At 37.2% G+C, this 424,748-nt stretch overlaps 6 protein-coding genes, 1 long non-coding RNA gene and 1 other non-coding gene across 9 annotated transcripts; 3 read left to right on the top strand and 5 right to left on the bottom strand.

Moving 5' to 3' along the window:
- The first annotated feature begins 36,054 nt into the window (after positions 1-36,054).
- On the top strand, positions 36,055-298,583 carry LOC125233057. Of its 2 annotated transcripts, none has more exons than XM_048138903.1 (13): positions 36,055-36,108; positions 83,673-83,857; positions 84,465-84,602; positions 232,682-232,745; positions 261,851-262,002; positions 275,696-275,800; positions 290,919-291,068; positions 291,603-291,735; positions 292,177-292,443; positions 293,036-293,200; positions 293,855-294,020; positions 294,353-295,970; positions 298,330-298,583. In XM_048138903.1, exons 2-12 carry the CDS (start codon positions 83,712-83,714, stop codon positions 295,855-295,857), a joined length of 2,991 nt encoding a protein of 996 aa, XP_047994860.1. In that variant the 5' UTR covers positions 36,055-36,108; positions 83,673-83,711; the 3' UTR covers positions 295,858-295,970; positions 298,330-298,583. The 2 variants fall into 2 exon arrangements, with proteins under 2 accessions (XP_047994860.1, XP_047994859.1); XM_048138902.1 differs by having other exon boundaries at positions 292,177-292,455; positions 294,353-295,962; positions 298,322-298,583.
- On the bottom strand, positions 196,553-196,627 carry Trnaa-ggc. The gene has a single exon. It is a non-coding gene; the product is annotated as a tRNA-Ala (tRNA).
- On the bottom strand, positions 286,100-290,781 carry LOC125233059 (uncharacterized protein K02A2.6-like). Its single transcript, XM_048138904.1, is given in 3 exon segments — positions 286,100-288,036; positions 288,081-288,613; positions 288,616-290,781. Coding segments are annotated over 3 exon segments (4,353 nt in total). The 5' UTR covers positions 290,630-290,781; the 3' UTR covers positions 286,100-286,230.
- A 671-nt stretch (positions 298,584-299,254) lies between the features above and the next one.
- Positions 299,255-304,985, top strand: LOC125233572. Its single transcript, XM_048139627.1, has 5 exons — positions 299,255-299,398; positions 299,956-300,071; positions 301,222-301,407; positions 302,655-302,829; positions 304,715-304,985. Exons 1-5 carry the CDS (start codon positions 299,292-299,294, stop codon positions 304,983-304,985), a joined length of 855 nt encoding a protein of 284 aa, XP_047995584.1. The 5' UTR covers positions 299,255-299,291.
- An 8,534-nt stretch (positions 304,986-313,519) lies between these two features.
- Positions 313,520-337,345, bottom strand: LOC125233222 (rho GDP-dissociation inhibitor 1). The gene is made up of 5 exons (XM_048139138.1): positions 337,189-337,345; positions 336,005-336,192; positions 330,789-330,898; positions 316,914-317,028; positions 313,520-313,944 (listed from the first exon to the last, which is right to left on the bottom strand). Exons 2-5 carry the CDS (start codon positions 336,186-336,188, stop codon positions 313,745-313,747), a joined length of 609 nt encoding a protein of 202 aa, XP_047995095.1. The 5' UTR covers positions 336,189-336,192; positions 337,189-337,345; the 3' UTR covers positions 313,520-313,744.
- A 6,656-nt stretch (positions 337,346-344,001) lies between these two features.
- Positions 344,002-345,450, top strand: LOC125233528 (oxidoreductase-like domain-containing protein 1). Its single transcript, XM_048139579.1, has 3 exons — positions 344,002-344,130; positions 344,208-344,333; positions 344,953-345,450. Exons 1-3 carry the CDS (start codon positions 344,125-344,127, stop codon positions 345,151-345,153), a joined length of 333 nt encoding a protein of 110 aa, XP_047995536.1. The 5' UTR covers positions 344,002-344,124; the 3' UTR covers positions 345,154-345,450.
- Positions 345,451-356,190: 10,740 nt separating this feature from the next.
- On the bottom strand, positions 356,191-415,694 carry LOC125233161 (cathepsin L-like proteinase). Its single transcript, XM_048139049.1, has 14 exons — positions 415,590-415,694; positions 414,727-414,820; positions 412,171-412,282; positions 410,017-410,143; positions 408,008-408,134; positions 370,265-370,374; positions 369,761-369,869; positions 368,453-368,533; positions 366,025-366,230; positions 364,989-365,130; positions 363,433-363,538; positions 362,033-362,116; positions 357,775-357,869; positions 356,191-356,636 (listed from the first exon to the last, which is right to left on the bottom strand). The coding sequence occupies exons 1-14, from the start codon at positions 415,636-415,638 to the stop codon at positions 356,405-356,407; spliced, it is 1,674 nt and encodes a 557-aa protein (XP_047995006.1). The 5' UTR covers positions 415,639-415,694; the 3' UTR covers positions 356,191-356,404.
- LOC125233162 lies at positions 401,706-402,278 on the bottom strand. Its single transcript, XR_007177832.1, has 3 exons — positions 402,104-402,278; positions 401,886-401,966; positions 401,706-401,756 (listed from the first exon to the last, which is right to left on the bottom strand). It is a non-coding gene; the product is annotated as an uncharacterized LOC125233162 (long non-coding RNA).
- Positions 415,695-424,748: the final 9,054 nt, after the last annotated feature.

Below are 424,748 nucleotides of genomic sequence, written 5' to 3'. Positions count from 1 at the left end.
ATCACCCCCTTTCTTCCCGTGGGTGTCGTAGAAGGCGACTATGGGATATGGGTTAAATTGTGGCGTAGGCGAGAGGCTGGCAACCTGTCACTGCAATGTCACAGTTTCGTTTTCTGTCAACCCTTTATTTGCCAAGTCAAGAGTGGCACTGCAACTTGAGTAGTTTCATGTGCTCTGCCTACCCCTTCATGGGATACAGGCGTGATTGTATGTATGTTGTATGTATGTATAATATGGAATTATGGATTATGGACTATGAATTTTATAATATTTTTTTTCCAATATTTTTGTCAACAAGCGAAAACTTCCGCTAACGATAATCAACTGGTTAATTATTTACCCTTAATATTTTTTCTACCCTTCCTTTAATACAAAAACTTGAAGTAACAATTTATTTTTGGCTGGAAACTGTCTTATAGCTAGATTAAAAAATATATATCTAAGTAGACTAGACTAGATCTAGACCAATCCATATATTTTATCCCACTGCTTTCGTGGAATCGGATATTTAATAAACGTAACGTCAGCAAAATTACACAAAAGTAATTTATACGGAATTATAATATGAATGTAGGCGAGAGGCTGGCAACCTGTCACTGCAATGTCACAGTTTCGTTTTCTTTCAACCCCTTATTTGCCAAGAGTGGCACTGAAGCTTTAGTAGTTTCATGTGTTCTGCCTACCCCTTTATGGGATACAGGCGTGATTGTATGTATGTATGTATGTATGTATAATATGAAATGTTGTTTTGGTTTCTTTTTGAAACAAGAGACCTATACGTTAATATTAAAATAATAGCAGCTCAATTTATAAGGCCATCCAACTATTTATTTTCGAAATTAAATAGCATACCTATTATTAATTCCATAAATTTCTTACGACGAAAGCTAACTGCAAGTTTCAAACACATCAAAGACCGACACTTTACTATACGAAGTGCACTTTCGAAGTAATATTGAAGTAAAGCGTTATTTTATACCATAAGAGGATACGGTAGCGAAAATGCTAAAATGGATAGGAGCCCCCCTTTCAACTTGGGAATTTTAGTTAAATATACAAGTGTTATTTTATTAACTAGATTTATTGAAAAAAAATTGTCCATTAAGAACAAATCAGTCAAAAGATATTTCAAAAAATCTTTAAAATCGAGGTTCCGCTCTCGAGTCTTTCCTCCTTCAAAACTTAATCAATCGGAACGAAATTTGAGAATCTGAATAAAAATGAAATAATCAATGTCGGATCGTTTAGCTTTTTTGGTTAATTGTTACCAATCTTGAGTATCACACCTTTTTTTGCACCACAATGAAAAAGGCCGTTTTTGGTAATTTTTGATTGGCTCTAGAGTCTTTAAAAAGCAGAATATCAAAAAAATCAAAACGGTCCGACACAGATAAAAATAATAACAATCTGTGTTGAAAAAATCATTGCTCTATCTTCAAAAACCAGGGAGGAAATAGTCGAGAGCGTTTGTATGGAGAATTGACCCCTACCGTATCGTCTTAAACGTCGTGAGGATCACACTCGCAGTCTCAAACAGTAACAGCTGCAATTCCACAAGCAGCCAGCATAAATCACTTGAAAATTCGCCGTTTATCTTAAAAACTAACCAGATTCGAATTTCAGTACAGTAGTCGAATATTAGATATGGATACGATTCAATATTAGATATAGCTCGATTCAAATTTTTGTACAGTAGTCAAAAATTTGATATAGATACGATAAGAATTGGATAATTCAGTGTTACACGTATATCGCAGCCTGTTTAATATTATAGTGACAACAGTAGTGAAAAACTTTGCTTTTAGTAAACTCTGCTCTGTCCCGTCGAACACAGCCCACCATTGCTATGTAGCAATTATTAGGATTGATACCACAAATTGCTACCACAGATTACTTGAATTTTAGACAGCCTTAAATGCTTGAAAAGAATAGTTGCATATACAAAAGATCAACATTATTAATGTTCCTGAATCTCTGTCAAACTTCGACTTTGTCAAAGATTATTTCCTGTATATTATACACGGTGTTAACCTAATACGGGCGAATCTCTTAACGGTGGTAAGTATAGGACATAAGAAATGTAATTACTTAGATAACTTTTACTTAAAATTGAGATAAATGTTTTATGCAAGCACGTTTACAGTATATTGCTGCTGAGATTTTTTTTTTAAATCATTATGGGATCAAAATTAAGAGTAACACAAAAACACTAATGAATTCTACGCCCGGTTTCATTAATCGCCCGTATTACGTTTACAGGCTGTATTTTGTGATGACATCTTACTCATGTCTAACCAGCATTGTTCGAATACGCCCCCCATTCTTTGCTGTCGGTACCAAATGCTGTAAAAATTAACTGCGGACGCGTGATCGCTGCCAGTTAACATCGTATCGATTCTCAATGGTCTATCGCGTAATATGAATAACTGGATGTACTTAATCTCATACCATTCAAATGTCTTGGTTAGTAAACCTATTCTTTATCATGCAGAAACGTTTGCGAGCGATACTACTACATGTTTTTAAATTAAAGGAAAAAAGGAAAACTCACACCTCCGGTAAGGGCTTGAACCCTTGTTCCTCGTAGATAACCAAGTTTGATAACTGGTTTTGTATGAGGAAAAATAATTCTTCTTGGCTAACTGGGTTATGAAATAGGATTTTTGTTTTCTTCATAGAAAACCATTATTTTTTGTAGTTTTCTACGAAGAATATTTTATCTCATTTGCTTACTCGGTTATGAAATGGGATTTTTTTTCCCTCACAGAAAACCATTATTTTTTGCAGTTTTCATAACCGGGTAAGCTAAGAAGAAAAAAGTCTTCATAGAAAACTGCATACAATAATGGTTTTCTATGAGGAAAGAAAATCCCATTTCATAACCGGGTAAGCAAAAAAGAAAAAATATTCTTCGTAGAAAACTGAAAAAATTATGGTTTTCTATGAAGAATAAAAATCCTATTTTATAACCCAGTTAGCTAAGAAGAAAAAAATTTCCTCATACAAAACCAGTTATCAAACTTGGTTATATTATATCTACGAGGAACAAGGGGACTTGAACCTGCGACCAACTGCTTTGCCGATGTAGTCTCTATGACCAACTTAGCCACGGTGGCCTGGCCTGGGTACGTGCGAATTTTTCCGTGCCCTCCCTCAATCCCTAAGGTCGCCTTAGGGCGGCGTATTCCAAACACCTACCAGACCTATAAGAATGTACTGTAAGTGCGTTTTCACATTATCCGATCCGATATCGGATGTAGGACCGATATCCCATACATTACAGGCGCCATCTTGGATTTTTTCCATTGAAATCCTTACGACATCTGATATCGGATCGGATAATGTGAAAACGGCCTAAGAGGTTTCATATACAGAATGAAACCTTTTGCAGCATTTTGATGTTCGCTGACTGGCAGTTCCCGATTTGAATTTGGAATAATAGATAAACGTCAAGTAGAACGAACACTTGACGGGGCATTCAATTAGAAGCAGCGATTGGGAGTAGTTGTTTGTGATTTAACTCCCTTGAAATAAAAAAAATATTGAGTTAAAGAGTGGTTTAAATGGATGTGTTGGAGGATCCAACAGAAATTAAACCTTATTTTTGTCTATGTAGCAGTTGCTATGGAAACGTTTGGTTACAATGGAAAAAATGTCTTCTTGAATTCCTTCTTGATTTATACGTTGATGTGAGTACATAAAATAAATGGTTGTTCACCCGGCCACACATGGAATTATTATTTCTCGCCCACTAGAATCAGCTGCACAGCTCTACAACATTGGTCCTTCGAGAGAGAAAAAGGACGAAGACTTAAAATTCCGTGTTGCTTTTGAAATGGTCGGCGATCGACGTGTTCAACATTTAAGCGACGCGAATAAATAGGAAATAACATACCTATTCGTCGCATCACATTCATCGTGCATCAGAAGATCGCGTGCGACGCGAAATTAATATTCGTCGCATCGCGCTACATCGCTAGCCCTGCGCTTAAATCCTCGCGGGCAGCGAACACCTATTGTTTTATGCAAGAAGATCGCGTGTAACGCGAAATATATTCGTTGCATCGCGCTATTTCGTCAGCCCTGCGCTTGAATCTTCGCGGGCGGCGTACTTCTTTATCATTAAAGGAAAATACTTCGCGTGCGACGCGATTCCCATTCGTCGCATCGCGCTTCATCGTCGGTCCTACGCTTTCAACTTATCGTGTATCTACATAATAATTTCAAGACACTTCACGGGCGGCGCTAACTCATTCGTCATATCGTGCAATTTTATAGTGAATTTTTACAGTTTTTATGCGTTTTATATACTTACTTTATCTTATTTACTTACTCTTGCTAAAAATGTCATTCGCCGCGGTTTGTGAGTTTTGTATTCGCCGCCATTGCCGCCATCATCGTGAACTTTGGCGCTGAGATAAGTGGCGCAACTTCAGGGCGCAGCCGCGACGCAAAGCAAGAAGTCGACCAATCAGAGCACCGGTCATCGCAACGTGATTGGAGGACAGCAGATATCGTTCGTTCTTTCCATTCCCCACTTCATTCATTATGCGCAATACTTCATTCTTTTATGCTCTTTGGCTTCGTTATTTTACAAGTTCATTGTAGAAAACGCTTTACCCACTTGACAGTCCAGCCCGCGCGACCATATTCCGGTCAACCGTCCGGGTTTTTGAGCGACGCGCGCAGCGCGCTGCGCATTCACAACTTTTTACAAAAACGTCTGTATCTTCTAAACTACACAAGGTATAGTTAAAAAAAAAATACTTCGGTGTAAATGAACGTACAGTACTTGAAATAAAATTATAGTGATAGTAAAATATGTATGATTATATACTATAAATCAAGGTTAAACTTATGTAATCGAAAAAAAAATGAAGAAATTTTTTATTTGACTATTACTTAAATTATAGGAAATTTTGAGCGATGACCCCCTTTTTTTATTACGTATTAGAGAAATATACTATTTTACCTTTAAAATGATACCACAAGCAACACATACAGTTCTCATGAAGATATCCAAAAAAAATTAAACAAATTCAAAATCAAACACAAACACGCGGAGTTTGACAAGGCACTGCCGAATTTATTTTTTCATTCACTAAGTAACGAGCGTACACTGCCATCTATACTTTTTGTAGCAAACTATGTAGTTAGGCTACGTTATTGTATCAAGAGAATAAGTAAATAATGCCGCAATATTTCGCTAGATGTCACTTTAATCAACTGTGTCTCCATCCCCTCTTTTGGATAGTAAGGTATCGTAGGACTGTCTACCGGAATTTTTTTTTGGATACTATGCTATCGTAGGACTGTCAAGTGGTTACGTCATTTTGATAAAATTGTATATTTCGTTTATTAACGCTTGAAAAAGTTTGTGCGCAGATGAAAGTTGTGTTTTGTATAATTATTAATATGTGAATCGTTGTTGTATGTGGCTGTTCAAAACCGTAGTCACATCTAAGTCTGCTACAATGGCTACTCAAGAGCTTAAGAAGTTACGTACAGCGCGAGGCTATACAAAAGCTTCCATTACTCGCCTGTATACATTTTGTAATAATGACAGTGATACACTGATTCAAACTTTCACGATTTTTACACATATTTAAAATTGCAAACGGGACTTAATCGCGTATTTACTATGTTTTAAACACTATGTTTTAAACACTAACCTCCGACGTTTCAAGGACGGCATTGTCCCCGTGGTCTCGGAGCAGACTGGCTGAAGTTGACATCAACATCTTCTAGCTGTACGAGTTTTTCGAACTACCCGCACCTGGTCCTGACTACCCACTTGAACAGTTTGTGCACTAGGGATGTCACCTTGTCGACACACAACACTCACGATATTCGGATTTTCAACCCGCGATATTTGTTTCTTCTTGCATTTACTAATGACCGGGTTCCATGTGGATGAGATATTAAAACCTTCGTCTCGATTGAAATTTTATACTTCTTAACTTCAATGGCTTCACGTATTTTTCTACTATAATACCCACGATCTGTAGAGAGAATTTTAGGGTTGTGAAGCTCAATCCAATGGTTAGGCCCTGACTGTAGCAAGTGTTCAGCAACGGCAGACTTGTTCACCTGGCGATTTATTTAGTAAATGCAAGAAGAAACAAATATCGCGGGTTGAAAATCCGAATATCGTGAGTGTTGTGTGTCGACAAGGTGACATCCCTAGTGCACAAACTGTTCAAGTGGGTAGTCAGGACCAGGTGCGGGTAGTTCGAAAAACTCGTACAGCTAGAAGATGTTGATGTCAACTTCAGCCAGTCTGCTCCGAGACCACGGGGACAATGCCGTCCTTGAAACGTCGGAGGTTAGTGTTTAAAACATAGTGTTTAAAACATAGTAAATACGCGATTAAGTCCCGTTTGCAATTTTAAAAATGACAGTGATGTAGCTAGCAGTGCTTTATCGGCGCTCGATGCCAAAAGAGCGAGGGTGACGGAGCTCTTCAAAGAATATGACAAATGTAACAAAGAAATTCTGTCTTTGGACGAAGAGGATGCAGAGGATGTCGAAGACTTTGAGGAAAAATATTATCATATACTGACAGTCCTCAACGAGGCAATTAATCGTATATCCTCGCCCTCGTCTGAATCTCCTGCCGCCGCATCATGTCAAAATAACTTTAAGGCTAAGTTGCCTACTATAAAGATAGATGTGTTTACGGGTAAGTAAAGTGAATACACTGCTTTTATAAGCTTATTTAGAGCCATAATACACAACGATAAGTCACTTGATAAGGTTCAAAAGTTGTATTATTTGCGCTCATTTTTGACAAACGAACCTTTCGACTTGATTAAGAACCTTCCTCTGGTTGAGGCTAGTTATGACGAAGCTCGAAGCTTTTAGAGGAAAGGTACAATCATTCTTTCAAAATTATCAATGAGCACATCAATTCCTTGCTTGACATAAATGCCTTGGTCAAATCAAATCCTGTCAATTTGAGACAATTTGTTTCCCAGATAAAACAGTCTTTGTCTGCTTTAAAAAACTTGAATGTTAATACTGAAAACTGGGACCCCATTATATTAGCGATTTTGTACCGTAAACTAGATTCGTCCACGTCGCGGGCGTACCAGTTGGAGCGAGATGACACCAAGGACCCAACTATCACCGAGTTCCTCTTGTACCTGGAGAAGCGAGCCTTGGCACTGGAGAATGCTGAGCCGTCCACGTCGGGGAAGTCTCAACACAAGGCTGTGGTAAATGTGACAGCGACTGCCTCGACTGCCTGCAACTATTGTAAGTCCAATCATAGATTATTTGATTGTAGTAAATTTAAAATGCTAACTAGCACTGAAAGAATAGCTTTCAGCAAGAACAACAGTCTGTGCTCTGTTTGTCTTAACAAACACAAAGGTAAATGCCGCTTTCATTTCCGGTGTAGTGCTTGTAAAGAAGCTCATAATAGCTTACTGCATCCGGACTCGGCTAACCAACCCCAAGTTTCTTTGATTTCAAACTTGGGGCAGAATGGAGTGTTGTTACCTACGGTCAAAGTTAAGCTGTATTCGCGGACAGGTAGTGAGGTTCATGTGAAAGCTCTCTTAGATTGCTGTTCACAAGGTTCTTTGGTGACCACTAAATTGATAAAGATTTTAGGATTGACCCCAAGCAAGGAAAACACCAATATAATTGGTGTCAAAGAGTTGACTACTGACACACAGTATTCTATACCTTTAGATGTGTACTCATTGACCAGACCTTACCGAGTCACAGCGAACTGTAATGTCATGGATAAAATTACATGTAAGCTTCCACAAGACAAGCTTAATCTAGACGCTATCAATATACCTGATGGGATCACTTTGTCTGATATTGATTTCCATCAGCCGTCTGAGATCAATTTACTATTAGGCGGGGACATATTTTTCCAGGTCCTGCTTCTGGAGCCGGTCCCTGGGCAGCAGCAGGAGTCAGATGAAGACCCAGCGAGTCCTCATCCTACAATTGTAAATACTAAGCTTGGCTACATCATCGGTGGTGCTTTATCACGACAGCAAACCAGTGACAAAAGTAAGGTAACACTTTTATGTACTCAATGTGACTCAAGTCTTAACGAGAGTTTGCAAAACTTTTGGAAGGCAGAAAGTGTTCCTGAACCCTTCTGTGAAGGCATGTCTGAGCATGAACAGTGTGAACGCTTATTTCAAGACACAACTGTTTTGAAGGACAAGTTTCAGGTTGATTTGCCATTAAAAGTCCCTTTGAGTGAAGTCAATGATGTGCTTGGAAGCTCATTTGATATGGCTTATTACAGGTTCATTAGCCTCGAAAAAAGATTGCACAAAAATATAAATTTGCTATCCGATTATGAAAAGTTCATCGATGAATATGTTGACTTGAAGCATGGGCACTATATTGATTTCAATCAATTGGATTTTGAGAATGATCCTCTATATTTTGCATCCCACCATTGTGTAATTAATGACTCAAGCAAAACTACGCGTACTCGTGTGGTTTTTGACTGCTCTTTGCAATCCAACAAAAAGGTATCTCTAAATGATATTTTGCTAAATGGAGGTCCGGTGCAAAAGGAGTTGTTTGACATAATGCTTTTGTTCCGGCTAGGCGACTATACTTTCTCCACAGACATACGGCGCATGTTTAGATGTGTTGATATTAATCCGATGCATGCCAAATTGCAAAATATATTGTGGAGGAGCAATCCTACCGAGCCTCTCAAATGTATACAATTAGATACTGTTACTTACGGGCAAAAAAGTAGTACATATTTAAGCACTCGATGCTTACTTGAGCTTGCAGATAGGTATGGAAGTGAGTACCCACTTGGAGCTTACATACTAAGAAATTGCACCTATGTAGATGATATGTGCTTTTCCAACTCTGATTTGAATGTTATAAGTCAAGCAAAATTGCAATTATGTGAGTTGCTAAGTAAGGGTAGCTTCTATACACACAAGTGGGCATCCAATGATCAGCGAGTATTAGAGGGCATTCCTAATGATAAAAGGCAGTTTGATGACTTAGACTTCCAAAAACATAATTTATATTTAAAGACTTTAGGTTTAAAGTTGAATATGCAAAAGGATTGCTTTGTTTTTTCCTGCCCTGAGGCCTTTAATAAGGAAAAGCCTACCAAAAGAGACATATTAAGTTATATTTCAAAGTTTTATGATCCGCTAGGTTTTATAGCGCCAATTATCATGAAGGCTAAGGCTTTCATGCAAAAAATATATGCTGAGAATATAGGTTGGAACCAGGTTCCTTCAGCTTTGCTGCTTCAGGAGTGGCGTTCATTTGCTTTTAAGTTATCTCAAATGGAGCCCTTCATTATTAAAAGGAACCTGAATATCCCCTCCAAGGCTCAATTGCAATTAATTGGGTTTGCTGACGCATGTAGCACTACGGGTTATGGTTGCTGTGTGTATCTTCGGGTGGTCGACGAACAAGGTAATGCTACGCTATCATTACTTTGTGCTAAGTCTCGCATCAACCCCCGCAATAAGGGTACTCTAAGCATAGCCCGCTTAGAATTGTGTGCTATGTTGCTGTTATCGAAATTAATCACTCGAGTTTATGATACGCTAAAGGCGCAATTAAATATACAAGATGTATATCTGTTTTCTGACTCGCAAATCGCGTTAGCATGGGCAAAAACAGAGCCCTTAAGGCTCCAAGCTTTTGTTGCAAATCGGGTGAGGTTGATTCGAGATCTTACAGATAGATGGCGCTGGCTGTACGTCTCCAGTGAAGAAAATCCTAGCTACTGCCTGAGCAGAGGTACAGATCCAGATGAGCTGCGTCGCATACCTATGTGGCTGCATGGACCAAGCTTTCTACAGGACGGTAAATATAATTTTGATGATAAAACTAGCCCTCCTGCGATCGATGACCTACCTGAATTGAAAAAGCAGCCCTCCAGTGCTAAGGTGACGCTAGTTACTCAAAAGGGTTCAGATCCTTATGATTTTCTAGAGAAGTTCTCTGATCTGAACAAAATGGTAAGGGTAATGGCTTATATAATGAGGTTTTGCTCTAACTTAAAAATGAAAGACAAGAAAAATCTGAAATATCTCTCCGGTAAGGAGCTTCAAATGGCATTATTTCAGATTATAAAATATGAACAAGGCATTTATTTTAAACACGAAATTGACAGTCTCAAGACTAACTTAGAAAATGTTAAAGGTTCACTCAACTCGTTACATCCATTTCTTGACAATCAAGGTTTGCTGAGGGTAGGTGGTAGAATAAAAAACGCGAGTGTGTCATACTCTCAAAAACATCCTGTCATACTTCCTAGGGAATCTCGCATAACAAAGCTTATTGTAAAGCACGAGCACCTTAGAATGTTACATGCTCCGCCCCAGTTATTGATGTCGAGCTTAAATGAGAAATATTGGATTGTAAATGGTCTTAGCTATGTGAAACATATTGTTAACAAATGTTTACCTTGTTACAGAATGAAAGCTCAGTGTGCGAAACAGCTGATGGGTTCTTTGCCACCTGAAAGGGTCACAGCCTGCCGAGCATTCCAGAAAGTCGGCATCGACTTTGCAGGTCCCATAACAGTGAAGAATTCTCGCGTAAGAAGAGCTCTACAGACAAAAGGCTACATATGCGTTTTTGTTTGTTTTGTGACTAAAGCCATACATCTGGAGCTCTCTTCGGACTTGACCACTGACGCTTTCCTTGCATGTTTCAAGCGATTTATAGCTCGCAGAGGCCTTCCGACCGATGTTTTTTGTGATAATGGTGGATGCTTTAAGGGGGCAAAGAACTGGTTAGTTGAGCTGTACAATTTAAGCTCTTCACAAAATCATCAGACTCTGGTGCAATCATACGCGGCACAGCAACGCATTAACTTTCATTTCGTGCCAAGCTACTCGCCTGTGTTTGCTGGTCTTGCTGAAGCTGCTGTGAAGAGTTCAAAGTACCATTTAAAGCGTATATTGCAATCTTATGTACTGACGTATGAACAGATCAATACAATTTTATGTCAGATTGAGTCTACTCTTAATTCTAGGCCACTTTTGCCTGTAAATGCAACTGATATTAATGATTACAGTTATTTGACGCCGGGCCATTTTTTAATTGGCACGTCTATGACATGTCTCCCAGAAGCAGACTTGACCGAGTTACCTAGTAATAGATTAAAGTTCTGGGAAATCTGTAATAAGGTCAAAGGTCACTTTTGGAAGATATGGCATAAGTACTATTTAAATGCATTACAATGTCGTCCTAAGTGGCGTGATAGCCAACCAAACGTCAGGGTTGGTCCTTAGTAATCATGAGGGAGCCTAACGCTCCTCCCATGACGTGGCCTATGGCCAGAATTGTTAAAGTGTATCCTGGTGATGATGATAAGGTGCGCGTGGTAGACCTTTTGGCACCGAATAAAAAGGTGTACAAACGATCATTAAGTGGTTTCGCTGTGTTACCTATAGATTAATTTTGTTGTGTGTATTCTTATGTATTCCTAATATGCATTATGTTGTAATTGTGCAGGTTAAGTTTAAACCTTGAAAAGGTTATTATTTATTTCATTACAAACCCTCGAGTTGTAGGTACCTTATCTTGTTACAAAACTACTCAGAAGTTATGAGTGTTAATTCATTGTTTTTTCTTGCTTCTCAGCTTATCAGGATTTTGCTGTTATTTCTTTATGGATGATCTTTAATGATATGATCTCTAGTTTGTAATTAACAAAAATATTTAAAGAGGTAACTGTTTATTATTTAATTTTGATTGTAAACTTACATTCTGAAATGGATTATGCCATGATGCTGGGTTTACAGTCTATGCATTTTTAAGTAGCATGTTTTGGAAATACTTATAGTTATTTAAGGCGAAGTTTTCGGCCCCGCCCCAGCATGTTGGAGGATCCAACAGAAATTAAACCTTATTTTTGTCTATGTAGCAGTTGCTATGGAAACGTTTGGTTACAATGGAAAAAATGTCTTCTTGAATTCCTTCTTGATTTATACGTTGATGTGAGTACATAAAATAAATGGTTGTTCACCCGGCACACATGGAATTATTATTTCTCGCCCACTAGAATCAGCTGCACAGCTCTACAACATTGGCCCTTCACCAATAGGCCGTCTCTCTTACAGTACCTATATTTACATTATAGTACTGTAGCAGTAGTAGTAGTAAAACACTTTTTTCTACTCGTCGACTGTAATCTGTCAATTAGGACACCACAGACTAAACTATAAGTGCTAATACCTGGCAAATTTTTCTGCATCTGAAACACATTTTTTTTATCTGTCGCGTTATCGGCCAATCAGAGACGGTTATTACAAACAATTGGTTGCTAGGTAATTCGATGTTGATACAACGGTGAACGACTCTATGAACATTAATTTTAACTTGCATGAATGATGATATTTCCGTCCATTGATGATGAAGATGATGACTCGTAGAAAAAGTATTGTATACAATAGTGATATAATTAAGCTTTTCACTCTCGTACCGTACTATTAAACATGGTACTCGACTGAAAAGCTTTGTATTATATCACGATTGTATAAAATACTATATTGTACCAGAAAATAATACAACACACAGGAAAAAGAGCTTATTACAAGACATTATATTAATTATGCCGAATGTCCGGCGTGTATGTATACATAGGTATTTACTTGCGAAATATCATTTGATATTTTGCTATCAGTAGCTTTTAGGTGTAAATGTGTATGTGAAATCAAAGGTGTATTGGGCTAGCGTGTAACCATTCTTCTTTCAATTTAGAAGTATAACAATCACGTCTCCTAGGAGTCCTAGGTAAGTAAAACAGGATGCAGTTTCCATTGTGGCTTTTAAGAGAAAACTACGTAGATGGCTCCTTGACCAAACGTTTTACTCATTGGACGAATTTTACGAGCTTCCTATCCAATGAGTTACTTACTTACATTTAATTTAAGTACGTACTTAATGTATTGTATTTTTATTAGAACATGTACTTGAATGTATTTTGACCTGTAACTCGATGTTATAAATAAAGTATTGTATTGTATTGTATTGTAAGCCATTGGCATGTTGCATACGCTGCCGCAACCATACTAACTAAAAACATAGGTCTTTAGTTAGTATGGTTGCGGCAGCCTATGCAACTTGCTAATGGCTTGCAATGCAATGAACAGGGATGCAATGAACATAGGTTCGATTGATGAATTAATGATCTATTTTATTGTGTTACCTCATAATTAACATCACAGTTACAGCATGATCCATCGTACATCCATTATTATGCAACCCATAGTTTTCACAACACAGCTTCAAAATTCCTGCCAAAACTACAGGATGCCATCACCTGCTACGGTAATCCAGGACGTGACAACATACTCTTAGAGCGTGACGGGAATGGGAAAGGGTGAGAGTTATGGGGAGTACGGTTTTAAGAAGGCCTTTACCGGGAAAATTGGCTACGTATCGCTATCACTTGTACGTTGGACCGTGGGCTATTTTTTTCAAAGTTATCCACCCCACTTTTTTTTTAGATTTGGATTTTTTTACGTCTTTTCCACTTAGAATCGCGAGCTCTCTAAATGATATGAGAAAAAAAGTGTCCCAAGGTTTTTTTCCCATTCCGTTACCACTTTTTCATACATTTTGTTTGGCGGTAACGGAATGGAAGGTTCGAAAAAATGTCTGGAAATCTTGGGACATTTTTTTTCTCCTATCAGGATCGAAATATTCTGAGTATGAATCGCGTAAAAAATACCCATGTTGGTGGGGCAGACAACTTTGAAAAAAATGGCCCGGGTATTCAAGCGGGTTGAGTAGCTGACAAATAATTGGGAATTTTACCAGGACATTTTGATTAAGGTCAAATTCGCTTTACTGTGTTGTCCTATCACCTCTTTTCGTTTTAGCGTTGGTTTTAGGAACACCCCTATTTATGAAATTACATATATATGTGACATGAATAGTATGCCTTCACATATTGTTATTGATACCGCAGGTCGAACTGGCGTCCGGTAACCGCATTTCAATTCATATTGAAGGGTTGTGGGTTATGCTGTGTGCCAATATGATGAAAAGTGCAGCGTGTCACCTCAACGCTGCAATCCATACTTACTTACTAATATTATAAATGGGAAAGTGTGTGTGTCTATTTGAACCTACTAGTACCTAGTATATTTATGTAGTATGCGGTGTTCACATCATTCTACAGTTCGATAATATCTTTTTCATATCGTGGAACACGAAAATAATCGGCTTTTTCCAACTATCAAAATAGAAATGCTTGTCCGTGTCCAGAACACAGTGGTTACACCACAAACCTAAGTTATAAATTTATTTTTTCTACTCCAGCACTTAAATCTGTCAATTAGATTATTGTCAGCGGTATCCAAATTAAGTTCATTTGAGTAACGATAGAAAAGTCTATTTGTCTATAGGTTCATATGATAACTGCTGAGCAGTATTCATATGAATATAGGAGTTCTGTAAGTTTATTTTTAAAAGTACAACTTCCATTTATCAGGTATGTTTTCATTTGCAATAATAAATAACTCTTAATAAATAATATAATATTTAGGTTCATAATTTAAATCAAGATGAAAAAATAAACTGAAATGCGTTTTACATATTAGATATTGCAAAACAAAGGTAAAAATCATAAGTTTATCAAATAATTTTACATTTGACATTTAAATATTCTTGAACGCAACCACATTTTTCGTAATTGAAAACCGGCTTATTTTCTATTTCTCTTGTCTATGGCATGAAGAGTTCGGTTAATGTACGACCCAGAAATGTACAGCCCAAAATCGGCGTCCACTTTTTTGGACGCGAATTACGGGGTCATACAATACTGCCGCCCTGTAAAAAAAGTGGCTTCGAATTATCGCCCGGACCAAACGTGTACAGCCCGAGAATGCCCAACCCATCAATTCACGGCCCAAGAACTCTCGTACATCATGGACGCCAATTCCTGGGTCGCAAATTCTTGGGTTGAGCATTCTCTGGCTGTGCATTATTGGTTCCCGCATTTGTAAACTTTTTAAAAAAATATTTGAACTATTTTAGTATTTTATACTTTATTTTAAGTCGACGTTGTGCAAAAACTTAAGTAATTATGAGTGATTCTGGTGAACAATATACTCCCCAAGAAATCAAGGCTATGGCGCTCAAAGTGACTGACAATTTGTTACCTGAAAAGTCGGATACAGCGTAGCAAAAATGTTATGATTGTTTTATGACATGGAAATTGCAAAAAAATGTTTAACTTTCTCTGAAACCGCATTGTTGGCATATTTTGAAGAATTGTGCAACAATATCTCACCATCAACATTTTGTGGACAGAATACTCAATGCTACGACGATCCACACAAATATTCCCATTCATTATATGAAGTAAGTAACTAACCCATTTTATTATTCTTGAATAGGTATTTATGTGGCTGTCGTAGAAAAAGTATAGTATACAATCGTAACATTATGAAGGCTATAAAAGTCTCGTACCTTACTTAGGCCACTCGGCAAGCCTTCGTGGCCTAACCGCGGTACTCAACTTTTATAGCCTTCATAACGTTACCGTTATATAATATACTATTATTTATTAGGTTACTTTTTATGTGACTGTCATCAAAACATTACAAGTCAGAACTTTTAGAACTCCATCGTCATCGATTATCAATTTTAATTTTACTTACTAAACTTAATTTACCCAAAACTTACGCCATTAAGTAGGGAAGTAATTTAATTAATTTATTCAGATGTCCAGTCATCTCATCAACCAACCTCACTATTAGTTTTTTCATACTATAATGTTATTTATTTATTTATTTATTTATTTATTCATTTAAACTTTATTGCACAAATTTACATAAAAAGAGTACAAATGGCGGACTTAACGCCTTGAGGCATTCTCTACCAGTCAACCATTGGGTTAAACAGAAAGCTTAGTTTGGTGCAGGATTTTAAAAATTAAATAAGAAAACACAAGTCTGTATTCATACTTATCGCAATAAACCTACTTATATACATATAATAAATACATATTCCGAATAAAATAAAATATATATTAAACATAAATATATATTACCTATACATAAATATATATTATACATACATATATATAATAATTTCGTACCTAGTGTGAGACATAATACAAATACTTAGTCACGAATGTTTTCAAATAGATGCTTACGCAACTTGGTTTTAAACGTAAGTTTGCTCTGAGATTGTCTGATAGGCAAAGGGGCTCTCCCTTTCACAGACGAATCGCTTGACAGGTAAATGAGTCTGACAAGAACCGCCACGCCACCGACTCTCTATGTTTATTATTAGTGTCTTTGGTATTTAAAACATGATATGAATCAGATAGCTGTTACTTAATATTGTTTATTTAAAACAAACATTTTATTACTCATACAAATATTCCAGTCATAATTAAATTTCTTCTATCCCGACTTCCGCGGATCATGGGAAACTGGGGTCCGCTTTGGCAACTAATCCCATGATTTGTAGTAGGAACTATTAAGCGACTGCCATCTGACATTTCAAGCCAAAATTAGATTTTTGTCACAATGTTTTTGTTCGTTAACAAATTTTAATGACGTTTCGTACATAACGAGAACTTATGGTTTGAACTGGGATTTAAACCCGCCATCTCCGAATTGAAAGTTACACAGTCTAACTCTCGCATGTATTCCTAAAATATGGGGTATGCAGATCACATGAACTTGCCTGTTTGGTAACGGACTAAGAATTTAATCACCTCCTTCCCTCCCGTGGCATACGAGTCTCGTATTTACATTGCCTATACCATAATTGAACCCATACCCCATAGGTGACAAAATACTTATATAAAATCAATAATTGAAGGGCGAATAGAGGAGAGCCATGGGAAGACCGAGGCGTGCGTTTTTAGACCAAGTTAAAGAAAAGACCAAGGTATAGTGACGTATCAGGGCCTCAAAAAAGCAGCAGAGAAGAACGGAATTTCTGGCTGCCTGAAAGCCTGAGCCTGGCTCTTAAGAATTATGATGATCCCATAGGTAGTCTTCTACGACAGCCACGGGAGGAAAGGGGTATTGTAAAATCCTTAAGCCGTCACCGTCACCACACAAGGCCAATAAAAAAACATTCTGAATAAAATGCGGCTCAATTCTGATAAATGTGATTTGCCCTTAATGAGCACGCTAGTGCGAACCCATTACTGGTAAGTGACCACCCCAGGAGACTTTTACTTATGTTGCGCGGGCTAATGACGAAATCGAATCAAAAACAGCCTAGCCGAAGTGACAATCGTTGACGATAGGTGGCGATCAAAACGCAGTCTGCCGGCGTATATTATGCTGTCTGTCTGTCTGTCTGTCTGTCTGTCTGTCTGTTTGTCTGTCTGTCTGTCTGTCTGTCTGTCTGTCTGTTTGTCTGTCTGTCTGTGGCATCGTAGCTCCCGAACGGATGAACCGATTTAGATTTAGTTTTTCCTCTGAAAGCTGAGTTAGTCGGGAGTGTTCTTAGCCATGTTTCATGGCTCGGTCGGGTGTTTTTTCAAAATTTTAATTTTGTGGTTAGGTTATATAACTTATCTATGTGGATAAAGTATCCGTCAGGTCCATCAGTGTGAGAGTGACAGCCGGCGTATTATGCTTCCATTTTTATCACTTATCCATGTGGATTGACAGAAATGGAAGTATAATACGCTGGCTGGCTCTGTCGCGCGCCTACAGACGTGCGATAAGAGCTATTACCCTAAACTTGTAGACATTTAAAAGAACATCAACAAATAATTTGTACACTTTTTGTAGTTACCTAAACCATTTGTCGGTTAACCAACCAAACACAAAAACCAAGCGAATCCGTCACTGAGCGACCTGCCTTTAACCTTTGTATTTGGCCGTGTAATAGTTTAACTTACCCACGAATTTACCTTCAACTGACATAAGAGCTATAAGAAGCCTATTGAGGGTAGATTTGGTTAATATTTTTTTGAAAAATCTAAAGATATAGACCCCCTTATGCCCCCCTTTGTCCCTTTCCGACGTATTGGTGTGATAAAAAGAGACAAACGAACTTTATCGGCTTGATAACTTTAGTGAACGGTTATGAATAAGGGGGATAGAAGGGGGGGCACTTTAGCTACAAAGCGTAAGCGATTGTGACGTCGGCTAGCTAACAAGACCTTACTTTGTTTTTATGTGGTATCTTCAACTTTACTGCATTCAATATAAGATCTATTGTACCTTATTTGTCTAAATAATTATGTTGATTAGGGTTATTATTGGTCATTTGAAATGGAATCAGGCTCTCGGGACGTTTGCGTTACGGTTTCAGTATCGTTGTGACCATTTGTGAACTTTGGTTCAAAGAAATAAGGTTCATTTTTGGACAATTAAGAATATTGAGACTGATTAATAGAAAAGACGATAAAGTTCATTCAACGCATATTATATTTATATTTATTTCCTTAATTGTGTGTATAGAGTCACTAGTGTCACTACTGTAATGTTCTTGCTCAGAATATTAAGTTCTCGATCGTACTAGGAGGAAAAACTTACCATTGTTAAAAAACTTTGCTTCTTCTTTTTTTATGCGTACTGCCAAGGAGTGGAATTCCTTGAGGCATCTTCTGGGCGAGCTCACTCCATCGTAGGCCACGTCTGTGCCTTTGGCTAGTCTGTGGCCAAGAGTAAGCTATAAAAAAAACTTTTCATCGAATTAACGGAATGCAAAGTAAGTAAACCATACGTACTTACCTATCTACTTATTTCTTTTCTCCTGGTAAAATGGAATCTGCTCATAATTCTGAGTGGAAACAACATCGTATGTCGAGTGTTTCTCTAAGGGCCACTTGCACTAACGACAATGGAGGGTTAATCCGAGGGTTAATCAACCATTTTATATGGAACTAGCTTTTACCCGCGGCTTCGCCCGCGTAATAAAAGTATTCATTAAGATTTTCATTTGGATCCGTAGGGACCGTAGGTTTCTCTGTAGGTATATTTATCTGCGATTATTTCGATTGCACATAATACTTTTGCTTGCAATGATTGTAGAAATATTACACATCGACCACAGCGTAGGTAATTCTATATAAGCTGGGGAAACCTTTATAAACATCCCACATAGCCCGTATTTCGACACTATGATCGGTGGGTAAAAAGTACTTTTTTCTATTATCCCTTACAATTTTTTACATTTTGCTTATACTTATCGCAAACGTAATCTTCAAGCAAGCAAACAACGATCGTCTTAGAGCACATTGATTGTAAGAGACCGCCGACCGATTATCCGTATCCCGCTAACGATACCCATATTATCCGTATCCGTATCCGTATCGCTATCGCTATCGCTATCGCTATCCCTATCGCTATCCCTATCGCTATCCCCATCGCTATCCCTATCGCTATCCCTATCGCTTTCCCTATCGCTACTATCCCTATCGCTATCCCTATCCCTATCCCTTATCAAGATGTTTAATGATATAACACTTTAAGTTCTCGCGCTTTGTACACATATTTAAAGTCACATACAGGTCGAACGCGATTAATTAACATTATTTTTACCTTTTTTCCCAACGTTTCGGCCAGGTTGCACTGGCCGTGGTCGCGGAAGACTGACGTCCCAGCAAAATGTCACCGGAGATGTAAACAACACAAAACTACCCGATATTAATTTATATAAATGTTCGGGGTAGACAAATAAATATAATCTACCCGCTTTTAGTTAATGTTTATTTCCCACCATGTTTATTTTAAAGGTAAAAATAATGTTAATTATAATCGCGTTCGACCTATATGTGACTTTAAATATATGTTTAATGATTTCTTATCAAGTGCTAAAATATAAAGTTTCATGGTTTTATCATTTAAAATTAAAGAAATCCCATACAAACTTTCAACCTCTTTTTCAACCCCTTCATCCCTTTTTTTCGAAATAAAAAGTAGCCTATGTTCTGTCTCAGGGTCTAAAGATTGTCTGTTCCAAATTTCATCAAAATCGGTTGCGTGGTTTAAGCGGGAAAGCGTAACAGACAGACAGACAGACAGACAGACAGACAGACAGACAGACAGAGTTACTTTCGCATTTATAATATTAGTATGGATGGATTAGTATATTAGTATATTAGTATATTAGTATATTATGTAAGCATCACAATGAATAACATTCTGTATATATAGCCTTATACTGATCGTAGCTCATCTGTGCATGGGCTTAACGAATGTCAACAGTAAACGTCAGATTTGGCGGCACTTCACTTTTTAGGTTATAAGAGTTTTTGTACGGATTGTAACTACTGATAGTAGATGATTAATGATTTGATTAATGTTATATTCCTGATTATTATTTGACACTGTAATTGAAGCAATCAATGTAATAAAGCAAATGTAGCTGGAAGCAGTGGTTTAAATGATAAACCCCCATACCGGAGCTCGAGGGCCACGGACATGCCTTCACATGAAACTGGAAGCAATAGATTAAATGATGGATCCCTGTGACTGAGCTCTTGAGCCTTGGCTTGGCTCACATCTCAGAAGTTGGATAAAGGATCTAATGTCCACAAGGTGCGTAAACGTCACTTGGCCTTCTAAAAGTTGGTTTGATAATAGAAACTACAGAAAATATGTTACAAGATTTCATTAACTTGTTCGATAAGAGGAGCAAAAGACAGATCGTTTTGTTTACTTAAAACCAAAAGGTTTTTGTTTGGTGCATCTAGCATAACTTTGTTTTCAGTTGATCAAATTATTAACCATTTCTTTTGTATTGTTTGTTTTTGGGCTGTGAGATGAGAAGCTGCCATACACCAAGGAACAACTCAAGGAATCAAACAGCTGATGTATGATGAGAGGTAACTTAAGGGTTGAAGCATTAGCTCTTTGGTGAAACTAACTATGTCATCAGCACAAGCCTTGAACATGTTGATAAGGATATGAAATGCTAGATGGTAAGAATGGCATTGGACAGAATACACAGTATTCTGGTGCAGTGCAGGTACTCAGAGAAAACTGATAAACACATGTAAGTTGAATGTATACTTATTCTTTTGGATGGTTTACTGAAAAGTACTGAAAAGTTTTTTTTTTGTTCAGACACATTGGTTATATAGTACCTATATATATATATATATGTATGATGAAATATAACAAAGATAATGATATAGATTTACAATTCAAAGTTTTAGCTATTATGTAAAATGAGAAAAGAGCTTCAAGCAGTAGCGGGCTAAATTAAATTGTTAGCAGGCTATGTCGGGTTTCAATATAAAGAGATTTTTACCAAGCGGCACACAGGTCACAGGTCATAGAATATATAAACTGTGGTTTATAAATCAGAATACATAGCTCAATAGATAGTTCATGTACATAATTATATATAAAATATATGTATCAGTTATTTGAGGTATAAGGTACAAAGAAATTAGTTTTGATTCCTTAGTGCAATATTTATTTATAAATATTTTGAGATCTAGGCAAATGAATACTACAATGTACATAGTTGATGTTGAATGCTTTATTTAATAATTTAAGGAGAGTAGGCAAGTAAAAAGTGAATAAATAAAATCACAGATGATAAGAATTCCAAATGTGTAGCGGTACTGGTAGTGACATATTAAAACTGGTAGAGTGAATCAGATCTCTATTCCAGACTATTACCTATTGTGTAGTAAGCTAATCAAAGGTCCGCTTATACTATCAAGCCTGAATTTTGTGAAAGTATGAGTAATATTTATGCAATATAAAGATATTAATGGGTTTTCCTGAATTGATTACTCCTCAATTATGGATATTATTAATTACTTCAAATTCTTCATTGATTCTCTAATGATTTTTGGGACCGACTGATATGGATAACTGGCATGATTAATCACGGGGTTACATACAAAGGTAGTTAAGTAATGTTACTAATGATATAAACAGTACATGAGTGTAAAAGAGACACACAACCATTTCATGGTGTCACTATCTTTTAACACTAAATTTCTAAAAGGTTACTCCGAAAACAAAGGTTACAATTTCAAAGCATCATCATTTTCATCCAGGACAATTGGCCTCTGATTCCATTTCGAATTTTGGTACTGTACAATGTACATCACGAAAGTATGCCTTTGAATATTACCATGTGATATTTATCTATGTTGATGATCAAATATGTATGTAAGTATAAAAGGTTTAGTGATAACCCGGTTCTTTTTTTTAGTTTTTGTTTTAAGGGATTGAGTGTGCACATTACTTTTCCCCACTACCAACATGTTAGAGAGTCAGTAATTCTATGGAATTATTCTAGAAAAGAACACAAATAATTTATAGTATGGTAGATTCAGGTTAATAGACAGAGTAATTATTGATGTATTTTAAGTAAACACAACTACCAGGTCGTAACTTTTAGGTCACTATATTTAAAATTGCAAGTGCCTAGTAAAGGTAAAAGCAGGTGACCTGTAGGTACCTACTTATTAAAATTTAAAAAAATATCAAGTTATATAAGTAATTTAAATTAAATATCAAAAAACCATGCTTGTTTGAAATACCAGCAGAACTTTTATTTATTCAATTATCATTGAAAATGGACTTTAAAAAAAAGTAACAATGGTAAAGAGAAGTATCTACTTCAAATTGTTTAGGTACTACCAAGTTTTGGTATTAATACATTTATTTGTTCGGATTCCTGTTGTATTGATACATCATTGGCCACAGCATCTTAGCAGATGATTGTTGCAGTGATTTTATTGTGTGGTGTCGATATGCCGTACATTGTCTTTGGTGGCTTAGTACCTAGTCCAATGATACAAAAAAAAAGGTAAAATCTAGAGTTTCCAGAGTGACTTAAATGTACTTATGTGGTTAACGGTAAATGACATTTTAATATAAAGAAACCTTGCGAAATAAGCCAGAAAGGGAGGAATTTGGAGTTGGTTTAATTTTTCATAAAGCATCATGAAATCAACTTTTGATCATAATATTTGGTGTAATTAATTATTGTATGATGGAGACTCAGTGATGACCAGAAATAAGTAGGTAAATTTAATCGTATTAAGGTAACCAACGAATACAAAATTGAAGGTTACATTTTATTTAGAAGAGTGCTGTTTACATCCAAATAGAGCTCGACGGCTTTACCAATGTAACAAAAAGAAGAAATGAATAAGATATAAGTAACTGAACCTATTCTAAATAATATGGCTGGTATGCAAATAGCGTTTTCGGCTCCGGCCAAAGACTTCAGAGGTTCATTTTGATTTTGTCTGAATAATGTTGTTTGTTGCGCCCTCGTGAGTCGCTGCAGAGCCAGAGGTTGAAGAGATGTTTCTGAAATTTCCGATTCCAATAAGTAGTTGATTATTGCCATTATGAAACTGCGGGTTAATAAACAATTAACGTTATAAAACTGCAAGAGAAAGAAATGTAATACGTAGGAAAGTTCATTGAATATTTGTATAGGTACTGGTACCTAAGAAGTTTTGTTTCATTAAAGGTTACTAATAGCTACAAGATTTCAATAGCTACCCAAAATATTCCCAGGGATGTTGCATTTAATTAATATTTACTGATAAACTTACATAACGCCATGTTTGTATTTCAAAATGGGGTAGGCAGAGCACGTGAAACTGCAATTACGAAGCCAATTTGGCAATTAAGGCGTTAAAAGTAACGGAAATTGTGAATATAATACTTAATTTTCTAAATATATTCAAGGTTGATAAATGAAATTAGTATGAATGTCATTGTATTAAATTAATGATATGAATCTTTGATTAAAATACTGAGAGTATCTACTGAGACTGATGTCCATGACGTCTGATTACTGATTCAATTTCAATACTGATAATTTTAGGTTTTAAGGTACTATACTCAATAAGTAGCAGGTCTCTTGAGGGTGATTTTTCTATGCTTTTCTATGTTGACTGAAAGTTTGTTTCGATGTATATAACAGGGTTAATAACCAGATAAAATCGATGATGGATTATAATGATGGTAATAATCTTATACCTAGACGAATTATGATGATGATGATCGACTGTGTCTGATCGAATTTTTAACGTCTGTGGCTAGAACGAGAATTAGGTACTGACAATAGTATAATGTGTTTCTATTTGTTTTATGTTCCAACGCTGGTAATATGGCTGATCGGATGAAATTGATGATTTGGAAGAGCCTCGCTGCAAGAGCACACTGATGTAAAGAAGGTTAAATCTGATAGATGGTGGAGCCACTGCCAGCGGACCGAGTGCCAAGCTGCTGGTGATCAGGGTCGCAGAGTCGCCGTACTGCAGTGCTGTGTACTAGTACACGATAAGGAAGCGAATCTCTCTAGAGTGTCGAGATTCAATGTTATAAGATTAATAGCTGGCACGACTATACTAGTCTTTATATACATATTGTAAAATCTTAATTGAGTGCCGAGTTATGGCAGTGTGTAGTCTAGACCAGGCCATGATAGTAGGTAAAACAAACAAAGCTATGTATAGATTGTGACTTATGTCGATTCGAAGATTCTTGTAATGTAAGCTTGTTGCGTGAATCAAATTTTAAACAAAATATTGATAGGTAAATTTATGTTGGAAAACTGCTCAGAACAGGCCTTAAAGGCAGACTGTCTGGGGCAGGCCCTGATTGTTGATGATGATATTATTTGCCATAACAAACATTAAGATTGAAAAGGAAAAATACCTTTTGATTGATTGATTATGATGAATGAAGGAGCAGACTGTCTGGAACAGGTCCTGACTGGGTTGGGCCTAACATTCTAGAGCAGGCCGTGAAGGCAGACTGTCTAAAACAGGCTATGATACCAGTTTGGCATTCTAGAGCAGGCCGTTATGGCAGACTGTCTAGACCACACCAGTCTAGAGCAGGCCATACCAAATTATAAAATTATATTGATTGATTAGGTTGAATGAAGGAGCAGACTGTCTGGAACAGGTTTGGGTAGTAGCCTGACATTCTAGAGCAGGCCGTGAAGGCAGACTGTCTAGAACAGGCTATAATACCATCTTGACATTCTAGAGCAGGCCGATATGGCAGACTGTCTAGGCCACGCCAGTCTAGAGCAGGCCATAATTTAATTGATTGATTGGCAGACCGCCTTGATTAGTCAAGAACGGGCCATAACAAATTATATTTTGTTGATGAAAAGAGCAGGCCTTAAAGGCAGACTGCGGATGTTTATGGCATAATATCTCTTATTAATATGTTCAGAACAGGCCTTTAGGTTGACTGTTAATGATATATACTTTGTTAATATAATTAGAATAGGCTTGTAAGCAGACTGATTATTAGTGATATAATATACTTTATTAATATGATAAGAGCAGGCCTAGTCTAGTAGGCAGACTGTGATGTTAATTAGAAAATATACTTTTGCTAATATGTTATACTTTGGAACCGGCCTTGAAAGCAGACTGAGATAGTTAATGATATAATATAAAAACCTCGATAATATGATTAGAATTGACTTTGTAAGCTGAATGTGACTATTAATGATATATTATACTTAGTCAATACTTAAATAACAAGCCTAGTAGGCAGAGATTGATAATGATGTTTTATATACTTTGATAAAATGGATAATCATACTGGTTATAAAACAGGTATTGTAAACAGACTGAGATAGTTAATGATAATACTTTGTTCATATGATTAGAACATTTGTGGACAAACTGAGAGTGTTAATCACTTTATATTATGTACAAAATTCAATCTGCCTATGGCATTGTTAATGATACATAATTCGTTAATATGTTTAGAACTGACCTTTGAAAGCGGACTGAGATTATTATTTATATATATACTTTGTTAATGTGATAAGAACAGTTCCTGAAAGCTGTGAAAGACCGAGGGTTGCGATTGATCAAGACACGCATTGAATATAATGATCTAATTTGCCAGAATGTTGAGTAGGCCTTGAAGACAGGCTGCGGTTGTTAATGGTCGTTTATACCTACTTGTATTAATTGCTTGGAGCAGTCTATGATTGTAAATTAGTTGCTAGATTGGAAAACTTCAACGAAATGCAAGCTGTTACAGCTACTTGATGTTGGTAATGCAAGTGTTTATAAATATGTTGAATATTACAAAAAAAAGTTATGCATAGGTTTAGAGCAGGCATTAGGACAGGCTGTATTGATGTTGATTTTTACTTACTCATAAACTGTCTAGAAGAGCATGATTTAAGTTCCTTAATATATTAATGAAAGATAGGTAACTGCAGATTAAAAGTGATCTTGATTTCTGATGATATGAGATTGAAAGGCTGATGATTTTATATGTGTTAAACTGATAGCTCTTGTATATTTAATAACTGTAATAAGGTTACGAAAGAATTTAAGATTTTGTATATGTGTTATACTGATTATTTAATAAGGTTTAGGAGAAGGATACTGTAGTAATGAATGTCTGTGGATTGATACTGTAGTAATGAATGATGACATTAAGCGTAGATAGGTACCCGTACGTTTGTTACCACTGTTATTGAGGTGAATATGTTTAGTGAGAGGGCTCACTTTATAATAAGGACGGCCGAAGCTGTAAGCATCACAATGAATAACATTCTGTATATATAGCCTTATACTGATCGTAGCTCATCTGTGCATGGGCTTAACGAATGTCAACAGTAAACGTCAGATTTGGCGGCACTTCACTTTTTAGGTTATAAGAGTTTTTGTACGGATTGTAACTACTGATAGTAGATGATTAATGATTTGATTAATGTTATATTCCTGATTATTATTTGACACTGTAATTGAAGCAATCAATGTAATAAAGCAAATGTAGCTGGAAGCAGTGGTTTAAATGATAAACCCCCATACCGGAGCTCGAGGGCCACGGACATGCCTTCACATGAAACTGGAAGCAATAGATTAAATGATGGATCCCTGTGACTGAGCTCTTGAGCCTTGGCTTGGCTCACAATTAGTATATTAGTATATTAGTATTAGTATATTAGTATATTAGTATATATTAGTATATAGTATATTAGTATATATTAGTATATTAGTATATATTAGTATATTAGTATATAGTATATTAGTATATATTAGTATATTAGTATGGATATTAGTATGGATAGTATGGATAGTATGGATGGAAGTATGGATGGATGGATTAGTATGGATAGTATGGATAGTATGGATGGAAGTATGGATGGATGGATTAGTATGGATAGTATGGATTAGTATGGATGGAAGTATGGATTTGACAGATGACAGCCCACTAGCCCTGAGCTAAGTGGTCGGTGCAAGTGGGCCCAAAAGATATTATACATATTTCTTTGCAAAAATTTGGTGTTATAGTTGCACAGTTGAAGTTTTAAATCCAATAAAGTTGTTAGTATTTTCTATTCACGAGTCTCTGGTACTAGCTAATGACGAAATGGAATCAGGCAGCCAGGATGTCTGCAACGTTTTTACGCCGCAGACGGACGCCCATTCTGTTCCTTGATGAGATTCAAATTGGTTTCATTTTCACTTTTGTATTTATTGTAGATTTTATATAAATGAACTAGAAATGAAAATTCATCGCTCATTACAAGTCACTGTGACTTGTAATCTTTTGGAGCACTACTACAATTTATAGGCGAGACGACTAAAAAAAACTAATTAGTCCGTCAGTTAGATTATCAAAGAATTTTAGACTCTTATTTTTTTTTTCTTTTTTCTCGTAAACGAAAATTGACGATGGCACAGTGCGTTGAAGTTTCGCGTGACGTCACTCCTATGTACAATTTTTACTTAGAGGTGACGTCACAAGCCCCCACTCCGATACTTTGATGCTCTTTATCTTTGTTTTTTTTTTCATTAATTAGAAAAAGCGAAAAATATGTGTTCAGTATTATTGGACGATCTAACTGACGGACTAAACAGAATGCCATTTTTAGGGTTCCGTAGCCAAAATGGCAAAAACGGAACCCTTATAGTTTCGTCATGTCCGTCTGTCCGTCTGTCCGTCTGTCCGTCTGTCCGTCTGTCACAGCCGATTTACTCGGAAACTATAAGTACTACAGTGATGAAATTTGATGGGAATATGTGTTGTATGAACCGCTACAAAATTATGACACTAAATAGTAAAAAAAAGAATTGGGGGTGGGGCCCACCATACATGTAACTGAGGGATGAAAATTTTTTTTTCGATGTACATACCCGTGTGGGGTATCAATGGAAAGGTCTTTTAAAATGATATAAAGTTTTCTAAAAAACATTTTTCTTAAAGTGAACGGTTTTTGAGATATCAGCTCTCAAAGTCGTAAAAAGTATGTCCCCCCCCCTCTATTTTTATAACTACGGGGTATAAAATTCTAAAAAAAATAGAGGTGATGCATGCTAATTAACTCTTTCAACGATTTTTGGTTTGATCAAAGTATCTCTTATAGTTTTTGAGATAGGTTGATTTAACTGTAATTTTGGTTAAGTTATTGGTTTATTATATTTGCTGCTACGGAACCCTTTGTGCGCGAGCCCGACTCGCACTTGGCCGGTTTTTTTTATGTAACTAGTCGTCATCCCTATTTTACGGTGCACACTTTATGGCGACCCTGCCACTACCGCACACTTTAAGCTGTTCACTAAAAGGCATACGAAAGGCGTGACATCTGTCGTATAAATAGTGTACCTTACCCAAGTTAAAGGTATGAAAATATGGGCCTAATAATCGATAAATTAAATTCGTGTATTATTTTGATTTAAAGAAAAGTTTTTCTACTAGGTGCTACTAAGTTTATTTTTAATCTTAAGGTACCGATTCCAATTGGTTTGACTTTCTTATATTTGATTAGCCTATATTTTAGTACATATATCCCGACATCCAGCGAAGGCCGAAGGCCAAGCTCCACGTAGGGCCGAAGGCCCGGAGCGTCCCTGAGAGGCGCGCCGGCGGACCGGGAAGTTGGAGCTTAAACACGACCCAATAGTAAAAGTGGCTTAGAGAAATAAAATATAAGTATACCGTATTTCAATATAAACTACAAAGTCGATGCTTAACAACTCCGTTAACATCCTTAGCTAAATATAAAATGTAACTGTAAACTAACATAACTATTACAAGGTCAAGCCTGACTGACTGCATATTAGACTCATGCATCACTGACCTTAATTGAAACTTAGCTTACTTTAAAGCCCGATCAAGTCTAGTGTAAGAAAGCGATGAGATACGTAGCGCAGTAAGCGGCCCTAATGTGAGAGCTTATTAGCACTTATCAGCTTTTTCACACGACTGTCCATGTCATAGGCGGTACGCGTTTTTGAAAAGTCCATTTACTAAGTTTAGCGGAGCACAGTAAAAGCTCAGCCACACATGCGCGTTTAGAGAGCGTAGGCAGAGCGCTAGCGGAGCGCAATGATAACGGTGCGCCGGACGGACGCTGGCGTTGCGCCCAGCGGATGCCGGGGGGAACTAACGAGCGCATTCCGCGCTCCGCTAACGCTACGCTATCAAAACGCTTTACGTGTGGCGGAGACTTAAACGAGTGGTTCAGGCTTATCACACGAATGTTAATATTTTTTTAAAGATTTGGATTGATCCTCGCTAGGAGTGCGGGCGGTCGATTGGTCTACTAACAAAATAAAACGAAAATCATGGATAAAATACCTATATTATGCTTAGTTTCCGCTTTTGAGGGAAAGGGAAAAGAATTTTGTTTCGTACTTATTGCTGAGAAATTCGACTTATTGAGTTTCGAGTGTGGAACGTCGATAACTCGAAACACCATTTTATCTCTAGTTGGGATACTTATTTACTTAGGATATATATAGGTAAATCACAGTAGTATCGGAGCCACTCTAAAGTACGAATCTTTAATAAACTTAGGTAGCTCTTCCACGTAGTAAATGTGACTGGAAAATGTATAATAGTTTTTGCTTTTAGAAAAAGAAAATGTGCATATGCAAGTTCAAAAACGCTGTTCTTTTTAAAAATAGAGACATTTTCGTTGTCATTATTGATAAACATAATTATCAAGGGTAAACATCTCATTAAAACACATGAATTTTCAATCCTTTCTGGACCAAAAACGTTATCCGCTGTCCTCTTATCGCTTATTAACCACAAACCACTAATTCCCGTTAGCGGAGAAGGATACAGCGCACCCAGTGGCACACTGGCCCGTTCACACACTCACTTCTAAAATGTTACATTCTCTTTAGTTTCCACTGGCGCTTACGCCCTTCTGTCTACGTTACCCGGCGTTTTATAGCTTAGTCGTAAAAGGTAGTCATTTATTTGAGTATTCAAGGCGCTTATGACGTTATGGTACTGAGTGGTATAAGACTTGGGAGTCATTAGGTTTGGTTTATCACTGGATTGTCTAAATGTTCGCACACGATGTTGAATAGTAAATACCTAGTTAAATATACGGACTGAGTGCATGGAGAACAATTCAAGGTAGGTATAGGTAAGATGGCATGTTTTAGAACTATTCATTACTAGCTTTTGCCCGCGGCTTCGCTCGCGTTAAATCCAAATATTCGGCATGCTCCATACAAAATTCCACCCCCAATTTAAGGGAAGTGGGGTGTTAGAAAGAGACAAAAAGTAGCCTATGTCACTCTCCATCCCTTCAACTATCTCCACTTAAAAAATCACGTCAATCCATAGCTCCATTTTGCCGAGAAAGACGGACAAACAGACAGACACACACACTTTCCCATTAATTTATAATATTAGTATGGATAAAAATGTTTTATATGTGTACAATTTTTTTTAATTAGCCCTGATCCGATCGCTTCCACAATTATATATAATAGTGTTATAAATATTATAAGAATTACTCCTCTTCACGCGACTGAACTCTGCAAATTTGCTACCGACGGCCGACCAAAACAGTCCAAGGGGCCGATTTTTGAATCTCACGCGTTCGAATTCAGAAAATTGTCACTGAAAATAATAAGCAAGTCACCGTTTTCAACCGGTATTTTAGTGACAAAATCCCGTATGCGAGATTCAAAAATCGCCCTCCAGGAATGTAAATTTTATAATTTGGATATTTTCTAATACTTTAGAATAAAGAGGCCTTCATCCAAGCCAAGTATTTCTACCCTTTCAATAATTTACGAATAATGACATCAGCATAAGTCAAACAGCAAACCCTAAACGGGTATATTTTCTAGCTTCCAGCCTTTTCTTTATTTCATTGAACAAAATTAGGCATTGAGGCTTATATGATAGATTTTTATGACTTTACAGACACCAAACACCCAATTGTAGTAAACGAGACATCAATTTTCTCGTACGCGCAGTACACTATTTCAAATTTTAGTGTTGAGCATTTTCCCGAAAAAATATTTTAAAACTTTTTATCTAGTTTTTTTTTTAATAAAAAAAAATATTCATTTTAATGTTTAAATGTGTGATAATAATGATAATATGGATTTTTTTATCTGAAATAAATGAATTTTATTTTTTTATTTTGTTTAATGTTTTTCCTACTCAGAATCAAGAATCCTTTCGATCCTACTAGGAGGAAAAAAGCGTCCCTAAATTATTTTTTTCCACTTCGTTACTATTTATCAAACACTTTTTACAGCGGTTACAAACTGGAAAGTATGCATATTCCCGATGAACTACAGTATGGGGTTCTTCAAAAAAGGAGTGTACAAGTTTCTAATGGGTCGACAACGCGCACGTGACACCCCTTGAGTTGCGGGCGTCCATAGGTTACGGTGACCGCTTTCCATAAGGCAGGCCGTATACCTGTTTGCCACCGACGTGGTATATAAAAAAAAATATATTGCATAATAATAATTTGGGACCACTTTTTTGTCTCCCATTTTTTATCCTAGATCGAAAGGGCTCGTGATTCTGAGTAGGAAAAACATAAAATTTACCAACCCTAAAAAATTTTTTTTTGTGATTCTTCTCGCGAAAACGCCCTGTTGTGTGTGTGTAGTGCGGTAGGCCCTTCGATCGCAGAATGTGAGGCTGTTTATCACATTTCAACCGTGCTAAACAGCCGAGTACAGAAAACATAAACAGTTCATTAATACAATTAGGAGAACTTTCGCTTTTAATACTGCTAATCATTTGCATAACGTATGTTTGCTCGCTCACATAATAATTATGATTATCTAAGGTGTATGATTTTTTTCTCTATTGTTATATTTTTATTTATTTTTATCCGGCAACCGGCAGTCGTTGTTATCCGGCAGTGACTCAGCTTGCGAAGCAGAAGGTCTTGAGTTCGAATCTTGGAAACTCCTACTAATTCTCTCGTCTTACTAACTCGTCGGGTTACCGGCAGACAGAATTAAACATTTTGTTATAGTTAGTTGCTAAATAGGTAGTAGTAGACATTATTTTAGCAGATAGTTTGGTTTTTACCTTTGACTTTGACTTTAATTTTAATGTTAAGATAAGATAAGATAAGATAAGATGTTTATTTGTATAAGTCATGTACATAGGATCTTAAAATTTTACAAATAGCTTCCATGACACCCTGTCAGGGCACACAAATTACTTATATCTAGCTTAATACTAAGTTTCAGGCCATGTAGTTGGTTAATAATTTGGATAGGTGGAATTATTATATAATAATTTTTGGTCATAGCATAATATAATTCGAGTAATACGATTTAGGAATAAATGATTTCAATTAAATTCAAAATATATGTAACAAAAAAAAAATCGTTTTTTTTTTTTGGAAATTTTAAGTTAGGTACTAAAAGGTTTCGTCATTAAAAAACTCCTCCACTGAGTAGTAACATTTGTGTATGAGAAAACTTTTCAATTTCTTATGGAATAAATTGTCATTATTTTCTAATTTGATGTCATCAGGGATTTTGTTAACTATGCGGATACATAAAAAATGGGGACCGTTTCTATATATAGCCAAGTTCGAGTCAGGTGTTGATATTCTTACTTGTTACACTTGCATAAATGCCTTAACAGTCATGCGATATTTATTGTTTTGCCTTCTGGTAGTAATATTGCATGATGATAAATCAAATGTATTTAATTCTGGTATGCGGTTGACAAAACACTTTTACTAATCATGCAAGTTGTTACGTAAATAATGATGCATTTGTCTTTATTTATAAATAGTTAACATAGTTTATATTTATAACCATTTATAGGTAAACCAGATTTTGTCCTTTCATTTAACAGACATTCCCTTCGCAGTATCTATCTTATTATAGTTTCAGTTTAGGGGCTATACAGCAATTTAATTCAACCGCCTACTACGTCACTCGCTAGCGGTCGCGGGTTAAGTACCTACCCACTAGCAGTTGCCTCGAGGTAACAAGTGGCCGAGAGGTGCCATGCGCTTATAATAGTACATTACGATACAAGTGCGTAAAAGAGGAAGTTCGAAACGAGTGGCGATAAATTAAAACACGACCGAAGGGAGTGTTTTAAATCGACACGAGTTACGAATTTCCTTTTCGCACGTGTATCGTACGACGTTTTTCAGTACAGATGGCACTCCGAAGTTTCGACCTGTCATATAATGAACCACTTCTCGCACTAGTGCGTAAAAAAAAAACATCTGTACTCTGTATCTGTACTGAAAAAGTTATAAAATGTCACCCAACGCTCAAAACGCGCGCGCTTAAAAACACACATATACACATACACACACTCTCACACTATCTCTCTCTCTCTCTCTCTCTCTCTCTCTCACACACACACACACACACACACACACACACACACACACACACACACACACACACACACACACACACACACACACACACACACACACACACACACACACACACACACACACACACACACACAAACACACACACACACACACACACACACACACACACACACACACACACTCAGGTGTTTTTAATTTAATTTAATTACTTTTTTTTCTAAGGTACTGGCAGAATACCAGCGATGTGGCTTGCCACATCACAACGCTGAGCCAGCGCCTTTTGTACCACGACACATGTTTCTTTATAATGTTGTTTCTTTTTCTTTGGTTAGTTAAGCGGTGTACTCACATTTCTTTTTTTCCTATTATTTTAAGCCTTTATATGTTGTGTTGTGGATACGAATAAAGTTATTTATCTATTTTTATCTATCTGATGTGCCGACGGAAAGTTTCCATAATTCTGAACTTTTCAAATAGAAAAACTTCGGAAACTTTCCATACTTTGTATGGACAATTGTATGGATGGAAACTTTCGTTTTCATTTTAAATTCCCTTTATTTTTCGTGAAAATTTCGTGAATTTTTCAAGAAATTTAAGATTTTTTTTGGAAAGTTTCCGCATCTTGCACATCACTACTTACAAATGTTAACTTTATTAGCCTCATGCCCGGTTAAAACGGAGACAACATGACTCCATCGATTATTTAAAAGGACAATTATTATTATTACAGTGTGGCCCAAAAATACGTTGACAAACGACACGTTTGTAGGTATTGATTATTTATCTGTCCTTACACGAAATATTGTCCTAACAATTTAAATGTTGACAAAATAAATCGAATCGTCTTCTAAATATCCTCTTTTGGCTTTGACATATAAACGCAAATATTAGAACTAAAAATTAACGATATGCCGCTGCACCTCTAGTTTGAATTTCTTCTAACTTAATGCACGTATAGCTTGTAAAATATCCTAATTTTTGTAATCAATAAACGGGCTAGGGTTTTAAAATTGATTACGAACTTTAATTTATAGTTTTACTTTTAAGTTAGGTGAATTTACGTAAGTAAGCTGATGAAACTTATCGAGCTTAATGAATCTGGAAAAAATGTCTTTACACAATTGGTCTACATTGCATAACCTTGTGAAATGGACATGAACGCTGTTGAAGTAGAAGTACAATATTATATATCCAAAAAATATTTTCGGTAACTTCGATAATTTTGGTTTATTTCAACATTTCCCTATTCTTTGTCAACATAATTTTGGGCCACCCTGTATATAATAAGCTAGTCGTATACCTACATTACCTACGTAAATTATGCGTTTACGTGTAAGATACGTGTGATAGCTAAATGCTAAAATTACAATAGCATAGACGTTTCCATGAAAACGTTTAGTGATTACTCCTATTTGGCTTGAAATCAATTTATCGAATCAAAGCAACACGCATGCCATACTCACACTTTTTAGATACAAAAAGGTAGTTATTAAATATGGAACTAGTCATGTTTTACTTCCTTTCTTGATAGAATCGCAAGCGCACCCGTCCAGATATTAGACTAGTAGACTCCGCATGTAGGGATTGATTAATCGCAATAACCAAAATTCTGATTTCAAGGTATAAGCTTTTACCTATGATCGTACATAATCCACTTCTTCCTCGAATACTCTGTAGCTGACTTCTAAAGAATTGCCCATTTTAGTTTATTCAGAATTATATAGTTAATTTAAAAAAGCCCGTAAAAAGTTACGATTTATGACATCTGACATCTGACACGAGCGACTGCTCTAATAACACCTAGTAATGAAATTTTATAACATGTTTTGATACACATCACGTGACGTTAATCCAAATAGATGTCTGTTCAGTATCTCGGCGTTCATTCGGATTCTCACCTAAATTTTTTTGTATCGTAGGTCAATCTGACGAAATTCGCACTGTGCAATTAACTCACCCACAGTCTTTTGTATTCTTACATCCAAATGACACGATAAAGAGTTATCAAAAAAAAAAAATTGTTTATTTGCCAAAAAGTGTTACAAAAAATTTTTACCTTTGACCACCACACTAGGCTAGGCCTGTCTCGTGGAGTCAGTCCAAACATTACCATTTACATATTACATTTACTTTTCCTACGCTGAAGAAACAATTCTAATGACTAAAAAATATTTAAGACTAAAGCTAACCAGACTTAACAAGGGTAACACGGTTAATCACAGTATAGTTCAGTAACGAATTTTCGATTTTACTAGTGTTAACACATTTAATTAATAACATTTATTGTATATTTGTAGTCAGCAGGAGTGAATGACTTGTATATAAGGTGTGTGTGTGTGTGTGTGTGTGTGTGTGTGTGTATAAGTGTCTGTGGGCCAAATAGGAATAATATTAAAGTTATATGATGCGCAGTCTATTAAGACACTAGTCTGCGCACCCACCCCACTTCTCTCGAATGCTCACCGCGCTTCGGCGCACGCGCATCGTCTTCAGTTCTCTAGGTCACAGCCGCGGTGCAACGCGGCTACGAACTGTGTGTGTTGTGTTGTGTTATTGGATTTTGCCGGCTTTGTTAAGGTAATTGTTGTGATTGTGTTTTTGATTTTTTTGTGGAGTTCTTTAAGGTATAGGTGAGATTTTAAATGCATTTTTGTATATGCGTCGATAGAAACAGCAAAGATGTAAACAAATGTGAAGGGTAGCCGGCAGTTTTTAAAGTTATGAAAAGATTTGACTTAATTTTTTTATGTAGAACCTTTTTGATTTTATAATAATGGTCATAATTAAATAGGTTATATTATAGAAACGGTTTATATGATATGACAATGAACGATTCAAATACGTTGCCCATTAGGTAGGTACATAAGTAGATACCAAAAATTGAAATAGGTACCAACGTAAATTGGAAATAAACTTATTGGAATCAGGTTACCAAACACCCATCACAAAATATATGAGCAAGCAGAATGTAACCTTTAGTCGACCTTTTCTATGCGATTGACAAATAAACACTGTGTGCCATTTAATGCCATATAAGTCTTAGGATGTTACAATACTCTGTGGTATAAACTATACGTACCTGGTCTACTCACTAAATATGTATGCACATTGTTTAGTGAGTACGTACGTACTCGTACTAAACAGTTAATAGACTGAACAAGGTTCGTGGGTCAAAATATTTCCCATCTTACCTCGCCCTTTCAATACCTAAATTGACATGTTAATAAGAGGTTAGCTTTTAAGTTTAGTCTTAGTTTCTTATATAGTTATGTAAATATGTTCATATAAATAAAGAAGTATAATTTTAACATAAGAGTTACTGCAAAGCATAATGAGCTACAGCGCCGTGTTGCTGTGTAACTTGTAACACAAGATTGTCTTACATTTTATAGTCGGAGCAAGCTAAGCTTGCAAAGATTTTGTTGGCACTAAGTCCACAAGGAGTTGCTTTACGTAAACATGATAATTCTTTAAATAATGACGTTTACTTAAAAACACAATTCCTACCCTATCAAAATCACATGCCTAAACTGTCATAGTATTATCTTCGGTACCCCACTTAGCTCATTTTCCAATAGAATCCTGTCTAGGGAGCTCAATTTCCTATAACTTCCTAGGAGTACGCGGAATCAGCCAATTACTGAAGTTACACAGACAAACAAACCGCAAAATTGTCTAGGAAGTCCCCATCACTACGTTACATGGATAAACAAAAAGCCGATCGCCGCGATCGGAGCGTGACGTATCGGTTGACCACATGCTGCGGTGAATTTCTCGCCGCGCCATTAACATGTGAAACTCCCATTACATTGGATCGTGATATACGGATTTATGGGACCTATGTTGCCAGTGGAGCAACGGGATCAGTGTTGCCAGGTGGACAGAAAAGAGTTTTTTTTTATATGTGCTTACTCTTGGCCACAGACTAGCCAAAAGCAAAGACGTGGCCTACGATGGAGTGAGATCGCCCAGAAGCCTGTTCACCCTAGATTTGAAGGTTGCCGGGTTATATGAGCTCGGAAATATAGCCGCCGGCAAAGAATTACACTCCTTGGCAGTGCGCATAAGAAAAATGGAAGCAAAGCGCTTCGTGCGAATTCGCGGAATATCTACCAAGTAAGATTTTTCGTGAATTCCTGGTAAGTCTGTGACAACACGCTTGACACATGATTTGGCTGCATTCGGCCGGATTCAAAGTCAAAATAACAAGCAGTAAGAAATTTCATAGAATCTGATTTATAACGTCACTATGACATAGTTCTACAGTGGCCTAGGGTTCCAATTGGTTGACTGTACATATGACCCCACATCGTGAGGTTGGTTGTGCTTGCTACAGATTTTACAGCCGAGGAGACGTGTGACAATGTTCTGCTCACTTAATTTCGACAACTGTTCATATCATTATAATCAGATCAGAGAAGGCAACTGTTAGGCGAGGAGTTCATAAACAAAACAGTTGTGGTATTTTGACGGCTGTATTGTTTGCATAGTAAATTATTTGTAAAAAAAAGTGCAGTAAATTAAATTGTATACCTAAAATTATTTCACGTAAGGTACAACGGGGCAAATCCCGACTGAGGGACAAATGTAACTGATCCATTTTTTTCATGATTTACAAATTTTGCATTATAAAATATAGTGTCATCCGGTTATACATGGTAGGCGTGTTCAGAGGATACAATCATGTAGAACTCAACATCATAGTGTAATAATGGAAAAAATGGATCAGTTACAATTGCCCCCCAGTCGAGATTCGTCCCGCTGTACCTTATATCAAATCTGATCCAATGTAGTTTAAAAAAACGAATATTACATTTGTTAATAAAATCTTTTATTTTGGACAAATCAAACCAGATTTTGTCAGTTACAGAAATGATTAGGTAAACTACCTAATACTATATTTGTAATGTTTAACCTAAACAAAGATGTTGAATAATATAGACTACAGGAATAAACTTCTTTCCCAGAGAACACCGTTTTCTGTGTCCATTCCTTAGCCTTCATTAGGAGTGAAGATTTAAATGGCTTCGTGCGAATAAATGGTATGTCGGCCATGTAATGGTGCATTTTCTCCTCACGTCTGTCCGGCGAAGTAAGAAGGTAGAATTAAGTTGTAGGGCAAAAGGGATTACTTTGCCAATGATTATATCGTTTTAGTTTTTTATCAAGGAGTAACATCTGCAAATGATGTAAGAAAAGCTTTAGAAAATTCACAATATTTAGTGAACATTATTCACTACAATTGGAAGGCGTCTCGGATGCAAGAGAACAGGGGTATATTTGCCGCGATACCAAGTGTCGACTGTTATAGTTCTATCCTTTGCTATCTCACTTGGTCCCCATTAGCATGAAAGAGATAACAATATGACTTCAGTGCTTCCCATAGGAAACCTCCGGTCCTGGCCTGGTCTACAGACAGCCAAAATCTGGAACGACCTGCCTCCACCGGTTAGAAATAATATGTCCCAAAATATCTTTCAAAATAAACTGAAACTATTATTACTCTTCAAATATCTAGAAAAATACCTAATCTAATCAGCTTTTACCAACTAACAGTAGTACCTAGTTTTTTAGTCCTTGTCCTCAACTAATACTTACTGTTCCTCTTTGTATGTTCAATTTGTCGCTTGTTTATTATGTTACTGTCCTTTCTATGTTATTAAGTTAATATTCCGTCTTATGTCTGCTGTCAATTTACTTGTACAGTGGCGGTATTCCGCATCTGTTTGATATTTGTGCTGTCACTTATTTTAGTTTAGCTCTTAGGCCTCTTAGCTTAGTTTATTTAGTCCGGGACCCACTGAAAATCAGCGCTTCGGCATCCCGTGTCAATATGCTGAGTGGGCTCCCAATTTAACATCTAGATGTGTTGTTTTTATCTTTCTTATATTTGTCCAAACTGATGTTAAATAAAAAATATTCTATTCTATTCTATTCTAAAGTGAGTCGTATGTACTTTATGTTTGCATCGCGCCTTGCCTTCGGTACTCAAATGTCACTCTTTTCTTACTACACCGTACTGAATATAATATAATATACAGTGAAACCTGGATAAGTGAGACTTCAAGGGACGACAAAATTTATCTCACTTAAAGAGGTATTCCACTTATTCAGGGTCTCAGTTAGACAGGCATAATAAAATGTTTGTCTCATTTACAGAGGGTATCACTAATAGAGGCCAGAATAGAGGGTATGCCAGTTATAGAGGTGATAAATAAGGTGTTTTGCATATAAGTAGTTATTATTAGTTGCATACAACTTAAAAGAAAAGGTAAATAAGCCTTGTATTTAAATAAAATATAAGACTCTAACGTCATTGTGTCTTAAAACTTTTATAGGTATATTATAAAAGTATTTTTTTTTTAATATTTTTATGTAAATTATCGTGATTTTAGTTTTAATTGCTTAAAATAACCAAGAAAACCCTTAAACTCATCTGAACACAAAAAGGATCAATTATTAAAAATATGGAAGTAGATTTTCAATGAAGTCCAAGTTACAGAGGTCATAGATTGACTGTGTCTCAGATACAGAGGTAAATTTTTATAAAATTCTTAACAAACAATTAAGTTCATATACATTTCAAATATAGTCTCAGTAACAGAGGTAAAATACACACTCTGTCTCACTAATAGAGGGAAATGTGACTATAAAATCGAAAAGGCTAATCTCACTTATATAGAGGTCTGTTTTGTCTCACTAATAGAGGTAAATCGGTGCGAAAGTGTCGGGACCACACCTTGGGTCCCAACTAAAGAAGTTTCTCACTTATCCAGGTCCCACTTAACCAGGTTTCACTGTATATAATATATACATATATCGCACCTTTGACATGATTCTGTGGCAATGTGAATCGACTAGAAGAATAGCTTTACAAAGGGCAGGGCCAAAGTTGTGTAACTTTTCGTGCTAATCTGCTCGTTCTTCGTAGATGCTCAAGTAGGAGTTAAAATTTTAGTTTTACAAGGATTTAAAGGTTTAAAAGAGATAAAGGATTAAAAGAAGTTTAACACACATTCCTGAACTTCCTGATCTTGCGAGTTTTTTAACACACGAGAAGTAAAATACATTTGTACCCGAGTGTAACACAAAACTTTTCCCCTCACTATAGCGAGGAAACTACAACGCAAAAATACGTTTATCACTGCTTCCAGTAGTTCCACAGGTGGTAAATCATCTTTATTACTAGATTCACCTACTTTTATCAATTTTAAAGCAGTTAATTTGACTTTATTCAAGGTCAAATTACTTTACCCACTAGTGGATAAAATGCGTTTTTACCCGCTGGTATTAAATGACAAAACACGTGTTTTTGAGCTAGTGAGGGGAAAACATTTTAACTACATATTAAACTCTCGTAAGACTAAACGTACCTACTTACATACGTGATTTTAACCCCCGACGCAAAAAAGACGGGGTGTTATAAGTTTGACGTGTCTGTCTGTCTGTCTGTTTGTCTGTCTGTCTGTGTGTATGTCTGTCTGTGGCATCGGAGCTCCCGAACGGATGAACCGATTTAGATTTAGTTTTTTTTGTCTGAAAGCTGTTAGTCGGGAGTGTTCTTAGCCATGTTTCATGAAAATCGGTCTTCTATGTCACGGTCGGGGGTTTTTTCAAAATTTTAATTTTGTGGTTATTGTCCATATATTTGTGGGTTTAATACCGCGTGTAACCTGTTGAAAATCATTTTAATGGCATGTTTTATTTTCACTACTTCATTTTCTACGCAAAGACAAAGTTTTAGATTACCTTAAGGTGCGTATTCACCAGCAGCGGCTGGTCCATATTACAAGCCGATTCCCACCGGCTTGCCTAAAATTGATTACTAGTAAAGTATTTAATGTTAAGGTAGGTTTCTTTTTGCTCAGTGTTGCCTAGCAGAAATTTTCACCAGCCGCCACTGGTATTCACTAACTATAGGACTTAACATTTTTACACTTAAAATTTTTCCTTAGAAACACGGTTTCTAAAAAATGTTTCTTAATGAATAACATACACTTTTTGAAAAATAATGTTTATACACCGTGTCTCGAAACAAAACTGTTTCAAGTTTTTTTTTTTCATTTATTTATTTAAAAGTACATATACATTATTCATTTTTAAAGTTACTAGCGAAACTGCTAATGCAGTTTGTTGGGGGGACACTGACTATAAGCACACCTCGGACACAGGCGATCAAATATACGAAAGAGGCGCGTTCCTAGCACACAGTCTAAAGCTCGTGTAGGTGAACGCGTACTATGCTTGTATGAGTGAAATATGACAGGTCGACTGTTCGTGTTTTTGACAGGCGGTAACTGTGAGGTAACCGAGAGGGGGTGGGCGGCACTTTCAGCGGGGAGCGGGAGTGGCCATACTGTACGATAGTACTCTTTATTATACTGTGCTATAAGTGAATACGCACCTTTAATGTCACTTTCTTTAGAGATTCTGTATCAAACTAATTAAGTTATTTTAAAGTAAATGAATGCAGCGTTATAATGGCAGTTTTGAAGTAAACCAAGGCGCGACCTGAGTACCGTTTGACTTGGTATTTCAAGTTTATTCGATTGCTGCTCTGTCGGGTTTTAATTGCTATAAAATATGCATGACTGACATGGTAAGAACTAGATAGCTTAGATGGGAGAATAGTAGTTTACTACATAGGTATATAAATTCACGCCTGCATTCTATATCTATATATATAAATATAAATAATTATAACTATAATTATAATATAGTATACTTCATATAGATATTGTTTAAACCAAACGAAATAAATATTTTGATTTTAATACACAATAATAATGAAATATCGTAAACTATTTAGTACTGACATGTAACGATCTGTTATTAAAAATAAATTTCATTTCATTTCATTTCTAAGGCAGGCAGAGCATATAAAACTGCTCAAGTTTCTATGCTACTTCTAGCAATCAAGACGCTACAGGAGCGAAAATGCTAAAATGGAAAGGAGCCCCCTTTCCAATTTGGGAATTTTAGTTATATATACTATGCTATTAACTAGATTAATCGAAAAAAAATGTCTACTCAGAACAACTCAGTTAAAAGATATCGCGAAAAAAATCTTTGAAATCGAGGTTCCACTGTCGACTGTTTCCTTCTTCAAAGCTTAATCAATCGTAACAAAATTTGAGAATCTGAATAACAATGAAATAATCTGTGTCAGACCGTTTAGTTTTTTTGGCTAATTGTTACCAATTTTGATTACCACACCTCGTTTTTGGAAATGTTTGTCTGGAAACGTCTTTAAAATATGAATATCAAAAAATCGAAACAGTCCGACACAGATAAAAATAATAATAATCTGTGTTGAAAAAATCATTGCTCTATCTTCAAAAACCGGGGAGGAAATAGTCGAGAGCGTTTGTATGGAGAATTGACCCCTCCTGTATCGTCTTAAAGGGGTGAAAGAAAAGGAAATTGCGATATTACATTAGCTACCCATCGCCCACACCAAGATGGGCCCTATATCCCTCAGTCGACTTCACCACAGTATAATAAAGAGTACTATCCTATATGACTTCACCGTCACAGAATTAGATTTACATAGAAGAAACAAGTTCATCTATTTGTATAGGGGCGAGCGTGTCAGATTTTGTACTGAAGTTGTTACTTGCCTCTGATTTTAAATATGTCTCAGGCCCTTTGAGTGTTCATAATTTTTGTGTTGTTGCAATTATTATGTTTTTGCATTTTTTTATGTTTTTGTTGACTTCAACTTACAAAAATTGACGCCCGAAAGCTGCAAGCTGCGAATAAAGACGGACAACTCAGTGGGTTTTACCGAGTTCATTTGACACGCTAAGTAGATACGTTTGCTTAATCTATGGTATATATGGTATTATGTGTTCACGGTCCTCAACCACGGAAGGATAAGGGGTGAAATTCAGCTATATTATGAATGTCCTATTCTTGTTTACACAGATTAACTGATTCCCACGGTAATATCAAGAAGGCTTGTGTTGTGGCTACTCAGACAATGAAATATAATGAAAGCAGATAATGAAAGGTATCATAATTAGAGTTTGGATGTTTAAAATATTGATATCCATCTATTAGGACTTAAAAACCCTTCTTCTTTAGACGTTCCCGCAATGATGAGGATCGTGGCATCATGTCATTCTGTTGAAGACTAGGTCCCTCCATAGGCGTCTGTTCCTCGCCAAGCGCATAGCCTCGTGCAGTTTTAATCGCATGGATCCAGTAATTTGAACACGCCATCTAATAGGAGGAGGTGCCTGAGGTTTCGTGCCTTTAACTTTGCCCGCTTTGCTTTGCTTTAAAGACCTCATAAATGTACCCATATAGTTTGGCACAATATAATCCAAATCAAGTTTGAAGCTGCTTAATCATCTCTCCGTCAGCCCCTACTTATAGACCCAAAACATTTTAGCTAATAAAAATTTGAAAATTGGTACCTACTCATGATTTTATTCCCGAATAAGTAAATTTAGTCGATAATTATAATCTAGTTTTGTTGAAGTCTATATTATACCTAGTATTTGACAGAAATCTTGCAAATTACAATAAAATTGATTATGTCACACGATCGTTTCACAAAAACTACAACATTGTAGTAAGAGTATTCATTGAAAACTCGCCGATTTTGTTAAAAAATCCAAGGGGTTTCAACCAGCCGGCGTATTATGCTTCCAATTTTATCACTTATCCAGTTATCCACGTGGATAAAGCATCCGTAACGCTTTTGCAAGTATGGCTGTGTGAGAGTGACAGCTGATATCTTATCCACGTGGATAAGTGATAAAATTGCAAGCATGATACGCCGGCAGGAGGAACATAATATCATTACATAATTTGCGTGGAGAGGAGACTAATTATTTTTCTGATTTCAAATACTACTAGCCAGGTAAATCTACAACACACCATAAGTAGTTTTCGCTCCATTGGCCTAATTCCATTGAGACCACCAGATCAAGTAATTTCATTAAAAGTAAATGTTAAAAGGACACTTTCTACAAAACCCGTTTGACAGCAGTTCAGGGTTGAATAGTGTTGTCCCTTTCCAGTCTATGACACTATCCCTTAGACGTCTTTTTTTTATCATTAAAACCGTCATCTGATATTTATTCATGCAAAAATATTGCGTCCAAATACCTACCTATTTTATTGAAATTTATGACATATTTTTCAAACGACTGTTATTGAATCCAGTTGAATTAATTACAAACATTCCATTCCCCGTTATTAAAAATATATGTCATGCGCGTATCAAATAAAAAAAAGCTTTTTAAAATTCGAATCCATTCGTACAATAAGTCCAATGACCGGAACATTTTAGGTTCAACTGTCAAACGTCAACAACCGTTTAGGATCGAACGCGATTTGAAATTCAAATTTGGAATCTAAAACGGTTCGGTTCGTCACGACAGCGAGAGGCCGATTCTAACGTACCAATTTATAGATTGACCTTGACACGACTCACAGTGCATCTTATGGCGAGTACACACAAGCACATGACAATTCTACAAAACGCAAGAAGTTAGATGGAACAAGCGACATTTCGATCTCACCAACAAGGGTGAGCGGGATGTCTAATGATAGGTATGACTGTCTGTGTATTTCACTCACATTTTAGCGTGAATATTGTACTGGGGACTATCAAAACCAGATCAGAATCATAAGAAATGATTTGATCAAAATAGGTTTCTGAGACTTATGGCAAAGGAAGTGGATGAAACAATTGAAGCTACAATATGTAATAGTTTCCGGTACGGCTTAAGAATGTAATAGGATAGCTTTGCATTCGAATGACTTCGGTCAATGATGATTGATAATGATTGATAATAAAAAGCAGTTACATCTCAAAATAGTCTGAATCTGGGCATATTTTGGCAAATTGACTTTAAATAATCTAAGTCTTTGCTAAGAGAAGGCGTGATAAAATTATTATTGTTAAAGTAGTCAGCCTATTGAGTGAGTCCTCCTTTTTCCACTTTTCTTTGGTTATAAAATGGACACGAAATTGAAAAACTGTGAAACTAGAGGAATTCATACGAGTATACACACTGTACACATTACACACACAAACACTCATAGACATGTTGTGTACCTAATTACCTATCATCAACTATCATGCATATAAAGATACCGTAACAGTTTTGCCATATTTTAAAATATTAAAACGATTAATTATATTCTCAGACCATTAATATTGTCGGATGTCTCAATAACAGTAACAGTATCGAATATTCATATTTTTAACAAATCATTTATTGAATAGAATTCTGATAACAAAGGGTACGTGAATTTTGTAAGGATTAAAAAAAAATTTAGAAATATAAAGTTTGTGTCTGTTTGTCTGTTTGTTTGTCCGTTTTTCATGGCAAAACGGAGCGACGAATTGACGTGATTTTTTAAGTGGAAATAGTTGAAGAGATGGAGAGTGACATGGATTACTTTTTGTCTCTTTCTAAGCCCCCACTTCCCTCAAATGGGGAGTGGAAGTTGTACGGAGCATTCCGCAATTTTCGAATTAAACGCGAAGCCGCGAGCAAAGAATAGTTATGAATAAAACTAAAATCTTAAAACCAAGACTTTAAAATGTCAGCATCTTCAACAACACAAGATCATTATCTTCGCTTTTCTTGTACAGATAACCAAGTTAGCAGGATAATGAGGACTCTTTACGGCGGATTTAAAAACGTGCCTAGGGCGCGTCTGGTGAAGACGCGATTACGTAAAGCTTGTTCGAGGAATAGGTTCGCAGACATAATTAATTGTATGTAGTACAGTGCAACCTGGTTAAGTGGGACCTGGATAAGTGAGAAACCTCTTTAGTTGGGACCCAAGGTGCGGTCCTGACACTTTCGCGCTGATTTACCTCTATTAGTGAGACATAACATACCTCTAGAACTGAGATTAGCCTTTTCGATTTCATAGTCACATTTTCCTCTATTATTGAGACAAAGGATGTATTTTACCTCTGTTAGTGAGACTATATTTGAAATATTAATAAAATTAACTTAATTGTTTGTTAAGAATTTTATAGGAATTTACCTCTGTATCTGAGATACAGTCAATCTATGACCTTGAACTTTATTGAAAATCTATTTCAATATTTTTAATAATTTTTAGCCTCTCTTTTAATTCCGCGATTGATATTTTGTGTTCAGGTGAGTTTAAGGGTTTTCTTGGTTATTTTAAGTAATTAAAACTAAAATTTCGATAGGTAAGGAACATAAAAATTACTTTCATAATATACCTTTAAAAGTTCTAAGGCACAATAACGTTAGAGTCTTATATTTTATTTTAAGACAAGGCTTATTTACCTTTTCTTTTAAGTAATATGCAACTAATAATAACTATATGAAAAATACCTTATTTATCACCCTCTAACTGACGTATCCCCATTCTCTGGGAAAGTGTGTGTGTCTGTTTGTTTGTCCGCCTTTCACGGCAAAACGGAGCGTCGAATTAACGTGATTTTTTAAGTGGTGATAGTTGAAGGGATGGAGAGTGACATAGGCTACTTTTTGTCTCTTTCTAACGTGAGCGCCGCGGGCAAAAGCTAGTATTAGTATGAATTAGCATTATCATTAAGTATGGATGCCTCAGTCCATTTCAAGGAAACTCGAGGTGCTAGCGGTATTTAAAGTGAGATAGTTGCTTCCCCCGGTATTTCCCGCGGTAATCGGCGCCCGTTTTTCTTCCGGCACGAGTATGACATTACTAATGACAGTTTTACAGGCGAGTGGGCATGCGTGGTCTGTGTGATAAGTAAGGAGCGATTAAGTTTGTTTACATAATTATTACTTACTAGCTTATTCCCGCGGCTTCGCTCGCATTAGAAAGAGACAAAGAGTAGCCTATGTCACTCTCCATCCCTTCAAATATCTCCATTTAAAAAAATCACGTCAATTCGTATCTCCGTTTTGCCGTGAAAGATGGGCAAACAAACAGACACACACACTTTCCCATTTATTTGACTAACGTTGATAAAATGTGATTTGTATTATAAGTTTGAATTGTCTGACTGTTTGTCTGTCTGTCTGTCTGTCTGTGTGTGTGTCTGTCTGTGGCATCGTAGCTCCCGAACAGATGAACCGATTTAGATTTAGTTTTTTTTTTGTTTGAAAGCTGAATTAGTCGGAATTGTTCTTAGCCATTTTTCATGAAAATCGGTCCACTATGTCGGAAGTTTTTTTCATAATTTTACTTACTTATTAATATCAGTATTTATTTTGTATAGGTGCATTGTCCTTATTTCTTTGGGTGTCACATTTACCTTTCTAGAACGTTGGTAATTGGTTATTAATGCTCATCCTCAGCAAAATGCAATCTTCACCTGTAGTCGTAAAAATGATGATAGTTATATTTATCATTATCTTGATACAGATGTCGTTATTATTGTCATTGACAGATGTCTAAAATCGCTCTTCGCTCTTGCCTTGCGCGTGAGTGGAAAGTCGTTGAGATACGTTCAATCGGTGCGCAAGCGCCGCCGCGTGTAATTACTCGTTACACTGACCCATTTGTACACGGTTTCACACATTCTAGGGTAGTTTGGTTACCCTAGCCTATTCCAACCAGTTTCCCTATTAAAATTACACGATAAACACGATCCATCGTAGGCAATACACACATTTTAGGGCAGTTTAGTTACCCTAGACTACTCTACCGGGATACGCAGTTTCTCGCATTCTAGGGTAGTTTGATTACCCTATCCTCCACTATTATTGTTCTAAATAATTGCGGTTGAATGCCATCGGATTGCAGAGGACAGAAGTGGATGGGAAAATGTAGAAGTGAAGGTCATCTATTTGGGTTTCGTAAAATATTGAAGTTCTATTAACAAATTGAAAGCTTAAAGCTAAACTAGCAAAAGACTAGAAAAAAAAAAATATATTTTTCCCCTCACTAGCTCGGAAACACGTGTTTTGTCCTTTAATACCAGCGGGTAAACACGCATTTTATCCACTAGTGGGTAAAGTAATTTGACCTTGAATAAAGTCAAATTAACTGCTTTAAAATTGATAAAAGTAGGTGAATCTAGTGATAAAGATTATTTACCAGCTGTGGAACTACTGGAAGCAGTGATAAACGCATTTTTTGCTTTGTAGTTTCCTCGCTATAGTGAGGGGAAAAGTTTTGTGTTACACTCGGGTGCAAATGTATTTTACTTCTCGTGTGTTGAAAAACGAGCAAGTGAAAGGATTCTATAGGTGAACCACGAGCGAAGCGAGTGGTTCGAGAATAGAATCCTGAATCCTCGTTTTATCATTATTCCACACTCGGCGTTAAAATACAACTTTGCCCCCTTGTATAACAAATAACTATTGAAATGGCGATCACTAGAATTGCTTTTCCACATTCCAGGATTAGTTTTCACAGTGGATGCAAATTTCACGCTTCGGGTATTGTCTCATTCTAAACCTAATCAAGTTAGCTAATTAGAAGAAGAGAACATGTTTCTAGCACAGAAGAGTGCCATTACAGTAGCTTACGGAGTTAAATACCGTTGGTCTAGCTTGTAGTTATATACACCCAAAATATTTTAACCACCTGTTTCTGAGGCCAAAAAAAGGAAAAAAATGTTTTTCAGTACAGATGGTGTTTTTTTAACGCAGTAGTGCGAGAAGTGGTTCATTATATGCTAGGTCGAAACTTCGGATGCCCATCTGTACCTACTGAAAAACGTCGTACGATACACGTGCGTAAAGGAAATTCGTAACTCGTGTCGATTTAAAACACTCCCTTCGGTCGTGTTTTAATTTATCGCCACTCGTTTCGAACTTCCTTTTTTTCGCACTTGTATCGTAATGTACTATTATGGCTCCGACACATTATTAAAAACCGACGCGAGCACATAACACGCGACGCGTGTTGAGTTGTATCAAATTGTGGTATTTTCTATGACTAGAATCACACTATAAAAATCCGACGCGACTCCACGATATAATAAACTGCATCGTGTTAATACGTTGCGCCGCGTCGCTTTTTAATAATGTGTCGCGGCGCCTTTATGAGTTTACGTAAAAAACTTTTTCGGCAATTTGTAGTATTGATTGTAGCGCAAGCAGCTAAAATGTATATTTTTAAGCACCTTATCCGCAGCTACTACCGCTTATAGGTACTATTTAATTTTAGTACTCATCACCTATTTGATCTAATTGGATACGAAGCCACAACTCGCTAGTGCTGCCACAATTGATGTGAATTTCATGTTGAACAAAACACAATAAAACGATTCTTAGCACGCAACAAGACATACATTATGTTTATGTTTGTCATTCTTGTAAGTGGTAAAAAGTTTGATACAAAGCGTCATAAAAGCTGGTGTACATGAAACCCATCTCAACTGTAGATCGAAATAGCATAAGAAAAATATTTATGCGCGCTAGCCACGATACATTTTTTTTTTTCATTCATAATAAGAGAAGAGAATCAAATAAATGCTTCCTATTTTGTCACTTACAGGGTGGCCCAAAAACACGCTGACAAACGTTTGTATAATTATTTATTCTGTCCTCACACGAATGATTGTGCTACAAATTAAATATTGAAACCTTAATCATTTTTGACCAATCAAATCGAATCGTCTTCAAAATATCCTCCTTTGGCTTTGAAATACAAACGCCAATATTAGAACAAAAAATTAACGATTTGCCGCTGCACCTCTAGAATGACTTTCGTCCAACTTATTGCACGTATAGCTTGTAAAATATACTTATTTTTGTAATCAATAAACGGGCTAGGTTTTAAGATTGATTACAAACTATAATTTACAGTTTTAAGTTAGGTGAATTTACGTAAGTAGGCTGAAACGTATCGAGCTTATGAATCTGGAAAATAGTACATTACGATACAAGTGCGTAAAAAAGGAAGTTCGAAACGAGTGGCGATAAATTAAAACACGACCGAAGGGAGTGTTTTAAATCGACACTTTTCGCACGTGTATCGTACGACGTTTTTCAGTACAGATAGCACTCCGAAGTTTTGACCTGGCATATAATGAACCACTTCTCGCACTAGTGCGTAAAAAAAACACCATCTGTACTGAAAAAATGTTTTCACACAATTGCAAAACTTGCGAAATGGAAATGAATGCTGTTGAAATATCCACGGTGAATGAAGAAATCTATACTAATATTATATATGGGAATGCTGAATCATAAGACTAGAAGAGATTTGAAGAAATAACAAACATATTCTAAGAGATTGAAATAGTACATTACGATACAAGTGCGTAAAAAAGGAAGTTCGAAACGAGTGGCGATAAATTAAAACACGACCGAAGGGAGTGTTTTAAATCGACACGAGTTACGAATTTCCTTTTCGCACGTGTATCGTACGACGTTTTTCAGTACAGATGAGCCTCCGGAGTTTCGAACTGGCATATAATGGACCACTTCTCGCACTAGTGCGTAAAAAAAACACCATCTTTACTGAAAATGATATTTTTTTAGGGTTCCGTAGTCAACTAGGAACCCTTATAGTTTCGCCATGTCTGTCTGTCCGTCCGTCCGTCCGTCCGTCCGTCCGTCCGTCCGTCCGCGGATAATCTCAGTAACCGTTAGCACTAGAAAGCTGAAATTTGGTACCAATATGTATATCAATCACGCCAACAAAGTGCAAAAATAAAAAATGGAAAAAAATGTTTTATTAGGGTACCCCCCCTACATGTAAAGTGGGGGCTGATATTTTTTTTCATTGCAACCCCAACGTGTGATATATTGTTGGATAGGTATTAAAAAATGAATAAGGGTTTACTAAGATCGCTTTTTGATAATATTAATATTTTCGTGAATAATCGCTCCTAAAGGAAAAAAATGTGCGTCCCCCCCCCTCTAACTTTTGAACCATATGTTTAAAAAATATGAAAAAAATGACAAAAGTAGAACTTTATAAATACTTTCTAGGAAAATTGTTTTGAACTTGATAGGTTCAGTAGTTTTTGAGAAAAATACAGAAAACTACGGAACCCTACACTGAGCGTGGCCCGACACGCTCTTGGCCGTTTTTTTTTTATTTATTGAAACAATTTAGTAACGTACAGTCGAATTCATAAATATGTGTACATTTCTTCACCTTAACTCTATGTATTAAGCTGAAAAAGTTTACATATATTTATGAACTCTACTGTACTTACGACGCTTAACCTCCGTATGGAAATTAGTTCCGCTGATATTCATAATAACATTAATAACATACCTACTTCATAAAAATTACGCTAGGCATTATCAATATATACTATTAATTATCATGTTTTAAGTACATACACACTTTATCACATTGGCACGAAAAGTAGTACTTTATTAGGAAATTAGAAATCCGTGTCGATTGTTTTGTTTGTCCCTTCGATCGTGTCTTAATTTATCGCTGCTCGTTTGGAAATCCCTCTTCTCCATTGTATCGTTATATACTAAAGGACACATCTTCATCATAATTGTTTAGGTACCTATATTTGTCAGTTCTTCATAGATCCTTCCTCGTTTTCTTCTTATCACTTCATAGATGTCATACACATCGATAAAATTAGTAAACAAAAGACTGACTAGTTTTTTTCGCCAGCGTTACTCGTAACACACATTTCACTTCCCAGTCTTAGCGAAATGGAATCGTAAAAAATAACCATTCGTTTGTTAAGTTTCCGCGCTTCTTATGTGAATATCACAGATCACATTGACTAGATGAAGCATACGATTTCTGTTCCGAAACTAGATCCAGTGATACCTACTACCTTTATTTGACGTTCATAATATGCGCATGCCTACTTGAAAAATAAATATTTGATTTTCATTTTTAATAGACGATATCAAGTCAAATACCACCAGCATAAGATTGTATTTGAGCACAGTGATATTGTTGTATTTGAGTCTACCGCACTTTGACGGACGAATCACCTTTTCAATGGAACAAACATCAAAAACACAAGACAGCATTAAATTTTTGTTTTTGGTATAGGTTAAAGGTCAGTTTTTGTCACACCGCGTTCAATCGACACATATAAGTATAAAATTTCCTAGGGGTATCACTTCTTTCACGGCCTTTGCCTACACTGAAACTTACACGTGATAATTACTGGGTAATTATTCAGTATGAATAACACAATTTTGCAACAGTTTTCTCTTAAAAGGATTGGGAAAGATTGCTTCTCCATAGAAAGGTAGCTCTCATAGAATTCCAATAATATTAGTACCTAGTGACCTAGGTAACCAGTGGCCGTATTATGGTCGTATTTTTGTCACTTGTAGTATCTTGAGACACTTACATACTTGTTAGAACGTGACAGACATGGTGACAAATGATAGTCTATCTTAGCCCTGAGATTTTTTTTTAGAAAAAACCGGTTTTTGGACCGATCATATTTTAAAATCGAAAGCGGAGTCTTGCAGGCGGTAGTCTATAGGAAACATGTAACCGATGAGCCGGCTGATTTGTACCGATAGACAGCTGTTGTAAGTTTAAATACCCAGTTCCTTTGCTATTTCAGTCTAACATAGGCAATATATTCATTCAGTGTTGTGTAAGTATTAGACATTGTTGTTTGCATTCGACAGCTGCAGCGTTACCACGAGTTTGGCAGTCATATTAAATTTGATAACGTCATCATCATCATTCTCCTGCCCTTATCCCAGTCACTTGGGGTCGGCGCAGCATGTCTTTCTCTTCCATACATCTCTGTCACTCGTCATCTCATCATTAACTTGTTTTAGTTCCATATCATGTCTCACACAGTCCATCCACCTCTTCTTCGGTTTTCCCCTCCCGTTACTTCCACCACCTTCCACATTCATTCGTAATATCTTTCTCGTCACATGCCTTTCATCCCTCCGCATTACATGTCCATACCATGCTAGTCGATTCGCTCTTACTTTTTCAACAATCGGTGCTACTTTCAGGCTTCCTCTGATATACTCATTCTTTATTTTATCCATTCTTGTCACGCCACACATCCATCTTAACATTCTCATCTCTGCTACGTGCAATCTCTTTTCATCCGTCACCTTTAGGGCCCAACACTCTGATCCATACATGACGACAGGTCTGATGACTGATTTATAAATTTTGCCCTTCAGTCGAAGAGGCATCCGGGCGTCACAAATGGTTCCCGTGACCTGTCGCCATTTCATCCACCCCGTGCTAATACGGTTTTTCACGTCGCGGTCGATATCGCCATTAAATTTGATAACGTACATAAACTAATTTTTAAAATAGTTTTGTTGAAATTAATTTCATTTTTCGAAATACTGTTGATTGAGATATGCAGTTTAAACGACGTATTTAAATATACGTTACACATACATTTGGCCTGGCCAGCCATATAAGATAAGAGCTCATATGAGAAAACAACTTTGATTGCTCAGGTCGCCGTCATCGAAATCGATGTGGAGGACTATATATACACATACATAACCCAAATGTGTGTATAAATTAAAATGATGTTACAAATATAACTCCTACGAAAGTTTTTTCAGTCTTAATGACATTTTATTGGGTATATAGGTAGGTGCAGTGGTATTTTATCTGTGGTGAATTTAATAAGATAGTACCTACCTATACAATAATAATCAAGCAGCTCAAAACATGATATTTAGCTATATATTACGTCAGTAACTTATTATTAATCTGTGCGCCTATATCTACAATATTGTGTGTAACTAAAGCATTGTAATGGTTATAAAGCATTGTTGGTTCCATATGATCTGTGGTTCCGGTTTCTTTTGTTTTACAAAATATGATAAACTAAATAAACAGTCTATAAGGATATAAAAATTAACATATTATGAAGGTATAATTCTCTAAATTAGCGTTATAAAATAAATTAAACACATTTGCATTTGATGCATCGGTGCTTTACGAACAACACGCATACAAAAACTATTCACTTTTCAAACTATCTGCTTCTTATAAATACGACGAATATAAACCATACATGTTAAACTCAAGGTTGCTTATTTAACGTTTTGTTTCAATAAGATGCGAGCTTTTGAAAATTATCAATTGATATGTAAAACCTTCTTCAATATCAGTGTGTAGCTTGGTTTCAAATGAGTAATAACACTGAGGCGAATATTGAACTTTATTTCATAGGCCTAATATTTAGATTACATTGACAAGTTTCTTTAAGATACGAGGTGTGGAAAGTGTTTTATAAGTATGTATACACCCCACATGGTCAGTGTGGTGTTACCTCTTTTTACCGACGACGCAAAAGGAGGTGACGGCGGGCGCGTGAACATGATAGATTTATGTTTTTAATTTCTTTTTAATTAGTGTTTGTTCCGGTGATTGATATTATGAATAATAGTTAGTCACGTTTAATGATTTTCCTTTTAAAATACGTACAAAACCTATATTTTACTACTAAATGCAAAATAATTAATCCAGACGGACTATAGTGTGTAGCGATTCCTATGTCTTTATAAAATAATAAAAAATAAATTGTCCCTCCGTTTTGCCGTGAAAGACAGAGACTTAAAACTTTTGAACCTCAGTTTTGACAATTTGGGCCATATACTTGGCTTGATATGTGTTAAAATGTCAAATATTAATATTAGCGCCATCTAGCTGAGCGTACCCCAAAGGTGTAATGTCATCTTGGCCACCGTAGGTACATTTTTCTGTATTGTACTGAGGTACGTTTTTTTCTTACGAGTTTATCTCTCTATACGGAGTTATATATGTCTTTGGTAGTAACTAGGTAGAATAATACAAGTATGGAGACATTTTTATGAATGTAAGAATACTTTACAAGAGTAATTTTCTATATTAAACATAATTAGGTACAAGTAATCGGCCAGAATAACAATTTCTCAGTAAATCAATGTTATCGGAACCCCCTTTCCTAAATCAACAAATTACTCCAAGTCCCAGTGATTTTAATTAATAATAAATCATTGTTAGCACAATGGGTCCTATTACGGCGCCTTGGGCTATAGGCTAAGAGCTGACACCGATCATCATTAGGTAGTAATTATAATTATGCATTTCTCGCAGATGATTTATGGTGTAATATTCGAGAAACATCTTTTTCTGTACAGATGACGCTTTTTTTATGCACTAGTGCGAGAAGTGGTTCATTTCTTGTCAGGTCGAAACTTCGGAGGGCTATCTGTACTGAAAAACGTCGTAGGGTACACGTGCGATAAGGAAATTCGTAACTCGTGTCGATTTAAAACACTCCCTTTGGTCGTGTCTTAATTTATCGCCACTCGTTTCGAACTTCCTGTTTTTCGCAATTGTATCGTAATGTGTAATTTCTGTGCTATTATCGCACTAGTGCAATAAGTTGTACTTTACCAGCCAATATCGAAACTTCACAAGGCCATATTATGTATAACGTCGTATGATATACGTGCGAAGAGGGAATTCTTAGCTCATGTCGATTCGGTCGTATTTTAATTTATTGCTACTTGTTCCGAACTTCCTCTTTCCGCACTTTTTTTTAATATACAATTCTGATGACCTAAACGGCCGTTGCGATACCAACATAGTCCACTATATGGACTAACCATGAAAGTTTGCGAAAATCGGTAGCGCACTTTTCAACACACATGTGTAAAAAAATATAAACGTACTCCAGTTAGTTCCATAATGTCCATAACGCCCAAACCTATTGGTAAATATTAAATAGTTAACTGATCTTCTCTGAATATTTTTTATTGTTGTCTGATTTTTTTTTGTTGTCACTCTTTGACCACGAACGCTGTAGTGGTAGAAACGTCGGGATGAATTTTAAACTCATTATACGCGATTTAATCCGTTTTCATAGTTTTATTTCATGAGTAACTATCGCGGTAACCGAAGACAATACTATGTTATAAAATACATGAATAAAATTAGATACTCAATACGGGCAAGGAAACACTATAAAATTATTAGACTTATATTGACCGGGATATAGACCGTGATTACCTTTTTGATTTTTGTCTATACAACTTTAACATCCACCCGCCTTCGTCAGTTTTTCCGTGATCATGATGCATGCAACTGCGTCGAAATATCGGGAGCTCGACAAAAATCAAAAAGGTAATCACGGTCTATATCCCGGTCAATATAAGTCTAATGAAAATAACCGTGAATCATTCAAAACTCTTACTATAAAATGATACCATTTTTCGGGGCTACCTCTCCGCCTGCGATGAATGTTGAGCGTAGCCACCATTCGTTTTATTACTCTACATTTAACAAACAATTATTGAGAAAACAAAGACGATTTAACGCTCTTTGTAACACTCCGTTTGAATGGCAGGTGTAAGTTTGTGAAGGAGGGTTCTATTTTTTTATTCGGTAAAAAGTCATAGGTATTGAACTAACTACTCACTTGGAAATTGGATTATTAAACTTAAAAAGGAAAGTAAGACCATAAGAGCAGATTATGAAAGTTCCATCATGTCTCTTATAATTGAGTTTAAGTAGTAAAAAAACACCATATTTGAGTTAGACAATAATTAATGTCTTAATGTATTAAAGGCACAATAAGTCACCTAAAAATACATGACAGTCATTTTTTTCATAACTACCTGTCACAGCTAACAACAATCAACGAAGCTTGGTACCTTTTGTGACCACTCTATTACGTATACAAATAGTATATAAAAGTACATCGTAATTTTGACTGTATGCAGTCAATATTATGAGTTATGAGGGCGTCTTACATGTTCTGGGCTCCCAGTATACAAAAATAATAGTTAAATTCAGGTAGAATTTATTTTATAGCATAGATAAGTAGTTAATAAGTCTGTACTATATGTAGGGTCAACCACACTTGGTGGGTGATGGTTAAATACGTCTTTTGAAGATATCGTCTAAACAGAACATAAGTAATATTGCAACCCTTTGTTGTACGGTCACCAAACTTTTAATTTATACGGCTATCATAGTTCTAATATTTTAGGAAATGCATATCTGCAAAAGACACCTTTATCCCACCTGATGCATAAATCCCAGTTTTCTTAATAAGGTTAGCTGTTAGTACCTATGTACTTATAACTCCATACTAATATTATAAATGGGAAAGTGTGTGTGTCTGTTTGTTTGTCCGTCTTTCACGGCCAAACGGAGCGACAACTTGACGTGATTTTTTAAGTGGAGTTTAAGGGATGGAGAGTGACATAGGCTACTTTTTGTCTCTTTCTAACGCGTGCGAAGTCGCGGGAAAAAGCTAGTACTTACGTAACACAAGAGGCTTATTAAAAACTTCAACAGAACCCCAACAAGTTCGTGATTCAAAACAAATGCCAACAAATAAAGTTGTACAAACAAACGAAAATCTATCAGGAAATCGTCATTCTTTTGTTTGCAAGAAAGTTGCCCGCAAAGAAATGTTTAGCCAAGAATTGTTGAGTTATAAAGACATTGCCTTCAATTGTCCTAAACTGTACAGCGGGGAAAGTTTTTCTTTTTGTTTTTATTTGCGAAATAATGGATACCCTTGTAGTGTTCAGAGGAATTTTTGGACACGTGACGTATGAACTGATGTCAAGGAATTGGTATGAAATGATGAGTCTATTTTTAAGTAAACCATGTAATTTATTTCAAATGCTCAGTCTTTCCCATCACGGTGTCATAGGGTATTACAGACCTTTGGGAGGCGTGCGCGGAGCCGAAGCCAACACTCTACGTGTTCAACACTCAACACCACTTTTGACACTTTAATGAAATGTAAGGGTACACCGAGCGGATGTTGTCGGATCTTTTCCCGTGTCATGGGACGCAGTATGCTCAGATATTATTGAATACTTTTTTTTTTTGTTGAAACTTAATTTTACAGTATAAAAAAATAAATAAATATGGGTTAAATTGTGGTGTAGGCGAGAGGCTGGCAACCTGTCATTGCAATGCCACAGTTTCGTTTTCTTTTAATCCCTTATTTGCCAAGAGTGGCCCTGAAGCTTTAGTAGTTTCATGTGCTCTGCCTACCCCTTTATGGGATACAGGCGTGATTGTATGTTGTTGTTGTATGTTGTTATAAAAAAACCGGCCAAGTGCGAGTCGGGCTCGCGCACAAAGGGTTCCGTAGCAGCAATTATAAGGTTCAGCCATCGTTTTCAGTGTAAGCACAATAACTTAACCAAAATTACAGTTAAATCAACCTATCTCAAAAACTATAAGAGATACTTTGATCAAACCAAAAATCGTTGAAAGAGTTAATTAGCATGCATCACCTCTATTTTTTTTAGAATTTTATACCCCGTAGTTATAAAAATAGAGGGGGGGGGACATACTTTTTACGACTTTGAGAGCTGATATCTCAAAAACCGTTCACTTTAAGAAAAATGTTTTTTAGAAAACTTTATATCATTTTAAAAGACCTTTCCATTGATACCCCACACGGGTATGTACATCGAAAAAAAAATTTTCATCCCTCAGTTACATGTATGGGGGGCCCCACCCCCAATTCTTTTTTTTACTATTTAGTGTCATAATTTTGTAGCGGTTCATACAACACATATTCCCATCAAATTTCATCACTGTAGTACTTATAGTTTCCGAGTAAATCGGCTGTGACAGACGGACAGACGGACAGACGGACAGACGGACAGACGGACATGACGGTTCCGTTTTTGCCATTTTGGCTACGGAACCCTAAAAATGGCGAACTGAATGTCTAAAGCATTCTTGCAAACTACCGGTGAATTGTGTAATTATAGTGAAAGCTCAAATATGCTTATTTTAATTACAGATAAACTAAATGACATTTCTCCCTTTCGCCACATTACTGTCGTGGTTATGACTTTCATTCTGTCACACGTTTTTTTATGAAAATTGACAGGTACAGGGCAAGGACGGCCCCGCAAAATAATGCATCAATATCTCCTATAGCTAACCTATCTAGTAAGTTGCATTAGGGTAATTCCGAAAGTCGCATAAAAATCACCATTACATCCATCATATCAAGATTCCCCTTTCGAAATTACTCGAGCATTTCTGTCATTCGTAATTACCCTAATTATCCTTCAAGGGTCCGATTCGAACGATACTTTATAAGATTACATGTCGATACAACACAGACCTACCCTGTTTAATAATTCTATATTTCTGACGATCTTAATATGTATTCATTTTTATATTCGTTTATAATAAAAACATGTAATACTTATTAAGAAATAAATGAATCTGAATCTGAATCCTATCAGTGTCAAAGTTTCTTCAAATGAAATACCTTTGGTACTGAGAGATCGGTATCGTATCACCGATCTTATACTTAAGCATTTTTTGTATTGGGTGAATTGGGTCGTAAATGCGCTCGATATGATATAGTCTAGTTTAAAATACATAGTTACTACAGTTCCCATATATGTAGGTAGGTATGTGTAATATTCTGTAGCTATGAAGAAAATCTTTTTGATCTGAATATGCGGCGAGCTGTCAAATATATGGAGACGTTGGTATGTAATATTACATGACATTTGTCACTCTTGCAATTATGTTGAGTATCAACTTTAGTTAATATTATGCCAAATATTCGCAATTTCACATGCTCAATGTCAGTTAATGTCATATGGTTATGATACGAAAACATAATATGTATCTAAACAGTGACATATATAATTTTACTTGCTATTTAACTATTTATATTCCTAGTGCCAAATCTTACCGTTTTAATATACATTAAAATGTGACCGCCTAAGGCCGTTTTCACATTATCCGATCCGATATCGGATGTCGGAAAGATTTCAATGGAAAAAATTCAAGATGTCGCCTGTAATGTATGGGATATCGGTCCGACATCCGATATCGGATCGGATAATGTGAAAACGCACTAAGAATGCGCATTGCGCATAACTACACTACACCACACAGATGGCGCCACAAAAAAAGGTCTTGTAGCTTTCGATTATACTTGTAGATGGCGTTAAGTGTCACTTTTGAGATAGATTTATGGCTCGAAAGTGACACTTAACGCCAATATACAAGTAATCGATGGCAACAAGGTATTTTTTTTGTGGCGCCATCTGCGTGTGGTGTAGTGTATGCGCGTTCTTAGGCGGTCGCATTTTAAGGCTGCTTTCAAAAAAAACGTCAAAAGATTGTAAAATTGATAGTTTTAGTCGGTGAAATACTACACTTTCCGTTATCCAATAGATTTATTTCATTCAAGTTTCAGTTAGAGCATCTTCTTATCTTGATTTTTATAAGACTGGATTTTTGAAAACTAACTCACTAAATTAATTATGATTTTTTCTCTAATGCACATTTAGAAAAACTCACGTATAGAGCTGAATTAGTCGATCTTATTTGTAAAATTTGGACAATTTTGAATACTAAAATAAGTAAATTTATAATTCGTATATCCTGTACTACAATGATCTCTGACTACATTCTTATTATAAGGTTTTGAAAAAGAGTAAACCAGGCTAAGACGAATTTAATTTTTTTCAGAAATTACCTAAAATTGAGTGACAATTTCTTTGAAAATCAACATCACATCGAAGTAGTTATTGTACCTAATTATTCTGCAACATTTACTTAAATTGCTGTTATGCCTTAATGATTATAAATTGCTATTATTTATTTTTGGCAATTTTTTGAAAACGAGCCTTCACTGGTACAATTATTACCACTTTTGGACATTTTCTCATATTTTGTTAGACCAAGTAGAAAAAGTCCTATAATGTGATATACATTTGTAAACTACTCGCAAAGCCCTTTAATTTGATACCACACACGGTATGATCAAGCGCTCGGTTGCGATTTCACTGTTTTTCACACGAAAGCCCTCTTAATGTATGGGATGGTATGATCTTCGTATATTTAATCTATGATCTAAGTAAGTAGTGGATACCTACCTATCTCCCAGGCAAATACATTTATCTAGACACAAGCTACACTGAACGCGAATAAGAGAAATAGTGAATTTTAAATCTACTTCGTCTATTTGCTGTGATGAATCGACCTTTGGGTTCTTATTGAAGACGGTTTTAACCTGGATACGCCACTAGCCAAATTTAGTACGGTATACTTTTAACCCCCGACGAACCAACGACGGGGTATTATAAGTTTGACGTGTCTGTCTGTCTGTTTGTTTGTATGTCTGTGTCATCGTAGCTCCCGAACGGATGAACGAATGAGGATAATTTGGATATAGTTTTTTTTTGTCTCAATGCTGAGTAAGTCGAGAGTGTTCTTAGCCATGTTTCATGAAAATCGGTCTACTATAATAATAATAATAATAATAATAAATCCGTTTATTTCAGACAACATATGGTCCAATTAAAATAACAGTACAATTAAAATAAATAAATCACAGTTCAAAAAAAAAATACATAATTTACCAGTAATTTCAAAAATTAAAATTATATTTGCGACAATACTGACATTTTTTTCTGTTTATATTATAGCATTTTAAAAGATAAAATCATAAAAACTCACAGATTAAATTAGAATTACATATAGTCCTAGGCTATTTAAAATTCAAATAAATATATTATAATTATAAGTCAATGTATAAAAATGTCAGAAATGTCAGCAATAAATAAAATAAAATTAAAATTTATAAAATTACATTTGATTTCAATTATAAAATTAAATTTAAATTTAATTACAAAAATTAAAGCTAAATTAAATTCAATATACATTTACATTTCTACCCCTATTTTACATTTCTACTTAGATGTAAGGACAAGCAATTATTTATGTAAGGGCAATCAAACCTGTTGGATATCATGCTCAGGATGGTGTTGGGGCTAGCACGCACTCTGCTTAGCAAGGACGCGCACCGCCTGCGCAGAGTGGTATAGAAGCACGCGGTGCGCGCCTCCGCAAACATGCCCGATGCACTGCAGTAGCGCGGCAACCCCAGCATCACCCTGAATGCATCATTATATTGGACGCGTAGGGCGCTGATAGACCTGCGCGTATGTCGCAGTCGGGGTTTTTTTCAAAATTTTAATTTTTCCGTGAGAAACGGACAAACGAACAGACACACACACTTTCCCATTTATAATACTTATTAGTATGGATCGGCAATTCACATACAGGAGTGTACAACCTTCTCTCGAATATTTTATTTTTAACCGACTTCAAAAAAGAGGAAGTTCTCAATTCGGCGGGATCTTTTTAACCCCCGACGCATATCTGTCTGTCTGTCTGTCTGTTTGTCTGTCTGTTTGTCTGTGTGTGTGTCTGTCTGTGGCACCGTAGCTCCCGAACGGGTGAACCGATTTCGATTTAGTTTTTTTTGTTTGAAAGCTGAGTTAGTCGGGAGTGTTCTTAACCATGTTTCATGAAAATTGGTCTACCATGTCGCGGTCGGGGGTTTTTTCAAAAATTTAATTTTGTGATTAGGTTAGGTTATTAAGCGACTTCAAAAAAGAGGTGGTTCTCTATTAGGCGGGATTTTTTTAGGTTTTTTAATTAGATATTGGCTACTTCTATTTAATTTAGTGTATAATATTTTAATGTACAGTATTTTTTAATTTTAAAACGGGAAATGTATACTTTGTAATTTTTGGTTCTAGAAAGCAAGTGTTAGGGGGCGCTGTTTTCTTTCTCCGTTTATGCTATCTAGTAACGTATTCTGTAGGGCTAAGAAGGACTGGTGCCTATTATTTGTTACCATGTCTGTCACGCTCTAACAAGTAGGTAAGTGCGAAAGTGACGCATGATCAGCGTGATGTGACAAGTGATAAAAACATGACCATGATACGACTACTGAAACGTCAAAACTCATGTCAGAGGTTCTAAGTTTAAGACGATACGGTAGAGGTCAATTCTCCATACAAACGCTCTCGACTATTTCCTCCCTGGTTTTTGAAGATAGAGCACTGATTTTTTCAACACAAATTTTTTTTATTTTTATCTGTGTCGGACCGTTTTGATTTTTTTGATATTCTGCTTTTTCAAGACTCTAGAGCCAATCAAAAATTTCTAAACGGCCTTTTTCATTGTGGCGCAAAAAAAGGTGTGATACTCAAGATTGGTAACAATTAACCAAAAAAACTAAACGGTCCGACATAGATTATTTCATTGTTATTCAGATTCTCAAATTTCGTTCCGATTGATTAAGTTTTGAATGAGGAAAGAGTCGAGAGCGGATCGAACCTCGACTTTAAAGATTTTTTTGAAATATCTTTTGACTGAGTTGTTCTTAATGGACAATTTTTTTTCGATAAATATAGGTAATAACACTTGTATATTTACCTGAAATTCCCAAGTTGAAAGGGGGGCTCCTTTCCATATTAGCATTTTCGCTACCGTATCCTCTTAAGTGATAAAGCGAGTGAATGTTATATTTATAACAAGGATTATTTATTTAAGATTCAAAATTTTCATACTAAGAATCGTACCTCGATTTTTTAGCGCCACCTATTAAAACCTATCATAACTACACTGATGATGCCTACAAATTTATTTACTTTCAAAATGTATATTGACGTGATATCATGATATTAAAATAAAAAATATGTCATTTGTTCTTATAATAAATAAAAACACGCATAAATATTTGGGGAAAATATGATTTTGGCCACTTCCAGGCTGCGTAACAGCGCCATCTAGTTTTAAACCTAAAAGTCCCATACATTTCAAGGGTACTCGTACGCTTTTTTGAACGGGTTTTGTCAGTCCAGTATTAAATCGTTCTTGATTAATAATATACAATTTATATTAATGTGATAATATTACACATTATGCAGGCCTATCGGTACAAAATACCAGGGTACCATAACTTGTATAAGAAAGTTGCGATTAAGGTCGCGCGTAATAATTAAAGGTGACAGCTGTCATTTTTCACTCTGACTAATAACACTGTCAAGATGTGGAATACGTGAATAGGCGTGAATACCGCAGATAAGAAATAAGTTTATACATAGTAAGGCCCAGTTCGTGGTTTTTTTCTCACTGATGCGTTGGAGTGAGATAGATAGATGTGCGTGCCGGGAACGCAGACATCGTTTTTTTTTTTTGTAAGTTTTATTAAATACAAAGTAATATATGGGTCCTTAAAACATGATCATTATCATTTATATCCATACTAATATTATAAATGGGAATGTGTGTGTGTCTGTTTGTTTGTCCGTCTTTCACGGCAAAACGGAGCGACGAATTGACGTGATTTTTCAGGTGGAGATAGTTGAAGGGATGGAGAGTGACATAGACTTCTTTTTGTCTCTTTCTAACGCGAGCGAAGCCGCGGGCAAAAGCTAGTTTATTATAAATATTCCCTTTGTTCTCGTAGATGTAGAAGTCGAATGTGGGATAATAATAATGGATGTAATTTTATTGTGGCAAGGGGTTGGCAACCTGTCCGTTTCGTGTGCTCTGCCTTCGAAATGATAACTAGGTACTTAGCGTTGTTGTGATTGTGTATAATGTAGATGATGAAACACTTCCTAAAAATACTTATTTTGATAAAATTTTAGTTAAAAACAGTAGTATAATTAGGTGACACAAGGCAGACTGACTTTTAAAGTCATATTATAATATTAGTATGGATTTCAAAACAGTCTTCAAAAATGACAATTTCAAATCAATAAGGAGTTCGCACAAATCGCACACCAGCCACTCGCCAACATAATACAGGCACGAGTATGTAATATATGCACGCATCTATGAATTTACAGTATTTAAAACTTATATGAAACTTAATAATTTATTTCGGGTATTTTTAAAGAGCGAAAGTAATTTAAAATAAATAAATAAAATAATAACAATTTATATTACAACGGTATTGATCAGATATCAGTTATATTTATACGTTGCGTGATTAATTTATTCCATTATCGACGTTACTCTTATTTATTTGAAATAATTGTGGCTATGGTATTCAGAATATGTCATTTCTCTTTCATCACGCACGTGGAAAATACAAAGTTTTTTAATTTGATCGTGACAACTTCAAATAATAATAAAGGTGGCTATTTCAACTATTGTAGACATTTCTTTGATCGGAATTTATAGAGGAAGTGGATAAAAATTAATGCTACATGGAATCTTATATATGAATCGTATATTGATCACTAATCTTTAGTAGGTATCGACTTGTATTTAATCGTTAAAATCTCATACTGGCTTTATAATCTTGTGCACCAAACTAACTATCTCTGTTTTGCCCAATGGTTGACTGGTAGAGAATGCCTTAAGGCGTTAAGTCCGCCATTTGTACTTTTTTTTGATAATTTGTGCAATAAAGTTTAAATAAATAAATAAATCTCTCGCTCGTTTTTGCCACGACGTGCCCCTTGCGCTATGATATGGCATTCTCCAAGAAGCAGGTATTTAGGGTTCTCAAAGCTCGGCAACGCATAAATGGCTCCTCTGATGTTGCTTAAGTCCATGAACGGCGATGACGTCCCATCAGGCGGCTCGTCTGCTCGGTTGCTGCCTATTTAAAAACTCATTCTATAGAACATAATTCACAATTGATTTTTTAACTATTGGATGCACTACGATGGTTACAGATAATTTAAGGTACTTATATTATAATAATATGTTGTACGAATAAACACAAATAAATATAACTTTAGTATAGCGTCGATTGCTGTATAAAATAAAATGATTTTTTTTGTCTTATCCTCCTATTTTTTTCGTTCGTTCCGCGTTCAATCATTGTCTCTCTCTATAACGACATCAAAGACTTTAATTTCATTAAACCGACTTGTTTTCACACTTTGTTTTTCCACAATGTAGTTGTAAAAACTGTCTGTCATAGCTTAAAATTAAATTAAAGCGCAGTTCATAGTCGGGTTTTAATTAAAAATAGTAATATAATAAAATGAGATACTTTACTAGTTGGTTTATTTAATCAGCAGACGTGTTTCATTAGACTAAAAGTATTAGCTGCATTTATACAACGTCTGTTCTAGGGAAAGGAGTGGCAAGAAAATTATTTAACTAAATTAAATATGATTCTGCAGAATTAACTCAGATCAGAAATCTTACGACTAATAGGTAATATATGAATCAATTTAAAATCGTTGACTGTCCGTATCGTTTGTTCTTCTCCCTCTACCGCTTTTCTGTATTGGCGCGACAGAGTCAATGCATAATTATGATCAAACGTTTGGTTAGAGGACCAGGGGCAAAACGAGGGATAATCATTATCATTTTCATACTGACTTTGTTATTGTTGCGCTGGTAGCCTAGCGGTAACTAAGTACGTGCGACTTTCGTTCCGGAGGTCGCGGGTTCAAACCCCAGCTCGCACACATGAGTTTTTCGGAATTTATGTGCGAAATGTCATTTGATATTAAATCTGCTAGTCGCTTTTCGGTGCACGGTGGAAGGAAAACGTCGTGAGGAAACTGGACTAATTCCAATAAGGACTAGTTTACCCTTCGGGTTGAACTGTTGGAAGGTAAAGTGGACGTGAAAATAATATGAACATGAATGAATTATAAATGTATTTTTTTTAATGAAAATTAAATATAATGAAACTTTATTTAAAATTAATAATTATGATATTTAGAGAATAATTTTTATGAGGTAAGTTAGTGACTATTTTTAACCCCCGACGCAAAAACGACGGGGTGTTATAAGTTTGACGTGTCTGTCTGTCTGTCTGTCTGTCTGTTTGTCTGTCTGTGTGTGTGTCTGTCTGTGGCATCGTAGCTCCTGAACGGATGAACCGATTTCGATTTAGTTTTCTTTTATTTGAAAGCTGTGTTAGTCGGGAGTGTTCTTAGCCATGTTTCATGAAAATCGGTCCACAAGGTCGCGGTCGGGGGTTTTTTCAAAATTTTAATTTTGTGGTTATATGACATGCATGCATTAATATTTCTATGCCGTATGTGGCAGGATGTGTGATCAAAAAATGTATTACCAACCTATAATGTACCACATTCAAAGAAATAAAATATTTGATTGATTGATTGAAGGTCAGATGGCTAAACTAGTGCCTACGCCAAATCTTGGAAGGTTTTATAAATACCGGAGTAAACCGACTGCGTGTGTCTGTTGACGTGAAGTTGCGTGTACGTAAATATTCCATCCGTCCCCGCACACGTCACGCTACCGGTGTGCCTAGAGATGGGTAACTACCCAGGTAAATACCCGACGGTGGGTATTTACCGGGTAAATACCCGATATTTACCTACCCGCGGGTAAATACGCGGGTATTTTCATTTTTCTTTCAAATTTGACGATTTAAATTGGTGTTTGGGCTAAAATATATTCATTTAAGTCGGTCTTTGTAATTGTACACATAATGTTTATTCAAATTGAGAACAAATAGGTTGCTATGAGATAAAATGTGATTTTAGTGTATTACTACAACTATAAAAACCGTGTAATATCATTCTCTGACATACGGAAATAATTTCAAATGCTTTTAATATAAATTATAAGGCTGATAAATTAAAACTGTAAATAAAAATATGTGAATAAAAATATTTTAAAAGTCTCTTTTTGAAGCTCATAACATAACATAATACATAGTATGTTTTATGACAAAAATGCGTATAAACTTTTTTGTAGGACATTGTGTCTACTTTAGTTCGTACATACAATACTTTTCAATATTAATGATAGTTTCCATGAAATATGAAAAAAATACATTTTACCCCCCCTAACCCCACCATAACCCCCTCCAACCAGTACTAGGGAGTTTATCTTTATCGTATAAATACGACTATTTAATGCAATCTACAAAGCACACATAAAACCTATTTTTAAATTATTTTTAAAAATATACATAAAAACTTCTGTAAACTTTATTGTATATTTGACTGAACAGTTTCGTTTTAAATTGTGTATAATAATTACAACCACTAACTTAGTATTTATCTCCATTTTAACACAAATAAGCATGTGCAATATGAAATGAATCTACCCGTCAATTTGGGTAGATACGGGTAAATACCGGGTAGATAGGTATTTACCGGGTAAATACCTGGGTGGGTAGATTGGGTATTTACCCACGACCCATCTCTAGGTGTGCCATATCTCATACATTATCTATATCTTACAACGCTTAACCCGTGCAAATGCCAAGGGTAAATAGCTGGCAATTAGAATTATGCCGTATTGTAGTGGACAATACTGGCAATTAGCGTCCATTGTGTGAATTAGCTAAGATTTATTATTCAGGGCATTATGTCAGACGGAGTAGCCATTTTAATAGTTTATGTGCTTTTTGGATTAGGAGAGAGCTTTTAAATTAAGGCGTCTTCAGTTCCGGCACAACTCGGACACTGGCGATCAAAAATATGAAAGAGGCGCGTTCCTAGCACACATTCTACTTAAGCTCGTGTAGGTGAACGCGTACTATTGTCCCAGATTTGTAAGAACCTCTTTTTGACACATGACAGTGTCCACAATACGTAAACACGCGCAACCTAATGAAATTTTAAATAAAATCCTGTAACAATATTTTAAAAAATCAAATACTTAAAAACAATATTTCGCTTACTTTAAACATAATCTAGCACATGTTACATTTTTGCGGATCTTCGTTAGTGAGTATTTTACGATATTAATTTATCACGCAGGATTTACTTATAATGTCATTTATCATTCATTTTTAGGGTTCCGTACCAAAAAGGTACAAACAGGAACCCTTATGGTGCGACTCTGTCCGTCTGTCACATTCCTAAATATCTCGAGAACTACTAATGCTATCAACTTGAAATTTGGAATAGTTATGAACATTGTAAACCTCTACAAATAGAAAGTATTTTTTTTTAATTTATGAATTTTAATTGTAGAAAATGGCCAAAATGAATGGGGGGCAAACTGTAAATTTCAAGTTACTAGGTCAAGTGGGATATCGTTAGAAAGAGCGCAAATTGAACGTAAATAAACTATTTTTTATAATTTTTTTGTTGTGGAAAAAAAATTTTGAAGGAAAATGTAAAAAAAATACCGTTCCCCCCCCCTTATCTCCGAAGTTTACCAACTAAAAATTATGAAAATTTTAGGAAACATTGGTTTTATGCTAAATATTACAGGAAAAATATAATCGTGTTTGTATCTTGGAAACTTTTTTTAACCGACTTCAAAAAAGGAGGAGGTTCTCAATTCGACTGAATGTTTTTTTTTTTTTTTGTATGTATGTATGTTATACGATATCTCCGAGAATCGTGGACCGATTTTCAAAATTTTTTTTTGATCGAACCGGTATAACCCCGAGATGGTCCCATTGGCACCAAGTCAGGGTCTGATGATGGGATCCTGGAGAAATCGAGGGAACTCTTCAAATGTTATAGGCACATGTAATGTTTTTAGTCTATTTTTCAAAGGTACACCAGTATTTACGTCTGATGGTAATAATTTTATGTGGCTGAGCTGATGATGGAAGGTCAACTCCTCAATGGTTAGGAGTTAAAGGACAATTCTTTCACTACTGTACATATATTCGGACTGATACATATAATATCACTAGGAACCACTAAAAATCAACAAATAAATTAACTTTTTAACAAAAAATAAAACCGCCTCCAAAAAAAAAGCGTGTTACAAAACACGGAGAAACTAAAAAGCCAAAAATAATAAACCTTCGAATTCAGATTTCTTATCGGATTGCAATAATCTAAACATCCAAATTATAAACAAATCAATTATTTTTGGAGTCGGGACCAGCCTGCGTATGGTTGGGTAGGGCAAACAGGAAATAGCAAGGCGACGAACAGGTCTGGTACCGACTACAAAAATAATTGATTTGTTTATAATTTGGATGTTTAGATTATTGCAATCCGATGAGAAATCTGAATTCGAAGGTTTATTATTTTTGGCTTTTTAGTTTCTCCGTGTTTTGTAACACGCTTTTTTTTTGGAGGCGGTTTTAATTTTTTTTTTAATTCACAAAATTGCGAATGTATATCGTCCTTCAAATTAATACGAGATGTTACGTAAACCGTCTTCTTTCCAATAAAGTAAAAACTGTTTAAATCGGTTAACATTATAAAGAATTATCCCTGAAAAACCAACATAGTATACAGCCGGCGTATCATACTTCGAATTTTATCACTTATCCACGTGGATAAGACATCTGTCACTCTCACACTGACATACTTGCTAAAGCGTGACGGATGCTTTATCCACGTGGATAAGTGATAAAATTCGAAGCATGATACGCCGGCAGGTCGCGCAAATTAGTTAGCGAATTCACCAAGAGATGGCGCTATACACAATAATGCTCATTAATACCTATACTTTTGTCTTCTAGTCAAGTCATTAGAGTTATATGAAAACATGAGATTATTTTAACTAGGTAGTTTGAAAGAAAGTTTGTACGGAACCCTCGGTGGGCGAGTCCGACTCGCACTTGGCCGGTTTTTTTATTTTTAAACTAGTGCTGTGACAGTCTGTCATTTTGATTCAAATGACATTTCAGTAAGTTGATAGAAATCATATATTTGTTTAAGCGCCTCCTTGTACATAGGGCCTAATCGATTCAACCAGTTCGAAATTAATTGTTAGATTTGGCAAACGATACGTCTTAGCCACATCGCAACATACTTCAAAACAAATGTGTCAAAAATGTGAATTTACAAATCCGGGACAATATACTTGTATGAGTGAACTATGACAGGTCGACTGGTCGCGTTTTTGACAGGCGGTAACTGTGAGGTAACCGAGAGGGGATGGGCGGCACTTTCAGCGGAGAGCGAGAGTGGCCATACTGTAGGATAGTAAGTACTCTTTATTATACAGTAATTAAGGCGCCGTGAATTCAGCCTGCCAATTACGCTTGCAACTTTATCATTTATCTACTTATGTGGATAAATCATCCGTCACGTTCTAGCAAGTATGTCAGTGTGAGAGTGACAGATGTCTTATCCACGTGGATAAGTGATAAATTTGGAACCATGATAGCCCTGCTGCGTGCGTATCATACTTCCACTGTCCCCCTGAAACTGACATGCTTGCCAAAGCGTGACGGATACTTTATTCACATAGAGTGATAGTGATATATAAGTGATGTGGGCAAGCACGGTCGCGTGATAAACGGTATAACGTCAGGCGGCTGTCCTTTTCGCACTATTCGCACGATACACGTGCATAAAGGAAACTCGTAACTCGTGTAGATTTAATGTTTTCCGCACTTGTATCATTTTATAAATAAATAAAGTAAATAAATAAATATTATAATTTCGTCGTCGTCAATAATAATATTTTTTTAATAGGCGATTGCAAGTATTCACCTCACACGAAACCCCTAGCGCATAAATCCAGGCTAAACGCACACTAATTGCCGGCATTATCCGCACATGCCGCGTAAATCTAGACGTGACAATGCTCAGATTAGCGCCGTGTGACAACACTACCGGCTTACGTTATTTATGGACGGACTTTGGACTACAAAACGATTGTTCACACATTTGTCTATGGTTCATAGACAAGATTACTTATCTTAAATTGCAAACGGGACTTAAAACATAGTAATACCCGTTTGCAATTTTAAATATTTATAAAAATCGTGAAAGTAAAAATCAGTGAGACTATAGATTTGTTTTCATCTTTAAGCACACCTCGGACACTGGCGATCAAATATACGAAAGAGGCGCGTTCCTAGCACACAGTCTAAGCTCGTGTAGGTGAACGAGTACTATGCTTGTATGAGTGAAATATGACAGGTCGACTGTTCGCGTTTTTGACAGGCGGTAACTGGGTTACCGAGTACTCTTTATTAAACTGTGTTTGTGGTATAGTTTTAAAGCTGTGTGCACGACCCTGTAAATGATAAATAAATAATCTCCCAGATTATTTGGTTAACCGTCTTCATATCTTCGTCCGTATTTGGTTAATCTTCTTGTCTGGACCACCGACTAATTAGTTAGTCAAAACATGTTAAGCTTTTTACCTAGTACATGTACTAACCATAAGAACTAAACTAGATTCATGTTAGTACCTTATCAAGCCGTACGGGTTTCATCCGCATGTCTAGAAAAATGTTCTATTAGAACTTCTTTACCTTATTTCAAAGGTTTAAGATCCAATATTGGTTCATTAATGTTGTTGATATAAGTAAGCACACGTTAACTGCGTATCGCTCGGCGAAAGTCCAATTATTTAGAGCTAGGACCTGTTAGAAAGGCTAGACCTATCTATGTTTATGCCTATACTTGGTTGAAGGCATATTAGCAGAGTTGTCTAGTATCTATGCTGGCACGATGTATGCAAATGAGTATGTAGGTACCAAAGACATATATAACTCCGTATAGACAGATAAAGTCTAAGAAAAAAACTGTGGTTGTCAAAACTGAGGTTCAAAAGTTTTTTTTTATTTTATAAACTAGCTTTTACCCGCGGCTTCGCCCGCGTAATAAAAGTATTCTTATTGAAACGTTTACAAAAAATAAGATTTTCATTTGGATCCGTAGGTTTCTTTGTAGGTACATTTGTCCGCGATTATTTCGATTAAGGTAAAGCGGGGCAATTCTCGACTGGGGGGCCACTGTAACTGATCTATTTGCTTTTCGGTCAGCCAAGAACCTTACACTGCTTTTTGGCTGACTGTACCTTACACATATTACTATTGTTTTAAAAGAAATTCTTGCAATGATTGTAGAATTGTTACACAGCGACCACAGCGTAGGTATAGTAGGTACGAATATGTATGTATTTTACCTATTTATACTGGGGAAACTTCATACAACCCACATAGTCAGTATCTCGGCGCTATGGTCGGTAGGATAAAAAGTACTTCCTTGCATTATCGCTTACAATATCGATTAGTCGGTCGGCTATCCCTATCCCTATCCATATCCCTATCCCTATCCCTATCCCTATCCCTATCCCTATCCCTATCCCTATCCCTATCCCTATCCCTATCCCTATCCCTATCCCTATCCCTATCCCTATCCCTATCCCTATCCCTATCCCTATCCCTATCCCTATCCCTATCCCTATCCCTATCCCTATCCCTATCCCTATCCCTATCCCTATCCCTATCCCTATCCCTATCCCTATCCCTATCCCTATCCCTATCCCTATCCCTATCCCTATCCCTATCCCTATCCCTATCCCTATCCCTATCCCTATCCCTATCCCTATCCCTATCCTATCCCTATCCCTATCCCTATCCCTATCCCTATCCCTATCCCTATCCCTATCCCTATCCCTATCCCTATCCCTATCCCTATCCCTATCCCTATCCCTATCCCTATCCCTATCCCTATCCCTATCCCTATCCCTATCCCTATCCCTATCCCTATCCCTATCCCTATCCCTATCCCTATCCCTATCCCTATCCCTATCCCTATCCCTATCCCTATCCCTATCCCTATCCCTATCCCTATCCCTATCCCTATCCCTATCCCTATCCCTACCCCTACCCCTATCCCTATCCCTATCCCTATCCCTATCCCTATCCCTATCCCTATCCCTATCCCTATCCCTATCCCTATCCCTATCCCTATCCCTATCCCTATCCCTATCCCTATCCCTATCCCTATCCCTATCCCTATCCCTATCCCTATCCCTATCCCTATCCCTATCCCTATCCAAAATTCCAAAGCAAGTGAGATATTTGAACGCCGATTATTTAATACTGAATCTATTTATTCATTTTATACTGACATATCTTATTATAATTTTAATTTTATTTATGATGATAATATTGACATTAATTCTAAATTTGACAAATTATTTAATATATTGACATATTATATAGATTTACATTTTCCTGTTAAACAATTAAGGTCCAAAAAGAAATCACCTGTTCCGTGGGCGACTGACGAGCTGTTTGGATACATGCAAAAACACCGCGATCTGCACGCACTACGACGTCAATATCCGCACAATACTATCATATCGGACTGCATAGATCATTACGCGAAACTTATCAAGTCTGAGACGCTCCGCGCTAGACAAAATCACATTGAAACCAGACTAGCGGAAACAATGAATCCCTCAAAAGAGTTGTGGAAGATTGTGAATGAGGAGATAGGTAAACAATCTACCTCTCAGTCGGTCTGCATAAAAAATAAAGACAATGGTGCATATATGTCCCATGCGGACATTCCAAATGCTTTTAACTCGCACTTTTTAAACATCGCCAAAATACATGCAGTAAGCAACGATGAGCACCTATCCAAGCAGTACGTCAGTGGGCACTTGGGCAACACTGATATACCGTCCTTCGCATTCCCTATTGTTACTCGTGACCTTCTGGATAAAACCATAAAGTCAATGTTAAGGACCAGTACCACTGTAGACGTATATGACATATCTTTAAATATATTAATAAGTATCTGGCCTATTCTATCTGACATATTAATAGTTTTAGTTAATGACATGTTTCAAATTGGAATATATCCGAATGTACTTAAAAATACACGTGTGTGTCCGGTCTATAAAGGAAAGGGTGACAAGAGTGATGTAAACAATTACAGGCCTATAACTATAGTACCTACAGTGTCAAAAATTGTTGAGTCAATTTTGTCGTCTTCCTTAATGTCGTACCTGGAACATAATGCATTGCTGACCGATAACCAGTATGCCTACAGACAAAAACGCTCCACTACTACAGCAGCACACAAAATCGTTGACTGCATTTTGACTGGATTAGATGATAAGTACAAGATAGCTGCCATACTGTGCGATTTGTCTAAGGCTTTCGACATCATTAGTCATAAACTACTTTTAAATAAATTAACAATGTATGGCATAAATGGTTCCGCACATAAATTGCTTGCATCATTCTTGTCTGACCGTCAACAAGTAGTTAAGATGCCACTAAATGGCCAGAGGCATGTTTCAGAGACTGGCTACATTAATTTAGGCATTCCTCAAGGGTCGGCGGCCGGAAATACGCTATTTTTATTGTTTGTGAATGACTTACCCTCTGCCATCACAAATGGACTCTCAGTGTTATTTGCAGACGACACCACTGTAGTTGTTAAGGCAAAAACACACGCGCAGTTGGCCGAGGGAATAAATGAAGCTTGTGACCAATTACAGACATGGTTTTCATCAAATGGCCTACTGTTAAACATAACAAAATCCAATGTCATGATGTTCTCGGGCCGCAACACCACGGTACCGCCATGTATCAGTAGCTGCCCAATGCCGTTATGTAACGAAGTAAAGTTTCTGGGTTTTGTACTTGACTCGAATCTGAATTGGAAGTGCCATGTCGATCAGCTTTGTAATAGGTTGAGTAGTTCTATATTTGCGTTGAAAAAACTACAACCTTTGATATCAAGGAAGTCGCTTAAAAACGTCTATTTTTCACACTTTCACTCCTTGATGTCATACGGTACACTGATTTGGGGAAATTCAACAGATGCCAAGAGAGTATTGATTCTCCAAAAACGTGCCATCCGTTTACTGGCTGGGGTTGAACAAAGGTGCCACTGCAAAGAACTCTTTAAAAAGTATTCCATAATGACGCACTTTTCCCTATACATGTTTCAAGTTTTGATGTTCGTAAGAAGAAACTTGTCTACGTTCAAACGTGTCGAAGTTATAGGCAAACAGATAAGATCGACGGGAAGACTGCGAACAGTGCCGCGTCGCATGGCACTTTCATGCAAGAATCCACGAGTGATAGGCCCTACCTATTACGAACGCCTACCCGCCGAATTAAGAACTGAAATCTCTGACGAAGCATTTGAACTTCAACTGAGGAACTTTTTATTGAAAAATCCATTATATTCGGTAGATGAATATATGGAATTAAAATTGTAATAATTTACTTGACATTTTGAACTATTATTATTACCAATTGCTCATAATTTCATTTTAATATGACGATCATTATGAGATACCTAACTATTAGACTTTTAATTTGACTTGTGCTATATTATTTATTTAGTTTTTAATGACGGTGGTTTTGAAAACCACATTTACAAATTGTTAATTTAATAATTTCTATTGTTTTTGAGTATTATTGACGTTATATTATTGTATCTTTGCATGCCAAATTATTATAATTGACGATCATAATGTAAATTCATATAGGTTAACGTAGAATAATTTATACTGTAATTTACCATTATGAAATAAATAAACTAAACTAAACTAAACTATCCCTATCCCTATCCCTATCCCTATCCCTATCCGTATCCCTATCCCTATCCCTATCCCTATCCCTAGCCCTAGCCCTAGCCCTATCCCTATCCCTATCCCTAACCCTATCCCGTCCCTGTCCCTGTCCCTGTCCTTGCCCCTGTCAAATTATCATGCTAGGAGGTGAAAATCCTTTCTTAGTGCTCCTCTTATAGCTATTTTGGATATTTTCACCCTATTGCACTACGACAGGGGAGAAAATTTCTTTTCCACCTCATTAGATTTTAAAATCGTTGTATTTATCGTAATCAGCGACCCGATAAACCATAAAAACGATACCCATATTGTGTTTTTGACTTTACCCCCTTTAGGGGTCAAATTTTCAAAAAACATGAAACATGTATTTAGTCATATGTCTTTAGGAATCCTCCTGTGAAGTTTCGTATAAAATAGTCAAACTAATCTTGTTTCCCCATACAAACTTTGAACCCCCATTTGAGTCCCTTAGGAGGCGAATTTTGAAAAATCCTTTCTTAGTGCTCCTCTACACTATATAAGGAACCAACGTGCCAAATTTGATATCTCTAGGACCAGCGGTTTCGGCTGTGCGTTGATATGTCAGTCAGTCAGTCAATATCTTCTTTTATATATATTTTTGATATTTAAACCCCATTGCACCACAACAGGGTAGAAGGTATTTCACTTCCGCCTCGTTAGATTTTAAAAGCGTTGTATTTATCGTGATCAGCGACCCGATAAACCATAAAAACGATACCCATATTGATTTTTTGACTTTATCACCCCCTTTTCACCCTTTTAGGGGTTAAATTTTCAAAAAACCTGAAATACGTATTCAGTCATATGTTTTAAGGTATCTTCCTGTGAAGTTTCGAATAAAATAGTCAAACTAATCTTGTTTCCCCATACAAACTTTGAACCCCCATTTGACCCCCTTAGGAGGTGAATTTTGGAAAATCCTCTCTTAGTGCTCCTCTACACTACATAAGGAACCTACGTGCCAAATTTGAAATCTCTAGGACCAGCGGTTTCGGCTGTGCGTTGATATGTCAGTCAGTCAGTCAGTCAGTCAGTCAGTCAGTCAGTCAGTCAGCTTCTTCTTTTATATATTTATATATTAAGATGGGCTTACTCTTGGCCACAGACTAGCCCTTTGGCTAGTCTGTGGCCAAGAGTAAGCCACGTCTTTGCCTTTGCAAAGACGTGGCCTACGATGGAGTGAGCTCGCCCAGAAGATGCCTGTTCACTCTTGATTTGAAGGTTGCCGGGTTATATGAGCTCGGAAATAAAGCCGCCGGCAAGGAATTCCACTCCTTGGCAGTGCGCATAAGAAAAGAAGAAGCAAAGCGCTTCGTGCGGATTTTGCTTGCGTTTTAAGCCTGTGTCAAGAGATGGCAGTCTATGCACTGTGATTACACATTTTACTTCGACGGTTACTCTCTATAATACTCGATCCTCTTTGGTAGGTACTGAATGATGAATTCAAGTGAATTTAGATCGTTGAATTTATAAAAACATAACCTGACCACAAAATTAAAATTTTGAAAAAACTCCCGACCGCGACATAGTGGACCGATTTTCATAAAACATGGCTAAGAACACTCCCGACTAACTCAGCTTTCAAACAAAAAAAACTAAATCTAAATCGGTTCATCCGTTCGGGAGCTACGATGCCACAGACACACACACAGACAGACAGACAAACAGATAGACAGACAGACACACACAGACAGACACGTAAAACTTATAACACCCCGTCGTTTTTGCGTCGTGGGTTAAAAATGGGCGTTTAAAAGATTATCTTAAAAATAAATTCTTGGTTTGTCTAATTTAGTCCATATCATTATGTAGACCAGCCATATTCAAAGTGTGCTCCGCGGAGCCCTAGGGCTCCGTAAAACCTCTCTGGGGGCTTCGTGTGAATTCTGGTTGACTGATATGCGATTTGAACTCTCTTCCATAAAACCAAAGATTCACCAATTGTAAAAATAATAAAATAACCTAACCACAAAATTAAAATTTTGAAAAAACCCCTGACAGCGACATAGTGGACCGATTTTTATGAAACATGGCTAAGAACACTCCCGACTAACTCAGCTTTCAAACAATCTGGGTGAATTCAAGTCAAGAGTGAATAGGCTGTTACTGAACCAGTGAGCTACAACCTCGGCCTTGTCGTCACTTTCCATCAGGTGCGACTAAGGTCAATCACTGGCCAGTTTATAATAAAAAAAAAAACTAAATCGAAATCGGTTCATCCGTTCGGGAGCTACGATGCCACAGACAGACACACACACAGACAGACAGACGGACAGACAGACAGACAGACACGTCAAACTTATAACACCCCTTCGTTTTTGCGTCGGGGGTTAAAAACAGTCTAAAGAATCTAGTGATTAGATTTTACTATTATGATTTATGATTAAGACCTAATTAAAATAACAATTTTTTTTAATTCAATTTAAGGGTTCCGTCAGATATTTTGCTTTCCAAAAGGGTTCCAAGGGAAAATAAGTTTAAGAACCGCTGATGTAGACTTATAATAAAGCGGGCCTTTATACTCCAAACTCTAAATTTAGATGCCTATTAACAATAGCCCGAAACATACTGGTACCCAAAGTACGGAGTTTGAATCAAATCTCATAACAATTCAGCGCTCTATTATGGTCTAAGTTTCCTTATTGTCGGGATACAAGTCTCAACTGCACCAAAGTTCATATGTACTTCGTTCGTAGATTATGTTGGCTGACAGATACTCTATTCTCAACTAAACGAGGAATTTATGAAAGTGTAGCAAGGAATATTACTAGGACCTGGAATGTTTCGTGCGGTTTTTGAAAAGTCATATAGACAGACAATATAGCAATAGAATAGCAATGTTTATTGATATCAATAAAAAAAAGTTATATTGTTAGTATTTTTAAACAATAATATATAACTCTGGTGTAACGAACGATGATACTCTTTTCAACGGTTATGATGAAAATAGTTCAAAATATTGGAAAGCTCCGGACGTTGTCCGACACGACACGGTCGATATATAGGTACTTCACTTTTTACAAAAAAAGTTACGTAATCTTTAAGATCACGTAATGTTGTGTTTACCACACAACATTACGTGATCTCAAAGTGTTTTGGTCGTATAATTTATAACGATAATTGTTTAGGATTAGGGGTCGGTTGCACCAAACCGTCTCCCACCGATTGTAACGTTCGCATTTTTTTTGTATCGAGTCACCCATTGACTTCTACGCGTGACGTCGATATGTCTGTAAACTGTGATTGATGCAACTGGTCCAAAAGTAACATCTACATCTACTGGAAAGTTTCACAAATCAGGAATATTTATTGTATAAACTGTGTAGGTACAGGATGTAACACTAAGTACATTTTTCAGTGAGAGTATCAACAGTTTTACCCTTGCCATAATAAGTTTACCATAAAGTTGAGAGGAATACGGCGTATCTGATAAACAGTATTTAACTAATCTGTGGCCGAACTGGCAAGTGGTAAATAGTAAGTGGCAAGTTCTGTGCCACTTGAACGGGGTTACCGCCGCGTGCTTCGGCTTGCAGTAATTATGTAGTTTAGTGCATGTGATACTTATAACATACTAGATTTTGCTGATGCGTTAAATTCGAAGACTGTTGAATGCTCCATACAAATGCCCATTTTAGGGAAGGGGGGGTTAGAAAAAGTAGCCTATGTCACTCTCTATCACTTCAACCATCTCTACTTAAAAAGCCACGTCAATTGGTCGCTCCGTTTTGCCGTGAATGACGGACAAGGTTGTTGCATAATTATTTTCACACTTTGAAATGCGACTAAATTATTTTATAATATCTATTTATTGAAACAATTAATCGACAATATAATCACCATTATTATCTAGAACATGTAGCCATCTGCCAGGCAAAGTTTCAATACCCTTAGCCCAGAAAGAAAGTAGGTGAGAGGCAAAAAAAATAGCAAGGTGATTTTTTTTGGGCACCGGAATTTTCGAATTTCTTTTTACGAATATGCTGTTTTAAAGCCCTGAAAAGGTGATAGTCGGAAGGTGCCAAATCAGGACTATAAGGTGGGTGAGGTATCGTTGTCCAACCGAGCTTTTAGACTTATGTCTCCTTCATCAAAGCGCTGGAGCCAATTTCGTACTGTGCGATCGGTAGTAGTGTTTGGGCCAAAATATTATGCGCTGTTTCCCTTGAACTGGTTCTCAATTTGTGTTCGTATAAGTAAATCGCTCGAAGATGTTGTTGGTCCATTTTTTATATTTTAACTAAATCCCTGTTACAAGCCCGCGCTTATATACCTGACGTGAAAGATTCGACAACATTATGCTATATACCAGATTTATTCTAGAATATTCCAGGGAATACTGGAAATAGCAAGAAATTTTTAAAGTGGGAAAATAATTATGCAACAACCTAATTTTAAGTTGGTAAGTATGGATGTACGTCGTTTATTATTTTACCAACATGTAGCATTTTTGCCAGCGCTAGGAAAATTCGCCAGTTTCAAGTAATTATCATTAAAATATTCATTTTTCATTCAAAATAATGGAGATTTTTTAAAGTCTACTCCCACCGTCATTTAGAGGAGACAGTTCAAAATTTTAGTTATGGCTATTTAATTGATTTATCACCTTTCTGTCCATAAATAAAATAAAAAAAAAACCGGCCAAGAGCGTGTCGGGCCACGCTCAGTGTAGGGTTCCGTAGTTTTCCGTATTTTTCTCAAAAACTACTGAACCTATCAAGTTCAAAACAATTTTCCTAGAAAGTATTCATAAAGTTCTACTTTTGTGATTTTTTTCATATTTTTTAAACATATGGTTCAAAAGTTAGAGGGGGGGGACGCACTTTTTTTTCCTTTAGGAGCGATTATTTCCGAAACTATTAATATTATCAAAAAACGATATTAGTAAACCCTTATTCATTTTTTAATACCTATCCAACGATATATCACACGTTGGGGTTGGAATGAAAAAAAAATATCAGCCCCCACTTTACATGTAGGGGGGGTGCCCTAACGAAACATTTTTTTCCACTTTTTATTTTTGCACTTTGTTGGCGTGATTGATATACATATTGGTACCAAATTTCAGCTTTCTAGTGCTAACGGTTACTGAGATTATCCGCGGACGGACGGACGGACGGACGGACGGACGGACGGACGGACGGACGGACGGACGGACGGACGGACGGACGGACAGACAGACATGGCGAAACTATAAGGGTTCCTAGTTGACTACGGAACCCTAAAAAACCTTTACGAGCTCGTTGTTAAGGTCAAAATAAATTTAATCTATCATTAATTCATTAATGTCTCTATTCCAATTACAAATCCGTCAAACAATTTCTTAAATTATAACTACCTCTTTACAATAGGAGTAATTCCTTTGAAACGGAATTTAATTTGGCAAAGTTCAACAATCAGCGAAAACTTTTTTTTTAATTGTTCGTAAAACGTGTCGGGTTCAGAGTAGCGTTTCATTATCGTTCTTGTGGTTCAGGGAACTGAAGACGTTTAGGGTTGACGCACACTTATCCAATTGATGCATTGGGCGTCTTTTAATTCTTCATATTTACGACGCCAAGGTGCATAAATATATGACCGTTAAAAGTCTATGCTATTTTACGTCAAATGGTCATTACAGACAACTACAATATAATTATTGTAATCCAATATGTAACCTAGATAAATATTATTCATCAACGTCGAAATTTCATCCGAATCTAAGGGGTTTAAAAAACCTCCAAGGAAACAAACGCAGGGCGATAGAAGTCATACATGCAATTTTCTTCCTTCGTACAAAAAGAGGTATTTTCATAATTAGATAAAATACAACATTTTGACATGGATTTCCATGGAAAAGTCGCATATCGCGTCACAGAAAATGTCGGCTATTCACATTATCACACCATTATCATTAACCTAGCCTTTGATATCTTGTCAATGCTGAATGCATTCTGTTTACGCTCGTGCTGCTGTAAAGTGTGCGATAACCTTTATAGCTTACACTCTGATAGAATCTCTTTCCGCGGAATGGTTTTTATTTCCAGCATTCTTAGCACTAATGCTGGTAAGTGCTCGGGTAATCATGGTTTTTTCCTTTTAAAAAATGTGTTTTAGTTCGATTTACGTCAGAGAATAAGTATGAAATGTGTCTAATTTGACTATACTGGTAAAATATATGTACTGGTAAAATATATGTACCCATTGTACTTACACAGCCACGAAAAAGATTGTCGCCTCTCCTGGCGGCGCCTGTGCAAGTGCCTGGGCATGTCACTGTCATTCATATGTGTGAGAGAGAAAAAAATATCTTCTCACTCTCACGTATGAAATTCTTTATCTGTGCAATGGACTAATAGGGTGGCGCCATCTGTCATAACCTTTGAGTGTGCCTCCTCATTATAAAATAGATTACAATATGTATTAAGGTGCCAGCAGCGGCTGGTCCATACAAGCCGATTCCCACCGGCTTGCCTAAAATTGATTATACATATAGTAAAGAATTTAATGTTAAGGTAGGTTTCTTTTTGCTCAGTGTTGCCTAGTAGAAATTTTCACCAGCCGCCACTGTTAGGTACCTACTACTTAAACAATCGATCACGAACGAAAAATTTTAGGTTTATTATTAGATATTTAATTTTTGGTGCAAATCAATACATAATATTTTTTCATTCAAAATGGTTGGAAATTATTCAAAGAAATTTGCATATTAGTATTAGCTTCAAAGTTTCATCTACATAATAATAGCACCTATTCTCTACAAGAATGAATGGTGCTTCCCTCTTTTTTTCGGCTATTCCATATTAAATTATATGGTGTAAAATTTAACATTGGGCATGCCCATGAGATGACATAGCTTACATTGAGTCATAGCATAAATGGCAGGATATCGCTAGCACAGAATATATAATAGTACAAGTACAGAAGGCTGACTCTTTTGATGTTTACAAAATGCCACCATTCTAAATTCTTACTTACATTAACAAACCGACCGCACGCGAGCAGCCGACATTGAATTCTATTGCGCCGCGCGAAGGTCGTCACCATTGAATGGGCCGCGAATGCATGGCCGCTGGCATGGACTTGTAGCGCAGCGATAGAATAGCGGAGTGAGCCGCCCCTGTTGCTAGCAAGAAGAAGAGGTACATACCAACAGTGACTGGATCCTTTCCTCATTTCCAAGCATTCCTTAGCTTTATACCACAAATTATTACACCCACTAATAAATCCTTTTCTCATTCCAGAACCAGTTTCTACAAATGGCGTACTAGCAAGCATCCACCATGGGCAGTGGCCTCAGCACCGCAACTAGTAAGAAGACCCGCAAACCTGACTCGCAGGCCGAGTCTTCCCGGGTCCTTTTTTTGCTGTACCTCATACATAGGACTTGGAACGTAGTGGTGGAACATGTGGACTCAAAGAGTGCCAGGTTAGTTCCAGTTTATTCATTGGCTCTTTAAAAATATCAAGTGTCGAATTAAGTACAGGGCCAGCAAGAAGACTCTCAAGTCGGATTCTCAGGCCGAATCTTCCAGGGTCCTGTTTCTGCTGTACCTCATACTTAGGACTTGGAACGTGCTGCTGGAATATGTGGACTCGAAGAGCGCTAGGTTAGTTCTAAAAACTCTTTATACACTGGACTTATTACAGCCTCAAGAGTCTAAGTACCGCAAGCAGCAAAAAGACCCGCAATACGGACTTGCAGGCCGAGTCTTCCCGGGTCCTGTTTTTGTTGTACCTCATACATAGAACTTGGAATGTGCTGGTGGAACATGTGGACTCGAAGAGCGCTAAGTTAGTTTCAAAAACTATATGAATTTACTGGCCCTTTAAAAGTCTAAAGAGTCGACTTAAGCGACCAGCGAGAAGACCCGCAGGCATACAAGAATACCTTCTATTCAGACTGGCTGAGTCTTCACGGATTATGTTCCCTTTGCAAAGTAGGCTCACACACTTTGTAGGTTTACGAGTCGACACATATTACATAGTACTTTACCTCTGTTCAAAAGTAAACCATGTCATTCGCCGTTTTCCAGATGGCGCGGCTCCCAAACCGTGCCAAGCTCGCGCCGGTTCGACTCAGCCAGCATGCCGGATTCCGACCCTGGATCTTGTTACTCATCGTGCAGCTGCTCCTACTGCCAGCTTCGGGAATGTGCCCAGGATTGTGTCAGGTAACCATCTCTCATGTTTCTTTAAGTCAAGCTGTTTCTCAAATCCGAATGTTTGCTTCTGGGAGTACTTATTATGTAAAATCATCAAAATTTACTGAGGATATCAGGTAAGCACCTTTTCTCAAGAATCTTTAAGATTACCGAGTAGCATGCCGCGCAAATCGCCCGAAGCTTGCACTGGTTCGACTCTGCCAGCATGCTGGACTCCGACCCTGGCTCTTGCTACTTATCATGCAGCTGCTCCTACTGCCAACTTCGGGAATGTGCCCAGGATTGTTTCAGGTAACCATCTTCCAAGTTCCTTTAATAGTCTAAGATCCGTACTTAAGCTCGATCTTCACCGACGTGTTGACCAGATGAAAATACAAGCTCAATGTTAACAAGCTCTTTCCTAAAGTAGAGTTAAGTCAAGCTGTTGATCAACTCTCATGACTTTTTGGGCTCATATCCTGGCTATTGCTATTCTACTACTAGGTAACTACTACTACTACCTACTGTAAATAAATATGTATTTATAAAACCTAAAAATACTACTACTACTCGTACACTTATGATTGTGTTAGCTGGGAAAAGTTCCAAAGATCTCTTATGGTTTCCTACAAAAGTAGCACAACGATTTCCACGATTTTGTATGTACTATGTACACATTCATATTTATTAAACTTATTTTTTTTTATATTTCAGGTAAGAGGGACTGCTCGACGTTTTTGACCTCCTGAAGATTTCTTCTGCTTGGGCCCAGACATTTTGGCGTTGACTGTATCCGGAAAAACTGTCTGTCTGTTCCAATGAAAAGATAAAAAAAAATTTTAAATTCACCAATTCGGTCGTTTGAATTGTAATTCAGTTAGCTGATTGCTGCAAAATACAAAAAAATACTCCACTTATTTCGTAGCTTAGTTCACTGGAATCTTGTTTCACCGAGCTTACCAAGCACGGTCATTAGACAAAATAATCGCAAGCTTTTTCGAGATCATTCCACTAAATTACCTCAACAGATAACCGCAAAGAAATCCCAACTCTTTATTTTTAAAAGCCATTAAAAGGTTTCCAAAAATTCAGCCAGCCTCTTGCTCAAACAACAACTTTTTAAAAATCGTATCGCTCATTTGTTTTCCACGCATTCTGAACTTTAATAACGCGATTTAAGTATTATTTTTTAATCACAAGCTTTTTTACTTTACGAATTTGCGTGTTAACATAAAACGCCCCTTACCCTGCGGTTGATAAATGCGAAAAGTTTAAAATTAACCCCAAATTTCACCCAATCTCGATTTGCCTTTTTGTGTATAAAGGTTAGAGTTTATATTCCAATGGATTTTATTCATGATTGCTGAGGCGGTGATAGCTTACTTAAACACGTTACCTGATTTATTTTGAGGAAAAGGTCGTAACGATTGGATTGAGAAATGTAACTTTTCTATAGAGCTAAATGTGTAACACACTTTTCTATAGAGCTAAATGTGTAACAGTAGGAGGTAGGGCACAGCGAATGATATTCCGCTTTGTGTGGTAGGGCACAGCACAGCGGATATCGTCTCGCTCGAATCTAGAGCAGAGCCCAACTGGGGAAGTACCTCCGCCTTACAGAAGACCGCAGCCAAATAGCACTAGACCCTACTCATAGTGTTGTGTTCCTGCCGGTGAGTAAGGCTGCCAGAGCTCAACGAGGGTGCGGTGTGCTGATGACGGGAGGACTTACGGAACTAACTTGTTCCGTCTATTGTTCTTTGAGTCGTCGGCAACCCGAACCCTCCCTGGAACTTGTACACTCCTTTTTGCTGTGTACTTAACACAACACACATTGTACTTAACACAGCAAAAGGGAGTGTACAAGTTTCTAATGGGGTGGCAACGCGCATGTGACACTGTTTGAGTTGCAGGCGTCCATAGGTTACGGTGACCGCTTTACATCAGGCGGACCGTATACTTGTTTGCCACCGACGTTGTATAAAAAAAAAAAAAAAACACAATTTGACTTCTGCCTTGGTTTCTTTTTACTTGAAAAATTATTTTCAAAATATATGTCGATTCAAATTAATTCACAAATCGAAGTAAGGTTATTAGTATCCATCTGTCGATCAACCGAAGGAGAAGTTCTTTTTACCCGACAACGGCAACGCAAAAGGAGGGTTATGATTTTTTAAATATTCTCGTTGCGATGTTACTTTAAGGCCCACTAGCACTAACCACTTAATTCAGGGTTAGTGGGCTGTAAACTGTCATGTTCCATATAAAATGGTGGGTTAACCCTCCATTTTCGTTGGTGCAAGTGGTCCTAATGGGTGTGTAATGATTGGTATAACTTTTTTTGGTATAGTAACATTTGACATAACAACATTTCGTATAAATTAAAGGATATAATCACTCATTTGACATAATTAACATTTGGTATAAACACAAAATATCTACTTTTATTTTGTATAATCATTATTTCGTATAACACTTATTTATAATAACAGTTATATGGTATAACTATCTATTAATATACGACTAGTATAATATAACTAGCAAACAGTATAAAACATTTCATGAATTAATTTTATTATTTTTTGAAGGGATCACAGTTCTAACCTAACCTAAACCTACTTTTCTGATAGCAGTACATATGTTTAAGGGTCACAGTTCTAACCTAACCTAACCAATTTTTCTGGTAGCAGCGCATTGTGTGTAAAGGTCACAGTTCTAACCTAATCTACTTTTCTGGTAAATGATGGATCTAATTTATTCTACAATTGTTTCTTATTCTAACTGTGCTTTAGAAAGAATTTGTGTTATACAATTTATTTATTATCGGAAATAAGCATTATACTCAAAGTATGTTATAATAAATGTTATTCGAAAAAATGATCATTATATTAAATAAGAATTATACAATTTCTTAGTATATTATTTGTTGTTATATGATTAAATAATTATATCAAATGATCGTTATAACGACTAAAAATATATCAAAAAAAGTTATATCGATCGATACGCACCCGGTCCTAATAGGTACTAACGAACCAAAGAGGATCGAGTATTATAGAGAGTTACTGTCAAAGCAAAATGTGTAATCACAGTGCATAGACTGCCATCTCTCGACACAAGCTTAAAACTTTTGAATCTCAGACAATTTGGCCCATGTTAGCTTGATATGTGTTAAAATGTCAAATATTAATATTAGCGCCATCTAGCCGAGCGTTACCCAAAGGTGTAACGCCATCTAGGCCACCGTACCTTTTTCTCTATGGCTTGAGGTACGTTTATTTCTTAGACCTTATCCGTATATACGAAGTTATAATATGCGGGCGTGGGCGGCGGTGATCGCTTACCATCAGGCGACCTGTCTGCTCGTTTGCCTCCTATCCCATAAAAAAATGCGTTTGATCGAACCAATTGAATCATGACTTCATGACCCACCATAAACTCATTTTGCCAAACCGTCAAAATGTAAGTAGACCGAAATTCGCTTGAAGCAAAGTCTAAGAAAAAAACTTACCTCAGTACCATACAGAAAAAGGTACGGTGGCCTAGATGGCATTACACCTTTGGGGTACGCTCAGCTAGATGGCGCTAATATTAATATTTGACATTTTAACACATATCAAGCTAAGAATATGGGCCAAATTGTCAAAACTGAGGTTCAAAAGTTTTAAGCCTGTGTCAAGAGATGGCAGTCTATGCACTGTGATTACACATTATAATTTGACAGTAACTCTCTATAATACTCGATCCTCTTTGGCTTGAAGACAGGGTTTCCTTGGTAACGAACTTCTTATCATTTTTTTAGACACTGACATGTGTGTAGTGACAAAATTTAGTATTTAAAACGGCCTAAGTGTATTACAAGAGATAGATAGACATCACAAGTTTGAAAGTTTCAAACGAATTGTCAGACAAGTGGGTCATGATTCAGATGGTTCGATAGAATGTCGTTCACTGTCTCACAAAAAGAAGCGTAAAATGTTTATAATTTTTGGTCCTAGTAAGTAACTGTTTGGGGTCGCTGGATATAATTTCCTGTGACATTTACGATATCGGGTAGGTAACGAATTATAAAATACGGCTACAAAAAGCCGCGATGACGTTTCTCGCGCCAATCACGTGCTAGTCCTGCTGTGGCAACACCCACTTGCACTAACCACTTAACTCAGGGTTAGTGTGCTGTCAACTGTCAAATTCCATATAAAATGGTGGGATAACCCTCGGGTTAACCCTCCTTTTTCGTTGGTGCAAGTGGCCCTTAGCTACTAAAATAAACGTGGTATAAAACGGTTTACATTCGTACATACAGAGTAACTGAACCGCGAACCGCAAGATCCGCTTAAACTTTTAAATGCAGTTGCCAAAGCTGGCAAGTTCGATTCCTTTTAGAGCTTTTAATCAATTTAATGGCGTCTGCCAGTGAAAAGTGTTTACTTTCAAGCTCAGTTTAGGTTTGTAGCAGCCTCTTCATTTTCTTTAAAAAGCGCGGTTACAGTAGTAATGTCAATACTTGACCACAACGCGTGTATTTAATAATTTGATAATGTAAGTATTTGAACATACATAAAACTTTCTATCAATAACATATAAGACTATGAAAATAATGAATAAGGAGTGAAATTTGATAAAAAAAAATTTTTTTTCTAATAAATGTAAATATGTGCTTTTTTTTAAAACCTTTAACCGGTAGCGGCAAAATACTTATTTGCCATCATACTTAAAACAAAAACGCATCTGTATAGTAAGAATTACAGTTCAAAATTGAATGACACGAAACAAACATCAAATGGTAAAAGGGTTAATGAAAATTATTTTTTATTCGGTATACATAGCCGTAACGTAAAATATCTGTAGACTTGTTTTGAAAATTTATCATTAGCACATTAAATTAAAAATAATTAGGAATAACGAGCTATCAAACTATTATGAAAACATAATATTCTACAAATTAAGCCCAAACAAAACACAAATAAGGGACTTTCATAACAATCATCTTCCGATACGTGAGTTACCTATAAAAACAAGCGTTTGTTTCAATATTGAAGAGTCTGTTTTCTCTGCAAAGTTTGTTAGTGGTGCAATACCGCAAAGTGCATGCGCATTTAAAGCTGGTTCATGTCTGATTGGCTAGCACTGCCTTCAGCTGATTAAGTATATAGCTTTCTTTCTGATTATGACTGTTGTAGTATAATAATTATACAGGGTGGTCCAAATCTTGACCTCAATTTTTTTTTTCTCACATAGCCCATGGTTGACTAGTAGAGAACGCCTGCTAGTGCTAGCATTTGTACTTTTGTACTTTTTTTAAAATGTGCAATTACGTTTAAATAAATAAATAAATAAATCCGTCATAAGAAATCGCTTCGGAATGTTGTAAATTCGCAATGAGGAACAAACACCCAAACGGACAAACTTCAACATTTCGTATAACAAGTCATTAAATTCAGCAAGGATTCAGCGTAGTTTGTAATGCGATTGTCGAGCGACTGCTTGGTCTTTTAATGAGCTCCTGCAATTAGTTTCAAGTACTTATCTACTTAGTATTAGTGAAGTGAGGGCCGGGTGTGGTGTCAGTGACAGAGACTGGTTTTACACAAGCGTTACTGATATGGACAACTCGTGCTACAACCATTTGAGTCTGGGTGGAGACGTCCAATAGCTCATTTTCTATGATACTGCTAGATTGGTACCTACTACTTGCTACTACTAATACGTCGACACACCTCGGATACTGGCGATCAAATACATATGTATATGAAAGAGGCGCGTTCCTAGCACACAGTCTAAGCTCGTGTACGTGAACGCGTACTATGCTTGTATGAGTGAGATATGACAGGTCGACTGTTCGCGTCTTTGACAGGCGGTAACTATGAGGTAACCGATAGGGGTGAGCGACACTTTCAGCGAGAAGCGGGAGTGGCCATACTGTAGGTACGATAGTACTCTTTTTTATACTGTGACGTCGATGTGGCGACCTAAAGTGAGTCTTGTCTTGACTGACACAGACACGCCAAATCCTCTCCTCGGTCATGCGGTAAATTTCTTCATACCAACATTTTCGTCATACCTACATAAGTGATTGGTGTTATTAGTGACAATCTACGACAACGGTGTTCTACTGTTAACGACACTGTCTGTCTGACTCTGGCATCGCATCGTAGCTCCCGAACGGATGAACCGATTTAGATTTTTTTGTTTGAAGGCTGAATTAGTCGGGAGTCGTGTTCTTAGCCATGTTTCATGAAAATCGGTCCACTATGTCGGGGTTGTTTTCAAATTTTTAATTTTGTATTTAGGTTATTCTAGTTGAAGTTCACCGCTAGCACAGCGAAGACGACCTGACAACGACAAAAACAATTAAACCGTTGCAGTGGAAACTGGCGCTGAACATAGACACGGCTGTCGCTGGCGCTTAGTGGTCGAGTCTACTTCGAAAGTCTGTCAATTCCGTGCAGTTTTTGCTTGAATTTTTAATCTACAAGTTCTACAACAGCAGTGTGCCTGCGAGCAACTGCTACTTACACAGGTCTTAGACTTATGAGACTTACAATCCCCTTGCAAAACAAAACCTATTTCCTGAAGGATTTCCTAGTTGAAATCTAGCGACGAGTAGCGTATTTATCAGTACTGCTACCTGATACTAGATGTCGCAAGATGCGCGACTATCGAAAAATACATTACTCGACAATTAACAACTACTGCGGAATAAGTTATAAATAGAGATGCGGTTAATTCGGTTATAATATTGGCTATTTTTTTAAGCATTTAATATTTTTAGTCGTCAAGACATCTAGTGTCAAGTAAATAAATCTATGACCTTATTATAGCCCCTCGTGCGACAAGAAGCCTCGTATTGGCAGGGTGCAAATCGGGTGGAGGGGGTAGCTAAAACGATCACAGCGCTCACTACGGCCAAAATTGACATCTTAGTCGCTGACTTGCGCTGTCAAATCCATATTGCAGTAAACATTTTCATGTCGTTTTTGAGATAAGTTTAATACGGGCCCAGTAAAATTTGTTATGGCGAATTGTAATAACTCCAAGAAAAGTAGCGACTAAATTCTAGCTATTTCCAAGACTGTGGTGGAAACGAAACCACCGTTTAAGTGAATAGTTGCCGTAAGAAGAAAAGTGTCGTCCAATCTCTGAAGTTTTACTTAAAGTGCGTAATCATTTGATACAAGTATTGAATTGAATTTAGGGTGAATTTATAGTGCAAATTTTATTGGAGGTAGAATAGCCGACGTGGAAGCCAATCCCAGTTATGTTCGAAAATCATTTTATTTGTTTCCTCATCTGTGCTCCTGTTTACAAATCGAAACGGATTGACGAAAATGCGTAAATATCGAGGTTTCAATGGGAAGAAGAAACACGATAACAATAGAAGCAGAAGCAGTCCATCCACTGAAGGCTTATCACATTTTAAATAAAATTCCTGAGAACTTATTTCATCGCATTCATGATTGTATTTGATGTGATATCTGGTAAACCTCCAATATTTTCAAGTAAATGAAACAAGTTTTTGTAATGTATATTATAATTAAACGTTATTATAGCCATCTTGTTTTTATTTTACAATAAACCCTGTACCCTGCAATGATATTTATAATACCTATATTATAGTTAGCCTATAAAAATGACAGGAGAGCAGTGAACTGATCAACTATTTCAAAAGCCAATGATTTATTTATACTTTATTGTACATAGGTATAAATGGTGGAATAATGTCTTTAATCTGTAGAAAATGCCCAGCTAGCACCAATTTATTGCCTTTATTCATCGTCTCAGGTTGGAAAATGATTTCGTGAGCGATGGCACGAAACCCCGTTTTAGTCACCAGTTTGTTAATTTCTCACTGAAAACAACGATTTTAATGTTATTGGCGATAATGTTGTAACCACCATCGTCCAAAATTGTCTAACGTAGTAAACTAGCACAAGATTTCATTACTTTTTTTCACAATGTTTACTTACTTCTCGCTTCACAGCGGCTACAATATTGTCACTGTCACGTGGCGTTGTCGTCGCGCACGGTCCCAATAGGTCGCTCTTCGTCACCTTTTTGTCAACCACGCATGCGGCGGGTGCGTAATTTTGTATTGAAAGTTAGAGGGGAGAATGTACAGTGAGTATTTTGATCAGTTATTTGTGACCATCTTGGCAACTCTGATATATCTGATGGCAACTGTACCCAAGCTAGAAACTCTATAAAATATAATATATGTCTCACAGGGCTATTATTAATGTTTTTACCACAGTTTCAAACTGAATTCCAACTTCGGCATTTGGCACCCTGCCGTGGATCTGTTTATCTCACTTGCATTCAGTGCTGCATGAGATTACTCCCTAAATAGTTTCACTGCAATGTCTCTTACAGTTATTATATGATTGTAGTTAGGCTGAAGGGATCAAATCAAAACAGTCTTGGCCACAAAATGGGACTTAGACATATGAAGTAGAGGATAACTCACATTAGAGCCAATCTCTATAGAAATTATCACTAATGTCTTGATCTACTTACCTTTTTTCCGGCGTTCAACCTGTGAATAAATGTGTACAGAAACTAGGGAACAAATCAAATTATTTTTCATCACACCAACTGATAAAGGCTTTCTTTGCTATTCGAAAACAGATAGCAAAATTGCATTTTATCCACAAGAGTGCTAAGTAATTTCATACAAATTTTAACTTGACGTCTAAAGCTGGGTGTTGGAATTTACGTATAAATGATGATTTTGAATCATAAACGTTGAGTAAATTGAAGTATTTTACTTATTTTGATGTTTTACAGTTCATATTTTCATAGTATTGGTGTGGTGAAAAATTTTGTGTTTCACTCGGTGGCAAAGTTTGTATAACCTTCGTGCCTTGATACCCTCGCAACGCTCAAGATTCCACTTGTTGAACCACTCGCTACGCTCGCGGTTCCATATTGAAATCTTTCGCTTGCTCGGGATCAATATTGGCACGTGCGGTTAAACAACAACTTTGCCCCCTTGTAAAACAAATAACTATTATTGAATATTTCTTAATTTGTTCATTGTTTGCTCGCGCTTAGAGTTGGTCAAAAAGGCGCCTAGATTTATCAGAGATAACATACACTAGAGAAATTTCGTCAGGTACCACGACGGGTCAGTGGTCTAGTGGTAATGACGTTAGCGGCGTAAGCTGAAGACCCGGGTTCGATTCCCGGCTCCCGGCCACCAGTGGGCCTTGTCGTCGTTTCGACGGTCGTTTCTACAGCGTGTGTATTCCATACGGGCGCATATCTTAATAACAATTAGTATCGGTCCTAAGGAGCCGAACTACATGTTATTTTTAATAGATAAGATTTTTTTATATATGGTAAATTCAGCATGCAAAGTACGTCCACATCAATTAAAGTACCTACCTAATCGTCATTACGAGATGACGTTTATGTTATATCAAATTAAGTTAAACGGCGTGTATTGCTGCTTGGACAGATATAAAAAATTAACAAAATTTATGTTTTATCAAATTAAGTTAATCGGCGTGCATTGCTGCTTGGACAGAAATAAAAAATATGCCTTAATTAATAAAATTTTTTAACAAAATGATTATCCCGTAGGATTTGTATGGTCAGATACTATAACTGGATACATTATACGCCCGTATGGAATCCACACGCTGTATATCTCCGACATGGCGCAGTCGGTAGGATACCCGTAAACTTTCTGCTTGAGATTGAATAAAATTTATCTAGTTCCTAGCTGTGGTATGTGGTAAGTAATCTCTACGAGATATTATTTATGTTTTTACTATTCCAAACTACAACTTCAGCATTTGGCACCGTGCCGTGGACGTGTTTATGTAAGTTTAGCACTCAGTGCTATACGAGATTAGTGTAGTCTTAACTTGTGAGTCTTAAGTTGTCTAGAGTTAGACCATACCAAATAGAATCGAGTATTATAGAGAGTTACTGTCCAACAAAAATAAGTAATCACACTGCCATCACTCTACACAAGCTTAAAACTTTTGAACCTCAGTTTTGACAATTTGGCCCATATTGTTAGCTTGGTATGTGTTAAAATGTCAAATATTAATATTAGCGTCATCTAGCCGAGCGTCCCCCAAAGGTGTATCGCCATCTAGGTCTTGAGGTACGTTTTTTTCTTACACTTTATCTGTCTATACGGAGTTACATATGTCTTCGACCATACTAAGGGTGAAGTCACATTTATCAGTATCGAGCCGCATTTTATTTATGACAAATCGCTCATTAGGTATGAAGCCGCTTACGCATCGGACAGCAGATCGTACGCATGCACATGCTACACTAACGAGCAATTTCTCATACACAAAATTGCGGATGCCTTTCACGAAAATGTCCATTACAAAATACTTTTACCTTGTATGGTAACTACTTACTTCAATGAAACCCCTAAAGCTAAGGCCTGACTCGTAACGGATTTGTCAAATTCAAAACTGTTTTAACGGTACCAGAGCCGGCCGAATCAAAGTATGTTTTTCTATAATGTGTTTAAAATGTATTTAAAATTTATTATTTCTTAGTAAATTCATCATTCTCCATTTCTCCTCGCTCATTTTGTAAGTTTTGTTGTACGCCCTCCATCGTACATCCGACAGTGTTTTTCGACACATTCTTAGTTTTAGTCCTATCAAGGACTATCTTTTTTTAAATATTTTGGTGGCTTAAGGTTGGTGTCATTTAAATGAATGAATTTCTTAGACACTCCATCCTATTCCGGTTAATAGGTGAATACTATGAGACTTCGTTAAATTAAGTTTTTTACCCGATTTGAAGAGCGTTGGCTTTAGCAGGCTGCTGGCTTCATAGCTGTGGTGGATGATATCCAGCTATTGTCAGAATAAAGTTGAAAGATCATATTATTAAATAAAATCTGCGAACAGCTTCGTTCAGCAGTTTTTGTTGTAGATTTCTTATCGAAAAGTGGTTACTTTGCTTTAAATGCTTAGTAACGGACACTGCATCGACTGAATTCCTAGTAAAGTGGATATTTGGAGACTCATCTACATTATCATTGTTTCATAGGAATCGTAAAGAAATTTCCTTTCAGATAAGGTATAATGTTGGTTGCCTGGTAGTGTTGAAAATGATTTAAATGCAAGTTTCGTCAACAGGAATCAAGTTTTTGACAGCAATTTGTCGCCGAATTATTTTCAGCGATCACTTTAATTTTATCTATCTAGTTAGTTGAGAATTGCTTTTAAACATGATTCTAATATAATAATTTTGTGAATCTGGCAATTTGAATGGTGTAATGTATATATAAAGTAAGCTAGAAATTATACAAGAAAAAGCACTCTGAATTTGACAAATCCGTTACGAATCAGGCCTTATTTGCCCCTTGTCAGTATTTTCATCTAACAGAAAAATAGCAGTTGATTGATGTTTTTTTTAATACTACGTCGGTGGCAAACAAGCCTACGGTCCGCCTGATGGAAAGCGGTCACCATAACCTATGGACGCCTGCAACTTGTACACTCCTTTTTTGCTGTATACTTAACACATCAAAAATAATAATGATGTTAAGTTTTAAAGTTTCTACATGCAGTTTCATTTAAATATTACAGGACAGCTGCGTAAAGTAGTTTTTCACCACACCAACTGTTAAATTACTTTGCTATTCGACAACAGATAGCAAAATCGCATTTTATCCACAAGAGTGCAAAGTAATTTCATACAAATTTTAATTTGTTGTCTTAAGATGACTGGTTTTATAGTCAGTATTTTGTTAGTGTTGGTGTGGTGAAAAATTTTGTGTTTCACTCGGAGGCAAAGTTTGTTTAACCTTCGTGCCTTGAAACCCTCGCAACGCTCAAGTTTCCACTTTTTGAACCACTCGCTACGCTTGCGGTTCAATATTGGAATCTTTCGCTTGCTCAGGTATCAATATTGGCACGGTTAAACAACAACTTTGCCCCCTTGTAAAACAAATAACTATTGTACAGTTTGTACACTTCATCAGCAATTCCCGTCAACTTTGTACAATGCCACGTCAGCAAATTTTAATTGATCCTATTTTGTTACCAACATTTAGTAATATAATTCGACTTTCGTAAGATATATACAGGATAATTGTTATAATTAAGAAAATATAGATACTAGAGAACCTTAATGACGAAATAAAACTTAATAAAATCTCAATTAATCAACAAAATCTTGGTAACAAAATAGGAATTAATAAAAACAAATTTAACTTTTCCCTTAATTTTTGTACAAAGTTGACGGAAATTGCTGTCATGTTGTTGTCACCTACTTACCGACTCTCAAAAACTACTTTCTACCTATCGTTGCAGAATTAGTTTGGTCTAACTTTATCCCCTTTTGTCCACTTGAGAACGTACAGAACTATTCCTGTAGTTTGAATGCAAAGAGAACTATACGCTACTACTAAGTACTCGATAAGTTATACAAAGACTAGCTGAACTAAGTCTCCAATAAAAATACCTTCTCGCGAACTACGCCACTAAGTTGAAACTGAGACTTCAGTTCTTAGAGCTATGCTGTCGTTTGTTTTACAGAGACAATATAATATGAAAGACTGGAGCCATATTCTGATGTAAAATTCTTTTCCTCTCACTAGCTCGAGAACATGTGTTTTGTCCTTTAATAAATACCAGTGGATAAAAACGCATTTTATCCACTAGTGGATAAAGTAATTTAACCTTGAATAGAGCAAAATTTTCTACTTTAAAATTGATAAAAGTGGGTTAATCTAGTGATGAAGATGTTTTACCACCTGTGGAACTGGAAGCAGTGATAAAGGCGTTTTTTGCGTTGTACTTTCCTCGCTATAGTGAGGGGAAAAGTTTTGTGTTACACACGAGTGCAACTGTATTTTACTTCTCGCGTGTTGAAAAACTCGCAAGCTCAGGATTCTATTCTATATAGAATCCTTTGGCTTGCTCGTTTTTTAATTCCACACTCGGCGATAAAATACAACTTTGCACTCTTGTATAACAAATAACTATTATGATTTTAAAATGGATATGATACCGATCGTTTGTCTACGTTTACAAGTGAGCGAAAGATGCCTACAGACCTTGTCAATAATTTCATTGCACCACAGACCAAAGGGAAATACTACTTAGATACCCCATCTTTCTGTATGGTCAGCATCGCTCCCTTATGACTGAGGCTCGTGGTGATCAGCGGATGTATTAGGTGCTCAACAACTGCTTTTTAATCTGTGTCAATCGGTATCTATACATCGCGTCTGATCTGATGACGATGACCGAGTAAAATTTGGCAGATGATGGCCCCGTTTCCTTGCTCGTTCCTTCTGGTAAAGAACTATTCCTAGCCCGGTTTGCCCTCCGTGTTGGCTACATCCTACCAGGCTGTAATCATACTTACTACCCCGCTTAGCACAGAAAAGTAGTTATAAGAATTAAGTCTGTCTAGCTTTCTTGTCTATTATGTCAGTGTTATGTGATTACTTTCAAAGTTCAAGGAGGCATTTTATCAACTTTGCTAAATACCATGCATGCTGGAGGCTATGTATAATAAAATCTCTAAAAATTGTTTCACGAAAATGATTAGTCTATTGCACAAATAATGAATTTCAGAAGTGAGAGCGTGAAGATTTTTTTTTCTCTCTCACACATATGAATGACACTGACATGCATAGGTGCACAGGCGCCGCCTGGCGAGATAAAATGTCAGTGTGCCTCCTCATTCACCCTGACAAAATACTGGCCACTAACAAAAACTAACAAGTCGTATGACTTTGACATGTCAGTCATTTTCCTAGCATTTCTCAAGAAATATAGCTCGCTGTATTTGTGTACAAATAACAGAATACCGATCTAAGAAACGCCACAATAACATTAATAACAGTAACTGTTAGTGAAGTGGTTATTTATATAAGTGGTAAGTAAAACCTTAACTTAATTCTGCTCGTGTTATACATATCGGGTGCTTTCTGTCACACGTGCCAATAAACACATTATAATCATTTAAAAACCCACCGACGAAGATTGTTCGGCAACTTTTCGAAGTATTTATATTTTATGTAAGTATTAATAATCCTCATTTTGAGACCTGTAAAGTTGTAAACTAACACTTCAAAATATTAGGATGATTTTAAGACACTACTTTCTTTATTTATTACTACGCCATCTAGCGCCAGTCGACCTAACTAATATGCGAGTGGAAAAGCTTGGTACCTTTCACTTTGCTTCACCGAGTTGACCACAGAGCTTCAGCTACCTCTCGCAGCGGTACTAGTGCTTGCCTATAGATGGCGCACAAGTTACTGATTCGTCAAATTTAATACATGTTTAAAATTTTGCTATTTTTGCTATTCTTTAATTTTTTTGTAATATCCGATTGTAAGTATTATGACAATACTAATAACGTAGAAATATGCATATAATTATGATTTCTAAGTAATAAATATTAGCTTGTTAAGCAGAGCAAACTCACTCGGAAGTAGGACAAAAACAAACACAAACACAATGTAACAATACATAAATGATGCATTGTCAGTATTACCAAGAATCCATGTTCACTTGCTAGTTCAATCATTTGATGAGCAGGTCATCCTGATATCGGTAGATCGGTAACCCAACCAGAAACACTTCTTTCGAAACACACACACATCATGGGCGATCGCTTACCATCAGGTGACCTGTCTGCTCATTCGCCTCCTATCTCATAAAAAAACAGCAGATTTTATAAAGGAATAAAAAAGAGTAGATCGTCTTAGTTTTTTGTTATAGGTCATGCAAATCTTGGCAGAAAAACTGTAGGGGTGCCTTCATAGAGTATATTGGCGTCTTTTTTGTTGGTCTTTCCTTTCGGCTCGTTTCATAAAACAACACTTGCAATTTAATTCCTCTCATTATGCGCCTGTCACATAAAATAACTATGGCGGCATTTGGGGTTCAAACCCTGGGGTGTGCTTGGAGTCATAGTAGCCTAGTGCGCGTCGCCTTTATGAAGAATTGTCTGAGCGCCTCATATCTTAGGCTGCTGGTAACCAGATCATCATCATCATCATCATTAAACTTAAGAGGATACGGTAGCGAAAATGCTAAAATGGAAAGGAGCCCCTTTCAACTTGGGAATTTTAGTTAAATATATATATATATATGGCCTTAGCGTCTATTTCAGACGATTTATGGTGCAATGTCCGAAAGACATCGCTTTTGATGACTAAAGAGACCTATGCGAGAGCGACACATTTTGCCACACATCTGACAAGGAAAGCTTCCAACCGATTGCGACGTTTCGCTATGGTGTCTTCTTTCCCTTTTGTCAGCAAGTGCCGCAAACCAGGTACAAGTATTATTAACTAGATTTATCGAAAAAAAAATTGTTCATTAAGTACAACACAGTCGAAAGATATTTCAAAAAAGTCTTTAAAATCAAGGTTCCGCTCTTTCCTCCTTCAAAACTTAATCAATCGGAACGAAATTTGAGAATCTGAATAACAATGAAATAATCTATGTCGGACCGTTCCGCTTTTTGGGTTAATTGTTACCAATCTTGAGGATCACACATTTGTTTGCGCCACAATGAAGAAGGCAGTTTTTGGAAATTTTTGATTGGCTCTAGAATCTTTAAAAAGCATAATATCAAAAAAATCAAAACGGTCCGACACAGATAAACATAATAACAATCTGTGTTGAAAAAATCATTGGTCTATCTTCAAAAACCAGGGAGGAAATAGTCGAGAGCGTTGTATGGAGAATTGACCCCTACCGTATCGTCTTAAGAGTTAATCTCTTGTCGGTGAAGTATTTTCTAGCTTTTTCTATTAAGTGCCAGCTCTTTGACTCTTTGATACGATACGCCTCCCCCTACTTTTTCTTTTATTTGGTCCATGTAGCTGCGTCTGGGCTTTCCTCGACCTCTCTTACGTCCAATCCGTTCCTCCAGAATAGTAATAAAAAAGTGGTCGAGTCGCATCAAATGTCCGATCATTTTTCTGCGTCTATTTTCAGTTTTCAGGATGGCTCGTCTTTCATTTACTCTTCCACCAGAGGGCTGACCAATATTTCGCACAGTGGATCAGCCTTGCTATCCAGATGGATAATGCGACCAACCTTCTGGCTACCTAAAAACCAGAACCTATGCCTTTTTAACCGCCTTCCAAATCTCAAAGGAAGGGGTTTTCAATTCGTCTGTTTTTTTTTTAATGTTTGTTCCTCGATATCTCAAGGAGGTGTGCAATAAAGAGTATTGTATTGTATTGTATTGTATTGTATTGTATTGTATTGTATTGTATCTCCGTCGTTACTGGACCGATTTTGAAAAAAAATTTTTGATTGAATGTATATGCATACAGATTGGTTCCATTTTTCTCAGAACCCAGTTCAGATGATGGGATCCTGGAGAAATCGAGGGAACTCCTCAAATCTGAAAGGCATACATAAATGGTGATTTTTGTGTTTTTAAAGGAACAGCATGTATTAGTGACATTTGGTGCAGTGGAATGGTGTTGGTGATGGTCAGAATGGAACTCCTCAAATCTGAACGGCACACTTATAGTGACTTTGGTATTTTTATAAGAACAGCATGCACTTACGTCCAGAACAGTGACATTTGGTGCAGTGGAACTGCTGATGATGGTCAGAACGGAACTCCTCAAATATGAACGGCACACTTATAGTGACTTTGGTATTTTTATAAGAACAGCATGCACTTACGTCCAGAATAGTGACATTTGGTGCAGTGGAACTGCTGATGAAGAGTGAGCCGCCCCTGGTTAGAGTTCCGTTCTGATAATCATTCTCATCTGTAAGTACTTCAGAATCATCCAGATTTCAAAATTGGTTCAGAAATGACGGAGATATCGAATAACAAACATTAAAAAATATACAGACGAATTGATAACATAATCCAACATTTGAAAGTATTTATCACCAGAACCCCAAAGGAAGGCGGTTTTTTTGTTTCTTAAAAATTATTTATTACGTAATTTTATTTGTAGGTATTCCGCTATTCAATAAAGTAGTCCGATATAAAGTTCATTCTTCGATTAGAGTTCCGAGAAAAGGGAAAAGTTATCAAACGAATGATAACTTTTTTAGTTTCCTTGGTGATTCAAACTTGAATGATTTTAAATATATCTGCACTTTTGGGTCACCCGTGCGGCCTAGTAAAGGGAGTCAACTAACCACTCGTCTACCGATGCCTTGCTCAAAACTTTCCCTATCCGGGATAAGCGTAATTATAACAGCTTTCTGACTATCTGCCGGGAAACTATTCATTATCTTGTATAGTCGACTTTTTCTTGTTAAAAGTAATTCATCTATGAATTATGAAGCTTAATGCAAGATAATTTATGTGTTTCTTGAAAAAATACCGGCCAAGAGCGTGTCGCGCCACGCTCAGTGTAGGGTTCCGTAGTTTCCCGTATTTTTTTCAAATACTGTTCAACCTATCAAATTCAAAATAATTTTCCTAGAAAGTGTTTATAAAGTTTTACTTTTGTGATTTTTTTCATATTTTTTAAAGTTATGGTTCAAATGTTAGAGGGGGAGGGGCAATTATTTCCGAAAATATTAATACATAATATCAAAATAGTACATTACGATACAAGTGCGTAAAAAAGGAAGTTTGAAACGAGTGGCGATAAATTAAAACACGACCCAGGGGAGACCGTAATAAAATATTTTTTCACCACACCAACTGGTAAAGGCTTTATTTGCTATTCGAAAACAGATAGCAAAATTGCATTTTATCCACAAGGGGGCAAAGTAATTTCATACAAATTTTAACTCGATGTCTTAATCTGGCTGCTAGATTTTACCTATAAATGATGATTTTGAATCATAAATATTGAATAAATTGATGGATTTCATTTATTTTGATGTTTTATAGTCAGTATTTTGTTCGTGTTGGTGTGGTGAAAAATTTTGTGTGTCACTCGGTGGCAAAGTTTGTTTAACCTTCGTGCCTTGATACCCTCGCAACGCTCAAGACTACTTTGCCCCCTTGTAAAACAAATAACTATTTATTTTACCACTTGTCGGCGTGATTGATATACAATATACATATTACATATTGGTACCAAATTTCAGCTTTCTAGTGCTAACGGTCACTAACGCTCCGTCTTGCGTGAGCGACGGGCGACGCGACGCTATGCGACGCGATGCGACGGCGATGGCTCAAGGTCATCGCGTATCCATCGCACGAAACTTCGGCACTAGCATTTTGGTGATTAGAATCACAAGATTCGCCGTCTTTCACAATGTGCAAATGGTCTAGCGGGTTTGACTTCTAGGTGGAATCGCTTGCGCCATGAGTGTCGTGAGTTCGAATCACGGCTCACGCAATCTTTTTGCATTTTTATTTACTTTTTTCTTTTATGTTCTACTAGCTTTTGCCCGCGGCTTCTCTTGAAAGACGGACAAACAAACAGACACACACACACTTTCCAGTTTAATCAGTATGGATTATTTGATTTTGTTTACCTGCTTATTTCTTTCTCTAAGATTCTACTTTCTTATTTTTTTTAAGAACTTTGGGTTTTATACTAACAAGGAAAGTTTTAAGTAGCACACAATAATACTGCATTTTGTTTTTATTAACTTAATGTTTATATTAATCCATACTAATATTATAAACGGGAAAGTGTGTGTGTGTCTATTTATTTGTCCGTCTTTCACGGCAAAACTGAGCGACGAATTAACGTATACTATTTACTTATAACGAATGCTATTTACTTAATGTTGAAATGAAAAAATGTCATACAGTGTAACCCAGTGTTTTTTAATGCTGCCATCTAGTGTCGACTGGCATAACCACTACACTAAGAGCCCTTATTCCTTAGAGCGTTCATCAATTTCGTGAAATAGCCATTGATAGATGGCGTTGGCGCTCGATACGCGAGCCACCGGTAACGCAACACACAGGCAAGAATGATCTTGATAGTTTTGAATTTAATTGCTAGTAACAATTATTTTGGTTTCATGTGTTAACTTTTTTGTAAAGTTTACAAGAGATAAGAATATATTATTATTATATGGTACCTACTAATTGTAAGTAACTTAAAATAAACAGTTTCAAAGAGCTGAGCTGTGTGCAAAAAATTACATGTGTTATTGGCCCGGCTAATGAGATCAAACATGGTCGAGTTACGATAAGTTGAATAGCAGTTCTGTTATTCATTTCCTGACTCGATCATGTGACCTTGGACATCATCGAGATCGACGCTGCTCATCAGCCCAAATGTAATAAGCCCAAACATTGTGGAGTTGTTATCAGTAAAATAGCAGTTTTGTTGACCATATCCTGACTCCACCATGAAAACCAGAACCTCATCCTGGGGGCCGGTTTTTGAATCTCACATATGGGATTTGTCACTAAAATACTGGTTGAAAACATTGAATTGCTTAGTATTTTCAGTGATAATTTTCTGAATTCGAACGCGTGAGACTCAAAAATCGGTCCCCTGGTCCCGAAATATAATACTAATTCAAACTCTCATCAGATTTCAAGTAAAATTTCTTGGATAAAATTGCATGTGTAAAAATCAGGCGGACCGTATGCCTGTTTGCCACCAACAGGATCAAGATTTGTTTAGTCGCAGTACCTATACAGCACTTCTCAGAACTATCTAGCTGCTTACGCTTACGAGAGCACGGTGCGCCGGACTATCGAACGTAGGTCCACTGTCTATGAGCGCTGGGCGCAGACTGAACTGAGCAGTGAGCGGGCCCGTGTCAGCAGTGTATTTTATTCGAATTTTATGTGCTTTAAAATAGTACATTACGATACAAGTGCGTAAAAAAGGAAGTTCGAAACGAGTGGCGATAAATTAAAACACGACCGAAGGAAGTGTTTTAAATCGACACGAGTTACGAATTTCCTTTTCGCACGTGTATCGTACGACGTTTTACAGTACAGATGAGCCTCCGAAGTTTCGACCTGGCATATAATGAACCACTTCTCGCACTAGTGCGTAAAAAAAAACACCATCTGTACTGAAAAATATCTATCGACACAAAGGTATGTCTTATATGTATTTTTTTTTATATGGCAACAAGAAGTTCTGGTTTAGGATAATATTATTATTTAAGAGTTACAATAAATGCAGGAATCGCAGGAATTACAATGAACGCCCCTTAAAGAGTAGTCTAATTATATTTTTTTTGTATGGGTACCTTTCCTTGTTAGTATAAAAGCCGGAGTTATTAAAAATAAAATAAAAATAAGAATGAAGATTCTTACAGAAAGAAAAAAGTAAACAATCAAATAATAGAAAATAAAAGAAACAAAAATAAAACTGCAAAAGCATGCCTCAGCCGAGGTTCGAACTCACACCGCTGGCGCGGCGTCCAGACGTCGAAACCGCTAGGCTACGAGCCCGTTATAATAACTAGTTAATTTTGTGATCCTATTCACCAAAGTCAAGTGCTAGTACATATATCGTAAGGTCATCGCACTAGTGTTTCATATTTTTAGTTCACACTTAAATTTTAATATTTTACGCAGACAATCTCGTATCACCGTGCACATAATCAAAGGCTGTCAATACAAGTTACAAAAGTTGTAATTTCCTTACTTTTTAGGCACATTACTCCTTTGGTCAACTTATGTTAATTTGAATATTTTGAATTTTTATTATAAGAAAATATAAAGAATGAAATGTGAGACTAGTAATCAATCGTTATTTCTCTAGTCCGACCTCTCTACGTATTGAATTTGCTTCTAAAAATCAAATAGCTTGATCGCGCGCCCATCGCCATCGCATCGCGTCGCATCGCCGTCGCGGGCCGTCGCGGGCCGTCGCTTACGCAAGACACTCCCATATGAACACAGCGGTTTGATCGCATCGCGTCGCTTAACATTCGCATGTTCATCGCTAGTTCGTCGCGTCGCATCGCCGTCGCGTTCCGTCGCCCACCTAAGACAAGTCCATAGAGATAGAAGGTTTGATTTCGTCGCATCGCATCGCATCGCGTCGCCGTCGCGGGTTCGTCGCTCACGCAAGACGCGGCGTGAGATTATCCGGGACGAACGGACGGACGGACGGACAGACATGGCGAAACTATAAGGGTTGACTACAGAACCCTAAAAATGTTCAATATATTTAAATCTACCTACATTTTCTCCTAAGTTTATAACTAGAGGTAATTGATAGAATATGTTTCACCTATACTTATTAATATTAATAATGAACTAAAATAGATATCAGACAATAAAGAAAAATTAACCAAGTTCATATATGTAGGCCTGATTTAGACGGCGTGCGAACTCTCATGCGATTTTAGTTACATTGCGGGCTGTTGAGGTTACATACAACTTTGCACAGCCATCAAATACCGCAATGTAATGAACTGAAATGTAATGTAACAACTTATGTACACCTATGTTGGACAAATAAATGATTCTGTATTCTGTATTCAATAAAACTGGTCTGCGAGTTCTCGTACCGTCTAAATGGGCCCTAAGTGCGTTTCCACATTATCCGATCCGATATCGGATGTAGGAAGGATTTTAAAGGAAAAAAATCAAAGATGGCGGCGTGAATATCGGTCCGACATCCGATAGGTATCGGATCGGATAATGTGAAAACGCACTAAGAGTAAAAGACTGGTAATTTTGCTTTAGTGTGATTATCTACATACTTTAATTTTTAATTTCAACCCTTCTTTAACTACCTATCATCGTTTACAAAAAGAAAAACTATCTCATACTTAGAATGAAAACTCTTATCAAAGTTACCTTTAATAGCCAACAGAAAAGCTATTAAAGTTAAGTAAATCTACAGCTACGTATACGGTCCGCAAACTTGAAACCCCAAGTTCACTAGTCTGGTACCGGCGTCTGATGCGCGCGCACGCGTCGCCATTTTGAATTCGGAACATTTGAACTTACTGGAGTTTTTGAGTTTTAGTTTTGATCATGTGCGTGTGAGGACTGTGTTTGTGTGTGTGTGGATGGGGATTGCTATAGTGTATAAAGGTAAGTTTTTTTTTTTAATTAGATTAAGAATTATTTCTACGATAAATTAACAAATCATTTTTTGTTTGTAAACATTGTTCAAAGTGTATTTTTGACAGGTGACAAAAAGTTCGCTAGATACTTATTTTAGGGACTCAATATTTTGATTGTCAATTTGTCTGCAACATAAATAAATTTCACAAGGAAGAAATGTTGTTGTTCAACAAAACTCTTCCAACTATTGGACATGAACTTGAGTAAACGAAACATCCCAAAATTAAACCACGAGAGTGGCGAGTGGTCCACAAAGTGTGATTTTGTGCGTGAAACTCAAAAGTTTACCTCACTAATGCAAGGCGAGGAAAATAATATAAATCAAGTAACATTACCTAAAAAGAAATCCATATTTTATTATCTAACTTAAGCCAGGTGGAGCATAAACAGGTAGTCCAGGGACTCCAGGGGCATATTCATATGGAAGTGGCAAACTTTTTTTTGTAAAGAATACTTTTACTCCACAACATTGGGGTGACAAAGCCACTCATCCCTCATCCGGGGCGCCAAGTTCCAGAATGCAACTCGGAGTTAGTTACACTTGTTAACAACATTTTCCTGTTACTCTTGTTGCAATGTCTAGGTCACTTCTTCCTTTTTATAGACTTTTTCTAGACCAAATTCGTTTTTAAGTACATTTTTTCTCAACGTCTCATTACCTCAACGACCCGATCAGTTGACAGCGGGTGACGACCGCCATTATTTTGTATTCTTTTTGCTCTGGCGTGATAGAAATAGTTTTCTTTTCAACACAATGAGCGGTAATGGCCATTGTCGGTTGTACAATTATTTATAATGGATAGGTTAAGCACGTAAAAAGTTTAATATCTACGTATTAAGCATCTGTTGGTAATTATGAAAAGGTGACAGATAAGGTTACCCAAAGTCATTTTTTTTTTCGTATCATACTGACAGTAACAAAGACTCTGAAATAATAGTAACATTTAAATTTGCGTCAATTAACCACTCATATGCTTCCAGTAGCTAAAATACGAGCTTACATAGGTACTTCTAGATTGCTTGCAGTAGCTCTGGCTAGACGTGGCTACATAGCGGAGTATAGAAATGTTTGACAAATTTTTGTCGAAGCAATTTAGAGCGCCTTTTATGAAAATCCAAATCACTTGAGTGGTTACAACTGTAATATTGTGTTTTTTGGATCCAATAAAAGGATTTCAAAAATTAGTCATCTCATCAGACCAATGCTCAAGGATTTCAAAAGTTAGTTAGATACATTTTAATCCGCCACTTACGCAAACTTTTGACCGACCTTTTTTTCGAAGATTCAGAAGTTCTCCTTCCATTTTTATGATCATTCTTTCACGTTTTTGCCAACTGTATCAATTCCAAAAAATGCAGCATTGCTTTTTTACAACGAGTGGATAAACTTTGCAGGGAGCCTGAATGATATAAGAACTCTTGTGCCTAATTTAATTTATTCGTAGTATTTTGGGAACTTTTCAACTTTCAGTCTGGCCTTTCAATTTAGCCATAAGTAAATATTTTAGACTCAACCCTTTTTAACCCCCGACGTAAAAACAACGGGATGTTATACATTTGTCGTATCTGTCTGTCTGTGGCATCGTAGCTCACGAACGGATGAACCAATTTAGATTTTTTTTTTTTTGAAAGCTGATTTAGTCGGGAGTATTCTGTTCTTAGCCATGTTTCATGAAAATCGGTCCACTATAGCGCGGTCGGGGGTTTTTTTTTCAAAGTTTTATTTTATAAGTACTAGGTTGATAAAACTTCTTGTATAACCTCTAAGGTACTTACATCCCTGCCCTTGCATGTAGGATGTAGTTGTATATGTTATTCATGTTATTATGATGCATAAGTCATACGTGTAATAACTATTCATCGCCATATTATCCAGCGAGGGAGTTTAAAAATAGAATTACAAGTTTTTACTTGATGAAATTGTTTCTAGACCGGCAGAAAGACTGCTGAGACATGATATTATAGCCATCTTTCTATAGGTCACTTTTTATCTCATCTGCTACGCGTACCTCTACCTAGTGTAGATTGGGTTACATTGGAAAAGTACTTATTTTCAGTATTTTATGTCAAAATTTTATGAATTCGACTCGTTCAACCTCTCCTATACCGCGATTATTTTTTCATATGGTTGTCTCGTAGGCGGATCCTCATACGATAGGTCAAAACAAATCTTATAGTCGTTCATATAAATTTTATATCTACTGAAACTGCTAGGACAGGACTAAGATTTCTTTATGCACCCATTAAAATTAATAAGAAACCAGATTACCTTAGTATAGGCTATAAATTTAATGAGAATATTCATGTGCAAAGAAATGTGAAAGCACCATCGAGATATAACTTTCGTACGTAAAACGATATCTCCTTCAGATACCAGGCGCATTAAAATAATATCAATGTATGAGTTTTATGTTGTGCCATTCGGTTTGATAAACGCACCAATAGGTTTATTGGTTATTTCTAACAATCAATGGGTTAAAATGTTCGGGAAAATTGTTTTTTTAAGTTTTCACCATACAACATGCAAAGGAGTCTTTAACATACCTACCAATAAGTGTGGGGTAGAACTAGGCAAAGTGGATCACAGGGTGAATTAGATTAGACAGAAAATCTCTAATATTTAAATAATGGTTACCTTTTTTTGAGAACGTGCCATTGAATTTGGCTTTAGATAAAATTATGCCTTTGATGGATGTTGCAAACTTCATTTTACTATTTATTTTTATTTAAAGTTCATGCAATAAACATTGAAACAATTAACAAATTGCAACCATTCCGAACGGGGACACAATCAAACCGAACCGTGTTAAAGTTTAATTGAACCACGATTTCATGGTAGGTATTGATGGTTGCGTAGTCTGCGAAATAATTATTATTTCTTGACCTGAGATTTACATAATTTTTAATCTGCTGCTATATTATGTGAATTTTGTAATAATTGTCAATGTGGAACAAATCCATACTAATTAATACTAATTAATACTATTAATACTAATATTATAAATGCGAAAGTAACTCTGTCTGTCTGTCTGTCTGTCTGTCTGTCTGTCTGTCTGTCTGTTACGCTTTCCCGCTTAAACCACGCAACCGATTTTGATGAAATTTGGAACAGACAATCTTTAGACCCTGAGACAGAACATAGGCTACTTTTTATTTCGAAAAAAAGGGATGAAGGGGTTGAAAAAGAGGTTGAAAGTTTGTATGGGATTTCTTAATTTTAAAAGATAAAACCATGAAACTTTATATTTTAGCACTTGATAAGAAATAGAGATGGGTAACTACCCAGGTAAATACCCGACGGTGGGTATTTACCGGGTAAATACCCGATATTTACCTACCCGCGGGTAAATACGCGGGTATTTTCATTTTTCTTCCAAATTCGACGTTTTTAAATGGTGTTTGGGCTAAAATAGATTAATTTAAGTCAGTCTTTGTAATTGTACACATAATGTTTATTCAAATTGAGAACGAATAGGTTGCTATGAGATAAAATGTGATTTTAGTGTATCACTCCAACTATAAAAATCGTGTAAAATATCATTCTCTGACATACCGAAATAATTTCAAATGCTTTTAGTATAAATTATAAGTCTGATAAATTAAAACTATAAATAAAAATATGTGAATAAAAATATTTTAAACATCTCTTTTTGAAGCTCATAACTCATACATAGTGTGTTTTATGACAAAAATGCATATAAACTTTTTTGTAGGAGATTGTGTCTACTTTAGTTCGTACATACAATACTTTTCAATATTAATGATAGTTTCCATGAAATATGAAAAAAACATTTTACCCCCCTAACCCCACCATAACCCCTCCAACCAATACTAGGAAGTTTTTCTTTATCGTATAAATACGACTATTTAATACAATCTAAAAAGCACACATAAAACATTTTTTTTTTAATTATTTTTAAAAATATAGGTACATTAAAACTTCTGTAAACTTAATTGTATATTTGACTGAACAGTTTTGTTTTAAATTGTGTATAAAAATTACAACCACTAACTTAGTATTTATCTCCATTTTAACACAAATCAGCATGTCCAACATGAAATGAATCTACCCGTCGATTTGGGTAGATACGGGTAAATATCGGGTAGATAGGTATTTACCGGGTAAATACCTGGGTGGGTAGATTGGGTATTTACCCACGACCCATCTCTAATAAGAAATCATTGAACATCTTGATAACGGATAATCATAATCATAATCATAATCATAATATTTATTAATAATACAAATTACAAGTCACATAATTTTATACAGCAGGTACATAAAGATTAAGATCCTTCTACGACATATGGTAGGTTATTTTATTAATATATTATATCCTAGGTTTTTCATTAAAGAACTCTTTGTGGTCATAGAACGCTTGCTCGACTAACCACTGTTTTAACTTGTATTTAAACACTGCTGCGCTATTAACGGCTACTATTGCATCCGGAAGACAATTGTATACCCGATAGGGATAGGGATAAGGATAGGGATAGGGATAGGGATTGGGATTGGGATAGGGATAGGGATAGGGGTAGGGGTAGGGGTAGGGGTAGGGATAGGGATAGGGATAGGGATAGGGCTGGATAGGGATAGGGATAGCGATAGCGATAGCGATAGCGATAGCGATAGCGATAGCGATAGCGATAGCGATAGCGATAGCGATAGCGATAGCGATACGGATACGGATACGGATACGGATAATATGGGTATCGTTAGAGGGATATACGGATAATCGGTCGGCGGTCTCTTACAATCAATGTGCTCTAAGACGATCGTTGTTTGCTTGCTTAAGATTACGTTTGCGATAAGTATAAGCAAAATGTAAAAATTTTTAAGGGATAATAGAAAAAAGTACTTTTTACCCACCGATCATAGTGTCGAAATACGGGCTATGTGGGATGTTTATAAAGGTTTCCCCAGCGTATATAGAATTACCTACGCTGTGGTCGATGTGTAATATTTATACAATCATTGCAAGCAAAAGTATTATGTGCAATCGAAATAATCGCAGACAAATATACCTACAGAGAAACCTAAGGATCCAAATGAAAATCTTAATGAATACTTTTATTACGCGGGCGAAGCCGCGGGTAAAAGCTAGTATCTGATATTTAAAAAATATGTGGTATTTTTGATGAAACAATTAGTAAAAGTAAATAAAATATACTCGTCAATACCTCAACAACGCAAACTTTTGTTTTGCCTTTACGGAGGACTCATTCTCAAAAACAGCATTGAATTTTCTTTGTCATATTTATTTGTTACAAATAAAAAACTTTTAAGTTACTCTATAGTTTAGTTTAATGGTTCATGCGAAAGTAAAATAATATTAATATCAGTAGTATTTCCTATTTAGAAAGCATTCCTTTGAGCTGTAGACGTAATTTTCCAAGCCTAGAAAAAACCTTCTTCTTCCTCGCGTTAGTTATCCCGCCATTTTGCCACGGTCCATGACAGCCACCATCCACTTTGGCAACTCCAACTCACGGATTTGGTGTAGACACTACTTTTACGAATCTGATTGCCATCTAATCCAATCCAGAGGACAAACTAAGTCCCCTAAGACAAACTACTTGATGGACAGAGCCGCACCATAAGGGTTCCTTTTGTACCGTTTTTGGTGCTGGAACCTAGAAACAAAAGAGGAAAAGTTTATAGCATTACTTTAATATTTATAAACCAAATACTGGGTTAGTTGATTTGTAAGTTGGTTGATTAAGTAACAATAGATATTCCACGTTAATTAAGAATTGTGAAAACTCAACATGCGAACGTCCCATCAATCAGATATTACTTTGTCACTGAGAATGCAAAAACGTGATATGTATGGCATAGTTTTCTAATAAATTTCAGCCGACAGGCAAATTATAACTGGTTTATGACTGCATTTGTCAGTAATCAATTTTTGTTCATGGGAAATAAAGAGAATAAAGTAGTTTAGTATGCATCTATGTTATAAATTGTAGTGTAGCACCAATCACCATTGAATGATTCTTGTATTATAGACATTTTCTGTGCCGCTAGGTAATTGGGTATAATGTGCGCTTTTTGTAAACTATACCCATTTAATTTTGTTCCCGTTCATGTAATGTATGGTGGTGGCAGCCTCATGGTTTGGGGACCTGGGGACAGATGGGAATATACCCATAAGACTCATTTGCTAATATTTTCTCAAAGGTTAATTGGTTACGCGTGTTTCTGATATGTAATGTTTACTTATAATAATAATATTATTCAGTTTATATAATTTATATGCCTAATAGTTTTTCTAATGGAAAAATGAATAAATAAACGTCGCCACTCGTTACTAGGTTACAACCTATAGCATGATAAATAATAATACCAATTAAGTATGTTATTACATATTTAAAATCGTGTATAAAAAATCGAAATTATGATAAACCTTGAATTTATTAGGCATATCAAGTGTATTATTAAAATACAGTTATTAATATTTCGTGTTATTTTGACCTTGACATATTTTAAGATTATCATGTTCGAATCAGAAATTGATACCTACTTTGTGTGTAAATTGAAATAATGGGAACTAAAACCACTAATATTCATTCAACTCATTAATTCATAATATTGTATAATCGAGACCATGTTTTATTAAGATTAGGGCTTTTACTACCTCGGTATTATGATAACCTACTTAAATAAAATATCTACAAAACTAAATTTATTTTAAATTCATGTAAATTGTTCCCATAACGAAGCTATTGACCTGACTAAAACATTATATAATATGTAAAATATAACTCGGAAGGTTCATCTTCGGGTTACTTTAGTTAATTATTTATTTATTATTTATTTATTTATTTATTTATTTCAAAAAACTTATGACTATATTACATTTTTTTTCTCTTCGCCAAACTGGAACCAGCCATCTGCCAATCATATATATATGTCATATCTCTGGAATGCCATCGTTACGTAATATATCAATAGATTTCTAAACCAATTTCCCGGTATGTTTGCTTGCTAGATGAGTATTTTTTGCTAATTTACATACACATGTATGGTTTCTTAGAACAAATATAGCCATAAGTAACTATTCTTTATTGCACCACAAGAATTGTGAAGTCTCAGGTAATGTAAATAATTAGTTGATATTATATTATACTTCGTTAATTAATTTTGAATCCTTTAAATTATTATTCACTTTAAAGAACCTGCGTACAAAAATAGTTTAGTTTTCATACATATTATTGTAAATAGTTTCATTTCAAATTTTGCTTCCATGTTCGCTAAGGCCATAAAACTACTAGATCATCATCCTCCTTGCGTTATCCTGGCATTTGCCACGGCTCATGAGATCCTGGGGTCCGCTTTGACAACTAATCCCAAGATTTAGCGTAGGCACTACTTTTTACGAAAGCGACTGCCATCTGACCTTCCAACCCGAAGGGTGACTTGGCCTTATGGGAATTAGTCCGGTTTCCTCACGATGTTAAAAACTACTAGATCAAAATATTAAAAAAAATAGCGGTGAGCCTTCTTTGGCGCAACTACCGTAATCATTTAATCAACATTTTGCTATTAAAGTTACCAAGTTCTCACAAAACTATGAATAAGTTTGAATAAGTTTGCATACATTCGATGATACTACTTCACCATAAATTATAACTCCGACTTTTTTAATTAATTTCTTACGTGATCACTTCATAAACATAGACAGTTATGTAATAATTCTAATTTAATGTAATGTGATGTGATGTATGTTGTACTACTTGTACTTTGTTTTAGGGCCTCAAAATGTTAATTTAATCTTAATAAGGTCAGTTGTGGTAAAAATACTGAGAATCTTTAGTTCTGGCCAAAAAAAATGTCTTTTTAGGGTTCCGTACCTCAAAGAGGAAAAACGGAACCCTTATAGGATCACTCGCGTGTCTGTCTGTCCCTCTGTCACAGCCAATTTCTCCGAAACTACTGGACCGATTTACTTGAAATTTGGCACACGTATGTAAACCTGTGGCCCAAAGACTGACGTGTAATATAATTAAATGAAATTAAATGAAATTTAATGATAGGGGGCACTTTTGGGGGGTAAAATTGAAAATTAAAAATCAAAGTTATTAGAACTATATTGTGTTACATATCAAATGAAAGAGCATTTTATAAGCATCTCAAATATAATTTTTTTATAGTTTTTATATTGGTAATTTAAAAGTTATTTAAGAAAATAAGCAAAAAATTACCATTCCCCCCCCTTATCTCCGAAACTACTTAGCGTAAAATTTTCAAAAAAATAAACGAGATAACCCTCTACCTGTAGATTACAGGAAAACCTATTAGAAATCTACAGTCAAGCGTAAGTCGGACTTAAGAGAAAAAAGCTCAAATTGAGATTTTCACTCACTACCGCTGCAAGTACTTTCTAAATGTTTTGAAATTTTGTGAGCGCCATGGACAGGTAGAAAGAAATTAATTTCTGTTTAGAAATTGTTAAAAATTTTAATCATTTGCCAAAATGACTTAAGTTCCTACTAAAAAAGAGGCGCTTAAGACTGTTTAGAACTGCACTGACCATAATATTGCCCTAATAGGTCCAAAAAATGGTGTATATATACGAAAACAAAAAAATTGTGCCACCGACAACCAAAATCTGAAGTCTATTTGCTCTATCTCTTATAGTTTCCAAAATATACGCAAAATCTTTAAAGTACAAATCTAGTGTACGTTGCTATCACATGTCGTCAGGCGCTCATGACCTTTTTGTATGGAAATGTCGAAATCCGACTCGCACTTTACCGATTTTCATAGAAAGTTGTGTTTTATTATAGTTTTGAAGGAGGTTTCTTGTTTTTAACCACCAACGCAAAAACGATGGAGTGTTATAATAATAATAGGTTTGACGCTTGACATGTCTGTCTGGCATCATAACTCCCAAACGAATCAATCGATGTTTAAGGTGAATTCGTCGAGATTTTTTTTTATATCACGTAGGTGGCAAACATGCATACGGTCCGCCTGATGGAAAGCGGTCACTGTTACATATGGACGCCTGCCACTCAAGGAGTGGCACATGTGCGTTGCCGACTCGACTCATTAGAAACTTGTACAAACCTGTACTTAGAAGGGGCCTGGGTGCCGACGACTCAAAGGACCGAAGGAAGGAGGAGGAAGGAAGGAAGGAGTACCGCACCCTCGTTGAGCTCTGGCTGCCTTACTCACCGGCAGGAACACAACAATGAGTAAAGTCTAGTGCTACTTGATTGCGGTCTTTTGTAAAGCGGAGGTAATTCCCCAGTTAGACTCTGCTCTACCTTAGAGTATATTCAATTTAGTATTAGAGTTATCAGTCAAGAAATTCAAATGCAGCGCCATCTATTATTAGTTTCGACAACTTTTCATGTGACTTTCCATGCCTAAAGGTTCGCACAAGTCTCAAGTCGCGTAAATTACTTAGTAAATTTTGCCGAGAGACTGCGCTAAATACAATAATACTCATTAGAGTACCTATACTTCTAGTCAAAGACATATATAACTCCGTATAGACAGATAAAGTCTAAGAATAAAACGTACTTACCTCAGTACCACACAGAAGAAGGGCTCCGCTAGATGGCGCTAATATTAATATTTGAAATTTTAAAACATATTAAGCTAAGAATATGGGCCAAATTGTCAAAACTGAGGTTCAAAAAAGTCTTAAGCCTACGTCGAGAGATGGCAGTCTATGCACTGTGATTACACATTTTACTTTGAATCTAACTCTATAATACTCGATCTTCTTTGCTTCTTAGCACACCTCGGACACTGGGGATCAAATATTTGAAAGAGGCGCATTCCTAGCACACAGTCTTAGATCGTGTAGGTGAACGTACTATGCTTGTATGAGTGAAATTTAATATGACAGGTCGACTGTTCGTGTTATTGACAGGCGGTAACTGTGAGGTAACCGAGGGGGTTGGCGGCACTTTCAGCGGGGAGTGGGGGTGGCCAAACTGTACGATAGTACTCTTTATTATACTGTGCTTCTAGACAAGTCTTATATGAGTACCAATTGTGGTAGGGGTTAGTGAAAAAATAAGATCAGATCCCTCAGAGGCAACTAATATGGGCGTAGCGCAAGAATCGTCAGTATCTAACATACTTTTTTCACTTCTCCTCAACGACCTACCGGTTGCGATACAGGCTGCCAACATTTTAATGTACGCCAATGATGTTGCTGTCATAGTTACTGCATCAACGTCTGAAAGTCTTCAGCGAGCCTTGAATGAAACGACAACTCAGCTGTCTCAATGGTTCGCATGGAATGGCTTAGCTTTAAATCTCAAAAAGACTCACTTTGTGCATTTTAATCTTTCGGGCCGCATGACCACGCCGTTGATAGTTCATAATTAATGGGAAAATACTTGAACAGGCATCCACGACTACTTACCTAGGTTTAAAGATTGATCAGGGCTTAAAATGGGACCAGCAACAAACCGTAAACCGTGTGGTAGTGGGGGCAGTGCGTGCTTTGCCTTAGGTCGAGTTGCAAAGTCTGTGGCTCCAGAAGTAGCCCGGACATGCTATTTCGCCACTGTCCATTCATTAATACAGTACGGTGCAGAGCTCTGGGGACGCTGTGCTGAATGGGAGAGGGTCTTTCGCTTTCAGAAACGAGCTTTCAGGATCGTTGCTCGGGTACCTGTAGACAGTAGACACTCCAGCCAAAGAACTCTTTAAAAAATAAGAATCCTTACACTCATTACACTGCCTGCAATAGTTATCATGCAGGTAGCCATTTATGTAAGAGAGAACTTGACAGCATACAAAACCAGGGGCGGCTCACTCCGCGATTCTATCGCCGCGCTACAAGTATGAATGGGCCGCGAACTCGCGGCCGCTGACATGGGCCGCGAGTTCGCGGCCCATTCATTGGCGACGACCTTCGCGCAGTGCCTTAATAGTTATTTGTATAATAGTTATTTATAGAAACATGAACTTGAGAGTTTTTTAACACACGAGAAGTAAAATACATTTGCACCCGAGTGTAACACAAAACTTTTCCCCTCACTGTAGCGAGGAAACTACAACGCAAAAAATGCGTTTATCACTGCTTCCAGTAGTTCCACAGGTGGTAAATGATCTTTATTACTAAATTCACCTACTTTTATCAATTTTAAAGCACTAGTGGATAAAATGCGTTTTTACCTGCTGGTATTAAAAGACAAAACACGTGTTTCCGAGCTAGTGAGGGGAAAAATTCAATGTTGGCTGCTCGCGTGCGGTTCGTTTGTTAATGTAGGTAAGAATTTAGAATGGCTTCATTTTGTGAACATCAAAGGAGTGAGCCTTCTGTACTTGTACTATTATACATATATTCTGGCGAAATCCAATTTACGGTCAAATTATATAACACATGTGAAGGACCCTGCCGTCTATAATAAATTGCCGCAATATGTGGTTGAAGCGCCTAGTGTGTGTAACTGTAAGTACCTATCGCTTAAAAAATTGGCTGGTCGAGCACCCGTTCTACACTTATGACAATTTTTTTATTACCTAATTAGAAAAATATTTTTGTGCATTTTTTATGAGAATATTGCCTAACTTTTTGTAATTTCAATCTTCTGTCTATTTATTCTCTAAGTATTATTGTTGTGTGAATATTATTTTTTTAAATCAAATCTTGACGTGTAAAATGGCGTTGAATGAATAAATGAATATGAGTATGAGCAGTATGATTATTTTAACCATTGAAAGTTTGTACGGAACCCTCGGTGGGCGAGTCCGACTCGCACTTGGCCGGTTTTTTCAATCATAATTAACAATGAACTTTAAAACTATCAGAAAAAAAATACAAGTAAAACATTATTAAATTTTTTGCAACTAAACTCGCATGTACTTTGCCCAGTTTCTATCTGTGGAAACTTGTTATTGGCTCATTGTTTTTATGTTATAAGCCTTATTGTAACTTTAGCTGTAAGTTTTCCTAACAAATAAAATAAAATAAAATAAAATAAAACTGTTCTAAGCAATCTCTAACAGACAATCTTAAAACAGAATATAAAGAACAAACAGCTTTAGAGTATAAAATAAATAAGATTATCATTACATAAGGATACTATTCAATTGGTAAGTGCTTGGTGTTCATTAAATAATAATTAACTAGCTTTTGCCTGCGACTTCGCTAGCTTTAGAAAGAGACAAAAAGTAGCCAATGTCACTCTCCATCCCTTCAACTATCTCCATTTAAAAAATCACGTCAACTCGTCGCTCCGTTTTGCCGTGAAAGACGGACAAACAAACAGACACACACATTTTGCCATTTATTAGTATGGATACCTACAAAACTAAATATCCTACATTGCACATGCACATACATAAGAAAAGTAATGTTTTTCCTTGCATATTTCACTATAGGTAATATGAATAAACTATGCAGAGGGACTGATAATATCACCGTATCTGAAAAACAGTTGGTAATTTACCATAAAGAATAGCTAAGGTACTAAGGAGAGGAGAACCGAGAGGGTTGAGCTATCGGGAAAGTTCATCCAATAATTTGAATTCAATTTGAGTGAACAGATAACGTTGTTTTGATTCCTGCTCTGAAATACTCTTGACGGTGAAGGACTTTCTTTACTTTGTATGCAATTTTTATTGTACTCATTAATGTAATGGATGAAAACTTTTTTCTATCCGTAATCTATATATCTTTTTCTTACGAGCTATTGTGCCCCAAAAGCCTCCCGTTATTATTACTCCACTTGTCCTAGTTTTAAGCTATAACGAGCCAGCATTACCTACCTGTTCAGAAAAAAATAATATTGCTTATACATTACTTAAAATTACAAACGAAACTCAACAAGACATATCATAGGAAGAGATCTTCTTTCGAGACAATCGAGACTATGGGGACCATGTAGCCCTTGAAATGTCAGAGGTTAAGGTACGTTTGCAAATTTTAGTGTTCTTAGTAAAATTTAATAGTTTGAATCAGTCTTATTGTCAGTAATATTGAGATTAGTCTACTTTTCCCGGTGGTCCATTTCTTACAGTTTCCTCCCGCTCATTTTCTTTGGTCGGTAAATTCTTACGGAGGTGCATTCGCGAATGTGTGGCCTCACCGTTATAATGGAACAACTCCACAGCGACTTTACGTTGGTACCGTTTTGTTTTATTGTTTCTTTACTTTCTTTATGTGTATTTCCTTTATTTAATGTATGTACTTGCAGCCAGCGTCTGAAATAATATTGAGCCGCTTTTTCAACATAAAAAAAAAATCTGTCCGTTTACTTATTATTAACTTATTTTTTGGTAGTGATTTTACACATAACTACTATTACTGTTTCAATATTTGCTAAATACATATGTCATACCTATAAGGGCCGGTTGCATCAAACCGTCTGTCACCGTTAAAGCGTTCGTTACATTTTATTGTATGGGAAGTTCCATAGACATCTGCTGCGTGACGATGCGTGTCTGTCAAATGTGGTTGCTGCAACTAGCTCCAAGTCTTATTACGTTTTATTTCATATTTAACGCTTCGGTGAACGAGAGTTTTTAAATTTCAAATTATATGAAGTAGGTGTCAATGAAGCTGTTTAACTACAGGGTAAAATTAACATTTCAATTATTTAAGTGGCCCTCACCTGGAATATACCCGGCAAGCGGAAACCATGCCGCCCTGAGTCGAGTTGACGTCGGTCTGTTCAGCAAGAGCTCAGTGTGTTAGGGGTGGTGGTGGTGAACCACTTTCCAATGGATATTTTACATTATAATTATTATTTTTACATTATAATTTGACGACCGGTCTGGCTCAGTCGGTAGTGACCCTGCCTACTATGCCGGTTAACAAATACCTTACATTTTCTTTTCTTACATCAAAATTTAAACATACCTATTGTAACGATTCAATTGTTTAGTCCAATTCGACCGACTGCATCGGCATTTCCCATCAGTTGAGATTGTGGTCAAATGATTTAACTTCATACCTGCTTCTCATAAAAAAATGGGTCCCCTATTTCGAGTTATCCTGTATATCTTGGCGTTGCACGTAGGGAACTATTTTAAATCTATCGAATAATTATAAATACTGGTTCCTGATTGGAGAACGCATCTGTCTGACGTATTGCGATTAATGGAAGATTGTGGGAGTCCATTTATAGGCAAACTGACGGCTTCTCTATTATACATATTTCTACGTACATACGTACAGGATACTTGTACTATGCAAACAAGAAAGTAAAGAAAGGTACAACTACGAACCCGGCTAGTTGTTATTCAAAAACGGTGCTCATTTAAGTGCTATTAGCTGCTGGTTTTGGTCATAAAGATTAGATGACTTCTAAATAAAAGTCTAATCTTTAAGAACTCATTTTCATGACCAACAAATTCACGTGACCAACTGACGGTATTTCCACCACGATATAAGTAATTAACTTATTTAGGTATCACGCTGGCAAATATGCGATGCTATGACAGATTTTTTTTACAAATTTAGGTGACGCTTCCTAAATCCACTAATGGAGCTTCAGCTGACATCCACTAGTATTCATTACACATAAGTAGTTGCAAACATTTTTCTCAAAATTTCCATTTAATTTCAACCGGTGGTATAAGAAAACTCCCTAGGACGCAGATAATTTATGAAGTCGGCTTACAAATGTTGTAGATGATTAGCCGACAGGCTGACGTATGAGCGTTTTCTAATTATCCGGCTATCATTCCATCACGCGCAGCGCCATCTATCCTCGCACGCCATTAACTGTCCACTTTACGCGAGCAATCTCGATTTGCAAGAGCGAAATTAATTAAGTATACACATAGTAGATAAATTAAAGTCTTGACTATGTCCTGTTGTAATTTATTTTTATGTCTTAGCAATGATTCCGGATGTCATACGTCTCTAAGATAGGATTTTTCATGATACTTATGCCTTGAATATTTCTCGTGAAAATAAAGTTGCAGCAGATTGATGACTTAAGATTTTATTGTAGCGAATATATCGTTTCAAACAACAGTTTATTTTAAATTACCTGCATACGAGTAAACAATTTGTTACTCTATATTATTACAAAAAATTCGAATCTCTTAATTTGCAGACTCCAGTGCTTGTTATTTCTCTCGGTCGTATTTGTCTGTGGTGTTTCATTTCATTTCATTTTACATATTTTCATTGACAGTACGGCGCCAGGCGGAGCACTGTCAGCGAAAGGGTTAAACTATTTAGTCACATAGGGACACATGACTCATTACACACCATCTTAGCACCTTGGCGCAGTTATCTAGATAACTCCTGCTCACGTGCAGGTGAGCAGCTTCACCATTAACACCAAAACGACGTATGCGCCGCTGAAACTCTTTAAACTTAAGCTCTTTTGCTTCGCTTTGGATTCATTGTTATTTGCGTAAGGGCGTATGTGCTATTAATGCGCTAAGAACTCTTGACGCTTTAGATTTAAGTTGTGCAGAAACGGATTAGAACAAAAAGGGCCTATATCAATAGAGATTGGCTGGTGGTTAAGACGTATTTGATTGTATAGATAGTAGATATCTGGATCGGTCCGATTGCGTGGAATGTCAGTGGTTTGTGTTATGACTGGAGATGTTAGATTGGTATCATTGCGTGTAAATAGCCAGTAGGGATTTTCTGCGACCGTTGAGGAGTGAAGTTTCAAAAGGACTTATTTCTCGATGTAAAATAAACTTGAACTTTCTTTAATACGTACTAACAGTTATCCAATTATTCCACTTTAGAGACCGTCCACACTCAAGAGATGCATGTCCGCCGACGTCAGCGCCACGCCGCCTGAATGTAATTTAAAAACCGTCTCCTCAGTACATTTTGTATAGGAAAGACGTAAGACGCGCCCCCAGGCGGCGCGGCGCGCACCAAGCGACGCGTCGCCGTCGCCTGGGGCGCGCCAAGCAACGTCCCTTGCGCGTCCTTCCTATACAAAATGTACTGAGGAGACGTTTTTTAAATTACATTAAGGCGGCGTGGCGCTGACTTCCGTTCCGCGTCGGCGGACATGCGTCTCTTGAGTGTGGACGGTCCCTTAGCCCACTCCTTTTTGTTTTGGTTTTGCCTTGAATGACACCCGGTATAGCTGGTAGGTATTTTACCATAGTTGGTTGGGTGGTTCGTTGGGATAACCTTCCTCACACACACACCAAATTATAAGTAGGCTTTAGTGTTATTTGGCTACAATTTTATGTAAGGTTGGGCTATGATGAGGGTTAGATCTAAAATGATATCCTTTGTGATGTGGTGACAACACAATTAGGTAATAAATGTTACCTTTTATCTGGATAACACAAAAAAGTGAAAAAGGTAGAGGCAACGATTTTGACAGCGTCGCTAATCGTGGCCAGTATTTACTACCATTTTACAGCTACTCCTAAAATGAAGTCATAGAGGGAACATCATTCGACAAGAGAGGTACTTTACTGTAAACTTTTTATCTCCACATGTACCCATTAGTAGTGGCAATCAGCGTAAAAAGAACCTGTTGGACAGAAATAGAGGGGAGTAAGAAGCGTAAACGCTTTGCTGGCAAAGAATAATAAACATACAGCTGCACATTTTAAAACTAGCTAAGATCGTAAGATCGTCATTGTTGGCAGACCACCTGCCTTTCAGTCTTACGCCGTGTCTTTCGTGGGCGACAGTCGCGCGACCGTCGCCGTCGCGTCTCATCGCATCGTCTACTTCCATATCGATAAGGTTTGATTTCGTATGCGTCGCATCGCCGTCGCGCGACCATCGCGCGACCGTCACCCACGCAAGCCACGGCGTTAGAATCCAAATTATAATAATTATGCCTTTTACTCGTACTATATTTGTTTTGTTAGCGATTCCGATAGGTATAGAAAATAGCAGTGCAAAAATATGTCGTTTATTTTTTCCTCTGACCCTCTGACCATCGCGCGACCGTCACCCACGCAAGCCACGGCGTTAGAATCCAAATTATAATAATTATGCCTTTTACTCGTACTATATTTGTTTTGTTAGCGATTCCGATAGGTATAGAAAATAGCAGTGCAAAAATATGTCGTTTATTTTTTCCTCTGACCCTCCAAGTCGTCATCGTCATAGTCATCGCCATAGTTTTATTGTTACGCCGTGTCTTGCGTGGGTGACGGTCGCGCGACCGTCGCCGTCGCGTCTCATACTTCCATATCGATAAGATTTGATTTCGTATGCGTCGCATCGCCGTCGCGCGACCATCGCGCGACCGTCGCCCACGCAAGCCACGGCGTTATACTTACTGAAATAAAAATCTCATTTCCAAGCATTCTATCAAATTTCTCCAGTACCTGCAAAAAATTTCGATTTCTTATGTCAGGACTTATTTCCAATTTCTTACTAAGCACTTTTTAACCCCCGACGCAAAAACGACGGGGTGTTACAAGTTTGACGTGTCTGTCTGTCTGTTTGTGTGTCTGTCTGTGGCATCGTAGCTCCCGAACGGATGAACCGATTTAGATTTAGTTTTTTTTTGTCTAAAAGCTGAGTTAGTCGGGAGTGTTCTTAGCCATGTTTTATGAAAATCGATCGACTGTGTCGCGGTCGGGGGTTTTTCAAAATTTTAATTTTTTGATTAAGTGGCTACTAGGTACGTAACGGGTGGTAGTAGTGGTAGTGGTAACTAAAAGTGACACTGAATTTTCAGCAATTAGATATATAGCGCCTGTCTCTTTTGAGAATACAGTAGGCCTAGCACATGATTGCCGCGAGAGTATGTCGTCGCGAGATAGACTACCCGTCCTTATGTCATAATACAGTTAAAAGAAACGTGTCATCTATCTCACGGCGACAAACACGGCTAGGCCCTAGGTGTGGCATGAGTGTATGTAAATATCTACGTACTTAGGTATAATACCACCCTGTAAATTCTAAAAATATCGTGTTTTTAAAGACAATAGTAATAATAAATAATGATAAATATTGGGGACACCTTACACAGATCAACTTAGCCCCAAACTAAGCAAAGTTTGTTCTATGGGTGCTAAGCGACAATATACATACTTATATACATAGAAAACATCCATGACTCAGGAACAAATATCTGTGTTCATCACACAAATAAATGCCCTTACCGGGAGTTGAACCCAGGACCGCGGCTCAGCAGGCGGGTCACTACCGACTGAGCCAGACCGGCCGTCAAATAGTGTTTAATGAAATAGAATGATCTAGTCGCGTCTGTCTGGTAACGGAACTCTTTGCCACCCAACGCAGTCACGCATCCAATCCGATTGGAATCGAAACGCATCGGTCGGCGGACGTGGGTCGATTCGATAGGCCGGCTTTTGCGACATTTTCCTCCTTTTAGTTCCGCAACATGGAACGAAAAGAGGAAAGCCTTAAGCGTTGTGCAATGCAACTTTGTAACCCTCCCCTCTTCACAAAATTAACTACAAACATTGTAGAAGGAAGACATCCTTCTTTGTCGAAGCTCTGAGAATTAATCGGACTTCAATTTAGACAACTGGAATACATAGATGGCACTTTGTGATAAATTAGTTACCTGTCACAACACAAAACATTTGATCAAAAATGGCACCATTAAATTTGAGTTTCAAAGGCTTCCTTAGGCTGTATATATCGTGGGGCCTGTAACAAAAGCAAAAAATTAAACTGTAGGCTCCTTAAACTGACCCTTATTTTTTTTTCAGCGACTTTTGAAAATTATAAAGTCTTTAATTTTAATATTAACTTCAATGTACGCCAGTATTGTTGCCATTAACGTTGTTCGCAATCACCTCTTGGGAAAAACTTTCAAGGGTGTTAAAAATCAAAATACACGTTATTTTTATGTTGGTCACTATGAGGAATATAGCCTTCGGTTTAATTTTTAACACGCTTTTATTAGGTCGTCGTGTATGTAACTATGTATGTAATGGAATCTAAGGAAGCTAATTTAACCATCTTCCAGGAGTCGTAGCGTAATGAAACTTGGCAGCTATATGTAGTTCCGATGACAATACAATAATATGGTACTGTTGAGCTGATCTGATGATGGAGTCGGAAGATATGAACTGGAACTACATGATGGAACATCGTATCATAGCCGTTTTTGGGTTTCTTAGAAAAGTCTTGTAATGAACTTTGACTACAATTAGGTTTCAAGGTCTGATGATGAAGCCGAAAGATATGAACTGGAACTACATGATGGAACATCGTATCATAGCTGTTTTTGGGTTTCTTAGAAAAGTCTTGTAATGAACTTTGACTACGATTAGGTTTCAAGGTCTGATGATGAAGCCGAAAGACATGAACTGGAACTACATGATGGAACATCGTATCATAGCTGTTTTTGGGCTTCTTAGGAAAGTCTTGTAATGAACTTTGACTACAATTAGGTTTCAAGGTCTGATGATAGAGCCGGAAGATATGAGCTGGAACTACACGATGGAACATCGTATCATAGCTGTTTTTGGGTTTCTTAGAAAAGTCTTGTAATGAACTTTGACTACGATTAGGTTTCAAGGTCTGATGATGGAGCCGGAAGATATGAACTAGAACTACATGATGGAACATCGTATCATAGCTGTTTTTAGGCTTCTTAGAAAAGTCTTGTAATGAACTTTAACTACGATTAGGTTTCAAGGTCTGATGATGGAGCCGGAAGATATGAACTGGAATTACATGATGGAACATCGTATCATAGCTGTTTTTGGGCTTCTTAGAAAAGTCTTGTAATGAACTATGACTACGATTAGGTTTCAAGGCCTGATGATGGTGCCGGAAGATAAGAACAGAAAAAAGGGGGGGGGGGGCTCGAGGGGGGAAGCATGAAAGAAAGATCAACGTAGTATTTAAAATAAGTTGGGTTAGCGTTTTCTTGTGACCTTTCAGAGCAAACAAAGGGGGGCTCGGGGGGCAAAGCCCCCCGCATAAAAGAAAGATCAACGTTGTATTTAAAATAAGTTGGGTTAAGGTTTTCTTGTGATCCTAAAGAGCAAAGAAAAGGGGGGCTCGGGGGGCGAAGCCCCCCGCATGAAAGAAAGATCAACGTAGTATTTAGAATAAGTTGGGTTAGCGTTTTCTTGTGACCTTTAAGAGCAAGCAAAGGGGGGCTCGGGGGGCGAAGCCCCCCGCATGAAAGAAAGATCAACGTAGTATTTAAGATAAGTTGGGTTAGCGTTTTCTTGTGACCTTTAAGAGCAAACAAAGGGGGCTCGGGGGCGAAGCCCCCACATAAAAGAAAGATCAACGTTGTATTTAAAATAAGTTGGGTTAAGGTTTTCTTGTGATCCTTAAGAGTAAAGAAAAGGGGGCTCGGGGGCGAAGCCCCCGCATGAAAGAAAGATCAACGTAGTATTTAGAATAAGTTGGGTTAGCGTTTTCTTGTGACCTTTAAGAGCAAACAAAGGGGGCTCGGGGGCGAAGCCCCCGCATAAAAGAAAGATTAACGTAGTATTTAAAATAAGTTGGGTTAGCGTTTTCTTGTGACCTTTCAGAGCAAACAAAGGGGGCTCGGGGGCGAAGCCCCCGCATAAAAGAAAGATCAACGTTGTATTTAAAATAAGTTGGGTTAAGGTTTTCTTGTGATCCTAAAGAGCAAAGAAAAGGGGGCTCGGGGGCTAAGCCCCCGCATGAAAGAAAGATCAACGTAGTATTTAGAATAAGTTGGGTTAGCGTTTTCTTGTGACCTTTAAGAGCAAACAAAGGGGGGCTCGGGGGGCGAAGCCCCCCGCATAAAAGAAAGATTAACGTAGTATTTAAAATAAGTTGGGTTAGCGTTTTCTTGTGACCTTTCAGAGCAAACAAAGGGGGGCTCGGGGGCGAAGCCCCCGCATAAAAGAAAGATCAACGTTGTATTTAAAATAAGTTGGGTTAAGGTTTTCTTGTGATCCTTAAGAGTAAAGAAAAGGGGGGCTCGGGGGCCAAGCCCCCCGCATGAAAGAAAGATCAACGTAGTATTTAGAATAAGTTGGGTTAGCGTTTTGTTGTGACCTTTAAGAGCAAACAAAGGGGGGCTCGGGGGGCGAAGCCCCCCGCATAAAAGAAAGATTAACGTAGTATTTAAAATAAGTTGGGTTAGCGTTTTCTTGTGACCTTTCAGAGCAAACAAAGGGGGGCTCGGGGGGCGAAGCCCCCTCATAAAAGAAAGATCAACGTTGTATTTAAAATAAGTTGGGTTAAGGTTTTCTTGTGATCCTTAAGAGTAAAGAAAAGGGGGCTCGGGGGCGAAGCCCCCGCATGAAAGAAAGATCAACGTAGTATTTAGAATAAGTTGGGTTAGCGTTTTCTTGTGACCTTTAAGAGCAAACAAAGGGGGGCTCGGGGGCGAAGCCCCCGCATAAAAGAAAGATTAACGTAGTATTTAAAATAAGTTGGGTTAGCGTTTTCTTGTGACCTTTCAGAGCAAACAAAGGGGGCTAGGGGGCGAAGCCCCCGCATAAAAGAAAGATCAACGTTGTATTTAAAATAAGTTGGGTTAAGGTTTTCTTGTGATCCTTAAGAGTAAAGAAAAGGGGGCTCGGGGGCGAAGCCCCCGCATGAAAGAAAGATCAACGTAGTATTTAGAATAAGTTGGGTTAGCGTTTTCTTGTGACCTTTAAGAGCAAACAAAGGGGGGTTCGGGGGGCGAAGCCCCCCGCATGAAAGAAAGATCAACGTAGTATTTAAAATAAGTTGGGTTAGCGTTTTCTTGTGACCTTTAAGAGCAAACAAAGGGGGGGCTCGGGGGAAGCCCCCGCATAAAAGAAAGATAAACGTTGTATTTAAAATAAGTTGGGTTAGGGTTTTCTTGTTACCCTTAAGAGTAACGAAAAGGGGGCTCGGGGGCGAAGCCCCCGCATAAAAGAAAGATTAACGTAGTATTTAAAATAAGTTGGGTTAGCGTTTTCTTGTGACCTTTAAGAGCAAACAAAGGGGGCTCGGGGGCGAAGCCCCCCGCTTAAAAGAAAGATAAACGTTGTATTTAAAATAAGTTGGGTTAGGGTTTTCTTGTTACCCTTAAGAGTAACGAAAAAGGGGGCTCGGGGGCCGAAGCCCCCCGCATGAAAGAAAGATCAACGTAGTATTTAGAATAAGTTGGGTTAGCGTTTTTTTGTGACCTTTAAGAGCAAACAAAGGGGGGCTCGGGGGGCGAAGCCCTCCGCATAAAAGAAAGATCAACGTTGTATTTAAAATAAGTTGGGTTAAGGTTTTCTTGTGATCCTTAAGAGAAAAGAAAAGGGGGGCTCGGGGGGCGAAGCCCCCGCATGAAAGATCAACGTAGTATTTAGAATAAGTTGGGTTAGCGTTTTCTTGTGACCTTTAAGATCAAACAAAGGGGGGCTCGGGGGGCGAAGCCCCCCGCATGAAAGAAAGATCAACGTAGAAGTTAAGATAAGTTGGGTTAGCGTTTTCTTGTGACCTTTAAGAGCAAACAAAGGGGGGCTCGGGGGGCGAAGCCCCCCGCATAAAAGAAAGATTAACGTAGTATTTAAAATAAGTTGGGTTAGCGTTTTCTTGTGACCTTTCAGAGCAAACAAAGGGGGGCTCGAGGGGCGAAGCCGGGGGCATAAAAGAAAGATCAACGTTGTATTTAAAATAAGTTGGTTAATGGTTTTCCTGTGACCCTTAAGAGCAAATAAAGGGGGGCTCGGCAAAAAAGTAATACTTAAATTTTGTTTGAATTAGTTGAAATGTGACAATATTTTCTAATCGAGTCAAACAAAATCCCACTAGCTGAGAGCTTCAAAACAATGTATGGCGAAAGTATGTCTCTCTAATGTCTTCAAAAAGTCCGCGATGGCACATGTCTATATTGTCTATCTTTTACGGATAACTTACTAGGTATAAACATTTTTATGATAATACCGTAATAAGAAGGTAGAAGCGCTGGTGGCCTAGCGGTAAGAGCGTGCGACTTTCGATCCGGAGGTCGCGGGTTCGAACCCCGGCTCGTACCAATGAGTTTTTCGGAACTTATGTGCGAAATGTCATTTGATATTTGCCAGTCGCTTTTCGGTGAAGGAAAACATCGTGAGGAAACCGGACTAGTCCTAATAAGGCCTAGTTACCCTCCGGGTTGGAAGGTCAGATGGCAGTCGCTTTCGTAAAAATTAGTGCCTACGCCAAATCTTGGGATTAGTTGTCAAAGCGGACCCCAGGCTCCCATGAGCCGTGGCAAATGCCGGGATAACGCAAGGAGGATGATGATGACCGTAATAAGAAGGTAGCCGCTAGCAATTAGCAATAAGTACACATTAAGCCACAAATGGCATGTAAAATCCGCCTACTTTAAATAAAAATATGTATAAATTTTAAAAGTATTTCATTATTAATGACTAAAAAGTATAAAATAAATTAATAGTTTAAAAAACACTATAAAACACGCTTTTATAAATGCACGTAAAAGCCAAAAATAAATTATGGATCGTTCAAGTTGTCTCTATTTCTGGGATGAAGAGTAAACTATGTGCTTTTAATTATAATATTTGATTGTAAAAGCGTGGGGCGCTTCAGTCGTGCTGCAAGTCCAGTTAGCGCGCCAATCTGTGTAAACTGCTTCTCGTAACATAGCTTAACTTGATTTCTCAGCAAGTTATACAAGAAGTTTTTCCTGTTACAGCGCCCCACGCTTTTACAATCAAATATTATAATTAAAAGCACATAGTTTACTCTTCATCCCAGAAATAGAGACAACTTGAACGATCCATAATTTATTTTTGGCTTTTACGTGCATTTATAAAAGCGTGTTTTATAGTGTTTTTTAAACTATTAATTTATTTTGCTACAGGACCTACCCGGTATACCTTTTTAATAGTTTACTTTTATTATGCTCTTAGCCTTAAAAAGTGTGACATAAATAAAACAAGAAATATTTTCAATTAAGTGACGTTTATAAACGTTTTTGTAAACATTAAATAATTATAGACTTTCATTGAAGGCTCGCAGGTGTCCATGCACGACTATAATTGCTTACTGTCAAATAATATATATATGTAATCGTTTGCCTCATATATCATATAACAAACATAAAAATGTTTCTCACAGGTGTTACTATTAATATATTGAGTATTTTGAATGGTAAACCGTTAGTTTCACTAAGACCCACTTGCACCAAACATTTAACTCGGGGTTAGTGGGCTGTCATTTGTCAAATTCCATATAAAATGATGGGTTAACCTTCCATTTTCGTCGGTGCAAGTGGCGCTAATTGATGTATATCGTTTTTTTTTGAGAGGTGGACCAAAAACCAAAAGAATAACCACAATCTATACCGACAAAAATAATATCTTGTAATAAATTGTCCCATTGCAAACTGAAAAACTTACGTAACCATTTGCCTCAAATATAATTACTTAATTAATAAGTGTAATCGCTCTCTCATGTTCATTAGACGACCAAAAGCCATTACCATTATGTCATCAATCCCATAACAATGATGCCATATATCATGTCAATTAAAAACGCTAAATATTAGGTGCGTGTTTATGTAAGATTGTTAAAAACTAGAGACATTGTATGAGAACCCATTGATAGATCTTCTATTCAGCACGGGAAGCATGGTCGCGCGATAGACGATAAAATAGCAGGCCGTCCCTATCGCACTATTTGTAAGTGCGATAGGGACGGCCTGATATTTTATCGTCTATCGCGCGACCATGCTTCCCGTGCAGGTGTATTGATTGAGATTAGTGCTTCTTGTAGTTTTATATAGAAGTCAAATGTGTCAATGGGTACCTATACCTATACTCCGTACTTTTAGGCACTTAAACAAACTTTGTTCGGTTAACCGACCAAATGTAAAAACCAAGCTTAAATAATATCAATTCCAGCTTGATTTCTTTACGCGTTCCTGAGACAAAGGGTCTTCATAGACAGACAGACAGTCAGAGGGACGGACGGACGGATGGATAACAAAGTGATCATATCCACCCCAGGGTTGCCTTTTTCCTTTCGACGTATGAAATCCTGAAAATACAAGTTAAATATCAGATAAAGGCACAAAAAATTTAAAGAAATAATTATCATTAAAAATAGGTTTTACAAAACGGGTAAAAATAGCACATTTTTTATAAATGAAGTGCAGTTTTCTCATCAGGTTTTGAAATATAATGGTACTCCCACAGTGGGCTGTTACAAATGTTATAATCATAACACGGTGTGACCGGGACAGCGCGCCATCACCCCATCGCGCTGTCCCTGTAGGCCTAGCACATGATGGCCGCGGGAGTATGTCGCCGCGAGATAGACTACCTGTCCTTATGTCATTAATACAATTAGACAAAGACGTGTCATCTATCTCGCGGCGACATACTCCCGCGGCCATCATGTGCTAGGCCTGCTGACCACAGTATAATAAAGAGTACTATCGTGCCCTCACACGCCATTGTAACAGCCCAGTGTGGGAGCATCATAAAAGGCGCCTTTGCCGCCTTTAAATGTTGGTGTAAATAAAATATACATCATCAAACTAATCAAATACTTTTAGAAGATACAAAAAGTAGAAGTACTTTTCGAAGGTTTCAACTAAGTCTAAGGAAGCTCTTAAGCTCAGCCCACACATTGTGCAATCTCTGCAGCAATAATTCAAACAATCTTGATCTCAAACTATCGTATTAACCCATTTTTTGCGCGCAAACGGCCACAAATCAAGAACTATCGCGGCGCCATCTGCTTTATCAATTACGGTAACTGCTGAGTGATAGAGATCGCTTAAGAGGCGGAGAAGTAATATTTTACCTTTGCTGCTATTTGAATACATACTTTAAAATATAAAAAATTGAATTCAAATGAGATGATTTTTATGGCCCAGTGGTATTATATTTCAACCAGCTTTTTGCCCGCGGCTTCGCTGGTGTTAAATTCAATATTCCAACTTTTTATTTTGCAAGAATACACGTAAAATACATAATAGGTCTTAAAACTAGGGAAGTGTCAGTGTATTCGACCAACAGGCATGCAAAAGATACTTAAACAGAATAAAAATTGAAGTGATAAAATGTCAACATAATAACTAACCTTCCTTCGGAAATTACAAAACAATAAATTTTAAATCATGTCAAAAAATAGGGTAGGTCCACATTAAAGGTATTAATGGTTACAAAGCTAGGCAAAACGGAACGGTTACACATTCAATGTCAAAATAAAACTAACACAAAAACAATATAAGGACAATATAAATGTTCCATACAAACTTCCAATTCCTATTTTAGGGAAGTAGGTGATTAGAAAGAGACAAAAATTAGCATGTCACTCTCCGTCTCTACAACTATCTCCACTTAAAAAATCACGTCGCGACTTTTTGTCGTGAAAGATAGACAAACAAATAGACACACACTTATCATTTATAATATTAGTATGATTGTTGTAAGTTCTTCGAATTTCCTAAATACTGACATTATTTTTTCTACTCAAAATGTATTAAATAATGTATTTACTGTATGTAGGTGTAAAGAAGTCCTTGTAAGGCAACACTGTTATGTCATTTTATCTCCTTACTCTAATCTAATCCTTTCCTGTAAAAACCGGAAAACTATTAAACCATAGATTACTTTACTTAGAACACATTAGCTGCACTCACAATTACTAGAGATAACGTCTATGTAAGGAGTCTAGCGCGTAATCACTGACTATCAAACCAGTTCAGATGGTCCGTTATCGTAAGCATTCGATATTGATCTGAAGGTCATGATTAAATTGGTCTATATCTTTAAGTCGGGCATTCGTCTGAATGCTTGTATCTTGTACGCGATGGTACCTAAAGACCATTAAAATGATATAGACTGTTAACATTTTCGCAGCCATCATAGACGGGTGTATCGTATGATCGTATGTAGATACAGAACCAACGCCATCGAGAGATTTTAATTTAATTCTAATACATATGGATGAACTTTAATATTCATATTTTAGCTCTCCTTTACTTCTTCATATTATAAAAAAAAACTTCATTACGTTTTTTTTTTTTCATTGAATGTTCTTCTTTGAAACTCGCATTTCTCTATTGATTATCGTGAAATTCTGCGCGCTGGTTAACTAATTGATTTTGTTGTCATTTTGTTATCTTAGGAAAAGTTCAATATTACAGTAACTGACAAAAATTCATAAACGCCAGTGACTCTTATGACTATTTCAAGCGTCTGCGTGGTGAATGAAGTAACTATTTTTATTTAATTAACGCGACGGGCCCATTTTTCAAAGCTAGAAGTTACACACTGATTCAATTACAGAAGTTACAATTTACAAGTGGCTTTCAATGTCTAATATGACAAGTTGGAAAGAGACTTCAGCTTGTAACTTGTAACTTTCAGTTTTCAGAAATGGGCTCCAGAGATCAAGAGCTTCAAATCTATACTATTTACAAGTACCTACTCCCTCTGTACAAAAATTCGTAGTCCTTATTGTATACACGTCTCTGGCGATTGTAATAATATCAGACCGTATACACCGTGTCCTTATTAAGGGGATAATCACCAGCAGAACCTGCAGACTTCTCATTAAGGGCACATCCTGTGACAAAGACGACTTCCGCTGTGACGCTGCTTAAGGTGCTACAGGTTTTAAGACTTATGAAATATATTTCTCACTTAAGGGGCCCATAGCTCACCAGAGGTTCTAGCACACTACCTCTAGTGTAATAAAACCTGTCGTGTGATCTCATCGCACTAGCCTATAGGCTATGTATAAGTATACAGGTAGTTCTCGACGGGACAGCATTTACATCTTCACCAATTAGATGGACAGCAGTCTGGAATCCGCAACTGTGCACCAGAAACTTCCTGATTCGCATAGCAGCCGGCCTAACCGAAATGACAATCATTGACGCTAGACGCCGATCGAAACGCAGTCTGACTCTGTCATTCCAATACGAAGGAGGGATAGAGATAGCTAGCTAAGATAACGATATTATCGTGAGCGTTTGTGCATTTGGCTAAGTACCTTGAACAGTTGAATAAACTGATGCCCGTGGTATTTTTGGCACTTCGAAACTGCAAAATAAAAAGTTACTCTTATTTTGAACGGTGGCAACGCCCTTGCCATCCCTCCAATGTTGCAAATTTCCTTGGATAACGATAACGGCGGATTGACTTAATAACAGTGTTTAGCCAGTATTTGACGAGTTTGATAAAGGAAATTAAACACAGTTCGAAATTTTGACTACAGGTTTGTTTACATTGTTCGGAACTTCTATTGACGGTGACTTATAAATAAATGTATTTTTCCCCTCACTAGCTCGGAAACACGTGTTTTGTCCTTTAATACCAGCGGGTAAAAACGCATTTTATCCACTAGTGGGTAAAGTAATTTGACCTTGAATAAAGTCAAATTAACTGCTTTAAAATTGATAAAAGTAAGTAGGTGAATCTAGTAATAAAGATGGTTTAGCACCCGCGGAACTACTGGAAGCAGTGATAAATGCATTTTTTGCGTTGTAGTTTCCTCGCTACAGTGAGGGGAAAAGTTTTGTGTTACACTCGGGTGCAAATGTATTTTTACTTCTCGTGTGTTAAAAACCTCGCAAGTTCAGGATTCTATTCTCGAACCACTCGCTTCGCTCGTGGTTCAACTATAGAATCCTTTCACTTGCTCGTTTTTCAATTCCACACTCGGCGTTAAAATACAACTTTGCCCCCTTGTATAACAAATAACTATTATTAAAAATTGATTGTTGTTCCCAATTCCGAACCTAGTTCTTATTTTTGATACAGTTATATTTTTTAACAAGTGTTTATAATATATGCTGGGCTGCATCGCCTGCATTAATCACCATACATTTACGAGGCACACTGCATTGGTTGCCTGGTTGCGAGTTTGTATTGAATTTGTACTATTTTGATATGCACCCACTCATGATAGCGGTGCAAGGAATCGCCGAGAGCAGTGTTCTTAAATTTAAAGTAAGAACTTGGTTTGATATTAACTTAGATACGTGAAGTTGAAGATTGAATAATTTAATGATGTGGAATTTTCAGTCCAAAAGGAGTCAAAGAAAAAACATTTTTAAACATTTTACAAAATTCCCTTGTTTCTTCACGATTTTCGAAGAACATATTTGGAAACTATCCATAATAAAGACGATATCGAACGTAACTGGTGACCTAAAAACTGGAGATTTTCTTGCACAACGTATAAAAATAAGAATGACAATAAAACGAGGACTACCAGCATGTTCCGTTTATTGCTTCAAGGTCTATTTTAAATTTTGGATGGCTGTGGAAGTTTGTTGCGCATTAGTTTTAGTTTAAATATTATTTTACTATAAATACTTAACCCCTCGAATGGCTAGTTCCGTACCCATCACAGACAATTTTGACTTTGTTTGAAAATTCTAACATTATAATTCCGTAGAGAATCCAGATACCATTTTCTAAATGCGAATATCGCCAATTAGAGTTTGCGTTCCTCGCGCGATCGTAACGCGGTAGTCGCGTTCTGTCGATTCTAATGTCACACATTTTCCGGAGTACACTTTTTGCGCCTTTTATTCTTTACTGTACATATTACGTATGCATGCTTACGTAGACAATATATAGGATAGACATTTTAAAAGTGTCTTTATGCGCGAGCTGCGAAACTGCGTGGAGAAATTATGAATGAAATTATTGATAACTTTACCATGCACTTTTACAGCTCAATGTACATGAACAAAATGTAATAGTTTCAAAATGTATGAAAATATCACCAACGCGTTAACGTAGGTAGGTAGGTGCTAACGTAGGTGCTATACAAGATGTAATTTATGTAGGTCATACGGAGCCCTATAAAGGAAACAAACAAACAAATCGAATGAAATGTATCTCCATCGGAAATATCAAGGTTTGCTAGACAAAAGGTAGGAAACAGCTTTTATTACGATTCCAGAGTTGATAACACAATAAAAGCTCAGCACGGTACATATTCTTCCCATAAATTAACGCAGGTTTAGTACATCCTTTATATTCTTACTATTCAAGTTGGTTCAAACTTATTTAAAATCATCCTACTCAAAGCGCTGTTGAATAGGAATTTCTCCGCTAAATTGATAGGAAATTCCTTGGTTTAAGCACGTAATAAACCTATATCCGTCTGCGAGGTGTTGCCGCCGCCCAGTAGTCCGACTGTATTCTGATGGCATGCGCAAGCGCAGGCGACATGGTTTTAGGGTAAACCAGTATACTTGGTATACAACTTGCCCATATCAAAGACATACAACTTCATCTAGACAGATAAAGTCTAAGAAAAAAACATACCTCAGTACTATACAGAAAAAGGTACGGTGGCCTAGATGGCGTTACACCTTTGGGGGACGCTCAGCTAGATGGCGCTAATATTAACCCTTTAGTGGGTAACGGCAAGATATTTGCCGTCATACCACTCAGATATTTTATTTTATTTTCTCAATGAATGTGTTGTTAGTTAATATAAATTTTGATTCGCGTAAGAGAATATACTCGTACCAATCTAAGAAAAAAGGTAAGGCAGATAAACGTTATTCCATCCCAGGTTAAATGATGATTCTTAGGCCTGAACTTTGATTTTTAACTATTGCTTACATTTGGCCAAAAATCTTTGTAAATAAAATTTTCTTTGCTGGGTTTATTCGATTTTCACAACTTTCTACTTTCAGAGACAAGATTGGCGATATAAAGTTTAAAGAAAAAAAATCTGTTATTGGATAATTTTAAAATATAAAGACGGCAATATATTTGCCACTATCCGTTAAGTGTTTGGTGTTTATTAAAGGAAAGGGTAGGTTGGGCTACTATTGTTATTGATTTATCTATGAAGTAATATCGTAATTCAATACTTAATTTTAGTACATGCTAGAAACCTATCCACAGTTTTGCTGGGTTTAGAATACTTCAGAGATTTTCACGTTTGCAAGGTCGAGCAGCTACGGAACCCCGATTAAGCATGGCATTTATTTGTAGTTAAATAAAGGTTTTAATTATTTCTTATCGTTTTATTGGTTTTAAATTTATTCATTTAGATAGGTCATTCCACCCGTAGTTCCCCCGGCAGACTGACATGACGGTCTTGTCATTTACTGCCCTTGGCTGATAGCGGTAAATATATTGCCATCTCATAATTCGGAAACCCTGAAATAATATATATATTTTAGGGATGTACCGACTAGTCGCCGACTAGTCGGGAAAGCCGACTATCCGGCCACATTTCTAGTCGGCGATTAGTCGGCGACTAGTCGGCAAAAAAGGCCGATTAGTCGGCACTTTATTACTGATAGAAAAACAGTACAAAACTAAATTATCAGCTGAAAATTATGGTTGCATTATGTACCTATTCGTAAAATTCCTTTCTTTGACAAAACAACAAATGTCTGTAATCATCACAGAAATAAATTTCCTACCTAGGATTATAGATTTCATAGGCAGGATCACTACCCACTAAGCCAAGCTGCTTGTTAAAAATGGAAAATGTATATAAATATTGGCATGAACCTTTGAACCTGTAAAAAATCATAAAAAGCGCGAACGAAGAACCAAAAATGACATTCAAAATGTGAATTTAGTCAAAAATCATGTTTTGGCCGACTAGCCGACTAGTCGACCGACTAATCGGCCACTCAAGCGCCGACTAGTCGGTAGTCGGCCTAGTCGGCCAAATCAATAGTCGGTACATCCCTAATATATTTCTCTTTCTTAAAAATCATTAAAAAAATCATTCACGCTGTACGTATCGTTAAAGTTCTCGATTTATTGCTATAAAAAAATAATGGTCAAAGGGTTAATGCGCTGATTTTTTCCACGGCAATGACGAATTGTAGACAGAAAGGGTTGGTAGGATTTAATTGTAAATTGTAATCAGAAATGATAGTTGAAACTTGAATTGATGACCAATATTTTATTTAAAGGTAAATCGAAGTGAATCACTAAATATTTTTGGATTTATTTAACCCTTCGTATGCTTAGACACGGATCCGTGCGTGGGAATTTTAATCTATTGTTTTAAATATCAAGGTCATATTTTCAATGATCAAAATTGACAGGCCGCATACGAGGGGTTAATGATGATTTGAAAATTTTACCCACCTTTTCAAAAGGTTTTCAATTCACCCGTGTTTGGCAAGCAGTTGTAATACAAAAGTATACCGTTTTAATGCGCGTACGTTGGTACCGCTGGACGCTGGGGTAGTCAACCGTTTTACTGAGCATTTCTAAATACGGTAACAATAAATAAGATTTAGTCAAATAATACAAACTTACACCACGCTGAATGGCCATGCCATGACAAATTTAGATAAAAATATGTTATATACTCCAATTACGTCAAATTATTTTCAAAAAATGCAAAATTAGCTTATCAGAAGGACTCTAAGTGAAAATCATTGTGTCTATAAAAGCAATATCCAGTCAGTAGTGTCTATGTCAAAATATAAAATTTAAAAATAATTGCGACAACACACTATTAATGAAGTGTAAAGGAAAAGACATCAACGAACAATAATATTTAAGCCTTATGTCACTTGAATTGGTTTAAGGTGTTTATACAACAACAACATACAATCACGCCTGTATCCCATAAAGGAGTAGGCAGAACACATGAAACTACTAAAGCTTCAGTGCCACTCTTGGCAAATAAGAGGTTGACAGAAAACGAAACTGTGACATTGCAGTGACAGGTTGCCAGCCTCTCGCCTACGCCACAATTTAACCCATATCCCATAGTCGCCTTCTACGACACCCACGGGAAGAAAGGGGGTGGTGAAATTCTTAACCCGTCACCACACAGGGTAAGGTGTTTGTTTACCAACATAACCATTTATATCTGCAGATATCTGTTTCAGGAGCTGTTAAGTTCAATTATTTATATTCAATATACAGCTCTCGGAGTCTAGATATGAAGTTGTACATTGAGCTGCAAAATTGCATGGAGAAATTATGAATGAATTCATTGATATAATTATGAATTCGCCATCCACTTTTGCAGCTGATAGTACATGCAAAATGATCACGGAAAACTTAAAAGTTTCATTTTTCTGTTTGACCAATCCAATTTCGAATGACGTCAATATGAGTTTGATGAAGTCAAGCTAAAATTACTATATAATATATATGTATGTTTATTTATATATGAAATATGTGTATATATATTTTAATCTGACTATATATAGGTATATTTATATTTATTATATATGAGTATGTGTATTGCGATTGCAATCTTGACCTGTGCTTTCATTTTTAATTTTAAAATCGAGCACCAAACTAACTGTTTCTGTTTAGCCCGAAGGTTGACTGGTAGATTTTGCCTCAAGTCCGCCATTTGTTCTCTTTTTTTGTAAATTTGTGCAATAAAGTTTAAATAAATAAATAAGATAGTTCCACCGTCACGCCGCATATGTTTATGTTAAGCGTCCATTTTGGTAACTAACTATGCTTGAATAACCACAAAATTAAAATTTTGAAAAAACCCCCGACCGCGACATAGTAGACCGATTTTCATGAAACATGGCTAAGAACACTCCCGACTAACTCAGCTTTCAGACAAAAAAAAAAACTAAATCTAAATCGGTTCATCCGTCCGGGAGCTACGATGCCACAGACAGATTCACACACAGACAGACAAACAGACAGACAAACACGTCAAACTTATAACACCCCGTCGTTTTTGCGTCGGGGGTTAATAAAATACCTTCACTCCTCACGCCAAAGCAAAGCTCATTCCCGCTTCTCAGATACTTGACAGTCCACAAATAAGCGGGCATTTTGCTCGCTTCTTCCCATGCAGAACGTGGAGTGAGTTACCTCCCTGAGGTATTTCCTTTGCACTACGACATGGGGATTTTCAAATAAGGCCTGATTCGTAACGGATTTGTCAAATTCAGAGTGCTTTTTCTTGTATAATTTCTAGCTTACTTTATATATACATTACACCATTCAAATTGCCAGATTCACAAAATTATTATGTTAGAATCATGTTTAAAAGCAATTCTCAACTAACTAGATAGATAAAATTAAAGTGATCGCTGAAAATAATTCGGCGACAAATTGCTGTCAAAAACTTGATTCCTGTTGACGAAACTTGCATTTAAATCATTTTCAACACTACCAGGCAACCAACATTATACCTTATCTGAAAGGCAATTTCTTTACGATTCCTATGAAACAATGATAATGTAGATGAGTCTCCAAATATCCACTTTACTAGGAATTCAGTCGATGCAGTGTCCGTTACTAAGCATTTAAAGCAAAGTAACCACTTTTCGATAAAAAATCTACAACAAAAACTGCTGAACGAAGCTGTTCGCAGATTTTATTTAATAATATGATCTTTCAACTTTATTCTGACAATAGCTGGATATCATCCACCACAGCTATGAAGCCAGCAGCCTGCTAAAGCTAAGCTCTTCAAATCGGGTAAAAAACTTAATTTAACGAAGTCTCATAGTATTCACCTATTAACCGGAATAGGATGGAGTGTCTAAGAAATTCATTCATTTAAATGACACCAACCATAAGCCACCAAAATATTTAAAAAAAGATCGTCCCATTAATGCAAATACCGACTAAGTGACTTTTTGACGAAATCGAGTTTTTAGCACCTATAGAATAAGATTTTCAAGGGCTACAATATGTTAAAACCCATGTATTGATACGACGCTGCATTCAAAAGATAGCTTCCGCATAAAGTTACTTAATGGTCAATTTGTTGCATTATAAACTGCCAGAATGTAATATGAATATTTAATATAAACTTTTATGCTTTATCCGCCAAGTAGAACCTTTTAATGGTGTATAGTGTTTTTTTGCATTTAAACATTTTGTTAAAGTAGCCATCTTATGTTCTACAAAAAAGTTTAATGTGTACATATTTGATTTTTGCAAATAAAACTATCAACAAAATTCTTTATTTTAAGCCAGGCTAAATACACCAAATGTCTTTAAGATGTTTTTCCAGAAGATGTTTGTTTACAAACATCAGCAATTTCATTCTACCAAAAAGTTGTATAGGGACTATAATTGGTTTTGCATGTGATGTGACGAAGGAAAGGATAACGGTCTATTACTGCAAATACCGACTATGTGTAAATAGGCGATTTTGAGATAATGCGGTTTGAAAGTTTGAAGGCACGTTTTATATGAAAACATGAAGAAATTTACGTTATGTGTATGGCATTTTAAACCCTATATTTTTTTGTTTACTACTTTGTCGTATATATATTCAGAATGTATTTAGTTGACGATCAAATACGATTTAATGAAACAGTCGAATACCTACTTAGTTGGTTTTTCCTGTAGAAATAAATGTTTGCATATTTCTCTTCTTTATACATAATTATAACCCATTGTTTGTCTTAAATAAAGCTTCGTTTTTCATACGATGTTCTACAACCTAAATGAGTTTTTTCTGAAATATACCGGGTAATAATTATAAGTTAGCCAGTAAGCTAATATAGTCAGTAGTTTTTAAGAATATTGTACGCTCGAAATGGGCACTGTTGATACTGTATTTCCTGTATATCATACCATCTTATGTACACAGTTAACAATGAATAAACTTTACTTTACTTACTAGCATACCTACGGTACGAGTAGACTTCAGATGTCACAACTGTGTACCACTTCACCAACTGCAGTATTAAGTGGTTGAAACCACTCATGGTACCCTTTAGGTATTAAATCTCTGTCACAAAGGCTGAATAAAGTCTTGAGGACACTTAGGTGGAGTCGAGGCACGTCGAATCGAGCCCTGCATACATTTACAATGAACGATGAATCCGATTCGACGCGTCGCTAATGGACGTAGTTTCATAAGAAATGCAGAAGGCGAATTAATGAGATTCGACTCGGCGAGCTTAGTGGTCACTAGGCTTAAGTTCATATCGAGATCTGGACGTAGCACAAGGCAAGAAAATCAACGCCACAAATTAAACTCCAGTTCAGTAGAACCACCTCAAACCTCTTAATGTATCATATCATATTTCTATCTCGGTCTAAAGCTCGATAAACAACTAGCTATCTCTGCGTTCAAGAAGATGGACTTACGCAGACTTTTTGACAAAGGTATCGTAACTAAATAGTACCATGAGTGCTTCCAATCACTTAATACCTAGTTAGTCTAGCATTGTCAGCCGTGTTACGGACGTGTTTGTATCGAATTCCACCAGCGATGAAGATGTTGTTTAATAACTTTTTATCACTCTTGCGCAGTAAGTGTGCAATCGCACGAAGGCGTATCAGGAGTAAAAGAAAAAACTTTTTCCCAAAAGAGTGTTTAAATTTGTATTTTGGACTACCATAAATACTTTTTTATCTTTTTATTGCAAGTGTGATGAAAAACACTGCATGTAACTGGGGGCGTAAGAATATTGCAAACATGATTGCTTTAAATCGCCCCAGAAAGCTATGTAATTACCGTTACACATTACTTTTTCTTACTTATTACCTCATCTACGCCTACATTTTAGTGACTTTGGCGTAAATACTACAAAACTTTAAATAAACTATTACTTCAGGTTATTGAGCGTACAAAAACTATTTACCTATACTAAATGTAACAGTGTAGATAGTGAAATTTCGAACATAAATTATGGCGGACTTCGGATTGCTGAGACAGTGAACTAGTATGTAGTAAGTACCTATGCATATTATGCTATTACCCAAAAACGCATTAACAGATTTGTAAAATTCTTTTTGTGATTTCAAGGGAATGCTATTGCGTTACTTCTTGTTAAATTTTACTGAAATCGTTTAAAGTATTTTGTGAAAAATCTCCTAAAACCGGTTGAAGAGGATTTTTTTCAAAATTTTTTTTTTGAGAATAACTCTTCAAAACCATAAATAAAGTATTATTAATGGTTAGTAATGTTAAAAAACTTTTTATTACAAATGTACCAGTTAAATTGACAATGATAAGTGAAGTTTTGTAACATAAAATTAGAGCAGCTATATTTCCTGCAACTAAAACCGCCTATGTCATTGAGAATATTTAATATATTTTGAAATAAGTTCAAAACTTTTGTATATTTTTCTTTTTTTTGCAAATCATAAGTAAAGTGTATTAAAAGCAAAGCTTAATCAAAGGGAAACACTGCTTTATATGTATTAATAAGAGAAATATTACAAATTTTTATTTCTACAGGAAAAACCAACTAAGTTTGCTACTATTTTTTTTAAATCGTAGTTTTATCGGCAATCAAATCAAGCCTGGATATTGTTTACGATTAAGTATTAAACAACACAATACGGGCTGTAGAATGCTGTATACAAATAGTAATTTTTTTCATGTTTTCATATGAAATCGTACCTTCAAACATTAAAATCGCATTATCTCAAAATCACTTTTTTGCACATAGTCGGTATTTGCAGTAAGGGGACGAGATAGTCCTTGATAGGACTAAAACTAAGAATGTGTCGAAAAACACTGTCGGATGTACGATGGAGGGCGTACAACAAAACTTACAACATGAACGAGGAGAAATGGAGAATGATGAATTTACTAATAAATAATAAATTTTAAATACATTTTAAACACATTATAGAAAAACATACTTTGATTCGGCCGGCTCTGGTACCGTTAAAACAGTTTTGAATTTGACAAATCCGTTACGAGTCAGGCCTTAATTGTTGTTCAGGGTCGGCAACGCATAAGTAGCTCTTCCTGTGAAGCTAACGTCCATGGGTGACGGTGACTGCTTCCCAGGCAAGTGGCCAATAAAGATTTAATTACTTGCTTATAATGTTATAGTCTTAGATTTACTATTTTACTGCGATAAAGGCGGGCATAAAGTGAAGTTCTATAACAGATTCATTGTGACACTTAATGAGTTATATTTCTAACGGAATATAGTTAAACTAGAACAATAATATTCCGTATGTCTCTGTTTATCGAGGACGTGGTAGGTAAAATGTTTATTGAGAATAGAAAGAAACTACTTATCATTACTATTAGCTATTACTAGTGCTATCTATTTCTATTCTATTCTATTCTATCTTATATCGATGGATACATTGAATGAGATATACTATTTAACAACGTGTAAATTATAGGTACACTATATTTGTTATAAGATGGACTGGCAATAAATTTTTAACATTTTTAACTGATCGAAATATTTACCAAAGAGGATCGAGGATTATAGAGAGTTACTATCAAAGAAAATGTGTAATCACAGTGCATAGACTGCTATCTCTCGACACGATCTTAAAACTTTTGAACCACGGTTTTGACAATTTGGCCCATATTGTACTATTGGTTCTAATCGACGATATACATACTTAAATAGATAAATACATACTAAAAATACAAATTACATTTAAGCAACAACTACGAACAATATATCTAATCTTATAATTAACTTAAAATTAAATCTTAAAACCCTAAAGACTAAAACTAACACAAGCAGGTTATAACTAAATATAAAAAACCTCCCTCAGATCCCCTGCCTCCGGCATAGACCCAAGAATGCTTGCGGCGTTTCCCCTTTGCACCGCCAGACTCAACCTCTGAGCAAAGAAGGAACCGGCTCTTTGGTCCCCCGAGACACCTATAAGGTGTTCCGACACCTTTTTAATAAAATTTTTGGTGTCAGACGACCAAGGCCCCATAGTCTCCAATGCTAGCGCCGCAAACTCATAATCGTTCACTAAGAAAGAGTATTTGCGGCGCTTTATCGTTTGGGCTTGGTCGGCGGCAGACCCAGGTTTCCTAGCCGAGCCCTCCAAGTGGGACGGAGCCAAAGTGTCGACGCAGGTGGCGTCCCACGCCAAGGCGCGACCCAAAGTCCAAGGCACGAGTGTGCACCCATCAGGTCTCTTGCCATCCACGGCAGAGAGACCCGATGGCTCCAGAGTTGCGGGAAGAGCGGCGGTGGAGAGAGCACGTCTTACGAGGTCATTTATCGTGGCATGCCTGTAGAGTCGACCTGAGCTCTGTTGACAATGTAGGCCATGCCGGCCCAGAGCGTCCACGGGACTCCCACAGCGACTGCACGCGTGCGGCTCACAGATCTTAAGACCGAGGCGAAGGCACACTGCAATACGCACCGCAGAGGGATCCAGTACAGAGCCAATGTTCCGCGATGGCAACGCATGCAGCCAATGGCCCGATTCAGGCTCCGATACGGCTAGTAGCCTGGCACGCTCAGACTGGTTCTGCGAACTCTGAACCAACTGCATGTGTTGTAACTTAATGCTCGCAGAATCCCAGGCAGCTTGACTGGCTTTTTCCGTCGGTAAATGTTCGCCGGGGTGATTCGCGACCCATGCCGATTCTGCGACCGCCAAGCACGCCACCGGAACATTAGCGGTTGAAGGAATACGCAAAATACCGCTAATGAGGGTGAGAGTGCTGTGAATAGACGACAGAAAGGCCGGGAGCGCTAACCCACTTGTCGTGCGAATACCGAGACCGCCGAATTTTATTGGGAGAATCGCCTGTGACCAACTGGAAAGAGTGACTGAAATATTTAAAATTTTGCACACATTGTCTTTCAGCAGCTGGTCCACATTCTCCGTAGTTGAAGGAAATTTCCAGATCGGGGAACAACCGGAGGATGTATAAAAATTTTGGGGAAAAGAGGCAAAGACGAAGTAAATAGATAGCCATGTGCGGGTTAATTTTTAGAAGCAGATCTAAACATTTATTAAACTGTTCAATTTTAGAGTCTATGGCTGACGGAATCGATTCATCGCAAATCGGGGCGCCTAAAAGTGCAAGATTCTCACGAGTAAGTACCGAAATATTTGGCGTGAGGTTATTGATGTCATTGATTAGAGACGCCCTGTTGTCCACAGAAATCGACTCCGAAATATATACCTCACACTTGGCAGAGTAAACCGCAAGGCCAATCTCAGAGAATCGGTCGATGATTGTTTTCAAATCAGCCAGAACTGAGGAAGTTCTGCCGCCAATCGTGCCGTCGTCCATGTACCAAATGTTCAAATCAGAATAGATGTAAGTTGCGTGACTATTGGGTGGATAGCTAAATTAAAAATGACAGGCCCCAACGGGTCCCCTTGCTGGCATCCTACACAAGAGGAGATTTCGTGATCCCGGAACATGAGTTTCGTGGGCGTACCATAACACTGCCACAGGTAGCCATGGATCTCCGGAAGTTCACTCTCTATTTGAGAAAGAAGAGCACCCCTATCGACAGAATTGAATGCATTAGCCACGTCAATTTTAACCAAAATTTCGAAGTTCTCACTCTCGATGAAAGACCGAGTTGCATGCACCGCCGCCTCACAACCGCCTTTTACCCCGAAACCTGTGTAGGTTTAAATTTGTCTGTGAGGCGAGAGTGAAACTCGTGGCAGCAGATCTTTGACGTTATGCGCCGTAATGTGCTTCCCACTGCAATTGGACGGATGCTTCCATCCTTTTTCTTTAACGCGATGAGGTTAGCCCCGTATAAAACGGAGATAATATCAGGACATACTTTTCCGGAGAGCATCAAATTCACCAAAGCAGTGAGCTCCTCCATTAAAGTCTCTCCCGCATCCCCCGCCAATGGACCAGTTAAATCTTTCAAATGTTGGGGGGTGATGCCGTCCAAACCCCCGGCTGAACCAGCCGCAAAGGACAGCACCGCCTGTACCACAGCAACTTTCGACACCTGTAGAGGCTGGTTAGAACTCGGCGGGTTCAGTGATAGAGAGGACGCTGACGTAGTTGGGTGCTTCTCCTCCAGCGCACCGATAACGGCCGGGGAATATGTTGCCAGACTGTCAGATGAATAAAGCAACCTAGTTGCGCCTCTCACATCCCCATCAGATAACTATTTTCAATCAATTTACACTTGTATTTCGAATTCGTGGAAGGCAAATGTGAGGATTGATTTATTGTGCTTACGTTACTGGCAGACCAAGAAATGGGATACGCCGGATGAGCCACATTATATTTAATAATACTGGTTAGGCTACGGTTTGATTTTGTCAGTGGTACATGCAAACGTTTATAGGAAAAAGTTAGAAGATCTTCCCACGCCGCGAAATTGTTCTGTGACACAACTCTAGCCACGCACTCCGACAGACTTCGCGCTGCAGCTGCGCGCGCCCCTTTAGGGATCCTCTTCGTGAGCTTAATGCCGGACTTAAGAGTCGCCAGAAATTGAGCCAGCGAAGCCGGTGCCGCCACGGAGGCCGGTGTCGTGCCTGGATTTACGCCACTGTTAACTATTACATCCCCAGTGATTGCCGGATCAGGAATCTGATCAATGCGTGGGCTGTGCGCACGAACACAGTGGATATTAAGGCCTTTCTGGCCCTTATACCGCTTGTGATCACGACAAATTGGACACTCCAGGAACGGGACCTGAGGCGAGGCATCAGAGTTAACCATAATTAAATGAATGAAGTAACAACAATCAAATAATAATATTTAAAAAAAATTGTAATTTAAGAACAGTAAAAATTTAAGCAAAGTTGGAATACAATAAAACGTACGGAATAAAACAGAGAGATTACAATTCTACCAACCACTAAAATTAAATCGAAATAACATTAATTAATACTTAGCATGTTCTAAATTAACAACTAGACTCCTTGGTTGTACATTGCCTCAAGGGCCTATTTTAGATATAATCATGCGCGGATCCAAGGGGGAGGGGGGTCATGGGGGTCATGGTTGGAGCTCCCACCCCTGGAGCCTAGGTTGGCCATACAAATAGACCCCCCCCCCCCCCCGCCCCTGGGCACGAAGCTGGATCCGCGTTTGGATATAATCTAGCTATTAAGTTTTATGCGTAGTCTTAGTTTCTCTATGTAATTTGGGCATAGAGGTACATATAACCAGAATGCCATATTGGGTTTTGACATTGGTGATCTTTCCTGTTTTTTTTTTACCTAGTTGCTGTAAACTCACTAGGTATTTCCTTTGACTGAAAACACCGTCCGTGCTTGAAGCCCTTTAGGAATGAACATCACATAAATATATATATATGTAGGTACCTACTGCTAGTTTCACATACAAGTGCCGCTTCAATTCAATTACTACCAATTAAACATTAATTACCAATTTAACCACCTGAGTCCCACAGGGCCATAAATTCCACATTCAAATTCAATTAATGCAAATTAGATTCACATAAAAGCTAACGTCTAACATAAGTTAGTCTAACGAAGCCGCACATTGCATAGAAAAATGCAGGACGGACGTGTAGGCAAGTTGCCGATCGCTTACCGTCGTAGCGAGCGATACGCTTCTGTCTATGTCGCATTGGTTCCAAAGAATTAGTAGGATATGGATGAAATTGTCAAAAGTGAAGTAACCCCGTGTCGAGAAATGACAAGCACTGTTATGTATACGTTTTATATTATAAACTGAAATAGATACCATGCACTAAAGAAAAAGCGATCAAGCCCACTGGTGGCGAAGACGGGAATTGGACCCGGGTCTCCAGCTAACGCGGCTGACGTGATAAACTGCTACACCACCCCGACCGCCGAGGTACCCTTCGAAATTTCTCTAGTGTATGTTATCTCTGAAGGCTAGATGCCTTTGACCAACTTACACTTACTTACTTTGACTTAAAAAACAAATCAAAAAATATTTAATAAAATAATTTGATTTGTTCCCTACATCGACGTTTTATATTGTTAAATATTATAATCAGTGTCGCCATCTCGACGACTATCGAAACAAGACGTAGATGTCTTTTTTTTATATTTGCAAAGTTAGCACATGATTAGCGCGACATAGATCACACGGCGTATTTTAATTGTAACTATTAAAGACATAAGGACGGGCATAATCTCACCCCATGATCTGTTAGCCTCGTTATACTGGTGCGGAAGAGTGATAGAGAGAGATGCGAATCGTTCACCACGGTAAGCGATGGCCACTTGCCTACGGGCCCTGGACTTAACCTTTGCATGCAGCAGGCAGGTGTGTTCGGGACCTATTTATAAAGGACAGGAAAGGGGCTGTTATTCCTGAGTTATATTTGTGGTATTTAGACCGTGGGTGTTTTTCTATGTATTTAATTGTTTATTATAAATGTCGTTGTCTAAAAGAAACATAATATATAATAAATGGACCAGCCACGACGACAGTGTAAAACAACAAACACCAAATAAAAATGCATCAAAATGGCACATGTTACGAATATCCATGCTACTATATTTTCCTTTTTAAAATTAGAAAGAAAGAAAGAAAGAAAAGGCATTTATTGCAACCAAAAAATAATAATATCGATGACCGTAGGCTCAAAGGGCGTAAGGGACAAAACACGATTTTTCAGGAGAGCCAAAAAACTATTTTTTTTTGAGAAAAAAAATCATAACTCTTTCATTTCTTTATGGATTTTGGTGCTTGTTTTTTATTTTTTCATGTATCTTTAAGTTTTTTTTTACTAAATAATAAGTATTACGCTAAGTGGATTAATAACAGAGATAGATGTACGTTACGCCAAAAAAAAATTGAGTTTTTGAAAAGATTTGTACGTTACGCCAAAAACAGCTATATTCAGTTCATGAATATTTAGGCGTATCGGACACAAATACTTGTTAACCGACTTCAAAAAAGGAGGAGGTTCTCAATTCGACTGAATGTTTTTTTTTTTTTTTTTTTTTTTTTTGTATGTATGTTACTCGATATCTCCGAGGAACGTGGACCGATTTTCAAAATTTTTTTTTTGATCGAACGGGTATAACCCCGAGATGGTCCCATTGGCACCAAGTCGGGGTCTGATGATGGGATCTTGGAGAAATCGAGGGAACTCTTCAAATGTTATAGGCACATGTAATGTTCTTAGTGTATTTTTCAAAGGTACACCAGTATTTACGCCTGATGGTAATAATTTTATGTGGCTAAGCTGATGATGGAAGGTCAACTCTTCAACGGTTAGGAGTTAAAGGATAATTCTTTCACTACTGTACACATATTCGGACTGATACATATAATATCACTAGGAACCACTAAAAATCAACAAATAAATTAACTTTTTAACAAAAAATAAAACCGCCTTCAAAAAAAGCGTGTTACAAAACACGGAGGAACTAAAAAGCCAAAAATAATAAACCTTCGAATTCAGGTTTTTTATCGGATTGCAATAATCTAAACATCCAAATTATAAACAAATCAATTATTTTTGGAGTCGGGGCCAGCCTGCGTGCGTATGGTTGGGTGGGGCAAACAGGAAATAGCAAGGCGACGAACAGGTCTGGTACCGACTACAAAAATAATTGATTTGTTTATAATTTGGATGTTTAGATTATTGCAATCCGATAAAAAACCTGAATTCGAAGGTTTATTATTTTTGGCTTTTTAGTTCCTCCGTGTTTTGTAACACGCTTTTTTTGAAGGCGGTTTTTTTTATGAGAACGATTTGGCGTAAGTCGTACACTATCATTGACAATAATTTTGTAAAATCTGCGACAAATTTCACGCAAATTGCTATTTTACTGCGTATTATTTTTATTATTATGTAATTAAGAGGGAATCATAAGTTTATTTTGGAATTAAACAAATTAAAACTTCGCAATTAAATTACATTTTGCGTTAAAATTGTCGTATGTAGCACTGAGTACTATAGGGCGGATCCATCAATGTATAAAAATACTTTTTTCGAGGGTTTCGTAAACGATGGGTGCGATTTTGGTGCCTCTTGTGGAGGCCGTTCTTAGAAAAATAATGAAAAAGTATCAATTATTGGTAAGTGCCTCCACAAAGCTATTTAAAGTAATGAAAAAGAAGTGTTTTGGAACTTACTTATTTAGTACTATATTGGTCATAACTCATAATGGTCATGTTAAATGTTTATTGTTTACTCTTTTTCTTAGTTTTTCACTATGTTCAGTGGTCTCGGGCTCGTCATGAATATCGACGAGGGTACATAGCAAAACATACAAAGCAGAGTTATTATGTCGTTGATTTTTTTTCGATAGCTTTGTGGAGGCACTTCGCATTTTTTTTTTTTTTAATATTTTTTACGTCGTTTGCACCATATAGAGCACCAAATTCGCACCCATCGTTAAAAGATTTCTTAAATTTAGAAAAATGATCTGCCCTGTAACATACATGAGATTGAGGAGTTACGCCAAAACGCACCAAAAATTTTTTTTTTCTTGGTGGATACGACAAAATGTTCTTTCAAACTTGGAAGAAATGACGATTTTTTTTAGGGCGTATCGGACATTTTTTCAAAGGTATCGAGACGTTGAATATACCATTCGATAGAGAAAAAAAATCTGAGTATAACTGCATTCATAACTCATTTTCGCCATTTTGTCCCTTACGCCCTTTGAGCCTACGGTCATCGATATGACACTTACATACTAAACAGTACAAAATCAGTTACATAGGGTTTGGTTTGCGGTTGCAAAAGGACACCACTCAGCATGTGCTCTGGCAACGATGGTGCCACAGCGCTGGTCTGCCGTGAAGCCCTGGGTCGGGCGATAGTGCAATACAATAGCTTGAAAACAATCGTAGATAGGTAATTAAAGACAGAAAGTAATTAAAAAAGATTACATTCTTATTTACGTTTCCTTAACTAGGTTCTCTGAATTAAATCCTTTAAACTAACTACATAGGCAGGAGACGGAGACTAAAAAAAGTGGCCGACATCCTTATAAATTGCAATGATAGCAATGAATACCTGGCGTAAGACGGCCGGTACTTAATCCGTTTCCGATGTATATAAATATTGCCGTCGTAAAAACTGCCGCATCGATCAATGTGACGTATTTGCTACACTCGGGTACTAACCAACGTCACAGGCCATTTCGTAAGCGTTTAATACTTAGCTCTCCCTACCGCTCTTCTCCTAGTGGCGCGACGAGCGAGAATGCCTTTGGATCGCCACGTTGCGTCAACGATTGTCACTTTGTCTATCCAGCCAGGATATTGCAACTATCGGACGGTAAATCTCCTTTAGCGTTTATGATATAAAATTTTAAATTATGACACTGGCACTAACAAAACAATAGAAGGATGACAATAACTCTTATCAATTATCGCGTTTACACAGGGTGAATAATATACAAGCAGAATTTAAGGTACAGCGGGACCAATGTCGACTGGGGGGCAAATGTAACTCATCCATATTTTCCATTATTACATTATGATACACACACTACATGTATCCACTGAACTCGCCTACCATATATAACCGGTGGACACTCTATTTAATAATGCAAACATTGTAAACCATGGAAAAAATGGACCTTAATAAATAAAAAAAAAAACTTAGTCTATGAGATCGTGTTTCCTATGAATAAATTATCAATCATGAATATTGCTTATGCTTCACCAGTTCCTTATTAAGCTCAAAGCTCGCACAGGAACTTCTGAACTAAGCGAATCCATTAAATTACTCAAATATGGCCACGCGCACGATTCAAAACTCAAAAGCATTCCACGATTTGAATATAATAGAAAATGGCGGCTCAGCACAAGATGGCGGCCAATTTATATGCTAAAGCAAGCATCTGCCTGAATTTAAGAGGCCACGAGGGTTTTGGTATTAAAGTAAATATTTATATCACCATATTTAAAAAAAAAAAACAACTTAAACTAATCTTGTTACATTAAAAACTTGCCAAACTTTTACGTTTAATGGCAAATAAAAATAAAAATTAATATAAATTGATATTATTACTATAAATTGTAAAAATTCCATAAATAATTTATAGTACCTGCCTTACAATTCCTCCTCTTTTCGATTTTTTAAGTAAATTATTATTTCTTAATTACCTACTGAAAGTTTTTGACCATAAAAGTTTATTTTAGTTTAGCAGGTAATTTTTTAAGACGCTATTGTTTTTTTTTTCATTAACTGTTCAAATAGTGTCTCACTGTTCTGTAAAACTGTTATTTTTTCACAAAAAAATAAAATAAAACTAAGAGCATTAATGTTTAAGGCGACACACTAAGGTAAAAAAAAGTACCAGACCCCGTAGTCGAATGGCATTTCTGCGACGTGAAACGAAATCGAAACGCCGCGAAAAGTAGTCTGGCTCTGTCGCGCCAATACGCAAGAGTGATAGAGATAGAGATAGATAGCTACGAAAGAGATAGTTTGTGCATTCGTCTACGTACACCGTTGTAGACAGTGTCAGTACTTTTACCTTAGAAGTAATAAAAAATATGAAAGGAAAAGACCGCACAGTGCAGCAATGTCCCCTTAAGGAAATAATTGCAGCAACTGACAATGCATGCACTTATGCGTGCGCGCAGTGGTCGGTACACGTTCCGTGAAATAACGTGTTGATGTCAATATGCTAATTCAATTCTTAGAAAACATATTTGGAATTTTTGATTGTAGAGAGAAGTGACAGTTATTTTATCACATATAGGTACGAGTATAACGACATCCATGATATTTACGTGTAGGTAATAGTGGTTTATTTGAAGGCAAAGTAATAAACAAACAAATCAAACTTGAGTGATAGAGATAGATAGCTACGAAAGAGATATTATCGTGAGCGTTTCGTGATAGTTTGTGCATTCGTCTATGTACACCGTTGTAGACAGTGTCAGTACTTTTACCTTAGAAGTAATAAAAAATATGAAAGGAAAAGACCGCACAGTGCAGCAATGTCCCCTTAAGGAAATAATTGCAGCAACTGACAATGCATGCACTTATGCGTGCGCGCAGTGGTCGGTACACGTTCCGTGAAATAACGTGTTAATGTCAATATGCTAATTAAATTCTTAGAAAACATATTTGGAATTTTTGATTGTAGAGAGAAGTGACAGTTATTTTATCACATATAGGTACGAGTATAACGACATCCATGATATTTACGTGTAGGTAATAGTGGTTTATTTGAAGGCAAAGTAATAAACAAACAAATCAAACTTATGTTTTGCAGTTTGTTGTATACAGAAATCAATAAATATGCAATTCGGATATCAATAAATGTACTTGTATAATTTCTGTTTTTTTTATTAGTTTCGTGCAACGAATATTCAAGTTCCAAGTTCAAGTTTCTTTATTTGGCCAAGTTACAAAACACGTTATCTACATCTAGCAAGTCAATTACAGGTCATTGCTAAAACTAGTCATGCAAAGTAGTCATTCGGAAGTAAATTGATATACGTACAAGTCAATCACTTAATAAAACTCAAATATTTTTATATTGAAAGCAATCACGCATGGTGTATACTTATGAGGTCTTACTTCCTCTTCAATGAAAGTTAAACTTTATTGAATCTTTATTATTTTAAAAATTCTCTCATTATATATTTCACTCACTAATAGATGTAATGTAATATCAAATAACCTTTGACCAAACCCGCAAATTATAACCAAAAGCAGCAGTGTAATTTCCTCGCCCCCGCATTGTCAAATATGGCTGCGAAGTAGCTTCGAGCATTCCCCATTACAAATACAATTTGAATAACCGCGAATCACGATCTGATCGAAATCAGAACTATAACTACATTCTGGGAACTACATTTTGTTGTACATGGATGGTGTTATGCAGTACGCAACAAGCAAGCAGCAACAAGCAACAAGTACGCAAGCTGCTTATAGTGCTTATAAAAAAAGGAAAATTGATATAACCGTATCAGTCGAATACATTTTGGACGCGTTTAATTGTAACTACTATTTTTTAACAAAAAAAACGTGCTCAAAAAAAAAACTTAGTTTCTAATTCTTACGTTTACTTAATAAAAAAGTTTACAATTCAAATCTTTATTCCATCATACTTATATGCTTCGTGACACAAACAGTGGACGAGACTGAAACGCTTTTCTAGTAGGTAAATTTAATAAAAATATATATATTACCTTTATCTATTTCATAATTTTTCGAGTTTAACTTTTTTCGTGTTCCTCGATTATTATTATGCAATCCAAGTAAAATATTACCGACCGTGTTGAACATATCACGAAGAAGTTAATTAAATACTCGCTGGCACAAAAATGAATACTTTCTTACTTTTTTTGTATTAAAATATAATGATTAGCACATGTTGCGTTATACCATCCAAACCTAGTATTGCACGGTACAATTCTTAAGTCAACCCACGCGACTTTCTATATTGAATCTTTAGATAAAAATTGCCAGGTCATGTTTGTGCCAACGTAACCAAGATGAATCTTTCAAAGTCTATAAATTAATTATAGCTTTTAACAAAATTTTCTTTTGTTTCACTAAATATGAAGATTGCCTACAGCAAGTTAAAATTGGAGATTTCATAATAACCAGTTATTGGATTTAAAGTAGGTACCTATAAGAAACAGGTTAAGCGTTTAATCATAGGTTAGGTAAACTAGTAGTTAAGTTATTAGATAATCTCGTTGAGGTAAGAATGGATATGTGTAATGCTTATGACTTGGTTAAAGTGTGTCTTGAAAAATCTTCAATAGAAAAATTTTGTTCGTCCTAGGGATATCTATTGGAGACCAATGGATAAGGATGAAAAACTGGTATACCTTCGGAGGTGTAAGAAGCGTTAGATATATAAAAACAAAAGTTATATTCAGTAGGCGGTCTTTCCAGGAAGACAGTCTTCCCGACACTGACCTTAATGTATGATTTCTTGAGACCGAACCGGTATACCGGTACCTTATAGGATAAAAATAATGTACACACACTTCAAATATTAATCCAATCCTTGTTGTATCTAAAGATGTGGCCGTATCTTAACTGTATAATATACTGCTGTGGCGAGGTGGCCAGGGGTTCATGGCGTTTGGCCCGGGTTGCTAAAAGACGCCGGTTCGAATCCGGCCTTCACCGCTGGTGGTGCTCGTCATTTTTTCTTTAATATATGACATCTTATTTCGATTTTTAATTTATATATAGTAGTGTGACTACATAAAAAACACAAATCAAAATATTTGTTAAAATAATTTGATTTGTTCCCATAGTTGCGTGTATAATATATCTTAAAGTTTGAAACGCATCGTGGTTCTATTTTCAAATCGACATAGAAGCATCAAATCAAGTGTAAATGAACATAATCTTTAATTCATAAGCCAGAGATCACTGAAACTGGTAGCAGTGTCGGTGAAACGGAACGCAGTTTTTGCTCGGAACTATTCTTGTGGAAATCGCATGTAACCAAGCATTTAGAGAAATAATGCATGATACAATGCGTTTATACTTTTATGATTGTCAGTGAGTAGGAGCAAGAAGGATGGAATACTGGACTGATAAAGCCCATACAAAAAAGCGTACCCTTGAAATGTATGGGCTCTTTAGGTGGCAATAAAAAATCGAGGTACGATTCTTAGTATGAAGTATCGTCATCATCCTCCTTGCGTTATCCGGGCATTTGAGGCGGCCCATGGGAGCATGGGGTCCGCTGTGACAACTAATCCCAAGATTTGGCGTAGGTACTAGTTTTACAAAAGCGACTGCCATCTGACCTTCCAACCCAAAGGGTAAACTAGGCCATATTGGAATTAGTCCGGTTTCCTCACGATGTTTTCCTTCACCGAAAAGCGACTGGCAAATATCAAATGATATTTCGCACATAAGTTCCGAAAAACTCATTGGTACGAGCCGGGGTTCGAACCCGCGACCTCCGGATTGAAAGTCGCACGCTCTTACCACTAGGCCACCAGCACTTCATAGTATGAAGTATGTAAATAAATAATCCTTGGTAGGAGTAACGATTTCAATAGTTTTTTTTTTCGGGGGTGCCTGACAGGCGATTGCAAAATGAGCGATTAAAGCCGACATCATCAAATGTTGTTTTCCCGCTAGGGCAGAGTTAAGACAAAACATATGGTTACAAAATTTCTTACTCATCTAATGAAATTTCTCATTCAATTTGCGTCGATCATCATCATTACCAGCCCAGTAAACATCATCACGTTTTTGCCAAACCATGACTGCTTACACAACCCATACAATACAAACTCAAATAATCATTAACCTCAGAAAACGAAACTTTTCATTCTTTCCGTCCTATTTCAACTCATCATTCTTGATTTGCTATCTCTTTATAAAGGAATGAATCGTCAATATTTTAGAACTTTTTATGGCAGTGACTTGCCAAAGCGCTGACTCTTGATTCTAAAATGAAGCATCGCTTCGAAATAATATGTTTGGTATAGTACTCTTCAGAAATATTTAACACAGAGAAAGTGATTATGAAGATGACAGAAAATCTATGTCAAGATCGAAGTTTTTACTTAAATTAATAAAAAATATTAACAAAGTTACTTACGTAAACACTAAAACGTTTTGACGGAGTAAAACATTTTGATATTCAAGTGGTTTTTTACAAAATGGCGATCGGATTGGATTCGCGCGTGCGATAATCTTTGCATAGCGGATATTTAAACAAAACCGGGTCTGTTAGTGTCCGTTCTTGCTTGTATCTCAGTATTAATCTTACTAAAGTAAGGAAAAAGTATTGCGGTTTTGAGTAAATTGCTACTTTCTTCGTTATTCCGGTATTTTGGAAATATGTGACATTTTAAGTAGGTATTTCGGTAATAATAAAAAGATTGGTGACAAGATGACACTCAAAACAGAATTCTTTACTGTTTTACTATACTACATACACATTTTTGGTGTCGGGGACACAACACATCATTTTATCTTTGATGTGTTTTGATGATTCGCATCAAGAAAACCTCGTAATGGAGAGCCCAGAATCGCCATACACCTTCCTAATTTCCCCAAGGATTAAACGTATGGGATAATGTAGAGATAGATCGCCGTTTCATGTCTACATTTTTAAAAAGGTTACAAAAAACACGAACGATCCTGAAATTTTGAAGGCTGATTTTTATGTATGTGGTAGAAAATACTACTAGAAAGTTCGTTGAGTTTATATTAGCCACTCTTTTCACACATGTTACACACACATGTATCATAATGTACTAATGTGTATTAAAGCGCAAAAGTGTCAAATTCCATATTTGAACCAATAAGTCTTGTTTCCTAATCAAGGCTTGAAAACACTTTCCAGACGACTAAAACCTCGTTTTCTTTTTTGCAGGTAAACTCCACGTTCTCAGATAGCAGATTGACAGGTTCATGCTATATGAGTAAGCAGGTACGCTCACCACTGGTTTTGCATAGTGATTATGTCGTCTTGTATTTCAATGACCATACACGACACATGTCGTGTTGGGTTTAATGCACCAACCAACTTTATTGACTTCGTGTTTGTATTGTTGGTGTGTACGGTCGAGGAAATTGATTCTTTAGCAATTTGCGGTTCAAGTAGATTTGGTTGACACATATTCGAAGAGCTGTCAAATGTAAATTAAAACGTTAACTGCTTAAGAATCAATTACCGTATTCTAATTCATTTATTTTTGTATTAATTATACATTGTCAGTCTTACAATTAGCGTACTTGTGTAGCTTAACTTCAAACTCTGATAAATCCATTCTGCTATAAGGTTGATTCTTTTTCAGATTAAATATATTTTTATACATAATCAACCTTAAAGCAGAATGGATTTACTCGTTTGAAATTAAGCGACACATACATATAAGAGTTTTGAATGATTCTGGGTAATGATGCTAGGGTAGTTTTGCTAAACATAAGTAGGTATTATACATTTTTGTTATTTGTGGATATGGAAGTACCGATATTTTCGAGCTCGGCAAAAAACAAAACGGTCGATATAAATGTACGTATGACACGTTCAGTTGCATGTACAGACTTAGATACGCTAACAAAAGTATCTGAAATCTGAGCACAAGTTTCTGATTGAGTAAGTATATGTAACTGAGCGAGATAACAGCTGATCAAATTATGATATGATCAGGTAAGGCCGATCACATCTATTGTTTAGTTGTATTAAAATTATTGTAGATGTGTTTTAAAAATCACTAATATCATAAAAATTATAATTAAACCATTACACAGTTACAAGCTATCACAAAACAACACAAAGCAACAAAAAAAAAACACAACTAAAAACTAAAAAAAAAATTCTTGCATAGATGAAGTTTTGTTGGAATTGCCAATAATAAAGGAATTTGACTTATCGCATTCTTTTTACATAAGTTGCAAACGTGGCAAGGCTTCTTTCACATACAAACACGTAACAAAAAGCATTTTAAAAAGCGCAGTAATGTCTTAATAATTCCCACACCCGCTCATTACGCACCATTTCATTTTATCGTGCGCTCAAATAGCGCATATCTACCCGTAATCGACGAAAAAACATAGAATAATGTCCGCAATAAACATTTTGACGTATTGTTCTTACACGCCTTGGATTTTTACGTTTCTAAATTACTACAAATTATGTTGAGAAGCTCTTCATTGGTTAAATTGAGGAGTTCAATATAATCAAATCTTGATCTCGTATCAAACTTGATTTGGATTATAAAACAGAAGCGCAGGCATGTCATGCGCGAATCCAGGGGGGGGGGTCATGGGGGTCATGACCCCCCCTGGAGCCTAAGTTGGCCATACAAATAGACCACGTGACCTCCCCCTGGGGCCACGGGCCTTTACCACGGATCCGCGCTTGAGGCATGTCCTTATTTTGTGAGTACATATTTCCATGTTAAATCTTAAAAGGTTAGTTTACTATACAGACTAGTTTAGTATACTTCGGCCTCCATTAGCGTTAATGTTTGAGATTCCATAAGAACTTGCATTTCTGACAATCAGTACCATTCCTTCCATTTAGTCCAAATCAATCAGAAAGTGTGTCGTGATTTTTTGTATCTGTCTTCACTCTAGCTCGAACGATATACCTAGGCAGGAAATTTTATTCATCACCTGTCGCGCTAGGACCTTTTCTTACCTTTAAAAATTTAGAGAAATGTTGTCTCACGCTTGTTTGGTAAGGAGATACCTAATATACCCAAATTGCTACATAAAACAAAAGAAAGTGCGCTCAAACTATCTATGAAAAGTCAAACAGCAATTTATTTGTGACCAGACATGTACAAAAGTAGCAATTTACACAATTTACTATAATGTCTCCATTTGGCTTGTAAATAGTTTGTGTGTTTTACTGCTAATAGATGTGGGCATGCTATACTTAAATCATTTATTTTACTTACGTGAACCTATTATTTACATTTAAAAGATAATTACACTATTATTATATTCACACGTACCCACTTATTCCTATATCTTACACTATTTATTTAAACATTTAATTACTATTATTTGACTGACTTCATTAGAAGCTTGTTTTTGTTAAGATATCAAAACATGGTAGAATATTCTTGACTATAATTAATATTGTAAGCTGAAGAGGTTTTTAATTTTAGCGTAGGTACGTCTTAATAATAACTAAAGGAAGGTATTGTAGACTAATCCGCTTATTTTGTGGTAGGTATTACAGTAAAGTTAAACTTATAAGACAGATCTTCGACGTTTCGAGGACGGCATTGTCCCCATGGCTTCGGAGTAAAGCGCAGTGGCATGAAGTTGGGACTTATATCTTTTACAATAGGCTACTTGACCCTTTTTTAAAATTTGCCTTACATTGTTACTTACTGTCCAATTAACCGAAAAAAAAAATTCACTATATTTCATTATGACTTATAAACCGCAAAAAACATTTTTAAATAATACTTTTACGTAATCAGGCAAAAACAACATCAAAACAACATCAGCCATTTCATCTATAGATTTTCTGTGAATGAAGTCATTCAGTGCGAAAACAACACTTTCTGACACTTTAAGTACGAGGCATAAAGGTCATTATGTCGGTGATTGCATTTGACATGAATTCCATGACGTCACTACACGGCCGACAGCGTTTTCGGTGGCCAAAATTAAAAAAATATTACTCACATTTTTGAATTAAAAATACGTAGTCATCGTACACATTTAATACCCAAAATCATTAAATATTGTTTTCTTATGTCAAATATTACAGAAGACAATCATTTATTGTGCCAAATTAGATATGAGTCTAGTAGCCTATTACATGTGCAAAAATTGTGAAAATAAAACTCGATCCTTTATCTAAGTACATCTGTCCTACCTACTCAGTATTGGATTATGCGAGACGAATTGGTAGCTACTTATTAGCCTAATATGTCACCACTAAATCATTTCCGACCAACTGCGTCAAGTATATTGCGAAGTTTGTAACAAACCAGTACAGTGTGAAGTGAAACAGTTTTGTCATACATTATATCGTAATACGACACGCGGGCATTAGAGCGTGGTGAATATTGTGTACGAGGTCCTGTGTCAATCATCGACACAAGCAAATTGATCCTGGGTCTCGTTTGTCAGCCAAAAGGCACACCTCGGACACTGGAGACCAAATATATGAAAGAAGCGCGGTCCTAGCACACAGTCTAAGCTCGTGTATAGGTGAACGCGTACTACGCTTGTGTGAGTGAAATATGACAGGTCGACTATTCGCGTTTTTGACTGTGAGGTAACCGGGAGGGGGAGGGCGGCACTTTCAGCGGGGAGCGGGAGTGGTCATACTGTACGATCAGTACGATAGTACTCTTTTCTATTTGATCGCCAGTGTCCGAGGCGTGCTTCGGCCCAGACAGACCCTAACTGTTCTGAGTTATTGTTGAAGAAAAAATCATCCCCTCATCTTAAACTGCGACATCCATGGCTAGTCTGCTCGTTTGCCGCCTTCATATGTACCTACGAGTACACATGATTTTATCAACAAACAACATTACAATTTCCCACCCTTATATTTTGGTATCACGCGAGTAGTTTTGGTCTTTAAACCGTTACGTGAGAAATGATACAGATTGCTAGGAATTGTTTGCAAATATTTGAAACTTCCCATTAGTTAGAGAGAACTTTACTTTTTCATTCTTTAAAGTTAAATCAATAACAAAATTTCCATTGTCTAATAAGGTGCACTCGGGTAATTCCGAACGTCCAAAACCGTCGGAAAATTCCGAAATTCAAATGATAATCACCCGTGATTCCATAGTAATAAAGTCCCTTTTCGGACTTTGCCGACGGTTTTCGACGTTCGGAATTACCCGAGTACACCTTATTATAATTTTCTGTGCTTTATTTGTAATTTGTCAAACTGAGACAGCAGAAGTAAATGATAATATTATTCAAAGTAGATGTTAGTTTCCTCCATATTAGTGAAAGTTGTATCAGTTACGTGTTAATTCCTAAATTATAATATTCATGAGTGTTTCTGCGACGAACATGCATAATTTGCAAAAACAGACAGCATCGATTCTATAACAACATGATTATAATATTATAAGTTATAACGTAAAGCTTTCATACTATCATAAATTAAATATAACAAAATCATACCATCCCATACATTAAAATGCGACCGCCTACGAACGCGCTTACACTCCACCACACATAGATGGCGCCACAAAAAAATGTCTTGTTGCCACCGATTATTTGTAGATTGGCATTGTGTCAATTCCGAGCCGTAAATCTATGTCAAAAGTGACACTTAACGCCATCTACAAGACATTTTTTTTGTGGCGCCATCTATGTGTGGTGGAGTGTAAGCGCGGTCTTAGGCGGTCGCATTTTAATGTATGGGATGGTATGATCTTGTTATATTTAATTTATGATATTATCTAACAGCATTATCTCTTACCAACAAAAATATTCGCCGACGTCAGAAATATCATGTTGATATTTCCCTTAGGTACTTGGCTGTAGCGATAACCTTTATTTTATCCGACAGGACCAACATGACAGTAGGTAGTGCCTATAGGACATGCCAAGACTCCCAAGTATGCTCTTTTCTGTATTTCTCTCGATTTTCACTAAACCAAGATCTTTGAGACCAGTCGGACAAGAATTAGTAGATTAATATTGCACTGAATAATAAGCAGGTTTCTTTTTTGCGTGTTTGATATCAGGCCTCGGATTATTTTTCGCATGGTAAGATGAAAGAAAACTATGGAGTCGATATTAAAACTAAACTTTAATTCATATTCACTAATTTTCTCACTAATACTCACTAATTTTCTTAGTCCCGTAATACTTTTGTCCCTTGTGCAGGTTGACAGATCCAAAATTAATCTTACTGAATGTAATTAAAATTATTTATGTGGTGTGATTTGGGAAGCCTTTTGCTTGGTAAAGGGTTACATTTACCCTGTAACTATATCAAATTAGTTACTATTTTGTTTGGTTCAGACTACTTTGTTGCGGTAAACGTAATGCTAAGTACTAGTAACACATTTCTCATGATCGTATTTTAGATCTTTGTAAGGTTCTATCCAGTATAAAATTGCAGAAACTTGCGGATCAGACATAATTGTTTACGTAATTATTGCACGGATTGCAATAAATAATTAAGTGACACATCGCGTCGTGAATGATTGACATGACATTGACATGCAAATGATTTTTGATAAATCAGCTAGTACTTAGCATTACGTTTACCGCAAAAAAGTAGTCTGAACCAAACAAAATAGTAACTAATTTGATATAGTTACAGGGTAAATGTAACTAATTTGATATAGTTACAGGGTAAATGTAACTAATTTGATATAGTTACAGGGTAAATGTAACCCTTTACCAAGCAAAAGGCTTCCCAAATCACACCACATAAATAATTTTAATTACATTCAGTAAGATTAATTTTCGATTAACATTTTCGATCTGTCAACCTGCACAAGGGACAAAAGTATTACGGGACTAAGAAAATTAGTGAGTATGAGTATGAATATGAATTAAAGTTTAGTTTTAATATCGACTCCATAGTTTTCTTTCATCTTACCATGCGAAAAATAATCCGAGGCCTGTTGATAATGAAATGAAGATCAATGTTTTGGGTATTTTACTTGGTGTTTTCCAGTAGGCAGGTGATGATGTATTTATTTACTTACTCAATATGCTACTTATCGTCACTACTTTAAAAAAAACTTGTATCATCTTCTGTCAATGAAAAGAAAATTGTAGTAAGTATGTATGGAATGCATATAGACTTATTGCGTTTTAACTTTGAGGAACATCGTGAGATACGAGATAAATAAATAAATAAATAATAAATAAATATTATGTAAATGACCTGTAATTTTATTATTAATAAATTGATTATGATTATGATTATGATTATAGGACATTCTTACACAGATTGACTGAGCCCCACGGTAAGCTCAACATGGCTTGTGTTGCAGGTACTCAGACAACGATATACATAATATACAAATACTTATATACATAGAAAACATCCATGACTCAGGAACAAATATCTGTGCTCATCAAATAAATGCCCTTACCGGGATTCGAACCCGGGACCGCGGCGTAGCAGGCAGGGTCAATACGCGCTAGGCAAGACCGGTCGTCTTTTAAGAGATTTTTTCAAAGTAGTGACGTTATACATATTCACCACGAAAAATATTGCAGATGACCAAATAAATACTCTTGCGTAATTGTACATTTATTAGAGTCCCTTTCTTATACCCGTGTTTCACTTAACACTAAAAACCTGAAAACCGTTTGTTCAGAATCGAGAGTAGAATCGATTGAGCTATATCTTGATGGGGGTAATATTTTTATTTAAATTAGTATGATTAGTTATTTTTTACGTGCCTATTCTATTGTACTCGTAATACAACATTGTGTATATCGCATTGCTAGAGGTTGTTTACCTTTTTCAGTATTTAGGGGTATTAATACTGGCTGGTTACTTGGGCGATTATTTTTTCCGCTACGAGTTTGACGTTGTTTGTCAGTTTAATCTTAATGTTTATCATAAGTCATAACAAATTGAAATCGTACCTAATTACAACATTGTCATTCTGAATATTGGGTTTAAATTTGCTTACTGCAATTACCTGTCCAATTTAAAGTTTACTGTGACAAAGCTTTAAAGTGTTTTACAATGACATCTTAGCTGTCTATTGATAAACCTTATGTCGTTGCAATAACGTACACAAATAAATAGTTTTATGGTTTATGATGGTAGTTAGCAATTATTTTATTGAGTGTAGAGCTAATAGTCAAGTAGAGCTGTACAGAAAACTAAAAATTTAATTTAAAAAAAGTAACCATCAGATTAAAAGATGAATACTCTAGATGAGTTTAAAAAAATAAAAATCAGTTGGGGTGTCTGAGGTTTTGAGTGATACCGGAAACACGTTGTATTTTTCTTCTGTTGCATTTTTTCATCAAGTACTTACTCCAGATCCAGAACAAACAAGGTCAAAAATATACAAACAATGGTAGTAGTCATAAATGCGAACTTCATCCAGGTATTACGTGAAAAGTTGCAACCCTAGGTACTTAGCTTTAAGCAGGCAGCTAATAAATTTTATTTCCAAATAGTACAATAAGTACGGTAAGTAACAGTAAGCAGCAATATGTTAAGCGAAATACATTTTCACCTATTCCGCATTCTCGTTCGCACGCAAACTATGCATTCCTCGCGACACGATCGCATAACACGATATCCATTGATAGTTCTACTAGAATATTCGCTATTAAAGCCGGATAACGAAAGCGATGGAATGCGAATTAGAGAGGTGGAAAAGGAATGTGTGAATTCTCGGTACCGGCCTAACAAAACAGTGTGATAGCTACTTTCGTTCTACATTAAAATTGAAAGATTTAGTGATACAGCGGTATAGAACAATATGATGTTTTCTCAAGATTTTCTGAAACTATAGGAAAGTTGCGTAGTGTGCCTTTTGTTTCTTGTTATCGGATTAATAAGCGGAAATTGTTCGATTGTTATTTGTAATTATTTCTGTGTAACATTGATTACGTTTGTAGAATTTACTTTCATGTTACTTTGTTAAGAATCAATCATTTGTAAAGACAAATGGTGAATAGAATTTCTCATTTGCTTCAAGTTGAATACACGCAAATATTATAATTTAACTTAATAAATGTTTATTCCTTACTAGGTTTTGCCCGCGGCTTCGCTCGCGTTAGAAAGAGACAAAAAGTAGCCTATGTCACTCTCCATCCCTTCAACTATCTCCACTTAAAAAATCGCGACAATTCGTCGCTCCCTTTCGTCGTGAAGGACGGACAAACAAACAGACACATACTTTCCCATTTTGAATCTTGTTTTCCTATTTGATGTTTAGTTTTATTTGTAGTTATAATGTTTATGTTTCATTTATAACATTAAACATTTATACACTACCTATTTAAAATTATTATACCTACTTATTTAAAATTCCTACATGTTTAAATACATATGACAAATATGCATTAATAGACCAAAACGGAATTACTCTTTATTAAAATCACTTCTCTGAACATCGTATTAAAGGAAAAGAACATGTACATAATTTCTCTAAAATGTAACTATCAAGTAGTCTCTAGACTATTATTTCTGTTAATACTGATAATGACCACGAGCGCTGGTGGCCTAGCGGTAAGAACGTGCGACTTTCAATCCGGAGGTCGCGGGTTCGAACCCCGGCTTGTACCAATGAGTTTTTCGAAACTTATGTGCGAAATGTCATTTGATATTTGCCAGTCCCTTTTCGGTGAAGGAAAACATCGTGAGGAAACCGGACTAATTCCAATAAGGCCTAGTTACTTGGAAGGTGAGATGGCAGTCGCTTTCATAAAACTAGTGCCTACGCCAAATCTTGGGATTAGTTGTCAAAGCGGGCCCCAGGCTCCCATGAGCCGTGGCAAATGCTGGGATAACGCAAGGAGGCTGATGATGACTAATAATGACCACGCACACTTCTGCTACTACCGTAAGCGCCTGCGGCATTGCCCAGGTCCGACCGGTATAAATGTATTTAGTTAAATGACGTATACTTATTTGACGTTATTTGCGTATTTGCTCCACCTAACGGCTCAGCCACGACATTGGTCTATGTGCGACAGCGGTTAGCGGCGGCCATACCTACATTGGAGCGAGACACAGCGATGGGATTTTTCATTCGCACGTATGGCTGCCGCTCGCCGCTGTCGCGCTTAGACCAATGTCGTGGCTGAGCCGTAAGGCCTACGGTCTCCGTTTTATGCCATACGCAACGTTTGATTATATTTTAAGAAGCCCAGTCTTAATCGGTTCATCCGTTCGGGAGCTACGATGCCACAGACAGACATACAGACAGACAAACAGACAGACAGACACGTTGAACTTATAACACCCCGTCGTTTTGGCGTCGAGGGTTAAAAAGAGTACAAGGAGTTCTCTTCTCCTACATTTTGAAGGTGTAGCTTAAATGCAATAAAATTAAATTATAGGTAAAATATTAATGCTTTAATTTATCACAATTAAAATTCATTGTTTTAGAACGAACAATTAAACCAACTTAAGACAACAATTCGCAATTAGCTCATGTGGGACGGCTCCACAAACGATGGAGCACATGCTGTCCTGTCCAGCGTGCCCGTTCGCCTGCTCTCAACAGGACCTCCGTGATGCGACAGACAGGGCGATAAATGTCGCTACCTTTTGGGCCCGCACAGTCTGAGACCATCGACACGAGAAGAAGAAGAAGACAACAATAAATTAAAAGTTTAAAAAACACTAAAAAAAACACGCTTTTCAGTTCATAGCTTCAGGCTCCATCATCAGATCAGTTCGACACTAACATATTATTGTATTGTCATCAGAACTACATACACCTGCCAACTTTTATTACGCTAGGATCCTTGGAAGATGGTCAAATTAGCTACCTTAGATTCCATTACATAGTTAGTTACATACAGGTCGACCTAATAAAAGCGTGTTAATTAAAAACAAAACTTTTTCACCAGTCATTGTAAGGTTATCGATCATTGTTTTTTTACCTTTTCTTTTTATTTCTGTAACGCTTTCGTAATCCACAATACGCGGTGATTGATCAAATAGAGCTATAATTATATTATAAACGTCTTCATAGAATAAACAAAGACGATTGCTTAATTTACCGAATAATCTTTGGCCCTTCTTCTAATTTCTCACTTTCTACAAAAAGTAAATATAACACCCAACTCTCTAGAAGCGGAAAATTGTCTGATTCGTCATTGTTGGTGGTCAACGGTTATTTAGTTACGGTAAATATTATTACTAAATGTATACACCCTGTTTTTATTGAATTCCGTTAACTTTAAGGGAAGCTTCTTTAGATCCAATACAATTAATTTCTCTAAGAAACAAGCTCCTTCACTCTTACGGTTACCGAGTTATTAAAAAAATAAAAATAATTGCTGAACACGTGTGTGACAGCCTTTACCACTCTCTAATGTTATTTGTTTTGACATGTGCCGTCAATCACTTGACAGTAACTAAGGATCCTTATTATTAAGGGTCTCTCACACTGATCAATTCATTTATTATGTATCAAAACCTTGAAAGCATTTTTTTTGCAAATTAAACTAAAAGCTTGGGGCAATGTAACAAAAGAACCAATAATAGCTGAAAACGACTGCGGCATACGTGCAGACCTTTCTTGCCGTGGGGTATGGGATGCTCAGAGGGAGGCGTTATTTGACATCCGTGTTGTTGACACCGACGCTCCTTCTTATATCTCAAGACCCGTATCTTCCATCCTTAAATCAGCCGAAGATGAAAAACATAGAAAATATAATAATGCCTGTGAATTACATGCAACTTTCACCCCACTCGTAACATCGGTCGACGGTGTCTTTGCTCCGCAAATGTCTTCCTTCATTAAACATATGGCAGAAACCATATCTGAACGCTGGAATCGCTCCTTGAGTACCATCCTAGGCTGGCTTCGAGCGAGAATTAATGTCGCAGTAATACGCGCTACAAGTATGTGCATTCGAGGCACTCGCCACCGCTTCAAGCCCGCTGTCAGATGGCTTGGTTTCGTTCGACGATGGTGCTGCCCTCCCCCACGTTGCTTGGCTAACACTTTTTCCGGAACTTTTTTCTAATTTCAAATTATTTAATGTATCGTAATGTACTATTGTATATTTCAGCATTGGTCCCATAATAAATAAATATATGTTAATAGCAAAAAAACTAAAAGTGATATACAGGATGGTTCCTGATAACGAACCTAACAACGTGTCGAATTTAATTGAAAACAAAAAAAACACGGTGTATACATACAAAATGCTTCATCTTAATCTTTATCTTTGGTCATGGATATAACTATTTTTACAATCATATGAAATTGTGGTTTTACTGATTCTCTTTGGTCTTTTGGCGATTTGAAAATATTTATTTTGCGTATTTTGGTTGCCAATAATCCCAATTAGGTACTTTTGTCTAGTATTTCACCTAAAATTTTAAAATAATGCACAAATGTTTTATTTATGAATAAATAAAATAAATAAATATTGGGGACACCTTACACAGATCAACTTACCCCCAAACTAAGCAAAGCTTGTACTATTGGTGCTAAGCGACGATATACATACTTAAATAAATACATACATAGAAAACATCCATGACTCAGGAACAAATATTTGTGCTCATCACACAAATAAATGTCCTTACCGGGATTCGAACCCAGGACCGCGGCTCAGCAGGCAGGGTCACTACCGACTGAGCCAGACCGGTTGTAAAATTTTATTCATGTCTTTAAGATTTATACCAATGAATATTGCTTTCGTCTGTTTTTTCTCGTACCTAACGAGAAAATTTATATACGCATCACTTTCATATTAGGTATGAGAATTACATATGGGCAAGTACTTTTCTCAAAAAAAAACTCTTTTCCAATTTGATCTACCAGCAAGCACTTTAAAAAATAATTTCCTTGTTAATTACCACGCACCAACTTTCTTACATTATTAATATCCCATACTACACCTTTCACACCTCTCATGACCACTTTCATTACTGATTTAGCTTATTTCACACCCGACGTTCTAACCATCGCGGCAACATGATTTATTATTTCTTAATTGACAGCTATCTTTACAATGTACTCTCAAATTCTGAACACTCCATTACTTTTTTTATCTTGTCAACAGCGCGTGCCATACTGGCAACAAGCCAACGTAACCATACACTTTATGAGCATTTTACCACCTGTCATTAAAGATCATAATACCTTACTAGAATTCTTTAATGCCGTTTAACAAACAATCTTACAAACATAATCACGTTCCATCGTCTCACCTTACAATAAGGTAAGCAGTCGCTTGAATCGATTGTAAGTTTCTGGTAGCACCAACGGTCACTTACCTCCTAAGGCGTTATGGGTGCCTGGTACAAGCATTGTTTGTTTAAGAAAAAAGTCGAGTGTAGTCATCGGCATCGCGATACAGTTATTTTAATACATCAGTAGTGGATCCCGATGCAATGGGAACAAGTATTGACCAATCGGTGGGATTAAAATGCCAATTCAATTGGTCAATTAAAAATGTTTAAAGTCTTGCAGAACTGAGGCCTCTTGCAATTATTTTTGCGTAAGATGTTCTTGGTAAAATTGATGCCCTTATTTGCCAATTTTTTCGCCGAGTTCTCACGAGATATTTGAAATTGTGGTTTCTGAATATTGTCTGTGATGGAATCGGCAAGTATTTATCTTCGTTAATTTTATGAAGTAGGCAAATGAACAGGAGAATCTAAATATTATCTGTCCCACACTTTAAATAGTTTCTCGGAGATTTTACCCAATAAATTTAACACCTTCACATCACTTTAGGAGTAGGTAATGGAAACGTGTTTCAAAATTTAGAACAATTACATTGTTTTCCATCCAAACTCTATTAAATTAAGTAACTCCACCGAAAATTATTACCAGATGTTAACTTTCTACAATTTACCATCTTCATAATAATAGTAATCCAATTATAGCATAAGACGAATTATAATTCAAATTATACGAGTACAACGATGAAAGTAGGTAAATATGATCTAATTATCAACTGTAATACTATGTCGTGCGTTGCATGATCTGTTACTATTAAGGGGCCCTGAATGAAAGGTATGAGGTTCACAAACAATTGGTAGATAGAACTATTGTACATTTTTACCACGCCTGCAACTAAGCTGGGATGTCGGATAATAGGTACTTAAATATCTAATAAGTCTATGATACCTTTAAATCTCAGAGTATAATTTTAATGAAACTATTATTTATAACAAAATCATTCACATTCACATTGGGGGTGCTAATAAACAATATTTTTTGTTTCAACTCACGTAGCTGAATCTTAAAGCAATATCTGGGCGACCGAGCTTCGCTCGGTTCTGTTTCGTATCCTTGACATGTGTCGCCATCTAGTTCAAAAATGAATAGTACCTACATCGAGCGAAAGAATTCTCAGCCTTAACAACACAACTACTCCACACGAGATGGCGCGCATTTCGCCACAAAAACTCAAATAGTGTATTTTTCTATTCGTTTTAGCCTTGACCTGTGTCGCCATCTAGTGTTTGCAATAAATAGTACTTACATCGACCGAAAGAATTCTGTCTTAACAGTACAACTACTGCACACGAGATGGCGCGCGAAGAAAAACGCATGAAAACTCGAAAATTCGCGTTTTCCGGGACCTAAGGATAAGTTAGACCGATTTTTCACCCCCAAAAACCCCCACATAACAAATTTCAGCGAAATCGTTAGAGCGGTTTCCGAGATCGTCAGTGTAAATAAATATATAAATAAATAAATAAATAAATATACAAGAATTGCTCGTTTAAAAGTATAAGATGTATAGTCACCGGCAATAACATCGCACAAAAAGAAGGCTGCAAAAATATTTGACACAGTCTTAACTATTTCGAGCCATGAGTGTGTCAAATATGTATGCAGACTTTTTTGTACGATGTTGTTGGCGTTGACTGCGAACTCCAAAAAGCATTTGGTTACTGGGCAGTTCCTTTGCTTCATATTATAAATTCATTATTTAAATGAAATCATTCGTTACGTCTTAAATTAGACTATAAATTACTGGTTTTACCTAATCCAACGTAATACGTATCAATACATCAACCACTCTTTAACTTTTTTGCCTGTCAGTCCTTCCGCATGCATGGTTATTAACACTGCCACATAATATGATAATCGTATCGTATTAATTTAATAACTCAACCGCATACCTGTTTTTTATTTTGGCTGTTACGCCACACATTTAACGGTATTCTTCAGATTTCTTAATCAAGACAACTGGTTCTGTGACGTCCAAAACTTCCAAAAGTTCGTTTACATGTTGGCATCTTATTGTGAAGTAAGAAGGTACACAATGTGTAGTTATTTTTGGAGACCTAAGTAACGTTGCTTCCCGGTCTGGTGAAAAAATCTTTTGAAACCAAATCGATCTGGTTGTAATTGGTTTGCCATGGTACGAGGTTCGGAGTTTTTGTTGGGTTCAGTCTGAGGCTTAGGGACAAATCGGAAGCGATGTTTACTCTGATAGAACCGTCACGGAATGACGAAACATTCGCTTCGTCAATAAGATATTTTTGACTTTCGATAATACAGAGGAGTTCCTATTTGATTTACCAGAAATTAATAACTTAATTATTGTCTATAAATTATAGATCTGAACTAGGAATTGATTGACCATAGTTTTTAACCCCTGACGCAAAAACGACGGGGTGTTATAAGTTTGACGTGTCTGTCTGTCTGTATGTTTGTTTGTCCGTCTGTCTGTGTGTGTGTCTGTCTGTGGCATCGTAGCTCCCGAACGAATGAACCGATTTAGATTTAGTTTTTTTTTTTTTTCTGAAAGCTGAGTTAGTCGGGAGTGTTCTTAGCCATGTTTCATGGAAATCGGTCAACAATGTCGCGGTCGCGGGTTTTTTAAAAAAAAAATATTCTATTTCAGATCTTCCACCAGCTTGTCGAAGATTTCTCGATAAACTCGCGTAGTAGGATTCTCTTAAAATAGGAAAGACGAGTACATACCTTTGAATTATTTGTGGAAGGATTAGGGGGAACCAAAACAGTTACAACTGATCTGCTGGTCTTAAAGTTCCCAGGACTAAGCCTTGTTTTAGTTCCATGACAAAATGACTGAGCGTTTCCGTGCTTTTAAAACGCGTTAGGGCGTTGACTCCAATTGTTCTCCAAGGCACCCAGTCAAAGCGATTTAGAAGTCTTCAGGTAGATTTATAGCTGTGTTCTATGAGGTCCAAACTTGCCAAAGGCCTCATTCTAATATGACCTAAGTTTACATACAGTCTGATAAGGATTTGTATAAGAAACAAACAAAAACACTGTAGTGTCCTTCAAATTACTACTTAAGAAAACGGAACGACCGTACAACGATGACACTTTTTTTAAAATTTTGTTCTACTGTTTCTTGTCGGTCTTTTACTGAGACATATATGAAGTAGAAAGCCTTTTGTTTATCTTTGCTTGGGTTGACTTGTTCCATTTCACTGTTTTCTTTAATTGAGTTCTGCAATCAAGAGTATAGGTACTTGTATAAGTATTGCTAAGTTTTTCCCATCGAGTATTCAGTCTAGGTTGCACAGTGAGTAAACATGACCTTCCAAGCGGTATCGATTTAATATAAAATTCTGCATAATACATACCAACACCACCGTTACGTATAATTATATTAAGCTGGTTTTCTATGTAATAATGCAGCGATTCCTTTATGGGTAATTCTCAAAATAGTGGCATCGTACCCTGCCATCACGTTTTTGAATAGAAAGTATGCGAAATATATAATTTTCACATATAATTAAAATTTTCATAAGTAGGCATTAACGTGACACATCGAGGCCAACACATATTTTTTCTATAAATATAATACTTTTGTAAAAAAAAATAAAGAAGACCGTTTTCTACTGTACCCTGCCTTGTCACAACGCGACACTGCTCAAGTTTTCGCTCTATAAATTATTAAATTGCAGTTTTATGATAATAAAATATCGTTTTTTGTAGAGAATAGACTACTATATTCTTAAATATACGTTGCACGGGATGTTTCGATTACTTTTGAACACTAATTTTCACCTTCAAAGTTTGTCCAGCGATATTTTCTCCATATCCTGTGCGTCCGCGGTATTGCACCTCACTCACACACAGAAAGTCTTATTGAGGCCCTAATATAGTAAAACACGTAGCCAGTATGGTTCTAGCCGCCGGTGTAAAGGTTTGTGTGTGAGGTGCTGCGGTCTTGTGGTTAGAAGTTTTCAAAGTGTGACGTTCGGAGTTTGTAACAGGTATGTCCACTTTATTCTGGCATGATTATTTTAAAATATTAATACGGCAGTTTTTTTACCAATAACATTTTAATGTTGTATTGAAGTATAACTATGTATATTAAAATTATGACAGTTGTATTATCAACAGTTTCGGAGATAATATCTAGTTAATCGGATTTTCACTACACCCTGTGTAACTTTATCCTGCCATCACTCTGCAGGGTAAAGTGACTGTTGACAGGATAAAGAAATACAAGTAAAAAAAAAGCTATTTTGACATGGTTTTTACTAACTTGCAATGTATGCATGTATGTATGTTTGTATGTATGTTGAGGTCAAATCTTGCAACCCAATTTGAAGCAGAAATATTCAACCGACTGAGCTGAAATTTTGTATACACGCTGCGGATGACGTTCGCATATAAGCGCCGATATGGGACATTGGGTCCTTCGATATTGGGCAATAGTCTGCTCAGCGCCGAAGCAGTCCCGTCGAGGCTAGGAACCAATTTGATAAAATGTTCCTCGGAGTACCAATTTTGGTTTGAATTTAAGCCCAAGTACTTAATTTGGGGCGTAAGAGGGACCGCCTCACCGCCAATAGGCAAGGCAACATCCCTATCGCTCTTGTATATAGGCATTACAGAACCAGATTGCATTTCGATCGGCGTATAGCGTCAACGATTATCATTTTGGCTAGGTCGGCAGCAATCACTTTCTTCGGACAGAAGCCAACCTTTCCTTCGAAAACCACGTCATCGGTCGTGGCAAGTAACACCGCAAGCCCAAACAAATTAATGCGCCTAACTGTGAGCTCAGTTGCCACTGTGGCTCTTCTTATTATCCTGGTACTTTCTTCCCCTCACGGCTACTATTGTGTTATCGGCATAACAAATGGTGATCATGCGGAGAAGTTGGACTACTCTGATAGCCAAGTCAAAGCCGATGCTCCAGAGCAGGCGCCCAGTACCGACCCCTGTGGAAAACTGTGGGTAGGTTATGATTATTATGAATATGCATGTGGGTAAGAAGAAGAATAAAGAAGTCAGTCTTGATTTGAGCACGTAGTCTCATTGACCTGTCCCTATACGTTTATATGGCGCAGCCGGTAGGAACACCACACTCCATTCGTCTTTCTAGGCATCTTCCTCCTGATTCATTGAGCAGTACTCTATCTGCAAGGTAATGCCCTATGGTGAATGATGATCTTCAAATAGAAAGGCGCATCGTGGAAGCAATGCGCCTATTTTATTATCACATAAGGAAGAAAGCCGAAGTAATTGGCAATGTCAAGAGATACTGCGATAGCTCCCTGCCTTTTCTCTGCTACCAGACCGCTGTATTTATGCAGCGCATCAATTGCGTCTATCGCTTCTCCCAGAACCCGATCTCTGATGTTTGGGCACGTGTCTTTCAAAATGCGTGCACAGCAGTAGATGAGACTTCGATGATGCGCTCAACATCGTGCCAGTTTCATCTAGGAGGGCAATGGGACGGTATCCTAAGAGACAGTCAGCTGGACTACCCTTTTTTCGAAAGACACAGTCTGCCCACCTTCCAACGAGAATATATACCCTCTCGGAGGCAGTCGTCAATGTGGCCACGTAATCTACTTCCAAGATGTTTAAAGAGCCAAGGCACACCGTCCGGCCCTAGAGTGGCCCTCATTTTAAATACTGACCTCATTATCTCGACATATGTTACCAAGGAGACATCAAGGAGAGGAACCAACTCTTCCACTGGGGCAGCCATTGCAGGCATTACATGCACAAGTACAACTCACATTGTGAATCATGATATGTGCTTTGTTGTTTTACAAGACTGTGATTGTAGGTACTTATTTATTTATTCTTTATTGCACATAAAAAAGTACAAAATGGTGTACATAATGCCTTAAGGCATTCTCTACCAGTCAAACACTGCAGACATCGTGACTGAAAATAATAATCAGATATCACTTACTGTACTTCAACTGTTTTGAATAAAAAATAATGGATATTGTTTAAAAAAATACTTTTTTTTGCTTTTGTTTCTACTTAAAGAAAAAAAATTGAATCCTAACGAAATCATAATAGTCGATATACGTTGAATTATTAGTGGTAAACTTGTTTTTTTATTCAAACTCTCTTTATCCTGCCACGTTTTCCCTGCTACCCTGTCTATTCACTTTCTCCTGTATGTCTAAAATTTCAACTCGCTATAAGTTCTACGTTTTTACGACTATTTCGTTCCCTCCTGAAAATTCCGTATCATTGATGCACTCAAAAACATATTTAAATCCAAAAAGGTACAAAAAACCATTTTCATTTTTTTTCATTCACTTTACCCTGACGGTGCCACTTTTTTGAGAACGAACCTTATCTTAACCCAGTATCCCAAATCTCACTAAATCTTAAAAGACTTGAAGACTTACATGGTTATCAAATATTAAGCTCATATGTAGTTGTGTGGACCCTATGTTTTTGTAGTAAGGGTGAACTTGTTTGTACATGTTATGCTTGTTTCATGCCGTTTAAGCCTTTTTGTTGACAAGCTGGTAGATTTACTCTAACGACTCACATTCTCGCGGAGGACCCTGTTAAGTGCGCAAGAGCAAGCGACCATGCTATTCGCGTAGCTTGCTTTACAATCGCTTCAGAAAGTTCAGTAATAGAATAAGCTACAGCTACAGCTACACAAAAACGTCCACCGCCGCTAGCGCAAGAAAGTCGTGTTATACGTCTCTCCTTTGCTTTTAAATTAATTTAAGTACAAAAAATCAAGTGCCGTACCTAAATTATATCTTATTTTAAAGCCAGTGAACCAGTGAACACAATGCAAAAAACAGTTTTTAAAAAGAGTTAACAGATTTGAAGTTATGTGAAAAAACATTTTAAATAAAAGTAACGTCTTCTGCAATATTCGCGGCGATAAGTCGATGAGTCACACGAAACCGGTACACGCCGCTGCTACCGTTCGCTTCGCTGCGGCCGCTGACATACGATCGAGGCGGACACTGACACAGGAGCAAGGGACGTAAGCCTAATAAACCAATCAACCAAGATCAAAAGCGTGAAATCGGAAGATTTATTCGTCAAAATGAATTGCCTCAGCTGTCACAACCAAATAAGCCAATTAGAAGTACTTATATGCATAGCTTGCAAAGAACCATACCACTACAGGTGCGTCCATATGACATCTGCCTACTATAGAGAACACGCTCATGAGCTTATTGGCTCTTGGCGATGTCCTACATGCAACCAAGGAATTACGCGCAGGAAAACAGACGACAGTACACCTATACGGGCCCCGATACGAGCCCCAGCAACAGTGCAGCTAAATGATACCACAATGTCAGTGGACGAGCTCCTGAATCAAGAAGAATACTCTGAACTTGATGTAACCGAAAATAGAATTCCCTCCGTCCAGACCCCTAGCAGCAGCCAGCAAATTACTCTAGAAGAAATTAGTAAATTACTCGATAGCAAACTGGAAAATAATAATAGGACCATATTTGCAGAAATGAAAAAAACCTTCCAATTGGCAATAAATAGTACCGTAAATACATTAAAACAGGATGTTGAAGCAAAAATAAACACCATAAATACACAACAAGAGTTCTTAAAAACAGAGATAAATAATGCAACTACCATAATTGAGAAAATACAGAAGGAAAATCTAGAATTAAAACGTGAACTTCTTGAATTAAATGAGAAAATTCAATGTCCAAAAATAAGCAATGAAAAAAACAGTAGAAAAATCGTCTTTTTCGGAATGGATGAGCATAAATATGAAACGGAGACGGAGTTATGCCACCGACTTGATGATGTATTCTACAACTTGCTAAACATAAATATAAACGGTTTCATTGAAGGAGTTTCACGGATAGGAAAAAAAGGATATCGTCGCCCCCTACAAATAGAACTGCTAAGCAAGCGAATGACAAATTACATACTTGAAAATTCCCATTTGTTTAGGAATACGGGATTTGCTGTTTCTATGTTTATGGACAGTACGGAGCTGGATCACAGACGACACCTTAAAACCGAACTCGTGAAAGCTCGCCGGGAAGGACATTACGCTATTATAAGGCAAAATAAACTTTACATAAATGGAAAAGAATTCGTCCCAGAACATAACAGCTATATTGAAAGGGATACTTCCAAACTCGAGATAACAAGGAACAAATCAGACGACACTCAAAAAGCAATAAATAGTGAAACAATACCTACATTGACTCCTCCACCCTACTCAGAAACGAATAACAGCGGCACGCGTAATTCCTTTCGCACATGAATTCAAAATATTGATTCAGAATACGCAAAGCCTTAAAAACAAATGTGATATCATAGAGACATTCCTACGAGATGAAAACGTCGACATAGCCTGTCTATCAGAGACCTGGATCTCATTAATGCAGAAGGATTCGATTTCCATCGACGGGTACGACTTCGCGGCATCTTACTACCGTCAACATCACCAAGGCGGCGGCGTTGCAATACTCACAAAAAAAGACATTAAATTTCGTGAAATACCAGAAATCGCAGAAATGTCGCGGGAGTGTATAGTTGAGTGTTGTGCTGTTGAAATTCCAGAACAAAATATAATTTTAATAAATATGTATCGACCAGATAGGGACATTAATGTATTCTTCGATTGTCTAAATAGCATACTTCAAAAAATTAAACAGAAAGAACAAAAACGAAACATACTTATAGTTGGAGATTTTAATATAAATATGCTTTTAAATAATACCACCACGACAAAACTTTCGGATGAAATGTTAAGTAATAATTTAGTACAAGTCGTAAATGTGCCAACTCGACAAAGTAATAATTCTAGTTCCTGTATAGATCTCGTATTCACCAACACTAAATCTTATTCAATTGAAGTTACGGACCACGGCATATCAGACCATAAAAGTGTTATGTATAAAATTCAAAACATGCAAGTAAAAAAAACCCAAAATAATTTTTACGCCACAAAAAGAATATTTAACGAAAAAAATATGTCATCATTTAGACTAGCATTACGTGAGATCAATTGGAATAACATGTTTTCTCTAAACAATAATATAAATGTTAACTATGATTTATTTCATTGTACGCTACAAACATTATTAAATGAACATGTACCCCAAAAGCGCATTAAATGTTCAACTACAAACCGCACCAAACCATGGCTAACAAAAGGTTTGCGTATATCTTGTAGACATAAAAGGCAACTCAAAGTCTTGGCAAATAAAAATAAAAATGAAGTAGTTCGTAACCATTATAAAAATTATGAAAAGATTCTAAAACGTAGTATAAAAATGTCCAAAAAAATTAATTACGCCAGAGCTATGAATACATCAAAAAATAAAATGAAAACTATGTGGTCCATAATAAATAATATAAAAAAGAAACAGAAGAATAGCGCGTACAAAAACATGTCTCTTAAAACAGCTGACGCGCTAGTAACATCGCCGGAGCTGATAACTAACGTGTTTAATGAGTACTTCGCGTCGGTCGGCGAGACGGACCTTGGAGCCGGCGCCGATCCGTCGCGCGCGCATTGTGTGCATACCCCCGTTAATAATTCGATATTCATACGACCCGCCACAGAAAGCGAAATAATTAAATTAATAAAGCAGCTCAAAAATAAGTATAGTTCCGGTATGGACGAAATACCACCAGTCCTATTAAAAATATGTACAACAGAGTTAGCGACCCCTCTTACATGGTTAATCAATCAATCATTTAACGAAGGAAAATTCCCAGATGTACTAAAAATCGCAAAAATAAAACCTATTTTAAAACCAGGCGGTGATGCAAAAACCCTACCCAATATCGTCCGATAGCCCTCTTACCGACCATTTCAAAGATTTTCGAAAAATGTATGATAAATCGTGTTTATAACTTTTTAGAGAAATTTAACATATTAGATAAAAACCAATTTGGATTCAGAAAATATCATTCAACGTCACTAGCGGTTTATAAATATATGCAAAACATTTTTGAGCATATAAACAATAAATCATATAGTGTAGGGCTTCTGTTGGATATGACGAAAGCGTACGATAAAGTATCCCACGAAATATTACTTTATAAACTGTATGGCATGGGAATACGCGGTCTCGCTCATAACTGGTTTAAATCATACCTTCAAAACCGTATGCAATGTGTACAAATAGAATTTTACGACGAAAAATCCGAAGCTATTAAAACAGTTACGTCAAACATGCGAAATATAACCTGTTCTATCCCCCAGGGAAGCGTTTGTGGATGTCTCCTTTTCTTGGCGTATATAAACGACCTGCCAAAAAACATAGACACGAACACGAGCTGCGTTATGTTTGCCGATGATGTTTCTCTTTTGTTTAAATGCAATAATAGTTTAGAATGTAATAATCAGCTTAAAAATATTTTTTTCACGGTAAAAAACTGGCTCAGTGACCACAATTTAGAAATTAATTTGAATAAAACCAAAATTATACAATTTAAACCTGCACAAAAAAAACCTATTGAGTTAAATTTAGAAAGCAATTCGTGTAATATAGAGGAAGTCACAGAATTCAACCTTTTAGGCATAACAATAGACTCCGGAATTAATTGGAAAGGACATATCCAAAAAATTAAAACAAAAATGTCTAGTTTTCTATATGCACTTAGTGTATTAAAAAGAAATACAAATTTTAAATGTGCGTTATCAGCCTACTACTCATATGCGTTCGCGTGGCTCCGCTACGCCGTGGAGCTGTGGGGGGACAGCGCCGAGGCCGATCAGCTGTTCGTGATGCAAAAGAAATGTGTTCGTATCCTAGCTAATATCCGGATCCCGAACAGTTGCCGCCCATACTTTATCCAATACAGGCTGTTAACCCTACCCTGCATTTATATATTACAGGCTGCGCTTTTTGTCCGGGAAAATTCAGATTTATTCGTATTAAAACGAGATAAGGAAAATACTAGACCGCAATACAGGAATAAACTCCTTTTACCAAAAACTAATTTAGAAATGTGTAAAAATAGTCCCCAATATAAATGCATTTTGATATTTAATAAAATTCCTAACACAATCAAATTAGAACCTAGAAATGAATTATTTAAAAGCAAATTTAAAAAATTACTAATTGATAAATGCTATTACTCGGTTAAGGATTTCCTTAATGACAATAGTTTGGATAGCATACCATAATCTTTCAAATAATATTAGAATATTAAATGAATTGTATTTATTGAATGTAATCAAATTAAATCATTAAATTAATTGTTATTATATAATAATACCTAAAGTTTAGCTTTTAGTCTAGTTTTAAGTTTCTGTTGCATGCCCTTCCAGGGTGTCATGGCCTTACTTGTACCTTATTATGTAACATCCTAATTTTATTGTACATGACTACAACAAATAAATGAAATACAGTATACAGCGCGTAAACGTAATAAGGGCTATAAATGAAACCAGCCATATTTCAATATTGTTATCATAAATTCAGAGGTATTTTTGAGTTACTCTTAATTTTCACTCCGTAATGAATTTTGTGAATTTTCCCAGCCGCAATGTACTGTAAACGTGGTTGCGATGACAATCAATGACAACTGTCAACGAGCGTTTAACGCGAGTGTGTTTGCATTACGTTGCGGGCCGAATTAATTTGTATGGTTAAAAAAAAAACAATTTTAAGTAAAAGTCATCTAATTAGATTTTTTATGTCCTATATTTACTTACCACCGTTAAGAGGTTCGCCTGTATCTGGGGCCACGGTAATGGGGCCAAGTCGAGCAAAAAAGTTTAGGTTTACACCATGTTTTTGAGATTTTTGTCACATTTGCTTTGCCATTGTAGACGTCGTTTTCGCCATGCAGATACCCTACAGTGTAGCACTGAGCCAATAGATATCCTGTACAACATCACCACCTCCGTCACTATACAGAAAACTAAAGGCTTTATTACTTCATAGGTTAATTCTTTCATCCTTCAATAGATTCGGTACTATTGGGTTGGTAAGAAAGTAATGAGCGATTGATTGAATTCCACATAAAATTTTTGAGAGAGTTCTAGAATCTTCTATGGTCGAAAGTATATAAAGGGCGAGTCGCACAGTTTCTCGTCAGTCATTCACTAGCTGTCGCCGAGCTAATATAAGGAAGAAAATGGACGAATTAAAAGTGCATGTAAGGCATTGCTTACTATATGAATTTCAGTCTGGCCATTCAGCCGCCGAAGCAGTGCGTAATATATGTCAGCGTGTTGCTCCTGAAGTTGTGTCTGAGGCCACGGTGAAACGATGGTTCCAGCGGTTTCGTAGTGGCGACTTTTCATTATCAGATCAACCTAAGTCTGGTCGACCGGTGAAGATTGATGTAGCCAAATTAAAAACCTTAATTGAAGGAGATCCGAGGCTAACGAGTCGTACTCTTGCTACCGAGTTAGGCTGCTCTCATGTCACCATAGAAACACATTTACACGAGTTGGGAAAAACTACAAATACAGTGTTTGGATACCGCACGAACTTGATAGAGATCAACTAAACCGCCGTGCCGATATCTGCATACAACTTCTGTCTTTTCGCCGCACATTCAACTGGTTGGCCCATCTTATCACTGGAGATGAAAAATGGGTCTTATATATAAATCACACACGCAAACGTCAGTGGCTAGCTCCAAACGAAAAAGTAATAGAGGCACCAAAAACAGAGCCTCACCCGAAAAAAGTTATGCTGTCCGTTTGGTGGGATATTCATGGTATTATTCACTGGGAACTCCTACCAAGTGTAATGACTGTTACCGCATCAGTATACTGTAATCAGCTTGAAAATTTAAACCAAAAAATCTGTCAGAATTGAAGCTATTGGAGCTAGGTTGGAAAGTGATACCTCATCCACCGTACTCTCCAGACTTGGCACCTACGAATTACGCATTGTTCAGATCGCTAAGCAATGCCTTGAATGAAAAAAAAGTTCGATGATCAAGCCCATCTACGACAGTACATAGCTGAGTTTTATGAATCTAAACCTAAGAACTTCTTCGCCGATGCTATTCATTCTTTACCAGAACGATGGAGACAAGTAGTAGATAACGAAGGCCGTTATATTTTTGATAATGGCAGATGGCAGGAGCTGCGGAGCAGGCGGCGGATCAAAAAAGGGCCAAGTACTCTGCCTTATCAAATTATGTATTTGTTCCGGTAGCCGTGGAGACTAGTGGGTGTTGGTGGGAGCTGGGGCGTCGTCTGCAGGAGAGGGGTCTCAACCCCCGCTCCGGGTCGTTCTTGGCGCAGAGGTTGTCCATCGCGGTTCAGCGTGGAGACGCGGCTAGTGCGATGGGCACTTTTGCGTCGGGAACGATGCGGGGTGGATTATTTGACTAATTTAGGTAGTTTGGTAGGTGTGTGTGTTTTTTTTTTTTTTTAATGTGTTAAATAGTTAAGTTTTATGTTAAAGGCTGTGTAGATGTAAGTTTATAGTAAGTTTAAAGTATTGTATTGGTATTTCATTGTGTATCTATAAATATTTTCTATGTTAGCAATAAATACAGTTTTCTCTTTCAGTAAAAAAAAAAAAAATTGATGAATGATTAAAATAATAAATTAAATAAAAAGTACAATATTGGTTATGATTCGCTCATTACTTTCTTACCAACCCAATATTATCAGTTCCAAAAATCTTTACATTTTAATCATTTCTAAATAGTGATAGTTTTAACATGCAAAACGTACTTTGAATATTTGTATAAGGTACATCGGGGCACATCGCAGATGGGGCGGGGGGTGCCCCCAGTCGAAATTGGCCCGCTGTACCTTAGTTGAGAATTTCTTTTTTTTTTGTCACTTTTATGAAGTGTGATATTTTTGAAAAAAAAATGCTATTTCTACTCAGAATTACTAGCCTTTTCAATCCTAGTAGTTAAAAAATTTGTCCCATACGATTTTTTCTTATTTTGTTACCATTTTCCGTACATCTTGTATGGGGTAACAAAAGAAAAGAGGAAAGTAACAAAAATGTATGGAAATTCTGGGACACTTTTTGTCTCCCAGTGAGATTGAAAGTGCTCGTGATTCTGAGTACAATTGACCTAAAATTCCCTAAAACAATAAAAAAAAAATATTGGCCAAAAAAAAGAAATGCTCAGTTCAGTCTCGGCAAGCAATGGTGATAACACACCGGCCGCCATTGACTGGTAATGTCAAAAGCATCAAGATCGCAAGAGTACGGGCCGCGTTCCATTTGCGTAATGCTGGTGCATATTTCCCGCAATGTGACCTGTTTACATAATACTAGTACCTACATATCCTCTCTGATATCCTAGTGTTTTGATCTGTAAAGTAAAACTACAGACCTATGTTTTTTATTAGCCTCTTTTAGTGTCCCACTGCTGGGCAAAGGCCTTCCCCTGTTTTTTTCTCTCGACCCTGCTGCCCGCGTTTTCCCACCATTTTATTTAGAATACATCCAGCGGGCCGATTTTTGAGTCTCACGCGTTCGAATTCAGAAAATTGTCACTGAAAATAATAGGCAAGTCACCGTTTTCAACCGGTATTTTAGTGACAAAATCCCGTATGCGAGATTCAAAAATCGCCCTCCTGAGTCGACCTACATATGTCATTAATTTTATTTTATTTATTAGGAAAACTTACAGATAAAGTTACAATAAGGCTTACAACATAGAAACAATAAGCCAATAACAAGTTTTCACAGATAGAAACTGGGCAATGTACGTGCGTGCAAAATTATACAAAATTCTGTAGTAAATTTGAAGATTTAGTACTACATATCAGTATTTGAAGTACCTACAGCAGTAATGAGTTTGAGCAATGATTGAAAACAAACAATAAGAGAAAGGGAAAAAAAGCAGTAACCTATTTACAGAGTTATTTGAGCGTTTACAGTGGGAGAAGTCTTGGGTCAGTAGTTTGCGTACTGATGTACTATCAGCTGTAAAAGTGCGTGGAGAAATTATGAATGAATTCATTAATAAATTCGCCATGCACAAGAGTGCAAGAGCAGCTGATAGTCTTATACGAGTAAAACTGTCACAGAACAGATCGATGAGGTCTCGATTCTTGCAAATATAATGATTGAAAGACCTAGTGGCTCTCATAACAATAGTACATTACTACAGAGGCCGGGACAAAGGGGGTTGCCGGCCGAAGACATATAGACGGCCGAGCGAAGCGAGGTCGGATAGGTCTGAGGCGGGCAACCCCATTTCCCGCCGAGGTATGTATAGTGCTTTTCTCAAACATGGTATGAAATAAATAAAGTCTACTGAAAATAGTAACTTTGGATGGCTGTATCTCCTAAACGGTGCGTCGTAGCGCAAAAATAATAGAATTTTCGTTCCCAGATATAAAAAAACAAAAAGTTAAAAAAAAATTAAAAAAAAACGAAAAAAAAATTTTTTTGTATGAAAACGCACCCAAAATCAAATATTGTCTAGGACCCGTACCAGTTGCAGTCGGCACGTCTATAAAGCCCCTTATAGTTTTTTTTAATTGGCTAAATACCTGGATGTTATGTCACAATTATCTGTGTTTGGAAATTAAAAAAGAAGACTTTGCCGGCCTTGGCCTGCAAGGTTTGTATGAAATTCCATTATCTATCAATCGTCCTAGCCGCACCTGCAACGTCATACTTCGCTGCCAATTATAAGGCACATAACATCAATATTTCATACCATGTTTGAGAAAAGGGTATTTTTTTAGTAATGGCCAACAACCTGCGGAGTCTGAATTTTTTAGACGTTTGATAGTTCCAAATATTTCTGGCATGTTATTTTTTCATTGTAGCACAATTTTCAGTTGGTAATTTTACGCCGTTTTGGCCGCTTGGTATATTGGTATAATTTCATAGTTTGGTATGGCTTTCCCGCATATTACTGTGACAGTTACTCATTTGTTCGTCTTGGCATGGTTTGATGTGGCCGACTATAGTATAAACACCGCTACGAGTAAAATTTTGAGTTGATAAATAGTATCACTTCAGTCAGTAACAAAATTTCAATTATCAGATTAGAGAAGATATTTCAATTATTTCCTTCTCAGTTCTTCCAGTAAACTAAATTAGGTAATATTAGAAACTTCTCGTTTAGAAACTTTGTATTGATGATCATTGAATTGACCTTAGAACTTACTTAGTTACTAGTTAGGTCTCATTAACTTTAGCGATTTCCTTCATATATAAGTACAAGTAGATTCTCTGATCTCCTATTTACGATTAATTACCTGATTCAGCAAATACGCCGATAAAAGTTTCATTGAACTATAAAACCTCGAAGTTGAAGCGGAAATGAGGTGCTTACACACGAGCAATGACCCGAGGTTCCCACACAGGACAGGACTGCCAAAATACCGTTCGCTAAGACGAAACGAGATCAGTACTTACTGTGAAGTTTTTGACAAAAACAATTTTTGAACCACGATTTTTGAAAATTTTCAATGTGTTTACTCGATAATATAATTTTCGTTTCTAGTATGTAACCGTTGGGGGCGCTGTTCTCTTTCTCCATACAATGGATGCATGTCAGATACGGAACAGGACTGCCGAAATACCGTTGGCTACGACAGAACGAGATCAGTACCTACCTACTGTGCCACTTTGACAAGACCAATTCTTAACCCCCGACGCAAAAACGACGGGGTGTTATAAGTTTTACGTGTCTGTTTCTCTGTCTGTGGCATCGTAGCTTCCGAACGGATGAACTAATTTAGATGTAGTTTCTTTGCCTGAAAACTGAATTATAGGCGTTTTAGTGTTTTGAGCCTGTTTTTCATTGAAATCGGACCACTAACACTACTTAAAGTCAGTTCAGCCTTACTTGTCCAATATAGTAAACAAACGAAACGTCAAATATGGTCAAAGACAATTACTTGTGATTGGAAGTGTCGATAAAATGATGTATTAACGATAATTTCGCTGTTGATGTCATCAGAGGATTTTTAATTTTACGTCACACAATATCTATGTTAAAACCAAAATTTAATTCGTTCATATCGATCGTTCATAATGATAAGTTGTCATCCCAACATTACGACTCATAGACAATCTAGACTTCGTAATGTCAGGAGTTTTTGATGTCATCCGTTCGTAATTACAATAATTATTGATGAAAATCGTTTTAGAAATGATTGAATTTTTCAGTGGTTTTTTTATTGATTTCAATACTTTGTGAGTTTATTTAAGTGTATAATAACATTTTAGTAATGGTTAATGTGTAATTCTAGAAAAAAGTGAGATAATGTTTTCCAGCAGTGTTTGTTTACTATATTGGACAAGTAAGGCTGAACTAGGTATATATGTCAGGGTTTTTTCAAAATTTAAATTTTTGTATTATGGTTAGGTTATTCCTTATGGTAGAAGTTCAATCTAGCATTCGATTTTACGCCCTCATTTCCTCCCGTGGGATTTGTATAAATCGACCGTGGGATACGGTTTAATAGTTTTAATAGTGCAGCCTCCAGTATCACAATTTCGTTTCCTTTCAAGTCTTTCAACCCCTTAATTCCACTGGAACTTGAGCAGTTTAGCAGCAAAAGAGGCTCTTATAGATAAATGTTAATCGTCAGTTACTTGAGTCATCTCTTAGCATTAGTTGGTTGGTACCAATTACATCGTAGCAGCTAGTATGCCCACAAATATCTGGACAAGTCCCCATCTATTTTGAATTAGATATTATTTAAACTTTATTGCACAAAATATACACAATAATGTACAAATGGCGGACTTAATGCCAAAAGGCATTCTCTACCATTAATATTATAATTATTTATAAGTAAGATATTTTTCCCCGCTTGCATACTTGGTGGCGACTGTACTAAGATCGAGCACTTACAGTAGCAACCAGTAGTATTCGTTTTTGGGAGTGAGACTCCACAAATCTATTAATGCAAATAGTGTGAACGCTAAGGTCACGCCACGGAGTCCGCGGAACAAAGGGCTGACCTCATACAATTAGGAACAATGATACTTGTGGGACTTTCCCACCAACACCAACTGGTGCTGTTTCCTTCTACTAATACTGTCGAGAACGCAAGTCCCGATAAAAAGTTTTTTTTTTATATATATTAGGGTTACGTTTTTGCCATTTAAACATTGAATAATTATTTGCGCTGTTTCTTTATCTTTTTCATTGATTCAATGTGATCCAATTTAAATGCACTTGCACCTAGGTATAATTTAAAAACTAAAGCAAAGATAATTAAGATTAAAGCCAACAAAAACTTTACCTAGGTGTTTATAACCTAACCACAAAATTAAAATTTTGAAAAACCCCCGACCGCGACCTAGTGGACCGATTTTCATGAAACATGGCTAAGAACACTCCCGACTAACATAGCTTTCAAATAAAAAAAACTAAATCGAAATCGGTTCATCCGTTCGGGAGCTACGATGCCACAGACAGACACACACACAGACAGACAAACAGACAGACAGACAGACAGACACGTCAAACTTATAACACCCCGTCGTTTTTGCGTCGGGGGTTAAAAATGATCTCAGGTAAGGTATTAGTTATACCTAGATCGTTTCTAAAATTGTAATCGATAATTTATCACGTACACGAACTTTTTTACTATGGCCGCCGAGGTCGTAGTTTTCACAAAATAAATTTAAACCTGACTGCCGGAAATCTTAGGAAATCTCGACATTGATGTTATGAAATAATAAGTGTCCATTCACAACTTATTATTCATATTGAGATATATTTGAAATTAATGAAATACATACATATATTTATGTATTTATATCCTCATCACATAACAGTTAAGTGACAGTATTCCTGTCGGGTATCCTTAAAATTAACAAATCATGTGAAACCAATAAACGGAATAACATTAAAACTGAAACGTGTTAGCATCCAAAATGTTAAACTTAATTTTCTGTGAAAACTAGGTAGGTTAGCTGGAAGAGGTCCCTTAAAGGGATAAGCTCGCCTTTGTACATAACCATTATAATTATTCACTGTACTTGTAATTTGTTCTGTGCAATAAAGTGTTTACTACTACTAATACTACTACAAACATATTCGAAAATTTCATATAAAAAAACTGCAAACCTACCGGTTCAGGATAATTTGATAGGTACATATTCTCTTCTTACACATTATCAACTTTGGTACAAAATTTTACTTTGATTTCTATACAATGCTATTTTTTACGTTCACAAAATATAAACACTTCTGTTTGCGTCTGTCAAATACACAGAATAAATTGTTTCAGGTTTCGAATGTGCCGTCGTTAATTACATTTGCTTTATTAATTCCTATCCTATTCATTTGTTTGTTGATTACTTTACTATATTTTACAAACTGTGTAGTATTTTAAATGAAGTTTTGATTGCTTTTAATATCTGTATTGATTTGATTCATTGAATAAAATTAACATCATGAGTACGAGTATGTCTATAAACAATATAACTTTAAACGACTTTAAATGTTATCTAATATAGCTGCTATTCGTTATATGAAGTGAGTTAGTTAGTTACGTTGTGAGTCAGATACACCGATTTGACATTTATAAATAAATTGGAGTTCGAAAGTTGCAAGTATCATAATATACTCGTCTTATACAACTCCCGAGAGACTTATACATGTACCTTAAATGTTATTAATTTGTATGATAACATATTAGACATGTTAAGATCCTTTCTCATCTTACATTTCAACCGTCTACGTCTTCACTTGTTATTTATTTACACTACAAATAAACAGTTTCCCGAAGAGCCTTGTTACCAAGAAACATCGACAAAGGGCAGTGCTGTGCTCGATTGTCATCGACTCCATTGTCCAGTACCAGGAACCCTAGCCACACACATTGTTCATCGATATTATCGACAATTGTGTCAGTCAACTGATCCGATATTACTTTCATGAGGATCCAATATGGAATGATAAAAGACGTAAATTATTATACAAGGATTTTGACTATATTAGGTTATTGTACGCGGTATGGGAAAAATAACTGCTTATTTATATTTCGCTTAGCTAGTCTAAATTAATTGAATTTGTCGATCGGGTTATGTTTTACTGTACCAGAATTTGCAAGTTTTCCTCGGTGGCTAATATCGGGTTTTCGTCAAAACTTACGACTAGCAATAAAATTTTTTGTTCTTTTACTTATCCTGTAATGCATATCATAAAAGTATATATTCAATATTTGCGTCTATCCTTACTTCTCGAAGTATTTTATACGTTAGAACTAACTTAATAATTCTTTGTTACAGGTAATAATTATTCATAATCAACTTTGCTAGTTCATCATGGTATTAGTCCTCCAAATCATTGTGGATTGTCAAATCAACAAATCAAAGGTATGTAAAATACAAGTTTAGTCATTGTATCTTGGACTTCAGCCTTCATTAGAAATATAAGGTATGATTTACTTTATCTTACAATCATAGTGTTGTAAAAGATTGACACTTTTATCGCTATTACATCCAACACGGATCTGACACTACCCTTACAAAATTGACATATCAAAGTCCTGACACCTAATATTACACAGCTCATTACCCTGGTATCTAGTTAGACAACCAATCAAAACGCGTCCATATAATGTCACTTTCCTAACATTCATGGACAGACACGCTTATTTCAACCTTAAACCAGCTACGATAAGGTGATTAAGATAGCATTTATATATCCGCTACCGTGACGAAGTGTCAATTATCGATAGAAAGTGAACATCACTAATGCATAGTTTTTTTTTTCTCATGTAAATTTTCTTCGTTTTTAAGACTGTGCGGCCAGAGCAATAGTTAAGCACTTTTGGATCTATTTTACCTTACGTATCTACTCTATACCTAATAGATAGATAATATATAAGTTTCTGTGTAACTAGGTCCTATAATAAAAGTGTCCTGTAATGTAATCTGACTTGGTACAAATTAAAGATTAACGAGATTTTCCGCTGAAAAAAAAAACAAAAAAAAAACTTTATACCCAATTGGTGATTTTACGCCAAAACTTGAAATTAGTTGTCAAAGGGGACTCCAGGCTCTCATGAGCCTTGGCAAATGACGGGATAACCGAAGATGATGATGATCTTTAAAGAAACTACGGCAAAACTAAAGCAAAATAACAATTACTACCAATTTTAATTAAAATCCTATTAAGTAAAAGCACATCCGCTTTTAATGCACAAACGAAATTAAAATCCTATAAGAGATGCTTTAGAAAGTACGAGATGATCGGTATTCGTAATGAGAGGTTGTGTATTAGGTGTTTTATTAGAGCGGTTACAGATTAACTGTAAGTTACCGTTAGAATAGGTATTTTATAGAGCACACATTTTTATGTAACGCTAGTTTGGTGTATGAGAAGCTTTGTTGATATTATCATCGTAATAAAACGTATAAGCATGAATCATTATAATAAGAAAAAAACCGGTCAAGTGCGAGTCGGACTCGCTCACCGAGGGTTCCGTACAAACTTTCAATAGTTGAATCATCAAAATGTTATTCATAAAACTCTACAGATTAGACTAAATCCCTCAAGACTCAATTTCTCACATAACAAGTAATATTTTAATATACAATTTTATTGTTAGACAACGTCCAAATAAAATCAAGACTATTCGACTTCAATAGTTTACGACTTACGACATGTCGCAAGGACGCTCCTGAACCGACCTCATTATATCAGGAAAAACGCGATGTAGGAAATGAGCGTTCAACGTACAGCGACATCTATCGGCAAATTGAGTAAACTAATGCGCGCGAGCTAGTATGGAAGATGATTTTTATGGAATAATTGTTTATTGCGTGAACCGATTTTAACCATTTTGCCTCTGTTTGAAAGCAGGTAATTTCATTGTTATTTTGTTAAAAAATACAGGTACAATAAACACCCGCAAGGGTGTTGAAATTCAAAATGTAAATCTGAAAGATTTTTATAAATAAAAAAAAAGTTTTCAAGATACGTGTACCTACGATTTTATTTTTCCTGTAATATTCATTATAATAGCCATGTTTGGTGAAAATTTCATAAATTTATGTTGGTAAACTTCGGAGATAAGGGGGGGGGACGGTATTTTTTTTTACATTTTCCTTCAAAAAACATTTTTTTCCACAACTAAAAAATTAAAAAAAAATTGTTTTGATATGTATAATTTGAGCTCTTTCTAACGATACCCCACTTGACCTAGTTACTTGAAATTTTCAGTTTGCCCCCCTTTCATTTTGGCCATTTTCTATCATTTATATTAATTAATTTAAAAAAAAATACTTTCAACTTGTAGAGGTTCACAATGTTTATAACTATTCCAAATTTCATATCGATAGCATAAGTAGTTCTCGAGATATTTAACAATGTGACAGACGGACAGACAGATGGACAGAGTCGCACCATAAGGGTTCCTGTTGTACCTTTTTGGTACGGAACCCTAAAAACGGTCGGCAAAGCTTAGAAGAAACTAGCCAAGTATCTTAATTAATTTAAAGAATATTAAGTCCTCTAAACAGATAGTCTAAGCATTCGTTGGTCATTTTTGGTCAAAGCATGCCAGCCTGCTACCATTGACTGCCATTTAGCTACGAAGCCTAGCACGTACTGCATGACTTAAAACTGAATTACGTACCTACATTATATGTATTGGCTTCGTGCGAAGTGCATGGAGGGGGTAAGCAAAGCGATCGCAGTGCTTGCGGTGGCCAAAATCGACACTGATTGTGGTTGTCATCTATCAAAACTCATAAAATATAATACAATGTGTAATGTTTGATATGGGGCACCAATGTTGTTTCGTTGTTAATTGTAAAAATAATGGCATAAATAGTCGTTGCACGTTCTATGCGTTTCTTAGAGCACACTGGAAATTGGATCAAAGAACTAAATGGCTAGCTACCGTGAAAAGAAAACGTAAGTGACATGTCAAAACAAAACATTATAATAAATTATATTTAAGCTTTGTTTACCTAATATTGTTCAATACGCTCTTTGTATTTTTCCTACCGTAAAAGATTATGCTTAAAGATTCAGGCCTAGCCTGAGAATAGGCCCGTGTCGGATATTTCTGCGGCCGCGGACATGACTAGGTACTTACGTTTAGATTTGTTTTATGGCATTAACGGGACGGAGGTTTAGCGAATACCATATCACTCGCTCGTAGAACTTCTACCATTACTCCTATGTTCTTCAAGATTCCTTATATGCCCTGCCAGCACCAATTCTGCTTATTGCCTCTTTCTGTGGTCTGGGGTTGGAAGTTTATACCGTGAGTAATGCTTTGGAAACTGATTTTTATTATTATATCCATGTCTTTATAATCTATCTACATAAATTACACTTGAAAAAGTAGCTCTTGTTATTCGATTTATTTAAAATTAACGAAAAATCATTAAAATATATGTTTGTTTACATGTCATTTTTTGACATTTTCCACTTCAAGTTAACATGGTAGTGGGCGTAATTGTCGTGCACGTAGCCAATAGGTATAAAAAGTGAAGCCTAAAATCTGTCTGACCTGACCCCATCTGATTAAGTCATACAAAAAGGTTTGTTTGCAAAAAGACTTTTATTAAATGAGTTATTTTCATAATTCTCAATCTAATCAGGCATAATCTAGTCTGCAAAATTGCCTAACATATCCATTAAATTCTTATATAATACATAATTGCCTTTATGAAGAACTAACGATCTTTGAATAGTTTGTGCCAGAGACCAGTAAAGTAATAGATTGCTAACGACAAACGAAGTTGTTACTTAGCTGCGATTTTAAATATGTCTCAGGCCCTTGAGTGTTCATAATTTTTTTGTTGTTGCAATTAAATATCGATGCATTTTTAATGTTTTTGTTGACTTCATCTTACAAAAATTGGCACCCGAAAGCTGCAAGCTGCGATTAAAGACGGACAACCCAGTGGATTTTACCGAGTTTATTTGACACGCTAACTAGATACCTTTGCTTGATCTATGGTATATATGACATCTGTGGTCTTTAGTGTGTAGTCGTCTTTGCTTGTAAGTTTGCGTGCGCCGGGGCAACAGAACTTGCTCAAATGACACAATGACACACATTGAACTGCAACGGCTCGGTTCGAGTACAGGTACAGTTTCCTGCAATACGTTAGTATCTTAATAAACTATTGAATGAAAATAGGAACCTTGCTATACCTGTACCTCTCTAATCAAATACTATTTTGTTGCTAACGATACGATTATCTTTGTTAAAAAATAATCCAACATGAACAAAATTACATATTTAAACTCTTGTTTGGTTTCTATGTACAACCTGTGTAACCAATAAATCATTTTCATTTTCATTTTCATAAACTAGGATCTTAATTAAGTTTCTTCAGGTTATAAAGATATGTTTTCATATTTTACATGTTTTCAATTCTGAATACTGTCAATATGGTACCAGAAATGAATTCACGATTGATATGACAATAATACCAAACTTGGCCTAGTAGCGTTAATGATACCTATCAAGAAAAGTTGGGAATCTATCCCCCCATATTTTCAGTTCTAAACCAATCCTGCCAAAGGAATGCTCTTGTTCACACTATGCCGAATTCTTCTCTCTCAAGCAAAAAACTGCTATTCCGTTGAACATTCAACCTTCCACTATAGAATTTAATTACCTGCAAAGTAATCCACTAATGTCTTAACGTATGAGTCTGACATTTCGCAGCTTTGCCGCCCCGGCCTAGCCGAAATGACAACCATTGACTCTAACGTGGCGATCAAAACACAGTCTGCCTCTGTCGCACCACTACCTAAGAGCGATAGGAAGGCTAGCTACGACTGTGACTTTGGCTAAGTGTTTGCGCGACAGTTAGGTAACAGTACACATCTCGTATTGTGGCTTCCTAAGCTGCCGCGGTCGATTGAAGATCTGTGGCGTGCTGTATGAGGCACAGGTGATACACAAACATTGGAATTCCTTATTCAAATAATCGGAACTTGCACTCTTGTCTGTGTACGTCGTACTAATATACAGTCTGTCCTATATCTTTAATACCTATAATAAGTAATAATCAATTGAATCAGGCGTCATTTTTCGGAAATCATCAACCTCAACATCAATATCTGAGGATCGAGGCATTGACGTGACGTAGAGAAGCAAATAACGTGTCGAATTTTGTATTTTTGGTGGTGGGTCGTTTATTGATTTGTGTATCTATTTTTGCGGTTGGAGGGTGGGAACATTAATTACATGTACCTACCTATAAAGACAGCACTGATTGACTAGCACGTTATCTATTCGCGGATAAGCAAAGTAATCTAGATTTTTAATAACACCTCTTTCATGCCTTCTGTAACCAAGACAAATTTTTACAGTGTTGAATTTAGAACTTTCTAGAACTTTCTTTCCATTGTAATTCAAAATCAAAATTTATGTTATTCTTAAAGGATCTCAGGACTTAGTAGGCTATATCTAAACCTAAGTACTGCAAATAATGACAGTCCACGTGCAAATATTTAAAGGCAACACTTGACGGAGCCGCAAGCTATCATTTACCAGCATCGAAGCCGCGGGCGCACTCAATCTGATATAAATTATGAAGTGAGCCCATTCAGTGCCCGGCGTCTCCATTACACCAATTTTGAAGGGATTATTAATAACTTGAATTTAAATTTGTCCCGTGTGGTGACAGGATAAAAATTTCACCAAGCTCTTTTCCGCTCGTCGATCTGAGTCGCGTGCGTAGCCGAATGCACAGCCGCATGAACTATCTCTATCACTCTTGCGTATTGGCGCGACAGAGCCAGACTACATTTCTGCGGCGTTTCGATGGCGTTTTGCGTCGCAGAAATGCCATTCGGATTTTGGCTACGGGGCCTGGATTCAATACACAGACCAACCCAACAAGACGGCCCTTACAGGGCGACTCGCGGTCACCAAGCATACGAAAAATCAGGTGTATAAAAGTTTGAACGCGCGCGACACCGATCAGTAGCGCCCAAGTATACGACCCGCTAACAGTGTTCGTGTCCGCTCGGGAAAAAATCTTAAATAATTAAATTTGGTTGCAAACAATGGTCTCTTGCAGCAAAAAGTGGTGTGGCAAGTCTTCTAACACTTCCACATATAAAAAAAGATGGAATAACATTCCACAGTTAAGTCAAATTAATTATTTTGTTGAATATTGTTTATTATCCGCGGAGTTCATTTATACTGGACAATATGGTTGTACTGAGCGGCGCCGAGGCGCGTCCATCCCTTTTTGCCTAGTTAACAATGCGATATGCTATCCCTTTCACGTAAACGACTAGGGATGGGGCCATATTAGTGTTATTTAATTGATTGATTAGTTTAGAATATTTAGTTGGTAATTTAACTTAGTAAACGTAAGTAAAAATGCACAAAATTTGTTTTTTATCATGCAGAAACGTCTGCGAGCGATATTACATAATTTTAAATTAAAGGAAAAATGGAAAAATTCACACCTCCGGCAGGACTCGAACCTGCGACCTCTGGCCTTGCCGGGGCCATTGCGCTTCCAACTGCGCCACGGAGGCCTGCTGGATGTGTGCGAATTTATCCATGCCTTCTCTCAATTCTCAACCGCCTTAGGGTGGCGTTATAGCAAACATCTACCCGTAAGAATAGATCTTAACAGGCACTGGAGTCTCAATTTACATTGAGATTTCGCCAGTAACTATGTGCTAACCCATACTAAATTTGTTGTTTATCATGCAGAATTATAAAAAACTTACTAAAATAATAATAATGTCGTGCCGTGCCGTAAGCAAGCAGGCAATGCGCCCTCGCAGCGAGCCCCATCCGGCTTCTGTTCTGCCTCCATTGAACGCATGAATTATACTTATCACTGGACGCCGCCATTTATAACTCGATGCCTCGCCCTGCCTACTCGGGATATTATTTTATAATAGTTCCACCTTTGGAAAATATGTATTGTGTTGACTTTTCATATACAATGTCAGTGGAGAACAAGAATTTGGTCAGGCTGCAAGGCTAGTACATAATTGGTGCGAGATTATCTAGCCGAGAGATATGTACCGTGCTTATGTCATTAACACAACTGGAAAAAGATGTGTGATCTTGATCTGTGTCGTGGCAAGATACTGTCGCGCCCATCATGATATGCTAGCCAGTTGGTAAACGATTAACGTAGCCTATGGAATAATGCATTACTGTATGGGTGTTCAATGCTAGTTACAGAAACCATGAACTTTCTAAAAACTAATAATTTGGGGAGAAATTATGAAATATTTATTTGGCTGCCGCGAGGAGTCAGTGCGCGGAGTCTAGCCGCCGCGAGCACTCATCCCCGATGATGGGTCTCCAAATGACCTAAAAGTCTCAAAACTTGTAGCCGCAGAATGCGATTTATTCACGTGAGTACATCCGTATATTTAAATTCGAAAGTTTAACGGTAAGTAACTATAATAACTATAGTTTTTGGTGATATAACTTAATGACAATTATTAAACGACTTAAAGAAGTCATCCATACTAATATTATAAATCCATACTAACATTATAAATGGGAAAGTGTGTGTGTCTGTTTGTTTGTCCGTCTTTCACGGCAAGACGGAGCGACGAATTGACGTGATTTTTTAAGTGGAGATAGTTGAAGGGATGGAGAGAGACATAAGCCACCTTTTGTCTCTTTCTAACGCGAGCGAAGCCGCAGGCAAAATCTTGTATTAAATAAGTCAAATCAGCAATAGATCGACTTTAAACCCGTATCACAATCTGTCAGTGACCCGTATAACCGATAGCGATCTATGCGCTCAAGACAGGCGCGAGAAGCAAGGGCAAAAACCATCGAGAGTGGAACTGACATGGACATGACAGGTGTCAAGTACAACATTGTTATTGGCTCATACGATTGCGTGTGATATGACTTGTCATTATTATTATTAGGTACCTGGGTATTATCGAAACAATAATAAGATTACTTAGGTGAGATATTTGTATGCTCTATGGATATACACTTACCTAAGTATATTCTATATGCAGATTTTTTTGAAGATTTAGAATTAATGGATTGTTATAGTGGAGTGTTATTTTTTCCATAGTAGGTACTCAGCTTAGAAAAAGTACATAATATTGTCTTCGGTTGCCGCGATAGTTACTCATGAAATAAAACTATGGAAACGGATTAAATCGCGTATAATGAATTTAAAATTCATCCCGATGTTTCGAACTCTTTACAGCGTTCGTGGTCAACGGGTGACTGAGGAAAAATTACAGTGTGCAAAAGTTTCGAAACGTCGGGATGAATTTTAAATTCATTATACGCGATTTAATCCGTTTCTATAGTTTTATTTCATTAGAAAAAGTAGTCAAGTAAAATTTAAGAGTGGCCAAATCTAAAGCTGAGTTTAGACGTGCAAGTTATTGTAGCAAGTTTTGAGACAGAAGTATATGCAAGAAAGAGATACAGATATTTGCCACTCACTCTTACCTATAGTTGCGTCTCAAAACTTGCAGCAATGACTTGCACGTCTAAACGCAGCTTTACTGTCGAGTGTCGTCCCAGTTTCTTAAACATATTTTTTGAAAAGGACACCACAGCGAGGTAGCCACTTATTAATTTCTACTCTTTTAGCCTGCAACAGTTCATTTACTTACCTATACTTTGCTTTATTTTCGAAAACTTTTAGACCTATGCACATTTTAAAACGATATTTTCAAACAACAGCGGTTATTATAATAATCGTCAGGAGATCAGTACGACGACCGGTCTGGCGCAGTCGGTAGTGACCCTGCCTGCTACGCCGCAGTCCTGGGTTCGAATCCCGGTAAGGGCATTTATTTGTGTGATGAGCACAGATATTTGTTCTTGAGTCATGGATGTTTTCTATGTATATAAGTATTTATATATATTATATATATCGTTGTCTGAGTACCCATAACACAAGCCTTCTTGAGCTTACCGTGGGGCTCAGTCAATCTGTGTAAGAATGTCCTATAATATTTATTTATTTATTTATTTATTATTTATCAGTATACTCTGAGCAAATTCTTACCAAAGAAAGCCTCAAGCATGATCATTTAGCATAAGTATCGGTTTGAAAGGACTCCTCATACTTACAAACGTTCATTTTGCTTCACCAGTCATTGGAAACATTCCTTTGTTGGTATTTTGGTACCTTCCACTCTACTGGATTAGCCAAGTGGCAATCGTTGACGCTACCTGACGATCGAAAGTTCGAAACGCAGTGTGGCTCTGTCGCGCCACTACAGAAGAGCGATAAGGACAGCTAGCTACAAAACGCTTACGAAGTGGAGGCGATTGTGATGTTGGCTACGTATCCTGCAACTGTATTTTATTTATCTGAACGTATTTTGGTCATTCGAAGTTCAACCTTTCTCTCATAAAATTGCTTATTTATCTCATTAGTCATTAATGACCAATAAGTTTCAGAGAAAGTTTAATCCTTTCTTGGCATTTTCAAGGTAAGACGATAAATTGGATTACCGTAAATGTATTTGGATATGCTTAAGATGCCATTTTGCTTGTGACAGCAATAATATTTTCCATGATTATACATGAAGTTTCTCGAACTCAAACTATCGAATCGTGATTCATATAATTATAATATTTGTAGGTACTGTAGGTAGGTACATTGGGCATGCAATGTTCGTGCTTTAAAATTCAAGACCTAATAACTAGCATAGCTAGAATAACTCTTTGAACAATGTTAAACAAATTACCAAAAATAAACGTATGTGTACGTGAGTGAAATACTTACAGCTAAGCTAAAGCAAACGACTATAAGAGTTTTGAATGATTCACGGTTATTTTCATTAGACTTATATTGACGGGGATATATGATTATACTGCCACCATTGTCCGTGAACAGAAAACTGCTACTTTGTCCTAACAGGGAAGAAAAGTTAAAATTTATTTGTAAAAAGTTGGCATTACTTTTTGTAACCATTTTTAATCCTTATAGCAATCTACATAAATAAAAAATGTGATTCAAAGTGTAACAACGATGAAGTGAACGTACTACAATAAGTATTGTACATAAATAATGCTATCAACCAGACATGGCCTGCTTTTTTGGCACAACATTTGGGCATTCACTAGTTCACATTGAAAATTACTAATTTACTTACTAGTACTTAGTTTAACTTACTTAATATTTATGAAAAATAAACCTCTAAGTAGGTACATTATACGTAGACAAACATCAATCAATATTCTGATCTAAACATAAGTTGACACTTAAAAGAAATTTTGCGGTAACAGTAAATAATTAAATACATTTTGAGATCTTCAGTAGTTATAATACAGTTTCAAACTACTTACGTTTTTGAAAAAAAAAACTCACAATTGTAGCGAAATAGAATTATTTTATGCTAAGCGGCCACGGGCTACGCGCGGGAACGCGGAACCGTTTTAAACATGACGCAAAATAAGTTTATTGAAGTTAATTACGCATTTTATTGCACATTTTTTTATTTGCGGATCCGCAGCGCTGGATCCAGCGCTGGCTGCTGGATCCAGCAGACCGAAAAATGCGCTGGATCCAGCTGGATTGCTGGATGCTGGATCCAGCAATTGCAATCCCTAGTAGGTAGGTACATTGGGCATGCAATGTTCGTGCTTTAAAATTCAAGACCTAATAACTAGCATAGCTAGAATAACTCTTTGAACAATGTTAAACAAATTACCAAAAATAAACGTATGTGTACGTGAGTGAAATACTTACAGCTAAGCTAAAGCAAACGACTATAAGAGTTTTGAATGATTCACGGTTATTTTCATTAGACTTATATTGACGGGGATATAGACCGTGATTACCTTTTTGATTTTTGTCGAGCTACCGATATTTCGATCGACGATATCACAAAGGTAATCACGGTCTATATCCCGGTCAATATAAGTCTAATGAAAACAACAACTAGTTACAATATTAGCCGAATGTCCAATATTGTAAACAAACAACGAGCATAAATTAGCATATTTTGTAAATAATGTATGTATTTAAGGAGTGGTTACACAATTACACATACAGTTCGATTTGATACATTTGTCGAAAGAAGCATGTAGCACTCACATACACTACCGTCAAAAAGTTTAAGACCAAACACAATGTTCAGTGTCATTGTTATAAACCCTTCTAAAAATCATCAAACTAAATTTGTAATCAATAGAAAAAAACGTAATCGTAATCTTATTATATTGATCGGCAACCCATTTGTTCTGCAAGAAGACAACGATCCCAAACACTCAGCAAAGATCTGTAGAAGCTACATAGTCAATAAAGAACGCCAAGGTGTGTTAAAAAATATGATTTGGCCACCGCAATCCCCCCCAGACCTTAACCCGATCGAACTTTTATGGGATGAACTCGACCGTAGAGTCCGAAGACAATGTCCGACATCTGCAACAGCTCTATGGGAGATACTGCAATACGAGTGGAAATCCATTAGCCAAGAAACGCTACACAAAGTTATAGCAAGAATGCCAAGAATCTGCTCGGAAAAGAAAAAGCGTCGAGGAGGATTTTTCGATGAGAAAAACGTTTAGCTTTTAGGCATTTCTTATTATGATCCCTTTTTAAAAATTGTTATACGCTTTATTTTGTCGGTTTTAGGTACTGAAAAGTAATATTCTCATAGGAACTTCATGAAATGTTGATTATTTGCATATATCATGTTTGGTCTTAAACTTTTTGACGGTAATGTAGTTTGACTTATACTTTCTTTTATAGCGACGTCAATATATCATTAAATTCCTATCATTGCGTTAGCCCACAATACAGAAAGTGAAAATTAAAAAAAGTCTATTTATAGATAACTTATGACAGTAATGACTTTCACAAGGTCGAATAGCTGTCACTGCCATGCTTTCATGGAATGACTTGACTTTATACGACAAACTTATTTGGATGTCTGGCAAATGTTGCTCGGCGTGAACTCATACATTTTCTATAGATATGGAAGTGACATCTCTGGAAATTGACGGTAAAGTTATCATTGTTTTAAACACATTGTGGGTTATTTGAAATCGAATGTCATTGGTGAGAAATATGGAAGCATGGAAACTCGCTACGCTCGTGGTTTGAACCACATGTTGGGATCTTTTAATGATTCAGATATCAATATCAATATTAGCACGAGCGGTTAACTTAGCCCTCTTGCAAAATAAATAACATTTTCAGTACACATGGTGTTTTTTTTACGCACTAGTGCGTGAAGTGGTTCATTATATGTCAGGTCGAAACTTCGGAGGGCCATCTGTACTGAAAAACGTCGTACGATACACGTGTGAAAATGAAAGTAACTCGTGTCAATTTAGAACACTCCCTTCGGTCGTGTTTTAATTTATCGCCACTCGTCTCGAACTTCTTCTTTTTCGCACTTGTATCGAAATGTACTATTTCAGTACAGCTGGTGCTTTTTTTACGCACTAGTGCGAGAAGTGGTTGATTTCATTGTCGAAACTCCAAAGGGCCATCTGTACTGAAAACTGAAAAACGTCATACGATGTACATGTACCTATTGAACCCTCCCTTCGGACGTGTTTTAACTTATCGCCACTCGTTTCGAACTTCCTTTTTTTCGCACTTGTATCGTAATGTGCTATTTTGGTAACTTGGTAAAGTCTACAAATCCAAAATAAGATTTTTATCGCCTTAACTTTACATAAATTAATGCTAAATTTTAAACTAAAGTTAATGTCATGCCAACCCACTTCTAATCTATCTTAACCATATTTGGCCTATCTTTAATCTCATTTAAAGTCAACCTTGAGATGAATAACCTGCTAATTCCATAAAAAATGACTTTGAATATTGGATCACCGACGCTTATTGTATCCTGAAGCATATTCACAAAAAACAGAGGTATTACGAACCTTTATAGGGAAAAAATCCTGCCTACTGTGCCAATCGTACATTGTAGCTGTGTCGCAATTGATTCAAATACACAATAATCCTCATTAGTATTCATATTCATATTCATATAAGTACATAATAACATTACTTAACTCGCGTATTACCTGTTTCTCTATATGTAGAAAACGACGGGGTCTCATAAGTTTGACGTGTCTGTCTGCCTGTCTGTTTGTCTATCTGTCTGTGGCATCGTAACTCTCAAAAGGATGATCCGAATTAGATTTCGTTTTTTGTTTGAAAGCTGAATTGATCGGGAGTGTTCTTAGCCATGTTCCGTGAAAATCGGTCCACTATGTCGGGGTTTTCTCAAAATTTTAATTTTGTTGTTAGGTTATGACTTAGAATGTACTAAGTTACCTCACATCTCACAGATGAAGAACAGCTAAAATCTCAATGCTTTCGGACCTATATTGTAGGTACTGTCAGGCAAAAGTGTTTTACCACGGCCTTATGTGTTTAAAATGGAGTCGAAAAGTGGTAAACCACTTTCTTGGCTGACTGTACTTACATATTTATTTGCCAAGTCATCAATCGGATGTCTGTAAAAATGATGTAGGTATAGCCGTGAAGACCTGAGTTGCTGAAACTGAAGTATTCGAAATTAAATTAAACAGTCTAATTTTACGAAAAAACGCTACTCTTTTAACTCTGTAAATTATATTTTAAAAAATCTATAAACTCCCATGCCCATACATGGATTGGTTGCATTTTCACACTATGCATTTTTTTTTTCCTTTATTCGCAACTCTCAACTCACCTGATTGAATTCGTCTACTAAACACAATGCTCCAATACGACAAAACGTCAGGGGTGTAGGTACAGTTAGCTGCAGAGAAAAGTGGACCCCCCTACATACAAATTTGTATGCAAGGGGGTCTACTTTTCTCTGCAGCTGACTGTACACCTTGTACTTGTTTATACACCTCATAAAAAAGCTGAAATTACGAATTGGCAATTCAATAGCAGCAATTATAGTCTAGTACAACAACGCGAGATGACTGAAACTGATTAATGTTCTCGCGTTGCGGTATAGCAATACACAATACTCCCATATCACAGATCATCATGGGCGTATCTCTGAATTACCATTAAAACCGCTCTTCTGTGCCCGGTTTTTGTCAGCCCACTATCAGTTCCCTGTAATGGCAGCCGACAGGTACTGTGTTAACACTTAGCTGGTGCACACAAGGTGGCTGGTCGACCGGTTTGGGCAAAGGTTTCCAAACTTATTTGACTCGGCACAGGCCTCTTTTCAGGCTTGTTAATAATAAAAAAAACATGAAAAATATGCCAGCGGACGGGGGTGTATCAAAGAGAACAGGCCCTGTAGCCGGATGACATTTCTGCGACCCCAAACGTCACAGAAATGCAATTTGTCGCGAGTAGTAATGGCCATTCGGCTACGGTGCAAGAACACATTGACAAACACCAAAGTAAATTGTTATTGGCGTTTTCAGCGTTTTTGAGAGGTATCAACAATTTCAGTATTTGATAGGCGCCCAGAGTCATAAAAAAACAGCAGTAGGTTCGATTACTTGATTACCTACCTCTTTACATATGGCAACAATTTGCTCGGCGCAATGTTGGCGCGACTGGCCCCGTAGCCGAATGGCATTTCTGCGAAACGAAACGCCATCGAAACGCCGCAGAAATGTACTTTTTCCGTTGCTCCAATACGCAAGAGCGATAGAGATAGATAGTTGCGAAAAAAATAGTATCGTGGGCGTTTCGTGAGCGTTTGTGCGTTCGGCTGCGCACACTGCACTGCTGTCGCTTATTTTCTAATCTCCCATGGACGCTTGAAGCGAGGTGCACTGAGGTGCATTTGCAGTACTTTCACATGCCTATAAAGAATGTTACGGTTCATAGAATAAATGACTGCATCGAGTACTTCTATTCTACTCCTGAAAAGAATCAACACCCATGCCAATCTCTAATAATAAAAGCAGTGTGCACAGTTTGAGAGCCAGGCGTCGATAGGCCCGTATGATAATGCGTCTAATCGGGCGGTTAGCTTGTGGGAAAAAAGGGTGCACAATTTACGATCGCCCAACTTATTAACTGAGAGCTGCGTGCGCGCAGGGTTCACGCCGACCGCATGTTTTCTTGATATTGGGTATATCGCAAATTTCCAAGTACACCGAACTGCGCTCCAAAAGTATAGTATCGCAGATTATGTGGCTATTTAGTCCGCAAGGCTTAAGTGGGATTGAGCAGGACATGTCTGCCGAATACATCCAGATGGATGGATCAAATTGGCTACTGACTGGACACCGTTGATTAGCGGGGGCGGAGGCAGACTAAAGAAGAGAAGGCGGGATGACCTCGATGCATTTTGAAACGACTGGCCGGAGCAGGCGACAATAAAAAAAATGTCATGGAAAAATGATTAGTTTTCTTTATTGAAGACTTGCGTGTTAGTCGGTGTATACCCGGACTAAGCCTACCTTTTTGCAGCCTATAGACGTGGTACATTTGCTGTGAAAAAACTCAAGCGTAGTTTGTTACCTTAGCACTGTACGGCCATGGAAACAGTTTAGGATTTTAGATTTTTTTCTTGAAACCTAATTTTTTTCTTGGTACTTTAATTAAAATGTTTACAAAACATAGAAATCAGTCATTTTCGATATAATATATGTCACTCACTTAAAATAATGCCTTTCCCAGGATTTGAACCATAGACCATCGCCTTTATAGTCTGCATTATTAGATCATTACTACCGACTAGACCAAGCAGGCAATTATGATCGCGCGATAAATGATAAAACATCTGCACGGGAAGCATGGTCGCGCGATAGACGATAAAATAGCAGGCCGTCCCTGTCGCACTATTTGTAAGTGCGATAGGGACGGCCTGATATTTTATCGTCTATCGTGCGAGCATGCGTCCCGTGCTGGCCGTCTCTATATCGCACTTACTAATAGTGCGATAGGGACGGCCTGATATTTTATCGTCTATTGCGCGACCGTGCTACCCGTGCAGCAAGATAGTACCTAGCTATGGGTTGATTAAATGATTAGACATGATACATAAAAAAAATCGCTCATTGAATTTAATTTATTATTCATCTAGGTGATGCCAATTTATAGATATAGAAAAGCATTATTTTTCTCAATCTTTTAATTGCTATCTCTAGCGATAGACCTACCTAGTTGCCGCAATAAAAAACAACAGTCAATGCTTGCAAGCTAAATTCTAAATATTTAAGCCGTTTTACGCTATATCATCCAGTCATTTAATATTAAATTTGTGTGAAAAACTTCATGTAAATAAGACATTTTATAACTGAAGTAGGTACACAAGTAAAACAATCAAGTTTTAATAAGATTACTTGTAACAATAATCGAAGTGTTATGATGTTCATAAATCTACTCATATTGCTGCATTTTTTTGTGTGTTCTATCTGTGTTCAACTTATTTTTGTCTACCAGGGAAATTCTTTTTATTTTTGAGTTCTTTTATTAGAGAGGAAGTTCGTTTAAAGAAACAAATTTTAATTTGTGGAAACAATAGATGAGATAATCGATCTTTAACAGCCTTTTGTTCATGTTGTGTTTTATTTTGGGCTGCCGCCGTATCATGCTTCCAATTTTATCACTTGTCCACGTGGATAAGACAACTGTCACTCTCACACTGACATACTTGCCAAAGCGTGACGGATGCTTTATCCACGTGGATAAATGATAAAATTGGAATCATAATACGCCGGCTGATTTCAATATTTAGAATTTTATTCGACACAGCGATGACGTAAACTAATTCGACCACTCTAAGTTTGCACTAACTTAACATTCTTAGCGAGAATTACTTAAACGATTAAGGTACAGCGGGGTAAATCTGGACTGGGGCGCAAATGTAACTGGTCCATTATTTCCATGTTTTACAATTTTTGCATTATTTAATAGAGTGTTATATATAGTAAGCGCGTGTTCAGTGGATACACGTAGAACTCAACATCATATGGAAAAAATGGATCAGTTATAATTGCCCCCCTTTCGAGACTTGCCCCGCTGTACCTTATGCTAAATTATAGTAGGTATTAATTGATCTATCAATCAGAGCCAGATTAATACGCCACGTACACGTAGGTATCTGAAATTAAACTACGTTGCTCAAACGTGAAACAAGAACCGTACATGGTCATCATCATAAATTGCTAGAAGTCCTTGATTTGTGACGCTAGTGATGTGCTCAATAAAAATTTTACTTATTTAATTTCTGGTTAGCCAATACGCTTATTAAATTATTTATTTAAAACCCCAGCTCGTAAGTACAAATGAATTTTTCAGAACTTATGTGCGAAATGTCATTTGATATTTCCCAGTCGCTTTTCCGTGAAGGAAAACATCGTGAGGAAACCGGACTAATTCCAATAGGCCTAGTTATCCTTCGAGTTTGAAGGTCAGATGGTAGTCGCTTTCGTAAAACTAGAGCCTACGCCAAATATTGGGATTTGTTTTCAAAGCGGACCCCAGGTTCCCATGAGCCATGGAAAATACCGGGATAACGCAAGGAGGATGATAATGTGACCATGAATCTATTATACGTACTTATGTACCTACCTTACCTTACCTTGTTATTGATAACAAGCACATCACTAGAGGTCTTTTTTAAAACAAAGGCTTCTGCAGAAGTTCACACGCGCTATCCGGAATGCCACCTACAAATTTAAAACAAGTTTTACCTATACCGCCTTTATTTTCATATCAATATGGTCTAAATTCACACTCCATTGGATACTAATGCCATTGCCCAGTAAGTGTTGTGACCAACATTTTTATTATACCAAGTAATTGTCCGTGACTTTGCTTAGTCTTTTGTGTCAAAATAAGAAAATGTTTTGCAATTATTGTGACTTGTACACTGAGAGAAATTTGCATTGTGAATTTAACAAGTTCGACTTGAACTTGTTGAGTTTGACTTGAAGTTTGACTTGAGTTGGAGGTCAGTTTAATATGTAGTTATACGCGATTAAATCCCGATTTTAAAAATAATGAAGTTCGACTTGTTGAGGTTTATCCGTTTGAATCAGCCAAACGTATGTTTAAAACAATATGTGTCAGGTTGTTTTTATAAAATCGACTTGTTGATTCAAATATATTGCCGATTCAAATGACAAGTAGCTTGTTGTTTGAACCAAAGAGCACGTAGGCGCTATTTTTACCAAAAAACTTGTTGAACGAACATGAAAACTGGTTGTATTTTCTCTCAGTGTATATGACTAGTAGGTTTGTCCAAGTTCGATAAAATGGACTGACTGACCCCCCTGTGCAAGTGTTGAAAAAGTTCGCCATATCATAACTTCTTGGGAATGATAATAAATTAACTTTTTAACAAAAAATAAAACCGCCTTCAAAAATAAGCGCGTTACAAAACACGGAGAAACTAAAAAGCCAAAAATAACAAACCTTTGAATTCAGATTTCTTATCAGATTGCAATAATCTAAACATCCAAATTATAAACAAATCAATTATTTTTGAAGTCGGTATCAGACCTGTTTGCCCCTCCCAACCATACGCAGGCTGGCCCCGCCTTCAAAAATAATTGATTTGTTTATAATTTGGATGTTTAGATTATTGCAATCTGATAAGAAATCTGAATTCAAAGGTTTGTTATTTTTGGCTTTTTAGTTTCTCCGTGTTTTGTAACGCGCTTTTTTTTGAAGGCGGTTTTATTTTTTGTTAAAAAGTTAATTTAATTGTTGATTTTTAGTGGTTCCTAGTGATATTATATGTATCAGTCCGAATATATGTACAGTAGTGAAAGAATTATCCTTTAACTCCTAACCATTGAGGAGTTGACCTTCCATCATCAGCTCAGCCACATAAAATTACTACCGTCAGGCGTAAATACTGGTGTACCTTTGAAAAATACACTAAAAACCTTACATGTGCCTATAACATTTGAAGAGTTACCTCGATTTCTCCAAGATACCATCATCAGACCCTGACTTGGTGTCAATGGGACCAACTCGGGGTTATACCCGTTCAATCAAAAAAAAAGTTTTCAAAATCGATCCAGGATTCTCGGAGATATCGAGTAACATACATACAAAAAAAAAAAAAACATTCAGTCGAATTGAGAACCTCCTCCTTTTTTGAAGTCGGTTAATAAAAAAAAATATATAGAACATTTAATGCACAGATTGACTGAGTCCCACGGTAGCCTTAAGAAGGCTTGTGTTGTGTGTACTCTGCAGACAACGATATACATAATATCGTCACTACTTTAAAAAAATCTCGTATCTCACGCTTTACCTCAAAGTTAAAACGCAGTAACGCTGTTTTACAGTTTGGCGAAACTTGTGTACATTGTCTTTTTTTGTTAAATAAATTAAAAAAAAAAAAGTCTATATGGATTCCATACATACTTACTACAATTTTTTTTTTCATTGACAGACGAAGATACAAGTTTTTTTTAAAGTAGTGACGATATGTAAATACTTATACGTTATATGTACATAGAAAACATCCATGACTCAGGAACAAATATCTGTGCTTATCACACAAATAAATGCCCTTGCCGGGATTCTAACCCAGGACCGCGGCTTAGCAGGCAGGGTCACTACTAACTACGCCAGACCGGTCGTCAATGATAAACTTTACCGACCACTTTTACAGTAACTGAGCTTAGTCTAAATAAAACGGGTTTTATTTTTTTTATCTCAACCAAGCTGAAGTTAATTGTAACTATCCAACTCCGCAGTTTTGCCAGACTAGACGTGCAAGCCTTACAGACCGATGCGCGCGCGGTGGACTGGTCGGCGACGTTGTTAGCTCCATCTGTTGATGAAGCGGTGGCGGCCCTTAACTCGTCAGTTCTTAAACTTTTCAATATCCATGCACCCGTGCGCACAGTAAGACTGAAGAGGCCGCCAGCGCCGTGGATCACGCGAGACGTTCGTGTTGCGATGACTAGGCGAGATCGAGCTTTTCGTAAATTTAAACGCGATCGCTGCGAGGAGAATTGGTGCCAATTTAAGGCTGCCAGAAATAAATGCAACCAGATGGTAAGAGCAGCTAAACGTAAATTTATCCACCATAACATTGCCATGTCATCACCGGCTGACACGTGGAAATTTTTAAAATCAATCGGTATAGTTAAGTCTCCGGCTAAATTAACATCTTCAGCTTTTTCTGTAGACGATCTAAATTCTCATTTTGCAAAATCATCTTCTTTAGATTCTGTTACTAAAATAAATAGTATTGCTGAAATTAGTGCCCTGCCTTGCCTTACCACACACACTTTCTGTCTTACCCCAGCCACAGATGAGGAAATTAGAAAAGTGATAATTTCTATTAAATCGAATGCTGTTGGCCATGATGATGTAAGTAGGACTATGATCACTTCCATTTTAGAATGTATTCTCCCGGTTATAACGCACGTTATTAACTTTTCCATGTCATCTGGGGTTTTTCCTTCGCTGTGGCGTCACGCCCATGTCATTCCACTTCCAAAAGTTTCCAACCCCAGTGCTCTCAAAGATTTTCGGCCCATTTCTATTCTTCCTTTTCTTTCAAAAATATTAGAAGCAATAGTCCATAAACAACTGTCTACTTACATCCACTCCAACCAACTGCTTACTTCACTCCAGTCCGATTTTCGTCGTGGCCACAGTACTTCCACTGCTTTGCTGAAAGTGGTCGATGACGTGAGACTCGGTATGGACTCTTCGTTGTTAACAGTGTTAGTTCTTATCGATTTCTCAAATGCATTTAATGCTGTCAATCATGATCTGTTACTGGCCACTCTCAGGCACTTGAATGTATCTGCATCTGTGGCTGGGTGGTTTTCTTCGTATCTGGAGGACCGCCGACAGATGGTCCGTGCTGACCGTACGACTTCTGACTGGTGCACGATTACATCTGGAGTTCCACAAGGGGAATCCTATCACCACTTCTCTTCTCTATTTTTATCAATCTCGTTACTACTAAATTAAAATGCTCTTACCATCTGTATGCTGATGACTTGCAGCTTTACACAACAGCAGGTGTAAAAGATTTGGATCAGGCCATTGCTGAAATTAACATGGACCTTAACCACATTTCCACTTGGTCACATTGCTTTGGCATCACAGTTAACCCAGCAAAATGCCAGGCTATATTACTCGGCAGCCCCCGCCTACTCTCTGGGGTGAACATGGCTGACTTGGTGCCAGTTCTCTTCGAGCAAGAAGTTATACCTTTTGTGTCGCAAGTGAAGAATCTGGGGCTAATAATCGACAGTGGGCTTACATGGGAACCTCAGGTGTCCGATGTTAGTCGTAGAGTGACTAACACATTGAGAGCACTCTACCGTTTTAAATATTTTCTCCCGGTCAGCACAAAAACTCTCCTCGTCCAAGCTCTTGTTCTGCCAGTACTTGATTACGCTGATGTTTGTTATTCTAATCTCACCCAAGATTCTTTGAATAAGTTAGAGCGGTTACTTAATAACTGTATTCGTTTCGTTTTTGGCCTTCGTAAGTACGACCACATCTCTTCTTTCCGTAGAATACTCAATTGGCTTCCTATTCGAGAACGTAGGTCCCTTCGTACTTTATGTACTCTATACTCGATTCTCTTTGACCCGTCAGCCCCCGAATATCTCCGCTCGAAATTCAAATTTGATACACCACGCCCTGGCGCTGATCTTCGTTCCTCTCGTAGTTTAAGGCTTATTGTCCCTCAACATCGTACCGGTTTTATGTCCAACTCTTTTACTGTCCAGGCAATTAGACTTTGGAACTCTCTTCCTCTCTCAATTAGACAAGCACAGACCAAATTCGCATTCAAGCGCATGTTGCGCAAGTATTTCCTTGACAAAGTTTCTTCATCGTCATCTTAATGATTCACACTAGGTATATCAATGTAAATATATATGTATGTTTATTTTTATTACGTATATATGTAAGTTTATCTTGAATATGTATAGTTTAATATTCATCTATCCATAGTTTAGGTTACAGTTTCCTTTTCCTTCTTTTTATTAAGACACTGCACCTACTTAATCTTTCTGGTTTAGCCCATTGGTTGACTGGTAGAGAATGCCTTGAGGCATTAAGTCCGCCATTTGTACCTTATTTTGTTGTTCAATAAAGATTAAATAAATAAATAAATAAATAAGTTATTTTTTCTTTCGAAAACAATTGAATGTTTAATGTTATATTTTTAATATCAACATAAGGTGTGAAAAAAATGGATGGTCATTTTTTCTAGTGCGTACCTACTTATGTATTTGTATTGTATTTCAATTGTAACAAATAGACAGACACACAAACACACTTGCAATGATTCACACGTTGTCTCGGTAATGTCTTGGTACTGAATATGTTACACATAAATTAACATACTAAAACGACATTGAAATGCTCTCTGTGAGAATGAAAACATACATTGTTTGTTTTGATAACCGTATTTTATAGTTCTTTACTTACTTTGTTTTATTTGAGAAAAACTTTAGATTATGAAATTGTACATAGCTGTATAATTGAAAGGGATATTGGTGTATGTAAATTACTCGTACCCAGTTTTGACTTTTTTCCGATGTTTACAAAAGGTTTGAATAGGTAAAGAAAATCGGTATAAACCTCTTTCTTTTATACCAAGCTTGTCTATACGCATTGGCCATAAACAAGTTCGGTGTCATAATTGACATAACATAACATAACATAACATACAATCACGCCTGTATCCCATGAAGGGGTAGGCAGAGCATATGAAACTACTCAAGTTTCAATGCCACTCTTGGCAAATAAGGGGTTGACAGAAAACAAAACTGTGACATTGCAGTGACAGGTTGCCAGCCATAATTGACACTGTCTTGAATAACGGACAACATATAGAAAGATTCGTTCATGATACAATTTTTTTTATTACATACATGGAAAACCAACAGCTGAAGTTATCAATACAATCCAAAATAAAATTACAAAGCCAATTACAGATTCTCACTTATCGATACCTCTGGGTTCAATTGGCGTAAAGGACATTTTGGCCAAAATGAGTTATATATACAGTTTTGTTCAGAATTTCAAGCGCTATCGATCTGTGTAGTTAAAATTTCGATATCTCTTAAAAAGTTGCCTTTACGACCAAGATTTTCTACTATGGACTTGCAAAAATAGCTTTTCTGAAGGGGCGTAAATATCAAGTCATTAATTATAAATTATTATTTGTGTCGTAAAGGAAATCTACAAATAAAAATATAGTCGTAAGTCACCTTTATATATATTGTTGCCCTTTAAGCCCTTACTTTCTAAGGATCACTTTCTATAGTAGTGTGATAAAGTTGGGCGTAAAGGACAAGTTTTTTTTTTCTTCGTCCTTTACGCCCAGCACTAAAAATATTTTATCCGCAACTGTAATCGATATCTTTGGGTTCAATTGTCGTAAAGGACATATAATGCAGGTTTCCAAGACAAAGATAAACCACTTTTTTTGTTTTTTTGACCTGTATTTGTGACGTGTATAAGAAAAATATGTAGATTACGAGTATCTTTAACCTAGTGTAGCAACCGTAGTGATAAACTAAACGATTTAGAAGATAGATGGTTGTAAAGGACACGTCCAAATGTTATAACGTCCTTTACACCCATGATTTGATAGGGTCGTAAATGACGGTCTTAGATGATTTTTATACAAAGTCGGGGCGTAATTGTAACCGAAATGGTACAAATGTTGTGCTAAGTTTACAATTAAAAACTGGAAAAATTTATCAAAACGTACTTAATATGGCATAGAATAGCTACATTAGTATAATGCAGTGTATTATTTATCTATGCTATCTTAGCAACAAAAAAGAACAAGACTATTTTATATCCAGTTTTGTAACAAAGAAACAATATTTGCTTAAAAACTATCTAATACTTTGGCAACAAATTCAAAGTTATTTTTTTAGTATTCGCCGCTGTCTGAATAGTTAGTAGGTTACGCATTCAGTCTTTAATTCTAGCAGGGAAACGCTTTCGTAGTATTATTATACTGCGGCGAGATGTAGGTAATTAAAAAAAACATTATGGTTATCAGGGTACGTGCCCAAATGCACAAACGCTCACGATAATATTTATTTCGTAGCTAAGTATATATACTTAGCTACGAAATAGATATTATCGTGAGCGCTTGTCTTTATCGCTCTTCCGTATTGCACCAGACTGCATTTTTGTCGGCGTCTGGCGTCGACGATTGCCATTCAGCTACGCCGGCAGTAAACTTTAACAGTAGACTATACTAACATTTAGTGCGACAATAACAGGTGCGTTTCGCTAGCGAATGAGCGTTAGCGTTTGGTGACTTGGCTATGTACTAAGGTACTTAAAGCATTGACTGTAATATTTCTAGGATTGAACTCATAATTAAGATTATTCTTATTTAACAGGTTTAAGACTAAATAACAATCTTCTGTTTTAAATTATCAAAAATATGAATCAACATAGTAGGTAGTTTTGACTACAGTTTGTATACGCGTCCTAACTTGCGTTTATAAATAAATACTTAACTCTTAGTTATTCTTAGAACTTCTTTCTACTTTAGACTTAAAATTACTGTCGTATTAATATATTCACAGTTGCTGATTAAAGATTTACGTGATTACCATTAGTGTTTTTATATTTACTTAAACTACGAAAGCGTTTCCCTGCTAGAATTAAATACTGAATGCGTAACTTATTGAGACAGCGGCGAGTACTAAAATAATAACTTTCCAAAATATGAGATACTTAGTTTTTAAGCAAATGTTGTTTCTTTATTGCATAACTGGATATAAAATAGTCTTGTTCTTTGTCTTTGCTAAATATTTAGATAAATATACACTGTAACACTAATGTGGCTATTCTACGCCATATTAATTACGTTTTGATACATTTTTCAAGTTTCTCAATTGTAAACTAAGCTAAAAACAGTTGCCATTTGTACCATTCTGGTTACATTTACGCCCCGAATTTGTATAAAAATCATCTAAGACCGTCATTTACGACCCTATCGACTCTAATTGTTCAAAAAAATCGTGGGTGTAAAGGACGTCCATAGCATTTTGACGTGTCCTTTACAACCATCTAACTTCTAAACCGTTTAGTTTATCACTACGGTTGCTACACTAGGTGAAGGATACTAAAAATCTACATATTTTTCTATATACGTCACAAATATAGGTCAAAAAACAAAAAAGATATAAACATTTTTCTAAAAAAAAAGTTGTTTTTTGCTTCTCCTGAAAACCTGCATTTTGTCCTTTACGCCAATTGAACCCAAAGGTATCGTTATAATTATTATTATTAAATAATTATTTTATAAAGAACTGCTAAAGAAAGGGTTCTAAATGTACTATATTTATATTGTCAGGAAAAGGTGGTTAGTCGTAATCTTTAGGTATACCTAATTATCGTCATGAGATATTCCTAATATTTATTTTGATACACATACACTTAGACTTCTCACTTCCTTCCTGCCAATCCGACATCCGAAACTAATGGTTCCTAAATAATAGGTAACTCTCAAATCTTTTTAAGATTTTGTTAATGATTTTTTTAATACAATTATTTCAAAAAAATTACTACTTACCATACCCACAGGTTGTTTTATGAGTATTAGTTATATAGGTACCGATGGCAATCAACTCCATCTGATCAGTCATTATATCAATCGAAATGCCGTTGTGGTGAAAACGCTTGAGGTTGACAATTTGCGTTTGCAAATGATGCGACAGACCCAGTAAGCCAACAGTGGAACGTTTGGCCTGTGGTCTAATGTTAAAACTTTATTACATTTTCAACACTTACTTACTTTAGGCACTGGGGGCCGATTTTTGAGTCTCACTGTCACTAAAATACCGGTTGAAAACGTTGAATTGCCTACTATTTTCAGTGACAATTTTCTGAATTCGAACGCCGTGAGACTCAAAAATCGGCCCCCTGGTCCCACCAAAATCTAGTAAGATATGAGCTATCAGCGATAGATACGAACAAAAGATAGTCAATCCCGTGTAAATAAAAGAGAGAGCGAGCGTTTTGAAGTTCATAGCTCGGGTATAGTATGAATTTTCTGAGATGAACGTTTCGCTTTTGCCGTAATCTGTTAAACAAAGGCTTTTGTTTCTATTATTCACGTCGGCTAGCTCCCGTTTCCACAGCACGTGCTAAAGTCTCAGTGTAGTTAAAAAGCAACTATCATAATAGCAATAAGGTTCAAATTTATTAAACAGTTTGCAGTATGCAGGTAACTTTTTTTGAAGATGACAAAACGTGTTATCTCCGAAAGGGCTTTTTATGGATTTGAACCTTATCACTATCATGATAGTTGCTTTTTAACTACACTGAGACTATAGCACGTGCCGTTTAAACGGGAGCTAGCCGCCGTGATCAATAGACACAACGGCCTTTGTTTAACAGATTACGGCTAAAGCGAAAAGTTCATCTCAGAAAATTCATACTATACGAACTATTATAACTGGCCCGCGCTATCATCTCATGTCTTTTATTTGCACGGGACACGGGAGCGACTGACTATTGTTCGTTTTTAGAGCCGATAGCTCATAGCTTACTCGCTTTTGGTGGGACTGGTGCCTTAGATACTCATACTCATACTCATTTATTTATAATATTGTTACATATTACACGTCACAATTTATTTAGGTACATAATTATTATACCACGAGACTATCGATATCCTGACGGTCGCGAAGACCTATCGAATACATACATACATACATACATACATACATACAATCACGCCTGTTTCCCTGAGGGGTAGGCAGAGATCACGGATTTCCATTTACTACGATCCTGACAAATCACTTTCGCTTCACACACTTTCATAACGTTTCTCATACACGCTCGTCGGTTTCGAGTACTTCTGACCTTGCCTTTTTGCAATATTTCCCCGATTTGAACAAGAAAAGTTCGCCTAGGTCTTCCACTTCCAACTGACCCTTCCACTCTTTTTTCACCTATCGAATAGTGCGTCCTTTTCGCACTTCTTGTAAGCCAAATCGATACGAGTGGTCTAGGTCCACAAGCCAGAAAGACAATCAGACAAAGCCAATAAGACACAATGTCAAATGCCAAACAAGAAGGAAATTTACCAGCAGCGCAGCGGTATCATCAGTAGCATTTTTGCCACTTGTCATGCATGCGTCAGTTTCGCACATACATACGTACTTTATAGCACGTGACAGAGTTACCTTACTCCTGGTTACCTCACAGTTACCGTCTGTCAAAAACGCGAACAGTCGAACTGTCATATCTCACTCATACGAGCATGGTACGCGTTCACCTACACGAGCTTAGACTGTGTGCTAGGAACGCGCCTTTTTCATATATTTGATCGCCAGCGTCCGAGATGTGGTTTAGTCTAAGACTGCCTAATTTCAAACATAGATATAATATAATTAAAATGATACTGGTATTGTCTTACGCTAATACTAGCACCCAAAATAAAAGAACAATATAATTTTCCTGATATTTACTGACTGAAAAGTTGCATTTAACGGAATGTGATGAAAGCTCTATTTATTTACAATGGAACTGCTGACACGCTGAACTGTGAAACAAACATACAACTCGGTGATATGTGCCATCGCTTTGACGTTCGGAACCTCAGAGTCAGTCACATAATTCCCTTGAATTGAACAAACCGCTGTAAGTTAGTAACTTGAGTCCACTGACACAGTTCTACTGAAGCAAAACGGACTGATATCAACCTCCGAGATTATCTCGAGCGCCTGCGGAAAATCACATCTTTACCAACTGGCATTAACAAACTTATAATTTCTCTTTCGTAGTCATGACCGTAATAGACAAACGACAACTAGCCAACGTCCCAATCGCTAACGATAATATCGTTATCGTATCTATCTCCCTCTGTCGGGCCAATACAGAACAGTGAAAGAGAGAGCTAGCTACAATAACGATACTGTCGTAAGCGATACTGGGTACCCAGTACTTACTTAGCATGGTGGTCTTTGGTGTCAGCGTCCCGAAGTCGATTTTGGACGCTGACACTAACCACCACTATGCTTCCTTGCTTATCTGTTTCTCTCCAGTCCCCAGTTAATGATGCCGATTTCACTGAGCTATTTTAGCACTTCATCTCTCGATCTTCAGCTATTTGGACTTCTAGCGTACGCGCTTCTGTTGCATGTTCACCATTCATCAAACGGGGAGGAACGCCTGTAAAATAGTACTGATAAACATTACATTTATTGGATCCGATGTAATAGACTAGTTACATACAAAACTATACGTTCACTATTAGTTTTAAAACTTAACGTGATTATTCTTGTAGAAACTTTAGCATTTTCTGATTAAGTACTCTATATTAATTCGTCTATGATAACAGGTAACAAATACCCTTCATTTTGAATATAAACGTTTAGGCTTATGACAAGGCTAAGGGATTATAGGCAATAATAATGACGAAGATGGTAATTTTATAGAAAGCCGAGATGGTAATGGATTCTAGGGAAAATCCGAGGTCCACGATTATCATAATATATTTTTTAATAAATATATTGTATGATACATTTAGTACCTATTTTATAATGCGTCTATCAAACTTGTCCAACTACATTTTTGGTTGGAGTTTTTGGCAGTTTAAATTTTGGTACCCAAGCTTTTATTCTTGACTGTGCTTACTTTTTCCACAGGTAGTCGGTAAGGATATGATGTTTTTCATCAATAGGTTAAAAAGATACAGCTGAAAAAAATATTTTAAGATACGGAAACTTTGTGGAACTAAATATATTCAACACACAGCCCATTAACACCAATATAGCACCATTAACGTCACAAAACTATATCCGACTTCACTTCCTATCGTGACTGACCCTCGTGAATCTAATCCGATCGATTATGTAAAAAAAATCGAAACCGAATCGAAGAAAGTGACGATTTTATTGAGTAACATCCGTAACATTTAACATTCTCATCGCTTTAATCGCCTCACAAGAACCAATACATCGTGATCTGTAGTAACCAGTAATATATAGATAGATATTTACTGTTCAACCGTGTTACACAGGTGTTAATTCGTTACATATAATATTTCAAAGTTAGACACTAGAATGTCATAGGTGTGAAGATTTCTGGAATCAGTCTTTGCTTTAGAAGTAATGAGCGATTTTAGTCGAAATGCTGCCACCCTGTCTGACCATAACATAGCAATTTAAAAGAAAACTCGTATTTAAAAGAAAACTTTAAAAGATCTGAAGCTATTCATTGTAATATTTTGTATCAATATGTAGAAATAAATAACATGTTATGCGCAGAAAACTCAATTTTTGTAAACAGTTTCGTGTCGATTTTGATCATATTTAATACTCCAACTTTATCTTAGTCGAAGATCTGATTATGCTGGATTATTGTGACTTAGCGATGATAATAACTGCTTTGTTAGGTCACGATACTGAGTGATATATGGTCGAACTAGTTTTTACGGAAAACTGGGGAAATTCGTAAAGTTACATCAGATATTGCTTTCGAAATTACGTTATGGAAAAGCGTTACATTTTCTTAGCAAAGGAAACCAATAGTTGGAAACCAATTGAGACAATAATATCTGCGTATTGGTAGACTAGAGATAACGATAATGTGATGTGCGGGCCCCATTATTATTCCACGAACTGTCAAATTGTAGAGGTTACCATGACAACACACTTGATACATATCAATAGAATAACCTCTTTAGGAAAATGGGGTCCTACCCAGGACATGAGTCAATAGAAAAATAGTTACAAGAGGACGTTAAAGAATCAAAAGCAAAAAGAAGAAAGAACGATTAGTGCAGATGTAGTGCGAAAAGGATTTCCTTCGGAAACGTTCGTATTTGTCATGCACAGACCAACCCCTATAGACATCTATTACAAGACGACTCGCGGTGGCCAGCCTTCCTAGTATTTGCACTGATATAAGCGCGGGCGCTCGCCGTGCCCGATCAGTATCGACCAAGTAACAGACCCGAAAGCAGCGCGTGTTTTTCGCACAAAAAAATTGGAAAAGGGTATTTTGATGCCTTAAAGATGTCCACCTGTAGTGTGAAATGGTGTGGAAAGGTAACAAGAAGCTCAAATTTAAAAACAGACGGCATTACATTCCACAAATAAGTCATATTTATAATTTATTCAGAGCCGGCATAGGTCAACTTACATTGGCTACTTACGCGTCAGTAGAGGGACAGTCATACTTCTGTCCCTTTTCATCTGGCGCGACTGCCCGCCGTCCTTGAAACGGCCAATCACAGCGCGCTTAACACATTCCCCGCCCGCTCCTCGCACCCCAAACACTGGTGACTCGTATCGCGAACCAAATATACAAGACTGCCACTCTATAGGAGGTTCTCTGTGTTGTCATGCTAACAGGGGCGGCTCACTCCGCGATTCTATCGCCGCGCTACAAGTACATGCTGGCGGCCGCGAGTTCGCGGCCTACTCAGGGGTGGCGCGCGTTCTTACGGAACGCACGTTCGCATTTTATATTGTTACTTTATGTCGCAAGATTTTTTTAAGGTTCATATGCGATGTCCGCGTGTGGAATGTCTAATGATACTTAGTTGAATTAGACATCATGAATAAAATAAATACCATAGGACATTCTTACACATATCTACTATTGATTAAGTCCCACGGAAAAGTTGAATAAGGCTTGTGATGTTGGAGCTTAAACTAAAATATATAAATACTGTATTTATTTATGCCTAGAAACTACCCAAGATTTGAATATAATAGTATAATATTTTTTCCGAGTATTAATTAGTTTTAATCCATAGGCAACCCTATAGCCGATCGCGGCGCACGTGCGGCTCGTTTCTTTGTTAGAATTTTGTAGGCATTTTAAAAGGCGGCATTTCGTGAACATCAAAGCAGTGGGTCTTCTGTACTTGTACTATTATATATTCTGTGATGCTAGTTGAGTCAATGTCAGTACATCTTGTACTGAGACTGACTGAAATAGCATGACACGTTCGTACGTTTCCGTAACAATACGAAGGCAAATCTTTTCGCACTACATCTGTATCCACTTTTGATCTGCCTTAACACACTACAGCAAATATTTGTAAATGTGTCTCCAGTTTTCCCGACCTCCATTAGAACGCTCTCTCGTGTAAATTTCTAGCAAATCTGGAGTAACATCGATACCTTAATCGTACTAACCTTAATCGCCGCCGATATACCGCTGATCACTCTAGCCATTTATGTAAACAAGTTTCATCCTAGTTCGACTTTAGCTTATAATCCAACGTGTTAGAGCACAAAAGGTAGAGTTGTAGTAGGTCTTAGCTTAAGGGGGTTAATTTAGAAACAATGTAACTGTTTATAGTGCTCTTCAAATGAAGTTTATATGCTTCATTTACCTAGATTAGCAGTTCACCTATCTATAATAGGTTATATATCAATTTTTCAATTGCTTAATAATGCATAAATTTTAACTGAACTTTACGATTTCTTTATTTATAGGTATGTACTTAACTACTTAACTATCGAGTTGGTTCCTTTTATATCTTGCTTAAAAATGCTCAGTTTGCAACTAAATACAAATAATTCTACATTAAGTTATGTTTGTATTTACAAAGTAAGAACTTTATATTAATAAACGTAGAGATTTAAGTATTGACACATAAGTTTATTAATATAAATTATGTTTACAAAGACATATACACAGATAATGACATAATATCAATACAGCGCGGGAATGCTGCCTGCGTGATGGGTACCTTGCCACGCGGGCAAGGTTTATTATTTTAAGTTTTATTTTTAGGTAGTTTTAGTTTATTATTTTAATTTTTATTTTTAGGTAGTTTTAGTTTATTACTTTAAGTTTTATTTTGTAAGTAATAGGTTATGTTCAGTGTCTTTTATGTATATTTTTACTTTGATTGTTTTATTTGACAATAAACTTAAAATTAACTAAATGTTTTTTTTTCATATCATCATCATTATCTTATATTTCTTATACTCTCGTCAGTAGAGTAATTTCCATGTGTTTAGTTGAGCTTTTGTTTCTCTGACTCATGTATGCTCTCCTTGGTCTTCTTTTGAAGTATATGGACATTGAAAAGAGTACATCACATACCTACATAAATAAACTGGAAGCCCCTAAATCGTGGTAGTATGTCGGGATCAATCCCCGGCATCGAGGCCACCATTCGTCTCAGTCCCGTAACCCATTACAGGTGCAGTTATATTGCTGTGTTCCAACGACAACTTTAATTCAATACCAGTGTACAGTCACCAGCATAAATAAGTGATGATTTCTGTACCTTGTCATACATAATATTGTCCCAGAGCTGTAAGAACTTCTTTTTGACATATGACAGCGTCCACAAAACGTAAACTCGCGCAACCTAATGAAATTTTAAATAAAATCCTGTAGTAATATTGAAAAAAATCAAGTACTTAAAAACAATATTTCGCTTATTTTAAACATAATCTAACACATATTACATTTTTGCGAATCTTCGTTAGTGAGTATTTTACGATATTAATTTATCACGCAGGATTTACTTATTATGTCATTTATCATTCATTTTTATTTTTAAACTAGTGCTGTGGCAGAGTCTGTCATTTCGATTCAAATGTCATTTCAGTAAGTTGAATAGAAATCTTATATTTGTTTAAGCGCCTCCTCGTATAGGGCCTAATAGATTCAACCTATTTGAAATTGATCGTTAGATTTGGCAAACGATTCGTCTTAGCCACATCGCAACATACTTCAAAACAAATGTGTCAAAAATTTGAACTTACAGATCCGGGACAATAACGTCTTGTTTAAAATGTCATACGAAATTGTCAGACGGTCAAAAGCGACAATTAAGGACCAGAAATCATCATTTTTTTTGGCGGTGACTGTACATCAGGAACGTTGGCATTTTTCATAGGTCATTCTATGAAAGTATTAGTATTTGAACAGTACCTACAACAGTGTTTTAATTATTTGCTTGTGATGCATAAAACGTCCTGCATAAATAAACAGGAAGCCCCTAAATCGTGGCAGTACGTCAGGATTGTCGGGATCAATTGGAGTATTGGTGCCGCCGTTCGTCTCAGTCCTGTAACGGTGTTCCAATCCAACTACCTACAACAAATATGATACGACTGTACATCAGGCAGGTATACTTTGCCTGCCAGGTGCCGTAGCCGAAAGGCTTTTCTGCGACGCCAAACGAAAATGAAACGCCGCGAAAGGTAGTCTGGCTCTGTCGCGCCAATACGCAAGAGCAGTAGAGAAAGATATCTACAAGCGTTTCGTGAGCATTGTGCCATTCGGATACGTACCCTGGAAAGTTATTTCCAAGAGGGACAGAGCATACATATTCATCATCCTCCTTGCGTTATCCCGGCGTTCACCACGGCTCATGCGATCCTGGGGTCTGCTTTTGGTAACTAATCCCAAGATTTGGCTTAGGAACTAGTTTTTACAAAAGCAACTGCCATACCTTCCAACCCGAAGGAATTAGTCTGGTTTCGTCACGATGTTTTGCTTCATCGAAAAGCGGATGGCAAATATCAAATGACATTTCGCACATAAGTTCCGAACAACTCATTGGTACGAGCCGGGGTTCGAACCCGCGATTACCGGATTGAAAGTCGCACGCTCTTACCTCTAAGCCGTAATCTTTATTAGTATTCAGCATACATTATCAATTGTCATAAACAAAAGCAAGTGAAACTGCTCGTTTCCGTGCCACTTTTAGCAATGAAGTAGTTGAAAAAAAAAAAGAAATTGTGATATTACAGTAGCAGCTTGCAGCCCACACCACAATTAAACCCATATCCCACTTTCAACTTTTGGCGTACTCAAACGTCATTATTAAATATACGAATACATTTCTCGTTTACTTAATCCACACTTTATTATGGCAGCTTGTAAAATACTCTTATACCGAACACAACGGCATTCCACGTCGGTATGTGGGTTTGACCCCTATAAGGCCTTATTTATCTGGGGTAAGTAATCCGACGGTACGATTTGTTATTTGTATCACTAAGAACGGTCTAAGTTGAGTATTTTATCTAGCGCCCTGGATACGGGGAGCCCAAGTTACAGGAATTAGCGATTTATATTAAACTATGATAATGTTTATATTATATACGTATGGAACGCTTTAATTTCCATACTTAATCTAAACTTTCTATCCAGATTAGTACTATCCTTCGCAGATCAAAAGAAAACATGTTGAACACGTTTGAAAGTTGAAATGTTAAGTGATAATTACCATGCCCGTGACGCATACAGATGTAGCACCCACCAAGGTGAAAGATATTAAATTTGAGAGTCTAAAATTAACTGGGCCTTTGATTGAAAGCTAGTTTAAATAGCGGTCGGTATACAGTTTAAATTTTAACAGTAGTTATTTGAATGGCATACGGGCAACAAAATGGAGTTATCGCGGCGATGTTAGTGTACACCGAGGTAAGCCTAGAGTCTTTGCGACCAACCTCACGCCTGATGCTAACTCGTACACCAATCGCGTTGTAGCGTTCCACCATGGCGCTTCAAACGACTTTGTTCAGTCGGTCGTAGTTATAGACGGTCAACCAAGTCGTGGCACTCAAAATTTTGAAAAAATGTAGATAGTTGTCTTCATAAAACGCGTGCTTTCCTAAACCTTGACGTTCGTGGAATCAATGACGAGCCATAACACTTAAAAATTGTCGATGGTAAAATTCGCACAGAAAAATAGTGCCCAGGTTTAGTTATCTGCGAAAGCATCCGGCAAGCGGAGTAAGCAAACTGTCTGTCCAGTGGTACTCCAGAGGACAACTTTCGCCACCCGCCAGTACATAGCAATGAGTGCACGCATCTACAACAAAACAAACAAACAACTAGATATCTACCCACTAAATCGCTACAACTGCAAGACCAAATTACAAACATGGCTACAATCACAGACCTATCAAGAAACAGAGTCACTTTTAAACGCTCTCAAATAACTACCTATTCCTCCCAAAATGTATCCCTTCTCCTTTTCCTTTAGCTCCGAAAGTTTCTCCAAACACACTCACACACACACACACACACACACACACACACACACACACACACACACACACACACTCTCGCATTCATTCACGAGTCACACACGCTTGCGCGTTTCTGATTCGGATCATTTCACTTGGCATTTATCTAAATACGTTTTTATTTTCTGTTTTTTCCTTTTGTTCATACATATAGTATCACATATTTTTTTTTTTTTCATCATTCTTTATCCATACCTAATAAGATATACTCTGTGTTTTTTTTTTTTTTTCTTTCACTTTCCTCGGGGGATTCACTGCATCCTGAGTCACAGGCTTAGACCTAGTTCAGGAAACAGAGACTCCTAAGTAGTAAAGCTGATACAAACCTAATAACAGTAATAACAAGTAATGTAACTTAGTATAAGTTTAGTTTTCATTGTATTAGGTTTCAAGACAATAAATTATTATTATTATTATTATTATTATTATTATTTACTTTTTACGTTGCGGAATGGAGTATCGAGACAAACTTCGCTGGTTTAGCGATGCTTTTTAAAAATATTATATGTAATTTGTGGTGTTTAAGTAAAAAAAAAGGTTGACCGCCTAAATCCGCTTCTACTGATTACTTGCGCCACACCGCGTACCGTAGCGGCCGGCGGCGGTCTCGCTACCAACTCCTGCGCACGACTCTATCTGCGGCTACTCGTAATTTACTTATCCGCTGCGCGCACGCCTTAGGCTCCATATTCCACCTCGCTTACTTAAAAAAAGTCGTAACTGTCTAAGACTTTCATAGTCTTATACGACTTTGTGAAATGGAAGTGGTGAGATGACGTTTTGAGTTTACACCACAGTCCGCTATTTTTGTGCAGTGTTTGCGTGAGATGAGTTATTAGGTATGAGTTAATGTTTACGTTAATGTTAAACGGGCATAATCACAGTGTAATGGTAATGTGTGTTATTGAAGTTATTGAGGATGGAAGACTTAGATATAGATATGGATGTGAGTCCACTAGATGGTCTGATTTATGAGTAGGTAAGTCGTTACGTCAATTTTAATTTGAGTAGAAACAATTAAGTTTGTTACAGGTTAGTGTTTTCTTTGTTGTGTTTTTATTTATATTTAGTGTGTAAAGCAGATTTTTCCCCTCACTAGCTCGGAAACACGTGTTTTGTCATTTAATACCAGCGGGTAAAAACGCATTTTATCCACTAGTTGGTAAAGTAATTGGACCTTGAATAAAGTCAAATTAACTGCTTTAAAATTGATAAAAGTAGGTGTATCTAGTAATAAAGATGATTTACCACCTGTGTAACTACTGGAAGCAGTGATAAACGCATTTTTTGCGTTGTAGTTTCCTCACTACAGTGAGGGGAAAAGCTTTGTGTTACACTCGGGTGCAGATGTATTTTACTTCTCGTGTGTTAAAAAACTCGCAAATTCAGGATTCTATTCTCCTATAGAATCCTTTCACTTGCTCGTTTTTCAATTCCACACTCGGCGTTAAAATACAACTTTTGCCCCCTTGTATAACAAATACCTATTTACATTGCTGAAAACTCCTCACCTCAAAACTTTCATAATCTACTCATTACATTATACTCATTAATTCATTATGGAGCTAAAACAATTATGACTTCAGAGACGTAATATAAGTACCTAGTGCTAATTTATCGATTACACCAAAACGACTGTAAATAAAAATATAATCGTCTAAACAAATTTAAAAAAAAACATCGTTAATGCGAATCGGCCTACTCAATGAAATTGTGAGTCACTTTTTTAAGTCACCGTTTTTTAATTTAATATTCAGCACATAAAGCGTAAATAATTATTTCGACAACCCAAAACAAAACGCAATTCAACAAAAACCTTTATCATTGAAATCATTGAAAACAAACCTTAACAGTGTCAATACTATTAGCCTATTTATTGTCACCAAAACCACTAACTTAAAGCACGTCTCTCTTAACGCTCCAAAAACAAAATACCTACTCAATCTAAAGAATACCTACACCCAATCTTTGAAACATTGACTTATATATTAATTTTGTAAGGACTTGGCAAATAATCAAGCGCGTTGTGATGTTCCACCAAGGCTCATCAAGGATATTGAGTCAAGAATAAATAAATAAATATGATGGAACATTCTTAGCTACATTGATCAAGTCTCACAGTAAGCCCAAGGAGTTTTTTTTTGGGTTCTCAGACAACGAATGTAATATAGAAATACGTAAATACTCGTATGTACCTAGAATTTATAGAAAACACCCATGACTTATGAATAAATATGTGAACTCGTCACAAAAACAAATGCCCTTACCTACCGGGATTCAAACCCAGTGCCATCGCTTAGTAGGCTGACGAGTCACTACCAACTACGCCGGACCGGTTGTCAAACCGGGTCGCATCGGCCGACCTACCCAAAGTGACAATCGTTAACGCTACGTAACGATCAAAACGCAGTTGGGCTATGTTGTGCCACTACAGAAGAGCGATAGGGAGCTCACCCTATCGCTCTTCCTGAGATACGATACCTACGTTTAAGAAGCGTAAGCGATTTTGACGTTGGCTAGGGGTATTAGGGCCGGGTACGAATTGCCATATCCTTACTTTTTAAATCTCTGTTTTCAAAACAAACCAAGCAAGATCACGATCCAACAGTCGTGATAGCAGAGACAAATACAACAATGAATTTGTCCGTGCGTGTCGGCGCTCGGTACTCGTGGTAACGGTACGCGCTCGTGAAATATGCCGCGGCGGGGTAGATGCATATTTAATAGAGTTGAGGTATCCCGTGGGAATTGGTACGGTATTTATTGAAAAATGTAGGCGCCATTTAAAGATATATTTATTGTATATTATAATATTAATATCTACGAATATGTCAATCGCACTAAGTAACAGGGCGGTCAATTCAAACGTACACCCACGTCAGGAATAGAAGCACACGTAATGCACGATTTAATTTAATTAAAAGCCTGTTTCTACAGGCTGTAGAATAGAATAGAATAAACATTTATTTGTGAACACAGGCAAGATAAAATACACATAATAACAGCAAAACAGAATGGAATGAAGTGCCACGAAATGGCCTCATCTCAGCGTGACTTCCAGCGCTGATCTTCCGATGAGACATGAGACCATCAAATGAGAAAGATTCACGGAGGGTAACAGACAGAAGAAATACAAATCATATACAAGAAAGTGGTCAAACAGGAAAGTGAAAACGTTATTAGAAAAATAACAACAGACTGTGATCGAAACATAAAATAAAAAGAATAATAATAAACAGAACACGCTAAGTTAGTTAAAAAGGAAAAGAAAAGAAATATAATATGTACATGTTCTATTCAGAATTAGCCTGCTGTGCACAAATGTGCTGTGAAATGATATTATGATCAGCAAGCGTACCACACTAGTTCGATAAACTTTATCGCATCGGTGCGTCCCTATCGCATTTACAAATAGTGCGAAAAGGACGGCCTGACGTATCGTTATAGTATCGTTTATCATGCGACCATCCTTGCCCGCCGGGATTTTGGGATTTGTATGTGAGTGGATGGGTACTTACGTGGAGAAAAATACCTATCTACACATTTCTTAAAAAAGAGAAAACAATTTTACGCCCAGGATTCCTGGCATCATTTTGTCAACGTCAGTTTACATTTTTTATGTTAGGTCTAAATACAACAATAGGTATTTAAGTACTTTTTTGTACTACGTCGATAACAAACAAGTTTACGGCCCGCCTGATGATCTACGCAACTCCACAGTTGTTTGTCAAACAATCATACTTTTGTCAAATAAAATGCTAACTACCTATGTCGCCTAGCCATTGAACTACCCGGCCGAGTAAGACAAAGGCTTATGGTTACCAAGAAGTATGGTGCCCTGGTCGTGGAAGTAATATCAATGTGATTACGGTATGGGTACGTACCGCTGTAGGATATTATCATCATATTGCTGTCCTTTGTGGGTCATGGGTTGACCCATAATAAGAAGCATTTTAAGTTTTTTTATTTCGGTTTCTACCCGATTTAAATTCTATAGATTCGCTCGTACACTTTTCTGCATGATAAAAAACAAATTTACTAAATTCTGGTCAAGAAGAGGAGCATTTTTGAGAATTTTTTTCAAAGACTAACGACCCCGCCTTCACACGTCGAGTGCGCGCCGCGCCGTATATTGCGAATTTGTGAAAAAAAAAAGTTTCGTAGGATTTTTCATATACTTAAATCACATCACAACCGGCTACATAACAAGTATTTTGTAATGTATCACAGTTCTTGCAAGTAATCCAAAGTTGATATAAAATTATAATACAATTAGCTTTTTCCCGCGGCTTTGCTCGCGTTAGAAAGAGACAAAGAGTAGCCTATGTCACTCTCCATCCCTTCAACTAAGTGGAGACACTTCAAAAATCACGACAATTCGTCTCTCCGTTTTGCCATGAAAGACGGACAAACAAACAGACACACACACTTTACCATTTATAATATTAGTATGGATTAGTATGGATAAAGTAGCTATAAGTTTTGCGAAAGCGCTGGTGGCCTAGCGGTAAGAGCGTGCGACTTTCGATCCGGAGGTCGCGGGTTCGAACCCCGGCTCATACCAATGAGTTTTTCGGAACTTATGTGCGAAATGTCATTTGATATTTGCCAGTCGCTTTTTGGTGAAGGAAAACATCATGAGGAAACCTGACTAATCCCAATAAGGCCTAGTTACCCTCCGAGTTGCAAGGTCAGATGACAGTCGCTTTCGTAAAACCAGTGCCTACGCCAAATCTTGGGATTAATTGTCAAAGCGGACCCAAGGCTCCCATGAGCCGTGGAAAATGCCGGGATAACGCAAGGAGAATGAATGAAAGTAGCTGTAAGTTTTCCCATTCAAACGAGCCATGTCTCATGAGTAGGTATACATCCATTGGGACTCTTTCCGCGGAACCTCGATAAACGAGAAAGACTCGCACTTCATTTTTTTATATAAACCGACTAGTTCCGCATTTGACGGCACTCGTAAAATTAGCCGGGCATTTGTGGCAGTAACGGGGCCCTTTTTATAGGGCTTGTCGGCTGTAGTGACATTTTTACGGCGCACTCACGCCACAAGTCCCCGGGATTGACCACTAGACGGGTTGCCAGTTATGGTAACGTAGGACATGTAGAAGTAAACGGTTGTTGGACGAAGACAATGAGTTGATTAGAGAAATCGTGATTGATTTATTTGTAACCAATGATTGTTTTCTTTTAATCTCTTAATGACGTATTCCATTACTTGCACTTTTTTCCTCAAATCTAAAAGAAAATCAGTCTAGGATTTGTTGTTTAAAAATGTGTTTGTTCTTGATTGTTTCTTGGTTGATTTCAACGGAATAAGGTCGTTGACACTATTGCTTTTGCATCTGTGAGCCGACTTATTTTTTGACATAAAATCTAATCATAATCAGCGAAGTTGTAAGTGGTTCAATGATAGCAACCTTCCCCTACTTGTAGTTTCAGCTCTAACTTGGTATTTTTAAGAGGGAAAAGGCACTACGCATACGCATACGCAGTTGCTAAGCTGATGAGACCCATCATCAGTATCACCACCTAGGTCCTAGATACCAGGACTACTCCGCAGCCTTGCTAGGGTTTGTAGCCAAGAGCAGATACAATCGTTGATGCTCCGTAGCGAACGATACCCAACTGGCTCCTCCACAACAACTCGTAAGAGTGATACAGAAAGAGAACTACGATATAATGTGGTGTGTAAACGACTGCACTCTTGGCTACGAAGTCAACTACCGTTTTGACTTCGACTGTCGGAGAAATGACCCTGAACTTAAATTGCCAATTTAACTATCATTTCGTCAGCTTATCTTCCTTTTACTTCTCAGCCTCTCTGTAAACAAATCAAAAACATTTGGGCATCTTACACGTAAAGATGGTTAAAGATAATCTGCCATACCCAGTTATCAAGTGACAATCTCACTTTCCACGCATATATCTGTAATCTGCATAGTAATATTTCAACTCGACGGGTGACAACTGCGACCGGTCCTGTATAAATATAGACGTGCTTTTTATAGTAAAAATGTGGTCGCATAAGTACCTCCATTTTTATAAATGCAAAGTGGTCATAAAGTTTGTAAAATAAAATTTAATGATTGAGATGGTATAGTACTTAAAATGAAAATGATAAAATACAAGGACAGTTGTTGTGTAGCTTTGTAAAAGATAAGGTACAGCTGGGTAAATCTCGGCTGGGGGGCAAATGTAACTGGTCCATTTTTTCCTTGTTTTACTAGTACAATGTTTGCATTATAAATAGAGTGTCCACCGGTTATATGTGTTAGGCATGTTCAGTGTATACATGTAGAACTCAACATCATAGTGTAATAATGGAAAAAATAGATCAGTTACAATTGTCCCCCAGTCGAGATTTGTCCCGCTGTACCTTAGATAATTATGACAATACAAAAGGTCCAACTAACTTATAGGTACTCTTATCTATGACTACTGCGGTAAAAAAACTCTTCTCAATGCTTTAAAATAACACTACTATAGCAAATAATATAAAATATTATGATTTATGATTATTACTTGGAAATATTTATAAATTAATATAATCCCTATTTATAATATACGTATGTATGTATGTTTAGCCTAATTGTATTACTAAGTCGCGCAATATGCTGTCCCGCACTCCTCGCTGGCTCCACAGAATACCAGCGCCGGCAACGCTTAGTCGTGCCAACTGCATTGCTGAGTGGAGACCATTTCAACTTCACATATTCTTTTCATCTGTCTGTATCGTATTCTTCTTCTAGATTGTATAACTGTTTCTTTGTACTTTATTTGTTCTTGTATGTTGCCTGAATAACCATTATTCTATTCTATTCTATTTTATTCTATATAAGAGCGAAGCTGAGGGTGCCAATCAAGGTGAGCGATCGTCAAATTTGTAAGACTGTGCATACACAAAAGAGTGACAGAATATATTCATACTAGCTTTTACCCGAGGCTTGGCTCGCGTTATATTCGAAAAATTGCGGAATGCTCCATAGAACCTTCCACCCCCCAGTTTAGGGATGTGGCGGGTTAGAAAGAGACAAAAAGGATTACATGTCACTTTCCATCCATTCAATTATGTCCACTCAAAAAATCACGTCAATTTGTCGCTACGTTTTACCCTGAAAGACGATTTGTTTGCCAAATAGACACACACACTTTTCCATTTAAGGTGTATGTATGTATGTATGTATAAGCTTTATTGTACATAAAGGAAACAAAAGAGACACAGTTACAGAGTCAGTAATATACAATGTAGGCGGACTTATCCCTTAATGGGATCTCTTCCAGTCAACATTTGAGGAAATGAGTAGAAGCGAATTAACGATGAGTGACGAATTCAAAAATGTACAACCACTAAAAGAATCACCACTAACCACTAACCACTAGAAGAAGGTGCATTAGGGTAATTCCGAAAGTCGTCTAATTACAAAAGTCGCAGAAAAATCACCATTATTTCCATCATATCAAGATTCCCCTTTCGGAATTACCATAGCATTTCTGACATTCGGAATTACCCTAATGCACCTTATAATATTAAGTATAGGATACTAACGAATTTGAAATGATCCTGCACCCCATATATTCCATGACTCTTCTCTTTCTTTTTTTTCTTTCCAGCTTTTTCAGTATTTATCATAACAAATTCCAAACCTCAACAATTTGTAAAAGTGATGAGTAACAGATGGTTTGTTTTGTTTCAGTGAACTAACACTGCTGGAAGGCATGGCAGGCTGCGGGGGGTGGAGTGAGGAGCCGATCTCCAAGGTAAGACTGACCAATGTGGAATCATTTAGAATACTATTATAGTCTCTTTGAAAAATTACGTAATGTACCTAAGCTCAGGAATGAACCTCAAAAATAACAGCCACCGATTATCACAAATGCTGTGCACCTTTAAAATTAACGAACTATGTATGCATGTATAAAAAAACACCTGTACATATCACTACATTTTGTGCATGCTAAACAATTTTTAGTATATTGCGAACAAAAAAGAGATTTCCACCCAATAAGTTTACCAACGGATTATCTATGAATTAAATTCTTCCTAGGTCCTACAACGAGACAGTCCATTTCGAAAAATTACAGTTGATCTTAAACCACATTGTGCCAAGCCAATTCAGTCAGTTTTGTGTCAAATGACGGTACTGCACCATCAAAGTTAACTGTTTACATCAATTCCTAGATTGCCCATTAAATTCTTAATGTCTTCTAGTTAATAGTAAGACCCCCATTAATTTTCTGTTTTATTAATAGTTTTCTCGAGCGAAAGCTCCTATTTAAGTACTGACCGTTGTACCTTTGAACTTGATGTAATTCATACTTTTACTAATATAAAGTTACAATTAGAAAGGCTGAAAGTAGCTTGATGAAGTTTATTTGTGACGGAAGCATAATTATTATTCGTAGGAATACGAATTAAAAGCATTAACATTTTTAGCATAGACATTTTTTAAGTAAACATGCTTCATCCTAGACTGCATCGGCACTTTCCATCAGGTGAGATTGTGGTCAAATGGTTTACCTGTTCCTCATAAAAAAAAACCTATAGGAAACTTTAATAATACACACCATTTTGAAAATTTATAACACAGCTGCTTTTAAATGATAAAATTATTATGAATGATTAAAAACCAAAATGAAGTTTAAGATTTCAGGAGTAACCCCGATTCCTTATTGATAGTTACATTTGACACAACAAAAATATAGTTAAGTTTCAAATGTAAAAAGTTCATAGGTAAATAATAAAAATCCAGCAACCAAATTGAGAATGCATGCTACACCGCGAACGATAATACAAACGATTGTAACTTGTTTAATATCAAAGCAGTGTCATTTCAGTTCAGAAGAAAGTAAAATTCTACACACAAAACACATTCGCAAAGATAAAACGGCACATTCAGTCAGTCAACATTGCATAAGTCATTTAAAAGGCTGTTTAAACACAGCCTATTTTAAAAGTGCCTTTCACTAGCGTTAGAATGATTTACAAGAAGATTTATGAAGTGGTTTCCACTTGTGAGGACACTTTCCAGAGACACAATATAGCACTTTGCGTTGCGCACGCGCAGAATACACAGACACCGCATTGTGAAGCAGGACTATCTTATTTTATCTTAGGTATCTTTAGATTTGACGTCTGCCCTATCAAACAAAATAAGTGATAAGTGATAACTTAGCTTAGTCTGGCTTTACAACAACGGATACCTAGTACTTATAAGTTGGCCTAACACCCACTACGCCCAGGGTGTCCATTTATGAATGTCGACCACTTGATTTCGCGAATTTCGTTTAGGAATATCTCCACTACTAGCTATTTGAAATTCACTGACAAAATAATAAACATGTCACTATAACCATTATCCTCTTTGCTTCGTCTTCTAGATTATAAATAAACACAATGTAGTTTCACGCAATGCTGGCCTGTAACACTGAATTTGAGAGAATAGAAAAAAGAAATATTCAAAAGTGTATTGACATATGACATATTCAAATTTCTAGCGCTCAATTTTCAAAAATAGCTGGTCGCCGTTTTCCAGACTATCGTGCGTTCTAGATTAAAAAATCGGCCCCCAGGGTCTCTAACTAAGAGTGACGATTGTTCATAGCACGTTCACTCTAAAAAAAATTTGGTTGCTCCTATCAATATTTTGATAGTCGTAGTCAAGCATCTTGATTCCATACGAGCCTGATAAGATCTTAGACAAATCGAATAAGGTAATTTTGATTGCTCTTACTTTTGCAACGTAACTGAATCGATTAAGATCTTGTTCAATAATTCCATGAAAAATAATTATGTTAACTAAATTACCTTAGTAAGTTCAACTAAGGATTGAATCAACCTATGTTACATAGTTATGCCTAACAAGTTCATAATTGATTCAAGGTGTACAATGCTTAGGAATAACAAAACACCTAAGTTATTAGTTCAATCATACAATCCCTTGTTGTTTTTAGTAATCAGCTTTATTTGAATTATATAAGATCGTAATTGTAGTAATTAACTTAACGTCAACTAAGAGAAAACTGCTCTTAGTTGGTCTTCATTTTTTAGAGTGTTGGCACTCCTTGGCTTAACCCAGTTATCTCTTTCTCTATCGCTTTTCCGTATTAGTGGGACATCAACAGTTGTAGGTACTCTTGGCTACAGGCCTTAGTTTTAATTGTGGGGAGAACTGAAATAAACGTTAGTGTTTACAACCTCGATAGTTTTACGATCTTCGTCAACTCGTTGAGGTGGTCTGTGGTAAGCTGTCTATGCTCATTTTAAGACGTTTAACATGTTCAGCTTTTACTGCTCCGAAGTTACATTGTGGTTTAGAGCACTGCTGTAGTTTTCCGGTAGCTGTATTACTTTGTTAGGTTAGGTTAGGTTCTTCGGCTCTTCGGTCACCAGGCCCCGTAGCCGAATGGCATTTCTCCGACGCCAAACGAAAGCGGTACGCCGCTGGCTCTGTCGCGCCAATACGCAAGCGCGATAGAGATAGATATCTACTAGCGCTTCGTTTCGTGAGCGTTTCGTGAGCGATTGTGCCATTCGGCTAGCCACCCAGTTACCTCAACCAGACGCTTCGCGATTTCTGTGAACTAGTCGATATAAAACGTCGATTTTATTTATCGCTCCTTATTTTATCTTTTCCACACTTGTCACGTAAATATCGTAATGTACTAAAAGGTTATCAATTGACTGATTAATGATTATAGACAATAACACATACATATACACAGAGAGTTCACCTTTAGTAGTATACATGTAGTTATAATAATTATACCTATTTACATATTTATGTACAATAATAATATAAATAACGGTCTTATAGCGAAGAGCCTCGACCAACATCTCGAGAGACTCTCGCTAAGTGGTTGGATCAAGGGTCAGATGCAGAAGGCGGTGATCTTGGACACGGCGCGGATAGTCCGACGGTTCCTCTCTCTGCAGCCCTAACCACTGGCAGCTTGGACCCTGCCCCGCTGCTGGCGGCACCCTAGGTTAGGTTTTTTATAATGTGTTTATATATTTTGTATTGTTTTGTATGTGGTTTTGTATTTTACTTTTATAATCATATTATAAAAATACCTAGCCTAAGAATTAAAATGAATAAAGAGAATATAAATAAAATGAGGAAGGATAAAAGTACAATGTATGATTTACACATTAATGGTTTGTAAGCGGCTGTTCTGCATGTAAGGTATCATAATAACAATACAAGCCTTCTTGAGCTTACCGTGGGGCTCAGTCAATCTGTGTAAGAATGCCCTATAATATTTATTTATTATATATATATATATAATTATATATAATATTTATGCACATTTGCAGACAGGCAGGTACATGGGATGCTAAAAATTAACACAATACATAATTCACAATCTTTATTTGCTTTTAAAAAGGGTTAACATAACAGTTGTTATGTAGTTTTTGTGTCCAACTTTTTTTTTACAATTAAAATAAAAACAGCTAAGTTAAAAGTACCGGCTCTCGACAGTGTCTCAGCAAATTTAATTTAAATTTTAAGTCATTGTCAATAAAATTGACAAAATAGTGTCATCTATTGTCTACAGGACATTAGAGTGTCGAGCACTGGAACTTTAACTTAGTCTTATAATAGGAATAAAAACATCACTAGTATAGCTACCACGAGTTCAAAATACGTTGCTCGAAAGAGAAAACGATACGGAAAATGTGTCGCTTAACTTCAAAACTAGGTAAATCCATTCTGCTATAAGGTTGATTATCTCGCAGATCAATTATATTTTTTATATATTCAACCTTAAAGCAGAATGGATTTACCAGGTTTGAAGTTAAGCGACACAAATGTAGTTGTATGTAATGTTTGAATGTAAGCAATAACATTCATTCATTTAATTATAACAACCAGTGCTAAGAATCTCGGGTCTCACACAGCTTATCCAGTAAGTAAATTATATCATTTCCACACAATTACTCTAATACAATTCAATTCACTGACAACGCCATAAGTTAAACAGTGACACCACAATAGTTATGGTAAACTGAGCTTCACACCTCGACTACAATAGATAATCTTCCAATTACAATAAAAATTAGACTAATAGATGATATCATTGAATCTAAATCCCACCAATTGATATATTTCTTCACTTTTTCAAGCTCTTCTGAAAGATCAACTTTAGTTCACATCGATTAGAGTTGTTATTTCGAACTATTGATATAACAGCTTCAAGAATAATCGATAGTCGGAATAAGGTAACATAAGCTTTGTAAACATATTGATTTATATGATTATTTGAAGTCGAGAATGTAAGTTTTTCTCGAATTTGTAATGTATTCAAGTCCCACGCTCTCGATTCCTATCGGAGTCGGGAGTTTTTGTTGTGATTCCGACACCGATTCGATCGAAATGTTGCGATTAATTTATTATATGAGAACTGGCAATTTCGTAGCTATAATTTATATGCATTCATTGACTAAATGACTACCAAGTACGTAACGTACTTTGGCAATGCATTTTGTAGGAACTTGTTTTTCGTCGCATATAAAATAGCGGCTACAAGAAATGAATATTGTTCGGATTGTTCCTACTCGTGACGTATGTGGTTTAAAAGGCCTGTTTCATCACTGTGACAATTTTCGTTTAACAGTTGTCAGGGCCTGGCCACATGGGCGCGTTGCGGCGACGCACCGCAAAAATTCTGCGTTGCGTTGCCGCGCCGCCAGTTTTTGCGGCAGGAAATCTGCGGCGCGGCACCGCGACGCAAGAACTCGCGGTGCGTCGACGCACCGCAAAAACTCGCGGCGCGGCACCGCAACGCAGAATTTTTGCGGCGCGTCGCCGCGCCGCCAAAACTGGCGGTGCGTCGCCGCGCCTCGATAACTATACACAGTGCAGAACTTCACGATCAGTCTTTATCCAGACATGGAAAAAAAAAAAATTTGAAAAAAAAAATATTATAAAAAAAGCAAGAAAAATAATAAAAAAAGTAAAGTTTACGTATCGCACTGAATAACTTCAAAAAATTACAGACAAAATGTACAATGTCGATATATGAGTTTTTTTAAATCAAAGACAGATAAATTCATAGTTGAAAACTAAAGACCGCATCGAAATCGGATTAGCATTTTTTAAGATACAAGTTGCCAAAGTTGGGAAAGATCGCTTTATATGGCCACTTTGAAATTCCTTTGCCAGAAAGTCAGAAATAATATATTTTTCTGACACAGAAAAATACATAGTAACAGTAAACATCAAAATAAAATAAAAAATTCCGAGGATATCATAATTTCATCCCTTAGAACGACGAGCGTAGCGAGGTCGGTTACGAATCCCCGAAAAAAAAATCTTATTTTTTTGTGCGTCGTCCGATTTTGACAAAACATATTTCGATTGAAAGGTATTGCTTTATGTAAATTAAAAAAAAATATTGAAAAAAAAATTGGAAAAAAATGTAACAATTTTTTTCAAAAAAACTTAAATTTTCGTATCACACTGAATAACTGCAAAAAACGGTACACACGTTGTATATTGTCGATATATGAGTTTTTAAAGTTAAAGACAAATAAATTCATGATTATAAACTAAAAACCAAATCGAAATAGGATCAGTAGTTTTTAAGATAAAAGCTACCAAAGTTGGCTTAGTTTGTTTATATGGTCACTTATGAATTCCTTAGCTAGAAAGTCAGAAACATTAACATTTCTCTTACAGTTAAAAGTATGCATTAGTAAAAGACATCATAATAAACGATTATTTCTGAGGATATAAAAATTTCATCCCTTAGAAAGCGTAGCGTAGCGAGGTCTGTTACTAAAAACAAAAAAAAAACTGTTTTTTTTATTGGATCGTCATTATAAGGCTTTCTAAGGGATGAAATTTTTATATCCTCAGAAATAATCGTTTATTATGATGTTTTTTACCAATGCATACTTTTAGCTGTAAGAAAAATGTTAATGTTTCTGACTTTCTAGCTAAGGAATTTATAAGCGACCATATAAACAAACTAAGCCAACTTTAAGTATCTTATATCTTAAAAACTACTGATCCGATTTCGATTTGGTTTTTAGGGTTCCGTAGTCAACTAGGAACCCTTATAGTTTCGCCATGTCTGTCTGTCCGTCCGTCCGTCCGTCCGTCCGTCCGTCCGTCCGTCCGCGGATAATCTCAGTAACCGTTAGCACTAGAAAGCTGAAATTTGGTACCAATATGTATATCAATCACGCCAACAAAGTGCAAAAATAAAAAATGGAAAAAAATGTTTTATTAAGGTACCCCCCGTACATGTAAAGTGGGGGCTGATATTTTTTTTCATTCCAACCCCAACGTGTGATATATTGTTGGATAGGTATTTAAAAATGAATAAGGGTTTACTAAGATCATTTTCTGATAATATTAATATTTTCGGAAATAATCGCCGCTAAAAGGAAAAAAAAGTGCGTCCCCCCCCCTCTAACTTTTGAATCATTTGTTTAAAAAATATGGAAAAAATCACAAATGTAGAACTTTATAAAGACTTTCTAGGAAAATTGTTTTGAACTTGATAGGTTCAGTAGTTTTTGAGAAAAATACAAAAAACTACGGAACCCTACACTGAGCGTGGCCCGACACGCTCTTGGCCGGTTTTAGTTTATAATCATGAATTTATTTGTCTTTAACTTTAAAAACTCATATATCGACATTATACATCGTGTGTACCGTTTTTTGCACTTATTCAGTGTGATACGAAAATTTAAGTTTTTTTCAAAAAAATTGTTACATTTTTTTTCCATTTTTTTTCTCAATATTTTTTTTAAGTTACATAAAGCAATACCTTTCAACTGAAATATGTTTTGTCAAAATCGGACAACGTACAAAAAAAAATGATTTTTTTTTCGGTTTTCATCACAGAACTAAATCAAGATAGAAGGAAAAAGTGTATCTACTTCGCGTGCGGAAAAGTTAAATAGCGAGCAACATTGTTCGCCGCGCAAGTCAGTCTGCTCCCGACCGCTGCCCGCGAGTGACATACAGTGAAAAATACAAAATGGGTCGGTATTCGATAATTAACTGTTCAAACACCAACAATAAAAGCAAGAGTGTTAAACAGTGTTTCCTATCATCAGTAAGTAACATTTGTCCTAAAATATTTTTTATTAAACAAAAAACACGATTTTCCTATTTTTATCATCAAAACATTAGCTGACGTACGGCCGTCAAACTAGTTTTCCATTGCGGCTTTAATTTGACGAGTCCGACTTGGCGTGCGTTTAAAACAAGCGATATAAAAATAGGCTATTCAAACTGTCGAGACAAAGTGAAGGTAGATTTGTTATTTTGTCCGTCGAACTCACGTCGAACTTAAGAATAGTGGTGCACCACGGAACTGCGATTTCCTTATTCGATTTAAATCGATTTTGCGAAGCAGTGGAAATTATAATTATGTTTTTATATTGTTATGAAACTATACATATAAAGTACGAGTGAAAAGTAAATTTAACTTTAAAATAGGTTACAGTTACGGTATTAACGTTGAATTTTTGGTCGGCAGAAAAATAAGTACAAACATAATACGCTCTATATTTATTATGAATAAAAATAACTCTAAAAATGTGTTAATGGTTAATTATATTTATATATTACTACAATATTTATATATTACTGTTATTTATAACAAATAACATGAGGATAATGAAGTGAGTACATGGTCGATTTTCTTAAAAATATTACGAAATATTAACTAGTATTAATACCTACCTACTAAAATCTTTGTTCCTGGCCTTAGGCAAATTATATACCTACTAGTGAATTGTTTGTCATCACACGAATACAGGTATATACTTACGTCATTTCACAACGAAGATGAACATCCGATATTTTTAACTTCGGCGGGCATCCCGCACACAACCTCCACAATCAATCGAATGGGTTACGCGGCGACAACGTTCCCATCACTAAAGTACACTCGTGACGTCATAGGCTCGACACAAAACGTTACACGCTCGGTTTCGCTGTTAATCGCCGAGCATTTTCCTTCTATCTTGATTTAGTTCTGTGGTTTTCATAACCGACCTCGCTACGCTCGTCGTTCTAAGGGATGAAATTATGATATCCTCGGATTTTTTTATTTTATTTTGATGTGTACTGTTACTGTGTATTTTTCTGTGTCAGAAAAATATATTATTTCTGACTTTCTGGCAAAGGAATTTCAAAGTGGCCATATAAAGCGATCTTTCCCAACTTTGGCAACTTGTATCTTAAAAAATGCTAATCCGATTTCGATGCGGTCTTTAGTTTTCAACTATGAATTTATCTGTCTTTGATTTAAAAAAAACTCATATATCGACATTGTACATTTTGTCTGTCATTTTTTGAAGTTATTCAGTGCGATACGTAAATTTACTTTTTTTATTATTTTTCTTGCTTTTTTTATTTTCAATTTCATAAAGCAATACCTTTCATTTGAGATACGTTTTGTCAAAATCGGACGACATGATCAAAAGATATAATTTTTTTCATTTTCATAAAACACCTCGCTACGCTCGGCTTCCTAAGGGATGACATTTCGTTATCTTCGGAAAAAATTATTTACTATGATGTCTACTATCACCATGCAAAGCGGCTTGCTTCCATCTAAAAGTGCAGCTTTTTTTTCATAACTAGTATGACTATAAATTAAAGATATTGCGAAAAATTCTTTAAAATCGAGGTTCCGCTCTCGACTGTTTCCTCCTTCAAAACTTAATGAATCGTAAGTGCGTTTTCACATTATCCGATCCGATATCGGATGTAGGACCGATATCCCATACATTACAGGCGCCATCTTGTATTTTTTCCATTGAAATCCTTATGACATCCGATATCGGATCGGATAATGTGAAAACGGCCTAACGGAATTTAATTACTAACAAAAATAATTGATTAGTCTATAATTTGGATGTTTAGATTATTGCAATACATTAAGACGCTACGGGAGCGAAAATGCTAAAATGGAAAGGAGTCCCCCTTTCAATTTGGGAATTTTAGTTAAATATACTAGTTTTATTAACTAGATTTATCGAAAAAAAAATTCCATTAAGAACAACTCAGTTAAAAGATATTGCGAAAAAATCTTTGAAATCGAGGTTCCGCTCTCTTTTCCTCCTTCAAAACTTATTTAAACGGAACGAAATTTGAGAATCTGAATAATTTAAAATGAAATAATCTGTGTCGGACCGTTTAGATTTTTTGGACCATTGTTACCGATCTTGAGTATCTCTTTTTCGAGCCATATTGAAAAATGCCGTTTTTAGAAATTTTTGATTGGATCTAGCATCTTTTAAAATAAGAATAGCAAAAAATATCAAAACGGTCCGACTCAGAAAAAAATAATAATAATCTGTGTCGAAAAAAATCATTGCTCTATCTTCAAAAACCAAGGAGGAAATAGTCGAGAGCGTTTGTATGGAGAACTGACCTGTATCGTATCGTCTTAAGAAATCTGATTTCAAAGGTTTAGGTAGGAAATCTAATCATCAATATTATTGCAATGTAAAATTATTTTTTTTTTTTCTCCGTGTTTTCTAACGCGCTTATTTTTAGGAAGCGGTTTTTTTTTCATGGTTTGTTTAAGGTACACACCGACATGTTGTAAACATTTTTTAGTTTTTCGTAAGTTGGACTTGGACGCCTTTATGAGTGACTGCATGGCCGGAAAAATAACACCAGAGGGAGTTGAGGAAATCAAGGGGAGGCCTTTGCCCAGCAGTAGGGCACTATAACGGGCTAATTAAAAAAATCTGTACCAGTTTAATTTTAATCTATTTTTAAGAAAATTTCCTACTAAAATGTAGATTCTAGCGAAAAAACGTACCTAGGTTTTTCAAGTTGAACATTTTTTTAGCTGCCAGCCACTATTTACGATTTAATCGATTTAAATAAAACTTGCCTACTAAATTATCCATTTGCATATTGATCGTAGTGAAAACACGTACGAAAACGACGTACGTTTTTCTGTTTTACTTTTTAAAGGCACAGGTCACACGTTTTTCATCAAATTTATATCGTACCGTTTTGGTTTTTTGGCTAATTGTTACCAATCTTGAGTATCACTTTTTTTGCGCCATAATGAAAAAGGCAGTTTTTGGAAATTTTTGATTGACTCGAGCGTCTTTAAAAATAAAAATATCAAAACGTTCCAACACAGATAAGATTAATAATTAATAACAATCTGACTGGGAACAAATCAAATTATTTTATTGAATATTTTTTTGATTTGTTATTTAATAACCTAACAATAAAATTAAAATTTTGAAAAAACTCCCGACCGCGACATAGTGGACCGATTTTCATGAATCATGGCTAAGAACACTCCCGACTAAAGTAAAATTCATAATCCTACGGACTAAATTGACAAATGACTGACAGGAAAAATGATACCAGGAACAGCAAAATTAAAATAGGGAAGGGTATATGTCGATAACAATATATCGACAAGTTGTAAAGTACATACAACAGACAAGTTTAAATCAAGAATAAGTATATTAGTTTCAAATAAGAGGTACTCATTTTGGTTTGTTCTATGTATCTTCGAGGTAGTGGATGGATGCCATGCATTTTTACCCACTAGTTTTAAAACATAAAAAGGTTTCCGAGCCTGTAGGTAAAAAATAAAATACCATGTCCGACGATAATCAATTATCTGTCACGCTATGGCAAGTATGTCATAAATATCTATATAATTTTCGAATAATATTATTGCTGCTTCGAAATAAAAAAAATATTTCTAATTAGAGGTCTACAGACCTTTTGATCTGTCGAAATCACAGAAAAAGTTGGTATATTGATTAGCCGATCAAATTGCCAATTTCATTGTCCCGTCTGGATGCACCTTAAATCTACGATGTAATCATAATTTTAATATCGATAAGAACGACACTGGCCAAACTGTGGCAACATTCGTTCACACTTACTTGTCAATTTGGTCCGTAGGTTTATGGATTTTACTTTAACTCAGCTTTCAGACAAAAAAACTAAATTTAAATCGGTTCATCCGTTCGGGAACTACGATGCCACAGACACACACACACACACACACACAGACAGACAAACTTATAACACCCCTTCGTTTTTGCGTCGGGGGTTAAAAATAGTCTTTCGCTATATCGTAATGCTGCAAATGGATTCATATAGGAGGTGCAAGCACTAATTGTTGCCTTGGGCCTTGTCGTTTTTTCTTTCGTGTATGATGTCTATTTCAATTTATAGAATAATCTGTGTTGAAAAAATCAGTCTACCTTCAAAAACCAGGGAGCAAATAGTCGAGAGCGTTGGTATGGAAATTGAACCGTCCTGTATCGTCTTAAAAATATAATCGATTGTCGATTTAGCCCCGCTCCCCAGCTGCCAGCTTGCGGACCTGAGGTTGACTATGATAAGAGAAGCATCTTAGCAGGTTGCCTCAAGGGCCTACTCCAAAATCCTGCCAGATTTCCGTCCATAGTCCATAATAGTGCGTAATTTTATTTTCACGAATTTATCGGATTCGGTTCGGTTCGGACGTAGTTCGAAAGCGCTCTATTTTTAACCCCCGACGCAAAAACGAAGGGGTGTTATAAGTTTGACGTGTCTGTCTGTCTGTCCGTCTGTCTGTCTGTCTGTCTGTCTGTCTGTCTGTCTGTCTGTCTGTTTGTCTGTGTGTGTGTCTGTCTGTGGCATCGTAGCTCCCGAACGGATGAACAGATTTAGATTTAGTTTTTTTTGTCTGAAAGCTGAGTTATTAACGTAGGTACCTATCGTCATATTCAGATAGAACGAATATTTTCTTTACCTATGTATTTACAAATTGTCAAATCTTTTGGGAATTACATAAAAGTCATAAAATTATTTATTTAATTAAATTTTGAAAAAACCCCCGACCCCGACATAGTGGACCGATTTTCATGAAACATTGCTAAGAACACTCCCGACTAACTCAGCTTTCAGACAAAAAAAATTAATCTAAATCGGTTCATCCGTTTGGGAGCTACGATGCCACAGACAGACACACACACAGACAGACAGACAGACAGACAGACAGACAGACAGACAGACAGACAGACAGATACGTCAAACTTATAAGTAACACCCCTTCGTTTTTTGCGTCGGGGGTTAAAAATGTTATTATTTAAATCTACCCATCGATGTACCCATTGCGGAAATATAAATTAGAGAGGCACTCCATTGTCAATAAACCCTTAATTGCATGATTTTACTTTTTTTAACAATTTACAGATATATGACACCATGGTGGTATATATGCTGAGCACTGGAAAAATAATGAAAAAAATCTATCACCATTTTTTAAATATGAAACAACGTAACTAAAAAAGATGATTTTTAATAGCATATTGAAAAATTCGAATATTGCTTAGTATTTTATCGTGAAAAACTGTACTAAATCTACTATTGATTCAATTTTCGTGATGCTTGGAAAAAAATCCATCACCAAGTAAAGAAGGGTTAAATATAAACGACACGAAGTTTAATTCTAACACAACAGTTCACAATTGCGAGCAGCGGTAACGCACCGCCAGTTTTGGCGGCGCGGCGACGCGCCGCAAAAATTCTGCGTTGCGGTGCCGCGCCGCGAGTTTTTGCGGTGCGTCGACGCACCGCGAGTTCTTGCGTCGCGGTGCCGCGCCGCAGATTTCCTGCCGCAAAAACTGGCGGCGCGGCAACGCAACGCAGAATTTTTGCGGTGCGTCGCCGCAACGCGCCCATGTGGCCAGGCCCTCACTGCTACTGTATGCACATTGCTTTTCCAACTAAAATACAATACAATATAAATATTCTTTATTGCTCACAAATATAACAAGATGACATTAAAAAAATTAAACACATAACTAGACAACAGGCGGTCTTATCGCTAAAGAGCATTTTTTCCAGACAACCTTCGGATAGTGGAGACAAGACACAAAAAATAACTGATTACTGACAACTGACTACTACCTACAAAGTATCGACGAAACTAGGTATTAACCTTACTTAATAATAGGCCTTTTCATCTATAACAGATGATTTAAGCAGCATCCTTGCGACACTTACGTTCGTGGCTGTATAGCCCAATTAGAGAGAGGATCCCTCGTCCGCACACACGGCAGGTGTATGCTCCCCCGAATGGGCGGGGGTTAAAGGCTTGCTCGTGACGCCTCACGTTATCTCCTCCTTGAATGATAACCTTACTTAGCGAAATAGAAATGGTCAAAAATTCACACTGTCAAGTCTCATTGATTGACACTGTAGTGAAAGAGGCCACTGAATTTTCAGACGTCCACTTACCATCAGGTGAACTGCATTAATGTATCTTACTACCTTCGCAGTAGGTACACTAAATAACAATGATTGTAAATTGTAATTAATCATCTTCGTAATCTAGTCTGTCGAGCCCCACCCGTAGTAAACGTGTTAATCAACTACATGGTATCCCAGACAGGCCCCGTAGCCAAATGGCATATTTGCGACGCGAAACGCCACCGAAACTCCGCAGAAATGTAGTCTGGCTCTGTCGCGCCAATACGCAAGAGCGATAGAGATAGTACGAAAGCAATATTATAGTGAGCTTTTTGTGAGTGTTTGTGCATTCGGCTAGACACACAGGTACGGGGCCCTAGCTATTAAGAGGATACGGTAGCGAAAATGCTAAAATGGAAAAGAGCCCCCCCTTTCAACTTGGGAATTTTAGTTAAATATACAGGTGTTATTAACTAGATTTATCGAAAAAAAATTGGCCATTAAGAACAACTCAGTCAAAAGATATTTCAATAAAATCTTTAAAATCGAGGTTCCGCTCTCGATTCTTTCCTCCTTCAAAACTTAATCAATCGGAACGAAATTTGAGAATCTGAATAACAATGAAATAATCTATGTCGGACCGTTTAGCTTTTTTGGTTAATTGTTACCAATCTTGAATATCACACCTTTTTTTGTGCCACAATGAAAAGGCCGTTTTTGGAAATTTTTGATTGGCTCTAGAGTCATTAAAAAGCAGAATATCAAAAAAATCAAAACGGTCTGACACAGATAAAAATAATAACAATCTGTGTTGAATAAATCATTGATCTATCTTCAAAAACCAGAGAGGAAATAGTCGAGAGCGTTTGTATGGAGAATTGACCCCTCCTGTATCGTCTTAAAGGACCACGGGTCAGAATAGCGGCATTCCCTTGTTAGACGATGTCTCATCAAAAACTACCATTACTCAGGGCGACGTCGAGTAATTGGTATCCGATTTAAGGCCGCATGACTCGCACGCTCGCGAGCCCATAACTTCGCTTGAGTTTATAGTTTTTCAAATAATGTACACTACACTTGTGTCTGTCTAGCTTCACTTTCATCCACTTGTAAGAATTGTAGTAAGGAGTATCTACCTTCCTTCTTGCAGGAATTCCACTTAAAAACAACGAAATAGCAATTGCGAACAATTCTCATCGAAACCTAAACGGGTGTACACTCACTGGCATAAATAAGTGATGATTTCCGTACCTTGTCACATTAACGTCATGTTTGAAATGTCATACAAAATTGTCAAACGATTAAAAGCGACAAGGTACGTAGTGCGAAAAGGGTTTCCTTCGGAAACGTTCGTATTTATCATGCTAGTTCAGTCAATGTCAGTACATCTAGTACTGAGACTGACTGAAATAGCATGACACGTTCGTACGTTTCCGTAACAATACGAAAGCAACTCTCTTCGCACTACATCTGTACAAAAATCATCACTTCTTTATGCCGGTGACTGTATAAGTATTTACCACTTGCGTGGATACAAGTTGTATACAACGTCAACGATATACGTGTAGAATTTGATCTACTTTCCATCTATTTTGATTTTTTGATTTTGATTTTAATTACACATTGTTTCGTTCAGAAACTTAGTATTTGTTGTGTTTCAGGTACCATTAAATTAAATAAAGTTGCCGTATAACCTTCAATCGAAGCAAATGATTTCCATTTCGCAAATTTTTGAGTCGAGTGCGAAACGTCTTCGCCTTAAGCCGTGCTGTGGCAAATTACAGCTGATTTGCTGTTCCATTGTGCTGCATTCTCAACCCGCCGCCATTTATTCATCATCATCAGTGGCAAGACCTTCAGTAGGTACTAGACGTAGAATCGTAAGGCTATAGGGGCATTCCATGGTCTTTCCCGTAAGAACAAGTAGATGGGCATTTTCAGAATTTGGGACCCCCAATTAACGAAAGTTGTTAACAAAAATTAACTCACTGTCAGTTTTGTGACGATTAAGCCTCCGCCACACATAAAGCGTTTTGATAGCGTAGCGTGAGCGGAGCGGAATGATAGCGGTGCGCCGGCGGAACGCTGGCGTTCTGCTCGCAATCCGCGCGCATTCCGCTCGCAATCTGCGCTCGTTAGTTCCCGCTGGCGTCCGCTGGGCGCAACGCCAGCGTTCGTCCGGCGCACCGCTATCGTTGCGCTCCGCTGACGCTCCGCCTACGCTATCAAAACGCGCATGTGTGGCCGAGCTTTAATTAAGCATGAAATTTCAATATAAATATTGTTTTTGTGTTAGTTACATAAACTTTAAGCGATAATCTTACATTGATGGTGCGAAAAAAGTAAACATAATTTTTATGCTTAATTGTCGTCACAAAACTGACAGCGAGTTAATTCTTGTTAACGACTTACGCTAATTAGGGGGACCCAAATTCTGAAAATGCCCAGATATGCTGCCAGAATTTTCACTTTGTGACTTGCTATAAGGACAGTTTGACAGGTTATCGCATGAATATACAAGCAAATCTCGTTCTTATTTGTAAGGGATGCAGTGGCACCTTTGAGTAGACTTTGATGTGTCCATTGTTTTAATTTTTCAGGTCTAAATCAATCCAGAAGTGTAGATGAATCGATTTAGGTATTTTTTTTTTAATATAAATGTGAAATAATTTGAGGACCAAGGACGGACATATATTTTCCCCTCACTAGCTCGGAAACACGTGTTTTGTCCTTTAATACCAGCGGGTAAAAACGTATTTTATCCACTAGTGGGTAAAGTAATTTGACCTTGAATAAAGTCAAATTAACTGCTTTAAAATTGCTAAAAGTAGGTGAATCTAGTAATAAAGATGATTTACCACCTGTGGAACTCCTGGAAGCAGTGATCGCATTTTTTGCATTGTAGTTTCCTCGTTATAGTGAGGGGAAAAGTTTTGTGTTACACTCGGGTGCAAATGTATTTTACTTCTCGTGTGTTAAAAAACTCGCAAGTTCAGGATTCTATTCTCGAACCACTCGCTTCGCTCGTGGTTCAACTATAGGATCCTTTCACTTGCTCGTTTTTCAATTCCACACTCGGCGTTAAAATACAACTTTACCCCCTTGTATAACAAATAACTATTAGACAAGGTCTGACAAAATCGCGGACAAAACTACTTTAATAGAAACTAGTTAAACGTGAGCCTAAAAATAGACAAGAGTAACTCCTCTATTAAGATCTTATTCCCTATTAAGATGTTAGACACTTGATTAGCAAGTGAAACTCCGAATGTCTTTGATGTCCACTTTTATAGCACGAGACATCAACATAGTGACGACGGAATGTGAAAAATGCTGTTTCCGCGCCTCAAGCTGGAGCAGGGACCGGCAACCCGTGGCTCGCGAGCCGCGTACGGCTTTTTGGGGATATTCGTCTCTGTAAGACACTGGTCCCGCCAAATGCGGCGAGTAAGCTAAACTCTGTCAAACAAGTCTGTCAGTAAATAAGAAAAAAGAAAACTATATGCATGCTTTTCTTTAGGGTGCTAGAGAAAAGGATACCTGCAGTTTTCTTAGTTCTTATTTACTGACAAACTTGTTTGTCAGAGTATATGAGCTGTCGGAGACAGAAACAAACAAAAAATAGGCCCTCCCGTGTAAATAAAAGAGACGCAATGATAGCGCGAGCGAGTTATAGTTAGTCACCGAGCGATGTAGGTACTATAAATCGCTCGCTCTCTCTTTTATTTACACGGGAGCGAATATCTTTTGTTCGTTTCTACCGCCGATATTGCTATTGGTGTGAGACCAGTGCCTAAGGGCCCATTTTGACGGCGCGCAAACTCGCATGCGATTTTAGTTACGTTGCGAACCGTTGAGGCTACATCCAATTCTGTAGGCCGACCGGTCTGGCTCAGTCGGTAGTGACCCAGCCTGCTAAGCCGCGGTCCTGGGTTCGAATCCTGGTAAGGGCATTTATTTGTGTGTTGAGCACAGATATTTGTTCCTGAGTCATGGATGTTTTCTAATGTATATAAGTAAATATGTATTTATCTATATAAGTATTTATATCCCCGCCTAGCACCCATAGTACAAACTTTGCTTAGTTTGGGGCTAGGTTGATCTGTGTAAGGTGTCCCAAAAAAAAACTGCATTGTAAAGGAAATACCTAGCTTGCGAGGTCTCGTAACGTATAAATCAGCCCTAAGTAATAAAATAAATCTTCGATAGTAAAGTTCTTGCGCCACCTATACTTACAGTTTTTTCGAACTTCCCGAAGTTAGTAATTACTACTGAAGTTTTTCTCACTTTAAAAAGTTTGTCTAGCCCTGCCCTGGCAGGCGAGTCCTCCATGAATATTTATAGCGGGAATAACACTTAATTAAGTGAAAATTGCGGCATCTTAGCGCATGCCTGATTGCATCCTGCACCTAATGCGTTTTATCAACTTAAACTACTCACCAAGTTGAGTACAACAGGCTATTTAATCTCATGTCCACGTGTGATACCGATGTGGACAGAATTTTATACTACCTACCTTTAGTGAAGTTTATTTTATATTTTAAAGAGCGACGACCGATGACTAAAACTTCGTGAACCTCGATTTTTTATCCTGACCGACTTTATAGTCAGATCATATTTTGGCAAATATTGGGAGAGTAACTACCTAATCTCTATTGTCTTAAGGGTATTGAACCCTAAAACCAAGGTTATATCACAAAGCTTATTAACGTTTCATGTGCTTGATGTCTACTGTATTTCTTACATCAATAATAAGCAACTGGTCTAATTATTTTCTTTTTCGTTCTTTGACTTGAAAGTCACATGATTGAAAAACTCATCTACTACATACTTTAGTTTCGGTACCTACACCTAACTTTAGCTACCACTGGCTTTATTTTAAAGAAGTACATAAGTATATTTCATAGTTGAAACTATAGTACAAATTGGATGACGGGCTAAGACGATACAGGAGGGGTCAATTCTCCATACAAACGCTCTCGACTATTTCCTCCCTGGTTTTTGAAGGTAGAGCAATGATTTTTTCAACACAGATTATTATTATTATTATCTGTATCGGATCGTTTGGATTTTTTTGATATTCTTATTTTTAAAGACGCTAGAGCCCATCAAAAATTTCCAAAAACGGCCTTTTTCATTATAGCGCATAGAAAGGTGATACTCATGATTGGTAACAATTAGCTAAAAAACTAAACGGTCCGACACAGATTACTTCATTGTTATTCAGATTCTCAAATTTTGTTCCGATTGATTAAGTTTTGAAGAAGGAAACAGTCGAGAGCGGAACCTTGATTTTAAAGATTTTTTCGCGATAGCTTTTAACTGAGTTGTTCGTAATGGACAATTATTTTTTTCGATAAATCTAGTTAATAACACTAGTATATTTTACTAAATTTCCCAAATTGAAAGGGGGCTCCTTACCATTTTAGTATGTTCGCTCCTGTAGCGTCTGACTTACACAGTATCACATAAGAGAAATTCACTCGTCTCTTTTACAATTCGCACTATTTAGTAATTACGCGCGTATCGCCCTGTGGTTTGGTTTAATTGAATTAATGCGGTTTGTTTTAATTGAATTAATTAAATGCCTGCTGGTTTTAATTGCTGCGGTGAGAATTCTGCGGCCACCGCGGTTACCTACAACAAGTATGGCACAGTAAATATTTTACTAACAGTAGTCCTTCACTATTGTAATGAAGGATGAATCCCATATACCGAGGGTTTACTGGTGAAACCCGATAAGTTGAGCAAACTGGTTTTTCAAATTCGAACTATGTGCAATTTCCACAATGTTCAAGGACAAATTAACTCGATTTATCGGGTTTCACCAGTAAACCCTCGATACAGATGTAGTGCGAAAAGCTTTTACATTGTATTTTTACGGGAATTTACGAACGTGTCATGCTATTTCAGTCAGTCTGTACAAGACGTAATGATTAAAGATCGTTATCAGCGTGCTGTATTGGTGGCAGAGTATGGTTGGCAAAAAAACAAATACACAAGTATTTAAAACATTACATATTTATAACGAATTATGAAATATATACATATTTATAATTACTTATCCAAATTACATTGAATAAATAACTAAAATTTGTTCAGCAGATTTGGCTGTCAGTCGTTCACGTCGATTAGAAAAATCCATTTTAAATACCTAAATGACCTTTCTACGTTGACAGAAGTTACAGGAAGGTTGTTATAAAATCTAGGTATTGTGTCATATCCATACTGTGTGAATTAAGATACTGTACTGGGATTATTCGAACACTTTATTACACTCCTCCGTGCTCGTCTTATATCGTGCACTACTTTTGACTTGAACTACTTAAATAACAATTCTAGATAATTAGTCGTATCTAGAGTGCATTTGATTATTTGGACTAAAATAATAATTATACACTTCGCGTAATGCATTTTTATGACATACATAATTAATGTCATTTGGCGTATATTGTTTTAAAAATATATTCGTCGGAAAAGGCTTTGTACCGTAGAGGTATAATCCTAAGAAGGTAAGTATTTATTTTGTAGTTAAGAACAAAGTGAATATTTAAATGTATTTGTTTTTTTTTTGCCAACCGTACCATTTTCCACGAAAAGTGCACCTTGATAACGATCATTAGTAATGATACTGTCTGAACTGGCATGACAAATAGGTACGAACGTTTCCGGAAAAATAAGAAGGGAAACCATTCCGCACTACATCTGTATACCAACGAATTGGTGGACGGAGAAGGAAGGGTATACGCAAACAACGATGGACGGGTTGTGTGAAAGAAGATATGAGAAAGAAATAAGTAAGTACTGGGATGACGATAAATAGAGGAGAATGGGAGAGGAAACCAAATTGTGCAGACCCCACATAACGTGGGATAAGAATAGCATAGTATCTATAGTTCTATACCTACTTAGCGATAGCATACTACCTACTTTAGCAGATAAAAAGCATACGACAGGATATTTCAGCAGATCAAAAGATATGATAGCACGCTTTATGCACTAAAAACATGTAACGTCATAGTTAAACTTGCGATGCGTATGTGTCCAAAATCATCCAGCTAAAAGCGATTCGATGCTGATGGATCTGAAGAAGATCCTAGAAGGAAGAAGAGAGTAGCCATTTGCTATCTGACCGCTTCCCGATAGCTACATGTGCGTCTTGTCTATGTGCTATATTTTTATTATTTCCGTCAGTACTTACGTAGTAAAATATGTTATTCTCGGTAAAATATGTTATTCCCGGTATTCGTGTCGTATGTTCAACTCACGAATTATTTAGGTACGTAAGTGGGTAGGTTAGTCAATCAATAAAATAGTGCCATTGTTAATTAGGAAAATGTAACAGCAAGTTGCACGCAAGTCAATAAATCAAATATGATTCCTATAGTTTTAATTAATTCAACACGTAAATGATAAGCATTATAAACTAAATTATTTCCCTGTTAAAATATTACGGTTTTTATGAAACGTAACATAACTTCCTGCTCTTCTATTTCTTGTCGAAATAAGTATTTCCGATATTTTATTTTGTCAACAATCCGTCGTAACTTTAAGTATAAATTAATATTGACGCAGCACAGTTTTTACTGCACCTTTGCGTGAAAAATATAAGTTATTATGTCACTTACACTTACGTCATGATGATGAGCCCGTGGGCCATTTTTTTCATAGATATCTACCCCAATATTTTTTTTGGTTTGGAAATTTTTATGTGGTTTTCACTAATAATCGCGAGCTCTTTCAATCCTAATAGGAGAAAAAAGTGTCCCAAGGTTTTTTTCCCATTCCGTTACCATTTTCTCATGCTCAGCATTTTGTATGGCGACAACGGAATGGAAGGTTTGAAAAATGTATGGAAATCTTGGGACATTTTTTGCTCCTACCAGGATCGAAAGACCTGGCGATGCTGAGTATGAATCATGTACAATAAATACCCATCTTATAAAAAAAGTGGGGTGGGCAAATTTGAAAAAAAATATGGCCACCTTGCATGATAATGTCATACTGTTTAAACGCTTGTTGCTGCATTTATACTTGTTGCTTCTATTATGAAGCGGTTCTTATGTATTTGTTCTTCCCGAGCGTTCAACTCGGAACTATAACGGATGGGTAACAATTTGAACATACCAAGGAAATTAACGGTGGATTCCTTCGCTGTAAAACGGCTGTTCTTTATATCATACCGGTAAGAACGTAGTACATCCTTGACTTTACTTGAGAATTCAGTATATCTGTATATTCGTTTAGAATCTTTAGATTGTTCAAATTCTCTTTCTAGAGAAGAGATGTAGGTAAGGATGGAAACAATGGTACAGTCACCGGCAAAAAGATGTGATGATTTCTGTACCTTGTCGCTTTTAATCGTTTGACAATTTCGTATGACATTTCAAACAAGACGTTAATATGACAAGGTACAGAAATCATCACTTATTTATGCTGGTGACTATACCAATACATTAAAATTTCTAATACATCAGTTACTTCAGCTAACACAATCAGAAATAAATAAATAATAAATAAATATTATATGACATTCTTACACAGATTGACTGAGGCCCACGGTAAGCTCAAGAAGGCTTGTGTTGTGGGTACTCAGACAACGATATACATAATATGCAAGTACTTATATACATTTTGATGTTTCATTAAATTCATCAAAAACAGGTGCAGCAAAGGAACTGCAGATTAATTCCAATGAATTCCAAGAAACTTCTTAATGTACGAATTTGTACTTTAAGACTGAAGAATCTCATAGCTTTATCTATAAAAATATCTTATCAAAGCAGACCCCTAAAAGGAGGCGCTGTCCCGTGACGACAAACGGTTGCACTGGTACAAGAAGGGTCAGTTTTGGAGCAATGAACCCGCGAAGCGTAAAAAGAAACAAAATTGAGATAAAAAAAATGTGTAGTAATAACTTTTGACTTTTTACAGAGTTTTTTTTATAATACGTCGGTGGCAAACAAGCATACTGTCTACCAGATGGAAAACGGTCACTGTAACCTATGGACGCCTGCTACTCAAGGAGTGTCACATGCGCGTTGCCAACCCATGAGAAACTTGTACACTCCCTTTTGCTGTGTTAAGTACACACCAAAAAGGAGCGCACAAGTTCTAAGGAGGGTTCGGGTTCCGACGACTCAAAGGACAATAGACGGAACCAATTAGTTCCGTAGATCCGCGCACTCACCGCACCCTTGTTGAGCTCTGTCAGCTTTACTAACCGGCAGGAACACAACACTATGAGATTTCCGCATTACCCTAAGACTAAAGTAGTTTTCAAAGCTTAAATATTTGTAATCGTAGTAATAGTTTTTCTGTTTGTTATCCAAACTTCAAACCATTACTCAACCACCACAAGTCTTAACAAATCGTAGCCCATTCAAATACTAAAATAAAGTAACAATACCAAGATAAATGGATTCGCAGGCTACTTTATAATGACAAATTGTTTTAGGTACCCGAGATAAGTATCGGCCTTTCTCTTAACCCATCCACTGTTATTAAAGTACGGTGAATATATAATTAAATACGTCTTAGTATGAGCTTCCGGTCAAAAATTACTTTTGGCTCGAGTAAAGAGATAGAAGGGTTCTGTCACAGATTATTAATAAGTTCCTAACGTAACGTAACCCGTGTGGTGATGGGTTAAGAATTTCACCACCCCCTTTCTTCCCGTGGGTGTCGTAGAAAGCGACTGTGGCACACCTCGGACACTGGCGATCAAATATATGAAAGAGGCGCATTCCTAGCACACAGTCTACGCTCGTGTAGGTGAACGCGTACTATGCTTGTATGAGTGAAATATGACAGGTCGACTGTTCGCGTTTTTGACAGGCGGTAACTGTGAGGTAACCGAGAGGGGGTGGGCGGCACTTTCAGCGGGGAGCGGGAGTGGCCATACTGTACGATAGTACTATTTATTATACTGTGACTGTGGGATATTATGGGTTAAATTGTGGCGTAGGCGAGAGGCTGGCAACCTGTCACTGCAATGTCACAGTTTCGTTTTCTTTCAACCCTTTATTTGCCAAGAGTGGCACTGAAACTTGAGTAGTTTCGTGTGCTCTGCCTGCCCCTTTATGGGATACAGGCGTGATTATATGTATGATTGTATGTATGTACTAACGTAACAGATCCTTCACTTGCCCGTAAACCGACAAATACCTACGCTTTATTTAACTAATACCAAAGAGGATCGAGTTTCTAGAGAGTTACTTCCAAAAAAACATTTTGTGTAGTCAGAGTGCATAAACTGCCATCTCTCGACACAAGCTTAAAACTTTTGAACCTCAGTTTTGACAATTTGGCCCAAATTGTTAGCTTGATATGTGTTAAAATGTCAAATATTAGGTAATATTAGCGCCATCTAGCCGAGCGTTCCCCAAAGGTGTAACGCCATCTAGGCCACCGTACTTTTTTCTCTAGGGCTTTGAGGTACGTTTTTTTCTTAGACTTTATCCGTCTATACGAAGTATAAATGTCTTTGTATATACGAAGTGCGAAAAAAAAGTTCGGAACGAGTGGCGATCAATTAAAACACGATCGAAGGGAGTGTTTTAAATGGACACGAGTTACAAATTTCCTTTACGCACGTGTATCGTACGACGTTTTTCAGTACAGATGGATCTCTGGCGTTTCGACCTGACATATTTATAATTGTATAATGAACCACTTCTCGCACTAGTGCGTAAAAAAAAGCACCATCTCTACTTATAGTACATTAAAATATTGTACCTACAGCTGCTAAGCTTGAAACTCAATTTTATGATAATAAGTATAATGAGACTAAATATTGTGACAAGAATACACACACCTTATTCATTAAGTTTAATGTTTTTAAACTTTTTTGTGACAACTTTTCATTGTGCGTTAAATTGTGGATTTAGCAACCTGTCAATGCAATATCACAATTTCGTTTTCTTGAACACTTTAATATCTAATAGTGGAACTGGAGCTTGAACGGTTCCATGTGCTCTGTCTACTCCTTTTGGTAATTACAGTTGTGAGTTGATAACGTACATATATCGACAAAACTGACATACAGTCAAGTGCAAAAATGAGTACCGAAAAAATCGTCTCATAAATATGGTACCACGCTCTTATTACACCGGACATATTTCTGAGTAAGATGTGTAACACCCATATTTTTACTCTTGACTGTACTATCAGCTGCAAAAGTTTATGGAGAAATTATGAATGAATTCATTGATAAATTCGCCATGCACCCTTGCAGCTGATAGTACATACATTATTCGACAACGGAACCCTGATAATCTTCTTATTACATCCACTTCATTGCGCGATAGTATCAGTAACAAAAGATGTACCAGTGTAATCGTTGTACAGCTGTCAAATACATTTGAGCGGGCAAGGAGCTCATAAATATCTAAACGCGCCTTTATTACCAAAGCGTTAATGTATGTGTTCCGATATTTGTGGGAGTTTGGCCGCTGCGATATATTAGATGGCGATGGTATTAGAATTACCCAAACTAGATCCGTATATTAGAAACATACTGGTTACGTATCATTAGGCATAATCCTAATAAGAACAGAAAGCGTATTATGATAGCGTATCGTTTGATAATTACAGAATTCGTTTAATATGTTTCTTATTGACGATCAGTAGATACAAAAAAAATACAAATATAGGTAATAACACCTTTTTGCGCCATTTTGATACGGCAAACTCCTCCTTTATACAGATGTAGTGCGAAAAGAGTTGCCTTCGTATTGTTACGGAAACGCACGAACGTGTCAAGCTATTTCAGTCAGTGTCAGTATTAGATGTACTGACATTGACTGAACTAGCATGAGAAATACGAACGTTTCCGAAGGAAACCTTTTACGCACTACATCTGTAAGGTATTAAGAGCTTTAATCGCACCTTGACGACCGCTTCATCTTTATCGAAGCTTCATCGCTGCATGTGCAATTTTAAACGTCAAAATATATACAGGTACTTAAGTATACATGCTAACTTCCTAGACTGCGCTACGCTGAAATTAATGTGCACCCGCCAACGTCAATCCAAGACGGATCACACCCATCGCTGCGCCCGCGCACCGTTCCGTTCATTAACCCTGCTTTCTTTTGTCGTAAGCTAATTTGACAGTAATTGTTAGTGTAGCACTTACCGCACTCATGTATTATTTATAATAACGCAACTTGTTGCGGATGAATTGCATTGTTTCGGTAACGGTTTTAAGGGCACTTACGTTTCTATAAACGCAGTTGACGTTGTGTCAATTTCTATGGAAAGTGATCTTCGAGCTACGAATGTCGTCTGACTGCTAGAGAATTTGGCACATCGGCTTACCTTGTTCCATTCTGTTCTAGTGTCACTAGTGTGAGTCATCCTAAATAATTTTCACCACAGGGGGGTTACCATGACGTGCTACAGCCGTTCAGTTTAGGTTGAGAGAGAGGGACGGAGCTATGTAACTGCTATAGCTGTGTCCCTTTCTCTCAACCTAAACTGAACGTCTATAGTACGTCATGGTAACCCCCCAGATCGTAATGACGATATTTTTATTAATATGTAGAAGAAACTACAGACTGACCAAATAGTTTCATGCTTTTGAGTTTCCTCATGGAGGTTGGTAAAATTGCCATTTGCGAATAGGTAGTACATATCCGATGTGTGATTAATGTAATATATTAATATTTCATGTTAATTTTTCACAGTTAGTAGGCATTTTTCTTGCGTCCAGGTGCTGTACAAATTCGTGTTTCACTGATGGGAACCAAAGTGTGGATCTTGGCTGTAATACTTAAAGACCTGTAAAAATCACTTAAAACAAACTATTATTTGAATCTCAACCCAGTAGAGCAACTTTCTCGAAGACCTCATCTTCCGTGAATGTTTAAAATATCCGAGTTTTATGAGTCAAGGCTACCGGCTAATGACACAAGTTATTCAAATTTCTCACATAACACTTGGCATGTTACGTGAGGTTATAAAATGAGGTGTTTACTTTGTGGGCGTGGAGTCCAATGGGTGATTATTTTATGTCACCATAAAATGGCCTTATATGGAACGTTTACTTAATATGCTTCCAAATCTTATCTTAGTATTACCAAGGATTATCTATATAGGATTTACAGTCTTAATCGCTAATTCGCCACCTATTAAATACGATCATAACTACACTGATGATGCTTACAAATTATTAGTTTTTTAATGTGTATTGACGTGATATTATGATATTAAAATAAACAAGCATGCCACTTATTTTTATAAAAAATAAAAACACGCTAAAATATTTCGGAAACATATGATTTTGGCCACTTCGAGGCTGCGAAGAGCGTCATCTAGTTTTAAGCCTCAAATGCCCATACATTTCTGGGGTACGCTTTTTTGTATGGGCTTTGTTTGTCCCGTGTTATATGGTCCGTGGTGTTACGCACGTTAGAGTGTTATGCAGGTGCTGCAGAAAAAAATATAAGCTCGAGAACATATCAAAAGTTTTTCGCAAAAAAACTAAAGAAAAGTTAAAATTATGAAATCTGAACTTGTATGTTTATTACTTAATTGCCGTACAAAAGTACTTATAATAATAATAATAATAAGCCCCCAGGGCAGCTTGTGGCGAGCTGAATGGGAAGTGGCGTCCCTTGGGTCCCATGCCCCCGAGAGTCGGTCAGGCCCCTCCTCCGGCTTGCCTTCACTGGCCGGCCGGAGTGAACACTGAGCAGGGGCCGCAGGACTCTCACCTCTGGCTTGCCTTAACCGGCCGTCCAGAGTGGGGTGCCAGAGCTATATGCTTGCAGGGTGGAAGTGAAATATGCATAAGACGCGAGTTGGCACAGTGGCTGTTTCGTACAGACTGGGTAGAAAGCGGCGCACACCTCTCCACACCCTGAGCCGCTCACGCTATGTTGTCCCCTTGTCGCTCCGTGCGAGCGGCCGTTTTCGGGGACCCATATAGTGAATTGGCGAGTCACCGCCTGCCTATTTTTTCGTGTTTCTAAAATATATGATCAAGGCAGGTGCCATAGACCTTTCCATAGACCGGTCACTAGCACACTAACATCTCAACCCAATAGCCCAGTACAATTTGTTTCTTTTCATTGCAATAGTTTTACACAAACCGGGGCTTGTCCTTGGGTGCATTCTATAGTGCGGACAGGGACAATCGCCGGCTAGTGTCACATTACTTTAAATTAAACTGTCTTAAAGGGCCTCTGCGCTGTTGGCTTCGGCCCCACGCACGCCTCCCAAAAGTCCGGGACCCCATGGTCCCGAGAACTGGAAAAGAAATAATAATAATAAATAACTTTATTTCGAACCATCAAGTCCATAGGGTTAGTAAATACAACAACCTATACATCTATTGTTAGTAACAAGAAAAGATACAATCATTAAACAAAACAGATACAAGGACGGAAACAAACAAAAACCTAATATATTTACAAGTTTCGCGGCAGCACAGCTACAGGTGAGTGTAGCTGCACATACCGCTTGACTAGGGGCGAGTCACACCGCTGCGCCAATGTACTTATGAGATGTTTCTGAAGTCAATGATGACGATGATGTGAAATTTACAAGTTGCAAATGTACCACTTCTGAACTATATACCTTCTGTTCCCTTCCATGGACATTGGACACCATTAATTTCATCTGCATTTCATTTTTAGATTTCCTTGTCTCATACATAATATTTCAGCGCCAAACAATGCCTTATACTAGTATATCCATACTTCAACAATCTCAACCTTTGGTACCTACTTACTATGTATATTTTAAAGAAAATGTACATCATTCTCTTCTCATCTAACCTATACAGGGTGTATTTTGATAGCGGGTCAGTAAAGGCGGCTATGAGATCCCGTGGTCCTATCGTGTTCCTAGGAATGGGATGGATTGTTTTCTCGCATCCTGTATGTTTTTTTCAAAAATGTGTAAATGGCATTTTTCATCAATTTGAAATCGAGGGAAGGTCTCCTTAGACCATTTTCGCGTAGGACCACGGGATCTCATAGCTGCCCTTACTGACCCGCTATCAAAATACAGCCTGTATAATATTTTTGTTTTAATTCCATCAAAGAACATTACCAATTTCTCCTCCATCTCAACAATAACTCATAAACTAATTTGCGCTAATAACATACAAACAGATTCGCGCTAACAGGTTTTTTATTGCGAATTGTCTAAATATTTCACATAGCTAAAATTCTTGAACGGTGTTCCAAACGGCTTTCTCCGTTGTCATAGCATTGTGAACGAATGCTGAGCTGAAGTTCCCAGTTAATTTGTTATGATTTGTGCAGGTACTGGAGAAATTTGCAATTTACTATTGCTGATGTTGACTAACATCAGATAGCCAGTATGAGAACGCGAGTATTGTACTATGATGGGTCTAATCATTATTCAGTTCTATGCAGTTATACATAGACCGACTATAAGTGTCATGTTAGCTAGGCTAGGTATTCTAGACGCTTATGTATGTGCTTTTTTGTTTAACTGACAAGAAATAACATTAACACATTAGGCTGGAGACTGGCTGGAAAACGCATGTACATAAGTATGTGGCCGGGATAATTACATTTAAGATCCAACAATTTGCTATTGATTGATCCTTTTAAAATATCGTAAGATCTAAATACCGCTCAACGTGCAGTATTTTTTAGCTTTTGCTTGTAACGATATAATATCTTGTTTCAGGAAAAGCAAAGGCCGCCGATATACAATCCAGAAGACTATGCAACGTCCCTTAAAAAATGGGGCAAGAAGACTGGCGGCGGCAGTCTGTACGAGTTGGAGCAAGAACCAGGGAAAGCACGCACGCTACCCAACCAGGGCAGCAAAGACTTCAGGTAAATATGCTTTTCTTTTTACCTGATTGTGATTCAAATACTCCAGGACAAGAATACTGGCGGCGGCAGCCTAGGCGAGCTGGAGCAAGAGTCAGGGAAAGCATACGCGCTACCCAACCAGGGTAGCTAAGACTCCAGGTAATTGGCTTTCTTTTTACCTGATTGTGTTTCAAATAAATAATCTAGGACAAGAAGATTGCCGGCGGCAGCATGTACAAGCTCGAGCAAAAGCCAGGAAAGCATGAACCCTATTACTTGACCACTTGACCAAGGTAGCAAAGAACTCAAGTACCTTATGTTGCTTTTCTTTTTTCCTGGATCATCATTTACATTTCTGAGCCACTTACTACTTACTTGGTTAAGAAACCTGACACACCTTAGAACAGGAATAACAGATAGTTCCTTAGGTATGCAATGGTGCACTAAGATTAATTATTTTAAAAATTAATTGAAAACTACAACTCATTTATCTGATTTTGGTGTCCAAGCCTTTAAACCTTAATTACAGCGTGAAGTCGCAAAATATGAATCCGGTTCTGTGCAAAACGATGTTACTCCAGGAAACGGCACTTTTACGGCGAAGCAGGAAAACTCTGGGTAATAAACCCTTCATTCTAAGGATGTATCTCATTCGTCAGCTAACTTTGTTGCTCGTGTTTAAATTATATTACTGTCCGTGTCCTATCCACTTACCTGGGGCCTTATTCAACATGTTCGACTTTATCACGGTTTGATTTTATCACGTTTGTTCAAGTGTTCATTTAGTACAACCAAAACCCATGAATTGAAAAAGACAAAAACAAAAACTTAATTGCTGGCCGGGATTCGAAACCCTGACACCTACGATCTATCTGCGTACATTAGACCGACCTCGTACGACTGAGCTAAGCGGAATCGATGCGCGCGCGGCGAAATTAACTACCATATTTTACGTTTACAAACGCGAAAGAAAAACTCATGAAAACTCGAAAATTTGCGTTTTCCGGGATCTAAGACTACGCTAGATCGATTTTTCACCCCCGAAAACCCCCACATAACAAATTTCAGCGAAATCGTTAGAGTGGTTTCCGAGATCGTCGGTATATATAAATAAATAAATAAATATACAACAATTGCTCGTTTAAGAGGGGGTAGAGCAGGGAGAATTTTCAGAATCTGTCAAATTACCCCATTACACACACAAACACCCTTCACTCACACTACCTCAATTTACTGTGAAAGGTCAGTGACCCTTAATTTTTTTCAAGAGTGTTATTTTGAGTTTGTAGTCAACTACTTACCTCCTTTGAGAAATTAAACTGTAAAAAAGGTAGCATACAAGAAGACAGAGAAAAAATTCGCATCATCTAGCTTTCCTTCTCTGTTCATGTCTCATGTGACTTAAATTTACCTAAATATGTAGATAACGTTCCTTACTCAGTTGATTGTTTATCTAGGTGTATTTCAAATTACTTTGCACTTCATTTTGCGTTACTTTTCTATACTTACTTAGATTAAAAATCGTCAGCCTGCCTATCCCCGCAAACATTATTCAAAGTCGTATGTGAAGGCCGATACCTCCAGGCAGACAATTATGGTCGCGTGATAAATGATAAAACATTCAGCCCTATCGCACTATTTGTAAGTGCAATAGGGACGGTCCGATGTTTTATCATTTATCGCGCGACTATGATTGCCCTGCAGGTCTTCAGAGCCCTGTGCTGTTCATTACGTATATGCGGGTTGTATTAAAGACTATCAGATATTTTCTTTATTCTTTTTGGTCGTTAGGTTTTTTTATCATTTAGTTTGATACAAAATAAAGTATGTGTATAAAATAAAGACCTAATGAATAGAGTACAGCTAGCAGCAGTCAAGTCAGAGACACAAAGAAAGACAGGGAATATCGACGCATATCTTATCTTATCCCAATACCGCCATCGCCATCTGCATCAGACTCTTTATCTTACCCAATTTCCGAGTCTCTTCTCTAAATTTCAGTTTCTTGAGTTGAAAATGTTGAAACTCATACTTAGTAATAAATAAAACACAAAAAACATATAAAAATCACAATATAATTTTAAATTATAGCTTAGACCCTGTACCAGTTGCAGTCGCCACGTCTGTAAAGTCCCTTGAAGTTTCTTTTAAATGGCTAAATACCTAGATGTTATGTCATAAACATCTGTGACGTGACTGAAAATTAAAAAAACATCGCTCAGAGATAAGGTTCAAATTAGCATGGCAAAAAATACAACAGTGCAGTCAAAATACGAAAAAGTTAAATGTCAATGTCAATATCACTGCCGTATTTCAGGCAATAAGGGCTGTTTTCTCAAATATGAAAAAATCTCAAAAGCAGGACTTTATACAGACTTTCTAGGAAAATTATTTTTAACTTGATAGGTAGACCAATTTATAAAAGTTGTACGAAAAAAAATTCTGAACTAAGTTTGTAACTATATATGAAAAGCATTTTTATCTTAGATTGCATATTTTAGTATCGTAACGATTTTTCTTTCAAATAAAAAAAGAATTATTAGAATAGATTCACGGTGTCTACCGTAAACTGGGGTTACATTGACCAATTTGGGAATTTAAACTTCTCTAGCTTCTACATGTAATGGGTAGCTATAGCTAGCTTCTACATTTAATGGGTATTTTTATCCATTAAATGTAAAAAAAGAAAAAAAATGGGGCCATCAACTTTTTTAGTCTTTTCCTGCTAAAAATCTAGAAAAGTAACAAAATAATGTACGCAGAAAAAAAACTATGAGATCAAACTTAAACTGACATTGGGGTTACTTTGATACCCTATGTTTTTTTTAAATGGTAATCGAATGTAACCCCTTGCAAAAGTATTTTATCTCAAGAAAAGATAAAAAAACGGTTCGCACAGTCAAATATTAGAACTATTTAACGCTATTTTGGGGTTACTTTGATCAAAAATAAAAATTACCTACCATCTTCGAAAAACCAACTTTATTTGTAATTGTTTCAATATTTATCACACGAAGAGATCAAATTATCTGCCTCAACTCAACAAGTACCGTGACATAATCAGACAATAATCAACTATGTGTCATTATGGTCAATATTACCCCATGCAAGTGATCAAAGGCACCCCACAGAGTAAATCATTAGTAATAAATGCCTAGTTTGACTTTATGATACAAAACTCAATACTTACAATGGTAGGTATAGCTAAGCAGAAACACGTTTCTGGCAAGCTACTTAATATTCACTGTGAACCTTTTACTTGAATACCACTACGTTAGTTTAGAAGTTATTTAAACATGAAAAATAGCAACAAACTATGCTTATATTTTAACACGTTATCCGCACTGCCCACAACCATACTTACTTGTTCACTGCGTCAGAGCACCATTTATAAAGGTTGGTTTAAGGTTATCATATGTGTAGATTTCGATAAATTTATTTTATTAATACATAACCGACTACTCATAACATATTAGTTAGTCAGGTTTTGTTCGTAGTCCAAAAGGGTCAACCCTAGCACTTTTCCCTATTCACCCCAACGTTAAGGTGAGCGAAAATTACTAAATAAAACGACATATTTTCAAAGACAAACCGAAGTTCACACCGCTGGAAGATTTTTTGTGTAAAAAATTAGCATGGAACATATAAAAAAAGTGCTATCGACGTTCAAAAGTCGGTTTTGGTCTTATTCAGCACAAATTACGGTAGTTCATACCCGTTCCGACCCCATGTACCCAAAATCTTTAGAAAACGATGTACTAAGTAGCCCAAATTGCAGCGCCGTCTCTAGATGAATTGGATTACTAATTTATGCAAACTACTTAAGTCGCAATAGATGTCATTTCATTTAGTATTTTAGAGGTAACTAGTAAAGATAATTTAGTTTTACAATTGTGCGAAAAAAGATTCTAATTTGGCCAGATTTTTTAACCGACTTCCAAAATTCAAAAGGTTATAAATGTATAGTTTTTTTTAATATCACTTCTGGTCCAATTTCAAACCCCACAAATATTAACGGCAAACTGATAATGACATTAAGTTTTTTTGAAATAAATTTGTGACATATGTGGGTAGTTTAGTAATTATAGGCACCGACTGATTGTGGATAGGTATATATTTTCGCTCTCTGCTAATAAATCTTGTATGGAACGGACGTGTTTTCTTTGGTGCCTCTTCATCAGTGCTGATCTTCGGCTGGGAGCATACCTTACAAAATTAAATGCCAAAAAAAAAGTTTATCAGTAAAAATTACTTATTTGAAAATATTTCAATAGTTTTCATGCTTATACATTGAAATAGATATCACGCACGAAAGTAAGAACGACAAGGCCCCCTGGTGGCTGAGCCGGGAATCGAACCCGCCATGTCTCTCGCTATACCGTAATCCTCTAAGTGCCACTTGCACCAACGAAGATGGAGGATTAACCTGAGGGTTAACCCACTATTTTACATGGAATTTGACAGTTGACAGCCCACTAACCCTGAGTTAAGTGGTTGGTGCAAATGGACCTTATAAGATTCATATACGAGGTGGTCAAAATGTGCCTATCAGAGATAACATACACTAGAGAAATTTCGTTGGGTACCACACGGCGGGCGGGTGGCCTAGTGGTAATGACGTTAGCTGCGTAAGCTGAAGACTCGGGTTCGATTCCCGGCTCGGCCATCAGTAGGCCTTGTCGTTTTTTCTTTCGTGTATGATATCTATTTCAATTTATGTATGTATGTATGTGAACACTTTATTGTACATAAGACAAGTTAGGACATATAAATACAGTATAGTTATGGTGTACAAAGGCGAACTTATCCCTATAAGGTGTCTCTTTCAACCTTTGAGCAAATTGAGAATTTATTATTTATATAAACTTGAAAAAGAACAAATCAAAAATTATTCAATAAAATAATTTTATTTCTTCCATAGTTGTATAGTTTCATACTTATGATTTTTATTTTAAAGTAATCCATTTATATTATAGCAATCATGGGTGAAACGTGGAGGTTGACAGAAGTGTAATTAACATTTCTAAATGTTGATTTCTTGTATCTAGTCTAACTACGAAGCAATACATTGACTTATAAATTGCATCCATATACAGAGAGGTCATTCATAAAAACATCACTTTAGGTAAGTTATATATCTTTTATACAATTTGACAACCATTGACCACACATCCCAATTCACCCCTCTTCCGACCCTAATCACCCCCTTCGTACACCTATTCACCCCCTTTGCGACCCGATTCCCCCCATTCCTGATCCTATTCACCCCTCAGGCCGCGGATATTTATCCATCAAATTGAAATTGAAATTGAAATCGTCTGTCAATGAAAAGAAAATTGTAGTATGTATGGAACATAAACTTTAGAAGTGTAGGTATACACTACATTCAATGCTCTACAAAGGTATACACAATTCTGAGCAAAATTTTACACAAAAATAAAGTTAAAATGAGTAAATAATACAATAAATTTAAATGCCAACTTTGACAGACATTTTCATGCCCCTAACTAAATATATTATTTTCCCTGGAACTACGGAACCCTACACTGACCGTGACCCGACGCGCTCTTGGCCGGTTTTTCTTCTCAATGAAATGCAGAGATAATAAAAAATTACACCTCCCAATTTATAATATTTTTTTTTTGCAAAAAATTCATTTTTTGCACAAGCTTTACCTTAGCCGACTGTACCTTTCTTTCAACAATCATCTTTTGCTCTCCGAGATGTTTCTAAAAACCCCTTACTCAATGGGGATACGACGTTTCATAACAGAGTTCCTCTGACCACCTTTCTGCTCCATCATCAGATCACCTCCATGATACCATAATATTGCATTGTCACGTGATTTACATATGTGTGCAAAATTTCAGCTCAATCGGAAACCGGAAAGTGGGTCAAATTTAGCTTCTACGTTTTGACCCAAACTAACAAGGCAAGTTGAATAAAAGCTTGTAAAAAAGGCTTCTGATATCAGATTTGTAATAAGTTTAGTTGTCATAGTTTAAGAACAGATGAGACAGACATATGCAATGACAATATAATACTGCACGTGTTTCGTGAGATGTCAAATCACCTCATACAATTTACCGCTCTAAGGCAACTAAGGTAGGGTTTGTTATTGCACTTTAATTACATATTAATGATTTCTAGCCCGTAAGATATATATTTGCTTTAACAATGGATAGATAATTATGTAGTCAGGGACCAAACGACCTCTTTTACAAAAAATCGTCGACATCTCTTCTAAATACCTAAAACAGGTATGGATGTGTTCCTCGTTATCTCCAGATTACGAATTGACCTGTTTTAGTTTAAGGAGGGGGGGACGGGTTGAGAAAAAGGGGGGAGAAAGATGGCGGCCGACCATCATATATATTTATTCACATCTCGAGTCCTATGGCACCAATCTGTTCGTGCAAGGTGTCGTTTGAAAGCTTATTAAACCTACTTTAATTTTTTTTAAATAACTATACTCATGAAAGTAACCGTTTACGAAATATTTGAAAATATGTGTTTTTTTATCGCGCATGAATTGCACAAGTAGTAGAAAAAAATGCGTCTACTGAATAAACAATAACTTTACCGCAATTGATGTTATTATAAAATTTTCGCGTCTATTCATGCTCTTTCTAAAAATATAAGTTTCATTGGTATATGCTAATATATAACCATGTAATTACGAATTTGGTTTAGCAGGAGTCACTCTGCCCGGTCGCAGAAATGGGCGCTGACCGTAGTAAAGTATTCAATATTTTTGAGGTCCTATTTTACGGATCCATATGCGAGAGGTATCGTTTCAAAGCTAATTAAACCTACTATATTTTTTTATAAATAACTATAATCATAAAGGTAGCTGTTTAGAAAATATTTGAAAATATGTGTTTTATAGACCATGAGTCGCACAAGTACCTACTGGTAAAAAATGCTTCTTAATCAATAAACAACAACTTTTCCGGAATTGATGTTAGTATAAGATTTACGCGGAATTTCGTGCGCTTTCTAATAACATAAGTTTTATTGGTGTATAATATTATATAACCAAGTAATTACAAATATGGTTAAGTAGGGGCCACAGCGCCCGGCCACGTATGGATGCTGACCGTCGCCAAATTTTCTATATTTTTCAGATCCTATTTTATTTAACAGGAATCTTTTGAAAGCATATTATGCGTACTATCATTAGTTCTCAATAATTTTAGTTGTAACTGTAGTAGCTAACAAAATATTTGAAAATATGCATTGGGACCGATGTGAGTAAAACATGCTTCTAGCTCAATGAATTATATTTTTTCCGCAATTGATATAATAACAAAATAAACGGCGAAATGTATGACCTTTTGCAAATAATAAGTTTTGTCAGTATTGCATAAACAATTAATGTTAATTTATCCATCATACTCACTGCGCACCGTCATATACATGGATACATGGATGACCATTTTCGTTGCCGTTTTCATAATTTTTAAGATTGTATCTTGGTGCATGACCAATAAACAATAACTTTACCGCAAATAATGTTATGATAAGATTTACAGGACATTTCATATGCTTTCTAAAAATATAAGTTTTATTGATGTATGATATTATACAACCAAGTAATTACGAATTTGGTTTAGCAGGTGTCACTGCACCCCCGTGACGTAAATAGGTGCTAACCGTCGCCTAATTTTATGTATTTCTCAGATCCTATTTTAGCGATTAATTTGTGAGAGGTATCATTTGAAAGCATATTATGCGTACTATCGTTACTTTTTAATAATTTTAGTCGTAATTGTAGAAGTTTACAAAATATTTGACAATATGTGTATTTTTACTGTATATGAATAGCATTCGCACTGATACGAGTGAAACATGCTTCTAGCTCAATAAATTATATTTTTCCGCAATTGATATAATAACGAAATGAACCGCAAAATGTATGGCCTTTACAAAAAATGAGTTTTGTTAGTTTTGCTTAAACAATTAATGTTAATTTGTCCACCATACCCACTGCGCACGGTCAATCGTCATATAAACGGATGTCCTCCGCCGTTGCCTTAATTTTTTCATCATTTTACAGATTTTATTTTACTGATCAATTAAGTATATAAGTAAATTCGATACGTGATAGATTATATTTATTATGAATATACGATTAGTGAAATAAAATCTGAAAAATCATGAAAAAACCGGCCAAGAGCGTGTCGGGCTACGCTCAGTGTAGGGTTCCGTAGTTTTCCGTATTTTTCTCAAAAACTACTGAACCTATCAAGTTCAAAATAATTTTCCTAGAAAGTTTTTATAATGTTCTACTATTGTGATTTTTTTCATATTTTTTGAACATAGGGTTCAAAAGTTAGAGGGGGGGGGGGACGCACTTTTTTTTCCTTTAGAAGCGATTATTTCCAAAACTATTTATATTATCAAAAAACGATCTTAGTAAACCCTTCTTCATTTTTAAATACCTATCCAACAATATATCACACGTTGGGGTAGGAATGAAAAAAAATATCAGCCCCCACTTTACATGTAGGGGGGGTACCCTAATAAAACATTTTTTTCCATTTTTAGGGTTCCGTAGCCAAAATGGCAAAAACGGAACCCTTATAGTTTCGTCATGTCCGTCTGTCCGTCTGTCCGTCTGTCCGTCTGTCCGTCTGTCACAGCCGATTTACTCGGAAACTATAAGTACTACAGTGATGAAATTTGATGGGAATATGTGTTGTATGAACCGCTACAAAATTATGACACTAAATAGTAAAAAAAAGAATTGGGGGTGGGGCCCCCCATACATGTAACTGAGGGATGAAAATTTTTTTTCGATGTACATACCCGTGTGGGGTATCAATGGAAAGGTCTTTTAAAATGATATAAAGTTTTCTAAAAAACATTTTTCTTAAAGTGAACGGTTTTTGAGATATCAGCTCTCAAAGTCGTAAAAAGTATGTCCCCCCCCCTCTATTTTTATAACTACGGGGTATAAAATTCTAAAAAAAATAGAGGTGATGCATGCTAATTAACTCTTTCAACGATTTTTGGTTTGATCAAAGTATCTCTTATAGTTTTTGAGATAGGTTGATTTAACTGTAATTTTGGTTAAGTTATTGGTTTATTATATTTGCTGCTACGGAACCCTTTGTGCGCGAGCCCGACTCGCACTTGGCCGGTTTTTATTTTTGCACTTTGTTGGCGTGATTGATATACATATTGGTACTAAATTTCAGCTTTCTAGTGCTTACGGTTACTGAGATTATCCGCGGACGGACGGACGGACGGACGGACGGACGGACGGACGGACAGACAGACATGGCGAAACTATAAGGGTTCCTAGTTGACTACGGAACCCTAAAAAGGCAACGACGGTGGACATCCATTTCTATGATGGTGCGCAGTAGGTGAGCTGAACAAATTCAAATTAATTGTTTATGCAATACAAACCAAACTTATTTTTTGTGTAAGTCATACATTTTCCGTTTATTTTGTTATTATTTCAATTGCGGAAAACTATAATTTATTAAGCTAGAGGCGTGTCTTATCAATGCCAATGCTATTCATGCACAGTAAAATACACATATTACTAATCAAATATTTTGTAAACTTCTACAGTTTCGACTTGAAATATTAAAAATAAAGATAGTACGCATAATATGCTTTCAAATGATACCTCTCGCAAATTTATCAGTAAAATAGGATCTGAGTAACGTAGAAAATTTGGCGACGGTCAGTCAGCACCCAATATCGTGACAGGGCGCAGTGACCCCTGCTAAACCAAATTCGTAATTACTTGGTCATATATTATCATACACCAATAAAACTTATATTTTTAGAAAGCGCATGAAATTTCGCGTAAATTTTATATTAACATTAATTGCGGTAAAGTTATGGTTTATTAAGTTAGAAGCATTTTTTATCTGTATATGTGCAACTCGTGCTCGAAAAAAAACTCATGTTTTCAAATATTTTGTAAACAGCTACCTTTATAACTATAGTTATTCAAAAATAATTATAGTAGGTTTAATTTGCTTTCAAATGATACCTCTTACATATGGATCCGTAAAATAAGAACTTAAAAATATTGAATACTTTACTACGGTCAGCGCTCATTTTTATGCGACCGGCGGAGTGACCACTACGAAACAAAATTCGTAATTTAATGGTTATATTATCACTTACCAATAAAACTTATATTTTTAGAAATCTCATGAATAGTCGCGTAAATTTTATAATAACATCAATTGCGGTAACGTTATTGTTTATTGACTTAGAAGCATTTTTTACCAGTACTTGTGCGATTCATGCTCGATAAAAAACACATATTTTCAAATATTATGTAAACAACAACCTTTAATACTATATTTATGTGTAAACAATTATAGTAGGTTTAATTATCTTTCAAACGATACCTCTCACATATGGATCCGTAAAATAAGACCTCAAAAATATTGAATACTTTACTACGGTCAGCGCCCGTTTATGCGACCTGGAGGATAACCCCTGCCAAACAAAATTCTTAATTACATGGTTATATATTATCATATACCAATGAAACTTATATTTTTAGAAAGAGCATGAATAGACGCGAAAATTTTATAATAACATCAATTGCGGTAAAGTTATTGTTTATTGAGTTAGACGCATTTTTTACTAGTACTTGTGCAATTCATGCGCGATAAAAAAACACATATTTTCAAATATTTCCTAAACGGTTACTTTTATGAGCATAGTTATTTGAAAACAATTAAAGTAGGTTTAATAAGCTTTCAAATGACACCTCGCACGAACAGATTGGTGCCATAGGACTCGAGATGTGAATAAATATCTATGATGGTCGGTCGCCATCTTTCCCCCCTTTTTCTCGACCCGTCCCCCTCCCTTAAACTAAAACAGGTCAATTCGTAATCTGGAGAGAACGAGGAACATATCCATACCTGTTTTAGGTATTTAGAAGAGATGTCGACGAAAATCGTGAAGGAGACGACTTGTGGCCAAATTGGCTCTAGACGAATAAGGACCCTCCCACATCTACCGTCTCGCGATCGTAGCGTCGGGCCAACTGTATGGCTAAGCCGCGCCGACGACGATGAACTTACGGTTACTTACGTGTTCGTGGTATAATATTAATTATATGCACAGGGTAATCTCTAATGAAATTAAAACTTTTTTATATAAAAATTTGAACCAGAAGCACACCATACGGAATATTGTATTTAATAAATAGGTACTTATATACCCGCCCGCATTTCCCTTTCTTCTATTCTAAGTAAGAATCGATTAATAAGTATCTAAATATGTAAAAATAAATTAAATTATAATTGTTTACACACAACCTGGTTGACAGAATTTGACGTAGGTGCTGTCATATATATTTTTAAAATGACGTACTGTTAATACCAGCGTAATGAAAATTTATTCCAATGAGTAAAAGAAAACATGAAACTCTTTTCAATTTAACCGAACTAGAATGAAATCATTTATACTCATTCGGTTGTGTTCGTTATTTTCTTTAATAATGTGATATATTTTTATTTATTTTTGATGCACAAGCCATGCACCTTTACACTTTAAATGAGATTGGATCTCCACCTGACATTATCGACTTACCCTATTTATTTTGAGCACAGTTTTACACTGGTATGGTTTTTCGTGTACGTACACGATTTTCTGTCAAAATATTTGTCAAATTTAATTGTCAACGCGGAGCGACCGGCGACACGTCTGCCTCCGATGAGCCGCTCACGGCATCTAATCGAAAGGAGAATTCTGACAGCAATGGCGAATGTATGGAAATTTTACGATAGTTTAAATTTAAGGTAAAATTTCTTTGTTGCCTTTGAGAGGAAAAATATAAAAAACCTCAAAACTTGTAGTCCATTTATCTGGCTTTCAGAATCACATAATGTTATAACTAGAGTATTGAATTTTTTTAACAAAGTTTACTAAACGGCGACATACGTTTTTCTCATTTTACGTCAACTTTGTGTGGGTTTAGTTATTACACCGTTAATAATTGGAGATTGTGAATAGTCAAAAGTTGTAGACACACTCTTCAAGATAATAACTACATTTATTTTATTTCATTTAATTTAGAAATGTGAGCAGCATTTGTTAAACGCCGAATGCACTTTTCGAGGATTTCGTACGACCCCCTCTTAAAAGTATAAGATTTCGACATGTCACAACTTTTCCAACATCAACGAAAAATCAAGACGATACGTCAGTTTTAATATGTGCAATGTGTAAGAAAGCTCCAGTTCTGTTTATAATAATTACTATTCTGTTTAGTTATTACCGTAGGGGCCCCGCAACTCGGAAGTACCTACAGTCAGCAACATAAATATGAACATAGCCAAAGTGAAAAAAACATGTGTACACAACTTTAATATACAGACAATGCCCTCTATATGTATTTTTGGCTTTTTAAACGTTTGTTTGTGGGTATTTTCAGAAATTGGGACCCAAAATTAGTGACAGTTGTTAACAAAAATTAACTTGTTGTCTTTGACGACAATTAAAAATGAAATGTCTAAAAACCAACTTTTTTCATGTTTTAAATGTAGAGTAATTGCTTATAGTTTATGTAATTAACACAAAAGCATTATTTTTATTGAAAGGAGAATGGGCAGTGTTCCATGGGTGTATGCTTAACTGTCGTCACAAAAGTGACATCGAGTTAATGTCACATTTTTTGAAAATGCCCTTAATGCTGAGTGCTGACTGAACCTATTATGTAGGTAGTAGGTATCTACATACTTTTCATTGCGCTTATTACGATTCTACTGATACGTTGAAAAGTAAATTACTTATAGGCGCAAAAGTAAAAGTCACTTCCATTTGAATAGTTTTCCTTAAAAGTATGATACAATCAAATTCTTTTCATTATATTCGGCCAAGTATAGAATTAGAAAGTATTCCTTTGTGCTTCGCACGTATTATTAAAATAATCATGGATCATATTTGGGAAAATTATTTACAATATCACCGAAAACGTGCATACATAATTATAGTTGGCGCTACTCACAAAATAATTTCATTTCACCACACCAACTGGTATAGCAAAATGGCATTTTATCCACAAGAGTGCAAAGTAATTTTATACAAATTTTAACTTGATATCTTGAGCTGGCAGGTAAAATTTACCTACAAATTTGATTTTGAATTAAAAATATCGAATAAATTCATAGATTTAATTTAGAGTATAGTTTTATAGTCAGTATTTTGTACGTGTTGGTGTGGTGAAAAATTTGTGTTTCAGTCGGGGGCAAAGTTTGTATAACCTTCGTGCCTTGAAACCCTTGCAACTCGCTACACTCGTGATTCAATATTGGAATCTTTCGCTTGCTCGGGTATCAATATTCGCACGTGCGGTTAAACAACAACTTTGCCCCTTGTAAAACAAATAACTATTATTGTAAGTAGCAAGAAAAATATAACATTTTTCGGAATGTTATTGATAGGATAATTTTTCTATACCAGCATCATGCGTTCTTTCGATTCCCCAGGAGAAAATGTCTCATGTTCCTGAGTGTAACTCAGTGGAAAAAATGATCAATTTGGAACACTTCTTTCTCTTATCACGATTAGGATCAAAAGAGCTCATGAGTAGAAAAAGTAGAAAAAAATCTGCATAATAAAAATAGACTGTGAAATAGAATGCTGTGTACTCATCATTACTATCTGTAGTATATATACGACAATATACGTGTATGTTATAGTTGTAATTTGCTTCTTTTTTCAGAAATCCATGTCTCGGTATGGGCGAAGAGATGAGCCTGCGGCAATTCGGGACACCGAGTGAGCTGCTCACAAAGCTACGAGCTGATCTTAGACTTTCATTCCCAAGGTAAAACCTTCTTTTCCTATCTTTATCTATCATACTATTCAATTAATCATACTCGTATAATTGTATGTACTTCTAATTCCTTCAAAAAGGGCGCACTTTACCTAGTCAAGGATTGACTATGAATTAAAGAACCAGTCACAAATAAAGCCAATAAATGTATTATATTTTTGGATATGGCTTTTTTTTGTGAGCAGGGCGGCTGTACGCCCTTTGCTCGGTAACTGGACTGGGCTCCGTACGCACGGCCAATATATTATAAATAATTTTTAAGAAAAAAAAACCGTCGCCTTTCGGGTTCTGGTGAAAGCTACTTGCGAATGTTGGATTATGTAGAAATGTGTAAGTATTTCTTAAAACTGCTTTTAATGCTTTAATTATTATATGGCAACACAAATGAATATACGTATAACGTTAAGGTTTGAGGAGTTTCCTCAATTCCTCATGAATCCGATTACATTATAAGAAATCGAAGCTTGACAAACTTTGACTTGAAAACTCAATATGCTTAACAAACATAACTAAATAAATGTCACTGTTCTGAACTAAATGCATGCTTTTCTTCCAAAAATACCAAAGTCACTATGAGTGTGCCGTTCAGATTTGAGGAGTTCGGTTCTGACTATCATCAGCAGTTCCACTGCACCAAATGTCACTGTTCTGGACGTAAGTGCATGCTGTTCTTATAAAAATACCAAAGTCACTATAAGCGTGCCGTTCAGATTTGAGGAGTTCGGTTCTGACCATCATCAGCAGTTCCACTGTACCAAATGTCACTGTTCTAGACGTAAGCGCATGCTGTTCTTATAAAAATGGCAAAGTCACTATAAGCGTGCCGTTCAGATTTGAGGAGTTTAGGTTCTGGCCATCATCAGCAGTTCCACTGCACCAAATGCCACTGTTCTGGACGAAAGTGCATGCTGTTCTTATTAAAATACCAAAGTCACTATAAGCGTGCCGTTCAGATTTGAGGAGTTCGGTTCTGACCATCATCAGCAATTCCACTGCACCAAATGTCACTGTTCTGGGCGAAAGTGGTGGATCCAAAAAATGCAGTTAAAAGGTTTCCATAATTTTTGGCATAATGATGATGAACATTTTAAACGTCTTTTTACCAGTGTCCGCTAAACCTAGCAAGTAGTGCCTTTGAAATTGATTAGGTTCTTTTACATCGACACTAGTTTGTCAACCCAAAAGAAAATGTATCTTTTCTCGGAGGTACTAATCCTTATTTATAATTAAAATATCCGATGTTTTACTTAGATATCAATAATTTTCCCAGCCCTATAAAACCTCTTAGGCTATAAAACTTATTAAACTTAGCTATTTTTATTACGTTCGAGTAAAATGGTTTTACAAACTATTAATTGTTATGGTTTGCGCATAATGGACCACTTAGCTATTATTTTACAACCGTTGTAAAATACTTCGTTTAATAGCTTCAGTAAAATGCGATGGAATATCTAGTTAAACCTATACCTGTGAATTGGTATAAGGCACTGGCACCTAAAATATGGCCTGATTCTTTATAACTTTTATAAGACCGTTTTCACATTATTTGATCCGATAACTATTGGAAGGATTTCAATAGAAAAAATCTAAAATGGCGCCTGTTGTTGTATGGTATATCGGTCCGACATCCGATATCGGATGGGATAATGTGAAAACGCACTAAGATGGAGCGGTTCTTTCAGAACTTGATATTTTTGTAAGTGTGAATAAGCTTAAATTATGTGTCCATGTTCGTTAACACCATGCAAGTAGCATGCAAGTTTATTTTAGAAAAAACTAAATAAAAAAACCGGCCAAGAGCGTGTCGGGCCACGCTCAGTGTAGGGTTCCGTAGTTTTCCGTATTTTTCTCAAAAACTACTGAACCTATCAAAATCAAAATAATTTTCCTAGAGTCTTTATAAAGTTCTACTTTTGTGATTTTTTCATATTTTTTAAACATATGGTTCAAAAGTTAGAGGGGGGGGACGCACTTGTTTTTCCTTTAGGAGCGATTATTTCCGAAAATATTAATATTATCAAAAAACCGGCCAAGAGCGTGTCGGGCCACGCTCAGTGTAGGGTTCCGTAGTTTTCCGTATTTTTCTCAAAAACTACTGAACCTATCAAAATCAAAATAATTTTCCTAGAGTCTTTATAAAGTTCTACTTTTGTGATTTTTTTCATATTTTTTAAACATATGGTTCAAAAGTTAGAGGGGGGGGGGACGCACTTGTTTTTCCTTTAGGAGCGATTATTTCCGAAAATATTAATATTATCAAAAAACCGGCCAAGAGCGTGTCGGGCCACGCTCAGTGTAGGATTCCGTAGTTTTCCGTATTTTTCTCAAAAACTACTGAACCAATCAAGTTCAAAACAATTTTCCTAGTAAGTTTTTATAAAAATCTACTATTGTGATTTTTTTCATATTTTTTGAACATAGGGTTCAAAAGTTAGAGGGGGGGGGACGCACTTTTTTTTCCTTTAGAAGCGATTATTTCCGAAAATATTAATATTATAAAAAAAACGATGTTAGTAAACCCTTCTTCATTTTTAAATACCTATCCAACAATATATCACACGTTGGGGTTGGAATGAAAAAAAATATCCGCTCCCACTTTACATGTAGGGGGGGTGGGGGTACCCTAATAAAACATTTTTTTCCATTTTTTATTTTTGCACTTTGTTGGCGTGATTGATATACATATTGGTACCAAATTTCAGCTTTCTAGTGCTTACGGTTACTGAGATTATCCGCGGACGGACGGACGGACGGACGGACGGACGGACGGACAGACAGACATGGCGAAACTATAAGGGTTCCTAGTTGACTACGGAACCCTAAAAAAACGATGGGCTACCACTGTTTTATTTGCAATATACACACTTAGGTACTTTAAACTCTATTAGGGCCACTTGCACCAATGAAAATGAAGGGTTAACCCACCATTTCATATGTAATTTGACAGATGACAGCCCACTAACCCTGGGTTAAGTGATTGGAGCAAGTGGGTGAAGTGGGCCATAATAAGGTATTTATTCGGCAACATAGTGTGCCCGTCAATAGGGCTTATGGTCACACTTTTCTCAATATAAATATAATTATACGCATAAAATTGCGGTGTATAAAACTACAGTAAAGTTACTCTACTTAATATCTTACAGTAGCTCTTAATCCTTAATTTTATGACATTATTATCGTAACAAAAACCTTACTTAAGTTGCTACCTGGCGGCCTAGCCGAAGTGACAATCGTTGACGATGACGCTAACGGCCTGGCCACGACATTGGTCTAAGCGCGACAGCGGTGAGCGGCAGTCATACTTTGGAGCGAGACACAGCGATGAGACTTTTCATTCGCACGTATGGCTACCGCTCACCGCTGTCGCGCTTAGACCAATGTCGTGGCCGGGTTGTAAGGGCGATCGAAACGCAGTCAGCGTGCGTAGCCGAATGCACTAACGCTCACGAAACGAAACGCTCGTATATATCTATCTCTATCGCCCTTGCGTATTGGCGCGACAGAGCCAGACTACCTTTCGCGGCGTTTCGTTTTCGTTTCGCGTCGCAGAAATGCCATTCGGCTACGGCACCTGGCCACAGAATACATATTAGTGCTTACGATTCGATACCTACACGCGCGAGTGGGACAGGTCTGACCTGGCCCCGTAGCCGAATGGCATTTCTCCGACGCCAAACGAAAGCGATACGCCGCTGGCTCTGTCGCGCCAATACGCAAGCGCGATAGAGATAGATATCTACTAGCGCTTCGTTTCGTGAGCGTTTCGTGAGCGATTGTGCCATTCGGCTAGCCACCCTGGCTTTATTTCCAGACTATGCGCGCGAATCACGGCGCGACGCCGCGAACGCGAGTGTGGAACTTTTTGCGCATCGAATCACTATAGAAGAGCGATAGGTAGCTACAAACAAGACGCTTTCAAAGAGTAATCATTTGTGACGTTGGCTAGGTACCCTGAATAGCCAACTACTTATATTACACACTTGCATTATAAAGCGTAAACTCATACCTATTTAGACTACTTAGTGCATACTTGCACAGACCATTAATTTAAGAATAATCTTAAGATCGTAAATTTTATCAATTTACTGCCAAATGAGGCAATTATTTAGAGTGTATTTATAACTATTTTACCTTGGTTTAATCTGTAAAAAGCTATCACGTATAATTTTCAGCTAGTTATTAACTTCTCACTTTTTACGACTCAGTGCTTTTAATAGCATTTGTATAATATATTCGAACATATTTATACCACTCGAATAAGATAGAAGTGAAACACAGAAATATCCCTTACTTTTATGATGACACTTCTACATATCTACTTATTTAAAACTTACAGATACTTATAGACGTCATATTATGGGCATTTTCAGAATTTGGGTCCCCCAATTAGCGTTTTAAGTTGTTAACAAAAATGAACTCGCTGTCAGTTTTGTGACGGCAATTAAGCATCTGTCTAAAAATTTACTTTTTTCACATTCTGAATGTAAATTATCGCTAAAAGTTCATGTACCTAGTTAACACAAAAACAATATTTTTATTGAAATTTCATGCTTAATTATCGTCACAAAACTGACAGTGAGTTACTTTTGTTAACAATTTATGCTAATTGGGGGGTTCCAAAATTTAAAAAAATGCACTTATACGACTGAATAAGTGACTGCAGAGCTCTACTATTTCCATGAGTAAATGACTAATATTGGTTCAGTGATCCAAAGCGAATCTTGTCCTCCAAAATGAGGGCACGCCACCTGTCCCGATCCTGGGTACGTAGCCAAATTGCACAAACTCTCACGAAACGCTCTATCTATCTATCTATCTCTATCGCTCTTGCGTATTAGCGCGACAGAGCCAGATTACCTTTCTGCTGCGTTTCGATTTCGTTTCGCGTCGCAGAAATGCCATTCGGCTACGGGGCCTGCGCAGCCTCCTGCCTGTCACTGACGTACAGCTGACCCTAAATTTCCATTCGTTAGGTATATACTTAGATATCCGTGCTTATGCATGGAATAATTTTCATCATGTCAACTTTTTATCAAAGGAAAATGGGAAATTCACAACTCTGGTCAAACCTGTAACTTTTTGGAACACAACAATTAATTATTGATCCGATATTCAAAGAGGTCGCAGGTTTCGAGTCCTGCCGCAGGTGTAAATTATTCCCTTTTGCCTTTAATTTAAAATGTTCTTGCATTACTCGCAAAAACGTTTGCAAGCAATACTTACATAGGTTTATTGCGAATATAAGTAGAGCACAACAAAGCCAAGATTAGCCGATTTAAAACTGCATTATAAAAAGAAGTGCATTATGTTATAAAGTGGCGTTTCTAATAATGAGGCGGTCCTAATTACATCTCACTCGGATGAGCGCGGTTAGCTTAGCCGTGGCGGTGTAGCGCAGGGCATAATCGGAAGCGTCAAACATTGGGTACTTACATTAAAATTTTCAACAGTTTTTCATAAGAAATATCTCAGGTCACATGTGGCCGAGGCGGAACCAAACAACATGTGATCTGAGGCTTTCTTAATTCCTGGCCAGGGTGGCTTTACTAATTTTTTTTCTGTTCAACGGAGCCGGGTGGCGGTAACTTCGTTTAGCGCAGCGGCCTGAAATTTGAGGCTTTCCAGCCAGATGACAGAATCACAGAAGAAACATGTCCCATTGATCTTAACTCGTAAATAATATAAGAGCTCTACTTTTGAGCAACTTTATTTCCTTACACAATCTTGACTGTAGGTAGGTACTTGTACAGCCCGATGATTTCAAAAGGGCTTTCGATTGATATTGGAGGTAATGGTAAAATGGACACTGACGTGTCGAACCGTTTTATCCCAAATTATTTAATGGTGTTCATCAGTAAGTTTTATAAATGTAGATCTTTTTAATCTTTGTGTCGCTTAACTTCAAAGTCGGGTAAATCCATTCTGCTTTAAGGTTGATTATGTATCAAAATATATATACTTAATCTGAAAAAGAATCAACTTTCTACTACAAAGCTGGTATCTGTCAAGAGTAGTATGTACTTTGAGTTTTCTATAATTATATTCTACAGATTTTGTAGGTTCAGATAATTTCCGCTTGTAACTTAAACCATACCTCAACACTTTTTACATCTCAAATAGCCAGGACGAGTGATTCCGTGGTAATTTGTGACAGAAATATTTCTTATGCCGCCAAATTATATGGCAGTATTATTGCATCGTGCCATTCCGGCCTAATGGTGGCGTTCCACACTAAAAGTGCACTGACACCATTGTATACAGGGTGGGAATACAAAGCATGCTTAAAACTATACAACGAGTAATGTAAGTAAAGTCTTATCTAGTATATATATGAAACCAACTCGTTCAATAAATATAAAAACTATTAATAATTTTAATGGTGGCGTTCCACACTAAAAGTGCACTGAGACCATTGTATACAGGGTGGGAATACAAAGCATGCTTAAAACTATACAATGAGTAATGAAAGTAAAGTCTTATCTAGTATATATATATGAAACCAACTCGTTCAATAAATATAAAAACTATTAATAATTTTAATGGTGGCGTTCCACACTAAAAGTGCACTGAGACCATTGTATACAGGGTGGGAATACAAAGCATGCTTAAAACTATACAAAGAGTAATGTAAGTAAAGTCTTATCTAGTATATATATGAAACCAACTCGTTCAATAAATATAAAAACTATTAATAATTTTAATGGTGGCGTTCCACACTAAAAGTGCACTGAGACCATTGTATACAGGGTGGGAATACAAAGCATGCTTAAAACTATACAATGAGTAATGTAAGTAAAGTCTTATCTAGTATATATATGAAACCAACTCGTTCAATAAATAGAAAAACTATTAATAATTTATTTATACGAATAATAAAACTTATTAAAAATAACAGGAACATTTAAGAACTTCTTTATTTAATATTTTGTTAAAAAAATACCGCTGACGTGAAGGTGGTGTGCCTGGCAGAGGCAGAAGCTGCTTGGGGGGCAGATCATTCTGTCGATCTAATCCCAGAAGAAAAGTCCAGTCAGGCGGCATGGGACATTATTAACGTCAAGCTGCAGCACCAGCGACTTCTGCAGGAGTCCCGGGACCACCATGAGCGAGCCAGACTCTTGGCAGTATCTGAAAAAGAGTCGGATTATTGGTTGCACGCGCTCCCGTCTCGCAACCTTGGCACGGTTCTGGAGCCTAGTGCTTTGCAGATCACGGTTTCTCTTCGGCTGGGCATGAAAATCTGTGAGGCTCACGCCTGCAGTCGCTGTGACCAGCCGGTGGATACTATGGGACGGCATGGTCTTCATTGCAGAATGAGCGCCGGTCGCATGTACAGGCATTCCTCTCTGAATGATCTAATTCGCCGCGCCCTCAGCACCGCCTCTCTTCCCGCGACATTGGAGCCATCAGGCCTCTCAGCAGCGGATGGCAAAAGGCCTGATGGCTGCACTCTGGTGCCATGGAGCCTTGGTCGCCCCTTAGCGTGGGATGCGACCTGCGTCGATACGCTGGCCCCGTCCCACGTTGAGGGGTCTACGAAGAAGCCTGGGTCTGCCGCGGACCAGGCTCAGACACTCAAGCGACGCAAGTATTCGTTCTTAATGGACGAATACGAATTTGTGGCGCTTGCAGTGGAAACACTGGGTCCGTGGTCGACTGACACGAAAAAATTCGTGAAGGAAGTGTCAGTTCGGCTGGTAGGCGTCTCAGGTGACCCCAGGGCTGGCTCTTTCTTTGCCCAGAGAATAGGGTTGGCAGTTCAGAGGGGAAATGTCGCCAGCATTTTTGGGGGTTTCCCGCAGGCGAATGAATTGGGGGAAGTTTTTTATATTTAGTTTTTTTTTTTTTTAATTAATGTTTGTTTGTGTTAGCTGATATTTAGGGGTGCCCTCTATTTCGCCTATCATTAATTCGCATAATTTGAATTCGCATGACAGATTTGGCATAACATAATTGTTCATAACATTGAATAAGCATAATATTAAAAATGCATAATTCTTATTTCTCATAACAATGAATCTGCATAATTGAAATTTGCATACTATTATTTCGTATAACTTTAATTATCCTAAAATGAATTGCCATACTTTTACTACCTGTATGGAGCAAGCGATTGGATCAATCAGGGGCTGATTTTCCAATTTCGAGCGCTCGATTTTGAGTGTTTAATTTTATACTGTCTCACTTATTAAGCATGAAAAAAATAGGGGTAAGTAAGGTACAGCGGGGCAAATCTCGAGTGGGCGGCAAATGTAACTGTGGTCAATGTCTTCCATGTTTTTACAATGTTTGCATTATTAAAAAAAACTTTATTTTTAAGAAATATACATGCATTTACGAACTTATCTGCTAATCTTAAATTAAAAAAATTTGAGTTAAGGAGTCTTTATTTTATTTATACATTAGGTACCTACTTATTAAGTTTTTTCGTTTTTCATAAGTGTTTTTCAGAAAATAGAGTATCTACCAGTTATGTAGTAAGCGTGTTCAGTGGGTACATGTAATAATGGAATAATGGAAATAGTGTAATAATGGAAAAAATTGATTAGTTACAATTGCCTTTTAGTCTAGATTTGCCCCACTGTACCTTACTAAAGAAATTGAAAATGGATAGTATTTAAATAATATTATTTCATCGTTCAGATTTTCGCAAATCGCACGTTCCAATACTGATACCCGAGCAAGCGGAAGATTCCAATATTGAACCGCGAACGTAGCAAGTGGTTCAAAAAGTGGAATCTTGAGCGTTGCGAGGGTTTCAAGGCACATTAACCTTCGTACGGCACGTTAAACATTGCCACCGAGTTTGAAACACAAACATTTTCACCACCCCAACACGAACAAAATACTGACTATAAAACATCAAACTAAATCAAATCCATCGATTTCTTCAATATTTATGATTCAAAATCATCATTTATAGGTAAAATTCTATCAGTTAACTTAAGACATCAAGTTAAAATTTGTATGAAATTACTTTGCACTCTTGTGGATAAAATGCAATTTTGCTATCTGTTTTCGAACAGAAAAGTAAGCCGTTACACGTTAGTGTGGGGAAAATATAATTTTCTTGTATGCCATTTAAACATTCTACGAAACAAAGTTATGCTTGTTATACTTATACCAATTCATCGTTATAACAATTTACATTATGCGCATTAGCATTATACGAAATCTGTTATGCGAAATAATGTATTAAACGTTATGCGTAATAAACGGTATGCCAATTCATATTAGGAGTATTTTCAGTTATGCGAATTAATATAGACCCGATATTTAGTTGTAAGATTTGCTAGGTTAATTTGTAAGATTTGATTTATGTTTAGAATAAGTTTTATTATTGACATATATTGCTAATTGATAAATACATACTTATTGATATCCATTGTAATTAAATAAATAAAGATATGTATATAGACGTTATATCATATAAATAAATACGTTATATATTTTGTTATTACTCTATTCTTTATTAGATATGCTCTACAGTAGCTTTAATCTACATTTATGTACACCACAGTAGCTTAAACTGAAAAGAGCGTTTTTTAAGAATACCTAATTTAGTATTTTGAATCTACTTCAAGTCTTACCAAATATGTCACACTGCAGAGCACAAATTAAATCTAGGTCCAACTTTGAGAAGTGAATTGGGATAAAAGTCTAGTAGTTTTCGTAAAAAGTAAACAAAGTTCTAATCGCGGGCACTGTAATATTTAAAGAGGGTACCTATTCATAATCTTTTTTTGACTGGCTAAGATACTAAAGTGCCCGGACTTTCTGACAAAAATAAAATCCACAAATTGGTGGATTTTGAAGTTAGCTGTCAGAAATGCCTGGCGAAAAAAAACGATTCAGAATACCCTCCTTGTGCAGCCGAGGTCCCATTTAGCCGTCCATCCTGTATGAGTAGTTTTTCGCTCTCGACTTTAATTTGTTTTATTTCATTTAATAAGCGCGTTTATGACAGGGGAATGGCTCAGTGGCGCCACGCAATAATGGAGATAAAATTATGATGCCTAATTAATGTTGCAACTCAGGTTTTTGTTGATACTGCGAAGATATGAAAGTTTAATATCCTTTATAAAAGTTTTATAATTAGGTACACTTTGAAAGTACTTAAAAGTTGATCACGTTCTTGATTTTAATACGATATATAAAAATATAGCTAGATAATTATGTACATCCCCGTATTTTGCACTTTGTTCTCAAACCACGGCCACTCAGAAGTTAATAATAGCTGAATCAGGGTTCCGCAATGACGAGTACGAGGACACGAGTGAAACCACGGGCTGCTCTTATCGCACTGGTTTATTACATGTACGTAACGGGAGTGGGCGCAGCCACACACACACACAAACATGCATACATAACATTTCCTTCCCCTAGCATCGATACTATCTCTAAATACAATATTATGGTAACTATATTTTATAATTGACCTTGGGACGGTTACGCAATCTTATTCTGGGGTTCACCGTTGGCGGTGGGTCCCTAAGAGCGTCGCCTGGTTGCGGTTCTTCGATCGCCTCCTGGAAGTCATCCTCATCCGAGGCACTGGTCATCTGCGGGGCCGGGTGCTCAGGTTGCCCTGCAGGCTCAGAAGTCTCTGGATCTCGATTATCCCTTTTCTCCCCCATATAGAAATATGATGGGCTTCGTGAATGCCCCGTGGAAGGGGATGGTGAGTGGCACGGTGTACTCCTAGAATATACAGCCTCGTGTTGGTCATCGAGTGGTGGAGAAGCCGGCCTCGCATCCACGCTGTCACTCAGAGACGTTAGTGGCAAGTTTGGGTGAGAAGGCGGCGGGGGCGATGGTGGCGGAGGCGGCGATGGCGGTGGAGGCGGCGGCGGAGGCGGCGGCGGGGCCGGCAGTGGAGGCGACGGCGCTGGCGGCGGTGGCGACGGCGCTGGCGGCGTTGGCGGCGGTGGCGACGGCGCTGGCGGCGGAGTGTCGATGCATCTCGACATTTGTACCGGCGGCGGTGTAGGTATGTTTTTATCCTTGTTTGTATTTTGATTGGTAATCGTCCCTTTTATTGGCATAAGTTGATTAGTATGCCTTTTTACTATTGAAGCGGAAGAAAAGTCTTTAATTTTATATAAAACTTTCCCTACTTTCCTTATAACTACGCCTTTACTCCAAATGTATTTGTTATTATTACCTTTAAACTGTTTATATAACACTAAATCACCTTGCTTGAAAACTGGTTTACTTTTCCTGTTTTGTTTACTATTCTGCAAGTACTGTTTTTTTGCAACAACATCAGATAAGGCGACAGACGATGACGACGGCGGCAAGTTAACGGGATTTAATAAATCTAGTCGAGATCTTAATTTTCGACCAAAAACAAGCTGTGCAGGTGAGAACCCTGTGGTCGAATGTATGGAATTTCTATAATCGAACATATATTTAAGTAATTTGATTTTGTTTTCTTTCACATTGGTGCTCGAAAGTAAACAAGATTTTAATCCCCTCTTAAAAACTCTAACGTAGCATTCTGCCTGGCCGTTGCTAGGCGGATGGTAGGGGGGGGACGTCACATGTGATATTCCGTTCAATGAACAAAAATCAACAAATTGTTGTGAGCAAAATGCCGTTCCATTGTCACTTACTATGGTGTGGGGCAGGCCGTATCTAGACATGTATTCATATAACTTATCTATGACGGCGGTGGAAGTAGTGGAACTGTTCATGTCAAAGACTTCCACCCACTTAGTATAAGCATCAACTATCACTAAGTATGATCGACCGTTTATTGGGCCACAAAAATCAATGTGTACTCGGAAAAATGGCTGAGGCGGGAATTTCCAGTGCGCGAGTGGCGCGCGCGCTGGTGCCGGCCGCAGTTGAATGCATGTATCACAAGTACCTACTAACGTTTCGATAGCTTCGTCTATACCTGGGAACCAGAATCGGGAACGGGCTTCTGCCTTAGTTTTCACGATTCCTAAATGAGAAGCATGCAATTCTGACAAAACCTTGTAACGTAAGTTCTCAGGAATAACGACCTTGTGCCCACGCATTAAGCATCCATTTTCCACTGACAGCTGCGTATTACATAAATGGAATGGTTTTAATTTTACATTATTTATTTTCTTAGGCCACCCTTGCTGCGTATATTTAATAACTTGGCACAATGTTACATCTTTGTGTGTTTCATCGCGTAATTCTTGTAGCGTTATCGGTAAGCTACCTTCTACTACGAAACACACATATGCTGCGCGCTCGCTCGTCTCCGCGGCGGCGACGGCGGCAGCGCCGGGCTTGCAGCACGTGTCTGCTGCGCCCGCGCTCCCCGGCCCTCCCCTTCTGGCGCGCATGCCCGAGACAAGTAATCCGCGCTATTATTTGCACTACGAACGAATTCTATTTTATAGTTGTAACTACTTAGAAAAATAGCATATCTCTGTAGGCGATTAGCGGAGACTTCCGGTATTCCCCGGTGCGGCCCAAATATTGAAATCAAGGGTTTGTGATCCGTTCGTAATATGAAGGGTTTGGATCTGCCGTACAGATACTGATGAAATCTACGTACTGCAAAGACAAGGGCCGTAGCTTCCTTTTGAATTTGAGAGTAGCGCTTCTCCGCGGAATTGAGGGTGCGTGACGCATAGGATATTGGTCTTTCCTGGCCGTCCGACTCAATTTGCGATAAAATACAACCAAGTCCGTACGGTGACGCATCAGCAGTCAGAACTAGCTGAGCTTCAGGGTTGTAGTGCGCTAGGACTTGATCAGACGCCAGGCATTGTTTAATTTTATGAAAAGCCTCTTCATGCGCCGTGGTCCAAGTCCATTTCACTTCTTTTTTAGCAAATCATACAGGGGGCTTAAAATGCTAGACGCACTGGGAACAAAATTTCTGTAATAATTAACTAACCCTAAAAAGGATTGAAGTTGCTGTACACTGCTAGGGACTGGGGCGTTAACAATGGCTTTTACCTTATCAGTACATTTTTTCAACCCGTCTTTGTTAATAATGTACCCTAGGTAGCTAACTTCACTCTTAAAAAATTCACATTTTTCCTTTTGTAAGGTTAGTCCTGCGTCCTGTAACTTTTGTAAGACCGCGTTTAACCTGGCAACGTGCTCCTGGTCGTCGCGGCCCGTGACCAGCACGTCGTCCAGCAGGCACAGCACGCCCTCCATGCCCGCGAGCAGTTCGTCCATTGTGCGTTGGAAAATTGCAGGAGAACTGCTTAGCCCAAAAATTAACCGTGTATATTTATACAAACCTCGATGTGTATTGATACAAGTTAAATTCTGAGATTTTTCGCTTAACATCAATTGATTATAAGCCATTGATAAATCTAGTTTAGAAAACTTTTGTCCTCCATGTAACTTTGCAAATAACTCGTTAGCAGTCGGTAACGGATATTGGTCTATGACTAATTGCTTGTTGATGCTGACCGAGTAGTCCGCGCACAATCTTACGGAACCATTACGCTTTAGTACAGGTACCACGGGGGACGCGTACTCCGAATGTTCTACGGGAACTAAGACGTTTAAATCGACCAACCTATCGATTTCTTTACTTAGTTTATCCCGTAAGGCAAAAGCTACAGGACGTGCCTTAAAAAACACTGGCTGAGAACCTTCTTTTAAAGTTAATTTAACTTTATATTTGTTAAAACATCCTAAGTTGTCTGAAAACAGCTGTGGAAAACGTTGTTCAACGGCATTAATTTTGTTGCAGTAGGTACTGGTAGGGGCCAATTCTAAATTAAATTTAGAAATAAAATCTCTGCCTAGTATTGGAGCGGAACCGTTATATACGATATGTACATCTATCGTATGGGTAGCTCCACAATACTCGATTGGCAACTGCACCATACCCGCGCACGGCAATTTATTATTGGTGTAACCATGCAGGCCTTTCGTTGGAGGTGACAATGGAATGTAATTGAAATGCATTTTATAAAAACTTGGAGATATCACAGAAACGGCAGCCCCAGTATCTACTTCAAATTGAATATTTTTGCCATGTATAGTAACAGTTTCGACCATAGGTTTCCCCTTAACAGAGCGAATATTGTGCAACTTACCGTCATCGTCCTCGGCATCGTAATTAACATCTAAATATTTAACACTAGGGCACATTCTACCTAAATGACCCTTAACTTTGCACTTTTTACAGACGTAATTAGTGAACCGACACTCCGACACTTTATGATTAGTGTAGCCACAAGTTGAACACTTCACTTTCCCGTCAGCCTTATTTTGCTGTTTACTGGACCCGATTTTGAAGACGTCGCCCGACGAAGGCGTCATACCAGCTGCAGAGGCCCCGGCGCGCGCGCAGCGAATGTTTTCGGCGAACTCGACAGCTTTCGTTAGCGTCAGCTCCGAGATGTTTTGCGCATACAATTTTTCCTTTTCGATGCCTGGTAGCAAACCCATTATAAACCGATCGCGTAATGCCTCTTCTACGTTGCTGAAGCTACAATAAGCGGTGAGGCCACGTAAGCGAGCGGCCCACTGCGTATGGGACTCGCCGGCCTGTTGTACCGCGGCGTAGAATTTGTGACGCTCGCCGAATCCAACGCGCTTGGGTGTGAAATGGTCGTCCAAAAGTTTTATAATGTCTTCATAAGGCACACTGTCCAGTTCTTTAGGCAGGGCCAAATCCGCTGCGAGTTTGTAAGTCTCTTCTTTGAGTGCCGTTAGTAAGATGGCCCGTCTTTTTGTTCCTGTCGCATCTTTCGAATTATCTATGTCATTTGCGATAAAATATTGCTGCAGTCGGCCTTTGTAACTTTTCCAACTTTGAACATTATGATCAAAAGTATCTAACACACCGAAATTAGCACTCGACATTTTATTTATCGCGAAACACGTGGGAATTAACCGGATCGTCGCCAGTGACGAGTACGAGGACACGAGTGAAACCACGGGCTGCTCTTATCGCACTGGTTTATTACATGTACGTAACGGGAGTGGGCGCAGCCACACACACACACAAACATGCATACATAACACGCAACATAGAAAGACACATACAAAATTCTGAGTTACAAATTTTAGTAACACAAAGAAACTTGGGTTACTTTTACCAACTTCCTGAAAAAGTACATAAACTTCTACAATTACATTTTTCTTCTTTCAGTTTCGTCCAAGAGTTCGCCTGCGAACCACTAGATGGCGTGACGTTACTACTGGAACTCCTACGCAATGTACAGCTCAGTCAAGTGGGGGAGGGTGCGAGAGGCCCGCCAGCAGTGCGAAGGCGGCCGCTGCTTGATGAATTAGCTTGCTTGTAAGTATACTGCAAGTTTTATGTAAAAGTTCGCCTGCGAGATACTAGATGGCGTGACATCACTACTGAAACTACTGCGCAACGTCCCAGCTCCGTCAAGTGGGGGAAGGTGCGAGAGGTGCGTGCCGCCCGCAGTAAGGCATCGGCCACTGCTAGATAAATTAGCTTGCTTGTAAGTATATGGCAAGTTTTGTGTAAAAGTTCCTGCCGAGCTACTAGATGGCGTGACATTACTATTGAAACTCCTACGCCATGTCTAGCTCAGTCAAGTAGGGGAGGGGGCGAGCACGGAGTCGGCCGCTGCTAGATGAATTTGCTTGCTTGTATTATATTCTTCGGTATCATGTAAGAGTTTGCATCCAAGCCGTTAGCCCACGTGACGTGCTTTGAGGGGGAATGGCTTTTAATTTTAAGACTATCCTTATTTCTTTTATGACTTTTATGACTATCCAATGATGGCCCAAACCCTTTGAAAAGACTTATGAGAACGTCCGCTCCTCTTTCTTTTATCAGCATAATTGTTTTGATTTTCAGGCAATGTCTCTGGAGTTGCTGCAGCCGATATCCTGACTGCGTGAGGCGGCTGGTGGCCGGTTCCAACGGCGTCTACACACTGACTGTGTGTATCATGTCCACAGTCAACAAGTCAAGAGTTCTCGCTTTACAGGTGAGTCCTAGTTCTTAGTGAAGTTTCGAGAACTGCTGTAGAGACTTTGATTGACTATGGTGGCTCCAAGTAAGTATACTCACTGTGTCAATTGGTCATGGTCAAAAATTCCATGGCACTAATAGCGTCGCAGGTCAACCCTTATGAGCCTGTGGTACCTACTCGAGATATTCTGATTATGATGTTCGGTATAAATTTGAAGAGACTAGGTTGACTTCGCTACGTTGACACAAGCTTTGTGGTTAGAATGCTTACCAACCTACTTACACATCCTCAAAAGGTCAAGCATAGAGCTTGGTCCGAATTTACGAATATAGGTCCTGTTGTCCAGTGTTTTGACAATGAAACGGCAAATTTTCTTAGGTTCCTTTATGGTAATTCACATTAGATTTTATTTAAAAAACCTGTTTTAACTAACAACAATAACCATCTCTATTTCAGCTGCTCACAAAATCCTGCTACCCACCAGCCATCGGTCACGCCATGGTCTCCGAAGCTTTATCCACCCTCCGCCTCCGCTACGGCGAGCCCGTCCGCTTCAGATTCCTCGTAGGCATGCTCCAGAGCACCGGAGGCTCAGGAGACCTGCAAGCAGCAGGCCTGGCCTTCATCAATGCTCTGCTCTGCAGCGCCCCTACTCCGCAGAGGAAGCTGTATATACAGGCGGAGTTGGAGCAAGCTGGGTTCGATATCGTCACTTTGAAGAAGGTAAGCAATGTGGTATGTATCGTCAATGGAAGTATTAGCATTTAGAAAAATAATTTAACCTTGCAAAAGATAAAGGAACTCATGACCTGATTACCACCCAAATAAAAATCAATGAACAATTCTCTACTACTAAAATGTCTACTCGTAATATCTGGACTGGCATGACCTTTTTCATCAAACTTTCAAGAAAAGAGCGTCCTAGTATTGTATTGAGTGTCCATGGCGGAAGGTTTTTACGATCTGTCTATTGAACTGCTTGTTTGCCTCTTATATAAGTAAATACCATCTTTATAACTTCAAAGAAACCTGTGAAATGTCATCGACGTTTTCCACATTCCTCATATAATTGTGACATTTAAAGTTTTTGGGTGTGAAGTAAATGGTATCCTAGAAATTTTGTTAGTACCTATTCTATGCCATAACGCACATTGTTGAAGATTTTTCAGAATAAATTAAGAGGTAGATACATAAATCCATATTCAACAAATTATAAAGTATACTATAAAAATTAAATTACAAATACATGCAAAAATCTTAAACTTACCACTTACCCATACTTGTATAAATAATAAAGATTGGTCTTTCATTCCAGCTTGTCACAAAATTGCCAAGCATAAACGAGCAAGTGACGAAAGAGATAGAAAGCTACGAGAAACAGCTGATCGACATCGACACGCTGAGCGAGAAGGCACACGAGGCTCAGAGGGAGAAGGACGATCTCAGGCACAAGCTGGACTTGCTCGAGAAAAGGGTTAAGGTCAGTGAGGAGAAGATAAAGAAAAGTATTAAAGACCGTTAAACGTAAGAAATGCCTGGCATCTGTTGGCTTGTTCGGTCGACGACATCCAGAAAAGTTCTGTTGTGAAGTACTCGAAGAGAGGCCTAAACTCCACGCTACTGATATACTTAATGATACTGATATAACTTTTGATGATTGAGTAAATACAGCTTTAAGGAGGTACTAATTAATTAATGGACTCATATTAGTTAGCTAACGTCACTTTCTTCAACTAATCAGTGCTAAACATTCGCCGTGGTCGAAATCGGTCAGGACATGCAGTATGATGATATTATGAATTCATTAAGTTACTATCCAACTACTAATATTATAAATAAGAAAGTGTGTGTCTGTTTGTTTGTCCGTCTTTCACGGCAAAACGGAGCGACGAATTGACGTGATTTTTTAAGTGGAGACAGTTGAAGGGATGGAGTGACATTAGACTACTTTTTGTCTCTTTCTAACGCGAGCGAAGCCGCGGACAAAAGCTAGTATTCAATAATGTAAACCCAAGCAACAACAGATTTCGAATCAACAACTTTCAGTCAACAACTTTTGTGCCAATACAAAATTTAACGGTAAATTTAATCGAATTTGTATGATTTTAACATTTTATTTACCTACCTTTTACAGATTCTTCAAGAAGAAAAAGGAATCCTGCTCTCATTGGAGAAGTGTCTGAAGGAAAAGTGCTGCGAGCTTCAAGAAGAGGTGTCGACGTTACGCTCCGAACACGGCAACTCCAACCGCAAGAAGACTTACGCGGTGAAGAAAAAAAACACGGTTCACAAAAATAGAGGTCAGTTTTGATTTCAACAACTATGTATTAGATAACCGAACTTTCTTGTCCGCTAAGACTGATGAGCGCACAATTATATGTAGGTAGTTGTTTCAAAATCTTAATTACCCCAACTTTTGTATAAGTAAAAAGTTCCCAACAAAAACATTTAATTAGGTACTTACCTGTGTCACAGTCTGTTTTAAAGTAAAATCCAGAAGCCATCACGACTCTTACATTCCTTAAAATGGCAATAAAATATTACATACTAGTAGATACCTACTCTTTTTTAATCTAGGCATTATCAGTGGGTAAAGAAATTTTATAAACATATATTCTATTGTTTATTTCAGATGAGTCATCACCCCCTGAAGACGAAGGAATAAGTTCTTCGGAAAGATCTCTGAGTCCTGAAGGCGATGCGCAAAGAGAATCTATGGTTTACGAAGTGTTTAACGTCAAAAAGGAAACATACGATATAATGAGAAATAAGCGCAACCTGCACAAGAAATTAGAATCTACGAAAAAACATGACACCCAAAAGTCATCAGATGATGAAGAGGAAACAACAATAGATGAAGTCATACAGGAACTAAGAAACATAGTCAATGACGCGGAATCTGAACAGTATGCTAAAAACAGGACCTATGATGACAAATCGTCCAGATGCAACGAAACTTCTGAAATCAATGTGTCCGTTCATGCCATGGAATGCCAGAAGCATCGACACCTTGAGAAGGAAGATTCAATAACCAGCACAAAACACAGCATCCAGATTACGAGTAGTACGGAATTTTTAAATGAAAGTAATGAAGATGACGAAGAGACTAAAATTATACCCAGCAAAATACTCCCACATCCACCAAGAAAGGCCAAGAGCTTGATGCATTTACTTGTCCCACCGGCTGACCAGGGTCTGCTTTACAACAAGCCTCCTGATTTGTACGACGATACATACTTCTCCAGCGACGAAGGCTCGGATTCCTTGCTCAGTGCATCACGCTGCCAAAATCCCATAGTGAAGAAAAATTCCGTTTCAAGTTTCGATTTTCACGAATGCCGGGCTGTTTTTAACTCGATAGCTGAGAAAGAAAAAGAAGATAATAGAGTAAAACGCTCTAGAACAAGATCCAGAGAAGAAAGTAGAAGACCGTCAGTTAAAAGAACCGGGTCATTTCAAACATCTGAGAAGGGTTCCAGGCAGAGAGAATATATTGACAGCATGTTCTATAACGAAACAAATAATTCGCATATTGGAAATGGAACAGCCCTTCAAAGATCTAATTCTAAGTGTAGTCGGGTGGATGAAATAGTTAGCTTGATCGAGTCCAAGAAACTGACTAAAAGCTTGGATAGGATTGATGAAGGATTGAACTCCATGGTAGATATCGTAATGATGGATGAACCGAAGAAACCTGTGTGGCCTTATGAAAGGAGGCAGCGGTCCTGCTCCAGAACCAGTAGCGACGCTGGCAAAGAAAGCCCCTTGATTCCAGTAACGAGATCGAATAGCAAAAGAAACGCTGTTCATCCGAGATCAAAATCCTCGAGCAAAAAGGATGAGCCAATCAACAAGCCAGATTCTCCGCAGAAATTTTACCTGCCTCATCCCAAACTGAGTACTGGGTCCTTCGAAAACGCGTCTTCATATAATAACTCGTTTCTTATGAAGCGTGGTCATGTTAACGCCGGGTTCTACTCCGGGCCCCATATCATGAGAGATGCACCAGCGAGCATGACTAGTCTAGTGATGACTGGAACACACAGCCATTCCGATTTAAAGCGGACTTTGTCCCCTATGGGGTCTTCTGGTTATGGCGTTCATAAGCTGGCGGATATGCCTTCAGGATTATATTGAAACTTCCATATTTAATGTGTACTCAAAACCAACGATTAATTTAAGATTTGTGTACCTACTTTGACTAGTGCAATATATACCCTTATTGGGAATGTCGATTAAGGGGTCTCGATTAGAGTTTGCATTATCCGGTGGATTTTTAATATTCGAATAATTCGGATAATACAATTTTTATTATTCGAATATTCGAATAATTCGGATAACTTCGGATAATTTATTAAATGGAACAAAATTAATGTTACAGGTGCGTATAAGCGTGGAATTGATAACGGCTGAGATAGATGAGCGCCATAATGCGAAATTTACCTACATTTTTATTTATTTTTTGCATAAATCAGCAAACTGTAGAAATTAAAACACACCTTGCTCTCTATCTTTAGTTTTATGATTAGAATCTTGCAATCAGATGGTGAGCTGTCGATATAAGACAGTTAGTAGTAGTGATTAGTTAGGTGTTGGATATAACGAGAAGTTTTTCTTACAACACCTTTACCTTGGAAATGGATGGTAGAGAGGATGGCTTGTGTAGAGTGGAACGTTAGACAACATCATTGGATATGATGATGGTTATAGGCGATACAGCGTTGTCATATTATCCGTTCCGATATCGGATATAGGAAGGATGTCAAAGGCAAAAATCAAAGATGGCGCCTTGAATGATTTCGAGAATGTATAGGAGTCGGTCCTTCGCTCGATCGGATCGGATAGTCATCTTAAATCTGCGGGGCCCTTCCGGATACACTTCGACCCATCGGGATCTTTTGTGCAATTACCCCCTTAGATCTTAAGATCCTTCAGCTATTCAGGAGCTTCTCGACCATCTCCACGTATCGGATGATGAGGCTCATGGGTAGCTCTCTGATGTCCTTTGGTACTAGGTAGCCTGCTCCAAAGTTCTTCATTCTTTGTCTGGCGAGGGCGTGACATTCACACATTAGATGTCTGACGGTCTCTTCCTCTTCGCCGCACATGCGACAATCTGTGTAGTCAGCGTGTCCCATCTTGGCCAACATTCCTTTGATCCCGTAATGGCCTGTGAACACCCCGTTATAATTTGGAGTTGTCTTTTGCCTAGCTTTCCTAGCTTTTTACTCCATCCAGATTCTACCCTCCGCATAAAGAGCTTTGAATGCTTCAGACCTACCAGGGCATCCCACTCTTTTTGGTGATTAGCCTTTGTATGGTATGGTCCTTCATAGCCGGTTTAATGGTTCCTTGTGAGGTTGTCTTCAGACCTGGCCTTGGCAAGTTCATCAGCATTTTCATTGCCAATGAAGCCTTCGTGCCCCGGTATCCATACCAGTCGCACCTTGTTTTGCCTTCCAAGCTTGTTAAGAGCTTGGATGCCGTTTAATACCAGTCAAGAGTCACCTCTGGGCGATGTGAAGGCTTTGAGTGCCGCCTGACTGTCGCTGAGTATATAGATATTCTTTCCTTGGGTTTGTCTAACTATATTCTTATGTACAAAGGTAATTATTGCATATGTCTCGGCTTAAAAGACAGTGGCATAATTGCCCATGCTGATACTACCACTGTAGTCACTAGTCATTTGCACAAATGCCTACGCCCGTACCAGATGCCATCTTGGACCGGATCGGATACTTAATATAAAAAGTTGAAAACTCTTTTCGTAATAGGCTCTAAACAAAAGCGTCCTGGTTAGGGTCTTAGAATAGGAATGAGCAACTGAGCACAGGTACTCGTTCAAAACAGAGTAACCAAAAAAAGAGAAGACCAATTAGTCGAAGACACTTCCTATCCAGGTGTGGATCATTTTAGACCTTAGTTGCACAGTGGCTGGTACCAAAGTACCAATGGAAGGGGAGAGGTGATAAATAAGTAAGTACGTAACAAATTCTTTATTGTACCACCAACATAAAATATACAAGACATAAAATTTAAAAAAATGAAGAAGGAGGAGGTACGAAGGCGAACTTATTTAAATATTCAAATCCAAAACGCCTCAAATTGCTCGGCAGCGATTTGATGGGTTTTAGTTTCCAAGCTGATCAGTAGATCGACTAAGATTTCAAAGTATAAGTAGTAATTAGACCGATTTTTGTGTATGAATGTAACTAAGGACTTAAAAGGAAAATACCTTATATTTCTTAGTGAAGTGGAGGGAATTCTGGCGTACTAAATTGCCATGGAACTGATAACAGCTAAATTCGGAGTGAGGCGCTAAATTTCAATTTCAAAAAAACAAGGGACCAAGGGAAGGGAAGTTGAAGATAAATAGGTGTTAACTTGTTAGCAATAACATTGTCCGTATTAAGAATTGATCGAAATTGGTTTCAGTGACGTCTATCTATTAAATATATTACTTATAAATAAAAAATAATGTTTATAGAAATTATCCGTTTATCCGGATAATTTCACTTGGATTATTCGAATATTTTCGGATAAAAATATTGGCGGATATTCGAATAATTCGGATATTCGAATATCCGGATTGCAAACCCTAGTCTCGATGTATAATGTATAGTAAGTCTTGCGATTTAGTGGAATCTTAGTAATTTTGTATGTAAGCAAAATTGGCTTAAGATCACAAAACTTTCATTGCGATCAAATTGTTTGTAGCATATTTTTTCTTTGTATATTTCTAAAAAATATTTAGATACTCGTACTTCTAAATTCTTCTGATATTTATCTGTTTTCTTTATTTCTTTACTTATTTTTAAGTTAAGATTATTGCTATGTTAACATTAACATATTAAAAGTGTTTGGTGAAATTCTCTTATTTTATTTCATAGAATAGATTCCCATAGTAGAATTTACTAGGTACAGTTCATTCCACGAATATGTAGATCATGTAGATGTATATGTAGTGTAGGGACGCCTGGCCGGAAACAGGCGGTCCGTCGATCACATGATGCATTCATTCAGCCCAATTCCCTGGAGTTGGAGCTGCAGGTTACAGTCCCGGCTGCCCTCCCACACTTCTCTCTTCAAATCTTCTTTAGGTTCGACATCCTTGAGTTCATCTTTTCTCAAACTGTCTCTACCGAATGTATCATATCGCGTTATCATTTCACGAAATATGGCGCATTATCGTTTATTCCATTAGGAATGAACGAAACTTAGATTAGGTAGGTACTTATCATTGCATGTGCGACACCTGACAGTAGGTAGTATACGGTATAAGTGTTCACTGTCTAGAGCTACTTCTACTGACTGATTTACCGAGTACGTGAAACAACACCCTATGTTTATAACCACAATGTTTGTTTATATAACAAATAACAAACAATAAATTGACATATTTGTTCAATAAACAATGAATAAACACATTGTGACGGAATGTTTAAAATATGCTTATTGTTTGCCTGATCGTTCATCAGTAGATAATACGCCATCTAAAGATGAACACGAAAGTGCTTCTGTTAATTTTTCTAAGGGCATATTTAGGCGAGGGTATTATTATAAGCGGTCAGATGAGTGATCCGACCGCCATAGGTATAGATCTATTCGACCTCTCGCACCCTGTTCGGTGGAAGGATATGCAGAACGTGTATCTAGAGATCGCAGCGCAAACACAATGGTAAGACCAATATATTTCTTGAAAACTTCCTAAGCACCTAGGGTTCTCCCAAACTCCCAACGGGTTTTAACCGGTATAGAACCCCGAAATAGGCCAATATTATAAATAATTTGTATGTTTTTTTATGTAGACCTTGTCAGAACAACGAGGTTATCAGATTGTCTCGTTAAAAATGAAATTATAAAGCAAAGAACAAAAACAAAACGAAAAAAATTACAGGTATATTTGTATGGAGTCTGACTCCTGTCGAACTCAAATTTCAGAATTAGTATAAGTACAGTCAACCAATTGGAACCCTAGGCCACTCTACAACCATGTCAAAATGACAAGCAGTAAGAGATCTCGCACAATCTGTTCTATAAGGTCACTATGACAGTTCTACAGTGGCCTAGGGTTCCAATTGGTTGACTGTATCTACTCACCTTGGCCAGAAGCAAAACAAGAAAGCTTCAGAGTCGGCCGAGACTGAGCCGAGGTCAACAAATAGGGACATTTCTTTGGTGTATGTAATATACTATTCTGGCTGCAGCCCAATGTTCTCTTCGACACTTTTCCAGGCAGGTTTGCTACAACTGTGGCTTCCCTGAAATGGGCACTTCTATTCACTACCAATACCACGGCTGGAACGCCATGAAGCCGGCAGCCATACCACTAAATAACTTGCTGACCAGGCGTAAGTATAATGCCAACTTTGCTTGGTTGGATGTTAGTAGGTACAGTCAACCAATCTGAATCCTAGGCCACTGTAGAACCCTCTCACAGTAAAAGTCAAACTGACTTCTATAGCAAATAAAGCACAGTGTCAATAGGACAGGGTTCTAGAGTGGCCTAGGATTCTAATTGGTTGACTGTACGTATTAGCTTCTTCTGATAGCATCATTAGTAGTTTGGGTAGCGCCTGATAAAGGATAAAGGCAATCATACAATATAATTTTTCAAACAACGACAGCAATCAATGGTTATAAATTTAAAAGTGGAAATATTACTATTCTGCGAACCGATTTTTGAGTCTCACGCGTTCGAATTCAGAAAATTGACACTGAAAATAATAAGCAAGTCACCGTTTTCAACCGGTATTTTAGTGACAAAATCCCGTACGCGAGATTCAAAAATCGCCCTCCTGGTAATTATTTTGTAGGTGCCCCAACTGCCGCTATTTAAATATTTAATGCACACTGCCTAGGTACCTGAGTAAATGGTATATTTAACACTTTCGCAACAAGTGGGCACTCGAGAACATTGCTCAGATGCCGGAAATCCCGCAGAGTTTTTGTCGTTACAAGCGGGCGGTAAATTAATTTTCCCCTCACTAGCTCGGAATCACGTGTTTTGTCCTTTAATACCAGCGGGTAAAAACGCATTTTATCCACCAGTGGGTAAAGTAATTTGAACTTGAATAAAGTCAAATTAACTGCTTTAAAATTGATAAAAGTAGGTGAATCTAGTAATTAAGATGATTTACCACCTGTGGAACTACTGGAAGCAGTGATAAACGCATTTTTTGCGTTGTAGTTTCCTCGCTATAGTGAGGGGAAAAGTTTTGTGTTACACTCGGGTGCAAATGTATTTTACTTCTCGTGTGTTAAAAAACTCGCAAGTTCAAGATTCTATTCTCAAACCACTCGCTTCGCTCGTGGTTCAATTATAGAATCCTTTCACTTCCTCGTTTTTCAATTCCACACTCGGCGTTAAAATACAACTTTGCCCCCTTGTATAACAAATAACTATTTTTTGTCTGATAGTGAATGTGTTAATTAGAGAAATGTAATAATACTAATAATTTACCTCAAAAATCCGTTCATTGCTTTGATCCATATTTCCAGTGATAGTCATAGACGTAAGCTCCCTCGCGAAAAGCGATCCAAATCTCGTGCTTAGTTTGGACGATGCTCGCCGCTTCCTCTCCGTGGAAAATGGGCCTTTTCGACCCACGATACTGCTGTTCAAGTTCGGATGGCATGATCACCCGTCGTACGGTCTGGATTTCAAATGTTTCTGTCAGATACCTGGTGAGTTGGTAAAATATTCAGTTGCACACTTTTCGAACAAAAACACAGTAAGTTGCAGAGATAACTGACACTCTCCTGGCGTAGCACACTAGTGTGATAAACCTGGGGCCCATTTCTCGAAGCTACAAGTTACAATTTACAAGTGGTAGTCAATGTCTAATATGACAAGTTAGAAGGAGACTTCTGCTTGTAACTTGTAATTTTTAGTTTTGATAAATAGGCCCCTGGGGCCCGTTTCTCGAAAGGTACAAGCCTTGTATTACAAGTGTGTTTCCATGACAACCCATACGATTTGACAGTTCGCGCACTTGTAATACAAGGCTTGTACCTTTCGAGAAACGGGCCCCAGATCGCATCGTACGTAAGTCCCTATTGCACTTACAATAGTGCGATAGGGGCGGCCTGACGTGATACGAGTAAGCTTTATCGCGCGAGCGTGCTTGCTTGCCTTGCCCGCCTGCATGTGATTTTGTTTTCTAGAGGGCTAGTTTGCTATGCAGCTAAATGTAGATACCTACTTTGTTCAAATGTCAGTTAACAGTCCGATCGTCAATTAATTCAACTTCTTTCCTGTCTGATTAAAAGAAAAGGCTAGATTTTAAGTCAAATTATTTTTCTACTTATACTGTCTACTAACCCCCTTATTCATAAACGGCCACTAAAGTTATCAAGCCGATAAAGTTCGTTTGTCCCTTTCCGACGTTTTGGTGTGATAGAAAGCGATAAACGAACTTTATCGGCTTGATAGCTTTAGTGAACGTTTATGATTATGGGGGTAAATGTTTAGTAGTACCTAGTAGTAAACACTTTATTGCACAGAACAAATTACAAGTACAGTAAGTATTATTATTTCATTATCTCGTTGTTTGTTGTTATTGTTTTGTTACTTACCTTTTTATTGTTGATTATTTATAATATATAATTGTATTTGCATGGCTTTCGTGTCTATATTGGCAAATAAAGAACTGAATACTGAATACAGTGAATAATTATAATGATTATGTACAAATGCAAGCTTATCTCTTTAAGGGATCTCTTCCAGCTGTTTTATTTGGGTGGTAGGTACTACTAGCGGTCTAGAACGGCTTACGTGCGCGCCAGTTCATACATATAGTACGACGTCAAGTATGAACTCGCGCGCGATAGAGCAAGTCGAGCTAAACCGCCTGACCCAAAATGTGTCGCCAGCTTCGAATGAAGCGGCGCGACGTTGCCAGACTTCACAGCTCTTTCCCATTCCCTTTCAGGAATCAGCTTCGACCTAGCAGCGTGGATAGCCGTGCAACTCAGCCATGTGGTGGGTGTCGCCACTGACGCGCCAAGTCTGGAGTCAGAGGAGACACGGAACGCTACCGCTAAAACTGTGTCTGCTCTGTTCGGCAAAAGCGGTGTTTTCATGATTGAGAATGTGGATGCGAGAAGGTCGATGCCAGGTACTTTCAAGCCTCTTAGGGCCACTTGCACCGACGAAAATGGAAGCATTTTATATGAAATTTGACAGTTGTAACAGACAGACTAACCCTGAGTTAAGTTGTTGGTGCAAGTGGGCCTTAGGCCACCAAAAAAACAAACGAAATAAGGCATATGTAGGGGTAAAATCGACTGGCAGGTAATTTCAACTAATCGACATATATTCCAAGTTTTAAAATATCCAGTCAAGTTTCAGTATGTAGTTTCCATCGCCGTTTGTAATCTGTCAGTCTACGAGTAGATTGCCCCATGTATTTTTTTTCTTTGAATTCGAAGTTCGAAAGTCTGTGGAAAATGACATATTGTTAGTAATTTTAAAACTATTTGTAATGACCACTCGTTTTCGATTCTTTTAGTAGAATTTTAATCGCTAGTAGTAGAGATATTATTGAACGAATTTCACGAAATCGAATGGCCGAGAATCAAAAATCGGCCCCCTGAGGATACTTCCGCCGCAATCTTATCCGCTACTTAACTGTCAACCATTCAAAAGAAGTCCCTGTGGAAAAAAAAGGTATGATGTTTTATGAGATAGGAGGCAAACAAGCACACAGGGCGCCCTTGGACACCCGAACCACCAGAAAGTTTGGAAGCAGTACGTTCTTTTCCTAAAGGTTTAAAGGTCATATTGGCCTGGAAATACCGCAGGCAGTTCATTCCACAGTTTACCTATGCGAGGCAAGTCCTCCAGTTTTCAATTTAATTGATTTTGAGAGTTTTTAGTAGGTATTCAAACACAAATCTACGAAAGGTTACTTACAATTATTTTCTTATCTTCCAGATAGGGGTTGCCTGGCGCTAGTATCGCCCCTGAAACTTGTGGACAGTAACTACGTCCCAACACGCTTCACCGCCTTCTGCCCGCGACACAATAAAGACAGAGTCGATATTATCATGATGCCTCGGCGTCCGACCTAATATCGGAACTAGTCTGGCAAAAAAGTAGTAAATAATAGGGGCGCCACCGTCTATGTAAATCGTTTTGCATGTGGCAACTATTCTGACACTTAGATGAGAACGGTTAAGTGTTGCTATGATTAGAGAGCGGATTTCGTGTAGCGATTTAAATATTAATATGGATATGACTCGCATAATTTATTATTTTTTCTACACACAAGAAATGTATAAAAGTAAAACCCTTTTTGGATGGTTTTGTGAATATTGGGCAAAAATAATAATTGTAGCGAGACAAAATAACATCACGCGCGAGCGCGCGGATCCGAATACTTTCTCGCTCGCACATCACTACCTGTCACGATCAGCGGACCGATCTACCCGAGCGGGCGTGATGAACTCCGAGCGGCGCGGGGAGCGCGGGCGGCGAGGAAACCGTAATAAAAGGCGCCGCGCGGCCGCCGATCAGTCATTCACTCGTTAGCGGTGAAGCTTGAGAGACGGCCTATGCTATGCCTCAAGCCTAACCAACAAATGAGCACGGGTCGAGACCGTCTACACGGACCGCCCATAAGTTCATATTCGGTTAGCCGTGAGTGGACAGAGCAAGGGGATGAGAATGCCGATGCGTACCGCCCCCGATCTTAAGTAGCGCCCAAGTGGGGCCCATGAATGACAACTACCCTCAATGTCAAAGAAGAAGTTGCACCTACCCTACAATATTTTCTGGAATAGAAATAAGGATGCAAGCAACGTATCACGTGCAAAGGAAGTTGTTTAGTTATCAATGCTGTTGAACACTACTGGACCAGCTTCACTCCAGGGGGAGGGTTCTCACAAACCCTCACAAGCAGAGCAGTACAGTGTTTCGTCAACTCCATGGAACTGGAGTATAAACCGATCTACACACGTTTTGATACTCTCTCGTCTGCATACGTACCAGAGGGAGAGACAACACAGATCCTGTTATTCCTGGTACTCTCACGGGACGTCAAAGAGTACCAGAGGGGGAGAATGTAGCGAGACAAAATAACATCACGCGCGAGCGCGCGGATCCGAATACTTTCTCGCTCGCACATCACTACCTGTCACGATCAGCGGACCGATCTACCCGAGCGGGCGTGAAGAACTCCGAGCGGCGCGGGGAGCGCGGGCGGCGAGGAAACCGTAATAAAAGGCGCCGCGCGGCCGCCGATCAGTCATTCTCTAGCTAGCGGTCTAGCTTGGGAGACGGCCTCTGCTATCCCCAAGGTTAACCACCAAATGAGCGCGGGTCGAGACCGTCTACACGGACCGCCCATAAGTTCATACTCGGTTGGCCTTTGGACTTGCAGTGGACATCCCCTGAGGGGCCGAGTAAGGGGTGAGAACGCCGATGCGTACCGCCCTATGCTCACTAGTACCTATGTTTTGTAGCTAGGTATTTACCCCACTTTGTATGATATAATATTTGTTTGTATGAAAACCAATAAACCACTGGTACCTACTTGGCGTCTCATTCCGCCCCCCTACATAATCATAATATAATTAATAAATAAAAAAATGTTTGTTAATTTTTAATAATTTATTTATATAAATTCTTGTAAAAACTTCTATATTACGACTCAAAAAATAGAAAAATTAAAATAATTCGCTTCCTGTATACTGCCGTCCTATCACTAGAACCCCTCTAAGCTGCATATTACCAGTTTTCATTTGGATAAATATTCTTAAATAGGAAAGAATTCCCCATCGACTGGTCTTGGAATCATATTTTTTATCATTTTTAGTTACCGAGATACAGAGTCGACATACCTCGCTAAGTGCACTATTTTATAACCCTTTTCAATAGTATAAAACCGCAAACCCACATTTGTCTTCTATAACTTATATTAAAGCGCTTAGCAGTTGTTTATCTTCATAGTTTTATCACACGATACATAACTATAACAACGTTACTTGACATAAGCTTCATAAATTCCCATTAAAGCCGTTTAATTGCGTTATTACATTTTATAACATTCACTTTTTTAAATAAAATACTACGCTTAAACACGGCTAAAGTCCTTTAACCGTGTATTTAAAGACTTTCATTGTAATTTCGGTTACAAATACATCACTAAAACCTAGTTACTGCGCTTTACGGTGAATTTATTACTAAAATATATTCATAATGCCACACTGAAACAGGACAAACCAGCAAAGCTACGCTAAAACCCCGCTAGTTGTAAAAGTATACCTTCCAAAATTATTGCGCCAGTCCGACAGTCGGCCGAGCGGCTCGCGCGCATAAGGTTGTGCGAAGGCTGTAGTGACCGGTGAATGAACATTTTCTCCTTAAAATCCAGGTCAGGGTCCAGGTAAGTGTTAAATATCTTTTTTTTAAGGTTTTTTTCAAGCACAACTTGCGTTTTGCTAACGTATTATCACACGTTTGCCGCGACAAGTAAATACCTAACTCATAAGTTATTCGATCAAGAGCCCAGTTAAAACTATTGTGTACAAATAAAGCGTAAACAAAAAAGTCAAGAAATTACATTGTACCATCCTATTGCTATGTAGGCATTGCCATAGCCACATACATTTTGTAAGCATTTATTTACCTTACAATGTTTTAGTACCTATGTAGGTATGGATTACTTGCGCAACATTATATTACCGTCAAGCTGATTTAATAATGCAGTCAAAAATCAAATTAATTAATGTTATTTCTTTTAGGCTTGTTACGAACTTCAGGATACAAACGATAACAGAGATCTGCGAATAAAATGAATACCGAAAAACCGACCACAAGTCATCACACCAGCAGTAAGTTTAATAAATGTAGAACAGAAGGGGATTGCTCAACTCGATCTTTACCAAGGAACATTCTATCGTGTTGTTCCAAGACTTTTTGAGATTGATACCTCAGAATTCTTTGCCTAACTTAGCCACGTCGAACGTTTCTGCTTTAATTTTCAATGCTGACGAAAATACATCAATTTTAACACTTTCGCTACCAAGAACCCGACTGTCGGGTACACCGCTCGTAGAAGCGTAGCCGATTACATGGGTTTCCCCGTATGTAGCGAAAATGTCGTAGCGCCGCGTAGAGCCCGGTTTCGAAAGTGTTAAAACTCCCTTTTACTGGTTCAAGCTAAAACCGTTGCTGACGATCATCGAATTTGGGTTTATCCTTCGTTGTAACAAAATCGAACAACGTTTACTTCTTTAATCATTCGTAAAATGCTTCTCATCTTGATATAAGGAAAGAAGGTTTTTGACTATTCCGTCGCAGACGCATTGAAACTACAAGTGATGACTCGAAAGAAGAAGAACTCTATACCTAGCATGTAAAAATTGTAAAATGACAACATATGTATCATCCAAAATGAAGCTTTATCTTTATTTATCCGCTCCAATTCATACAAACAACAGAGAAACAGACTTAAATTTAACCTAGTTAATACAATTTTAAGCAATGATGCACCTGATTTTACCAGAAATTGTTAACAAAGATCTCTATATTGATTCTAGTTTAAAGAAGAAAAAAAAAGATGTATGATATATAAGTATTCTGCTGTACCAATTCATTCAGACCCTTCAAATCCAGAAGTTTTACATACAGAAAAGGAGGACTGACCTACACATAAGTACATATAACCATTTATCGATGTAGAACCACCGTCGATATAGAGCACTACACTCGTAATATTAGTATTAATAATACAACTGTCGAAAACCAAACGCACAAAAAAATAAAAATAAATTTTAAGAAGAACGGAATCAAGCGGAAAGAGAGAAAATTATTATGTCAAACAATCCTAAACGTATTTTGAATTTTTGAAGTATAAAATAAATAAAGATTGCTATTTTCACTTGCTTGGCGAATAATAAATGAAATCCGTGTTTCTTTTTGTAAGAACTGCCAATGTCAACCGTTTTTAACCTTATATAACTCGGTAATAAAAACATTATTTTAATAGTGTATTATAGTAATAATACGAATAACTTTGGATATCCAAGAGCGACACCTTTCGCCGTGTCGGTATAGCAAATTGATTTGTTGCAATGTAAAAAGCGAATTTTATTGTTTCATATTAATGTTATGTTAGTTTTCACTAATGTTAGAATATTATATTAAGTTTAAATATGTTAATTTGTAACATAACTTATAACGAGGTTTTTTATGCATGCAAATAAATGGTTACAATATCATACAGTTGTCTTTTATTCATTTAACAAATTGAATTGCTCTTGAAACTTAGTGCAGGTACTGCAGGTAAACGGGACATTGCTAAAATGATAAACTCCTTTTAAAAAGAATGACAATGCTAAAACCTAGTAATCGTCGCTGGTTTGTCATATAGCGGGCTTTTAGATTAGGAATGCATACAAATTATTTCGATGTTAGTATAGTATGAATTTTCTGAGATGAACTTTTCGGTTTTGCCCTAATCTGCTAAACAAAGGCCTTTGTTTCTATTATTCGCCGCGGTTAGCTCCCGTTTCCACAGCACGTGCTAAAGTCTCAGTGTAGTTAAAAAGCAACTATCATGATAGCAATAAGGTTCAAATTTATTAAACAGTTTGCAGTGTGCAGGTAACTTTTTTTGAAGATGACAAAACGTGTTATCTCCGAAAGGGTTTTTTGTGGATTTGAACCTTATTGCTATCATGATAGTTGCTTTTTAACTACACTGAGACTTTAGCACGTGCTGTGGAAACGGCAGCTAACCGCAGCGAATAATAGAAACAAAGGCCATTGTTTAACAGATTAGGGCAAAACCGAAAAGTGCATCTCAGAAAATTCATACTATAGTCATTGCATAGCTTAAAAACGGTTACAGCATTTTTTTAGAGCATATACGATAGTATAAAATTGTTTAGTGTCTTTGCGGTTATTAAGCTATGTTTTTAGATTATTATGCAATGCTCAGTTACGATTACTCACAGAGAACCTCCTATAGAGTGGCAGTCTTGTATATTTGGTTCGCGATACGAGTCACCAGTGTTTGGGGTGCGAGGAGCGGGCGGGGAATGTGTTAAGCGCGCTGTGATTGGCCGTTTCAAGGACGGCGGGCAGTCGCGCCAGATGAAAAGGGACAGAAGTATGACTGTCCCTCTACTGACGCGTAGTGGCCAATGTAAGTTGACCTATGCCGGCTCTGAATAAATTATAAATATGACTTATTTGTGGAATGTAATGCCGTCTGTTTTTAAATTTGAGCTTCTTGTTACCTTTCCACACCATTTCACACTACAGGTGGACATCTTTAAGGCATCAAAATACCCTTTTCCAATTTTTTTGTGCGAAAAACACGCGCTGCTTTCGGGTCTGTTACTTGGTCGATACTGATCGGGCACGGCGAGCGCCCGCGCTTATATCAGTGCAAATACTAGGAAGGCTGGCGACCGCGAGTCGTCTTGTAATAGATGTCTATAGGGGTTGGTCTGTGCGATTACTATAAACACGTAAACTTACTTTGCCGTTATTAAGCCATGTTTTATGTATTATTCAATCCTAAAAAACGGCTAAAGTATACTTAACCGTGTTTTAACAGTAAAATCATACATATTTTAGGAATTATTTGCATAACTTAAACACAAAATGGCGAATTTCTAATAAATTAAACAATATTAAATTAAATTGATTTTAAATAATGTTAGCGTGAATTTAGTTTTAATTTAAGAATAAAAGAAATCTGGACTAAATCGACACATTTCCTAGAGATATGGGTTTTTATGTTTTTTGCCCATATCTCAAAACTATCATTTGTGGGTTAGATGGGTTTTAGTGATAGGACGGCAGTATACAAACTCCTTTATTTAGAATGAAATACTTTTCTTTAAATGTAGATATTTACAAAAATAATTACATTTAAAGAAAAGAAAAATTACATTTACAGAAAATAACATTAATTTAATCTAATTAGTCAACGAAGTTTGCGGTGTGCGATGTAGATGCGATAGATTGTAAAACCTTAATATAATCCACATGACATGTATTTAAAAAAAATGCACTAATCATATCCATATTAATATTTAAATCGCTACATGAAATCCGCTCTCTAGCTATGATAAATAAAAAAAAGTTAGCTCCATTTCTACTCTTTTTTTGTCAAACTGTAAACCTTTTTTTAGTAATTGAGGAAAAAATCGCACGCATCCTCCTGGCCTCCGTGGCCAAGTTGGTCATAGCGGCTGGGCCATGCAGTCGCAGGTTCGAGTCTTGTCGAAGGTGTGAATTTTTCCATTTACCCTTTAATTTTAAAATATGTAATATCAAACTGTTCAATAAAGAACCCCTATAAACACAATACTGTTGTTTACTTATTTTACGGATAATGAAAATACCGAAATTTCTGTGTGAATTGTCATGCTAATTTAAGATTAAATTTGTCAAATCTGCGCGTCAGCATGAATGACATGATCTTCTATATTATATCACACACATTAAAGGCGCCATATTTTCACCTACCTTGAAACATCCTTCCACAACAATTTTCCCGATTTAAGATCTGGGTAATGTGAAAATGTTCTAAGATTGGTTATAATCAGATTATGAAATGAAACAGTTCAAATTGAATAAATAAGCTTTATTTTTGGCCAAACTATTACATTCCATAAAACTTTACACATCTATTGAAATATCCATCATTAATTTATTACAGTAAAGTAACAAATAAAAATCGTAAAAAATATAGCACAAACTAAGAATAGACCCAATATTTGAAACTATAGATCTACTAAAAGAAGTAAGTGATCCCACGTCTAGTCTGTGAATGTCTATTCTAAGCTAAATATTTCATTTAAATTATTTAAAAAAATAAATGTCAAAAGGTATGGAGGATAATTCGCCAAGATATCGAGAGGGGCCTACCGCGAAGATCGATATTCATTATTTCCCTCAAACTCGTGCACCCGGCAATACAAGCAAAAAGATGTATGAAGTAGTACAAATGGTAGGCCTCTGTTTTTAAATAGTTTATGTTCTGTTATAAAATGTAGTTTATGAGCGTGTCGATACTTGCGGCCATACCTCATCCTAAAGGGAGTCAAGCATTGGGTCTTTGAAGCATATTGACCGTACATCGCATAAAAGTACTGAAGGCGTTCATTAAGCAGTAATTTAAACCATATGGGAGTTATAAACGGTTGAATTATTGAGGTTATACACTACCGATAGTTTAAAATTGATTTATATCAATTGTTGAGTAAGTTACTGCTATGGAAAGAACGCCATCGCACAAACTATTATATTCTACCATGATACCAATTTATAATAATTATACTTACATTTAAAGTTGTAATATAAAGTAAATTGTAAAAATGATGAATTTGAGTGGTGAACAAAATGTTATACAGTAGAGCACCCTCTTTTGTTTAAGTCCGAAGCCCAGAAAAAAGGAGTACATTGCAAGATTTCGGAAGACCAAAATTACAACTTTATTATAGAATGTAAAGTTTAAAAAAACGCTGAGCAAATCTTAAGTCACAGGAACGGTGTGTACAACAGTAGTTTGACTGGGCCCCGAACATTAAATATGGAAAATTCTAATGTAGTAGAGAAGAGCTACTGTCACATAGGTACATCTCAAACTATGAAGGATTGAGAAATTATTGCAGAGTGACCAGCCTCTCCAATAAGAATTGAAAATACACTTTATTGCAAACACTTAGGTCTAATATTAAGAAAACCTCCCGCTTATAATAACAGATACCAGCGTATATTGATGTACTAAATGGCTCTTGACCGAATTTTACTCCAGGGCTAAGGGTGTTACCACATTGATTGATGGTAGAATCGAATCCGTTTATATTTAGCCAGACGCTACCGCGCCAATCAATTGATCGTTGTGGCAACACCTTTATGCAGTGTGCCTCAAAAATGCTTCATCTATACACTAGTTTCGTCATTAATTCGTAAACCCTTCCATACGTTAATACTTTCATAATTATTGCCATGATTAACATTAACTGGCACTGATTTGCGTTAGAAGCACTGTGAAATACTAAAATATAGCTTTTGGTGCACCAATGTTCTTATATACGTCTAATACTACAGTTTTGGTGAACTGTGTAAGCACTAAACCTTTTATTTCTACTTAACGAATTATAATTGTTCAAATTATTTTTTTTTTTTTTTTGCTTTAAAGAAACTATACTTCTAAGCACATAGATATTTCTTGCTTACACAGTAGCACCAGTAATCGAATATACATAATACCATCAATAACTTTGAGACAATTCTCTTGCCGCAAGTACAGTCGAAAAATAACGTTCTCTTACCTTAAGCTTTTGCATTCATACGTCAGTCTTGACATTATTTCTCTGACTGTACCTTCACGAGACCAAACTTGGCTTGAAATGCTTTTTATAAGGAATGCTAGATCATAGCATATTGTGTCGCTAGTGAGTAGGCTGACTACTAAAATTGTTATACTATGGTTATTCTACAATACTTGTATATACGATAAAAAATAATATTGTGATGAGCTCGCAAAAAGTAAAATACTTGCTTCTTATAGTGATTTGATCAATCACTGCATCCTTTTACCATATACTAGCCCAATATATTCGAATAAAGAATAAGTAAATACATAGTACATATCGATATTTTATTCTTCTAATACTAGGGCGTGAGTATTTGATGTATCTAATAGGTACAAAAATATTATAGGGTTTTTCGTATTCTACTTTTATCTTTACATATCCTATACTGGTTTTAATAAGGCTCATGTATGATCTACTGAAATTAGGGAAAATTACATATAATATATTTATTTATTCTTGTATATGTTATTAGGTATTGAAAGGTATAAAGGTACTATCAAAAAGGTACAAGCGAATCCAAAGCTTTCTTAAACACTTTAGCTTAGTAAGAATACGATATTTGGTTTTCAATTATGATTAATACTAATAAGTATTGATATGACCAAACCTGACTAAATTTCAACAAGTCTATTTAGATTTGGTCATAATCAAGTTTGAAATTTAAATGTTTAATTTCTAGGGTAGAAAATAAATGAAATATGGATATACCTAGTGACTCTTAGAAACTAAGATTTTCAATATAATATTTCAGTCAGCCATCTTTAACGACACAAATCTAAGAATCCTACTGGATTGCTGTAAGTATCCAATTGGGCATTTGAAAGTAACGCAAGGGAAACATACATTAAAAATATTAAAAAAATTATACCGAGTATAATTTCAAAATGGAACTACATGGGCTAGGGGAGAACGGAAGAGTCGACACAAATGTGTAAGTTAAAATCACATTTTAGACATAATACCATTGTATTAGAACAGTACGAGAAATAACATGACAAAATAGTAGAATGTTTCCGAGATAATACAAATCCAAATCATAACATTAATCATAGGTATTCGGGTAATTCCATATAAATGTAACATAAGTGACCATTTCATTGCGTGTTCATTTATTTATGACACGGATGCGATTTGTTTCGTTATGTGTGTTACTCTAATCCCTCGATATATCGGCATTAAAATTTGTACGATTAACCTCGCCTGTGCTTGATAAGGGTCCTAACATAAGGCAGCCGGCGTATCATGCTTCCAATTTTATCACTTATCTATGTGGATAAAGTATCCGTCACGCTTTGGCAAGTATGTCAGTGTGAGAGTGACGGATGTCTTACGCTCCGCGCACACGGATGCAACAGTTGCACGGCGACATTTTTTGTCTCTGTCGTGCGTCTAAGGATAGACGACAGAGACAAAAAATGTCGCCGTGCAACTGTTTCATCCGTGTGCGCGGGCCCTTATCCATGTGGATAAGTGATAAAATTGGAAGTATAATACGCCGACTATTTTTATCAAAGTTTAATTTGTCAATTTTTTGACAGTTACATAGGGTTAACAGAGAAACAGGCGAACTACTGATCATTTACTCCGAGCCGTGGAGCCCATGCTTTGTGTATCCAGATCTCCCTCAATCCCATTTCAAAAATATCCCAATGGCACTCAATCCAGCGACTCACCCAGCTTAGTCCTTCCAGTCCTTCTTGATCTCGAAGCTCCACTCCCACTGCAGGTGGACGTTTTTGTCGTCGTCGGTGAAGAGACTGTTGACGGTGTATGAGCCGCGCGCCATCATGCCTGACGGGGCGTCTTCGGGGGGCGTCGTGTAGGATTGGATTTCGGTTTTGGGCGGGTACGAGCCGACCATGTGGGTCATTTTGTCCACTGGAATAGAAGATATGAAAATAAGTTGAGGGTGTTAAATGTTAATGTAGTATATAGGAACTAATAATGCATCGCTTTACAGGGGTCACATTTACAACCATCAAACACGTAGTTAAAGATGTAGGCAATGTAGGTAAATGTAATCAATACAGATATTCATGTAGGGCTACCATCCGTCCGGCTTTCCCCGGTTTTTCTTAGATTTTTCAGCGTCAATATACTTAAAGCTGAAATATCGCGACCTTTCCCAACCTTTAAATAAATTAGATAGTAGCTTTGTGTGATTAACATAATAAGAGCAGAAAAATCGCGCTCGTTTTAAAATTTTGTAACTGTATTTAATAAGTGGTGAACGGTGTTGGTCACACATATCGTAAACACTATCCCCCTTATTCATAAACGTTCACTAAAGTTATCAAGCCGATAAAGTTCGTTTGTCCCTTTCCGACGTATTGGTGTGACAGAAAGGGACAAACGAACTTTATCCACTTGATAACTTTAGTAAACGTTTACGAAGAATATTTTGTAGTGACTGTTTGTTTACAAGGGCCAGTTGCATCAACTACATTTGACAGACACATCATCGTCACGCAGCAGACGTCTAAGGAACTTCCCATACAATAAAATTTAACGAACGCTTTAACGGTGACAGACGGTTTGATGCAACCGGCCCTTAATAAATAAATAAAATAAATTATATGGTAGCCCTAAGCTGATGGGTATAATGGCATACAATCGCATGCGATATGCATGAGTCAGTGACAATGACACGGCGTGTCGCCATGCGATGTGATGTGACTACATTACGATCGAGCAATAAAAACTCCAGGAAAACAATCTGGGGAGATTTTACTAACATAAAAATCACTAGTTAAGGACCAAAGTCGACATAGTTTTAAGTAACCTCAGTTTTAGTAATCATGATCAATCCAACAAAATGGAGTATGCTCTTCTAATTACAACTGAAAACTGACAATATATGAAGTAAAAGAAACGTAGGACATTAACAGATTCACTAGGTACCAAACAAAACACTACGCACTACGTCAGAAACCGGTCGTAATTTATAACCGCCCGATTGTATGGCGAGAACCCGCCTAGCGGGTTCTCTGGCTTCTGAGCAAAGTTCACGAGTGCCCACCAGGCGGGTTTTTGGTTCGAACGTGTTAAAACACATCTTAAAAGGGTAACGCACTGTCATGCTAGGTCTACAAACTAATAATGCATGGAATGTGCATTACATTTGCGTGATTCAATACCAAGAGGTACGTACCGGCCACTGTCCGAAGGAGCGTGGAACAATAACGATTATGTTAATTATACGAATAGTAAAGGTTTAACATAGATACTTCATAGAGATAGGTAGCAGCATATCGTCACTACTTTTAAAAAAACTTGTATCTTCGTCTGTCAATGAAAAGAAAATTGTAGTAAGTATGTATGGAATGCATATAGACTTACTGCGTTCTAACTTTGAGGAACAGCGTGAGATACGAGATTTTTTAAAAGTAGTGACGATATTAACCTTTCGAAACCCATACGTCAAATATGAACACTCAATTTTGAATTATGCCATAATTAAGGTGTCATTTATGATTTAAATTTTTAAGCTGGCTCCCTGGGGAGCCGACGGGGCTAGAAAGGTAAAAAAAAAGTTTGAGGAAATCGGCGCTGGCGTCGCTTTTACATTAAATTAGATAACAGCTCAAAATATATAACCTAAAAAGGCAAAAGTCTTTAGTTAGACGACCTTGTACCGATCGATTGTAGTCCGGATATCCCTTGCACATGCAGGTCTTCTACGATTGCGGCTGTGCAATTGATAATATGACGTAACGCAGGGAATCCCTACTGATATTAATTAAGACGAAAATTGTGTATAGATTGAATCCCTACCTAGGATACATGGACGTACTTGACGTATTTGCCATTGAAATAAATGACTTTTCCTTTTGATAGAGACAAAAATGATATTGACAGATCTTTGTGGATAGGATAGGTACCTACTTTTCCTTATTAAAACGTCAAATTTCAACACTCAAATTAGCTTATCCTTTTAATGGTTGACGGAAACATTAAAGGACGAAATAAAGAAACAAATACGTATAAACACCGAAAGATTTGCGGTTTAAAATGGAAATGTTGAACGAAATCCAAAGATATACGATGACTAGCTAAGGCACTTTACCTAGACCCGCTCGGAGCGAATTAGATGCCCTCGGGAAATTCGTGAAAAGTCAGGACCGGCATAACTCAATTGATGACAACTTCCATCTAGTGCGATCTCTGTACCTATTGGTAACCCATATATCGACGACTCTCTATATTGCAGTCTGATTTATGTTGATAGCTTTAGTAATATTCGACTTTTTCGATGTAAACTAGCGCGCATAGGTAATATGGGCGAACTGAGGTCAATAGTTTCTTGTATAGAAAGCGTGTAACAAGCGTAGAAAGGTAGGTAGATTAATGTTCTAGTCATGCTGGCAAAAACTGGACTAGACGATTCAAATATGTATGGATTTGAATGTACCTGTGTGCGTTAGCTGAATGTACACACGCTCACGAAACGCTCACGATAATATCTCTTTCGTAGCTATCTATCTCTGTCGCTCTTGCGTATTGGCGCGACAGAGCCAGACTACATTTCTGCGGCGCGCGCGTCGCAGAAATTCCATTCGGCTACGGGGCCTGTTTATAAGTACATCATTCGTACGGATCCCACGTGCTAAAGCGACGTCAAAAGACATAATTCCTAATAAGTTTATTAAACGATCACCAAAAGTACAAACTCAAGATAATATATGTTTTTTACCACACCAACTGGTAAATGCTCTCTTTTTGAACACATATAGTAGCAACATTGCATGTTATCCACAAGAGTGCCAATTTCATACAAATTTCAACTTGATAAGCTGACTGGTAGATTTGTTGGCAAAATGAATTGCCTTAATATTACTAGTTATTACCTGGTACTCCGAGCCGATACGTCTTCTGCACGTACTTGAGGCCGTGCACGATCTCCCGCTGCACGATGAAGTCGATCCTTATCCGGTATTGCACGCCCTCCTTGATGACGAACACCTGAAATAGAAGAGGTACATGTAAATATAAAACATACCATGATTGGTTTCTGATTGAAAACTCATTTTTAACCGACTTCAAAAAAGGAGGTTCTCAATTCGACTGAATGTTTTTTTTTTTTGTATGTATATTACTCGATATCTCCGAGAATCGTGGACCGATTTTCAAAATTTTTTTTTTGATCGAACGGGTATACCCCCGAGATGGTCCCATTGGCACCAAGTCGGAGTCTGATGATGGGATCTTGGAGAAATCGAGGGAACTCTTTAAATGTTATAGGCACATGTAATGTTTTTAGTGCATTTTTCAAAGGTACAGCAGTATTTACGCCTGATGGTAATAATTTTATGTGGCTGAGCTGATGATGGAAGGTCAACTCCTCAATGGTTAGGAGTTAAAGGCTAATTCTTTCACTACTGTACATATATTCGGACTGATACATATAATACCACTAGGAACCACTAAAAATCAACAAATAAATTAACTTTTTAACAAAAAATAAAACCGCCTTCAAAAAAAGCGTGTTACAAAACACGGAGAAACTAAAAAGCCAAAAATAATAAACCTTCGAATTCAGATTTCTTATCGGATTGCAATAATCTAAACATCCAAATTATAAACAAATCAATTATTTTTGGAGTTGGGGCCAGCCTGCGTATGGTTGGGTGGGGCAAACAGGAAATAGCAAGGCGACGAACAGGTCTGATACCGACTACAAAAATAATTGATTTGTTTATAATTTGGATGTTTAGATTATTGCAATCCGATAAGAAATCTGAATTCGAAGGTTTATTATTTTTGGCTTTCTAGTTTCTCCGTGTTTTTATAATATAAAGGAGTAACTTGCTGCTTACGTTTTGATATTTTGTGTTCTAGTTTTTAAATCCTAGTCTGTACATTGCCGTGCCCCAACGGGGTTTATGCTGGAACCTAAATCCTGTATCCTAAAATCTTGTAAAACCCATAAAAGCAATAAATTAATTATGATCTCTAGATGGCGCGTCCACACAGAGCGAAGTCCTCGCGCAGCAAACGGCCAATCTAGCGGCAGGTTGCTCGGCGGAGTAAGTGCGTTTTCACATTATCCGATCCGATATCGGATGTAGGACCGATATCCCATACATTGAAGCCGCCATCTTTGATTTTTGCCTTTGAAATCCTTCCGACATCCGATATCGGATCGGATAATGTAAAACGCACTAAAACGAGCGCTTTAACATCGCTACGCTGCTCGCTCCGTGTGGATCCGTCTATTCACACGAAACATGGCCGCGTAGTGTTTTCGTTGTACGTGCGTTTTACAATAATTGAGCTTCTATTTAAGTTTTGGAACATTCAAGCATAAGTGTTCGTACTGTCACGGACTTTAACAGTTGCCCACTTCTAGCTCATTTCATACTGGACACTTCTATGCTTAACTATGCGTAACAGTGAGATGTCCAGTGTATGAAATGAGCTAGAAGTTGATCAACAATTGTAGCTGTAGGAACCTTCGTAATTCCGAAAATAGTCCTTTAAAAAATATATTGTAACCTGCTTTTCTTATGCATATTTCAACTGATATCAAGAAAAAGAGAAGCACAACAATTTTACAATTTTAACAATTTTAACAATTTTAAAATTGTAAAATTGTAAAATTGTTGTGATATCAAGAAAAAGAGAAGCACAAGAAGATTTATTCGTGGGCTTCATGTTTAGAATCAACATAACTACGAGGAATGTGACAGATAATTTAGCACTGACGATAAATGAATGGGACTGAAATAGTGACATACTGTGGCTGCAAATTTGACAGCTGAAGTGGCACTGTTCGCTGTACATTATGCGAACTAGGTTGCGACCGACATGCAATTACCACAAAATGAGTGGCGCTATCTGCATCGTGTGTCAACATTTCTACCAGAATAATTAGCAGTAATAGGTAGATCACGTATGTAATATTTGGCCTATTCGCGTTGGTTGTTAGCATAACTGCGTAACTCATATGTGACCGTCCATAAGAAAAGGGTGCTTATGGCAGTTTCTAGTTACGGTGATATTGGCGTTTTTGTAAAATACTTAAAAACTATAATTTATTTGTTTTATACAAAATAGTAAAATATAAAAACAAAAGCGCTAGTGGGCTAGCGGTAAGAGCGTTCGACTTTCGATCCGGAGGTCGCGGGTTCGAATCTCAGCTCGTACCAATGAGTTTTTCTGAACTTATGTGCGAAATGTCATTTGAAGGAAAACATCGTGAGGAAACCGGACTAATTCCAATAAGGCTTAGTTACCCTTCGGGTTGGAAGGTTAGATGGCAGTCGCTTTCGTAAAACTAGTGCCTACGCTAAATCTTGGGATTAGTTGTCAAAGTGGATCCCAGGCTCCTATGAGCCGTGGCAAATGCCGGGATAACGCAAGGAGGACGATGAGTAAAATATACAAATAGAGGTATATATTTTGTACTTTTGCGTCAGTTGTGTTTTGTGTTAGTTGTGTACGTTAATTTTTTCTTTATTAAAATTGTGAAAATAATGTCCATAGCCAGTCTAAGCGAACGAAGTCTGGAAGTGTTATAAATTTGACAATAATGTTGAGATTTCAGTTAATTTTCGAGCTTTCCCAGTCCAACTACTTCAAACGGCTAGTTAGTCGCTTCTCATAACCGCTTGGCCGGTCCACTTGGACCAATTTGCATACAATGCATTACTATCTAACTATGCAGTCGGCCTGACGCTCAGCACGCGACATACCCATCTGTCATCGGCGCTGCCTTTATTTACGACTTGTGACGATTGGCACAGTCGACACACTGCATTACGCAGGGCGGGTACACTTCAACACTTTCCTTCATATTTCTGTTACTACATGGTCACTATAAAACCATTGGCGTATCCACCTGTCATCGGCTAACAGTATGTAAGACGTGCTGTGACGCTCAGTCGACACACTGCATACACAGGGCGGCTAGACTAAACTTCAACACTTTCCTTCATATTTCTGTTTCTACATGGTCACTATAAACCATTCGCGTATCCATCTGTCATCGGCTAACATGTGACGCTCAGTCGACACGGTGTATTTACAGGGTGGCTAGAATACGCTTTCCTTCATATTCCTGTTTCTACATGGTTACTAGTCTTCATATTTGTTTCTCTATGGTCACTATAAAACCATTCACGTCTGAAGTTTACCTATCTGTCATCGGCGGACATTTTGTACGACGCTGTGACGTTCAATCAACACGCTGTACATATATATAGGGCGGCTAATTTATTGTGTTAAAAGTACACTTCAATACTTTCTTTCATATTTTTCCTTCCAAGGTCACTATAAAACCATTCACGCCTGAAGTTCTGTGACGCATCCATCTGTCATCGGTTGACATAATTTACGACTAGTGACGATTGGCGCAGTCGACACACTGTATTATACAGGATGGAAGCATTAAACTACAATTTTCTTCATAGTTACTATCAAAATATACACGCTTGAAGGTCAATGACATACCCACGTGTCATCGGCTCTCATTATTTACTACTCGTGACGATTGGCTCAGTCTGTACATACCTACACGAAGACTAGAGTACATTTTAAGAACTTTCCTTCATATAAGTGCCTCTCTTTGTTTCTCAATCGTTATAGTGCGGGGCGTTAACGGATAATTAGTATGAATGTATAGTCCCGTCTGGCAGAAAGCATGAAACTGGGCATGTATATAGCTTATAAGGTTATAAGAAAAAATAGAAGTAGAAACACGCCCAGGTGTCAATGTTTCCCCTCTTTCCCCCCACTTTTGTATCCCTGTTTTCAGTTTTTTTATATTTCCATGAAAACCGTAAAAGCTACAATAATAACGTCTAAGAGAAGTATATTCTCTATAAAATTTTTTACAATATTGTCTTTGGAAGTATATAGCTAGAACTTATAATTTTCAAACTATGCTCGTTTTCCCTTTGCCATATTTGTGTTTGGTGACCAGTAGGATAAGTAAGGCCAGCGACTTTGCACTTTTGCCTGTGGCGGTGCTGCTTGGCAAAATTGTTCCTTGGGTCAAACTGATCCGATTTAGCCCAATAGTCATGAAATCGCACGTGACTACTCCCCACAAAGAGAAGGGGAAGGGGCCGGTTCCCTCGATGAAATCTATGCAATACTTCTTCTTGCTCTTGGCGACTAGGGCAAATCGTATATCATTTCCGTGTAATGTAGGGACGTGTTAATCGTTTCTGAAAAAATCGTTGCACCTTTTCATACAAAAATAACGATTTTATAACAGCTTTATGGTAGCTTTATGCTAGAAGTTCTCGTGACTCTTAAATTATTGATTACGGTATAAACGGAAGGAAAACCGCAAATTACACCCTTTGCTCGTACCGGCTCATCCTGTACACGCTGGCGGGACGCCAAAACTGAACTGAAACTGATTTAATATCGGAGCGAATCGCGACAAGCGACATTACTCCGGGTAGTCCGGGTCCAGAGCGATTAGATTCTGCTTACAGATGTACGGTTAAGACGATACGGTAGGGGTTAATTAGGTTTAATGATCTTTATTTATCTCAAAAGAATACAGAACATATTCACTTACATGAGAATTTGTACTATTTTATCATGCAACTATAAAAATATTCGATGAGCGCACATTATATTCTTATTTACAAAACCGCCTTCAAAAATAAGCGCGTTACAAAACACGGAGAAACTAAAAAGCAAAAAATAATAAACCTTTGAATTCAGATTTCTTATCGTATTGCAATAATCTAAACATCCAAATTATAAACAAATCAATTATTTTTGTAGTCGGTACCAGACCTGTTCGTCGCCTTGCTATTGCCTGTTTGCCCCACCCAACCATATGCAGGCTGGCACCGACTCCAAAAATAATTGATTTGTTTATAATTTGGATGTTTAGATTATTGCAATACGATAAGAAATCTGAATTCAAAGGTTTATTATTTTTTGCTTTTTAGTTTCTCCGTGTTTTGTAACGCGCTTATTTTTGAAGGCGGTTTTATTTTTTGTTAAAAAAGTTTATTTTTTGTTAATTTTTAGTGGTTCCTATTGATATTATACGTATCAGTCCGAATATATGTACACTAGTGAAAGAATTATCCTTTAACTCCTAACCATTGAGGAGTTGACCTTCCATCATCAGCTCAGCCACATAAAATTATTACCATCAGGCGTAAATACTGGTTTACCTTTGAAAAATACACTAAAAACATTACATGTGCCTATAACATTTGAAGAGTTCCCTCGATTTCTCCAGGATCCCATCATCAGACCCTGACTTGGTGCCAATGGGACCATCTCGGGGTTATACCCGTTCGATCAAAAAAAAAATTTTGAAAATCGGTCCACAATTCTCGGAGATATCGAGGAACATACATACAAAAAAATAAAAAAAATAAAAAAAACATTCAGTCGAATTGAGAACCTCCTCCTTTTTTGAAGTCGGTTAAAAATACACTTATTCTAAAACTTAAACTAAGCTTATAAATACATTAATATTACAATTCTTCATACAAACGCTCTCGACTATTTCCTCCCTGGTTTTTGAAGATAGAGCAATGATTTTTTCAACACAGATTGTTATTATTTTTATCTGTGTCGGACCGTTTTGATTTTTTTGATATTCTGCTTTTTAAAGACTCTAGAGCCAATCAAAAATTTCCAAAAACGGCCTTTTTCATTGTGGCGCAATAAAGGTGTGATACTCAAGATTAGTAACAATTAACCAAAAAAGCTAAACGGTCCGACATAGATTATTTCATTGTTATTCAGATTCTCAAATTTCGTTCCGATTGATTAAGACGGTCCCCCGTTTGAATGCCCTCGCTCGATCGCGCTACTTCCCCTCCCCGCACCCCTGTTATACGATACGTCGATCGAGATTCAAGACCACCATACGTAACAAGTCGCCATCTAGGAGGAGTTGCTTGTACTAGATCGCAATACTATAAGCTACTAGCGCCAGGAGTTGCCTGTACGAATGTATGGGTACTAATACACTTTAATGCTATAAATATGCAAATTTTTTTTAACGAGAAAAACTACTAAACATATTATATAAACGGAAATAAATGCAGTAAACTAAAGAAAAGTGACCAAGGCCTTCAGTTACCCGCGGCTGGAATGCTGTCGTATTATGGAAGATTTTTTTTGTCAATAATCAATATGAATGTTGTATTGACGTATCATAAAATTACCTTTAAACTCGAACCAGAGGGCCCTGTGGCATCATCAATGGCCGTATCGATAACCGGAACAAAATGTATCTAAATTATCATTAGATAATTCCTGTTTTAGTACTAAAACAAAATGTTTATTTCGCAATGTACAATGTGAAAAGTACTAGCGCATTTTGGCCAGTAGTCATAAGCAGAGTTTGGCACTGTGGTTTGTAACGCCGCTTACTGACTGAGTGTAGTACTAGTATGGTCTGGGTTCGATTCTGGCCTGAAGAATATTTTTTTGGTTTTTATTTTTTTTCAAAACCGATAAGTTTCTACATTATAAAGGTTTATATCTCCCGTTTACAATATTTATGGCAAGATTCATTGTTTTGTATGTTTTTCCTGATGTAAATTAATTGTAGGTTCACATAAAAAGTATCTTTTTTTTGCAATAAAACAGAACGCGTAGCAATAAATATAGGTACCTATTATAAATATTCACTTAAGCTAATGCATGTGCCTTGTGTTTGGGGTTGCGTTGCGACTTGCGAGTTGCGAGGTAGGTAGTCCGCAGCGCCGAGCCGGCGAAAGACTGCATACAGGCAGACTGCATATTTAGCACGCACAGTACCTACAACTCAAGTACCTATAAGTTACATTTTGAATAACGAGACATTTTAAAATTATATGATAATTATTACGATCAAAGATTCGACCTACCATAGAAACGTTGAATTTTGTTAGAATAGAATAGAATAGAATAGAATATACAAATATCATACAGGGAACCAAACTATACAGGCAGTAATTTTTATAACAAGCAATATTTTCTGCACATGGGCTGCCGGCTGGCTGTGTGAAAAAAAGAATAGAACATCAAAATTCATCATCAATTTTGTTTATATACTTATGTACATTTTAAATCTTCGATTCTGTCTTCAAAACACTCTTCTCTCTCTAACGCTCCTCTATCACGAGGCTATTCAAATGAAGCGCCACTGACGGGTCTCTATTGGTTCCCATAATTTTTTAAGTCCGATTTTTACTATCCATAACGTTTTCCGTCATAATTTTTCTTAGTCATATTATCACTAGTCATAAAATTAAACGTCAGAAATTGTAGTTCTGATTTTTGAAAGTCATAAGTATTGTTAGTCATAAAATTTATTAGCCATAATAATCAAAGTCCATAGATGTACAAATCCATAATGTTGAAGAAAATAAACTTATTCGGAATAATTGATCTAAGGATTTATCACAAGTCATAACGATTATTAATAACCATGTGTTTCTTCACTAATAGCATTAAATGGTTCTCTATTGTTTCCCATAAAAAATGTTGCAATGTTTTTTTCGTCTGCATTTTCGAAACTTGTAATTTGGCTTACTAACTTCCTCAGTGTTTATTAAATTTTCATGGCACTTATTAAACCATTTGGTCTCGCCAAGGAGCCGACGTTGACAATTTCTATATCCGCTTTTAAGGACAAAAGATAACTAGCAAAAGGAAACTAACTACACGAGGTAAAGGGTTACTTTTTGAAACAATTTTGTTCCGCCAATAAACCGACGGAGCCCGCTACGCGGGCCTCCTATTTCCGCTCTAAGGTAACTACCGAACCTACACGAGGAAAAGGGTTATTTTTAAAACAATTTAGTTCCACCAATGAGTAGACGGAGCCCCGCTACTCGGGGCTCCTATTTCCGCTCTAAGGAATCAAAGGAAACTAACAACCTACCCGAGGAATAGGGTTACTATATTTTTTTCTGTGTAATTATATGTATGTCTGAAATATAATATACTTTAGGAATTTTAGACATTAAATATATATGCAGAAAAATCAGTAGGGCTTCAAAATATATGCCTAATAATATTTCTGAATAATTATTGTTATACTTTTCAATTTTATACTCATCAACTTTATGACTTTTGAGATTATGATATCCAATATTATGGTTTGTTATTGTTAGAACCATGAAACGTTATTCGTAACAAAAATTATGACTAGTAATGTTTATGACCACAAAATATGTGAATAACAACTTCTGACTAACGAAATTCCCGCCACTGACATGTGTGCTTAGTCCGCCTGCGCGCGCTATGTATCTGCCCATTCCATGAATTTCACATGTTATCTTATTATATTTTAGCTTTTAGAAGACAAACAAGCGGTGTACACCATTTGAGCGACGACTAACACCAGTACTGGATATTTCACAGAATGACTGATAGGATGCTTGCGAGTATCCATGATAACGCTCGCGCACCAAACATAGAAGGTTTTGAAAGAGATTTCTCAAGGAATTGTATCTAGCATAATGACGAATACATGTATACAGGGTTACGGTGATCGCTTTCCATCAGGCGGACCGTATACCTGTTTGCATATCTTTACGTTTGCTTTTATAAAAAAGGATTATACTATTCTACATACGTTTTTTGCGTTGTACTTTCCTCGCTATAAATAGTGGAGGGGAAAAGTTTCGTGTTACAAACGGGTGCAAATGTATTTTACTTTTCGTGTGTTGAAAAACTCGCCAAGTTCAACTTTGCACCCTTGTATAACAAATAACTATTACTTATTAGCTTTTATCTACGCCTTACTTTTATTTGATTCTATTGATGATTTATATTGCTTAAAATTATCAAAATGGGTAATTATTCGCAGTATCCAATGCCTGGAAAAGGGGTGACACCAACCACCTCCGAACCGAATCAATGTACAATATATTTAATCATGGGATAACGGTAAGCAAAAAAATAACATAGTGCAATACATATTAGGTTTCTTAGAGTTTGAAAGTATTATTTTTTTTAAATCAATAATACATACTAAAACTATATTACATTTACTGTAATTTTGTTCTTTATACTCACTCCCTATCGGCAATAGTTCCGGAGATATGGCCTTTGAAAAAAAAAACGAACCACTGTCGACCACTTCACCCTACACACACAGCGCGCACAGGCGAGGCGGACGAAGCACAAAGTTCAGTCGCGTACCATCTGCAGGCCTAGCACATGATGGCCGCGGGAGTATGTCGCCGCGAGATAGACTACCTGTCCTTATGTCATTAATACAATAAGACAAAGACGTGTCATCTATCTCGCGGCGACATACTTCCGCGGCCATCATGTGCTAGGCCTACATAATAGTCTCGTGAGAGAAGAGTGTTTTGGATACAGAATGGAAGGATTAAAGTGTATAAACAAACACGATGTAAAAATTGTTCTTGAATAAATAAACTGAAACTGAAACTATACAAAATTTAACGAAATATAATATTACATTTTCAGGTTCCATTATTTTTTAACATATTACTTGTTATAAAAATTACAGCCTGTACAATTTGGCACAATATTTTTAACTAAAAATGAATAATATTTGTGATAAAATTCTATGCTAGGTACCGTATCTTTGATCGTAATAATTATATAATTTTAAAATATTTCGTTATTCTAACGGAAACTACGAACACCTATCTACAAATTTAGATTTTTGTTAGTTGCGGCATACGGTACGTATTATGGTCACGTTATAATATAAAGAATAGTTCAAATTTATTTATATATCACCTTTCCTTGTTACCTATATCATTTCGTGCTATGTGCGCGAAGCCGCGAACTAAAACCTACCTGCAGGGGTTGCAAGGTCAACGACCCCACCCGAGCGCGCGCGCCGGCTCGCAGTAGGTACTGTGGGTAATACCTAACCAAATCTAACCATGCCTGCGCGCTCGTTTACAAGGCACATGCATTTTAGCTTGTGTGTATTTTATATAAAATAATTATGTATTCATTTTCATATTTATTTATTGCTTTTTTTACACAGCCAGCACATGTAAACTATACAGGCTTCCTGTATAATATTTGTGATAAAATTCAACGTTTGTATAAACTTTTACATATATATGAAGCTTCAAATAATTTTCATCAGCGAGAAAATACGAAACAATGAATTTTGCCATAAATATTGTAACCGGGAGATATTAAAACCTTTATAATGTAGAAACTAATCGTTTTTGAAAAAAAAACACAAAAAGATATCCCACTGCCCGGGCTCGAAACCAGGACCGCATTGATCAGTGAGAGCCGTAAGCGGTGATGAAACCCACACGGCCAAATTCTACTTGCGACTGACGGGCAAAATTCGCCAATACATGTCACATAGTACATTGTGAAATAATTTGTTTTTGTCCTAAAACAGGAATTATGTAATGTACACTTGTAATAATGAAATGATAATTTAATTTCATTTTGTTTCGCTTCTCTATTCTAAGAAAAAAAATGGCTCGGCGCAGCGAGCGGCACAGCCCCTCCGTCCGAGAGCCGGCTGGCAACTGGCGCGCGGTGCGTGGCGCGTTCAAAGGTAGCCCCTTAAGTTTTGAAGTCCGAGGAAAGAGTCGAGAGCGGAACCTCGATTTTAAAGATTTTTTTGAAATATCTTTTGACTGAGTTGTTCTTAATGGACAATTTTTTTTCGATAAATCTAGTTAACGAGTAATGACACTTGTATAAAAATCGAAATAAGATGTCATATATTAAAGAAAAAATTACGAGCACCACCAGTGGTGAAGGCCGGATTCGAACCGGCGTCTTTGCATGGCAAACCGGGCTATCGCCATGAACCCCTAGACCTACGGCCCTATGGCCGTAGGAAGAATATGAAGCTTCCGTAGACCAGATAATGGGCAGCAGCATTTTTCTGGACTTCAGTCATTCTGATTTGCGATCGCTAACCCGCTTATTACCCAGTATGACGATTACGGCATTACCTTCCAATGATAAGAAGCATAGGTAGTGCATACAGAATGTCAATTGAATATGAAATACAGTAGTGTTTATTATGCCAGAGGACACGAAATAAAGGGTGAATTGATAGGTAGGTAACGAATCCGTGAGCACACTTCAAAGATCCCGCGCTGCTAAGCGGAAATCGGCGACTACGATAAACTATAAATAATACATTTGTTTATTTTGTTTCTTAACGTCGTATCGCGGTGAACCATTTATAATTAAGGATATTTTTCAAGTAAGTTTCACTAAACAGAACGCTTTAGGCATATTTTCAGGTGGTACAGTCGGCCAAGAAAGTGGTCTACCAGTTTTTACAAAAGTTTCTGTGAGCTCTAACGATCGCTAAGGTTAACTTAACACATGGCATGACGTAAACATCATAAATATAGACAGAGCGATTGTCACTGACATAATATTATTGCAAGCGGAAATCGACCTTGTTTGTTGTCTCATGACGTTCAAACGAACCTCACCCGTAGGGTGGTAAACCACATTTTTGGTCGACTGTACCTATAATAATTCACATTTGGCAACAACCCCGACCATCATAGACCAAAGGTCAATCTAGCGACAAGTCCTTTTTTCAACGTTTTGCTACACCACGGCCGCTGGACGCACGCCAAATCAAATATAATAACAGAGCTAATTGCGACAGGCCGGTTTATGGGACGCGGGATGGAGTAACCACCTGTTGGTAGAACTATGTATGTCATACCACAGAATATATAATAGTACAAGTACAGAATGCTCACTCCTTTGATGTTCACAAAATGCCGCCATTCTAAATTCTTACCTACATTAACAAACGGACCGCACGCGAGCAGCCGACATTGAATTTTATTGCGCCGCGCGAAGGTCGTCTCCACTGAATGGGCCGCGAACTCGCGGCCGCCGACATGTACTTGTAGCGCGGCGATAGAATTGCGGAGTGAGCCGCCCCTGGTCATAGACTGGAGTCAGCATCAACAGCTTGCACTTTTCAATCCGTCATGACATCATTCACCTCGTTTTTTTAACCCCCGACGCAAAAACGACGGGGTGTTATAAGTTTGACGTTTCTGTCTGTCTGTGTGTCCTGTCTGTGGCATCGTAGCTCCCGAACGGATGAACCGAGATTTAATTTTTTTTTTGTCTGAAAGCTGAGTTAGTCAGGAGTGTTCTTAGCCATGTTTCATGAAAATCGATCTACTATGTCGCGGTCCGGGTTTTTTTTTTTCAAAATTTAATTTTGTGGTTATTCATTTCCGATCGTCTCTGAAGTCCATTCACAGTATACACACTTTCCTGTTTTTTTTTTGCTCTTGCGTGGAGGTATCCACTTTAAATCATTAGGGTTAGTGCAGCGATATGTTTTTGGAAATCGCCTTTATTACGTGAGTGGCCTTTATTTACCTCTGCCACAAGAATCGGCCAATTGTCTTAGGTACTCATACTCACACTTTTTGTATGGACACTATGGACTGACGTTTTTCTGTACGAATAGTCATTTCACGAATCTACTGTTTGTTAAAATTGCGGAAGTTTAAACAGGTCACTTTCCCATTCCCATTAATTTTCATACTCGTAAATTGGTATTTATGGATGTGAGCCGTAATGCACAAAAGCGGGTAAAGCGGCGCACTAGAGTTGACACTGATCGAACCAAGCACCCTCAGCAAAGTTACTTTTGTAACTTGCGGGTGCTAGATGGAACACATCTAAATCTAGGCTATCACTGCTACAATATATAACAACATGATAAATTAAACACTAATTAAATCCAAATTAGTCGCCCATCCATCAGAGTGTATTTAAGATTTACTGACAATCGCATCATAAATATCTCACGTACTATCAAACAATCGGGTATCACCACGACGCTAAAAGCTAAAAGGAACTAAACAAATCAAACATAGATTCGAATTTTAAACCTTGATATAAAGCAATATGTTCTCATTTGAAATAGGTGGTTGCTGTATATTTGGTTAGCTAAACCGTGTGTCCATTTGCAAACTGACTAGGACTGATGGAGCGAAGCGACGCGCTATGATTATAATTAATTTTGTGTCGTAACACGTGCGCTGTAAACATGCCTGCTTTAGTTAGGTTAAGTTTATAGTCGCAGTTATCTGAAATTATGACTGTACGAAAAGATATCATATTTTGCACTCATTTGCAAAAAGCAGAGACTTCTAGGAATTCATAGCAAGGAAGTGGATGCCACAGGGTTTCTTTTAATATGGAGTCCACGGACCTATTAGGGGTCTGTAGCAAGTTTACTCGGAGATTTTTTTTATGAAATATTTATTAAAATATTTCATTTGCCAGGGGTCGTAGTATTGTTTAACCTTTTAACCGCTTTGGATTTTTCACCAAGACGGCTTGGTGAAAAATGAGCACGGGCTCATGTCGCTGCCGGTAGCACAAAGTTATACGAGGATTTGTCTTATTTATTTGACTTGGCGAAATATCCTGTTTGTATTTATCGAACTACTAGCTTTTGCCCGGGGCTTCGCTCGCGTTAGAAAGAGACAAAAAGTAGCCTATGTCACTATCCATCCCTTCAATTATCTCCACTTAAAAAATAACGACAATTAGTCGCTCCGTTTTGCTGTATAAGACGGACAAACAAACAGACACACACACTTTGCCATTTATAATATTAGTATGGACGATCGCTTACGGCCCTAGCCGCTGCCGCTCACCGCTGTCACGCTTAGACCAATGTCGTGGCTGGGCCGTTAAAGGGTTAATAGATAGCGAAAGGGGTACGCGACTAAAAAAAGTTGAATAAACCCTTCCATAGTTAGAAATGTAGCATTTACCTGTTTCTTAAGATCAGTCAAGTCTCCGGAAAGGTCCAGTTCCACGTCGTCTCTGCCCGTGACGCACAGCGCCAGCTTCTTCACTATAACCTTGCGAGGATCCGACGCGTCTGTGGACAAGATATTCTCTTACCTCCTTCTTCATAAACGTACACTAAAGTTATCAAGCCGATAAAGTTCGATTGTCCATTTCCGACGAATTGGTGTGATAGACAGGGACAGACGAACTTTATTGGCTTGATAACTGTAGTGTATCTACGTTTATGAATAAGGGGGTTAGTTTTTCCACTCGCTTCATAGCTAAATTCATGTAGAACAATCAATGAGGGTAACATTTTCAATGGGGTTGGCAACTGTCAATTTGTCAAAGGTTTGTATAGATCGCGCCATCATAGCTTGTTCCTGTCTCGAGTTTTGTCATATAATATAACATTTGGTATCCAAGATCCAAGGGCGAGAAATTCCGGAAAAACTATCAATTTGACAAAATTCTAGATTTGCTTGACAGGGCAAGCTATAATGGGGCTCAATATACGGAAGAGTTTCTCAATTCAATTAACTTTCCAGTTGAACATGTTCTGTATTCATATGTATGCATGTCGTTAATGTAGCTGGATGATTGAGTATGCATAAGTTAGAACTAACTTTAACTTCAAAAGCTAGTTTGAACTTATATATTCAAGGTCAATTGTTAGGAAATCCTGTTGCTTTGGTGCAGACTGTCCACTGTTTTCAACCTCAACTGGTGTATAAATTAGTTATTCAGAATATACGTTTACGTTTATTTACGTTTTACCATGCATGTGTCATGTCCAAAAAGATATCATTGTAAACATAAAGATGCTAAAGATAAAGATGGTAAAGATTGCTGTTAAAAGCATGATGTTGTACAAAATGAACTCTTATTATTTAATAAAATGGGTCCAGTGAGCCTTCAGCTAATATTTGCCATGGGGGGAATATTTTCTAACATGGAAATCGATACATCTATATTTTTTTAATATGACCACAAAAAAAATACTTCTATTCACAAATAAGTTTAACAGCACAATTGCTTCATACAAATATAGGGAAAAAAACAAATTCTCAAGAGTTATAAGGTATGTAATACTAATATACTCATATAAATAGATATGTAAACAATCGTTTCCTTTTCATGGGTTTACTATAGCAGGAAAACAATGAACGAAACACGTATAACGTTTTCGTGGAACAGTCACTTAAGCACAGTATAATAAAGAGTAGTATCGTACAGTATGGCCACTCCCGCTCCCCGCTGAAAGTGCCGCCCACCCCGTCTCGGTTACCTCACAGTTACCGCCTGTCAAAAACGCGAACAGTCGACCTGTCATATCTCACTCATACAAGCATGATACGCGTTCACCTACACAAGCTTAGACTGTGTGCTAGAAGCTTGTAGAACTTTTGTCATTATTCAAACATTTGTAACCAATGCAATTACTATTAATGAATTCAGGAAGAGCATTCCAGGATGGTTCAATATCGCGACACACATTATAGGTCTGGTGTTAAATCTTAGTTTTTTATGGTTTCCCAGCAAAGCGTGGTCTCCCTTTCATTAAACATTTAAAATTGTAATGATGTCATGTCACCATCAAATAAACTCCATAGGTCGATAACCTTTTAGCCGTTTTAAAACCAGTTTTACTTTCTTCAACGAATTTTAGACATTGTAACATACAACAAATAAATACTTCTATCACACCAATATGTCGGAACCCTTTCCGACATATTGGTCCCTACAAACGAACTTTATCGGCTTGATAACTTTAGTGAATGTTTATAAGGGGGTTTATCTTCAAATGCAGAAAGTGCTTAAAAATAAGCACTGTATTAATAAAAGTTGTCCTTCATTAATTGCAACTAAGTTCATAATTAGACCCCGGATTCTTGTCGCGATCACGTGACAATAGGGTGATTTGGGGAGTAAATGGAATGGTAGAACAAAATAATACTTAAATTATAAGATAAGATAAAAAGGTACATCATATTTTTTTTGGTATATAATTATTTAGTATATGAAAAGTTGAAATTTGTATTGAAAAAAAATGACGGATTTAACATAATGAGGAACATTAACTTACTTAATACCGGTCAAGAAATACAAATAAATCCAAGCAATCGATACAAATATTGCTTTGACAAACGCAAACTTTTCAAATATGCTCCGCTAACATCTGTCCCAGTGGAAAGAAGCTTTTCTTTTTTGAAGTGGATATATTCTGCTAGAAGACGTAGCCTAACCGCAAGTCATTTAGAAGAACTATTGATCTGTTACGGAGAGTCCGTTAACGAAAGAGCGACGTCGACATTTTAATCTTTTTTTTGTATTATCTTATCTTAATAAATCCGTATTAATTAATAGGTACTGTTCCATTTACTCCCCAAATCACCCTATTGTCACGTGATTGCGACAAGAATCCGGGGTCTATTCATAATACATTGCCTATCAAATATAGCAGGATATTCTGATAATGTTACTGATAAGTGAGATAAAACCATCAAATTTGACATTCTCCAGTGGCTATCATGTTCTAGCACTGGGGAATCAGTTATGGTGATAAGGAAATTTATTAAAGTATTGCTAATTTTATTATAGGGTGATTCTAAGTTAAGAGGTACTTTCGACGGCACTGACAAAAAAATATATTTTTTCAAGATAATACTTCATAATAACATATTTATTTTATAAAACTAAATGTTTTCTACCTGGGCACTCAAAATTATTACAGAAATTCATGTAAATTAGTCACAATCAGCTCTAATGTAGGAAAAATGTCTCTCCCCTGGCCTGTCCCCCAACCGAATTTATTTGTCAACAAGTAATTATGACTTTGTTAAAATTCACTTATTATTTTAATAGCCTTAATTTTACAAACATAAATAACTAAGGAACAGTATTTTATGAGTGGAATTTCTTATATTACTGTATTTAACAACAATTATGAACTCCAAACTTTGTCCTACGTGTTTTGTGTCTCGTCCCCTGGCTTTTTAGTTTTCGTTCAAAAGTCGGTTTAATTTGTTAATCTGTGGAGGTTCTGTCCTCTAATACACAGGGTGTTATGTGAAGTTACCGTCAAGACGCGCGTAAGGCAACTATGCATCCGTTTTGTTGATTATTTCGGCCACGGCACTCGCTGGGTACAGAAATGTTGAGTGAATGCAGTCTTTCCTCTGGTCACTTTTATTTCACAATCATTTGTTTAAATACTAATATATATAACAATATCCACTGTAAATGTTGAATATATTGTTACGTTTATTTATGAATTGCGTACGAGAAACACTTTTACAGCTATTTTTGATTTTCATCGAAAATGTATCTCCCCTGGCGTATCAAAAAAGCCAGGGGAGATACTTTTGTACTAGATTTGATTATTTTTATTTCCGTTTTCTCTTAACCTTTGTTTAGCGTTGTACCTATTTTTATTTTAGCTTTACGATAGAAGGTTTTCTTTCCAGAAAAACGCAACTATTAAGAAAAAAGAGGACACATTCACATTCAACTTCATATGAAATTTTCGTGAAGCTGTTTAATAAAAAGGTTTAATACTGATATTAAAAGGATAGGTTTTTGTTTACTTGTTGCCTATTGATTGTACATTAAAATTATTATTGTTTTAATGGATAATATGGAGAAGTGAAAAATAAGACAACTCATTAAGGAATTATCACTTTTTTTGCTGTAAGAATGTTATGAAATGTAAAGTCTGAGTATAAATAATCAATAATTATAATAAAAACAATAAATAGAGTTAATTCTCAAAAAATAAAACTAAATTTTTCATACAACTGTCTCTTCCCTGGTCACAAAGTATCCTCCCCTGTGCAACAGTATCTCCCCTGGACTGAGTATTTCCCCTGGTCGCTGATAAAACACGATAAAACAAATAAATTGACTGGTCCTCTTTGTAAACACTTCAAATTGGCAGTTTTAACTAATACAAATAAACAAATAGGTAAAAAACAACAAAAAAGTTCGCGCCGTCTCTCCATACAACGTATTACCTCTTAACTTAGAATCACCATACTGATCAAACTGTGGATATTCATAATCTGAAGTGGATATAATCTGATGTGTGAATAATACAGTATCAGTATTCATAGTTTATAGAATGAACTAGAAATCATTTAAAATATGTGTAGTTGTGTACCATGAAACTAAAGAGAAATACATGATCGCAAAGGCCTTAGTGATATAAATGCATTGGATATTTTTCAAAATATTTGGGAGTATATAAAGATTTCAAAACATTGCAAGTATCCTTAGACAGACAGATATATATTTGCAGGTCTTTGGAATGAAGCAAAGAGGATCGAGTATTATAGAGAGTTACTGTCGAAGTAAAATGTGTGCATAGGCTTAAAACTTTTGAACCTCAGTTTTGACAATTTGGCCCATATTCTTAGCTTGATATGTTTTAACATATTAATATTAGCGCAATCTAGCTGAGCGTACCCCAAAGGTGTAATGCCATCTAGGCGACCGTACCCTTTTCTGTATGGTACTGAGGTACATTTTTTTCTTAGACTTTATCTGTCTAATACGGAGTTATATGTCTGTGAATGAAGTAACAAGTTATTTAACAAATTTTGGGCATGGCTGGTTATAATTCTCCTGGCTCAATATTCATTCTCATAGGTCTTAATTCTTGACCATTTGTTGTAAAATGTTGTAAGCATTTTTTTTTTTGAAGTTTCATCTGCCATCGGCTTTCTTAGCCATAATGCTATTTCATGTTGTAAGCATGAAATAGTTTTTTTTGGTAATTTACTTTTTCATTTTTTAATGGTCATGGATTTATCAAGGCAACTGCTGAGGGAGCCCGTAAAGCCCGTTTATTAGTTCGTTAGGTAACATTGTTTCTCAAATCCACCCCTGAACGGAAACGAGGCGACAACTATGACACAAGTATAATAAAGAGTATTATTGTACAGTATGGCCACTACCGCTCCCCGCTGAAAGTGCCGCCCGCCCCCTCTCGGTTACCTCACAGTTACCACCTGTCAGAAAGTTGTCGACCTGTCATATTTTACTCATACAAGCATAGAATGTGTTCACCTACATGAGCTTAAACTGTGTGCTAGAAACGTGTCTCTATCATATAATATTATTTGATTGCCAGTGTCACCTGTGTTCGAGGTGTGACTATGATTAAAATGGATCATAGGAAAATTAGAGTATTACATACCAACAATAACAGTTCCAGTTTGCGCTTGCCCCAACAGAGCCTCCTTATATTTCCGCAGGGACTCATCCTCCTGGTCAGCAGCCAAGATCTCCTCGATGGTCTTCTCTGGGGGAGGTTTGTATGTGGACTTGATTTCCTCCTCCTCACCCTCGGGTGTGTGGGCTACTTCGGGCTCCCCGGACATTGTTCTGGAACAAGTGTAAAAAAATGAAGCTGGTTTACAGAATTATATTACTGGGTTTATGGATGGGACAGCAATATAACATGTGTGCAATAGAGATAAAAACAGGCATGTTAATGTATGTAAATCACAGTAGAAAGCATTTTAAGAGCCTTACTAGTTTCTTATATTACCATTGATAGATTTTAAGAAATACTCATGATATGTAAACACTAACCTTTTTGATAATATTAGACCATCAACCCTTTGAATGCCAGATGGCAATTATAACTGATAATCAATAAAGTATTTATTGGATATTAATCATTTACGTACTGAAGTAATAACAATTATTCATGCATTTGGTTATTTTGATTTGATATAAGATTTTAGATTTTACTTATATGCATACATTGTTTATAGTTGAGAAAAAGTAACCACATTTTAAATCTGTATAATAATAATAATAATAATAGGGAAGTGAATTACACCCAATCCTACATCTTATTTGTTATAAGTAACTTACAAAATGCAGAGAATAATTAATTTGTTGTCTCCAGACTTAAATCTATTTACATCTTTACCTACTTTATAACGAAAATGAGAAAGTTTTAATTTTATCAGAATTATTTATAATAACATTTACCTACTTATTTTAAACTGGGTACATTAATTTTTAAACATAAAATATAGACAGTATCTAAAAACTTCGAAACACACAATGCAAATTCTAGAATATGCTATTAAGTCTAAAAAACGAGTTTTTACCACACGTAAGCGTGGTGTCAGTTTTTGGAGAAGCCCAGGCCCATGGAGCTTCATAAAAAAAATCAGTATAAACCATGAATTAAAGCGATGAATGGAACCGTTATTTATATCCATGAAAGTGCATTGACAATGACGCACGGTTCAGTAGCTCGTACAATAACAGATATAAGCGGCTTCGGCTCCATCATTACATCCCAAGCTTATCAAAATCTGAGAATGAGTGCTTCAAGTAATAAACTATCTACACATTACTTACTTTTTCCTACAGCTTACGTCGACACTAAAGCAGCTAACGGATTTTTAAGCAACAACAAATTATATTTCAATAAAATCACTAAATAATTGCACAAAACTATCAATGCAATTTACAGAGATTTGTAAAATCTATAGATCAAAAATGACGGACGAAACGAAATGCTTCCGGCCACAGAGTAGAAAAATATGGATTAGTTTGGAGAAGCGTATCCACGTTTCCGCTCCTTTGTTAGTTGTCTATGACTTGTATACTCTAGTACAACCAGTTTGTCAGTAGAATAACATTTTTAATAAAGATCTCACTCTGATCGCAATGGGAGTAAAAGAGAAAAAAAAAATTGTAAACTTCAGCAGCAGCCGTTAGTTTTTTTGAGCTAATATTCGTACAGTGCAAGTTTTTGTTCACTTGTATTTAAAATCTTCCTCCTTGACGTACTTGTCGAAACTTTTTGTGACGAATAGTATAATAAGTAGACGTAAACTAAAGAGCATTGAATCACTACGTTTTAGTGGCGCAATATCATTAGTCGATAACTCGTTCGGTATGCAGCATACGGGGAGTCCCCGCAGGCGAGATAACAACCAGTGAAAGTTACAATTACTATTTAATTTCCCGAATGCGGGCCCTCTGGCAAGTGTGGCATGCGTTAAAGAAATCTCTTGCACCCCTAATGCGGACCCTATCGACTAATGAAAACGTTTCCCCGAATGCGGGCCCTGTGGCACGCGTTCCAGAAATCTGTCGTACCCCGCATGCAGACCCTATTTGGACCCTATCGACTAATGAAAATGCGCCATTAGAGTCGGCACCAAGGTTACCTCTCTTAATTGACCTCTTGTAATGCGCATGCAGTAATTGGTCGTTCCTGCCGTGTATACCAGGAATAAAAAATATTGATTTTTTCTCCTAACTGTTACTTAAGTCCGGCATCCCGGCTTTAACTAACCTCCTTGTGCAACCTATTTCTAGCTTTCTGGCCACTGATATTTTGATTTTGATTGATATGTGTCAATGTCGATATATGAAAATTGACATGATGCGCTAAACCGGTTGTCAATTTTAATTCCATTAATGTCCGTTGGAATTTGATTGAGACCGCCACTAGTATAAACGTAAGGTAACGTAAGGTTGTGTAAGTGCGTGTGTGACTGGAAGGGGGCATTTTTTTGCATGAAGTTGGCGTTCTTCTCCTAGTGAGTATTATATTCTTTGCCCTGAACGCATCGGAGAATCATAGACAATCTGACAATTTTGACAACTTACTTGTCAATGTCAACTGTCAACTCATGTAATGTTAGGTCAGAAGTCAGAATTCGAAAACCATTTCCAGATAGGATTCGGAGTGCGGGACGGGAGCTGTCAGTTTAAAATTTTCTCGGCCCAAATTCTTATTTAATTTATTGTAGTGATTTTTATCTGAAAATATTACTTTATTTGTTTATTTATTTAATCTATATATATATATTTCAGCTTGTTAGGGACATTACGTTCCCATACGGCCGGCAGAGTGATGGGTTCTTCTAACCCATCGCCCGAGCCGGCCCTTAATCCTGTGATGGACTCGCCGCAAAGCCCCCCGGAGATGGACCGTCAGTCAACGATCTCTCCTGATATAGACGAAGAGTTTGTTCTAGCTAGACCAACCCTTAAAAGAGCTGCAAAAAAATTAAAAGAAATGCCGTCTGACATTCCAAAAAAAACAAAAATCACACAGTCAAAAAATCACGCATCAGCATCGCCTCCCATCGGGAGACAATGTTACACCAACTCAGACATTGGACCGTATGTAATTCACGTACAACTAAAACCAGTCGATTCCTCCGATAACGTTTCCCTACAGCTACACCCGGTGAAATTCGGTCAATATTTGTGCTCAAATAATATTAAAGGTCTACACGAAGGGGAATTCGCAAGATAGGTAGAAATCGTATAAGCCTCGATTTTACTAATGGTGTGTTTGCAAACAGATTTTTAGACACAGTCAACAAGGAGGACTCTCAATACCTGGCGTTTATCCCAAGTTTTCACGTGGCAAGAATATTTATTATTCGCCAAGTTCCTAAAGACCTGACCAATGAGGAAGTAGCTGCGTCTATGGTGACTCCAGAAGGATTTGGTAAGATTATAAAAGCGAGGCGTCTCAACGCAAAAAAGAAGGTAGGTGACGGGTTTGAATGGGTCCCTACGGAGACAATGGCCCTAACTATCGACGGCCAAAAAATACCCCAGAGAGTATACCTATTTCATAACTCTTTCCTCACTGAACAATACAACTTCCCTGTCATTCAGTGCAGGCAATGCTGCCGTTATGGGCATATTATGGCACACTGCAGGTCACAGCCACGGTGTGCAAAATGCAGTCAACCACACCTAAGCTCCCAATGTAACTCACATAATGATTTAGTCTGTCTTTTCTGCTCCGGTGCACACCCAGCAAATGATAAAAAGTGCCCTGAGTATAACCGCCAACACAAAATTAAAGCTGCCATGTCAGAGGAGGCCATTTCTTTCAATGAAGCTTCGCTCCTTTTCCCATCCGCAAAACGCTCCTACGCTGATATTGCTGATTCCCCTACAAACTCCTACAAGAAAACAGTTACAGTATCAAGGAAACCTAGAGCCCCCCTTCAAACGGGATATGACAAAGTAGCCCACCAGGAAATAATAAATAGTTACAGAATCCCTGATCCTCGAAACGGTTGTGCCCTCCGTGAAAAGGAGAACACTAACTTAGGAAATATCTCCATCAATGACAATATATACTCGTCTGCGTCTAATCGTCAACCCCAGGATTCTTCCCGTGGGAAAGCCCAACTAAATGACAAAGTTCTTGATTCCCTTTTATCTTCTCTGTTGATGCTTCTCAGTTTAGACAATTTACCGTACCACGCTGCTTCTAAAATTGAATCTTTATGTGTAATGCTTAATAAACGACTCCAGGATGTGTACGGCTGTACAATGGAATACCCGTAGTATTTTAAACAAAAAATCTGAATTAAAATATCTTCACAATAAACATAATCCAATGCTTTTTGCCATTAGCGAATCTTGGCTCAAACCCCAGCAATTTTTCAAATTGCCGGGATTTTTTATGTTAAGAGATGACAGAGTCGATGGGTGGGATGGTTCCGCCCTTTTAATTAATAACAAAATTCCCTTTTACCAAATACACCTCCCTTTACACTCTAATAACATATATATCGTTGCAGCTAGCATAAATAATATTTCTTATGTTTCAGTTTATATCCCACATCCCTCCATAGCCAATCTGAACGAATTCTTCTCTATAGTAAAAAATATTCCCAATCCGATTGTTATTATGGGCGATCTGAACTGCCACCATACATCGTGGGGTTCGGGCACCTCTGATAACAATGGCAGGTATTTACTCAGTTTATTAGATAAATTGAACCTTTGTTACTTAAACGACGGCAGACCAACTAGACGTACTGCCCCTAATCAGTTTTCCTCAGCAGTAGATCTGACTCTTTGTTCCTCAAATTTAGTCCCTCAGCTATCATGGAATATCTCATCCCTATCTCATAATAGTGACCATTTTCCAATATTTATTTCCTTACCCGGAAACCTTAATTTTTCAGCGCCTCTACCCCCGCTATTAAAATATAGATTAGGCAAAGCAGACTGGGATAAATACTCATCCACTTTAGATGAAAAAATTCAAACCCTTTTCTCTGTTGCTCACCTAAACATAAACTCTGCCCACGAGTCATTCGTCTCTGCTATCCACCAGTCAGCAGAGGAAACATTCCCTCTGAAAAAACCCTTTATTCGCCGTAATAACAAGCCCTCGCAACCATGGTGGGACTCTTGAGTGTTCTGCAGCAGTTAAAGAACGAAACGAGGCCGAATTGGAATATAATAAAAATATAACTATAGAAAATTACATAAAGTTTAAAAAAATTAGAGCAAAATGTCGTAAAATCCTTTCAACTAAGAAAACTGATGGATGGAACACTTTCTGTGAATCTATTTCGCCCTCCACTCCCTCTACATTTGTATGGAGGAATATACGAAGGTTTCGTAGAGGCGTTGCTCCTGTGTCCGCCTCTGGGTCGTCTTTCAACTGGGTAAACGATTTTTTAGATAAACTAGCCCCTCCTGCTGTTCCTAACGAGTCCGATATCCCAGTATCTTACTCTTTTAACAAATCTGATAATTTATTAGAGAAGGATTTTAGTTTAGATGAACTCAAAACGACGCTTGCTGCAGTAACGGACTCGTCTCCTGGTGCCGATGGGATCATGTACTCTTTTTTGAAAAAAGCGGGCCCATTTTGTCATGATTTTTATTTAAATCTCATTAATAGAATCTTCGAGTCTGGTAATATCCCTGAATCGTGGAAGCATCAAATCATTCTTCCTATTTTAAAGCCGGGTAAAGATCCCGAGCATTACAATTCTTACCGCCCAATTGCTCTGTCGTCAGTTCTGTGCAAGATAGTTGAGCATATGCTTAAAAATAGGTTAGAGTGGTTTGTTGAGAATTCGGGGTTTCTCGCTGAGACCCAATTCGGATTTAGAAAAGGTAGAAGTGTTACTGACAGCCATGCTCTATTATCAACAGATGTCAGAATAGCATTTTCTCAAAAACAATCCGTCGTTGCTGCCTTTCTCGACGTAGCAGCAGCATATGACAATGTTTTACTCCCGGTTCTCTGCAGGAAACTGCGTTCTATGAAAATTCCAGAGAAAGTTGTGCTTTTTATTAATAATCTCTTATCGGGCAGAAATATTTCTTTAAGAGTACCTAACATGCAGAACAATCCAAAGTTTCTCTGGAGGGGCCTACCACAGGGCTCGGTTTTAAGTCCATTGCTATACAGTATATATACGTCGGACTTGGAACAATCCATTAATAACCATTGCAATATCCTACAATATGCGGATGATATTGCAATCTATTCGGTACATAAGAACATCGTAGATGCGACCCGTTATGTAAATAATTCTCTGGAATCTCTAGGTTTATGGCTAGATACTCATGGTCTTGACCTATCCCCATCTAAGAGTTCTGCTCTAGTTTTCTCAAGAAGCAAGAATCATCCACCAGTCAATGTTTCATTTCGTTCTCAAAACATCCCAGTCCATAACATTGTAAAATTTCTAGGTGTATCATTTGATTCAAAATTAACGTTTACACAACATGTCGATAATACAATTGGGAAGTGTGAAAAAAACCTAAATATCATTCGTGCTCTCTCTGGCTGTTGGTGGGGAGCTCATCCTTACACCCAAAAATTGCTTTATAATGCCTTAATAAGATCACTCATGGACTTTGGTTCCATAATAATAGAACCATGTCGCAAAAAAGATCTTAAAAAATTAGATGCTATCCAGGCAAAAGCCCTCAGAATAGTAACAGGGGCTATGAGATCTTCCCCTGTTAGAGCACTTCAGGTGGAGTGTGCTGACCCTCCTCTAAATTTCCGTTGCCAATATTTGGCTGACAGATACCTACTCCGCTCTTCTCAATTAGGAAATCATCCCATTTTTCCAAAACTCCAAATTTTGCAGGCCCATATTGAAGTAAACGCTTTCTGGCTTAGAAAACAAAAACCAAACCTTTATACCAGTCTAAACAGGTTATATGATATCAACGTCCCCATAGCTAAATTTCCAAAAATACCCATTTATACTGTTCCTTATGCTGCCTTAATGTTCGAACAAAAATCTGTCAAAATCGGCGTTACGCGAAGTTCAAATAGCATAAATGAAAAATTCCTGATTGCAATAAGAGACAAATGGAAGGAATGGGATTTATTTTTCTCAGATGCTTCTAAATCTGTCAATAGCTCTGTTGGCTGTGCTTTCATTCATGATAACCTCGAATCAGTCCACAAATTTCAACTTCCTTCAGTTTGCTCTATTTTCACTGGGGAATGCGTAGCCATTTTGAAAGCAACCAGATACATTATGGAACACAAACTGTCTAAATCTGTAATCTTCTCCGATAGCTTAAGTTCAATCCAGGCTATCACCTGTAATTCTATCAAAAATTGTGCGAAAACCCCTATAATTTGCTTAATCAAAGAATCCCTCTTTACTTGTCACCTATTAAATTTAGACGTTCAGTTATCATGGATCCCAAGCCACAAAGGCATTCATGGTAATGAATTGGCTGATAAAGCTGCAAAAGAGGCAACTGTAACTGGTAGTAGGTGTTTCTATCAATGTTTTAGTAAGGACTTGGATGTGATTTCCTCGACAAAGCTGAACTCTGATTGGTCAGATCTTTGGATTACTAATAATAAATTACAGTTCTTTCAAATTCAGCAAAAAATTTACCCCAAACCTTGGTTCTTTAAATTTAAATTTAATAAGAAGGTAACGAGCTGCCTGATTCGCCTTAGACTGGGTCATGTCTGTTCTCCAGAATTCCTATACAAGATAAAGAAAAAAGCTAGCCCAGAATGCCAATGTGGTTATGGCGTGGGCACAATCGAACATATATTTTTTGAATGCCCATCGAACCGTTTTTGCTTATACGATCTCTTACTTAAATTGAAAGTCCCTCTTCCTTGTAATATAAAATCTCTTTTAGCTAGCTCAGATCCCAAAGTATTAAAAATGATAGCACATTTTCTTGAAAAAAATAATATCAGTTTGTAAATATTGCTATATACCTAGTTGTATATGTTTATTATGTTCATAATATTATGTACCAAGTATGCAACTTATTACTTTTGATTCAAAATTTGGGGTTAAATTTTTAGGTGCACTCCTGAAATCACCCTACTCACTTGACATTGGCAAAGTGCCCTGGCAGCAAAAGCCAATCCTAACAAAAAAAAAAAAGTCAGAATTCAGAATGTGCAATATTTTGGTATTTATAAACAGTAAAATATGTGAAACTTAATGATTTTCTAACTAGAAACAATGATTCTTAAGTAGCAAAACTATAAAATCAATCATAAAAATGATTGTAAGTACTTTTGGGTATGAAAAGTTACAAAATATCTATTTTAAGAAGGGTGTTTATTTAAGGCTTTTGAATTTCAGATTTCAAGACTTTTGCTCCTACGACCAATACATCGAAATAATTTAAGACAACGTATTAAATACTGTACAGCAAAAACTGAAGCGGAAATTGAAAAAGAAAAGGAACTCGAGCGTCTAGCAAATGACGTAATTATTACGAATATTTAAACTTCTACATACCTCTAAACACAATTGTCTGTCCCATTATTTCGGTTCCATTTTTTACCTATTACATTAATACGTGACCGAGTTGTTGTCCAATTGTGGATTTGCAGTATTGGCCATAATACTCTCCTAGCCTAATACAAGCTAATAACCATACATCGGGGTTTTGGGAGCGGGAATGATTTACACTAGCCCAAAAATGGTGAAAACGATAAAAGATAAACATAACTTTAACATTTCTAGGTACATTTGGAGCCAGTTACATAGTTAAATACATATTTTAGTAATTCAAATTACTATAAACAAAGTTACAAATACACAGATTCATTCCCGCTCCCAAAACCCCGATGTATGCTAATAACTAACCCTTTCCTTAGGACCCATTTTATAGACTGCTGTTTTGTTGCTGCCCTTAATGTCTTTTCTCCCTAGACCCGGGACTAATGAGCTGTAGGGTAAATCTGCGTCCTTAGTTGTCCTCACTGTTGATATAAAAATAATGTACACCTTTAGAATGAAACCAACCCGACTCCATAGTGATTTGTTCTAGTGTTAGGTCTATTTCGTTCTAAAGGTGCGAATTATTGTTTTTGTTTTTTAGGCATCAATAGATGAACCTCCAACAGCATGCTGCCAATCTGGCTGTGCCAATTGTGTCTTCATTGTGTGGGCAGAGACCTTGACTAAGAAGATGAATAATGCGGGCCCAGAGATAGCAGAGAAAATCATGAAATCTGTTGAAGACCCATCCATGAGAGCTTACTTGGAACTGGAGTTAAGGTTGCGAGGAGTTAAGAAGTAGCTTCTTGCATAGAGCTTGTATAATATGAGAAGTTGTTAGTCATGTTGAAGTGTAAAAAATCATTAAAAATCAGATTATTACAAAAATCAGTACATTCAGTAGGTACATTAGTATGTAAATATTGAAAGTTCAAACCGTAGAAATTCTTAAGATTGCTTTGTAAAAAGTTGTTTGTATTGAAAAATATGACTTTAAAATACAATTAGTCTAAGAAATAAAATGTATGTTTACCAATTAGTTGTAATTTGTAAATATAGATAGTCCTTACGAGTAGTGAATTATACACTTGCCAATGAATTGTGTTTCAATATTTTAAATCGAATTCAAACCTAGACCAAGACAAGATACTAGCACATACAGTTTCACTTGAAAGTCTAGTATGTATTTTTTTTTTAATAATACGTCGGTGGCAAACAAGCACACAGTCCGCCTGATGGAAAGCGGCCACCGTAACCTATGGACGCCTGCAACTCAAGGAGTGTCACATGCGCGTTGCCAACCCATGTGTTAATTACACAGCAAAAAGGAGTGTACAAGTTCTAAGGAGGGTTCGGGTTGCCGACGACTCAAAAGGACAATATAGACGGAACAAATTAGTTCCATAGGTCCTTCCGTCACCAACACACCGCACCCTCGTTGAGTTCTGGCAGCCTTACTCACCGGTACTGTATGCTATGCTATTTACTAACAAAAATAGATATCTCATATTTTAGACTGCAATAATGATTATTTTATAATAAATGAAATATTTTGAAGTTCATATTGTTTAAAAATGATACGACTGACAGTAATTTTACACAGTTCCAATATCTCTGCAGTTTATTATTGTCTGCATGCATTTTAGCGCCTGCAAAAAAAATTGTAGCAAAGTGTGGGAGTTATGGTACTCCAAAGCCTGAGAAATACCTATGTAAGTAATTATTTTCAGGTGGGCGCCGTTATTCTGATGTATACTGTGTGGAAAAATCGAATGCCACATCAATGGCAACTACCTTAAATATTGTAAATAGCACGTTTTGTGTAAGGGAGACTTTCCTTTGTTTTTAAAAACAATAAATTCTGCATTTAAGGATTTATGAAAAATCGCTTGCCTCAGTCGGGACTCGAACCGGTCAAATGTGACAAAAAATAACGTGCCGTATTTTATGATGCAGATTGAAAGGGTTACTGATAAGGTTCATTTTTCTTTAAATTACAAATACAATCAGAATAACGGAAGGCCATGAAAATTTGGCACGTTATTTTTTGTCACATTTTACCGGTTCGAGTCCCGACTGAGGCAAGCGATTTTTCATAAATCCTTAAATGCAGAATTCATTGTTTTTAAAAACAAAGGAAAGTCTCCCTTACACAAAATGTGCTATTTACAATATTTAAGGTAGTTGCCATCCATGTGGCATTCGATTTTTCCACCCTGTAGACTGACAGTTCAGTTTAGTATGAAGAAATATCCATTAATCACTACATAGTATAAAACAAAGTCGCTTTCTCTGTCCCTATGTCCCTATGTATGCTTAAATCTTTAAAACTACGCAACGGATTTTGATGCGGTTTTTTTTAATAGATAGAGTGATTCTAGAGGAAGGTTTACATGTAGGTATAGTACCCGTGCGAAGCCGGGGCGGGTCGCTAGTTAATTAATATTATAAATGGGAAAGTGTGTGTGTCTGTTTGTTTGTCCGTCCTTCACGGCGACGAATTCACGTGATTTTTTAAGTGGATATAGTTGAAGGGATGGAAAGTGACATTGTCTCTTTCTAACGCGAGCGAAGCCGCGGGCAAAAGCTAGTTTCTAATGAAATGCCGCAACATGGCACGTAGTAACAAATCTAATTACTATACTTATAAATCCACCTACACCCACCTTACAAGGCACCTACAGATGTTTACCTACTCTGAAAAAGCTCGTGTCAATTTAAAGCACTGACGACCGGTCTGGCTCAGTCGGTAGTGACCCTGCCTGCTAAGCCGCGGTCCTGGGTTCGAATCCAGGTAAGGGCATTTATTTGTGTGATGAGCACAGATATTTGTTCCTGAGTCATGGATGTTTTCTATGTATATAAGTATGTATTTATTTATTTAAGTAGGTATGTATATCGTCGCTTAGCACCCATAGTACAAGCTTTGCTTAGTTTGGGCACAGTATTATAAAGAGTACTATCGTACAGTATGGCCACTCCCGCTCCCCTCTGAAAGTGCCGCCCACCCCCTCTCGGTTACCTGACAGTTACCGCCTGTCAAAAACGCGAACAATCGACCTGTCATATCTCACTCATACAAGCATGGTACGCATTCACCTACACGAGCTTAGAATGTGTGCTAGGAACGCGCCTCTTTCATATATTTGATCGCCAGTGTCCGAGATGTGTTTTGGGGCTAAGTTGACCTATAAAAAAAGAAAAATAAAGCACTATTTTCGGGCGTGTTTTAATTTATTGCCACTCGTTCCGACTATCTTCTTTTCCGCACTTGTATCGTGATGTACTATTAAGTGTGTAACTACATAGGTATATCGACCTAGTGTGAATTTGATTAGCAATATTTACCTGAAATTGCACTCTGAAAGCGCTCTATTGACTGTTAGTCTACGATCAGTTTACACAGCTGCCACAGTGTAAGTACATATAGAATCAGTAAGGCAGTCACTAATTAGGTATGTAAAATTACTTATAATTTAATAAATAAAAATCTCATTAGGTAGGTACTCATTCCAATTCAGTATGAATTTTTCGGAGATGTACTTAATAGTGAAAGGAGCTAGGTACTTACTGAACTGAATCTTAAACCGCCGTATCTAGTCCGATATATAAGCTGCCGCCACCGTAGTCCATGTTCAGCCGAAGTCCGATAAAAATACTTAAGACAAAATAAATCTTCGTAAGTATGAGTAGGTAACTTCGTGCTACCGGCGGAGACATGAGCAATAAGTTGGATAAAAAAAAAGTAAGCGGTCAAAAGGTTAACAGCTAGGTACATATTTATTTTACAACACAGTATTAGGTACACCATAGTAAAGCTGAATCATGCGCGGATCCAGGGGGGGGGGGTCATGGGGGTCATGACCTCCCCTGGACCTTAAGTTGGCCATACAAATAGACCACGTGACCCCCCCTTGGGGCCCCGGGCCTTTACTACGTGACCCCCCCCTGGGCACGAAGCTGGATCCGCGCTTGAGCTGAATTCAGATGTTAATGTTATGTTGTTATCGATCAAATGATAGATTTTAATAGAATTTTAAGTAGAAGACTTACTTATACAGACATACTCGTAGCATTGTCCGTGAAAAGTTTTATTACATTCCAATATTTACATTTTTAAGTAGGTATGTTATTTATTTTCTGCAAGCTCATTTACTGACTAGCTACTGATACTGTGCTACGTTTAGCATTGTCTGTACCCAGGGTTGCTCTATTGAAACAATGGAATATCCTGACAAAAGAACAACACTGAAAATCCAGCCATAATTTTTTCTTTTGTCTAGTTAAGAACTTGTTTGTTTGTGTCCAAAAGTACCTATCGAATTTGTGTTGGTAGGCGTCGGCTCGACTGAGCAGGCGATTCTAGCCCAACGAAATCTTTTAGCTTTTATTCCGCCTGGCAGTTTCTCAGTTGAATTTTCTGTACTTAGGTCATTTATTTAGTTTTGTAATATATAAGCACGACATTGAAACTAGAAGCTATTTCGTGACTTCAATGAACGGATTGGGGGAGGTCGATTGGTCCAACATCTCGTGGCAGCGTAACGAAAACTGCCACGAAAGGCCGATAAATAAGGTGTCATTCGCGAGCATGAAAGGATATGAAAAAAAATGTTCATAAGCATTTTGCTGTCTCTTACTAGAAACTTTGAATCTTTTGTCTGCTAAGTACTTATACTTCATAATCATTGTCATGAAAGTGTCCATATAATTAAATAACCCTTCCCATTGGAGACTACCACTACGCCCTCGCCCTTTGTAGCCAGATAATATAACCAGCAATGACGGATCTAGCTTTGTAGTCAGGGGGGACTCGTTCCGCGACTCAGGGCCGGGTAGCATGGTCAAGTTCTAGAGCCAGCTGCTGCTTCAGGACTGGCCAGCTTTAATTTAATCCTCCCCTCTAGATCCGCGCTTGCATGTTCCCGCGTATTTTTTACAAAAAAAAAACAAAAAGTGACTGGGCAAGGGGAATTTCTATGAATAGCAAAATTCCTCATCCCGCAACCCTATCTGAATGGAGCGCAGAACCCGCGCCCGTGACCTTGAATTAATTCAGCGAACTTCCCATTGTGAGAAATTATTCATTGCTACTTAGAAAGCAATTTTGCTGTCAAAGCAAACTCTTAAGTAAAGACACTACAATAGTACTCGATGTACCTTTAACATCGACCTTGAACCTCAATATTTTGTCACATGTTTGCTGCTAAGAATGCTTAGTGACACTGAAACTTGAACAATCTGAAGTGCTCTGCTCTTTTGGGAATACGGGTGTACTATACTCTATATGTAGCTGTATTATATTTATGTCTGATTTGAGAAAAAGTCGCGCGCCGTAATTTCGCCTCGTGTTAATAGCCAACCTAGTACATACGTAAACTTGTATCATAATAACCTAACCTCAAAATTAAAATTTTGAAAAAACCCCCGACTGCGACATAGTAGACTGATTTTCATGAAACATAGCTAAGAACACTCCCGACTAACTCAGCTTTCAGACAAAAAAACTAAATCTAAATCGGTTCATCCGTTCGGGAGCTACGATGCCACAGACAGACACACACACAGACAGACAGACAAACAGACAGACAGACATACAGACACGTCAAATTTATAACACCCCGTCGTTTTTGCGTCGGGTGTAAAAAATGTACCTACTATTCATTAACGTGGCGACATTAGTTTACATAAAAACTATACAGAAATAGAGCTCTTTCCCGCGGCTTCGCTCGCGTTAAATTCGAAAATTGCGGAATGCTCCATACAAACTTCCATCCCCCCTTTTTAGGGAAGCGGGGGGTTAGAAAGAGACGAAGTTGCCTATGTCACTCTCCAAAATTAAAAAAAATCACGTCAATACGTCGCTCCGTTTTGCCGTGAAAGACGGACAAACCGATACACACACTTTCCCATTTATAATATTAGTATGGATTATACAACTAATTTCAAAAATCAGCAATTCCCGTCAACTTTGTACAAAAATTAAGGGAAAAGTTAAATTTGTTTTTATTAATTCCTATTTTGTTACCAAGATTTTGTTGCTGAATTGAGATTTTATTAAGTTTTATTTCGTCATTAAGGTTCTCTAGTATCTATATTTTCTTAATTATAACAATTATCCTGTATATATCTTACGAAAGTCGAATTATATTACTAAATGTTGGTAACAAAATAGGATCAATTAAAATTTGCTCGAAATGTACTCGAGGGCTGCAAGTAAGGTTATTTTAAGGTCTGAAGTCCCCTGGAGTAAATTATGAACTGATTACAGGTCTATTACTACAGGCGTTGCACTTATTACTAACTTATTATATTGATACCTACACTCCAGTTGACAACTTAATAACCGATCAGTAGTGCGAAGCGGCCTCTACCCACGACTTCACACTTAAAAGGTCTTACAGGAGCCAACCCTTTTTAGTACATTGAGAACACTCACTAGCCTCCGCCACACATGAAGCAAGCGTTTTGATAACGTAGCGGTAGCGGAGCGGAATGCAACTCCGCTACCGCTCCGCCTACGCTCTCAAAACGCGCAAGTGTGGCCGAGCTTTAAAGGTAACACGCAAAATACAACTGCGCCTAGTCTACGCTACTTACGTAAGGTAGAAAGGAAGATTTAGACGGGCAACCAAATCTTAGCACTGAAAAAACCGGCCAAGAGCGTGTCGGGCTACGCTCAGTGTAGGATTCCGTAGTTTTCCGTATTTTTTTCAAAAACTGTTCAACCTATCAAGTTCAAAATAATTTTCCTAGAAAGTCTTTATAAAGTTCTACCTTTGTGATTTTTTTCATATTTTTTAAACATATGGTTCAAAAGTTAGAGAGGGTGGGGGGTGACACACTTTTTTTTCCTTTAGGAGCGATTATTTCCGAACATATTAATATTATCAAAAAACGATTGTAGTAAACTCTTATTTATTTTTAAATACCTATCCAACAATATATCACACGTTGGGGTTGGAATGAAAAAAAAATCAGTCCCCACTTTACATGTAGAGGGGGTACCCTAACAAAATATTTTTTTCACTTTTTATTTTACCACTTTGTCGGCGTGATTGATATACATATTGGTACCAAATTTCAGATTTCTAGTGCTAACGGTTACTGAGATTATCCGCGGACGGACGGACGGACGAACGGACAGACAGACATGGCGAAACTATAAGGGTTTCTAGTTGACTACGGAACCCTAAAAAACCGGCCAAGAGCGTGTCGGGCCACGCTCAGTGTAGGGTTCCGTAGTTTTCCGTATTTTTTTCAAAAACTGTTCAACCTATCAAGTTCAAAATAATTTTCCTAGAAAGTCTTTATAAAGTTCTACCTTTGTGATTTTTTTCATAATTTTTAAACTTATGGTTCAAAAGTTAGAGGGGGGGGACGCATTTTTTTTTCTTTTGGATCGATTATTGCCGAAAATATTAACAATATCAAAAAATGATTTTTGTAAACCCCTATTCATTTTTTAATACTTATCCAACAATATATTACACGTTATGGTTGAAATGAAAAAAAAAATCACTTCCCATTAATAAAACATTTTTTTCCACTTTTTATTTTTGCACTTTGTCGGCGTGATTGATATACATTTTGGCACCAAATCTCAGCTTTCTAGCGCTAACGGTCACTGAGATTATCCGCGGACGGACGGACGGACAGACAGATATGGCGAAACTATAAGGGTTCCTAGTTGACTACGGAACCCTAAAAAAAGCGGCAAATTTGTAAAATGTAGGACTCATCGCTCAATTGTTTTCATAAAACGCGTGCTTTCCTAAACCTTGACGTTGGCAGAATAATTGATGAGCCATATTTTTTCCCAGAGAAAATTTGAATTTCGCGCCATTTTTATTGCCAAGATTATAAATAATAAATAAATATAAGTAATTATCCCCCGATTATTTCCCGTGTGGTGACGGGTTAAGTTCCCGTGTGGTGACGGGTTAAGAATTTCACCACCCCCTTTCTTCCCGTGGGTGTCGTAGAAGTCGACTGTGGGATATGGGTTAAATTGTGGCGTAGGCGAGAGGCTGGCAACCTGTCACTTCAATGTCACAGTTTCGTCTTCTGTCAACCCCTTATTTGCCAAGAGTGGCACTGAAACGAGTAGTTTCAAGTGCTCTGCCTACCCCTTCATGGGATACAGGCGTGATTGTATGTATGTATGTATGTATAAGTAATTATACATAATACAACTTTCATCCGTTTAGAAACCCTATTTTGATCTCCCATTTAGTTGTGAATTGATACAATACAATACAATACAAATACTCTTTATTGCACACCTCAATACACGAAACAACATAGCAAGTATAAACAACAACTTAAGAGGTAAAACAAGAGGCGGTGGAGGAGATTGATGTTTATTTTGTGGGCGAGCTTCTGTGTTTGCGGTAGGCCCTAAGGTTTGATCGATTAAGGCAATGTACGTTTTAAATTAAATTCGTAATCAGTCTTGTTCAGTGGGACGAAGGGTATGTTGTGCCTGGTTTATGTAAACAGTGGGGATCTAAACAGTGGGGATCTTAGCTTTTTTTTTTTAATATAATATAATAATATTCTTTTACCTTGAGTTTTAGAATATATTCATCGAATAAGACGCTACAGGAGCGAAAATGCTAAAATGGAAAGAAGCCCCCTTTTCAATTTCGAAATTCTAGTTTAATATAGGTCACGGTGTTTCCTGTCAAAGGAAATAGTATATCCGATGCAGAGTATATTGAATAGTATGGTATAGAATTATCAGTCAAGATTTTCGAATGCAGCGCCATCTATTATTAAGTTACGACAACTTTTCATGTGACTTTCCATGCCTAAAGGTTACTTTTAGAATATGAAGCATGTGGACCCTTTAAACATGGAACGCCACATTTTAATGACGGGAATTCTAATTGGGTCATTCATCAATCAGTCACATTAATAGATCTTTTATCGCTAACCTTTTTGTCAAAAAAAAGAGGACATTGGTAATATTTACAATTTAATACATGTAATTAGTCATAGAATGCCGTTCGCTAGTTGCGGGTGGTACAGCGACATCTAGCGAAAATTTTGGACATCAAAAAATCCATATACATTTTACAAAAACAAGTTATTACCCAGTTTGCGGACGTAACAGTGACATCTAGCGAACAACTTGCACTACGGCATATAATTGATTTTCACGCCCTCTATCGTTAATTTCCCTAAACATATCGAAAGTACATGGGATTTACTATTTCCTTTGACTGAAAACACCGTGATCCGATGTACTTTGGATATGTTTAGGGAAATTAACGATAGAGGGCGTAAAAAACAATTTTATGCCGTAGTGCAAGTTGTTCGCTAGATGTCACTGTTACCCCCGCAAACTGGGTAATGACTTGTTATCGTAAAATGTATTAAGTATTTTTTGATGTCCAAAATTTTCGCTAGATGTCGCTGTACCACCCGCAAACTAGCGAACGGCATTCTATGGCCAATTACATGTATTAAATTGTAAATTTTACCAATGCCTTTTTTAACCGACTTCAAAAAAGGAGGAGGTTCTCAATTCGACTGAATGTTTTTTTTTTAATTTTTTTTATTTTTTTTTTTTGTATTTATTAGCAAATAAGTTAGCGTTCAAATATTTAGTAATGTGACTGGTTGATGAAGGACCCATTTAGAAATCCTGCCATAAATATGTGGCGTTCCATGTTTAAAGGGTCCACATGCTTTATGTTCTTAAATCCTTTAGGCATGGAAAGTCACATGAAAAGTTGTCGTAACTTAATAATAGATGGCGCTGCATTCGAAAATCTTGACTGATAACTCTATACCATACTATTCAATATACTCTATGATATAGGTACTAGTGTTATTAACCAGATTTATCGAAAAAAAATGTCTATTAAGAACAACTCAGTTAAAAGCAAAATATTGCGTATTGCAAAAAAATCTATAAAATCGACGCTCCGCTTTCGACTGTTTCCTTTCCTCCTTCGAGAATATGAATAACAATGAAATAGGAAACCTCTTTCGGACTGTTAATTTTTTAGCTAATTGTCACCAATTTTGAATACCACACCTTTCTTAACGCCATAGTCAATAACGTCGTTTTCGGAAATTTTTGATGGGCTCTAGCGTCTCCCAAAATAAGAATATCAAAGAAATTAAAAAGGGTCCGACACAGATGAAAATAATAATAATAATCTGTGTCTAAAATTATAGCTCTATCTTCAAAAACCAGGGAGGAAATAGTCGAGAGCGTTTGTATGGAGAATTGACCCTTTTAATAATAATAATTTGAATAATGAGTTCTCACACCGGTGTTGCCCTTGAGCCATCCTGGATGTCGCTTTTTGTGGGGGCCCATCTTGTGGGGACGAGTCACCGTCTGCCGGGAATAAAATTGGATACCGTTTTATTAGGCAGGCGTCCGGTTTTTTATCCATAACCCAGTATTTAGTCCATCACTTTCATCAAAATAGACCAGTTCATTTTAGATTCCATTAACTCTCAAATAGTCCTTACACCCTGGTGGGTGTTGCCTCTGCGTGTGTCCCATGATACGGGCAAGGGCAACATCCGCTCGGTGTACCCCTTACATTTCATTAAAGTGTCGAAAGGGCCTCTACGTGTTGGCTTCGGCCCCGCGCACGCCTCCCAAAGGTCCGGAATACCATTGTTCCGTGATGGGAAAGACATAATTTGAATAATGATAATTGACGGCTTTTAAGGAGCCTTATTCTGATTATAGAATTTCATAAAGGTTTTAATGTCGTTGCGATTCGATTTTGATACGATTTTTATTATTATACAAAAACCTTACTTAAAGTTTAAAATCTGAAACCAAATAGAACGTATTACAGTTTGAGCCAATTTATGATATAAAGTGTTTTTTATGTAGGTAAGTCAGCCTCTTCCATCAATTAATTAATAAAAATAAAACTCATTACCACGCGAAACTATTTTTATTTGACACGGCTACTTTAGGTTTAAATGTAAGTTTATGCTATACTTAGGTATAACTTAAAATTACTTACCTACATTTCATGTTTGTTTTCATACACAACACATCTATTCACCTACTCTTATTATGCTATAAACTTTTGTAATAAATTTTATACCTATTGTTACTAATATACTCGTATGTATAATCAACTAAGGAAGAGCGGTGCCTCTTAACACAGGTATTTGATACTTAATAATTTTTAAGAAAAAAAAAACCGCCTTCCTTTGGGGTTTTGGTGATAAACACTTTCAAATGTTGGATTATGTTATCAATTCGTCTGTATATTTTTTAATGTTTGTTATTCGATATCTCCGTCATTTCTGAACCAATTTTGGAATTTGGATGATTCTGAAGTACTTACAGATGACAATGATTATCAAAACGGAACTCTAACCAGGGGCGGCTCACTCTTCATCAGCAGTTCCACTGCACCAAATGTCACTGTTCTGGACGTAAGTGCATGCTGTTCTTATAAAAATACCAAAGTCACTATAAGTGTGCCGTTCAGATTTGAGGAGTTCCGTTCTGACCATCATCAGCAGTTCCACTGCACCAAATGTCACTGTTCTGGACGTAAGTGTAAGCTGTTCTTATAAAAATACCAAAGTCACTATAAGTGTGCCGTTTAGATTTGAGGAGTTCCATTCTGACCATCATCAGGAGTTCCACTGCACCAAATGTCACTGTTCCGTACGTAAATGCATGCTGTTCCTTTAAAAACACAAAAATCACCATATGTATGCCTTTCAGATTTGAGGAGTTCCCTCGATTTCTCCAGGATCCCATCATCAGAACTGGGTTCTGAGAAAAATGGGACCAATCTGTATGCATATACATTCAATCAAAAAAAAAATTTTTCAAAATCGGTCCAGTAACGACGGAGATATCGAGGAACAAACATTAAAAAAAATAAAAAAAAACAAAAAAAAATACAGACGAATTGAGAACCCCTTCCTTTGAGATTTGGAAGGCGGTTAAAAAGAGACACCGACCTTTGTACATTGTAAAAGATTACTGAAACTGAATAAACAATTTTTAATTTTAATTTAATTTTAATTTTTTTAATAACTCTTTTAAACTAAATTTCCAAGCTACCTTTCTTACAGTTTTTTCTAAGTGAATTCGGATCAACAACAGCGTACACCAGATTCGTGATGCCACACAAATTCTTCTCCATATCTAGTTTGAAGTAGCCCTCCTCTCCCCATTTAGGGCCCCATGAGTTTTTCATCTGCCAGTACCTTTTCCCGTTTTCTTTACCGTAGCCTACGATGAGCACGGCGTGTGTTTGACTTCCAGGGGTTGATAAACTGAAAAATAATATAAAATTCATAAATACACAATTTTTTTGAAGTAATTTCTCGATTATGCAAAAAAACAAAATATATTCAAAATTTTGCTACAAAAAACTATACAGTACAAGTGCCAATTTCTACTTACTTATGCGTAATTTCAAGTAATCGAAATAATTTCCATATTTTAACAATTTCAAGTGTCCACTGGACACTCGTGCCAATAATGTGCTCTATTTAATAATGCAAAAATTGTAAAGCATAAAAAACAATTTCGATTGATTGAAATTACCTAAGGTGCATTGGAGTACTTTCGAAAGTCACATAAAAATCACTATTATTTCCATCATATCAAGATTCCCCTCTCGAAATTACCCGAGCATTCCTGTGATTCGAAATTACCCCACTGCACCTTACTAGTCGAATTGTCCCCTGTACTTAAGAAATCTTGAAATGCCTTTTGGCATTAAGTCCGCCATTTGTACATTTTTGTATTTATACAAGGAGACAAAGTTGTATTTTAACGCCGAGTGTGGAATTGAAAAACGAGCAAGTGAAAGGATTCTAAAGTTGAACCACGAGCGAAGCGAGTGGTTCGAGAATAGAGTCCTGAAGTTGCGAGTTTTTTAACGCACGAGAAGTAAAATACATTTGCACCCGAGTGCAACACAAAACTTTTCCCCTCACTATAGCGAGGAAACTACAACGCAAAAATAGTTATTTGTTATACAAGGGGGCAAAGTTATATTTTAACGTCGAGTGTGGAATTGAAAAACGAGCAAGTGAAAGGATTCTATAGTTGAACCACGAGCGAAGCGAGTGGTTCGAGAATAGAATCCTGAACTTCCGAGTTTTTTTAACACACGAGAAGTAAAATACATTTGCACCCGAGTGTAACACAAAACTTTTCCCCTCACTACAGCGAGGAAACTACAACGCAAAAAATGCGTTTATCACTGCTTCCAGTAGTTCCACAGGTGGTAAATCATCTTTATTACTAGATTCACCTACTTTTATCAATTTTATAGCAGTTAATTTGACTTTATTCAAAGTCAAATTACTTTACCCACTAGTGGATAAAATGCGTTTTTACCCGCTGGTATTAAAGGACAAAACACGTGTTTTCAAGCTAGTGAGGGGAAAATTAATGAATTACCAAGTCTGATCATTGTACACTCCGGAACGATAGTAAAACAACGACCCAGGGACATGCATCACGGTCGCCAGAGGCCCGTGCTGGCGAAGAGCGGCCTGTAATGGAGAGTAAAGAAAAATATATTATATAAAAAAAAAAAACTATAAGTTGGTACCGTGTAATGGGGTGATTAGGGACGAAACTTAAAATGTGATTGGGACAAAAGCAATGAACGCAATGATTAAAACCTACGATGCACTAATTATTCGGAAAACTAATTTTTAATAACCAACCAAATTAAAATTTAAAAAAAAACCCCGACTGCGACATAGTAGACCGATTTTCATGAAACATGGCTAAGAACACTTCCGACTAACTCAGCTTTCAGGAAAAAAAAACTAAATCTAAATCGGTTTATCCGTTCGGGAGCTACGATGCCACAGACAGACACACACACAGACAGACAAACAGACAAACAGACAGACAGACAGACAGACAGACGGACAGACAGACAGACAGACACGTCAAACTTATAACTTCTTCTTCTTCCAGTGCCATCTCCTACCGGAGGTTGGCTATCATAAGGACTATACGGACTTTAGATGCAGCCGCGCGGAATAATGAGCGAGTGCTTTGATTAAACCATGTTCGTAGATTCTTGAGCCAGGAGTTACGTCGTCGTCCGGATGATCGTTTCCCTTGGATCTTTCCCTGGATTATGAGTTGAAGGAGTTCATACTTCTCGTTTCGCATGATATGACCAAAATACTGTAGTTTGCGTTTCTTAACTGATTTTAAAACCTCGACCTCTTTATCTACTAACTGCAAAACTCGTTCGTTAGTCACTCTATCCGTCCATGATATTCTCAGGACTCTTCTGTAAACCCACATTTCAAAGGCTTCCAAACGCTTGCACATTTTCTTAGTCAGTGTCCATGCTTCTACTCCGTACAGAAGAACCGAGAAAACATAGCATCGCGCTAAGCGCACCCTGGTAGAAATTTTCAGCGAACGGTTGCAGAGAAGGTGTCCAAGTTTCATGAAAGCATTACGAGCCTGCTCAATACGGCACTTTATTTCAACGCTGTGATCACTCTGGTCATTGACAATGCATCCCAAGTACTTGTAAGATTGAACCCTTTGAACCACTTGATTTCTTACAATAATATCAGCTTCCACAGGTGTTCCTGACTTTTGTGGCTTCCTGAGGGTCATGATTTTGGTCTTTTTTAAGTTGATATTTAGTCCAAAATTTGAGCTAACGACATCCACGCGCTGGAGTAAACTCTGCAGTTCCTTTTGATTTGACGCCAGTAATATAGTATCGTCAGCATACCTAATATTATTTATTACGCGGCCATTTACAGAGATTCCTTCCTGTGCGTTATCCAATGCTTCTGTAAATATCGCCTCTGTATAAATATTAAATAGGAGCGGGGAGAGTACACATCCTTGTCGGACACCGCGCTCGATGTCTATAGTCTCAGTTAGTTCTTGGCCCACTCGTACCTGAGCCTTTTGCTGCCAATAAAGATTTCTTATGATTGTCAGATCTTTAGTGTCAAGTCCAATGTCCCCAAGAATTTTAATTAATTTGTCATGTTGTACCCTATCAAACGCCTTTTCATAATCGATAAAACATATGTGAACAGATCGATTCATATCCCAGCAACGCTGTAAGAGTATTTGGTAGCCAAATAATGCATCACGAGTTCCGAAACCGTTTCTGAATCCAAACTGTGTGTTAGAAATATTTTCCTCAACTTTTTTGTAGATTCTATTGTGAATTATCTTCAGAAATATTTTAAATACATGACTCATCAGGGATATCGTTCTATACTCATTGCATGACTTAGCATTACTAGTTTTAGGAAGAGTTACGAAGGTGGAGTGAAGCCAGTCTTCTGGTATTACTCCACTTCTGTATATGCCATTGAACAGACGAACGACAATCGGCAAATTTTCTTCTACCAATAGTTTCACAATCTCACTCGGAATGTGGTCTGGCCCAACTGATTTGCCTGACTTTGCAGATTTAATTGCATTAATAACTTCTTCAAGCATTATGTCTGGTCCTCCATCATCTGTGATTGCTAACTGTTGATGACTTCTGTTATCACTAAAAAGTTTACTAACGTAATTCCTCCAGATACTCAACTTTTCCTCGATTGACATTGCAACTTTTCCACTTTCATCCAAAAGAGTCAGTGATAGGTTCGGCTTTCTCTGACCTACAACTTCCTTTATCTTCTTGAACATATTGAAGTAATCATGCTTAGCTTGCATGGTCTCTATTTCTTGACATTCATCATTTATCCACTTATCTTTGGCCTCCAGGCACTTTCGTCTAATTTCTTTGTGCAAAGCTTTATACATTACTGGATCAACACCCTTTACTTCCCTTCTCTTTGTCATAAGGTTTAAAATTTCGTCTGTCACCCAATCCTTCTTTTTAACGCATTGCGTATCTGTTAATATCTCAGAAGTAGCGTTTAATATTACAGTCTTAAGATTATTCCAAGTTCGAGTTGGTTCTTCTGGGAGGAGCAGTTCTCGTTGTTGCAGCTCATTCACCTGATGGTTAAGTTTTGCGTGTAATTTTAAGCGTATATCTTCATGCCTTAGTTTTGCAGTGTCTATTCTCGACCTCATTTTTGGGCTTGCCAGTTTTTTCATTTTGACTGCAACGGTCGCTACTACTGGATTGTGATCTGAATTTACATCTGCACCTGGGTATGTTTTGGCAGCCTTGAAACTATTTTTAAAACGCTTGTTCACCAATATGAAATCAATTTGATTTCTTATTACGTTTTTTGTAGTATGGGCAGGGGATGTCCATGTATATAGGCGCCGAAGTGGTAGTTTAAAGAAGGTGTTTGTCACACAAAGCTCTTCCTCTTGACATAATTGGACCAAACGATCACCTCGCTCATTTCTTACCCCCAAGGCAAAATTACCTATTGTTCCACTAACTAACCCTTCACCGACTTTTGCATTAAAGTCACCCATAACAATGTTACACTCGTGCGACTTTAAGTTCTTTAGTAACTTTTTGATGTCATCATAGAAAGGTTCAATTAGGCGATCTTGAGTTTTTGAAGCGGTGGGGGCATAAACCTGTATTATATTTACATTGACAGGTTTTGCTCGTAGTTGCAGCAGCATAACGCGATCCGACACAGGGTAGAAATTTAAAACAAATGACTTAAGATGATTTTTGATCATAACTGCAACCCCATTTCTATGTTGTTTATCATTATTACCACTATAGTATGTAACGGTATCATCCGAATTTTTCACTCCGGTGCCCTTCAATCTCGCTTCACTTATACCTAAGATATCTACGTCCAACCTTTTCATCTCTTGTTCCACATTTTTGTACTTCTCGTCCTGGTACATACTTCTCACATTCCACGTTGCAATCTTTATGGCCCCGGTGATTCTTAGCACCCTCTGACCAACTTATAACACCCCTTCGTTTTTGCGTCGGTGGTTAAAAATACCTATAGGAAATTGCTCGCAAAACAATAAATGTGCCGATGTTGATTATAAACACGTATTAACCTTCAACTTTGTAACCTGGCACCAGTATCCTCCTCAATTTAAAAGCTGGTGTTAATTTCTAATTAACTGTGTAAACTTATATAATGGGCCATAGAGCCGCCCAGCGAAAGATCTTCATATACCTACTTTGTAAAATGAACATCTTATTTTACAGCCGCAACCCTAACGGCCGGGTAAAGTAATAAAGTCACACAGCAAAATTTATGTAATATGGGCTGTCACGCCACACTAGTTTTGACTGTAACAAAGTTAACCCACTAAAATATATACTTTGTAAAAGCCAATATTATGAGAACTTATTGCTGGCCCTATTAAAGAGATATCAGATCTCATGTCAGTTAAGCGACATGACATAAAAAAATAAAAAAAAAAAATAAAAAAAAACAAGGCGCAACTTTTTTTGCGTTTCTATGTCTCTTACAGTCTAGAGCGTACGGACTGTGCGTGAGGAAGGTAGCCAGGGGAAAATTCAGGACCCTCCACCACACTGTAGATGGTTAGCCTTACTCTACGAGTAGATGGTTAGCCGCACTCCAGATGGTTAGCCGCACTCCAGATGGTTAGCCGCACTCCAGATGGTTAGCCGCACTCCAGATGGTTAGCCGCACTCCAGATTGTTAACCTCACTCTAGATGGTTAGGTATTTGGTTAGCCGCACTATAGATGGTTTTCTTTCTAACCGCCTAATCAGCTCAGAACACTACAGTCTACTTACCTTTATGGCCTTGACATCGTTTGATAATCTTTCGTAATTGTTTATATGCATCAATTGAGTTTGTTTCAAATGACAATACCCCTCCTGAAATAAATATATTGTATTTCAATTAAATTTTAATATCTGGGCAACCGAGCTTCGCTCGGTTCTGTTTCGTATCCTTGACATGTGTCGCCATCTAGTTCAAAAATGAATAGTACCTACATCGAGCGAAAGAATTCTCAGCCTTAACAACACAACTACTCCACACGAGATGGCGCGCATTTCGCCACAAAAACTCAAATAGTGTATTTTCTATTCGTTTTAGCCTTGACCTGTGTCGCCATCTAGTGTTTGCAATAAATAGTACTTACATCGACCGAAAGAATTCTGTCTTAACAGTACAACTACTGCACACGAGATGGCGCGCGAAGAAAAACGCATGAAAACTCGAAAATTCGCGTTTTCCGGGACCTAAGGATAAGTTAGACCGATTTTTCACACCCAAAAACCCCCACACAACAAATTTCTGCGAAATCGTTAGAGCGGTTTCCGAGATCGTCAGTGTAAATAAATATATATATAAATAAATAAATAAATAAATATACAAGAATTGCTCGTTTAAAAGTATAAGATTAAGTACTAGTTGATATGCGGCTACAGATCATATTACTCCATTGAATATGAAGTATAGCCTGACAAGTTTTTATTTGACCCTCGCCACGTTGCGGAATTTCAGTTGAACTAATTTCTTTTACTGGCAAGGATTACTATTTGACACCCGTCGTCGAAAGTCATCGAACGTCAGTGATGTAAACGAGAAGTAAATATTATACATTTTCTAACGGTTTCATCGCAAATATGCCCAAAATAATATTTAAAAAAGTGAAAATAGTTATACTTAACGTGATAAATTACTAACAAAAGAGGATGAAGGATTTCACAGTATTTCGATAACAATGTTCCGAAATCGGTTGTTGACATGTCTGGTACTGACAATTTATAGTGCGGTTCTCCTGTACTGATTATCTGGTTTCGATTTAGCTTAATATCTTTTTTGTTCTTATTTAAGATGTCTGTAGCTCTGCCGTAAAAAATATTTATAGAAATAAGGAGGCCACATCATTGACACCAGTATAAAACAAGGTCCCACGCAAAAAGAATCGACGACTTCGATAAAGACACAAGATTTATGGATTTTGGGCTGTGCGGAGACAAGTAGCGAGTATTTAAACCTTGCTTATTAAACTTGGATTCTCTAAAACCATGTTTTCATTCTCTACAAATATTAACGCGAAACCAGTATACGCTGTCCCCATTATACATGACGTCCGCACATTATTGCCATATGAAAGCGGTTTGTAGCGACACTCTTTCAGGGTCAAATAAAATCTTGTCAGGCTTTACTTATTTTAACTTACCATAGCCAAATACGGACCATAATCTTTCCTTAAGGGGATGCCATTCTTTTTAACCCATTTTAGGCTAGAGCTCAAAAATCCACCATTGCATCCCTGGTTGCCATTTCTGAAATAAAATTTAATAAGAAACACAGTTCACAATATGATTTTATCTATTTTTAACCGACTTCAAAAAAGGAGGAGGTTCTCAATTCGACTGAATGTTTTTTTTTTTTTTTTTTTTGTATGTATGTTCCTCGATATCTCCGAGAATTGTGGACCGATTTTCAAAATTTTTTTTTTGATCGAACGGGTATAACCCCGAGATGGTCCCATTGGCACCAAGTCAGGGTCTGATGATGGGATCCTGGAAAAATCGAGGGAACTCTTCAAATGTTATAGGCACATGTAATGTTTTCAGTGTATTTTTCAAAGGTAAACCAGTATTTACGCCTGATGGTAATAATTTTATGTGGCTGAGCTGATGATAGAAGGTCAACTCCTCAATGGTTAGGAGTTAAAGGATAATTCTTTCACTAGTGTACATGTATTCGGACTGATACATATAATATCAATAGGAACCACTAAAAATCAACAAATAAATAAACTTTTTTAACAAAAAATAAAACCGCCTTCAAAAATAAGCGCGTTACAAAACACGGAGAAACTAAAAAGCAAAAAATAATAAACCTTTGAATTCAGATTTCTTATCGTATTGCAATAATCTAAACATCTAAATTATAAACAAATCAATTATTTTTGGAGTCGGTGCCAGCCTGCGTATGGTTGGGTGGGGCAAACAGGCAATAGCAAGGCGACGAACAGGTCTGGTACCGACTGCAAAAATAATTGATTTGTTTATAATTTGGATGTTTAGATTATTGCAATACGATAAGAAATCTGAATTCAAAGGTTTATTATTTTTTGCTTTTTAGTTTCTCCGTGTTTTGTAACGCGCTTATTTTTGAAGGCGGTTTTTGTACCTGTGAAGTCAAACTTCACATGCAGTATACGCACCCCAGTTGTCGTCCCCACATTGAATATCAAATAATAATTATACATATAAAAGTTTACATATACTTGGTACATGCGAAATACCGTTTTTACATACAGAGTGTAACAAAAATGGTGGTGATCCGTTTAAGGGCGTACTCAGTATCGTATTCTTATCAGGAAAAAGTAGAAGAACATTTTTTTTTCGCTAAAAAAATTTTCACTTTTGTATGAGCCGGGCCGCGCGAATCGGTCGAATCTCCATACAAAGATAAAAAATTTTTTGCGAAAAAAAATTTTTATCCTACTTTTTCCTGATGACAATACGATACTGAATACGCCCTTAAACGGATCACCACCATTTTTGTTACACCCTGTATGTACCTAGTTAGATAGATTCAGGCAAAATGGATTGTAATACTAGTAGGGAAAACGGTTTAATATTCGTGTGAATTTTCATCTAATAGTATAGTGCTAAATGTGTGAAATCACAGTTCAGCAATTCATGGTACAGCGACATCTAATGCGTGATTGAGTAACTAAAAGAAACATTATAACATTTGTAACATAACGATTGTTCTTACCCATTGTTACCCTTAGAACAGTCAATGATGGCTTGTTCGCTGGCTTCTACCAAGTCGTTACAGCCTTTACTGATGTATGCTGCAGATTCGACTGCTGCAGATACTGTAAACGCGTAGCAACTCCCGCATAAAACTGTCTGATCTGAAAAAATAAAAATATAGGTCTTGCATTTTGTCCTTATCGTAGGTGCCAACCCTTCTCGTCACCAAATTGTAGATCGACTGATATACATGTTGTACCACCAGTCTCTTCGGAGGCGTGGGTTCGTATCCCACCGCTGCCAGTTGCCACCATGTAGTGTTCAACAATGAAACAGCACGAGTCCCTATTCCCTAACGGCCCGGCCACGACAGCGGTCTAAGCGTGACAGCGGTGAGCGACAGCCATACGTGCGAATGAAAAGTCCCATCGCTGTGTCTCGCTTCAATGTATGGCCGCCGCTCACCGCGCTGTCGCGCTTAGACCAACGTCGTGGCTGGGCCGTAACAATAACTGATTGATTAAATCATAAAGAGGGTACCACTCAAAACCTATAAGTAGATATCCACAACACATGTTAAGAATGGCCGAGATTTAAATTCAAAATTCTACATTAAAATGCCAGACGTAATTTGAGACAGTTGACGACAGGCAACCGGATGACTGCGACAGATAATATCTGGGTCGTCATTGCTCCTTGCACAAATTCACTACGTCTTACAAGTAAGCTAATGAAGGCTTATTTGGCAATAAGTACCTACTCATCTAATTAGACGAAAGAAATAAATAAACCTACATATATTTTAGTTACATAAAAATACTCTATGTAACTAAACAAATCCTCAAGTTAAATGTTCAAAACGAAATGTTGCATCTTATGGATGCTATGTGCGATGTAGGATATTTGCCAGACGGAGTAGCGCCATCTAGCAGGTAATTGGGTAAACCTCTGTATTTTTTGTCACAGATTACCTATATAATTGTTTTAGGACTGTGGTTTCCCAGAACTCATTTAAAAGTTATCGTGGGCGTTGAATTGAAAACATAGGTACTTACCTTTAACTGGCGTCACTGCACCATACGATCTCCAATCAAAGTCTTTACTGTCCTTATCATTGTCTAAAAAGCTATGTGTCATATTGCCAAGTTCCGGTTTGACTTTAGTACCGGATAGTAATGATAACTCTTCTTCTGTCAAGTCTGCAAATTGGTTGATAGCCAGTTTGTAGGATCCTTGTTGGTTGTTGACAGACTGTATGTATCTGTAATTCATTTTCAACTAAAATAACCTAAGGATACTAATTGTCCTATTGGCTTCGTGCGAAGTGCATGGAGGGGGTAAGCAAAGCGATCGCAGTGCTTGCGGTGGTCAAAATCGACACTGATTGTGGTTGTCATCTATCAAAACTCATAAAATATAATACAATGTGTAATGTTTGATATGGGGCATCAATGTTGTTTCGTTGTTAATTGTAAAAATAATGGCATAAATAGTCGTTGCACGTTCTATTCGTTTCTTAGAGCTCACTGGAAATTGGATCAAAGAACTAAATGGATAGCTACGGTGAAAAGAAAACGTAAGTGACATGTCAAAACAAAACATTGTAATAAATTATATTTAAGCTTTGTTTACCTAATATTGTTCAATACGCTGTTAGTATTTTTCCTACCGTAAAAGATTATGCTTAAAGATTCAGGCCTAGCCTGGGAATACGTAGGCCCGTGTCGTATATTTCTGCGGCCGCGGACATGACTAGGTACTTACGTTTAGATTTGTTTTATATGGCATTAACGGGACGCAGGTTTAGCGAATACCATATCACTAGGTCGAAGAACTTGTACCATTACTCCTATGTTCTTCAAGATTCCTTATATGCCCTGCCAGCACCAATTTATTGACTCTTTCTGTAGTCTGAGGTTGGAAGTTTATACCGTGAGTAATGGCTTTGGAAACTGATTTTTGGTATTATATCCATGTCTTTATAATCTATCTACCTAAATTACACTTGAAATAGTAGCTCTTGTTATTCGATTTATTTAAAATCAACGAAAAATCGTTAAAATATAATGTTTGTTTACATTGTCATTTTTTGACATTTTCCACTTCAAGTTCACATGGTAGTGGGCGTAATTGTCGTGCACGTAGCCAATAGAGTAATTATGAAAAGTATGTCTCCTTCCCACTTAATCAAAAATAGTTTATAAGAAACATTTAATAATGTTGCAAAAAAACATAATAGGAGGACGCTTTCTGAAAAACAACTTTATTTATATTGTACCTGCCTATAAAATAATAATATTTTGGATAATTGTAAATGATAAAGAGCTTAAAGATTCGGTTCAAATTGCATATAAAAAAGGTAACAAAATACAGTCTAGTATTATTGGATTGGACTGTGGAATTATATATATATTTAGGTACCTATTTATGCAAAACTCTGTTACAAAACACAAACAACACATTCGTATTTCAGACATAATTTCAATGAAAATAATTGTTTTAGCTCACTCAGACGCTCAAATTCCACAGTCCACACAAAACGGGCTGGTGGTATATTATTCACTGATTTTAATAATTTTCGTACCTACTTCGGCGGATTGCCAATGTTTACACAAGCTTAAAATTCACATTAAATGTTGCTCAAAAGTTTTATAGCTGCGTGAAATATTTTTCAATTAGGAATTTCTGATTAATACCTAAGTGGAGAAAAAAGTGGGTATTGTACTTATAGAAAAATCAGTTATATTTTTTTTCTATCGAGTTTAAAATAGGATAGCGTTACTAGTACGTGGTAGTACCCTGGCAGGTTATGCCTCTGCGTGCGTCCCATGACACGGCACGTGCAAGGGCAGCATCCCAGCCACCCTCGGCGTATCGGTTACATTACATTAAGAGGATACGGTAGCGAAAATGCTAAAATGGAAAGGAGCCCCCTTTTCAACTTGGGAATTTTAGTTAAATATACAAGTGTTATTAACTAGATTTATCGAAAAAAAATTGTCTATTAAGAACAACTCAGTCAAAAGATATTTCAAAAAAATCTTTAAAACTTAATCAATCGGAACGAAATTTGAGAATCTGAATAACAATGAAATAATCTATGTCGAACCGTTTAGATTTTTTGGTTAATTGTTACCAATCTTGAGTATCACACCTTTTTTTGCGCCACAATGAAAAAGACCGTTTTTGGAAATTTTTGATTGGCTCTAGAGTCTTTAAAAAGCAGAATATCAAAAAAATCAAAACGGTCCGACACAGATAAAAATAATAACAATCTGTGTTGAAAAAAATTATTGCTCTATCTTCAAAAACCAGGGAGGAAATAGTCGAGAGCGTTTGTATGGAGAATTGACCCCTACCGTATCGTCTTAATATGTCAAAAAGTGTTGTGTGTGTTGGCTTTTTGGCTTCACGAGCACCTCCTAATGGTCCCAGAAGTGATTGGAAAGAATGTATAAAATATATTGTTACTACAGTATGTACCTGATATTTTTTAGGAACATAGATAGCCTCATAAAGTGTTCCTCGTTGTTTTTGTATTGCCTATTATGTGAAAACTTGAACCTGTAATAAAACAATCAAAATTTGTATTAAATAGTTATAAATTAAGTCAGTTATGCGACTTTTAACTTCTCTTTGACACCTGATGTTGTCCACAAACTTACAGTTAGTAGGCCCTTTAACTGACACCTCGGTAACATTGTTAGAATAAGTAGGTATTTACTGCAGACTGTACAGTCTATCAAAAAAGAGTCCCTTTTAAATCAATATAAATATATCAGCAGGCCTAGCACATGATGGCCGCGGGAGTATGTGGCCGCGAGATAGACTACCTGTCCTTATGTCATTAATACAATAAAATTAGACAAAGACGTGTCATCTATCTCGCGGCGACATACTCCCGCGGCCATCATGTGCTAGGCCTACAGAAAACGGGACAATACTACGTTGTTGCCTCTTTTTGCCAAGCTGTAAGTTCATCTTTCAGCATAACGTCACTACTTTGAAAAAATCTCTTATCTCACACTGCTCCTCAAAGTTAAAACGCAGTAAGTCTATATGCATCGCATACATACTTATTACATTTTTCTTTTCATTGACAGAAGAAGATACAAGTTTTTTTCAAAGTAGTGACGATAAGTAGTATAATACTTTGACTACCTTGAATAGTGTTATTAACCCCCGACGCAAAAACTACGGGGTGTTATAAGTTTGACGTGTCTGTCTGTCTGTCTGTCTGTCTGTCTGTCTGTCTGTCTGTCTGTCTGTTTGTCTGTGTGTGTGTCTGTCTGTGGCACCGTAGCTCCCGAACGGGTGAACCGATTTCGATTTAGTTTTTTTTTGTTTGAAAGCTGAGTTAGTCGGGAGTGTTCTTAGCCATGTTTCATGAAAATCGGTCCACTATGTCGCGGTCGGGGGTTTTTTCAAAATTTTAATTTTGTGTTTAGGTTATTTTCGCTTCGATTTCCCATTAGGACGAACTTACTCAACTAATGCTGTAAGTTTTGTAATCTTGCTTGTTTCTTTTGGGGCTTTTATAGCCTAAATTATCTACTAAATTATTACAAGTATACTCAATAAACTACTGCTATATGGAAGGCTAGAAATTATACTATGTACCTAATAGGTAACATAATTATAAGAGTTTTTTTTATTAAGTTCGTAATTATGTGTGTGTAGAAAAATGTGTTGTTATGAACATTATAATCGGCAATACATTCACTAATTAAAGATGTATTTTTTCATGCATTTAGAAAATGAATATAATGTATGAATATGAATGATAGGTACCTTTCAAATAATTCCATCGTGTTTTGTTCAAAAATAGGGCTTTCCAGGTCTAATCGGATTTCATCGTCTCTTTCGTTGTTTATTGAAAAGGGAGAATTGCACCGAAAATCTGTAAAATTAATTTAAAAAGAAATTAAAACGTGGACTTGTATGAAGTTATAATAAGTATGTAATTAATTAAATTACGCATTTACGTCATTAAAAGCAAAACACCCACAAGTGTTTTGACATTTCTGAACTATCGTCTAACACGTACTACAATCCCAAGTTGATTTGTAGTACGTCTGTAGAGGTCATTAAAAAACGTATTTTATAAAATTTTCTTGCACATAATCTCGTAGAGGTACGATTAAAAAAATTACAAAATGTGTTCCGTTTTCTTTCATCCCCTTAACAGCGAAGTGTGGCATTGAAACTTACAGTTTCATGTACTCTATCTACTCCATTTGGGAATACCTACAGATGTGAGTTAATGCATGTATGTACTTGTTATTGAATACTTACTGCGTGGGATTTTATAGACATCGGCGTCTGGTTTGGACCGATCGAAGTATTCATATGTATGCTGAATAAAATCGATTTCCTTCCCTATGTAGAACATTCTGTACTCGTATCTAAAAAAAGAGAGAACGAAAAGAATCTACCATCACATAGCAGAACTATCAGTACTATTACACGTACTAAACCATAGAGAAACTAAGGCCTACAGCAGCCTGGCAAAAAAGAGTAATAGAATTTAAAAAGTGACAACATCCTCGCGTCTCGTTTTCTCCAACAAATTGGTAAGAAAGGGATGACACGACGATGTGGCCACTTTTTAATTTCTTCTCTTTTTTCCAGACTATAATAGGTATGCCTTAACCAGTTTGTTGAAAAGTTTTGATTGTGGTGTGTTTACAGAATCATCTTCCTACGCGGTAGATCATCTGATGATCTACCGCGAACCACTTTCGACGTGTTGGGAAGCAACACACACTGTCACACTTAGTACCTACGTTTTTACATTATCCGATCCGATATCGGATGTCGGACCGATATCCCATACGTACAGGCGCCATCTTGGATTTTTTTTATTGAAATCCTTCCGACATCCGATATCGGATCGGATAATGTGAAAACGGACTTACGTGCGAAGGCCAATCTACAACCATATCAAAATGACAAGCAGTAAGAAATTTCTTACAATCTGATTTATAATGTCACTATGACATAGTTCTACAGTGGCCTAGGGTTCCAATTGGTTGACTGTACAAGCTCGATAAAGAGGTAAGACGCCGAAAATGGTTCTCGTTAAACCCTTCACAATGTTAGCAGCGCCCTGTTTAATGTTAGCAGTTAGCAGCGCCCTCTGTGCAGAGTTTCGCGCCCTATTCTTAAATAATTTAGGTCAAACAATTAATAAACAATTACTGCCAATACAGTCTATTAAGTGTGTTCGCGGGATAAGTACGGTGGGACTATATAGGAACCTATTAATCATGATTGAAGATTATTAACCAAGGGATAAAGTGGTGTTTTCGTCCAGGTTAATTTTCATTTCGAATACGAAGAAAGTATTATTAGTAGGTAGGTACATAATATACCTAATAATTAGCCTTAATTACTTATGTGCTAAGATATATACCCGCATAAATTTAATATCAAATTAACATAGGTGTATAATAGTTATTTGTTATACAAGGGGGCAAAGTTGTATTTTAACGCCGAGTGTGGAATTGAAAAACGAGCAAGTGAAAGGATTCTATAGTTGAACCACGAGCGAAGCGAGTGGTTCGAGAATAGAATCCTGAACTTGCGAGTTTTTTAACACACGAGAAGTAAAATACATTTGCACCCGAGTGTAACACAAAACTTTTCCCCTCACTATAGCGAGGAAACTACAACGCAAAAAATGCGTTTATCACTGCTTCCAGTAGTTCCACAGGTGGTAAATCATCTTTATTACTAGATTCACCTACTTTTATCAATTTTAAAGCAGTTAATTTGACTTTATTCAAGGTCAAATAACTTTACCCACTAGTGGATAAAATGCGTTTTTACCCGCTGGTATTAAAGGACAAAACACGTGTTTCCGAGCTAGTGAGGGGAAAAAGTATAAACATAACTGTGCCCTTTAATTCGATTTTGTAATTAACATAATAATTAAGAGACAAAATAAGTAAGAAAATTTATAATGCTTCTTACTCTTATTATATTAAAACAAGATTAATATCCTAGGAGAAAACCTAAGACTACATTTGTATGGAGAAATCATCGTCGTCTTTCCTCTTAGAAACTGAACACTCCCAACTTTGTGAAGTTGCCCCAAATCAGTTACCTACTTTCTCAATACGATTTTTCCTTAATAAGACCCACATTCACTTGCATAAAAGTCGAGATGAATAGGATATTATTTAATTGAGTTGAGATCATTAGGGTTCGTTCTCAAAAAAGTGGCACCGTCAGGGTAAAGTGAATGAAAAAAAATGAAAATGGTTTTTTGTACCTTTTTGGATTTAAATATGTTTTTGAGTGCATCAATGATACGGAATTTGCAGGAGGGAACGAAATAGTCGTAAAAACGTAGAACTTATAGCGAGTTGAAATCTATATAATATAAAGCTACAACCCGACTGACATTTTTCCAAAAATGGGCAGAAGGGGGATTTGAAGGTGGCAGTGTTTGGTGTGGTCGTATAGAGTTTGGTCCTGCGACCCCGGATAGATCAGACCGTCGGTCTACCGGTTCCGGGTAAAAAAATGTTGGACGGCCTGGCCAAACGGCTGGAGTTGGCCAGGGAGTGTTCGACCAAATGTCATAGAGGACCCTGGGCAGTTTTTGACGCCGCCATTTTTTTTTCAAAATGGCCGACTTTTTTTTTTGACAATTTTTCAAATTTATCGTGGAGTGCTCAAATTTTGGTCGTAGAATCTCCAAGCGGCCTTGATTCGAATGAAATAAAAAAAAATTGAAAAATGCTACAAATGTGGGAAAACTGGCCACTTTTATTTTGTATGGCAACTTTTAAACCGTAAGAGATAGTCGGGGGGTGCTCGACCAAATGTCATACAGGTATCCGAGTAGAAAAAAGTTGCATTAAAAAAAATTCAAAATGGCCGACTTTTTTTTTTGAAAAATTTCAAAATGGTCCTAGCGCGCTGAGATTTGGCACACGGGTGGAAAGTGGCCCCAAGATTTATATTCAAAAAGAAAATTTTGAAAAATTCAAAATGGCGGCCTTTGAGGGCCAATTGAAATTTGAATGGAGGTTTTTCTTTTAATTACCATAGCTCCGTAACGGTACAAAGAAGTGAAAAGTGCTCAAACAAATGTTATACAGTCACCCGAGGTCCATCGAATGGCATTAAAAAAAAATCAAAATGGCCGACTTTTTTTTTGAAAAATTTCAAAATGGTCCGAGCGCGCTGAAATTTTGCACACGGGTAGACAGCCACCCCAAGATTAGTATACAAAAAGAAAATTTTGAAAAATTCAAAATGGCGCCCTTTGAAGGCCAATTGAAATTTGTATGGAGGTCCTTTTTTAAATCCCCATAGCTCCGTAACGGTAGGGAAAAGGTTAATAGTGCTTGAACTAATGTTGTACAGTTACCTGAGGTCCATCGAATGGCATTTACAAAATTTCAAAATGGCCGACTTTGAAATTTTTTTTTTTTTCGGTCCGAGCGCGTTCAAATTTGGCACGTGGTAAGAAAGGGGGCCAAAAATAGAAATGAGAAAAAAAATTTGGAAAAGTCAAAAACGGTGGCGAGAGGGGACAAAGTCAAATTTCCCTACCAGTTTGTATGGAGGTTTTTTTTTAAATCCCCATAGCTCCGTAACGGTAGGAAAAAGGTTTATAGTGCTTAAACTAATGTTGTACAGTTATCTGAGGTCCATCGAATGGCATTTACAAAATTTCAAAATGGCCGACTTTGAAATTTTTTTTTTTTTTTTCGGTCCGAGCGCGTTCAAATTTGGCACGTGGTAAGAACGGGGGCCAAAAATAGAAATGAGAAAAAAAAATTTTGGAAAAGTCAAAAACGGCGGCGAGAGGGGACAAAGTCAAATTTCCCTACCAGCCTGAGGGAGCGTTCTACAGCCCGACGGTCATTGCTCCGGTCCAAGTTCCGAGCTGCGTACAGACAGTGCTCCCAAGCAAGAAAATATAAGTAAAAGTGTCTAAAAAGCGACGCGGCGGGCCGGAGGTCCAACTTCCCTACAAATCCTACAATCCCCACAGTAACTACGCGGAGGGCCGAAGGCCCGGAGCGTGTCTGACAGGCTCCCAAGCACGCGAAGGCCGCAGGCCGAGCTGCGGGCAGAGTGCTCCCAAGCACGCGAAGGCCGCAGGCCGAGCTGCGTACAGACTGTGCTCCCAAGCAGAACGATAATCAAGGTGTCTAAAAAGCGACCTTCGGCCCGCCGCGGAGCTTCGAAACGAAACCCAGCGAAGGCCGAAGGCCGAGCTCCGCGTAGGGCCGAAGGCCCGGAGCGTCCCTGATCGGCTCTCTGGCGGACCGGGAAGTTGGAGCTTAAACACGACCCAATAGTAAAAGTGTCTTAGAGAAGCGAAACGACGGGCCGGAGGCCGCAGGCCGCAGGCCCGTCGTGAGCTTCTCAAGACACTTTAACTATTGGATCGTGTTTAAGCTCCAACTTCCCTACAACCCCCACAGTAACTACGCGGAGGGCCGAAGGCCCGGAGCGTGTCTGACAGGCTCCCAAGCACGCGAAGGCCGCAGGCCGAGCTGCGGGCAGAGAGTGCTTCCAATCCAAGCACACAAAGGCTAAAGCAAAAAGCAAACAAGTAAAGCAAAAAAACAAACAAGCTAAGCAAAGAAACAAAAAAGCAAAAAAGCAAAGCAAAAAAACAAACAAGCAAAGCAAAAAAACAAACAAGCAAAGCAAAAAAAACAAACAAGCAAAGCAAAAAAAAAAAAAAAAGCAACAAGAAAGACCGCGGGGCCCTCGGGCCCCGCGCACCTTTAAAAAACTAGTCTATATAATATAAAGCTACAACCCGACTGACATTTTTCAAAAAATAGGCAGAAGGGGGATTTGAAGGTGGCAGTGTTTGGTGTGGTCGTATAGAGTTTGGTCCTGCGACCCCGGATAGATCAGACCGTCGGTCTACCGGTTCCGGGTAAAAAAATGTTGGACGGCCTGGCCAAACGGCTGGACTTAGCCGGGGAGTGTTCGACCAAATGTCATAGAGGACCCTGGGCAGTTTTTGACGCCGCCATTTTTTTTTCAAAATGGCCGACTTTTTTTTTTGACGATTTTTCAAGTTTGTCGTAGAGAGCTCAAATTTTGGTCATAGAATCTCCAAGCGGCCTTGATTCGAATGAAATAAAAAAAAATTGAAAAGTGCTACAAATGTGGGAAAACTGGCCACTTTTATTTTGTATGGCAACTTTTAAACCGTAAGAGATAGCCGGGGGTGCTCGACCAAATGTCATACAGGTCTCGGAGTAGAAAAAAGTTGCATTAAAAAAAATTCAAAATGGCCGACTTTTTTTTTTTTTAAATTTCAAAATGGGCCTAGCGCGCTGAGATTTGGCACACGGGTGGAAGGTCGCCCCAAGATTAGTATTCAAAAAGAAAATTTTGAAAAATTCAAAATGGCGGCCTTTGAGGGCCAATTGAAATTTGACTGGAGGTTTTTCTTTTAATTTCCATAGCTCCGTAACGGTACAAACAAGTGAAAAGTGCTCAAACAAATGTTATACAGTCACCCGAGGTCCATCGAATGGCATTAAAAAAAAAACAAAATGGCCGACTTTTTTTTTTGAAAAATTTCAAAATGGTCCGAGCGCGCTGAAATTTTGCACACGGGTGGACAGCCGCCCTAAGATTAGTATACAAAAAGAAAATTTTGAAAAATTCAAAAGTGCGCCCTTTGAAGGCCAATTGAAATTTGTATGGAGGTCTTTTTTTTTAATCCCCATAGCTCCGTTACGGTAGGGAAAAGGTTAAAAGTGCTTGAACTAATGTTGTACAGTTATCTAAGGTCCATCGAATGGCATTTACAAAATTTCAAAATGGCCGACTTTGAAATTTTTTTTTTTTATTTTCGGTCCGAGCGCGTTCAAATTTGGCACGTGGTAAGAACGGGGGCCAAAAATAGAAATGAGAAAAAAAAAAATTGGAAAAGTCAAAACCGGTGGCGAGAGGGGACAAAGTCAAATTTCCCTACCAGTTTGTATGGAGGTTTTTTTTTAAATCCCCATAGCTCCGTAACGGTAGAAAAAAGGTTAAATGTGCTTGAACTAATGTTGTACAGTTATCTCTGCCGTCCTATCACTAGAACCCCTCTAAGCTGCATATTACCAGTTTTCATTTGGATAAATATTCTTAAATAGGAAAGAATTCCCCATCGACAGGTCTTGGAATCATATTTTTATCATTTTTAGTTACCGAGATACAGAGTCGACATACCTCGCTAAGTGCACTATTTTATAACCCTTTTCAATAGTATAAAACCGCAAACCCACATTTGTCTTCTATAACTTATATTAAAGCGCTTAGCAGTTGTTTATCTTCATAGTTTTATCACACGATACATAACTATAACAACGTTACTTGACATAAGCTTCATAAATTCCCATTAAAGCCGTTTAATTGCGTTATTACATTTTATAACATTCACTTTTTTAAATAAAATACTACGCTTAAACACGGCTAAAGTCCTTTAACCGTGTATTTAAAGACTTTCATTGTAATTTCGGTTACAAATACATCACTAAAACCTAGTTACTGCGCTTTACGGTGAATTTATTACTAAAAAATATTCATAATGCCACACTGAAACAGGACAAACCAGCAAAGCTACGCTAAAACCCCGCTAGTTGTAAAAGTATACCTTCCAAAGTTATTGCGCCAAGGCTGTAGTGACCGGTGAATGAACATTTTCTCCTTAAAATGTTAAGAAACCGAAGACCAGGTAAGTATTAAATATATTTTTTTTAAGGTTTTTTTCAAGCACAACTTGCGTTTTGCTAACGTATTATCACACGTTTGCCGCGACAAGTAAATACCTAACTCATAAGTTATTCGATCAAGAGCCCAGTTAAAACTATTGTGTACAAATAAAGCGTAAACAAAAAAGTCAAGAAATTACATTGTACCATCCTATTGCTATGTAGGCATTGCCATAGCCACATACATTTTGTAAGCATTTATTTACCTTACAATGTTTTAGTACCTATGTAGGTATGGATTACTTGCGCAACATTATATTACCGTCAAGCTGATTTAATAATGCAGTCAAAAATCAAATTAATTAATGTTATTTCTTTTAGGCTTGTTACGAACTTCAGGATACAAACGATAACAGAGATCTGCGAATAAAATGAATACCGAAAAACCGACCACAAGTCATCACACCAGCAGTAAGTTTAATAAATGTAGAACAGAAGGGGATTGCTCAACTCGATCTTTACCAAGGAACATTCTATCGTTGTGTATTGTTTCAAGAATTTTTGAGATTGATACCTCAGAATTCTTTGCCTAACTTAGCCACGTCGAACGTTTCTGCTTTAATTTTCAATGCTGACGAAAATACATCAATTTTAAAACTCCCTTTTACTGGTCCAAGCTAAAACCGTTGCTGAAGATCATCGAATTTGGGTTTATCCTTCGTTGTAACAAAATCGAACAACGTTTACTTCTTTAATCATTCGTAAAATGCTTCTCATCTTGATATAAGGAAAGAAGGTTTTTGACTATTCCGTCGCAGACGCATTGAAACTACAAGTGATGACTCGAAAGAAGAAGAACTCTATACCTAGCATGTAAAAATTGTAAAATGACAACATATGTATCATCCAAAATGAAGCTTTATCTTGATTTATCCGCTCCAATTCATACAAACAACAGACTTAAATTTAACCTAGTTAATACAATTTTAAGCAATGATGCACCTGATTTTACCAGAAATTGATCTCTATATTGATTCTAGTTTAAAGAAAAAAAAAACATGTATGATATATAAGTATTCTGCTGTACCAATTCATTCAGACCCTTCAAATCCAGAAGTTTTACATACAGAAAAGGAGGACTGACCTACACATAAGTACATATAACCATTTATCGATGTAGAACCACCGTCGATATAGAGCACTACACTCGTAATATTAATATTAATAATACAACTGTCGAAAACCAAACGCACAAAAAAAGAAAAATACATTTTAAGAAGAACGGAATCAAGCGGAAAGAGAGAAAATTATTATGTCAAACAATCCTAAATGTATTTTGAATTTTTGAAGTATAAAATAAATAAAGATTGCTATTTTCACTTGCTTGGCGAATAATAAATGAAATCCGTGTTTCTTTTTGTAAGAACTGCCAATGTCAACCGTTTTTAACCTTATATAACATTATTTTAATAGTGTATTATAGTAATAATACGAATAACTTTGGATATCCAAGAGCGACACCTTTCGCCGTGTCGGTATAGCAAATTGATTTGTTGCAATGTAAAAAGCGAATTTTATTGTTTCATATTAATGTTATGTTAGTTTTCACTAATGTTAGAATATTATATTAAGTTTAAATATGTTGATTTGTAATATAACTTATAACGTGGTTTTTTATGCATGCAAATAAATGGTTACAATATCATACAGTTGTCTTTTATTCATTTAACAAATTGAATTGCTCTTGAAACTTAGTGCAGGTACTGCAGGTAAACGGGACATTGCTAAAATGATAAACTCCTTTTAAAAAGAATGACAATGCTAAAACCTAGTAATCGTCGCTGGTTTGTCATATAGCGGGCTTTTAGGTTAGGAATGCATACAAATTATTTCGATGTAAGTAGTCATTGCATAGCTTAAAAACGGTTACAGCATTTTTTTAGAGCATATACGATAGTATAAAATTGTTTAGTGTCTTTGCGGTTATTAAGCTATGTTTTTAGATTATTATGCAATGCTCAGTTACGATTACTATAAACACGTAAAGTTACTTTTCCGTTATTAAGCCATGTTTTATGTATTATTCAATCCTAAAACACGGCTAAAGTATACTTAACCGTGTTTTAACAGTAAAATCATACATATTTTAGGAATTATTTGCATAACTTAAACACAAAATGGCGAATTTCTAATAAATTAAGCAATATTTAATTAAATTGATTTTAAATAATGTTAGCGTGAATTTAGTTTTAATTTAAGAATAAAAGAAATCTGGACTAAATCGACACATTTCCTAGAGATATGGGTTTTTATGTTTTTTGCCCATATCTCAAAACTATCATTTGTGGGTTATGGCCCCTGTACACACATGGCCAACGGTTCCACCAGCCCTTTGTGAAACCCCTTGGCCAAGATAAGAGCCGCTGTTTACACATTGGCGAACCAATCACTTGGCATTGGCTCTTCATGAAAGATGGACGTGGAATGGAAAAGTCTAGGAAATTCTAGATCATAGACATTGACAGAAAAATTTGATTAAAAAATAATAACCCCGTAGTAAAATTAAATTATTTGAAATATTAACAATTTTTTTAATATTATGATAAGAACATTTATCTTTTTTAGGAAATACATTAAACATTTGCAAGGTTATTTTATTTCCTAAAATCTACACTATTATTGACATAGATAAACTTATTATTTTCGTAAATATTTCACTACCGTCCTCTCTGACGGCTGACGACCAACTGAATGAAGCGCCAACGTGTAAACGCAGTTGGCCATTGGCGCCAAGATCCTTTGATGTGTAGACAAAAAACCGACACGAATCGGTTGGCCGGCAAGCGCAAGCGCCAACTGCCAACTTACGGCCAAGTAGCCCTCTACACACATGGCCAAGGGGGTTGGTGGAACTGTTGGCCATGTGTGTACAGCGGCCATTAGATGGGTTTTAGTGATAGGACGGCAGATCTGAGGTCCATCGAATGGCATTTACAAAATTTCAAAATGGCCGACTTTGAAATTTTTTTTTTTATTTTCGGTCCGAGCGCGTTCAATTTTGGCACGTGGTAAGAACGGGGGCCAAAAATAGAAATGAGAAAAAAAAAATTTTGGAAAAGTCAAAAACGGCGGCGAGAGGGGACAAAGTCAAATTTCCCTACCAGCCTGAGGGAGCGTTCCACAGCCCAACGGTCATTGCTCCGGTCCGAGGTCCGAGCTGCGTACAGACAGTGCTCCCAAGCAAAAAAATATAAGTAAAAGTGTCTAAAAAGCGACGCGGCGGGCCGGAGGCCCGACGCGGAGCTTCGAAACCAAGCGAAGGCCGAAGGCCGAGCTCCGCGTAGGGCCGAAGGCCCGGAGCGTCCCTGAGAGGGGCGCCAACTTCCCTACAACCCCCACAGTAACTATGCGGAGGGCCGAAGGCCCGGAGCGTGTCTGAGAGGCTCCCAAGCACGCGAAGGCCGCAGGCCGAGCTGCGGGCAGAGAATGCTCCCAAGCAGAACAATAATGAAAGTGTCTAAAAAGCGACGCGGCGGGCCGGAGGCCCGACGCGGAGCTTCGAAACCAAGCGAAGGCCGAAGGCCGAGCTCCGCGTAGGGCCGAAGGCCCGGAGCGTCCCTAGGAGGGGCGCCAACTTCCCTACAACCCCCAGTAACTACGCGGAGGGCCGAAGGCCCGGAGTGTGTCTGAGAGACTCCCAAGCACGCGAAGGCCGCAGGCCGAGCTGCGGGCAGAGTGCTCCCAAGCACGCGAAGGCCGCAGGCCGAGCTGCGTACAGATTGTGCTCCCAAGCAGAACAATAATTAAAAGTGTCATAATAAGCGTAGCGGCGGGCCGAAGGCCTGACGCGGAGCTTCGAAACCCAGCGAAGGCCGAAGGCCGAGCTCCGCGCAGGGCCGAAGGCCCGGAGCGTCCCTGATCGACTCGCCGGCGGTCCGGGAAGTTGGAGCTTAAACATGACCCAATAGTAAAAGTGTCTTAGAGAAGCGAAACGACGGGCCGGAGGCCGCAGGCCGCAGGCCCGTCGTGAGCTTCTCAAGACACTTTTACTATTGGGTCGTGTTTAAGCTCCAACTTCCCTACAACACCCACAGTAACTACGCGGAGGGCCGAAGGCCCGGAGCGTGTCTGACAGGCTCCCAAGCACGCGAGGCCGCAGGCCGAGCTGCGGGCAGAGAGTGCTCCCAAGCACGCAAAGGCTAAAGCAAAAAAGCAAACAAGCAAAGCAATAAATCAAACAAGCAAAGGACAAAAACAAAAAAGCATAGCTCAAAACCAAAAACAAAAAGCAAAAGCATACGCAAAGCACAAAAGCAAAACAAAAAAAGAACACCGCGGGGCCCTCGGGCCCCGCGCACCTTTAAAAAACTAGTTAATAATATATATAGCTGCAAAACCACTCATTTCTAACCTCTCCCTATTTCTGGAAAACGGCTGAACCGATTTTCATGGTCAATGTGTCATTGTAATAAGGGAGTCGGGAGACGTATGGGAAAAATACGGAATCTGGTCTCCGACTCCTGGGTCAAAAAATGTTGGACGGCCTGGCTAAACCAGGGGGGATAGGTGGGGGGTGCTCGACCAAATGTCATAGAGGACCCTGGGCAGTTTTGGAGGCCGCCATTTTTTTTTCAAAATGGCCGACTTTTTTTTTTGGTCATTTTTCAAGTTTGTCGTAGCGACCTGAAATTTTGGTCATAGAATCTCTCTAGGGTCTAGATTCGAATGATAAAAAAAAATTTTGAAAAATGCTACAAATGCGGAAAATTTGGCCACTTTTTTTTTGTATGGCAACTCTTAAACGGTAAGAGATAGCTATAGGGTGCTCGACCAAATGTCATACAAGAGGCCAAGCTGAAAAAAGTTGCATCAAAAAAAATTCAAAATGGCCGACTTTTTTTTTTTTTTTTTTTTTTTGTTGGTCCGAGCGCGCTCAAATTTGGCACGCCGAGAGGTATGGCCCCCCAGATTACAAATGTCAAAAAAATTTTTTCGAAAATCCAAGATGGCCGCCGTTATGGCAAAATCAATTTTCCAAGTAATTTCGCGAGCCCGAAGGGCGAGCTTCAGGGTGGGAGGCCGAAGGCCGACCCCGCGGAGGGCCGCAGGCCCGGAGCTCGACTTTGGGCTCCCACCCGGGCCAATTCCAAGTAATTTCAGGCGAGGCCGAAGGCCTGCCGCGGGCAGAAAGTGCTCCCATACAATTTCCTTACAAAAGTGTCTAAACAAGCGTAGCCGGCGGGCCGAAGGCCCGACGGCGGAGCTTCGGAGCCGAGCGAAGGCCGAAGGCCGAGCTCCGCGTAGGGCCGAAGGCCCGGAGCGTCCCTGATCGGCTCGCCGGCGGTCCGGGAAGTTGGAGGTTACACACGACCCAATAGTAAAAGTGTCTTAGAGAAGCGAAACGACGGGCCGGAGGCCGCAGGCCGCAGGCCCGTCGTGAGCTTCTCAAGACACTTTTACTATTGGGTCGTGTGTAACCTCCAACTTCCCTACAACCCCCACAGTAACTACGCGGAGGGCCGAAGGCCCGGAGCGTGTACGAGAGGCTCCCAAGCACGCGAAGGCCGCAGGCCGAGCTGCGTACAGACTGTGCTTCCAAGCAAAACAATAACAAAAAGTATCTAAATAAGCGAAGCGGCGGGCCGAAGGCCCGACGCGGAGCTTCGAAACCCAGCGAAGGCCGAAGGCCGAGCTCCGCGTAGGGCCGAAGGCCCGGAGCGTCCCTGAGAGGGGCCGGCACGTGAGCCCGGCGGGCCGCAAGGCCCGCGGGGCGAACCCACGCGGTCAAACTGCTCACCCCAAGTGTCTTAATAAGCGTAGCGGCGGGCCGAAGGCCCGACGCGGAGCTTCGAATCCTAGCGAAGGCCGAAGGCCGAGCTCCGCGTAGGGCCGAAGGCCCGGAGCGTCCCTGATCGGCTCGCCGGCGGACCGGGAAGTTGGAGCTTAAACACGACCCAATAGTAAATGTGTCTTAGAGAAGCGAAACGACGGGCCGGAGGCCGCAGGCCGTAGGCCCGTCGTGAGCTTCTCAAGACACTTTTACTATTGGGTCGTGTTTAAGCTCCAACTTCCCTACAACCCCCACAGTAACTACGCGGAGGGCCGAAGGCCCGGAGCGTGTCTGACAGGCTCCCAAGCACGCGAAGGCCGCAGGCCGAGCTGCGGGCAGAGTGCTCCCAAGCACGCGAAGGCCGCAGGCCGAGCTGCGTACAGACTGTGCTCCCAAGCAAAACAATAACAAAAAGTATCTTAACAAGCGAAGCGGCGGGCCGAAGGCCCGACGCGGAGCTTCGAAACCCAGCGAAGGCCGAAGGCCGAGCTCCGCGTAGGGCCGAAGGCCCGGAGCGTCCCTGATCGGCTCGCCGGCGGACCGGGAAGTTGGAGCTTAAACACGACCCAATAGTAAAAGTGTCTTAGAGAAGCGAAACGACGGGCCGGAGGCCGCAGGCCGTAGGCCCGTCGTGAGCTTCTCAAGACACTTTTACTATTGGGTCGTGTTTAAGCTCCAACTTCCCTCAACCCCCACAGTAACTACGCGGAGGGCCGAAGGCCCGGAGCGTGTCTGAGAGACTCCCAAGCACGCGAAGGCCGCAGGCCGAGCTGCGGGCAGAGTGCTCCCAAGCACGCGAAGGCCGCAGGCCGAGCTGCGTACAGACTGTGCTCCCAAGCAGAAGAATAATTAAAAGTGTCATAATAAGCGTAGCGGCGGGCCGAAGGCCCGACGCGGAGCTTCAAAACCAAGCGAAGGCCGAAGGCCGAGCTCCGCGTAGGGCCGAAGGCCCGGAGCGTCCCTGATCGGCTCGCCGGCGGACCGGGAAGTTGGAGCTTAAACACGACCCAATAGTAAAAGTGTCTTAGAGAAGCGAAACGACGGGCCGGAGGCCGCAGGCCGTAGGCCCGTCGTGAGCTTCTCAAGACACTTTTACTATTGGGTCGTGTTTAAGCTCCAACTTCCCTACAACCCCCACAGTAACTACGCGGAGGGCCGAAGGCCCGAAGCGTGTCTCAGAGGCTCCCAAGCACGCGAAGGCCGCAGGCCGAGCTGCGGGCAGAGTGCTCCCAAGCACGCGAAGGCCGCAGGCCGAGCTGCGTACAGACTGTGCTCCCAAACAAAACAATTACAAAAAGTATCTAAATAAGCGAAGCGGCGGGCCGAAGGCCCGACGCGGAGCTTCGAAACCAAGCGAAGGCCGAAGGCCGAGCTCCGCGTAGGGCCGAAGGCCCGGAGCGTCCCTGATCGGCTCGCCGGCGGACCGGGAAGTTGGAACTTAAACACGACCCAATAGTAAAAGTGTCTTAGAGAAGCGAAACGACGGGCCGGAGGCCGCAGGCCGTAGGCCCGTCGTGAGCTTCTCAAGACACTTTTACTATTGGGTCGTGTTTAAGCTCCAACTTCCCTACAACCCCCACAGTAACTACGCGGAGGGCCGAAGGCCCGGAGCGTGTCTGACAGGCTCCCAAGCACGCGAGGCCGCAGGCCGAGCTGCGGGCAGAGAATGCTCCCAAGCACGCAAAGGCTAAAGCAAACAAGCATAGCTAAAAACAAAAAGCATAAGCATAACTCAAAAACAAAAAGCAAAAGCATAAGCAAAGCACAAAAAACATAAGCAAAGCACAAAAGCAAAACAAAAAAAGAACACCGCGGGGCCCTCGGGCCCCGCGCACCTTTAAAAAACTAGTTCTATATAATATAAAGCTACAACCCGACTGACATTTTTCCAAAAATGGGCAGAAGGAGTTTTTGCAGGTGGCAGTGTTTGGTGTGGTCGTATAGAGTTTGGTCCTGCGACCCCGGATAGATCAGACCGTCGGTCTACCGGTTCCGGGTAAAAAAATGTTGGACGGCCTGGCCAAACGGCTGGAGTTAGCTGGGGAGTGTTCGACCAAATGTCATAGAGGACCCTGGGCAGTTTTTGACGCCGCCATTTTTTTTTCAAAATGGCCGACTTTTTTTTTTGACAATTTTTCAAATTTATCGTGGAGTGCTCAAATTTTGGTCGTAGAATCTCCAAGCGGCCTTGATTCGAATGAAATAAAAAAAATTTGAAAAATGCTATAAATGTGAGAAAACTGGCCACTTTTATTTTGTATGGCAACTTTTAAACCGTAAGAGATAGCCGGGGGGTGCTCGACCAAATGTCATACAGGTATCCGAGTAGAAAAAAGTTGCATTAAAAAAAAATCAAAATGGCCGACTTTTTTTTTTTGAAAATTTTCAAAATGGTCCTAGCGCGCTGAGATTTGGCACACGGGTGGACGGTCGCGCTAAGATTAGTATTCAAAAAGAAAATTTTGAAAAATTCAAAATGGCGGCCTTTGAGGGCCAATTGAAATTTGAATGGAGGTTTTTCTTTTAATTACCATAGCTCCGTAACGGTACAAAGAAGTGAAAAGTGCTCAAACAAATGTTATACAGTCACCCGAGGTCCATCGAATGGCATTAAAAAAAAATCAAAATGGCCGACTTTTTTTTTTTGAAAAATTTCAAAATGGTCCGAGCGCGCTGAAATTTTGCACACGGGTAGACAGTCACCCCAAGATTAGTATACAAAAAGAAAATTTTGAAAAATTCAAAATGGCGCCCTTTGAAGGCCAATTGAAATTTGTATGGAGGTCCTTTTTTTAAATCCCCATAGCTCCGTAACGGTAGGGAAAAGGTTAATAGTGCTTGAACTAATGTTGTACAGTTATCTGAGGTCCATCGAATGGCATTTACAAAATTTCAAAATGGCCGACTTTGAAAATTTTTTTTTTATTTTCGGTCCGAGCGCGTTCAAATTTGGCACGTGGTAAGAGCGGGGGCCAAAAATAGAAATGAGAAAAAAAAATTTTTGGAAAAGTCAAAAACGGCGGCGAGAGGGGACAAAGTCAAATTTCCCTACCAGTTTGTATGGAGGTTTTTTTTTTAATCCCCATAGCTCCGTAACGGTAGGGAAAAGGTTAATAGTGCTTGAACTAATGTTGTACAGTTATCTGAGGTCCATCGAATGGCATTTACAAAATTTCAAAATGGCCGACTTTGAAAATTTTTTTTTTTATTTTCGGTCCGAGCGCGTTCAAATTTGGCACGTGGTAAGAACGGGGGCCAAAAATAGAAATTAGAAAAAAAATTTTTTGGAAAAGTCAAAAACGGCGGCGAGAGGGGACAAAGTCAAATTTCCCTACCAGTTTGTATGGAGGTTTTTTTTTTTAATCCCCATAGCTCCGTAACGGTAGGAAAAAGTTTAAAAGTGCTTGAACTAATGTTGTACAGTTATTTGTGGTCCATCGAATGGCATTTACAAAATTTCAAAATGGCCGACTTTGAAAAATTGGCAAAGTCTTTGAAAAATCGCGTTCAAATTTGGCAAGTGGTAAGAACGGGGGCCAAAAACATAAATGAGAAAAAAAAATTTGGAAAAGTCAAAAACGGCGGCGAGAGGGGACAAAGTCAAATTTCCCTACCAGCCTGAAGGAGTGTTCCACAGCCCGAACGTCATTGCTCCGGTCCGAAGTCCGAGCTGCGTACAGACAGTGCTCCCAAGCAAAAAAACCGGCCAAGTGCGAGTCGGACTCGCGCACCGAGGGTTCCGTACAAACCTGATGTAACTAAAAATTTATGGTTTTCGTAATTTTTCCTTTATCTATGCTATAAGGCGTTGCTTCGTACCAAATTTCAAGATTCTGAGTTCACGGGAAGCAACCTGTAGGTTTTGATTCCCTTGCAAGTGTCGAAAATTTGCGGCATAAACGGCTGTATCTTTTGATTGCGTTGGCTTAGAAGTTTGATTTTTTCACAGCTTCAAGGGACAGTAGACCTGAGTAATTGATATAAATTTCAGCTTCATACCTCCACGCGTTCCTGAGAAAAAGGGTCTTGACAGACGGACGGACGGACAGACGGACAACAAAGTGATCCTATAAGGGTTCCGTTTTTTCCTTTTGAGGTACGGAACCCTAAAAATATAAGTAAAAGTATCTAAAAAGCGACGCGGAGGTTCGAAACCCAGCGAAGGCCGAAGGCTGAGCTCCGCGTAGGGCCGAAGGCCCGGAGCGTCCCTGAGAGGGGCGCCAACTTCGCTACAACCCCCACAGTAACTACGCGGAGGGCCGAAGGCCCGGAGCGTGTCTGAGAGGCTCCCAAGCACGCGAAGGCCGCAGGCCGAGCTGCGGGCAGAGAATCCTCCCAAGCAGAACAATAATTAAAGTGTCTAAAAAGCGACGCGGCGGGCCGGAGGCCCGACGCGGAGCTTCGAAACCAAGCGAAGGCCGAAGGCCGAGCTCCGCGTAGGGCCGAAGGCCCGGAGCGTCCCTGATCGGCTCGCCGGCGGTCCGGGAAGTTGGAGCTTAAACACGACCCAATAGTAAAAGTGTCTTAGAGAAGCGAAACGACGGGCCGGAGGCCGCAGGCCGCAGGCCCGTCGTGAGCTTCTCAAGACACTTTTAATATTGGGTCGTGTTTAAGCTCCAATTTCTCTACAACCCCCACAGAAACTACGCGGAGGGCCGAAGGCCCGGAGCGTGTCTGATAGGCTCCCAAGCACGCGAAGGCCGCAGGCCGAGCTGTGGGCAGAGAATGCTCCCAAGCAGAACAATAAGTGAAGTGTCTAAAAAGCGACGCGGCGGGCCGGAGGCCCGACGCGGAGCTACGAAACCAAGCGAAGGCCGAAGGCCGAGCTCCGCGTAGGGCCGAAGGCCCGGAGCGTCCCTGACCGGCTCGCCGGCGGTCCGGGAAGTTGGAGCTTAAACTGCGGCCTCCGGCCCGTCGTTTCGCTTCTCTAAGACACTTTTACTATTGGGTCGTGTTTAAGCTCCAACTTCCCCACAACCCCCACAGTAACTACGCGGAGGGCCGAAGGCCCGGAGCGTGTCTGAGAGCCTCCCAAGCTCGCGAGGCCGCAGGCCGAGCTACGGGCAGAGAGTGCTCCCAAGCACGCCAAGGCTAAAGCAAAAAAGCAAACAAGCAAAGCAATAAAACAAACAAGCTTAGCAAAAAAACATAAAGCAAAAACTAAAAAGCATAAAGCAAAAGCAAAAACAAAAAAACAAGAAAGACCGCGGGGCCCTCGGGCCCCGCGCACCTTTAAAAAACTAGTTTTAGACATACAGGAGAAAGTGAATAGACAGGGTAGCAGGGAAAACGTGGCAGGATAAAGAGAGTTTGAATAAAAAAACAAGTTTACCACTAATAATTCAACGTATATCGACTATTATGATTTCGTTAGGATTCAATTTTTTTTTCTTTAAGTAGAAACAAAAGCAAAAAAAAGTATTTTTTTAAACAATATCCATTATTTTTTATTCAAAACAGTTGAAGTACAGTAAGTGATATCTGATTATTATTTTCAGTCACGATGCCTGCAGTGTTTGACTGGTAGAGAATGCCTTAAGGCATTATGTACACCATTTTGTACTTTTTTATGTGCAATAAAGAATAAATAAATAAGTACCTACAATCACAGTCTTGTAAAACAACAAAGCACATATCATGATTCACAATGTGAGTTGTACTTGTGCATGTAATGCCTGCAATGGCTGCCCCAGTGGAAGAGTTGGTTCGTCTCCTTGATGTCTCCTTGGTAACAGATGTCGAGATAATGAGGTCAGTATTTAAAATGAGGGCCACTCTAGGGCCGGACGGTGTGCCTTGGCTCTTTAAACATCTTGGAAGTAGATTAGAATAGAAAGAATAGAATAGAAATCATTTATTCGTGACAAGTGAAAACAGAAATTATTTACACAACACAAAAATATAGGTACATACATAATAATTGCCACGAAATGGTCCCGACTCAGCATGGTGTTAGCCTGGGAGGGCCAACGCTGATCTTCCGTCGGGGCCATTGCGAGTGAAAACACGGAAAGCACACACACATCACAAACAGGATAAAAAGTTGCAAAAAAGTACACAATTTAAAATAAGATAATATTTCCAGAGTTTATAAATTATACATTAAAATAAAGGGAACAAAACAATGACAAACATTTTTAAGTGTGAACGCGACCATAATTACGTGGGCACATTGACGACTGCCTCCGAGAGGGTATAAATTCTCGTTGGAAGGTGGGCAGACTGTACCTTTCGAAAAAAGGGTAGTCCAGCTGACTGTCCCTTAGGATACCGTCCCATTGCCCTCCTAGATGAAACTGGCACGATGTTGAGCGCATCATCGTAAGTCTCATCTACTGCTGTGCACGCATTTTGAAAGACACGTGCCTAAACATCAGAGATCGGGTTCTGGGAGGAGCGATAGACGCAATTGATGCGCTGCAAGTAGTATATATTTGGGAAGTTTAAACCACTTTCATTTCGTTCGAGCGATTCTCGCTCAAACTCATTCCAGTGGTCTAAACTCCCAAATACATCCTAACCCTCAAATATCTGGGCAAGAATTGTATCATCATCGTTAGGAAGTTTAAACCACATCGATATCCTTTCGCGATAATAGTTGTGTTTAAAATCACTTCATACCGTTCGAGCGTTTCGCGGCCAAAGTAGGCATATTAATCGAGTTGACAATGTAAGTCATCATTATGGATTAACATTTCATTATAACAAGACGTTGCTAACTAACGAGTATTTACTATGAAGTTTGTTAAGCAACCTCAAACCCTTCGGTTTGACATACTAGCTTCAAACTGTTCAAAACAGAATTCTTATCATGGAAAACTTTTACCGAATTCAATCCGTTGCGTCATTTGTGGACCATCTAATTGTGGAAAGACCAATCTAATGATAGGTCTTCTTTTACATGAACAAGGAATTCGTTTTCAAAATGTGTATGTGTATTCAAAAACTCTTTATCAACCTTTATACAACTATCTAGAAAAAGTGTTGTCATTGGTTCCCTCAGTAAATTATTTCAAATATCGCGAAAATGATGAAGTCGTGAGTCCTCAGGATGCAGCTAATGACTCTGTATTCATATTTGATGACGTTGCATGTGAAAATCAAAATAATATAAGGGATTACTTTGCGATGGGACGACACAAAAACATTAATAGTTTTTACTTGAATCAAACCTACAGCAAAATACCTAAACAGTTAATAAGAGATAATGCAAATCTGATTATTTTGTTTAAACAAGACGAAATTAATTTACGACATATTTATGATGAACACGTTGGAACTGATATGCGATGGAACCAGTTTAGAGATATGTGTGCCACTGTATGGAACCAACCGCACAACTACTTAGTAATAAATAAGGATTGTGCGAAGAATTCAGGATGCTATAGATCGGGTTTTGATACATTTATTATTTTAGATGAATGTATTTAGAATGCCGCAATTACATTACACCGCCATTTCTTCATATAATTCCAACGAGGTTGCATCGTAATGAACGAAGAGAAGAATTTAAAAGAGAAGCTGCTTCAGTCAGCTGAGGCTGTAAAGAGAAAAGTTAAGTTAATTCGTAACATCAAAACGGCCAATGAAATGACATTAGAGTCAGTTTTAAAACCAATAACAGAACCTCTCAATGAGATGGTTAAAAGTAATAAAAAAAGTAACTTTAATAATGAAAATAATTACCTTAGCGACGAATTTAAGACTGATGATACAGACTGGAAAAACTCAATTAAGCGATTGAAATTCAGCCCTGAGGCCAGTGATAAGGAAAGTACTACTCACACCGTTGGTGTGAATTCTACGATCTCTAAAAGTAGAGACGTTTATGATGGAAGCAACGCCTCTTTAGACGACAGTATTAATAGCGAGGAATCAGCTGATGAGTTCTCTTTTAAGACTTCTGATTCGATAGATTCTCCCGGAGATGATAATAGTGATGGTAACATTTCGTATAATTTGGAGAATATCCCTTTTGGCGTACACAAAGAACGTGGTAAAATTATGCTCGGATCGCATGTGGTAGCGCTTGATAATAACAGTATAGTAATTAGCGGAAAAACTTACAATTTAACCCCGGGTTTGAAGGAATTATTATTTACAAAAGTGCCTGAACTTGAAGTTATAACTGAAGAAGATAAACTTAATTATAAGTTACTGCTATTAGAAACGAATGCACACAGGCGTGACTTTAATCCAAATAAACCTATAAAAAGCAACAAAGGTAGAAAATATTTACAAATCATAAGGCCTATGTTTAAATATACTAAAGAACGTTTAAAAAGTAATGGGAGTAATGTCCAGGGACAAGGGCTCCCAACTATGAAAAAGGTAACCAATAATATTTCATACGTTTATTGGGATGATCCAAATGAGTTAGTTGAAAGATTAAAGCTACTTATTGCATCCCGGGATGCTGGTAATACAGGGTTAGATAACGAAATAATATCTATAATTGAAGAATTGAAAGAATCAGATATATTGAAAGATATATAATGACCTAACGATACTTTAGATCCGCAGTCAATCTTAATCTTTTAATAAAGCATGATACATAGCAAAATGAACATTGATAAATTTGGACACCATGTACATAAACGCTTACGAGTATTCGAATTTTCGGAATTTGGCGAAAGGGCACTAATTCGCGCTGATAATGGCGATTTTGATTTACAATCGTCTCGACTGAAAGGTGTTAATACACCTGTGCTGTCTACTGATGGTGTAAACAAACAATATGTTGATCAACTCTTTAGTGGCACTTACAAAAAAAGTGAATTGGATTCTTTGCTTGAAACTATAAATTCACAAATTCATAGCTTGCAGCGCCAGTTGAACTTGAACTTTTATACAAAAAAGGAAACTGAGGGTATTTTGAGCAGACTCAGTAATGGAAAAGAACCAAATAGTAAATGAAATTCATAGGTCTGCTCGCAAAAATTTTGCGCGGCGTTCAGTTGTACTAAAAGGCATAGATGATTTGTGGCAAGCAGATTTACTGGATTTACAAAAATTTCATAATATTAATAAGGGTTATAAGTACGTTTTGGTTGTCATTGATACATTTTCAAAATACATATGGGGAATTCCGATGAAATCTAAGACCAAATTTGAGACCAAAGACGCATTTAGGCAACTAATTGACACTGCAAAACGCAAACCTAAACATCTACAGACAGATTTGGGGAAAGAATTTTACAATACTGAATTTAAAAATTATTTGGAATCCTTGCAGATAAACCATTATTCAACCTATTCAGTTAAAAAAGCATCAATTGTAGAAAGGGTTATAAAAACTTTAAAAGGCAAACTGTATAAATATTTTAGTTTTGTTGGCAATTACAAATGGTTTGGAAAACCTTTACATGATATTGTGAATTCATATAATCATACATTTCATCGCACAATAAGGTGTAGACCGATAGATGTTGATTTCCATAAAGAGTCTGAAATAAAATCTATACTAAACAAACCTCGCTCATACCTACAAACAAGGGCCAACAAATTCAGTGTAGGGGATTGCGTACGTATAAGCAAGTACAAAGGCGCTTTTCATAAAGGTTATACGCCTAATTGGTCTACAGAATTATTTACAATAAAACAAGTTAAGAATACTATACCCGTTACATATTACTTAGAGGATCAACGAAAAAATTCAATATTAGGCACCTTTTATGAACAAGAGCTGCAAAAAACAAAGTATCCTAATGTTTATCTTATAGAGAAAATAATGAAAAGAAAAGGCAACAAGCTATACGTTAAGTGGTTGGGTCTTAGTACAAGCGAAAATAGTTGGATTGAGCGCAGTGCTGTTGTATAGAGGTAAATCTATTTATAATACTGATGCGAATGTTACTTTATCACTAGTTAACTGACTATGAAAGGAAGAGGACTTTTAAATAGTGCCATTAATAATCTTCCATTTGAACTACACATACCTGGGTACAATTATTGCGGCCCTGGAACTAAATTACAAGAACGCTTAAGACGGGGTGATAAAGGTATCAACGGGTTAGATTCAGCTTGTATGCAGCACGATATTGCTTACGACAAATATTCACGTATAGAGGATCGACATAAGGCTGATTTAGAACTTTATAAAATGGCTAAGCGACGTATGAATGCAAAAAACGCTGGGAAAGGAGAAAAACTGGCGTCATGGCTGGTTAGTAAAGTTATGAAATCAAAAATTAAGACAGGGGCAGGTGTTAAGTCATTTAAGCACTTAGTTACAAAAATACGTAGCGAATTAAAGAAAAAAAGAATGGAAATATCATAAGCAGTGCTTATACAGCTGCGAAGAAAATATTTCCTAACACAAGTCGTATGCGGATACCTCGTATAATACCTATTCCAAAAACTGGAGGCATATTACCGTTGATTCCTATATTCGCGGGATTATCGGCTCTGGGTTCTCTGGCAGGCGGCGCGGCAGGAATAGCTAAAGCTGTAGGAGACTATAAAGCGGCAAGAAATAAACTAGCGGAATCTGAACGTCACAACAAAATGATGGAATCCATAGCGTTGGGCAAAGGATTACATATAAAACCGTACAGAAATGGCAAAGGACTATGCTTAAAAACCTCAAAAAACTAAATGGTAGGTTACCCAGTCGAGCTCTCACAAATGTCGATATTATCAACAATTCAACGGGTATACCTTATTTTAGAGGAGTATTTATGAGAGACCGCTTACCCAAACTTCCTAAGCGTAGAGAATGCGCGATAATTAACTTAGACGAATCAAAAAACCAAGGAACTCACTGGGTAGCCTATGCAAAGGATAAAAAATATTGTGAATATTATAATAGTTTCGGCGATATTAAACCGCCATTAGAGTTGATAATATATTTGAAAAGATTTGATATTTCATATAATTATAGGCAGTTCCAACAATTTAATACTGTAAATTGTGGTCATTTATGCTTAAAATATTTAAAACAATTTTGGCAGAGGCGTTTAAATTGTTAACACTAATAAAAAAAATGTCATTTACACGATGTCTTTCACTTTATCCATAACGGGAACCTCCTCTAGTCTTACAACAAATTATTCGCCTGAACTTCAATTGGACGGTGAATACGAATGTGGTCTACTGTATTTATCTACGTTTAATTCAATACCTAACATAGATAGTCGAAATTGCAAATTTTACTACGGTGAGGGTGAAGTATTGGAGATACCAGAAGGCTCTTATGAACTCCAGGATTTAAACGATTATTTAAAAACACATGTTCAAGGCTGTTCTTTTAAACTTTTGTGTAATAATAATACTCTAAAAACATCTATTTTTTGCTCTAAGAGCATACATTTTGGTGGCGATAACTCCATAGGTAAACTACTAGGTTTCGGTAATGAAACTGTTCCTGCGAATATATTAATGGAATCTCCATTTCCAGTGTCCATTCTATCGACGACTATAGTTCGAATCGAATGTGATATCATTAGTGGATCATTTATCAACGGAAAACCGAGCCATATAGTTCATGAATTTGTACCTAATGTGCCTCCAGGGTATAGAATAATAGAGACGCCTAAAAACGTTATTTATTTTCCCGTCACTCAAAATACTTTAAGTTCTCTTAAAATAAGACTACTAGATACCAACAACCAATTGATAAATTTACGCGGAGAAGAGATTCAAATATATTTACACCTGAGAAAAAAATGATTGATTTCAATAAAACAGCAGTGAACCGTGATAAATCAGGCAGTACCCTTGGTGCTATCAAGAAAAGAAGACCGAAAAGCAGGCTCACTAGTGAAAATATTTTGTTTCTCAGATCAATCGGTTTACTAAAATGAGCATTCTGGACTTAGCAAACTCCTTTAGCTATGATAACTCAATCGAAAGTTATGAATACCACTCGTACAAACCTTACGTTACAAGTTTTAATTTGAACGATGAAATTCGCATACCCATCAATCAGCAAGATATGTACGTGTTGCCTTCAGCTAGCACATTATACATAGAAGGTACTATTACAGTGATGAACAGAGAAACAAAACAACCCGTGTCGAGCGTCCTGTTTACCAATAACCCTGTCCTCCATTTCTTTCAAGACATTCGATACGAACTGAATGGAATTGAAATAGACAAAATAAAAATGCAGGAATCACAACAACAATGAAATCTCTTTTATCCATGAGTGAACATGAAGCGAGAATGGCAAAGTCGTGGGGGTGGGACATAAAAGGTACTAAAGTTACCCAAGGTTTATTTTCTGCTTCTATACCATTAAACAAAATTTTGGGCTTTGCTGAAGACTACAACAAAATTATTATTAATTGCAAACATGAACTTATACTTTTACGCTCTAACACTAACTTGAATAGCGTTAAATTGAACCCAAATGAATATATAGACAATGTTACTTTATCAAAAGTGGTATGGCGTATGCCTCATATTAAGGTTTCCGATCGGGAAAGACTGAATCTTCTTAAATATGTGGAAAAAGATCGTGCAATACAAATTGCGTTCAGAAACTGGGACCTCTTCGAATATCCACTGCTGCCAAAAACTTCCAAGCACTCTTGGGCTATTAAAACTTCATCTCAAATCGAAAAACCTCGGTATGTTATAGTTGGTTTGAAAACTGGTAGGAAAAATGCGTCCGACAAAGATATAACACATTTCGATCATTGTAACTTGAGAGAGGTTAAAGTTTTCTTGAATTCTATATATTATCCTTATGAAAATTTGAATGTTAGTTTTTCCGATGAGAAGTATGCTATATTATACGAGCAATATTCTAAATTCCAACAGTCCTACTATAATCGTAGTCAGGCACCCTTGTTAAATCCTTACGATTTCAAAGAAATAGCACCATTGTTTTTCGTGGATTGTTCAAGACAAAGTGACACTTTAAAATCGGGTGTTGTTGACATCAGAGTTGAAATAGAGTGCAGTGAGGATATACCCGATCAAACATCTGCGTATTGTCTTATTTTGAATGATAGCATTATAGAGTATAGACCTCTTAGCAATATAACAAGGAAAATATCATGAGCACTAAAAGCTTATTCGTGGATGTTCAAGGATTTAAATCATTAAATAACGATTTTATAATAAAGGAATTCGCACTTAGTACTAAAGAATACACGCAAGTCTTTTTAATAAAACCACCCTACACGTTTTCTCATTTATCTCAGCAAGAAAGAAAAAGAGTAATATGGTTAGAAAAAAACCACGGGATTTTATGGAGGGAAGGATTTGTCGATCACAGAGAATTTAAAAGAATGATTGTGAACCATTTAAATAACAAGAACATTTATGTAAAAGGAGCGGAAAAAATTAAGTGGGTTAAAGATTTGTGTGCTAATTGTGCTGTAATAGATTTAGGTGAACAAGATTGTCCTAATTTTCTACATTTGCATGAAAAATATTGTAATAAGTCTAGTGCATATAACTGCCTGCATCATGAAAAAAAATGTGCTTTAAAAAATGTTATATGTATTAAAAAGTGGTATTTTGATACTATTGTGTCTGCACAAGATTTATAACGATGTTTACTATTTTAGAAATAAGCACTGTATTATGTTTTAATGATAATAAATAAAAGTCTGTAATGAAAGACCCATTTTTTATTTTTTTATTTTACGCACACATACATTTTTAACCTTAACAATAAACTCAGAAATTTTCTTGTAACATTGATTTAGAGATTTGATTTATTAAACTGTATGCCGAATCCACAACATTGTCCACTGGTTCGCTGGCTATATATTGAGCACTAAAGATCATATTTTCTTCATCATCACTCTCTGCCTGGCTTTCCTGTCCGTTACGTAAGCCGATGATTTTTATTTGTATCAGACGGGGTCCCTCAGCAACGGATTTTCTACATTTCACAAAAGTAGTGGATGATTTTAATTTACGTTTTGGAGCACGCTGTTTAGTTTTTATTTTCTTTTTGTTGGGTGTTTCTATTGATGGTGCTGTAATGGTCACGTCATGCTTGTTGGCAAGTTCTGGATATGCGTCTTCAAATGTCTGGGTGTTCCACTCTTGAGCATGGGTAAAAGGATCCTCGGGGTCACAATGTTCGCACATGTTGAAACTGTAACACAATAAGTATTACCTTTAATAAAGCCTTACTATTAAGCATTAAATCTACCTCTTGTAATTTTAAGTTTTTCTTTTGTAAAATAAAGTTTAAATAAATAAATAATAATAATGTATTTAAATTATCACATAATATTTACTAAAAGTATATAATAAAAATAAAATAATTACTTACTTGAACTTATTACTTGAACGACCACTTCTTATTGTATCAAATTCATAAATGCGAACATGCGAACATTATAACAATATAGAGAATGTCAGTATTGCAGTTTTCCAATAATGTTGTTGACCTGCTTTTGCCAGCGTAGGCATGCACGCGCCAAGAAATTAGACTCTATTCAGCTATGCAATATATACAGGTTAGGTAGATAAGCTTCTTGTTACTTGTCGGCGTTAATTGATTTATCAAACAGCTCAAAAGAAGAGAGTCACATGTGATGAGCAAAATTAACACCTTTGTATACTTACTCATTATCATTAGTAAGAAATTGATGTATTTAATTATAATTTATAACACTGAGTGAAAGTTACTCACAGAGCGCACTTGCAACTATTATTTACTATAAGATAGGTATAGCTCTGTACTTCCTTAAAGAAAAATGAATCTACAGCACTCAGGCTTTTGAGTAGGAAACTTATAACAAAAATAATTGTCATCCTTTTAAGAATGTATTCATCTTTTTACATTATTTTCATTGGGAAACATTGTTAAAGCTACTTAAAAATAACATAATTATTTGTACAATAGGTACTATATTGAATACATTCTTAAACGGTTGATCAGTATTTTGGTTACACCCTGTAAAAATGGAAAGTATGGGAGTGTATAAGAAGAAATAAACTGAACACATATTTTTTATACGTTTATTAGATAAGTATACAAAATAAAAGCATAAAATACAGACGTGCGTTATTATATATATATATTTATTTTCCAATGCAGTGAGTTAGCAGAGTATAAGTGGATATCCCTCATCCTGCTAAAATAAAGTGTAATTTTTTTCATGATTAACTGTGTTAACTAAGTTTAATAACAGTTTGAAACACTTTCACGGTAAATACAATTGAAATAGTACATTGAAATTCGCTACAACATATAATATTCAGCACTTACTTTTAGTTACAACTTTTCCATTATTTGTTTCGGATCTACAAAAAAGAACTATTACCCCATGCCATAGTTGAAACTTTGTCTGATAAAATAATTCGTTTATCATCTTTATTACATAAAGCAACTTTGTTGACCGTTTGAGTGAAGATGTCATGTTTGATAGTTTTAAACAAAATATTCTTTTTTCGAATGATTTCATCGTTTAAAAGTACGTCTTTGTAATTTTCCAGTGTCAAATCTTTGATGGCACCAGCCTTAGTACCTTTTGCTTTTTTTACAAAGCCCTTTTTCGGGTGTGTACTAGTTATACAATACAGCTTAGACCGCAATCCTACAAACTCTGTTATAAGTGATCCTTCTAGCTCATCTTTGAATAGTCCCGGAATCTTTTTATTACGCAAAGGAATCTGGAAATCATTTAAAGGACTGTAATTACTCGTATCAAAGAAATCTAAGAAATGTGTCCTTAAGTCTTGGTAAAAGTCTCTAGTTTTAATTTCATAAATGAAACTGTCAGTATCAGAATAACAGAGGCGAACGCGATCACTATAGTGGGGTTTTATTACCGAGTAGTGAAATTTGTACATATGGTTTTTGGATAGTTCTAATACCGAGAATCCTATGTAAATGGGTTTATCCAATACAACTCTTTCTGGCTTCATTTGAATGGCTACCAAGTTGTCAGTGAGCACTGTGGCGCTATGAAAATTGGGTCTTGCTATTAAAGTACCGCCACAAGTAACCTTTTTAGTGCTGTTTCGTTCGTCATACCACTGGTTGACCAGTTTTACGTCAACGCGTCGTTCACAATCCTCAAGAGTTTTTCCGAATATCGAATTGTTCATTAGTTTAAATAGGTCCTGTTGAAATTGGGTTTTCGCATTTTTCCGCAACTCTGTATTTAAGTCTATGTATTTCTTTAAAAAAAGAATTTTGTTTAAAAGTGAGTACACGATGTATTTTCTTAATAACCAAACCGTTTTTGAGGCATGTTTTTAGATGCTCGTAATGAATTACGTACTCATATTTATCGAACAAATTTGGAATTAATTTTGTATTTTTTCCTCCCGGAGGAACAAACTTTTCTGCGCAAAAAGGATAGTCGTTGTGATCATGATGTAAATATTGCGGATATAGCAAGTCAACCTCAAGTATATACCCAAATTCCGCGTCGTCTGAAACCGATGTAATATCTAGGTGTGAAATTTCAAAGTCATCCAAAAAACGAAAATCTGACACAGGCAGCGGTTGTGACATTGCATACCCGTACAAATTATTACAATCTATGTATATGAGAAACGAATCAGGTGATTTGTTATCGTAGGTTTTCATATACTGATTATTTGCAATGGAATGTCTAGTTGAACACATACAAATCCCTCCTCGAATCCCTTTTTGAATAAAGCGAATGATTTCTAGGTCTGATATTAGCTCTAATTTAATACCAGTCATTAGTAACATTGCATCGAATGAAAGACTAGGGGAGGTTAAATAGAACGCAGGATCTAGTCGATAACTAACCATACAATTTCGCCGAAAATTTTCAAAGATGTCTGATAAAAGTAAAACGTCGGTCTGAAGGTAAAGATCCGTATATTGACCAAGATTTTTTATATTAAATGTATTCCATACAGTTTGCGCATGCACATAATCCTCATCACTTATGTTCTCCGAAGTTAACGAGTTATAAAATAAATTCTGCGAAGGTAATTCAGTCTCGGCAAACGTGTCCCAACATGTTATATAGTCATAAGGATAAACACCTTTTCTAGTCAATAGGTCAAATTTGATTTCATCAGGAAAAAACAATCGTAAGTGAGAAAAGTCTGCCTTAGCAAGTCCCTTCGCTAATTTTTCTAAACTTGTATCTAGGAATTTAAACGAATCTACAAATCGTATCCGCACATACTGATCGTCAGGCATCTTTAAAAACTTACTGAAGGATATATAGTTTTCCTTGTTCTTCGCAATTATTTGCACCTTTGAACCTACATCCTCGCATAACTCCTTTATAAACAAGTGCGCATCATATCCTGCTAAGTTATGAAAGAAAACAGGAATAAATTTGGGAACACTATAACGTAAGTTACAGTATTGATGAGCGGCCCCACGATAAACACCAGTTAAGTGGCAGTGATCTCTTACTTTGTCGCCAAATAAAGCAGTCAGGCAAATGTGGCATGTCTGAGCATTTTTGTGGGCTAAAGCATTTGTTTCTGTGAAAATCATAGGCACTTCTTCACGCAATATTTTATAAATATCTTCAACATGTCTGTATAAATATTTTAAAAATTTAGAAACACAGTCGGGTCCTCTGTATTGAATAAATCTATTTAAGCGTTGATCATAAGAGCAGACTATGTTATAGGCAAAAGCTGCGGGTATATGCATTTGTTTATTTACAGTGAAACTTCCCTGAGGTTCCTTTTCAGGCTCACATGATTGAAATGGCCTAAGAATTGTTTCAAAGTCACAATAAACTACAAAAGGAACATTATAGTGACGTTCATAATGTTTAAATTGTAGATATGTACCTCTTTCCGGGAGTACAGTGGCGATTCCACTACAGGAGTGACTTTCAAACTTGTCTAGGGAAGGAAAAAATAAGAGGCAATCTTCACAAAAGTAAAGTTTACCATGATGTTTAGTTATTTGGGAACGAACCAATCGAGACAAATTATTTATTAAAACGTAGTGCGATTTATTTCCTTTCTCTATTAAAAGTAAATTAATTTTCTTACTCCTTTTATATTGAGATCTATAAATAGGTCCTGCCACTGTACGATTATCCATTAAAGAATACACATTAATACTTAAACCCACATTTTTATGCTCAAACATACCAATATCAGAGAAAGTTATGGGAAAACTGAGACCATCAATATTCAACACGTCTTTAAAGTAGGGGTATGAGGCCGTACGCTCTTTGTGATTTTTTGAGGGATAAAGCGCAGCAACAATACTCCACAGAAAACAATATTCATCTTTATTCTGTATGTTAATACAAGCTTTCTTGTTTTTAATAGACTTAGGTAAATCTATGTAAGAAGATCCTTTCAGAGGCTGGTATTTGTTAACATTAACCTCTAAATATAAATTAGATAAGAAAGTCCATCCACTATCGCGCTGCTCAAAATTTTCAATGTTATTTTTTATGTCGTTTATAACTTTTTGGTATAACTCAGAAAATGTATAGTTTTGATGTACTGTGAAGTTTTTTGTCGTAAACGACTTTGTTTCCTGCCGGTTGTTCTTAAATAAAAGAAAGTTTCCAAAATACTCGAAATTGATTTTTAAACACACGTGCTTTATCAAACACTGTTTTATAATATTTTCTAGTTTCGACGTTAAATTATCTAAAAACTGTTCAGGTATAGCAAATTCTAGCTCTTCAGATCCGAAAACTCTATAAGATGATATACGACCCTGAAAGGCAGACGAAATCTCAATTACGCCATCAGTTACTGCCACTAAAGAATTATTTTTGTGTTTAGTACTTCTCAAATGACCAACCCATTTATTTTTCAGAACTTGGATTGAACAGGCAGAGCAAAAAGGCATTTTAGTTCCACCTAACTAAATTCGCGTATAAAACAGTAAAATAAGTATTTATCTAACTAAAGTAAGTACCTATATGTATATGTGTGGTATCCGAATACAGTTCAAAATATACACTTAAAAATTATTTTTGACAATGCTGAATTTTTAACCTTTTTTGTTGTGAAAAAATGTAACTTCAGCATCGTCAAAAAGAGTTCTTAAATGCTTTGTGAGTTTTTGTAGATATTCCCACTGAGGAGTATCGTTATTTATTTGCGCTTTAACTGCCAGAAGGGCCTTTTTCCACTTATGCTCCGCTAACTCACTGCGTATATCGGCGGTGTTGTATACTCGCAGCTCCAAGAAAAACTCCCCTCAAGATCAGCAGCACGCCGAGTCAATCCATCAGCCACGCGTTGAGTTATAGACGAGCGTAGCTGGTCTGGTGTAGGGCAATTTTTCGCAAATGCCTCGTCATCAGGAAATAGCTCGAAGACGTCGAAGGGGTTGCTGGCAGTCTTTTTCTTAGACGCTCCACTAGTAGTCCTGTAAATAATACAATAAAATATAAGTAATGCAAAACAAGGCAACAAAAAATATTTTTCAGATTACAACATAGGTGGGTGTCACAATTATAATAATCGAATAGATGCATATTTTAAATGTGTAACATACCTAGGAGATTTCGCCTGGCGAGGCTTCTTCACCTTCTTGGTCCCCGCGTCAATTTCTTCCCACTCTCGTTCTGAATCGGACCTGAAAATATTTTAACAATTTGTAAATTTAAATTCATAATGTAAGTAGGTAAAATAAAACGTAATAATCAAAAACAATTTACATATGCAACGCATACAATATGTAAGTAGGTACGTGCAGGTGTCATATCTTTTTACCTATTAGCAGCATCGGACTTTCTTTTCTGCACCGGTTTTTTCGCTTTCGCACCTCCAGTCTTGTTATTTAGGGGTACAATAGTTTCAAACTCGGAGTCCGACCTAAAAGTAAATTAAAAAAATCATTTTAAACCTTGCACATGAGCAACTAGTATTATAATTTATAAAAAGACAAAATACAACACTTACTTACATGTTATAATTATGTAGAAATGACGGTGGTTCGAACTTATTATTTATAAGACGTATGAGTACGTAATGTGCACTGTAAAGAGCAAAGTAGCAAAGGAATAAACAATTAGAATGATGGTTTATTAATAGCAATTTATTGATGATTTTACTAAACGAATCAGGGGTGTCACAGTCCTCATTTTACTAGTACTCGTAATAAATGCATGTAAGCCATTTGTATGACTAACTTAATATACTACGGTGTTTAAAATGCAAAATCGAGGCACACTTATTAAGTGATTAAGTGATAGTGGTATCTTAGGTGTAGGTAATCTTATTCAAGAAATCACTCCATAGCGGCAAGATAATATGTTGCTAAAGTAATTTATACTACTAAATTATTTTTGTAATTATTCTCAATTTGGTTTAAAAGACAATATTCAAACATATTATTTTAGTGTACTTAGAATAAGTTAAACACCTAACAAGAAAACATTGGTTTTAAAACGTATGTTTTGCGCTGATGAAACATCCAAAACAGTGAATAAAGAGATTAAGGTGTTTATCCCGGTTATGATAATGTTACTTTATCATATCACCAATAATCATAAATCACCAAATACGTGCCGGCGGCAACCCTATATTTATGCCAATACTATGCTAACGCAAGTATCCTATAACAATTTACATCCGTTTCGAAATTACGAAATGTTAGATGTTGTTTTTAACAATTAGTGCAATCAATGCAGAATACCTAATTAGAATAACATATGGATATGACGTTGCATTTTCGCAACACGAACCTTGATGATCGGCTAAGTAGCAGTACTTAACAGTACCTATAAAATGGATGGTCCTGGGTTCGAATCTCAAAAATGGCCAACATTTCTGTGAAGTGCTTATTATTATTTTTTCTCTTCGTCTTTAAATGAATGAATGAAAATGTTTATATCAGATAAAAATATCCATATTTTTTAAATAAGACTTTAGACTATTGCTATTAAAAGTAATAATTGAGCAAATATATAATGACGTTACAATATATTTATGTGCATCTATTAAGTATTTATCCTCCTAATACAAACAGTCTAAAACTCTTGTTCCAATAAACATACATAGTTCGAAGTCATTATGAAATAATTGTTTTGCTCAAATAGGCTCCTTTTGTTGAGTGCTTAACTAAATGAACCCATGAGATTTTTTTAGTTGGAACCATTGAAGGGAAGCTCCTTACTATGGAAACGATAGTGAACGACATCTATGGGAATTAGCGCAACCTAGCATAATAATATATTGGATAACACGATGCCTTAGAAGCATCTACTTAATTAACGAAGTAGCTAGTTAGTACCATCCCTCACTAATAGAGGCCGCACTTGCAGTAAAACATCAATGATAATAAATATGATCTGATTACATTCCCCCTTGACATAGCAAAATAAGACTATAGTGTATTTTCTGCCGTTTCAGACTTTTACTGTTTAATTACAAAGTCCACAATTGTTAATCAAAAGGTGGTATTTACTTCGTTTATTATAAACGATAGGTCTACATCGCACTATCAAAGTTTTTGATGTTACTTCGTATAAATAAACGCCTTATAGACGACGTTGATGAGTCTCGACGACCGGGGACTCCAACGTTCACACTTTTCGGAATTGGCCAACCGACTTGTGTGCAATGTTGAATCAGATACTTAGGGAAACTCTGTATATACGCGGTCGATATATATGGATTTCCATGCCTGAAGAGGATTGTACTTAAATGATGCACGTAAAATGCGGCCTTACGCCGGGGTTGAGCACCTTGGAGGTCCATTCATGTTCTGTGACGCTGACGAGTTGATCAGACATGTTGTGTGAAAACGCCATAGTCAACCGAGCATTCGCTTGGAAGAGACTCGCACTCTGGGACTGGCCACCTCAGAGAGTGAGTTGCGTTAAGCTTTTGCATCTTTTTTCAAGAAACATACATTTACGTGTTCTTATAACTGATATTCACTGAAGATTCAAATAAAGTGCTCTCAAAACACCTTTGTTTCAAGAGACGACAAGTAATTTGAATAGTATGTAACATAGAAAAAATCTTAGCCCGATGTTTGAGAGCCCGGATATATGAGTTTGTAAGCACTGGAACGATTTCGATCGCGAAACGCTCGAACGGTATGAAGTGATTTTAAACTTCCCAACGGTATGGCTAACATGATCATGCAAACGCGATTATTATAGCAAAACGATATCGATGTGGTTTAAACTTCCTAACGATGATGATACAATTCTTGCCCAGATATTTGAGGGTTAGGATGTATTTGGGAGTTTAGACCACTGGAATGAGTTTGAGCGAGAATCGCTCGAACGAAATGAAAGTGGTTTAAACTTCCCAAATATATACTACTGCTGCATAAATACAGCGGTCTGGTAGCAGAGAAAAGGCAGGGAGCTATCGCAGTATCTCTTGACATTGCCAATTACTTCGGCTTTCTTCCTTATGTGGTAATAAAATAGGCGCATTACTTCCACGATGCGCCTTTCTATTTGAAGATCATCATTCACCATAGGGCATTACCTTGCAGATAGAGTACTGCTCAATGAATCAGGAGGAAGATGCCTAGAAAGACGAATGGAGTGTGGTGTTCCTACCGGCTGCGCCATATAAACGTATAGGGACAGGTCAATGAGACTACGTGCTCAAATCAAGACTGACTTCTTTATTCTTCTTCTTACCCACATGCATATTCATAATAATCATAACCTATTACCCACAGTTTTCCACAGGGGTTGGTACTGGGCGCCTGCTCTGGAGCATTGGCTTTGACTTGGCTATCAGAGTAGTCCAACTTCTCCGCATGATCACCATTTGTTATGCCGATGACACAATAGTAGCCGTGAGGCGAAGAAAGTACCAGGATAATAAGGAGAGCCACAGTGGCAACTGAGCTCACAGTTAGGCGCATTAATTTGTTTGGGCTTGCGGTGTTACTTGCCACGACCGATGACGTGGTTTTCGAAGGAAAGGTTGGCTTCTGCCCGAAAAAAGTGATTGCTGCCGACCTAGCCAAAATGATAATCGTTGACGCTATACGCCGATCGAAATGCAATCTGGTTCTGTAATGCCTATATGCAAGAGCGATAGGGATGTTGCCTTGCCTATTGGCGGTGAGGCGGTCCCTCTTACGCCCCAAATTAAGTACTTGGGCTTAAATTCAAACCAAAATTGGTACTCCGAGGAACATTTTATCAAATTGGTTCCTTCCTAGCCTCGTCGGGACGGCTTCGGCGCTGAGCAGACTATTGCCCACTATCGAAGGACCCTGTGCCCCATATCGGCGCTTATATGCGAACGTCATCCGCAGCGTGTATACAAAATTTCAGCTCAGTCGGTTGAATATTTCTGCTTCAAATAGGGTTGCAAGATTTGACCTCAACATACATACAAACATACATACATACATACATTGCAAGTTAGTAAAAACTATGTCAAAATAGCTTTTTTTTACTTGTGTTTCTTTATCCTGTCAACAGTCACTTTACCCTGCAGAGTGATGGCAGGATAAAGTTACACAGGGTGTAGTGAAAATCCGATTAACTAGATATTATCTCCGAAACTGTTGATAATACAACTGTCATAATTTTAATATACATAGTTATACTTCAATACAACATTAAAATCTTATTGGTAAAAAAACTGCCGTATTAATATTTTAAAATAATCATGCCAGAATAAAGTGGACATACCTGTTACAAACTCCGAACGTCACACTTTGAAAACTTCTAACCACAAGACCGCAGCACCTCACACACAAACCTTTACACCGGCGGCTAGAACCATACTGGCTACGTGTTTTACGTATATTAGGGCCTCAATAAGACTTTCTGTGTGTGAGTGAGGTGCAATACCGCGGACGCACAGGATATGGAGAAAATATCGCTGGACAAACTTTGAAGGTGAAAATTAGTGTTCAAAAGTAATCGAAACATCCCGTGCAACGTATATTTAAGAATATAGTAGTCTATTCTCTACAAAAAATGATATTTTATTATCATAAAACTGCAATTTAATAATCTATAGAGCGAAAACTTGAGCAGTGTCGCGTTGTGACAAGGCAGGGTACAGTAGAAAACGGTCTTCTTTATTTTTTTTTTTACAAAAGTATTATATTTATAGAAAAAATATGTGTTGGCCTCGATGTGTCACGTTAATGCCTACTTATGAAAATTTTAATTATATGTGAAAATTATATATTTCGCATACTTTCTATTCAAAAACGTGATGGCAGGGTACGATGCCACTATTTTGAGAATTACCCCTAGAGCATTTTCACATAATCTGATTCGACCACTGATGTAGAAAGGATCCAAAATATAAAGTTTATCCCCCTTATTCATAAACGTACACTAAAGTTATCAATCCGATAAAGTTCGTTTGTCCCTTTCTATCACACCAATACGTCGGAAAGGGACAAACGAACTTTATCGGCTTGATAACTTTAGTGTACGTTTATGAATAAGGGGGTAAGTATTTAAGCAACCATTATTATACCGTTAGTCATCATCCTCCTTGCGTTATCCCGGCATTTGCCGCGGCTCACTGGGAGCCTGGGGTCCGCTTTGACAACTAATCCCAAGATTTGGCGTAGGCACTAGTTTTACGAAAGCGACTGCCATCTGACCTTCTAACCCGAAGGGTAACTAGGCCCTTGGAATTAGTCCGGTTTCCTTACGATGTTTTCCTTCACCGAAAAGCGACTGGCAAATATCAAATGACATTTCGCACATAAGTTCCGAAAAACTCATTGGTACGAGCCGGGGTTCGAACCCACGACCTCTGGATCGAAAGTCGCACGCTCTTACCGCTAGGCCACCAGCGCTTTTTATACCGTTAGTATGCTACGCAAAGTCAGATGATCCCTTGTGTAGCTAATTTTGTCATATACGCCTTCCAATGTCCGATATCGGAAGGAGCATCCTACAACTTATTCATGTAGGATGTCTGCCGGTTATTATGGTCCGACTCAGTCCTACATCCGATATCGGGTCAGATATATCACATAATATACACATTAGGTGAAAAAGCTCTACTACTTTGAGTTGGCTTTAGTGCTCCTGTATTTTTTTTTTAACCCCCGACGCAAAAACGTCTGTCTGTCTGTTTGTCTGTCTGTCTGTCTGTGGCATCGTAGCTCCCGAACGGATGAACCGATTTAGATTTAGTTTTTTTTTTGTTTGAAAGCTGAGTTAGTCGGGAGTGTTCTTAGCCACGTTTCATGAAATCGGACCACTATGTCGCGGTCGGGGGTTTTTTCGCAATTTTAATTTTGAGGTTAGGTTATTAATTTATTTCATGACCTGGATACAAGTCCTTCAGTCGTATTCTAAGTTCTGAGAGAATGCTCTTGTAGTTTAGGTAGAGTTACCAGATTTAGTTAGACGGGATTTTCCAGTTATTTTACATGTCCTCCCGTCCCGACTCCCGATAAAATGAAAACTTTACAAAGTTAAGTAAAAGTTACACATAGTATATTTATACACCTACATAACTTTATTACATTTGAATATTAATTTAACGAATATACCAATTTTTAATCTCGGTAACACGTGAAGATATCGCTTTGAAAAATCTTTATTTTGATTTTATTTCACATTTTCCGACAAAATCCCAGAAATTTTTCCTATTGTCCCGATATTGGGGTATTTCGACCTGGCAACATTAATTTGCGGTTTCTTGTCATCTTACCTCACAGGTACCCATTCATTGGAATCATTGGTGTTTCCAGTCGTCCAGAGGGCGTATTTGAAAACGGCACCATATTGCGGCTGTGTGGACTCATACTCCCATTTTGTGGTATGATTTACGTCAGGACCTAAAACGATGTGAAAATTAAATATTTTATGAAATGTCATTCATAATTCATAATAGATATTATGAAATTATTGTCCCGGAGCTGTAAGTTCACATTTTTGACACATGACAGTGTCCACAAAACGTAAACTGGCGCGACCTAATCAAATTTTAAATAAAATCCTGTAATAATATAAAAAAATCACGTACTTAAAAACAATATATCGCTTACTTAAAACATAATCTAACACAATGTTTCATTTTTGCGGATCTTTGTTAGTGAGTATTTTACGATATTAATTTATCACGCAGGATTTACTTATTATGTCATTATTTTATCATTCATTTTTATTTTTAAACCAGTGCTGTGGCAGAGTCTGCCATTTCGATTCAAATGACATTTCAGTAAGTTGATATGTATTTGTTTAAGCGCCTCCTTGTATATCGTAAATAATCGCTAGATTTGGCAAACGATACGTCTTAGCCACATCGGAACATACTTCAAAACAAATGTGTCAAAAATGTGAACTTACAGCTCAGGCACAATAATCAAGTTCACACAAACAAAACAACGAAAATATGGCAATATAGGGCGTTATCATTGTGTAAAACTTATGGCCCGACAAACATCGGAGTACCTATCTATTTGCCGCAATCAAAATTTATGTAGTTCATTTTTTTTCTGGTGGCGTTAAACCTTTCTGCTGCTGAAATCTGCTAAAATCAAAACTACGAGCGAATACTGCTAAGTTATCCAGGTACCTATTTATAGTTTCTGCGCATGGGCAGTATTTTTCCAAAACTGCGTTCGGAAACTAGTAAAAGTATACCATCGCCACAACTTTGTGGCTAACCAGGGTGCGTAGCCGAATGGCACAAACGCTCACGAAACGAAACGCTAGTAGATATCTATCCCTATCGCTCGTGCGTATTGGCGCGACAGAGCCGGACTACGTTTCGTTTTCGTTTGGCGTCGGAGAAATGCCAGTCGGCTACGGGGCCAGCACGGGTAGCATGGTCGCGCGATAGACGATAAAATATCAGGCCGTCCCTATCGCACTATTAGTAAGCGCGATAGGGACGGCCAGATGTTTTATCATTTATCGCGCGACCATAATTGCCTGCCAGGACTGTATAATAAAAGTAGGTAGTTCGCTTATCAGATAATGTCTACTAAATACGATCTAGAGATTTGCTGCATTTTATTTCAGTTCTAAGACAGTAGCTAGCTTATTTAGCCCCATTTGTCTACCTAATCTTAAATTTAAATCAATTCCATAATTATAATATAACATCCATACTTACTAATATTATAAATGAGAAAGTGTGTGTGTCTGTTTGTTTGTCCGTCTTTCACTTTTTACTATAGAATAGATTTTTTTTTTAGATTTTTTATTGCTCTTATGTTGGTGTACAGATCTTACACTAGGTACAATAGTTACATAGCAACATAATACCCTACAGGGCATTGATTTTTGTCTCTTTCGAACCCCCACTTCCCTAGAATGGGGGGGGGGGGGGGGTTGGAAGTTTGTATGGAGCACATCGCAATTTTCGAATTTAACGCGAGCAAATCCGCGGGCAAAAGCTAGTATTTTATACGTTTATTTCTTTCCTTACACTGAGAGAAATTTGCATTGTGAATTTAACAAGTTCGACTTGTTGCGGTTTATCCGTTTGAATCAGCCAAACGTATGTTTAAAACAATATGTGTCAGGTTGTTTTTATAAAATCGACTTGTTGATTCAAATATATTGCCGATTCAAATGACAAGTAGCTTGTTGTTTGAACCAAAGAGCACGTAGGCGCTATTTTAACCAAAAAACATGTTGAAGGAACATGAAAACTGGTTGTATTTTCTCTCAGTGTAAATACGATTATATTTTATGTGCATTTACTTGTACCTGTTTCCTTATAATAGCGCGTAGAAGGCGGCGAATAATATGTTAGTCGCTTCACTTCATTAGAGTTTTGGCTTAGCTGGCGACAAACTACATCGTTTTCATTCACAGTTGTCGAGTCGGGGGTTACCTATAACAAAATAGTATACATTACGAATATTACGATACAAGTGCGGAAAAGGGAAATCGAAGCTAGTGGCGACTCCCTTCGGTCGTGTTTTAAATCGACGTGAGTTACGTATTCCCTCTTCGAACCTACGACGTTTTTCAGTACATAATGGTCCTTTTGAAATTTGAACTCACAAGGAATGTCCTAGGTACTTTGCGAACTAGCGCGGGAAAAAACACCCTAATGTACTGAAAAATATAGGTATATTTATTACATTATTAAACTGTTGTCTTTCATTAAAAGTATATAATGGTGTTAGCAATAGTGAGTTATTCGAAACAGGATAATAGTTATTTGTTATACAAGGGGGCAAAGTTGTATTTTAACGCCGAGTGTGGAATTGAAAAACGAGCAAGTGAAAGGATACTATAGTTGAACCACGAGCGAAGCGAGTGGTTCGAGAATAGAATCCTGAACTTGCGAGTTTTTTAACACACGAGAAGTAAAATACATTTGCACCCGAGTGTAACACAAAACTTTTCCCCTCACTATAGCGAGGAAACTACAACTCAAAAAAATGCGTTTATCACTGCTTCCAGTAGTTCCACAGGTGGTAAATCATCTTAATTACTAGATTCACCTACTTTTATCAATTTTAAAGCACTTAATTTGACTTTATTCAATGTCAAATTACTTTACCCACTAGTGGATAAAATGCGTTTTTACCCGCTGCTATTAAAGGACAAAACACGTGTTTCCGAGCTAGTGAGGGGAAAAATATATTAGTGAGTACAGGAACAATAATTTCTTGGCTGTTTTTAACCCTCGACGCAAAAACGACGGGGTGTTATAAGTTTGACGTGTCTTCTGTGTGTGTGTGTGTGTGTGTGTGCCTGTCTGTCTGCGTGTGTATCTGTATGTGGCATCGTAGCTCCCGAACGGATGAACCGATTTTGATTTAGTTTTTTTTGTTTGAAAGCTGAGTTAGTCGGGGGTGTTCTTAGCCATGTTTTATGAAAATCGGTCCACTATGTCGCGGTCGGAGGTTTTTTCAAAATTTTAATTTTGTGGTTAGGTTAGGTTATAATATAACTAAATATTTTATAAGAATGACACAGACCAAAGAGGATCGAGTATTATAGAGAGTTACTGTCCAAGTAAAATGTGTAATCACAGTGCATAGACTGCCATCTCTCGACACAAACTTAAACATTTGGACCTCAGTTTTGACAATTTGACCCATATCCTTATCTTGATATGTGTTAAAATGTCAAAATTAATATTAGCGCCATCTAGTCGAGCGTTCCCCAAAGATGTAACGCCATTTTGGCCACCGTACCTTTTTCTCTATGGCTTTGAGGTACGTTTTTTCTTAGACCTTATCCGTCTATACGGAATTACATATATGTCTTTGCACAGACCTACAGTAATAATGGTAATAGGTTTAAGTTATCATTTTGCATACCAAATGAGGTTAAGCATGTAAACCTACCTCTAAATATTATTAAGACCTTGTACCTGGTAATGTTTAATGCAAATAATAGTACATTACGATACAAGTGCGTAAAAAAGGAAGTTCGAAACGAGTGGCGATATATTAAAACACGACCGAAGGGAGTGTTTTAAATCGACACGAGTTACGAATTTCTTTTTCGCACGAGTATCGTACGACGTTTTTCAGTACATGGCCATCCGAAGTTTCGACCTGGCATATAATGAACCACTTCTCGCACTAGTGCGTAAAAAAACACCATCTGTACTGAAAAGTATCTTTTCCCCTCACTAGCTCGGAAACACGTGTTTTGTCCTTTAATACCAGCGGGTAAAACGCATTTTATCCACTAGTGGATAAAGTAATTTGACCTTGAATATAGTCATTTTTTCTGCTTTAAAATTGATAAAAGTGAAGTGAATCTAGTGATGACGATGATTTACAATGATAGATAGATAAATAGATAGATAGATAAATCATTTATCTATCTATCTATCTATCTATCTATCATTTATCTATCCATCTATACTAATTTATAACTTAAAAAGGGACTTACCCAATAGTATTGGAACTGGATGACATTATCAACTTTTCCGTGTCGTTTCTTATACATTTTAGACATTCCCATGTAAAAGTCAAATCTTTGATGCCCCTCAACGCCATTTGACCTGAAGTAAAGTAATTCATTTTACAAAATTAAATAAAAGTTAATCTAAATGTCTTCAGGGTTGGTTATGTTTATAATAAATTCTTGTACCTACAACAAAGGAAAATACAAATACTGCGTTATCAGTCCATACCCTTAATGCGTTTTCACATTATCCGATCCGATATCGGATGTCGGAAGGATTTCAATAGAAAAAATCCAAGATGGCGCCTGTAATGTATAGGATATCGGTCCGACATCCGATATCGGATCGGATAATGTGAAAACGCACTTAGGCTAAGTAAAATAGAGGTAGAACCAAGGGTCGGGAAAACGTCCGGCATTTTGAAATCAGGAAATTTCTTATCAAGAATAAATATTCCTATTCTTAATGTCTTTTGAAATTTCCCGGCCTATCTCACAAGAAATAATTTTACATATGTATTATTTAAATTGCGTTATCACGGCATTTGCCATTTGCCATTTGGGGTCCGCTTTGGCGTAGGCACTAGTTTTACGAAAGCGACTGCCATCTGACCTTCTAACCCCAAGGGTAACTAGGCCTAATTGGAATTAGTCCGGTTTCCTCACGACGTTTTCCTTCACCGAAAAGCGACTGGCAAATATCAAATAACATTTCGCACATAAGTTCCGAAAACTCATTGGTACGAGCCGGGTTCGAACCCGCGACCTCCGGATCGATAGTCGCACGCTCTTATTGCTAGGCCACCAGCGCTTATTATTTATAAAAAACTCATATATTATGGATGAAATTAAATAAAAATTTGAATAAACCTGTCTATATTGAATGCGACGTCTATCATGATTTATAATAATTATAATGTTTATTCTTTAGTGAGGCTTCTTAATTTGGAGCACAATGGGGTAACAATACACCCCTAAGTAAACTGAAGGTCATAGGCGCAAAATTGCAAATATACCCTGAACAATATGGGTATATTTTGATTTTTATTTCATGTGGAAAAATCGGTTCTTTTACAGCACTTATAATTTTAATGAATAATAAAATGAAATATAAAATATTGACAACTAAAATAACAAGCACGTAGTCTGGAACGTATTAACAAGAGTGGCAATAGTCGATTGATTGTTAAAAAAACCGGCCAAGAGCGTGTCGGGCCACGCTCAGTGTAGGGTTCCGTAGTTTTCCGTAATTTTCTCAAAAACTACTGAACCTATCAAGTTCAAAACAATTTTCCTAGAGAGTCTTTATAAAGTTCTACTTTTGTGATTTTTTTCATATTTTTTAAACTTATGGTTCAAAAGTTAGAGGGGGGGGACGCACTTTTTTTTCCTTTAGAAGCGATTATTTCCGAAAATATTCATATTATCAAAAAACGATTTTAGTAAACCCTTTTTCATTTTTAAATACCTATCCAACAATATATCACACGTTGGGGTTGAAATGAAAAAAAAAAATCAGCCCCCACTTTACATGTAGGAGGGGTACCCTAAGAAAAAATTTTTTTCCATTTTTTATTTTTGCACTTTGTTGGCGTGACTGATATACATATTGGTACCAAATTTCAACTTTCTAGTGCTTACGGTTACTGAGATTATCCGCGGACGGACGGACGGACGGAACTGGCGAAACTATAAGGGTTCCTAGTTGACTACGGAACCCTAAAAAGATGAAAATCACTTTCTCGCTAAGGCCGTTTCTTCGGAATCCTTCTTTAGTACAGGATCCCTGCTCCGTCCTCACATTCGAAGGCCCTGATATATTTTGGGTATATTTTGATGCTTGTTAATTGTTTCAGATATACAGTATCAGGAAGACCGATTGTTTTAAGTAGCGTAATTTTACATAGTTGTCTAACCCATGTCCTTAATCCATACTAATATTATAAATGGGAAAGTGTGTGTGTCTGTTTGTTTGTCCATCTTTCACGGCAAAACGGGGCGACGTATTGACGTGATTTTTTAAGTGGAGATAGTTGAAGGGATGGAAAGTGACATAGGCTACTTTTTGTCTCTTTTTATATCCCCCCACTTCCTTAGAATGGAGGATGGAAGTTTGTGGAGAGATTTTCGAATTTAACGCGAGCGAAGCCGCGGGCAAAGGCTAGTTTAATATAAATAAATAAAAATATTAACTTTAGAAACTTTAGGTATAACAAAATTTGTGTGATGAGCACAGATATTTTGTTCCTGAGTCATGGATGTTTTCTATGTATATAAGTATGTATTTATCTATTTAAGTATGTATATCGTCGCTTAGCACCCATAGTACAAGCTTTACTTAGTTTGGGGCTAAGTTGATCTGTGTAAGGTGTCCCCAATATTTATTTATTTTTATTTATTTATGTATCTTAAATATTTAGTTAAGTAATGAAAAGTTGGAGAAATATTCGTAATTTCCTTAAAGTAGAGTAAATATTGCAAAATAGGAACGTTTTACTAAATTGAGAAGTAAATAGACAAATATTAGTCTTTCTGACTTACCAAACCTCATAAGGTTCTATCAGATTCGCTGACGGTATTTTTAGAATTGCTTTAAAATGATATGCTTGTGGCCATTGCAGTGATGCTTCTGATCCTAAAAAAATATTAATCTATAGGTAATCTTAATTGTTATTAATGTTGAAACTGTTTGGAAATAGACCTTTTGTTACTTTACCTTTAACTTCGATGTATGGCTTCCCACAGACAGTCTTAAAAATTCATAATCTTAAAAAAAACTTGTATGCAATCTGACAGTTCAAACTGACACTGACAAGACACTGACAGATCTGTCAGTGTCAACTGCATACAATTTTTTTTTAAGATTATGAATTTTTAAGACTGTCTGTGGGAAGCCTATACCAGGAAAATGTTACCATAGGAAGGAACAAAAAAAAATACAAATACTGAAATGCATTTAAGTCTACCTCCAACTATAATAATTAAAAATTAAACAAAATCAACCGTAGAGGCATGGCTGTAGACCTATTTGTAACTTAATTTAAAAAAATCAATAGTGTCAATATCCAGAGTCAAATGGTAGGTATAAAGATACATACGTCCTTTTTCGGGTTTATTGATCAATAAGATGCAATATATTTAAAAAAATACGCATCATTATTAGATTATTACATACAACTATGCAGTGCAAGCTGGCTTTCAGCTAGCAATATGCTGAGTTGGGTCCATTTCGTGATGCGCACTTAATGCTCTGTTCTCTGTTTCTTGTTACTTGTACATTTACGTACGTGTTGTGAATGTCACGAATAAATGACTTTTATCTTTTTTTTATCAGTTCAAATAACTAGCAAAAGTTTGAATTGATACTTTGACGTTTGTATTTTTATTTATTTAGATTAACTTACCGACAAAGTACAGCAAAAATAATGAAAATAAAACATGAAACACAAACATGTTGCTACTTGTTCGTACTGAAGCAAGAACTGATTTAATAATTAGAATTGCGTTTATCATTATTTTTGATTAATCAACTTATTTAAAATATTATCGATAAATAATGACTTCATTATTTCATTTGCATTCAAAAGATAATATTAATTATGGTACCGATTATTAAAGTTGACTGGCCATTTTTTTACCCTGATTAGGTTTGGTGTTACTAATTAATCACATCGTACGATTGCATCCTTAATTGTGAATAAGGTATAGGTATATTTTCAATGTATTCTAAACTTTATCTACCTATCCTTTTTTTAACGGTAAATGGGAAATGATTATTGCCACAGATTAGCGAAGGCGAAGACGTGGCCTACAGTATGCGGTTCTTCAAAAAAAGAGTGTATAAGTTTCTAATGGGTCGGCAACGCGCATGTGACATCCCTTGAGTTGCAGGCGTCCATATGTTACGGTGACCTCTTTCCATCAGGCGGACCGCATACCTGTTTGCCACCGACGTGGTATATAAAAAAAAACGCGCTTAGAAGGTCACTGAACTCGCTTCATTCTTGATTTGTAAATAATCTGAGACAATAACTTTATTTAACCTGAAGTATCTCCCCTTAAAACTTACGGAAATTAAAAACATACTAATCCATACTCAACTAATATTATAAATGGGAAAGTGTGTGTGTCTGTTTGTTTGTCCGTCTTTCACGGCAAGACGGAGCGGCGAATTGACGTGATTTTTTAAGTAGAGATATTTAGTTGAAGGGATGGAGAGTGACATAGGCTACTTTTTGTCTCTTTCTAACGCGAGCGAAGCCGCGGGTAAAATCTAGTAAATTAAAATTTGTAAGCAGATATGCCGAAAAAATTCAGTTTCATGTTTTAGATAGTCAACGCTCGTATTTTTCAACAAGAAATTCAATTTCCTATCCAATTATATTGCCAAGATTTTGTATGTAGGTATTACATTTAGTAGTCTACTTAATTAATTTGCTTGATACTAATTTTGATACTAAACATTTTTTTTATAATTTTTGTTCAACTTCTGTTTTGTCACTAAACCACCATTTCATATTTTCTACGAGGCGTTGGTTTGTTTTTACATTACCCAAGGGAACATAATTAAAATATAATATCCCTACTTTTCAATTACTTGTGCAAATAAAACCAAGTATGATTTATATAAACTTTATTTTTCATAACATAGGACATCGATTCAACATTGACTTAAACTATTGTCCAAATCTCATTACAGTTTTCTTTGGATGGATTTTAATAAGTTAACACTTAACATTGAAATAACCTAATACAGTTTCTTAACAACTAAAACGTTCATTCACAATAAATATAAATAACATCACACATCACACCATTAAAAATCATACTAGGTTTTAAAGAGAAGGTAAGCACGCATATTCTTCACTTATACCTCTATAAGTATATATATATATATATAAAGGTAAACGTATAAAATACTTTTTGTTCATACATAAATATATCCATATTTTTAATTACGAGTATACATATACATAAATATTGACTATCAATTTAAATAAGTACCTACATCACATTTATTTTTTTAAACTTGGCCCAATATTTTAATACACTGTAAAAAGGATACCTACATTTAATTTCAATCCAAAAAACATGAGAATATTGATCATCATGACTTGCTGCTATATGTATACGAATAGGTATATTAATTACAGTGTTTAGGGTATCTAAAGCCTAACTTTCCTTGGTACAATGCCTCAAGGGCCTATTTTAGACATTAGCTAGCTTTTAAGTTTAGTCTTAGTTTCTTATATAATTATGTAAATATGTTCATGTAAATAAAGAGATGTATATTAAGCCTAACTAGAAATATATTAAGTACGCGCTATGTTGCGGAATTTCATTACAACTAATATCTTCATACTATACAGTGTGCGTAGCCGAATGGACAAACGCTCACGATATCTTTCGTAGCTATCTATCTCTATCGCTCGTGCGTATTGGCGCGACAGAGCCAGACTAAATTTCGGTGGCGTTTCGCGTCGCAGAAATGCCATTCGGTCGGCATTTTTCCGACGCGAAACGAAAACGAAACGCCGCGCCGCTGTCGCGCCAATATGCCTGAGCGATAGAGATAGATATCGACGAGCGTTTCGTTTCGTGAGCGTTTGTGCCATTCGGCTACGTACCCTGAACTGTCACCGTATACATCAGAATAACAGCGCCCTCTTGACAATAGTCATATATTTCTGGCCAGGCTTTACTTATTTATCTATCTAATAGGCTTTACAAGTTGAAAATTAATACCTATACAATGAATCTGAATTATTGGTTGAAGATTTTTGATATGGCTGTTGTTGTTTGTAGTCTTTTCGTGCCGTATACGTGTGTTACCAGCAACTGGGCCTTTTTTTAAAGGAGCTTAATTTAACAGTTATTTAACTTAAAAATCCCTTAGGGCTGGTTTTTCAATCGCAAGATAAATAATATCTGTCGGATAAATGTTAGCTGTCATTGTCATTTATACGTGTGATGAAAAGGATAGTGATAACTTTATCTGGTAGATAGATTTATCTGGCGACTGAAAAACCGGCCCTTAAAATAATAATAAAATAATACTCTATTTAATTAACAAAAATCTAGTACTGTACTTACACCAGAGACACTTGTCAAGTAAGAGCAATGACAGGTCATGAGTTATAGCGATATGAGTAATGACATTTAAGCATTGTCTTGGCGTTTGCGGATTTAGGAAAAATAATTTTGCAAAAAAATTATATGATTATGATTTGATGATGTACGCAAACAATTGATTTTGGGTTATATCAATATTGAATTTAATAAATGCCCACATAATGGTAACACGCTGTGTGTATAATTAATTAATTGATTATTAATTGGTATGTATTCCATTTATGACTATACGTTTTAACCCCTTGTATGCTTAGGCACGATTCCACGCGTGGGAATCTATTGTTTTAAAATGTCAAGGACACTCTTTCAAACATCAAAATTGACAGGCAACATACGACGGGTTAAATTCGTTCCTAATTTCTTTAGATTTTAAGATTGGCTCACGTTGGTGCGCACAACTCAATTCTTCACCAATGTACAGTCAACAAATGTGAGTCCTAGGCCACTGTAGAACTTTTTCACGGTAAACGTCAAAGTGAGCTCTATGGCAAATCAAGCACGGTGTCAATAGGACAGGGTTCTAAGTAGAGTGGCCTAGGATGTTTGTTGATCGTACCTATTGGTCCACGTCATACCCCCTGTAAAGATCATGCCATTCAGGATGACGTGTGCGTGTGAATATGTATGTATAGTATGACATTACGAATCATAATTCGTAATGTCATACTATAACATATTGGATTTGACAAATCTGCACGTTATCCTAAATGACACAATCTATAAGGCCCGGGTTTTATAAAGTACATTTCATTAAGGCCCACTTGCACCAACTACTTAACTCAGGGTTAGTGGGCTGTCATCTGTCAAATTCCATATAAAATGGTGGGTTAACCCTCGGGTTAACCCTTCATTTTCGTCGGTGCAAGTGGCGCTAAGTAGATGTAGTAAATAATAATCGTAAATTTATCTTACATATATTCATGAATATTCCATATTCATGACTGTTTACTTACATGATTAATGATCCTAGGTATGTATACGTATACGGATTTTATCTAAATGTAAGTGATGATGTGTACGTATGTGTATGTTAATGTGATTGGCAGTTTCATGTAGATTTGATAAAATCTTTAGTAGGTATAGTAAAATAGCCTTTCGTTAAGTAAATCATCATAATCAAAATTTCATTATATCCTGTTATCCATTTCAAATTTACCAAAAACAAATTATACTAAATTCCATTAACTTACAATTATGTAATATATTATAACAACAATACGGCATTAATGTTATTTACCACTTGATTTTTTGGGCCAGGTTACATCAACCATTGCAATGAAATTCCATAACAAAAAAAATACAGATGGTTGTTTAGTGCAAGTGATGCAACCGACCCTAAGACATACATTCCTATTTACAATTTTAAAAAGTGCCCAAGCAATTTTCATCTAATTTACTGCTATTCTGATATTCTCACATAAAATAATCGAATACCCGAACCCTTCCCGAACCGTTTCAATGACATTTTGAACTTCAAGAATCCGTTAATCCTACTGATTTCCATATTGAGATTAGTTTTCCAATATAATTTATGTATAGGACATTAATTGTGACGCTCTCGTGTGAGATAGGAGGCAAACGACCAGACGGGTTGCCTGATAGTGAGCGATCACTACCGTCCATGGACACCCGCTACACCAGGGGCCCGTTTCTCGAAAGGTACAAGCCTTGTATTACAAGTGCGCGAACTGTCAAATCGTATGGGTTGTCATGGCAACACACTTGTAATAAATACAAGGCTTGTGCCTGAGTAGCGGGCCCCTGTGGCCCGTTTCTCGAAAGGAACAAGCCTTGTATTACACCACAGGGGCCACAGGGGCCCATTTCTCGAAGCTACAAGTTACAATTTACAAGTGGTTGTCAATGTCTAATATGACAAGTTGGAAAGAGACTTCCGCTTGTAACTTGTAACTTTCAGTTTTAAGACCTGGGCCCCAGAAGGATTGGAGGTGCGTTGTCGGCCTTTGTAAGGCCTCTTAAAGATGTACAATCAACCAATTGGAACCACTGTAGAACTATGTCATAGTGACGTTATAAATCAGATTGTAAGAAATATTTACTTGCTTGTTATTTTGACATGGTTAGTGGCCTAGAGTTCCAATTGGTTGACTGTACACTTTTGTACTTACAACCACATTTGATTGTAATCAAATAACCTTTTATAGCAGCCTGTTGTTTTAGGTATTTAAATATATCCATACTAATATTATAAATGGGAAAGTGTGTGTGTCTGTTTGTTTGTCTGTCTTTCACGGCCAAACGGAGCGACGAATTGACGTGATTTTTTTAAGTGGAGACAGTTGAAGGGATGGAGAGTGACATAGGATACTTTTTGTCGCTCTCTATGGCGTGTGAATCCGCGGGCAAAAGCTAGTAAATAAATAAATTGTTCGACTAACACATACACCATAATTATGTACAACTTGGTGTTATCAGATCGAATGATCTTGTCGGGAGGACCTTCAAAAATTCGGGAGTACTTCCTGTTAGGGTGAAGTATACTTCCTGCCGGCGTATCATGCTTCCAATTTTATCACTTATCCACGTGGATAAAGCATCCGTCACGCTTTAGCCAAGTATGTCTGTGTGAGAGTGACAGATGTCTTATCCACGTGGATAAGTGATAAAATTTGCAGCATGATACGCCGGCTGAAGTTAGGGTTGCCAGATACTCCCGAATAATAATAATAATTGCGTCTTAAAATTAAAACTTGAATTATAAAAAAATACAGTATTTTAAGCGTGCCTAGAATAGTTTTGGTGAATAATTAGATTCGTCGTTCATTTATTGAATTTTATTATTGGATTATATGTAATCCATTAATGCAGCACTTTATCCTACGCAGTTGTAATCCCTCGGGAGATAATCCTTAGTACGAAAATTGGAGTCAATCAGGGATAACGACAGTTCAATGTACAAATAATCCACTAATTGACTTGTCTAGTTAGTCTAAATCAGATTTTCGTGAATAAGATTTTTTTGTCATATAAAAAGCGGCATTGTGCATTTTTAAATTGATTTTCTTCTTAAATTAAATATAAGTGGGCGTTGGATCCCTTGGATCGATTCGTTTACAATCTGACACTTCTGAATCTTTATTATACAAGGTGCTCGCGAGGAACCCGCATAACTTGAACCACGCGTTTCTGAGGCCAAAAGAAAGAAAAAATGTTATATGAATTTTAAAATTTTTCGCAAAAAAAAAATTTTTTTTGTTTTTTTTTTCAACTTTTTTGGACGTATTTTCACATAAAAAGCAGTTTTTATGCATAAAGTTGGCAATTAAAATGAGTTCCTTAATAAATTTTTCTAAAAACCAAATTTTTTGGAAGTTTTTCTTGTCACATTTTGACATCTATCAATGACTACTGTGAGACTATGCTCCACAATTGCGCATCAGCGCCGTTAAGAAGACCTTTTCTACTGAGTAACAATACCGAAATGTTTTTTTTTTTTATTGGCAATAACTCTGAAACTAGACGAAATCTAGAAAAGTTTATATGACATTTTAGTCTTAAAATGTGACCAAGAATATGCCGTTAAAGTTATATGGGTTCCTCGCGAGCACCTTGTATATAAAATTCCTAAATCGTCACTCCTACCTTCCCATGTGGTCTACAGTACTTATCCATACTAATATTATAAATGTGAAAGTGTGTGTGTCTGTTTATTTGTCTTTCACGGCAAAACGGAACGACCAATTGACGTGATTTTTTAAGTGAATATAGTTAAAGAGATGGAGAGTGACATAGGCTACTTTTTGTCTCTTTCTAACCCCCCACTTCTCTAAAATGAGTGGTGGAAGTTTGTATGGAGCATTCAATAATTTTCGAATTTAACACGAGCGAAGCCGCGGGCAAAAGCTAGTAATATATAAAATTCCTACATCGTCACTCCTATCCTGTTTACCTTCCCATGTGGTCTACAGTACTTATTGGTCCATATTGCTAATGATCCAAACTACAAACTCGGATTGTAAGTAAAACTGCCCTAAGTTTTTTTTTTAACCCCCGACGCAAAAACGACAGGGTGTTAGTTTGACGTGTCTGTCTGTCTGTGGCATCGTAGCTCCCGAACGGATGAACCGATTTAGATTTAGTTTTTTTTTATACAGTGTGTAAGTCTTAAACGGGCGATAAATAAAATCAGACATAGAATTCATTAGTGTTATCAGTAGTTAAGAGGTGTTTTAAGTAATACTCGTAATTTTCACCATCATTGTTATTCGAAATGGTTTATTATGTTTTATGTTTTTATTATTATTGTTGATGATATTAATATTGTATTTTTTTTGACATTGGATTTTTCCTAGAAATATTCTAGACATGTGTTTTTATATATTATAGACTCAATATTATTATGAACAATAATTACAGCAATAAATAGCTCTGATAATTAGGTTAGATTAAGATCATAATATATAACATATATTATGATAATAATAATAAATATTTATAAATAATAAATAAATCGATCTTAATATAATCATTAGGTACATATTATGTAATGAACTACTCATAAGAGCTTGTAATTAGGCCTACATGAATAAAGATATTTTGAATTGAATTAAATAATGTTCGTAACAAAATAGGATCAATTAAAATTTGCTGACGTGGCTATGTACAAACTTTTTGAGAACTGCTGATGGATACAATTTTAATTTCAATTTTAAGTAAACCACCTTTATGATATTCGCTCGCATTATATTATTTACACACTGTATGTCAATATGTACTTATCCTCGTGACGCCCACCAAACAAAATGTATGCCAAGGGATTTTGATTCTATTCTAGGTGTACTTAAAATTGAGTTGAGTTTCATTTGTTCGAAGAATTGTAGAAAGAAAAAAAAAATCTACTTTATCTGTTTATATGAAAGTAGAAATTCCATTGCAACCAAATTTACATCTGATTGCATATTGGGCGGCAAGAGGCTAGAGTTGTACGGATGAAATATTGCAAGTTAAATTTGACCTACTTCTCGTACTCCGATGAAGCTGTAATTTTGTATGTAAATAGGATAACAATGAAATAATAATATTATGATAATATCCAGCTGATTGGGAGGCAGGAGCTGGCATCACGAACTCCGTGATAAAACAACGTAGGTAATCTAATTGTAGGTATTCTCGAATAATAATTTCAACGAGAAAAGCTTTTACCTTTTTTTTTTGATAAAAACTTATTGTTAGATATATTTTTCGTAAAATCTTATGTTTATTTAAACCTCGTAATTATTATAAAATATTTTCAGTGCTACAAAAGTGTAGGTACTAAATTGTGAATTGATGACAAAAACTTTTGAACCTTGCACTGTAAAAAAGTGCAACGTTATTGACGTCGGTTCAAGACAAAAATCTGCATGGGTAATCATCACTTTAAATAGGTATGACATTTTCTTGCCTGCGTACATTTTTTAAATTAGGTTTTTTCGAAATACCTATGTGCTTTTCATTTCCAGGATGCTTATGCTTTTAGTGCCATTAAGTCCCTACCATGTGTTCCAACAGAAGTTCAAATAAAAAGGCCCTTCACATGTCGCATAAGAACCTATTATGCATGAAACGTCGCAAATATATCGTCTATATGTCGAAGAACGAGAACAATATGATTTAAGATGCATTTTATGTATTACTAGCTTTTACCCGCGGCTTCGCCCGCGTAATAAAAGTATTCATTAAGATTTTCATTTGGATCCTTAGGTTTCTCTGGTATATTTATCTGCGATTATTTCGATTGCACATAATACTTTTGCTTGCAATGATTGTAGAAATATTACACATCGACCACAGCGTAGGTAATTCTATATACGCTGGGGAAACCTTTATAAACATCCCACATAGCCCGTATTTCGACACTATATGATCGGTGGGTAAAAAGTACTTTTTTCTATTATCCCTTATAATTTTTTTACATTTTGCTTATACTTATCGCAAACGTAATCTTCAAGCAAGCAAACAACGATCGTCTTAGAGCACTTTGATTGTAAGAGACCGCCGACCGATTATCCGTATCCCTCTAACGATACCCATATTATCCGTATCCGTATCCGTTTCCGTATCCGTATCCGTATCCCTATCTCTATCGCTAATCCCTATCGCTATCGCTAACGCTATGGCTATCGCTATCCCTATCGCTATCCCTATCCCTTATCAAGATAACACTAAGTTCTCGCGCTTTGTACACATATTTAAAGTCACATACAGGTCGAAAGCGATTAATTAACATTATTTTTACCTTTTTTCCCAACGTTTCGGCCAGGTTGCACTGGCCGTGGTCGCGGAAGACTGACGTCCCAGCAAAATGTCACCGGAGATGTAAACAACACAAAACTACCCGATATTAATTTATATAAATGTTCGGGGTAGACAAATAAATATAATCTACCCGGATGTAATTATTTACGACATCACATTAGAAACCTCAAAAA

This window comes from Leguminivora glycinivorella, chromosome 14 (assembly GCF_023078275.1).
Source record: "Leguminivora glycinivorella isolate SPB_JAAS2020 chromosome 14, LegGlyc_1.1, whole genome shotgun sequence".
Taxonomy (NCBI): Eukaryota; Metazoa; Arthropoda; class Insecta; order Lepidoptera; family Tortricidae; genus Leguminivora; species Leguminivora glycinivorella.
Note: the sequence above shows the minus strand (reverse complement) of the source record. Positions and strands in the feature narration are given on the sequence as shown.

Coding starts and splice junctions, on each gene's coding strand:
- LOC125233222 (XM_048139138.1), bottom strand. CDS start 336,188: ATGTCCGGGGAGCCCGAAGTAGCCCACACACCCGAGGGTGAGGAGGAG. Junction 330,899..336,004: donor AACTGGAACTGTTATTGTTG/GTATGTAATACT, acceptor TCTTGTCCACAG/ACGCGTCGGATCCTCGCAAG. Junction 313,945..316,913: donor GTATCGGCTCGGAGTACCAG/GTAATAACTAGT, acceptor CTTCTATTCCAG/TGGACAAAATGACCCACATG.
- LOC125233057 (XM_048138902.1), top strand. CDS start 83,712: ATGGGCAGTGGCCTCAGCACCGCAACTAGTAAGAAGACCCGCAAACCT. Junction 232,746..261,850: donor GTGAGGAGCCGATCTCCAAG/GTAAGACTGACC, acceptor ATCTTGTTTCAG/GAAAAGCAAAGGCCGCCGAT. Junction 294,021..294,352: donor CACGGTTCACAAAAATAGAG/GTCAGTTTTGAT, acceptor TGTTTATTTCAG/ATGAGTCATCACCCCCTGAA.
- LOC125233572 (XM_048139627.1), top strand. CDS start 299,292: ATGAGTGATCCGACCGCCATAGGTATAGATCTATTCGACCTCTCGCAC. Junction 299,399..299,955: donor ATCGCAGCGCAAACACAATG/GTAAGACCAATA, acceptor ACACTTTTCCAG/GCAGGTTTGCTACAACTGTG. Junction 302,830..304,714: donor GAGAATGTGGATGCGAGAAG/GTCGATGCCAGG, acceptor CATACGTACCAG/AGGGAGAGACAACACAGATC.
- LOC125233528 (XM_048139579.1), top strand. Junction 344,334..344,952: donor TCGAGCGTCTAGCAAATGAC/GTAATTATTACG, acceptor TTTGTTTTTTAG/GCATCAATAGATGAACCTCC.
- LOC125233161 (XM_048139049.1), bottom strand. CDS start 415,638: ATGTTTGTGTTTCATGTTTTATTTTCATTATTTTTGCTGTACTTTGTC. Junction 370,375..408,007: donor AATGAATGGGTACCTGTGAG/GTAAGATGACAA, acceptor CTCTTTTTTTAG/ATACGAGTACAGAATGTTCT. Junction 369,870..370,264: donor TGTCTATAAAATCCCACGCA/GTAAGTATTCAA, acceptor TTAATTTTACAG/ATTTTCGGTGCAATTCTCCC.